Source organism: Moschus berezovskii, chromosome 16 (assembly GCF_049115385.1).
Source record: "Moschus berezovskii isolate FMDL1 chromosome 16, NW_MosBer_1.0, whole genome shotgun sequence".
NCBI classification, from domain to species: domain Eukaryota; kingdom Metazoa; phylum Chordata; class Mammalia; order Artiodactyla; family Moschidae; genus Moschus; species Moschus berezovskii.
The window spans coordinates 24368241-24944956 of record NC_142475.1 but is presented as its reverse complement, the minus strand read 5'-3'; the positions used below and the strand labels follow the sequence as shown (position 1 = coordinate 24944956).

At 37.8% G+C, this 576716-nt stretch overlaps 1 protein-coding gene, 1 non-coding gene and 2 pseudogenes across 4 annotated transcripts; 3 read left to right on the top strand and 1 right to left on the bottom strand.

The window, feature by feature from the left end:
• The first annotated feature begins 9210 nt into the window (after positions 1 to 9210).
• Positions 9211 to 11352, top strand: LOC129560110 (spindle assembly abnormal protein 6 homolog pseudogene; annotated as a pseudogene).
• A 253496-nt stretch (positions 11353 to 264848) lies between these two features.
• ANGPT1 (angiopoietin 1) lies at positions 264849 to 575443 on the top strand. Of its 3 annotated transcripts, XM_055431653.2 has the most exons (9): positions 264853 to 265609; positions 450575 to 450730; positions 465868 to 465989; positions 489135 to 489364; positions 510441 to 510568; positions 520028 to 520129; positions 530155 to 530321; positions 559667 to 559797; positions 572920 to 575443. In XM_055431653.2, the coding sequence occupies exons 1-9, from the start codon at positions 265313 to 265315 to the stop codon at positions 573078 to 573080; spliced, it is 1494 nt and encodes a 497-aa protein (XP_055287628.2). In that variant the 5' UTR covers positions 264853 to 265312; the 3' UTR covers positions 573081 to 575443. The 3 variants fall into 3 exon arrangements, with proteins under 3 accessions (XP_055287629.2, XP_055287628.2, XP_088700885.1); XM_055431654.2 differs by lacking the exons at positions 559667 to 559797; positions 572920 to 575443 and adding an exon at positions 535534 to 535983 and having other exon boundaries at positions 264849 to 265609; XM_088844759.1 differs by lacking the exons at positions 264853 to 265609; positions 465868 to 465989 and having other exon boundaries at positions 450581 to 450730.
• LOC129559854 (small ribosomal subunit protein eS1 pseudogene) lies at positions 337994 to 340066 on the top strand (annotated as a pseudogene).
• On the bottom strand, positions 513718 to 513789 carry TRNAC-ACA (transfer RNA cysteine (anticodon ACA)). The gene has a single exon. It is a non-coding gene; the product is annotated as a tRNA-Cys (tRNA).
• Positions 575444 to 576716: the final 1273 nt, after the last annotated feature.

The window sequence follows — 576716 nt, the reverse complement described above, 5'->3', positions numbered from 1 at the left end:
GAGCAACATTCACTTTCAGTTGCCCCTTCCCTGGAAAGTGAGTCTTAACAACTGGACACCAGGGAAGCCCCTATATTTATGTTTGCTTATGAAATCTCTTATTATATTATAAGCACTATGTGGGTTGTGACCATGCCTGTTTGTGAACTGCTGCACCCATCATGAGATAGACATGCCAAAATTGTCTATTGAATGAACAAATGAATTAATAATATAGCAGTTTGAAAGTTTAACATACTTGACTACATAAACATTTTTATTATTTTAATTAGGCCTCAAAATTATTGAAAAGGAGTAGGTCAAGGCTGCATATTGTCACCCTGCTTATTTAACTTATATGCAGAGTACATTATGAGAAACTCTGGGCTGGATGAAACACAAACTAGGACAAAGATTGCCAAGAGAAATATCAATAACCTCAGATATGCAGATGACACCTCCCTTATAGCAGAAAGTGAATAATAACTAAAGAGCCCCTTGATGAGAGTGAAAGAAGAGAATGAAAAAGTTGGCTTGAAACTCAACATTCAGAAAACTAAGATCATGGCATCTGGTCCCATCACTTCATGGCAAATAGATGGGGAAACAGTGGAAACAGTGACAGACTTTATTTTTTGGGGGCTCCAAAATCACTGCAGATGGTGACTGCAGCCATGAAATTAAAAGACGCTTGCTCCTTGGAAGAAAAGGTATGACCAACCTAGACAGCATATTAAAAAGCAGAGACATGACTTTGCCAACAAAGGTCCATCTAGTCAAAGCTATGATTTTTCCAGTAGTCATGTATGGATGTGAGAGGTGGACTATAAAGAAAGCTGAGCACAGAAGAATTGATCCTTTTGAACTGTGGTGTTGGAGGACTCTTGAGAGAGTCCCTTGGACTGCAAGGAGATCCAACAAGTCCATCCTAAAGGAAATCAGCCCTGAATATTCATTAGGACTGATGCTGAAGCTGAAATTCCAATACTTTGGCCACCTGATGCAAAGAGCTGACTCATTTGAAAAGATCCTAATCCTAGGAAAGATTGAGGGTGGGAAGAGAAGGGGATGACAGAGGATGAGATGGTTGGATGGCATCACCGACTCAATGGACATGAGTTTGAGTAAGCTCCAGGAGTTGGTGATGGACAGGGAGGCCTGGCATGCTACAGTCCATGGGGTCGCAAAGAGTCAGATATGACTGAGTGACTGAACTGAACTGAACTGTCTTATGTAATGCTTAAAGAAATATCATGAAACTTTGAAAATAAATTTACCTGGAAATTATGCATTAACTAAAAATGTTAAAAATGTGAATAGTTATTTTTCTAATGTAATTCCAAAAAAACTATCTTTGTTGAATGTTAATCCCTATTTTTCTTTACATGTTTTAGTTTAGGGGTTAAGACCACAAATATTCTATTCATTCAATTGTCCCTTTATAATACATATCTTAATACTGTCTTATAGAACATTTGGAATTTTGTTTTCTGGTTTTGGCCAAAGGGTACTTTGAAAAGAATCCTAATTCCCTGAAATGGTGGCTTGACATGGGTTTGACGTTTAAAACTCCAATATTGAATTTGTCCCAAAAAGGTATATATATTTTAACAATGTTAAGTTAATGGACTTTATTTTGTCACAGTCGTGTTGTGGCCGTTATGCCAGGTTTTTTTTCCCCATTACAAAAATGCATACACATTTTCTTACTTTAGAGAGTAAAAAGTGAATAATTCTAAAGTGAAAAAAAATTTTTTTAATTTCCATATAAAGGAAAAGTAAAGGTAGCATCTTACTCAGGCTTCTCTCTTTTTCTGTTTGATCCAAATGGAAACAATGAATCCTGGGTTATTATGCAGAACCATATGCCACTTGTTAATGGATGCTCAATTTACATTTTCATTCTATTGTTCTTCTAAGTAGTTATTTTCACATTAAGTTAAGCTTAATTTTTCTGTATGATATATATCACTTTTAAAAATAAACTGCACAAAATTGAAGCAGTATCACTTTGACAACTTACATCACAAACTGAATTTTATGCCAAATCTGATCCATACAAGCTGCAACTATGCTCAGCCAGTGTTTGGTCTAGTTTGACTTTAATACTCAACTGGCCTAAATCTGACAGACTTAATTTTATTAATTCAAGAAAGTTTAATCTGTTCTGCATATGTGCCAAAATAGACTGTGGTTCATTGAGAAGACTGAAGGGAAGATGGCTGAGTAAACCTTTATTAAGTATTGAAATGAAGGGCCACAGTGACAGGAAGTGATACATTCAGTGTTACAGATTTTGAACTGATAAGGGCATCTAGTAAAAACATTTTTATACTCTTTACAAGTTGCTATTGTTTAAATAGCAGGACATAATTATAAGAAAGCGTGCTATGCTCACTTGTATTTAACAGTGTGAAAAAAATCCATGGATTGGTTTGAATTATCTGAATATCTTACACATGGCAGTACTCAAATTAATTCCATGATGGCTAAACAATGAAATTGGTTTGCATTTTCTGGATCTTGCCTTGCCCTGCCTTCAGATATGTGTTGTCTTAGCTCAGGCTGCCACAACACACTACCACAGAGTGGCTGGTTAAAGAAAAGAAATTGATCTTTTCACAGTTCTGGAGGCTGAAAGTCCAAAATCAAGGTGCTGGCAGGACTGATTTCCTTTGAGGCTTCTTTTCTTGACTTGTAGGTGGCTGCCCTCTTGCCCTCTCTTCATGTCGTTGTCCCTTTGTGCTCTAAAGATGTCTCTGTGTGCCCAAATTTCTTCTTCTTATAAGAAGACTGGATTAGCGCCACTCTAAGGATCCCCATTTTAACTTAATGACCATTTTGAAGGCCTTATCTTTAGATATAGTCAAAGTCTGACCTTACATAAAGTCACAGTCTATATATAGTGTTATAGACTATTATATAGTCACAGTCTATATATACAGTGATATAGTCACAGTCATCTGGGGCTAGACCTTTAAACTAAGAACACAATTTAGCTGGTAACACCAGAGATACACTTTCCTAATACTGATATTTTGAATCTGTATTGATAAAAGCTGGGCTTCCCAGGTGGCGCTACTGGTAAAGAACCCCCCTGCCAATGCAGGAGACATAGACACAGGTTCGATCCTGGGTTGGGAAGATCCCCTGAAGGAGGGCATGGCAACCTGCTCCAGTATTCTTGCCTGGGGAATCCCATGGACAGAGGAGACTGGTGGGCTACAGTCCATAGGGTGGCAAAAAGTCTGAGACAACTGAAGTGACTTAGCATGCACACACGCAGTGATAAAAGCTAAGCAGCATAAGCTCTAACAGTACTATTTTACCTTCCAATAGCTGCTTTATCTGCATTTTATGTTTGAAGTTACATTAAAGATGCTGTAATTAGGCCAGGGTAATAAATGGAATTAAGGTAAATAAAGCCAAGTGTCTTCATAAAATCTTTTAATGAATTCCCTTTTCTTTTACTCCAGATAGCCGGTAAGGGTTCAAGGGGTGGAGCGCATGTTTGTTTGTAACCCCAGTTACAATGCTAGTATAGTCCCAGACTCAGACTAGGTGATTAATGAATATTTACTTATTGAATATATGCTAATGATTTTTTTTAGTAATATCTGATTATAAACCATAAAATAAGGATAGCATTTTCTTCAAAGTGACAAACAGGCTGTTTAATAAATATGACCTATTTGAAATAGTTTTTTTAAGCTTGTTTGCATTTTCATGTTTAAATGATATCACCTGATGTGAGGTTTGAATCTACAGAAACTGAAAAGTGATAGTTTTGAGTACATTTATTTCAGTCCTTTAAATTATTCCTCTAACATTATTCTCACTGATGACTTGGACAATGCTGTGCTTTTTCTGAGTGGAAATCAGGGCTCCAGCTCATTGTATGGCTACAGATGGAAATTGGGTGGTCACTGGGGCAACTGCATGGAATTCGGTGATGATACAGTTATCTTGTGACAAGGAAGTTATAAACAGCAGTGAGACTTATCAAGTGATGAAATAATACATGCTCATATAAAATAGGAGTCGTAACCATTTTACAAACACTGCAGTTCAGCAGAAACATCTTGGGTGCCATCTTTAGGAAAGTATATAAAAATGTAAATGTGGCTAAGAAAGCTGAATTTTAGTTTCTATTCACTGTAGAAATCATAGGGTGGACAGAATGGAGTTAAGAAAAATGAAACCCAAGAACAAGAGGTTGTCATGAGTTTTCAGCATGCCTGAAAAAGGGTTGGTTCTCCTGCAAGCATTTCTTTATCATGCAGATGGAGCATAAAGCTAGAGTAATGTCTGTACTAGTTTCCTAGGGCTGTCATAACAAAGTACTACAAACTGAGTGACTTTAACAACAGAAACTTATTTCTCACAGTTCTGGAGATGGAAAGTTCAAGATCCAGACATTAGCAGGTTTATTTTCTCCTGAGGCCCCTTTTCTTACTTAGCTTGCAGGTGGCTGACTTCTCCCTGTGTCCTCACGTGGTCTTCCTCTGTGCATACTCATCCTTGCTATCTCTCTGTGTGTCCAATGTTCTCTTCTTAGAAGGACACCATTAAATTAGGACCCACCCGAATGGCCTTATTTAGATCTGTTTGATTTCCTGCTTACAAACAACTCCTCTTTATAAATTGATTTTACATGTACATTTTATTATTGGGAAAAACTGGGCTGCTCAAATTTCCCTAAAATCACATTCCTCAACATTCAATTTCTCACTGCCAATTATTCCACAGATCCTTTCAAGTCAACATATCCTTGCATTGAGTTGTTAGTGACTCCCACGACTTGTACCTCCTCCTCTGTTTTCTATCTTTGTTATTGATGCCACCATCCATCTATTCACTCAAGCCTGGAACTTATCCTGTTGATTCTTTAATCTTCATCACCTCCTTTCCCATCATAGACTTGGTTGACTCTGCTTTCCGAATCTCTTTCTCCTGCCCATTATAATAGCAGTGCTCTGGTTAGGCTTTCATTTTATCTTGCTTCCACTGCTAAAATAACTCACTTTGTTTCCAAACCACCTATCCTCTGTCAAAAATTTCCCCCCAAAATGTAAGTTTGGCTATTTCATTCTTTTCTTTAACTTTTTCAGTTGCCAAAATTCAGCCCTATTAAGAAGGTTCACAGGACCTCTGTCAACCCCTTCAAACTCCTCTCTCTTCCTACCTGCAAAAATGTTTACTCCAGCCAGAACATGTTCCCTGAATACAAATCACTCATGTTTCCTTCTTTTTAGCTCTGGATGTGCTTTTAGCTCTTTCTAGAATGACCTTCTCTCCCCGCCCCCAAATCTTGATGGTAAACTCCTATCCATCTGATTTATTCAGATGTTATTTTCCCAGGCATGTGATGCTTTTTCCTGCCTCCCCTAGAGCCTGAAACCACATCTATTCTACCATTTACAAGACTGTTGCAATTATTTACTTTTCTGTCTATCTCTCTTATCCCCCTGGAATCCCTCAAGGAAGAAATAGTTTCTTAGTAATCTGTTAATCTTTATCTCTCTAGTGAACTTAATGAGATTATGAATATTATCCCTGGAATCTGACTGCTTTGGTTTTATTTTAGTCCCATATTTAATCTTGAGATGTTAGTTCACCTTTTTAAAGTTGTCACAAAGTAAATAATAAGTACTAGTTATCTCATTATTTGTACTACTTTTTTTGTTGACTAAAGATGGAATGAATACAGTTTTAAGAGAAAGAAATGTATTATACTTTTATTCTGAATGGTGTAAATAGATCATCACCAAAAGGTTCAGTTCAGTTCAGTTCAGTTCAGTCACTCAGTTGTGTCTGACTCTTTGTGACCCCATGAATCACAGCACGCCAGGCCTCCCTGTCCATCACCAACTCCCAGAGTTCACTCAAACTCATGTCCATCGAGTCGGTGATGCCATCCAACCTTCTCATTCTCTGTTGTCCCCGTCTCCTCCCGCCCCCAGTCCTTCCCAGCATCAGAGTCTTTTCCAGTGAGTCAACTCGTCGCATGAGGTGGCCAAAGTATTGGAGTTTCAGCTTTAGCATCAGTCCTTCCAATGAATACCCAGGATTGATCTCCTTTAGAATGGACTGGTTGGATCTCCTTGCAGTCCAAGAGACTCTCAAGAGTCTTCTCCAGCACCACAGTTCAAAAGCATCAATTCTTTGGTGATCAGCTTTCTTCACAGTCCAACTCTCACATCTGTAGCAAAATAGAAAACACTTCAGTTGTTTTTCTTGAAAGTTATAGAAAGTTAGGAAGAGTGTCTGAGGTTATGTCATTAGGACTATGGATGCTTCATACTTACCTTCTGTCATCTTACTTTTGCACTAAAGTTCCCTTAACTCTCTTTTCAATGGAATCATATTGACATATTGTTTAGGGAAAATAAGCAAAACTTAAGCTCCACTGCATGCTCAAACATGATTTAGTGAGGATAAAAATGCATACTCTTAGGGAAAAGCCTAATAACACTATCAGTTAAGTGCCTCCTATTAGTATTTTATAATTTACTCTTGAAATTTTTTCCAAATATAATTATTCCATCATCATAAACATATCAATTAAGAAGATACATAGTCTTTGCTATCAGTTTTTTTGGCATCAGATATTTTAATATTTATTTTAAAGAAAATATTCAGTGTATTTCATCCATCTCTTTTTCTTCAGAAAATACATTTTTAAAGTCTGTGGATCTTTATTAATTTCTTTATGTTGGAAATACTAATCTTTTATTTTCATAAGCAAAATATGAAGCTAATAATTAAAACATCATGGAAATGGGTCCTAATAGGCATTTGATACATATTTATCAGAAGATATCATGTATTATTTACCTTTGAAATATTGAAGTCATAATCTTTAAATCACACAAACAAGAATAGTTTCAGATTGTTTTTGATGAACAGGAATTTCAAATAACCAAAGGAAATCAACTGAATTCTTGTATCAGTAGTTAAATTTAGATCTCAGAATATTGTTCATTTCTGAACTTTGGGTTCATGTTACAGATCATAAATCAAATTTTCTCTAATCCTTTAAGTGTCAAACAATTTTATAAAACTAAGCCAAATACTTCCCTCTTTTACATAATGAGATGTGACTTCAGATAAACACCAATGAACATAGATAAGAAAGAATGTTTCATTAGAGGAAATACAAGGGGTTGAACATATAATGTTTTCATAAATTTACTTATGCTCAGAAAGCAGAATACAGCCAATGAGAAAGATATAAAACTCTTCATGAGTAATAACAAACACATTGCAACAACAAAGAAAGAAATCCAAGGCATGCCCTTTTCCTACTAGAATAAACAGCATTAAAAATAGTAAAAGAAAAATAATCAGTTATATACACAAATGTGATTTTTTAAAAGTGAAAAACAGCAACAGAATTTCTGTTTACATATGGAGTTCTCACGCATTTGTGTATGAAAAGAAACATCATTGACACACAGATGATAAAACTGAACTAATTTTATTTTAAAATTTAAAATTATATACCTTAAATAACTTATCCATGCCATGATTTTAGATTACAATCTAGGGTATAACATTATATTAAATTATATACCTCGGCTCGCCTTCAGATAATCTTCATGTTGATTTGCAAATGCAAAATCCTAGATACACATATGCAAGTCTAACTGTGCTCTCAGATTTGGCAATTTTTTGTAGTTGGATTAACATATTTTGGAAAGAAGATAGTAACTTCAAACAGTTATCAAAATTTCATTACATGCTTCACTGTAAGAAATTGAGATGTTAAAAATGCTTATGTTTTTGATTTTATCTCATTAAAATAATGTAGCATTAAGAAAGATACAAACAGACTGAGAAAAGCCTTAGGACTTTTTTGCCCTCCAATCTAATAATAGAAAAGCAACAGGCCAGTGATGGAACACACTATGTAATGAAGCAAAATCCTTGCCAATATGTCCCAACCAAAGTTCTTTGAGAGGGTAAGGATGCATTTGGACTACAGAAATCAGTGTACCTAATTTATTTAGACTTGTACAAATCTTTTGACAAGGTTCTACGCAAAAGGTTAATAAAAACAGAACAAAATCAAGTTGCCATTGGATTTAAGGAAATATTTGCTTTAAATGTAGAACTGGCTTAAAGATACAAATAAAAGTTAGAGACAATGGGGAAATGCCTGGATGTAAACGTGTGCCTCAAATGTCTCTTAAAGGGTATAAATGACTTGCAACATTTTGAAAATTACCTTATTAAATTAAGAGTATAACCTGGAATTCCAGGCAAATGGAAGTAAATTGGAGCGAATTTACTAAAACAAAGCAAACAAAAACAAAATACTGTGAAAGGGAACATCACAAACCCAGCTGTACTTTAATTTTGACCAATATTCTAAATACTTAAAGCTTATTACTTGGCCTAACAGAAGTCTCTCGTCACCAATCTCTCACTCTGTCACCAGCTACAGAATTATTTTCAGAGTTATTTCAGAGTCGTCATGGGGACAAGTTAGAAGCATATGGGACATTTCACATGAATTTTCCATTTGCATTTCTGTTGCCCACCTGAGGGTGAGCTTTCAGAGGAAAGGGATAGTGTGTGATCAGCTTTACATCTTCAATACCTCGAACAGTATGCATAACATAATATGAGCACACATACACAACAGAAGTTCATTAAATGGATTAAAGGGGAACTAAATCTATTTTGTATCTTACCACACAATGCATGATATGATATAGCAAGCAATCTTTCTTTATGATGAAAAGTGCTTTTCTTAACAGCTCAATTTACAAAGTGAATTGGCTGTTTCTATTTTTTTTTAATTATAATTCAGGAGTAGCCTCTCTTCCATTGATTTCAATAGTTTTTGGAGGTCTAGCCTTTGACAGAGTTCTATTGTGATGAGTTTTGAAGGGGACAGCATGAGAAATATTCCTCTCCTGTTTATGATATCTGGCAGCTGGCCAGAGGTAAGAAGGAAGGCCAATGTTAAGGTAAAAGAGAGGAGCCCTGTGGCCTTCCCTTCTCGATGGTTCACTGCCACAGGGAAGAGGATGGAATGAAACAGGAAGGTGTCATGAGACCTGTGAGGGCTCTGTTCGAGTCTTTCAGCTGGTCACAAACTTAACATGAATAATAACCTAAAATTAAACTTGAAAATGACAAATACCGCTTTTCAGGCTAATATCGCGAGCCAGGCCTGTTGTGCTGTGTTTTTTCGCACACCGGCCGGGGCAGCGGTTCAGCATGAGCCAGGTTTTGTTCCAGCAGCTCGTCCCACTGCAGGTGAAATGCAGAGAGTGCGAGGAGAGGAGAGTGAGTATTAGACTGAGCACTGAACTACAATCAGTTTCTAACCCCATTCACGGAAAGGATTTAGTTATCCGTCTGATGATGAGGATACATTTTTTCTGTATAACCTTGTTATTTCAGAGGAAGATTTTCAGAGTTTAAAATTCCAGCAAGGTCTTCTGGTAGACTTCTTAGCTTTCCCACAAAAATTCATAGATCTCCTTCAGCAGTGTTCTCAAGAATATGCGAGAGAAATTCCAAGGTTTTTGCTGCAGTTAGTTTCTACAGAAGCTATTTTGGATAACTCACCTGCTTTTTTAAATGTGATAGAAACAAATCCTTTTAAGCATCTGACACACCTCTCACTAAAACTTTTACCTGGAAATGATGTGGAAATAAAGAAATTTCTAGCAGACTGTTTGAAATGTAGCAAGGAAGAAAAATTATCATTAACGCAATCACTGGATGATGTTACAAGGCAACTGAATTTCACACAAAAGACATTATCAGAAAAGATCCAAGAATTAGATAAGTTACGGAATGAATGGGCGTCGCACACAGCAACATTGTCAAATAAGCATTCTCAGGAACTGACGAATGAGAAGGAAAAAGCTTTGCAGGCCCAGGTTCAATACCAACAGCAACATGAACAACAGAAAAAAGATTTAGAAATCCTTCATCAACGGAACATCCAGCAGCTACAGAACAGATTGTCTGAGTTAGAAACGGCTAATAAAGACCTCACTGAAAGAAAAGATAAAGGAGACTCCACCATCAGAGAACTTAAAGCAAAGCTGTCTGGTGTTGAAGAGGAGTTCCAGCGGGCCAAGCAAGAAGTCCTCTCTTTGAGAAGAGAGAATTCTACACTTGATTCTGAATGCCATGAAAAAGAAAAGCATATTAATCAGCTGCAGACAAAAGTGGCTGTTTTAGAACAGGAAATCAAGGATAAGGACCAGCTTGTTTTAAGAACAAAAGAAGCGTTTGATACAATCCAGGAACAAAAGGTGGCTCTGGAAGAAAATGGTGAGAAAAATCAGGTACAACTAGGAAAACTTGAAGCTACAATAAAATCATTATCAGCTGAACTTCTTAAGGCAAATGAAATTATAAAAAAACTGCAAGGGGATCTGAAGACTTTAATGGGTAAGTTGAAATTGAAGAATACAGTAACTATTCAGCAAGAGAAACTCTTGGCTGAAAAGGAAGAAAAATTACAAAAGGAGCAAAAAGAATTACAAGATGTTGGACGATCTCTCCGAATTAAAGAGCAAGAGGTATGCAAATTACAAGAACAATTAGAAGCTACAGTTCAAAAACTTGAAGAAAGCAAACAACTTCTAAAAAATAATGAATTAAATGAAAATCAGCTAGTGAGAAAGCAAGATGTATTGGGATCTTCTGCCAATCCACCTGTTCATTCCAGTGGCAACACCATCAGAAGTGGAATTTCTCCTACCTCTAATGTGGTTGAGGGTAGACTGACTTACCCAGCTTGTGGGATTGGTTATCCCGTCTCCTCTGCGTTTGCATTCCAGAATACGTTTTCTCATCCTATATCTGCCAAAAATACCATCCACCCAGTTTCAGGACCAAAGGTTCAGTTTAACTTGCAGTTTACAAAACCAAATCCATCACTAGGAGATGTTCAGTCAGGAACAACTGTTAATATGCCCAGCTCAACTGATAAGGAAAATGGTGAAAATTTAGGACTGGAATCCAAATATCTGAAGAAAAAGGAAGATAGCATTCCTTTGCGTGGACTCAGCCAAAATCTGTTTAATAATCCAGACCATCAGAAAGATGGCACTTTAGGAGCATTACAGGCATCTTCAAAACCCACAGTGCTCCCTTCTACATCTTCAGCTTATTTTCCTGGGCAGCTACCAAACAGTTAATCCTAGTGTCATCTTTTTTGGGGGAAATTTTAGAAATTGACATGGCTTAAAAATATGGTAACAGCATATAGCTCAAATTCTGTTGAACACGCAGGTTTCAGAGTTTACTTGAGTTGCTGCTGTATTAGATTGGATCCTTTACTGCTGTCATTTATGCAGTTTAGAGGAGCAAATCTGTATTTGGAAATTGGTGAAGATTCTGAACAAATGACAGTTCTTAGTTTGGAAGTGGTGTTTTATGGAATAATTTGAATTAAACTAATCCTTAGAAATTCTCAGAAGTTCTAAGGAAAGAATTGATCCTTGTAAGGGAGAGCCTTATCATTGAGTATCTCAGTTCATTAAAGCCTGCTCAGATATATTAATATTTTAATGAAGCCAAAGAATGCTATCAGTTCATTTTATCATTTTCATTAGTACAATTAAATTTTAAATTTGCCACCTGAGAATTATGAGGGAAAATGATTATCTCTTGAGATATATTATTGATGATATTTAAAGGGAAAAATCCTGAAATTACCTTAAATGAATGAAATTCTTCATAGCAAGTAAATATTTTCCTTGAACCCTTTAAATTATCTTTTGAGTAAGTCTGTAATTTTAATAAATTATACAAAAAATTTCGTCCAGTCTAATTACATGACCAGATTAGATACAAAGTGCTTTAGTCATTTGAGCCAGTTAATAGGATTTTAATGCTTCCTGGAAGCCTGTAGTCATCTAGTTATTCTCTTTCATTTGAAGTTTTGTTATTCACTTAAACCTGTATTAGTGGAATATTGTTTTAAAAATTAGTACATACACAAAATATTTACTATGAGAGCATCATGAATATTAATTTTTATAATATCAAAGTAGGTTCATTTTCATGTTCGCTTAGTAAAGTAGGCAAAGTGAATAATTTTAGAAGTGACAGCTTTCTTTTCCTCCCTATAATTAAAAGTTTCAAGTAAGAATTTGTTCCTTGGAAAAAATGAGGTGATTTAAAAAAACTTACCCACAATCACAGGGCTCCATTTTGTTTTCTTGACAGCCATCCAGTAGAGTAGCATTCTCTTAAGAAACCTCTAAACCAATTTTTGTTTAGAGATTGTTAATGCTCTTGTGATACTTTTAAAAAATGTTTTCAGGGATGTTATTACACAGATGAGGAAAAGAGACATTTCAGGATATTGACAACCCACCAATGTTATTAGCCTCCATAGTAAAATAGAGAATCTTTGCTAATGCTTTTGTGAAGCCACAATATTGAGTCTTTTCACACTTTGAAACTCTGCTGGGAACTGCAAACTGTCTTAAAATTGGGATCTATTGTAAAAAAATTTAGTAACCATTATTAGTTTTTATACAGTTTTTTTTTGTCATTTAGATGTTCTATATTAATACTCAGTTACAGTAACTTGAAAACACTAATCTGGAAAGCAACTTCTCGGCAATATTGGACTCTTCCTTATAAATACTGTATAATATAAAACGTTGTGACAAGGGTTTGGATAGGATATATGACTTAAGGATACAACAGCTAGGATAGAGATCATTTTGATGTCAACTTGCTGAAGACTTTTTGGTATTAAATACAGACTTCTGAGTGTGCTAATTATTTTCTATACCTCTTAAACTTTTATTTGAAATTGTTCTGCTGTGTACAATTGTACATGTGTTAATAATCAAAATATTGCATTTAATGTATTTCTGTAAACTGAGCTTTGTTTTAATAAAGTATTAATATATTGGGGAAAAAAAAGAAAATGACAAATACCAATTACAGAACTTGATATGAAATGAATACCTTTGTCTGTTTTAAAATCTTTGTTGACTGTAAACTCTTTGAGGGAAGAAACTTTTTTGCCATACTAGGCATTTTGTCTGTGGCTCTTAGCATTGTGCTCAGCACATTAGCTGAGTTAGAGCACAGTTAGACTTGCATATGTGTATCTAGGATTTTGTATTTGCAAATCAACATGAAGATTATCTGAAGGCGAGCCGAGGTATATAATTTAATATAATGTTATACCCTAGATTGTAATCTAAAATCATGGCATGGATAAGTTATATATTCACTGAATAACTGAACAAATAAATAAGCAAAACTCCTTAAAACTGAGCAAAAAAAAAAAAAAGTATATAGACAATTCCTAATACGGGAACAAAGTGAACTGCCTAAAAATTTTTAAAGGAATGATTCAGTTCAGTTCAGTTCGGTTGCTCAGTTGTGTCTGACTCTTTGTGACCCCATGAATCGCAGCACGCCAGGCCTCCCTGTCCATCACCAACTCCCAGAGTTTACTCAAACTCATGTCCATCGAGTCGGTGATGCCATACAGCCATCTCATCCTCTGTCGTCCCCTTCTCCTCCTGCCCCCAATCCCTCCCAGCATCAGGGTCTTTTCCAATGAGTCAACTCTTCACATGAGGTGGCCACAAAGTATTGGAGTTTCAGCTTTAGCATCAGTCCTTCCCCTGAACACCCAGGACTGATCTCCTTTAGAATGGACTGGTTGGATCTCTTTGCAGTCCAAGGGACTCTCAAGAGTCTTCTCCAATAGACACAAAGACTGATTGTAAAGTTTTATTTTGAGTTTTGATTGCACAGGGGTGTCTGCAGCTCTAACCACTGCACTGTTAAAGAGTTAGCTATATTAATTTGCAAGATGGTGTTTGGAACTCAGAATTTCCCGAAGACATGTGTTACACACAGTGACTGACAAGCACCCCAATCCTATTTTGCCAATAATGTAACAGTCCAGAATTATGCCTACCAACATTTCCCTAAGACAACGCAAGTTCAATTGAAAGGAATCTGCTGTGATGTAAATTCCTCCTATGGGGCATTTTGAGGAGTTTGTCTGTATAAATACATTGTGCTTGCACTCAGTCATGTCCGACTCTTCAAGACCCCATGGGCCCCATAGCCTGCCAGATGCCTCTGTCCATGGGGTTTCCCAGGCAAGAATACTGAGGTGGGTTGCCATTTCCTTCTCCAGGGTATCTTCCTGACTCAGGGATTAAACCTGTGTCTCCTGCATTGGCACGTGGATTCTTTACATTAGCGCCACCTGGGAAGCCCCTACATAAATACAATAATGCATGAAAAGATGGTTGGCATCATCAGTCATTATAGAAATGCAATTTGATATCAAAACACACCTATCAGAATGGCTAAAATTTTAAAAAAGTGATAATATCAAATGCCAGTGAAGATGTAGAGAAACCGGATCTTCATGCAGTAGGAATGTAAAATGGTATAACTATTCTAGACTAGCTTGTGGCTGTTTCTTATGTAGGTTCACTCAGTTAGCTACTGGTTATGAAACAGAAGCAAAAAAAAGCCTCTACTGAATCATATGAAGCTATGAAAACGACCAAGATGCCCCCAAATTACTTAGCCTATTATTGTAGCACAGAATGTGTACTGCTAATTTGTGTTCTAACTCAAGAGATTTTCAACTATTTAACCTAAAAATCAAACTCTTGGAATGAATAAATAATATAAACTATTTATAATGAAGAAACTCAACCAGCAGTAGATGATTGATCTGATGGTGCAAGACTATTCATCCACCCGAGAGAATTGAGTATGTGACAGTTGTATTTGGAGTTTTATCCATGAGGTATTTATGGCCTCTGGAGATAGGCAAGATTTTATTTTCTAACTGAATTGTAGTTGATTTGTCACACTGTGTTACTTTCAGATATACAGATAGTGATTCAGTGTTTTTGCCGACTATATTCTATTATAAATTATTATAAGATAATGGTTTTCATTTCCTGTAGTATATGGTATATTCTTGTTACTTATCTATTTTATATCTAGTAGTTTGTATCTGTTAATCCCATACCCCCAGTTGGTCCCTTCTTCCTTCTCTCTCCCTTTTGGTAACCACAAGTTTGTTTTTTATGTCTGTGAGTCTGTTTCTGTTTTGTATGTACATTCATTTTTATTTTTCAGATTCTACATGTAAGTGATATCACCTAGTATTTGTCTTTCTCTGACTTATTTCACTTAGCATAATATTCTCTACATTTATTCACATGATATATGTACAGTGTGGTATATATATACCACATTGTCTTAATCCAATCATCTGTTGATGGATACTTGAGTTGCTTCCATGTCTTTCTTGACTGTTGTAAATAGTGCTGCTACGAACATTGGGGAGCATGTATCTTTTATTTAGTTTTTTTCTGGATATATACTCATGATGAGGGGTTTCCCTCATGGCTCAGATGGTAAAGAATCTGCCCGAAATGCAGGAAACCTGGGTTTGATCCCTGGATTGGGAATATCCCCTGGAGAAGGAAATGGCAACCCACTCCAGCATTCTGTCTGGGAAATCCCACGAATAGGGGAGCCTGGTGGGCTTCAGTCCATAGGGTTGCAAAGAATCGGACTCAGGCACTAACACTTTACCCGTGATTAAAATTGCTAATCATATGGTAATTCTATTTCTTGTTTTTTAAGGAACTCCCACATTGTTTTCCACAGTGGCTGTGCCAGTTTACATTCCCACCAACAGTGTATGAGGGTTTACTTTTTGGTGATAGGCAAAGGAGCAAAGGAGGAATTCATTTTAAAAAGTTCAGTCATAACTAGCTAGAACTGCTAGCTCATATAGATTATAATACAGAAAGAACATTTCACAAGTATTTTATATCCCTTTGCTCATTGTAACATCTGTATGGTGCTGACAAGATAAAATAGTCTGGACTGAGAGCAGCTATTGAAAACAAATTGTATATTTACCTTATGGTGAGAGATAGTCTTCTGGTTGAGAAAGAACAATACTTAGGTGTAACATAGTAGAGTATGCAGAGATGTGAACTTGTTATTTTAGCATTTGGAATTCCTATATATGTCAATAAGCTTGACATATTTAAATCGTGTGATTATGAGAATTCTGAAGTACAGCTCTTAAGGTGATTCTATCTGGAAAAGTTTTGATACTGTTTGGCCAGGCATAACTCTTACATAGTGGTCCCTGTCAGAGAGAAACAACAGAGGCTGATCCAATCATTTGGTCAGAGAGGCAAGTGATATCCCCATTGTATTTGCATTGTGTTTGCAGAAAATGCTCAAATCTTGGACATGTTATTTAAAATGTCTTTGTCTCGGTTTGCTTATTGTTAAGGTGGGGACCAGCGAATCCACCCCTAGGGTTATTATAAGGTTTAGGTGAAGTAAACCTGGAACGTACCCCAAGCAGTGTCTAGCGCTGGTGTCACTCCCTCAGTTGTGTCTGACTCTTTGCGACCCCACGGACTGTAGCCCGCCAGGCTCCTCTGTCCGTGGAGTTCACCAGGCAAGAATACTGGAGTGGGTTGCCATTCTCTTCTCCAGGGGATCTTCCCAACCCAGGGATCAAACCTGTGTCTACCGCATTTCAGGAAGATTCTTTAGCGTTTGAGCCACCAGGGGAGCCTGGCACCACCAGGGAAGTAATGCCTGTGTGTGTGTGTGCTAAGTCGCTTTAGTCGTGTCTGACTTTGTGCGACACTATGGACTTCAGCCCACCAGGCTTCTCTGTCTATGGGATTCTCCAGGCAAGAATACTGGAGTGGGTTGTTGTATCCTCCTTGAGGAAATCTTCCCCACTCAAGGATGGAACCTGTGTCCCTTATGTCTCTTGCATTAGCTGGCTGGCTCTTTACCACTAGCACCACTGGGAAACCCTAGTAGAGACTGTGCTGTGCTTAGTTACTCAGTCGTGCGCAACTCTTTGTGACCCCGTGGACTGTAGCCCCGCAGGTACCTCTGTCCATGGGGATTTTCCAGGGATGAATACGGAGTGGGTTGCCATGCCCTTCTCCAGGGGATCTTTCTGACCCAGGAATCTAACTGGGGCCTCCTGCATTGTGGGCAGATTCTTTACCAGCTGAGCTACCAGGGAAGCTCTGTTAAAGTTAATGTTACCATTAAGACACAAAATTGTAGCATACAGTAGTGCAGTGCCTTGTGTGGTTCATGGACTAGTAGCATTGATGTCACCTGGAAGCTTGTCGTTTATGGTCGGAACTACGTCGGTATCTGATTGTCTTCGAATCTCCAACTTTCGTTCTTGATTAATGAAAACATTCTTGGCAAATGCTTTCGCTCTGGCCCCACTCCATGGATCACAATCTGTGTCCTAACAAGATCCCTGAGTATCTTTATAAACAGTAACATTGAGAGTGTGGGATTGAGTAGTGGGCTGGTAATAAAAGTGTTTCTCTAGCTTCTGCACAGTTGCTGCCTGTCTTAATCCTCACAGCTTTCTGGAAGCTGGTCTACCAAAAAAAAAAAAAAAAATCCTCTTTCAAGGCTTCCAACTAAACACAACACAGAAACTGAAAAGGAGATACTGAATTTTGTTAAAGGCAGAGCCCAAGAGGGAAGATCTACAAATTCCAGCAGGTGAAACGACAAGAGTGGCCTCAGTTTCTACACTCATCCTCCACATGGGCTACAGAAGATGTCTTCTCATATATTTAGTTCTTGTTCCCAAAATCACCTTAGTGTCTCGGGGTCCTTAGAAAAATTTCCCCACCTATCCCAAGTTTTGGAAGAAATATCCTGAAAGGGCACTATAGAGTAAACTAGAACTCTTTACCGTACATATGCATCACTAAGAAGGGCCCACTCAAGGATCTGAAAGAATTAGTTCCAAAGTCCACTGGGCAGTGAATAGCAGACAATGCTGACTTACTGAAAATGTTACTTAGCTTTTTGAGAATTTCAGCTTCTAGGTCTCTCATCTTCCTTGAAAGAGAGTAGACGATGACAATGAATGAACCATACTGGAGAGGAACAAAGAAATAACTGGTGTCAATCCACCTTCCCTAGATCCTGGGCATTCATACTGAAAAACCCATTATTCTCTTAGATTTGGGGGTAGCAGTTTTGCTCTGGAGTTTTTGTTTTGCTCTAGCTAGAGAGGGTCAGTCTATCAGATTGAATCTAAAATAGAACCATTTTTTCAAGTCAACATAGCTTACTGAATGAAGCTTCTTTCAGGTACAGAACCCTCCTAAGGGCAGCGTCACTCATATTTTAACTGGGCCTTTTAAGACACAATGTACTTAATCAGCTCAGTAGGTGCTCACGCTGGTGGATTTCTGAGCCCAGGGAATGATGTGCTAGGAGACACCTGGGGCAAACTTCAGTAGGCTAAATTCTGCTTGCTACCTTCAGAGCAGAATCTGTTATATCTTGCTCCTTTTTGAGTGTAATATTTAATCAGCTTTTTTTTTAATAAGGACTGGAATTTCCATAAGTCAGAAATGCAGTCTCCAGCAAGTACATCTTCTGAAATCCTAATCTCTATTCTTACACATGCTCTCAATCATAATGCACAAACCTTAGGACAAAAAAAAAAAAAAAAAAAAATCAAGCTCCACTCTCAAGTATTTCAGTACCATAAATGGCTTGCATAGCCCCATGGGTCATAAAGTCTCTTAATTTACTGAAAGCCTGAGTACATTTAATAATTGCTGGACATACAAAGCCAAAGCTAGTCATCATCAGTTATTTACTTCTCTTTTCCTCTGCACTAAGGGAGAAAGCCAAATTCCCATAGCTGTCCCAACCTTCCCCCTCCCAAATGGAGGGAGAGAAATCTTCTGCCAAAGCAGATTGTGTGCAGTTCTCCTTGTTTCAGAGCTGCCAGTTTTCCTAAGCACAGAATCAGAACTAATACATCATCCTTGAACTTTAAGCCTCTGATGTACCCTGACATTTGGAATAGCCCAGGATCCAGAGGGATAAAGAAGCAGTAGATTCTCCTTTAATGATTTCTGCTGTTTTCAATCTCCTTTCGCAGGTTAGAGAAGCTTGCTGCTATCAGCCTATATGAGGAACAAAAGGGTGGTCTTCCCATGGTTTGGAGGAAAGGCAGGCATACACATATTAAGACCATCCTGAAATTAAATACTTTCTCTAATTGTTAGGAAAAGGAAAATAATGATTAATTTCCAAATGTTTAAAGTGAAAAAAAAAAGGGGGGACTTGGACGAACCTTTAAGTGATCAAAAGGAATGAAAGGCTTAAGAACACATATAGAAGAGGACCTATATTTTCCAGTTCTCATTTCCAGCAATCTCTTTATCCCAGTGAGCTTCTGCTTAATTTTTGAGTTGAACTAGCATTTTTAGCTTATGTAGCAAGGACCACCGGTTCTATCTAATCAGAGCACAAGGCATCACTGAGAATTAATATAATTGCAGCTGTGTCTATATGTTGCCAAATATCAATGTGGATCTTAAGGAGAGAGAAAAAGAAGAATGCAAAGAGAAATAGAAACTTTGCTTTTGGAAATTGTCTCAAATAGCTCTAAGCTGGAGAGATATCCAAGAAGTAAATGTCTTAGGCAAACTAATCAGTTACCTAGAGACTAAAGATGAGCTTCAAGATACTCCTCTTGTGTGTTAAAAATACATTGAATGATCCAGGAACGATTATCTTTCTGCTTTATTAAAGAAGCTGCTATCATTTTGTTAACACCACTCTGGATTGCTTGGCCACCCAGAAGTAAGAACTTCCAATCACTTCTTGTCTGTGGAGAAGTCTCCTGAGATAAGGACTGACCTGTATTATCAGTTATCTTTCTGGGAACTGACAACAACAACAAAAATGTAACTTCCCACATTAAGGTGCTATTGCAGTAGTGATTTTGTGGTAGTAAACACATAATAAAATCAAAATTATTAGATTCTAAATTATAAAAATATTTGAATAGCAAATAATTGTAGCACAAATATTTCTTTTCCAGTGTTAGAAAATACTGTTGACATAAATTAGCCTGATTGGAGTTGGTTTCTGAATTCTATTCCTGCAAGTAATATGGAACAGAAGGCGCTCAAAGGTATGCCCGTATTCCTTCACTTTCCTCCTTTACCCTCTGACTCACCTCCACAAAAGAAAACACAATTTTGTATGGACGTATGACCAATCATATGCTGGGCTGGAAGAAGCACAAACTGGAATCAAGATTTGCTGGGAGAAATATCAATAACCTCAGATATGCAGAGGACACAACCCATATGGCAGGAAGTGAAGAGGAACTAAAAAGGCTCTTGATGAAAGTGAAAGAGGAGAGTGAAAAAGCTGGCTTAAAGCTCAACATTCAGAAAACTAAGATCATGGCATCTGGTCCCATCACTTCATGGGAAATAGATGGGGAAACAGTGGAAACAGTGTCAGACTTTATTTTTGGGGACTCCAAAATCACTGCAGATGGTGATTGCAGCCATGAAATTCAGTTCAGTTCAGTTCAGTCGCTCAGTCGTGTCTGACTCTCCGCGACCCCATGAATCACAGCACGCCAGGCCTCCCTGTCCATCACCAACTCCCGGAGTTCACTCAAACTCATGTCCACAGAGTCGGTGATGCCATCCAGTCATCTCATTCTCGGTCGTCCCCCCTTCTCCTCCCGCCCCCAACCTTTCCCAGCATCAGAGTCTTTTCCAGTGAGTCAACTCGTCGCATGAGGTGGCCAAAGTATTGCAGTTTCAGCTTTAGCATCAGTCCTTCCAATGAACACCCAGGATCGATCTCCCTCAGAATGGACTGGTTGGATCTCCTTGCAGTATAAGGGACTCTCAAGAGTCTTCTCCAACACCACAGTTCAGAAGCATCAATTCTTCGGCGATCAGCTTTCTTCACAGTCCAACTCTCACATCCATACATGACCATGGGAAAAACCATAGCCTTGACTAGACAGACCTTGGTTGGAAAAGTAATGTCTCTGCTTTTTAATATATCATCAAGGTTGGTCATAACTTTCCTTCCAAGGAGTAAGCATCTTTTAATTTCATGGCTGCAATCAGCATCTGCAGTGATTTTGGAGCCCCAAAAAATAAAGTCTGACACTGTTTCCACTGTTTTTCCATCTATTTCCCATGAAATTAAAAGACGCTTACTCCCTGGAAGGAAAGTTATGACCAACCTAGATAGCATGTTAAAAAGCAGAGATATTACTTTGCCACCAAAGGTCCGTCTAGTCAAGGCTATGGTTTTCCCAGTGGTCATATATGAATGTGAGAGTTGGACTTTGAAGAAAGCTGAGCGCCAAAGAATTGATGCTTTTGAACTGTGGTGTTGGAGAAGACTCTTGAGAGTCCCTTGTACCGCCAGGAGATCCAACCAGTCCATTCTAAAGGAGATCAGTCCTGGGTGTTCATTGGAAGGACTGATGCTAAAGCTGAAACTCCAATACTCTGGCCACCTCATGCAAAGAGTTGACTCATTGGAAAAGACCCTGATGCTGAGAGGGATTGGGGGCAGGAGGAGAAGGGGACAACAGAGGATGAGATGGCTGGATGGTATCACTGACTCGATGCACATGAATTTGGGTGAACTCCAGGAGTTGGTGATGGCCAGGGAGGCCTGGTGTGCTGAGATTCATGGGGTCACAAAGAGTTGGACATGACTGAGTAACTGAACTGAACTGAACTGATGACCAATCATAATGTCGATCTTGTATAGCCAGAGATGGCTTTAACACAAGCTTTGGAGCCAGGTGACTCAATTGGAATCTTGCTCTAGTCACTAAAACTGCATGTGCATGCCAAGTTGCTTCAGTTGTGTCCAACTCTTTGCGACCCTATGGGGTGTAAACTAGATACTACATAATCTTGGGCCAATTATCTAACTTCTTTTGGCTCCATTTACTCATCTGTAAGATTTGTGGTCTATAGGTTTTCCTCCAGATACTCTTATCCCAATGTTCCCTTGAAGGGTACATATACTCAGAGCCCTGAAAACAGCATATTGTGATAGTTTTATCCCAAAATTGTGGCAGTTTGCAACTTAGCTATTAAATGAGGTTGAAACAAACCTTGCAAATTTATCATTTAGGGGTGACTGAGCGACTGAACTGAACTGAAGCAATATTTGTGTCTATTTCATAATTATACACAAGGGATATTAATTTCTCTTAATTTGTAATACATTTCTCACCTCGTTCTATCCATCAGATCATCATTTTTAGAAAAGTCTAATCCTGTTAAAATGGTTTGGATAGATTCTCTGCTACTTTGAGAATCCTCCATTAATAAAATATAGTTTTGATGTCAGTGATGTTATCATTAGTTAAATATAGCATTGATTCTGATTCTTATTCTATGGGTTTTCTCTGAAATATTATCACTCTTTCCTCTTATTAAGTAGGTAAAAAACCCTGGGAATATAATGATGTTTTCTCGTCCTGCTTCTTTATCTCTCACTTCTCCAAACCACTGACTACATTTTGCAAGTGCAGGTGACTTAAGGAAAGAAAACTTCTTGTTACAATTCAGTAACTGGAGTGAGCAGTAGGCACTTTAAATCTGAGTACAATAATTTACAACAGCGAGTGCATTTCTGAGAACCCTATGTGAGCTCCCAAGAAGCCTGGCTACACTGTCAGACACCTATCTTTAAACTGCCTCCTGCCAAATGATGACTGTGGCCCTGTCACCCGGTTCAGCCCCATAACTCTCATTCACACTCCTTCTAATTGGCAGGCTCCCACTCTGGGCACCTCCATGGCCCTTGTAACATTTTTTTAGGCAGATAACTTGACACTGTAAATTTGGCTGCGAGCCTGCTACTGTGGGATGTCTTTACATCCGCCCTCAATGGTCACCTCAGTTCATACCCTTGAAATTCCAGCCTCAACAGTCTGCAAATTAAATTACAGGACAGAAAGATGTGATTGCTTTAGAGTGGGTGGCCAGCCCTCTTCACCTGTTCGAAGAAGAAAAATTTGATTACAGAGAAAAGGAGTGAAAAGGTGTTTTTTTATGGATAGGAAGAGGAGAGAGAAGACTATCAATCAGAGTATCTCAGGACTTGAGGAAGCCTAGAGTGTGTGGCGTTTGGTTTCCGACATGAATGTGGCAGCAGACTCAGGAAACCTGATAACAGCTTTTGTGACCTTGAGGTCTGGAAACGGCTTCACTGATTGAAGTTATATAAGTTCAGCTAAATTTGAATGTGTTGTAAATATTTATCTGGCAGCCTGACATACAGTTGTTCCTGAAATTATGGGGTAGAGTCTTATCTTTCCTAGCATATAATTTTTGAAATGGTCTTCTGGATGGTGTTTAAGATTATAAATATAACTGAGTTATTGTTTTGTGCTAAGGTTTTCTCAGACTTTAAGTCGTTTAAAAGAATAGAGAGTGTTTTCTGGCAGCTTTGTTTTCCTAAATATATTGGAGGCTGCAATAAAAATCTGCCTGGAGACTAAGCCTTGGTGAAACATAAACAGTCTGTTTCAGCTGCAGTTATATATTTTCCTTCACGTTTCCAGCTATGCTGGTATATAAGGCCTCAGATCCAATGGGTATTTTATGTGAGAAAACTGTTAGTATGCAGCATTCCTTTCCAGTGAATTATTGAGTTGTCCAGCAGCAAAACAGGCAGGAGACAAGCTAGTCTACAATGAAATAGTCCCTCATTACTCTGAGCCAGCCCTGCCCTGAGACACCTGGGCACATGAATGCTGAGACCTTTGAGGAGGAGTACAAACAGACCTGAACAAGTTCTTAACGGGTGCTCCATAACATACACCACTCATCTCCCACTGAAAAACAGCATCTCAACCAGCAGGCAGGTGCCTTTTGGGGAAAACGTCGGGAAAGTGAGCAGTAGGCCAGGATGAAAGGAGTGACAAGAATGAAGATGTTAAGTCTGAGACCAAAGCTGATGATGTACAGCCACTGTAGATGGCCCAAGTCTTATCCCCATGGTTGTGGTTCCATCAATTATAACAGCGCATTTAACTATCTAACTTTGCTCTCACATCTTGAGGCATTTTTACCAGGTGGGATCACTCCTAGATTCATTAGCATTTCCCAGTTTGATTTAGAGGTGCCACTGGAGAACTTTACCACTGTGCTCTAAGAAGGCAGTCAACCCTGTGGCTGGCTAATACAAAATCGCTGCATTGAGAGATCTTACAGCTCAGAAATGTAAATAACAAAATCTTTGTCATGCTGTTGATTCCATCTGCAGTGCTTATATTAAACAATCATTTATTAAAGACATATCATATATCAAGGTCTCAGCAGCTCTTGGTGAGTAGTTGATATAAAGGTAAATCTGCCATGGACCTTACTTTCAGACACTTTACAATCTTGCAGAGAAAAGAAGTGAGAGGGTCTCCAATCTAATTAAACATAATTTTATAATTAGTATGTTAGTAAAATGTGTTTGAGGCATGACATCTAAGTTGAAGCAGGAGTAAACAGAAATTTTAATCTTATTACATAGTTATTTTTGGCGAGATGGAGGATGTTATGCAACAGATTGCCTAAAATAACACATTTCTATTTAGAGCCCTCTATTCTGTTTGCTTTAAGATCAAATGGAAGCATTCAGCATTTCAAATCTAGGACAAATTTACATCACACTTATAAGCAGACATTATCATATAGGGCAGAGAGAGTTGATATGTGACATGCATGTTTATAGTCCTTTTGATGTTGATAGATAGGTAAGTTAACTGTGGTTTTCTGAATGAATCTGAATTTAGTTTCAAACTCCTTACTCTGCATAGACTCCAAGCAATTACTACTAACCAGGTTTAGTAGGCACAACACATGAAATTTATTTTATCATCCCAGCTACAAGTACTCTCAGATTCTAAGGTACAGACCATTTTATTTGCTGATTAATGATTTTGACAATATATTTATTTTTCTGCCTGTTGCCAACATCGATTTTCAAGTATTTCAACTTTATCATCAGAAAATATCCCAAATAACTGCAAAATAGGTAAGAAGTGTGTATGCTATCATTTAAACAGCTCTATAGTGCCACAAAACCTACATAGATTTAATGGAGCTTCCCTGGTGGCTCAGATGGTAAAGCGTCTGCCTGCAATGTGGGAGACCTCGGTTCGATCCCAGGGTTGCAAAGATCTCCTGGAGAAGGAAATGGCAACCCACTCTGGTACTCTTGCCTGGAGAATCCCATGGACGGAGGAGCTTGGTAGGCTACAGTCCATGGGGTCGCAAAGAGTCGGACACGACTGAGCGACTTCACTCACTCACCTGGGTTTAGATCACATCATTAAGAGTTTGAAAAGTAAACAGTGACTCCACACTACAGAGTTCATAAGTGTAAATTAAAACAGAAGAAGAAAAGAAGACCTCATGAGATTTAAATGCTTCCAGATACATTATTATTTCAGCTCAGATTGTATGAAGACTCTAATTGTTGGCTTAAGGCATCATTTTATTTATAAATATTTGAGCAAATGTAGCTCTTTTACAAACCCTAATGTGTCTGGTAGTACGGATAGCATAAGTTAGGCTGCAGAAAAGAAAAACCACAAATATGTCATCTGCATATCTGAGCGGAGAAGGCAATGGCAAGCCACTCCAGTACTATTGCCTAGAAAATCCCATGGATGGAGGAGCCTGGTAGGCTGCAGTCCGTGGGGTCGTTAAGGGTCGGACACGACTTCACTTTCACTTTCACTTTTCACTTTCCACTTTCACACATTGGAGAAGGAAATGGCAACCCACTCCAGTGTTCTTGCCTGGAGAATCCCAGGGACGGGAGAGCCTGGTGGGCTTCCGTCTATGGGGTCACACAGAGTCGGACACGACTGAAGTGACTTAGCAGCAGCATATCTGAGGTTATTGATATTTCTCCCAGCAATCTTGATTCCAGCTTGTGTTTCATCCAGCCCAGGGTTTCTCATGATGTACTCTGCATATAAGTTAAATAAGCAGGGTGACAATATACAGCCTTGATGTACTCCTTTCCTGATTTGGAACCAGTCTGTTCTATGTCCAGTTCTAACTGTTGCTTCCTGACCTGCATATAGATCTCTCAAGAGGCTGGTCAGGTGGTCTGGTAGTTTCATCTCTTTCAGAATTTTCCACAGTTTATTGTGATCCACACAAAGACTTTGGCATAGTCAATAAAGCAGAAATAGATGTTTATCTGGAGCTCTCTTGTTTTTTCAATGATCCAGAGGATGTTGGCAATTTGACCCCTGGTTCCTCTGCCTTTTCTAAAACCAGCTTGAACATCTGGAAGTTCTTGGTTCATGCATTGCTGAAGCCTTGCTTGGAGAATTTTGAGCTTTACTTTACTAGCATGTGAGATGAGTGCAACCATGCAGTAGTCTGGGCATTCTTTGGTATTGCTTTTCCATGGGACTGGAATGAAAACTGACCTTTTCCAGTCCTGTGGCCACTGCTGAGTTTTCCAAATTTGGCGGCATATTGAGTCTCACTTTCACAGCATCATCTGTTAGGGTTTGAAATAACTCAACTGGAATTCCATCATCTCCACTAGCTTTGTTCGTAGTGATGCTTCCTAAGGCCCACTTGACTTCACATTCCAGGATGTCTGGCTCTAGGTGAATGATCACACCATAGTGGTTATCTGGGTCATGAAGATCTTTTTTGTATAGTTCTGTGTATTCTTGCCACCTCTTTTAATATCTTTTGCTTCTGTTAGATCCATAAAATTTCTGTCCTTTATTGAGCCCATCTTTGCATGAAATATTCCCTTGGTATCTCTAATTTTCTTGAAGAGATCTCTAGTCTTTTCCATATTATTGTATTATTTTCCTATATTTATTTACATTAATCACTGAGGAAGGCTTTCTTATCTCTCCTCTCTATTCTACGGAACTCGGCATTCACATGGGTATATCTTTCCTTTTCTCCTTTGCTTTTCACTTCTCTTCTTTTCTTATCCTTCTCCATAAGAGGGCAGATAGACTGAAAATCACAATCACAGAAAACTAACCAATCTAATCACATGGACCATAGCCTTGTCTAACTCAGTGAAACTATGAGCCATGCCATGTAGGGCCAGCCAAGATGGACAGGTCATGGTGGAGAGTTCTGAGAAAATGTGGTCCACTGGAGAAGGGAATGGCAAACTACTTCAGTATTCTTGCCTTGAGAACCCCATGAACAGTATGAAAAGGAAACGTCAACATTTTAGGAATCAGCAAGCTAAAATGGACTGAAATGAGTGAATTTAACTCAGATGACCATTATATCTACTGCTGTGGGCAAGAATCCCTTAGAAGAAATGGAGTAGCCATCATAGTCAACAAAAGAGTCCGAAATGCAGTACTTGGATGCAATCTCAAAAACAACAGAATGATCTCTGTTCATTTCCAAGGCAAAACATTCAATATCATGGTAATCCAAGTCTATGCCCCAACCAGTAATGCTAAAGAAGCTGAAGCTGAACGGTTCTATGAAGACCTACAAGACCTTTTAGAACTAACACCCAAAAGAGATATCCTTTTCATTATAGGGGACTGGAATGCAAAAGTAGGAAGTCAAGAAACATCTGGAGTAACAGGTAAATTTGGCCTTGAAGTACAGAATAAAGCAGGACAAAGGCTAACAGAGTTTTGCCAAGAGAACGCACTGGTCATTGCAAACACCCTCTTCCAACATCACAAGAGAAGACTCTACATATGGACATCACCAGATGGTCAACACCCAAATCAGATTGATTTTATTCTTTGCAGCCAAAGATGGAGAAGTTCTATACAGTCAGCAAAAACAAGATCGGGAGCTGACTGTGGCTCAGATCACAAACTCCTTACTGCCAAATTCAGACTTAAACTGAAGAAAGTAGGGAAAACCACTAGATCATTCAGGTATTACCTAAATCAAATCCCTTATAATTATACAGTGCAAGAGCGAAATAGATTTAAGGGACTAGATCTGATAGACAGAGTGCCTGATGAACTATGGACAGAGGTTCATGACATTATATAGGAGACAGGGATCAAGATAATCCCCAAGCAAAAGAAATGCAAAAAAACAAAGGCTGTCTGAGGAGGCCTTACAAATAGCTGTGAAAAGAAGAGAAACAAAGTCTACATGCATTAAGTAGTCAAACACTTTATCAGTAGACCTTAGGTAGCTCAAAGGTGCTCTGGGAAGGCCACAGTCAAGTTTGGAAGCTGTGAAGGTTAAGAACAATGGCCTAAGCTACTACAGGCCATTAGTAGCTTGTAAACTAGGACAGGAGGCAAACCCACAGCTGTTCCTGCTGATGATAGGTTTTGGGCATCAGCATTTCTGTCAGAGTTGCCTTCTAAAAGCTTCTGCTATACCCTTGCCAGAAAGTTAATTCTAAACAGAATTGTTGTGTGAGCAACTAATGGGTGGAGCCAAGTCCATATGACCTTCAGAATGTGCAAGGCAGTATGGGAAAATGATTTCAGTCTTTTCTCTCATAAGACAGCTCCTCAAATGCTGACTGTCTGCTGACACAATTGTCTAGCATAATACTTTTCACTGAGGATACCACTTTCTTAGCATTGCTGCTAAGTCACTTCAGTCGTGTCCGACTCTGTGCGATCCCATAGATGGTAGCCCACCAGGCTCCGCCGTCTCTGGGATTCTCCAGGCAAGAACACTAGAGTGGGTTGCCATTTCCTTCTCCAATGCATGAAAGTGAAAAGTGAAAGTGAAGTTGCTCAGTCGTATCTGACTCTTCGCGACCCCATGGACTACAGCCTACCAGGCTCCTCCACCCATGGGATTCTCCAGGCAAGAGTACTGGAGTGGGTTGCCATTCTTAGCATTAAGTCCTAGCTAATGTTAGAAAGTTCAGTTTTGTTATGTATTCTGTGGGTTTGGACAAAATGTATAGTGACGTGTATCCTTCATTATTGTATCATACAGAGAAATTTTTACTACCCTGAAAGTCCTTGTGTTTCATCTATTCATCCTTCTTCCTACTAACCATTGATGTTTTTATCATCTCCATAGTTTTACCTTTTTCAGAATATCACATAGTTGGAAGCATATGACACAGCCTTCTCAAATTTGCTTCTTTTACTTAACAATATGCATTTAATTTTCCTCTGTGTCTCTTTATAGCTTGATAGCTCATTTCTTTTTAGTACTGATAATACTCCATTGTCTGTATTCTACCACAGTTTGTTTATCCACTCATCTACTGAGACACTTTAATTGCTTCCCAAGTTTTGGTAACCATGAATAAGGCTGTTATAAACAAGTGTGTGCAGGCATTGTATGGTCCACTAGGGTTTTAATGCCTCAAATAGGAATAAAATCTTCCTTTTAAAAGATTTCAGCACATTAACTAGAATTTTATATGGAATACACAGAATAGACACTCAAAAATACTTGGTGAGTGGATATTTAAAAATAAACTTTAAGGGTAAATAGACCAATCTGCAAGCTTTATTGTTTCCATTCTAACAATAATAACTGATCCTTATTGAGCATCTATTTTATTCAAGGTACTATACTAAGTGCTTTATTTTATTTCCTTTAATTCACCCAACAAGCCTATGGAGTATATACTTTTAGTATTCTGATATTACAATGAGAAAATTGAGGCTTAGAGGGGTTAAGCAGCGTGCCTGCTTTTCAATAGTGGCTAAATCAGAATTTAAACTAAGCGGAGAGAATCCCAGAATTTAACCACCACTCTATACTGCTTCCATGTCTACTTTAATGATAATTTGAATAGACTGTCAAAAAGAAAGTCTCCAAGATCTAAGAAAAAAGGTTAATGGAAATAATTTGTCTAGAAAAATAAAACTGATTTCTGGGTTCATGCAAGTTATACCCATGTTATGTGTTATGTGCTCAGTTGTGTCCAACTCTTTGCAGCCCCATGGACTGTAGCCTGCCATGTTCCTCTGCCCGTGGAATTTTTCAGGCAAGAATACTGGAGTGGGCTGCCATTTCATACTCTAGAGGATTTTCCTAATCCAAGGATGGAACCCAAGTCTCTTGCATCTCCTGCACTGGCAGGCAGATTCTTTATCACTATTGCCACCGTGATTAACCAATATAACACATCTCTTCTAAATCAACATCAAAGGACTGCCTGTGACACACTGAAGAAGGGCAGTAGGGTGCAGACCTCTAATTTTAATATCATTTCACAGTTAAGATCAAATTTCCTACAGGGAAAAATCAGAAAAAGGGCAAATTAAAATTTTAATTTTTATATTACTATTATTAAACATAAGTTCAATAATGAGATAAAGACTGATTTTATTCTTATTTATAAAAACACATTAAGCAATGCATTAGTTTTAATCAAACCATTAGAAACATGAAGCAATGTATTATGTAATACTGGGGCAGGGAAAAAATAAACTTGAATTTTGACTTAAGCAGGGATGAAAGAAGCTTAGATTAAAAAATACACATACGTTGTAAATCCTAAAAAACTATTTGAAAAAAACATACACCAGAGATTTAAAGTTTAGTGTGTATAGACATTAGACACTAATGATGGCTCCTGTGTGAACTTGCAATAAAGGTATTATTATTAGAAAGTAAAGAAATAGCCAAAATGATACCTTATTATAACAGGATCAGGATGCTATTTAAGCCAATTTTTGGCACTCAATGTGGTGAGTTGTTTAACAAGTTATTCTAAGACTAAAATTTCAGTTACATCATTTAAAAGTGTCAGATGTTGATTTAGAAGCATTCTAAATGACTTCTTGCAGTGATAGGGTACTAAAAATTTAAGGGAGTTTAGAGGAACTTCAAAAATGTTCATTGAGTTAATCACTATGGAAAATTCATTACCTCATATTTATCATGAAGATATATAGAAAAACATACACAAGCATATAAAAATTGTTGATAATTTTATTGAGTTTTCTACTAAAAGAATCCTATATTCAACATAATATTACCTGTTTTAATATACTTTGAATTTGGAGCTATTTGATGAGAAATTTTTGATGTGGAAGGATACTCTCACCTTCAGAAGTTAAACTGAACCTCTAATAGTTATTGAGACAGTTCATAAATGGTGATTGATAAATTAGAGTGAGCTAGAATATTTTTGAAGGGAACTGGAAGATGAGTTGAAGCATTACTTGAGTTGTCAGTCCCTTTGAGTTCAAACACTAATGTGAACACTGTTGAACTGTGAATTCCTGGGCACATCACTTAACCTTTCTGTGTTTCCATTTCCTTATCTACACAATGAGGCTAATAATACTGATTGACCTCATAACATTTAATTAGGCCATTGGGAAGCTCTTTGAAAATGCTAAGTATCATTTGTTGGCACTTAGCTTCGTGAAAGGTTTGTGTTTTTAACACACTGTGGTTTGAAGATGTGTTGGTACAGCTCCTGCCAACTTCTTGTTTCTCAACCATATCTTTTCTGAGCTCCCTTTGAAGTCCATGGGAATTATGGTGATTGAAGGCACTTAGGGGAGGCAGCAGTAATGAGAGTGTGTTCTCTGGCACGTTTATAATAGGTTTACTTTACCGTTATGAAGAAAATGCCATGCTTCTCAATGGAGAAAGGGCTGATGGCTTCCCAGTGGTTTATGGGTGGGTAAAATCATGATTGCTCATGGATCTTAAGCCCTAGAGGAAAAGATTCTTTGGCAAAGACAATGAGAAAGTTTAACGTGTTTGAATTTAACTTTCAGGGAAAATAAAAAATGACAGGTTCCTCTAGGGGAGGATTATATCTTTTACTTTCTGTACAGAACACATAGTCACTACTAAATACATGCTTACTAAATAAATGCATGATGAATGGGCAGAAATTACTATAACAGTAGCATATTACATGATAATTATCACATTATGTAACATTAATGCAGCATTTAGAATATACATTGGTTACTACTTTTTAATTCTTTTTGTGTGTTTTCCACCTGTATTAGAGCATTAACTAGTATGCTTGTAGTACCATTTACAGAAATATATTGTAACATATTTCTATTCAAAGTTTAAAAGAAAGGGGGTGGGAGGAGTCCCATCACACTTTAAATCTGCATCCATTTGGAAGCATCACCGTAGTCTCATGATGCCTATTGCAGACTATGTCAATAGCCTTCTAGTTGGGATCCCTGTTTCTAATCTTTTAAAGATCTGCTTTATAATTCACTGCCAAATTAATCTTTCTTTAACATCACTTTCATTATGCCACTCATTTCAAAAGCTTCAGTGGTTTTTTATTTCCTATTACGTCATGTCCATTTCCAAAACTGTGATTTTAAAGCCACCTGTCATGGGTTCAATTGCATCCCTCCAAGTTTCATGTTGAAGTCCTAAACCTCTAGTACCTCATGATGTGATTGGATTTGGAGACAGAGTCTTTAAAGAGCTAATTAAGTTAAAGAGATGTCATTAGGGTGGGTCCAAATCCAAGCTGACTTGTGTCCTTATAAGAAGAGGACATTAGGACATACACAGAAGGAAGACCATGGAAAGACAAAATGAGAAAACAGCTATCTATAAGCCAAGGAGAATGGCTTTGGAAGAAACCAATCCTGCGAATACCTTGATCTCAGACTCACAGTCTCCAGAATTGTGAGAAAACAAATTTGTTGTTTAAACCACTTGTTTATTTTCTAAATTGTATCTGTCTCTTCTGCGACCCATGGACTATAGCCCATCAGGCTCCTCTGTCTGTGGGATTTCCCAAGCAGGAATACTGGAGTGGGTTGCCATTTCCTTCTCTAGGTAATCTTCCTGACCGTGGATCAAACCCATGTCTCCTGCATTAGCAGGCATATTCTTTACCAGTGAGTCATTGGGGAAACCCCTTAAGCCACCTAGTCTGTGAAATTTATTAAGGCAGCCTTAGTACACTAATATAACATTTATAATATAGAAGTCCCCACATGGTTTTATGACCTTATTTCTCTAAGATAATTTAAGTTTTAGTCATCTGGTTAAATTAGTTATTTTTACTGTGATCACAATTCCTCTTTTTTCTGTATCACAGTCCATTATAGGTGGCCCTAAGATTCCTGACAATTCAAAGGGAAGAACCCTGAGCAGAAGACAGAACATGTCTTTTACTGACCTCAGGACTAGGGCATGTCATGTCTCCACTCCAAAACTTAGAATATAATACCAGCTTTTCCTACTTCACAGGTCTACAGGCTTTTGAAGGCTCAAATAAGATGATGCACAAGGAAACATTTGGATGCTCACCAAATGCTGGGACTCTGCTTGAAACTGGATCATCTAGCCCAAGATCATGACAGCCCCTTGCATGCTTCTGCCTTTTGATGACACTGTTATGGACCAAATGTTTGTGTCCCCACCCTAACTTTATATGTAGAAGCCCTAATGTGATGATATTTGGAGGTGGGGCTAGCAAGCATTAAGTTGGATGCCAGGGAATGCCTTAAACCAAGTAAATTATTGATTAGAGCAGAAACAGGTTCCTAATAATGACCTTGGATAAAAAATAAGAAATAAGTCTGAAGCCAAGCAATAAGGACTAGGTAACTCTAAAGAGAAGATGCAGGTGCCACAGGTACTTTACCCTAAGCCCACTAGACAGAGAGTTTCAGTCAGCAAAGCTAACTCCAGGTTCTACCTACTGTTATGGATAGGGTGGCTAAATTATGGGCTCCAGGTTAAGGAGAATGGAGCTAAGCATGCCAGTGTAGACTGAAGATCTTTGTTACTGTAGCCAACAGCATTTGGGAGATAATTAGGTCATGAAGGTGGACCCCAATAATGGGATGAGTGTCTTTATAAAAAGAGGAAGAGAGATAGCTCTCTTTTTCTCTGCCAGGTGAAGCCAAGTAAAAGATTACCACCAACAAATCAGAAGAAGAGTCTTCACAAAGAACCCAACAATGCTGTCACTCTGATCTAAGATTTCTAGGCTTCAAAACTGTGAGAAATGAATGTTTATTGTTTAAGCCACCTAGTCTGGTAGTCTGGTATTCTGTTTTAGCAGCCTGAACTAAGACACTCGTAAAAGTAGATGTTCTGTGTCCAAACACCAGGCTAAATCAAACCCAACTTTGTCATCCCATTTAGACACTGCAATTTAGACTTTGAACCCACCTCTCTAGAGTTAGCCTCATAGCTAACTAGGCCATTTACATACTGCTCTTCCTCTGTGTATTCCATGAAAACAAACTTCAAGACTGAGCTCATATATGATCCATGCAAAGAGACTCCTCTTATTTTATTATGGAATATCAAAGCTAAGCTCATTTCCTATTTTTCTAATAAGTATTCTCTGATAAATATTTCCTTTCTTTGAACTTTTAAAGTATTTTCAGTCCACATTACAGAATTAAGCCCTTAATTACATGGCTGATCTCATACCCTCTTTTTGTGATTTTTATTCACATGAATGAATGACTTTTGATAACTAGATTATGAAATTGCAATGACATACTGATTGTATATTCTGACTATAACAAAATATAAAACCTTAAATGAGTTTCAAAATTAAAAATACTTTTCGTTGCATGTACTTTTATGCTTTTTATGAATACAAGTTTCAACTTTGGGCTACACAAGTACATTCTGTCTTATTCTTTTCAGAAAGTTTTTCATATTCATGAGTTTAAAATTTAATGTAATTAATTTTGTGTTTTTCACTTTATATTTTTGCTAAAAAACATTTCCATTTTCATAGTCAGTTTGAATATTTAAATATATTTCCTCTAGTTATTATGTTTTATTACTTTAATTTTAAAATTCACACAGTACATAATTAAATTTGCAAATGCATGCCCACACTGAATAATACAGAGGAAAAGATTGGCAGGAAATAGCAAAACATTAATATGTGCTGGAGAAGACTCTTGAGAGTCCCTTGGACTGCAAGTCCATTCTATAGGAGATTGATCCTGGGTATTCCTTGGAAGGTCTGATGCTAAAGCTGAAACTCCAATACTTTGGCCACCTCATGCAAAGAGTTGACTCACTGGAAAAGACTCTGATGCTGGGAAGGATTGGGGGTAGGAGGAGAAGGGGACAACAGAGAATGAGATGGCTGGATGGCATCACTGACTCGATGGACATGAGTTTGAGTGAACTCCGGGAGTTGGTGATGGACAGGGAGGCCTGGCGTGCTGTGATTCATGGGGTCACAAAGAGTCAGTCACGACTGAGTGACTGGACTGAACTGAATATGATTACATGATTATGTCTGAGGAGTAATTATTTTGTTTCCCTTCTATATTTCTATATATCACATACTTTTATTTCTTTAATGTGCAGGTCCTCCTGCTTAATGTTAAAAATATTGAACTAAGAAAAAAATTAAATCACCTATTTCTGTGCTTTCTTGTACTGTTATGTTTAAAATATTTTCCCTAAGCTTCTAGTTCATTGTTATCTCTGTATCTCTATTTTTTTCTTCTATCTTTACAAACTTTCCTTAAAGTGGACCAAGATAAGCATCATGATTAAGTAAATGTGTGTAGAGGCTACAAAAATGAGACCCTAAATGCAAAGATTCTAAGCAATTTTTAAAGTCAGGATAGATTAAGCTATGGTAAACAAGCAAGCAAACAAAAAAAAAATCTACCGCCAGAAATCTGTGGTTTAAAACAATAAAGGCTCTTTCTGATTCATGTTACATGTTCATTTTGAGTCAGCAAGGGGCTCAATACACCACAGTCAGTCAGGGGCCCAAACTGACAGATAGGCCACCATCTCAAACTTTATGGATCACTTTGCTAAAATAGAAGAGCTCAGGAGGGTATCACATCAGCAGCTAAATACTCAGCATGGAAGTGACATAGGTTATGTGTTCTCACAGTTCAATGGCCGGAACGAACCATTCGGCCCCAAAACAAGTGAAAAAGGAAGTTCAATCATACCATAAGACAGAAGTCAGAGAAATAGATATATTTGGTCAATTATTAGCACTAATAAGCATTTGCCTGAAATCACTTTAGCTAATAATATTTAAAGTATAAATTTTCAAGTACAATGAATTACATTGTGGCTTAAAGGAAATAATAATTTTCATTTAAAAATTTGCATTTTTCCTCTTTGTTACAAAAAATCGGGATATATTGAACAGTCTTAAAATGAAACTACAGATCAATTATTTATGAAAATAACAGTTTATAAGCCCAAATTGTTAAATGTCCTGTTTACTTAAAATGAGATTGTGATCAGAGATACCATTTTCACAATTAATTTCAATTTTTCATTTTGTTAATTAACTTAAATCATTATATTGGATAAAATGAATTTAAAAGAACAAGACTGTCTTTTATACAAGTCATTTGATAGACAAAATAAGAATATCATGAAACAAACTTTTGGATAGAAATTGTGACAGAATATCCCTGCATTTCTCATAGGAGTACTTAGTAATTTAAAGAATTGTATAACATGATAAAATTAGAAGAAAATTAAATTGTTTTACCTAATATGAAAAATATTTAAAATACAAACAAACCCATGCTAAGACTAGGTATAGGACTAGTTTTTAGATTACCTTAATTATATCCATGGCTTTGAAAGTCAACTTTTGAAGGCTTTGTAAATCCTTTAATAGTGATAGTGAAAGTTGCTCAGTTGTGTCCAACTCATTGTGACCCCATGGACTATACAATTCATGGAATTCTCCAGGCCAGAATATTGGAGTGGGTAGCCTTTCCCTTCTCCAGAGGATCTTCCCAACACAGGGATCGAACCCAGGTCTCCCACATTGCAGGTGGATTCTTTACCAGCTGAGCCACAAGGGAAGCTCAAATCCTTTAAAAGGCCCTCCAATTTTAATTTTGATAATTTCCCACAACATAGGAGAATATCTTAGATAAAGGTATTTAGAGGAAAGAACCTAACAACTTCTCTCCAGTCTTTTCCATTGAAGTATTTTCAGTAACCTTGCCAAAATAGAATAAATTTTGCTTCAGTAGGTTTAATGAAAAACAATAAAATTTCATTTTCTTCTTTTCTACCAAGCAGATGTCTTCATCAAGCCTTTAGTCTCTGAAAGTATTTTCCAGGGAGGTGAATCATATGAAGTAATTTATAAGGTTTAATATGTCAAAAGTGCTGTCATTAAACCACTAATGTATGTCTATAGGGGAAACATTCTCTTGAGACCTGCTGCTGTTCATAAACTTGACCCGTGATTTCATATTTTATATTTTCAGCAGAACACCTCTTGTATATTACAATTCCTTGTTTGCTTGGAGGTGCTCCATTATTCTCCAGGTCAAGTATAGTCAATGCCAAACTCAAGATATATTCATTCCTCTCTCTCTAATAATAGCAAAGATATGAAGGTTTCAGTTTACACTACTATATTACCAGAAGTCATTCAAGAAGAGGTCAATGCTGGACCTATTCCAAAAATAAACAATTCACTGAGAATTGCCTGCATTCAGATCTAAGTACTTGTTAGTTGATAAGCTAAACCACTAAACAATTAAAGTTTTGTATTCTGCATTATTTTTGGTAGTTAGATAAGAGAACATTTCAAATATGAAGGGAGAGAAACTGCAGTCATTTGGCAGGCGAGATTTTTATGATTATTATTGTGATTTTGGAAGATTGATAGAGTGTCCAGGAGTTGCAGGAGACTACTCCAGATGTCAGAAGTTGCAATGAAGATGACTTTGACAAGGAGAGTAGCAAAAGTATGTGATGGCATTGGTTCTGTTATTAGATGCTCTGAGAGAGGTGGAAAACACTATGACTCTGATGTAGTCACGAAAGTATGTGACGGCTTTAGGAGTTTAGGCATTAGATGTTCTGAGAAAGGTGGGAAATATTATGGCTTTGATGTATTTACAAATGAGATTAGGTAGTATAGAGAATATTGTAGGAAAGTTATTTAAATTACATCTTAGAATTACTGGGAAATTAGGTCTTCATATATCTAAAGGAACAAGCTGCATTTTTTCATAAGGATTCAGAAGTGTTCCGGATTTTGGGGGCCTCTGAAGAGGACCACTGGAGTAATACAGGAAAGTCTTTCAAAAAGTTCAAAAGAGGTGAGGATGATAAAAAAAAAAGAGTGCAGGGTACATGAGAGTCACATAAAAGTGACATGGTAGATAGTTGGGTCTATAGGACATGATGTGGAAGGAAAACATTAAGGGATGTTTCTTCAGGAAAATTGTATAATTTTATAACAGAACCATCAAGTACCATTACAGAGGGTAAAGGAAATGAAAGAAAATTACATTGGCAATTATCTTATCAGGATAAAGGGGCAAAACAACAAAAAAAAAGTAAATAAAATAGGACTAACCTAGAAATTAAGAAAAGCTATGACCAACCTAGTTCAGTTCAGTTCAGTTCAGTCGCTCAGTCGTGTCCGACTCTCCGCGACCCCATGAATCACAGCACGCCAGGCCTCCCTGTCCATCACCAACTCCCGGAGTACACTCAAACTCATGTCCACAGAGTTGGTGATGCCATCCAGCCAGACCAACCTAGACAGCATATTAAAAAGCAGAGACATTACTTTGCCAACAAAGGTCCATCTAGTCAAGGCTATGGTTTTTCCAGTGGTCATGTATGGATGTGAGAGTTGGACTATAAAGAAAGCTGAGCACTGAAGAATTGGTGTTTTTGAACTGTGGTGTTGGAGGAGACTCTTGAGAGTCCCTTGGACTGCAAGGAGATTCAACCAGTCCATCCTAAAGGAAATCGGTCCTGAGTGATCATTGGGAGGACTGATGTTGAAGCTGAAATTCCAATACTTTGGCCACCTGATGCGAAGAACTGACTCATTGGAAAAGACCCTGATGCTGGGAAGGATTGAAGGCGGGAGGAGAAGGGGACGACAGAGGATGAGATGGTTGGATGGCATCACTGACTCAAGGGAGATGAGTTTTGGGAAACTCTGGGAGTTGGTGATGGACAGGGAGGCCTGGCATGCTGCAGTCCATGGGATCACAAAGAGTCAGACACAACTGAGTGACTGAACTGACTGACTGAACCTAGAAATTAATATAAAGATTTTAATACATTGCAGAACGTAAAGACAGAAAATCAAGGACTGGAATCAAGGAGTAGTTGATGTTGTGATGTATTCACTGTATTGGCTTATTCAAAAAAATTTTATGCTTGTAATTGTGATGCTGCATCAGTTCTGAGGGGAAAAAAATCATTATGGAAAATGAGCCATTTCATGTTTCAACTGATGGAGGCTGTTGTATAGTGAAATCAGTGTTGAATTTGGATCAAGAAGAAAGGGATTCATATCCTGGCTCTGACATAAAACAGATGTGTCACCTTTTGAGTGTTCATTTCCTCAACTGTAAAAATGAAAATTATAATTGCAGTAAAGACTAGAATGCCATTTTTCATCAATATTCAGTCTTTCTTTCCCCCATGGGAATAAACCTTACACTCTTTGGCTGGAAAAATGTCCCAAATAAAGTAACATTTTCTATTCTCCCTTGTAGATATGATTAAATTCCAAAAGGATTAGAAGTGTCATGTGGCAGTTTTAAGGAACATTCCTTAAGATATAACTGATACGAGCCTATTGCTTCCTTTATTCTTCAAAATCTTTCCCCATCCAACTGTCTGGAATGCAGGTATAATGGTTGGAGCTCTGGCTGCTCTCTTGGACAAAGAGGACATGGCCACATATGAAGGATGGCAGAACAGTGAGCTAAAGTGAGCCTGGTTTCTTTGTAAAGCAGAGTCAACATATCACTTTTAGACTTTTATGTAGGAGAGAAATAAATTATATCTTATTGAAATCTGCTATTTAGAGCTGAATTTAATCTTGATAATATGCTTCTCTGATAGTTTACTAGGAATGAAAAATAAAGCATTGGCTACAGAAACTACTATTGGGATTCTGGTACATAATGGGAGAATAATTAATTGAAGCTGATTGAACCAATCCATATTAAGCAAAAATATTTTCATGTGAATTTAGTTTAGCATCAATATGTAGCTCACTGGCAGTTGAGATCTAAATTTAAAAAATCTATCTTGAGAGTGCATGAAACAATTAACAATGTGGAGTAAAATAAGTAGAGAAAATATATAATGAAGGCAAGAGGTGAGTTGAATTAAGCTACAATGAGGTCTTACCTCCTTCATGAAGCCGTCATTGTTTCCTTAGATAGAACTATCGTTTTTCTTCTTTGTCCCTTCTAAATATTGGAACCCCAAACCACACATTACTACCCCATTTTATGGCTCTGAGGGATCATCCTTGAGAGCAAGCCTGAATATCAATGCCATGCCAAGTGTCTGTATTTCATCAGCACCACTGGACAGTGAGCTCCCTGAAGAAAGTGCTCATTCTACAGTTATCTCTGTCCTCCACTTAGGGCGTGGTAGACTTCTCAAAAGTATCAGTTAACTCCTATTTACAGATTCCTTTAGTTTTGAAGCTAACCCAATTGCAATATACTGTCAAACACCTGTTTGCCATGTGGTAAGTACCTAATAAATGTTTATTGACTGACTAATTGAACATACTTTTTTCCTAGTAAGGAAGTACAGAGTGTATAATGTTGTAGTTTCTAAATCCTCTTTATTTTACTGCGATTGTAACCCTGTTACCTTCTTGTCTTCTACCTCTCTCTCTCCAACCCCTGCCATCCAATCCATAGCTCACAGCTGTCCATGCTTTTCCACTCCTTTTGGAGTCTGTTCTCAGGACCCTGGTCTCAATCTTCTACATCTACCCCTCCTAGTTTCTGTTTGTCCTAAACATACTGCAGAAGGACTTTTCAGGCATGCAAATGTAGTAATGTTCTATCTTTCCTGACGTGTATGACTTCCTTTAGCAAACACTATTGGTGACATATTCTACAACCTCTTTCTACAAGAATCATTCTTTTGTTGAAGTATAAGTCAGCAACGTGCTAAGGGAAAGTGGGTCCCACTCCTTGACCACAGGAGTTTATCATTAGTTAGTTTTAGCCTTGGCTACAAACAAGAGAGGACAAATATACTACCATTTAAATATGACAGAACATTATTTCTTTTTCATGGTAATGAATCAAGCTGACAGTTTGGAGCCACCTTGGTAGGTCTTTCTTTATGAAGTCTGCAGAGAATGAAGTTCCTTCTACCTTGCAACTCTACTCTGGAGGATTCCATACCTAAAGTTATTTCATGGTCCCAAATATTGGTTCAGGCTATATCCAGCCATTGGGAAAGAGAAAGGGATACAACACAGAAGAAAGGGACAAAGGAAGCATTCCCAGTATCTTTTAAGAAGGTTTCTAGAAATTTCCACTTAATGTGTCAGTTTACAACCCAGTGGCTAGAACTTGGTCATAGGGTCAAAGTTTGTTTCAAAGAGGGGCTGGGAAGCATACTCTTTGCTCAAGGTCATCATATATTAATCATATACTCATCATATACTCATCCAGAAGCAGAAGATTGCTTGCTGGGAAGATAAGCAGAAATGCAAGAAAAGAGGCTGAGGAAAGACTAGCGCTCTGTTACTTAAGTATGTTGCATGCATACCGAGAACTCAGTAATGAGAAACTCAAAGGGGTAGTCAGAACTTGGGGCTCATAGAGCATCTGAACAAAGGATAACACGTTTGTCCAGAAGTGACACGACAAAAAAAGAGGGGTTAGGCTTTTAAGGGCAGCAAATTGTAGGATGGTAAAAATACTGGGGAAACATGGAAATTAAGGGCAATGGCACCCCACTCCAGTACTCTTGCCTTGAAAATCTCATGGACAGAGGAGCCTGGTAGGCTGCAGTCCATGGGATTACGACAAGTCAGACACGACTGAGAGACTTCACTTTCACGTTTCACTTTCATGCATTGGAGAAGGAAATGGCAACCCACTCCAGTGTTCTTGCCTGGAGAATCCCAGGGACAGGGGAGCCTGGTGGGTTGCTGTCTGTGGGGTCGCACAGAGTCGGACAAGACTGAAGCGACTTAGCATCAGCAGCAGCAGCAGAAAGCCCCTTTGTGCAGGTCCATCTAGGTGCCACTCCACTGTTGTTTCTGGTGATACGGTGTTATCCCCTTCCTGGTACAGAAAGGGCAGACATACCTTCACAAGAGGGATTTCTGTTCTGCTTACAGGCAGACTGGGGGAGGCCAGAGAGCTCATCATATGTCCACTTTTTCTCAATTGCCTCCTGCACAAAATAATCCTTATATCAGAGTCGCATATGCCTTATGCCTAAGAACCCCTTCAGTACCATCATTCTCCTTTGCCAAGGGTGAGACTAGGAATATATAACTCAGTTCTGCCAGTGAGACATATGGGGAAGCCTGATGGAGGCTTTTAGGAAAGATTTTCTCTGATAAATTTTCTTTTAAAAAAACGAGAAGAGCAATGCTTAGTTAGCACCCCCTTTTTCCTTGTCTTTTGAATGTGATGCCTGGAACATAATTTTCAAAAATGCTCCCAGCAAGGGGAAGCTGAGAGAATCACAGAGAAACCAACTAAAGAAGAGTCTGATCAGATGCTGTTATCGAGCCTCTGAATCTATTGTATAACCTTCTATATGTGGACCTCTCGTTAAGTGCATTCAAAAATTCTTGTAATGCTTAAGTCATCTTTACTGGGGTATTCAGTGGTGAAAGCACTGAAATTGATACACTCCTTCTTAGTGGCAGAATAAAACCTAAACTACTTTGACACAGTAGACAAGATGCTTTATGATCTGGCTGCTAACTTTTTCCCCTACTTTCCTCCTTCCCTGCATACTACCTTTAGGTGCAGAAATTCACAACTTCTTTTCATTGTACACAACACAGAGTCATGTCTTTACACAGAGTCATTTTTAACTCACTTATATGAGCTGAGGTTTGATTACCTGCATAACTCAGGATTGGACCCATATCAGTAAGTTAATAGCAAAAAAAAAAAAGATTTATTTTCCCCCCAAATAAGAAGTCGAGGTGTAGGCGGTTGAGAGTCAAAATATCAGTTTTGGAAATTACCAAAGATCAATGCTCCTCCTCAATTCCTATTCCATTACATCTTGTGAAGGACTTTACTTCACATGGTCTTGGGATGGCTACTGTGCTGCCAGATACTGAATGTGCATTCCAGACAGGAAGAAATAATAAAAAAACAATAACGTCTGTGACTAGCTGAATCTGTCAGTTTTTATGAGAAACACAACCTTTTTTTTCTGGCAGCTCCACCTGGGAGACTTCTGTCTACATCTTTATTGGATGAACTAGCAGCCAGGGAACCTGAAAGATTGAGTATTTTTAACTGAATAGGAACTAATCCAAGAAGTTTAGGGTTCCGTAAGTAAGGAAGAAAAGGAAAATAGATTTTGAGTGGACAACTAGGAACATCCATCTATGATCCATTGTGTTTTGAATTTATCTTGATTATGATAGTAGATATAAAAGATTATTTACATCTATATCTGGCTCTCTATGAGATTATTCTAGAGGGCAATATACATGTCACGGCCTCTGCAGGAAAAAGACTGCAGAATACAAAAATAATATTTAAAATAGTTTAAAAATAGAACTATTACAAAGGTGTGGACAGGATTATGGAAACAAGAAATGGTGAAACACCCAGAGATTACCAATAAAGGACAGCAATTATTACCCAAGGCCTAAAGGGCCAAGAAAGTCAGCTACTTCCAGGACAGAGTGAGATCTGAAACAGTTGGAGCTGTGGCTGCGTGTAGAGGTACACGGTCTTAGCCAATTTATACCCTGTGGGGTATGAACAGGGAGAATTAACACTCTGACCCTTCCCTCTCACTTCTGGCAGTATGTCTTACTAGGCACACCTAACAGGAAACCAGAGGGCAGCTGTAGCTCTACTGACTAGAGGTCAGCCTCTCAGGGCTCAAGGCAGGGTACAGAGGGACAGAGATGGATTTTGATGCATAAATAGAGAATAATCTGAACAGGTGAAAACCATTTCTATAGGGCAGTATCTAGTACAGTGAATGGAATATAGTAGGTGTTCCTTAAGTATTTACAAAATAAGTACTGTTAACTAGACAGAGAAAAATACTGTGCCAATATGTAACCTCAGAATTTATCCAACTTTAAACAGGAGTTGAAAGTGCAGTTTGACACTTAGCAATGAATGGCTTGGGGAGCATTTTCAAATCATCAAATGTCTTTGAGGGTATATTTGCTTTGGATGATTCGCTACTTAAATAATGTAGTAAACAGAATCTGGGTTGCTTATCTATCCCCACAAAACAAGAATACCTTTCTCTAGGAAGCCTCTTTTGAGGAAAATCAGTGATAAATACTTCTGGTACAGGAATTGCCAAACCCATAGGACTTCATAATTGGGTGATACTAGTTGTCCTCCTACCCTTCATCTAATGTTGCTAGATGCCTTGGGGAGATAATATATTTCGTGTTGGTTGCTTCAGTATGAAATTCAGTTAAAAGAGTGTCCTTTTAATTTTTGAGGTGTTTGGTAATCTCAGCCATCAATAGGGTATTTATAAAATTTTCTATGAGTAGCCATTTGAGTTCTGGGTGAATAGAGATATTAAAAAGTGTTGTTGCTGTTTATTCACTAAGTCACATCTGACTCTTTGAGACCCCATGGACTGCAGCAAGCCAGGCTTCCCTGTCCTTCACTATCTCCCAGAGTTTGCTCAAACTCATGTTCACTGAGTTTTTGATGCTATCCAATCATCTCACCCTCTGTTGCCCCCTTCTCCTCCTGCCCTTAATCTTTTACAGTATCAGGGTCTTTTCCAATGAGTCAGCTCTTCACATCAGGTGGGAAAATATTGGAGCTTCAGCTTCAGTATCAGTCCTTCCAATGAATATTCAGGGTGGATTTCCTTTAGGATTAATTGGTTTGATCTCCTTGCTGTCAAGGGACTCTCAAAAATCTTCTCCAGCACCACAATTTGAAAGCATCAATTCTTGGGTGCTCAGCCATTTTTATGGTCTAACTCTCACATGAAACAATGGATTATCTTCAAAAAACCAATGACCCTCATGAATTACTAAAGATTTTGCAAAGGACCATTGTTAATTGCAACAAGTATATAATAAATACATAGCATATAAATATTTTTTAAAATATTTTTGATGTTGGTAAGAGATTTCCTTTGCAAGGAAAAGCAATTTAGTTGAAACAGAGTTTTGATTAATTCCCTGCATTGTGGTGACAATATTTTGGATGGCAAGAGATGGAATAAGGAAACTGCCTTCTTTCTGCATTGGCAGGTGCTGGGACTGTGAGGGGCAAGGAAGAAGGTACAAGTTGCAAAAGTACTTATGAAATTATATGCTGCAGGGTATGTGGCAGAATTTGATAAGAAATCTTCTTTATTTTTTTCCTCACTACAAAATCTTTATTAAAATCTGCCTCTCAAACGTGTTTGGTTCAAGTAAATATTCTCAGAGGAATGTAAGGAGGCCTTGAGTACTTGTAATCACTGACTGGATTGAGTATAGACATGGGATGCAAGCATTTTCTTAATCAGGGTATGAAAGACTTTGCTCTACATTCATTTTTAAACAAGGATACATATGGAATTTAGAAAGAGGGTAACCTTAACCCTGTATACGAGACAGCAAAAGAGACACAGATGTAAAGAACAGTCTTTGGGACTCTGTGGGAGAGGGTGAGGGTGGGATGATTTGGGAGAATGGCATTGAAACACGTATATTATCATATGTGAAACGAATCACCAGTCCAGGATCGACGCATGATACAGGATGCTTGGGGCTGGTGCACAGGGATGACCCAGAGGGATGGGATGGGGAGGGAGGTGGGAGGGGAGTTCAGGAGGGGGAACACATGTACATCTGGGGCAGATTCATGTCAATGTATGGCAAAACCAACCAATATAATATTGTAAAGTAATTAGCCGCCAATAAAAAATAAAATAAAAAAGGAAAGGAGATACACTCTGAATAGTTTTGGGGAATTAAGACCATTGGAAGGACTGATGCTAAAGCTGAAACTGCAATACTTTGGCCACCTCATGCAACGAGTTAACTCACTGGAAAAGACTCTGATGCTGGGAAAGGTTGGGGGAGGGAGGAGAAGGGGACGACAGAGAATGAGATGGCTGGATGGCATCACCGACTCTTTGGACATGAGTTTTGAGTGAACTCCGGGAGTTGGTAATGGACAGGGAGGCCTGGCGTGCTGTGATTCATGGGGTCGCGGAGAGTCGGACACGACTGAGCGACTGAACTGAACTGAACTGTGGCCTGAAGGTGGTTCTGGATAATTAACAAGTATTTTGATGACTTGCCCTTCACTATTCTGATTACAGCTTAACCTGGATGTTGGGGAGCATGAGAAGCACCACTAGAAGGGAGCAAGATTATTTCTCAACTACATATGTGAAAAAATTCCTGTTTCTTAAAAAGAGTCTCATGTTTTCAAGACTTTTCTAGCATGAAAAGGGAAATATAAAACAAACTCTAAAAACATGGTTGTAGGAACCTAACGTAGACTTTTATACCTATGATTTACAAATTTCACTATAAATATATATCTTTTATTTATATTGCTAAGTCACTGCTATTAAAAATAGTATGAGAAAAATGTTTATTTTTAAACTGATGTGGTATCTTGATATTGTGACTGTGTACTACTATTTACAAAACAGTGGAATGGTTCTAAACCTTTATAACAATGGTTTTAAATTCCTTGAATTTTAGAATAACAAAATGGCCTAGATTTATTTTTTTAAATGAATAACAAAACATACCCATTATATTTTAAGAATGATCATTAACTGTCTCTCTGCAGTTCACAAAACATTAGAGTCCAAGGAATGGGTTCAGGTTTTCAAAGGAATATATTCTACTTACTATCAAATGTTGGGTATGTGATGAATTACCTACTGGTTTTTAGGAAGTTTATTTAGGATTCTTAACAAAAATAAAATGTCTTTGACCAAAGTCTAGGGTAAAAAAAGGTTTTTAACTTGTATGTTACACTTCTGGGTTGTATCTTCTTTTAGAATTTATATGCAGAAAACAGATACACTTGGGTACACAGAAAAATCAGGCAGAAGCAAGATGGAAGAGTCTGCATAAGGAACTGCTGTGCTTTCCCCATGAAGACGTTTGTGTGCAATTAGTTTTGTTTAATGTAGATTTAATGTGACTGATGGGAATAGATATGACTGAAAAAGCACAAGTTAAAAGACTATCAGCCACTTACAATTTAATTTTCAACAAAAGGCATTTACTATAATTCCTTTGGGGTAGGTATGTTTGGATAAACTTTTTCACCATGATTAACCTGCTATTATTTAAGAAATTGTGTTTTTTCAGCTAGTGTTGTTTAATTTCCTAAAGTTTAACTGTCTCAATATAGTAAATATATGATACACTCTGACACTTTCTTTTCTTTTAGGAATCTGGTTCTCCTTGGAATGCTTCCCAGGATCTTCTGGAAACCAGATTTTTTATATCTAGGGACTTTGACTCATTAAACAGTTGTAAATACAAAAAATGTACCACAAAATAGCTCATTGTCTTTATTTCACAAGAGCTATTTAACGTAAGACTTCACTGATCATTTAGTTCATTGCTGTATATCAACATGAGTTCTGAACATCTATTAATGGAAATTAGGTCCAACTGGATACCCTTTCAAAATTTGTAACTCAAATCTGGTCCCATCATTTAATTTTATTTGGTACAAACACCAAAACCAAAGACACAAACCTGCTAACTTGAAACAGGTCTACCCTTGGCCATATTTCCCTTTCAATTGAGCATGTTGGTTGAGGCATTCATGCTTTCTACGTGCAATTCAATCAACTAATAATGTCCTTATCTTCTTTGAGTTTGCATTCTTCCTTCAAACTTTTATTTTCCCTAATTAGCAATGGAATTAAAAGTTTTTGCATAAGTATATGTATCCTCTTGAGGAAAGAGAACTAAATGCAGATTAGTTCACCAAATTCCAAAGTGAGACATATTTAGATTAAGATGAGATATTTAGGCCTGGGCTAAGGTTTTCAAATATTGGACTTCAAAATCAGACTATGAAAGTGTCTTATTTGAAGCAGTTCCTATAATTAAATCTGGACCTATATCAATCTTGGCCTTAAAGAGGTCATTCAGAGACAGGATGCTGGTAATTAGACTCGCGTTTTCTGAAAGTGGGCCCTGGAATATACAGGAATACTAGCATAACCTGGGAGTGGTTCCTAAGTGGCACCTATGTTTTGCCTTCTTCCTCCTCTTTTAGGGAAACCCCTCTCACCCTATGGGGTTCTACTGAGAACAACTGAAGGCCTCTCCTCTCTAGGTATAGAAACAGAACCCTACTTATGCCCTTTGGTGAAATCATCCTTAAGATTACTTTCGAAATGAAGTTTAAGAAAATCTTTGTTTAAACATCAGCTAACAACTGTTAATCAAGTGGAGATTTCAGTGGTACACATGACAAATAATACAGACCATAAAGAAATAGTCCAGGAAATTCACTAAAAAAGCAAACAGCAACAACTACTCTGGGAAGAGCAATCTGATTTCCAGAGTGCCACATTACATTATTTAAAATAACTTAAAAAAAAATGTCACAAGTCATGAAAATAAACAAGAAAATATAGCTCATACAAGGGAAAAACAAAAACAGTCAACAGAAACTGTCCTTGGGGAAGTCCAGATATTAAATTTATTAAACAAAGGCTTTAAATAAAACATTGTAACTATGTTCAAGGAACCAAGGAAACCATGTCAAAGTGATTATTTAACCATGCTGAAAATAGCACTGATAAGGCTTCTGCCTCTCTAGATTGGTTTGAAAATTTTAGAATTTTATAAATAAAATTATACAGTATGGGTTTTTCTTTTTAATTCAGCATAATTAAGATTCATCCATACATTAACTGTGTGCTGCCTTTGGTTGTTGTTGAAAAGTAGTTCACTGTGTATTCAGTTCAGTTCAGTCGCTCAGTTGTGTCCGACTCTTTGCGACCCCATGAACCACAGCACGCCAGGCCTCCCTGTCCATCACCAACTCCAGAGTTCATTCAAACTCATGTCCACAGAGTCGGTGATGCCATCCAGCCATCTCATTCTCTGTCGTCCCCTTCTCCTCCCACCCCCAATCCCTCCTAGCATCAGACTCTTTTCCAGTGAGTCACCTCGTCGCATGAGGTGGCCAAAGTATATAGCTCAGGCTTTTTAATCAATCCAACAGGCCAAATCCAGCTGGCTAGGTGCAGCTTGTTTTTGGCCAGATCTGACTACTTCCATCTGTTTACATATTGTTTAAAGGTGCTTTCATGCTAAAACAGCGGAGCTGAGTAGAAATCATACAGCCCACAAAGCTGAACGTATATGAAACAAGTTTGCATACACTTAGTATAAATATATCATCATTTTAAATTTATCTGTTAGTGGAAATTTGAGGCTTCATTTCAGTTTGAGGATTTTAAAAATTAAGTTGTTGTGAACATTCATGTACAAGTGAATGTATAGACATATATTTTAATTTCTCTTGGGAAAATACCTTGAAGTAGAAGAGCTGAGTATTATAGTAAATGTACATTAAACATCTTAAGACACTGCTAGACTGCTTTTCAAAATAATTGTGTTATTTTACAATCCAATTAGCCATGTATAAGAGTTTCACTTGCTCCTCATTCCTAGCAACACCTGCTGTGGTCAGTATTATAATTTTTTTTAATTTTAGCTATTTTATTGAGTGTGTAGTAAGATATTAGAGTTGTAAATTGAGTTTTCCTAACAACTAAGGATAATTAACATCTTTGTCCTTATTTGACATTTGTAGATGGTAAGTTGGGTGTTCAAATATTCCACCTGATTTTTATTGGACTGTGTGTATCACGAGTGGGATGTATAGGCTTACCTTATTTTACTGAGATCTGCAGTATAGCAGTTTTTGCAGATTGAAGGTTTATGGCAACCCTGTGTTGAGAAAGTTTATCAGTATCACCTTTCCAACAGTATTTGCTCACTTTGTATCTCTGTAAAATATTTTGGTAATCATCACAATATTTGAAACTTCTACTATTATATTTGTTTTGGCTGTCTGTGATTAGTGATCTTTGATATTAATACTGCAAAAAATAAATAAGATCTGTTGAAGGATGAGATAACAGCATTTTTAAGCAAGAGACTGTTTTAAAATTTAGATATCTACATTTTTTAGACATAATACTATCACATACTAAAAATATTACAATAGAGTATAAACATAACTTTTATATGGTCTAGGAAACAAAAATGTGACATCTGCTTTACTGTCATGATCTGGGACCAAACCTCTGATATCTAATTGTGCCTATATATTTCTTTCCATATCCTAGATATAAATCACTTGTCATATATATATCTTGCAAATGTTTTGTACAAGTCTGAGTCTACCTTTCTCTTTCACGACTATCTTTTGAAGAACAAAACAGTTCAATTTTGATCAAGTTCAGTTTGTTGATTTTTTTTCTTTTATTCTTTGTGCTTTTTGTTTTGTTAAAGTAATGCTGGTCAAACTCAAAGGAACTAAAATTTTTTACTCCTATGTTTTTTCCCTAGAAATTTTATAATATTCGTCCTTACATTTAGATCTGTGATTCACATTGTTAATTTTGTACATAGGAAGAGGATATAATCTAGATTTATCTAACATTTGTCATATTTATATCAAATATCATATTATCTTGACTGCTATAGCTTTATGAGGCTTGATAGCAGGTTGTATCAGTTCTCTAAATTTTTCTTGCTTTTTAGTTTTCAAGGTCCTCTTCATTTCTATATAAATTTTAGAACACATTTGTCAATTTCTATTAAAAAAAAGTCTTACTTAGATTTTGTTTAAGATTGCACTGAAAATTAATTTGGAGAGAGTCAACATGCTAACAATATTGAGTTTTCAAATCAATAAGTATGTTATATCCTTTTACTTATTTAGGTCATCTTTAATTTCTCTGAGAAACATTTTGATGTTTCTGTGTTACACATCTTTCATCAAATTCATCTGTTTCATGTTTTTTTATATTGTAAATTGTCCTTTTAAAAATTTTCTATTTCATATTCCTTCTCATATATAGATTCAATTAAATTTTGTTATCAACTTTATATCCTACAACCTTGCTAAGATTATTTCAATGGCTTCTTTGGTAGATTTCTTATAGACCTTTGTATATAGACAATCAAATCTTCTGTGAACAAAATGTTTTTATTCTTCCTTCAAAAACTGTATCCCTCTTTCTTTTTCCCTTGTCTAATTGCACTGGCAAGACCTGTCAGTACAATGTTAAATAGAAGTGATTAGAGCAAGTACACTTGATTTTCTCTCAATCATAAGAGGAAAAGTTCAGGCATTCACCATTTGTATGGTATTAGATGTAAGCTTTTTATGGGTGATCCTTATGAGGCTGTGAAAAAGAGAATGGCAACCCCTCTAGTATTTTTGCCTTGAGAATTCCATGGAAAAGGAGCCTGGTGGGCTACGGCCCATGGGTCTCAAAAAGTCAGACACAACTGAGTAACTAACACTTCACCTCACCTTATGAGGCTGAGGACTTTCACTTCTATTCCAGCTGAGAGTTTTAATCATGAGTAGACATTGACTAGTAAAATGTTTTTCCTGAATATATTAAGGTGATCATATAGCTTTTTATTAAGCTTTTAGTACATAAATTATAGTATTTTTTAATATTTGATACTAATATTCATTGATATTTTTAAATGTTTAATATTAAGTCATTATACCTTGAATCTTGAGATAAACCTCACTTGGCCATGATACATTGTTTTTTCATGTATCATTGAATTTGAATTTCTAAAATATTTTTAAGGAGATTTTTTTTTTTAATCTATATTGATGAAGGATATTGGTCTGTAGTTTTTTCCTACTAACAGCTGGCCTTTACACTATTGTTGTCATACATTTTACTTCTATATGCTAGATAAGTGCCCAAATTCACTGTAATATTTTTGCTTTGTATATTTTAAATATAATTTAAAAATAAAAGACAATTATTTGATAATTATAATTTCTGGTATTTTCCATTACTTTAAAAAATCCAGACTATCCTCCGATATCATTTACCTTTATCCTCAATGACTTCCTTTAGTATATGTCTGTTGGTAATGGGTTCCACCAGATTTAGATTCTGGAAAAGATTTCCCTAGATTTAAAAAATGTAATTTGACTGAATTTAGGATTCTAAGTTGACAGTGTTCTCCTCTTTGTTCTTCTATGTGAAGTGTATTTTTTTTTCACCTGGAGTCTTTTAAGATTTTTTTCTCTTTACCTCTTGTAGGCAATTTTTGTATGTCACTTAGTGTTGTTTTCTTTAAGCTTCTTTTACTTGCTGTCTTTAGAGCTTCTTGGATCTGTGGGTTTATAGTGCTCATCAAATGTGGAAGGTTTTGGCCATCATTTCCTCAAATATTTTTCTATCCTGTCTCATTCTCCCCTTCTTTGAGACTCCAGTTAAACTTACATAAGGCTGCTTAAAGTTATCCCAGAACTCACTGATGTACTTTTAGCTTAGTCTTTTTTTCATTCTGTGTTTCAGTTTGAATAGTTTCTATTGAAGTGAAGTGAAGTCGCTCAGTCGTGTCCGACTCTTTGTGACCCCACAGACTGTAGCATACCAGGTTCCTCAGTCCATGGGATTTTCCAGGCAAGAATACTAGAGTGGGTTGCCATTTAATTAACTCTATTAGACTTTCAGAAATGTCTACTCTGCTATTAGTCTCATCATTTAAAGTTTTATCTTAGACATTGTACTCTCTATCTCTAAAATTACATATTGGATCTTCTTTTATACCTACAATGTTCTTAATATATTAATATTCTATGTTCTGAAATATTTGCAAAGTAGTTGTAAAACTTTTATTTTATATTTTTGCTTATTAATCCCATCATCTGTCAATTCTAAATTGTTTCAATTGACTGCATTTTTTTCTCCTTTTATGAATCTTAAAGCTTGCTTCCCTATATCCCCGATAATTATTTGGATGCCAAACATTGTAAATTTTCTTGTTGGCTGTTCATATTCTTCAAAGTGTTCTTAAACTGTGTTCATGGATATAGGTAAACTAGAAACAGTTTGATTCTTTGAGTCTTTTACTTTTAAATTTTGTTTGGCAGGAGCAGAAGTTTTTTTAGAACTAATTTTTTTTCTACTACTGAAAAAAGTCTTCTTCAGGACCCTACATAGTATCCCATGAATACCAAGATTTATCTTCTCTAGCTGGTAGAGACATGGACTGACTACTCCTGGCCCTGTTTGTACTCCAAGGATTTTTCTGCCTGCTCCATTTGATGTTTTAATAACTTGGTCTCCAGTAGCTTTCCTCACAAACACACTGGTCAGTATTGAGCTTTTTTTTTTTCCTTCTTCTGTGATGCTTTCTCTTCTCAGGTGGTTGCCCCGCTAACTCTAGCTATTTCAGGAATTGTAGAGCTTGCCTCATTTGTTTCCCCTCCTTCATGGATCAGTGTCTAACAACCGTCATATGTTTTGTCTACACTTTGAGTGATGTTAGATGGAGGAGAAACCCATTTATTACTGCTCCATTATGGTCTCAAAAATTATCTTTAAAGGTGGATAAACTTTGAAGGTGAGAGGTATTACCTGAAATGAAATCCTAAAATCCTAGTCAATTAGTGTAGGGCAGCAGAAACAAGATAAACCAGCTAGTACTAGGAGTTTCCTGGACTTAGTTTCATTCTGATAAATATAAAGAGTAAGTCTAGGTCAAGACTCACTTGTTGGGAAAAATTAAGGACTAGTTCATATCAAAACACCTGGATTTTGAAAAAAAAAAAGAAAGAAAAAACCTCAGCTATCTAGGAACATAGCCCACACCCATACTAATTTTTTTCTGTAAATAATTAATCACAGGAATTAACACCTACTTTCTTCAAAAGTAAGTGATAAGGAAAAAGGAAGGGGAAAAGATTTTGTTTAGAAAAGATCTCAAAGACATAATATTATCTCATAATTTTTGTCAACAGAATGGGTATAAAACATGATGTCATTATAGTCTTGATCTTTATTTTCCTGACCAATAATAAATTTAAATATCTCTTCAAATATATCCCACATGTTTAACTGGCTTTTATAAAGTTGAAACAAGAACAATATATATTTTAGAAATATGTGTATTTGTATTATATGTATTTATAAAACATATATACATATTCACACATAATATATATATGACAGAATTATATTTTGGAAAGACAGAGTATGATAAAGCTAAGTTACAGGACAGTGATTACTTTTGATAAGGGTGGGAGACAGAATGAGGAAACTACAAACATTTGTTGATTTACTCAATATTTCAGTTCTAATATATTATTAATATGAATAAAAACAAATAAACAATAAAAAATAAAAGACATCCATTCGTGGATTAGTGATGAAAGCATGTTAATCAGTCCAATTTTGTTTCCCTTATCAAACAGCAACAACAAAAATATATAAGATGGAGGGGGAGAGCAAGAAAAAGAGAAGGAGAAGAAGGAGTGACAGGAAAAATAAATAGCAGATTTACGTCTCTCATAGGAAAAAAATTGCAAAGTGAATTAAAAACATATGATGAAGAAATTGCTTCCATGAAACAAGAGCACTGGGCAAAAATGCAGGAGCTCTGGGAGGAGATGATGAGATAATGGAAAGAAATGAAATGTGAGCTGGCAAAGCTCACGAACTATGAGAAAAAAAAATATCAGAGAAATGATAGTTACCATAGAAGAAAAACAAGGGAGAACAGACAAGAGAGACTATTAAAAACATCTATACTAATATTCATATTTGTATTTTTATTTATATTTTACCTGTATTTCTTTTTATCCCCCACAGTTGTATCTCCCTTTACGTCTTCCTGATATCAGGATTCCCTTGTGACTCAGGTGGTAAAGAATCTGCCCACAATGCAGGAGACCTGGGTTCAATCCCTGGGTTGGGAAGATACTCTGGAGAAGGGAAAGCTACTCACTCCAGTATTGGGGCCTGGAGAATTCCATGGACTGTAGTCCATGGGATTGCCAAGAGTCGGACATGACTGAGTGACTTTCACTTCACTTTATATCTTTTGGTTGTTGTTTGTAAGGAAACACTGTTGAAAACACAGTAAAGTATAAAATATGAAATGGTGATGAAGAAAAAAAGCAAAGCAGAGTTAAAGAGAAAAGAGGAGATATAGAGGACAGGGAAAGAAGGACTTTGCAATTTCCAGTTGAGAAAAACAAAACAAGGGGTCAGTAGCAAATATTTACAATTTACTTTCTTGAAGTTAAAAAAAAACAAAAACTTTGAATCTACACAAATAAACATCATATCCTGGGGAAAGTGAGTTAGGAAACACAGCATAGAATTATAATGAAGTAAGTTAGCTGAATTTTGAAGACAAAGAAAGAAAACCTCAAGGAGTAAAGCAAAATGTAATTACCTCTAAGGAAGGAAAGCATCAGGCTGTTCTCAGACTTCTCGACAGGGAAAGCCAAACTAAGAGAATGTGAAGGAAATTCAACAAAAAATGTCAAAGAAACAAAACATGATGAAAGATTTTATACTTCTTAAAACTGATGTTCAGTATAAGGCAACATTTTGACACATTAAACATCAGATATTCTTAGAGAATGTTGTTCCCATGAGACTTCTTGAGGATTCTAATAAAGAACTCCAATTAGACAAATGGAAAGTAAAAAATGAATATGAGTGCTGCTGACGAGCACTGAATCTTTAACTTGATCTGTGTAAAACACTGAACTAAGAGTGGGGATTAGGATGACAGAACAGAGTGTTGTATACTCGGAAGATGTAGAAAATGTTACAGCAATATTAGAAGTGGAAGGTGGAAAGAAGTTTTAATGAATTATTTCTCCTCATTTTAAATAATGGTGGTGGGAGGTGTCTAAGTGACAAATGAATCAAATATAGTTAGGACCACAAACTTAAATACTAAGAGAGATAATATAGTTGGAAAAAATCAGATGGTAGAGGGAAAGAAAGGAAGAAGAAAGGAAATTGCATGCACCAAGAAATTAATAGAAACCAGAGAAGTAAATGAGTGAAACAAATCACCAGTCCAGGTTCGACGCATGATATAGGATGCTCGGGGCTGGTGCACAGGGATGACCCAGAGGGAGGATAAGGGGAGGAGGGAGGTGGGAGGGGGGTTCAGGAAGAGGAACTCATGTACACCCGGGGCGGATTCATGTCAACGTATGGCAAAACCAACCAATATAATATTGTAAAATTATTAGCCTCCAATAAAAAAAAATGACAGACGATAATTATGTCAATAATGACTAAACTCACTTATTAAAAGAAAAAGCTTTCAGATCAGATCACATATTAAAGCCCTATTTTATGTTGTATACAAAAGCCACACCTAAAACAAATGAGTCATAAAGGCTGAAAATGAAGCAATTCGAAAACATAGTCCAAGCCAGTAAAAACAAAAGAAAGCAGGGGTTGTAATTTTACTATCTGGCAAATTGAACTCAGACCTCAAAGCATTAAAGAATGGTACACTTTAATGCTAAAATGTATACTTCATAATCGTCATGAATACCTGTGCATAAAATAACATAGAATCAATATTCAGTGTCAAAAAGCATAGGAAATGTAAGAAAAGTAGAGATTTACAGTGAGTGATTTAATGACTTTTCATAATTCATGACAATTACCTGGATAGAAAGAAGAAAATCTTTAAAAAAAAAAGTGAGGGGAACAATCGAGAAAGAAAATATTAAAACTTTATCTTAAAACTCTTGGGTCAAGAGAATATCCAAACAGAAATTCTAGAATACATAGAAAAGAATAACAAAAATGTTGTATATTACACCTCAAAACTCATGCATTTTTCGGTTTAATGCTCAGACTGGCTAATGAACACTAATGCATTATTTTATAATTTTTTGAACTTTGAATCAACTGAATGGATTATGTAGTCAACAAAAATTTTAAACTTCTGTTTTTAAAAACTATGAATATTTTTCTATAACTGAATAAAAAGTTTTCCATAAATATTTCTGCTGACAAACATTGATGAGGGATTAACCCTTTGTTTGTGCAGACTTCACCAGAACTCATCGGTGAATGATCTTGGTTGGTTCAGCTGACTTTAGATATACTTCATTAAAAAGCCTGAATTATTGCCCTTGATTTGCACATGAGACAATGAAGTGGGAAGAAAATGACCAAGCTTACAGCAGGACATAAGTCTTTCCTACAGGCCCTCTATTACTTACAATTTCAACTCTGCCATTTAGTCTGTGAAATCTGGGCAAGTTACTCAGTTCAGGCTGCTGTAACCAAGTACCATTGACTGGGTGGCTTATAAACAACAGAAACTTCTCAAGAGTACTGGAGGTTGGAAGTCTGAGATCAGAGTGCCAGCCCTGATGAGTTTGGTGAAGGCTCTCTCTTGAGCTGCAGATTGATGAGTTCTTGTGTCCTTTACTGAGAGCAGAGAGGGGAAACAAACTAATGCCATTCATGAGGGCTCCAGCTTCAGGACCTCATCTAATCCCAATTAATTCCTAAAGGCCCCACCTCCTAATACCATCACATTGGGGAGTTATGAATTTGGGGACGGGGCACACAAACATTCAGTACATAACACTAGCGTTCTCTTTTGTAAAAAAATTATCATTGGTCTTGTTAAACTAGAATAATGAAATTTTTTCCTAAGGGTTTTTGAAAGGAAAAATTAGATGATAGATATGAAATGGTTGATGGTATACTATTAAACAGTGGTCTTACCTGCTTAGGCACATAAGGAAAAGTCAGCTTTTGCACTGGGACATCAGGTTTTGGAAAGATTTGAGAAATACTAATTAGACATTCTATGTAGTAGGCACTATTCTAGACCCAGAGGATACAGCTATGAATAAAACAGATAAAAACTCATGGAATCTAATTCCTCAATGTAAGTGACATCTACCAACTTGCCATTTAAAAAATTTTAAAGTGTTACATGAGGAGCTTCCCTAATATCCCTAGCCATCTCTGCAACTTCAGAGAGAAAGGGTCAAGGGCATTGCTTCAGACCCTGATGGCTCTACTTTAGACACTGGGTATTATTTGTTACAGCACCTTTCCAGAGTGGCTGATAGAGATTCTGCTTGTCCTGAAAGCCAATTCCAGGTAAGAGAACTTAAATTTCCCAAGGACATACTTGAAAAACTAATGTCTTCATCATAAAGTAAATCTCATTTCAACAATAACAAGTAGAATTAAAGCATAACATTTCTGGCCATTCAGTGGCTATGAAAAGAAGTGCAAAACAAACTAGAAACAAACTAAAATCCAACTAGATGACACGAAGTATCTTCTGTCCTCCAGGAAAGCATTATGATTCTATACCTTTCTGAGAAAATTACCCTTACAGAACCAAAGACAACAAAATGTGACTTACATTTCTTTCTTGAGACTCCTTGACATTTTGTTTTATTTAACTGACAAGGATAAACTGAGTTGGGAAAGAAGTTGTAGTTCCCTATTCAGGGAGCATCTGGATGAGGTCAGAAGTACAGAAAGCACCCAATTGTGTAACAAATGTGTATTTTTAAACCTGTGCAAAAAAGGAGGAATTTCTGAAATTTAGTATTGTAATCAGAAATGTTGTCTCTGAATATTATGCAAAAAATTCAACTTGTGCCCCACTCATATGATTTCAGGCACTATCAGATAAGGAGTCACTTAGATTTCCAGGGTACATCTGTAGAACTCATTCAGGAGAGCAAAAGACAAATATGATGGAAAAACTTCTCCCCAAACCCTAAATCAAACAATCTAAACTCTACACTTACTGAAAAGTGCTTCTTTTTTTTTTTTTTTAAGGAGTGAGAAATAAAAATTCTGGCATAGTCATGATTAGTCATAGCCATTTCCAATGGTTGTACTGCCAACCCTTTTTCCTTAAGTAAATTACTCTGACTGCTCTATAAACAATTACAAAGATGCTTATCTTTGGTGAGAGTTTCCCTTCACTGATTCAAATTTTGTCATTGAAATGACCTCCCAGAAACCAGAAGTCTCCTATCATGAGGGTGGGATGTCTTTTACATAGTTCTTGATCAAATCAAGAGAAAAAGTTTCCTAAAGATTTTGGTTACGTATTAAGGTAGTATTTTAAGAAGCAAATCTTTCCTCCTTACTGGTCACTTCAGGTTTACATATTATAGTCAAATAACAAAATAAGGTTGATTGAACCAAATAAAAACTGTCACTGGTCCACAAAGTGATCTAGAAAATTTTACTTTGTACTAAACAGAAATCTATTCTTAAAATTGAAGGGCGCCAGAAGCCAAATGATTTTTCATGTCTGATGGTTAAGCAAGCACATTAAACATATTTTTGGGTAAGCAAGAATACTTGGCAAATAAATGGTAAATGAAGAATTGGGCAACATTTTGGACAAAACAAGAGGCACTTATTTCAGTAAATATACAATCTTGTTAGTATATTGATTCATCATTCTAGTGATTGAACTCCTGAGTTGTGTGCCTATGCTACTGCTGCTGCTGCCGCTAAGTCACTTCAGTCGTGTCCGACTCTGTGCGACCCCATAGAGGGCAGCCAACCAGGCTCCGCCATCCTTGGGATTCTCCAGGCAAGAACACTGGAGTGGGTTGTGTGCCTATAAGTTACATTTAAAAATCTCCAGCAAGTGGGCATAGAGGGAATCTACTCAATATAATAATGGTCATACATGACAAACCCACAGCAAAGATCATTCTAAAAGGTAAAAAACTGAAGCATTTACTCCAAGATCAGGAGCAAGACAAAGATGTACACTCTCACCACTCTTATTCAACATAATTTTGGAAGCCCTAGTCTTGGCTATCAGAGAAGAAAAATAATAAATAAAAGGAATACAAATTAGAAAAGCAGTAAAATTGTCACTGTTTGCAGATGACATGATACTAAACATAGAAAATCCTAAAGATGCCACCAGAAAACTACTAGAGCTAATCAATGAATTTGGTACATTGCAGGATATAAAATTAATGCACAGAAATCTCTTGCATTCCTATACTCTAACAATAAAAGATCAGAATGAGAAATTAAGGAAACAATCCTATTTACCATCACAACAAAATGAATAAAATATCTAGGAATAAACCTACATAAAGAGGCAAAAGACCTGTACTCAGAAACTATAAAAAACTGACGAAAGAAGTCAAAGATGGCACAAACAGATGGAGAGATATACCATGTTCTTGGATTGGAAGAATCAACATTGTGAAACTGATTACACTACCCAACACAATCTACAGATTCAGTGTAATCCCTCTCAAGTTACCAATGGCATCCTTCACAGAATTAGAATAAAAAATTTTACAATGTTTATGGAAACACAAAAGACCCTGCATAGCCAAAGCAATCTTGAAAAAGAAAAAGAGAGCTGGAGCAATCAGGCTCCCTGGCTTCATACTATACTACAAAGCTATAGTAACCAAGACAGTATGGTACTGGAACAAAAAACAGAAAAGAAGATCAATGATATAGTATAAAAATCCCAGAGATAAACCTATGGACCTATGGTCACCTAATCTATGACAAAGGAGGCAAGAATATACCACAGAGAAAAGACAGCCTCTTCAGTAAGTGGTGTAGGGAAAACTGGACAGCTACATGTAAACGAATGTAATTAAAACAGTCCCTAACACTATACACAAAAATAAACCCAATATGGATTAAAGACCTAAATGTAAGACTGGACACTAAAAAACTCTTTGTTTCTGTTGTGTAGTTGCTAAGGTGCGTCCAACTCTTTGCGACCCTGTGGGCTATAGCACGTCAGGCTTCCCGGTCCTTCACTATCACTTAGATGCAAATATAGGCAGAGCACTCTTTCACATAAATTGCAGCAAGATCTTTTTAGACTCATCTCCTATAGTAATGAAAATAAAGACAAACAAATAAGACCTAATTAGACTTAAAAGCTTTTGCACAGCAAAAGAAACATAAACAAGATGAAAAGGCAACCCTCAGAATGAGAGAAATAATTCCAAATGAAGCAGTGAACTAAGGATTAATTTCCAAACTATACAAACAGCTCATGGAGCTTAATATCCAAAAAACAAACAACTCAGTCATAAAATGGGCAGAACACCTAAAAAGACATTTCTCCAAAGAAGACATAAAGATGGCCAAAGGCACATGAAAAGAGGCTCAACATCATTAATTATCTGAAAAATGCAAATCAAACTACAATGAGGTACTGTCTCACACCAGTCAGAATTGTTGCTGTTGTTGTTCAGTTCCTAAGTTGTGGCTAACTCTGTGATCCCATGGACTGCAGCATGCCAGACTCCTCTCTCATCCACTCTCTCCCAAAGTTTGCTGAAATTCATTTGCTCATGTTCATTGAGTTGGTGATGCTATTTAACCATCTCATACTCTGCCACCGCTTCTCCTTTTGCCTTCAATCTTTCCCAGCATCCAGGTCTTTTCCAGTGAGTCAGCTCTCTATATGAGGTGGCCAAAATAATGCAGCTTCAGTAACAGTCCTTCTGATGAATATTCAGGGTTGATTTCTTTTAGGACTGTTAAGAAGAGGTGGAAGAATACACAGAAAAACTATACAAAAAAGATCTTCATGACCCAGATAATCACGATAGTGTGATCACTCACCTAGAGCTAGACATCCTGGAATGAGAAGTCAAGTGGACCTTAGCAAGCATCACCAAGAACGAAGCTAATGGAGGTGATGAAATTCAAGTTGAGCTATTTCAAATCCTAAAAGATGATGCTATGAAAGTGCTGCACTCAATATGCCAGCAAATTTGGAAAACGCAGTAGTGGCCACAGGACTAGAAAAGGTCAGTTTTCATTCCAATCCCACAGAAAGGCAATGCCAAAGAATGCTCAAACTACCACACAATTGCACTCATCTTACACACTAGTAAAGTAATGCTCAAACTTCTCCAAGACAGGCTTCAACAGTACACGAACCGTGAATTTCCATATGTTCAAGCTGGATTTAGAAAAGGAAGAGGAACCAGAGATAAAATTGCCAACATCCGCTGGATCATCGAAAAAGCAAAGAGTTCCAGAAAAACATCTATTTCTGCTTTATTGACTATGTCAAAGACTTTGACTGTGTGGATCACAACAAACTGTGGAAAATTCTTAAAGACATGGGAATACCAGACCACCTGACCTGTCTCTTGAAAAATCTGTATGCAGATCAGGAAGCAACAGTTAGAACTGGACATGGAACAGACTGGTTCCAAATTGGGAAAGGAGTTCATCAAGGCTGTATATTGTCATCCTGCTTATTTAATTTATATGCAGAGTACATCATGAGAAACCCTGGGCTGGATGAAGCACAAGCTGGAATCAAGATTGCTGGGAGAAATATTAATAACCTCAGATATGCAGATGACACCACCCTTATGGCAGAAAGTGAAGAATTAAAGAGCCCCTGATGAAAGTGAAAGAGGAGAGTGAAAAGTTGGGTTAAAACTCAACATTCAGAAAACTAAGATCATGGCATCTGGTCCCATCACTTCATGGCAAGTAATGGGGAAACAATGGAAACAGTGACACATTTTATTTTGGGGGGGCTCCAAAATCACTGCAGATGTTGATTGCAGCCATGAAATTAAAAGATGCTTGTTCCTGGGAAGAAAAGTTATGACTAACTTAGACAGCATATTGAAAAGCAGAGACATTACTTTGCCAACAAAGGTCCGTCTAGTCAAAGCTATGGTTTTTCCAGCTGTCATCTATGGATGTGAGAGTTGGACTATAAAGAAAGCTGAATGCTGAAGAATTGATGCTTTTGAACTGTGGTGTTGGACTGTAAGGAGATTCAACCAGTCCATCCTAAAGGAAATCAGTCCTGAAGGACTGATGCTTAAGCTGAAACTCCAATACTTTGGCCACTTGATGTGAAGAACTGACTCATTTGAAAAGACCCTGATTCTGGGAAAGATTGAAGGCAGAAGGAGAAGGGACAACAGAGTATGAGATGGTTGGATGGCATCACCGACTCAATGGACATGAGTTTGAATAAACTCTGGGATTTGGTGATGGACAGGGAGTCCTGGCTTGCTGCAGTCCACGGGGTCACAAAGAGTCAGACATTACTGTACAACTGAACTGAACTGAATCTCCCTGCAGTCCAAGGGACTCTCAAAAGTCTTTTTGAGCACCACAATTCAAAAGCGTAAATTCTTCGGCACTAAGCCTTCTTTACGATCCAACTCTCACATCCATACAGGAGTACTGAAAAACCATATCACTGACTACAGAGAACTTTGTTGGCAAAGTGATGTCTTCACTTCTTAATACGCTGTCTAGGTTTGTCATAGATTTCCTTCCAAGGAGCAAGCAGCTTTTTTTTTTTTTCCCATGACTGTAGTCACTGTCCACAGTGGTTTTGGAGCTCCCAAAATAAAATCTGTCACTGCTTCCAATGTTTCCTTCTATTTGCTATGAAGTGATGGGACCAGATGCCATGATCTTCGTTTTTTGAATGTTGAGTTTGAAGCCAGCTTTTTCACTCTCCTCCTTCACTCTCATAAACAGCCTCTCTTTCCTCTTCACTTTCACCATTAGAGTGGTATAATCTGCATATCTGATGTTGTTGACATTTCTCCCAGAAATTTTGATTCCATCTTGTGATTTACACAGTCTGGCGTTTCACTTGATGTATTCTGTATGTAAGTTGAATAAGCAGGGTGACAATACACAGTCTTATGGTGTGTAACAATTTGGAACCAATTTGGGAAACAACTGGGAAACAATTTGGAACCGGTTCATTGCTCCATGTCTGATTCTAATTGTTGCTTCTTGACCCCATACAGGTTTCCCAGGAGACAGGCAAGGTGATCTGGTATTCCTATCTCTTTAAGAATTTTCCATAGTTTGTTGTGATTCACATAGTCAAAAGTTTTAGTCAATGGAGCAGAAGTGTATGTTTTTTCTTGAACTCACTTGCTTTCTCCATGAAAAATGCAAGTCAAAACTACAATGAGATAACACCTCACACTAGTCGGAACAGGCATCATCAAAAAAATCTACAAAGAATAAATGCTGGAGAAGGTGTGGAGAAAAGGGAACCCTCCTGCATTGTTTGCAGGAATGTCAATTGATAGAGCCACTGTGGAGAACAAAATGGAGGTTCCTTAAAACACTAAAAACAGAACTACCATGTGGCCCAGAGACCCCACTACTGGGCATATATCGTGAGAAAACCTTCATTCAAAATGACACATAAACGCCAATATTCATTGCAGCACTATTTACAATAGCAGGACATGGAAATAACCTAAACGTCCAAAGACAGATGAGTGGATAAAGATGTGGTACATTTATAAAATGGAATACTGAGCCATATAAAGAAATGGAATTGGGTCATTTGTAGAGATGTGGATAGACCTATAGTCTGCCAAATAGAGTGAAGTAAGTCAGAAACAGAAAAACAAATATGTTAATGCATACATGTGGAATCTAAAAAAATGGTACAGATCAACCTATTTCCAGGGCAGGAATACAGACCTAGAGAACAGACCTATGTATATGGGGGAGGGGTGGAGGGAATTGGGCAGGGGGATGAAATGGGAGATTAGGATTACTATATGTATATATACTACCATGTATAAAACAGATAGCTAGTGAGAACCTGCTATATGGCACAGGTAGCTCAGCTCAGTGCTCTGTGGTGACCTAGATGATTGAGATAGGGGTTGGGGGTGGGAGGAAGTCCAAGATGGAGGGGATGTACATATACATATAGCTGATTCACTTCGCTGTACAGCAGAAACTAACACAATGTTGTAAAGCAATTATAATTATAAATTATAAAATTATAATTATAAATTATAAAAATAATTGCTAAAATAAAATTCAAAATAAAAAATAAGCCAAGGCCAACTTGCATAGTGAGAATGAGAAGTATTCCCTCTATTAGTGACATAGAAATATCACCAATTAAAAGGATACATAATAATGCATCACCAACTAGAACAAAGTTAGCTCTCTGAGTTTTTAATTCCTATAGAGACAGTTATAATTCATTTGATCACTATACCCTACAGCATGTCATTTTACTGAACAAGTGAACCAGATCCTTCAGCCTTTGCTTATAATGGAAATTAGATCCCAGAACCGAAACATATTTACATACTTATCACCAGTTTCAAAACATTGTTGTAACAGGAAGATAATATTAAACAGACTTACATTTGTGTCTCTCAATGTTGATATTGCTTTTTAAAGCTCTCATATCAAAAAATGACTGCATGAATAGTTTCAGATGCTAAATAATAACAAACTTCATTTTAATAAAAAATTAAGAAAATAAGCTAAAAGCTCTGCACATTTACCAGTTAATAAGACCTTATTAGTAAGGTCAGACAATAATTGAATCCAAATAGTTGTTATAATAATCATGAACATTTGTGTTGAGCATAAACAGTTTAAAAATAGGTCATAAAAATTTCTAATCTCTTAAATTTTCTTCACAGAACACAATCACAATATGAAATTGTCTTACAGAGAAATCTTTAAAGCCTCCTTTATTATGCATACAGAACAAGTTCTTGGCTGTTAGAGAAAATGTGCAAGGGGCTATTTAAACTGAAAACTGCTTCCATAGACATGATGATAGGATATGCTGACAAGATAATTTAATTTGCATCTCTTCTCTATATGACAGCTTTTCAAAATCTTTGAGTTGAAGAACAAATAGGTAGATAACAATCTGGAGGCTTTTGAGTCATTTAATACATCAGTAAAACGTTTTATTTACGATATGTTTATCAATGCCTTTTCTTAAAATTATCATGATACCAATGCCTTATCTTTCTGCCAAAATGCTCTGAAAATCTTGGTTTGGAGTAGTTTTCAGTTCAGTTCAGTTCAGTTCAGTCGCTCAGTCGTGTCCAACTCTTTGCGACCCCATGAATCACAGCACACCAGGCCTCCCTGTCCATCACCAACTCCCAGAGTTCACTCAAACTCATGTCCATCAAGTCGGTGATGCCATCCAGCCATCTCATTCTCTGTTGTCCCCGTCTCCTCCCACCCCCAATTCTTCCTAGCATCAGACTCTTTTCCAGTGAGTCAACTTGACGCATGAGGTGGGCAAAGTATTGGAGTTTAAGCTTCAGCATCAGTCCTTCCAATAGTTTTAGTTTGTATCAAATTTATAGTGACTCAGAGTCTGGGTGCAGATATCTTAGGTGTGGAGAGAGCCAGATTTATCAAGTCAATGACCTTCTGTGATGCACAAGGCCAATCTGTACTTTTAAGACATATATTTAATTGCTTTGGTGATTTTGATGCTATGCTATCAATGCTTTTTCAGTCATTTAAAATCATCAGCATAAAACATATCTATTGTACTAACCTCTGCTCTAGGAGATATGTATAAAGGCCTATTCTTTTTGAAAAGAACCTTCAGAACTGTAACCAGTATATTCTGTTGAAAACCATATAATGAACTTTAATATTTTAGAAGAACTGTTAATTTTTTAAAAACATTAATATGATCATTTTTTCCTTATCAATCAATTAATACTTTCTGGATACTCCAATGTTTTTTGAATATTTTTCTTTCTTAACTAAAACATGATTCGGAAAATGAAATTACTTAAAACAAGTGCTCTTGAGTTAATCAGTGAGTTGTGAGGGGTCAGGAATTGTGGTGACTAGAAACAGTTTGGGGAAGGAGAATTATTAAAGCACTGTTCCTCAATAATAAGTAATAGCATAAAAATATTTTACAAAATGGGAAATATTTATAACATTAAATAAAAGATGAATACAGAATATGTATAATACAATCTAAAACCTAGACCAAAATAAACTACAACGTTAACAATCATGATCTCTAGGTTATGGGAAGGGTGGTTTTTATTTTCTCTATACTATTCAGTGGACATGAGTTTGAGCAAACTCCAGGAGATAGTGAAGGACGGGGAAGCCTTGGTGTGCTGCAGTCCATGAGGTCACAAAGAGTTGGACAGTGACTGAACAACAAACAATATACTACATCTCATTTCTATTACTGTGTAGCAATTTAAAAAATAGACTTAGCTATGTCTTAATTCTACCACTTACTTGGATGAGTCAAATAATCTTTTTAAATCTTTTCTTAGCATATGTTAATAAAAAGGAGAGTAATGTCTACCTTATAGGGTTGTTGTGATGCCTCAATGAGACACTCAGAGAAATGCTTAATGCTATGCTTTACCTATAGTAAGTGCACAATAAATTCTAACTAGTATGATTACATACTTTACTGAAACAGATTAATACATCTACAAAATATTTACCACTTTAAAGTGAAAGTGTTAGTCACTCAGTTGTGTTCGGTTCTTTGCAATCCCATGGAGTGTAGCCTGCCAGGCTCTTCTGTCCATGGAATTCTCCAGGCAAGAAGACTGAAGTTGGTAACCATTTCCTTCTCAAGGGGATCTTCCCGACCTAGGGACTGAACCTGGGTCTTCTGCACTGCACGTAGATTCTTTATCATCTAAGCCACCAGGGAAGCCCCATTTACAACTTTAAAGCATCCTCAAATACAAATAATATTTTTAATCTAGGTGGTATCTAAATAATAAAAGTGACCACCTTAATTCAGGAAAATTATACGCATTTTTAAATTATTCAAAGCCAATACTGTAGATCTATTATACTACATATATACAATACACAATTTTTTTATGTTGGTATAACAATATACATGAACACCCCTGGTGACTGGGGCTTCCCTGGTGATTCAGCTGGTAAAGAACCCATCTGCTAATGTAGGAGACACAAGAGACGCAGGTTCCATCCCTGGGTTGGAAGATCCCCTGGAGAAGGAAGTGGCAACCTGCTCCATTATTCTTGCCTGGAAAACTGCATGGACAGAGAAGCCTGGCAGACTACAGTCCATGGGGTTGCAGAGTTGGACACAACTGAGCACCCACGCACAGCCACTTACAATAATATACTAATAGTTTATACCTTTTCAGAAGCATGTATGTTTGTATGTATATGTGTTCCTTAACACTAAAGTCAAAATAACTATATAAAATTTCTAGTTTTTCATTATATTACAAAGCCGACTCTATAATATTTAAAAAGTAGTTATAGAAACATGTATGTATATAAATGTTTTAAAATTTCCAAAACTTTAGAAAATCTCTATTTAAACTTGAAAAACAATTATCTCTGTGTTATATTAAATCATAAATAATTCATAAAACTAACCATGAATTATTTATGGTCTTACTGAATATTTTTCAGGATAATAAAATAAGAGGTATGTTCTGGAAATCTAGCTGAGTAGCAAGAATTTTAGTTTCTGTGTGAGCTGAAACTTTGAAAAGAGAAGTTTAAAAGACTGAACTTAGTTTTCAAATTCTGCAACCAGAACACTTAGAAAGTTTATTATTTTTAAAGTAGACTTACCTACTTGGCTATTTAGAGAAGATTGGCCCATATGTGGCTGAGGATAAAATATGAAATTTAGAATCTCCTCTGCTTTTCATAGCAGAATGGGGCCTCACAGAATTAGAACCAGAAATTACTATACAATCAGCATCCAATAATCTTCATTCCTGCCACCCATCATCTAGCCATTTATCCATTCCTTCTCTAAATATTATTAATAGTCGAGCTCTTTTAATATGACAGGCATTCTGCTAATATGACATGCTTCCTGTTCACAAAGGTGAATAACAGGGACAAGGTACCTGATCCAAGGGGACTTACTATCTCTCAGAGGCATCATTGCTGTCGCTCTTTCCCTAAGTTGTGTATGACCCTTTGTGACCCCATGGACTACAGTAATGCCAGGTTCCTCTGTCTTCCACTATCTCCCAGTGTTCAAATTAATGTCCATTGCCAGTGATGCTATTTAACCACCTCATCCTCTGCCACTCCCTTCTCCTTTTGCCTTCAATCTTTCCCAGTATCAGGGCCTTTCTCAATGAGTCCCCTCTTTGCATCACGTGGTCAGAGTTTTGGAGCTTCAGCTTCAGCATCAGTCCTTTGTTGAATGAATATTCAGTTTTGATTTCCTTTAAGATTGACTGGTTTGATCTCCTTGCAATCCAAGAGGACTCTCAAGAGTCTTCTCCAGCACCACAATTTGAAAGCATTGACTCTCGATGCTCAGTCTTTATGGTCCTACTCTCACATTCATACATGACTATTGGAAAAATCAATAGCATTGACTATATGGATCTTTATCAGCAAAATGATGTCTCTGCTTTTTAATATGCTGTCTAGGTTTGTCATAGGTTTCCTTCCAAAAGTAAGTGTCTTTTATTTTTTATTTTTTGTAGTTAATTTATTTTTTATTGGAGGCAAATTATTTTACAATATTATATTGGTTGGTTTTGCCATACATTGATATGAATTTGCCCCGGGTTTACCTAAGTTCCCCCTCCTGAACCCCCCTCCCACCTCCCTCCTCCCTTTATCCTCCCTCTGGGTCATCCCCGCATGCCAGCCCCGAGCATCCTATAACATGCATTGACCCTGAACTAGTGATTCGTTTCACATATGACAACATACGTGTTTCAATGCCATTCTCCCAAATCATCCCACCCTCACCCTCTCCCATAGAGTCCCAAAGACTGTTCTATACATCTGTGTCTCTTTTGCTGTCTCGTATACAGGGTTATCATTTGCATCTTTCTAAATTCCATATATATGTGTTAGTATACTGTATTGGTGTTTTTCATTCTGGCTTACTTCACTCTGTATAATAGGCTCCAGTTTCATCCACCTCATTAGAACTGATTCAAATGTATTCTTTTTAATGGCTGAATAATACTCCATTGTGTATATGTACCAAAGCTTTCTTATCCATTCGTCTGCAGATGGACATCTAGGTTGCTTCCATGTCCTGGCTATTATAAACAGTGCTGCAATGAACATTGGAGTACACGTGTCTCTTTCAATTCTGGTTTCCTCGGTGTGTATGCCCAGGAGTGCGATTGCTGGATCATATGGCAGTTCTATTTCCAATTTTTTGAGGAATCTCCACACTGTTCTCCATAGTGGCTGTACTAGTTTGCATTCCCACCAACAGTGTAAGAGGGTTCCTTTCTCTCCACATCCTCTCCAGCATTTATTGCATGTAGACTTTTGGATAGCAGCCATTCTGACTGGTGTGAAATGGTATCTCATTGTGGTTTTGATTTGCATCTCTCTGATTATGAGGGATGTTGAGCATTTTTTCATGTGTTTGTTAGCCATCTTTATGTCTTCTTTGGAGAAATTTCTGTTTAGTTCTTTGGCCCATTTTTTGATTGGGTCATTTATTTTTCTGGAATTGAGCTGCAGGAGCTGCTTGTATAATTTGGAGATTAATCCTTTATCAGTTGCTTCATTCACTATTATTTTCTCCCATTCTGAAGGCTGTCTTTTCACCTTACTTATAGTTTCCTTTGCTGTGCAGAAGCTTTTGATTTTAATTAGGTCCCATTTGTTTATTTTTGCTTTTATTTCCAATATTCTGGGAGGTGGGTCATGGAGGATCCTGCTGTGATTTATGTCGGAGAGTGTTTTGCCTACGTTCTCCTCTAAGAGTTTTATAGTTTCTGGTCTTACATTTAGCTCTCGAATCCATTTTGAGTTTATTTTGGTGTATGGTGTTAGGAAGTGTTCTAGTTTCATTCTTTTACAAGTGGCTGACCAGTTTTCCCAGCACCACTTGTTAAAGAGACTGTCTTTTCTCCATTTTATATTCTTGCCTCCTTTGTCAAAGATGAGGTGACCATAGATGCATGGATTTATCTCTGGGCTTTCTATTTTGTTCCATTGATCTATATTTCTGTCTTTATGCCAGTACCATACTGTCTTGATGACTGTGGCTTTGTAGTAGAGCCTGAAGTCCGGCAGGTTAATTCCCCCAGTTCCATTTTTCTTCCTCAAGATTGCTTTGGCTATTCGAGGTTTTTTGTATTTCCATACAAATTGTGAGATTATTTGTTCTAGTTCTGTGAAAAATATCTTTGGTAGCTTGATAGGGATTGCATTGAATGTATAAATTACTTTGGGTAGTATACTCATTTTTACAATATTTATTCTTCCAATCCATGAACATGGTATATTTCTCCATCTATTAGTGTTCTCTTTGATTGTCATAGGTTTCCTTCCAAAAGTAAGTGTCTTTTAATTTCATGGCTGCAGTCACCATCCACAGTGACTTTGGAGCCCCAAAAAAGTCTGCCACTGTTTCCATTTTTTCCCCATCTGTCTACCTTGAAGTGATGGGACCAGATGCCATGATCTTAAGTTTTTGAATGTTGAGTTTTAAGCTAGCTTTTTCACTCTCCTCTTTCACCTTCATCAAGAAGCTCTTTAATTCCTCTTCACTTTCTGCCATTAGGGTGGTATCATTTGCATATCTGAGGTTGTTGATATTTCTCCCAATAATCTTGATTTCAACTTGTGATTGATCTAGCCCAGCTTTTCACATGAGGTATTCTGTTACATAAACAGGGTTACAATACACAGCCTTGACGTACTCATTTCCCAACTAGGAACCAGTTAGTTGTTCCATGTCCAGTTATAATGATTGCTTCTTGACCCAAACACAGGTTTCTCAGAAGGCAGGTACAGTGGTCAGGTACTCCCATCTCTTTAAGAATTTTCCACAATTTGTCATGATCCACACAGTCAAAGGATTTCAAATAGTTGATGAAGTAGAAATAGGTGTTTTTCTGTAATTTAATTCCCTTGCTTTCTCCATGATCCAACAGAGTAGGAAAATTTGATCTCTGGTTCCTCTGCCTTTTCTAAACATCTGGAAGTTCTTGGTTCACATACTGCTTGAAGGATTTTAAGCATGACCTTACTAGCATATGAAATGAGCACAATAGTACAGCAGTTTGAACATTCTTTGGCATTGCCCTTCTTTGGGACTGGAATGAAAACTGACCTCTTCCAGTCCCATTGCTGCTCACTGCTGAGTTTCCCAAATTGGCTGGCATATTGAGTGCAGCACTTTCACAGCATCATCTTTTAGGATTTGAAATAACTCAGCTGGAATTCCATCATCTCCACTAGCTCTGTTCATAGTGATGATCCTAAGGCTCACTTGATGTCAGACTCCAGGATGTCTGGCTCTAGGTGAGTGATCACACCATCATGCTTATCTGGGTCATTAAGATCTGTTTTGTATAGTTCTTCTGTGTATTTGTGCCACCTCTTCTTAATCTCTTCTGTTTCTGTTAGGTCCTTACTGCTTCTGTCCTTTATCTTGTCCATTCTTGCATGAAATATTCCCTTGTTAGCTCCAATTTTCTTGAACAAACAAATGGATATTAAAGAAATTATAAAAATATATATATATATTTAATATATGTTTGCTTGGGTTGGGGCTAGGATGGAAGATATTTCAGATAGGGTTGTCTGATAAGTTTCTCTGAGTTGTGACCTAAGGGAGAAGACAGAACCAGCCAGAAAGAGCTGGAGCAAGAATGTTCCAGAGAGGGAAAACCACAAGGGCTTGGAGAGTAATCATGATACAATATTAAGTGAAACAGAATGCTAAACTGATTTATTCATGCAATGGGCCATAGTTAAAGAAATGTATTGGATTCATGTGCATCAACATGGAGAAATCGCAGAAACACCATGAATGGAGAAAGGAAGGTTCAAAATGATATTCCTCAAGATATTTATCTATGGGACTGTTAAAAGCACAAAGCATATATGTATTTGTTTATACACATATATATTATAAAGCTTATATACATAAATGATTGCAGTGTATACCAATTTCAGGATTTTGCTTACTTCCAGGGAAAAAGAGGGAAAAAATGGAAAGCAGGGCTTTAAAATGCTTGATTCTTTATTTTTTTAAATATAAATTTATTTATTTTAATTGGAGGCTAATTACTTTACAATATTTTTGGTTTAAAAGAAATAAACCCGAAGCAAAAAAACTCAAGTCAGGGGATGGTTATATGTGTCAGACATTTTACTCTTTTCTGTATGTTTGAAAAAATTTGACGATTAGAAAGTTTAAATAAAGCACACCACAAATCGTCTAAGTTTAACAATAAAACTGAAATCAAATATTGACAGTATAATCTTGATATTCAAAACCTGAAAAGACATATTCTGAAATGTCAATAGTCATCTCTGTGTGGTGGGGTTGTAAGTGATTTTTGTTTTCCTTTTTCTTTGCTCTAAGTAGCAGTATGCTGCATGGATTAAGAATGCAGGAAAAGATACTGACCATGTGAGAAATGAGCAGTAAAGAGGTACATTGTGGAGGAAGAATGAATAACTTATAGCCATTCTGTCATTTTGGTTGTTGGAACAATGCTGTGTAGCCTTACCCCCTAGTATGTTTCACAGTCTTTTTAAAACATGTTTATTCGTTATTTTTCAATCAACTTTCAATTCAGTTCAGTTCAGTCGCTCAGTCATGTCCGACTCTTTGCGACCCCATGAATCACAGCACACCAGGCCTCCCTGTCCATCACCAACTCCCGGAGTTCACTCAAACTCACCTCCATCGAGTCGGTGATGCCATCCAGCCATCTCATTCTCTGTCGTCCCCTTCTCCTCCTGCCCCCAATCCTTCCCAGCATCAGAGTATTTTCCAGTGAGTCAACTCGTCGCATGAGGTGGCCAAAGTATTGCAGTTTCAGCTTTAGCATCAGTCCTTCCAGTGAACACCCAGGACTGATCTCCTTTAGAATGGACTGGTTGGATCTCCTTGAAGTCCAAGGGACTCTAAGAGTCTTCTCCAACACCACAGTTCAAAAGTATCAATTCTTCAGCGATCTTCACAGTCCAACTCTCACATCCATACATGACCACTGGAAAAACTATAGCCTTGACTAGACGGACCCTGGTTGGCAAAGTAATGTCTCTGCTTTTTAATATACTATCTAGGTTGGTCATAACTTTCCTTCCAAGGAGTAAGCGTCTTTTCAGCATCCGCAGTGATTTTGGAGCCCAAAAAATAAAGTCTGACACTTTCCACTGTTTCCCCATCTATTTCCCATGAAGTGATGGGACCAGATGCCATGACCTTAGTTTTCTGAATGTTGAGCTTCAAGCCAACTTTTTCACTCTCCTCTTTCACTTTCATCAAGAGGCTTTTGAGTTCCTCTTCACTTTCTGCCATAAGGGTGGTGTGAGGTATAATTGATATAAAATGTGCTGCATATATTTAAATCATAGTTTGATACATTTTAACATTTGTATACCTCCCATGAAATCATCACAATCACCTCCTGAACATATACATCAGCCCCGAATGTTTCCTTATATCTCTTTACCCTTTCTCCCTTTCATCCTCTTTCCTTCTCTGAAACCACTCATCATTTAATAGATTTATACGTAAATGGAATCAGAGACCAAGAACTCTGTTTTGGTCTTGCTTCTTTTACTTAGCATCATTATTTTGAGATTTATACATGTTATCACATGTGTTAATAGCTCATTACTTTTTATTAATTAATTGTATTCCATTGTATGGATATATCACAATTTGTTTATTCATCTAATTGTTGATGGACAGTGGATTGTTTTCAGTTTTTGGCTACTACAAATAAAGCTGCTATAAACATTTATGTGCATGTGTTTGTATGGGTATATTCTTTCTTTTCTCTTGAGTAAATACAATCTATTTTTATTTAATATTTAATACATATTTATATTATAAAGCTTACTTCCAAAGTAGAAGATCTTCCATCTCACTTGAGATTATTCTTTGTTATTTTGAGTTCCCATGGTGAAAATGCTTTCCATTAAATTAAACTGAAATTTCCATGTCCTCAAGTTGATTTACTTAATTAATTTCATCTTTTCCCCATTCATGCTTATACATGACAAACATCTCTTAGCTATCATTGGGCCTTTAGTCACTACTCTGTTAAACAAACTTCATAATCAAGATTCTTGATTGTTTTCTTGTATGAATTAGTCCTTTGGTTTTTTAATCTCATGATTGTCCTGATTGATATTTATCAAAATAAATAATATTTGTCTTGTTACAGTGATAAAGCTGATCCTAGAACACATATTTACATTTGAAGGGGAATGAACTTGTTAATCCTTTTCCTATAATTAAACTTAGCTCCTACCTCTAGTACTGGTAAGCTTGCCAATCCTGGGCTTCCCTCTCTGGACCAGACTTCCAAGTGCATAGATGGAGCAATGCACAAAACACTCTCTCAACTGCCTGGCAGATATCAGGAGGAATGGGTCCCATTGAGCATGATGAGATATGTGGTACATTTTTGAAACTCCCCTTTCAAATATTTTGTTTCTCTTCCCTGTGTGAAGAGTAAGAAGTAGTGGAATGTTCATCTAGGTGGAGTCCTTCAACAGAGAAACAGAAGAATATGGAATAAATGTCCCTTCTTCATCCAGTAAGAGTTTCATACAGTTCAAGGGACCCATCACCTTTCAGAGTCAGTGAATGATGAGTTCCCATCTTATGAAGTGGTTGCATGAGTCTGTGTTCCTTCATACTATGTCCCTTGAAGTCAAGGTCCTGGTTCTTTCTCTTTTCCTCTCAACTCTAGGTAGAGTACTCAGCACCGCAGAGCATGGAATGACTTTAAAGTGATTTTATTTTTGAATTAAGAGGATATGGCAAAGAATAGAGATAGAGGAATGTGTCCTTGGTTGTCCTGCCAGGAGGCAAAGTGCTAATCTTAACAAAACATTCCTCTGCTTTCAAAGCTTTCCCCTGGCACTGGAGGGAACCTTTCACTTACTTTTACATTCATTGAGAACTTCCAAGAAGGAGTGTGTTTCTTTTGCCTTTGCACGTGAAGATAGCATTCCTGTTTCATATGACTCTTTCTAAACAGAGACAGGAAGATATAAAGGTTTAAAATGTGCCAATTTCAATGTGTGAAGCTTTCATGAATTTGTTCTGCTAAAGTAGTTGATATCAATAGATTGCAAGTCCACTCGATTCCAGAGAAAGGATGCTTGTCTGTTAAGAAAACACTTCTGTATTGAGCCATTTTACTTCAGCTTTATCTTAATCATGTTCCAGCACCAAAACTCTATCAATATAAGAAAGTTTCAATCCTAAAAAGTGCTTTAAAAAGAAATTGGAAAAGAATCAGTGTTTTGATCAAGGGTTACTTGGAATTTTCCCTTGTGAAACTGTGATCTTCAAGTTTGGAAATTTTGGTATTATCTATCATGCAAGGATAAGTATGTGGATTATTTCTATCCCTTGAGGATCAAATGAGAAAAGATAAATATTACTGTGATACATCAATTTGTGTCAATTGAAGAATAGGAGTGTGGAGGAGAAGTTAAATTCCAAATTTGTGTTATAATTACAATCCATTTTACATGTTATGTAGGTAGAGAGAAAATCTGATCATTTTGATTTAAAAAGCACTTTTCCTTCAATTTTTTGCATAATTTTTGAAACCGTTTTATATCTGCTAATATCCTGAATTTTATTCAATAAAGAAATGTGATTTTCATGTTTATGAATACCACTATTAGGGACCAAAATAGTGTTATGGGTTGCTGTGAGTATAAAATGGCTATTACATCCATCCACCAAAGTATTCCACATTTTGTTTCTGAGGTAAATAGTCTCATCTGGGTCATGACATTCATACAAAAACAAAGTTCTGCACTATGTCTCCTAATGTCATATTATGCTTTTGCTAGGGAAGAAAAATCACAACTTGATATACGTTAGTTTGCTCATCAATTAAATGAGCTTCATCTAAAATGCTTCAGTAAGTTCTAATTGCTCATTTATAAAGCAGTCTCTAGCAAAAGTGACATTTCAGATGATAGGCATTAACGACTTATTAGGAATACAAAAAAAATATTCTGATCATTTTCATGATTCAAAAGCAAACAAACCTCAGGTTTTCCCCAGAAAAAGAAATATGATCTGTTATAATGTTTTCCTATACTCATTGTTTTAACTACAAGAAAACATTGATGTGGATAATTCAGCCACTTATGTCATGGGTACTTCCCCAGGCCAATTAAGCATGGGAATTTAGTTAAGATACAAAGTAATCAGAAGCCTATTTTCCTGTGGTAGTGTCCCATCTTCTTCTCCAGGGTCTTAGTTGCTTCTAGCAACCAGATGATTCAAATTAATCTTGGTTCCCAGCTCATGCCCAGAGAGACCACATGCCACAATCCCAACAACCTCCCAAACCCTGTGGCTATTAAAGAGGTTCCCCTGAACAGTTGGGATGCTTCTTCCTCTTAATTTCTACCACTGACATTCTGACTCTTCTCTGATGAGTACTCTTTTCTTTTTCTTCCCATGGGGGGAAAATGCACTTTTGAGCAAGAATAGAGCAGATCTCAGGAGTTTTATTTGAAGTTAGATAGTGATTTTAAGATCTGACAACTATATTACGTGAAGATAGATGAGTCACTTGTTAATGTCTCAGCCCACACAAGCTCATCAAAATTGGTTGCTGTTTTCTGTTCTGATAGAGGCGGTGAGTGCATGGGAACAAGGTATTTTTGTGAGACATTGGAACTCCTATATCCCTTAGAAGGTAGAGATATTTTATTTGGTTGTTAACCTGAATCCAGGTCATTAGTTAGGAGACATAGCTATGTGGGCAAACAGGAAACATCCTTCTACTTTACTTTTAAGCTGGTGCAACTAATACCTGAAGGTAATAACCTGACAAATAGTTAATATTTGTTTATATCGTGAGAGAAACTTCTACTCATGTTATGCAATAAATTTACCGCTAATGCCCTTCATGAGGGAGTAATGACAAGGGTTGATCCTCCATGACTTGCCACAAATGTAAACTTTTCTAACGAACTCATCTGTCTCTCAGGTATGAATCCTTTAAACGTTGTTTTTTGCTATCTAAACCTTAGACTCAGTGCATAATAGATTTTTGTTATGGCAAACCATTTTTGCTCAATTTTTAATCACCTTTTTCTGCTACTAATAATATATAAAACATTAAGCACACCATTGAGGAAAGTCATACTTTTAAATCGTTCTTGAAAGACTGGCCTTGTGTTGTTTCCCTTTGTCCCCTCCTTCACAGTCCTTTGGTTACTCTATCTAAATATGCTGTTTTAAAAAAAAAAATTGAAGTATAGTTGATGTGAATTTTTTAACTTAAAAATTTTCTTGTTGAAGTATAGTTGGTAAAATATTCTTAACTGCACATATAGTTGGCTCTCTGTATCCTCAAATTCAAATCCATGGATTATACCCACTACAGCTCAAAAACAATAAAAATAAAGTTCCAAAAATAAAAACTTAAACAGTTATGCAGCTAGTTACATAGTATTTACAGCTATTTACATAGTGTTTTTTTACTGTATTAGCTATTATTTAAGTAATCCAGAGGTGGTTTAAAGTATGTGGAAGGATGTACATAGGTTATACGCATATATTATGGCCATTTTATATAAAGGACTTGAGCATCCAGAGTGTTGGAGACTTGAGTATTTGAGGAGTTCTGGAACCACCACCCCCCCACCCTAGATACGCAAAGACAACTGCACTTCTTAACATTCATTGAATGTCAACAGTACCCTTAAGTGTATCCCCAGCTCTTAGCACTCTCCCTGGCACACACTATGTGATCCATAAATATTTGCTGCATTTTATTGAAGCATAATCTAAACATGGAATTAAATCCTTCTAGCAAATTTGTAAATAGACAAAAGCCAATCTCTTTTTAAAAAACATCCAAATATTTATTTAAATATGCTTGCTTATTTATAGCACATTTTTGGAAGTAGTCTAAGTAAATATCTCTAAACAAAAATTTAGAAACATTAACCGATTTTAGTTCTTCTACCACTTAGTTTTCAATCAATGCAAATGCAATACAATTTCATGACAGTCAAGCTGAATGAATCTGGTTCACTTGTAGGCACACATTTACTTAAATGAAACTTAGGAGAATGTGACTAAAGTTATTTTATTTGAATTTATTTGAAACTAGTGTGAATTCTATTTAGTTAAGATCAAACATTTGGATGCTCTGATTTTTCTGTCATGTACACATGCCATTTTTTATTTGCACATACTATTTTTTTCTCTTAGCTAAAACCAGAAATGGAAAAGGCAAAAATACCGTGAGAACAGTGGTTTTCTTGTGGTATTTCCAGCTCATTGGAAGTGGAGTATACTGGAAATCACGGGAGACAGGCCTTTCCCAGGGGGCTCTAAGTCCAGTGATGCTAATCCAAGACATTTGGTTTATTTAAAGCAGTCCTTTTAGGCTCATCTATCACTAATCTCAAGACCCTGAACAAAACCCTTAGCAGTCCAAGCAATTATACACACACTCTGGCAGTCTTTTTTCTCTATACGGAGTTATTGTCCAAAAACACACTTTCCTTTCAACAAATATGTAACAGATTTTCATAACTCTTAAAGATGGGTCTCCAAGTATGGGTTTTCTTTTCATGTCCTGTGTGAAGGTTTGGACCACTTTTTCTGATAGCAGGATGGAAAACAAATCACCTTTTAAATCATCAATTCTTTACCTTCTGCTTTCAATTTAGTTGGTATGATATGACACCACCACCACTAACTCTAGGCCAGGACATGCAAAATAATAAGTACTAGGGTTTCTCAGTCACCAAAATTTCAATTTTCTTTAAAGTATACTTTTCTTTTGGCCAAAGAGGCAACTGAAGGGCAAAAATATGTAGATAGTAAGAAGGAAACTGAATTTGTTTCAGTAAACATTTACCAACCACTTGCTCTGTGGCAGGTTCTGAGGATTCTAAAATGAACACACAAAAGTAGGTGACACTTATGGACGCTGATTGTTTTCCATGTAAGGGAACACCATAACAACAACACTATAAAGTAAATATTAGTATTGACCCTGTTTTACAGAGACCACTGGGGTACAGAGAAATCAGTTAACCTGCTTAAAGTCACATGGGTAGAAAATGATAGCACTGAGATTAAATCCATGTAGACCATTTTTAGAAACTAAGATTTTAATAATTTAGTCTCAAAATATTAACATTTTAAGGTAAAGGCAGTGCACAATATAACACGAACAGTGGTTAAAGTACAATAGAGATAAAAAGTAACAATCTGAAGGGGTGAGGATAGAGGAGAAAGTCAGAGAGGCTTCAAAGAAGAAACCATATTTGGATAGAGATAGAAAGGTGGAAATGGAATTCACCACATAGAACAGTTTGGGCAGGATGAGAGGATGGAGAAACTCAAGAACAGCACACGAAATATCGATACATGAAATAGTAGGATGACGTTCTAGAACTCACAATTATCTGATATTACTGAAAAATAAGGCATTGATGTGGCAGAAAGTGAGTCTAGAGATATAGGCAAGTGCTAATTCAAAGGGGAGCTCATGTAACATGCTAAGGTGGCCTATATTTTACCCTGCAAATCAGTATTTCTCCAGGTTCCCTTTTATATACTCTTATAGAGATGACAAACCTAGACAGTATATTAAAAAGCAGAAACATCACTTCACTGACAAAGGTCCATATAGTTAAAGCTATAGTTTCTCCAGTAGTCATGTATGGATGTGAGAGTTGGACCATAAAGATGATTGGGCACAAAAGAATTGATACTTTCAAACTGTGGTGCTGGAGAAGATTCTTGAGAGTCCCTTGGACAACAAGGAGATCAAAGGAGAGAGTGAAGAGGAATTAAAGAGCCTCTTGATGAAGGTGAAAGAGAGTGAAAAAGCTGGCTTAAAACTCAACATTCAAAAAATGAAGATCATGGCATCTGGTCCCATCATTTCATAGCATATAGACAGGGAAACAGTGACAGACTTTATTTTCTTGGGCTCCAAAGTTATTGTGGATGGTGACTGCAGCCATGAAATTAAAAGATTCTTGCTCTTTGGAAGAAAATTTATGACAAACCTAGACAGTATATCAAAAAGCAAAGACATTATTTTCCCTACAAAGGTCCATATAGTCAAAGCTATGGTTTTTCCAATAGTCATGTATGGCTATGACAGCTGGACAATAAAAAAGGCTGAGCACCAAAAAATTGATGCCTTCAAACTGTGGTGCTGGAGAAGACTCTTGAGACTCCCTTGAACAGCAGGAAGATCAAACCAGTCCATCCTAAAGGAAATCAACTCTGAATATTCATCAGAAGGACTGATGCTGAAGCTGAAGCTCCAATACTTTTGTCACTTGATGTGAACAGCTGACTTATTGCAAAAGACCCTGATGCTGGGAAAGATTGAAGGCAGGAGGAGAAGGGGATGATGGAGGATGAGATGGTTGGATGCCATCACTGACTCAATGGACATGAGTTTGAGCAAACTCCAGGAGATGGGAAGCCTGACATGCTGCAGTCCGTAGGCTTGCACCATTTAGCAACTGAACAATAGATAGAAGCCTCCCTGATGGCTCAGTGGTAAAGAATTTGCCTGCAATGCAGGAAACTTGGGTTCAATCCTTGAGATGGGAAGATTCCCTAGAGAAGGAAAAGGCCTGGAAAATCTCATGGACAGTGTTCTTGCCTGGAAAATCTCATGGACAGAGGAGCCTGATTGGCTACAGTTCATGGGGTTGCAAAAGAGTTGGACACAAATTAGCAGATAAACAGCAACAGTAATATAGATAAAGAAATGAAAACTCTGAGTCTGTGGCACTGTAATCCATATAATCCAAAGTCCTCATGTTGGAAGCCTATGGTTTTTTTTTAATTTATGCAAATTTACTTTATATTATATAATATAATGAGATTATTTTAATACGTAAATTATTATAAATTATTTCTCATTGAAGAAAATCAATGTTTTAGAATTATTTACATGCTTTGTCTGTGACAAAGTCCACTGTGGTTGAGAAGTCCAGCTGAAGATGTTGGTGGGTGAGAGGAAAAGCAATGATATAATCATATTTGCCTCTCTGACAATACTAAGGGGACAGAGAAAGAAGAGGAAAATACTTCAGATCAGATTAGAATTGATGAGGGCTGGCCACACCAAGGCAATAACAGTGGTGATGAAGAAAGAGGAGTGACTTTAGAAACATTTGTAAGAACATATTAGCCAGTTATCAAATGGATGCAAGGGATAAAGAAGACCAGAGGCTGCCATTCAGTTAATGACAGGGCAATCTCATTAACTGAGATGGAGAATTTAGGAAGGTTTTTCAACAATTTTCAAGAATCTCATTGCAAGGAAGTCTTAAGACATAGACCCTAAATCCATGACAATTAAGAATACAGTACAGTATGCATGGAAAAGGTCAGTCTTCATTCCAATCCCAAAGAAAGGGAATGTCAAAGAATGCTCAAGATACCGCACAATTGCACTCATCTCACATGCTAGTAAAGTCATGTTCAAAATTCTCCAAGCTAGGCTTCAGCAATATGTGAATCGTGAACTTCCAGATGTTCAAGCAAGTTTTAGAAAAGGTAGAGGCACCAGAGATCAAATTGCCAACATGTGCTGGATCATGGAGAAAGCAAGAGAGTTCCAGAAAAACATCTATTTCTGCTTCATTGACTATGCCAAAGCCTTTGACTGTGTGGATCACAATAAACTGTGGAACATTCTGAAAGAGATGGGAATACCAGACCACCTGACCTGCCTCTTGAGAAACCTGTATGCAGGTCAGGGAGCAACAGTCAGAACTGGACATGGAACAACAGACTGGTTCCAAATAGGAAAAGGAGTACGTCAAGGTTGTATATTGTCACCCTGCTTATTTAACTTATGTGCAGAGTACATCATGAGGAATGCTGGGCTGGAAGAAACACAAGCTGGAATCAAGATTGCCGGGAGAAATATCAATAACCTCAGATATGCAGATGACACCACCCTTATGGCAGAAAGTGAAGAGGAACTCAAAAGCCTCTTGATGAAAGTGAAAGAGGAGAATGAAAAGGTTGGCTTGAAGCTCAACATTCAGAAAACAAAGATCATGGCATCTAGTCCTATCACTTCATGGGAAATAGATGGGGAAACAGTGGAAACAGTGTCAGACTTTATTTTTGGGGGCTCCAAAATCACTGCAGATGCTGATTGCAGCCATGAAATTAAAAGACGCTTACTCCTTGGAAGGAAAGTTATGACCAGCCTAGATAACATATTAAAAAGCAGAGACATCACTTTGCCAACCAGGGTCCATCTAGTCAAGGCTATGGTTTTTCCCGTGGTCATGTATGGATGTGAGAGTTGGACTGTGAAGAAAGCTGATCGCCGAAGAATTGATGCTTTTGAACTGTGGTGCTGCAGAAGACTCTTGAGTCCCTTGCACTGCAAGGAAATCCAACCAGTCCATTCTAAAGGAGATCAATCCTGGGTGTTCATTGGAAGGACTGATGCTAAAGCTGAAACTCCAATACATTGGCCACCTCATGCGACGAGTTGACTCACTGGAAAAGAGTCTGATGCTAGGCGGTATTGGGGGTAGGAGGAGACGGGGATGACAGAGAATGAGATGGCTGGATGGCGTCACCGACTCTATGGACATGAGTTTGAGTGAACTCCGGGAGTTGGTGATGGACAGGGAGGCCTGGCGTGCTGCGGTTCATGGGGTCGCAAAGACTCGGACACGACTAAGTGACTGAACTGAACTGAACTGAACAGTATGCATGGAAAACGGTATAGAGGTTCCTCAAAAAACTAAAAATAGAATGAATACATTGTTCAGCTATTCCACTTCTGGGTATATATCCAAAAGAATTGAAGCAGAAACTCCAACAGATACCTGTACACTGATTTCATAGTAGCATCATTCCCAACAGTCAAAAGTTTGAAACAACCCAAGTGTACATCCACAGAATAATGGATAGACAAAATATGGTACATTCATATGATGAGATATCATTCAGCTTTAAAAATGCCTGGGAAATTCCATGGACAGAGAAGCCTGGCAGGTTACAGTCCATGGGGCTGCAAAGAGTTGGACATGACTGATCACACATAAGACTTCAAAAGCTTTAAAATTCTCACTTCAGTTCAATTCCGTTGCTCAGTCGTGTCTGACCCCGTGAACCGCAGTATGCCAGGCCTCCCTGTCCATCACCAACTCCTGGAGTCCACCCAAAACCATGTCCATCAAGTCAGTGATGCCATCCAACCATCTCATCCTCTGTTTTTCCCCTCTTCTCCTGCCCTCAACATTTCCCAGCATCAGGGTCTTTTCAAATAAGTCAGTTCTTCACATCAGGTGGCCAAAGTATTAGAGTTTCAGCTTTAGCATCAGTCCTTCCAATGAACACCCAGGATTGATCTTCTTTAGGATGGACTGGTTGGATCTCCTTGCAGTCCAAGGGACTCTCAAGAGTCTCCTCCAACACTACAGTTCAAAAGCATCAATTCTTTGGCGCTCAGCTTTCTTTATAGTCCAACTCTCACATCCATACATGGCTACTGGAAAAATCATAGATAAAAAGTGACTGGCTTACTTCACTTTTTAAATGTCGAAGGTATGAGACTGTGATAAAATTTTTGAAAAGTCGGCTTTCTTGAAATTGTTTATTAAATGATTGACTACTTCCCTATGAGTTGATGATGATTCTTTATTGTGACTCAATTTCATATTTATGCAAGGGAATATTTCAGGACCATATCTTCTGTCATTCAATCTGTATGGATGAAGAAGCTATGCAGAGGTAAGAATATTGACTTTCAGTGAAGTGGCTTATGTTGAGGCCTAGAACTTCACTTTCTAGTCATGTGAATTTGGGGAAATCATTTAATCTTTATTAGCCTTGGCCTTCTACATGCAAAATAAAAATAACACAATTATCCATCTTATGGAATTGTTGCCAGGTCTGAAAATGGAAGCCTTGCAAACTTTCAAAGTACCTTTCATACAACTAGTGCTTAATCAATGTTAGCTATTATTACATTGCAACTTGGCAGTTTTATATGTATATTACAAATCTGTCTTGACTCAAATACTTATATTTGGGTCCCACAATTTTCAAGTTGTCCCTAATAGGAAAGTATCAAGGCAGAAACTGCATAACTATAGCTTGCAGATCTCTTTTGCATCCATTATTGATCTCCTTTCCATCTACACAAAAATGCTACAAGATATTTTTTCTCTCCCCTATGGAGATGTGGAAACTTTGCTGCAGCTGCTGCTAAGTCGCTTCAGTCGTGTCCGACTCTGTGCGACCCCATAGACAGAAGTCCACTAGGGTCCCCTGTCCCTGGGATTCTCCAGGCAAGAACACTGGAGTGGGCTGCCATTTCCTGCTCCAATGCATGAAAGTGAAAAATAAAAGTGAAGTTGCTCAGTCGTGTCCGACTCTTAGCGACCCCATGGACTGTAGCCTACCAGGCTTCTCCGTCCATGGAATTTTCCAGGCAAGAGTACTGGGTGGAGTGGGGTGCCATTGTCTTCTCTGGTGGAAACTCTAAAAACTCACAAAAACGTTAAGGCCAAGACCGTGGACTTCAGCTACCAAGCATCAGACATCCAAATTCAGTGCTTTTTTTCCTGATTTATCCTGCTGCTTCTGGGAACAGAATATCTTGTATTATATAGCTAAGTAAACTGTGAACATAGTCTTTTTATTGACGAAAGTGTTTAAGTATGAAAAGAATCTTTCTGACGCTTCTAGGGTAGTCCACACGTCCATAGCTGAAATAACTCTAACTCCTAAAGCGTGAACAGGAAAAATTAAAGAGACCACTAGAATAATGTATATAACATAGCAGGTGCTTCATTTATCCCTGTATAAAATTTCAGGAGGATTAAGGAGCCTTACTGTGAAAGTGGTGTCAAAACTAATTATAACACCTGACTCAAGACACACATTCTTCAGACTTCTTTCTATCTGTGGGAGCTTTCTTGGCAGCCTGCTCTCATCACAAAAAGGTGTTGGAAGAGGGAGATATTTCTCTGAGAAGCCAAGTTCTACTGAAATTTCCAGAGCGGGGAAAAGTGTATTTAAAGCTTTTTTTGGTTGTTAAGAAGTAATTGGAACTTCTTGCTGAATGTAAATTGGCCCTTTCTACTTTTCTGTCCTGGTTTGTCATGGTAACTTAATTTTTTTACTATAAATTAAGTCTTTCAACCGAATCATATATGACACATTATTTTGCACGCTTAAATGACTATTAAGCATTTAGAATTTCAATTATATGAAAACTGCTATTTCTTGCCTTTATTACCCATAATTAGCCATTCCTCCCACAATTTTTTTCATATTTTCAACTTACTGAGGAAATTCAATCAAGTTTAAAGTGTCATACTGAAAATACAAGTTTAAGTCAACATCTGTATGATCACAAATTCTCTTTGGAAGCTATCACATGCAGCTTGAAATATGTTTCCATTTAATATGCAGAATTCTAAAAACCAGAAAGAATTTCAATTTAGCTCTCAAAGAAACCTAATTTACAGAGAAAGATTAGCTAAATCATCATACAAAAATAAATTTAAAGTGTCTGCAGCTGGATTAAACTGCAAAGCTGTCATTTCTTATCTTGCCACAGAATATATTGATTTACACAGCCATGTAATTTGTTTACTATAATGGACAGTTGGCTTTGTTTTGGTTTTGCTTCCCAGCTTGCATTAATTTTCTTTTGGTACCTACTGGTACTCTATAATTTTCTGAAGAAGTGCCTCCTATATTCCATGTGTTTCTCTCAGAATGAACTCCATCTCTGACTCCAGGGATGAGCATGTTATTCAAGCCCAGTTAGTCAGAGTATCTTATTCTCCTTGGCCAGAGTGATTACTTCAAGAATGGTATGTGGCCCAATCAGAGCAGAATGGCACTCAATCAGAACAGTCCCAGTTCTGCTGGGACTTCAGAGAGAGAAAGCTACTTTTTTCCACTGGGCTTGCAGAATATAGACCTTGACCTGTAGTCAGACATGTTTGTCAGCAGGAGCAGCCTGAGTGAAGCCACCATATGAGAGAGCAGAGTCGAGAAGCAGAAAGTAGCTGGGTTTTGTTGACTTCGCTTTCAGCCTTGGATCAAGTTGGTATGCAAACCATCCCTACCCCTAGAAATTCACCTTTGTACTTAAATACACTTACTGAATTATTTCAAAGTATAAATTGGCAAATATGGTATAATAAAGATTAGATCAAAACAAGGTGCTAAGAGGAAATTAGGATTACTGTGGATGAATCAGACAAGAAATTCAGGAGGATGAGATCCATTCTAGTAGATCCTAAATAAAGAACAGAAAGTAGTGATTATTTGAGAGGAAGAGGGTGGTGAACAGAGAAAGGGATACAGATGAATGGTCTTGAATAAGAAAATAGTGCAAAATTCTAGAGAACAGAATAATGATTTCAAGTAACATTCAATATGATGGATCAAAAATTTAATAAGTGGAGAAAGAGTTTTCAAGTCATGAGACATCTAGCTGGCAGCATAAGCAGGAGCTAGATGAAAGAGATCCTTATACATCATGTTTTTAAACAGAAGTCTTTTGTTTTAGAAATCTCACTCATAGCTGTATAGAGAAATAGTTTGAGGGGCAACAAAACCAAAAGTAATAAAACTTAGAAGAGGAGAGATGATGGCCATATGGTCTGACATAGTAACTTTGTAAATGAAGAAAATCAGATACATTTCAAAGAAGTTTTGGGTGGATAAAAAATCAAGTCATCTCATTGACTGGGTGTGGAAGAAACCCAGGATGTATTAGAAGTGATTAAAATAAGAGAAGGAGGTTTGGTAGTTAAATTCTCCTCTCATACTACGGTTCTGTTCTCTGTGAAAAACTGTTTCTTCTTTTGTGACTGTTTATAGTAAATGATTGGCGAAGGAAATGGCAACCCACTCCAGTACTCTTGCCTGGAAAATTCCATGGATGGGGGAGCCTGGTAGGCTACAGTCCATGGAGTCTTAAAGAGTCTTACACAACTGAGCGACCTCACTATCTTGCTTTCTATAGTTGCTTTTGAAGAAGATAATGGCAACCCACTCCAGTGTTCTTGCCTGGAGAATCCCATGGACACAGGGGCCTGGTGGGTTATAGTCTATGGGGTTGCACAGAGTCAGACATGACTAAGCAACTAACACACACATAGTAAATGATATCACCAGCCACCCAACTGTTCAAGCCTCATCCTATTATTTATCTTTTTGGATTTCTGAGTGCACGTATAACTGTTTCTTTGTAGTCATTGTAGGGGAAATAAAACAATCCTGACCATAAAAGTCTTCTCTGTACCAATATATTGAGAGAGAGATAAAGAGAGAAAGAAAAGAGAGAAGAAGAGAAAGAGAACACAATTTAATATCAGAAAATTATTAGCAGATTTATTTGCATTTAGTGAAAGTCACTCAGTTGTGTCCGACTCTTTGCGACCCATTGCCTACACAACCCATGGAATTCTCTAGATCAGGATACTGGAGTGGGTAGCTGTTCCCTTCTCCAGGGAACGGCTTATTTGCATTTAAGGTCGGATGAAAGTGACCTACAAGGTACAAAGAGAATTTCACACAAATATACACAATAAGCAGAAAAAGAACAAGAAACTTCTCTTATTGCCTCAAGGGAAAAATGATGGTACCTGTGATTGCTACCTCCTGAAAGATACCAGTGTTCATTTTGGAGACATGTGTTTACAGTTCCAAAGGTCAGAAGGTCTGTGACTTTACACTACAAAATCAAAAGGTGAGGTCTCTTCTTAGGCCTATTGTTATGTCTGTTTTTAAGGAGACACCTTAAAAATGGGAGGGTAGGGAGGCAACCACTTTTGTTTTATTAACAAAGAAAACTTCCTCACTTAACTGTGTTACCAAAATCTCTCTCCCAGCTGCTTCAGTCCGCTTCTGTTTTTTTCCCTGAATTTAGTACCTGTGATTAACTTTGATACTACATAACCCACATTACAGGGTAGAAGACATATGAGACTGTTAAGTCCTTGACAGGTTCAGGGACTAACAAGGTCCCATTCAAGTGGTTGGCTGACTTAGTAATAATTATTGGAGGTCCTATCATATTTGTTAACTGGGTACCTCCACGTGTTCAAATGTGTTTCCAATCATGGGACAACATTCAGGTCACCCAGGCAAAGGATGCTTGTTTCTCTAGCTTCGCATCTTTTGTCTCCTAGTGTCTTAATAAAGTGCTGTGATGGCCACATCCCAGGAAGATGAAAAATAGGATGAGACTGAGGAAGGCTTATGTTGTTCTCCTCTGGTTTATTTTACAAGTACCTTGAATTGTATCAGAAAGAATTTGTATCAGAAAGAAAGGTAGAGAGAAATGCATGCTACTCATGTATATCGACATTCTTCCTCAGGTCAACAAACGTTCTCAAAGTACAGTGAAAGAAGGCAGTGTCAGTGATCTGCCGCCTCCAGCGTAGACTGGCCTCTGGGTTCTACCTGATACCTCCTCTATGGGTCGCAAAGAGTTGGACACGACTGAGCGACTGAACCGAACTGAACTGAACTGAAGGGGGACTTTGGCTGTTTTGAAGAAATTTCTCTGCACAGTGATGTGGTGAGAAGCTGAGAAGAAAAAGCTGCTGTCCCTTTGGGATATTACACTCGGGTGAATAGCCCCTGGTTGGTTCTTGAAAGGGAAAAAATTCCTGGCATTTAGGTATTGGTCAAGGTGGTCTGCAGTGTGTTTACAGGTAGGGATTTTACTGATGATGTCCTAGGAGAGTGAGGAAAGGATTTTATCTGACATGACATAAATGTCTTCCTAAGGTATCTCTTTAAGCATCTCACTTTTTCTCCAAACTCTTTTGGTTATTTCCCTCCTTGCCTCTTCTTTCATTTCTTTTACCTTCTCTTCCCCACCTTCCTCTTGACAATCCAATTAAGCTTTCATTCCTTTTCCTCTGGACCCCTCTATTCTTTTCCTTTTCAATTCTATTCACTCTTCTTTGTCTTCTTCAAAATATATACTCAACAGACATGGTGCTGAGTACCATGAAGGATTCACCTTTCTTAGTGGGCTGAAATGAAAGAATTGCCTAAACCTATGATTTAATATGGCTTCCCTGGGGGCTCAGTGGTAAAAGAATCCACCGGCAATGCAGGAGACACAGGTTTGATCCCTGTGTCAGGAAGATTCCCTGAAGAAGGAAATGACCATCCACTCCAGTATTCTTATCTGGGAAATTCCATGGACAGAGGAGCTTGGTGGCCTACAGTCCATGGGGTCACAAAAGAGTCGGACACGATTTAGCGACTAAACAAAAGCAACAAATGATTTAATACACAGATTTTCCTATCACTTTAAAAATGAGTTGTTCTTGAATCTTAGAGAACCCATATTAAAGTATTTCTGTCTTGTATTATGGAATTGACAGGCTCAGTAAAAAAAACTTTATAATCTCTCACTGACTTTGTTAGAAGGGGAGCTGATCATGATGTGATATGCTGACCATCTGCAACGAACAACTTTCTCAGAAACTGGAATTACCATTGTTAAAATTAAAAAATATATATAAACAGAAGGTTAAAAATTATTATTGTCTTAAGTATTTCAGAATATATATATATCAGTCAGTTCAGTTCAGTCGCTCAGTCGTGTCCAACTCTTTGTGACCTCATGAATCACAGCACGCCAGGCCTCCCTGTCCATCACCAACTCCCGGAGTTCGCTCAAACTCATGTCCATCAAGTCGGTGATGCCATCCAGCTATCTAATTCTCTGTCGTCCCCTTCCCCTCCCACCCCCAATCCTTCCCAGCATCAGAGTCTTTTCCAGTGAGCCAACTCTTCGCATGAGGTGGCTGAAGTATTGGAATTTCAGCTTAAGCATCAGTCCTTCTAATGAACACCCAGGACTGATCTCCTTTAGAATGGACTGGTTGGGTCTCCTTGCAGTCCAAGGGACTCTCAAGAGTCTTCTCCAACACCACAGTTCAAAAGCATCAATTCTTTGGTGATCAGCTTTCTTCATAGTCCAGCTCTCACATCCATACATGACCACGGGAAAAACCATAGCCTTGACTAGATGGACCTTTGTTTGCAAAGTAATGTCTCTGCTTTTCAATATGCTCTCTAGGTTGGTCATAACTTTTCTTCCAAGGAGTAAGCGTCTTTTAATTTCATGGCTGCAATCAGCATCCACAGTGATTTTGGAGCCCCCCAAAATAAACAGTTTCCACTGTTTCCCCATCTATTTCCCATGAAGTGATGGGACCAGATGCCATGATCTTTGTTTTCTGAATGTTGAGCTTCAAGCCAACCTTTTCATTCTCCTCTTTCACTTTCATCAAGAGGCTTTTGAGTTCCTCTTCACTTTCTGCCCTAAGCGTGGTGTCATCTACATATCTAAGGTTATTGATATTTCTCCCGGGAATCTTGATTCCAGCTTGTGTTTCTTCCAGCCCAGAGTTCCTCATGATGTACTCTGCATATAAGTTAAATAAGCAAGGTGACAATATACAACCTTGATGTACTCCTTTTCCTATTTGGAACCAGTTTGTTGTTCCATGTCCAGTTCTAACTGTTGCTTCTTGACCTGCATACAGGTTTCTCAAGAGGCAGGTCAGGTGGTCTGGTATTCCCATCTCTTTCAGAATCTTCCACAGTTTATTGTGATCCACACAGTCAAAGGCTTTGGCAGAGTCAATGAAGCAGAAATAGATGTTTTTCTGGAACTCTCTTGCTTTCTCCATGATCCAGCGCATGTTGGCAATTTGATCTTTGGTGCCTCTGCCTTTTCTAAAACCAGCTTAAACATCTGGAAGTTCACAGTTCACATATTGCTGAAGCCTAGCTTGGAGAATTTAGAGCATGACTTTACTAGTGTGTGAGATGAGTACAATTGTGCGGTAGTGTGAGCATTCTTTGGCATTGTCTTTCTTTGGGATTGGAATGAAGACTGACCTTTTCCAGTCCTGTGACCACTGCTGAGTTTTCCAAATTTGCTGGCATATTGAGTGCAGCACTTTCACAGCATCATCTTTCAGAATTTGAAATAGCTCAACTGGAATTCCATCACCTCCACTAGCTTTGTTCGTAGTGATGCTTTCTAAGGCCCACTTCACTTCACATTCCAAGATGTCTGGCTCTAGGTGAGTGATCACACCATCGTGATTATCTTGGTCATGAAGATCTTTTTTGTACAGTTCTTCTGTGTATTCTTGCCACCTCTTCTTAATATCTTCTGCTTCTGTTAGGTCCATACCATTTCTGTCCTTTATTGAGCCCATCTTTGCATGAAATGTTCCCTTGGTATCTCTAATTTTCTTGAAGAGATCTCTAGTCTTTCCCATTCTATTGTTTTCCTCTATTTCTTTGCATTGATTGCTGAGGAAGGCTTTCTTATCTCTCCTTGCTATTCTTTGGAACTCTGCATTCAGATGCTTATATCTTTCATTTTCTCCTTTGCTTTTTGCTTCTCTTTTCACAGCTATTTGTAAGGCCTCCTCAGACAGCCATTTTGCTTTTTTGCATTTCTTTTCCATGGGGATGGTCTTGGTCCCTGTCTCCTGTACAATACCACGAACCTCCGTCCATAGTTCATCAGGCATTCTATCTCTCAGATCTAGTCCCTTAAATCTATTTCTCACTTCCACTGTATAATCATAATGGATTTGATTTAGGTCATATCTCAATGGTCTAGTGGTTTCCCTACTTTCTTCAATTTAAGTCTGAATTTGGCAATAAGGAGTCCATGATACACATATATATATATACACATACATACATACACACAAACTATACATATAATCATTTGGGTTTTAACCTTGATGAGGAATGTAGTAATGAAAAGTGAATTGCTTATTTTTGAACACCAATATTTGTCAATCTAGTAGTCTCCTTTATACAAATACAGCAAAACTTTCTCCTATAAAGATTTTTTACTATTTATTAGATATTATATATGCAGAGTACATCATGAGGAACGCTGGGCTGGAAGAAGTACAAGCTGGAATCAAGATTGCTGGGAGAAATATCAATAACCTCAGATATGCAGATGACACTACCCTTAAGGCAGAAAGTGAAGAGGAACTCAAAAGCCTCTGGATGAAAGTGAAAGAGAAGAGTGAAAAGGTTGGCTTGAAGCTCAACATTCAGAAAACAAAGATCATGGCGTCTGGTCCCATCACTTCACGGCAAATAGATGGAAAAACAGTGGAAACAGTGTCAGACTTTATTTTTTGGGGCTCCAAAATCACTGCAGATGCTGATTGCAGTCAGGAAATTAAAAGACACTTACTCCTTGGAAGGGAAATTATGACCAACCTAGATAGTATATTAAAAAGCAGAGACATTACTTTGCCAACCAAGGTCTGTCTAGTCAAGGCTATGGTTTTTCCCATGGTCATGTATGGATGTGAGAGTTGGACTGTGAAGAAAGCTGATCACCGAAGAACTGATGCTTTTGAACTGTGGTGTTGGAGAAGACTCTTGAGAGTCCCTTGTACCGCAAGGAGATCCAACCAGTCCATTTTAAGGGAGATTGATTCTGGGTGTTCATTGGAAGGACTGATGCTAAAGCTGAAACTGCAATACTTTGGCCACCTCATGCAAAAAGTTGACTCACTGGAAAAGACTCTGATGCTGGGAAAGGTTGGGGGCGAGAGGAGAAGGGGACGACCGAGAATGAGATGGCTGCATGGCATCACCGACTCGATGGACATGAGTTTGAGTGAACTTCGGGAGTTGGTGATGGACAGGGAGGCCTGGCGTGCTGTGATTCATGGGGTCGTGGAGAGTCGGACACGACTGAGCGACTGAACTGAACTGAACTGAATCAGGCAGTAGAAGGTATCTATCAATCACAGACTGTCCTGAGTTTGACTCTCAGGTTGACTTATCTCCAGGGTTCAGTCGTCTTATCTTAAAGTGGGGGAAATAATCTCCACAAGGCTGCTTATAGGACTGAATTTGTGATATACAATATATAGTAGACACTCATGAATGTTAATTTCATTTCTTTCTCTTGACCTTGATTTGCATTGTTTGAAAAAAAGAAGTAGGCATTTGTTATTGTTTTTTTTTTCACCAAAATCAATGTAAATATAACACAAAGGTAAACTTATCTCATTAGTTGTTGAAATATTTATGCTATCTAACTTCTGACGTATAGAGTTTCAGTTGTTGGTATTGGAGGAGGTGATATTTTCTTCATAGTTAAACTTTTCTCCATGAAAAGTTGGGATCGTTTTAACTTTATTTCAACCATTCAGCCTAAAATAACACTATTTGTTAATCTTGTTAACCCAATTTTATTTTATAGCTGTTTACTTAGAGTGGATTTCATTTATAAACTCTCAAGATGTCAAAGAAATAAGGTAACTTTTGGCAATGTTCTGGATTCATATTTCAAGTCTCTTTGAACTAAATAAGTCTGTTTATTTCTTTTCTTTTTGAATACACCTGTAAGCTGAAAGTCTGTGATGATTAGCTATTTATCATTTCAGTTTGGGATGCTGATTCTTTTGTTAATTAAAAGCAGATGGTAGAAGCTGGAGAAAGAATGTGTAGCAGCTGATTAGTGGACTAAATGAATTTGAAGATATTTAACTTCCAGATAATAGATGGGTCAAACACAGTTTATACTTCACTGTGTGTACTTTTAGAGTAATTCCATGCACGATGTTTGATAATATATCAAGAAGTAGATGTTTGTTCCTCATCTTCTTTTGCTCTATGTCTCATGACAGAATGCTCACTTTCCTTGTACAGCATATATACAAACACATTAACTTCAGCTCAACTTGGTTCCTTGGGTCACCAGTGGATTCTTGATAAGGATTTGCTTTGCTGGGGGATAGCTTGAGACTAAGAATTATTTTGCTCTGATTTCTCTTTATGGAATTTGCTACTGGTTTTCAAAGCCAGCATTCAACAAAGTTCAGCCACCCTACAAAGTTTATCTGTCAACCTAAAACTTTTCATTTTGCTGCTGGGGGGAAAAAAAGGCCTTCATTAGGTAAAATTAAGTTTCTCAGCAAGTTAGACATCTTTTAAACATGTTCATGGGCTGACCTCCATTCTCTCTCAGATTAATGTTAATTAAATTCTAATTTCCACTCTCCTGGAATTGTGAAACCAATTTGAAAGGTGTGGGTAACTTCCCTAATTTCAGCAAACTTGTGTAAGGAATTACTGGCCGTAAAGGCTAAAAGATCCGGATATAAATGTAAATTCACTAAAGCACTGAATATTCATGTTCCATGAAGGAAAGTCACCAACCTGGTTTATTTTTCATCATTTTCAGTCATTTTCTGAGAAGTGTCTGCTGAAGTGGAAAAAGTGGGAGAATCAAAAAATATGATTCTAAGGGTAATAAAATTCTTATCCTTCTCTGGGTAATCATCCTTTATTTCAAGACTTCTATTAACTTTTTGAGAATAGTTCTATTTATTTATTTTTTTGGTCTATTTCTGCCTTGATAGAAAACATAGTGCATGGTATCAATTATATTATTTCTTATTAAAGGTCAATTTGTATGGGTTGAATTGTGCTCCCCTCCCCAAAAAAGAGATATGCTGAAGTCCTAACCACCAATACCTCAGAATATGATTTTATTTGGAAATAGGATCTTTGCAGCTTTAACCAACAAAAATGAAGTGATTAAGGTATGCTCTAATCCAGTATAACTTGTGTCTTTACAAAAAGGAAATCTGGATGAATATACACAAAGAAGGAAGCTGATAAGAAGGCAACTATGTGATGGCGAAGATGGGACAGACGAAACTGCAAGCCAAGTAATGCCGAAGAACTGCCTACCACCAGCAACTAGGAAGAGGCAAGTAAGAATTCTACCCAGAGTATCAGATGGCGCATAGCCCTGCTGCCACACGGATTTTGGACTTCCAGCCAGTAGATTTGTAAAATAATACATTTCTGCTTGTTTTAAGCCACCTAGTTTGTGACACTTTGTTACAGTCAGTCAGTGTTAGTGGCTCAGTTATGTCCAACTCTTTGTAACCCCATGGACTGGAGCCTGCCAGGTTCCTCTGTACACGGATTCTCCAGGCAAGAACACTGGAGTGGGTTGCCATTTCCTTCTCTGGGGGATATTCCCGACCCATGGATCGGATCAGGTCTTCTGCATTGTGGGCAGATTCTTTACCATCTGAGCCACCAGGGAAGCCCTACTTTGTTTTAGTAACCCTAGCCAAATAACATACAATCCACTACCTGTCATGAAAGTTCTTCCTTGAGAAAGACATCTGGAAGAATGGGTTAATAATAGAGAATGTAATACTCTGCTTATTAATATATAGCCCTTCAATATATTTTTCAGTTCAGTTCAGTCGCTCAGTCGTATCCGACTCTTTGCGATCCCATGAATCACAGCACGCCAGGCCTCCCTGTCCATCACCAACTCCAGGAGTTCACTCAAACTCATGTCCATCGAGTCAGTGATGCCATCCAGCCATCTCATTCTCTGTCGTCCCCTTCTCCTCCCACCCCCAATCCTTCCCAGCATCAGAGTCTTTTCCAGTGAGTCAACTCGTCATATGAGGCGGCCAAAGTATTGCAGTTTCAGCTTCAGCATCAGTCCTTCCAATGAACACCCAGGATTGATCTCCTTTAGAATGGACTGGTTGGATCTCCTTGCAGTCCAAGGGACTCTCAAGAGTCTTCTCCAGCACCACAGTGCAAAAGCATCAATTCTTCGGTGATCAGCTTTCTTCACAGTCCAACTCTCACATCCATACATGACCACTGGAAAACCATAGCCTTGACTAGACGGACCTTTTCGTTGGCAAAGTAATGTCTCTGCTTAGATGTTTTTAAATGTGAAATTTCTGTTATTAATACAAAAGCTACACATGTTCACTACAGAAAATATTCAAAACAGTGATAGGTGGTCTGAACGGGTCCTTCCTCGCCCTGTAGTGTTTTCTCCATGGAGCAGCTAGGATGAACTAATTAAAATATTGATTTTGCCTCTTCTCTCATTAAAACCCTTCAATGACTTTTTCATCTCCCTCAGAGCAAATCTATAGAATTTAAGTCACTTATAATCCATATAAATCATTACAATAATTATTCTCAATAAACTGGGAACATTTGAAAACTGCTGTTGTCTGAGTTCCTTCTTAAATTCAAACAGATCTCTGAGGGTGTGGACTGGATATGAGTGTTTTGAAAGTCTCTCTCGGTGATTCTAAAGTAAGATAAAGAACCACTACCTGTCACAGTTTTTCCGACCCACTCCTAAAACCCCTATTTTTTTCTCCTGTTATTTCTTTGACCTTATGTTCTACCTCCTTCATCCTGGCTACACTGGCCTCCTAGGTGTACCTTATAATCCTCAAGCATGTTCTCATGTGCTCTTTGTTCTGTCACTGCACCACCAGGTATTCATTTACATGACTGGCTTCTTCACTTCGTTTATGTCTTTGCTCAAAGGAAACTTTACCAGTGAAGCCTTTTCTGACCTCTTTAAAAAATACCCTCCACATTCCATCCCCTACTCCTGCCCTAGTGTTCCTTTTCCCCTTTCCCTTCTTTACTTTTCTTCATATTATTTACTAAATTCTGACACCTTATGCACTTGCTTATTTTTTGTCTATCACACCCAATTTGAAAAAATGCTCCTTGAGGGCAAGAATTTTGTGTTGTTCATTCTCTAGAATGAATGACAAACAGTAGGCACTCAATATATTATGATAGGGTTGGTAAATATACAAAGATGTGAATGAAATCATGTCCTAATGGATTCATGTGAGTTCCTTCTCAGCTCTGGAGTTAGCTTATCAGGTCTGTATTAATCATTTTATTATAATAAAATAACACAAGAGAAATTCATATACGTTTTGAACTATGCTTGGTATCCTGACATTTCTATGTCTACTTTCCAGTCAATTTTCTTTCTTGATATTTTAAAACTCTGCTTTTTCCTCCTACTTTTAAAACTCTGGATCAGTGTTATCTCAATCCTTTACTCATATCTTGAATATTGGTCTTGGCCCTGTTCTCGTTACATCCACCTCCTACAAGTTCTTTTCCACTCCCAGTGGCTTCAGTGGTTCTCACTTTGGGTGCCCTTTAGAATATCAGAAATATCAATGAATAGTTCCCACTGTAAACCAACTGAATAAGAATCACTGAGTTGAGTCTCAGCCATTGGTTTAAAAAATTCCTTGGGTAATTCTAACAGATAACTCAAATTTAGAATCAGAGATAGATGCTGAAAACTCAGATCACAGTTTGAACTTTTCCTGCTTTGGGGGAATACACACAATATATAAAGATGTAAAGAAGCAAGATAGATGATGGATTGTAGAAATGAATATCAACCAGGGAGAGACTAGAGGGAAGGAAAAACACCAGCTATTGCAATACTCTAGGCAAGCGATGAGAACCTGAACTTAGGACATTGGCAATGGGAGTGTAAAGATAGTTCAGACACACAATAGGGAGGATGTATCAGTTATCCATTGTTGCATAACAGACTACCTCCAAATTTAATGGGTTAAAAGACAAACAATTACTGATTTTGCTTAAATTATGCAATTTGGCTAGACCTCAGTGGGAATGGCCTGTCTGATCCATGGCTGGCATCAGCCAGATGGCTTCAAAGAGATGTGAAGGATCTGCTTTTAAGATGGGTTACTCACATGTCTGTGTCAGATAGGTGTTGACTGTCACTCTGAAGGTTAGCAAGGGCTGAGGCTGATGGCGTTTGTAAAAAAAAAAAAAAGTTTTAGTTTTTTTAGTTTCACAAATCTCATGAAGGCCCGGCGGGGTATACATTTGGGAAGATGCCCCAAGCCTGGCTCTGAAGGCTCCTTTCAGGGTAAGCCAGCTCTGAGATGCCTGCTTCTTCTCGGGTCCAAGCCCTAGGCCCTAGAGGTTCTGCATCCTGTCCTTGGGCAGAAGGATCAGTGCGGCACAGAGTGACAGCGACAGCTAGGCAGACAGTCTGGTTCTCCTAGCTTGGTTGGGGCGCGGCCTGTCCTTGGGTCTCACCTCAGCAGTGCCGGCTTTGCCTGTCCTTCAGCACTGGCGCTTGAGGGTACCAATGGCAGTGGCGGCGTCTTGGTGGAGTCCTGCAATGTTTCCTGTTGACCTGTTTGTGGCTGTGTGTGCAGCGAGGCCGCGGGAGAGATCTGCAGGAGAATGAGGGCTTTCTGGGTGAGGGTGAGGCCTGCATCTCCAGGATGACTTCTGGCTTCTCCTCAGACTCATGCCAGGGCCAGTGACTGAGGTTGGGACAGTCCTGCTGCGCTGACTCTATCTCTGCCGTACGAACCAGCGCAGCTCCCTTGCATCCTCTGTCAGGATCATCAAGTAAAACTGGTGGTGCTCCTTCTGAAGCAGCTTCCGCGCCTCCTTGAGGAACTGCTGGGGTCTGGGTGACTGCCTTCGCCCACCACTCTTTCCGCGTATGGAAGCCCGTTAGGTGCTTCCAGCAGGTGTTCCTGTGCCTTCTCGCGGTAACTAGCCATGACCTCGTCCTGCGGCCGTTTTGCATCTTGTCCTCGCATCCCCTGGCGGTGAAGCCGGTGCTGAATGGCTCCGGCTCGCCTCAGGCACCTGTAGGGTCGAGAGCCAGAGAGCTTTGATTCGCCTTCAAATGAGTCTATCCACGGGTTGCTCGGACTTGCTTCTAGCACAGAGGCTGACTTCCAGTAGCATGCAGAGCAAGAGAACAAAAGGGGACGTGGATTGCCTTTCTGACTGAGCTTTGTAAGTGACAGGGCATCACCTGTCGCAAAGGCCAACTTCCTTTGAAGAAGGGACTCCAGGTCTTGATGGAGGGACAAGCAAAGTTGTAGAAGAAATACGGGGATAGGAAATAGTGCGGTAGCTGTGTTAAGGAACAACAATCCTTCTCAACCTTGGGGACTAATTGAAAGGGGACAGTGGAAGAAAGTGAAAAAAGAAGAAAGTGATTTACACAAAAGCAACTTTGAAGGTATGCTTATTTGGATTATTATGAAAAATAAAATAATTTTAGCTAAAGATGTGGGGAACGCTGGGCTGGAAGAAGCACAAGCTGGAATCAAGATTGCCGGGAGAAATATCAATAACCTCCGATATGCAGATGACACCACCCTTAGGGCAGAAAGTGAAGAGGAACTCAAAAGCCTCTTGATGAAAGTGAAAGAGGAGAGTGAAAAGGTTGGCTTGAAGCTTAACATTCAGAAAACGAAGATCATGGTATCTGGTCCCATCACTTCATGGGAAAGAGGTGGGAAAACAGTGGAAACAGTGTCAGACTTTATTTTTTGGGGCTCCAAAATCACTGCAGATGCTGATTGCAGTCAGGAAATTACGCTTACTCCTTGGAAGGGAAATTATGACCAACCTAGATAGTATATTAAAAAGCAGAGACATTACTTTGCCAACCAAGGTCTGTCTAGTCAAGGCTATGGTTTTTCCCATGGTCATGGATGGATGTGAGAGTTGAACTGTGTAGAAAGCTGATCGCCGAAGAATTGATGCTTTTGAACTGTGGTGCTGGAGAAGACTCTTGAGAGTCCCTTGGACTGCAAGGAGATCCAACCAATCCACTCTAAAGGAGATCGATCCTGGGTGTTCATTGGAAAGACTGATGCTAAAGCTGAAACTGCAATGCTTTGCCACCTCATGCGACGAGGTGACTCACTGGAAACGACTCTGAGGCTGGGAGGGATTGGGGGCGGGAGGAGAAGGGGACGACAGAGAATGAGATGGCTGGATGGCATCACCAACTCGATGGACATGAGTTTGAGTGAACTCCGGGAGTTGGTGATGGACAGGGAGGCCTGGCGTGCTGTGATTCATGGGGTCACAACGAGTCGGACACAACTGAGCGACTGAACTGAACTGAACTGAAAGATGTGGGGAAATAGTTTGTGATATACAGCGTGGAGAGTAATTGCTTCGTTTGATTTTATGAGAAGTTAAATTAAACAGGGACAGTTCTTTTGAAGGGCAGTGGTAGTTTTCTAAAAGCTTTTGGAGGCTGATACTTAGGCTGTTTTTACACATACTACCGTTAAAATGTTTTGTAAGCTTAATTTATTTGTTTTCGGTTGTGCTGGGTCTTCATTGCTGCTGACTGGGGTGGAAGTTACTCTCTAGATGTGGTGCTTGAACTGCTCATTTCAGTGGCTTCTCTTGTTGTGGAGCACTGGCTCTACCAAGGGCTCAGTGGTTATGGCACACAGGCTTAGTTGCTCCATGGAATGTGGGATAGTCTTCGATCAGGGATCCAGCCCATGTTTCCTTCATTGACAGGTAGATTTTTTCCCACCCTGTTAAATTATTTGAGTATACACTTCACCTCAAACAACTGGTAAGGTTAGTGAAAAAATAAAACCAAACCAATTACTGTAACTTGTCTTTTCTTTTAAAAATGAAAAGGTCATAACTTTTTCTCTTTCTTTCTTATTTCTTTTTTTTTTTAAAGATAAAAATAGGAAGCCACTCTTTCCAATTCATTATTATTATTTATGGGATTAACACAGAATTTCCTGAGTTAACTGTAATCTATCTTCAATTATAATGCTTCCCTGGTTGATAATACAGAGTGGACCCAGTGGAATCACATCTTTGTCTTAGGTAAATTTGCTGTTGGTTAGAAGTGGCAGCTAGACTCATTTTGAAAAATGACCTACCCATGGTAGTCCCAGGGTCAACTGCAATAAATATTATGTGATGACAGTAACTGTGACCAGTTGTATCGAAGAGAACATAGAACAGTGTTTTGGGTTCCTTTTGGCTCTTTTATTCCTGTTGGCAAATACTACAAAAGAGAGGTTCATGCCCAGCTCTACCTTGTCCATTTGAGTTTTTGGTTCACAGTATTAAAGCAGAAGAATGAAGAAAAAGGCGATTGAGAAATCTTTTTTAATGGTTTCATTGAAAAACAAGTGTACCACACACTTTGGTTTCTTTTTTTGCCCTGGAATGAACTACTCAAACTTCTGCCTAGGTTTGTTGTTTTGCCAGAGTTCAAACTTTGTGAATCATGTGAAAGAGCATAATGTGTCAGATATTTTAATATTAGGAAAACAGATGTGTGGCAAAGCATATTAATGGACTTAGCAGCGATTTATTAAATGTCTTTTTTGTGCAAAACACAGTGCTAAGTGAAATTAGAAACTTGTTCTGATTTAGCTTAGCTTTGGATTCAAGAGTTGATTTTTGTAACTATCTTTTTCATTAGTCTGGCCAAGTTTACAGATCAGCACATTGCTTACAGTTGGACTCATGTAGTGGCAGATTTTTATTGCTGCTTTCTCTTTTCTCAGTCTTTTCATTGACTATCTGAATACATATAAAATCAACACCATTGGCTTTGAAGACATTTATTATAACAGTGCATTTGTGAGAGGAAATTTTATGGGACCCATGGCTTACAAACTCCTTGATCTCTTTACTCCAGATGATTGGATCCTAATCCTTGCAGGGTGGGACATGTCCTGATGCTTACAGGGTGGAATGAGAGAAGATTTAAACTTATCAGTCACAACTGGAGTGCACTGCTCCCTCTCAGTGATTATTATCCTCATGTTTATTATTTTTGGCCCTTGATCTACCCAGCATCAAGTTAAAAGTGTACTTATGTGGTAGGTAGTTCTCTTGAAGGAATGACATTCTAACTACTATAACTTTAAAGGTATATTTTCTAAGTTACTAAATTTTAGTGAGTGTGTGTACGTGTGATCTGTCTGTTTTATTCAGATAAATGTACCAATCAGTATTTAGTAAAGAAAAAGTTGAGAATACGTTTCTTAAAAAAAAACAGTTTTTCTTAGGTAGTATTCTTATGTTTTGGAATAAGGCTCAGAATAGTAACATAAATTTTTGTCAGAGGAACGAAACTTCTATCTGCATGCTACACACTGGATAGTTATTGGAGAATTAAAGATGACCAAGATTTGTCTCATACCCTTGGGGAAGTTGCTGTGGAGTGAAGAACTTGATTCAGGTGTAAAGGAGGATAATGCACCACCATATATGCTATGGTATTTGCATCTGGGAACGGTATGGGGGGAGGTATCTTGGAGAAGCAGATACTTAAATCGGCTCTTAATGTGTGACTAGGAGTTTTCCAGGCAGGAACAGCAGGGCTTTGTGTTCTAGGCAAAGAATCACATGGAAAAGACACCAAGGAATGAAAAGACACAAGTGCAACCTAAAAGCCAGACCCTAAGGAAATGGCAACCCACTCCAGTGTTCTTGCCTGGAGAATCCCAGGGACAGGGGAGCCTGGTAGTCTGCCGTCTATGGGGTCACACAGAGTCGGACACGACTGAAGTGACTTAGCAGCAGCAGCAGCAGCAAGGACTTGTAAGAGAATGCTGCACAGGATAATTGAAGGCAGCCCAGAGAACTTGGATGGTGTGAAACTCGGAGTAGAGACTGGCAAGGCTTGAGAGTTATTAAGAGCTCTTGAAAAATAAAGAGGGACAGAATAACTAGCTCTTCAACAACAGCAACAGCATTTGTAAGTCAGACTAGGCAAGAGGAACCTAATATAAAATCAGAAGTATTTCCCCTTGCCTAAAAGCCCTTGCTTTGTGCGGTTTCCACCTACTTTTGTAAGCTCATCTCCTGTCCCTCTCCTCCTTATTTACTATGAATTTCTTTTGCTTTTCACACATACTAAGTCTAATCTCACCCAAAGAATTTCACTCTAGGTCAGTGTTTCTCAATCAGAGGTGATTTTACCCTCCAGAAAACTGTCTAAAGTGTCTAGAGACATATTGGCAGTAAGGACTTGCGGAGGGCTGTTGGCATCCTGTAATACTGCTAAACATCCTACAATGCACAGGATCAGTTCAGTTCAGTTCAGTTCAGTCGCTCAGTCGTGTCCGACTCTCCGCAACCCCATGAATCACAGCACGCCAGGCCTCCCTGTCCATCACCAACTCCCGGAGTACACTCAAACTCATGTCCACAGAGTCGGTGATGCCATCCAGCCATCTCATTCTCCGTTGCCCATAATAAAGAATTATCAGTCCCAAAGTGTTAGTCGTGCCAAAGTTGAGAAACTTCTAGGTGTCCCCTTGGCATCAGAACTCTTCACTTTGTCACATCCCTCTTTTATTTTCTTTAAGCAAATTATCATGACCCAGTGAATTATTGTTTATTTGTTGTGATTTTTGTGTAGATCCTCTATCAGGACAAAAGACAGGGGCCTGTAGTATATCCCTAGCTACCAGAACAGTGCCTGGCATACTGTGGGTGCTCAATACTTCTTTGTTAAACAAAGAGATGAGAGGGTTGCATTCCTGGTTCTAGCCCTTACCAGCGCTGTGACTTTGGCAGGTTACTTAAATTTTCTAATATTCTTATGTATAAAATGAATTTTTAAAATATTAAGGATTCAGAGTGTTTTGAGAAATAGCAAGATAATATAAAATACCTCACATAAAGCGGGTACTACTACTATAACTACTAAGTCACTTCAGTCGTGTGTGACTCTGTGCAACCCCATAGACGGCAGCCCACCAGGCTCCTCTGTCCCTGGGATTCTCCAGTCAAGAACACTGGAGTGGGTTGCCATTTCCTTCTCCGATCATAAAGCAGGTAGGTGCTTAATAAATATTAATACCCTGCAGTACTTGATAATGAACCAATTATATAATATTGTAACATATTATACAACATTGTAACATCATAACAAATGATAACTAATTAGGCAGAATCACCGACTCTGTGGACATGAGTTTGAGTGTACTCCGGGAGTTGGTGATGGACAGGGAGGCCTGGCGTGCTGTGATTCATGGGGTCGTGGAGAGTCGGACACGACTGAGCGACTGAACTGAACTGAACTGAACTGATTTTACTTCAAGCTTCATTTCCTATAAAGAAAAAGAAGCTTAAGTATTTAAAGGTATGGACTGGTATCAGATTCCCTGGATTCGAATCCCATCGACAACATTTACTGCCTGAAGGACCTTGAGCATCTGATGTAATCTTTCTGTGCTTCACTTTTTTCATCTGAACCCTAGGCTATTAACAGTGCCAACTATCTCTCACAGGAATTTTAGCTTGGGCTCTCCCAAAATACTGAGTCTGAGAAGAAGGATTATGTGTGGATGGTTTAGTTTGGAAAGTAATTCTCAGGCTTCATTAGATCTCTAGAATCAGGGAGTGGAAGGAATAAAACAGGTTGGTCCAAGGGATCATGAGTGAGCATGTAGAAGACGATCTGAGATTCTAAGGGGCCCTCTTCGTGAAGCAGTAAAAGATAGTTCAGAGTCATCTCCCTGAGAAGAGGGGTTTATCTCTTAGCTCCCTGGTGCCATTAGTCAGCTGTTGTTGCCTTAGGGGGTGTACCTCCTTGAACTTCCAAGTTTGTGCAGGCATCTGTGTGACTAAGAGAGATACCCCTGGCATCCCACTCAGGAGAGGCACAGAGCACTGGTAAAAACCAAGAGACAAGTAATGTGGCTGAGGGGAGGCCAGAGTGGAAAAGTGGGCTGAGAGGATAAAAGTGAGGAACATAAAAATACCTAGGACATCTGGCTGTTTGAGCATTGAAAGATAGCATTTACAATACCTGCCACACAAGGTATTGGTATTTTATAAGTATTAGCATTTTTGTGATTATTATTTTAAAGTTCTATTGACCTCCTCTTAAGGGTTGATTATGGTATTACTTGGTAGAAAAAACATCGGGTTGAGAATCAGGAAACATTGATCCTGTCAGGTCCACTTGATAAATCAGTTCTTTGATGTTTTTCAAATATGCTTTGGGTTCCTGCAAAGTGCAAAGTGCTGAACTTTTGCATTAGACTATACAAAATGATTAGCCATGGTCTGCCCTTGAAGAACTTGAAATCTGTCAGTGGAGATAAGATAAGTATGCATACAGCTGAAACACCAAGTCAGAAAATAATACCACATTTCACTTATTCTAAAATGCATACCCCCTTCCCACCTTGAATTTCATATTTCTGAAATCAAGTGTTTTAATACATGATACCTTAATTGGATAAAATAAGGTAAATTTTTCTAGAGATTTACGGACAAAATTCCATGGGCATGAAAAGAAGGAGGTGATTATTTCTAACTGGGGAGCTTAGGAGACTGAGGAAAGATATAGAAAGTGACAAATAGTAGGTATATTGGTCAACATTAGAAAGTGCCTTCTTTTTCTTTCTAAAATGAGAGGCTTAGGCTAAACTAGGATTTCTTCTGTTATGTAATCTGAAATCTTACTGATAGGTCTGGAAGCTTGTTGCAGCTGCCATAGTTACTGTCTACATGTTCCTCATGAAGAGGAGGGCTTTCCTGGTTGTTCAGATAGTAAAGAATCTGTCTGCAATATGGGAGACCTGGGTTTGATTCCAGGGTCGGGAAGGTCCCCTGGAGAAGGGAATGGCAACCCACTTTAGTACTCTTGACTGGGAAATCCCATGGACTGAGGAGCCTTGCAGGCTACAGTCCATGAGGCTTCAAAGAGTTGGACAGGACTGAGAAACTAACATTTTCACTTTTGCTTTCATGAAGAGGTTTATCTGGACTTCCAATAACAAAGAGAGTCATTTGGGTGTGGTACTCCTATGGGGCTTCTGGGTGCTTCCAGGGACTGTTGTTATCAGGCTGTGGCATACCTGCCAGTATCTGCCATCTTCATGAGACTCTGAACTCTGTGGGACAGAGACTGTGTCTGTTGGGTACAGAGTTTTGCCTACTCCCCCATAACTTGCTTGGGATATCAGTAGACCCTCACTGGCACTAGTTGAATGAATGTCGAAGGTATTAAGTCTCTTAACAGAACCTACTAATACTTGCTTGGATGCCCAGGTAAACATAAGAAAGTAAAGTCTTTCAGTCGTGTCCGACTCTTTGTGACCCCATGGACTGTAGCCTACTGGGCTCCTCCGTCCATGGGATTCTCCAGGCAATAATACTGGAGTGGGTTGCCATTTCCTTCTCCAGAGGATCTTCCTGACCCAGGGATCGAACCAAGGTCTCCCACATTGTAGGCAGACGCTTTGCCATCTGAGGCACCAGGGAAGCCCCAGGTAAACATAAGCATCGGGTAAAACTTAGGAAAATGGAAAGGTAAGTAGATATTTTTGCTACTGCTGTTCGGAGTCTCTAAAACTGGATGATATAATACTTTTTTTTCTTCTTTAAGAAACTGTTTTTGTTGTTGGTTTTTTACTTGTGACTGACAAGTTCCAAACTGACCCCCCCCCCTTTTTTTTTCTTAGAAAAAAAAAAAAAAACTCTGGTGAAGCAGTTTAGAGTAGCTAAACTGTGTTTAGACCAATTCAAGCCAAACTTGAATGCTCAGCAAGGATAGAATTAGTACTGAGTCCAATGCGAGCAATCTTGGTGACAAAATAAGTAATTCTCAAGGTTGATTCTTAAAATAATTAATTTCACAGTTTCCATTTTTGGAAAAAGCCCTGGAGATAACTCTGATTCAGAAAAAATTTGATGAGACAGCATTAGAGGAGAAAGAAACTGTCACATTTAGCTTATGAAAAATATTAAGAAACAAACCAGAAAGATTCCCTATTGGCAAAACAAACAAGAACTGGTAAACTGCCCCCATGGAAACCTGCCAATATCAAATCACCTGCAGAGACTTTGCAGACTCTTGTTCATTTCTATTTCACGTAATTTCCCCTGTCTTTCCAGTACCTCCGTCATCTTTAATCAAGCGTAAAATTAAACTGGGAAGCAATCTTTTCTGGTTTATGTTTCATTGTTTCATCCTCATCAAAGTTTAAAATTACACCTTAGCAAATATTCATGTCTACAAGATAATGTTCTCAACTGTTCTAACCACGAGGAGATTGTACATTCTCAGGAAGAATGTTTTGAACAAACAAATATTATTACTAATTTATCACTTGAACAAAAAGAATAGTTTGAAAATGTTTAGAGCACTTTTGAAAAACTCTGTGGCACCTGTTATACAGAGCCTGAAAATTAGTTGCCCTGGGTACACATTTGGCACAAGTGTTTTGTTTATCAAGCAAGAGTTCTTTTTAGTCCAAAATTTAAAATTCAGTATATAAATTTTTACGTAAAAGTTTAAACTTGTGTTTTCTTTTAAAAAATCAGGAAGTCTGCTAATCTAGGACCTTTTTATCCTGCGTTTTTTTCATATAGCCAACAAGTATTTCCTAAATGCCTACTATTTGGCAGGCACTTAATGGAATCACCTGGGACCTTGTGCAGTTATCCGTTTTAATGGGCGAAGTGATGGTTGTATGTATTTTCCCGTGTGCCACAGTCCAAGTCACTTCAGTGAGGCCTACTTTCAGTAGCTATTTATCATTATTCTTGCACAGTTGATTTTCTCATAATGGAGAAAAAAATTTTGTATCAACATCTGGCAAAAACAATAATTTGTAATCTCTTAGAGTAAAATTGCCATTGGAAAATGGCGTTTTTAACCAGGTACTACATTTTACAGTCTTCTTTTTATCCAGGTGATAAAAAAAATTCTCATTGATGGAATGAAAGTGAAGTAATGGGTTTCATTCTTGAGTGGACTTTTTTTCCCAACAAGTTCAAACTCATTTTCTTGAAAGTTATTGAGAAGCTATGAGGATTGCTAGAAAGGAGGATAAATGAAACACAGGCTCTTTCCTTTCTTCCTGTGGAAAAGACAGACATGTGGACAAACAGTTTGAAGTGATAACCAGAATGAAGCTCAGGTGGGTAGGATAGGACAACTCCTTGAGACCTCAGTTAGACTTCCCTCCTTCCCCAGCCACTCTCATTGTCTAATGAGCTCATGAACAAAGGCTTCTTCTTTCTTTCTTTTTTTAATTTGGAGAAAATATTTAAGAAAACAAAGGAAATAGGCTCTCTTAACTCTCTTTTTTCCCTTTTAAAGGTTGTCTTAGAATATCTGAGGTCTTGAGAACCACGAACCTGATTGCAGCCAGGAAATTAAAAGACGCTTACTCCTTGGAAGGAAAGTTATGACCAACCTAGATAGCATATTAAAAAGCAGAGACATTACTTTGCCAACCAAGGTCTGTCTAGTCAAGGCTATGGTTTTTCCCGTGGTCATGTACGGATGTGAGAGTTGGACTGTGAAGAAAGCTGATCGCTGAAGAATTGATGCTTTTGAACTGTGGTGCTGGAGAAGACTCTTGAGAGTCCCTTGGATTGCAAGGAGATCCAACCAGTCCATTCTAAAGGAGATCAGTCCTGGGTGTTCAGTGGAAGGACTGATGCTAAAGCTGAAACTCCAATACTTTGGCCACCTCATGTGTCGAGTTGACTCACTGGAAGAGAGTCTGATGCTAGGAAGGATTGGGGGTGGGAGGAGAAGGGGACGACAGAGAATGAGATGTCTGGATGGCATTATCAACTCGATGGACATGAGTTTGAGTGTACTCGGGGGGTTGGTGATGGACAGGGAGGCCTGGCGTGCTGTGATTCATGGGGTCGCAAAGAGTCAGTCATGACTGAGCGACTGAACTGAACTGAACTGAACTGAGAACCACGAAATGGAAGAAACTTGGATTCTTCAGTTCCATATGAAGAAAGTCAACCCCTGAGCACAAACACATGCATGGGCTGATACCCTGGGATTATATGTCACCAGCCAGCAATTACCTTGGTAAGACATCATGTTTGTTACCAAAACTGGAAAACAAAATATTCAAGAGGGTGATATGTTTTAAAAGTGGAAGAGAAAATTACTTTCTCACATCAATAATTTACAATACCTACCTGACTCCTGCAGGCCTTTGAGCTTAAGAACCTTTCCCTTAATGAAACTGTTCAGATCATTGGTTTCCCTGTAATTTCATTCTTGGTCACCTTCTCTATAACAAGATCAGATTTGAATATAATATTCAAAAAGTTGAAAACAAAGTCTTAAAATTTTAGACAAAAAGAAATGACTTGAGAAATCATTTCAAACATTTTGTATTCGTTATTTTATCTATGGAAAGCTATATTGCTTAATGAAATCAGGGATTAATAGAACTGAAGTCAGTCTAGAGCCATCTAACCTTGTCCTCTATATCCAGTGTATGGATTTTCTTCTCAGTTGTTACCTTTGAGTTCAGTTCAGTTCAGTCGCTCAGTCGTGTCCGACTCTCCGCGACCCCATGAATCACAGCACGCCAGGCCTCCCTGTCCATCACCAACTCCCAGAGTTCACTCAAACTCATGTCCACAGAGTCGGTGATGCCATCCAGCCATCTCATTCTCGGTCGTCCCCTTCTCCTCCCGCCCCCAACCTTTCCTAGCATCAGAGTCTTTTCCAGTGAGTCAACTCGTCGCATGAGGTGGCCAAAGTATTGCAGTTTCAGCTTTAGCATCAGTCCCTCCAATGAACATCCAGGATTGATCTCCTCTAGAATGGACTGGTTGGATCTCCTTGCAGTATAAGGGACTCTCAAGAGTCTTCTCCAGCACCACAGTTCAAAAGCATCAATTCTTCGGTGATCAGCTTTCTTCACAGTCCAACTCTCACATCCATACATGACCACGGGAAAAACCATTGCCTTGACTAGACGGACCTTGGTTGGCAAAGTAATGTCTCTGCTTTTTAATATACTATCAAGGTTGGTCATAACTTTCCTTCCAAGGAGCAAGCGTCTTTTAATTTCATGGCTGCAATCAGCATCTGCAGTGATTTTGGAGCCCAAAAAAATAAAGTCTGACACTGTTTCCACTGTTTTTCCACTGTTTTTCCATCTATTTCCCATGAAGTGATGGGACCAGATGCCATGATCTTTGTTTTCTGAATGTTGAGCTTCAAGCCAACCTTTTCACTCTCCTCTTTCACTTTCATCAAGAGGCTTTTGAGTTCCTCTTCACTTTCTGCCATAAGGGTAGTGTCATCTGCATATCTGAGGTTATTGATATTTCTCCCAGCAATCTTGATTCCAGCTTGTGCTTCTTCCAGCCCACGTACTACTAATTCTTTATAAGTACTTAGAGTGATTGGAGCTCCATACCACACAAGACAACTTTATCTAACAGTTTTTGTTGTTAGAATATTTTTATTGTTTTAGATAAAAGTCTGTCACCAAAACCTACAACTGACTGTAATAAGTTCTATTTTCAAATGCCTATAAGTCACATAGGATAAGCCTGATTTCTTCTCCGTGTGCCCATGAAATAGCTCTTTGTCTATTGGAAGATAGATGTTAGGTATTATGTCCATTCAGTTCAGGTAGTTCAGTCGCTCAGTCGTGTCCAACTCTTTGCGACCCCATGAATCACAGCACACCAGGCCTCCCTGTCCATCACCAACTCCCGGAGTTCACTCAAACTCATGTCCATCTAGTCGGTGATGCCATCCAGCCATCTCATTCTCTCTCGTCCCCTTCTCCTCCTGTCCCCAATCCCTCCCAGCATCAGAGTCAACTCTTCGCATGAGGTGGCCAAAGTATTAGAGTTTCAGCTTTAGCATCAGTCCTTCCAATGAACACCCAGGACTGATCTCCTTTAGAATGGACTGGTTGGATCTCCTTGCAGTCCAAGGGACTCTCAAGAGTCTTCTCCAACACCACAGTTCATTACTAAATCTTAATTTTTCCACACCAAAGAGTCTCAGTTTTTTCTCACTGTTACTCATATTTACTATGCCATCACAGTCCTGATTGGCTCTTCTAGAAATACTACATGAACTTTTTGATGTATTATTAATTATATATTATTTTGCGTTTGCTTTGGGTTATCCTCATCAGGCAGTTGAAACATATTTGAAGTTTTTGTCAACCACATATCCTGTATTTTTCTGGTATTATAGCCTACTACTTGCTATTTGCTATTTCAGCCTAATTAATTAATTCTTCTTCTGTCAGTTTGAAGTATTTCTGAAGTTTTCCTACCCTTAATAGTTAAAAATTTATAGTTTCTGCAGTTTTGATCTGATGGGAAAACTGATTTGATTTCCATGGAAAACTATATGTTTGTTTTTTAAGATTAGACTAATATTTATAAGAGATTTAGAGGTAACTTCAAGTTTAGGATTTTTTAAGTTCCATTTTTAAACAGATAATTATTTTATAATTTTTTCTTCACATTTTTAAGTTACCATTAGACTCATGCATTTCTAAGTGTCTGTAATTTCTTATGGAATTTTAAAGATTTGTTTATTTTTATCTTTGTTCAGTTTGAGGAAAAGCCCATTTTGTTTTCAGAGTATCTGATAGGATGCTTCATGGTTGTGATTAGTTCACAGAAGTTAATGAAATAAAAAAAATTGAAACTCCTATTTTATAACTATACAGACTTCTCTAAAAGAGAAACCTCTTGCTTTGTCTCACTCAGAGAACTTATTCTAGACTAGTAGACATATTGATGTTTCTTCAAACCAATATAAATGTTATTAGTCGAGTTTAAAACTCTATATATCAAGCTGCTTTTCCCTTCAAGTGTTTTCCATTCCTTCCTGATTCTAATTTCTTAAGGTGTTAGAAACTTGTATGGTGTTGGTAGGAGAGGGAATGTGTGTATGTGTATATGATTGCCCAGTTGGGTTACTACTGGGAGGTAATCCAAATAGTCCAGGAGAGCTTTATGTTGACTCCAGCTGGTAGTGATCTAAAAGTTCAGTGATTAGTGGTTAGTTGTTAATGCCCTCTTAGCACAGTGACCACAGTACTGGTGCTATAGTGTGTCATACTGGGTAGCTGGTTTGCTCAGCTGGGCCTCCATGAAATTTCATGGCCTAAGTGGTCCTTTGACCTTCACCCTAGGGACTTTTCTACATATTTCATGCCAAGATCCCTCTTGGGGACTTGTGGATTGACTAATGTGCCCAGCTAACATTTGTAGCCTCTTATAAGATTACAGGAAATTTAGGATTCTCTTCTGTACCAAAGGTATCCACAGAAAAGTGTGGTTGTCCCTTGATCTTTCTAGCCTAGACATGGCTTTATCCCTTTCTTATGGTCTATCTCAGATGGATTCGCAGGTTCTACTGTTAAGCAACTCTAATCAAGGAGTGGTTGACAGTTTTCTATTAATAGATTCCAAGTCCTTTCTCCAGTTTCATGGGAGGAAATATTTTGTGGTTCTTTCTCTCTCCTAGTAAGCACCCAGGAAACAGCTAAGGGGAATTGCACTATCATTTCCCCTCTATTTCCTGTTCATTTTTTATAGCTGGAGAAACACCAACTTTTTAGGTTTGCGTATCTTTCTCCAGTCAGCCTAATGAGCTGTTTTTCAAACCGGATAGTTTATACCATTCTTATTTATTGGTGGTACATAGAGGAGATGCGGAGAAGGCAATGGCAAGCCACTCCAGTACTCTTGCCTAGAAAATCCCATGGACGAAGGAGCCTGGTAGGCTGCAGTCCATGGGGTCACTACAAGTCAGACATGACTGAGCAACTTCACTTTCACTTTTCACTTTCACACATGGAGAAGGAAATGGCAACCCACTCCAGTGTTCTTGCCTGGAGAATACCAGGGATGGGGGAGCCTGGTGGGCTGCCGTCTGTGGGGTCGCACAGAGTCGGACACGACTGAAGTGACTTAGCAGCAGCAGCATAGAGGAGATGGAAGAAAGTATGAGGATGTGGTCAATATATGGCACATGCTGAGGCCACATCTATCACTCAGTTTCATGCGGTTATGAGAGACAATATGCTACTAAAAAACAGATGAGTCATGGTGAAAATAAAGAGGAAATCAGAAAATGCCTCCAGAAAAATGACAAAGAAAAGAAAATCTTACAAAACCTATAGGATGCAGCAAAAGCATTTCTAAGAGGGAGGCTCATAGCAATACAGGCCTTCCTCAAGAACAAGAAAAATCTCAAACAACCTAATCTACCATCTGAAAGAATTAGAAAAAGAAGCCCAAAGTGAGCATAAGGTAGGAAATAATAAAGATCAGAGAGGAAATCAGTGAAATAGAGATCAAGAAAAAATATTATCAATAAGACCAAGTGCTATTTTTTTTAAGGGTAAACAAAATCAATAGATCTCTAGCTGGGCCAACCAAGAAGAAGAGAGAAAGAATCGAAAGAAACTAAGAATTGAAAAGGGATAAAGAACAACCAGTATTAGAGTATCACAGAAATATAAAAGTCATAGGAAGTTATTATGAGCAGTTATATACCAGCAAATTGTACAGTCTAGAGGAAATGGAGAAGTTTCTAGAAACATAAAGTCTACCAAAATTGAGTCAAGAGGAAACAGATAATTTGAACAGCTCTATCATTGAATGTAAAATATTATAGAATCTGAAAAAAAAATTTGAGAAAACAAAAATTCAAGACCACTGGGAGCTTCACTGGGGAATTCTGCCAAACATAAAATGAATGTTTATATTGATCTACTCAAACACGTCCGAAAGATTGAAGAGGAGAGAACATTTACAGAGTCATTCTGTGAAGCCACTATCACCCTGATACCAAAACCAGGCAAAGACATTATAAAAAAATAAAACTACAGGCCAATATCTTGAAAATAAATGCAAAATATTCAACAAAACACTGGCAAACCAATTCCAACAAGACATAAAAATGATCACACACCTATATCAAGCTGGATTCATTCCATGGATGCAAGGATGGTTCTGCATACACAGATGAATCAATGTGATATACCACATTGAAAAAAGAAAAGCCAAAGTTTACATTATTATCTCAATAGATGCACCAAAAGCATTTGGTAAAAATTCAACATCCATTTATGATAAAACCTCTCACTAAAGTGGGTATAGAGGGAATATATCTAAATACAATAAAAGCCATTTATGACAAACCCACAGCCAAAATAATAGTCAGTGATAAAGTTAAATCCTTCCTGCTTAACTCTGGAATAAGACAAGAATACCCACTCTCATCTCTTCTATTCAACATAGTATTAGAAGTCCTAGCCACAGCAATTGGATAAGAAAAAGAAAAGGTATCCAAATCAGAAGGGAAAAAGTAAAATTGTCATTATATGCAGATGTCATGATAGTCTAATAAAGAAAACTCTTAAGATTCCACACAAAACTATTAGGAGTAATAAATGAATTCAGCAACGTAGCAGGATGCAAGATTAATACACAAAAATTTGTTGCATTTCTTTCACTAACAATAAAATATCAGAAAAAAAGAAACTGAAAAAACAATCACATTTTAAACTGCAAAAAAATACCTCCAGATAAAATTAACTGAAGAGGTAAACAACTTACGTGCTGAGAACTATAATACATTGATAAAGGCAACTGAAAATGCTTCAGAGAAATGGAAAGATGTCCCATGCTTTTGGATTGAAAGAATTAATATTGTTAAAATGGCTATACTATATAAAGCAATCCATAGATTAAATGCAATCTCTATAATGTTACCCATGACATTTTTCACAGAACTGGAATGTATAATCCTAAAATTTATATAGAATCATTAAAAACCCAGAACTGCCAAAGCAACCCTGAGAAAAAAGAGCAAAGCTGGAAATACAACCCTCTTGGGTTTCAAACAGTATTACAAAGCTGCAGTAATCAAAATAGCATGGTATTGTCGCAAAAATAGATTAATAGAACGGAATAGAGAGCCCAGAAATAAATCCACACACCTAAGATTAATGATCAGAGTTAATCTTTAATAAAGGAGGCTTGAATATACAATGGAAAGAAAGATATTTTCTTTAGCAACTGGTTTTGGGAAAGTTGGACAATCTCATGTAAATCACTTTTTTATCCCATATACAAAAGTAAACTGAAAATGGTTTAAACCCAGATATCCTGAAAAATGATATTATGGGTGTGATTTCAGATTAGACGCTGTGACCTAATGTAGAACTTAATGCTCCTGTAATGCATTTTTGCTTCTGTACTTAGCTTGCTGCTCGTAAAACCAAAGTTATTCCATTTTAAGATAAGGTTGTTTTTAAGTAACGATTCCTAAAATTGTTTTTGAAAAAATAAAAAAAAAAGAAAAAAAAAGAAAATGATGCATGAAATAAAATGTCCAAAACATATTGAAAAGTTAAAAAAAAAAAATAAAGACTTAAATTCTTAGATTAATTTCCCAAGGGAAAAGAAATAAAAGCCAAAATTAGCAAGTGGGATCTAATCAGACTTAAAAAGCTTTTGTACAGATAGCCAACAAGCACATGAAAAGGTGCTGAACATCACTAATTATTAGAGGAATGCAAATCTAAATACAATGCGATATCACCTCACACCAGTCAGCATGGCTATTATAAAAAATCTACAAATAATGCTTGAGAAAGTGTAGAGAGAAGGAAATTCTCCTAAACTGTTGATGGGAATGTAAATTGGTGTGACCACCATGGAAAATAGTATGGAGGTTCCTTTCAAATCTATAAATAGAGTTATCATGTGATCCAGCAATCCTACTCCTGGGTTGGAAAAGATGAACACTCTTAATTCAAAAAGATACATACATCCCAGTGTTCATAGCAGCACTATTTACAGTGGTCAAGACATGGAAGCAGTGTAAGTGTTGATCACCAGATGAATGAATACAGAAGATACGGCACATATATATATGTGTGTGTATATATATATATATATTACTGAAATATTACTCAGCCATAAAAATAATGAAATATTGCTATTTGTAGCAACATAGATGGACCTAAAGATTATTTTATTGAGTGAGATAAGTCAGAGAAAGACACATATGATATCACTTATATGTGGAATCTAAAAAAAGTACAATAATTTATTATAAATTTAGTGTAAATAAGTTTAGTTTACAAAAAACTAAAACAGACTCACAGACATAGAAAACAAACTTACAATTACCTGAGGAGATAGAGGGGAAAGTGGAGATAAATTATGAGTATGGGATTAACAGATACACACCACTGTATATGAATTAGATAAACAACAAGGGTTTACTGGATAGCACAGGGAACTGTATTCACTTTCTTGCAATAACCTAAAATGAAAAAGAATCTGATAAAAAATGTATAACTGAATGACTTTGCTGTGTACCTGAAACTGACACAATACTGTAAGTCAACTATTCTGTGTGAAAAAAGTAGTTTCTATGATTCCTATAATCTGTTCATTTGTCTTTGACCTCTTCTTTTTGCTATACAAATCTAGGCAGCTCTTCTACTCCATTTACATACTCAATTTAGCAATGTAAAAAAAATTGTGTACTGGCTGCCATAAAATCATCAACTTGATTTCCTACATTTGATTTGGACATTATTTAAACTTTGCCTAACAGCTGCATTTAGGAAACAGTTTTGCATTTTAAAAAAAAATCTGCTTATTTGAATGGATTATCATGCCATTCACCTTAAATTGATACCCTGATTCAGTCAGAATGTTCAGTTGTAGCTAGCTAGGTAGATATCTTCCTTTATCCAGGAAAAATGTAGCATATAAAATCATTGGATTGTCTTTCCATTGACTTATACTTCTGTATTTCAATACTAACACCTTCAATTTAATGTGAAATGTATAGTGAGTTAAAACCTTTTAATGTAAATGTTTTCTCAGGATATTAAAGAAAAATATTATTTTAAAACTCAAGTGAGTTTTAAACACTTTTATTAAAACCACACTTATATCTGAATTTCCTGAATTTGAGAGGTAGTGATGGATTTTTCCTTTTTTAGTGTGAAAGGAATTAGAATCTAGAGGTGGTTTGTTGTGTCAACTTTGTGTATGTAATAATTCAAACACTACCAAAACTGATCTGGCACAACCCATCTGCTTTTCCTCACTACTTCTTACTACTTGAATTATTCTAATCCCTGTCATTTATCTACTGATTATGTTATTCTTTTATGGCATTTATTTTACCAAATAGAAACAGGAAGAGCATAATTAAAATATGTCAGCTGATTTCCATGAAGAGTATTCTGGTCAACCCCAAAGAGGACTAATACCAACCATATTAGAATTCTCTTAGTTTCACAAGCATGCCAAACTCTTTCATTCTTCAGGGACCTCTACTACCTCTGTCTTGGGCTGGTCTTTCACCAACTCTTTGTTCTGTTGATTCTCTCATTTTGTAACAGAAGTATTGGATCAGTCCAAGGCATTTATGATTACTAGGATTAGATTCATCTTATTCAGTATGGAAGACTTCAGAATGCCATGATATGGGTCACTGGTGTATCCTTAGTTGCTTTGTGGCAAAACTACTAGGTAAGTTTTAACAGAAATTTGTTTCAGATTGTCTGCTGTTTCTTTGTTCCTCAGTCTTTCTAAAGTGGGAAGCATGTTAAATACTCTTCCAGAAGATGAAGCTAAAATTCCTAATAATTAGAGATGAACAAGATGATAGTCACTTGGTCAGTTTGCCTCCTGTGTAGGGTGATTTCCTTTAGTATATTTTCTAGTGATTCAGGGTATTGAAGTTACATTATTTAAAGGAGATAGTTGCTATTATTCCCCCAAAGAAAATGTTTTCTAATGCAAGATGGGAAGTAGAAAGATCATATAATTTGAATTGAAATTTCTGATTTCCAGTCAGTTCAGTCTCTCCGTCATTTCCGACTCTTTGCAACCCCATGGACTGCAGCACGCCAGGCCTCCCTGTCCATCACCAACTCGCGGAGCATACTCAAACTCATGTCCATTGAGTTAGTGATGCCATCCAACCATCTCATCCTCTGTTGTCCCCTTCTCCTCCCGCCCTCAATCTTTCCCAACATCAGGGTCTTTTCAAATGAGTCAGCTCTTCGCATCAGGTGGCCAAAGTATTAGAGTTTCAGCTTCAACATCAGTCCTTCCAATGAACACCCAGGAATGATCTTTAGGATGGACTGGTTGGATCTCCTTGCAGTCCAAGGGACTCTCAAGGGTCTTCTCCAACACCACAGTTTAAAAGCATCAATTCTTCAGCGCTCAGCTTTCTTCACAGTTCAGCTCTCACATCCATACATGACTACTGGAGAAACCATATCTTTGATTAGATGGAACTTTGTTGGCAAAGTAATGTCTCTGCTTTTTAACATGCTATCTATGTTGGTTATAACTTTTCTTCCAAGGAGCAAGCGTCTTTTTATTTCATGGCTGCAGTCACCATCTGCAGTGATTTTGGAGCACCCCCAAAATAAAGTCTGTCACTGTTTCCTCTGTTTCCCCATCTATTTGCCATGAAGTGGTGGGACCAGATGCCATGATCTCAGTTTTCTGAATGTTGACTTTTAAGCCAACCATTTCACTCTCCTCTTTCACTGTTATCAAAAGGCTCTTTAGTTCTTCGCTTTCAGCCATAAGGGTGGTGTCATCTGCATATCTGAGGTTATTGATATTTCTTCTGGCAATCTTGATTCCAGCTTGTGCTACATCCAGTCCAGCATTTCTCATGATTCCAGCTTAACTAATCATTTGAAGAGTAATCATTTAATTTATCTGTGAAATGAGGGTAACAGTATTTCATAAATTTATGAAAGTAAAAGTTTCTCCGTCATGTCTGACTCTTTGTGATCCCATAGACTATACAGTCTGTGGAATTTCCCAGGCCAGAATACTGGAATGGGTGGCCATGCCTTCCTCCAGGGGATCCTCCCAACCCAGGGATCAAACCCAGCTCTCCTGCATTGTAGGTGGATTCTTTACCAGCTGAGCCACAAGGGAAGCCTAAGAATACTGGAGTGGGTAACCTATCCCTTCTCCGGTGGATCTTCCCAACCCAGGAATCAAACCAGGGTCTCCAGCATTGCAGGAAGATTCTTTACCAACTGAGCTATCAGGGAAGTCCTCATAAATTTGTAGAAAGGATCAAATGAAATGCTGAATAAGAGTATTTGGTAAAGTGCTGGCCATAAATTAATGGCATCAGTTATTCAACATATCTTTTCTATATCTCATTTTGCTCCCAAGTAGGAGCAAAAAGTGATTTTGGGGAGAGGTGAAAAAAACTTAACTCTTTTAAAATATGTGAAACACAGACAAATGTGGCACATAAATAGATATACAGTATATCTGTGTTATTAAATTTTTATGAGGGGTAATTAAGGGGGAAAATGTCTAGGAAGCCTCTCTTTCAGTTCAGTTCAGTTCATTTCAGTTGCTTAGTCGTGTCCAACTCTTGGCGACCCCATGAATCACAGCACGCCAGGCCTCCCTGTTCATCACCAACTCCCGGAGTTCACTCAAATTCATGTCCATCGAGTCGGTGATGCCATCCAGCCATCTCATTCTCTGTCGTCCCCTTCTCCTCCCGCCCCCAATCCCTCCCAGCATCAGAGTCTTTTCCAGTGAGTCAACTTGTCACATGAGGTGGCCAAAGTATTGGAATTTCAGCTTTAGCATCAGTCCTTCCAATGAATACCCAGGATTGATCTCCTTTAGAATGGACTGGTTGGATCTCCTTGCAGTCCAAGGGACTCTCAAGAGTTTTCTCCAACACCACAGTTCAAAAGCATCAATTCTTCAGTGATCAGCTTTCTTCACAGTCCAACTCTAACATCCATACATGACCACGGGAAAAACCATTGCCTTGACTAGACGGACCTTGGTTGGCAAAGTAATGTCTCTGCTTTTTAATATGCTATCTAGGTTGGTCATAACTTTCTTTCCAAGGAGTAAGCGTCTTTTAATTTCCTGGCTGCGATCAGCATCTGCAGTGATTTTGGAGCCCCCAAAATTAAAGTCTGACACTGTTTCCACTGTTTTTCCATCTATTTCCCATGAAGTGATGGGACCAGATGCCATGATCTTTGTTTTCTGAATGTTGAGCTTCAAGCCAACCTTTTCACTCTTCTCTTTCACTTTCAGCAAGGCTCTCTTTAGGGGTGATAATACCAAAAAGAATGAGAAACATTACTTTGTAAATCTCAGTCTAGAAATTTGGTGTGGAAGAAATGTAACTTCTTATTTCTTGTTCTCTGTTTTATGCTTGGTCTTTGTTTTATGCTCACCTTCTGCCAGGAGAAATAAATAGATTAATCTGAGAAATTCAAGGTTTCATTGCCTTCCCTCCTTTCATTCCCATAATCAAATCTGTGTGCTGAGGAGCTTATATAATAATAACATTTGGAGGCTCTGACTCTCCCTTGAATTCTGAGATCTCTGTGAAGTTTGTTCTTTCTCTTTCAGCTACTTCTGCCTCTCTTTCTAATGCACAAGTCAAAGCTGGCTGCTTCCTTGCTACTTTAGAACCGTGGAAAACTTGGTGGAGTTCTCTGAGGCCTTCTGCCTAGATCTTCCCTCCAGATAGTTCTGCTCTGTTCACCTTTTTGAAAATGAGGAATTCAGAGATTTGTCTGTGTTTTGAGCTTTATCCAAATACAGGAGCCAAGAATTTCTATCCATTTAGATTCTTCAAAACTTTACTGGTTTTATTGTTACCACTAGCCTACCACATGTTTCAGCCTACGGGTAGATGGTGGGGTTGGGTAGGATATGCAGAATATACGTCCATTTTGGGAAAGTAGTCTCAAAGCTAATATTGCTTCCAGGTGTTTTAGAAATGTATTTTGAAATTTAAAGGAAAAAAAAAACGACTTCTTTGTATTAATACTCTTGTTGTTAATAATAACCCTATCTTGATGAAATAGCTGCCTCATAATATTATTTAATGGAATGGCCACAATATAAAATAGAAATATGTAGGTAATGGGGGTATGCAGGGAACATGTTAGACTGTATTAAAAAATTATTTCAGAATGTTTCTCTCACTTTGTTAATTCATCATATAGCAAATTATTCTTTTTTAAACAATAGTATTGAGATATAATTTACCCATTATATGTACAATTAAAAAATTTAGTAAATTACACAGTTGTGCAACCATTCAGTTTTAGAACATTTTCATCACTCTGTAGATTATCAAAAGCCTATTTTAAGTCCATCCTGGTTGGATTTTACCATTCTGGTTGGATTTTGTGGATATACCACATTTTGATTATCTATTGAACATTGTTAGACATTTGAATTTTTTCTAGTTTTTAGTTATGATCAACGACTCCTGTGACCATTCGCATGGATGTCTTCACGTGGACATAAATTTTCATTTCTCTTTGGTATATTTCTAGGAACAGATAAGCTGATTTCTATGTTAGGTTTACGGTTTATGATTTATGGTTAATGGTTAACCAGAAAGTACTAAACTGCTTTCCAAAGAGGTGGTACTGTTTTACATTCTGGCCAGCACATATGAGGGTTCTAGTTTCTTCACATCCTTGTCAATACTTGGTATTGTATGTCTTTTAATTACAGTCATTTTGGTATGTCTACTGTCATTGTGATTTTAATTTAACAGCTAATGATGTTGCACATCTTCCACATGCTTATTAGCCAATACTGTATTTTCTTTCGTGAGCTAGCTGTTCAGATCCTTTGCTTCTTTTTCAATTTTGTTGTTTGTATTTTTTTTATTATTGAGTTGTATTATTTGTTTGTATATTCTGGGTCTAAGTCTTTTATCCTAAGCCAAAGACTTTGACTGTGTGGATCACAATAAACTGTGGAAAATTCTGAAAGAGATGGGAATACCAGACCACCTGATCTGCCTCTTGAGAAACCTGTATGCAGGTCAGGAAGCAACACTCAGGAATGTACATGGAACAGACTGGTTCCAAATAGGAAAAGGAGTACGTCAAGGCTGTATATTGTCACCCTGCTTATTTAACTTATATGCAGAGTACATTATGAGGAAAGCTGGGCTGGAAGAAGCACAGGCTGGAATCAAGATTGCTGGGAGAAATATCAATAACATCAGATATGCAGATGACACCACCCTTGTGGCAGAAAGTGAAGAGGAACTCAAAAGCCTCTTGATGAAAGTGAAAGAGGAGAATGAAAAGGTTGGCTTGAAGCTCAACATTCAGAAAACAAAGATCATGGCATCTGGTCCCATCACTTCATGGGAAATAGATGGAAAAACAGTGGAAACAGTGTCAGACTTTATTTTGGGGGGCTCCAAACTCACTGTGGATGCTGATTGCAGTCATGAAATTAAAAGACGCTTACTCCTTGGAAGGAAAGTTATGACCAACCTAGATATTATATTAAAAAGCAGAGACATTACTTTGCCAACCAAGGTCCGTCTAGTCAAGGCTATGGTTTTTCCCGTGGTCATGTATGGATGTGAGAGTTGGACTGTGAAGAAAGCTGATCGCCGAAGAACTGATGCTTTTGAACTGTGGTGCTGGATAAGACTCTTGAGAGTCCCTTGGACTGCAAGGAGATCTAACCAGTCCATTCTAGAGGAGTTCAATCCTGGGTGTTCATTGGAAGGACTGACGCTAAAGCTGAAACTGCAATACTCTGGCCACCTCATGTGACAAGTTGACTCACTGGAAAAGACTCTGATGCTGGGAAGGATTGGGGGCGGGAGGAGAAGGGGACGACAGAGAATGGGATTGCTGGATGGCATCACCGACTCGATGGACATGAGTTTGAGTGAACTCCGGGAGTTGGTGATGGACAGGGAGGCCTGGCCTGCTATGATTCTTGGGATCGCAAAGAGTCGGTCATTACTGAGCGACTGAACTGAACTGAGTCTTTTATCAGATATGTAGTTATCAAATATATTCTCCCTCTCTGTGATTTGTCTTTTCAGTCTCTTAATATTGTCTTTATAAGAACAAATTTTAATTTCAATGCTGTCCAATTTGTCAGCTTTTTTTTTTTAGTGGTTTGTACATCTGTTGTCCTGTTTAAGAACACTTTTCCTAACCCACAGTAACAAAGATTTTCTTGTACATTTTCTTCTAAGTGTTTTTTAGTTTTAATTGTTACATTTTGATCTATGATCCATTTTGATTTAATTTTGCATATGATATGATTTAAGGTCTAAATTTAATTTTTGTTTTTATTTTATTATTTGCAAATGTATTTCTAATTGTCCCAGTACCATTTTTTAAAAAATTATTTTTTCTTCTTAGAAATGACTTTGTGGCACCCTTTTTGAAAATCAGTTGACTGTAATTACAGTAAGGCTTTCTTTCTGGAATATCAATTTTGTTCCACTGATCTATTCTAAATGCTTATCTAACTGCCAATATCTTATTATGCCTTTTTACTTAGATTTGAAATCAGGTAAATTTAAGTCCTCCAACATGCTTCTTCTTCTTCAAAATTATTTTGCCTCTTCAAGGTTCTTTATATTTCCATATCAGTTTTAAAATCAGCTTGTCACTTTCTACAGGAAAGATAGTTAGAATTTTGTTAATAATTATGATAGATCTACAGACAAATTTGGGGAGATTTGGAGTCTTAATATTGAGTCTTCCAATATATGAACATTTAATTTTTCTCTAATTATTTTGACTTTCTTAATTTCCTTCTACAATATTTTATAGTTCACAATTTACACATCTGTAATTTCTTTTATTACATTTATTCCTAAGTACAATATTTTATTCTTTATTACTTCTATTGTACATATAATTTTTTCTTTTATTTTCATATTGTTCATTGGTAATGTTAATTTTGATTACTCAAGACTCCTAACTTGCATCCTAAAACTCCTGTTAAGTCTCTGGCTGTTTCATTAGTCCATTGTCTACCCCCTGCTGCTGCTGCTGCTAAGTCACTTCAGTCGTGTCTGACTCTGTGTGACCCCATAGATGGAAGCCCACCAGAATCCCCCGTCCCTGGGATTCTCCAGGCAAGAACCCTGGAGTGGGTTGCCATTTCCTTCTCCAATGCATGAAAGTAAAAAGTGAAAGTGAAGTCGCTCAGTCGCATCTGACCCCCAGCGACCCCACGGACTGCAACCCACCAGGCTCCTCCATCCATGGGATTTTCTAGGCAAGAATACTGGAGTGGCTTGCTATTGCCTTCTCCGTGTCTAACCCCTACAGGACTGTAAACTCAGAGTAGTGGAGCTGCTGTCTGTCATTTTTGCCTGCCACCAAGGTCACCACTTTAAATGTTAACACTCTGTATCAAAGGAGCTTATTCTGGTGAAATCAGAACTATATAGTTGGTTTTCTGTCAGGCTTAAAGTTGGAAACAACTTGTTTTTCTATTATTTTTTCTCTAAATTTATTTTAGTATTTAAAAGTTCTGCTATTTTATACTTACAACTCTTTTTTTTTTTGTTACAGCTTTATGTCACAATCAGTGGTTATACATATTAATTTTACTAAATAAAGCCATTTCAAAAATGTTTTCATTTAGATACAATTTTAGATATTTTGTGTTATTTGAAAGGTGAAAGTAACTAATGAATAACCAAAAGTAACCATGCAATAAAGTCACTCATTGTTAATTAGGTAAAGTCATTATTAATATAGCTTTGGTAGTGTGGCATTTTTCAGTGGTTTGTTTCTCTTTCCAATGTTTCAAATTTGTCATTCTACTTCAATGTTTAAAATACTTTATAATTTCACTATTATTCTAACAGTGAGGATTTTCAGGTTCTTAGCCATGTAATTGATTCATTAATAATGGTGTTCCAAAATCTACATACTTGGATACAGATACTAAGCCAGAAATATTTATACAAGTTTTATTTTACTTAAGAATTTTTGTTCATTGAGATTAGCAATTTATAATATTATGTAACCTTTAGGCCAAAGTTTTGAATTATAGGGATCATAATAAATAAAATAATTTGATTTATTCTTGGCTACATTTTAAGTGCTTTGAATGAAGGTAGATAATAGCATTCTTTTAGGAATAATACTCTAATAGTATTCTTCATAATAGTTTATGTAAGTAAATTCAAGATATGTATTCTCTACCCCACTCAGCCCTGCAATGTGAATCATATATCCCATTATTAAAAAACTAGAAATGAAAGATAAAGTTAAAAGTACCTAGATATTAAGATAAATGCATAAAACTAAATAGTTTTTCCACCATCTAATCAAAAGACATTTTTTCTGTCTCCCTTGTACAACTCACTAAATGAGATGCTGGTGTAATGGTAAATAATAACAAGCATTATTCCTGTGCTCAGGAATTATTTCACAGGGAGATAATCAGGAAATAATGAGAAAACAAATAATTCAAATCATTTGACTACTACAAAAGGAGTTATCTGGATGAAGCAACAAAGAATAATAGGAAAGTCTACTTTGAATGGATGGTTCAGAGAAAAGGCTTTAAACTAATTTTCTCCCACTGTTTCACTATTTTACATTTATTTTTTATTAAGTTTTATTATTTGAAATGCTTTCAGACTTACAAAAATTGCAGAATTAAGTACAAAGAATATTTAAATACACTTTCCCAGATATGTATAATGCTAATATTTTATATTATTATCTTTATCATGTTCTCTAAGTCTGTAATCTATGCGCCTGTCTATCTCATCTATCTACCTCGATCTGTCCATCTGGCTTTCTTCTGCATCATCAAATGCACCTGAGTCATTTAACGTCCATTTGTCTTGGACCATTTACCCTAAATAGTTGTGTGTGTATTTTTCAAGAAGAATAACATTCTCATATATAACCCCAGTGCAGTTATCAGTTGAGTAAAACTAATGTCAGTCAGTCAGTCAGTGAGTTCATTCACTCAGTCATGTCTGACTCTTTGTGACCCCGTGGACTGTAGCACGGCAGGCCTCCCTGTCCATCACCAGCTCCCAGAGTTTACTCTAACTCATGTCCATTGAGTTGGTGATGCCATCCAACCATCTTATCCTCTGTTTTCCCCTTCTCCTCCCGCCTTCAGTCTTTCCCAGCATCAGGGTCTTTTCAAATGAGTCAGCTCTTTGCATCAGGTGGTCAAAGTATTGGAGTTTCAGCTTTAGCATCAGTCCTTCCAATGAACACCCAGGGCTGATCTCCTTTAGGATGGACTAGCTGGATCTCTTTGCAGTCCAAGGACTCTCAAGAGTCTTCTCCAGCACCACAGTTCAAAAGCATAATTCTTCTGCGATCAGCTTTCTTTATAGTCCAACTCTCACATCCATACATGACCACTGGAAAAACTATAGCCTGACTAGACGGACCTTTGTTGGCAAAGTAATGTCTCTGCTTTTTAATATGCTGTCTATGTTGGTCATAACTTTTCTTCCAAGGATCAAGCGTCTTTTAATTTAATGGCTGCAATCAGCATCCGCAGTGATTTTGGAGCCCCCCAAAATAAAGTCTGTCACTATTTCCATGTTTCCCCATCTATTTCCCATGAAGTGATGGGACCAGATGCCATGATCTTAGTTTTCTGAAAGTGCTGTGCACAGCACAATCAGAAGACGTCACTAGGCAATATTGTCTTTTATGGGCTATCACATCTGGAAGCACCCTATGTACATCTGCTTCTATTGGTAATACTAATTTTTATCATTTACAGAGATAATTTCTCTATCTTGAAATAAATATTTACCCCATTATAACAAATAAGCAGGATACAGGAACACATTTTAAGACCATGTAAATATCTTTCTTCTCAGCAAAATTTTCTCCTGGATTTTGCCTTCACTAACGCAAGGAGATCCAACCAGTCCATTCTAAAGGAGATCAATCCTGGGTGTTCATTGGAAGGACTGATGCTAAAGCTGAAACTCCAATACTTTGGCCATCTCATCGACGAGTTGACTCACTGGAAAAGAGTCTGATGCTGGGAGGGATTGGGGGTGGGAGGAGACGGGGACGACAGAGAATGAGATGGCTGGATGGCATCACTGACTCGATGGAGGTGAGTTTGAGTGAACTCTGGGAGTTGGTGATGGACAGGGAGGTCTGGCATGCTGTGATTCATGGGGTCGCAACGAGTTGGACACGACTGAGTGACTGAACTGAACTGAACCTTTCTTCAAGAAAAAGAAATGCAAAAAAAGCAAAATGGCTGTCTGAGGTGGCCTTACAAATAGCTGTGAAAAGAAGGGACATGAAAAGCAAAGGAGAAAAGGAAAGATATACCCATTTGAATGCAGCGTTCCAAAGAATAGCAAGGAGAAATAAGAGAGCCTTTGTCAGTGATCAATGCAAAGAAATAGAGGAAAACAACAGAATGGGAAAGACTAGAGATCTCTTCAAGAACAAGTTACCAAGGGAACATTTCATGCAAAGATGGGCTCGATAAAGGACAGAAATGGTAGACCTAACAGAAGCAGAAGATATTAAGAAGAGGTGGCAAGAATACACAGAAGAACTACACAAAAAAGATCTTCATGAACCAGATAATCACAATGGTTTGATCACTCACCTAGAACCAGACATACTGGAATGTGAAGTGAAGTGGGCCTTAGAAAGCATCACTACGAACAAAGCTAGTGGAGGTGATGGAATTCCAGCTGAATTATTTCAAATCCTGAAAGATGATGCTGTGAAAGTGCTGCCCTCAATATGCTAGCAAATTTGGAAAACTCAGCAGTGGCACAGGACTGGAAAAGTTCAGTTTTCATTCCAATCCCAAAGAAAGGCAATACCAAAGAATGCTCAAACTACCACACAATTACACTCATCTCACACACTAGTAAAGTAATGCTCAAAATTCTCCAAGCCAGGTTTCAGCAATACATGAACCGTGAACTTCCAGATGTTCAAGCTGGTTTTAGAAAAGGCAGAGTTACAAGAGATCAAATTGCCAGCATCTTCTGGATCATTGAAAAAGCAAGAGAGTTCCAGAAAAACATCTATTTCTGCTTCATTGACTATGCCAAAGCCCTTGACTGTGTGGATTACCATAAACTGTGGAAAATTCTGAAAGAGATGGGAATACTAGACCACCTGACCTGCCTCTTGAGAAACCTGAATGCAGGTCAGGAAGCAACAGTTAGAACTGGACATGAAACAACAGACTGGTTCCAAATAGGAAAAGGAGTGTGTCAAGGCTGTATATTGTCACCCTGCTTATTTAATTTATATGCAGAGTACATCATGAGAAATGCTGGACTGGAAGAAGCACAAGCTGGAATCAAGATTGCCGGGAGAAATAGCAATAACCTCAGATATGCAAAGGACACCACCCTTATGGCAGAAAGTGAAGAAGAACTAAAGAGCCTCTTGATGAAAGTGAAAGAGGAGAGTGAAAAAGTTGGCTTAAAGCTCAACATTCAGAAAACTAAGATCATGGCATCTGATCCCATCACTTCGTGGGAAATAAATGGGGAAACAGTGGAAACAGTGTCAGACTTTATTCTTCTGGGCTCCAAAATCACTGCAGATGGTGATTGTAGTCATAATATTAAAAGACACTTACTCCTTGGGAGGAAAGTTATGACCAACCAAGACAGCATATTAAAAAGCAGAGACATTACTTTGTCAACAAACATCCATCTAGTCAAGGCTATGGTTTTTCCAGTGGTTAAGTGTGGATGTGAGAGTTGGACTCTAAAGAAAGCTGAACACTGAAGAACTGATGCTTTTGTACTGTGGTGTTGGAGAAGACTCTTGAGAGCCCCTTGGATTGCAAGGAGATCCAACCAGTCCATCCTAAAGAGATCGGTGCTGGGTGTTCATTGGTAGGGGTGATTTTGAAGCTGAAACTCCAATACTTTGGCCACCTGATGCGAAGAACTGACTCATTGGAAAAGACTCTGATGCTGGGAAGGATTGAGGGCAGAAGAACGGGACGAAAGAGGATGAGATGGTTGGATGGCATCACCGACTCAATGGAAATGGGTTTGGGTGGACTCCGGGAGTTGGTGATGAACAGGGAGGCCTACGTGCTGTGGTTCATGGGGTCGCAGAGAGTTGGACATGACTGAGCGACTGAACTGAACTGAACTGAACCTTTCCTTTCTGATTCAATCTTTACTGAGATATTTGCAAAATAATTTTTTTTTCAAGCTTTACTGCTCCCTCTCTAGTCTTCAGTTAGCATTTGTCATTCATCTATAAGCAGAACCCATTTTTCTCCTTCATTTAATTATTTATCTGATATTATTGGTATGGATTTATAGATTCCTATTTTTAAATGATTTATAATCCATTGCTGAACTTAATATTGATGCTCAGATTGTCTCAGATTTGGCCAGTAGACCCTCTTCAGTCTGATACCTATGTCCTTATAACACATCCATCAATTTTTTAAACCATTTCCTTCCTTTGCAATACAGATATTCCAGGCTTGTCTAGTTATGACCCTGTGCTGTACTTAAAGTCAATCATTTCTCCAGAAACCATGATCAATAGCTCTCGTATATAAGAAACAACCAATTATAAGAATCATTGGCCATTTGATTCTAACATTAGCATTTAAATAAAAATTACATGTAACCAACTTTACCTGTTGAAAATCTTTTGCAAAGACCAGTGTATCTTCTATATCCTAATTAAACCCAGGAAAAAGAGTGAAAAGACAGATTTCATTTTATCAATTAAAAATTTCTTAATATTTGAGACATTTATAATAGCATGTTATGGTTCTGGGCTCAACAGTCATAGGACAGCAATAGGAAGGGCTAATATAGAACAAGCGATGATTTTTTAAAAGGTTTAAGAATCACTCATTAATTAATAGTACTACATTGAGTACTACAATATTTGGCTGTTTCTCTCATTGAACAGGATTCATTTAAATGTATTAAAGAGTTAATGTCAAAAATTCAGTGTTAAAAAGAAGTTATATAAGAATATTTACTTAAACTCAGGATGACCAAGGACTTCTTAAGTGTAAAAGCAAAAGAAAAACACTCAAATGATATTTTTTTAATAGTTACTCATTTCTACAGATATTTATTGAATAGTTACTCATTTCTACAGATGTTTTACCTTTCTTTTGAATTATCTTCCAAAGCAGATTATTTCACAAACCTTAGAATGAAAGATTCTAATAAAAAAGGAGAAAATAATTCATATATATGAGAAATTCATATATGAATTTGGGGTCTGCACTTTCTAAACCTTGTTAGCTTCATGTTCACTGTCATTTTGGCTCATTTTCTCTCCAGTGCCTAGCACAGTGTCCAAAACGTGGTAGGTAGGGCCTGAGTAAATATTTTCTGAGTGAACTGAATCAACAATCTGAAGGAATTGGAATAAATGATTTGTAAATAACCTTCCAGCTGCTGGATTAAAATGACGGCTTTTTGACTTCAGACCTACAGTGTTTTCCATTATATAATGTCTATCATCTGAAGGCAACTTCATTTATATCTGTGTCCGGATATTGGCTGTGATGAGCATCCACAAACGCGTTTCATTAATTTGGACCTTCCTTTCCTTATTCTAGCATTAGTTTATATACACATCTTCTAATGGACAGAATGGTAAAGTGGCCTGAGGACCATTTTAGTATTTTAAAGAAAATGTGGTTTTAAGCGTCTTTCAGATTTCTGAATATCTTGTGCACTCACACCTTTGGGATGACTAAAGTTTGGAGAAAGAGAAAAGATTGGAAATTACTTTGGAACCCTGGGAGCATGAATGTTACCAGTTTCCATTCTTTAGCAGCTGTTAGTAAAGATAATAAGGAAAAAGAACACAGCTGCCAGCTTGGGCCTGAGGAAATGCACTGGGAAGCTCCAGGCCAGCAATGGCTCCTAAAAAAATGTTAATTTGAAAGAGTTATGTAAAATATCCATAATGAACGTATTTCACAATTCTTTTTTTTTTTTTGTACTTGAACAATTGAATAATTACAATAATACTTATATTGACTGCTGTTTTTTAAAAATACTGTTTAGTCATGTTAGACTAAATGTGAGAAATTCTATCTAGTATTATTTTTTTGCACCCTACAATATCTGGCTTATATTATTCTTGTCTAATTTCTGCATTTGAGAAGGTACCACACAACATGTGCATAAGTATGTGATACCTTTCCCATTATAAAAACCTAATGCTGTGAATGTCAAAATATTACTACCAATTTTACAGAAGACCTAAACTGACATTTCTCCAAAGAAGACATTGAGGTGACTAATAAATACATGAAAAAATGCTCATCATTGCTTGTTATTAGAGAAATGGCTGAAACTCCAATACTTTGGCCACTTGATGCAAAGAACTGATGAATTTGAAAAGACCCTGATGCTGGGAAAGATCAAAGACAGTAGGAGAAGGGGACAACAGAGGATGAGATGGTTGGACAGCATCACCAACTCAATGGACATTCAGTTCAGTTCAGTCGCTCAGTCGTGTCCGACTCTCCGCAACCCCATGAATCACAGCACGCCAGGCCTCCCTGTCCATCACCAACTCCCGGAGTACACTCAAACTCATGTCCACAGAGTCGGTGATGCCATCCAGCCATCTCATTCTCCGTCGTCCCCTTCTCCTCCCGCCCCCAATCCTTCCCAGCATCAGAGTCTTTTCCAGTGAGTCAACTCGTCGCATGAGGTGGCCAAAGTATTGCAGTTTCAGCTTTAGCATCAGTCCCTCCAATGAACATCCAGGATTGATCTCCCTTAGAATGGACTGGTTGGATCTCCTTGCAGTATAAGGGACTCTCAAGAGTCTTCTCCAACACCACAGTTCAAAAGCATCGATTCTTCAGCGATCAGCCTTCTTCACAGTCCAACTCTCACATCCATACATGACCACGGGAAAAACCATTGCCTTGACTAGACGGACCTTGGTTGGCAAAGTAATGTCTCTGCTTTTTAATATACTATCAAGGTTGGTCATAACTTTCCTTCCAAGGAGCAAGCGTCTTTTAATTTCATGGCTGCAATCAGCATCTGCAGTGATTTTGGAGCCCAAAAAAATAAAGTCTGACACTGTTTCCACTGTTTTTCCATCTATTTCCCATGAAGTGATGGGACTAGATGCCATGATCTTTGTTTTCTGAATGTTGAGCTTCAAGCCAACCTTTTCACTCTCCTCTTTCACTTTCATCAAGAGGCTTTTGAGTTCCTCTTCACTTTCTGCCATAAGGGTAGTGTCATCTGCATATCGGAGGTTATTGATATTTCTCCCAGCAATCTTGATTCCAGCTTGTGCTTCTTCCAGCCCAGCGTTCCTCATGATGTACTCTGCATAGAAGTTAAATAAGCAAGGTGACAATATACAACCTTGACGTACTCCTTTCCCTATTTGGAACCAGCCTGTTGTTCCATGTCCAGTTCTAACTGTTGCTTCCTGACCTGCATACAGGTTTCTCAAGAGGCAGGTCAGGTGGTCTGGGATTCCCATCTCTTTCAGAATGTTCCATAGTTTGTTGTGATCCACACAGTCAAAGGCTTTGGCATAGTCAATGAAGCAGAAATAGATGTTTTTCTGGAACTCTCTTGCTTTCTCCATGATCCAGCGGATGTTGGCAATTTGATCTCTGGTGCCTCTGCCTTTTCTAAAACCTGCTTGAACATCTGGGAGTTCACGGTTTACATACTGCTGAAGCCTGGCTTGGAGAATTTTGAGCATGACTTTACTAGCATGTGAGATGAATGCAATTGTGCGGTAGTTTGAGCATTCTTTGGCATTGCCTTTCTTTGGGATTGGAATGAAGACTGACCTCTTCCACTCCTGTGGCCACTGCTGAGTTTTCCAAATCTGCTGGCATATTGAGTGCAGCACTTTCACAGCATCATCTTTCAAGACTTGAAATAGTTCAACTGGAATTCCACCACCTCCACTAGCTTTGTTCGTAGTGATGCTTTCTAAGGCCCACTTGACTTCACATTCCAAGATGTCTGGCTCTAGTTAGAGTAAACTCTGGGAGTTGGTGATGGACAGGGATGCCTGGTGTGCTGCAGTCCATGGGGTCACAAAGAGTCAGACATGACGGAGTGACTGAACTGAAATCAAAACTATAATGAGGTATCACCTCGCTTCAGTCACAATGGCCATCATGAAAAAATCTACAAACTATAAATGCTGGAGAGGATGTGGAGAAAAGGGAACCCTCTTGCACTCTTGGTGGGAATGTAAACTGATACAGCCACTGTGGAGAGCAGTATGGAGATTTCTTAAAAAACTAGAAACAAAACTACCATATGACTCAGCAATTCCACTACTGGGCATATACTCTGAGAAAATCATAATTGCAAAAGACACACGTACATTGTCCAAATATTCATTGCAGCACTATTTACAGTATCCAGGACGTGCAGGCAACCTAGATGTCCCTTGATAGATGAATGGATAAAGAAGTTGTGGTGCATATATACAATGGAATATTATTATATGTTAGTCGCTCAGTCGTGTCTGACTCTTTGCAACCCCACAGACTGTAGCCCACTAGGCTTCTCTGTCCATGGAATTCTCCAGGCAAGAATACTGGAGTGGATTGCCATTCCCTGCTCTAGAGGAACTTCCCAACTAAGGGACTGAACCCTTGTCTCCTGCGTCACAGGCAGATTCTTTACCATTTGAGGTACTTGGCCATAAAAAATGATGAGTTGAGTCGGTTTTAGTGAGGTGGATGAACTTAAAGTCTATTATATGAGTGAAGTAAGTCAGAAAGAGAATATCAAATATCATATATTAGCACATATATTTGAAAATGGTATTGATGGACCTATTTGCAGGTCAGGAATAGAGACTTAGACATAGAGAACAGACTTTTGTACACAGTGGGGGAAGGAGAGGCTGGGACAAATTGAGAGAGTAGCATTGAAATGTATATATTACCATGTGTAAAATGGATAGCTAATGGGAACTTGCTATATAGCACAGGTTGCCTGTGATATAGTTGCCTATGCTATAGCCTGGTGCTCTGTGACAACCTAGAGAGGTGTGGAAGGTGGGAGGGAGGTTTAAGAGGGAAGGGATGTGTACACTTATGACTGATTCATGTTGGTGTATGTCAGCAACCAATACAATATTGCAAAGCAATGATCCTCCACCTAAAAATGAATGTATTTAAAAACAGAAAAAATATTATTGCCAATTTTATACTGTTTAATCTTTACAACAAAACTGCCTGTTTAATAGGTAAGGAACCTGTGTCACAAAAAGCTCGAGCAACTTGTCCAAGAAACACACATCTGTGAAATAGCAAAGTCAGGACCTATATCCAGATCTGCCTATCTTTGCAGCATGGGCTGCCTTTGACTTCTCATGTGCTTATGAATTCAGGCTAAGAATCCAGATGTATTCATTGAACATGAGTGATTCTTTTTAGGTATAGAAGCCCTCATCCCCACATACTCTTTGTGTGCTTATTATTGTCCCTATAATTATACAGACACATTCATCGATCAATGGAGAAAAGAAAGGAGAAATATGGGCTGTAAAACAGATACCTAAAAAAAAAGAGAGATTTTTAACATGATTACCTACTGTTACTTAAATACAAAAACTCATGAGTTATAACATTGATTCTCAGTTAATTTTATGTTAACTCAGACCTTTCAGTTCCTGTCCTAAAACCTGAAATAGTAGGTAGAATAGTGTCTTCCTCAGATCTCCACATCCTAGTCCCAAGATCCTGTGACTAATGTTACCTTACATATGGCAAAAGGAATTTCACAGATGTGATTAAATTGAGTATCTTCAGATGGGGAAATTATCCTGGTGCGCCAAATGTAATCATTATATAGATGTGAAAGTGGGAGATATGACATTGTAGTGTTGGAATTTTTGTAAGGGATAGATGTGCTGAAAAATGTGAATGTGGACACCCTCTGAAAACTGGAAAAGAAAAGGTAATGGATTCTCTCCTAGAGTCTCCAGAAGGAAGGCAGCATGGATAACCAGTTTTGGGCTTCTGAACTCAAGAACTGTAAGATAATAAATCTGTGGTGTTTTAGGCCACTAAAGTGAAAGTGAAAATTGCTCAGTTGTGTCTGACCCTTTATGACCCCATGGACTGTAGCCCACTAGACTCGTCTGTCCATGGAATTCTCCAGGTGAGATACTGGAGTGGGTTGTCATTCCCTTCTTTAGGGGATCTTCTAGACCCAGGGATTGAACCCTGGTCTCCTGCCTTGCAAGCAGATTCCTTACAGTCTGAGCCACCAGGGAAGCCCTTTAGGGAAATAAATTACCTTAAATTTAGGCCACTGAGTTTGAGATAACTTGTTAGAGCAGCAATAGGAAACTAATATAGATTCCCACTGCAATTAGGATAAAATCCAAAGTCCTCAACCTTGTCTCTCAGTTCAGTTCAGTTCAGTTTAGTCGCTCAGTCATGACCGACTCTGCGACCCCCCATAAATCACAGCACGCCAGGCCGCCCTGTCCATCACCAACTCCTGGAGTTCACTCAAACTCATGTCCATCAAGTCGGTGATGCCATCCAGCCATCTCATTCTCTGTCGTCTGCTTCTCCTCCCGCCCCCAATCCCTCCCAGCATCAGACTCTTTTCCAGTGAGTCAACTCGTCGCATGAGGTGGCCAAAGTATTGCAGTTTCAGCTTTAGCATCAGTCCTTCCAATGAACACCCAGGATCGATCTCCTTTAGAATGGACTGGATGGATCTCCTTGCAGACCAAGGGACTCTCAAGAGTCTTCTCCAGCACCACAGTTCAAAAGCATCAATTCTTCGTCGATCAGCTTTCTTCACAGTCCAACTCTCACATCCATACATGACCACGGGAAAAACCATAGCCTTGACTAGATGGACCTTTGTTGGCAAAGTAATGTCTCTGCTTTTTAATATACTATCTAGGTTGGTCATAACTTTCCTTCCAAGGAGTAAGTATCTTTTATTTTCATGGCAGCAATCAGCATCCGCAGTGATTTTGGAGCCCAAAAAATAAAATCTGACACTGTTTCCCCATCTATTTCCATGAAGTGATGGGACCAGATGCCAGATAATTTGTTAGAGCAGCAATAGGAAACTAATATAGATTCCCACTGTAATTAGGATAAAATCCAAAGTCCTCAGCTGTGTCTCTAAGCACCTTTAAAATCAAATCTTGTTCAGTTTTTTAAAATAAAAATTTAATTTTAATTGGAGGCTAATTACTTTACAATACTGTATTGGTTTTGCCATACATTGACATGAATCTGCCCCAGGTGTACATGTGTTCTCCATCCTGAACCCCCCTCCCACCTACCTCCCTATCCCATCCCTCTGGGTCATCCCAGTGCACCAGCCCTGAACATCCTGTATCATGCATCGAACCTGGACTGGCGATTCATTTCACATATGATAATATACTTGTTTCAGTGCCATTCTCCCAAATCATCCCACCCTCTCCCTCTCCCCCAGAGTCCCAAAGACTGTTCTATACATCTGTGTCTCTTTTGCTGTCTCGCATACAGGGTTATCGTTACCATCTTTCTAAATTCCATATATATGTGTTAGTATACTGTATTGGTGTTTTTCATTCTGGCTTACTTCACTCTGTATAATAGGCTCCAGTTTCATCCATCTCATTAGAAATGATTCAAATGTATTCTTTTTAATTGCTGAGCAATACTCCATTGTGTATATGTACCAAAGCTTTCTTATCCATTCATCTGCAGATGGACATCTATGTTGCTTCCATGCCCTGGCTATTATAAACAGTGCTGCGATGAACATTGGGGTACACGTGTCTCTTTCAATTCTGGTTTCCTCGGTGTGTATGCCCAGAAGTGGGATTGCTGGGTCATATGGCAGTTCTATTTCCAGTTTTTTAAGGAACCTCCACACTGTTCTCCATAGTGGCTATACTAGTTTGCATTCCCACCAACAGTGTAAGAGGGTTCCCTTTTCTCCACACCCTCTCCAGCATTTATTGGTTGTAGACTTTTGGATAGCAGTCATTCTGACTGGCATGAAATGGTACCTCATTGTGGTTTTGATTTGCATTTCTCTGATAATGAGTGATGTGGAGCATCTATTCATGTGTTTGTTAGCCATCTTTATGTCTTCTTTGGAGAAATGTCTGTTTAGTTCTTTGGACCATTTTTTGATCGGGTCATTTATTTTTCTGGAATTGAGCTGCAAGAATTGCTTGTATATTTTTGAGATTAATTTTTTTCAATTGCTTCATTTGCTCTTATTTTCTCCCATTATGAAGGCTGTCTTTTCACCTTGCTTATAGTTTCCTTTGCTGTGCAGAAGCTTTTAATTTTAATTAGGTCCAATTTGTTTATTTTAACTTTTATTTCTAATATTCTGGGAGGTGAGTCATAGAGGATCCTTCTGTGATTTATGTCAGAGATTGTTTTGCCTATGTTCTCCTCTAGGAGTTTTATAATTTCTGGCCTTACATTTAGATCTTTAATACATTTTGAGTTTATTTTTGTGTATAGTGTTAGGAAGTGTTCTAGTTTCATTCTTTTACAAGTGTTTGACCAATTTTCCCAGCACCACTTGGTAAAGAGATTGTCTTTTCTCCATTGTATATTCTTCCCTCCTTTATCAAAGATAAGGTGACATAGGTGCATGGATTTATCTCTGGGCTTTCTATTTTGTTCCATTGATCTATATTTCTGTCTTTATGCCAGTACCATACTGTCTTGATGACTGTGGCTTTGTAGTAGAGCCTGAAGTCCGGCAGGTTGATTCCTCCAGTTCCATTCTTCTTTCTCAAGATTGCTTTGGCTATACGAAGTTTTTTGTATTTCCATACAAATTGTGAAATTATTTGTTCTAGCTCTGTGAAAAATATCATTGGTAGCTTGATAGGGATTGCGTTGAATCTATAGATTGCTTTGGATAGTATACTCATTTTCACTATATTGATTATTCTGATCCACGAACCTGGTATATTTCTCCATCTATTAGTGTCCTCTTTGATTTCTTTCATCAGTGTTTTATAGTTTTCTATATATAGGTCTTTTGTTTCTTTAGGTAGATATATTCCTAAGTATTTTATTCTTTTCATTGCAATGGTGAATGGATTTGTTTCCTTAATTTCTCTATTTTCTCATTATTAGTATATAAGAATGCAAGGAATTTCTGTGTGTTGATTTTATATCCTGCAACTTTACTATATCCTTTGATTAGCTCTCGTAATTTTCTGGTGGAGTCTTTAGGGTTTTCTATGTAGAGGGTCATGTCATCTGCAAACAGAGTTTTACTTTCAATTTGGATTTACTTTTCCAATTTGGATTCATTTCTTTTTCTGCTCTGATTGCTGTGACCAAAACTTCCAAAACTATGTTGAATAGTAGTGGTGAGAGTGGGCACCTTTGTCTTGTTCCTGACTTGAGGGGAAATTCTTTCAATCTTTCACCATTGAGGATAATGTTTGCTGTGGGTTTGTCATATAAATCTTGTTCAAATCTCCTTTCTTAAATATGAACACTGTGTTCTGTGCTCTGCTCAGAGTTAATCGCTCAGAGTGGGCTTGTATAATCTTTGCTTTCTCTGTCTTCTGGCCTTGCTTTTCTCTGCCTCAGGTGGTAGCTTCTTCCCTGTTCTCTCTCAGTCATCTCTTACCTGCCTTAACCCCAATTCTATACATACCATAACCAGGTAAACCAATACTTACATTCTGCTCAGGTTTCGTTACTGAAGAAAGCTTTCCCAATGCCTTACTATCTAAAAATAAAATCTCTGTTTATGCTTCCTACAATATTGTGACTTATAAGAAATATATGTTTGGTTATTCAGATGGCCAAAATGTATTTTTCATATACATTTGGTCTTTTAACTTGGCTTCTGGCTCACATCCTGAAACCCTTGGAATTTCCTGTTGAGTTCAGCTGCTCAGTCATGTCTGACTCTTTGTGACCCCATGGATTGTAGCACACCAGGCTTCCCTGTCCATCACCAACTCTCAGAGTTTGCTCAAACTCATGTCCATCGAGTTTGTGATGCCATCGAGTTTGTCCCCTTCTCCTGCTTTCAATCTTTCCCAGCATCAGGATCTTTTCCAGTGAGTTGGTTCTTTGCATCAGATGGCCAAAGTATTAGAGTTTCAGCTTCAGCATCAGTCCCTCCAGTAAGTATTCAGGATTGATTTCCTTTAGGATGGACTGGTTGGATCTCCTTGCATTCCCAAGGACTCTCAAGAGTCTTCTCCAACATCACAGTTCAAAAGCATCAGTTCTTCAGCGTTCAGCTTTCTTTATAGTCCAACTCTCACATCCATACAAGACTACTGGAAAAACCATAGCTTTGCCTAGTAGAACCTTTGTTGGCAAAGAAATGTCTCTGCTTTTTAATATACTGTCTAGGTTGGTCATAGACAGAGGAGCCCAGTGGGCTACAGTCTATGGGGTTGCAAAGAGCTGGACATGACTAAGCGACTAACACACACACAGGTTGGTCATAGCTTTTTTACAAGGAGCAAGTGTGTTTTAATTTCATGGCTGCAATCACCATTAGCAATGATTTTGGAGCCCAAAAGAAATATCTCTCACTGTTTCCACTGTTTCCCCATCTGTTTGCCATGAAGTGATGGGACCAGATGCTATGATCTTAGTTTTCTGAATGTTAAGTTTTAAGTCAACTTTTTCACTCTCCTCTTTCACTTTCATCAAGAGGCTCTTTAGTTCTTCACTTTTTGCCATAATGGTGGTGTCATCTGCATATCTAAGGTGATTGATATTTCTCCTGGCAATCTTGATTCCAGCTTGTGCTTCATCCAGTCCAGCATTTCTCATGATGTACTCTGCATAATATAAGTTAAATAAGCAGGGTGACAATATACAGCCTTGACGTACTCTTTTCCCAATTTGGAACCAGTCTGTTGTTCCATGTCCAGTTCTAACTGTTGCTTCCTGACCTGCATACAGATTTCTCAAGAGGCAGATCAGGTGGTCTGGTATTCCCATCTCTTTAAGAATTTTCTGCAGTTTACTGTGACCCACACAGCCAAAGGCTTTGGCGTAGTCAATAGAGCAGAAGTAGATGTTTTTCTGGAACTCTCTTGCTTTTTTGATGATCCAGCAGATGTTGGCAATTTGATCTCTTGTTCCTCTGCCTTTTCTAAATTCAGCTTGAACGTCTGGAATTTCACAGTTCACATACTGTTGAAGCCTGACTTGGAGAATTTTTAGCATTACTTTACTAGCGTGTGAGATGAGTGCAATTGTGTGGTAGTTTGAGCATTCTTTGGCATTGCCTTCCTTTGGGATTGGACTGAAAACTGACCTTTTCCAGTCCTGTGGCCACTGCTAAGTTTTCCAAATTTGCTGGAATACTGAGTGCAGCACTTTCACAGCATCATCTTTCAGGGTTTGAAATAGCTCAACTGGAATTTCCTGTGCTAAGAGCCATAAAGATATTTTTATTATGTTAATGAGATGACTTTGGAAAGCCTGTAGGCATTGTAAGGAAGGGATACTGGTTGCCAGGAGATCCAAACATGCCAATCATGTATTATATAATGAAAAATTCATGATCTAAAATCACAGTTAGTTTTCCCCCAACCTAATAGAGAGTTGGAACTTTCATTCTATCCCCCCGCCCTGACCCCCGCCACTATTCACTGCCTCCTGCTCCCAAAACACAGCGCTTTCAGTAGGGGAGAGAGATTAGAGATTGAATTCAGTTGCTTGTGGCCAATGATTTAATCAATAACACTTCTCTAAAAACCCAGAAGGACAGGGTTTCTTCCAACTTGGTGCACAAGTGTAGATTTGGGAAGAGTGAGTGGCAAGCTCCGAGAGAGCATGGAAGTTTTGTGTTCTTTCCCCATGCATAGCCCCATACATCTCTCCAATTTGGTTGTTTCTGAGTTACAACCTTTCATAATAAACTGGTAATCTAGTGAGTTTCCTGAATTCTGTGAACTGCTGTAGCAAATTAATCAAACCTAAGAAAAAGGGTCTTGGAACCTCTAATTTATAGTCATTGGTCAGAAGTACAGGTAGCAACCGGGGCTTGCCACTTGCATCTGAAATTATGTGTGTGAGAGGGCAGTCATATAGTATTTGTAGGGGAGGAAAAAAACATTGCCTTTAACTTTCTAGATTCTTCTGACTGTTCTAAGAATTAACATGAGACATATTTAACTTTAATTTTATATATACTGAAACCCCACATACAGGAAAGGTTCAAAGACAGAAAGGTATAAGTCATTTCAAGCTAAGGAATGGGGTAGGAGCCTGGGACATCCAAGGACTGAAGGATAATTCCAGGACTATGGGAGGAAGAGCAAATGTTGGGTAATTAGATGTTTGCCCTGCCATATAGATGGGCCTCCCAGATAAAACTGATCTCTGGTAATAACTTTTTCTGGAAAAAACCCTCAGTTAAATTCTTCTAGGTAGTTAAGTGAAGTGAAAGTCGCTCAGTCACATCCGACTCTTTGGGACCCCACGGACTATAGTCCATGGTATTCTCCAGGCCAGAATACTGGAGTGGGTAGCCTTTCCCTTCTCCAGAGGATCTTCCCAAACCAGGAATCAAACCAGAGTCTCCTGCATTGCAGGCAGATTCTTTACCAACTGAGCTATAAGGGAAGCCCCAGGTGGTTAAGGGAGGGGCACAGTTTTCTCTTGAACTCCCAGGGTCTCAGTTACTTTTGATTCAAAATAATCTTTAGGCAAAAGTGGCACATTTGAAAGGGGTGGCTCATTTTGAACCCCATCAGACTCAACCCTTAACCTGTGGAAGCTAAACTATCTCAGGGTGCCTAATGTCAGAATTGAGTTGAATTGCTAGACATGCAGTTGGTGTTGCGAGAATTGCTTGGTGGTGGTGGGGAAACTAGCTTCTTCCCTGAGTTGGAACTAGGGTCTGGACACTTAATTTCACCTCCACTTTAGTTGATCTTTATGATAGCATCTGCCATAATACATGAAATGATCAATTTATACTTTTATCATGGTTTTGTCCCATGGCCCAGCACAGTGCTGCTGGTACATAGCCAATGCTCGTAAAACATTTGCTGAATTAATGTGTTCAAGAAATTTGCAAACTAAAAGTAACTGAGTTATTTGTAAAGGATGGAAGGCTTTCTTGAAACTAGTTCTAAAAAAAAGCAACTATAAATAAATACTTTTGATTGTAAGCCTGTACACCTATCTGTGTCATAGCACAACATTTATGATATTGATAGATATAACATTAGGTTCTTATAAAGGGGAAGGTACAAGATACCAGCTTATAAAATGACTCACTTTCTACAGCTGTTTGTATCTGAAATACAAATATATCACAACTAATGAACGGTGGTGTTGGAAAAGACTCTTGAGAGTCCTTTGGACTGCAAGGAGATCCAACAAGTCCATCCTAAAGGAGATCAGTCCTGGGTGTTCACTGGAAGGACTGATGTTGAAGCTGAAACTCCAATATTTTGGCCAGCTGATGCAAAGAGCTGACTCATTGGAAAAGACCCTGATGCTGGAAAAGACTGAGGGTAGGAGGAGAAGGGGATGGCAGAGGATGAGATGGTTGGATGGCATCACCGACTCAATGGACATGGGTTTGGGTAGACTCCGGAAACTGGTGATAGACAGGGAGGCCTGGGGTTCTGTGATTCATGGGGTTGCAAAGGGTCAGACACGACTGAGTGACTGAACTGAACTGATCTGAATATATCCAAAATTTGCAGTGTGTACAAGTAACTGTCAGACATTTCTCACATAGAGTTCTAAGTTTCTTTTAAAAATTCATTTTCATTTTAGTAGTATAGACAGCTTGGAAAATTTCAGGAAGAAGTGAGAGCCCTGTCTCTTTATAGTACTAGAGATGACTTCTTAAGTAGCCTGGGAAGTTACGGGATGCTTCAGAAAGGTTGAATGCAGTAAAAGAGGGCTTCACATGAGTGAAGGGTTGGGATTTGCAAGTAAAGACTTGCCATCCTCACACTTGCTACTTCAGAAAAGAATAGAAGAAATCACATAGAAATTTTTAAAAAATAGTTTTCTATTTGTACTGTTTAAGTAATTCATAGCCTGTAGTTTCAGCTGGTAAGAACAATTATATTAAACAGATACACCCTGAAATCAGGGACAATTTGTTTATCAGCTTTGCTTATCTGAGTCTGAGTTAGGTCCTCTAGTGTTTGAAAAGCTTTGATGCCTCAACATGATGTTTGCCAAAGTGATGTCTATAATGAGCAGCCAAATTCTCCGTATTTCAGGCACTTTCTTTTAAACTGTTTTTGAAAGAGACTGTCAAGTGTTGCATGCGATATGTCAGTTAACACTTGGGGAGTGAAATTCACAAAGGGCACTTATTGTACCTTCACAACGGGATATCTTTGCCAACACTTCAGAGCTATTTTAAGTTTTGGAGTTGTAAGTATCTCACTCTTGGAGGTGATAGTGGCTGACCCAGAACGCCTGGGTTTTAAGTGAGTTTGCACTTTCAAGACCTGCTGGCACACGCTGGGATTTCAACTGCGTTGCCTGCCCATGGAACTGTCTTTTACTAATGTGGTTTCCTTCATCTATGAGGTTTAATAATAATGACAATGATAAAAAAATAAACAATGATAAATGACATTTATTGATTTCTTAATTACCCAGCACTGTAAGCATTTATCTCTATGATCTCATTGAATATATTACTACATTATAACCTAGAGGTAGGCATTATTACTCCTATTTACAGATGAGAAAATTGAGGCTCATAAGGTTTGAGTAAAATGCTTAAGGAAACAGAACGTAAGTGGTGCAGTTGAATTTGCTTCCCAGATCACATGATTTGAGATCCTAAAATTTATATGTCTTTGTTCTTAAAATACAAGAATGTCAAAGGAAGAAAAAAAAGTGTGTATGATTAGCAGGGTAGGAAAAGGTACATAGGTACCAATTAAGTTCTTTATTTCTCAGCATTCCTTAGTGGAGCGTGTATTGTGTATGTAAATACGCATGTTTATGTATGTGCTTGTGTGTATGCGTATGTGCATAATCCGTGTGTGTGTTTTCCTATTTTCCAGTTTCCTTGTGTCCTCAAAAAGGTTCTTGAGGGTACTGATAATGTGTGTTTTGTTCTAGTAACTTGAGATAATTATGTTTTCTATCACTCTTGTAATCCATTTTGTTGCTAATATATGAAGAAGTCCTAGTTCCTGCAAGGCTTCCCAGGTGGCTCAGTAGAAAAGAATCCACCTGATAATTCAGGAGTCGCAGGTGACCTGGGTTCGATCCCTGGGTCGGGAAGATCCCCTGGAGGAGAAAAGGGGAACCCACTCCAGTATTCTTGCCTGGAAAATTCCATGGACAGTGGAGCCTGGTGGGCTACAGTCCATGGAGTCACAAAGAGTCGGACACAACTGAGTGACTGAATACCCATTCAACATGATAGTTCCTGCAGATTGGAGCTGCAAATTTAATAGACAACTCTTTACTTCCCTTGTTGCAAGTTGACTACTCGTGCTTCTGAGAATAATGGAAAAATAAAAGCCGAGGTTAAAGGTGGGGGTCTAAAGACTGGGAAGATAAGCACGAAACTCATTTTGGAAAAATTGTGGATTGGCTTACACATTTTTCTCTGTTTTTCATTCATGTCATCGTGTGCTCTCTTCATAATTGCCAGACAGATGAGTAGCAAGGAAGACGATAGAATTAAACATTGAGATCCCTTTTTCCCAGTTCTTTGGTGTTCCTTTCAGAACAGGGACATTTAATAATGGGAGGTCCCTTCTGATTAACTGGAATATTTCTACCTCAGTAGTCATTGCTTTCAGCAAAACAAGGAAATATTTGTAAAGAGGTAAAGATTGAGTTAATTGACTGCTTTGAAGATAATCTGCTAGAAGTAAAGGTAAGCCCTGCAAATTTAATCTCTTCTGTGAAGAACCACATGATGAGGTGCTGGCCAGGCACGTGTTGCATTTGGAAGATGCAAACTTTCTGTGTCCTTAGAGCTTAATGTTACATCTAGAGACTCCTTTTATGTCCTCTTCAACTATCTGACTTCTCTTTCTCTTGGCCTGCTTATCCATATTTTTTACTTTACTGAACTGCTGTAATGTCTACCCCTTGTCTTTTCTTGTCTTTCATCATACTAGTTGGCTACCTAGTTAATCTTCCTCAAATACAGATTCGATTAGAATATTTTGCTGCACAAAAAACTTGAATAACTTACCTTTGTCTAAACAACAAAAGTCTGATTTTTCTGGTTTGACCTTCAGAGAACTATCAATGAGCTGGCCCTGTTCAGCACCTATCCAAACATTTTTCTGTCTCCCCAACTTTTTTTGTTTTACTGGTTAATTGATTGGTTGATTGGCTCCTTTGTTTCTATCAAACTGGAAGTTTGCTTACCTGCGATAGACAGTAAGTTCCTCAAGGACAGGGTTTTTGCTTCTTTTCTTTATTGCCATATCTCAGGCACCAGCAGCAGTAGCTGGCTCCTCGTTGTGTGTTAGTTGCTCAGTCATGTATGACTGTTGGTGACCCCACGGACTGGAGCCCACCAGGTTCTTCTGTCCATGGAATTCTCGAGGCACGAATACTGGAGTGGGTTGCCATTGGCACAGTGTAAATTTATGCTGAATAGGTTGAATGATGAAAAGACCTTTTTCCATGATTCCTTGATGCTGTAACTTAGTTTATCTCTCTCTTCCCCTGAATAAAGGTTCCACATTTGTTCTTAACTTGTTAATAAACTAACTCTCTGGTTAAGCCACACTGGATTACTCAGGATAAATCTCTCCCATTTGTAAGTTCCAACAATTCTTTATGTTCCAACAATTCTCTATCACATCATTTTGTCACTTTCATCTTTCAATTGTGATTATTTAGATGTGAGTCTTATGTATTTTATTAAACTTGAAGCTCAAAAGAATAGAAAGCTTAGTGAGAAGAATATACATTGAAATTATTTTTGTCTCCCTGTCTCCTCCCCCATAACAGTGTTTCTAACTCAGAAAAGCACTTGTTTAAGGATTTTATGTTATAATATCACTTATTATTTCACTAAAATAGTAAAATCCTTGCAGTGAAAGATATGTATTTTAGTGCTGTTTTGTTATATCCCAGTCAACTGAAATAAGATGTGTTTTATTAATAGTCACTGAATTGTTTAAATATACTACTAAAGGATTATTCCTCTGTATTTTTGGAAATAATCAGTTACATAAACACCCATGGAATGTACAACACCAAATGAACCCTGATTTAAACTGTGTCCTTTGGGTGATGGTGATATGTCAGTATGGATTCCTGGAGAAGGCAATGGCAATCCACTCCAGTATTCTTGCCTAGAGAATTCCCATGGACAGAAGGAGCCTGGCGGGCTACAGTCCATGAGGTCACAAGAGTCGGACATGACTTAACAACTAAACCACCACCACCCGTATGGATTCACCTATTGTAGCAATTGTATCACTCTGGTAGGTGATGTTGATAATGTGGGAGAGTGTGCGTTGCAGGGAAGAATATGTAGCAACTTTCTGTACTTTCCTGTCAGTTTTGCTCTGAGCTTAAAACTGCTCTAAAGAATAAAGTGTATTTAAAAAAAATACTCACATATATACCTTTTCCTTTATTGCTGGAGTGTGAAGAATATAGAGATTGACAACACACATATGCACGCATTCACATAATATCAGTATTTATCATAATAGCTAATATTTTTTATATTTAGACACATAGCAGTCATCTTAAACACTTAAATTACCCGGCAAGTGGATTTTTATTTTTAGGTAATGCTTAGAAATGCTAAATAACTTGGTCACATCATCAAGGTATTAATTGGTGGGTCTGGAACCCAAATTCTGGTAGTCTGATATAGGAACTGAGCATCTTAAGCACTAGTCTACTTTCATCAAGTCCTGTAAAGAGTGGTCTGGGATTGTGTGCATCTGCTTTGGCCTCTAAGAACAAAACCTTCCTTCTAACACAAAGCCAGGAGGAGTGAAGGATGTCACTCAGTCGGGGTAAACCCCTTCAAGTAGTCTAGCCTCTTCCAAGTTCTGTAATGCCTTGCTTTGTCTCTGCTTTCCCAATTCCAAAGTCCTATCTTAGGAGCTGCATTTTCTCCATGAGTGACTTTGGGAATAAGAATTCATTTTCTGTTCCCTTCCTGTTGGGAGTAGATGCTAACACCTACCCGTAGGAATTTTCCCTTTCCATAGATCGCACCTGGGTGCCATAGTGAAAGACAGTCAGGTGTTCAGTCACTCAGTCATGTCTGACTCTTTGCAGCCCCATGGACTGCACATACCAGGCTTTCCTGTCCTTCACCATCTCTCAGTGATTGCTCAAACTCATGTCCATTGAATCTGTGATTCCATCCAGCCATCTCATTCCCTGTTGTCCCTTTTATCCTCTTGCCTTCAGTCTTTTCCAGAATCAGGATCTTTTCCATTGAGTCTGCTCTTCACATCATGTGGCCAAAGTATTGCAGCTTCAGCTTCAACATCAGCCCTTCCAGTGAATATTTAGGGTGGATTTCCTTTAGGACTGATTGGTTTGATCTTCTTGCAGTCCAAGGGACTCTCAAGAGTCTTCTCAGTTCAGCTCAGTTCAGTGGTTCAGTCATGTCTGACTCTTTGCAACCCCATGGACTGCAGCACACAAGCCTTCCCTGTCCATCATCAACTCCTGGAGCTTACTCAAACTCATGTCCATTGAGTCCATAATGCCATCCAACCATCTCATCCTCTGTCTTCCCATTCTCCCCCACCTTCAGTCTCTCCCAGCATCAGATCTTTCCAAATCAGTCAGCTCTTCGTATCAGGTGGCCAAAGTACTGGAGTTTCAGTTTCAGCATCAGGCTTTCCAATGAATATTCAGGACTGCTTTCTTTAGGATGGACTGATTGGATCTCCTTGCAGTCCAAGGGACTCTCAAGAGTCTTCTCCAATACTACAGTTCAAAAACATCAATTCTTCAGTGCTCAGCTTTCTTTATAGTCCAACTCTCACATCCATACATGACTACTAGAAAAGCTGTAGCTTTGACTAGATGGATCTTTACTGTCAAAGTAATGTTTCTGCTTTTTAATATGCTGTCTAGGTTGTTAACAACTTTTCTTCCAAGGAGCAAGCATCTTTTAATTTCATGGCTGCAGTCACCATCTACAGTGATTTTGGAGCTCCCCAAAATAAAGTCTGTCACTGTTTCCATTGTTTCCCCATCTATTTGCCATGAAGTGATGGGACCAGATGCCATGATCTTAGTTTTCTGAATGTTGAGTTTTAAGGCAACTTTTTCAAGAATCTTCTCAAGCCCCACAATTCAAAAGCATCAGTTCTTCAGCGCTCTTTATGGTCCAACTCTCACATCAGTACATGACTGCTGGAAAAACCAAAAAAACCATAGCTTTGACTATATGGACCTTTTTCGGCAAAGTGATGTCTCTGGTTTTATTATGCTGTCTAGGTTTGTCATAGCTTTCCTTCCACGAAACAAGTGTCTTTTAATTTCATGGCTGCAGTCATCATCCACAGTGATTTTAAAGTCCAAGAAAATAAAATCTACCACTGTTTCCATTTTTTCCCCATCTATCTACCATGAAGTGGTGGGACCAGATGCCATGATCTTAGTTTTTTTGAATGTTGAGTTTTAAGCCAGCTTTTTTACTCTCCTCTTTCACCCTTACCAAGAGGCTCTTTGGTTACTCTTCACTTTCTGCCTTTAGAGGGATATCATCTGCATATCTGAGGTTGTTGATATTTCTCCCTGAAATCTTGATTCTAGCTTGTGATTCCTCTAGCTCAGTATTTTGCATGATATACTTTGCATATAAGTTACATAAGCAAGGTGACAATCTATAGCCTTGTCATACTCCTTTCCCAATTGGAACCAGTCTGTTGTTCCATGTCCAGTTCTAACTGTTGCTTCTTGACCTGCATATAGGTTTCTCAGGAGGCAGGTAAGATGGTCTGGTATTCACATCTCTTTAAGAATTTTGCACAGTTTGTTGTGATCCACATAGTCAAAGGTTTCAGCATTGTCAGTGAAGCAGAAGTAGATGGTATTGTGGAATTCCCTTGGTTGTTCTATGATCTGGTGAATGTTGGCAAATATATTTTTGCCTTTGGTTTAAGCTTCCTATAATTCTAGGTAATAGAACAGAATAACATTAACACTTACTTGACTGAGGTTAATCTCATATTTGGGGCTTTCCTGACAGTTCAAAGAGTAAAGAATCTGCCTAAAATTCAAGAGACCTGGGTTTGATCCCTGGGTCAGGAAGATCCCCTGGAGAAAAGAATGGCTACCCACTCCAGTATTCTTGCATGGAGTATTCCATAGACAGAGGAGCCTGGCAGGCTATAGTCGATGGGGTTGCAAAGAGTCAGACATGATTGACTATATAAAACACATGCAATCTCATATTTATATATTTCTGGAGAATTTACAAATAGATGTTACAGCACACACCCAATCTTGATAATTTTTTTTTCTGTTTTGCTGCTTCTCTAGTCTACATATTTAAATATTTCACTGTTTATCGGTGTGGTCTTTTAGGGGAAAAAAGCAAACCCAAGGATAAATGAAGATCAGTGTCTAGCAGGTTGTTGTTCAGTCACCAAGTCATGTCTAACTCTTGTGACCCCATGGACTGCAGCACGCCAGGCTTCCCTGTCCCCCACCATCTCCTGGAGTTTGTCCAAGTTCATGTCCACTGCACTGGTGATGCCATCCAACCATCTCATCTTCTGTTGCCCTCTTCTTCTTCTGCCTTCAATTTTTCCCAGCATCAGGGTCTTTTCCTGTGAGTCAGCTGTTCATATCAGGTAACCAAAGTATTGGAGCTTCAGCTTCAGTCCTTCTAATGAGTATTCAGGGTTGATTTCCTTTAAGATTGACTGGTTTGACCTCCTTGCTGTCCGATGAACTCTCAAGAGTTCTCCAGCATCATGGTTGAAAAGTATAAATTCTGTGGTGCTCTGCATTATTTATGGTCCAGCTCTCAGAACCGTGTATGACTCCTGGAAAGACCATAGCCTTGACTGTATGGACCTTTGTCAACAAAGTGATGTCTTTGCTTTTTAACACACTGTCTAGGTTTGTTATAGCTTTCCTGCCAAGAAACAATCATCTTCTAATTTCATGGCTGCAGTCACCATCCACAATGATTTTAGAGCCCAAGAAAAGGAAATATGTCACTGCTTCCACCTTTTCTCCCTCTATTTGCCATGAAGTAATTGAACAGGATTCCATGATCTTAGTTGTTTAATATTTAGTTTTAAGCTGGCTTTTTCATTCTTCTATTTCTCCTTCCTCAAGAGGCTCTTTAGTTCCTCTTTGCTTTCTGCCATTAGAGTACTATCATCTGCATATCTGAAGTTGTTGATATTTCCTCCAGAAATCTTGATTTTAGCTTGTAACTCTCTAACCCGGCATTTCTCATGATGTGCTCTGTGTATAAGTTAAATAAAAAAGGTAATGAAAAACAGCCTTGTCATACTAGCTTCTCAATCCTCAACCAATCAGTTGTTCCATACAAGGTTCTAAGTGTTGCTTCTTGACCCATATACAGGTTTCTCAGGAGACAGAGAAGATGGTCTGATGTTCACATCTCTTTAAGAGTTTGTTATGATCCACATAGTCAAAGGCTTTAGTGAAGTCCATGAAGCAGAGGTAGATGTTTTTCTGGAATTCCCTTGCTTTCTCTGTGATCTAGCAAGTGTTGGTGATTTGATCTTTTTTTCCTTTGCCTTTTCTAAACCCAGCTTGTATATCTGAAAATTCTTGATTCTGGGAATGCTGAAGCCTAACATGCAGGATTTTGAGCGTAATCTTACTAGCACGGGTGATGAGTGAAACTGTTGAATGTTTTCAAAATTCTTTAGTACTACCCTTCTTGGAAATGAGAATAAGGATTGACCTTTTCTAGTCCGGTGGCCACTGCTGGGTTTTCCAAATTTGCTGACATAATGAGCACAGCACTTTGACAGCATCATCTTTTAGGATTTTAAATAGCTCTTGCTGGGATTCCATTTGAGCAGGTACTTTTATCTAACAAAATAGATGCCTTCTAAATTATAAGCTCTAATTCCTAAATTGGTTATTATTATCAAAGACATGCTTCTACAGGAAGGAAAATATTTTCTTGCAGGCTCCTCACTTATTTTTTTCTACCACAGAAGGTAATAATTCATCCAAAGGAATCTTGACTTTGATGAGACTCTTCAAGATATAATAGAGTTTCAATACAAAACTGCCAAAAAGAAACTGCAAAGTTGCTGATGTCTACATGGTTATCCCGTTTTTCTGTTTTTCTTACCTGCTTCATGTGGGAATATAATTATGTTTATTCCTACTATTGATATCCTATTATTGTTGGGTTTGAAGATTGATGTTCTTCCACAAAATCTCCCTCTTTCAGTAGGGACTATGTGGGTTGCCAATACGAGAGAAGGGTTCAGCAGAACCCTGTGAACTCAGAGGCTTTTATGCATAGGTACATGTTTCTCTTGAGATGTTACCAGTATCATTGAAGAATAGGAGCATGCTTTTCCCTAAAACACCACAAAAGAGGTTTTACTTAGATTCTCTTCTAGGAAAAGAAGTTAGAGATTAGATGTACTGAGATTTCCTCAGATCTGGGAACTATATTTATGTGTGTGTAAACTATATTTATGTGTATGTATATACATATACACACACATACGTGTGTGTGTGTATGTATGTATATCACTGCCTCCTTAAAATATGGCATTGTCTACATTTACATTGAGTCATTGTTTACTCAAGTGCTATCTACTTTTCAAAGATAAGTGTAGACAGATAGAGCTGACAAATAAATTCAAATATTATCTTAATTTGAGCACAGAGATTGACAACCAAATGGAGAAAAGACTAAACCTATTGTTTGATCCTAAAAGTAAATTCTCCATCTTTTAAATATTTACTATTTTTACTGGTTTCTACACATTACAAAAATTAAAAAGCAAAAGTCCCAAACCAAAATAAGTCTCTGTTTGTGGTTGTTCTCACTCCTCCAAAGCCAGAAAAGGCTAAAGGTATTACTAAGTCCTATTTCTTTAATATGATTCCTAGAAAATGATAAATATTTAATTAAGCAAAAATATATGCTCATTTAGATGTTTCAAATATACTGATATTTTGTCAACATAGAAACCAATAGTCTAGTTTTGAGTGGTTATAAATTTTTAAGTTTTACAGCCACACACCAACAAGCATCCATGTAGGCTGAGTTTTACCATTCATATACGAATTTCTTTATTTGATAAAATATGTATTCATTGCCTTCTGTATGACAAGTGTTGTGCTTGTTACTGAATAGTGAATAAAATAGATGTGATCCCTGTTCTCTTGGGACTTATAGCCTATTGAAGAAAACAGCCTTACAACAAAAACAAAGAAATGTAGTTACAGAAGCCTAAAATATAAATGAGCAAGATGTAAGCACCCATCATTGTATATAAGCATATTTAGTAACATTTCCCCTCTACCTCTTTTGTTAAAAACAGATATTCATTACTAGAGTAAACATTTTGTTATGTGGCCCCACAGTATCATAATTTTTTTCTGTCACCTTCATTCTGTCTGTAAGCCTCCACAGTTGTTTTGTGTGTTGACCTTCCCTACTTTCCCACATGATCAAGGACATTCTCACTCAAACAACAAGACATGAACAGCCAAATAAAAATGTGCTTTTGACTGGTCAAGGCTGATGTCTCTTAAACTGACTGCCCGGTTTTCATGCTGAGTATTGCTTGCGTCTCTGCAAATTGTCCTCCTCTATTCACCTCTTTGGGGCCCACTTTGTCACCTGCCATCGTCTGCTTACTTCCCAGAGGTTTTCTTCCCATCAGCTTTCTCTGCTAGTCAGTTTTTTTCCTGTTTCTAAACATATATCCCAATGTCTGGCATGATCTTCACACTTTTCCCAGTCACCTTCCTCAGTTAAACCTGTCTGTTTGGCAGACAAGCACTTTGGAACTTCATATCTTCTCTTTCTCATGCCACTGACATATTCTTTTTTTGGCATACAAATGTCAACAGGTAGGATCAAATGGAAAGAGGCATGAAAGGTTAATTCTCCCATATCAGCACCAATTATAGGAAACGTATTTACAGAGTTACAGCTAAGTGGAGTCCATCGAATGAGCTGTGTTCTGTAACAACTATTAAATGAGAACATTTCTGTCACTATGAAGACAAAGTTAGGTTGCTTCAATGTCAAGAGTCACTGGGTGAAGAGCAGAGAAAGTCAGGTCTTCATTCTTACACAAGAGCTCTTCAAACATGGGAAACTAGCATTACAGACTGTAAAGGTTAAACTAAAGCATGAGCAGTTGTTGTCAAAAATCAAAAGACAATTCTTAAAATACAATTATCTATCTTAATCAAATCCCTATTCAGACATGGCCAATATCAGTCCATCATTATGACATATGAAGAAAAATAAATATTATAAATGTGTAAATGGACTAGCATTGTTCATTACATTATTTGCGAAATATAATCAATGGCTACTTCTATAATGGAAGCTATGTAATGAGTTTTACATTAGTGGGTCTTTTTAGAAAAATTATGGAGTGAAAATGTCATTTGTTAATCTAAGTTTAAAACAAAACTCTGAGCTCTTTTTTTCAAATGGCCCCCATCCAAATTTCTTCTCTTTGCAGGCCAAATTTTCAATCAGATTAATTTACAATGGGGGGAGAAGTTCAATTAAGCATGAAGATCTTTCCTAATAAAATATTAATAGGGATTTATTTGTTTAATGATTGATTTATTTAAATTCATCTTTAAAAAATGATTTGAAGGGGCTTATAAAAATACATTTAAGTCAAGAAGATAGAAGATAGATAAATGAGAAAAAGAGTAAAGAGAGCATAAAAATATATAAGTAAAGCTGAATCAGGAATAAAGTTAGTTTTCATAATAATGGATATAGTTGGAATTTCCTAGCTGTGAAGACTGCTTGAGAAGATAATCAGGGACATATAGGTTTGAGCATTTAAAAAGAACACAGTTATTTGTGTACTGACACCTGAAAAATACTTCTCTTGAACAACTCTAAAAAAATTAAATATATATATATATATATAATATGGTATATAGTAAGTAACATACTTGACAAATAAGTTCAATAAAATATGTAAAATCTTCCATATTATTTTTTAGCCTACTATGTTAGTTTCTTATTGCTGCTATAACAAATTACCATAGACATAGTGGCTGAAAAAATGAAAATTTATTCTTTAAGAGTTTTGGAGGTCAGTAATCTGATAGTGCCAAAATCAAGGTGTTGGCAGGACTATGATTTTACTTGAGGCTTTAGGGGAGAATCTATTCCCTGCATTTTCTGGCTTCTAAAGTCTTCCAGCATTCTTTGGTTCTTGGCCATATCACTCCAACCTCTATTCCTGTCCTTAGGTTTCCTTCTCTGACTCTCCTACCTCCATTTTATAAGGACTATTATGATTATGTTGGGCTCACTGGGATAATCAAGAATAATTTCCCCATCTCAGGACACTTTTGCCATGTAAGTAACATATTTAAGAATTAAGACGTGTTTGTCTTTGGGAATTGATTATTGCACGTGCCTTATTGTAGGCAGATGATGGGATGATAAAATGTTCACATATGCAGTTCTCTGATAGTTTCATCTGACATGAAAAAAAAGATGAATTACATGGGCTCCAGGCAATTCTTTCTTAATGTGATTTATTTTAGTGAAAATTTTGACTAGTGTTGGGTGGCAAAAATGATTTAGGCTTTGTATTCTGGTAATAATCTGTAATTCAGATATTCTGTGCTGCTGCTAAGGACATATCTAAAATTTTGCCCTTAATTTTGTAGGAAACGCGTGATATTTTCAATTGAAAATTGAGAATTTTAACCAGATCTTCAATAGAAAGCCGCCTTCCTTGGAACAAAAATTCCCTAAACAGGGCTATTATTTATTCAGCAAACAGTTCTAGGTCTTATTGGACATAGAAAGAATGAAGACCCCAAAGTTCTGCATCATAGCACATAGCAGAGATTATTTTAGGTTGTATTTCTTAAACAAACGTTTCAAAATATCTACTGCAACCCTGAAAATTCTCAGAAAAGCAATTCAATTGATGTAACAACTTAGTTGAGAAGTCCCCAGGGTAACATTTTGCAAAAATATTCCCCTCAGTAAGGAGATTAACTCATTTAAAGGCTTCTTTTTCATCAGTGTTTGGGAATGGTTCTTCAAATATGATGGCTGGGATCATTTTACCTAAATACAAGGTTTTCATTTTGACAGTAGTCAGATTAACTAGATTGAAGGAACACCTGTCTACTAATTAACCATGAATATTAGTCAATAATAAATCCTGTTAGTATAAAGGAAAATATTAACTTTTCTTTATAGTAAAGTGGAAAGTGAAAGTGAAAGTCACTCAGTTGTGTCTGACTCTTTGTGACCCCATGGACTGTTTCCATGGAATTCTTCATGCCAGAATACTAGAGTTGGTAGCTGTTCCCTTCTCCAGGTGATCTTCCCAACCCAGGGATCAAACCCAGGTCTCCTGAATTGCAGGCGGATTCTTTACCAACTAAGCTACAAACTAAGCCCAAAGTGGAAAGTAGACCCACTAAAATGATCTCAAGTCTTCAATATACAAAGAAAACCGATAAGAGTTCAAAGCACATTCATATTTTACCTTCAAGACGGGAAAGCAAATCTGTTCTGACAGCTCTGGGTTTTGTTTTGATGTTATGCTATAGGTTCTACTCTGAACTTACGTAGCTTATCGTAAGACCTATCTCTGCTTCAAAGTCAAAGGCCAAGAAAACATTAATAAAAACTGTAAGTAAATATATTCAGATTAATCATAACATAATGATAAAAAGTGTAACAATAGTCAACAGTAGTAGCTGTGTATAAACTGCTTATCTCCATGGAGAACATTGATCTAAGAAGCTCAGATTTTAAATTTATAGAAGAGGAAATAGGCTTTACATTTTGTGAGGAACTAGATGGATAGTTTTAGAGAAAAATGCCTAATAATCTAAAATATTTGTGTTTTTTTTTTAGCCAGTTAGCTTGTTTCTGCTGGCTAAGATGTCCCTTTCTTAAAAGCTCCCCCATCTTTAAAAGTAATTCTTTTGGGGTTTTACATCTTTGGTGTCTTGGAAAGGTAGAATCCACATAAGATTTGAAATAAGCATAGCCACTCTTGCTGAACATTATATGCCCCTGAAGGTTGATGTTCTCTTTACTCATCTCATCCTTAAATTAATTGTTAGTGGAACTGAGGGAGAGTTAAGCTTTGGCCAAAATTTTGGGACTAGCATCTCTCAGGAGGGTCAGTAGGGGATTGTAGCCAGTAAAAGATCTATGAAAGAAAATGAGGTGTACTTGGCATATGTAGTCTTGTTTGAATCTTAGCTAAATTTGGGAACAACAGGAAAAATTCCACAGGACATCTGTTATCATTGCAGACACATTAATCTTTATATCCAGTAAGTTACCTAGTAGGTTAGCCAGAGGTAATCACAGGAAAGGAAATATTTGGTAGCTGGTAGATCTCCAGAATTCCTTGCCCCAGTCATTTAAGAGATAACCTCTCTGAACAACCTTGGAGAAGAACAGGCCCCCTTAAGACAGTAGATTTCCACATATATGCCTGTATATTGGAGAAGGAAATGGCAACCCACTTCAGTGTTCTTGCCTGCAAAGTCCCATGGACGGAGGAGCCTGGTGGGCTGCCGTCTATGGGGTCGCACAGAGTCGGACACGACTGAAGTGACTTAGCAGCAGCAGTAGCAGCAGCTTATGTAGTCACTACCTTTTGTGCAAGTATGTTTAGCATTTCTGCATCTCTTCTTATAAAATAAGGCATCAGATCCCCATCTCCCACCATTGGCCAGAGCCCATCATAGCCAACTGACTTGGTCCAAGGCATAGATCAGTTAAGATCCCCTCAGAATTTTCCAACCAGGAACTGGGTAGGGGAAAATTCATTTTTACTCATAACCATAAGTAAAGGAAATCCCCTTTGGAGAAAGTAGAAAAAAACGAAGCCAAAATGGGAAAATAGTATATGGAGAGGGATCAAGGGTCCCACAGATTTTAGCACATGGATTTGTCATCTCTGAGCTGTTGTTGTTCAGTTGCTAAGTCATATGTGACTCTTTGCAACTCCGTGGACTGTGGCATGCCACGCTTCTCTGTCGTTCACTATCCCCCGAGTTTGCTCAGATTCATGTCCATTGAGTTGCTGATACTGTCTAACCATCTCATCCTCTGTCATCCCCTTCTCCTCCTGCCCTCAATTTTCCGAGCATCAGGGTCATTTCCAGTGAGTCATCTCTTTGCATCAGGTGGCCAAAGTATTGGAGCTTCAGCTTCAACAGCAGTCTTTCCAATGTACCTTCAGGGTTGATTTCCTTTAGGATGGACTGTTTTGATCTCTTCGCAGTCCACAGGACTCTCAAAAGTCTTCTCCAGCAGCACAATTCAAAAGCCTTGATTCTTTAGCACTCAGCCTTCTTTATGGTCCAACTCTCACATTCATTCAGGGCCACTGGAAAAATCATAGTTTTTTGTTAGCAAAGCTAAATAAGTGGGGTAGCAATATACAGCCTTGATGTACTTGTTTCCAAATTGAAACCAGTCATTTGCTTTATCTCCTATTCTCATTGTTGCCTCTTGACCCACATACAGGTTTCTCAGGAGGCAGGTAAGGTAATCTGGTATTCCCATCCCTTTAAGAATTTTCCACTGTTTGTTGTAATCCACACAGTCAAAGGCTTCAGAGTAGTCAACGAAGCATATGTTTTTCTGTAATTCCCTTCTTTCTCTATGATCTCACGAATGTTGGCAATTTGATAGCTAGTTCCTCTGCATTTTCTAAACCCGACTTTTACCTCTGGAAGTTTTCGGTTCATGTACTGCTGAAACCTAACATGCAGGAGTTTGAGCGTAACCTTACTAGCTTGTAGAAGGAAGTGGCAACCCACTCCAGTACTATTGCCTGGAAAATCCCATGGATGGAGGAGCCTGGTAGGCTACGGTCCATGGGTCACAAAGAGTAGGATATGACTGAGTGACTCCATTTACTAGCATGTGAAATGAGCAAAATTGTATGGTAGTTTGAACATTCTTTGGCATTGCCCTTCTTTGGGATTGAAATGAAAATGGACCTTTTCTAGTCCTGTGGCCACTGCTGAGTTTTCCAAATTTACTGACATATTGAGTGCAGCACTTTAACAGCATCATCTTTTAGGATTTTTAAATAGCTCAGCTGGAATCTCTGAGATGGGCTGCACGTAATCTTTGAGACTTTTTGTTATGTTTGCCAGTAAATCTCCCTTTGACATGCTCTTGCTCAGCTTGAATATTTGTCATTTGCAACCAAGGTGTTCTGACATCTACCATTGTTGACAGGTGATTGAATGTTTCCCTTCATCCTATCTGAACTTGTGTATGCACGTGTGTGTGCATGCTCAGTCTCGTCAGTCATGTCTAACTCTTTGCCACCCCATGGAATTTAACCTCCAGGCTCCTCTGTCCATGGCATTCTACAGGCAAGAATACTGGAGTGGGTATTCTTGTCCTCCTCCAAGGGATACTCCTCTCAGGAGTCGAATTCATGTCTCCTGTGTCTTTTGCATTGCAGGTGAATTTTTTACCCACTGAGTCACCTGGGAAGCCCTGTACTTGTGTATCACAGTCATCAAATGAATTGCCCCAAAGAAATTAATGAGTATTTTCAATATTCCCAGGATGTACTGCTGTTTTCTACTTCACATTTTTTTCTTATGTAAGCCATTGAGGCACCCCTGGTGTTTTTCCAAGACTGAATGCTGGACTTCATTTTCTGTTATGGTGGATTTTATGGCAGCAGAAATTTCATGAAAGTCAAAAGCAGGGTTTATCTGGTAGCTGTCTGTTCAGCATTCAAAATTCAGATGAGAAGCTAAACTTCATGGAATTGCTGTACCTCCCAGGTTGTTGTTATTTTTGAAACTATTAATTTCTTAAATAGAGTAAAATATGATTTCCATTTCTTAAGGAATATTACAATGATAATACCCTATGAGTATTAGCGTTCTGTACTTTTTGGTAAAAATCAGTGCTTTGGTTTTTCTACTTTTTGTCTGTCTCCTACTCTTCCTTAGGTGTTTATTAGTGCCTGCAACAGAATAAATCAGTTAGTTTAATATATGTATACATAAAATATATATGACTGAAAATACATATGAAAGTGGTTCATTTATTTACATCCAGGATTACTGCCATCACTTTTGCATTTTGTCCATTAGTATATCAGGGTCAGAATACTTTCTGTAAAGGACCAATTAGTAAATAGTTTGGGTTTTTATTCCAGATGATCTTACAGCAACTACTTACCTCTGCTATTTATTTTATTTGTTTAGTATGAAAATAGCTATAGACAGTGTGCAAACAAATGGGTTTGTCTGTGTCCAATGAAACTTCATTTCTGAAAACAAGCAGTCATGGGCCGTATTTGGCCTTAATTCACTGACTCCTCATATAGATTGTAATTTTTATTGTGATTGTATCTGTAACTCTGATTCTATGTCCCATTTGACCAGAGGACTTACTAATATTTACCTATGTACTCCAATACTCGCTCAGATTTTACTGGAAGAATAAATGGTTGGGCCTGTTTCAGTGATTCAGACAGCAGAAGGTGATGGCGTGGTTTCGGGTGACAGTGAATGTAGAAAGGAGTGGGGATGTGTATATATTCATAAGGTAAGCTCAGCAGGACTTGTAATTAAATAGATGTGGGGCAGTGAGGAAGAACAGATGAATTGGTTCATTCCCCTTGAGAAAATATTTCCTTTTGAAAACCTTCTTGTGGATGGTTTGACCCCCATTCTATCACAAATTCAACTGTACTCATTCTTTGGAAAGCACCTATGCTCACCATTATACCACCAGTGCTAAATCCCACTCATTCTTTAAGTGAAAACCCACATCTTAGTTATCCAAGATGCCTTTCCTTGCTGCCCAGGTTCACAGTGACTCCCTTTTTTGAACTCCCATAGTATCTATTGTCTGTTTTTTTTTTTTTCTTTCCTTTTGGCATTTACACTACTACTATATTCAGTTCAGTTCATTTCAGTCGCTCAGTCGTGTCCGACTCTCCGCGACCCCATGAATCACAGCACGCCAGGCCTCCCTGTCCATCACCAATTCCCGGAGTACACTCAAACCCATGTCCACAGAGTCGGTGATGCCATCCAGCCATCTCATTCTCCGTCGTCCCCTTCTCCTCCCGCCCCCAACCTTTCCCAGCATCAGAGTCTTTTCCAGTGAGTCAACTCGTCGCATGAGGTGGCCCAAGTATTGCAGTTTCAGCTTTAGCATCAGTCCCTCCAATGAACATCCAGGATTGATCTCCTTTAGAATGGACTGGTTGGATCTCCTTGCAGTATAAGGGACTCTCAAGAGTCTTCTCCAACACCACAGTTCAAAAGCATCGATTCTTCGGCGATCAGCTTTCTTCACAGTCCAACTCTCACATCCATACATGACCACGGGAAAAACCATAGCATTGACTAGACAGACCTTGTTTGGCAAAGTAATGTCTCTGCTTTTTAATATACTATCAAGGTTGGTCATAACTTTCCTTCCAAGGAGCAAGCGTCTTTTAATTTCATGGCTGCAATCAGCATCCGCAGTGATTTTGGAGCCCAAAAAAATAAAGTCTGACACTATTGTTAATGCAGGTGCCAGATTGTAGTATATTGTAGGATACGTGAGCTCCGTTTTGTGTTTCTTCTGCTTCCTATTAAATTTCTAGCATAGTTTCATATACTTAGTAGATATACATTTAATGCTTATACATAAGTGGATCAGTGAGCAATAAGTGAATTGCATTAAGATTTAATAAAGAACACGAGGAAACTTCAAAAGCAGTTTATATCTTTCACAATCTAGTGTTATTTTTCTTCTCAATTCTATCAATTGATAACAGTGTCCAGTCTTAATGGCACTCAGGTTTCTTATTTCTTCATTAGTACTTATCCTTATTACACTGACTACATTTTGTTTTTTCAAATTATTCCATTTATTATCATTCCTTGACTATACTTCTCATGTTTCATTGTAATATTTAATTTCATATCCATTTTCAAGCTCTATTACTTAACATATGTAGCTATCATTTTGACCTTCTCTTCACCCAGACTTTTCTTTAAAGTCTGGCAAAGATTTTCTCTGAATTGATGTCTTTTCCCAGTGAGATTTGAGCTCTGGAATATATGTTTGCAGACAAGATTCAGATCTGTAATAGTTTCACAGGGTTTAGGCGGTCCAGACCTGTTCCCATTGCCTCACTGAACAGTGTCAAAGGTTAGAGTTGAAATCTGGGAGCAGATAGTAATGAGGTAAAGCTTTGGGGTGTAAGGATAACTGTAACGAGGGGATGTCAGGAGGACAAATGATTTCTCCTTCTAGGAGTTTTTTCTCATCTTGGTATCATAGACTTTCAATGTTTTCACTCCCATTTCCCAACATAATTGGAAGATTCTAATCACATTTCTTACATGTACTTACGTGCTTTCCAGATTGAGTCAAAAATATTGATTCAGAAAGGGTCTTTTAAGAAAGTCACAAATGACCACTGAAGCTTTACTTATCAAATTATAATCACTTTGATCCTTGGATTAGTGGAGCAAGCATAGACTAGAAGTTAAGTCTGATATGAAACTCTGAAAATATATGCTTGAATAATTTATATTTTACATATAAAATATATATTGCATATAGTATATTAAAAACATATGAAACCAATATAGATGAAGAGAAAATACATTTAACGATTAATTACTACCTCCTATTAATTTCTTAAAGTACATATGGAAACTTAAATTCTAAAAATTCTTTTCTTTTTCCTTTTTCTGGCCACACTGCATAGCACGTACAATCTTATTAGTTCCTTGACTGGGAATAGAACCAGTGCTCCCTGAACTGGAAGTACAGAATCCTAACCACTGGACCACCAAGGAATCCCCCTAAAATTATTTCTTAATTTATTAGGTATAAGATTTATAAAATTACAAAGTTGAGAAAAATCCTCTTCTTTTAAATTCTTTCTTCTAGTTGAATTATAGTTAATTTACAAATGTACAATATTATGTTAGTTTCAGATGTACAGCAATATGATTCAAGTGTGTGTGAGTGTATAATTTTTGTATTCTTTTCCATTGTAGGCTATTACAACATATTAACTAAAGTTCCCTTTACAGTAGTAGGTCCTTGTCATTTATCTGTTTTTTTCATGTTTTTTAATTGTAGTATAATTGTTTTACAATGTTGCGTTAGTTTCTGCTGTACAATTAAATGAACCAGCTATATGTATACACATCCTCATGCGACGAGTTGACTCACTGGAAAAGACTCTGATGCTGGGAAAGGTTGGGGGCGGGAGGAGAAGGGGACGACGGAGAATGAGATGGCTAGATGGCATCACTGACTCTGTGGACATGAGGTTGAGTGTACTCCGGGAGTTGGTGATGGACAGGGAGGCCTGGCGTGCTGTGATTCATGGGGTCGCGGAGAGTCGGACGCGACTGAGCGACTGAACTGAACTGAACTGATACACATATCCTCCTCCCTCTTGGATCTTCCTCCCACTCCTTTCCCTATCCTACCTATATAGATCATCACAGAGCACCTGAGCTGAGCTTCGTGTGCTATATAGCAGGTTCCCACTAGCTATATTTTTTGCATATAATAGTGTATATATTGATATTAGGTTGGTACAGAAGTAATTTTTATTTTGGACTGTGAATTTTTAATCATTACAATTAGGCTCACATCTTTATTAATCAAAATAGGAACCATTACAAGCAATACATTTTTGCCAAGAAATAAATTTGTTTATTCCTACAGCATAAAAACCCATGCTTCATAATGTGACAAACTCTTGGAAAGCACTTTCTACTGCTGGTTGTGGAAGTATTTTCCCTGCAAAAAGTTGTTGAGATGCTTCAAGAAGTGGTAGTCATTGGCAAGAGGTTAGGTGAATATGGTAGATGAGGCAAAACTTTGTAGCCCAATTTGTTCAACTTTTGAAGCATTGATTGTATGACTTGCAGTTGGGCATTGTGAAGAAGAATTGGGCCCTTTCTATTAACCAATACAGGCTGCAGGCATTGCAGTTTTTGGTGCATTGATTTGATGAACATCATTCTCAGATGTAATGGTTTTGCAGAGATTCAGAAAGTTATAGTGGATCAGAAGGGCAGTAGATCACCAAACAATGACCATGACCTTTTTCTGGTGCAAGTTTGGCTTTGGGAAGTGCTTTGGAGTTTGGCCTTGGGAAGTGCCTCTTCTCAGTCCAACCACTGAGCTGGTCATTGCCGGTTGTCGTATAAAATCAACTTTTTGTTGCAAGTCACAATCCAATGAAGAAATAGTTCATTGTTGTTTCATAGAATAAGAGATGATGACACTTAAAAACGATTTTTTGGTTTTGGTCAGCTCATTAGGCACCCACTTATCAAGTTTTTTCACTTTTCCGATTTGCTTCAAATGCCAAATAACCATAGAATGGTCAACATTGAGTTCTTCACTAACTTCTTGTGTAGTTGTAAGAGCTTCTGTGTTTGGTCTCAGTTGGTCATTGTCAACTTCCATGGCTGGGCACCGTGCTCCTCATCTTCAAGGCTCTTGTTGCCTTTGCAAAACTTCTTGAACCCCACTGCACTGTACATTCTTTAACAGTTCCTGGGCCAAATGCATTGTTGTTGTTGCCAATTGTCCCTGCTGCTTTACAATCCATTTTGAACTTGAATAAAAAAAAATGCTCAAATTTGCTTTTTGTCTAACATTATACCTGTAGTCTAAAATAAATACAAAATAAACAGCAAGTAATAAATCATTAGCAAAAAAGTGAGAAATGCACATTATATAACATAAGCACATTTATTTAAAAACTTAATCCAGGATCAAACAGCAAAGTTCAACTGTGTAAAACCACAATTGCTATTGCACCAACCTAAGCCATGTAAAAGCAGAGACATTACTTTGCCAATCAAGGTCCGTCTAGTCAAGGCTATGGTTTTTCCCCTAGTCATGTATGGATGTGAGAGTTGGACTGTGAAGAAAGCTGATCGCCGAAGAATTGATGCTTTTGAACTTTGGTGCTGGAGAAGACTCTTAAGAGTCCCTTGGACTGCAAGGAGATCCAACCAGTCCATTCTAAAGGAGACCGGTCCTGGGTGTTCATTGGAAGGACTGATGCTAAAGCTGAAACTCCAATACTTGGGCCACCTCATGCGACGAGTTGACTCACTGGAAAAGACTCTGATGCTGGGAGGGATTGGGGGCGGGAGGAGAAGCGGATGACAGAGACTGAGATGGCTGGATGGCATCACCGACTAGATGGACATGAGTTTGAGTGAACTCCAGGAGTTGGTGATGGACAGGGAGGCCTGGCGTGCTGTGATTCATGGGGTCACAAAGAGTCGGACGCGACTGAGCGACTGAACTGAACTGAATGTATCAATTCTAATCTCCCAATTTGTTTCACCCCCCCTTTCCCCCTTCCCCCTCCCTGTGTCCACATGTCTATTCTGTATTTCTGTTTCTCTATTCCTGCCCTGCAAACAGATACCATTTTTCTAGATTCCACATATATGAATTAATATATGATATCTGTTTTTTATATAGTAGGTTATATCTACAAATCCCATACTCCTAATTTATCCCTCCTTTCCCCTTTCTCCCTTTAGTAACCATAAGATTATTTTTCAAACTTATTTTTAATTGCAGGATAATTGCTTTACAATGTTGTGTTGGTTTCCTCCGTACAACATTGTGAATCAGCCTTAAGTATACGTATATCCCCTCCCTGTGAAGCCTCGCTTCCAGTCCTCCATCCTACCCCTCTGGTTGTCACAGGGTGAGATAGATCCCTGTGTTGTACAACAACCTCCTACTTACTAGCTATCTGTTTTTCATATGGAATGTTTATGTTTCAGTGCTACTCAATTTGTTTCGCCCTCTCCTTCCCCCGCTGTGTCCATAAGTCTGCAAATAGGTTCATCAGTACCATTTTTCTAGATTCCATATATATGTGTTAATTATATTTTATTTTCCTTCCTGATTTACTTCACCCTGTATAACAGTCTTTAGCTTCATCCACCTCAGTTCAACTGACTCATATTCATTTTTATGGCTGAGTAATATTTCGGTATACCACATATGTACCATGTGGTACTTCTTTATCCATTCATCTATCAATGAACATCTAGGTTGCTTCCATGTAATGGCTATTGTAAATAGTGCTGTAATGAATATTGGGGTATATGTGTCTTTTTCAGTTATGATTTTCTTAGGGTATATGCCTAGTAGTGGGATTGCTGGGTCATATGGTAGTTTTACTTTAGTTTATTAAGGAATCTCCATACTATTCTCCACAGTGGCTGTATCAATTTACATTCCCACCAACGGTTCCCTTTCTCGATATCCTCTCCAGCATTTATTGTTTGTAGATTTTTTTGATGATGGCCATTCTGACCCTTGTGAACTGATACCTTATTGTAATTTTTGATTTGCGTTTCTCTAATAGTGAGTGATGTTGACCATCTTTTCATGTGTTTATTGGCCATGTGTGTATCTTCTTTGGAGAAATGTCTGTTTACATCTTCTGTCCATTTTTTGATTGGGTTGTTTGTTTTTCTGATATTTAACTGCATGAGCTTCCTGCATATTTTAGAGATTAATCCTTTGTTGCTTCATTTGCAAATATTCCCTCATTTTGACGGTTGCCTTTTGGTCTTGTTTATGTTTCCTTTGCTGTGCAAATGCTTTTGAGTTTAATTCAGTCCCATTTGTTTATTTTTGTTTTTATTTTTATTACTCTAAGAGGTGAGTCAAAAAAAGATCTTGCTGCAATTTTTGTGAAAGTGTTATACTTATGTTTTCCTCTAAGAGTGTTATAGTGCTTAGTCTTACATTTGGGTCTTTAATCTATTTTGAGTTTTTTGTGCATAGAGTTAGGGAGTGTTCTAATCTCATTCTTTTATGTATAATTGTCCAGTTTTCCCAGCACCACTTATTGAAGAGGCTATCTTTTCTCCATTGTATATTCTTGCCTCCTTTGTCATAGATTAGGTGACCATAGGTGCATGGGTTTATCTCTGGGCTTTTTATCCTGTTCCATTGATCTAGATTTCTGTTTTTGTGCCAGTACCATATTGTCTTGATTAATTTATAGCATAGTATGAAGTCAGGGAGCCTTATTCCTCCAGATCACTTTTTTTTTCTCAAGATTGCTTTGCTATTCAAGGTTTTTTCTTTTCCATACAAATTGTAAAAATTTTTGTTCAAGGTCTGTGAAAAGTGCCATTGATAATTTGATAGAGATTGTATTGAATCTGTAGATTGCTTTGGGTAATATAATCATTTTCACAATATTGATTCTTCCAGTCCAGGAACATGATAGATCTGTTTGTATCATCTTTGATTTCTTTCATTGGTGTACTGTAGATTTCTGCATACAGGACTTTTTCTCCTTAGGTGGATTTATTCCTAGGTATTTTATTCTTTTTATTGCAATGGTGAATGGGATTGTTTCTTTAATTTCTCTTTCTGATTTTTCATTGTTAGCTCCTATCATTCTCTAACTCTTCCAAGAAATTGCAGAGGGAGGAACACTCCCTAAGTCATTCTACAAGGCGACCAGCACCCCGATACCAAAACCAGACAAAGATATCACAAAAAGAGAAAATTACAGGCCAGTATCACTGATGAACATAGATGCAAAGATCCTCAACAGAGTTTTAGCAAACAAATTGAATTTAGAATACAATGACACATTAAAAGTATCATACACGATGATCAAGTGGGGTTTATCTCAAGGATGCAAGTATTCTTCAATATACACAAATTGATCAGTGTGATATACCATATTAGCAAATTGAAAGATACAAATCATATGATAATCTCAATGATACAGGAAAAACTTTCAACAAAATTCAACACCCACTTATAGGAAAAACTCTTCAGAAAATGGGCATAGAAGGAACCATATATGACAAACCCACAGCAAACATTAATCTCAATGGTGAAAAACTAAAAAGCATTTCTTCTAGGATTAGGAATAAGACAAGGATGCCCACTCTCACCGCTGTTATTCAACATAGTTATGGAAGTCCTAGCCACAGAAATCAGAGAAGAAAAAGAAATAAAAGAAATACAGATTGTAAAAGAAGTAAAAGTCTTGCTGTTTGTAAACTGCATGATACTATATATAGAAAACCATAAAGATATCATCAGAAAATTACTAGAGCTAATAAATGAATTTAGTAAAGTTTCAGGATACAGAATCAATACATATAGGATTGTTTTTTATGTCTGTGAGTCAATTTGTTTTATAAATAAGTTCATTTGTATCTTTTGTTTAGATTGCACATATAAGTGATATCATATGATATTTGTCTTTCTCTGTGTGACTTCACTCACTGTAATAATCTCTAGGTCCATCTGTGTTGCTACAAATGACATTATTTCATTCTTTCTTATGGCTGAGTAACATTCCACTATGTATATATAACCATATCTTCTTTATCCATCCATCTGTTGATGGACATTTAGATTGCTTCCAAGTCTTGGATAATGTAAATAGTGCTGCTGTGAACATTGGTGTGCATATATCTTTCTGAATTCTAGTTTCCTCCAGATATAGATACCCATGAGTTTTCTCCAGATATGGATAGATACCCATGAGTGGAATTACAAGGTATGATGATTCTATTTTTAGATTTTTAAGGAACGTCTATCCTGGTCTATGGCTGCACCAGTTTGCATTCCCACCACAGTGTAGCAGGGGTCCTTTTTCTCTGCGTCTGCTCCAACATTTATTGTATAGACATTTTAATGATGACCAGTCTGACTGGTCTGAGGTGATACCTCATTGTAGCTTTCATTTGCATTTCTCTAATAAATTAGTGATATTGAACATCTTTTTATGTGCCTGTTGTCCATCTGTATGTCTTCTTTGGAGAAAAGTCAATTTAGGTCTCCTGCCCATTTTTTATTTGGGTTGTTTTGTTTTTTTATGTTGAGCTGCATGAACTGTTTTTATATTTTAGAAATTAATCCCCTCCAAGTAACATTGGTTACAAGTATTTTCTTCAAATCGACAGGTTGCATTTTTTTTTTTATGGTTTCCTTTGCTGTGCAAAAGCTTTTAAGTTTAATTAAATCCTATTTGTTTTAGTTATTTCCATTACTCTGGGAGACGGATTCATAAAGATATTGCTGCAATTTATGTCAAAGAGTATTCTCCCTACGTTTTTCTCCAAGAGTTTGATGGTATCCAGTCTTACTTACACTTACGGCTTTAATTCATTTTGAATTTATTTTTATATATTAGAGAATGTTTTAATTTCATTCTTTTACATGTAGTTGTCCTTTTTACTAGCACAACTTATTGAAGAGTCTGTCTTTTCTGCATTGTATATTCTAGCCTCCTTTATCATAAATTAATTGAACGTAAGCACATAGGTTTATTTCTGGGCTTTATTTCTGGCTTTCATTGATCGGCTGTGTCTGGTTTTGTGTCATAACATAATGTTTTGATTACTGAAGCTTAGTAAAGTCAGTGCCTGTAGCTGTGTAAATGGTAGTATACTTTGAGGATCTTTTTGATTCCTACATATACCCACCTGCCTCTACTGAGCTTTAAGTTCTGAGTGTCTGTACAAATCTAGTTTTAAAGAAGCAAAACAGCTGGGATGTGGTGTGTGTATGTGCAAGTACTTGGGTATCTTAGCCATTATATTTCAAGGATTTGACCTAATGCAACAGTGGGAGCTCATTAACCACATTCTGTAAAGCTGTTTTTTCCACATGATGGTTAAACTTGAAGTCCTAAGGAAAGGTAGTTGGAAAGGAGAGGTGGTAAAAGTGCCAGAGAGCAAGAAAAGCTGGAAACCCAAAATATATAGTGGAAGAGAACAAGAACAAGCCCATGAATTTGTACTGAGGCCCTTGCCAGTTCTTAATGCCTCTGACCTGGATTTTGTGGGTCTCTTAAGAAAAGAACTAGTACTCTTTTTTTGTCATTATGATTATTCTTTTTATTATTCATCTGTTCTCCCAGCAGATCTTTTGCAAGCGGTATTAACATTACAGCAAGCAGCTTTTAGAGATGTTTTTCTTTGACCCACTGTAGGAATATTGTCAAGGTAAGCTGCTATTTTGCTTTTGAAAGACATCAGAAAGACCCAGGACCAAAGAGATTGTAAAACTGCTAGTTTGCCAGAGTATGTTTGTCAAGGATGGCGCCTCCCCTCTGGCAAATTAAATAAGGGAGGCATCTTCATCTCCGAACATCAGAAAGTCAGTGTTGGGGCTCTTCTCATAGCTGTTTGCCTACAGTTTCTCAGACACATAGGTATAGGCGAAGTCCATATGTTCTTTGTTCAGAACAAGTGGTAAAGATTCAGAAAGAAGAGAAATTTCGGCTTAGTGTTTGAATTTTGTATTTGAGAAGAGCAGACAATAAATGCCATAAAATGGTTCAGGAAAGCAGCTTGAACTTTAAGAATGTTCCTTTTCCTCTCTTCTCCCACTTCCCTCTGAGATTTTTCACACTTATATTAATTAGCTCCACAACTCATATTAGGTTATACAGTAGAATTTGGATTTCAAATAAACATCAAAATCAGAAAATAGACCTTCATAGGCAGCTATGAAGAAAATGGGCTTCTCTGTTTCTGAAGCATTTTGTCATCTGAAGCACAGACCTTATTTTTCAAATACCTTGTAACCAAAATAACAAGGAAATAACATTAAAAACTCTCCAAGGTGCTGGAATTGTTGCAGAACATGGTCATATGGAAGAGTGAGCCATGGAATGGCCAGGCCTGGTCTGCCTCCCCCTGGCTCCAATAGCCTGTCACCTGGAAGTCTCTCCCAAACTTCTCATCTGGAGAGTAAAGACAGTAAACAAGCTGATCTTCAGTGAGCTTTCCAGTATTCATTTCTATCAAAAATATTGTCATCGAAACAGTATGGTACTGGCACAAAAACAGAAATATAGATCAGTGAAACAGGAAGAAAGCCCAGAAATAAACCCACACACCTATGGTCTATTAACCTATGACAAAGAAGGCAAGACTATATAATGGAAGAAAGACAGTCTCTTCAGTAAATGATGCTGGGAAAACTGGACAGCTGCATGTCAAAAAAAAAAAAAAATTAGAACACTTGTTAACACCATACATAAAAATAAACTCAAAATGGTTTAAAGACCTAAATATAAGACTGGATACAGTAAACTCTTAGAGGAAAACATAGGCATAGCACTCTATGACTTAAATCACAGCATTATTGTTTTGATCCTTCTCCCAGAGTAATGGAAATAAAAATAAAAATAAGTAAATGGGACCTATTAAACGCAAAAGTTTTGCACAGCAAAGGCAACCATAAGCAAAGTTAAAAGACATCCCACAGAATAGGAAAAATATTTGAGAATGATGTGACTGACAAGGAATTAGTCTCCACAATGTACAAACAACTCTTGTGACTTAATATCATAAAAACAAACAACTCAATAAAAAATAGAAGACTTAAATAGACATTTCTCAAAGAAGACATACAGATGGCCAAGAGGCACATGCAAAAAAGATGTTCTACACTACATATTATTAGAGAAATGAAAATCAAAACTACAATGAGATATCATCTCACACCAGTAAGAATGGCTATCATCAAAAAATCCACAAACAGTGAATGCTAGAGAAGGCGTGGAGAGAAGGGAACCCTCTGACACTATTGGTGGGAATGTAAATTGGTATACCTACTGTGAAGAACAGTATGGAGATTCTTTAAAAAACTAAAAGTAGAGCTACCATATGATCCTTCAATCCTGCTCCTGGGCATATATGTGGCAAATAATATGATCTGAAACGATACATGCATTCCAGTGTTCATTGCACACTGTCTACAATAGCCAAGGTGAAAGATGGAGAAACAGTGGAAACAGTGGCTCACTTTATTTTTTTGGACTCCAAAGGCAATGCAGATGGTGATTGGAGCCATGAAATTAAAAGATGCTTACTTCTTGGAAAGAAAGTTATGACCACCTAGACAGCATATTAGAAAGCAGAGACATTACTTTGCCAACAAAGGTCCGTCTAGTCAAGGCTATGGTTTTTCCAGTAGTCATGTATGGATGTGAGAGTTGGACTATAAAGAAAGCTGAGCACCGAGAAGTGATCCTTTTAAACTGTGGTTTTGGAGGACTCTTGAGAGTCACTTGGACTGCAAAGAGATCCAACCAGTCCATCCTAAAGATCAGTGCTGGGTATTCATTGGAAGGACTGATGTTGAAGCTGAAACTCCAATACTTTGGCCACCTGATGCAAAGAGCTGACTCATTGAAAAGACCCTGATGTTGGGAAAGATTGAGGGCAGGAGGAGAAGGGGACAACAGAGGATGAGGTGGTTGGATGGCATCACTGACTCAATGGATATGAGTTTGGATAAACTCCAGGAGTTGGTGATGGACAGAGGCCTGGTGTGCTGTGGTTCGTGGAGTCACAAAGAGTCAGACATGACTGAGTGACTGAACTGAACTGAAAGAACAAATTAAATGTCCATTGACAAATAAATGGATAAAGAAGATGTAATACATATATATTTATACAATGAGATATTACTCAGCCATTAAAAAGAATGAGATAATGCCATTTGTAGCAAATGGATAGACCTAGAGATCGTCATACTTAATGAAGAATGACTGAGTAAAATATGCAGAGTGGTGCCTCCTATGTACAATCATAGAAAATCTAGCCCTGTTAATTATGGCACTATATGCAAACTCCTGTCCTAGGAGTTGGAAATGCTGAAGGACAGTACAAAGAAAGATGGGGAAGTACAGACCTGGCTACTGCCACATGTCCATGAGGTGAGTCAGAAGATAAGCAATTACGTGGCTGAAGAACAAAATCACCACTGCTTTACTTCTTCCCTGAAAACTTCCCAAAAGATCCTCTCTTACAGACTCTGTTATGAGATATGTATAGGGAAAGGAATTCTGAGATATATGGATCAATTAGTCAGGTAGCTAGGTTAACACAGAGTCACCACAGCATCAAAATCTTTGAAATGGTTTAGCATATCATAAAGAAGTTTAAAGCCTTTCAAATAGCTGTGAAAAGAAGAGAAGCGAAAAGCAAAGGAGAAAAGGAAAAATATTCCCATTTGAATGCAGAGTTCCAAAGAATAACAAGGAGAGATAAGAAAGCCTTCCTCAGCAATCAATGTAAAGAAATAGAGGAAAACAACAGAATGGAAAAGACTAGAGATCTCTTCAAGAAAATTAGAGATACCAAGGGAACATTTCATGCAAAGACGGGCTCGATAAAGTACAGAAATGATATGGACCTAACAGAAGCAGAAGATATTAAGAAGAGGTGGCAAGAATACACAGAAGAACTGTACAAAAAAGATCTTCATGACCCAGATAATCACGATGGTGTGATCACTCACTTAGAGCTAGGCATCCTGGAATGTGAAGTTAAGTGGGCCTTAGGAAGCATCACTACGAACAAAGCTAGTGGAGGTGATGGAATTCCAGTTGAGCTATTTCAAATCCTGGAAGATGATGCTGTGAAAGTGCTGCACTCAATATGTCAGCAAATTTGGAAAACTCAGCAGTGGCCACAGGACTGGAAAAGGTCAGTCTTCATTCCAATCCCAAAGGGCAATGCCAAAGAAAGTTCAAACACCACACAATTGCACTCGTCTCACACTAGCAAAGTAATGCTCAAAATTCTCCAAGCCAGGCTTCAGCAATACATGAACCATGAACTTCCAGATGTTCAAGCTGGTTTTAGAAAAGGCAAAAGCACCAGAGATCAAACTGCCAACATCTGCTGGATCATGGAGAAAGCAAGAGAGTTCCAGAAAAATATCTATTTCTGCTTCATTGACAATGCCAAAGCCTTTGACTGTGTGGATCACAATAAACTGCAGAAAATCTGAAAGAGATGGGAATACCAGACCACCTGACCTGCCTCTTGAGAAACCTGTATGCAGGTCAGGAAGCAACAGTTAGAGCTGGACATGGAACAAAAGACTGGTTCCAAATAGGATAAAGGAGTATGTCAAGGCTGTATATTGTCACCCTGCTTATTTAACTCATATGCAGAGTACATCATGAGAAACACTGGACTGGAAGAAGCACAACCTGGAATCAAGATTGCTGGGAGAAATATTAATAACCTCAGATATGGAGATGACACCACCCTTATGGCAGAAAGTGAAGAGGAACTAAAAAGCCTCTTGATGAAAGTGAAAGAGGAGAGCAAAAATGTTGGCTTAAAGCGCAGCATTCAGAAAACTAAGATTGTGGCATCTGGTCCCATCACTTCATGGGAAATAGATGGGAAACAGTGAAAACAGTGTCAGACTTTATTTTTTTGGGCTCCAAAATCACTGCAGATGGTGATTGCAACCATGAAATTAAAAGACGCTTACTCCTTGGAAGGAAAGTTATGACCAACCTAGCTGCTAAGTCACTTCAGTCGTGTCCGACTCTGTGTGACCCCATAGACGGAAGCCCACCAGGCTCTCCCGTCCCTGGGATTCTCCAGGCAAGAACACTGGAGTGGGTTGCCATTTCCTTCTCCAACGTGTGAAAGTGAAATCGCTAAGTCGTGTCCGACCCTTAGTGACCCGATGGACTGCAGCCTACCAGGCTCCTCCATCAATGGGATTTTCTAGGCAACAGTACTGGAGTGGCTTGCCATTGCCTTCTCCGATGACCAACCTAGATAACATATTAAAAAGCCTTTGCCAACAAAGGTCCGTCTAGTCAAGGCTATGGTTTTTCCAGTGGTCATGTATGGATGTGAGAGTTGCACTGTGAATTGATGCTTTTGAACTGTGGTGTTGGAGAAGACTCTTGAGAGTCCCTTGGACTGCAAGGAGATCCAAACAGTCCATCCTAAAAGAGATCAGTTTTGGGTGTTCATTGGAAGGACTGATGCTGGGGCTGAAACTCCAATACTTTGGCCACCTCATGCAAAGAGTTGACTCACTGGAAAAGACCCTGATGCTGGGAGGGATTGGGGGCAGGAGCCGAATGGGACGACAGAGATTGAGATGGCTGAATGGCATCACTGACTCGATGGACATGAGTTTGGGTAAGCTCTGGGAGTTGGTGATGGACTGGGAGGCTTGGTGTGCTGCGATTCATGGGGTCGCAAGGAGTTGGACCCAACTGAGCAACTGAACTGACCTGAAAGAATTTAAAAATATATGTTGTGTGTGTCTCTGTGTGTACTAGGAAGGAGGTGGTGCTATGAGTCTAGGATGAGGAGAGTAGAAAGTAAGTGTTTATAAAAGAAATAGCATCTTAATGAAACAGAGTTATCACTATATTTCATATTGGAATATCAGTTTGCACAGTGATTTCACATGCATAAATTCCTTGATACTTTGATGAAATTTTTTAAATTGTTATAAATACATTTTTGGAAGAGAGTATAGTCAGCCTCAGGATTTCCTGAAGAACTGTATTTCTCCTTCTAGTAATTATTGGAGTTTCTCATGATATTGCCTTCTGAATAGTATAAATAGAATTTTATGATTGTGGTGTTTTGTTTACTTCAGGGATGGGTACTTTGGGCCAGTTTGTGTAGTTTTTACATCTTAAACCTAGTTCGTTCTAAGTTTGATGAAACATGTAGCCTGAAGGGATTTTCCTTTAACTTACAAGCCCTGTGCTTTGAGAAGGAAACTCAATCCATATATTTCTGATTCGTTTATACTGAAGTCATTAACATGTGGTAGTATATACATCTTTAAAATAAGCGTTTTTTCCTTAAAAGAGAAAGCTTCATTTTTCTAAGAGTAAATGAACTCAGAGATCAATGGTCTAAATCCTGTTTGAAAATTGAACTTCATGAAGTTATGGTAGACACTTTCCCAACTCATACATTTCTTTTTTGTCAGAGCTGTCGATTTCCATACTAATCTCTATGCCAAAATCTCTAATTTTATTAACATCTCATTTTGATGTAGGGTGTCTTCATTCATATACATTTAGGTAAGGACTGTCATTACATTATTTTCCTATCAGAATTCTTTCGTCAGATGTACTACTCACTAAAATTATCAAAATTATTTTATTTTTATTTGCTTTCTAATTGAAGAATACCTCATTTCAGAAAAGGCATTATAAATCTATTGAAAAAGTTTAAATTTTGCTTCAAGATGATTAAATTGGTTGATTAAATTGATAGTATTTAAATAATACCTAAATTTCTAACTAAATTTAAAATAGAATTTTCTCATTGATTTTTTTTCAGAGATTTTTTTCACACCATTATGTTGCTGTAATTTCAGTGGGAAATTTAAAAGGATCAAATGCTATTCTTCCTATTTAGATCCTGAATTTAAGATTATAGACATCAATACATTAGTGCATATATATGGAGTTTAGAAAGACAGTATCGACGATCCTATTTGCAAGGCAGCGAAAGAGACATGGATGTAAAGAACAGACTTTTGGACTGTGTGGGAGAAGGCGAGGGTGGGGTGATTTGAGAGACTAGCTTTGAAACATGTATATTACCATATGTAAAATAGATGACCAGTGCAAGTTTGATGCATGAAGCAGAGCATTCAAAGCCAGTGTTCTGGGACAACCCAGAGGAAAGGGGTGGGGAAGGAGGTAGGAGGGGTGTTCAGGATGGAGAGACAAATGTGCACCCGTGGGTGATTCATGTCTATGTATGGCAAAACTGCCACAATATTGTAAAGAGGTTATCCTACAATTAAAATAGTTTTTAAAAAAGATTATATTATTAAAGTACAAAATTATCTTGAGGCAAATCAAAGCAAAAACTCCCAAAACAAACTAGAAATATTACCACAAATGACATATTTAATAAATGTTCAAGCATTTTTAGTCTTCTTTTATACACACTAATGTATGTGTATATGCATATATATATGCATATACACATATGTGTATATATATTCTACTTAGTTTTTAAGCATGTATATAGTACTATATTGCCTATCTTTTATGTGTATATGTCTAAAAGTTACACATATAAATTCTCTAAGAATTATGTTTACTCGCTATGAAAAAAATGCACACACTCAGTTAAACAATTCAAACAGTAAGGAAAAGACGTTAATTCTATCTTTTAACCATAACATGTTGAAGCAATACCTTAGCCTATAACATTTTTCCATATACTTATAGGTATATTTCTGAATTATCTGTTCTACTGATTAGTCTATGTCCAGTACCAAACTATGTTAAATACTACAGATTTATAATAAGTGTTATTATCTGGCAGAATGAGTCCCCCATCCCATATTACTTTTTCAGAATTCCTCACCTGTTCCTGGAGAGCATTATGATTTTTTAATATACATTTTCAAATACAATTGTCATAATTTTAAAAGCTACAGTTTGAGGTTTTATTAATATTAAATTGAATTATTGATGAATTTAGAAATAATTAACATTAGAATATATACATATTGAAAAATATTTTTATATATCCCTTGCATCAGTTCAGTTCAGTTCAGTCGCTCAGTCATGTCCGACTCTCCGTGACCCCATATATCACAGCAGCCAGGCCTCCCTGTCCATCACCAACTCCCAGAGTTCACTCAAACTCATGTCCACAGAGTCAGTGATGCCATCCAACCATCTCATTCTCTGTCGTCCCCTTCTCCTCCCGCCCCCAACCTTTCCCAGAATCAGAGTCTTTTCCAGTGAGTCAGCTCATTGCATGAGGTGGCCAAAGTATTGCAATTTCAGCTTTAGCATCAGTCCTTCCAATGAACACCCATATTTTTTTCTTATTCTGTTTTTTTTTTATTTTCTCATTCCTATTTTTAAACCTAGTTTTACTTCCACTTTATTTTCTGATTTTTTTGCAATACATACAATTTTTCATAGGTGAAAGTGTTAGTTCAGTCGTGTCCAACTCTATGCAACCGTACTCACTGTGGCCTGCCAGACTCTTCTGTCCATGGAATTCTGCAGGAGATCTTCCTGACCCAGGGATTGAATCCAGGTCTGCTGCATTGCAGGCAGAGTCTTTGAGCTACCAGGGAGGCCCTATAAGCTACTTATAGTGAATGTAAGAATTTATATGCATGGCTATGGTGTAAGGAAGTAAATTAATTAAGATTTTTACTTTGGTTGTTTTTGTATACGTCTTTGTTACTAAAAAATCTAAAATATATACATATTGTAAATATTCTAAATGTTAACTATTATGTGGATACTTATCAATTGAATAAATAGCTTCTTTTTTAGGTGTTTGGAGACTCATTGTTAGGGTTATCTCAATCAGCTATAAACATCCTAAAGACTAGAAATTTTGAAAACTAGATTTTTCAGTTATCTTCAAACAAATTTTCTTCCAAGAAATATAGGAACCCTTTCAACATCTTTGTTATTTATCTAGATTGGAAAAGAATTACATCATTAAGAATTATACAATGTTATATTGTTGAAGTATTTAAAATTAGTAAGGTCCAATGTATGAACAAGAAAGGACCATTACCACAAAGAATTCTATTTATATTGTTACTCTGAACCTTATTCTTTTAAAAAAGTATGATTTATTTATGTGGACTGCCCTGCTCTCCTTTCTTCACTGAAAAATGTCTTTTCTTTTAAACTCATGACATATTTTTTGTATTTTTATCTCAAAAATTGTATTTAAGAGTTTTACATATTTCATGGTGAAACCAAAATTTAATTGCATTTTTGTACATTAACATTTTTATTATAGAAAAGTAATTTTGCGTAACTTTCTTCAAAGTGGGTTGCATTAATGTGTTATCCTTTCATATTATAATTTATTCCTGTTTGTAAATATGCATCAAAATGAAAATACAAGAAAACCATAAACACTTCAAAACCACAAATATGACTAGTTAAAAATTAGCCATAAATGTACATCAAGGCTTGAGAGGGAAAAGAAAGAGGAATAAAATATTATGAAATAAACATAGAATTTTCATTTTCTTATTCCTGAGAGTATAAGGCTAATATGACAGCATTGATTTAAAATTTTCAATTTTGCTCTTTAGAAATGTTTTGGGTATCAGTGGATGGAAAATCTTTGATTCTATTCTGATACATTAAAGGAAATAAAGGCATACGGATTTAACATAGACGGTAGAGAAGAAATCAAATGATTTTTGGTTGTCATTCTTTCACATTAATTTCCCTTTTTTCAACCATTAGAATAGCTTTTTATCTTCATTTTTCTTTTCTTTCAAGAAAATAGTAATTATTATGAACAAGAGAGAAGAAATATCATGTTTTACGCAGTCATTGAATAAATTGGGAAACTTACCAATAAATAAATCACTTAGATTATATATGAAAACTTGATAGAATTATTGAAACAACTATTATTTTAAAAAGTACAAACACAGGGCTTGTCTAATTCAAAGCACATGACAATAGGAAAATAGCTATAAAAAACCCAAATATCTAAGTCATTTTAAGTTTTGAAAGTTATACCTATAAATTAGCACAGAACTACCAAGGAAACCTAAGTTAATAGTAACTAGCAATTAAAGATCACATGCCTTCAAGATGGGGAACACATGTACACCCGGGGCAGATTCATGTCAATGTATGGCAAAACCAATATAATAATGTAAAGTAATTAGCCTCCAATTAAAATAAATAAATTTTTAAAAATCACATGCCTTTTGAACCTTTATTGACATTACAAAAAGTACGGATTTAATAACTAACAAAGGCAAAATTTAAACAGCAGCTCATGTTGCTTTTGCTTATTTCTCTGAAGGCACAATTTAAATATCAGTCCATGCTGCTTTTCCTTGTTTCTCTGAATTTTTATTGTAAATTTAGCATGTTTCTTTATACAATTATATATTAAATTATACTGCTATGGAAGATTTAAAGAGGTTGTACATGTTTCTTCTGTGGTGATCTGCAGTCATCTTCCAAAGTACAGTGGATGAGTGGATGACCTCAGTTCTCCTTTTAATAGCGATAAATTTTAAATGAAAATTCATGTGGACTTGGGAACTGGTATAACTGCAAGAGAGGTTCTGCTTGTTTCCCTCTTTAAAAGTTCTCTTTATTTAGTTATGCCTAGTAGATTATAAAAAACTATTTTTCCAAAATTTAAATGCCAAAAAGTTTTAAAAATAAAACTAAGCAAAAATTGTATTCCTAGCTCAGCTGTGGATACATAATTGAGTCTGTCTACAAAGACTAAGTCTTTAAATGGAAATTTGTTTTAAGAGAACTAGAAAGAACAATAAGATATGATAACAATTTGAATTAAGGATGCCCATGTGATATTGTGACTTCCCTGGTGGCTCAGAAGGTAAAGCGTCTGCCTGCAATGTGGGAGAACTGAGTTTGATCCCTGGGTTGGGAAGATCTTCCTGGAGAAGGAAATGACAACCCACTCCAATACTCTTGCCTGGAAAATTCCATGGGTGGAGGAACCTGGTAGGCTACAGTCCATAGAGTTGCAGAGTCAGACATGACTGAGCAACTTCACTGGTTCACTGGTGTGATACTGTTAAAGAAAAATGGAAATCTTTCTCATAAACCTAAGTTGAAAGTTTATGAGCTATACTAAGCTGTTACAATATGTAATACATGCTGAGTGTGTTTATAAGTTAATGATGTGCTAAGTTACCTAGCTGTTCACTACACAGTTTGTACATTTTGATGTTCTGGTCTTATAACAAAAGTACTGCAAAAGGCCTTTGAATTAGTTTGTATGGTAGTCAAAACAGGAAGAGGGAGTGTTAGCAGATACAAATTTATAGTCATAATAAAATGTTTTTATTTACAATATTTCCATTATCGTAAGCTAAAAATCATGGTGTGGAGATCATAAGTAAATCTTAGCCTATCCTTTCTCCAGCAGATTTTCCCAACCCAGGAATAGAACTGGGGTCTCCTGCATTTCAGGTAGATTCTGAGCTGCCAGGGAAGCCCCAAGTAAATCTTAGTCTCATGATTTTCATATGCTGTCCATGTACAGTTTTATACTATACATATTTCATGCTTTATAAAGAAGGAAATGGTTTTGAGAGTTAAAAACCACATTATAAGATAAGAACTATATAGATGTATGGAAATTGATTAATGCTATTTAAGTTTCTATATTTTTCATGGTTATTTCCTCTTTTACATTGTACTTTATTTACTTTGATTTCCTCTTTTATTTTCAGCAGTAATACCAGTTATTTCTGCCTAACTGATCAGCACTTTCAAAAACTATCTTAAGTTTTAATTGGTAGTCTGTAATTGTAAGTTGTTTCATTCAGTCTTTCCCAGCATCATGGTCTTCTCTAATGAGTCAGCTCTTTGCATCACATGGCCAAAGTATTGCAGCTTCAGCATCAGTCCTTCCAATGTATATTTGGACTGATTTCCTTTAGGATGGACTGGATTGATCTCCTTGTAGTCCAAGGGACTTTCAAGAGTCTTCTCCAACACCACAGTTCAAAAGCATCAATTCTTTGGTGCTCAATTTTCTTTATGGTCCAACTCTCACATCCATACATGACTACTGGAAAAACCCTAGCTTTACTAGATGGACCTTTGTCGGTAATATCTCTGCTTTTTAGTATGCTGACTAGGTTGGTCATAGCTTTTCCTCCAAGGAGCAAGCGTCTTTTAATTTCATGGCTGCAGTCACCAACTGCAGTGATTTTGGAGCCCAAGAAAATAAAGTCTGCCACTGTTTCCATTGTTTCCCCAACTATTTGCCATGAAGTGATGGGACCAGATGCCATGATCTTCATTTTTTGAGTGTAAAGTTTTAAGCCAGCTTTTTCATACTCCTCTTTTACCCTCATCAAGAGGCTCTCTGATTCCTCTTCACTTTCTGCCATTAGAAGGTTATCATCTGCATGTCTGAGGTTACTGATATTTCTGCCAGCAATCTTGATTCCAGCTTGTGCTTCACCCAGTCCAGCATTTTGCATGATGTACTCTGCATATAAGTTAAATAAGCAGGATGATAATATACAGCCTTGATATAATCCTTTCCCAATTTGGAACCAGTCCATTGCTCAATGTCTAATTCTAACTGTTGCTTCTTGACCTGCATACAGATTTCTTAGAAGGCAGGTAAGGTGGTCTGGTGTTCCCATCTCTTTAAGAATTTTCCACAGTTTGTTTCAATCCACAGTCAAATCCTTTAGTGTAGTCAGTGCAGCAGAAGTAGGTATTTTTCTGGAATTCTCTTGCTTTTTCTGTGAACCAACGGATGTTGGCAATTTGATCTCTGGTTCCTCTGCCTTTTCTAAAGCCAGCTTGAACATCTGAAAGTTCTTGGTTCATGTTCTGTTGAAGCCTAGCTTGGAGAATTTTGAGCATTACTTTGCTAGAGTGTGAAATGAGTACAATTGTGCAGTAGTTTGAACATTCTTTGGCATTGCCTTCCTTTGGGATTGAAATGAAAACTGACCTTTTCCAGTTCTGTGGCCACTGCTGAGTGCTGAGTTTTCCAATATTGCTGGCATGTTTGTGCTGCACTTTAACAGCATCATCTTTTAGGATTTGAAATAGCTCAGCTTGAATTCCATCACCCCCACTAGCTTTGTTCATAGTGATGCTTCCTAAGGTCCATTGACTTTGCCCTCCAGAATGTTGGCTGTAAGTGAGTGATCACACCATCATGGTTATCTGGGTCATGAAGATCTTTTTTGTATAATTCTTATGTGTATTCTTGACACCTCTTCTTAATATCTTCTGCTTCTGTTTTATTATATCTTATTATATTATCTCCTGTATTTCTGTCTTATCATATAGTCTCCTATAAGATATTATGAAAAACTAGAAGTGAAAACATTAAATGTCAGGTGGTGATAAGTGCTACTGAAAAAGAAAACATTGGATGAGAAACAGAATTGTTGGGAATAGCTTGAAATTTAGATTGTGTTGTCAGGAAAGGCCTCATTTTATTCAGGCACCCAGAATTCCTGTTGAATGCTGGGTAGCTGCCATCCATACCCTCTCCTCTCAAGCATTTGTGATAATGAGAGGAATGACACATAGGCACCAATGAGATAGAATATAGAGATTATTACTTATATAGTAAGCAGCAAAAGGATTCCCAAAAGAGAATTAACTCAAATTTAATCGGGAGTGAAATAAGAGGACACTGGACTTGGGCTTTTATTGTCTTTAGTAGGTGAAGCCAGAGTGGGGGTTTAGGGTTTTGTTACTCAGACAAAAATGGGGTTTTTGTCTTTCTTACAGCCTCACTGGACAGAAGGAGCAGTTGAGGAGAGACCTATCCTTTCAACCATTTTTATCCTTATTACTTGTTACTGGATTGTTTTTAATTCAATCTAGATATCTGTGTCTTGATCACATAAACTTATTCCATTTCCTATTCTTATTATTTGTATCAGATAGGACTTATTTTCATCTATTTAGTTTTTTGTTTGCTATTATCACATTCTTTTGTTGTACCTTTTTCCTTGTGTTATTTTACATTGGATGTAATTTTTTCCTGTTTTATATCTTATGGGCATTATCACTATTGAAATCTTTCATTTGACTATACTGACCTTTTTGTCTGAAAGTTATCAAATTCTATGTACCATTTTGTGTTCCCTGCTCTGAGGGCTTCCCTGGTGGCTCAGCAGTAAGGTAAAGAATTTACCTGTAATGCAAGAGAAGCTGGTTGGATACCTGGATCAGGAAGATAGCTTGGAGAAGGGAATGGCTGCTGCTGCTGCTAAGTCACTTCAGTCGTGTCCGACTCTGTGTGACCCCATAGATGGAAGCCCACCAGGCTCCCCCATCCCTGGGATTCTCCAGGCAAGGACACTGGAGTGGGTTGCCATTTCCTTCTCCAATGTGTGAAAGGGAAAAGTGAAAGTGAAGTCGCTCAGTCATGCCCGACCCTTAGCGACCCCATGGACTGCAGCCCACCAGGCTCCTCCATCCACTCCACTATTCTTGCCTGGAAAATCCCAAGTACAGAGGAGCCTGGTGGGCCACAGTCTATGGGGTCACAGGAGTCAGACAAGACTAAATCATTACCACCACCACCATCTCCTGTCCTGAATGCATAGTAAACCCAAAACTACCTCCTGTGATATTTGTTGCATCTTAGGAATTTTAGTATATTAAGGATATACATTTTTAAAGATCACCATTTAATCAGAAAAAAGGCCTTATTAAATTCTGCATTTATCTTCCTCTGAGATTAATCTTTCTTACAAATGTAGTAAAATCTTCCAAGAATTATTTCAGATAGTATTCTCATATATTAAACTTGAACAAAGTTGTTTTTAACTATAGATTCCACCATGGTTTTTCCTGGTATGCAGTAAGTGATAAATAAATATTTATTGACAGTTAAATAAATGAGTATGAAAGTGTGTAAGAAGAATGTTTTCTTACAAAGCCAGAGAAACTAATGCTTAAAATGAACCAGAATCACACACACAAAAAACAGTGTATCCTAATGTTCTCTTCACAGTAAGATCCTTAAACGGGAAAATAGATTTCTTGTTCTACACCTACCACAAGTTTCACAGAAAAATAAAGTGGTACATTTGTTTTTAGAAAACTCTCGGAGATGGTGAGAGACAGGGAGCCCTGGCGTGCTGCAGTCACAAAGAGTTAGACAGGACTGGGTAACGGAACTCAACAACAACAATGGTGTAAATGATCTTTAATAAGCCTAAATTTTGACTTGTAAAGCTGTAGCATTTGTAAAATATATTTTCTCTTTAAATCACAGGGAAAGGATGAGTAGAAGGACAAAGAATATATAAGTGACCTTTCCTTAAGTGCCTCTTAGGATTTAAATTAGAATATTTTAAAATTGTAAACTCCATTTATACAAAACCAATTTTATGCTTAATTTTACTATAGTCAGAGGGTCTCACAGATTTAGTAGCTCCCTCTCATGCCCTCTCATTTGTGTTTTCTTATTGCCTTTTAATCATTTGTTCATGTGTGTGTCTCCCTTATTAGACCACAAACTCTGAGGAATGTGTCTTTTTCATTTACTTGTTCAACAGTTACTGAATTTTGTCTCTGTGCTATACACTGTCTCCCCTATATTCAGCTGTTTCAGCCAGTTGAGACATGCTACTCAATAAGAGTCTCAAATGTTTTGATGAATCTTCTCTGCTCCTTGTTTAGAACATTTAATGACACTTGGATCATCCGTCTTTATTGTATTCATACACCTTTTGTTAGGAAAAGTGCTCCAAATTTATCCTAAAAATTCAAATGCTAATTTTTTTTCTCTACATCATAAAATAGTATCTATTGAAATGTCTTTTATCAGTATTTTCCTTAATACTTCTGTAAAAGGTTCATACCCAAATTGATGTATAGAGTCAATGCAATCCCAATGAAAAATCAGGCCAAATTTTTTTAACAAATTGATAAATTATAAATTTATATGGACTACAGGACTTCCCTGGTGGCTCAGATGGTCAAGTGTCTGCCTACAATGCGGGAGACCCAGGTTCAATCTCTGGGTTGGGAAGATCCTCTGGAGAAGGAAATGGCAACCCACTCCAGTACTCTTACCTAGAAAATCCCATGGATGGAGGAGCGTGGTAGGCTACAGTCCCTGGGGTCACAAAGAGTCGGACATGACTGAGCAACTTCAGTATGGACTACAAAGGATCCAGAAAGGTCAAGGTAATATCAAAAAAGAAAAAAATGAGGACTCATGCTCCTTGATTTCGAAGTTATTATGAATTTAACAGTAATCATGTGCAGCATAACAGAAAAATAGATCAATGGTACAGCAATAGACTTACACGTATACTGTCAACTGACGTTTCACAAAATCTTCAAAACCCTTCAATAGGAAAAAAATGTATTTTCTGTAGAATAAGATGACACAACTGGTATCTATATGGGAAAAAAATTAACCTCAATTCCTAGTTCAACTCAGAAACAAATGGATTTTGAGATGGATTTAGATATACAAGCTTCCAGAAGAAAACAAAGGATAATATCATTGTAACCTTGGGATAGGCAAAGATTTTTTTCAGAAAATCTATACATAAAGAATTTTAAGTTGGATTTCATCAGTAGCTAAAACTTCTACTCATCAAAACATGCTATTAGTGCAGAGATATGCCCCAGGCAGAGAAAAATGTAATGCATAATAATATTCATATTTTGAATATATAGGACTTGTATTAAGATTATATAAAGAGCTCCTATAAGTCAAAAATAGAAATAAAAGCAATCCAGTAAAACAATGGAAAAATGACTTTTCACAAAGAAAAATACATTAGCAGCCAGTCATCTTATTAAAAAGTCTTCAACCTCATTAGAAAAGTGAAAATTAATATCATAATGAGATAGTAATTCATATACACTGGAATTACTAAAATTAAAAATCTTAAAAATAAATTTTGACAAGAGTGTGGAGGAGTCAGAGATCTCATATATTATTGTTGGAAATGTAAAATGGCCTAGATGTTTTGGAATACCGTCATTTTCTTTTTAAGTCAGACATATGTTGATGCTCTGATTGAGCAACTGTCCTAATTTTCTCAAGTTAGAATAATTTTTTTCAAAACAGGCTTTACAACAATATATAGAGTAACCTTATATTTAAGTGGCAAAAGCTAAAAACCAACAGGAAAATAAGTAAAAGAACTGTGATATCTCATACAACAACAGGAAAAAAATGAGGAATTAGAATTAATGAAATAAGAAATGAAATATTAAGGAGCCATAAGGAGGAGCAAGCTGCTGATACATACAACAGCATGGGTACATCTCAAGAACATTCCAGCAAAAGAAAGAAATCAGACAGAAAAGACTATCTTCTGTGAATGTATGTATATATAGTTCTAAGACAAACTAAGTCTATCTCTGATGAAAGAAATTGGAATGATAGTGTTCCGGACTGTAGCCTGCCAAGCTCCTCTGTCCGTGGAATTTCTCAGGCAAGAATACCGGAGTATATTGCTGTTTCCTTCTCCAGGGGATCTTTCCTAGGCAAGAATACTGGAGTGGATTGCCGTTTTGTTCTCTAGGGGATCTTCCTGATCTAGGGATCAAACCTGGGTCTCTTGCGCTGCAGGTAGTTTTTTGCATTGCAGGTGGCTTACCACTGAGCCACCAGGGAAGTCCCAACAAAAGAAAGAAACCAGACACAGCAGAATATCTTCTGCGAATCTATTTATATATAGTTCTAAGACAAGCTAAGTCTATCTCTGGTGAAAGAATATAGAATAATAAGGTCCTCTGGAGTTGGTGGTTGGGAGGTAGTTATGTGGCAGGACTGAATAGAAAGGGGTATGAAGAAATATTTTGGTGTAATGAAAATGATCTATATTTGATTTTGTTATGGATATGGATTACATAAGTGTATGCATTCATCAAAATTTATCCAAAATGTACTACTTGTGCATTTCACTGTATGTGGGCTTCCCAGTGGCTCAGCTGGTTAAGAATCTGCTTGCAGTGTGGGAGACCTGGGTTCGATCCCTGGATTGGAAAGATCCCCTGGAGAAGGGAAAGGCTACCCTCTCCAGTATTCTGGCCTAGAGAATTCCATGGATTGTATAGTTGATGGAGTGGAAAAGAGTTGGACATGACTGAGCAACCTTCACTTCACTTCACTTCTTCACTGTATATGAATTATATTTCAATCTTAAAAATTAAAAAAGACATATGGATTTTCTTAAAAACCCTTTGAAAAATATATAAGGTGTTAGATGTTGATTTGTTTTGTTGAATAGACAGGTAAGGTAATAGAGGCATCACCAATGAAATGACTTGTCCAAGATGACATGATCCCTGCTAGACATTTTTATTTCTGTTGCCTATTGCCAGACTCCTGGACATATTTCTCCACCAGGGATTTTGAGCCTTGCATAGAAGAGCTGGGCAAAGAGAGAGAAGGAAAGAGAGGAACGTTGATTGTTTTATCTATTTAAAGGGAAATAGTGACTGTGTGGATCACAACAAACTATAGAAATTTCTTAAAGAGATGAGAATACCAGACGTCCTGAGAAATCTGCAAGTCAAGAGGCAATAGTTAGAACTGGACATGGAACAACAGACTGGTCCCAAATTGGGAAAGGAGAGTGTCAAGGCTGTATATTGTCACCCTGCTTATTTTACTTATATACAGAGTACATCATACAGAGTACATCAAGGGATGAAGCACAAGTTGGAATCAAGATTGCTGGGAGAAATATCAATAACCTGAGATATGCAGATAACACCACCTTTATATAAGAAAGCGAACAGGAACTAAAGAGCCTCTTGATCAAAGTGAAAGAGAAGAGTGAAAAAGTTGACTTAAAGCTCAACATTCAAAAAATGAAGATAATGGTATCTGGTCCCATCACTTCATGGCAGATGGGGAAACACTGGAAACAGTGACAGACTCTTTTCATGGGTTTCAAAATCACTGCAGATGGTGACTGCAGCCATGAAATTAAAAGACACTTTCTCCTTGGAGGAAAAGCTATGACCAACCTCAGTTCAGTTCAGTTCAGTTCAGTCACTCAGTCGTGGCTGACTCTTTGCGACCCAATGGTCTGCAGCATGCCAGGCCTCCCTGTCCATCAACAACTCCTGGAGTTTACTCAAACTCATGTCCATCGAGTTGGAGATGCCATCCAACCATCTCATCCTCTGTCATCCCCTTCTCCTCTCGCCTTCAATCTTTCCCAGCATCAGGGTCTTTTCAAATGAGTCAGTTCTTTGCATCAGGTGGCCAAAGTATTGGAGTTTCAGCTTCATCATCAGTCCTTCCAATGAACATTCAGGACTGATTTCCTTTAGAATGGACTGGTTTGATCTCCTTGCAGTCCAAGAGACTCTCTGGAGTCTTCTCCAACACCACAGTTCAAAACATCAAATCTTCAGTGCTCAGATTTCTTTATAGTCCAACTCTCACATCCATACATGACTACTGGAAAAACCATAGCCTTGACTAGATGGACCTTTGTTGGCAAAGTAATGTCTCTGCTCTGCCACTGTTTTCATTGTTTCTCCATCTATTTGCCATGAAGTGATGGGACCAGATTCCATGATCTTAGTTTTCTGAATGTTGAGCTTTAAGCCAACTTTTTCACTCTCTTCTTTCACTTTTATCAAGAGGCTCTTTAGTTTTTCACTTTCTGCCATAAGGGTGGTGTCATCTGCATATCTGAGGTTATTGATATTTCTCCCAGTAGTCATTCCAGCTTGTTCTTCATCCAGCCCAGCATTTCTTATGATGTACTCTGCATATAAGTTAAATAAGAACAGTGACAATATACAACCTTGACATACTCCTTATCTTTTTTGGAACCAGTCTATTGTTCCATGTCCAGTTCTAACTGTAACCAACCTAGACAGCCTGTTAAGAAGCAGAGACATTACCGACAAAGCCCAGTCTAGTCAAAGCTATGGTTTTTCCAATAGTCATGATGGATGTGAAAGTTGGACTACAAAGAAAACTGAGTTGCTGAAGAATTAATGTTTTTGAACTGTGATGTTGGAGGAGACTCTTGAGAGTCCCTGGGACTGCAAGGAGATCCAACCAGTCCATCCTAAAGGAAATCAGTCCTGAATATTCATTGGAAGGACTGATGCTAAAGCTGAAACTCCAATACTTTGGCTACCTCATGCGACAAGTTGACTCACTGGAAAAGACTCTGATGCTGGAAAGGTTGGGGGTGGGAGGAGAAGGGGATGACAGAGAATGAGATGGCTGGATGGCATCATCGACTCTGTGGACATGAGTTTGAGTGTACTCCGGGAGTTGGTGATGGACAGGGAGGCCTGGCGTGCTGTGATTCATGGGGTCGCGGAGAGTCGGACACGACTGAGCGACTGAACTGAACTGAACTGAACTGAAGTAGAAGTGTTGGAGAAGGAAATGGCAACCCACTCCAGTATTCTTGCCTGGAAAATCCCAGAGATGGGGGAGCCTGGTGGGCTGCCGTCTATGGGGTCGCACAGAGTCAGACACAACTGAAATGACTTAGCAGCAGCAGCAGCAGCAAGTAGAAGTGTAGATCAGATGAAAGGAATGATTGAGGTAATTTAAGAATTCTGTTTGATTCAAGAGATATCGATAGCATGTATACCATCCTTTGTCTAAACCCTTCAATCAGCAAGGAGAATTTGGAGGAAAATTTTTAAGAGGTTCCTCCAAGACAGATGTGTTTTTCTAATGCTATATGTTCTGTACTCACATTTGGAGGTATATTATTTTGGCAAGATTCAGTTCAATTCAGTCACTCAGCCATGTCCAACTCTTTGCGACCCCATGAACTGCAACACGCCAGGCTTCCCTGTCCATCACTAACTCCCGGAGTCCACCCAAATCCATGTTCATTGAGTCAGTGATGCCTTCCAACCATCTCATCCTCTGTCTTCCCCTTCTCCTCCTCCTCTCAATCTTTCCCAGCATCAGGGTCTTTTCCATTGAGTCAGCTCTTCGCATCAGGTGGCCAAAGTATTGGAGTTTCAGCTTTAAGATCAGTTCAGTTCATTTGCTCAGTCATGTCCGACTCTTTGTGACCCCATGAACCGCAGCACGCCAGGCCTCCCTGTCCATCACCAACTCCCGGAGCTCACTCAAACTCATGTCCATCGAGTTGGTGATGCCATCCAGCCATCTCATTCTCTGTCGTCCCCGTCTCCTCTCACCCCCAATCCCTCCCAGCATCAGACTCTTTTCCAGTGAGTCAACGCATCGCATGAGGTGGCCAAAGTATTGGAGTTTCAGCTTTAGCATCAGTCCTTCCAATGAACATCCAGGACTGATCTCCTTTAGGATGGACTGGTTGGATCTCCTTGCAGTCCCAGGGACTCTCAAGAGTCTTCTCCAACACCACATTTCAAAAGCATCAATTCTTTGCCCTCAGCCTTCTTTATGGTCCACCTCTCATACCTATACTTGACTACTGGAAAAACCACAGTTTTGACTATATCGACCTTTGTCGGCCAAGTGATATCTCTGCTTTTTAATATGCTGTCTGGGTTTGTTCATAACTTTTCCTCCAAGAAGCAATCATCTTTTAGTTTCATGGCTGTAGTCACCATCTGCAGTAATTTTGGATTCAAAGAAAGAAAAAATATGTCACTGCTTCCATTTATTTCCATCTGTTTGCCATGAAGTGATAGGACAAGATGCCATGATCTTAGTTTTTTGAATGTTGAGTTTTAAGCCAGCCTTTTCACTCTTCTCTTTCACCTTCATCAAGAGACATTTTAGTTCCTTTTCACTTTGTGCCATTAAAGTGGTGTCATCTGCTTATCTGAGGTTGTTTATGTTTCTCTTGGCAATCTTGATTCCAGCTTGTGATTCATCCAGCTTGGCATTTTGCTTAATGTACTCTGTATTTAAGTTAAATCGGGTGACATATACGGCCTTGTTGTACTCCTTTCCTAATTTTGAACCAATCCGTTGTTTCATGTAAGGTTCTAACTTTTATTTCTTGACACAAATGCAGGTTTCTCAAGAGACAGGTAAGGTGGTCCGCTATTCCCATTTCTTTAAGAATGTTCCACAGTTTGTTGTGATCCACACAGTCAAAGGGTTTACCATAGTCAATGAAGCAGAAGTAGGTGTTTTTCTCGAATTCCCTTGCTTTCTCTGTAATCCAACAAATGCTGGCAGTTTGATCTCTTGTTCCTCTACCCTTTCTAAATCCATCATGTACATTTGGAAGTTCTTGTTTTGTATACTTCTGAAACCTAGCTTGATGGATTTGGGGTATAACATTACTAGCATGAAAAATGAGCACAATTGTGGGGCAGTCTGAACATTTTTTGGCACTGCCCTTCTTTGGCATTGGGATGAAAACTGACCTTTTCCAGTCCTCTGGTGACTGCTGAGTTTACCGAATTCCTATATTAGATTAATTCTGTTTTGTCAAGAGAATCATGATATTAAAGGTAAAGATACAATTCATCCATACTTTTTTAGCTCTTATTTTACCCTAGAGCTTTACTTGAGAGAATGCTGATTTATTCTTTGTCCTCTCAATAATGAAATTTTCTTTGGCCTCCATTCTGATAAGCAGTATCAGGTAAGAGGACATCTAGCAGCAGAGGAAAGAAGAAAAGAGAGCCTTAAATAATATCAGAGCTAGGGAATAGTTGTTTTTGTGGAGAAAGATTAACAAATTGGTTAAGCTAGAAATATAGTCATGTATAAAAATTTTATAAAATTATTCAGGTCCTGTACTCATTTATTCTGATCATTATTATTGATATACAATCAAATAAAATAATTGCTTAGAATTCTGGTAAGCATGTTAGCTAGATACCTAACTTAGGTCTGAGTCAGAAGATCTGGAAACTAATAAATGAGCTCTAAAACATAAAAAAGGCATATTTAGAAGTTATTAATTAACATAAAACATTTGAAAATGAAGTTGTGAAATCCCTAGATTGCTAACATAGGAATACCTGCATAATTATATAGTTTTTATAGACTGATAACTCTCTTGATGCTAATTTTTGGGGGGGCAAATTATGCTATTTCAGCTAAATGAGCAATGGAGGAAAGGGGATGAATTATGAAATGATAACCAGCAAAGGTCTGTTTTTAAAGATTCAATTTCAGTACTGCTTTGCTGCTGCTGCTACTGCTGTTAAGTCGCTTCAGTAGTGTCCGACTCTGTGTGACCCCACAGACAGCAGCCCACCAGGCTCCCCCGTCCCTGGGATTCTCCAGGCAAGAACCCTGGAGTGGGTTGCCATTTCCTTCTCCAGTACCGCTTTACTGACATATAAATTATCCTTGAAAACAGTACCTCTTACCTTTGGTGTGAGTGGCACTGTACTAAATTAACTGACTCATCTTTGATGAAGAGAGGTTAGTTTTTCTATGAATCAAACATACGAAAATTATTTTTCTGGGCTTGAGAATTTAAGCCTCTTTGTGAGTCTCAGATTCCTCCAGCATGATTGATTCACCCAAGCAGGAAAAAATGGTGTATTACAAATGCAGGTCTCTTTTGAATACACCCTGTTGTTAAGGAATTGGTGGTAATATTCAATCTCATCTTTGTCTCCTCAGTGCCATGTGGACTGGGTGTTTCTTCCTTATGGATATTCTGAAATAAGCAAGATTGTCAACTGCCTCTTAACTAAATAAAAAGTGCTTGACTTCTAGTTGAAGGATGATCATGATAAGAAAAATAGTATAAGATAAGTTCTCAATTTCTTTTTAGAGGTTGTCTGGATCTCTCTGTGTCATAGCCAAAAATGAGCTAACAGAGGCAATTGATACATATAATTTTGTAGTCTTGACCCCACTGACTTCTTTGTGTGGGCGAACTTATGGGCAGGACTGGGCTTGCTGTTATTCACAGTGACTCCTGGTCACTTATCCCTTGGTTGATATAACCATATACACAACTGCTTCTCTTCTTAGCAATCAAGGAGGGGATACAGAGTTCAGCCATTGGTTTAATGGCACTTACCAGGCAAAGTCTTGGTTTGATTTCTTCCCCTGCAACCTTAGTTGTTATAACAAGCTAGCATGGGAGATACTGCAGTTTGCTCTCTGAAGTTCAGATCTCAGGAATTATCCAAGGAACAGAAGATAGAGGGGGCTTCCCTGGTGGCTCAGACAGTAAAGAATCTGCCTTCAATGCAGTTTGATCCCTGGGGTGGGAAGATCCCCTGGAGAAAGGTATGGCAGCTCACTCCAGCATTCTTGCCTGGACAATCCCCATGGACAGAGGAGCCTGGCAGGCTACAGTTCATGGTTCGCAAACAGTCAGTCACCACTGAGCAACTAAGCAGATAGAGGAGAATAATATATCTCAGTTCTTTATTGTTGTCTGAGGTACATGACGTGGTATCTCTGAAGCTGGAAGTCAGGGTTGTATCCTTGGAAACCAGGCTTATTTACTGCACCCAAGCAAAGGCTAAGCATGTCCATCTACATTTTTTTTTTTAAGGCAAAGACACACAATGTGATTTTATTTATGTCTAAAGCAGTGAAACGAAATATTCACTGCAAGATACAAACTTTTTTTAGCATGAAAAATATTATATTTGAACATGAAATATCCTACTGAAGTTGAAAAATATGTTTTAAAGTGAAATTCATTCTTAATTGTCAATTATTTTGAGACTATGGAAAAAAGAAAATAAAATTACATTCATTGGGGCTGCTTCAGTTCAGTTCAGTCGTTCAGTCATGTCCAACTCTTTTCATTGGGGGCTGCTTAAACTTTCACAGATGTTTTTTTCTTTAAAATTCCCTTACAGTTTTATAGTCTTAATTAGATATAAAATGATCAGTAGATTTTATACTATGTTTGTTTTCTGGACATTTTAATTTCCAACTACATTTTTAAAGTAACAAATGTCAAGCCTTAGTGTGCATATATGTGATAATCATTGTAAGTGATTTAGAGATCTCTATAGAAACCGCCACATCCAGTTAGAAGGTAGACTGTAGTCAGAACATGAGGTTAGAGATCTTAGTACAGCTGGCTTCAGCATTGGTCCCACCTATTCCCTCATGATTCCTGTTCTACCTCAGCTGTGGGATTGAAGATTGGACTTTAACGTCTATTTATCTTTCTGGCCATTATAGCAATACTCTGTTCCCTGTCAGGAATATATTTTTTAAGGCTTTCTAAGTTATTTACTAATAAAATAGGCACTTTCATTTAAAAGATTTTTTTTGCAGTTAAGAGATTGAACCGCATTGTCTGAAGGCATTCGCACCATGCTTTGTGTGTTGAGATGGAGTGTTGATGCCTAAGGGAGTACTCATGCTGGGAAATTGTTCATTACTACAGAATGGTCAGGAAGCTAGTCTCCCTCAGAGCAGATCAAGATAACTTTGAGAAAGTTAGCTCAACTTTCTGGGTCTGGGTCTTAGTTTTCTTGTTTGCTGTGAGGACTAAACGGGAAATATACATAAAGCACTCAGCACACAAAGTCTATGGAACCTAGTAGTAAATGTTTAAGAGTGATGGGTATTATTTTGTCTTTTACTTAGATGCTAATAAAAAATTGGATAATATAAAGAATTGGATAAGAATTTTGAGGAAAGTTAGTTAAAATAGCCTCTATCCCTTCCCCAAGATACCTCCAAGTCAGTTTCTAGCATCATCTTCATAGTATTTAGACAAGTAAGATAGTAGTTTTTAGAAGTTAATAATATATATTTTTCGTACTTCAAAATGAGAAAAAATAGGGTTTTTGTGAAACCACAATTTATATTGCTGAATATATTTAGCAATAAGTTGGTTTTCCTTTATAGTTAGTTTGTATCCTGATTAGAGCATTCCATTATCTACAGAGTCAGGAGTTCTAATATTTAACTTTCCTTGTATCTCTATCAAAACAGCAAAAAGGAATTTTATTTACTTTGTTGAATTCTCAGCCTTTGAATATTTTAAAATCATATATGAAGCAGAATTGAAAAACATTAGCTCTTCCTTTGAACCAGAATAAATGCTGTAGATAGCATTATCTTTTCCTTTTTTTGTTTGTAATATTTGCAAACTTTATACTTTCCCCTTGGTATATTACAGATCTCAGTAAGATGAAATGGTAAAAAAAAGCTATTTAAGTGCTAATTCTGAAGACTAATTAATTGATGCAACAAATATTGGTAACATGGTAGTGAAAAAATCATAGTACTTGCCTTTTTGAGGTAATCTGACATAGAGAGATAAATTAATAAGTATCTTTTACAAATCCAGGTAGTGGCATTAGTAATAAGTACTAGGGTAAAAGTGGGCCTCCCAGGTAGCACTAGTGGTAAAGAACCCGCCTGCTAATGCAGGAGATGTAAGAGAGGAGAGTGTGATCCCTGGGTCGGGAAAATCCCCTGGAGGAGGGCATGGCAATCCACTCCAGTATTCTTGCCTGAAGAATCCCATGGACAGAGACTCCTGGCAGGCTGTAGTCCATTGGGTTACAAAGAGCTGGACATGACTAAAGGGAATTAGCACACATGCATACTAAGGTAAAGGTAAATCAGGGAAACAAGAAAATGAACAAGTGGGAGGAAATGGCTACTTTTTCCAGGGGGATTAGGGTAGAAGTCATTTAGGAGGTGACTGGTATAGATACTTAATTAAAATGAGTTGTGTGAATATCTGGGGGGAAGAGCTTCCAGGAGATGGACTAGAAAAAGGTCCTGAAAAAGAATGAATTTGAATTGTCAAGACCTGTATAGCTAGAACATTGTGAGTGAGAAGGAGAAAGGGAACACATAAGGTAAGAGTGGCATGGAAGGGGCTTTCCTTGTTGTCCAGTAGCTAAGATTCCATGCTCCCAGTGCAGGAGGCCCAGGTTCGATCCCTAGTCAGGGAACTAGACCCCACATGCTGAAACTGAGAGTTTGCATGCTGCAACTAAAGATCTTGCATGCCACAAGTAAAAAAGGTCCTATGTGCAACAACTAAGACCCAGCACAATCAAATAAATAAAATTTTTTTAAAGGAGTGGCATGGAAAAGTACTTTAACAAAGACGAAAAGCCCCTGAATTCCAGGTGGAAATTTTAATTTCTTCCTCTAATTCCTCATCTATTTAAGATCTTAACAACTTTAGCATCCCAATTTGATTTGTTTGTAATAGTAGACTCCTTTCTTCTTGAGACTGATGATTTATTTTAAAATGAGCAGAGCAGCTTCAGCCCCACGCAACAAATTCTGGTAAATTCTCTTTTCATTTTTATTCTGTTACAAATATTTTCTAATTTCCTTTTTTATGGTTTCTTAGCTACACCCATCAGTTAAAAGTGGACATTTAATTTCCATATACATGGGGACTTTAAAATATTTTTGATATTAATTTCCCATTTGATATTAATTTCTTATTTAAACGCTTTATTCTGCAATCACTTTCTGTGTTTTTTTTAGTCTTCTAAGTTTATTTAGGCTTTCAATGGCTAAGTCAAAGATATTTCTTGGTAAATATCATATTTCACTTGAAAATATATGGGTTATTTTCAAATATCTTTTGATATTGATTTCTAACATAATTCCACAGTGGTACGAGAACAGACTCTCAATGATTTCACTACCTTTAGACAATGAAATTTTTGCACCTTGTTTTATGTCCCTGCATATGTTCCAGGGTCTCCTACTTTATAGTCTATGGGAACTTGAATAGAATTTGTATCTTACTGTTGTGTGACAGTTGTATAAAGCTGAATTATGTTGAAATGATTCATGGTGCTTTTCAGGTCTCCTATGTCCTTCTACTTCTCTGTGTATTCATTCTATTAATTTTTGAGAGTTTGATATTGAAACTCCAACTAAAAATCTTACCTACTTAAAAAAATTGTAATATGTAGTGGAACTATATGTAACTTTGTTCTGTATTTTCCAAGTCTCCTATAAATGTGTTAAAATACTTCCATTATTTAAAAAACAAAAAAGAAAGAGAAAAAAAAGAAAAAGAGAAAAATTTAAAAATAAAGTAAAAGATAAATAAAATGACCAGGAATAGTGAAAATTGGTAAACAGTTGAAAATATTTTTTGTATTAAAAATTACTTAATACTGGGGTGAATTCATGTCAATGTATGGCAAAACCAACCAATATAATATTGTAAAATAATTTGCCTCCAATAAAAAATAAATTAATTACCAAAAAAAAAAAATTACTTAATAGATTATGCATGAACTGCTAAATGGGCCTTTACTTAAAAGAGTACTTTCAAACTTCTTAATTTCTTGTTTCAAAACTCTTATGTAAAAGCTATATCCTTAAATATAATGACTGAAGTATCTTGAAATCAGAGTGCATTTTAGTTTGATTATGACTTGTCTACATGCAGTATACATAGTATATGATTGACACAATTATCTAAATAATTAAAGGCAGATAATAATTTTGTCTTAAATATACAAACAATTATCCAGTTAGGGAAACAAAAAATTAAACAGCCGAATGGGATTGTTAAGTAATGTCTTGATGATTTAAGTGTAAATGAATCATAAACATTAGGATTAAATTTCCTCTGAAAATATCTTATGTTTAAAATCTGTGGAGAAGTATACTTGGCAGGGTGTATTTTGAGTTTTGTTAAAACCAAAAACTCATGAAAATTGTTTGAGATAGTTTGCTGGAACAAAATCTGGGTTTCCCCATATAACAAGCATGCAACTAAAATAAATAGCTTACAATTTAAAGATGCAAATATATTTGTCAGAAATTCCCTGACTATTATACTCAGTCCCTTCAGTCATGTCCGACTCTTTGCAACCCCAAGGACTGTAGCCCCACCACCCCCAGGTTTCTCTGTCCATGGGATTCTCCAGGCAAGTATACTAGAGTGGGTTGCCACCCGTCCCCCAGGGGACCTTCCAGAACCAGGGATTGAACTCACATCTCCTGTGACTCCTGCATTGCAGGCAGATTCTTTACCTGCTGAGCCATGGGAGAAGCCCATTACCGGCCATTTATTCATGCATTTGTTTGAATTACTACTATGTGTTAGTCATTGTGCTGGGTTCTAAGTTTACAAAGGAGAACAAGAGAGTCTTGCTTTTCACCCATTGGGGCTTATAGGTTCTTAAGGAAATTAATGGATAATAATGAATGCCACTTCTCAACTCTCCGCAGTGGAGTTGTTGTTGTTGATGTTGTTCAGTTGCTTAATTGTGTCCAACTCTTTGTGACCCCATGGACTGCAACACACCAGACTCTCCCCTGTCCTTCACTATTGCCTAGAGTTTGCTCAAATTCATGTGCATTCAGTTGGTGATGCTATCTAACCATCTCACCCTATGCTGCCCCCTTCTCCTTTTGCCTTCAATCTTTGGCAGCATCTGTAGTGAAGAGGGGACTTCAACTCCATTCCAAGGAAGAAAAGTTTAGAAAGATCATCTGGTCTTTGTATGTATCCTTTCTTTAAAAACCTAGGGACTGTCTCTCTGATGAACTGCATTTTCTTTACTGAGAAAATAGATTAGGAGTTGAGATATAAGGGAGGAATGGCTTGAAGAAGTAATGGTTACTATTGCCATGTGACACAACTGCTTCTCTCCTATTATTAGCAAGGACAGGAAAGAGAAAACTCAACTATTGGTTCAGTGCCCACTCATGTGACATCCTGAACAATATTCACAACATAGCTGACTTTTCTGGATAGAGACATTTTCAAGAATAGTGTCAAGGAAAGAGAAATTTAGAAGTGATGAATCAGAGATGTAGAGGATAAAGAAGGAAGCAGTAGCTAATAGGCAAGAAAGTAGAAAGATTTGTGAATGGAATCTAACAAAATTGAAAACATCTATGGGAAAGTAAGAAAACCGTGGTCTTAAGAGTAGAGAGAAGGCATTTCCAGTTTCAGAAGTGGAACATTTCTGGGTATGTCCAATGGAAGAATAATAAGTGGAGCAAAACAGATAAGTTCAAAGATTATTCTGTTTGGGTTGGGATAAGTCATCCAGTAGATGATGACATTACTCAGAATACCAAGGAAAAAATGATTTAAACAGGTTCCAAATATATTATTAAATCAAGGGAACTGACCAGGAGAATAATAGAAGATAATATCAGAATTGAGTTATGACTGTATAGTCAATTGGGGGGAATACTCTTGGTACAGTGGTTAGAACCCTGCACTTCCACTCTAGGGGGCATGGATTTGATCCCTGGTTGGGAGAAATATCAATAACCTCAGATATGCAGATGACACCACCCTTATGGCAGAAAGCGAAGAGGAACTCAAAAGCCTCTTGATGAAAGTGAAAGAGGAAAGCGAAAAGGTTGGCTTGAAGCTCAACATTCAGAAAACAAAGATCGTGGCATCTGGTCCCATCACTTCATGGGAAATAGATGGGAAAACGGTGGAAACAGTGTCAGACTTTATTTTTTTGGGCTCCAAAATCACTGTGCATGTTGATTGCAGCCATGAAATTAAAAGACACTTATTCCTTGGAAGGAAAGTTATGACCAACCTAGATAGCATATTAAAAAGCAGAGACATTACTTTGCCAACCAAGGCCCGTCTAGTCAAGGCTATGGTTTTTCCCGTGGTCATGTATGGATGTGAGAGTTGGACTGTGAAGAAAGCTGATCGCCGAAGAATCGATGCTTTTGAACTGTGGTGCTGGAGAAGACTCTTGAGAGTCCCTTGGACTGCAGGGAGATCCAACCAGTCCATTCCAGGGGAGATCAGTCCTGGGTGTTCATTGGAGGGACTGATGCTGAAGCTGAAACTCCAATACTTTGGCCACCTCATGCGAGTTGACTCACTGGAAAAGACTGTGATGCTGGGAAGGATTGGGGGTATGAGGAGAAGGGGACGACAGAGAATGAGATGGCTGGATGGCATCACTGACTCGATGGACATGAGTTTGAGTGAACTCCGGGAGTTGGTGATGGACAGGGAGGCCTGGTGTGCTGTGATTCATGGGGTCGCAAAGAGTCTGACACGACTGAACAACTGAACTGAACTGAACTGGGAACTAAGATCCCACATGCTGTGTGGCATGACCAAAAAATAAGCTCCCCCCCCACCAAATATATAGTCAGTCAGCAAGAGCTTCAAGAAAACAGATGTATTTATTTTCTTGTTTGTTTATATAAACATGAGGGACTCCTTAATTGAAGTTGTTTGGAAACCCTGAAATATGTAGTGTGTTGGAAAAAGAGACTCTACACTTTGGAAAACAGAGAGGAATTATAGAAAGAGTCAGTGTCCAGTTAAGTCAATCTGAAAGAGATGATTAATAGAGAACAAGTGTTATAGAGGGATTTGTCTAGCTAATAGACAAAGAAGTCCATATAATGAATGTGAGGAATAGTAAGATTTTTGTGGTTTGGACCTTGAACTAGACTGTTTAGTTCCAAATTTACTTTTACTTTAATATCAGGATAAAAGCACTAGAGCTCCTTAACCTGTAAAAATCAACATATTGCCTGAATTTACTTCATTTCATAGGTATAGATCTTGCGTTAATATCCTGTTGTCAGTATATCATCTGATTTTTAAATGTCTTGGATTTAAATCATAAGTGCATTTTGCCAAGAAAATATCATCTGGGATTTTAAGCACATTTATTTTAGGAGAAATACAATCCTTGTGTTTATGATTCATTTACACTTAAAATATTGTTAAGAGAAACCTTTAATACATCCAAGATAGTTCTTGTCATTCAAGAATCTTTTTAAGAGAAGTTTTATTTCAGTTTTATAACTGCAAAAATTAAACCATATTTAATTTGAAAAGAGATACAACTTCTCAATTTAGGGAGTGACACAACCACATTGAACCTACACCACCAGAAAGGATGTTGGGCATCATCTAATAGCCTTATTATAAAAGAAAAAGCTGAGAAGCAGAGGAATCACCTGACATACCTATAATCACACTCAACTTAGGGAAGAACCAAACCAAAATGGTTTAGGTGGTTTTAATTAATGTTTTACTTTAGAGCACATGAGCACTTAGCTGCTGCTGCTGCTAAGTCACTTCAGTCGTGTCCGACTCTGTGTGACCCCATAGACAGAAGCCCACCAGGCTCCCCCGTCCCTGGGATTCTCCAGGCAAGAACACTGGAATGGGTTGCCATTTCCTTCTCCAATGTGTGAAAGTGAAAAGTGAAAGTGAAGTCGCTCAGTCGTGTCTGACCCTTAGGGACCCCACGGACTGCAGCCTACCATGCTCCTCCATCCATGGGATTTTATAGGCAAGAGTACTGGAGTGGCTTGCCATTGCCTTCTCCGGAGCACTTAGCACAGAGTTTTAAACATAATAAATGCCAAATAAATATTTAATGAATAGATCAATGTCACTGGGACTCCACCTATCAGATAAATGTATTCTAGTTTGCTATTTGGCATATTTAGTGTGTGTGTGTGTGTGTGTGTGCGCACGTGCGCTCGCTCAGTTTGCTAGGCTCCTCTGTCCATGGAATTTTCCAGGCAAGAATGCTAGAGTGGGTTGCCATTTCCTCCTTCAGGAGGATCTTCCCGACTGAGGGATAAACTGTGTCTCCTGCGTTGGCAGATGGATTCATTACTATTGAGCCCCCTAGGAAGCCATACCTGTAATCACACTCAACTTAGGGAAGAATCAAACCAAATAAGTTAGGTGATTTTAATTAATGTTTTACTTTAGAGCACATGAGCACTTAGCATAGGATTTTAAACATAATAGGGGCCAAATAAATGCTGAATGAATAGATCAATGTCACTGGGGCTCCACCTATCAGATAAATGTGTTCCAGTTTGCCATTTGACATATTTATTATCATCCTCAAATGAGGAGCCTAATGGGCTTTGTACCAGATTTCCTTATCAGACATAATTACTGGCCTCTGGAAACTGTGACCTCAAAAATAACAAAGTGAGTGCAGTGTTCACATGTTAAAGAGATTTATTACATTAATATATAAGGATAAAAGTGTCATTTTGTCTCTATTAATATGAGAATGTCTGTGAATCAAAATGTACACATTAAAATAAGTGAAATACCAGTGTTTATTGCAAGTTGATGGAAAATGCTTATGGAAGAGAAAGATTTGAAGAGCTTTTTAATTAGTACTGCTCAAGGAATCATTCTGTGGAATCATTGAACAGACAGAGAGATCTAAGAGCAGGAAGGAGAATTTAAGGAAGTGGAGTTGATGAGAAGGTTTGCTACCATGAAGCAAAGTACAGCGCAGGACCGTAGGGTGGCAGTGTGAAAATGATCTAATGGAAAGAAATGTTTTGGGAACTCCAGAAAAGTATTAGAAGGTGAAGGGAAAGATTTTGATGGTGTGATAGAGGTTTAGCTGTGTGACCTTGGAAAAGTGACTTAATTTTAAATATTGCTTTTTTTTTGATAATTTTAAAAACACAGATAATCATAGTACCTCTTTCAGAAGGATTAAATAATGACTCTGCATATAGATCAAGTTGAACCTTGAGATGAGAATTTCAATAAGATCCTGAATTCTGGGTTCTATCCTTAGTTAAGAGATGCTACTACATTTCCTTTTTAATTGTAGATCTCAATCAGAGAATTTTCATACATAATCATTTCCCATAGGCCTTCTCTTTTCTGGGAGCAGTTTTCCTATATGAACTTCTATATTCTACCTGGAATGCTTTTAAGGATCACAGCCTTGTCTTGGTGAAGGGGTTTATGTAACTCAATGAAGCTATGAGCCCATACTTTGCAGATGATCACCCAAGATGATCAGATGTGTCATAATGACGAGTTCTGACAAAATGTGGCTCACTGGAGGAGGGAATGGCAAACCACTCAAGTATTCTTGCTGAGAGAACTTCATGAACAGTATGAAAAGGCAAAAAGATATGACACTGGAAGCCCGCCCCACCCCCCCCGGGTCAGAAGGAGTCCAGTGTGCTAATGGGAAAGAGTGGAGGGCAATTACTAATAGCTCCAGAAAGAATGAAGCATCTGGGCCAAAGCAGAAACAACACTCAGTTGTGGGTGTACCTGGTGGCGAAAGTAAATTTCGATGTGGTAAAGAACAATATTGCACAGGAACCTGGAACCTTACATCCATGAATCAAAGTAAATTGGAAGTGGTCAAGTGGGAGATGGCAGTAGTGAACATTAACATCTTAGGAACCAGTGAATGAAATGGATGGAAAGGGGTGGATTTAATTCAGATGGCCATTATATCTACTACAGTGAACAAGAATTTCTTAGAGGAAGTGGAGTAGCCCTCATAGTCAACAAAAGAGTCCAAAATGCAGTTCAGTTCACTTCAGTCATTCAGTTGTGTCCAACTCTTTGTGACCCCATGAACCGCAGCACACCAGGCCTCCCTGTCCATCACCAACTCCCAGAGTTCATCCAAACCATGTCCATTGAGTTGGTGATGCCATCCAACCATCTTATCCTCTGTCGTGCCCTTCTCCTCCTGCCCTCAATCTTTCCCAGCATCAGGGTAGTTTCAAATAAGTCAGCTCTTCTCATCAAGTGGCCAAAGTATTGGAATTTCAGCTTCAACATCAGTCCTTCCAATGAACACCAAGGACTGATCTCCTTTAGGATGGACTGGTTGGATCTCCTTGCAGTCCAAGGGACTCTCAAGAGTCTTCTCCAACACCACAGTTCAAAAGCATCATTCTTCTGCACTCAGCTTTCTTTATAGTCTAAGTGCCACATCCATACATGACCACTGGAAAAACCATAGCCTTGACTAGACGGACCTTTGTGGACAAAGTAATGTCTCTGCTTTTTAACCTGCTGTCTAAGTTGGTCATAGCTTTCCTTCCAAGGAGTAAGTGTCTTTTAATTTTATGACTACAATCACCATCTGCAGTGATTTTGGAGCCCAAAAAAATAAAGTCAGCCACTGTTTCCCCATCTATTTCCCATGAAGTGATGGGACCAGATGCCATGATCTTAGTTTTCTGAATATTGAGCTTTTAAGCCAATTTTTTCACTCTCCTCTTTCACTTTCATCAAGAGGCTCTTTAGTTCTTCTTCACTTTCTGCCATAAGGGTGGTGTCATCTGCATATCTGAGGTTATTGACATTTCTCCCGACAATCTTGATTCCAGCTTGTGCTTCTTCCAGCCCAGCGTTCCTCATGATGTACTCTGCATAAAAGTTAAATAAGCAGGGTGACAATATACAGCCTTGACGTACTCCTTTACCTATTTGGAACCAGTCTGTTGTTCCATGTCCAGTTCTAATTGTTGTTTCCTGACCTGCATACAGGTTTCTCAAGAGTCAGGTCAGGTGGGCTGGTATTCCCATCTCTTTCAGAATTTTCCACAGTTTATTGTGATCCACACAGTCAAAGGCTTTGGCTTAGTTAATAAAGCAGAAATAGATGTTTTTCTGGAACTCTCTTGCTTTTTCAATGACCCAGTAATCATTGGATTTTTCAATGATCCAAAATGCAGTACTTGGGTGCAACTCAAAAATGACAGAATGATCTCAGTTCATTTCCAGTGCAAACCATTCAAAATTTCAATAATCCAAGTCTGTTCCCCAACCACTAATACTGAAGAAGCTGAGGTTGCCTTGTTCTATGAAGACCTATAAGGCATTCTAAAACTAACACCAAAAATGATGTGCTTTTCATCATAGGGGAACGGAATGCAAAAGTAAAAAGTCAATAGATACTTGTGTGGAGTAACAGATAAGTTTGGCCTTGGGGTACAAAATGAGACAAGGCAAAGACTAACAGAGTTTTGTCAAGAGAACACACTGGTCATAGCAAACATGCTCTTCCATTAGCAGATGCTCAATACTGAAATCAGATTGATTATATTCTTTGCAGATGGAGACGGAGAAGCTCTATACAGTTAGCAAAAATAAGACCTGGAGCTGACTGTGGCTCAGATGATGAGCTCCTTGTTGAAAAATTCAATTCCGTTAAATTGAAGAAAATAGGGAAAATCACTAGACCTTTCATGTACGACCTAAATCAAATCCCTTATGATTATGCAATGGAGATGATGAATAGATTCAAGGAATTAGATCTGGTAGACAGTGTGCCTGAAGAACTGTGGATGGAGGTCCATAGCATGGTACAGTAGACAGTGACCAAAACCATCCCCCGAAAAAGGAATGCAATAAGGCAGAGTGGTTGTCTAGGAGGCTTTGAAAATAGGTGAGCAAAGAAGAGAAGCAAAAGGCAAGAAAGAAAGGGAAAGATATACCCAATTAATATAGTTCCAGAGAAGAGCAAGGAGAGAAAATAAGAAGACCTTCTTCAATGACCAATGCAGGGAAATAGAGGAAAACAATAGAATGGGAAAGACTAGAGATCTTTTCAAGAAAATTAGAGATACCGAGGGAACATTTCTTGGAAGGATGGATATGATACAGGACATAAAGGGTTATGGACCTAACAGAAGCAGAAGTGATTTTAAAAAGGTGGCAAGTATACACAGAAGAACTATACAAAAAAGGTCTTAATGATCATGATAACCACAATGATGTAGTCACTTACCTAGAGTCAGATATCCTGGAGTGTGAAGTCAAGTGGGTCTTAGGAAGCATTGCTATGAACAAAGCTAGTGAAAGAGATTTAATTTTAGCTGAACTATTTAAAATCCTAAAAGATAATACTGTTAAAGTGCTGCACTCAATATTTCAGCGTATTTGGAAAACTCAGCAGTGGCTTCAGGACTGGAAAAGGTCAGTTTTCGTTCCAATCCCAAAGTAGAACAATGCCAAAGAATGTTCAAACTACCATATAGGTGTGCTAATTTCACATGGTAGCAAGACCAATGCTCAAAATCCTTCAAGCTAGGCTTCAACAGTATGTGTACTGAGAACTTCCAGATGTACAAGCTGGGTTTCGAAAAGACAGAGGACCCAGAGATCAAATTGCCAACATCCATTGGATTATAGAGAAAGCAAGGGAATTCCAGAAAATCATCTATTTCTGCTTCATTGATTACACTAAAGACTTTAACTGTGTGGATCACAACAAACTGTGGAACATTCTTAAAGATATGGGAGTTTCAGACTACCTTACCTACCTCCTGAGAAATCTGTATGCAGATCAAGAAGCAATGGTTAGAACTGGACATGAAACAACTAACTGGTTCAAATTTGGGAAAGGGACATGAGAAGGCTATATATTCTCATCTTGCTTATTTAACTTATATGCACAACTGTTGTTGGTGTTGTCCAGTCACCCAGTCATGTTTGACTCTTTGTGACTTCATGGACTGCAGCACGCCAGGCCTCCCTGTCCCTCACCATCTCCCAGAGTTTGCTCAAGTTCATATTCATTGCATGAGTGATGCTATCCAGCCATCTCATCCTCTGACACCCTCTTTTCCTTCTGCCCTCAATCTTTCCCAGCATCAGGGACTTTTCCAATGAGTTGTCTGTTTGCATCAGATGACCAAAATACTGGAGCTTCAGCTTCAGCATCAGTCCTTCCAGTGAATATTCAGGGTTGATCTCTCTTAAGATTGACTGGCTTGATCTCCTTGCAATCCAAGGGACTTTCAGGAGTCTTCTCCAGCACCACAGTTCAAAGGCATCAGTTCTTTGGTGTTCTACCTTCTTTATGGTCTAATTCTCACAACAGTACCCCTGGGAAGACCATAGCCTTTACTGTACAGACCTTTGTCGGCAGAGTAACGTCTTTGCTTTTCAACACACTGTCTAGGTTGTCATTGCTTTCCTGCCAAGAAGCAATCGTCTTCTGATTTCATGGCTGCAGTCACCATCATCAGTGATTTTGGAGCTTAGGAAGAGGAAAACTGTCACTACTTCCACCTTTTCCCCTTCTATCTGCCATGCAGTAATGGGGCCGGATGTCATGGTCTTAGTTTTTTAATATTTAGTCTTAAGCTGACTCTTTCACTCTCCTCCTTAACCCTCATCAAGAGGCTCTTTAGTTCCTCCTCGCTTTCTGCCATTAGAGTGGTATCATCTGCATATATGAGGTTGTTGATGTTTCCACCACTTGTCTTAATTCCAGCCTGGCATTTATCATGATGTGCTCAGCATATAGGTTAAACGGAGTGACAGCAGACAGCCCTGTTGTACTCCTTTCTCGATTTTGAACCAATCAGTTGTTCCCATACAGAGTTCTGACTTTTGCTTCTTGACTTGCATACAGGTTTCTGCCTATCTGCTCTGGTTGTGGAAGCAGATATGCAGAATACATCATGCAAAATGCTGCAGGGTTGGATGAATCACAGGCTGGAATCAAAATTTCTGGAAGAAATATCAACAACCTCAGATATGCAGATGATATCACTCTAATGGCAGAAAGTGAAGAGGAACTAAAGAGCCTCTTGATGAAAGTGAAAGAGGAGAGTGAAAAAGCTGACTAAAACTCAGCATGCAAAGAACTAAGATCATGGCATCTGGTCCCATCACTTCATGGCACATAGAAGGGGAAAAAGTGGAAGTAGAGACAGATTTTCTTTTATTGGGTTTCAAATCACTGCAGCCATGAAATTAAAAGATGCTTGCTCCTTGGAAGGAAAGCTATGACAAATCTAGACTGCATTTGAAAGAGCAGAGACATCATTTTAAAAAAAAGCCATCGCATGTTAAAAAGGTCAACAGCGGTCTGTATAGTCAAACCTATATTTTTTCCAGTATTCATGTACAGATGTGAGAGTTGGACTGTACAGAAGCCTGAGCACTAGCTGTGATGCCTTTGAATTGCGGTGCTGGAGAAGACTCTTGAGAATCCCTGGACTGCAAGGAGATCAAATACTAAAAGAAGTCAACCCTGAATATGAATTGGAAGGACTGTTGCTGAAGCTCTGATACTTTGACCACCTGATGCAAAGAGCTGGCTCATTGAAAAAGTCCCTGATGCTGGGAAAGATTGTGGGTAAAAAGAGAAGGGACAGCCGAGTGTGAGATGATTGAATGGCATCACCGACTCAATGGATATGAGTTTTAGCAAACTCCAGGAGACAGTGAAGAACAAGGGAGCCTTGTGTGCTGCAGTCCATGGGGTCAGATAGGACTTGGTGACTGAACAACATCAACAATAAATGAGAATTATGCATGGGGACCATATTAGAGTGGTCCTGACCATTCCCTTGGTGATATGTTCTAGATTATCAGCATATAGGTCAGAATGAGGGTATCCTGATGACCTGTTTCTACGTGTGGGTTGTCATTGGAAAAGCACTAGACATAGAGTTGGAAGACTGACCTAGGTTTGATGGAAAAGCCTGCTTATGCCACTTGCTTGCTGCATGACTTTGAATCTAACTTTTCTGAGCTCTCTATAAAATAGAGATAATAATACAGATCACAGGTGTTTTAGACATTAGATGACATGTGCCTGTGTGCTATGCTCAATTGCTCAGTCGTGTCTGACTCTTTGCAACCTCATAGCTGTAGTTCGCCAGACTCCTCTGTCCATGGAATTATCCCAGCAAGAATATTGGAGTGGGTTGCCATTTTTCTACTCCAGGCGATCTTCCTGAACCAGGGATTGAACCAGAATCTCCTGCACTGGCAAATGGATTCTTTACCACTGAGCCACCTGGGAAGCATAGATGACATAGTATATTACAAGAAGCCTAGCACTGTGCCTGACACTAGGTCAGATCTTAATACAAACCCCTGTACTCCTCCTTCATCCTATTAATTAAAGCGATTTTCAGATTCTTTAAAGAAGAACCTAAAAAACACCCCCAGAAAACAGTGGAGAAGGAGGAATACTTTTATCTTAATCATCTAAGGGAACAAGAATTGAAAGCTATGACTGATTTGTGTTTTTGTACGGCAGAAACCAACATGAAATTGTAAAGCAACTTTCTACCAATTAAGTAAAAGATAATTCACATGGGCTATCTGTTATTCTCATTACATGTTAAAAAATTTCAAACCTTGTGAATTTTTAAACATTAAATATTAATATCTAATGCTGCCTGATGATGGGTGTAACACTTTGGAATGGTTCTTAAAAATCACATCATAATTGGGTAACAGAGTCAAGTTGAATGGTGGAAAATCAGCTTCTCTTCCAACCCTTTAATTTTGTGAAATGATCACAAAATAGAGATGAGAAAAAATATGAAATTTATTTGTGACATGGGCATGGCAGTACAGCATAGTGAGTAATCAAGTTTCATAACATTATAGAGTATTAGAAAAACATTACTGGAATCTTTTAGATTCTGCTGTTCTTTCTTACCATAGAGCTGAAAGTGTCTGTCCTGTTGTCTACATGGCTTCCATCAAATGTGGAACTGTTTGGAGAGCTAACTTTAGGAGTGTAATCTTTTCAGGTGGCTTTACCATCATCACCTACTCACCATGTCATTTCCACTAGGTAGGGAGTCACCTGTGCAAATAAGCCTGAAACTAATTATTGGGTGTGACAGGTACCAGGAGAGATTTGTTTTTAGCTTTAGAACAAATTAAACATCATTTAGCTTCTTAGCCATATGTATAACAGAATCAAAAACTTTATTTCGAATACTTGGAAAGATGTAATTTATGTGTTATCTGGATAATTACAGAAGAATGGCTTTTGAAAAATTATATTATTTTGGACAATTCAATTCACAAATCAGATTTCTAAGAGTGTGTAATGTGTAACTGTGAGGTAATGAGCTTTTTCTTTGTACCCCAGAAATTCCATTGATTTATTTTGTTGGTAACTATATAACTCTACTGAAAAGGTAAAATTCAGACAGGATATATACTATCTTACATTCAAATAAAAGTGCTTCTAAACTGAACCTAGCAAATCCATAGTGAATGAGAACAAGTCCAGCATTGTGTGTCTATCACTTAATTACAAAAAAGCGCCTAAGAAATACCCACTAGCTAGCCTTGGCATTCCTCATAAACATTGGCCTATAAAATCCTTGAGGAAAGGATTTCTGATCTACTTTTCTTTGCATGCATTATGTACAGTACAAAAATTTTTATTCTAGTGTCAGAGTCTGCAACACCACAGTGAAAATTGTTCTTTAAGTTCTCTGGCAAATGTTAAGAGCATCTTCTCATTTCCTTCTGATCTAACTCTCAAATGTTTATATGTGGTAGGCATAGTATTTTCTTTCATTGGCACTTGAGATCTAAACTTTTACAGTCTTGTACAACATTCACCTTTGTTTTCTATGTCCCCATTTGAAGATTATGCAAAAAGGGTCTTTGGTATGGGAAGTTGAACAGTTAGAGTTACATCCTGCACAGAATAAAGGCCAGCTCCTTTCAGGGTGGAAATCAGCAGCATGCTTTGTAATGGGGGTTGATTATCCATTCCCTTCTTCTTTCAACAAGCATTTGTGGACCAGGCCTTATGCTGGATGTTGGGTGTAGAGAAATAAATATGGCAAATTACAAAGAGTCTCTGATATTAAGGAAAGTCAGCAGTAGTTTTTGTTTTCATTTTTGTTTTCAAAAAGTTTTACATTGTTTTAAACACACTAGTTATTGGTTAAGAACTTAAATTTTTACATTACAGCATGTAATTTTAACCCAAGTTTCCTCAGTCTCAGCATTAATGACATTTGGACCAGTTAATTCTTTGTTGTGGGGGGAAGCTGTCCTGTCCATTATAACATATTTAGCATCATTTGTCATCTCTACCAGTTAGATATCAGTACTGCCACCCCCTCCAGCTATGACAGCCAAAAGTGTCTCCAGGTATTACTCTTCATTGAGAACAGCTGCTTTAATCTGAAAATAGTTATAAGATACTGGAGCCCCCAAAATGACAATTACAATATACATATGTAAGGAACTAAAACATTTACTGTTTACGCTTATTTTAGATTGATCATTTTAAACATTAACAAATGCTTAAGCCAAATATAGAAGCCAGAGTCTTTATTCAGGGTAAAATTTTCTCCTGGGAATATCATTCCTTTCTCACCAACCATGGTTATTATGTAGACCTGAAAATTCTTAATCCTAATTGCTAACATCCTGAATTATTCTTCTAGTCACTCAGTTCACATAAAGGAGTTCATCCAAGATCTGATTAGACTTAGCTTGAGATCACCCATTTAACCACTTTTCCGTTTCCCATAGCTGTAAAACATGTGTCCGAAGGACTAGTAAGTCAGCATCACACTTGTAAACTCTTTGTAAATATAGTAAATACTCAATGAACAATTATTTGATATTTATTTTTATTTAATCATTTACTCCTTACTTTTTTTCAATAAAAAAGATTACAGGCAGATTTCAAAGAACAAGCAATATGAACAGCTAAAGAAAAGAAATGCGTTGTTTAAAAAAATGCAGTGTTATTAAAAATGAGTTAAACTGCAGCAGGAGGTCAACACTCAAGTCATTTTCTCTCACTTGCCAACATTAGGCAACAAATTTGACTTTTAGCAGACATAGCAAAGAGGAAACCAGAACCAGTTATGTGATTCAGGGTGTCAAAATAAAGACAGTTGCTCCAGAGAAGTTCAACTATTTTTGTTAGTGAGAAATTTTGCATGCATATTCTCCTAAAGGGGGCAAGAGTGGTGTCATGAACAACAACTTCAACTACATTCACATAATAATAGATATCATAATAAGCTTTATAGGTATAATAATAAGCTTTAAAAGGCAGTGTCTTATTAATGCTGTCAATGTGAGGTGATGGTGTAATGTCAAAGTTCAATTTAGTAAAGATTACTAATAGGGCATTAGAACTGTGCTTAGTCACTCAGTTGTGTCTGACTCTTTGGGACCCCATGTACTATAGCCCACCAGGCTACTCTGTCCATGGTGATTCTCTAGGCAAGAATATTGGATCCCCTCTTCCAGGGGATCTTCCCAACTCAGGGGTCAAACCTAGGTCTCCCACATGGCAGTCAGATTCTTTACTGTCTAAACCACCGTGGAAGCCCAGATGAGTCCAAGTACAAATGAGATTTTGTTGTTGATCTGTCGCCCAGTCGTGTCTGACTCTTTGTGACGCCATGGACTGCAAATGTCAGGCTTCCCTGTCTATCACCAATTCCTGAAGTTTACTCAAACTCATGTCCATTGAGTCAGTAATGCCACCCAACCATCTCATCCTCTGTCATCCCCTTGTCCTCCTGCCTTCAATCTTTCCCAGTATCACGGTTTTCTAAGGAGTTGACTCTTCTCATCAGGTGGCCAAAGTATTGGAGCTTCAGCTTCAGCATCAGTCCTTCCAATGAATATTCCAGTTTGATTTCCTTTAGGATTGAATTGTTAATCTCCTTGCTATCCAAGGGACTTTCAAGAGTCTTCTCCAGCACCACAGTTTAAAAGTATCAATTCTTCAGCACTCAGCCTTCTTTACGGTCCAACTCACATCCGTACATGACTACTGGAAATACCATAGCTTTGACTAGGTGGACCTTTGTTAACAAAGTATTATCTCTGCTTTTTAATATGCTGTCTAGGTTTGTCATAGCTTTTCTTCCAATGAGCAAGCATCTTTTAATTTCATGGCTACAATCACCATCTTCAGTGATTTTGGAGTCCAAGAAAATAGTCTGTCGCTGTTTCCCCATCTCTTTGCCATGAAGTGGTGGGACTGGATACCATGATCTTAGTTTTTGAATTTTGAGTTTTAAGTCAGATTTTTCCACCTTCCTCTTTCACTTTCATCAAGAAACTCTTTAGTTCTTCTTCACTTTCTGCCATAAGGGTTGTGTCATCTGCATATCTGAGGCTTTTGATGTTTCTCCCTGCAATCTTGATTCCAGCTTGTACTTCATCCAGCCCGGCATTTTGCATGATGTACTCTGCATATAAAGTAAATAAGCAAGGTGACAATATACAGGCTTGATGTACTCCTTTCCCAATTTGGAACCAGTCTGTTGCATGGGTTATTCTACCTGTTGCTTCTTGACCTGCATACAGATTTGCAGGAGACAGCCTGCAAAGGCAGCCTAGTATTCCCATCTCTTTAAGAATTTTCCAGTTTGTTGTGATCCACACAGTCAAAGGCTTTAGCATAGTCAATTAAACAGATGTTTTACTGGAACTCTCTTGCTTTTTCTGTGATCCAACAGATGGTGGCAATTTGATCACTGGTTCCTCTGCCTTTTCTAAACTCAACTTGTACATCTGGAAGTTCTCGGTTCACATACTGTTGAAGCCTAGCTTGAAGGATTTTGAGCATTACTTTGCTAACATGTGAAATGAATGCAACTGTGTCATAGTTTGAACATTCTTTGGCATTGCCTTTCTTTAGGATTGGAATGAAAACTCGTCTTTTCCAGTCCTGTGGCCACTGCTGCGTTTTCCAAATTTGCTGGCATATTGAATGTATTACTTTAACAGTATCATCTTTTAGAATTTGAAATAGCTCAACTGGAATTCCATCACCTCCACTAGCTTTGTTTGTAGTGATCCTTCCTAAGGCCCATTTGACTTCATACTCCAGGATGTCTAGCTATAGGTGAGTGATCACACCATTGTGTTTATCTGGGTCATGAAGATCTTTTTCGTATAGTTCTTCTGTGTATTCTTGCCATCTCTTCTTAGTATCTTCTGCTTCTGTTAGGTCCATACCATTTCTGTTCTTTATTGTGTCCATCTTTGCATGAAATATTCCCTTGGTATCTCTAATTTTCCTCCAGATATCTCTAGTCTTGCCTATTTTGTTGTTTTCTTCTGTTTCTTTGCATTGTTCACTTAGGAAGGCTTTCTTATTTCTCCTTGCTCTTTATTGGAACTCTCCGTTGGGTATATCTTTCCTTTTCTCCCTTTCCTTTTGCTTCTCCTTTTCTCAGCTATTTGTAAGGCCTCCTTAGCCAAACATTTTGCCTTTTTGCATTTCTTTTTCTTGGGGATGATTTTGATCATCGCCTCCTATACAATGTAATGAATCTCTGTCTATGGTTCTTCAGATACTCTGTCTGTCATGTCTAATCTCTTGAATCTATTTGTCACTTCCAGTGTATAATTGTAAGGGATTTGATTTAGGTCATACCTAAATTGAGCTTCTCCTGTGGTTCAGCTAGTAAAGAATCTGCTTGCAATGCAGGAGACCTGGGTTCGATCCCTGGGTTGGGAAGATCCCCTAAAGAAAGGGAAAGGCTACTCACTCCAATATTCTGGCCTGGAGAAGTCCATGAACTGTATAGTCCATGGGTTTGCGAAGAGTCGGACATGACTGAGTGACTTTCACTTTCACTTTCTGAATACCCTAGTGGTTTTCCCTACTTTCTTCAATTTAAGTCTGAATTTTGCAATGTATTCATGATCTGAGCCACAGTCAGCTCCAAGTCTTATTTTTGCTGACTATATAGATCTTCTCCATCTTCAGCTGCAAAAATTATGGTCAGTCTGATTTTGTAATTGGCAACTGATGATGCCCATGTGTACAGATTTTCCAACATGGGGATCTGGCTAAAGGATTGAGAATCCCCAGGGAAACAGACTCTTGGAGAGCACAAACAAAACCTTGTGTGTACCAGAATCCAGGAGAAAGGAACAGTGACCCCACAAATGGGGTTTGGGGGACTGCAGTACCAGCCCTTCTCAGGAATTCATTATTTCTAATACTTGTTCCAACTGATTTTGCCAAGTTGTCAATGACTATTAGGTAGAAGTAATACTACAAAGAAATACTTGGAATGTGGGTACTTTATGTTACAAGCTATTTTCACGGTCATATTCTTAACACTTGGCCACATTGAGAGGTTTAATATTCTCCAGAATTTGAGTAGCCTATCAAGGCAATGTACCTGCAAAGAAAGTTATTTATGCCAAAGACATTACTATCAAAGGCAAGAATAATTTAACTTGTCTGTCACAACTACACTTCCTGTCTGTGTTTCTCCCACATATTAATTAGGAACTACCTTTCTGTGCTTTAAACTCATCGATATTGAAGATATATATATATATATATATATATATATATCACATTATAATTATACACAGTTTTTTCCTGCTAGCATATAAACTCTATGAGGGAAGAAATAGTTTATCTTTGTCATTTCTGTGTATTACTTCATGTGAAGTAAATTTTGGTTGACTGATGATTTGTTCCTGATAATATTAATCATTTATCTCTATCTTTAGTGCATAGTATATTGGCTAATACAAGGTAAACTTTCAACTGAAGTTTGAAAAATGTTGTTATTGAGATAGTTCAGGAGAATTTTATTCAGTGAAAAAGAATTTCACTGTTAGTTTAACATTCAGAGGAACTCCCTAAAATATCAGTAACCATTGGAAGGACTGATGCTGAAGCTGAAACTCTAATACTTTGGCCACCTCATGCGACGAGTTAACTCAATGGAAAAGAGTCTGAGGCTGGGAGGGATTGGGGGTGGGAGGAGATGGGGACGACAGAGAATGAGATGGCTGGATGGCATCACCAACTCGATGGACATGAGTTTGAGTGAACTCTGGGAGTTGGTGATGGACAGGGAGGCCTGGCGTGCTGTGATTCATGGGGTCGCAAAGAGTCGGACACAACTGAGCGACTGAACTGAACTGAATTGAACTGAAAGAAATTTCACAAGCAACATTAGAATGCATGGTAAGAAAGGGATATTCAAAAGAGCACAAGCTGTTCTGTGAACACCAAGTCTCCTCCTCTGATGTAGCTGAAGATGATCTGTATGGTAGTGAGGAAGTCATACTCCTGAAACCACATGCTTAATTTCTCATTGTATGCCAAGGTTCAGCAGCCTTGCCTTGTGAAGGGAAAATAAAACTGTTTCTGCATTCTGTTCTCCAGGTCTTCCCATTTACCTAGCAGATTGCCTGGCTACAGCTGGAGTACCCTCATTTCTGGAGTGGTTATGTTCCCTTATTCCTATGAACTGAAGAATATGCTTCTTAATAGAAATAATGGTATACATTTTGACTGGCTTCCTGGGTCAGCCTCTAATATAGGTCTAGCTCATTAAATGGCTGAAATACTATTTTTTGCATTCAAAGTTCTAAAGTGCAATATGTGGCCAATTTATTTATACCACTGTATTCTAACTACAGCATGGATTAAATAGCTTTCTGTAGACTAGCCTGAGGGGCTGAGCAGTAAATAATTGTAAACCTTCATCTGAAATATGGTTCTCTGTGATTTTAATTAATTTATTAATAACTTTTTTGAAGACTCTTCTATATACAGCCAGAATATTACCAGTATGTGGTTGTCATAGCCCTAAGCAGATGACAGTGCAGCAGTGAGAAGCATCTGTTTAAACTGATAATTGCTATTTAATGCAGATCTTGTGTTAGAGAGGAAGTTAGCATGCCGCGCTCTGGAACACCAAAGAAGGAGACTGCCTAATGGAGAACTTGAACCTGTCTTGAAGAATTAGAAAGAACTTATCATAAGTAGAAGGGTATAGAGGACATTCTAAGCCAGAGGATTATCGCATACAGAAGCCACAGAGTTCTGAAAGGCATGTTGTTTAGGAACGACTGGAAGAAATCCAGTAGCGATAGATAATGAGAAATGATGAGAGGTGTAGAAAATGCTTGTCAGAGCCTTGATTGGAAAGTTACTATGATAGAGACTGAAATGTTTCTAGAAGAAGTTCAGTAATGGTTATGCAGAAGAGTGACTGGATATGATTTGTTTTGTAGGAACTCTGGGAGCAGAAATATCCATTAGAAAGCTCATGAAAATGTGTAATTGAGGAACAGGGATAGTCTTATTTATGACAGTGACAGCAGCAGAGTTTCAAAGGAGAAACTTCATGCAAGAGATAGTCTGGAAGCAGACTTAGCAAAATTTGATGGCCACCTGGGGAGGCAGTGGCAGGGGACAGGATGCCTAAAGATGCTGGAAAAAATGGGGGAAAAAAGAGTAGAGAATACTAAAGAGATTTGTATTTGAGGGTTTTAGGAAATTATTGCTCATGAAATATGGGAGAATGAGTGGATTTGAAATGGTGGATCATGAATAAGTGATGTTTGAAGTGGAATTACAGTTCTGAAACTTAGGTGCCTACCTCATTTTCTAAAAATCTTTTCCAAGCATCAGTCTTTCCTTTTGCTTATTTAGTATCTTGAGGTCCAATGAAGTGATTGGTTTTCTCAAATGTTCCTTCTAAAGAATAGACAACAATATCAATTCAGCTTTCCTTTGAAATCCAAACCAGGCAGAATGACCATCCATGCCTTGAGCCCCCATTCTGCACCATTCAGACAGCTATATTTCACTTATTGTTTTAATTAAAAGTTGTCAAGACCATTTTCTTATGTGAAATATGATTTTGGCACTTGGAATAAATGGAGAAATGAATGAATAATAAATTGGGTTTTAGTCCAAGGTGGCAGTGTAGGAAGGTGTTGAACTCATCTCCTCTCAGAGATACACCAAATCTACATCTATGTAAAGAGCAGTTGCTTCTGAAAAATAGCTGAGGGCTTACTGAACAACTTTTGCACAAGAAAAGATAGAGGAAACACATAGAGATGGGTAGGAGACTCAGAGATATGATATCAATGTGAACTCTATCCTTCAGCCTGCAGCCTGCAGGAGAAACGGATATCGCTGAAGGACCTGTGTCCTTCAGCCGCCCTGGGAAACAGTGAAAAATAGTGGTTTGAAGGACTTCTAAACTGCATGTGCAGTAAATCCATTTATTAACCCTAGTAAATGGATGCTAAGTGGGCAGGGAACTGCTGGAATTCTCTCAAGAGTTGGAGATGCTGGGGAATACTATGTTTTACAATCCTCCTCTGCCTTGATAGTGCCAGTGGGAACAGAGTCCAGGCAGTGTAGCCAACTTGTCAGGGCTGCCCCAAAGTGCCACATTGCCCTGGCCCACACCAGCTATAACCATCCCCCCAAGGCAGCCCTGGCACTGCATGTCCTGGGCTCTCCTGCCCCAATCTAGACCAATTTCTCACACCATAAACAAAAATAAGTTCAATATAGATTATAGACTTAAATGTAAGACTTGAAATCTTAAATTTCTGGAAGGAAACAGGCAGTATGCTCTCTGACATCGGTCTTAGTAATAAGTTTTTGGATGTGTCTCCCTAGGCAAGGGCAACAAAAGCAAAAATAAAAAAATGGAACTACATCAAACTAAACACTTTCACCAAGCAAATGAAATCATCAACAAAGGGCAACCTGCTGAATTGGAGAAGATATTTACAAATGATAAGAGGTTAATATCCAAAATATATAAAGAATTCATATAACTCAATGTCAAACAACAAATAGATTGATTTAAAAACTGGGCAGAAGACCCGAATAGACATTTTCCAAAGAAGACATGCTGATGGCCAGTAGGCACATGAAAAGATGTTCAGTATCACTAATTATCAGAGAAATGCAAATCAAAATAGCAGTGAGATACCACCTTATACTTATCAGAATGGCTATAGTAAAAAAGACAAAAAATAGCAGGTGTTGGTGAGGATGTGGAGAAAAGGGAACCCTTGTGCCCTGTTGGTAGGAAAATAAATTAGTATAGACCCTATGTAAAGTAGTATGGAGGTTCCTCAAAAAAGTAAAAATCAAACCACTATACAGTTCAGCAATTCCGCTTCTGGGTATTCATCAGGAAGAATAGAAACACTAACTTGAGAAGATATATCCACTTAATTGTTCATTGCAGCATTATTTATAAGAGCGAACATAAGGAAGCAATCTCAATCCTCATCCATAGATAAGTGAAAAAGATGTGGTATATAAATATACAATGGAGTATTACTCAGCTATCGAAAGAATGAGATCTTTCCATTTGCAATAAAATGGAAGGGTATTATGCTAAGTAAAATAAGTCAGAGAAAGACAAATACCTATGATTTCACTCATATGTGAAATCTAAACATACACGAACAGACATAGCAAAACAAACAGATTCATCGATAATAGAGAAAAAAATTGGTGTTTGCTGGAGGATATGTACTGGGTGAGTGAAATAGAGGAAGGGGATTAAACGGTACACACTTCCAGTTATAAAATAAGTCAACAGGATGTAATGTACAGGATGGGGAGTATTGTCAGTAATATTGTAGTAAATTTGTATGGGGACAGATGGGAGCTAGACTTACTGTGGTGATCATTCCATGATGTGTAAAAATATCAAATAACTTTGAACACTCAAGCTTATATAGCATTATTAAGTCATTTATACTTCAGTTTAAATAATGAACAAATAAACTGCAGGGTTTGTCATCTTTTCTAGACATTTAATTCTGATTCAGTCAGAATTCAACTAGAGAAGAAATAGTAGGAATATAGTTTATATATTTATATTACAAATCAGAGGATTAATTACAGGTAATTAGCTTGTGAAACTGCACTGGAGAAGGAAATGGCAACCCACTCCAGTGTTCTTGCCTGGAGAATCCCAGGGACAGAGGAGCCTGGTGGGCTTCCGTCTACGGGGTCGCACAGAGTCGGACATGACTGAAGCGACTTAGCAGCAGCAGCAGCAGAGCTTGTGAAACTAGATAAACAAGAGGCTCTTTGTGCATGATGCTGGCCTAAAGTTCATAGGGTAGGCAGTCAGAAAAAGACAGTCACCAGCAGGCTGGAATCCCATAAAGATGAACTAGAGCCTCATAATAGTGGACTAAAATCCATATTTGTTCTTACTTCTGACTTGTTGATCTGGGTAACGTCCAGTAGCTGAGACCCTGTCTTACAGAGCCATTCTTTGGCAATGCCAAAAATACTCAAACTACCGCACAATTGAACGCATCTTATATGTTAGTAAAGTAATGCTCAAAATTCCCCAAGCCAGGTTTCAACAGTATGTGAACCATGAACTTCCAGATGTTCAAGCTGGTTTTAGAAAAGGCAGAGGAAACAGAGTTCAAATTGCCAGCATCTGTTGGATCATTGAAAAAGCAAAAGAGTTTCAGAAAAACATGTACTTCTGCCTTATTGACTATGCCAAAGTCTTTGAGTATGTGGACCACAACAAACTCTGGAAAATTTTTAAAGAGATGGGGATACCGGATCCCCTGACCTGCCTCTTGAGAAATCTGCATGCAGGTCAGGAAGCAACAGTTAGAACTGGACATAGAACAGCAGACTGGTTCCAAATAGGGAAAGGAGTATGTCAAGGCTATATATTGTCACCCTGCTTATTTAACTTATATGTAAAATGCTGGGTTGGATGAAGCACAAGCTGGTATCAAGATTGCTGGGAGAACTATCAATAACCTCATATAAGCAGATGATACTACCCTTATGGTGGAAAGCGAGGAAGAACTAAAGAGCCCCTTGATGAAAATGAAGGAGGAGAGTGAAAAAGTTGGCTTAAAACTCAACATTCAGAAACCTAAGATCATGGCATCTGGTCCTATCACTTCATGGCAAATAGATGGGGAAACAGTGGGAACAGTGACAGACTTTATTTTGGGGGGCTCCAAAATCACTGCAGATGGTGACTGTGCCATGAAATTAAATGATGCTTGCTCCTTGGAAGAAAAGTCATGACCAACCTAGACAGCATATTAAAAGCAGAGATATTACTTTGCCAACAAAGGTCTGTCTAGTCAAGGTTATGGTTTTCCAGTAGTCATATATGGATGTGAGAGTTGGACTATAAAGAAAGTTGAGCACCAAAGAATTGATGCTTTTGAACTGTGCTGTTGGAGAAGACTCTTGAGAGTCCCTTGGACTGCAAGGAGATCCAACCAATCCATCCTACAGGAGATCAATCCTGAATATTCATCGAAGGACTGATGCTGATGCTGAAACTCCAATACCCTGGCCACCTGATGCAAAGAGCTGACTCATTTGAAAAGACCCTAATGCTGGGAAAGATTGAGGGCAGCAGGAGAAGGGAAGGACAGAGGATAAGATGGTTGAATGGCATCTCCGACTTGATGGATATGAGTTTGAGAAAATTCCGGGAGTTGGTGATGGACAGGGAGGCCTGGTGTGCTGCAGTCCATGGGATCACAAAGAGTCAGACAGGACTAAGTGACTGAACTGAACTAATCCTGGCTCTGCTTCATACCAATGTGATGAGTCCCCAGACTGGCAAAGTATATACGCTACACAATGGCTACTGCTTCCCTTCCTCCTCCTAAATTTTCCCTCTTGGCTTTGAAAGCTTTTTTTAATCCATCTGGGGCATCCTGTTCTATAATTTTCATTATTTTCACACAAGGAAGAGAAGAGGCCCCTTATCCTTCAATCACACTTACTTGATCAATTTTGAATCTTGTGTAAGTCTCAGAAAACTTAGCTCTGTTGGCAGAAACAATAGCATTGTGTCAGCCATGCCGCTGAATATTTATGCTATCCAAACTCCACTGGCTCTTCACTGTTCATTTTCTGAGCTTTTATTATTCCACAGTGAAGACATGCTAATGTGTCTTTTCCAGGCCTTTCTCAAGCTCTCAAATTCACCCTCAGTCTTCTAACTCTCAGACTATAGCCTCATCTTGTTCATTTCAGAGAATATAGGAAATAAATTCATGTGAAATCCTTTCCTTCCTTGTGGCATCAGAGAAAAAGTATCCTGAATTCTCTCCGTTGCAAGTTGGTTTTACAAAACAGGTGTGTGTATGCTATGTTGTTTCAGACATGTCCCATTCTTTGCAACTCTATGGACTGTAGCCCACCAGGCTCCTCTGTCCATGGGATTCTCCAGGCCAGAATGCTGGAGTGGGTTGCCATGTCCTCCTCCAGGGGCTCTTCCTGACCCATCTCTTGCATCTCCTGCATTGGCAGGAAGGTTCTTTACCACTAGTGCCACCTGGGAAGCCCCTGTAATCTCTTCCCCTCCTCTAAAATTATAAACATGTTCGCATCATCTTTTTCCTTAAAAATGTATCTTGAGTCCCACCCAATTCCCTTTTTCAATCTAACTTCCACCAGAAATACTCTATGAAAATCTTAAAAGCAAATTACCTCCTAATTGGCAAATCTAGAAGGCTCTTTCTGTTGTCATCATCCCTGGCCTTTCTGCAACCTATGACCAAGTTTGTCTTGATATTATAATCCTGGATCACTCTCTAGTCTTCTTTGCCATCTCCTCTTTCTTACCTGGCACCTAAATGTAGACTTCTCTCGAGATTCATAAGATTCTTCCCTTGACTGCTTTCTCTCGGCTGTGCCTTCTGTGGCCCTTTATAGATTTCATGGGGCTCCTTTATGAGAATAACAAGAATAGCAATGTCCAAGAGAAATAAAATGCATGTCACATATGTGATTTTAATTTTCCTAGTAGCCAGTATACAAAAGTAAAAGAAATGTTAACATACTTTAATTCAGAATAGCCATAGAACATTTTAACATGTAATTAATTAGTTATTATTGAAATAGTTTACATCCTTTATACGTACCGTGTCTTTCAATATATCCAGTGTGTACTTTACACTTCGACCACATCTTAATTTGGACTAGTCCCATTTTCAGTTCAGTTCAGTTCAGTCACTTATTCCTGTCCCACTCTTTGTAACCCCATGGACTGCAGCACACCAGGCCTCCCTGTCCATCACCAACTCCCGGAGTTTACTCAAACCCATGTCCATTGAGTGGGTGATGCCATCCAACCATTTCATCCTCTGTTGTCCCCTTCTCCTCCTGTCTTCAATCTTTCCCAGCATCAGGGTCTTTTCAAATGAGTCAGCTCTTTGCATCAGGTGGCCAGGGTATTGGAGTTTCCGCATCAGCATCAGTCCTTCGATAAATATTCAGGATTGATCTCCTGTAGGATGGACTGGTTGGATCTCCTTGCAGTCCAAGGGACTTTCAAGAGTCTTCAACAGCACAGTTCAAAAGCATCAATTCTTCAGTGCTCAGCTTTCTTTATAGTCCAACTCTCACATCCATACATGACTACTGGAAAAACCACAGCCTTGACTAGATGGACCTTTGTTGGCAAAGTAATGTCTCTGCTGTCTAGGTTGGTCATAACTTTCCTTCCAAGGAGCAAGCATCTTTTAATTTCATGGCTGCAGTCACCATCTGCAGTGATTTTGGAGCCCCCCAAAATAAAGTCTGTCACTGTTCCCACTGTTTCCCCATCTATTTGCCATGAAGTGATAGGACCAGATGCCATGATCTTAGTTTTCTGAATTTTAAGTTTTAAGCCAACTTTTTCACTCTCCTCTTTCATTTTCATCAAGAGGCTCTTTAGTTCTTCCTCGCTTTCTGCCATAAGGGTGGTGTCATCTGCATATCTGAGGTTATTGATATTTCTCCCTGTAATCTTGATTCCAGTCCCATTTTAAGCACTCAATAGTCTCATGAGGCTAATAGACACTGTCCTGGATATTCCAGCTCTGGAATCTACAGTGGGTAGTCATTCCCTTTTCCAGGGTCTATGCTGACCCAGAGATGGAACCCAGGTCTCCTGCATCCCAAGCAAATTCTTCATGATCTGAGTCACCAGGGAAGTCCAAGAAATCTACAAACCTGTCCTGAATTCCAGATCTTGAATCCAGCTTCTACTAAGATCTAACATTCATCCTCTTTTGTAATCTATCACTCATAATGGTGAGAATTACCTGTGAAAACACAAGGCAAAGATTTTACTCCAGTGCTCATATCTCTTTATGGCTTTCTATTTGCCTAATGAAAGGCAGCATGATAAGCATAAATTTTGAAGTCACAGAAAATTCTTTTTGAATCCAGGCTTCATGGCTAACTTGCATGTAATTTGGGACAAGTTACATAAACTTCATGAAAGTTTGTTTTCCCATCTAACATGGTGAAAATACTACTTCCTTCTGGGTTTGTTATGGGAAGATGTTGTTATTCCTCACACAGTATATGATCCATGCATGCATACATGCTTGTTTAGTTGCTTCAGTTGTGTCTGACTCTTCGTGACTCTGAACAGTAGCCCACCAGGCTCCTCTGTCCATGGGGATACTCCAGGCAAGAATACTGGAGTGGGTTGCCATGCCCTCCTCCAGGGAATCTTCCCAACCCAGGGATCAAACCTGTGACTCCTGCATTGGCAGGCTGGTTCTTTACCACTAGTGTCACTTGGGAAGCCCATATGACCCATAGTAATAGCCTAATAAATGGTAACTAGGCCATTAACATGGCATTTAAGTTTTTCCATGAACTGTTCCTAAATACCTTTCCAGTCTTGTGTCCTGCTCTGAGATCCAGCCACATACCTGCATGCTCATAAATCTATGACTTCGTTCCTTCGTTCTTCAAAGAGCATAGCCACTGTGAGCCAGGTCCCATAACTAAAACTTTCTTTAAGGAGTTCATTTATTTGTTCATTCAAGACAAATTGATTAAACATAAACTTTGGGGTAACTTCTTTTTAGATGCTTGAATGAATTACTGAATAAAACAAAGCCAAATTACTGAATAAAACAGACAAAATATTTGCACTTAAGTAATTTACTTGGAAAGACAGAAAACATAGAGTAAACATAATTAATTAGAAAATTATGGGGAATTTAGAATTAATTAGAATGGATGGGGAAATGAGATCTATTTTCCAGCTAAACAGTTTAGATCTGTGCTTTATGAGCACTTTTTATTTTAAATTGGATCCCCTTTGATATTCTCTAGCAGAGTTTTTGGACCTGGCATTTTAACGGGTACCTTTGTTTCCTCACAATTTTAGTCCTTCAGGTACGTGCATGCATGCTCAGTCATTCAGTCTTGTCCAACTCTTTGTGACCCCATGAACTGCAGCCCACCAGGCTCCTCTGTCCATGGAATTTTCCAGGCAAGAATACTAGAGTCAGTTGCCATTTCCTGCTCCAGGGGATCTTCCTGACCTAGGGACTGAACCAATGTCTCCTGTGTCTCCTGCATTGGCACTCAGATTCTTTACCACTGAGCCACCTGGGAAGCCCCTCCTTTAGGTGGGATACAGCTAAAGAAATGTATAAGTGAGGTTATGGATCCTGTGGTAATTGGAAGTGAGCACTCATGTAACTATGGATAGTTTTAACTCTATGTCGTATTATTTTTTTGCATAATACTTATGTATTATGCAAAAAAAATGGTGAGCTGGTAATTTGTCCAAAATTTTTGGAGTTTTGGGAGCATGCAAAGTTGAGCAGCCTTAAATATGTGAATGTAACTCTCCAAGAAGACTGCTGCATATTAGCCATAGAAGTCTTGAAATATGGAGGAATTAGAATTCAGGTAAATGCACATTTGGAAATGATATTCTAAAAAACAAATGGTAATGTTGTCAGAAGTGTTTAGACTATAAATAGGATGGTTTTATAATTTATCTTTTAAAACAGACATGTTTGAGAATAAAATGTCATAGTTAATAATTATGCCAGGAAAAGAGGCATTAACCAAGATTGTCCCCAGTAAATTGGAACATGTGTTCACTGTATTTATAGTTCATTTTACATTGATATCTTTCCCCAAATACATTTTCCTCTTAGTTTCTCCAGTTCCCTTGGGAGGTAAATCCAAGGGGAAACCCTGTATAAAAAGAAGTAATAATAGCTATGCATTCCTTTTAGAGGAATATCTTTTGAAATTCCTCTAAATTTCGAAATGTACTTTAAAAGAGAAAATTAAAAATGAAAACGCTGAGGAAATATGTGTTAGCTTTTTCAAGCAATGTAAGGAACTATCTCATCCCTGAAGATACTAATTTAGTGAAACTTTTCAACTTAGGTAATTGTTTTGGTTACTTTTCCAGAGATATTATAGAAGAGCTCATTTTAAATATATTGATGTATTTGTGGCTGTATTTGATATGGAGGCCACTATCAATACCTATAATGTATGGTTTAAAAAATTTAATGAATTCAGAATTTTATAATAAAGTATAAACAATAAGAATGTAAAGTTCATGAAACAGTAAAACAAATTTTTCTTTTTAATGAATACGTGAGCACTCACTTTTATATTTATATTTTGTGCATCTCATTGGAAAAATCTACACTGAACTAAGGAACAGATCAAAATCCAGTCTTCTGCAATAAATTCTATTTCTGTTCTTCATATTAACACAGAAAGCCAGCCAACAACTTGCCAGTCTCAAAGCAGAATTCAGTATTCTTTATATTAATTATAGTCTTCCTTCAGCAAGTAATTTTTAAACACAGCATCTAAATTCAGGATCACTGAGCACTAAAAAAGAAAAGAACCTTATTCAGAACTGGTCCATAGCTAAGTGGGGTAATATTTTTACAGAGTTCTGGATAAATGTTTTATGACTCTTGGAAGAGGAAAGTTCTAATTTTATTAAAGAACATTTCGTCCTCACATCTCCTTTCCAAGTTCAATAAATATAGAAAGCCCCCAATGCAAAGACATGACGTGCCTACGTATTCACCGGAACATAATTGTTTTAAGAAGACAGTAATATTTGTAACATTTAAAGAAATACATTATTAAAATGAAAACTTTTCTGAGTTGAGTTGCAGGATAAATCACATTGTCGTTTATCTGAAACAGTTTGAACATCATAATTTGCATTTTCTGTTTCCTTTGACGTGATAGTCTGATTGTCTCTAAATGAGTCAACTGGCCTTGACATGTTTAGACAGAGGACATGGTTACCCTGACAACAGGTACCATGTACCGCATGCGACCCCTCTCCAAAGAAAATCAATGCCTCTTTTTTAAAACATAAAACGAAACAAACAAACCTGCTGCCTCCTACTTAAGACCAAATGAAATCCCTTAAAAAAAAAAGAATAGAAAAAGATATCCCCAACCCATTTCAGTTTATTTGGTAAATTGTTTTATTGTGAATTTTGAAATGGATCATCATCACTTCTTTGTGTTAATCTCATCACTATGAGTAATCCAATTGATTAGGTAAATATCAAGTACTAAAACCTCTTTCTGGCTTTCACAGTCCAAAGATCCAGCAGAGGGAGCTCACACATTATTGTTGTTTTTTAAATGTTAGTCTAAATACAGTTTTAAATGTTCTAGTAGTAGAGCTCTTGGTACTTTTGAATTCTAGGATATCTACCCTGCAAAGTATAAATACTCTAGTGTTATTTTGTTACCGTTGCTTTTTAAATCTAATTAACTGCCAGTGTTTCTTAACTTCCAATATATTTATGTAAGCAAACAATTTTTAGATCCGTTTTATGCAATCAGTTCATGATTACCCTGTGGGACAGATCTAACCTTTATTTCAGATTTCCCAAAGTTTTTAGCCATACCCACCACTCCATTCACACACACATGCCAAAAATACTTGACTACAGACAATGAGGGTACATCCATGAAAAATGTCATGGAACAGTTTTTTTTAACTGAGAACAAAAAACTTGAGGAATCCCTAGCTGGTTCCATAAAAAGAACACAAGTGGTTTACACGGCATTGTTTTCATGTCAAGAAAGACATCTTTGAAAATGACATGCCTTCCAAAGGAAGCTGTGGGATTCCAGGGCCTGCCTTGCTCCCAGAAGACACAGAGAGATTCTGGGTGTTGTTCATCAACCAAGGAACAATTATTTGCCCAATTATTCCTTCAAAAATATTAATTGATTTTCTTATTTATTCTAGTTACTGTTTCAAGTTTAGAGGACATAAGCCTAGTAAAGATAGCTATCATTTATTGTGTTTTTATGATGATATAGATACTTCACTGCATTCTCTCTTCTTAGCCTTACAATAACTAATTTATAGATGAAAAACTACACCTCAGGGAGCTTAAATAAATTGCCTATGGTCCTAAAGGTTATAAATGACAAAGCTTAAGTTTGAATGCAAGTCTATAATACCCTAAAGTACACACTGGTAACCGCTATAAAATATTGCCTTCCTAGACTGAAGAGATTCACAGTCTATCATATTAACTCTTGTTTTCATTTAAACAAGAATTTCTTGTCCTTAGTGCATAGAGTTTTAGAAAGAGAAATAGATAGTGGATAATATTTGAGTGTTTATCATGTACCAGTTGTGATAGATGCCTTATACGTCTTATTTAATCTTACAGCAGCCTTAGGAGGTACATATTATCCCCAACCTTACAGGTGAAAAAAATGGAGGCCCAGGAGATTATATTATATACCCAGGATGATACCATGAACCTTGAATTTGAATCTAGATTTTTCTGATTTTAAAATCTTCATTGTCATCCTGCCTCTACTTACACAGTTATTTCTTCCAAGTAGTTCCTTAAGAAAAGGTTTCTCAAGTAGCTATTGGGAGTTAGTTCATAGTCCTGGAGTTAGTGATGGACAAGGAGGCCTGGTGTGCTGTGGTCAATGGGGTCGCAAAGAGTTGGACACAACTTAATGACTGAACTGAAACATAGTAAGAAGTATTTTTAAGGAAAATTTCTAACCCTCAACTCAAATTTTCATTCACACAAGGTTTTGGAAAAAATATATATTTATATGCTTATGTGTGTGTGCTTATCAGTTGCTCTGTCATGTCTAACTCTTCGCAACTCCATAAACTATAGCTCACCAGGCTCCTATATCCATAGAATTCTTCTGGCCAGAATACTGGAGTGGGTTGCCATTCACTTCTCCAGGGGATCTTCCTGACCCAGGGATTGAACCCCAGGTCTCCTGCATTACATGTGGATTCTTTACCATCTGAGCCACCAGTGAAGCCCTATAAATGCTTATATTAAGTTTTAAATAAAAACATGGTTTGTTTTGTATTCATCAGATAAACTAAACATTAACTGTAAATTGAGCCAAAGAATCAAGGAGTTTAAAAACTGCAATGGGCCTTAGTACTCATCTAGTATGATTCTCTTAGCTTATTAGTGAGAAAGCTGAGACCCAGAGAAACTGACTTAACTGGGTTTCCTGTCATTAGTCAGTGACCACACAGGACTAGCATACTAGCCTAGGAAAGTAACATTTCCCTACTCTGTTTAAAAAAATAATTTAAGATGAATTGTATTAGGAACAGAGCTAATCCTCAGGTCTTACCCTGATTCATAACCTGATGTTGAATTTAGAAAGTTAAAGTCATTTTTACAAAGGCAGTACTGGATTGTACTCATGGTGTGAAAATAAAAATTAAGGTAAGTTTTATCCAGGCTTAAAAAAGAAAATTGATTCATAGCTTAAAATTTAATAAAATTAGTGTCAAAATTCTTTTAAGACCAAAATAATGACCAAAGACACTAAAATTTACAGAGCTTTTTATCTGAATAAGACATATATATGAATATTAAAGTATCAAGTTCCGAAGACAATGCAATTACATCATTGGTTTACTATATTAAACCACTAATTTGAGCTATATATGTATATTGTACATTTTAATTCAGAATTACATACAATTTTTTGTGGCTTTCTTCTGTCATTTGCAGATAGACTATTTCCACAGGTAAGTGTCAAAGCACATACAGAGCTCACATGCACGAGTGCACACATACAAACACATTTTTTTAAAGCAGTACTTGGCACTTTTGCCATGTGCTTAGAGTCACAGTGGCAAATTTGGTAAGTGAAGACTGGACAGCAACTAAATCCTGATGAGATCCTGACCCCTGGTCTTGTACAGTTCTGCAAAAGACAAGTCTCTTCTGGGGTGAAGGCACCTCATTGGGAAGACAAGTGAGTTTTCAGAGTTTTTGCTTTGATTAAGGTCCTCGAATCCTGTCAATATGTACAGATGTCCATGATACGATCTTAGCAGTGATCCAAAGTGTAAGGAAGTCTGACTGAGCCTTAGCTATGTTATTGGTTGAATATATACCTCATAAACTTTCAGAACTTGCCTGTGGCAGAGAAAAATTAGTCAACCAGAAAGTAACTGTTGTATGCTAGAGCTAATCAAAAGAAATTGCAGGTATGGCATATAGAGTAGCATACAAGTCATTGGCGGAAATAAGGCCAATGGAAAAATACCCAAGATCACAAACATTAAAAAAAAAACAAACTTAAAAACACTGTTTTGGTTAAGTTCTTTTTTTATTTGTTCCTGTTAGCTTCAGTTCAGTTCAGTTCAGTCGCTCAGTCGTGTCCGACTCTCCGCGACCCCATGAATCACAGCACGCCAGGCCTCCCTGTCCATCACCAACTCCCGGAGTACACTCAAACTCATGTCCACAGAGTCGGTGATGCCATCCAGCCATCTCATTCTCCGTCGTCCCCTTCTCCTCCCGCCCCCAACCTTTCCCAGCATCAGAGTCTTTTCCAGTGAGTCAACTCGTCGCATGAGGTGGCCAAAGTATTGCAGTTTCAGCTTTAGCATCAGTCCCTCCAATGAACATCCAGGATTGATCTCCTTTAGAATGGACTGGTTGGATCTCCTTGCAGTATAAGGGACTCTCAAGAGTCTTCTCCAACACCACAGTTCAAAAGCATCGATTCTTCGGCGATCAGCTTTCTTCACAGTCCAACTCTCACATCCATACATGACCACGGGAAAAACCATTGCCTTGACTAGACGGACCTTGGTTGGCAAAGTAATGTCTCTGCTTTTTAATATACTATCAAGGTTGGTCATAACTTTCCTTCCAAGGAGCAAGCGTCTTTTAATTTCATGGCTGCAATCAGCATCTGCAGTGATTTTGGAGCCCAAAAAAATAAAGTCTGACACTGTTTCCACTGTTTTTCCACTGTTTTTCCATCTATTTCCCATGAAGTGATGGGACCAGATGCCATGATCTTTGTTTTCTGAATGTTGAGCTTCAAGCCAACCTTTTCACTCTCCTCTTTCACTTTCATCAAGAGACTTTTGAGTTCCTCTTCACTTTCTGCCATAAGGGTAGTGTCATCTGCATATCTGAGGTTATTGATATTTCTCCCAGCAATCTTGATTCCAGCTTGTGCTTCTTCCAGCCCAGCGTTCCTCATGATGTACTCTGCATATAAGTTAAATAAGCAAGGTGACAATATACAACCTTGACGTACACCTTTTCCTATTTGGAACCAGTCTGTTGTTCCATGCCCAGTTCTAACTATAGTCCCTGATAATTGTAGGCTTTACGTACTTGTTGGTTGAATGGGTAGACTAGCAGCCAATATTTACTGAGTCCATTCTGTGAGCCAAAATAAGTATAGTGAGAACTTCTAACTACATTATCACATTTAAACCGTGTGATAATTCAGAAACTGAGACTTCTGTTACATATTCAAGGTCACCCAGTGAGTGAGGAAGCCAGGATTTGAAGCAAGATCTATTACCCAAGGTGGTACTTTTAGTAACTAGAATTTGAGTCCTTAAGGCAGATTAAAGTAGTAACATTTTCATCAGGAGCTAAATTGTTGGTGTACTCTCTAGTTCTGTTCACAGAAACTTTATTTTTTTCAATGGCAGTGATTATAGTATGATCATATTGTTGCTGCAATTTTTACTGGCTTATGTAAGACATTTTATTTGGTTTTCTATAAATGCCTCTTTAAGGAACATAGGGACACTGGACTTAAATGTAATTTCAGGTCACTGGTTGACCCAGCTCCAAAAATTCCTGTGAAAATGTTGCTTCCCACGGGTAAAAGATACATTCAGGATATAGGAATTGGTGTACAACATTTTAATTCTTGACACAAAGCCCAGAACTTCTGTGTATAAATGGACTTTGGATCATGTTATGTTATAGCAACCTATCACCTTGGCACCTGGTTATTACCTTACTGACATTTAAATTCCAGGAGAGCTAGAAAAATTGCTGTTTTTCCCCACTAAATAGTATTTTAAACAAAACTTAACTCCACAGTGGGATTTGGAGTTCACCTCTGAGCTTGTGGAAACGTGAAGAAGGTCTAAGATCAAGGTCAAAATGGTCAAATAGCTTGAAATTTGGTCTGATATTTTTTTCTTGTTAATTGAAAAAGGGATTATTTTCTCTTGCCAGTGAGTGGCTCTTGGGCTGGGAATATTGTGTAACCCCAAAAACCATCATAATAAATTAGTCAGGAAATGCATAGTTCAAACAATCTTATTTTTTGGCCTGTGGGGAGGATATATATGGCTAAGTGAGCCAAGGGGTAGGGTAGGGCAGGATATTTACAAGACGAATGGTGGAGAATTGCATTCTTTGTGCATTCAAGATCTACCATAACTTACTACACTGATCAAATTCCTATAAAACAAATTCTAGTATGTTGGATCTATAGAAGATATCACCGTTTTAGAATAGCTTACTACTTCAAAGAGTAATTTGTTATGCAACTGGATGAATTAGTGTGTCTTCCTGACCACCCTTCCGTGATGCCATACAATAGATTAGGTCTATTTTTTGTCTTGAGCTCCATTTTCTCACAGGATACAAGCTGAGACAAACTATGTCTTAACTGGCCATTCCTTTACAGATGACCTCTTCAGTTTGTTATAAATATGACTGAGTGTCTAACTTAGTCCAAGTTATTTCTTTGAAAATAGCCTGAGTTAAATATGATTTTCAAGAGACAGTCTTAAGATGGAATCTAGAAACAACTAGATTAAGCCACCTGTTTAATCGTAGAATCTCCTATTTGGAAAGTACCTCAAAGGTCACACAGTACAACCACATTAACTACAGTTTACCATTAACCACAATCAGTGAGTATTCATCAAATACTTGCCAGTACCTATGCTCCAAAGTTGTTTGATTAAAAAATACACATTTTAATTTTATTTCCTCTGCTTTTGTTGTCACTTCAAAACCCCTGAAATAGTTCCTGGTCAGTTTTGTTTGATGCAGCACATTATTGAGCAGCAAGGAACATGTCTGTGAAAAGTTTGATGGTAGAGTGATACTGTGTGACCACTGTTAGGCTGTTTTACCTGATAACCAAGCAAAGGGACTTCTCAGCAGACAGGCTGTCTGCATTTAACGTGGCTCTCATGTTTGCTAGCTCTGTGATTTCCAGTGCTGTACCAATGTCTCAAAGTCTCAGTGTCCTGATATATCAAAGGGATGGCAATGTACTGACCCCACAATCTTGTTTTAAAGGTCAAATGCAATAATATGCATACATGAGTTAGCCTAGCACTTTACACACTGTATGTACTTAATTCATGCAGCTATTATTTATAGCATTATGACTGTTATTATCAGGCTTCCCTGGTGGCTCAGATGGTAAAGAATCAGCCTGCAATGCGGGAAGACCTGGGTTTGATCCCTGGGTTGGAAAGATACCCTGGAGGAGGGCATGGCAACCCACTCCAGTATTCTTGCCTGGAGAATCCCCATGGAGAGTAGCCTGCCAGGCTCCTCTGACCATGGGGTCTCAGAGACGTTCAATTCAGTTCAGTTCAGTTGCTCAGTCGTGTCCGACTCTGCGACCCCATGAATCACAGCACGTCAGGCCTCCCTGTCCATCACCAACTCCTGGAGTTCACTCAAACTCATGTCCATTGAGTCGGTGATGCCATCCAACCATTTCATCTTCTGTTGTCCCCTTCTCCTCCTGTCTTCAATCTTTCCCAGCATCAGGGTCTTTTCAAATGAGTAAACTCTTCGCATGAGGTGGCTGAAGTATTGGAGTTTCAGCTTTAGTATCAGTCCTTCCAGTGAACACCCAGGACTGATCTCCTTTAGGATGGACAGGTTGGATCTCCTTGCAGTCCAAGGGATTCTCAAGAGTCTTCTCCAACACCACAGTTCAAAAGCATCAAATTTTCGGCGATCAGCTTTCTTCTCAGTTCAACTCTCACATCCATACATGACCACTGGAAAAACCATAGCCTTGACTAGATGGACCTTGGTTGGCAAAGTAATGTCTCTGCTTTTTAATATGCTGTCTAGGTGGGTCATCACACTATACTCTCCATGGGGTCACAAAGAATGTTATTATCATACTATGTTCTTTGTGACAGTATAGCACCTGCCATATAATTGTGCTCAGCATATTTTTATCAAGTGAGTGAATGAAATAAATGAAAGAGATATCTTCTTTTCTATGAGGTAAGTCAGTTAGCATTAGTGAATAGCCAGCCCAAATGTTTGTTATATGTTACACTTGTGGGCACCACATGTATTCATAATATGTAAGTTATAATAAGGTTGTCAAAGTTGGTCAAGAATCTCTGCTCACTCTTGGAAATCTAGGTCTTGAATACAAGGAAGTTGAGGTTTAGGGGGAAACATGGCATGAGGTCAATTCACCCAGAAGAAAAGCTGTCATCTTTTATGTACAACTAAATATAGGAGGCTTGGCTCAGACCTGCTTCATGGCCGAAACAGGTTTGGTAGGTTTGAAGCAAATGAAATCAAGAACAGCTGTTGTTCAAATAAGGTCATGCAAAGGCATGGATTCAGTGTCTTTACACTGATTTTAGTTAGTGTTTATATTTCAAATCCAAAGTGGTGTTGGCTAATTTCCATAGTTGAAACTCGCCACGGTGAATATTTTCAAGCAGTTTCTTTTTCTTCCTCATTCTTAAAAAAGAAAAAAAAAATTAAATATCTCTCATGAATTATTGAAAAAAGCAAATGCAGATGAGAAGGAAAATTTTATTGCAGATCATCAATAACATTACTAAACAATGACATTATTTAAAGAAATAAGGTGTATATTATAAACATTTTTAAAAGAAAATGGTTTTTCAAATATAGTTTTGAAATATTGAGGGACTGTGACATTTTACAAATTCTTTATATTATCATCTAAAAGTTTTACAAAACTTTTATATTATCATCTATAACTTTCATTATGGGTTGGTTTATTTCAGTTCAGCGACTGTTTTTTGAGTACTTACTCTGTACTAATGATTTGGTCCCTGAGGAGACTGCACAAATAGGGGAAAATCTAGTTTTAGTTAAAAGATGATAAGTGTTATGATGAGTAGGAGGGACATTGTGAGAAAAACCAAACATAGGTTCAGTTGAGTTCAGTTCAGTCGCTCAGTCATGTCCGATTCTTTGTGACCCCATGAATTGCAGCACGCCAGGCCTCCCTGTCCATCACCAACTCCTGGAGTTCACTCAAACTCATGTCCATTGAGTCGGTGATGCCATCCAGCCATCTCATCCTCTGTCATACCCTTCTCCTCCTGCTCCCAATCCCTCCCAGTATCAGAGTCTTTTCCAGTGAGTCAACTCTTCGCATGAGGTGGTCCAAGTATTGGAGTTTCAGTTAGCATCAGTCCTTCCAGTGAACACCCAGGACTGATCTCCTTTAGAATGGACTGGTTGGATCTCTTTGCAGTCCAAGGGACTCTCAAGAGTCTTCTCCAATACCACAGTTCAAAGCATCAGTTCAATGAAGAGAAGGTGATTGACTGAGAGGTACTTGGGCATCTATGGGGAACAGAAATCTGATGATTGCCTTCTCCTATTTAATTCCGTTCCGTTCCGTTCCGTCGCTCAGTCGTGTCTGACTCTTTGCGACCCGGTGGACTGTAGCCTACCAGGCTTCTCCGTCCATGGGATTCTCCAGGCAAGAATACTGGAGTGGGTTACCGTTTCCTTCTCCAGGGGATCTTCCCGACCCAGGGATCGAACCCTGGTCTCCCGCATTGGAGGCAGACGCTTTAACCTCTGAGCCACCAGGGAAGCCCATTAGGGGGTTAAAATCAGCAGGATTAGGCAATTAATTGCATGTGAAGGATGAGGAGTGGATGAATGACTCTATCATGACTCAGTTTCCTGATTTGGGAAAGTTGGTGACAAGTGGTACTTTTGCTGAGGTCTGAAAAACTAGAAGAACAACTTAGAACTAAGAATAATGGGAAGGAGACCTTTAGACATATAAATTTTAATGTGCCTAGGGAACAAGTTGAATATTTAAGTGGATGTGGGAGACATGAGTATAGAGTTGTAGTTCAGTCCTTTTGAGTGGATAAGGTTACTCATCCAGGGGGGAACATGAACTATTTTACCAAAAAGCAATTTGCAAAAAGCTATCTTTTTCAGGGAATTGCTTTCATAGAATTAGACATTTAGAAAATTGCATTTTGCCTAATTGTACATTGGCAAATTGTCATAGGCAAATTGACCTAGAGCCACCAGGAAAACGAGGGCATGAGAAGACTTTAGGACAAAAATGAACCTTTGAATTAAGAGACAGCAGGGAAAAAAAGAAGCCCATAAAAGAGAAATGATGGAATGCCACCATATTTTTCACCAGGATGATAATTTGTACTGCCAAGCAAATATTCATTTACATAAAAATGATTGCCTCAACAGAAGAATTGATACCAAACTGTTTAAGTTGCAAAATAGCTGGGGAGTTGTGCTTATTCTGAAATGTGCTTTAAAAAAGGGTCCAAGGTCAGGATGATTGAACTTCTTTGTTTCTATCAGAAGTCCACTGTTAACCCAGGTTACCATTTATATCATGTATTTTTAACATAGCTCAAACTATAACTAAATCTAACTGTCTTTAATAGTAGGTGTGTATAGATAGACACACTGTATGCATATAATAGTGGCCAACATGTTTCAAGGTGGAATATAACTATTTTATTTTTCAGACTTCTTGCTTAAGTAAGAAATGATGATGATTCTTAGATTCTAGTTTTGTACTCTTTCAAAACTATGAAAGTTTTGAGTAACTTTCAACAACTATAAAAGTTGTATGAGTAAACTCATAGGTTTCTTTCTCAATAATCAATTATCTTCAAAATTAACTCTTTTCTATAGCTTCTGTGGGGCTAAAACCTGTGCCTAGGATCTTGGGTTATCACCAAAGAATAAGTGTGTGGCCTTGTGTGTGGGGACTTTTTGACCTGGAGAACAAACAGAAGACGGGGTTTCTAGTCGCAAGGTTTGTTTATTAAATTATCTTTATTTTTGGACATGAGTTTGAGTGAACTCCGAGAGTTGGTGATGGACAAGGGAGGCCTGGTGTGCTGTGGTTCATGGGGTCACAGAGTCGGACATGACTGAGCGACTGAACTGAATTGAACTGATTGTGGTAAGAACAAAGATCATAACATGAAATCTACCTTTGTAAGAAAATTTTAAGTGTACAGTATTGTTATTTATAGGTCCAATGTTGTCTAGCAAATCTCTAGAACTTATTTATCTTCATAATTGAGACTTTTTGCTTTTTGATTAGAAACTTCCCACTTTCTCTTCCTTTCGGTCCCTGGCAACCAGCATTTTAGTCTCATTCTGTGAAGCTGTTTTACATTTCATGTAAAAGTGAACTCATGCAGCATTTTGTCCTTCTATTGCCAGTTTATTTTATTTAGCAAAATGTCTTCACAGGTTGGTCATGTTGTCATGTACAACCATACATTATATTGGTTTCAGTGAAAAGCAGGGAAAGGAGTGTGTATTGTGTTACATTGCAAGAGGTTATAAAGCAGGGAGGACAAATAGATCTGAAAGGAAATCAGAGACTAGCTAGGCATCAGTAGTAGCAGTAGCTTACTCATTCTCTGAATTCCCTAAAGTTTGAGTTTCAATTATTTGGATAAATGATGAGGATTCATTCCTTAAATGAAGATCCTGGGTTGCAAGCTTCTAAAAAGATAGGACACACACTTGGAAACCATATTTGAAACAGTGGTCATGTATGGATGTGAGAGTTGGACTGTGAAGAAAGCTGATCGCCAAAGAATTGATGCTTTTGAACTGTGGTGTTAGAGAAGACTCTTGAGAGTCCCTTGGACTGCAAGGAGATCCAACCAGTCCATCCTAAAGGAGATCAGTCCTGGGTGTTCATTGGAAGGACTGATGCTAAAGCTGAAACTCCAATACTTTGGCCACCTCATGCGAAGAGTTGACTCACTAGAAAAGACTCTGATGCTTGGAGGGATTGGGGGCGGGAGGAGAAGGGGATGACAGAGAATGAGATGGCTGGATGGCATCACAGACTCGATGGACATGAGTTTGAGTGAACTCCGGGAGCTGGTGATGGACAGGGAGGCCTGCCGTGCTGTCATTCATGGAGTCACAAGGAGTCGGACACGACTGAACGACTGAACTGAACTGAACATCTGTGAATTAATGAAATAGTTCTAATACTTTACCTAAATCCAGGCAGCCAGACAGTGGTGTCCTGTATATTCACAATGAGAGTTTGGGAACATTTCTTCCGCAGTGTCTGTGCTGTTTCATTCCAGCCCTGGCATATAAGGGCGGCATGCTGTGTCCATCCTCTTATCCATCCCTAGTCTGTCTGTATGTTTAGCTGGAGATGTCTTTTCTCCATAAAGATGTCTTTTCTCTATTAAGATTTTCTTACCTTCTCTTGTGAATATATCATTAGTTCTGTATCATTAGTTCATTCAGAAATATTTAGTTCAGTTATGTGTCAGGACTCCATTCTTGGACCAGAGTAAATAGCAGTAAACTAAACCAAGCTCCCTTTCTCAAGGAATTTATGTGAACTTACTTGACTAAGAAAATAATTTCTTAATAGGTAGATAAAAGGAGAGAGAGAGAGAGAAAGCTATAAATGGATGGATGGATGAAAGGACAGATGGATAGAGATATAGTTGATAAAGACTGTAAGGGAAAAAATAGGAGACAAAGTCATAAGAGAATGATCAGCATGTATGTGGTGGCACGCTGATAGCCAGGATGTTGTTCTTATTATTACTGCCATAACTCTAAGTTCCTTAAAGAGAAGCACTCTATTCTACTTCTCTTATCCTCTCATCAGTGCCCAAGCACAAGGCTTGTTTTGGGTAATAGGCTTAACAGATATTTCTTTATTGACATAGTTTTTCACTTTTAATCCAGATATTTTGGCATCACAAAGGCGTAGCTTTAGTTTCCATTGAAATATCAAATTGGTCTAAATAGATCAGCTTAGAGATTTGTTTGGTTTCATATTTATATGCAGAGCAGTATGCTCTAAATAAATCCAAAGGGATTCAATAACAATTTTTGGCAGCAGTTTCTCCTCCATGCTTCTATTTTTTCTTTCTTGATTTTTCCCCTGATGTCCTTGCATTACTGGGAGGTTTCCTAGTGCAATTAGCGTGGCTCCGCCCAGTGACCTTTCACCCTTTCTCGGAACAGATGAAAAAGCTGAATCAGAACGGAAAGGAGGATCGCGACAGAGGTTACTGAAGAGCACTCTTTGGGGCTGAGAGGAGTGGGGGTGCGTAGATGACGCTCTCTCATCCATTTATGCCTCATCCCCTTCAGTTCTCACCCGACCTGTTGCAGAAAGGCACAAACTATTACAAAGGGGAAAAACTCCTTTTGCCCACGAAGTTATTAGGGGCAGTGCCAGGAAGAAGAGCAGAGTGGAGAGAAGGGAGGAGGAGGGGAGAAGAGAAAATCTCAGGGGGTCAGAAATGAACCAGGCCAGAAATTTTGCCCAGCGCTTCTATCAGATGTGGCATCCCCAGATAGAGTTTCTTAAACCCAGTGAACTTTCAAATGGCGTTAGGAAGAATTCCACTTGGAGTTTGGGGAGAATTTATAGTATTCTTGGAAAGGGTTTTTAAACATCACTGGTCTGCAAAGAAACAAAAACAACAATCTGATTTGCTCTGTACTGTTTGCATTTTCCCTCCTATTTATTAATGTAGTCTTACTTTATAAAAACAAACGAAAATTACACTAATTGGGCCTCTGTGAATACAAACCCTTTGCCTGTGCTATGTAATTTCAACCTTACCATGATCCCTGGGAGGGAAACATGATTACTTCCCTTTCACAAATGAAGAAACTCAAGTTTGAAGGAATTAAGAGCCTTCCCCAGAGCACACAGAAGCTAAGTGTCAGAACAAGGATTTGAACCCACGTCTTTGGGACCGCAGTCTGAGTTTATGAATTCTTTATCTCCTTTAACAAGTGTCAGATTGTTCAGGTGAGAAATTACGGGTATAATACTGATGGCTGAAAAGAGTTATCATTCTCACCATATCACTCACACATACATAGACACACACAGACACACACATTGGATATAGAGGGACGTAACTAGAGTAACAGGTCATGTTACCTTCCTTGCTTGCCTACCATCATATGGGTCTTCTGCCTAATTTCTTTTTCCTGGTCTGATTCTTCTTAGGCTGCCAGCAAGTGGTCTGGTTTTTATAGCCATGGTTATTTATAGTCATGTTTTATATGGTTTGGCATGTAGGAACTTATCCTGAAGGTCTCCAAATCCCGTCAGGTGTCAAATAACTCCACCATTGGATAGGAAGATACTTTATTTTACTTTTTTTTTTTTTTTAATTGGAGAGGGAGGTACTTTTTTATGAAAATCAGGTAAGACTTTGAAGATAGGGAAGAGAGGAAGGTTTCTATTAAGTGGACATCAGAAATAAAGATTAAAAGTGATAAATAAAGTTTGCTTTTAGTTTTTAGATACTGAAATCTTAATTTGGAGCCTGTCTTTCAAGATACGTATTATAGAAGTATGGGGAAGTATGGCTTCTAGTTGAAAACCATGGTGACCTGGGGAAAATCCTTGAGTTATAGTTTCCTTATCTGCAAAATAAAGGAGTTTATCTTAAATCATTCAATGCCAGAATTTTATGATGTTTTAAAATTTCCCTTGTTTAAAGCTATGATTTTGAGTCTCTAAAAATGACTCAAATAGTATTCTAAGTATTATTTTAGAATACTTTATTTTCTTATTTAGTAACTATCTGAATCTTAGACTAATTGTCAAGGGGTCCCTAACCTGTACTTTGCGTTCATAATTCACCTAGAATTGCATGGATATAATTATTTTCACTGTTCTCACTCTAGCTATTTGTAGATCCATTTGGGGTTCATAAGCATGAACTTTCAAGGTTCAGGGCAATAATGTTTGCTCTCTTGCTAAGGAGATGTTGGTCACATCATGCAGTCCATCTGTGTGGAAAAGCCTCCCTTAGGACCTTTACCTGGGAAAATTGACAGAGCAACCTGTCAGGAGACTGACAGCCAGGGGTAGCAGGCATACAGTAAGTGCACAGAGCCAACGTTCTGCTTCTTTCGGTGAGTAAATGCAACAGCCTCAGCCAAGACCATTGGAACAGCTGTCATGCTGAGGTCACAGCACAAGGTTGCAGGACATGGCGTCCAGGAGCCATTACAAGGACAGATAGGTAACACTTCAGCAGTGATTGAAGATCAGAAATGTTTCTATGAAACCCATTGAAAATTTGTAGTGAAACTACAGTAATTCTCTGGTCTCAGTTCTTAGTGGGGACTTTGGGTATGCATAAAAAACAGACATTTTTACCAAATTGAACTCCAGATAAGTAATTCAGCAGATGGCTATGCATTTTTGAATTCCCAAGTATTACCGAATATGTCAGCCTTGTATTTATATATAGTGTGTTCCACTGGTATTAGACATGCATTATGCTCTTTCTTTCCATAGTGGATAACAGTGTGGTAAGATATATATCTATGCTTTCCTTCCTTTTCATACAAGATTCACCAAAATAATATGTATGTATATATATTAATTCTGCCATTTAGAAATATGTTTATCCTATGATTATATGATCTGTCCTTTTAAAAGTTAGCTTGAATAATTTTGATTTTAAAAACTTTATTTTCTTGATTTTTTAAAAATTGTATTAACATTCTTTCTCCTTTCTGACTAACCCCATAACTGGAAAAGATACTTAAGAGTATATGTGTGAGATTTGAGGGACTTTGCCCTTTGCTTATGGTGGGGCTTAGAGTGCCACACGACAGTCATATGTAAAATGATTTAACTTTAAAAAATATTTTTAGAGGGAATTTTGGTAAATTTGGGGTTGTTGTCTTTTGGAAAATCTGATACTCATCAACCAAAGCTGGGGAATTACTGTTCTGAAATTGTAATTTTTCTTAGCAGTGATCTCAGAAAAGATTTACAGTGTTTGTAGCTGCCCCCCAAATCGTTCTTTTTAAATGAAGAATTGGTCAGAATCAAGAGATATGGCTGTAGAGAAATCCCCCATAGACTGGTGATACTTGGGGGAGAAAAACCTGGAAGCATGGGTCCATCCACTGGGAAATTAAAATGCCCACAAGTGGAGGGCAGAGAGGGAGTGAGACTGCAGGGACGGAGGTGGAGATGATAAGGGGACACCAAGCCCCCTCACTGCTAACCAAAGATAAGGGATGGGATGTTGGAAATTGCTTCCTTATGTGAAGCGCAGCTCCCTTGTGGGAACAGGTGCCCGAGACCTGAAGAAAAAAAAAAAATCACACTTCAGGTTATGGCAAGATATAATCACAGGGCGCCTGGACCCTGCAAGTTTTGGCCTCTCCCTGGCTTCTTAGGAGGAGTTTTACCCACTCTGCGCAAGGCAGGCCAGTGGAACCAGGAGAAGCTGTGGCATTTGGGAGGCCCGTCTGAGGAGCTGTTCCCATGACTCATTCCTGGCCCCTGAACTTGGCTGCCTTCCTCAGAGGTGGGAGCCCGGAAGTAGCAAATTTGGTGGAGGAGGGGACAGCAGAGATGGCAAAAGTAGTAGACAAAGATGAGAATACGGAGCTATCGTGGATAGCAATGGATTCTCTGGATAGCAGCTGGACAGGAGGCCAGAGGAGTCCTTGCAACCAGCTAGCCACCAAGAGAAGAGAAGCAGCTGAGTGACACCCCAGAGGGAAGAATTTGGAGGGAATGTTGTTCCAGTGACTCAGCTCTTTTGTCCCTACTTTTTGTGTTGTAACTGTATCTAGGCCTGGAGAAAAGCTTTTATGAGTAAAACAGAATTTTAGAAAAATGAATGAAGAATTAATAGAGAATGAGAAGAATGAATTAAGAACATATACTGAGTCTTAGAGGTTTCTGTGTCCATAAACTTGCTTGATTAGATTGTGCCTTGTTTTGTATGTAGGCCTGCAACTCGTTTTAAGAAAAGTGAAAATAAAAGATAATAGGTCTTCCTTTCTTATCACTACATGGTTCAAAAGTGTTTTCATATGTTTTCCATCTTCTATGAAAAAGAAATATAAACAAGGAGTGTTTTTCCAATTTTATGGACTAAGAAACCAAGCTCAGGATGATAGTTAAGTTTCTATACAAGGTTACATAGTCTATGAGTGAATCAGGATTTGACTCCAGTTCTGCTTTGTTTTTATTTTCTTTCTTTTTAGTTTGGATTGTTTGTGTATTTATATGATTAAAAATTCCAACTGTAACATCATTAAGAAGTTTCTCTCCAACCATGGTCCATGTCCACTGTAGTCTCCCCACTTTTATAAACAAAAGATACCATACTGTATTGCCTGTTATATGACTTTTTAAAAAATGCAGTTGGTAATATATCCTGGAGCTCTTTTCTTATCTGTACAGAGAGAGCTTCCTCCTTGATTTTTGTAACTGTATAGTATTCCCTTGGGTGAATGTTTTACAGTATGTAAGTTTGATAACATTTAGGTTTTTTTCTATTACAAACAAGGTTTTAGGGAATACTTGAACATACATCATTTCATACTCATGTTTTTATAAGATAATTCCCCAAAGCAAAATCTTGGGTGAAATAATAAATGCATTTATAATTAAATAAAAATTGCCATATTTCTCCTCAGAGTAATTGTACTGTTTTTCACTTTCACTTGTAATGTATAAAATTGTCAGTTTCCTTATAAACTTGCCCACAAATTGGTATTGTCTAACTTTTGAATTTATGCCATTATGACTGTTTAGACTGATTGCTTTATGTGGCCTTAGTTTTTTTGGGGAAAATTCCTTTATTTTAATTTTTTATTGAAGCATAGTTGATTTATAATATTCTATTAGTTTCAGGTATACAGCATAGTGCTTCAAAAATTTTATGGTTTCTATTTCATCTTAAGTTATTATAATGTATTGGCTATATTTCCTGTGTTATACAATATATATTCATATCATATTTTATACATAGTAGTTTGTACCTCTTAATTCCCTTCTTTGTTTAGCTTTGACATTATGATAAGGTACAATATTTGTCTTTCTTGGTCTAACTTATTTGACTAAATATAATACCTTCCAGGTCCAACCATGTTTTGGCAAATGGCAAAATTTATTTTTTGTGACCAAGTAGTATTCCAGTGTGTGTGTGTGTATGTGTGAGAGTTTATCTGTTTAATCTATTGATAGACATTTAGTTGCTTTCATATCTTGGCTATTGTAAATAGTGTTTTTCTTTTCTTTACATGTATACCTAGAAGTAGAATTTCTGGATCAGATGATAGTTCTATTTTTAATTTTTTGAGGAAATCTCATATTTTCCATGGTAGCTACATCAATTTGCATTACCACGAATAGTATACAAGTGTTCCTTTTTGTCCACATCCTCACCAACATCAGTTATTTGTTGTCTTCCTGATGATGGCAATTCTGACAGGTGTAAGGTGATACCATTGTTTTGATTTTGCATTTCTCTGATGATTAGTGAAGTTGAACATCATTTCAGGGGCATGTTGGCCATCCGTGTGTCTTCTTTCGAAATAATGTCTGTTCAAGTTTTCTGCCCATGTTTTAATTGGATTGTTTTTGGCATTGGGTTATTTGAACTGTTTATATATTTTGCATATTAATCCCTTATCTGTCATATCATTTGAAAATATCTTTCTCTCATTCAGTAGGTTGCCTTATCATTTTGTCGATGGTTGTCTGTGTTCTGCAGAAGTTTTTAATTTTATTAGGTCCTATTTGTTTATTTTTGCTTTTATTTCCTTTGCTTGAGGAGACAGATCCAAAAAGAAAAATATTGCTATGATTTATGCAAAGTGATCTACCTATGTTTTCTTCTAGAAGTTTTATGGTTAATGGTCTTTAGTTCATTTTGAATTTATTTTTGTTCATGGTGTGAGAAAATGTTCTAATTTCATTCTTTTACATGGAGCTGTCCAGTTTACCAAGCACCACCTATTGAAGAGACTGTCTCTTCCCCATTGTATATTTTTGCCTCCTTTGTTATAGACTAAATGACCATAACTGTGTGAGTTAATTTGTAGGCTCTCTATTCTGCTTCACTAATTTTTGTGTCTGGTTTTGTACCTGAACCATACTGTTTTAATTAATATAGCTTTGTAATGTAGTCTGAAGTCTAGGCACATAATACTCTTAGCTCTGTTCTTCTTTCTCAAGATTGTTTTGGAATTTGTCTTTTAAGTTATGAATTACAAATAACTTTTTCTCTGTCATTTGCCTTTTGATTTTGTGCCCTTTTTTTTTCAATTTGGTATTCAGACTTTTTAATATTTTTGGTAGTCAAATTATTAATTTTAGCAATTTTTAAAATGATTCTAGTTTGTAAATTAGAAAGGCCTTTTTTAACCTAAGGATATATTATCTCTTAATAATTTATTTATTTTTAATGTAAACTTAAATTGATATGGAATTTACCTTTGTGTATAGTAAGAAGCTTAAAACCAACTTATCTTTTACTGGATAGAGACACAATTGTTCTAACACCATTTACTTTAAAAAATTATTTGCCTACTGAGTTGAGATGTCACCTTGCTCATATACTAAACTTGTGTAACTATTTGAGAATATTTTTTGAAACCGCACTTTCTGAAGTGCCAAGTTCAATTATGTTTCCCTTTCTTCATACTTCTTCAGAAAAAATAACCTTTAGTTACTCATCAGTAACATTTTTCTGCCATATTTGATGAAAGAATCAAGAGGGAGGTGTGATTATTACCCATATAAGAAAATAATTTGAGGAAAGCCATGTATCAGCCCAGAGAAAAAAATAATTCTCCAGATAATATTGCTAGAAAATCCCTGAACAACAGGATTTTGCTTTTTATTTCTAAAGATGTTGCCAAGTCATTCCATACTACTCAGGAGGTCTTCTTCTACAAGTGGTCAAAGAGGGGAAAACCCACAATACTTAAGGAGGAAAAATGAAACAAAAAACATATCCCTCTCCAAGCATACATTTCCCGCTGCCCCTTTTAATAGGAAACTACAAAGTTTTTACCATAAAAGAGAAAAGTAATTCACTTAAAAAAAAACCTTATCAAGCCAAGTGAGGGGGTTATATTGCATTCATATGTATATAGTTAGACTTAGCTTTCTGGCAGCAGTACTTTTTAGAGTAAATCTTGCTTATTTGTACAAAGAGAGTTTAGGATAGTTTATTGGCAAGTACAAAGATATTGTTTCAGTAACTCTACTGGCATAACATGATATAAAAATAAGACCAAAGCCAATATCTATAAGTTCAGTGTGTCCAGGTTAGCATACTTCACACTAGCACTGGTGGAGGTCTAAATCTTATGTCCTCATTTTCCCATAATATTAGCAGAAAACGCAATGCACAATATTTTTAAATGCTTTTTATAGGTTCTACCTTCTCTAAGACTGATGTAGCTATTAGCAGCAAATCTTGAGATGTTTCTCATCATTTCCTAATGCCAGTTCCTTGCTTTCCAGGCTTTCTTAAACCAACTGTGTTTCCGGATCATCAGCACTCCACATTTCCACATTCCACTATTTTGAATCTGCCTTTTTTTTTTTTTAAGGGTATCTGTTACTTTCATGTTGCTTGAAACACTGGTCAATTCCTAGTCCTCATATTACTTGATCTAAAAACTACATTTGTCGTTGATCACCCATCTTCTTGGCTTCCCAGGTGGTGGCTCAATGGTACAGAATCCATCAGCCAATGCCGGATACACAGGAGATGCAGGTTCAGTCCCTGGGTTAGGAAGATCCTCTGGAGGAGGAAATGGCAACCTGCTGCAGTATTCCTGCCTGAAAAAATCCCATGGAAAGAGTAGGCTGGCGAGCTAAAGTCCATGGAGTCTCAAAGAGTCAGACACTACTGAGCTCACACACACGCACCCACCTTCTTGAAACATACTTCACTTGGTTTCAAAGATACATACTTTCCTGTTTTGTTTTCCTACTTCACTGGCTACCTCTCTTCAGGATTTTCTGCTCATTCCTAATCTCTTGACTTTAGGGCTTTTTCAGGGTCCAGTCTTAGATCTTTTCTCTTTCTGCCCACCCTCGTTCCCTTGGTGATTGCCTCTGCTCTCACATCTTCCAATACCACCTAACTCCCCCTGACGATATTGATTTATATTTCCATTGTGGATCACTCCCCTAACTCTAGAAGTCATACATCCAACTACGTACCAGCTGTCTCTTCAATAAGTATCTCAGGTTTAACATGTCTGAAACTAAGCTTCTATTCTCTCTTTCCTAAGTCTCTACACATTCTTCTCCATCTCAGTTAACAAAACTTAGCTTTGCATTTCCTTAGGTCAGAACCTCGAGACATCTCTCACACCCATCATTCAAGCCACCAGGAAATCTTTTGGCCTCAGCTTCAAGATATTTACCTAAGCACTTATCTCCATAACTACTGCCCTTATTGAAGCCACCATCATCTGGGTCATTCAAAGAGCCTCCCCAGTGAGCTCTAGGTTTTTGTCCTTGCTCTTCCACAGAGTAACTATCCCTTTAAGATGCAAGATAGATCATACGCCTCTGTTTTAAGAATTCAGAGTGGCTTCTCATCTCAGAATAAAAACCAATGTTGTTAAACTGGCCACCAAGGCCCTTTATAATCTTTATGTCCTCTGCTCCACTCTGACATCATCTTCTAATTCTGTACTTCTCCAGACTCACTGACCTTTCCACTGGTCCTTGATTCATAAGCTCACTCTATTAGTTTTCTATTGCTACTGTAATAGGTTACCACAAACTTAATAGTTTAAAGTAACACAGATTTATTATTTTACAGTTTTGTACGTCACAAGTCAGATACAGGTCTCACTTGCCTAAAATACAGATGTTAGGAGGTCTGTGTTCTCTTCTGGAGGCTGTAGAAGTAAATTAATTTCCTTTCCTTTTCCACCTTCTAGAGGTCACCCACATTCATTGGCTTGTGGTACTTTTTCTTCATCTTCAAAGCAAAAAAGATTGTATCTCTCTGATCCTTCTTCCATTGTCGTGTATCCCTATGACCCAGGCTGGGAAAGGTGCTTTGATTTTTTTAAGGACTCAATGTAATTAGATTGGGCCCACTTGGATAATCTCTTCATCTCAGGGTTGGTAACCTTATTAATATCTGAAAAGTCCCTTTTGCCATGTAAGATAACACATTCAAAATTCCAGGGATTAGGATATCTTTGGGAGAGGCATTTTTTTTCCTAGCATACTTATCTTCTTAAATACTAGCTCATATTTTACCTTTTCAGTGAGTTTGTCCTGACTATTCTATTTAAATCCACTTTTATCACAGTATTCCCTCTCATTTTCCTATTTAGTTTGTAATAACACTGGTCCCCAAGTAATATACTATGTGGTATATGTTAATAATTTAGCTTGATTTTTCTCTCTCCCATCATCAGAATATAAACAGTATGGTATGAAAGTTATGAAAGTTGATCCGTTTGTTTCATTCTCTACCTACAATATCTAGAGCAGTGCCTATCATACAGTAATACCTTCAATAGATACTTATTGAATGAATGAATAAAAGAAAGTGGGGATTAAAACACAAGAATCTCATCCTGTTTCTAAGGCAGACTTTCCAAATCAAGGGATGAAATATATTTTGAACCAGTATCCTCATGGACTCATCATTATTTAACGTTTCCTTTTTGTCTGATGGACTTTATCCACTATGTATTAAGTAATTGAATTTACTGGATTTTAGCATACGAAAAGCCTCTTGATGAAAGTTAAAGAGGAGAGTGAAAAGATTGGCTTGAAGCTCAACATTCAGAAAACAAAGATCATGGCATCTGGTCCCATCACTTCATGGGAAATAGATGGAAAAACAGTGGAAACAGTGTCAGACTTTATTTTGGGGGCTCCAAAATCAGTGCGGATGCTGATTGCAGCCATGAAATTAAAAGACGCTTACTCCTTGGAAGGAAAGTTATGACCAACCTAGATAACATATTAAAAAGCAGAGACATTACTTTGCCAACCAAGGTCAGTCTAGTCAAGGCTACGGTTTTCCAGTGGTCATGTATGGATGTGAGTTGGACTGTGAAGAAAGCTGATAGCCGAAGAATTGATGCTTTTGAACTATGGTGTTGGAGAAGACTCTTGAGAGTCCCTTGGACTGCAAGGAGATCCAACCAGTCCATTCTAAAGGAGATCAGTCCTGGGTGTTCATTGGAAGGTCTGATGCTAAAGCTGAAACTGCAATACTTTGGCCACCTCATGCAACGAGTTGACTCACTGGAAAAGACTCTGATGCTGGGAAGGATTGGGGATGGGAGGAGAAGGGGACGACAGAGAATGAGATGGCTGGATGGCATCACCGACTCTGTGGACATGAGTTTGAGTGAACTCCGGGATTTGTGATGGACAGGGAGGCCTGGCATGCTGTGATTCATGGGGTCGCAAAGAGTCAGACTCAACTGAGCAACTGAACTGAACTGACAGTGACATAGTGGATCTTCAGCCCTTTAACAGTGCCTTATTCATAAAGGAAATAGATAACACACCTCATTTGGTCTAATTTGATCTATAATGTGTTGATTTCATAATTATCAAACTAAGGATGATTCCCTCTATTCCTAGTTTTCTAAGAGTTGTTTTTTTTCTTTTCTTTTTTTTTTTTTTTAACCATAAATGGGTGTCACATTTTGTCAAGTGCTTTTTTGGTATCAGTTCTTGTGATCGGGTGATTTTTCATACCCTGTTAATATGGTGGATCATATTGATTGATTTTCAGATGTTGAACCAGTCCTGTATCTTTGAAATAAACTTTATTTGTTCAGAGTGTAATTCTTTTTGTATGTTCCTAGATTTTATTTTCTAATGTTTGGTTAAGAATTTTTTGCTCATATATTCATGAGGGAAATTGCCTGTAGTTTTCATTTTTGTACTATCTTTGTCTTGTTTCAGTATCAGGTAATAGGGGTTTCATGGAATAAGTTGAGAAGTGTCCCTCCTCTTCTGTTTTCTAGAAGAGATTGTGGAGAAGTTCTGGCCAGAGAAATAAGGTAAAAAAGGGAAATAAAAGACATATAAACTAAGAAGAAATAAACTGCCCCTATTTGCAGATGACATGATGGTCTATGTTAAAAAAAAAATTCTAAGAAATCTACCAAATACTTCTAGAAGTAATAAGTGAGTTCAGAAAGTTAACAGGATATAAAATAAACATTCAAAAATCAGTTATGTTTCAGACTTCCCTAGTGGTCCAGTGGTTAAAACTCAGCACTTCCACTGCAGGGGGCAAGAGGTTAGATCCCTGGTCAGGGAAGTTCCACATGCTGCATGGTGCAGCCAAAAGAAAGGAAAAAAAATTTCTATATTCTAACAATGAAATTATAGAAACCCAAATTAAATAAAAATGTCATTTATAGACTCTCAAAAACTTAAATAGATATAAATTTAATAAAACATGCAGTACTTGTATGCTGGAAATTATAAAAACTGATGAAAGAAATAAAAGATCTAAAATGGAAAGACAAACCATGTCCATGGATTTACTAAAGTCTCAATGGAGTAAAGCATTGTAAACATGTCAGTTCTCCCCAGATTCACATGCAGAACCTCTAAATATCTCAGCAAGATTTTTATGGATGTAGCTAGGCAGTGTTATTCTAAAATGATATGGAAAAGCAAAGGAACTAGACTAGCTTAAACAATTTTTAAAAAGAATAATAAATTGGTAAGAATCGCTCCACCTGAGTTCAAGAATGATATAGAAACCAAGACTGTGGTGGAACTGGTTAAAGGAGAGGCACAGGGGTCAGTTGGATTGAAGAAAGAACGTAGAAATAAACCCAGACATATATAGCCAGTTGATTTTGTTTCTAAAAGGTAATTCAGTGAAAGATGTATAATCTTCTCAATAAATGGTGCTGGAGCAGTTGGCTATCCACAAACAAAAACTGTTTCAGCTTAAACCTCACACGTTATACAAAAATTAACATAGAATGTTAGTACATTTAAATGTGAAATGTAAAACTATAAAAGTTCTAGGGGATCTTCCCGACCCAGGGATTGAACCCCTGTCTCCTGCATTGCTGGCAGATTCTTTACCATCTGAGCCACCAGGGAAGCCCTATATTAGTCTATACACATAATAAAACAGAAAAAGCCCAGCAAAGATTTGCTTTCAGATAAGTTTAGCTCTGAGGTGATGGTATAAGTTGAACTATAGAATTTGTCCCATCTGGAGAAAAGAAATACAATTATAATTTGGTTATATTGCAGTTTTGATCCCAGACTACCACAATAAAGTGAATATCCCAATTTAAAAAAATGATATAGAACTAGCACTGCCTTCTGGTAAACTGTGTCCCCAAATTTTGAAGAGTACATGTGTTCGCACCCTTGTGCTCTTTGCAGCCAAGAGAGCAACATGGGTCACCAGCAGCTCTACTGGAGACTTCTGAGAAAATTTGTCCAGGGTTCTCATTCTTGCCGGGTCTACTCAAACCGGCAGAGTCTAATTTGGAAACATGGCCTCAATATGTGCCTTCAGTGCTTCTTCCAGTACACAAAAAACATGGACTTCACTAAATGAAGTTAAGTTACTAAGTAAATTTTTTGAATGGATCATCCAGCACATCTACATTATGCAGAAACAATACTAGATCTTTGTATATAAAATAAAAGTTGAAAAACTTAAAAAAGAACTATACATGCTCATTGTTCTAATGTCCAATTCAATATAATTACTTAAGATATGACCGGTAGGGAACTGTGTGAAGAGTACATGGGTCCTCCTTATACTATCTTTGAAGTTTCCTGTTTATAATTATTTCAAAATAAAAGTGAAAATATACATATTTTATTCTGATGCATTTCATGGTAATCTAAAGACACAGATGCCAAATGTGGAGAAGTATTGCCAATTATTTTTAAAATTACCTTTTATTGAGGTGAAATCACGTAACATTAAAATTAACCATTTGAAGCATACAACTCGGTGGCTTTTAGTACTTTCAAAATGCCATGCAATCATCACCACTATCTTGGTCGAAAACACTTTATCAACCTGAAAGGAGACCTTGTACTCATTAAACAGTCACTCCCTACTCCCCCTTGCCGTCAGTCTCTGGAAAACCACTATCTACTTACTGTGTCTACTGAGGATTTACTTATTCTGGATATTTCATATAAGTGAAGTCACACAATATGTGACCTTTTGTGTCTGGCTTCTTAGCATAATGTTTTCAAGTTTCATCCCTATTGTATGTGTCAATACTTCATTCCTTTTTGTAGCCGAGTAATATTCTATTGTGGAGAAGGAAATGTCAACCCACTCCAGTGTTCTTGCCTGGAGAACCCCAGGGACGGGGGCGCCTGGTGGGCTGCCATCTATGGGGTCGCACAGAATCAGACATGACTGAAGTGACTTAGCAGCAGTAGCAGCAATATTCTATTGTAAGGATGTACCATAGTTTATCTGTTAATGGCAGTTAGCTTGTTTCCACATTTTGGCTAGTGTGCATAGTGTTGTTGTAGCATGTGGCAATTTGATGCAAGGAAACAGTTATTTCCAAGTTCATTGTTTCCTTGTGGAAGGTGTAGAATCCCTGCAGGCTGTGTATCATTGGTTGCAACCATTAACTCTAAAGCTTTTGTAATTTATTTGAGGAGGAGGATGTGTCACTGCAGTTTTCCCAGTTGTCCATTCATCCTAGGTGAATCAGATATTGGAGCAGTTAGAGACGATAACACAGGCTGCTGCTGCTGCTGCTAAGTCACTTCAGTCGTGTCCGACTTTGTGTGACCCCATAGACGGCAGCCCACCAGGCTCCTTTCCTGGGATTCTCCAGGCAAGAACACTGGAGTGGGTTGCCATTTCCTTCTCCAATGTGTGAAAGTGAAAGTGAAGTCGCTCAGTCGTGTCCAACCCTTAGCGACCCCATGGACTGCAGCCTACCAGGCTCCTCCGTCCATGGGATTTTCTAGGCAAGAGTACTGGAGTGGCTTGCCATTGCCTTCTCCCTGATAACACAGGCACCAACTGCTTATTTTGGGAGGAACAAATAACGCTTTGTGAGATTGGAAATAAAATGTCATCATAAGAGCAATTGTAGATTATTAGATGAGAGTCAACATACTGCTTATGAGTGATCAATACATAAATATTTTATTCTTTAAAACTTTGAAAATGTAAATTTAGGAGATAAAGCACTTTAACAACAACAAAATAATATGAACCATGGAGATGCTTAATCTCTTGGGCCCGGTTTATTTAATATGTGGTCATCCTTGTGTCCTTAAATGCTTCAGAAATGAAATATATAACACTTTAAAGGCAGTAAGTTCATTGTTTTATAATCCTATAATTAAAGAGCTCTCCAGAAAGGTTTTTAGGCATATCCAAAGTTTACTCTTTCCTTGTATAGAACAAATCCAGCTCTTTCATGGCCTTTCTTCTTAGTATTTTCAGTTTTAAACCATTGGTTCTTAACACCCTGCACATTAACACTACCTGATACATTTTCTAAAATACCATTGTCTATGCTGCCAGCCAGATCAACTGAATCAGAATTTCTAGGAACAAGCCCTAGCATCTTATTTATGTAAAGTTCTCAAGTGATCCTAAGGTGTTGCTAGGGTAAGGGAGTAATAATTCAAACTACTGGTTCTCAAAGTTGATGAGTATCAGAGTTACCTACAAGGCTTGATAAAAAGAAGCTGGGTGCCACACTCAGGTTTCCGATTCAATACTTCTAGGTAGACCTGACAATTTGCATTATGAATAAGATTGCAGATGGTGCTGATGCTGCCAGCCCAGGATTCAATTTTGAGGATGATGGATTAATTTTGTCCTTTTTACTCAGTGAAGATGAGGACTGGTCGAATTACTCCATATAAATACCCTAAAAATGATGGTTTTCACTTATATTAGAGAAAGTCCTTCAGCATGTTAAGATAATGGACTGTATAGTCAGAATGCCTGGTTAAAATACCACTTCTATATAACTTTGGTCAAATTCCTTATTTTTTAAATCTCCAGTTTCTTTATCTGTGAAATGGATATTATGTATTTGTTTTGAGGGTTAAATTTGATAATATATGTGAAGTGATTGACATACAATAAATATATTTTTTAAGTTTTCTTGATAACTTTCATTTTCCACTATTATAGCTGTCCTTTGGTCTAACTGGCTATCAAGTTCTGTGCTTCTTAGTGGTTTAACAAATAAAGAAATATATGTTAAAAATCAAGAAGATAATTAATCGGGGAATTCAACTGAGGCTTTCCAAGAACTGAGTGAGGGTTTATACATATGTAATGGTTAAAAAGCTTCATCTCTGGAATCAGAGAACCCTGGGTTTGAGTCCTGTCAGAAACCTCTCTGTTTGTTTTCCTTTGAAAAATGATGGTAATAAAAGTTCCCTACATATTGGGTTATTGTGATTGTAATAGAACAGATAATTCAAGTACAATGTTTAGCACAGTCCTGGACATATCATGTTAACTCAATAAATGTTAACTATTATTAAACTGAGGGTAATTGATTGCTAGCTGCTCTTTTAAATATTAACTCTCCTTTTCGTCTTGTGAACTGACATGTTTTTATAGCTCTTTGAGGTATGTCAGGAAGGAATGTAAATTCTCCAAGGGGAATGCAACTATTGAGAAGAAATTTGTTTACTATTTCCTCAATACGCTTCTGAATACAAGACTGAAAAAGAGTGAAGATTTACTCTTCAAACACTGGATAACTTCTCTTTTATTTCCGTTGCCAGAATCAAGAGAAGAGCTGTTGAAACTCCTGGTCAATCATTAGTTTCTATTTCAGACCTTCAGTTGGGCATTTCTGTCAATGGACCGCCTTACAAATAGGGCTGCTGTTAGTTCCCGGCTGTGACTTCCTGACTGGAAGTCCTTTACCTGCTCTCTGGCCATATACGTGCAGAAACCTCTATTTCAAAAAAAATAAGAAGGTTTTCTTTTTGTATTTTTTATTGGACAGCAAAATGGAAACAGTCCCCCAAATACTCTGGACATGGTGCAAACTGATCATTGCAGATAGATATTGTAAGGTAAACGGCTACAATCGTCTTTTGCATAGATACAGTGACAGGAGGTATTGTTTCATTCATTTTGCAGGGGATGACTCTGCTGTTGTAACACTTAGTGTTTTTTTCCAACGTGTGTAGTACAAATTCCACTGGGGGTATGAATTATTTGATGGGTATGAATGGAGAGATGCTTATTTTAATATTTAGTGTTTCTTTTAATATACATTAGGAAAAAGTACACATGCTTATTTTCTCAAATACCCTTGCTTAAGGTAAATCTAAAATGCATAGGAAGCTTAAAATATGAGGTAAAGGGAACTATTAGGTACACAATAGTAGAAGGAAAATGTAAGCAGTTTTGATAAATACGATGAAGGTGAATATGATAAGTTTGGGAAATTTTTTGCAAAATATGCAGGCTGTTTGGAGCCTCAGAAGCTAATGGTGACCCATCTGTATACTGTTTCTGTATATCCATCTGTATACCCATCTATAAGTCTTTCATTCCCGTGTTGTTATTTAGTCACTAAGTTGTGTCTGTTTTGTGACCCCATGGACTGTAGCTTTCCAGGCTCCTCTGTCCGTGAGATTTCCTGGGCAAAAATACTGGAATGAGTTGTCTTTTCCTTCTCCAGGGTTCATTGCATGCTTGTCTTCTGCTGTAGCCTTTCTTTGCCACAATTCTCCCTTTTAAATATTTTTGCTAATTATAAGAGAAAGATAAAGAAGAAAGAACCAACACACATAGTGAAAAATGAAGTGTAAGTTTTTCAGATTTGATGGGTGCTTCATTGAAAATTACCATTAAAATGACCAGGCTTTGTTTATCAATTTATGGTTAAAGCCATTATATTTTCACGTGTTTTATACACCACTGGAATTTATTTTCTAATTTAACTGCCAAATTCCTTATCTGATTAGATCCTGAGGAGAAGCAAATTAGTGTTGGAGAAAAAAATAGACAAGATAAGGTTTTCTTTACTGTTGTGCAAGTCATGTATATTTCATGTAAGATTAACAGTGGAATGTTTCAGTTCTTTTTCATTTTATCAGAGGCAAACACTTGCTACTTTATCTCCCCATCCCAGGAAGCAGAATGGGGTGATATTTACCACAAGTCTAGTAATAAAAGAAGCTCTTGAAAATGAAGTCATTTAGCTGAATTGGCCAAAAATGACTTGGATAACAAGTCGTGGTAATGAAGCCATAAATGGCATCCTCATTGCTACCATGGTTCCCAGGGAATAAAATTCTTATCCTACTACTACTAAATGTAACTGGTTTATAATTCTGCCCTACTAGTGTATCTGTGAAGTAGTATATTCTTACTAAGTTGTTTCCAACTTGTTTCATTCATTCAACAAATATTTATTGAGTACTTGTTTTGTGTCCAGTGCTTAACTGCTTCAGGTGCATGTCACTGGCAGTGAGAAGAACACTGAAGTCGCTGCCCTCCAGGAAACCAGAGCTGTTTATATGAACTATCATTGTAAACATGATCACCGACCTGTATTAAAGTGTACCTCTTAAATATTATGATTTTTAAGATGTTCAGAAGTGATTTAAAACAATTAAGATGAAATGATAGGAGATGAATCTAATCGGACTTTCCTTGTAGCTCAGTTGGTAAAGAATCTGCCTGTAATGCAGGAGACCCAGGTTCAATTCTTGGGTCGGGAAGATCTCCTGGAGAAGGAAATGGCAACCCATTCCAGTGTTCTTGCCTGGAGAATCCCATGGACAGAGGAGCCTGGCAGGCTACAGTCCATACAAGAGTCGAATATGACTTAGTGACTAAACAACCACAGAAGTGATTTTAAAGAATTAAGATGAAATGATAGGGGGTGAAGTTAGGTTGTAGGATTTAATTAAGCAAGTTTAAAAACAGGAACGTTTTTGAACGCAAGAAAGAGAACTCACACTTAGAAACAAGAACTAATATTTAGAGCGCTAGATATGCTCTAGACACTCTGCTCAGTACTTTGTATCCATTGTCTTATTTAATTTTCCACATGCATACGTGTGCTCACTCATGTCTGACTCTTTGTGACCTTGTGGGCTGTAGCCTGTCAGGCTTCTCTGTCCATGGGATTTCCCAGGCAAGAATACTGAAGTGGATTGCTATTTCCTCCTCCAGTGTATCTTTTCAACAGAGATTGAATTCTGTCTCTTGTGTCTCCTGCATTGTCAGGTGGATTCTTCCACTAGCGTCACGTAGGAAGCCTTCACATTACCTTATATAAGTGGTACTGTATTATCATCCTTATTTTATGGATGAGGACCTTGAGCTTAGGCTAATTAAACTTCTTGTCCAATGTAATCCAATCTTGTTTAACAGCATAAGTAAGAATTTAGAAAGATGGTAATGATAACCCTGTACACGGGACAGCAAAAGAGACACAGGTGTATAGAACAGTCTTTTGGACTCTGTGAGAGAGTGTGAGGGTGGCATGATTTGGGAGAATGGCATTGAAACATGTATATTATCATATGTGAAACAAATAACCAGTCCAGGTTCGACGCATGATATGGGATGCTCAGGGCTGGTGCATGGGGATGACCCAGAGGGAGGATAAGGAGAGGAGGGAGGTGGGAGGGGGGTTCAGGAAGGGGAACTCATGTACACCCGGGATGGATTCATGCCAATGTATGGCAAAACCAACCAATATAATATTGTAAAATAATTAGCCTCCAATAAAAATTTTAAAAAAAATGATAAAAAAAAGGAAATATACAAAAACAAAAATAAAGCAATCTGTCTCCTACCTTAACTTCTGTGGAACAGTTGATCCAATTTGTCAGGAGAAAAAAGAAATGATTAGATTAACACAAAGTATGAATGGAAGACTAAAAATCAAAGAATGATAGATTACAGAAAAGTTCAAGGATCTTATTTACCTGAAATAAGTGATTGAACCTCTTTTTTTTCTTCTACCTGTGATGAGTAGAGGTTGTCACAACTCTCTAATGGCAAATACAAAATCACAAAAAGTCCTGTATCTTCAAGTCACTGCCCGGTGGATGGAATTTATCAACCTTGGCTGCATGGATTGCTGCTGCTGCTGCTAAGTCGCTTCAGTTGTATCTGACTCTGTGCGGCTCCATAGACAGCAGCCCACCAGGCTCCCCCGTCCCTGGGATTCTCCAGGCAAGAACACTGGAGTGGGTTGCCATTTTCTTTTCCAATGCATGAAAGCGAAAAGTAAAAGTGAAGTTGCTCAGTCGTATCCGACTCCTAGTGACCCCATGGACTGCAACCTACCAGGCTCCTCCGTCCATGGGATTCTCCAGGCAAGAGTACTGGAGTGGGTTGCCATTGCCTTCTCCTCATGGATTAGCCAGCCACAATCCAACAGCCCTTGGATATAGGAATCTTCAAATGGTGATTTCAGCCATCCATTTCAAATACATGCTATTTCTTAGTTTCTGAGAACATATAAAATACATATTTGTTCCTGAGTTTGGAAAAGATAAGACAGAAATACCTTTGTGTTTTACTCTCATGTAGGTAGGAATCAAGACTTCTATGGGGGAAAAAATAAGAAAGCAGGAGACAGTAAATGAAAGTGGTTTATATGCTTTTTCCTGTAATAAAATCTCATTTCACTGGGTCTTCAATGGAAATCTTTCTCCATTCTGGTATGAGGGGAATGTTGGCATCTGTATTTTTACTTGGTACAGTCTCCAGCTGTTTGTTTACTTTTCTGATTTGGATGCTTGTAGAAGTTATCTCTGTTGTAGAGTTAACAAGTAACCTCACACTGGAAACTATTTCTGCAGTGTTTCTTGAATGGTTCCTCTACCACGGCAATGCCCATGAGTGGTCAGGATTGTTAGATACTATTCCACTGCTACTTCTGGGATTTGCTTTGAAATCTACGGACTCTGAGTTTCTTATGTGGCTCTCCAGAAAGTGAAGTTTGGTGGGTGGGGGGTTGGGGGAGTGCTAGGCAAGATCAGTGCGTGAAAACCTCCAAGGAAGGGTGATTCTTCTGTGTATTCAGATCTTGTCATCATGAATGAAAGCAAATGAGACAGTGAGACAGTCAGCTGTATCACAGGTATTTGTCAGTTGCTTTCTGTGAGCCAGGAAAAAGGTATAGTGATCAAAAAGACAGATACAGATCTAGGGAGGCTCTAATCTAATGTCAAAGACCAATAGGAAATAAGTTCTTGGGTCAACATTAACAGTCTAAGAAACCCAGAGGTTATTTATTTCTATATATGCAGCAAGGACCAATGATTCTTCTCACTCACCCTAAAGAAGTCACTTTCCCCAAAGCATGTATTTTACTGAAAATGATAAGAGATTTTTTTTCTCCCTCACAGGAAAACACTGTTTCCCTCCAAATCTCCCTACTTGTTCTCTCTCTCCAAGATTCTGATAGCCACACAGCCATAAGTATCCTCTTTCTTTTGACTCTTCTCTAAACCTCTTTAGCTCCAGTCCTCCATTTCTGAATCTTTCCTTGAGTCCTTTCTCTCCTTTCCTTGGTAGAAAAAATTAATTCTGTATCATAGCTGCAATTAAAAACTGATTTAGCAAGAAGCGCACCCACCAGTTATCAGAAACTTTTCTCATTAGAAGGCAGGGAATATTTTTTTCTTATTTTTTTAATTGAAGGATAATTATAATATTGTCTTGGTTTTTGCCATACATCAACATGGATCAGTTATAGGTATACATATGTCCACTCCCTCTTGAGCCCCCCTGCCCCATCCCACCCATCCCACACGCCTCTAGGTTGTTATGGAGCCCGGGTTTGAGTTCCCCGAGTCATACAGCAAATTCCCACTAGCTGTCTATTTTACATATGTTAGTATATATGTTTCCATGCTACTCTTTCTGTTAGCCCCACCCTTTTCTTCCTACCCACCCTGCCATGTCCGTAAGTCTGTTCTCTATGTCTCCATCTCCACTGCTGCCCTGCAAATAGGTTCATCAGTATCATCTTTCTAGATTCCATATATATACATTAATATACAATATTTGGTTTTCTCTTTCTTATTTCACTCTGTATGATGCACTCTAGATTGATCCACATCATTTGCACTGACTCAAATGCATTCCTTTTTATGGCTGAGTAATATTCCATTGCGTATATGTACCACAACTTCTTATCCATTCATCTGTTGATGGACATCCAGGTTGCTTCCGTGTCCTGGCTATTCTAAATAGTGCTGCAGTGAACATTGGGATGCATGTATCGTTTCAGTTTGGGTTTTCTCAGAGTGTATGCCCAGTAGTAGGATGGCTGGGTCATATGGTAGATTTAGTGTTTTAAGGAATCTCCATAGTATCTTCCATAGGAGAAGGCAAGGAACACTTATGTAATAATTTTTATTTCTTCACCTCCCTATAGGTCTCCACTACTGCAGTGTCTTTCTCACCCCCACCCACTGCAGTGTTTTCACCTCTTTGCAAAGACTTTTCTATTGGTTTGCAAGTTCCCCGCTGATACTTCACATGTTCTTACAAAGTGCTGTCAATCCTCAGGTGATATTGTCCTTCTTTTTGTTTTTGCTGTTTAGCCCCTTGTGGTTTTTCCATCTGTTGTGAATAGGCCTGATGCCGACACAGTCACCTGAAGTGATCTTGGCTCCTGACTCCAAGATTTTCAGCCAAGTGCTCTCCTTGTAGACATAGCTACCAGTATCATAGCCCTGCTGATATTCTTGAGCCCTAAAAGTGCAAGATCAGAGCCACAGGGTATGGTACCCTTAGGATATAGAATGTTCTTTCCAGGGGGCTCAGTGGTAAAGAATCCACCTGCCAATGCAGGAGATGCTGGTTCTATCCCTGGCTTGGGAAGATCCCCTGGAGGAGGAAATGGCAACCCACTCCAGTATTCTTGCCTGGAAAATTCCATGAAAATCCCATGGAATCTAGTGGGCTACAGTCCATGGGTTTGCAAAGTGTCCGACATGACTTTAGGAACTGAGCACACAGGATATAGAATATAGTCATAGAACATGTGCTGAATGACATTGTGTTTAGTATGAAAGGAGGAATAATGCATTCCCATTCTTTTTGCTATCACAGGAGTCCTATGAATACTTCAGTTCAGTTCAGTTCAGTTCAGTCGCTCAGTCGTGTCTGACTCTCCGCGACCCCATGAATCACAGCACACCAGGCCTCCCTGTCCATCACCAACTCCCGGAGTACACTCAAACTCATGTCCACAGAGTCGGTGATGCCATCCAGCCATCTCATTCTCCGTCGTCCCCTTTTCCTCCCGCCCCCAACCTTTCTCAGCATCAGAGTCTTTTCCAGTGAGTCAACTCGTCGCATGAGGTGGCCAAAGTATTGGAGTTTCAGCTTTAGCATCAGTCCCACCAATGAACATCCAGGATTGATCTCCCTCAGAATGGACTTGTTGGATCTCCTTGCAGTATAAGGGACTCTCAAGAGTCTTCTCCAACACCACAGTTCAAAAGCATCGATTCTTCGGCGATCAGCCTTCTTCACAGTCCAACTCTCACATCCATACATGACCACGGGAAAAACCATTGCCTTGACTAGATGGACCTTGGTTGGCAAAGTAATGTCTCTGCTTTTTAATATACTATCAAGGTTGGTCATAACTTTCCTTCCAAGGAGCAAGCGTCTTTTAATTTCATGGCTGCAATCAGCATCTGCAGTGATTTTGGAGCCCAAAAAAATAAAGTCTGACACTGTCTCCACTGTTTTTCCATCTATTTCCCATGAAGTGATGGGACCAGATGCCATGATCTTTGTTTTCTGAATGTTGAGCTTCAAGCCAACCTTTTCACTCTCTTCTTTCACTTTCATCAAGAGGCTTTTGAGTTCCTCTTCACTTTCTGCCATAAGGGTGGTGTCATCTGCATATCTGAGGTTATTGATATTTCTCCCAGCAATCTTGATTCCAGCTTGTGCTTCTTCCAGCCCAGCGTTCCTCATGATGTACTCTGCATATAAGTTAAATAAGCAAGGTGACAAAATACAACCTTGACGTACTCCTTTTCCTATTTGGAACCAGTCTGTTGTTCCATGTCCAGTTCGAACTGTTGCTTCCTGACCTGCATACAGGTTTCTCAAGAGGCAGGTCAGGTGGTCTGGGATTCCCATCTCTTTCAGAATGTTCCACAGTTTATTGTGATCCACACAGTCAAAGGCCTTGGCATAGTCAATGAAGCAGAAATAGATGTTTTTCTGAAACTCTCTTGCTTTCTCCATGATCCAGCGGATGTTGGCAATTTGATCTCTGGTGCCTCTGCCTTTTCTAAAACCTGCTTGAACATCTGGAAGTTCACGGTTTACATACTGCTGAAGCCTGGCTTGGAGAATTTTGAGCATGACTTTACTAGCGTGTGAGATGAGTGCAATTGTGCGGTAGTTTGAGCATTCTTTGGCATTGCCTTTCTTTGGGATTGGAATGAAGACTGACCTCTAGAGTATTTAATGGTGTTTTTGAGAAATGATTTTGTTTTAGAGCATGATAATCATGATATATAATAGAACTGATCATTAAGAATGGACTCAAAATACAGCCAGAACAATCAGACTGGGTATTTGTTAGCAGATGACACAACTATATTGGTGCACGCGAGGTTAAAATTAGCTGTGTTTTGGAAAACCATAACATGAATTCATGAAGGCTGTGGGTAGGAAGAGGAAGAGTCCTCTCGTAACTACAGAAGCCATGCTACTTCTGTCCCCTAAATTTAAGAAATGTTTTCTATTTCCTAGTACTCAGATATTGTTGGAGACATTATAGTTCAGAGGAATGTGAGTATGGGTTCTGGCGTTAGATGGACTTAGGATCAAATTCCTGTTCTGCCACAAAGGAGATCATAGATCCTGGACAGTTAGCCTCTATATACTGTAATTTTCTTATCTGCAAAATGGGAATAAAATGTGTAATTATGGGAGTGCTGTAGATATTAAAAGAGGAAATTGATTTTTAAGGATTATAAATGTTATGCATTATTATTACATCATGTTCTTATGCCTAACTCATTCTTTAAAATAACTTTGGTTTCATCCTGACTGTAGGCAAACTCATGCAGTAAATACAGCAGATGTGGTCAGCCATGTAGTAGTTAGATACTAAGTAATTAATCAGTTCATTCACTCATTTCTTTAATTTTTTCATTCTTTCAACTAGAGGGGATGGTAAGCACTGAAGAATCAATAATGGCAGTGAGGAGATGACTTTATGAGCTCACAGCTAGAAGGGATACAGACCAAAAAAGAAATGATTCGAAAGCAGTGTGAGAAGTGCCATGGAAATAAGAAGAGAAGGTTATTGAAATACATTGGATAAAGTCAATTATTATGCCTGGAGAAATTAAGAAAGTGTCACAAAAGAAGTAGTAAAGACTTGTCCTTAGGACAGATTTAGGGCCATCGATTTCCCATGTAAGTGATGTTCCCTGTCCCACTGGAAATTTCCGGATGAGCCTAACATTTCCTGGGACAATTGTAAATATGAGGTTGAATCTTAAAGCATATACCTCCTTATTTCAGAGTTCCAGTCAAGCAAATAAAAGATACATGACTTTTAAGATTAAGCTCCTTCAGTATTCAATTTAATATAACTATTCTTTAGAACGCTTAAAACTTTTTTGAGTGGAAGTGAAAAAATGGGGCTGGATTTCGTGTTACCTCTTAAATTCTAAAGTCTTGTAAATTGCATCATTTCTGAATATGTTCAGCAACAAAAAACAATATTGCTACGAGTTACATTAAGTCCCTGAAAACTATGGTCTTTATGGCATGTCATTAGGATCTTCTAATGCACCCAGGGTCTGCTCAGCTGATGTCCCAAAATGCAAGTCCAGTTTTGCATGTTCCTGTGTTTTCAAGTTGTTTGAAATTGATCCTAAGCTTTTTTTTTTCTGGATTGACATCAGTGCTTCCAGTGTTATGGGTTTTTTGTTTGTCTGCTTATTTTTCTGTAAAATAAATCACTCTCTTACTATTTCTCTGTCTCTTCCTTTAAATTTTTTTTTTTTTTTTTACTTTTCTTAGTTGTCTACTTTTCCCTCAGGAAATTGTACATTCCTTCTTGTCATTTGTTCAGACTGTAAAAGTTTAAGTGAACAAACACATGTAGATACACTCAGACAGACAGACAGACACACACACACGGAAGAGCAAATTTCTAACAATTCTGGCTGATACAAAACATAGAAGCACTTAAATAGAGACCTCACTACTCCTTTGTGTATCTTCTGCCGATTTTCAACTGTATTTAGTTCTTAATGAAGCACTTATAGGTGTTGGTTTTGGACTCTTTTCCTTCCAGGGATAATGTTTGAAGCCCATAATGTTGGAAAATGTTCTCAGACAATTTGTGCTCTGCTGGTGCACTTTGTCCCTATGGGCCCTTAAAAACTCAACTTCATGGGTTACCTGTCACTTTGTATGTTTGTTTTTTGGGGGCACAGAAAAGGATTAAACCACCTTAGTAGTGTTAAAATGGCTTTTAATCAGTTTTTTTTCTTCTAAGTATGATCACTTAACCTGCTTTATAACTGTGAATCAGTGCAATTGGAGCCCTTTTGGAAATCCTTTGGCTGGTGTGGGGTTAGAAGCATAGGGTTAGAATCAGTTGGCCAGAGTTCACATATTGGTACCGTTGCTTGCTGGCTGTGTGACTTGTGACTGATTAGCTTTTCTTTGATTCAGTTTTCCTATTGATAAAAATAGAGTCAAAGGTAATATTCATGTCTTAGGTTTGTTGGGATAGTTACATAAGATTGTGTGTGAGGAGTGCTTAGTCTGGCCTGAAATATAGTAAGTTCTTAGCAAGTGTCATTCTTATTATGGCATATGAGTGACATGGCCAACAAGGAGACAGGGCAATATCAGGAAGAGGCCACAAAGGCGGTTCAAAGACTATTGCTATCTTTGGTATTACTTGCTCCCATATCTTTCAGTTCAGAAATTTGTTATTTTATGTGGAAAGAACTGATATATCTTGGCACAGTTTCCCCCCAAGTAAATCACATTATTTCTGAAATTTGTTTTGCACTCTCCTTTAACTTCTTTCCACACATCAGTCTCTAACCCTTACCGCTATCCATCCACTGCCTTCTGCCTCCATTCCAGGACATGAGAGTCAACATCTGTGGCTTCTGTTTTCACACCATGATTGCAGTTGGGAAACTCCATTCCCAAAAATCCCTCCCAGTTCTTGGTAAAAGCCTCTGCTTATAATTCATGTTTTCTACACAGAGCTAGTAAAGATCTCAGTGCTGTAAAATTAATTCTACAATTATCACCTGTTCTTTATGTTCAAATGTTTGTTCAAATGTTTACACCCTACATTTAAGAAATCATCTTCTGATACTTTTTATTTCGTACTTAATAGAAGCAAAGAGTTCTCCCATACAGCCCTCTGCTGTCTCGTTAACACACCTGATCTGTTTGTTCTCAGATAGTTTTCCTGTGCAGCCACGGGAGAATTTATGTAGAACTTCCATACCAGCATTAAAGATAGCCATAGCAGTACCAAAGAGGTCCTTGTGAAATATATGATTGGGATGTACCACAGGAATTAATAATTCTCAGGCCACTGTCTTAAATGGTAACCACAGTGTTTTTGTAAGGAAGTTGCTCAATTTATGTACACAGAACACACAGGGCTGCATTCTGACTGGGGAGCCAGTTTTATTTAAAATTTATATCTCAGAAAATACTAAAATTATTCTACTTAATATGCACATGCTGTATTCCTTTGAGTGATATTATGAAATGTTTTGCTAATTTGACCCTTCCTGATAATTTCCTGAAATTCTAAGTGAATAAATGTCATCTCTAAAAATGGTTTTAGTGTCTTTTTCCCCAGAGTAAAGAATTATTTTTTTAAAAAATTAATAATTGTACAGATTTATCATCCACTATAAAAAATAATTTTCTTGGAAACTATGCCAGTTTTCTTCTTCAGGTTCCCCAGTTAAGTAAAACTTTAAAGACATACTTCTAGCTTGCTGGATTTTAGTAGGTCAGCATACACACCAAAAGTGTATTAAGGTGGACTGCTCTATTTATTGATTTGCAGTGAATCTGCCAAAGGCTCAAGGCAATTGTCTGCGGAAGGGGCGGGAGGGCCATACACGATCGAGGTCATGCGCATCTAGCCAATTTGTAAGACGATCCAGCCGCTTCAAGCCATCAGCAATCCTTAGCATAGGGGCACACTCATGCATTCTTGTCAAGTCATCTTGTGAAAAGCTGCCTGCTTCCAGCTTGGCTTGGATGTGCAACCTTAATAAAACTCACTGAGGTCTGGGAGAAAATAGCAGATCTGCAGCAGATAGGGTAGAGGAAAGGGTCTAGAATATGTACACGCAGCTGACTCAGGCAGGCTCCACGCTGAACGGTTACACCGAGAGGAAACAATAAATCTCAGCTACTATGCAATAAATATCTCAAGTTTTTAACTAAGGAAACTATCATTACGGTGAAATTAAAAAAAATACCATTTTAGAACAAAGTTAAAAATGGCTAGTTTTCTTTGATTCTTCTACAAAAGTTTCTTTGAAAGGGAAAAGTCAAACAAACAAGCAGTTTTACCTGAAATAAAGAACTAGTTTAAAGGTCAGAAGAAAGGAGCGAGTTTTGCGAGAGGCACGGAAAGAGTGCCGGCAGTACAATGACAGTTTTCCTTTCCTTTGCTTTTCTCGCTGCTATTCTGACTCATATAGGGTGCAGCAACCAGCGCCGAAGTCCAGAAAACGGTGGGAGAAGATATAACCGGATTCAACATGGGCAGTGTGCCTACACTTTCATTCTTCCAGAACACGACGGTAACTGTCGTGAGAGTACGACAGACCAGTACAGCACAAACGCTCTGCAGAGAGATGCTCCACACGTGGAACAGGATTTCTCTTCCCAGAAACTTCAGCATCTGGAGCATGTGATGGAAAATTATACTCAGTGGCTGCAAAAAGTAAGTGAACGCTTTCAGTTTCTAATTGCACGGAGCCTTTTCTGTTCTCCCGCTGCAACTAACTTAGAGTTCCTTAGGGGGCCATTTGTGCGTTTACCTTTTGCTCCAGGGGGGCAGTGTTTGCAAATGCAAGACGGCTCTCTCCCTGTGACTTAAGGGTGTGAGCCAACGTTTTGTAGGCTTGTGCCTCTGAAGGTATGGTGGCACCCATTTGTGTGCGTAACACTGGCATATTTTGTGTCATTTTTGGTTTTCTCTTATTTAAAATTTAGCTTGAGTTTTTTTTGACTGTCAAAGCCCAACTTGAAAAAAAAAAAAGCATGTATGTCTTGAGTAAGTTGGTGAAAAAATTAAATAATAACAGTAGTATTAGGATCAAATCTATTTTACACCCTGAAATTTTGTGCAGATAGGACAGAAAGTCATCACCAGATACCTATTTTCCAACCTCTAGTAAAGTTAATATAAAATGTGGATAAATACAAAGTATGATATTTGATTGAAGAAATTGAAAGTATGTAAACAGTTTCAGCAAGTAGTAGAATAGTAAAGGACTGATTTCTGTCATGTATTTCTTCTGTCCTTGAGAAAAAAATCAGGAAGATACATTTGAATGTGAACTCACCAGGAAGAGGTTGTTTGCCCACTGTGAAAAGACATGCACCTGCAGATTTGGGCTGAACACGATATGCAGATTTTGCTGTGTCCCTAAAGTGCCTCTTTCCTCAAGACATTATAGTCACACACAGTGCAATGTGGGGATCCAGATAAATGCTCATGTTGAGTATGCGTTTAATCCCAATTTATGAAAATCAAGCATCATATTTAGTTATTTCTCTATAAATCATTTAAAAGTTTTTGTTGAAAATATGCCAATGAAAAATAACACACTTTCTGCAATTCCTTCCTTCTTTGCTCTCTGTTTAACTGGGTAACAAGTAAGCAGCAGATAACAGTGTATTCAGATGTGTCACTGAAAGGGTGACAATGTCAGTGTCCCATTTGTGGAAAGCTTCTCCCCCAGGGATCGTTGCTAAAAATTCACTTGATGTGTGTGGGTAGGAACACAAGCAGTCTCGTCTTCTTTATGTTAGTCTGTTAACAGAACAAACCCTTTAAGAAGACAAAAGATAAGAAAGGACAAACGTTCTTTTTTGTTCCTGTGTGGTCACACTCACTTAGATCACCTCCTGCTGAATCATGCCAACTAATAGTTATTTTACTTTTGTCCACTAGGGACTGAACTAAGATCACTGTTATTTTATTTGACAAGTTAACTAAAACTTAGTAGTTTTAGAGTTTCCAAGCTTGGAATTTTAGTTAATCTTCCTATTGTAGATGACAGGTGAAAAAAATACATCAATAGGCAAAATAATAGAAAACAAACAATTCTGAAGTCTTTTGATAACATGGCTTAAATTTCAGGCACTAATTAAATGTAGCTTAAATTTCAGGCACTAATTACAGCAGCAGTTTATAATAGGATTTTTTTTTTTTTTCCTTTCACAAAACTTATTTCCATCATGAACAAATGAATTTGGTTGAATAGCTTATTACTATTCTCAATATACTGTTCATTTAGTTTTAAATGAGAATTTAATCATTATAAATTAGTCTGGATTCATTGAGGAAGGTGGAGAGGGAAAATTAGTTCCAAATTGTCTTCAATGAGTTGTTCTACCAAAAATGTAATATTTTGTTTGCTTAAAATATACAATCCAAATGATGATTTAAGCATGAAAATGAATATTTTTGTTGTTGTTATGCAGTTATTCGGCAGTACCAAGATAAAGACATGATTCTGCTGAGTTTAAATCATTCACATGCTTCATATGTTAATGTTTGAAATACATTTGATTTTTGTTTGTATTATTTTTGGTCAAGATTATGGCATAGTTTTCAGATTATAGCCAAGCATAGCTATGAACATGTTTTTTGGTTAAATTGACCCTTGCTAGCATGAATCAAGCTGAATATATGCTGACAATGTCTCTGTTGGTTTGAGTCAGAGCAGTTTGGCTTGACAATTGTCCATTTGAATTTGCATATCTTTTGTCATTGTTAATGCGATTGGTTGGAGGATCAAGAAACCAAATAAATGCATTCAGCAAAGAACTTGCTAAAGGCTCTCAGAAGTTTCCCTTAATTAGAAGTTTTCTATACTTCAAGTCCTAAGTTTCATGCAATGTGTTTATTTTGATAATTCAAATGGAAATCTTTTTTATTGTAACCATTTGGTATACTTAATACTGTAATTTGTACTACCTCTATTTTGATTCCCAGTAGTTGTATTAGGATCAGAAGTAATGCACTGCAGAAACTGAGGCTATCAGTCTAAGTGTAAGTAATTCATCCATTTATTCAACAGAATAATTAATCAAACGTGATTATTATGCATATCATCACTATTGGGAATTTTTTTTTTTGATGCAAAGTGTATGTTATCAATGCTAGCAGCAACTTGATGATAATTTATGTTAATCTGTTACCTTGCTTGATGTTTGGTAAACTGGATTCTTTTAAATATTCTTCACAAGAGACTGGCTGTCACTATAAGTCAGTATATGAGACTTACACTTTCCAGTGTCATCCCTCAACTTTTCTGGTCTTGTAACTGAACAAGATGAGAAGCAAGGTGGGCAGTGGGGCATAGAATGTATTGGTCATCATAAGTGCTGTGACAGATTTAGTTCTTGGAGATCAGCTTTCCATGATAACTTGTTGATTAACACCAACATGAGATAGGTTTGTAGCATCATCCTTACTTTTAAATCAGGAAAAGCAATATACATAAACGTTCAAAAGTCACATTTTTACTGGATGAAACACCTGGATTGTCTGTTTGACTTTCTTCTGCCATATAGCTCTTTTCAGAATTATTAACAAACCATACTAATACCTGAGAGTGACCAGATCTTAGGATAGTAAAGATAAGTACAAAAGGCCTTTGTATCTTTGTCACTTTTTTGTGATTCCTTTTTACTTTCTATGACACAGAAATCTCTATTGTTGAATGTCTATTCCACATCCTGTGCTTCTTGAACTGTTTTCTTTCTCTCATATACCCCAAGTTCACAAATACGTGTATTTAAAATATATTGGGAGAATGCTTAGAAAGTCTGTTTGCCTTTGCCAAATGGTGTCTTTTCTTTTTTTGGTTGAAAGTATAAAGAAATTGAGTTTAAAACATGCCTTGCTACAGAGAGCAAAGATCTATCTACTATACTATTTCACACTAGCTAAAATTAATGAATTGATTGTTAGTTTAAAGTGCAGTTATGAATTGTCATCAGAATGTTAATAAGTGAAACACTTTTAATGAAGTGCTTGGATAATTTTTTTCGACAGCACTTTTTGACTAACAACATTCTCTACTTGAATATTGTATTCTTTGCTTCAGAGAATTAGGATTTAGCATACAGTTATCGGAAACATATTAATGATAGCAAGGGCTTCCTTGGTGGCTCAGATGGTAAAAAATCTGTCTGCAGTGCAGGAGACCTGAGTTCAACCCCTGGGTTGGAAAGATCTCCTGGAGGAGGGCATGGCAACCCATTTCAGTATTCTTGCCTGGAGAATCCTCTTGAACAGAGGAGCCTGGCAGGCTACAGTCCATGGGGTTGCAAAGAGTTGGACACGACTGAGTGACTAAGCACCACACAGCAATGATAGTAATAATCTTTTTTTAAAAACCCTTGTATTATACCTATCAACTCATATTAATATCTACTAGAGTGTGACTTCCTTGTGTGTTTGTCCAGTGTCATTTCCCCAGGGCTTAGAGTAGTATATCATCTGTGTGTGTGTGTGCTTAGTCACTCAGTCATGTCTGACTCTTTGTGACCCCATGGACTGTAGCCTGCCAGGATCCTCTGTCTATGGGGATTCTCCTGGCAAGAATACTGGAGTGGTTGCCATGTCCTCCTCCAGGATGTCCTCCATATAATATAGATAATAAATGTTTGTTGATTGAATAAATGAATGCATTGTCTTTGTATTGCAGTCTGCACTTACTATGTGCTATTAACATTCTGGGTATATACTTTACTTTCCCAACTATATTTTAAGTTATCTCTTAAGCAAGGGCCATGTGGAGGAGGAAAAAGAATACTTTCTCTACCATGCCAGGTTCATGACTGAGACCTTCTATAGTAAAAAAACATGTTAACAAGAGAAAAACAAACAGAAGTTTAATAATATGTATACCTGCACCCAGGAAAACTGAGTAACCCCCCAAAATGACCTCAAATACTGTCTCCAGCTAAACACAAAAGATGTCTCAGGTAAGTCAGGTTATCAGCGCAAGCACAGTAAACAAGAATAGGGTTGTTATGAAGATTTAAATCCATGCCTTCTGTTGATAGAGTTGCTAGAGGTTTAGTCATCTTCCTCTTGTGATACAGAGAGTGAGCATGTGTGCATGTGTGCTAAGTTGCTTCAGTCGTGTCTGACTCTTTGCGACCCGCGGACTGCAGCCTGCCTGGCTCCTGTGTCCATGGGACTCTCCAGGCAAGAATACTGGAGTGAGTAGCCATTCCCTTCTCCAGGGGATCTTCCCAACCCAGGGATTAAACCAAGGTCTCTTACACCTCCTGCACTGGCAGCATGGGCTCTTTACCAGGACACCTGGGAAGCCCACATCCTTACAAATGGAGATCTCCCTTTTAAATGTAAATTCCTCTGTAAATGTAAATTAGAAGACTAATTTCTACTTAGTTTTTGGAGCTTTTCCTATGTCTGCCGTTTCTTAAAAATAATCAGCCTGCATCAAAAAAAAAAAAAAAAGAAAAAAATCAGCCTGAAATAATCCTTATGCCAAAAAGGCATATTTTGTCATGACAAATTCTGCTCCCCTTCAGCTACATCATGCAACATTTTTGTCCTAATATTACATTAAAAGATATTGAGTCTAGGCTATAAGGTATTAATTATCCAAATTGTAGTTAGCCAAATGGTCTAGGATCTTAAAAACTTCTATGACTCCATTTGTCTTCTTAATTATTTTTTTTTCTTTATTCAGTTAAAAGTATTTTTATTAAAAAAGCACAAATGCAAAGAAATGAACAGAGGAAAATTTATGCGTCGAACCTGGACTGGTCACCCATGACAATATACATGCTACAATTCCACTCTCCCCAATCACTCCACCCTCACCCTCTCCCACAGAGTCCCAAGGACCGTTCTAAATGCCTATGTCTCTTTTGCAGTCTCTTATACTCCATTTGTCTTCTTAATTATTAAGAGTCAGCTTCATTACCAGTTTCTCCATGGAATGTACCCACACTCTACTTACCCTCAAAGGCCGAGTTCTCCAGTATTATCACGTTGTACATATCATGTTAGTACTGCATTTCTACATATCATGTTAGTACTGCATTTCCACGTTGTGTAGCTGGTGTCATTTTCATTATGTTTTGAGGGCTGTTTGCCTACTTAGACTATGAGTCCCGAGTGTAGTGAATGTTTCCTTATCCACCTTATATTTTCCAAGGTGTCTATTAAATGTCTGAACAATAGTACTGTTATCATCATAATGTAAAAATAAAAAATAGCAAGTGCTAAAATGTGTGGGTGGTGCTAGGTATAAAATAAAGCAAGTTAAGGGACCTTACAACTGCTTTCAGATGCCAAAATTGGCTTCTAAGTTACTTGAGGGTCAGCTAGATCTTCCGGTGGGATGAAAAATAACTTTATACTTCCAGACTAATAGGCAAACATTTATTGCATACAGGATAATATGTGCACATGTGAATCTAAGTAACTAGAACTGACCTATCTGTGGATTGTTTTAGTGACTGGTGACTGTGTGATACTAAACCAGAGAGGGTGCTTTGTTATTTGCATGTGAGTGGATTTCTAGAATGGGTAAAATGAGCAGACAGTCAACAAGTATGTTTTTAAAAATTCATTGTTAAATTTGGATAAAATATGCATATATGATTTATGCATGTGCTTAGTCACTCGGTTTTGTCCAACTGTTTGTGACCCTTTGTCTGTAGCCCACCAGGCTCCTCTGTCCATGACATTTTTCAGGCAAGAATACTGGATGGGTTGCCATTTCCTTCTCCAGGGGATTTTCCTGACCCAGGGATCGAACCTGTGTCTCGTGTGTCTCTTGTATTGCAGGCAGGTTCTTTACCTGTTGAGCCATCTGGGAAGCCATTATTTATACATAGAGATAGGAAAAATGTCAATTGCTGAGAAATGTTAATAGGAATAACAATTGTCTTTTAAACTCACTTCTAGAAATTTCTCCACTAACTTCATTTGAGAATAACCTGATTTTCAAGCTAAATAGAGCTCTATATTAACTTTTCAATGAATACTTCTATTTTGATTGTTATATTTAAACCTGAAAGATCCAAGAAGGCATGCAGACTTTCCTAGCACCAGAAGTTGAGCATTTGGAGATATAATACAGCCTTTTGAGTGTCTCTGCAAGAAGGAGCAAGCCTTCTCCCAAACTGTCTCCACTGGTGGATCTCAGGTTTGGGAAACAGGGCAAATAGGTTTTTTCCTATGGGTAACTGCAGCCCTTCCTTACTCCTGACTTCCATTTCACATTGAGCTTTCAGTAGTACTCGTCTCATATGTAATTCTTGATTCAGTGTAAAGTGAATAAGAATGTATTGTTCTTTTCCTTAATATCCTCTTACAGTTTTCCATTATGTGAGAAAAGAATCCAGATTCTTTACCACGAGGTCCTATATGATCTGCCTCACACTCCTCTCTGCATTTCTCATTTATTAAACCTTTCCCTCATTCCAGACACTCAGATGACTTTAGCCTTCTTGTTATAACTCCCTCAGACCAACTCATTCCTGTCTCAGGGACTTTACATGCTGTTTACCTAGCTAGAAAAATTCTTGCCCCACATCTTGGCATAAATGGCTCTTTCTCTTCATTCAGCTCTTTGCTCAGAAATAGTCTCTGAAAGTTTTCTTTGAGCACCATTACCTACCACTTTTCCTCACTCTGCTAAGTGATTTTCTGTCATTATATATATAATTTCTTCATTGCATTTACCACTGTGATCTTTTGTTGTTTATTGTTTGTCACAAAATTTTTTCTATCTACCTCTGCTAAGAATGTATACACCACCAGAAGTCCTTGTCTATCTTGGTCCATACAGTATACCTTTACTGGTAGAAGAGTGCATGATACGCAGTAGACCTCAGTAAATATTTGCATATATATTCTCTCAGACCCTCTATGCTGTGACGTAGGGACTGTGCCTGTTTTGTTCACTAGTTTTTTTTTTTAATTATTATTTTATATATTATTTTGATAGCAGATCTACTTTTATTGCACGATGACTGAAACATAGTTAGAAAGAATAATTTTTTTAATGACTAGAGAAATGAATGAATTCCGTGGGCAAATTTCAACTCAAACATATGTATGAAAATAAGACTTAACTACGTTCTATACATTTCCCTACTAACTATGTTAATTGGAGAAATTTTAATTAGTCCTGAGTTTCTGTAATCTATTACATGAATCAGCAAACTTTGGCCCTTGCCCTAATTCTGCCTGCTACCTATATTTGTAAATAAACTTTATTAGAATACATCTGCGCTCATTCCTTAACTGTCCATCTATTTTTAAATAAAGTTTTATTGGAACAAAGCCATACCCATTTGCTTATGTATTGTCTGTGCCTGCTTTCTTTGTGTAAAGGCAGAGTTGAGTGGTTGCAATAGAGTCCAGAAGGCCCACAGAGCTTTCAATCTGATATCCTGGCCTTTATCAAAAAAAAAAAAGGTTTGCTGAGCCCTGTTCTATATCACAAAAGGAATGTAGTATTAACATTGAGACCATTGCAAAGTAAATTGTGAGGTTTGCTGTGTGAGAAAAGGATGGCACTGCAGGAAGCCAAGTAATCTTCAGGTCCTTGCCAATTGGCAGGGATCCTGTCTAAGCCATTTCTTGGCTTGGTATTAGAACATGCTGTGAGATGACATTTTAGAGTACAGGTAGATAAGTTTCATGTTTTTTTGCCCCTGCCCCTCTTCATGTGAACAGAGAAATGTTTCAAAAACAAATACATGTTAAAAAAATAAAAATCACCTGAATAACAAATCAGCAGCCTCTGGTTAAACAATGAACAAGTCTGGGTGCCAGGGTGCTCTGTGCCTGTTTCATCTTGTTGTGACATTAATAAGAATGTTGACAAAATATCAGAGGCGTTCTATTTTCATAGAAATGGGACTCCAGCTCTGTCTTTTACTTTCAGTCTATTTAGAAATCCTCTGTCATTTGTTTAGATATAAATGTTACAAGTGTTCCCACTCTATGAATGATGAGATGGGGAGGAGCAACAAGTGGGATGCTCAGCTACAAAATTCAGAGGTTTATCATCCCCGTTGGTGTATTTTATTAATTAAGGAGCTTTTTTTTTTTTTTCTTCTCATTCTGTATGCCTTTTCTCTGTGTGGAAGCATCCGCAGCCTTTTCCTGGGCCTTGTCTTCTTTTTTAATACCACAAGTTATATTGTGTTATTTGCTTACATGCACAACCCTAATTACATTCTGAGTCATCCTTGCCTTTTGTTCCAATACAAGATTATCGTTTGCTGTGAACTTGGGAAGTTCCAAACCCCCTTTGGTTCTAGCCCCGTGGTCTGAGAGAAGGAGGGCCTCTTAGCGTTTAAATCTCTTTACAAAATGTACAAAAGATATGCCCCCTCCCTTATCACAAAGGTTTCTAAAGAATGAAGCTCTCCATGGATTATCTTTTCTTTGTATTTAGAGGCTCTATACCTAAATGTTCTTCTCTAATTCTTACATAGAAATATTGTAAGTGGGAGGTTTTCAGGCTTATTTAATCTTTTTTTGCCTATCCAAATGATCTGATTTCTTCCTTCAAACAAATAAAAAGGTAATACTTAACCAAGAAAGTGAAGAAAACATATAAAGCCAGACACGACACTACTGGTAGCTAATAATTTCATCAGTAATGTATTTGAACATATGCAGATCTTTTCTTTTGGCAGTAAGTATTGGAGAATACAGAGAAAACATTATACATACTATATGACTATCAGCTCACTTACTACAGGTCCACATTGTCATGTATGGAAGTTTGTGTTGACCTACTGAAAGTGAATGAAAATTAGTATCAAGCTGTGTCTAAAGTAAATAAGTAGCTGAAATATTAATATTAAAATACAAATGAAATGTGAATGTCTTGACTTGTTAATAACATATACATGTAAGCCATCAAACTCAGTGGCATCAAATAGGTAAACTTACTATATATTTCTACAAAATGGCTGAATAATTTTGGAAGGTAGTATATTTTAAAGTTTCATTTTATGTTTAGTTTAATTCATTAAGAAGTTATCCACTGTATAGATAGTCACTGTTCTGTTTGTGAAAGCTAAATGAGTTGAATTATAATACTAGACCCTAAAGATTACTGGATTTCTCTTCTACGCTGTTTGTGGGAATGTAAGTTGGTGCAGCAACTATGGAAAACAGTATGGAGGTTCCTCAGAAAACTAAAAATAGAACCATCATATGATCCAGCAATCCTACTCCTGGGCATATGCCTGGACAAAATTATAATTAAAAAGATACATGCACCCCTGTGTTCATAGCAGCACTATTCACAATAGTGAAGACATGGAAACAACCTAAATGTCCATTGACAGATGAATGGATAAAGAAAATATGCTACAATGCAATGGAATACTACTCAGCCATAAAAAGAACAGTGTGATGCCATTTGTAGCAGCATGGATGCAACTAGAAATGATCATACTAAGTGAAATAAGTCAAAACGAGAAAGACAAATACCATTTGATGTCGCTTACATATAGAACCTAAAATATGGCACAAATGAACCTACATATAGAACAGAAACAGACACACAGACATAGAGAACAGACCTGTGATTGCCAAGGTTTGGAGAGAGGGATGGGCTGGGAGTTTGAGGTTAGTAGATGGAAACTTCGGAGAAGGCAATGGCAAGCCACTCCAGTACTCTTGCCTAGAAAATCCCATGGGGGAGGAACCTGGTAGGCTGCAGTCCATGGGGTCGCTACAAGTCAGACATGACTGAGCAACTTCACTTTCACTTTTCACTTTCACACATTGGAGAAGGAAATGGCAACCCACTCCAGTGTTCTTGCCTGGAGAATCCCAGGGACAGGGGAGCCTGGTGGGCTGCCATCTATGGGGTTGCACAGAGTCGGACACGACTGAAGCAACTTAGCAGCAGCAGCAGCAGGTGGAAACTATTACATTTAGAATAGATAAACAACAAGGCCCTACTGTATAGCACAGGGGACTATATCCTATTTCCTGCGGAAAATGAATATGAAAAGAATGTGCATACGTATACAACTGAGTCACTTGCTGCTGTTGCTGCTGCTGCTAAGTCGCTTCAGTCGTGTCCGACTCTGTGCGACCCCACAGACGGCAGCCCACCAGGCTCCGCCATCCCTGGGATTCTCCAGGCAAGAACACTGGAGTGGGTTGCCATTTCCTTCTCCAATGTGTGAAAGTGAAAAGCGAAAGTGAAGTCACTCAGTCTTGCCTGACTAGTAGCGACCCCATGGACTGTAGCCCACCAGGCTCCTCTGTCCATGGGATTTTCTAGGCAAGAGTACTGGAGTGGCTTGCCATTACCTTCTCCTACAGCAGAAATTAGCACAACATTCTAAATCATTTCTTCAATAAAAAGAAAAGATTACTGGAGAACTTCCATTCCCAGAAAACAAATAAAATCCCAAATTTTATTTCTAAACCTTTAAAGATAATTCCAAGATTTTATAAAACATTTTAACCCTGTTCTTATCTTCACTATTAATATATAGTTGATTGGATTATAATCCAGTGGGAATTTATTGTGGCTAAAGGTTTGATTTGGTGTATGTACCCAGAAGCCCTTACATCTACCTTATCTCAATTGCACAGACATGAGGCAAGATTTGTATCTTTTATTACTAATATCACCATTATTTATTGTCCAGTTTTACTTAGTTTTTGAATGTCAAGAACAGAGTTATAATAATCAGTAAGTTTAATATTTATAGTATTAATGAAAAATTTATTGAATAAATTGAGTATTTAATGACTTTTAAATGTTAATAATAAAGTGAAGGTTTGATATTTTTAACAAATAACGAATTGTACATATTTCTTAGCAGTGGAGCCTTATTTCCAAGCAAATTATTAGGCAGAAACTTAAAATGTAATCTAGATGCAAAGCAAGGGACTAAAGAAGAAATGGAGTAAGGCCCCACCATGATCCTCTTCCTCAGCCCAGAAGCATCCTTCAAGAGACTCTATCTGTACAAAAGTATACAGATTCAAAATAACTGCAACAAAACTTTCAAATAATCAAATATTAGGCAGATAAATTTGCCCAAACCAATCTACTGGCAGGCAGGAAGAAACATAACACTTGAAATTTGAATATTTTTGGCAAGCTGATGTAAGGAATCCAAATTTACTGTATGCAAATCAGTTTAAGAATATGAATGTGTAAGTTATCAAAAATATGTAGACTAAAAGTGTTGAGGGCCACCCATATTTAACATGACCTAAATATGTTGACAGTGGGCAATTCTTGGATAACTAATGACAAATTGTATAACTTATCTATTTTCATGATAGTTTATGCTTTTTTAAATTTAGGAATGTTAATTACATTGATGACTTAATATCTCAAGCTACACTATTTACTTAGAACAGAATTCATTGTTAAGGGTAGTGAAAAGGAATATGAATTTTAAGTAGGCATTTCGGTGTTTTCAAAATTCGCAGATTCTTATTAAATATACTTTTATTTTTAGTACAATGACACCAGAATTGCCATTTTCTTGTTCACATGTGCTGGCTCTTTAGGATTTTTAAAGACATTGCCTGGGTTTTGAGGATTAATTCAGTTAAGAATTGGTAAAAATCATTCTTGAATCCACTTTCCCAAATACACCTGAACTACCACATATCACAGTATACTGGAAGAGGACAATCATATGAAGGCAATACCTTCAATTCCATTAACTCTGTGGAGCTTTTTCTCTTTCTTTAGAAGATGAATAATGCAGAGCTGTTTGATATACTATTGGGATGAAGCCTCCAAAATTAGACCTTAGACAAATTTATTATTAACTTGCTTATACTATCAGAAGTGAACGTTCTAATTTCCTTTCTGGCTTTGCAGTGGCCTGCTTTTTCCTAAACACTGGTAGGCCCATTCTTCATTTTGGAGACTGATGAGGCTTGAAAACCAGAAAAGAGAGGTGATGAATCCACTGTAGCCCTTTTTTGCTGAGAAGTCTAAACCCACTGAAAAAAGATAATGAAACCAAATACATTGTTTGTGTCCACTGTTTCCTGTGTCAAGTCTAGAGACAGCACCACACAGTGATGAAATGTGTTGTACCTGGAGCCGGACCACCCAGGTGAATCTTGACAGTACCGCTTCTTGCTGTGTGACCTTGGGCAAGTTTCTCTGTGCCTCATTTTCATTACTAGTAAAGAAAGGTAATAGCACTTACATTATAGGATGATTGTTAAGAGTAAGCATGAGTCACATAAATTACTTTTCATAAGTCCTATTACATAGTAAATGTTGAGCCAATATTAGTAATTCCTTTGGGGCAGTTCTGGGTTATAGTAATAGTTCATTGTTGAGAGCTTTTACCAACTATCAATCCCTTTGGAAGAATTTTACATGTATTAATTCATTGAATATTTTCAGTAGATAATATTATAATTTTTGGACATAGCAAATGAGGAAACTGAGGCACAGAGAGGGGAGAAACTTGCCCAGCATTGCCCAATGGCTCAGTGACAGGACGCGTACCCAACTCCAAGCAGCCTGGCTCTATGACCCGTGCTCTTAACCAACTATGCAATTCGATACAGCAACTTTATGATATCTCTTCTTGTCAATCTTCAAACCTTAAGTCTATTTAAACTGTTTTTCGGTGATAGTCTTTGCATCGAAACCTGTAATCCCTTCATACCAAATGAGTTGCCCTTTCTCAAGTTTTGCTTCAGACAGCCACTTGTCCTCATCCCACCTCTAAAGCTCCATGGTTAAATTGACTGTGACATGTAGGTTATGCTGCTGATTGAAGCACAATAGTCCAATTCTCTCTACCCTCCCACAGATCTGTTAACAGACTAAGGAATCCCACGTCTACAGTCCCTCCCATCATACCCTTAGAAGCACCATCTCTTGAAGTTACAGAGCTTAAATGAATCTATTTATCTAAAAACTTCTGAAACACAGAGAAAGCCTTATAGTTGCTTTATATGGGGTGAGACTGTCTATTCTAAATATCTTCTGTTTAATTTAATGACGTCGCTTGTGGATTTTTCTGTGGAGATTCCTTCTTGGAAAAGCAAAAGCACATCCTGGAACTTATTTGCATGCAGCTTCCCTTTGTGGGTCATTCAAAGAGTTGTAAAAATGAGAAGAAAAGCCTTGTTTTTTCAGTCAATGACCTCTTATCTCACTTCCTATTTTATTTATCATTGTCCCTATTAATTAAAATATTCCTGGTATTTTGGTTCAAGAACAAAACACTGCTACTTGCAAGCAATTGCAATGATTCTTTTTCCTGGTCTCAGAGGCCTGACTACTCAGATGCCTGGGCCTTGAGATTAGCTGCCTTCATTGCTGATAAATACCAATTGCATGACGTGGAAAGGTTCCAAGTTACCCTAACTTCCCTCTGTCCATTGTTCTTCATAGAGTGTAAAAGAGAAGAGAGGACAGAATGGGGTGGGCAAAATAGAACTCAGGTATACCTTTTCATCCTTCACCCTTGCATAGTGGGACAGATTAAAAAACATTAAGAAAAGAAAACAAAATTCATTGCATATCCCCTTGGTTGACGCGAATTCTCCAAGAAGTGCTAAGAATCAGATTGTAGGGACCCCAAAGATAGTGATAGGATATATATTGAAACATGAATAAATTCATGCTGTGGTGATCAAACTATTTAGGGGTGACTCTTGGTCAGTGAAGTGGTCTGAAGAATTCTGGTGACTATTATAACTTTCTCAAGTTTAAGATTTTCTTTCTTCACCCTCTCCATATTTTTCAACTTGCATCTGTTGTGTCTGATACTGTTCATCTCCTCTCAATTGTTATGTACATGTGCTTAGTCGCTCAGTCATGTCCACGTCTTTGCGACCCCATGGACTGTACCCTCCAGGCTCCTCTGTCCATGGGATTTCCCGGGCAAGAATACTGGAATGGGTTGCCATTTCCTCCTCCAGGAGATCTTCCCGACTCTGGGATGGAACCCACATCTCCTGCATTTCCTGAATTGGTAGGAGGATTCTTTAGCACTGCACAACCTGGGAAACCCTCAAGAGTTAACTGACAAAATAGCAAATACAAATTAATAGAAGTTGGGATGTGACCTCCCATATTTAGTCATATGAAAGTGAAGTTGTTCAGTCATGTCCGACTCTCTGCAACCCCATGGACTCTAGCCTACCAGGTTCCTCCATCCATGGGATTTTCCAGGCAAGAATACGGGAGTGGGTTGCCATTTCCTTCTGCAGGAGATCTTCCCAACCCAGGGATTGAACTCGGGTCTCCCGCATTGTAGGGAGATGCTTTACCATCTGAGCCACCAGGGAAGTCTATATTGTTTGCTCTTTATCTTGACACATGACTATGGTGAGCTTTATCTCATCCACATAACAACCCCATTTCCTGCCGTTGAAATTGCTATTGCTTTGTGTATGGGATAAATCAAGCTATCTGAAAACAGGGCAATGGATATCTGATGTTCTGTCCCAAAAGGAAGTATGAAAATGACATTCTATTAAGAAAGGTGTTTAGTGGCAAATAGGATGTTAATGTCTACTTTCATTAAGCAGTATCAACATCCAAACAGATAAACACGTATATTTTTATAAACAGTAGGTATTACCACATCTAGTTTACAGATAAGCAGACTGAGGAACAATGAAGTCAAGTAATTTTTAAAAGGTTACATATTGACTTTGATAGATACAAAATGTGAACCGAGATGTTCTGAGTGGTTAACTCTAAAGTTCTTCATCGTTCATGTCTTTTGCATTTCTCCTTCACAAATTAAAACCAGTTTTGCATGATGGAGCATGGGGAAGAGATTTAATGAATGATACTTTCCTCTAAGTTTTTATAGAGTATATCTAGAATAAATAACCTTCTTTGGAGAGTAGAATAATTTACCATATGTATATAAAATTACTATACGAAAGCTACTGTTCTTAAGAGAACTATTTTCTGGAACCTGACTGGATAGAAGTTTTTATTTAAAAATATGTCAGAGTCAAAAAACTGATTCCTATTTTTACATTTTTACAAATAAGTGAATTGCTTACACAAACTGCCTAGTTGATGTTACTGTGATATGACTGTACAAATAAAGATAATATTTTAAGCTAGTTAATCTACACTTATAAGCACAATCTTGAAGTGTTAGATTGTATTTATTTCAGGTAAAGACCAAATAAGGATAAAATATAGTCAGTAGAGGATATTGCTTAATATTTCAGAAGTAATGAATTAGGATCTGTTTGTAGTATTTTTGGGAAAATGACTGTATATGTATTTTTAATTTTCCTTTTTTTCAGTTCTTAAGTATATAAAACTAAAAATTGATCTCAAATTTATTATGCTTAGAAAAAAAGAACAAAAAATTAATAGACACTGGTGAAGGTGAAACTCATCTCTTACCGACAGTCAAGATAAACTAATGGACTAAAGAGACTTTGGTTCAAATAGATGATTCAAGTTGACAACAGAAGTGGAAATCCTACACTTATCCCTCAACAAAGCTCTTAACTTAGAATTGAGTACATATTGGAGCTAAGTCTCCATGCCAGAGAGAAAGGGAAATTATTTTGTGTCCTTTATGTTTCATAAGGGACTAAAGTTTACATACCTTGAGTTCACAAATCAAATATGTGCAGTTTTCGAGGGAAAAGGTCACTATGGAAATTAATTACACTGAGCATAAAATATTCCTATATATTATTCGAGTTTTTAAAAATGTCTTCCACTGTATCTAGTTTTGAAAGTCCTAACCTAAAAAGGTATCAAGGCAACTAAAAACTTCAAATAAACTCTGTAGGCATATTTTAAAATTGTTTATGTTTCAAATAATTTACCACATATTTTGAAGATTTCCCTTCTGTTCAAATACAAAATATCTCCTGTAGAAAATGAGATTAATATGTGCTTAGTCTTTCTCTGATTACTAGGAAATTGAGAAATCAATGGCAAAAGGTGATTTTCTACTGGAAAGATATACCAGTCCTACCTGTTCATTTGATGGACACTCAAAATCTTTGAGAAAGGTGTAGTTTAAAATTTTTTATGTAGCTTTAAAATTTAGAACCAGAAAACTATACAAAGAAAATGCAACTTTTTAATTTAACAAGGTGGGAAGAGTGTAAGTTAAATAACCAGAAAACAGTGCCAGAGGGTCCAAAGATGATTATAATAAAATACTACTGTATGTATGTATATGAGTGTATGTTTGTAGTATTATGTCATAAATAGTTTTACATCTTACATGACATCATCCCATAAAGAATTATCTTCCCTTTGAATCTGAGTCATAAAAGGCAATTCAGTTTCCAGTCTGTTCACTACAGTATTCATACTTGAAACCCTGAGCTGCCATGTTAGAACTCTGACTTCTTAAAGCCACCATGTTGTAAGGAGATCAAACCACATGGGAAGGCAATGTGTAGGTTCTCTGGTTAGCAAGTCCCCATTTTTCAGCTATTCCAACCCAAGCTCTAGCCATGTGAGTGAATGAGCCTTCAGATGATTCCAGCCCCTAAATCACTCTATTACTTCCATATATGGAGTTCAAGTCCTAGCATTATGGAATAGGAACAACTCATCCCTGCTGTACCTTGTCTGAAATCCTGACCCACTAGAGTCTATAAGCCTAATGAGCATAACCTAATTGTTGTTCTAAGCCACTAAATTTGGGAGTTATATATTAGAGAAACTTAGATACATGTGCAGGGCTTCCTATGGTACCCATGATTATGATAACCATTGGACATTAGACATGAGCTTTGACTTCCTGAAGCTTGTCTTCCAGTAAGCCTCATGATATGCGTAGACGTCATAAGTATTGGTTTTTAAGCCATTATTTTTACTATTTTTCTCTACTCTTGAGGATAAATATTTCACTTTTACATAAATTAAGATTCAATAAATGTAACTTGAAGACTGCCTATATCTTTTGTACTCCTTTGAGTAAAATATTTATTAGGATTTTTCTAACTTCAAGGTAGTATTTGTAAAAAACCCTCTGAGACTTCCTAAACTATTAATTCAAGTCAGCCAGAAGTCCATAATACCAAAATAATGTATTGTATAGTTTATGTGATTCATAATGTCTATATTGTTTGAAAATTTTCTGATCATTTAAAAATTGTAAATACCTCAGTGAATTCAGATTTTTGAGAATCAAGGCATGAAGCTATTTTATAGTTATATGCTACTTAACCTGTCATGTTTAGGCTGTAAGTTTAAATCCAGATGTTTCTGAAAGCTGTTATTAAGCATGGCTGACTGGTGGTCTCCCAAATGTAAAATGAGTGAGCAGCATCTGTTCAATTCCCAGCAGTTTGGAATTTCTGCAATAAAATCCATCCCAGATTCTCCCCTTCTTAACTGATGATCCTAGGATCTGGACTTGAATGAAACAAGTATAGGAACATTCTTTAAATATATGAGGTGCTTTGCTTGTTACATTATATAATGGTTCAAACTTAGTGGAAAACAGCATAACAGTAAATACAAAGAACATAACTATTTTTTTAAACCCTTTGACTCAGTAATACTAGTTTTGGGGATTGTTTTCAAGGAAATAATTGAAAAGAAGGAAAAAGCGATATATATGAACATGTTCATTGATGGTACTCTAACAGGAGTTTGAAAACAATAGATATTATTATTTATTTTATATTTACTATGATACCTTACACACATTATCTCCAATATTTAAAAAAATATCTGAAAGGTAAACAGTGTTATCCACAGCTTTGAATGAGGAAACCACACACAAGCTCCTACCAGCAGTCAATGCAGAAAAAGTAGATACTCCAACATAGGATTGTATGATGAAAGACCATGTCATCAGTGACATCACGATTGAAGTTGTTAAAAATCATATTTTTACAAGAGAAAATTCCTATAAAATGTTGAGTGAACAAGTTTATATACCTGAATAATTGTAGTAGTAGAAAATAATATCTGATACTTTTGAGCATTTATGACACCCCACTCCAGTGTTCTTGCCTGGAGAATCCCAGGGACGGGGAAGCCTGGTGAGCCGCCATCTATGGGGTCGCACAGAGTTGGACACGACCGAAGCGACTTAGCAGCAGCAGCAGCAAGCCTAGAACACAGACTGTAAAAGATGTTATTTTATTTTATCCTCTGAACTCTGTACATAGATACTGCCTTTGTCTTCACTTTAGGGAAGGTGGATGGTGGAGGATTGTTTGTGTATTTGTAAGTATATGCATAAAACCACTGACAGGAGCACATCCAAAACATTCACAGTGATTCATTTTTCATGAATGGAAGGTTGGAATTGATATTTTTTCATTTTCTCTTATGCCTATCATGTTGTTGTTGTCCAGTTGCTAAGTTGTGTAAGACTCTTTGTGACTCCATGGATTACAGCACAACTATCATATTTATTGTGTAATGTGTGTGCCATTTTTATAATCAAAGTAATGTAAGCTTTTCTTTCCCTAAGAAAAATAGGTATATCTATACTAAGGTGAAACACAAATAAGCAGGAGTGAAATGGACATGAAGGGGACTTGAGCATGTTAAAATTTCCATCACTTTTCAAAGTAAAGTTTCTCAGGCCAAGATAAATAAGAAAGAAATAGTAATGGACTTACAATAGTAATAGTAATGGAATTACTGTTTAGAAATAGTGGTGGAATATGTCAGTAAAGGAAACCTAGGAGAAATAATTTGGATTAGAATTTTTTCCTTCTGTAGTAAATTTTACCACCCAAACAGTACCTTGACCAGTTCTGAAACCATTTTATCATGTGGTGGTCATTTATTTATTTCACACCAGTTTTTATTTCTTACTTCTTTCTCTGTTTTTGTGGATAAATTTATGTTAAAAGCTCTGATTGGGGGATTACAGACAGAAATTAGGTTGAGGTAGTCCATGATCCTCAGTTGATTTTATTCTTTTTTATTGAAAGGAAGAAAAACACTAGACATTTTTACTTAATAATTATAGAAAGATAAGCTATAAAACAGAAGGTGAATGGGTGAGCTTGGTTTTTAAAATATAAAACTAGGATTAAATGCTTCAGGATTTGACATAACAAAGAGAGCAGGAAGACATATGGTGGAGAGATTAAGGAAGTTATGATTATATCACAATACATATGAAGTTTGAAACATCTTAATATCTATCCCAGTGCGCTTACATCAGGCAACCAGAACTTTTCAAAAGTCAAAACCTGATCATGCCATTCTTATGGTTAAAAGGCATCAATGGCCCTAAAGTACCCTCAGAATGAAGTTCAGATGCCACATTTTACAAGGTAGATGTTGCACACTGGTGTAGTTTCATCTCTCACAATTTTATTCATGATTCTCTATTTTCTAGCCATACCTAAAATCCTAATCAGTTCAGTTCAGTCACTCAGTCGTGTCCGACTCTTTGCAACCCCATGAACCCCAGCACGGCAGGCCTCCCTGTCCATCACCAACTCCCGGAGTTCACCCAAACCCACGTCCATCAAGTTGGTGATACCATCCAACCATCTCATCCTCTGTTGTCCTCCCCTTCTCCTCCTGCCCTTAATCTTTCCCAGCATCAGGGACTTTTCAAATGAGTCAGCTCTTCGCATCAGGTGGCCAAAGTATTGGTGTTTCGGCTTCAACATCAATCCTTCCAATGAACACCCAGGACGGATCTCCTTTAGGATGGACTGGTTGGATCTCCTTGCAGTCCAAGGGACTCTCAAGAGTCTTCTCCAACACCACAGTTCAAAAGCATCAATTTTTCAGCACTCAGCTTTCTTTATAGTCTAACTTTCACATCCATACGTGACCACTGGAAAAACCATAGCCTTGACTAGATGGACCTTTGTTGGCAAAGTAATGTCTCTGCTTTTTAATATACTATCAAGGTTGGTCATAACTTTCCTTCCAAGGAGTAAGCGTCTTTTCATTTCATGGCTGCAGTCACCACCTGCAGTGATTTTGGAGCTCCCCCCAAAATAAAGTCAGCCATTGTTTCCACTGTTTCCCCATCTATTTGCCATGAAGTGATGGGACCGGATGCCATGATCTTAGTTTTCTGAATGTTGAGCTTTAAGCCAACTTTTTCACTCTCTTTCACTTCCATCAAGAGGCTCTTTAGTTCTTCTTCACTTTCTGCCATAAGGGTGGTGTCATCTGCATATCTGAGGTTATTGCTGTTTCTCCCGGCAGTCTTGATACCAGCTTGTGCTTCCTCCAGCCCAGCGTTTCTCATGATGTACTCTGCATATAAGTTAAATAAGCAGGGTGACAATATGCAGCCTTGACGTACTCCTTTTCCTATTTGGAACCAGTCTGTTCCATGTTCATTTCTAACTGTTGCTTCCTGACCTGCATACAGGTTTCTCAAGATGTACTTGATGTAAAATCCTAATAGTTTTATTATAATATCATGATTTATTCTTCTTCCTGAACTTTGTTCATTCTATGCTGCAGCAGGTTCCTTGCATCTCTCTTGAATAAATGGATGGAGAGATGGATGATTTATAAGTATGTGTGATACAGGTCCTGCTACTCACTAGGCAATGGAATTTGATAGGAAAGACAACAAACAAAATGACAGAAATGGACTTCCAATTTTGAAGGACGCAGACAATATAGTAGTGATGATGAGAAAAGGGTTTTGTATTCTGTAGTCAGTTTCATCATAAAAAGGTGAATACCCAAAACCTGGGGTGATGGAGAGATTATCCTCATGACTCTGACACTTGCCTAAAGTTAGAAGGTTAATAAGGTAAACAGATTAAAGGAGGAGGAAAGCAGCTAGAGAATTAGGTAACAGGAGAAATCCTAAGGGAAAAATACTAATAGCACTCAGGCAAATAAAAATAAAGCAGAAATATTTATTAATATCAAGGACAAAACTGATATTTTAGAATGGGGGACATTAGAAGTGTGCTTTATTCAGGTAATACGTATTTGTTGAAAAAACAAAATTATAGCTGAAAATATTTCTGTATTTGTGACATATGAACTGTTAACTTCAGTTGACTTTAGAGTAATTCTCAATGTTACAAATGAGAGGAGGCTGCTTTAAAATTTCTTATCTCAGTTAAAGAGCCCCATTCTGTCTTCCACTGATTGGTATACACGACACATTTACAGTATAAAATGTGTTAGAGAATTGAGTCAAATTATTTACCAAGTCTACGGTTAATAAACCTTAGCTTCTAGCCACTTAAAAATACACACTTGTACTCTCAGGCAAGTTGTATACTGTGCTATTTTACTTGTATGGTGTATATATACTGCCTAAAGGAATGATTTCATTTTTGAAGTGTATTTGATTATTTCAAATTAAATGAATCCTACTGAAAAAAATTAAGCTCCATGGTTCCATTTTGAAAATAAAGACATTAATCATTTCCTTGAGGAATCAGGTACCAGAGGTATCTCTGTTCAGACAGGCATTCAGTTCAGTTCAGTTCAGTTCAGTTGCTCGGTCGTGACCGACTCTTTGTGACCCCATGAATCACAGCACGCCAGGCCTCACTGTCCATCACCAACTCCCGGAGTTCACTCAAACTCATGTCCATCGAGTTGGTGATGTCATCCAGCCATCTCATTCTCTGTTGTCCCCTTCTGCCTTCCCAGCATCAGAGTCTTTTCCAGTGAGTCAATTCTTCTCTTGAGGTGGCCGAAGTATTGGAGTTTCAGCTTTAGCATCAGTCCTTCCAATGAATACCCAGGATCGATCTCCTTTAGAATGGACTGGTTGGATCTCCTTGCAGTCCAAGGGACTCTCAAGAGTCCTATCCAGCACCACAGTTCAAAAGCATCAGTTCTTTGGCGATCAACTTTCTTCACAGTCCAGCTCTCACATCCATACATGACCACGGGAAAAACCATAGCCTTGACTAGATGGACCTTTCTTGGCAAATTAATCGCTCTGCTTTATAATATACTATCTAGGTTGGTCATAACTTTCCTTCCAAGAAGTAAGGGTATTTTAATTTCATGGCTTTAGGTATATTAAATGTTATTTGACATATATACTCATGTGGCATGCTTTTTTTCTTTTAAGCAACCTGAGTCTGACCTTTTGTTTTCAATTGGCTCGTTATACATTTGTAAACATGTTCATTTTGTGATAAGAGATGTGAAATACTCTTCAGCACTTACGAAGTAGGTCCTGCCTTATGACTCAATTTTGTGACTTGTACAGCACAGAGAGATTCCTGGTTAACATTAGAAATATGTGTATTCTGATAGTCATGCAAGTTTTAGATAAAATGTTTAAGTGGAAATCTGGTTCTGTAAAAACAGAGACATTCTATGTTTGCTGAGCAAGAATAATGGTCTTGTAACATGGAACATATGGATATTTAAACAAACACATTTTTATGCTTAGAAATAAAATATGCTCACTGGGAAATTCACATCTTAAAATGCACTCTCCTCTGATAGTCTCATAACTTTATATCAAGGAGTCTTATTCATGCAAATAACTACAACTCCTAGAGAAATGGACACCTCAAACCAGGTGTCAACCAGTTCTAGTGGTTGTGATGACAGGGAAGCTATTTATGTTTTTTATAATGGCATATGAATGGGACAAAATTAGAAATCTACAATTAGCTAAGTCTTCTCTTCTTAAAAAAAAAAAGGCAAAGCAGAGTCTTTGATGTGTTTTCTGCTATTTCATAATATACAATATAATAACCATATATATGTTTGTGCACATGTGTGCATGTATATATATATATATATAGTTTACTTTTCAGCATGTGATGGATTGCATGTGTGAATCTGGCAGGCTACTTTAGCCCTCTTGAGCTTCAAATTTCCACATCTAAGAAATAAGAATAATGATGCCTTCCTCATAATGTTGTTATGGTGATTATGAGACAAGATTTACCAACACCTAATAACAAAACCTGGCACATAGCATTATGTTTGATAGACTACAACTTAAAAAAAAATTTTTTTTAAACATTTTCTTTACAAACTGTACCCAGCCAAAGCTAAATGAATTTCTTAGGGCTACATGGCTTAATAATAATCAGATGATGACTACTTTAAGATTGCCATGTTCAGATCCCAGTGACTAATTCTCTTGTGAAGAAGAATTTAAAATAATTTATAGATGCTTCTCCCTCAAGGAGGTAGGGCATAACTCTCCACTTCTCAAGTGTGGGCTGTGCACAGTGTCTTTTTTCTAAAGAGTACAGTATGCAAGGGGGAAAAGAGAGTGACTTTATAGTGGAGAAACCTGACAAATGCTATCTCAGCCAGGTGATGAAAATCAGTATCAACAGTGGTAAGTCATGTTGACAGTGTGTCTGCTTATCAGTGCTATGAAAATAACACAGAATGGCACTGTCTTCTGTGGCCTCCTCCTCAAACCCTACAACCTCAGTCTAATCATGCCAGAAGCACCAGAAACTCTCACTTTAGGGATGGTCAACAAAATATATACGACAGGCACTCTTCAAGAATGTCAAAGTTATCAAAGTAACAGGAGCCCAGGGAGACATGATGAATAAATGTCATGTGATATCCTGAATGGGATTCTGGACCAAATTAAGAAAATCTGAACGAAATGTGGAGTTTAGTATAACAAAAAAAAAGAAAGAGAGAGAGAGACAAATAAGTGGAAACACATCCTAGGAAAAATGTGTACTGTTTTGGATTTGATAGACTTTTGTGATTATACCATGAGATGAATTTCTCTAGACTTTAAGAAGACATACCAGATAATTCTGTACTATGAATAATTCTCTTAGCAAGAATCTGAGAACAGTTTTGGTACACAATGACTCCTCTTTACAGTTACTTGAAAAGCAAAAACCTGCAAAATAATATATTTCAACTTCTCAGATCTCAAGAATCTTTTAAAAGCTTCCTAAAATAAGAGAGATAAGGCTTTCCCTACATGTCATAGAAACCTATGACACATGCTAATGTTTACGGGTAATATGATAGTTATGTGCAGAAAATATTATACTGTTGAAAAACAAAGTCCTATATGAACATATAAAAATGAATTTGCCAGGCCACCAAGGATGAATTAAGTGCAATCTGATCTATTTTATTACCCTCCTACAATAATGCAAATGAAAAAAGTTAGTAAATTTGCTAATAAGCGCATACTTGACAACACATTACAGTCTCTATGTCTTTCTTCCATGCCCTTGAGGCTTATACCTTTAGTACGAAAAACTAGGATATAATTTTTCTTCCAAAAGTGTTACTAATTTCCTTTTTTCTTTTGTTAGAAAGGCTACGAATTGTAACAGAACAAGAAATCAGAGCTATATCATTTTATTGAAATACTTCCTGTAAAAATATCCAGAAAATTTTATTATATTAATTCAGATCTGAAAGTATTCTAGTTTGTAAATATGGATATAGTTTTAACTCCTCTATTTTGTAACATTTGTAATGAGCATCACAGATGCTTATAATTATAGATTGCATACAGATGAATGATGAAATATTCCCTGCTTATTTTAGTTTACAGAAAATGGTTAAGGGCACCACTCAAGCAAGCCAACAAAATCTGCATCATGTTATTCTTTTGTATGCCTCATGAAAAGTTATTTTTAAGATGTGGTATGGTGTTATCTATATTGCCTGATGTCAGATCTCATTGCTTGGTCACTCAAGACAAATCTGTTGTGTGTTAGCTAGGAGCTTATGAAGTATAATTTGAAAAGTCAGAAATCTGACTTGGTTTTCCAAAAAAAAAAGATTGCCGTGATAAAATCTCATAAATTAGGAATGGAAAAATATTCTAGAGCTTGGCCAATTTAAGGCTGATTTGTGGACTGTGTTTATTGCCCTTTTTATTCTTTAGAGATGACACAATTAATGGTAGTGTTCTTCAACAGTATAAAAGTGGCTTTTGTCTTAAACTTTTCCACAGATGCATTCTTTGTATGTGATAAAGTCTGTCCTAGAGTCTGTGCAGATGGTTTATAGAGCCTGAGATTAATCAAAATTTGTTCTCCACAGTTGCATTTATTAATTTGTTTATTTACTAAATATTTATTGACTGGTATCATCTGTGCCAACTTTGTCCTGAAACTCCGGGGACAAAAGTGAGCAAAAGTAGACATCATATCTAACTTCATTGGATGTACAGTATAGGAGGACATGGATATTAATCAAATTAATAAAATAACTTTAAGCTAACACAATAAAGAAGAGATACAGAAAAGACAAAGACAGTGAGAATATAAAATAAAGAATTAGACTTGGTCAGGATTTGACCTATTCAGCTACTGATGCACTATAGACATTATAAACATTTACCTTAAAAAAATAGGGATTTCCCTTGTGGTCCAGTGGTTAAGACATTGCACTCCCAGTGCATGGGGCACAGGTTTGATATCTGGTTGGGGAACTAAGATCCCACATACCATACGGTGTGCCCTAAAAAAATCAAAAACGAAAAGAACTAAATGAATGAACCCCGTTTGTCTGTATTCTCTGACTATCTCTGTATTTATATCAGGGAAACCCTAGAGTTTTGTGGTTCTGCTTCCTGAAGTAGCAAGTATTTGCTCTGGGTTCTTCCAGTCTCTCTATTGTTGCTCCCTGCATTCAACCCATGATTACTTTTTTTTTTTGGACCACCTGAATTTGACTCTGAAACAACTGACAAAAACAGGGGGGAGAAGAAGGAAGGAAGGAAACTAGCTGTGTATGCAGAGCCAGGTGGGCTAATTTAATATGTAACATTCTCTCCTGAAGACCTTGTAATTTGATCTCAGTTGGAAGGTTTCTCTCCACTTACCAGGGCACTCTGGTAGGATCTGAGTTTACATTCATGGAGGATGCAGGCTCAGGAAATGGAATAAGACTCTTATTTTCCAGTGTCAAACTTGGGCTGAGAGTTTCTCTGTTATGACACCAATACATATTCAGAAGTAGCTTTGTTAGATGCTCATTCCATCCAGCATCATCAATCTTCTGCATGTATCTAGAGAGGGGACTGAGAGATTTTGAAGTAACTATATTCTGTAACCTTGTAAATAAGGACCTTGTGACTAGTCTTGCTATTAATACGATGTACAGGTGATATTTGTAAACTTGCTTTCAAAAGTAGAAAACCCAAATGAAATGTGACCAATTAAATAAACAGATTAATAAGCGACTTCACTTTCACTTTTCACTTTCACACATTGGAGAAGGAAATGGCAACCCACTCCAGTGTTCTTGCCTGGAGAATCCCAGGGACGGGGGAGCCTGGTGGGCTTCCGTCTATGGGGTCACACAGAGTCGGACACGACTGAAGTGACTTAGCAGCAGCAGCAGCTACATAGATAAACTGTAACAGCTATTTGATTGAAGAGACCTGTCAGTTCAGCATAAAACTGGTTTGACTGACTTTTTCTTTTTAATTTGATTTGACCTACACAGTATATAATATCAAGACAACAGAAATACCCCATTTCTTACAATCAGATTCATGAAACCTGAAGGAGGGAAACCTGAAGGTTCCCTAATCCCATCTTCCAACCAACACAGGAAGAATAGTTTTTAATACAAATTCTGTTTCTTACATTTCCCCTCAGCTTGATCACATGTAGCAAAGGAGAACTTGCTAGTAGGAAAGCAGACAATTCCATTGTAATGCATTTATAACTACCTGGACTTTTTCTTTTGAATCAGGTTGTAGCTTCCATTCATTTCCCTTTGGAAAAAACAAGTGTTTCTCACTTCTACACAAATGCCTTCCAATAGTTAACATGAAAGTAATCTTAGACATCTTACTTTCTCTGAGCATCACCTTCCTCACCTGAAAAAGGAAGCTAATAACATTACCTATTAGGATTTATGCAGGAGTCAAAGCAGACTTGTTTTAAGTGGACTCCAGGTATTGAAAGCACTACTTTATCCATGTTGCAGTTATAGTATTGTTGTTGTTAGATTGTTATTTTGCCTCCCTAAATTTTTGCGAAGCTATGCATTCTTTCCCCCCTCCTTTGTTCATAGTAGTCTTCTGTCTATTTTACCTTCAAATATAGGCTAAACACAGTACCACACCTGGTCCTCACATACAGAAAACCATGTGCTGTGTGTGTTTAGTCACTCTGTCGTGTCCAGCTTCTGCGACCCCATAGATTGTAGCCTGCCAAGTTCCTCTGTCCATGGGATTCTCCAGGCAAGAATACTGGAATGGATTGCCATTTCCTTCTCCAGGGGATCTTCCTGACTTAGGAATCGAACCCAGGTCTCCTGCATTTCTGGCAGACTTTTTACCAACTGAGCTACAAGGGAACCCACCATTGCCATCATGAATAGGACTTCATTTCCTCTGCAGGATTATAAATACGATGTTGAAATACTAATCCTCACCATGTCTTAGTTTAACAGTCATGGCTTGTCTGAAGATTTAGAACACAGACTTGTCAGTTGTGCAGATGACCAAAGTTATGAAAACCTTAGGGCTGTTTTGCTCATTTGTCTGGACATTCTCTTTTTTCAACCTAAAGATTACTCATTTAGAGTCTTTATTACACCATTGGTCACACTATCAAATAATTCTTCAGATTTTTGTTATGCAAACAGTTTTGTGTCTGTCATTCCTCATATTTTTTGTTTGTTTGTTTCATCTTAACCCAAACATAGGACTTTCCATTTATCTACATTAAACTGTATTTTTCTTTCGGTGGACTTTTTGGTTTAGCCCATTAAGAACTTTAAGAATCTTTGACCTCTTATCCAACAAATTATGCTTTACTCATAACTTTGGTCATCTGCACATCTGACAAATCTGTGTTTTAAATCTTCAGACAAGCCATGATTGTTAACTAAGACATGATGAGGATTAGTATTTCAACACTGTATTTATAATCCTGCAGAGGAAATGAAGTCCTATTCATGGCAGTAATGGTGTGGCTAGAAAATAAGGGATTGATTCCGTATGATTCCTCAGTTTTAATTTTTAACATCCAGTGTTCAGGTAAATGCTTAAATCCTTTGGTGTTCCTTGATTTTAGGAATGATTTTCTTTTCTTAATTTTTTTTTCTCACTCTCACCTACATTGAATGTATATGACTCATCAGGCCAGATAGGCTTAGGGTTGTAGCTGAGAGGAACAATAGGTGACACTAGCATTTAGTGGAGTAAAACTCTACTTTAGTAAGAAAAAGAGATTATTCTTTTCAGACATAGAATCCAGCTTGTCAATCTCCATGGGACTGGTTGACAGACTCTTGGAGGCATATCACTTTTAAAAGGACTTAGTCTCTCGTGGCAGTGGACATTTTTGAAATTCAAGGGTGGTCTATTTATAATTTCACCAAGTCAATATACATAAACAGGACTGTAAAGGAAATCTTCATTTTCCCAACTCACATTTTTTCCCAATAAAATGGATATTCAAGTAATTGAATTGCACTTTAGGATTGAGTGGAAATTTAGAAATCATTTTGTTTATCCTCTCTCTCCATACAAAACCTGTCACAGGCTAACCTCTCAGGGGTGTTATTACACCCTTGAACTGATGATTTTTTTTTTTTTTTTCCCTGAAATGAATGCTCCTGGAGCCTGTAATGACACTAGGGAACTAGAAGGGTAGGATGAAAGCTCCCAGAGGGTCAGCAGTTCTAAGCATTAGATAGTTCTCCTAGATAGAAGCCCTTCCTGGGACTTGTTCTTAGTAATTCACCTCCTAGCAATATGTAAGTTAAATTGGTGTGCACTTTGTAGCTGAAGTCTCACCGATGGAGTGGACACGCTGCCTGGGACCCTTTCCCTATTGGGACTCCAGATGTGCTGTGACACGGGACTTCCCTGCACTGTCTGGATATTGGTCAAAACCCAATTTGGCGATGTACTCTTTGCTCTTTCTATTTCTCTTTTCTTTTAATGTTAGTATATTGAAAGTAAGCTAGATAATTCTCTAATAAATATATGTACTATTTATTTGTCTATAATGAGTGGCTTATTTTGTTAACAAGTCCTTCGAACCTGAGATGAAAGTGAAAACTTTCGGCGAAACATTAATTGGCTCTGTGAGCAGGATTTGTGAGACAAAATGCCACTCTTAAAGAAAAAAGAGATTAAGGTTGATGAAGTTTTTATTCCCAAATGGCAAGATTCACCTTATTGCTCATTACCTAGTGAATGGGACGTATTCACTGAATTATGTGAGAATTGGAACCTTAAATTAAAGTGGGCCAAACCTTTAGAGGGCTTCCCTGGTAGCTCAGCTGGTAAAGCATCAACCTGCAATGCAAGAGACCCCAGTTTGATTCCTGGTTCAGGAAGATCTGCTGGAGAAGGGATAAGCTACCCACTCCAGTATTGTTAGGTTTCCCTTGTGGCTCAGCTGGTAAAGAATCTGCCTTCAATGAGGGAGATCTGGTTTTTATCCCTGGGTTGGGAAGATCCCCTGGAGAAGGGAAAGGCTACCCACTCCAGTGTTCTGGCCTGGAGAATTCCTTGGACTGTATAGTCCATGGGGTCACAGAGAGTCGGACACTACTGAGCGACTTTAACTTTTCACTTGTAGCTTCCCAGCTATTTGAAGACAGTTATCATGTGGGAAAAGTGAGATGAGTGATGTGATGGCATGAATACTACAGCAGACCCTTGCCCCAGATTCCTTTTAAAATGCTACCAGTTGGAGAGGCATTTGTATTTAGGATCATGTTCCCCTCAGTTCAGTTCAGTTCAGTCGCTCAGTCGTGTCCGACTCTTTGCGACCCCATGAATCACAGCATGCCAGGCCTCCCTGTCCATCACCAACTCCCGGAGTTCACTCAAACTCATGTCCATGGAGTCGGTGATACCATCCAGCCATCTCATTCTCTGTTGTCCCCTTCTCCTTCCACCCCCAATCCTTCCCAGCATCGGAGTCTTTTCCAGTGAGTCAACTTGTCGCATGGGAATAATATGGTTATCTGTATTGTTTTTCCTGGCATATGACATCTATTGGTGATCTCAGTGAATGCTATATTGCATTTATCTAGAAATGAACATTGGAGAAGGCAATGGCAAGCCACTCCAGTACTGTTGCCTAGAAAATCTCATGGACGGAGGAGCCTGGTGGGCTGCAGTCCATGGGGCCTCGAAGAGTCGGACGCGACTAAGCGACTTCACTTTCACTTTTCACTGTCACACATTGGAGAAGGAAATGGCAACCCACTCCAGTGTTCTTGCCTGGAGAATCCCAGGGACGGGGGAGCCTGGTGGGCTTCCGTCTATGGGGTCACACAGAGTCGGACACGACTGAAGTGACTTAGCAGCAGCAGAAATGAACATGTATGTGAATGGACAGAGTGTGAGCCAAGACCCCTCAGTCAATGTGTATTGAAGTGGAGTAAATCTTATTTACTTGCTTATTTTGTGATGAAATTTTGTTATACTTAAAAAAATATTTCACATTGAAACACTTAACTGTGCTATACTTTCTTCAACAGCTTCTCTCAATTCTTTAATATGAGATCAAATATTGACTCCTCTGGGAAACTTTCTTGAGGTCTCTATACTGTTTTGCATCCTCGTTTATTTAGCTTCACTGATAGCTCAGTTGGTAAAGAACCCCCCTACAATGCGGGAGACCCCGGTTCGATTCCTGGGTCAGGGAAGATCCCCTGGAGAAGGGATTAGCTACCCCCTCCAGTGTTCTTGGACTTCCCTTATGGCTCAGCTGGTAAGGAACCTTCCTGCAATGCTGGAGACCTGGGTTTGATCGCTGGGTTGGGAAGATCCCCTGGAGAAGAGAAAGGCTACCCACTCTAGTATTCTGGCCTGGAGAATTCCATGGGCAGTCTATGGGATCGCAAAGAGTCGGACACAACTGAATGACTTTCACTTCACTTATTTACTGTTCTAGCTCACTGTGCATTGTGTTTTGCCACCCCCATTGTCATACTTATCACACTGTGTTTGTTTTCCTGTTCTCTCCTCCTGATATGGCATTTATTGAGTACTTATAATGTTCTGAGTTCTGTCTACAAGGTTTACCTGTATTAGCTATGTTGATCTTCAAAACAAACTTATGAGTGTGAAACTGTTATCATTCCCGTTTCAAAGGAGAGGAAACTAGTGCACTGAGAGTTAAGGAAATTGTCCAAAATCATAAAGGCTTAAGTCCCAGAAAGTCTGATTACAGAGCTTGGGCTCCTAACTGTTACCCTGTACTGCTTCTCTAGATCAGCTCCTAGAATTCAGGAGTAGGCTCTTATCTTAGTATTGTTAACATCTGGTACACTGTCTAGAATGTAGTAGGGACTTGATAAATAGTATTAATTGAATGAATAAATGAATGTTTTCTACTTAAATATTTTGAGGGGTAGAAGACAAAAATCATCAAAAGACTATAAAAGCTTGTCTTATTCAATCTCTTATTTTGTAGCTGGAAAAGCCATGATTCATAGGGATAAATTCTACCTATAAGATCACTTACATAGTTTAGCTGACTTTTTTTTTTTTAACCTCTTACCATATCCAAGAAACTATTTCAGATTCCTTACATGTATAATCCTATCTAACCCTCATCTGGTAAATATTCTTATCATCTCCATTTTAGAGATGAGGAAACAGGCCTAAAGAGGTTGTCCAGTGTCTCATAGTTGTTAAGTAACAAATGTATGAATTCAGTTAACTGGCTTCAGAATTCATGTTCTTGCCTACTATACTAAATTGACTCTCAGATATCCAATCATTGCCAGATCTAGTCCCAAGTGAATACTAATTTCCAAAGTACACTGTATCCATATCCTGTCCATATAGTTCAAAAAATACACTTATTTTAACTTATTCTCAATCTTTGTATAAAATTTTATAATGCACTTTGTACATTTTATTTTATTTGAGCATCTTGGTCTTAGAATATATTTTACATGTCCAAAATGTTGAGACAAATACTTATGTGACTTTTAAAGCAATCTTTTAATTTATCCTAGAGAACTTTCAACCTTCTAAAAAAGGTCATTTATGAGTACCCTGAAATTGACAGTGGCTGTACATAGAGCTTGAAATTGTGTGTGTGTGTGTACACATAGGTATTACAATTTTAGAATGCAGGGAAGATTGGGAGCCATCTTAGAGGACTGCTAAGGAACTGAGAGATAAGTGTAGTTTAAATTTAATGTTTATTTTTCTGTACTCAGTATATGGCTTTCTTACTCTTTAGTTTTTATTTTAGGTGGAGGATTAGTTGTTTGATTAGTTGCTTGTGTTATGCTTGCAATTAGTTTACAGATTTTAAAAAATAAACATTCCTTTAGAAGTTTTGTGCTTTGTACTGGGGTTGTATTAAATGTATAGTTGAACAACTATAGATTTTTGTTGGTCTTGGCTTGTGATTCATAAGCTTTTATTGCTAAATGAACCTCCAAACCCAGGAGTCACATTTTATTCCTTTATCTGTGGATCCCCAGGTGTAATAGTCTGATGATGACCTGTGAGATAGGCCATGTGAGCCAGCAACTTCAGATGTAAAAATTGTATGCATTTAACCCCTCAATTTCTAAAGTCCCCTTTGCTATCTGCTCCAAAGACTGTCATCTCTGAGTGTTTATTATAGATATTAATAGTATGACCCAGTGTTTTTGTGTGTGTGTGTGTGTAGCTGAAACAAATTCATTTTTTAAATGAATTTTTTAAAAATAAAATTCATTTTCAAAGAGAGGTTCCGTATTCTTCCTGATGCTTTGTGTGTTCTAGACTTGCTCCAATATGCCTCTCAAGTCCAAAATACCCTGGGAGACTCAGGCAACCTGAGGCAATATATAGACCTAGCAAAGGATTTTCATCATTTTCGATTATTTCCCGCCTCCCCAATCTGACAGAAGGCCAAACATAAATTGCTGAATCTTATTATAGAGTATTAGCATAACTTTCCTGCATTAGACCCGATCCAGGTAATGCCTTCCTGTGAAGAGTTAACGTCTATTAGGATTTAACTGAAAATTATATCTAGATGGGGCTTCCCTTTTGGCTCAGATGGTAAAGCATCTGCCTCCAATGCGGGAGACCCGGGTTCGATCCCTGGGTCGGGAAGTTCCCCTGGAGAAGGAAATGGCAACCCACTCCGGTATTCTTGCCTGGAAAATCCCATGGACGGAGGAGCCTGGTAGGCTACAGTCCATGGGGTCACAAAGAGTCGGAAACGACTGAGCGATTTCACTTCACTTTATATCTAATTGAGAGAAAACTAGAATTGCTTTGCTCGATCATAAAATTTATAATTGAATTGAATGTTAGTTTTCCACCCTACCCCCATGTGCATTAATCTTGCAGCAAGTTGACTAGCACATAGTGTTCTCTGTTTATCTTTTGTATATGTGTTGCAGAAATCCTTCTTTAGAAAGGCTTTCATTTTCTAGCAAGGATTTAAACTGACACTAGGTAAAAACAGTGACATAGTTACATCAAGATCTGCAGTTGTTCATGTGTCCAACAGCAAAGAAGTGTTCACTCATCATGCACAAATGTTTGAGTCATAATTTCCTGGTTCAGTTTATTTTGCAAAATTTAATCCTGTTTCATTTTTAGTTTTATTCACAACATCCAAGTAGGCAAGCACTAGTCCTTTTACATACATCCAAAGACATGTTCTGTACATACATGTCCTATTTAAATTTTTACAACTCTGATCCCATCCCCAACCTGATTCCCACTCCTCAACCTTCACAGCCCCTCCACCACCACCAAAAAAAAAAAAAAAAAAAAAGCTTGGGAATCTCTACAAGCTGTAGAATGTGCTTCTAGAGACACAGAATTTAAAATAACCCCATTACACTCCACCACATATTGGAATTGTTGAACAAGTCTACTTAGAGGATCCTTGGTGTGTTTTATCAGACTCATACTATGAGAGACTCACGTGTGTCCTTGTCCCTTGAATGGAAGCCTAACACGGAGACTTGAATATCCAAAACAAAGTAGTGAAATTATGATGATTCTTTCTGCGTGTTTTTATAGAGCAGGTTGAATCTGCTGAAAATTCCTTGGATTCCATGAAATTTATGATAGGCATTTTTAGCGTTTACCCAACAAACAGTCCTTTGTTCTGAGTTCATCTATCTCTAAAGCAAAGGACAGAAAGTTGAAAATGAGTTTTAGAGTAAATTTGCACTTTGATTCAGTTGTATAGTTTATTCGGTGTTTTTTTTTTTTTTCTTTTTCCTAATAGTGGCATTCTGGAAAGGCAGCTGAGCATGTTTTAAAAGGTCTATGACTATGTAAGACTATATACTAGAAATGACTTTTGTTATGTGAACTGGTTTGACCATTCATCCAAATAGCATAAAGCTTCTGTTAGCCAAACTAACAGTGATCATCCCTGAGTTTTGACTGCTGAAGCTGTTGTAATCATTGGTAATAGGGCACAGTGGATTTTCCTACTCATGCCCAGTTCCCACATACTATGAGTTGAATCCTAATCAACTTTTCATTTTGTTCTACTGGCTTAAAATGTTTTATTGTGTATTCCCATGTAGTTGCTGGACGTGTAGACAGGTTTACTCTTTGAATATAAAATGAAGCCAAAGTTTACTTCATGTGAGATGTAAAAAAAAAAAAAGAGTTTGAAAAACCAGGACACAAAAGTATACATATCTAGAGCTCTTAGAGTTAATACTAATAATAAATGTTGAGAACGAATGCTCTGAGCATTCAAAAAAAAAAAAAATAGAAACATTTTTTCCTGACCAGAGGGCAGACTTTCTAGGAGTTATGAGAAATAGCTTTAAAGTTTGACTATTCTGGGTTTGAACTGCTAACTGTGTGACTTTCTGCTAGTTCCTTAACCTTTGGGGCCTTAATTTTGTCATGTGTCACACATAAAGAGAGGATAATAGAATTTATTTGATAGGATTATTGGAAAGTTTAAATGAGATAATACATGTGAGGCAATTAGCATAATATTTCACCCCTTGGACCCATATGCAATGTGTTCAATACTTAATTAGTGAGAAAAGAGATAAATTGAAATTTTATAAAAAAAAATAATCCACCTTTTTTTTTATATTTGAAATAAGGAATATATTGCTGCATGAAACATAACATTTTGATTTTTCATTTAATACTTTCTCACTCCTTAAATACAATTATTCATTTTCACTCACCAGATTATCTGCTATAGTTGCCAAGACTTGGTTCAAAATATTTTAAAATTAGTTTTTTCATTGTTTTAGTTTAGAAAATTTATACTTTATGATACTTCTACTTTTTGATTAGAGGCATTTCCAACCTATAACTGGGTCAGAGAACTCAGACTTTCTTTTAATATGGGCAGTTCTGAGAGCATTTGATGAGTTTATTAAAGTTATAATGCAAATTCACAAGTCAGACTTTTTTATTAGCAGTTTTTCCATAATACCTTGAAACAGACAATGGAAGTTAATGGAATCTCAAAGATAAACTCATTGTTTATTCTTGTTTACATCCTGCATGTTAGAATTCAACATAAAATACTACAGTCACAGAGGCCAGTTAGCAGAGTGCTGTAATTAATGTCAGACATCAGTCAATTCTTGTTTATCAGTGCATACTGGAATTTCAGCTATAGACGAACAAGAACTAATCCCAACTTGGCCTTCAGTTGCATAAACTTGCAAGTAATTATTGGATACAACAGAATGTTGTATTGATTCTCTATTTTATTTTTGTTTTCATGTTCAGTATGAATATAACTTTCTGTTAAAAAAATAGCTTTTATAGGTAGAGAAAGAACTGAAATAGTGTTAATAACTAGTTCAATTCCACCTACAGTTATTGTCCTAAAAAAATTCTCTTAGATATATTTTCACCTCTTAGGGGTGTGTGTGGGTGTGTGTGTAATCAAACTAAATCAAACTTCTTGGAAGGCATACTGAATGGTTTAAACTTCAGACAATGACATAAATAACTCTCTTCTGGTAAAGAGATGTATCCACACATTAATAGTTTCAGTTGACTAAGACTGTAAGCTATAAACAACTCAGCTGGATGCTTTTAGGTTTAGTGGTAGTTCTGGCAGTTATGCATGGCAACTTACCTCTTGGAAAAGAGAGAGTGGGGTTAGCAAAAATATATTTATTATTTTAAATTGTGTTTACTGGAACTAATTTGGAGTAAGTAGGCTCAATTTTCACCTTAGCCACCACAAAACAGTCTCATGTAGAAATCTGAGTTAATTGATAATCATATTACAGTGTATTCCAGGGATGTTTAATTCCCCGTAAAGTGTTCATTTGGTTAGCTGGTTAACTACGTCACCCATTAGCATGCATTTGCTATTACTGTTATAGTTGTTATTGTTGTTGTTGTCGCTCAGTTGTGTCTGACTCTTTGTGACCCCATGGACTGCAGCACGCCAGGCTTCCTTGTCCTACACTATCTCCCAGAGCTTGCTCAAACTCACGTCCATTGAGTCGATGATGCCATCCAACCATCTCATCCTCTGTCGTCCCCCTCGCCTCCCATCTTCAGTCTTTCCCAGCATCAGGGTGTTGAGACAGGTCTTTGTATCAGGTGGCTAAAGTATTAGAGCTTCAGCTTCAGCATTAGTCTTTGCAATGAATATTTAGGATTGATGTCCTTTAGGATTAATTGGTTGGATCTCCTTGCAGTCCAAGGGATGCTCAAGAGTCTTCTCTAGCACCACAGTTTGAAAGCATCCATTCTTTGGTGCTCAGCCTTCTTTATTACTGTTTATTACTTCTTTACTACTATTATAGTATTATTATTATTATTATTATGGTTGTTATCATTATATCCAAGTAAGAGTAAGACATGTCATGCATGTGACAGTTGTATTCTTTTGCCATCTCTACGTTAGACTTTTGGGAGCATCTTACTCAGGGATTTCAGACTTGTGAGTGCAACTTTATGGACTGCTATTGTGAAATAAAAAAATAAGGTAATACCTAAAAGTTGAGAGCTAGGTTTATTTGGTGGGAATTATGAGGAATTCAAGTCTGGGAAACAGCATCCCAGGTGACCCTGAGAGAACTGTCCCTAAGGAGGTCGGGGAGGAGCCAGACTGTCGTTTTCAGCAAGGGACAGGTAATCCGAATATTAAAGGTTAATTGTTAATTTAGGAAAACCAGATATCTCACATAAGGGGTTTAGCACTCTTCTATGTGTTGGAAGGACTGATGCTAAAGCTGAAACTGCAATACTTTGGCCACCTTATGCGATGAGGTGACTCACTGGAAAAGACTCTGATGCTGGGAAAGGTTGGGGGCGGGAGGAGAAGGGGACGACAGAGAATGAGATGGCTGGATGGCATCACCGACTCTGTGGACATGAGTTTGAGTGAACTCCAGGAGTTGGTGATGGACAGGGAGGCTTGGCGTGCTGTGATTCATGGGGTCGCTAAGAGTCAGACACGACTGAGCGACTGAACTGAACTGAACTGATGTATGGGAAGATGCAAGTGTCTGGCATCATTGAATTTGTTACATTCATATGCATCTTAGCTATCTGGCGCCAGCATCCTGCTTCTTGATTGTTTACATCCTTAATTCTTCCTTCACCATAAAGGGTGGTGGATGTGGTGGATGACTGACTCTTGCACTTTCTTTTCTCACTTACTGGGGTAAGTGGCTGATGGCTGTTGTACAGCCAGTATTATTCTACCTGGGCTCAGAAATTTACATTTGGAAGGCTGGAATCCCTGATGACTGTGACATTCCTATTTACTGAAACAGCAGGAAATATTTCATTTCACACTATGTATGTATGGATTACTGTATAATAATTTAGTAAATGTACAACCTAATACCTAATATAGAATAGATGTGTTCTTGAGTAGACTCTGTTATTTGTCACAGCCACATAGTTGGATTCATAAAAATCAAGTATCATATGATACAACTCAATTATATTGAAGAAAAATTATAATTTGAGGCATGCCTCCCATTGACTACGAACCAAAATAATTTTCAACATAAAAATATTGCTCTATTAAATTCTGTCTTGACCATATTTCTGAGAAAGTAAGATGTTCATAATAAGTATAATTCAGAGATTTGCTTTTTATTTTTTACATTTGGGTCTCTAGGTTTTATATTTCCATTTTTAAAAATTAAATGTTATATCATAATACACAGTTCAAAAGCATCGATTCTTTGACACTCAGCTTTCTTTATAGTCCAACTCTCACATCCATATGTGACCACAGGAAAAACCATAGCCTTGTCTAGATGGACCTTTGTTGGCAAAGTAATGTCTCTGTTTTTTAATATGCTGTCTAGGTTGGTCATGACTTTTCTTCCAAGGAGTAAGCGTCGTTTAATTTCGTGGCTGCAGCCACCATCTGCAGTGATTTTGAAGCCCAAAATAAAGTCTGACACTGTTTCCACTGTTTCCCCATCTATTTGCCATGAAGTGATAGGACTGAATGCCATGATCTTAGTTTTCTGAATGTTGAGCTTTAAGCCAACTTTTTCACTCTCCTCTTTCACTTCCATCAAGAGGCTCTTTAATTCTTCTTCACTTTCTGCCATAAGGGTGGTGCCATCTGCATATCTGAGGTTATTGCTATTTCTTCCAGCAATCTTGATTACAGCTTGTGCTTCATCCAGCCCAACACTTCTCATGATGTACTCTGCGTAAAAGTTAAATAATCAGGGTGGCATGAGAATGGTAAGCCACATTTAACATTTTTTTTACTCCCAGGATTTGAGAAAACTTTATTTCCAGGCCTTAAGAAAACTTATACAAACAGGTTTGCTGTGCATTTCACTTTCTTCTCTGCTCAGTATTGTATATGTTGATTTATCTTGTTTATACACATTGTAAACATTTGGGAAGGTTTTGGGGAAGATATTGGGCTAGATAGGTAAAAATTCAAGTTCACAGATTTAAGTAAATTCGTATTTTGAGTCAATATATGACTTTAAGTCATCCATAAATGATTTAAAAGAGAAGTCAAAACACTTGTGACCTTCTCTACAGCTCAATTTTTAGATCAGGCCATTTGACTTGAGAAGCTTTTTATTCAAGCCTTGAACCCAGAATACCACTGAGCATGGAGTTTCTTTTTAAAGAGAAATATGCATGTGGAATGTTGTTGCTACAGAGAAGATTATGCAAACAACTCAACTTTGCTCAAGACATCCAAGTTCACAGAAAACTATTTGTAACTTCAACTGCTACCCAACTTTCAGTTTTAATGTTGATCAAATGATGTTTGATTGACCTACTTATGATAGCACAAAGAACATTTCTGAACCTAAGATTTTTTGCTTTTGTCCTTTTGAAGGAAAAGCATAATTAATTCCATTTTGATATAATGACAGTACTCTCCCATTAGTTGATGTGCTGAGGCCTCAGGTCTCAGGAATACTTTTCACATGGTAGAAAACCAGTGAAGATCAACTTTCTAACTTCTTTTTCTTATAAAAAATGCTTTTCATGGCTTCATTCCAATCTCAGAGTCCTATACTTTGGATCTTTCTAAGACTATTTCTTTGTTTGAAAATGTTGACAAAAGAAACTAATGAGGAGGGATGTTCTTCAAACAGGTTCTTTCTTAAAGATAAAAGCCTTGATTGAGAGTTTAGTCAGGACCCACTGCCTGTCTTATTGGAGATATTTTATTGCAGTTTTTGCCATAGGTAAGGGATATTTAACAACAACCATACCAAATAGGAAAGTTTACCTACAATGATTCATGAAGACAGGTCAGGAATTGCCATAAATATCAATTTTATTATTAATGAACTCTCTTTTTGAAATATTGTGCCCCATTCAAAACATAAACTGGTTCACCAAGGTGCATGATGCAAACACTTTTGTATTAATTTGACTTTCATTCCTAGAATGGAAGACCAGAGTTAACCTACTTACCTATCTTGGGAATTTGGTAATAGTTATTAAACATAGGATGTGGGAAAACAGGAGCTACTTCCTGGAAATGTGAGCAGAGAATTCAATTTGGACCTTTAGCAAGTTGACTCAGTATGTTAGAGTTTGTCACTTATTAGTTGGATATATGGGACAGCTCCTTGTAAAATTATAAAAAAAAAATACAAATATAAACCAAGGAAGTATGCTAAAATTTCAAAATTTTGTTTACTTATACATAAAGTTACAGAAAACAGTTTTCTATATTTCTGAACTGTTCACATAGAGACAAAAGAAGGACCTGCTATGTAATGAACTTATTTTCAACCAAAAATAAGTCCTTTGTTAAACCAATTCTGCTATCTTTCCTAACCATACACCCTTAGTAAAGGGAACAGAGGCTACACGGTGAGGTAGCAAGACATCTGGAAGCTATTTTTAGGCTGAGTAAAGGCTTCCGAGAGAGTATTTTGAGAAGGTGGGTAGAGAGGACGACATATGGGAGCCAAAGGTCAGTAGAGGCCAGTAGAACCTGTTTATAGACCACTTCATTTTACAAGCACAGACAATGTTTTGGGAGAGGACACTTAGACATTTATACCTCTTAGATAGGGCTCCTATTGTATGTTCTTTGCCTTCTCAACAAAAACACACAAATGTATTTTACAGGCCACTTTAACAGTAGCATAGATGTATTTGTTTGTTTTAAAGGCAGATAAATAAATGTTACATTGAATTAAAGAGCCAGGAACAATGTTAGGTACATGAGATTTGTCAGAGAAACCTGAAATTTCCATCCTGGATTCAAGCCTCTCCAAAATATTAAATTAGATACTTAGGGTTGTACACTATATCTCAATTCATTAGCATGTCACTTAGATTTGTTAACAATATATGTAGTACTTTTGAGTAGAAAATGCACTACTTTCTACTTGGTATGTACTTCTCTAGTGTATTCCTATTGGAGAAGGAAATGGCAACCCACTCCAGTGTTCTTGCCTGGAGAATCCCAGGGAAGGGGGAGCCTGGTGGGCTTCCATCTATGGGGTCACACAGAGTTGGACACGACTGAAGTGACTTAGCAGCAGCAGCAGCAGTGTATTCCTATACTTGTAGAAAGACATGCATAGATATCAGTTTACTCTAATGCCTAAAAAGCAGTTGAAACATTATATCAAAGTATCTATAATACTAACAGATACTCAAAAGTGAGGGAAAACTGGCCCCAAACTTGCTCTAAATGATTTGTCTTGAAATTGAATTCTATTGTAACAAGTAAACAATATTCAGTCTTGTCCACTACAAAAGAGACATGCCTTGAGCTAGAAAAGAGAATCTAAATGGTGCTGATAACATCCCACAAACCTAGTCACTCTCCCTACAAAACTCATTCTCAACTATTTTATTATTTAGGCTATTCAAGGTCACATCTATTAAAAAAAAAAAAAAGTAAAGGATGTGATTGTAGACCACACTGTATAAGTAACATGTTATGCTCAGTTCTTTGAAATATACTGTCAATGAAGCAAAGAGCAGAAGGGAAATGAAGAGGAGTTGAACTTTAGGCAATTGTTTTTATTTTCCAGTTAATGACTCAGAGTTCCTCACTGGAAAATTAGGAAATATACACATAGACTAAAATAAATGCAAATCACCTGCCTTGCTGTAGAGTCAACCATAGTCATTCTTCACATTGTTTAATTAATCTCCCTCATACTTTCTGTCTTTAGAAAAATATGAATTTATTCAAAAAACAGGATGATTCTATATATGGCATTTCAAGATGCTTTTTGTCACTATAATATGTACATATTTTCATATCAAGAAATGTACTTTGCCATCTCATCATAATAGTAAGAATTTAGTTATTTAAATGTATTCCACTTTGCCTAATCGTTTACTATTGAACATATAGATTTTGAACCATGTTTATATAATAATTAGAATTGCAGTGAACATCTTTGTAAATACATTTCTGTGCTTATTCCTATTTGTTTTTTGTCAAAATTTTTGGAGGTTGAATTTCCAGATCAAAGGTAACATACAGAGATCCACTAACAATCTGTAGCAAATTAATGTATATTCATGTTAGCATTCTGTGAGAATAACCATTTCTCAACAAATAGAAATATACACTATACAGTTTTCCAAGCATTGGGCACCATTATTTAAAAAATGCATCAAGCATTTGTCCTTCTGGGATGTAAAGCTATAGTCAGTTTCTCCCTATGCAGCCAATTCCAGTAATGAAAAATAAGCTCATAATTCCTTATCATAGTTCACTTATTAAACATTTTCAAAATGTTTAGTATGTGTTTAGGGAAAATTTTGGTAAGTGGAAATTTCCGCAAAAAAGGCTAAGAACAGGACCAGTATTTACTGAGTCTGAGTCTGTATTATGTGCCAAATTTATTTAATCTCATTTAATTCTAACAAACAGATGACAAAAAATATTCTCTCCATTTTTGAGATAGAAAGCTAAAACTCTTGGAAGTTGGGAAGTTTGTTCAAGTTCACAGAGTTAGCCCAAGCTAAGAAGGAGTAGGAATCAAAATCTCTTTAGATTGATTGTCCATGGTCTATCCACAATACCTTAATTGTTAAGGATAGGAGCAAATTTTATTGTTTATTGCATGCATGTGTGCTAAGCTGCTTCAGTCTTTCCCAGCATCAGGGTATTTTCCAGTGAGTTGTCCCTTGATATCAGGTGGCCAAAGTATTGGAGCTTCTGCTTCAGCAATAGTCCTTTCAATGGATATTCAAGGTTGATTTCCTTTAGGATTGACTGGTTTGATTTCATTCTTGTCCAGGGGACTCCTAAAGATCTTCTCCAGCAACTCTGTTAGAAAACATTGATTCTTCAGCGCTCAGCTTTTTTTATGATCCAACTTTCACATCTGTACATGACTACTGGAAAAACCATAGCTTTGATTGTATGGACCTTTGTCGGCAAAGTTATATCTTTGCTTTTTGATACACTGTCTAGGTTTTTCATAGCTTTCCTTCCAAGGAGCATCTTTTAATGTCATGACTGCATCACCTCCCACAGGGATTTTGTCACTGCTTCCTCTTTTTCCCCTTCTATTTGCCATGAATTGATGGGACTGAATGCCATGATCTTAGTTTTTTGAATGCTGAGTTTTAAAGCAGCTTCTTCACTCCTTTTTCACTCTCATCAAGAGGCTCTTTAGTTCCTCTTCACTTATTAGGGTGGTATCATTGTGTATCTGAGGTTGTTGATATTTCTCCCGACAATCTTGATTTCAGTTTGTGATTCATCCAGCTCGGCATTTCACACGATGTACTCTGCATGTAAGTTAAATAAGCAGGGTGACAATAGATAGCCTGGTCATCCTCCTTTCCCAATTTGGAATCAGTCAATTGTTCCATGTAAGGTTCTAACTATTGCTTCTTGACCCACATACAGATTTCTCAGGAGACAGGTAAGGTGATCCGGTATTCCCATCTCTAAGAATTTTTCAGTTTCTTGTGATCCACACAGTCTAAGGCTTTCACGTAGTCGATGAAGCAGAAGAAGTCTTTCTGGAATTCCCTTGCTTTCTCTATGATCCAGTGAATGTTCACAATTTGATCTCTTGGTCCTCTGCCTTTTCTAAACTCAACTTGTATATCTGGACGTTCTCGGTTCATATACTGCTGAAGAGTAACTTGAAGGATTTTGAGCATAATCTTACTAGCAGGGAAAATGAGTGCAACTGCACTGCCCTTCTTTGGAATTGAAATGAAAACTGACCTTTTCCAATCCTGGGGCCACTGATGAGTTTTCCGAATTTGCTGACATATTGAGTGCAGCACTTTAACAGCATCATCTTTTAGGATTTTAAATAGTTCAACTGGAATTCCTTCCGCTCCACTGGCTTTGTTTGTGATAATTCTTCCTAGGGCCCACTTGACCTCAACTCCAGGATGTCTGGCTCTAGGTGAGTGACCACACCCTCGTGATTATCCCTGTCATTAAGACTTTTTTAGTATAGTTCTTCTGTGTATTCTTCTTAATCTCCTCTTCTTAATCTTTCCTGCCTCTGTAGGTCCTTACTGTTTTTGTCCTTTATTGTGCTCCTCCTTGTGTGACATGTTCCCTTGATATCTCCAGCTTTCTTGACGAGATCTCTAGTCTTTCTCCTTCTCTTGTTATGCTCTATTTCTTTGCATTGTTCATTGAAGAAGGCTTTCTTATTGATACCTTCTTGCTACTCTCTGGAATTCTGCATTCAGCTGGGTATATCTTTCCCTTTCTCCCTTGCTTTTTGCTTCTCTTCTTTCCTCAACTAGGTGTAAACCTGCCTCAGGCAGCCACTCTGCCTTGCGTTTCTTTTTCTTTGGGATGGTTTTGGTCACTGACTCCTATACAATGTTACCAACCTCTGTCCATTGTTCTTCAGTCACAATGTCTACCAGATTTAATTCTCTGATTCTGTTTATTACCTTCACTTTATAATCATAAGAGATTTGATTTAGGTCATACCTGAATGGCCTACTGGACTTTCTTCAAATTAAGCCTGAATTTCGCAGTGGGGAGCTGATGATCTGAGCCACATTCAGCTCCCAGTCTTATTTTTGCTGACTGTATAGGGCTTCTCTACCTTTGGCTGAAAAAAATATAATCAATCTGATTTCAGTATTGACAATCTGGTGATGTCCATGTGTAGAGTCATCTCTCATGTTGTTGGAAAAGGGTGTTTGCTATGACCAGTGTGTTTTCTTGGCAAAACTCTATTAGCCTTTGCCCTGGTTCATTTTGTACTCCAAGGCCAAACTTGCCTGTTACTCCAGGTGTCTCTTGACTTCCTTCATTTTCATTCTAGTCCCCTATGATGAAAAGCACATCTTTCTTTGGTCTAGTTCTAAAATGTCTTATAGGCCTTCATAGAAGCAGTCAGCTTCAGCATCAGTGGTTGAGGCATAGACTTGAGTTATTGTGATGTTGAATGGTTTGCCTTGGAAATGAACCAAGATCATTCTGTCATTTTTAAGATTGCACCTAAGTACTGCATTTCAAGCTCTTTTGTTGACCATGAGGCCTAATTGGTTTCTTCAAAGGGATTCTTTGCCCACAGTGGTAGATATAATGGTCTGAATTATATTCACCCATTCTCGTCCTTTTTAGTTCACTGATTCCTAAGATGTCGATGTTCACTCTTGTCTTCTCCTGCTTGACCACATCTGATTTACCTTGATTCATGGACCTAACATTCCATGTTCCTATGCAATATTGTTCTTTATAGCATCAGACTTAACTTTCACCACCAGATACATGCATAGCTGAGTGTCTATAATTTTCTGATTTTAAATAGGGGCACATATATAACCTATTCTTATTTTCATATTCTTGGCAACACTTGGAAATACTTCAATTGTGTTGAGCAATTTTTCAAGATTTTTTCTTAAAATAATATTAGACTTCGTTTTGTTTGTTTTGGGTGCTTTCACTTTCTTTTTGGATGTTCTTGGCAATTTCATGTGTGCTTATTATTCTGATCCAAACCTGTAAGGAAAATATCCCACAACACTACCCAATTTACAAGACCACACAGTGATTTATAAGGGTTCCTCCGGTTCCTCCCCCACAGAGCTTTTAATGGGAAAAACTCATCTATATTGCTATGTCAAGAAATCACCACCTTTATCACATACCACAGACATAAATGAACCATATAAAAGCAAATAATCCTTAACTCCTCTACAGGAAGCAAGAGCAGAATTTGAACTTTAGCAGATGCTTAGAATGTGTAACTAGTTGTAGAGACCATGTAATATGGATACTAACAAGTAGTTACAGATAGTTTATCTAGTGCAATGGATTTAAAATCACTTTTGAAAAACTTAAATCTTTTAAACATATACAATATGCCATAATATATCATACAATTCTTCTAAGAACTCAAGTAATTTTTATTTCTATATCAATTTTACATGGATTTAGATAAAGTACTTTTACCAAACTCTGTTGGGCTTTTAACCAAAATACTAATACATTTTCATATTTTAAACATTCTAACAATGATTGATCATTGAATTTACTCTTAAAACATGAATTTTAAAATCAGATATATTTAGCTACTTCTAAGCTTTGTAAGTCTATATACATTATAACAAATTGAAACAAAGGAAGCCTAACACAAATTATTTCAGGGTAAATTTCATGTAATCTCTACTCATTATTCATGATAAATATACAAAGAGATACACCTAATGTCACTAGACTTATGTGAGCTTATATATATAAATGACTAAGGATAGTGCTTTGTACAAACTAAGATATTAAATATTACAACATGGCCTCAATTCAAAATACATTTTGCCTAATGCAAGAAGTCACACAAGACTTGAAAACATGTTGATTCCAAGCTAAGGTACATCTGGTTACATTATTTGATGCAGAGGTAAAAAAAAAGAAATCTTATTTGCATTATTTAATAGGTAAAGAACATTCCTCATATGAGTAAATATTGTTCAGGTGCCAGTCTCTAAACACTGATACTTACCTGTTCTGTCATTTTGAGTCCCAGAGTCTCAAATGAAACTGTTGATTTGGGATCTTGTTTTTCTGATATATTTTTTCTCTCAAGAACATCAGAATTTTTGTTTTCTTTTGCTTTATTAAGAGATTGATAAAGGCAGAAAAAACTCTACCTATATTCTAGATTATGATACATAGTTCACTAAAAAGTAACTACTTAATGTCATATATTCAAAGAATGGACCTAAAGCTTCAATGTAGAGTGAGTCTGTGGTGACCTAAGTAAAACAATAATCATTATTGACATTTTAATTGTTATACTGAGTAGGACTAATGTTATATGTTAATAATTCATAAAATCATAACAGTACAAAGGGCATGATATAGTCATGTAGCCTTTAGACATATCCATTTCTCTGACTCTTTTCCATTTACAACTCTCTTCATGGAAGACATATCACTTTTTTTAATCCCCCCTCATTTGGAAGTCCCCAGATCACTCTCATTTCAAGAACAGACTGAGAGCTGCTGCTGCTGCTAAGTCACTTCAGTCGTGTCCGACTCTGTGTGACCCCATAGATGGAAGCCCACCAGGCTCCCCCATCCCTGGGATTCTCCAGGCAAGAACACTGGAGTGGGTTGCCATTTCCTTCTCCAATGTGTGAAAGCGAAAAGTGAAAGTGAAGTCGCTCAGTCGTGTCCGACCCTTAGCGACCCCAGAGCAATCCTATTCAAATTTAATTTATGCTGCACTTGGATATTTTGTTTCCAGTGTAGACTATCCTCAAATAGTTAATTTGCCTATACCATATGGGCTTCTCTTGTGGCTCAGCTGGCAAAGAGTCCACCTGTAATATGGGAGGCCTGGGTTCAATCCCTAGGTTGGGAAGATCCCCTGGAGAAGGGAAAGGCTATCCACTCCAGTATTCTGGCCTGGAGAATTCCATGGACTGTATAGTCCATGGGATTGCAGAGTCCCAGTACAAAGGGCATGATATAGTCATGTAGCCTTTAGACATATCCACTTCTCTGACTCTTTTCCATTTACAACTCTCTTCATGGAAGACATATTACATTTTTTTCATTCCCCCCTCATTTGGAAGTCCCAGATCACTCTCATTTCAAGAACAGACTGAGAGCAATACTATTCAAATTTAATTTATGCTGCACTTGGATATTTTGTTTCCAGTGTAGACTATCCTCAAATAGTTAATTTGCCTATACCATAAAGGTATGATGTACATAGAACACTTGGTCAAACCATGAACAGAGAAAATATGTCTACTAATGCTAGAGACGAGACAGTGAGTGATATAGAAATTGACCATGATTTGCATTGTTCTCTAGCTTATTCAATAATATCACCACCTAGTAAGCCAACCTAAAAAAACAACAACCACAGCAATAAATAGTCACTCACTTGAATGAGGGAAAATCTAATAATGATTAATTATGATTTTTTCAGTCACTTTCAGGTACTTTTTCTCATTTATCTCATATAAGCCTCATATGTCATGTTCATCTTTTGAAATTAGAAAACTTGGTAACAGAATAACTAAATTACTATCTCAAAATGACCCTTATGGCAGAAAGTGAAGAAGACCTAAAGAGCCTCTTGATGAAAGTGAAAGCAGAGAGTGAAAAAGCTGGCTTAAAACTCAACATTCAGAAACCTAAGATCGTGGCATCTGGTTCTATCACTTCATGACAAATAGATGGGGAAACAATGGAAACAGTTACAGACTATTTTCTTGGGCTCCAAAATCACTGCAGATGGTGACTGCAGCCATGAAATTAAAAGACTTACTCCTTGGAAGAAAAGTTATGACCAACCTAGATAGCGTATTAAAATGCAGAGATATAACTTTGCCAACAAAGGTTCATCTAGTCAAAGCTATGGTTTTTCCAGTAGTCATGTATGGATGTGAGAGTTGGACTATAAAAAAAGCTTAGTGCTGGAGAATTGTGCACTTGAACTGTGCTTCTGATGCTTTTGAACTGTGATGTTGGAGAAGACTCTTGAGAGCCCCTTGGACTGCAAGGAGATCCAACCAGTCCATCCTAAAGGAGATCAATCCTGAATATTATTGGAAGGACTGATGCTGAAGCTCCAACACTTTGGCCACCTGATGCTAAGAGCCAACTCATTTGAAAAAGACCCTGATGCTGAGAAAGATTGAAGGCAGGAGGAGAAGAGGACAGAAGAGGATGAGATGGTTGGATGGCATCACCAATGCAATGGATATGAGTTTGAGTAGGCTCCGGGAGTTGGTGATGGACAGGAAAGCCTGGCATGGTGCAGTCCATCGGGTCGCAAGGAGTCGGACACGACTGAGCAACTGAACTGAACTGAATATATGATAGATTCAGGACCCACCTCCAAGTGCATCTGATCCAGAATGGTTTGCCTTTGTGTTGCCCTACCTTGCCTCTTTCTTTATCTGAAAAGACTGGAGCCAGAATATCTGGGTTTCTCTGTCTGTCCCCACCACTTACTAGCTGGGTGACTTTGGCAAAGCTACTTACCCTCTTTATACTTCAGTTTTCTCAGTTATAAAGCTAAGACAGTGATACCTGTCTCACAAATTTTGATTGAAAAATTAAGTGTGTAAAGTAAAGCACTTGGAATTACTTTGGGTACATAGTAAATATTCAGTTGTGTGCTCATCCATTGTGCTCAGTTGGAGAGCAGGTTTTATTATAACGGTAGTGATCATTGATTCAGTAATCTACTATTATACCACTACTTGCTAGTTCACTTTTTCTTTTATCATCTCTCTCTCTCTTCTCAAAAAATTATTGAGCATCTACTTTGTGCCAGGCACTTTTTAGGAGCTAACTTCTTTGCAACCCCATGGACTGTAGCCCACCAGGCTCTTCTGTCCGTGGAATTCTCCAGGAGTGGAGTAGCCATTTCCTTCTCCAGGGGATCTTTCTAATCCAGGGATTGAATCCAGGTCTTCTGCATTGCAGGCATATTCTTTATCATCTGATCCACCAGGGATGCTGAGGAGCTAGCTTAGACTATATCAAGGAACCAAAAGAGGCATAGAGGGTGCCCTTATAGATTTACATTTTTGTTGTTCTAGGTAGATCAAATAGACAATAAATGATAAATGATATGTGCTTCCTATGTGGCGCTAGTGGTAAAGAACCCTCCTGTAGCATGTTAGAAGGTAGTAAGTGCTATGAAAAAAAGAAGAACACAAAATAATTTAAGTTGAGTAGCTGGTGACCAGCAGAAGGCATTTAAAGAACTGATTTTCAGACTTGCAGAAGAGTTGCAAGAATAGTACAAACCAATACCACAGACCTTGCTCCATTTGCTTTGTTAATAAGTCTGTCCACAAAAATATGTGCATATACAGATTTTTGTTCCTCAACTTTTGGGAAGAAGTTCAAGACATTGTGTCCCTTAACTTCTAAATATTTCAATGTGTATTTCCAAAGAATCAAGACATTTAAAAAAATAATTACATTGCAATTATAAAAATCAGAATGTAAAATATTGATATACTTCTGTTATATAACCCAGAATCCTTATTCACATTTAATCAGTTTTCCCAGTAAAGTCATTTACAGTTTTTACTGGCCCAAAATTCAATACAGGATCATGTATTGAATGTTATTGTCATATTTTTCTTGTTTTACGTGAACTCTTAATCTTGACATTTTTGAAGAATTCAGGCCAATGATGTTTGATTTAGATTTACTTTATTTCCTCTGAAATTGATAAGGTTATACATTTTTTAGAAGAAAATCACTAAAATTATATTCAGTTTTTCTCAATACTTTATGTCAGGTGTCACAAGACACTGAGTTGTTCCAGTGTTGGTGATGTTAGCTTTGACATCCTCGTGGTGATCAATAAGGATTCTCCATTGTAAAGTCAACATTTTCACTTTATAATTAGTAAGTAACTTGTAGGGAGATACTTTAAGAATATTTAAATATCTGTTTCTCAGCACACTCTAACACCACTTTTATCTCTATTGATAATTTTCTAAATCTATTATTATTTCTAGCTCAGATGGTGAAGCGTCTGCCTGCAATGTGGGAGACCCAGGTTCGATCCCTGTGTTGAGAAGATCCCCTGGAGAAGGAAATGGCAACCTACTCCAGGACTCTTGCCTGGAAAATCACATGGATGGAGGAGTCTCGTAGGCTACAGTCCATGGGGTCGCAAAGAGTCAGACACGACTGAGCTACTTCACTTTGACTTCACTTTATTCTATTAGGAAGGCATTTCCTTTATTCAATTTCTTTCTTTATTTTTTTTTCATTTGTTAATTCAGACTAGATGGACTCATGGCTTTTACTGAACTCAATAGATTATGATCCATTTTTTTATAATATTTGGATTCACGCATGGTCCCAGATTTGATCAGTAGGATTTCCTTCAAGCTGGCTACTGTGACCTTTTGAGACATCTCCATGATTCCTTGAGCGCTTCCTTACCTTCTGATATACCAAAATATTCCAGTTGATCTTATATTTTCCTGCCCCTACCAGGGAGTTAGCCATTTATCCAAAGAACTGTGTTTTCTTTTAGTAGAGAATGGTATGTGGAAATCAAGATAAATAGATGTACTTATTCTTACTGATGTAGCATTGCTTCTAGGTCCTCTTAGAGAATAGTTTAGATAGATATCTATTTCTGTCTCATATCTTTCTTTCTACACGTTCATCTGAATCTATCTATGAAGCATGATGACTGCATGCATGTTTGTATGTATGTAAGCCATTAGTTCACATTTCTGTCTCAGGTTCCTTTGTAATATTAGACTGTATTTTCTGTATAATCTTCCTTATCCCATACATGTAAGTATGTTCTCCAAAGGAAGAAATTTGATTTTCATTATCCATAATATATTTACTTAAGTGCATGACTCATAAAAAAGTTTCAGAATTGAATACTGATACCACCGTAAAATGTAAACACACTATGAGGTCAATATTTGTTTAAAGATTTTCCTTTTGCAATAAATATATGTAGTGATAGTCACATATCTTAAATGTGCAAATTGATAATTTTGTCACATATGCACACTCGTATAACGTATAACCCTCTGTGGTACATTTGTATAACCTCAGAAAGTTCCCTCATGCCCCTTCAAAATCCCTGGACTGGAGGATCGACATGCAATTTATTTATTTATATTTTTAAAGTTTAGGTTTATTGAGGCATAATTTACATGCAGTCCTGTCATCTACCAGGTTCTTCTGTCCATGAGATTATCCAGGCAAGGATCCTGAAGTGGGTTGACATTTCCTACTTCAGGGGACTTTCCTGACCCAGGGATCGAACCTGCGTCTCCTGCATTGCAGACAGATTCTTTACCCTCTGAGTCATCAGAGAAGCCCCATAAAATAAAGTTAATAATAAAACTTGCTTTTTTATTGTGCAGTTTTATTGTTTTATTTTTTTCCTCTTTTTAAATGTGTGTGTGTGTTTATACATATATTCTTTTTCAGATTCTTTTCCTTATAGGTTATTATAAGATACTGAGTAGAGTTCCTTGTGCTATGTACTACACAGTAGGTCCTTGTTGGTTATCTGTTTTATACATAATAGTGTATATATGTTAATCCCAAATTCCTAATTTGTGCCTCCCCCACTTTCCCCTTTGGTAACTGTAAGTTTGTTTTCTATATGTGTGAGTCTGTATCAGTTTTGTAAATAAGTTCATTTGTATCATGTTTTAGATTCCACATATAAGTCATATTGTACAATATTTGTCTTTATCTGCCTGGCTTACTTCATTTAGTATGATGATCTCTAGGTCCATCCATGTTGCTTCACATGGCATTATTTTATTCTTTTTTATGACTGAATAATATTCCATTATGTATATATACTACATTTTCTTTATCCATTCATCTGGTGATGGACATTTAGGTTGCTTCCATATCTTGGCTACTGTAAGTAGTGCTTCAGTGAGAAGTGGGATGCATCTATCTTTCTAAATTAGAATTTTCTCCAGATATATGCCCAAAGTGGGATCACTGGATCATATGGTAACTTTCAGTTTTCTGGGAAACCTCCATACAGTTCTCCGTAGTGGCTGATCTATTTACATTCCCCCCAACAGGCAACCGTGCAGAGGGTTTCTTTTTCTCCACATCCCCTCTGGTGTTTATCATTTGTAGACTTTTTGATGAGGGCCATTCTGATCAGTGTGAGGTGATACCTCATGGTAGTTTTGATGCACATTTTTCTAATAATTAATGATGTTGACTACTTTTTCACATGCCTGTTAGCCATCTATATGGACGTGCAATTTAATTAGGCTGACAAGGTAGGCCTGGTTGAGAAGTTGACAGTTAACTTGGAGGAAATAAGGGTGTGAGTCATATAGGTACCTAGAAGAGAAATGGTTTAGGCAGAGGGATCAGTCAGTGCAAAGACCCTTAAGAAGGAACATGCTTGGTATATTTGAGGAATAATAAAGAGTCTGTAGCAGTGGAAGTGAAGTAAATGAAACAGAGAAAAGTAGGTAGAAAGGGAAGCGAGATGGAAGGAAGTAATGTATACAGAGCATCAGGGGTCTGATTGACCATTGTAGGGTATATTAGGCAGCTATTGCTATAATAGTGATATGTAACAAGCAACCTCATCTCCAGCAACAAGTGTTTATTTCACATTCAGGAGTCAGCCAGGAAGTTGTGACTCTATTAAGCTTGGCTTGGATTGGCTGGGTTTGGGTCCAGGTTGAAAATTGGGATCAAGTCTGCCCCATATGTCTTCTCATTCTGGATATAGTAGCTGTCTGGGCTCTATCCTTCTCAGAGGGGATGACATAGTGCAAAAGGAATGAGTGAAAGCGTAAAGATGTCTCTTGAAGCTGTGACTCAGAAATGAAGTCACATTTCTTCAAAAGAAATGAAGTCTTTTCTACCTATTTCATTGGCCAGAGAAAGACATTTACCAGGCCCAAAGTCAATGCAACAAAGTTGTGTATCCTGTCTACTCTTGGAAGAAATGTTAAAAATTCACATTTTACTACTAAAAGCTAAGGACATGAGTGCATAATTCTATTACAGAGAGGAAATGATGAGTTGGGAATAGTGTGATCTGCCACATAGTTACTTTGCCTGTGAATGACATGGGGATTTCAGAAGATAAGCCGGTTTAAACTTCAAAAGTGCCAGTCTGATTTCTGTACTGAAAATATGCCCTAAAGGACAAGGAAAGAGCAAGGAAAATATGTAGGAATTATCACAGCAATTCAGTGAGGGACACTGGTTATTCAGAGCAGGGTGGTAACTATAGAAATACAGAGAAGAGGTCAGATTGTGGATATCTGTCAAAGGAACACTCAACAGGATTTCCTATGGGGATTATAATGGGACATGGAAAGAAAAAGAGGAATGAACAATAATTTTAATATTTTAAGCTAAACAGCTAGATTATAAGAATAAAGGGGCCTCAACTGAGATGGGGAAGCCTGTGTGTAGTGAAAGTTTAGGAGCTGACTTTTTATTATTTTATGTCAGAGCTGCATACTGAGTATCCAAGGGGACTGGTTAGGTATGAAATTGTCAGGTCTGAAGTTTAGGAGAGAGATCTGGTTGAAGAGCTATACTTGGGAACCTTCAACATATTGATGATATTTAAATCCATATCCCATATTCTTTGCAATAGCCACATAACTAACTAGTCTACTTGGTTCTGCTCTTCAAATTTTCCAATTCATCTTCCATTCTACCAGCATTTATGATTTGAAGGAAAAACGCTGATCCTATTACTCCTTGCCTTAAAAACCTAGTCATAGCTTAAAAGACAAAATCCAAACTTTAATATAAAGCTTCACTATCTGGCCACAATCTGTTTTTATTTTACCTATAAACTCCTGTTTATCTTTACAGGTCATACTCAAAAGTCAACCCTTTTGTTCTGTTTTCCTGATGGTCCAGGGAGCAGCAGTCATTTTTTCCTTTGCATTCCCTCAGAACTCTTTGCATACTTCTCCCTGCATCATTCAGTATGAGAGCCACTAGTTGCATATAACTATTGTAAACTTGAAATATGTCTGGTACAAATTGAGATGTGCCGCAAATGTGAAATTCACATCTCATTTAAAGACTTAGTACAACGATATATAAAATATACAATCTATAATTTATATGCTTGTGAAATGGTAATATTCAGGATGTTAGTTTAAATTATGTATTAAAATTAATTTCACTTGTTTAATTTTTGCTTTTTAAATGTGAGCTGCTAAAATCTTTAAAATTGCATATGTGGCTTCTCATTTGTGACTTGCAATTGATTTCTATTGGACAATTCTACCTTAGAACATTACATTTCTGTGATTACATCTCTGTTAATCACATCATTTTTTGTTTTTCTGAAAGCTGAGTTTTTGAAAAGAGATGTTATATTTGATTTCTAAGACCCAGTAGGATTCTGCTGCTGCTGCTGCTAAGTAGCTTCAGTCATGTGTGACTCTGTGCGACCCTGTGGACGGCAGCCCACCAGGCTCCCCCGTCCCTGGGATTCTCCAGGCAAGAGTAGTGGAGTGGGTTGCCATTGCCTTCTCCGGTAGGATTATGACTAGATGCTTAAAAGTTAGCTGAAAGTTTCTCATTGTTGCTTGTCCTCAGACACTGATCTATAGACAGATTGCCTGTAGCATAAACATAAACAGTTTGAAAATGAATCAGCATAGGAGGTCCACAGTATACATTTAGGGAACTGAAGTACTTTGGCAAAGTCATTCACAATTTTAGCTAATCACATATTTGTGTTACTAGTTCAACCTGTTTCCTAAAAGTAGTGCATTTAGGATCAAGTTACAAATTAAAATATTGTTTTGGTAAAGATTAATAATTTTACATATGTTTATAGTGAAATTCTTTGATTTTTTTCCAAAGACAAGCTTATTTCTGACTTCTACTTTGTAAGTAAAATCTTATTATAATGAATTTTAAAACATGTATTAAGAGAATCATACTCTATTATTCCTTTTACTTTACTGTGAAATAAATCGAATATTTTATGTGCATGCATGTGTGCTCAGTCACTTCAGTCATGTCCGACTCTTTGTGACACCATGGACTGTAGCCCACCAGACTGCTGCTCTGACTGTGAGATTCTCCAGGCAAGAATACTGGAGTGGGTTACCCATTCCCTTCTCCAGGGGATTTTCGTGATCCAGGGATTGAACCCAGATCTTCTTCATTGCAGGTGGATTCTTTACTGCTGAGCCACCAGGAAAGCCCATGATAATATGTAACTTTATGTAAACTGAAAATTGTAAATTTTTAATGATTTCTCAGGACCCTAGAACATTTCCAAGGGATAAAAGTAAGGGCAAATAAGTGTCTTCTCTTTGCTTTTATTATTTCTCTCTCTCCATTATATACAAATATATCTATTCTGATTTTGGAAATAATATTAAAATGAATAATGCACTGAGCAGTGAGATTCTGATGAGATAAGGATACACCTAAATGAATAATCCAGTGAATAAACAGTAAAATGATTCCTGAAGCTCTGTGTTCTGATATGCTGGAGGATGTGATGTAACTCACATAGAAAGAACACTGTTGTAGAAAAAGCAGAGCTAGAGGGTGCAAATTAGGGTGTAGGGGTTTCCTCAGAGTCCTGTTCAGGGTGAAGGGCATTGATTTTAATGACCCAGTTCTAGATGTCTAGACAGAAATACCCCTGCAGGGAAGAAGAATAACATCTCAAGATATGTTAATTTGATGTAAATCTCTCTTTGTCATGCTGAATGTTCCCTTTATAGTTTACTCAACAGGGTTTTGGTTTGTTATTTGGTCACAGGAGTGCTCTGCCCTTCAGAAAAGGAGTAGAAGCATAATTTATCTTACAAGATAAATTAATAACCATTCTCTGAACTACAAATCATTATCTTATGTGTTTTGACAGGGTAAATAATTTTTTTCTCATAATTGTTGTAAAGTGATAAAACTGATGCCTGAGTCTGAGACTCAAAGAGAGTCTGCTAAAACTCAAATATTTAGGAAACTCCATGTAAGCATAGTCTTTGGTCTATATGTGTCTCTCTGTTCCCTATCAGGTTGACTTAACCAAATTTGAAGGAGTCTTCTAAGTATTATTGATGATAGTGTCATAAAATTTTACCTATATATACAAAATCTTCATATATGTGTATGTGTGTAAACACACACATACAGAGCTATTTCATTTCAGTGAGGAAAAACACCTTATGCTAGAGTGTTGACCTCACTTGGGTGCTCAGTAATATAGTTTAACACTTGAACTAAGTGACAGAAACAGAAGAAGTTTGGTCTGTTACCTTGACATAAATGTATGCTTGAAAAGTGAGTAATTTGCTGTGTCCTCATTTACTGTGTGAAATTGTGAAAGATAAAGATGCCTAAAGTTCAGTTTGATCCTAAAAATCTGGCCTTTTCCATAGGTAGTGGTTGTTCAGTCACTCAGTCGTGTCCAACTCTTTGTGACCTCATGGACTGCAGCATGCCAGGCTTCCCTGTCCATCAACAACTCCCAGAGCTTGCTCAAACTCATGTCCACTGAGTCAGTGATGTCATGCAACCATCTCATCCTCTGTCATCCCCTTCTCCTGGCCTTCGATCTTTCCCAGCATCAGGGTCTTTTCTAATGAGTCGACTCTTTGCATCAGGTGGCCGTAGTATTAGAGCTTCAACTTCATTTTCCATAGGTATCCTAAGCCAAAGTAAGATGTACTCTCAGAACTTTCAGTGTTGCTTAATATCTTGCTCAGCACGTAATAGTTTGAGGTTTAGGAGTTTTATGTTTGGCATTAGGCACCAGTGCCAATGATTCACACATGATAAACCCCTGCGTAACCTACAGACATGTTGAGCCAGATTCTCTCTTCATGGAGATTTTCTGAGAGCAATTTAGAAAACTTTGGAAGCACATTGACTCTCCATGGGAACTATTAATGCCTTTGCCATCGTGGGAACTATTAATTCACTTGCCATCAAGTGTACTAAATCATGCAGTCTGAATCTGTACTTAAAAGTTTGAAGACTTTAACCACAGATTATTTTATATTCATCTGCATGGTAACTTTCATTTTTAACAATAATATTGATGACCCAGTCTCATTTTGTCTTTTTGATTAGAATAGTGTGCTAATCTACTTTCAAAAATCCAGCCTCTTCAATAAATGGTGCTGGGAAAACTGGATAGCTACATGTAAAAGAATGAAATTAGAACACTTCCTAACACTATGCACAAAGATAAACTCTAAATGGATTAAAGACCTAAATGTAAGACCAGAAACTATAAAACTCTTAGAGGAAAATATAGGCAGAACACTTGATGACATAAATCAAAGCAAGATTCTCTATGCTCCACCTCCTACAGTAATGGAAATAAAGACAAAAGTAAACAAGTGGGACCTGATTAAACTTAACAGCTTTTACACAGCGAAGGAAACTATAAGCTAGGTAAAAAGACAACCCTCAGAATGGGAGAAAATAATAGCAAATGAAACAATTGACAAAGGATTAACTTCCAAAATATACAAGAAGCTCATACAACTCAATGCTAGAAAAACAAACAATGCAATCAAAAAGTGGGAAAAAGACCTAAACAGACATTTCGCCAAAGAAGACATACAGATGGCTAACAAACACATGAAAAGATGCTCAACATTGCTCATTATTAGAGAAGTGCAAATCAAAGCCACAGTGAGATATCACCTCACACCAGTCAGAATGGCCATCCTCAAAATGTCTACAAACAATAAATGCTGGAGAGGGTGTGGAGAAAGGGGAACGCTCTTGCCCTGTTGGTGAGAATGTAAATTGATACAGCAACTATGGAAGACGTTATGGAGATTCCTTTAAAAAGTAGGAATAAAACCACCATATGACCCAGCAATCCCACTCCTAGGCATATATCCTGAGGAAAACAAAATTGAAAGACACATGTATCCCATTATTCATTGCAGCACTATTTACAGTAGCTAGAACATGGAAGCAACCTAGACGCCCATCGACAGATGAATATTGTTCAGCCATAAAAAGGAATGCATTTCTGTCTGTTCTGATAAGGTAGATGAACCTAGAACCTTTTATACAGAGTGAAATGAGTCAGAAAGATATATATCGTATTCTAATGCACATATATGTAATCTAGAAAAATGGTACTGAAGAATTTATTTACAGGGCAGCAGTGGAGAAACAGACATAGAGAATAGACTTACGGACATGGGGAGAGGGGAGGAGAGGGTGAGATGTATTCAAAGAGTAACATGGAAACTTACATTACCATATTTAAAATGGATAGCCAGCAGGAATTTGCTGTATGGCTCAGGAAACTCAAACAGGGGCTCTGTATCAACCCAGAGGGGTGGGGTGGGGAGGGAGATGGGAAGGAGGTTTAAAAGGAGGGTATCTATATATCCCTATGACTGACTCATGTTGAGGTTTGACAGAAAGCAACAAAATTCTGTAAAGCAATTATCCTTCAATTAAATAAAAGGAAAAAAATCTCACTGCTCCTACTACATTATAAAGTATATGATGGGTACTTAATTACTAAAAATTTTCAGTTTCAAGGAAATTTTAATCCAAGAATCAGAATTTATAATCTAAGGAAAATGTTAAAGATAGTTTATTTCAACCATCTTATTTTAGGTGTCCGTAGAAGTTAATTAACTTCCTCAAAGATCAATCAATAACAGAGCTAGAACCAGGACTGAAACCCAGGTCTCCTAAATTATAGTCCCTGTTTTTTCCTCTGTATAATTTTGCCTTAAAATTTTGAACCAAAGAGATTCACTGGAGTGGGGAAAAGATGTTGAGCTGAGTACTGTTCCAGACCTTCAGGATGACTAGGGCATTTCCCCTGCCCTCAGAAAGCTTATGGTCTAAAGAGGGAGAAAGCTAAGTAAATAAGTTAGAGTAATTACCTTATTTCATATTCTGATAGAAGTATATAAAGTAGAAAAAAGGATAAAAAATAGTATATTATGCTGGTAGGTGATTGTAACATGCTTAATTGAGAACGATTCGAGGATTTTGCAAGAGAGACTGGGCTAGGCATTCCACATTAGGGGAAGAATATTTAATTCTAATTTCTGACATGTAGACATTGTGCAGATGTTACCAGAAATATGAGTATAGCTGAAAGAATGTTTTCTTATTCACCCTATACGGAAAAAATGTGGCACCTTCTTACAGATGCTTAACAGGCTCGATTACTAATACCCATGGGACATAGGGGTGTTCAGGCAAAGTTTCAGCAGTACTTCTATACTGCACGTGTGTGTGTTGAAATGCAATTATTGCCAGCTTTCCAAAGCAATAGGCTGAAACAGTTATATTTGGGGATAGAGAACTAAATAAACTAGATATGGAGTGAGGGTAATCATTTAAAATATGTAAAGTTTTCCCAAGAGTTACCATTTTCTTACACAAGGATATTTTTTCACAAGAGAAGCAGCTCACATTATTTGACAATATTTTAAAGGATTTGTTTTGCTTGTTTCTATACTTGCTTGACAAATATGTTACCCAGTAATGAGATATAGTGGCAGGTATGGTATCCGTAATGCCTTAAAAATAAACACAAATTAGAATAGGAAGAAAAGCATAACCTGAAAGTGGGTTAGATGGTAACATTAAAAAAAAAAAAGAGTGCACTACCAGTTGGTTTTTATTGGTCTATACTATCTTCGCCAAAATATATTCTTTTTTCTTTTCCTTTTACATTTTGGCTCATTTATATTGCCGAAGAATTGATGCTTTTGAACTGTGGTGCTGGAGAAGACCCTTGAGAGTCCCTTGGATGCAAGGAGATCCAACCGGTCCATTCTAAAGGAGATTGATCCTGGGTGTTCATTGGAAGGACTGATGCTAAAGCTGAAACTCCAATACTTTGGCCACCTCATGCAAAGAGTTGATTCACTGGAAAAGACTCTGATGCTGGGAGGGTTGGGGGCAGGAGGAGAAAGGGACGATAGAGAATGAGATGGCTTGATGGCATCACTGACTCGATGGACATGAGTTTTAGTGAACTCCGGGAGTTAGTGATGGACAGGGAAGCCTGGCGTGCTGTGATTCATGGGGTGGCAAAGATTTGGTCACGACTGAGCGACTGAACTGAACTGAACTGAACTGATATTGCCAAAGATACTAAGCATGTGATTATATTTTGTGGAGTTGTATCAGGGTCTCTTTTGAAGATGTATGTATGTCTATGTGTATACACGTGAAACATGCAAATATTGAAGTATATTTTTAATTCTCCTTCGTTTGTAGATAGTACATGATCCCTAATTCTAAAAAAGTGATGAAGTCCTCTTTTAACAGGAGCAAAGATTTTACTTTTGTTAGGGTTGTGTGTTTGATGAGAGCTGAACCAAGCTCTGGACCATGTAAGATTTCATTTTGTCATCACTACATGACTCTGAGGTCATGGCTGTTATTTCAGATTTGACAGATAAGAAAACCAATGCTCAGGAAGGTTAAAACTGTACACAATTTAGTGACCAAGCAGAGATTCAAATAAAGATCTGTCCAGCTCTTGAGTTAACTATCCATTCTACCATGCTCTATCACTTTACAGAAGGTCTGAAGTGAGTGGGAGAAACTTCTGTGGAGGAAAAACCAAACCAAGAGAGCAAGTTGCTTATGCCAATTCATAGGAGGATGATCAGGGTAACGAAACACAGAGGGAATCTGGTAGCATTCTTTAAACAATGAAAGGATTATCAGGCCAAAGGACCTATTATGATTGATTTACATAATCCCTAAGGGTAGACTATGAACCCATATATATGTGCAAGTTGCAGGGAAACATCATTGTGTGAAAGAATTTTCCAAACAGATAATGATAGACTGCAGTTGCTTCGAAGCTAATCAGTTTTCTGTCAGTGGACACATTCAGTCATATGGTGTGTAACCATTTCATAGCCTATTACCAAAAACAATCAGATGTAAAATCTGCAGTTTGATGAAGTTGCCTTTTAAAAAATTCTGACTGCTGTCAGTTGAGTAAACTATGCAGTTAGGTTAAATACCAAAGAAAGTGATTGAGTGTTTTTCCAAATAAACAACTGAAAGCTGATAGCCTAGATTATAGCCATGCTGGGGTTTCTGCTAGATATTTTTTTCCTTTGGTTTTTCTTGAGTGTATAAAAGGTGACTTGGAAAGCATACCTCTTTTTTCTAATTTTGAGTAATCATATTTTACATGACAAGTTAAGCATATAACATGGCTGAAATCAACTTAAGTAAACTCATATGTCAAATTGAAGATTATAAAACATCCTACATATATAGGTATATAGATGATTCACTTCAACTAAAATGAGGAAGTATTTCTGAATGTAAATGTTTTGGTACCATCAACCTATTGGTTTTAAAGGACATATTAAGTTTTGTAGAAAACCTTTGATTTCCTAGTTGTTGTATCGTATAGGGCTTTGGGTGAGTCATTTAAGTATATATACCTTCAGTTCAGTTCAGTCACACAGTTGTGTCTGACTCTTTGCGACCTCATAAATTACAGCACATCAGGCCTCCCTGTCTATCACCAGCTCCCGAAGTTTACCCAAACTCATGTCCAACAAGTCGGTGATGCCATCCAGCCATCTCATCCTCTGTCCCTCTGTCATCCCCTTCTCCTCCTGCCCCCAATCCCTCCCAGAATCAGGGTCTTTTACAATGAGTCAACTCTTCGCAAGAGGTGGCCAAAGTACTGGAGTTTCAGCTTTAGCATCAATACTTCCAATGAACACCCAGGACTGATCTCCTTCAGGATGGACTGGTTGGATCTCCTTGCAGTCCAAGGGACTCTCAAGAGTCTTCTCCAGCACCACAGTTCAAAAGCATCAATTCTTCGGCGCTCAGCTTTCTTCACAGTCCAAATCTCACATCCATACATGACCACTGGTAAAACCATAGCCTTGACTGGACGGACCTTTGTTGGCAAAGTAATGTCTCTGTTTTTTAATATGCTATCTAGGTTGGTCATAACTTTCCTTCCAAGAAGTAAGCATCTTTTAATTTCATGGCTGCGATCACCATCTGTAGTGATTTTGGAGCTCAAAAAAATAAAGTCTGACACTGTTTCCACTGTTTCTCCATTTCCCATGAAGTGATGGGACCAGATGCCATGATCTTAGTTTTCTGAATGTTGAGCTTTAAGCCTTTTTAGTTCTTCACTTTCTGCCATAAGGGTGGTGTCATCTGCATATCTGAGGTTATTGATATTTTTCCGGCAATCTTGATTCCAGCTTGTGCTTCTTCCAGCCCAGCGTTTCTCATTGGTGTACTCTGCATATAAGTTAAATAAGCAGGGTGACAATATACAGCCTTTACACACTCCTTTTCCTATTTGGAACCAGTCTGTTGTTCCATGTACAGTTCTAACTGTTGCTTCCTGACCTGCATACAGGTTTCTCAAGAGGCAGGTCAGGTGGTCTGGTATTCCCATCTCTTTCAGAATGTTCCACAGTTTATTGTGATCCACACAGTCAAAGGCTTTGGCATAGTCAATGAAGCAGAAATAGATGTTTTTCTGGAACTCTTGCTTTTTCGATGATCCAGCAGATGTTGGCAATTTGATCTCCGGTTCCTCTGCCTTTTCTGAAACCAGCTTGAACATCTGGAAGTTCATGGTTCACGTATCGCTGAAGCCTGGCTTGGAGAATTTTGAGCATTATTTTACTAGTGTGTGAGATGACTGTAATTGTGTGGAAGTTTGAGCATTCTTTGGCCTTGCTTTTCTTTGGGATTGAAATGAAAACTCACCTTTTCCAGTCCTGTGGCCACTGCTGAGTTTTCCAAATTTGCTGGCATATTGAGTGCAGCAGTTTCACAGCATCATCTTCCAGGATTTGAAATAGCTCAACTGGAATTCCATCACCTCTACTAGCTTTGTTCGTAGTGATGCTTTCTAAGGCACACTTGACTTCACATTCTACGATGTATGGCTCTAGGTGAGTGATCACACCATCATGATTATATGGGTTGTGAAGATCTTTTTTGTATAGTTCTTCTGTGTATTCTTGCCACCTCTTCTTAATATCTTCTGCTTCTGTTAGGTCCATACCATTTCTGTCCTTTATCAAGCACATCTTTGCATGAAATGTTCCCTTGGAATCTCTGATTTTCTTCAAGAGATCTCTAGTCTTTCCCATTCTGTTGTTTTCCTCTGTTTTCTTTCATTGATCGCTGAGGAAGGCTTTCTTATCTGTCCTTGCTATTCTTTGGAACTCTGCATTCAGATGCTTATATTTTTCCTTTTCTCCTTCGCTTTTTGCTTGTCTTCTTTTCACAGCTATTTGTAAGGCCTCCTCAGACAGCCATTTTGCTTTTTTGCATTTCTTTTCCATGGGGATGGTCTTGATCCCTGCCTCTTGTACAGTGTCAGGAACTTTTGTCCATAGTTCTTCAGGCACTCTATCAGATCTAGTTCCTTAAATCTATTTCTCACTTCCACTGTATAATCATAAGGGATTTGATTTAGGTCATATCTGAATGGTCTAGTGGTTTTCCCTACTTTCTTCAATTTAAGTCTGAATTTGGCAATATATACCTTGGCATAGCACAAATATGACTAAATTACAGTCATAAAAAGATTGAGAATTTAGAATTGCATGTCAATATAGAATTTTAAAGCATCCCATATTTACACTCATCTGTATCTGCGTATTTGAACCTATTCAATGAATAAACAAATGGGAACTTACTTCTCAATAACTTTGAGCATTTCACTTCACACCTCTGAGCTTCTTCCTGTCTACAAAAGGAAGGAATTGATTCTGAAATATTTCATGTGTTTTTCTAGTGTAAATGGGTAAGTTTGTAAATTTGGTAATGTATCAACTCCCGGAGAGAATCCAGAAATACTTAAAAATCAAGTGTGATTAAAATAGGAAATGTTTTCCGTACTCTTCTGTGGTTTGCAGCTCATGTCCTCTCTGCAAATCAGGATGCTTGAACCCCAATTTTCATTAACCACCCACCTCTATGCAGACAATTTCCAGATCTTCCTCTTCTGCCCTGACCTTTATGTTCTCCCCAGGCACAGATTTCATCCTGTTTATGAAACATCTTTACTTAGATGTTCTGCCATCACCTAAATCTAAACATGAAAAAACCTAAAAGGAATTCATGGTGTCCCTTTAGCCTATCTATCCTGCTTTTCCTGTGTCTTCACTTTCAGGCAGAGACCCTGGGTTTCCCCTGCCCAGTCCCAGGCATTCACATCTGGAGGCTAGCCTCAAGTTCTTCTGGTTCCTACTCAATGCTTTTTAATTTCTGTACTTTCACATTTTCACAGTCTCATCCTTGTCCATGCCTTGTACTTCCAGACTTATTTTAGGGGCTTCCAGGCAAACCTACCTGTCTGTATTCTTTTCTTATTTTCATGGACTCTATGAAAGTTATAGAATTCTTTCATTCAAATGCCTTTTGAGCAGCAAGACAAACTTCATTCCCGACTCTAATAATTTAGCAGCTGGTATGTGGCTTTAGGGTGGTACTTATTTTTATATATAAATTCCAAGCATAAATGTTTACTTATGTAAGTTCTATCTTTCATTCTAAATTAGGAATTTGTTTAAGATTAGAACCGGGTCCTTTCCTCTCTTCTTCTTTTTCTCCTTATAGATTTTATCGAATAGCCACTTGTGTAAGACATTCTACCAAGCACTTTGGCAGGTACAAATATGGATGGAACATGACTTTTATCCTTAGGAAGAGAACTCCTACTTCATAAAGTAAAGGAAACTAAAATTTATTGAGTACATTTATGTTGCTGGGTTTAGGTCAAGGCGTAAATTATCTTATTTAAGTCTTCTTGAACACTTTCTTCCAGTTTTATTGATTTATAATTGATATGTAACATTTTGTAAGTTTAAGGTGTACAACATAATGGTTTGATATATTGCAAAATGACTATCTCAATAAGGTTAGTTAACACATCCATCACCTCACATAGTTTTTTTTTGTGTGTGTGTGTGGTGAAAATTTTTAAGATCTCTTTTAACAACTTTCAAATACATAGTATATGGCATTGTTAACTATACTCTTCTTAACACTTTGTACAGTTAAATTATTATTCCCATTTTATGGATAACAAGGTTCAGTTCAGTTCAGTTCAGTTCAGTCGCTCAGTCGTGTCCGACTCTCTGCGACCTCATGAATCACAGCACGCCAGGCCTCCCTGTCCATCACCAACTCCCGGAGTTCACTCAAACTCATGTCCACAGAGTCGGTGATGCCATCAGCCATTTCATTCTCTGTCGTCCCCTTCTCCTCCCACCCCCAACCTTTCCCAGCATCAGAGTCTTTTCCAGTGAGTCAACTCGTCGCATGAGGTGGCCACAGTATTAGAAGAGGTTAAATCACCTCTAAGTTTGTTGCAGCTTCCCGGGTGGCTAAGAGGTAAAGAATCTCCTGCCAAGTCAGGAGACATGGGCTCGATTCCTGGATCTGGAAGATCTCCTGGAGAAGGAAATGGCAAAGCATTCCAGTATTCTTGCCTGGAAAATCCCATGGACAGAGGAGCCTGGTGGGCTACAGTCCATGGGGTCACAAAGAGTTGGACACAACTTAGCAACTAAACAACAAAAAAGGCTTATTGACTGTGAAACCCCATTTCTTCCACTGACCTGTACTGGAATCTATATTTAATAGTTCCTAAATTAATGGCATTAATTCTGGTATTATAACAGCTTGTTTTCCAGATGGTTGCTTGCAAGTTTAAGTAATTAATATGCATCTAGACTTTCGGTTTCTTTTCTCATAAATAAGTGGTGCTGTGGTTACTGACATAAACAAGTTTATTATTTAGATCATAAACACTATTGTAAACAGTATTCCATGGAACAAAGAAGATCTATGTATCTGAGAAACTATATAATAATATGGTATATTTAGATCTCAAAAATTTTATTTAATTTTAAAAATTCATTTAAAAATGTACATTTGTTACTTAATTATATATCATATGCTCCCTTTAAAAAAAAAAGATGTAGCATATAGCTATTCTCTCAGATGAATTATTTTGTTAATCCTGTCCTTCTATAAACCTTGGTAGGGCTTTTTTAGGATGCCCATTATTAAACCAAATAAGGCTATTTTTTTCCCTCCAAGACCACGCACCACATAAAATAGATTTGTATCTGGAGTGATTTTTGTTAACAGTCATCAAAAGAACATCAGATAATTTCTGTGATAGCCATGGCTCAAAATCTCTATCAGGTTGAGAGGTAAATAGTAAATATAAACGTATGTTTTTTTCCTGCCTGCCAATTCACTGCCTTTCAAGATTACTTTAATAAATAATTACAGTGTATGATAAAAGTTCTTCAGTTCCCTTGTTTACAGTAAAACCACTGCCTCTCTACTGCAAACCTATTTTGTGAAAATATGACACTTAAAAATTTTGCATAGAAATTATCAAATTATTTCTGATAAGTATTTTAAATGTTTGTATAAAGCTAAACAATCTTTATCAGGAAAAACCTCTGCAATTATTTAAAATGAGATTAAGACAAACTCCCCCCAAAGATGAATAAAGGTAGAGATAGTAAAGATTAAGATAGTGACAAAGAAGAAATGGATAAGGACGAAGGTAGAGGAAAAGGAAGGGAAAGGAAAAATAATAATGAAGCTAAAATATGAGTTTCCACATGGACCATTATTAACAGAAGTTTGTGTGATTCCTTGTCTGTCCCTGCATTGTGAAACACACTTGAGTTTCCTTCTTTCCTAGGCTTAGATAGCATTATGGATGGTTAAGATTTTCTGTACCTATCAAGTTCTTAAGAGTAACTGAGTTAGGTAAGATTTGAAGACTAAACTCCATACAGTAGTTACCAGCACAGGATTTTCCTGACACCAGAGAGAAATAATCATCTAGTCCGGCAGGTCAAAGCACGCTGGAGAGAAATGCCCTCCAACAACTCCCCCCCATAGAGCCTGATGTCTGGTAAGTGAACTTCAGTCTCCAGTACTATCAGTCCTTTGCTTTTCAGAAACACTTAATTCAACTAAAGTTTTTTTAGTCCTAGATAAAAGGATACCTGCCTGTCCTCTTAGTGTCTGCTTTAGTCCATCTGCCATCATCTACTATGCTTGGTGATTTATCACTTCCATAGCTTGTCAATTAAAAGTGCTTACAAAGACAAAATCTGCAATAATGTTTCTAGCATGTTTAATAGAGTTTGGTTAAGTAAACATCCTCAACCAAAGCAGCAAGAGATCTTAAAATAAACAGAGCTACTGTGCCAAGTTCACAATTACTTACATATTTAGTGCTCTGCCCATCTTCTAAGCACAGTCATTAAAACCAGATTTGTGTATTTAATGTAATTGTCTTGAAACCATAGCTGTTTAAGTACTATAGGCCATTTACATACTTGAACCTTTTTTATTCTCCTTACTCCTTCAGTTTCAAAATAAAAACTGGAATTTGTTTCACAAAACTTATTTCAAGGTAGCTAGTAACAACTCTCTCTAGAACAAGCCAGACCAAATTACTGATCCTAGTAGAGTCAACTGTTCGTTGGAGGAGACACACTGTTGTTCAGATTGTCCAAACCAAGTGTTCTTTGGGAGAGTACTGAGAAGTTTCAAATCTCAAATTAGAAGGGTAACATGGTTAGTTTCTTAAAAGCCCAGTTAAAATGACAACCAAAAAATATCAGTATTAAGTGTAGCAATATAAGCAGTATTAGATAAATATATAAATTTTGAAGAAAGTCTGCCCTGGAGATGTAATCTTACCTCCCTGGCTCTCAGTTTCTGGCCTGGGAAATAGTGGCAATGGTGAGAAATGTAGCTATATTGGAAGGTGATTTTTTAAATTAAAGATAATAGTATAATAAAGTTATTCACATGTTCATGTTCAATAAGTGTTAGCTATTATAGTGTTCAAATAGAGTCCCTTGGACTGCAAGGAGATCCAACGAGTCCATTCTAAAGGAGATCAATCCTGGGTGTTCATTGGAAGGACTGATGCTAAAGCTGAAACTCCAATACTTTGGCCACCTCATGTGAGGAGTTGACTCACTGGAAAAGACTCTGATGCTGGGAGGGATTGGGGGCGGGAGGAGAAGGGGATGACAGAGAATGAGATGGCTGGATGGCATCACCGACTCTGTGGACATGAGTTTGAGTGAACTCCGGGAGTTGGTGATGGACAGGGAGGCCTGGCGTGCTGTGATTCATGGGGTCGCAAAGAGTCGGACACGACTGAGCGACTGAACTGAACTGAACTGAACTGAATTCCAATTTTATATTTCCATCATTGTTCATATTCATACTTCCTTGGTGGCTCATACGGTAAAAGTGTCTGCCTACAATGCAGGAGACCCGGGTTCGATCCCTGGGTTGGGAAGATCCCCTGGAGAAGGAAATGGCAACCCACTCCAGTATTCTTGCCTGGAAAATCCCATGGACAGAGGAGCCTGGTAGGCTAGAGTCTGTTGGGTCGCAAAGAGTCGGACACGACTGAGCGACTTCACTTTCTTTCTTTCACTATTCATGTTCATCCAAGTAAGTTGTTGATTTTCAAATATTTCTCCCATATATTTATCTAGGAATTTATATTCATCTGTTAACTATAGTGGCTTATTCTTGCTCCAGTATGAACATTTTAAGCTAAGACATTCCATTGAAGGAGTGGATGATGGACATAAAATGAGCACAGAATCTGAGGAGCTGTCCTCATGGGCCAGTGTTTAGTTCTATTTTGTTTAACTATATCATTAGTGAACTGAAAAAGGAAGTAAGTAGCATGAGAAACATATCTGCAGATGATAAATGAAGATGAACTTCAAATTCCCAGGAGAGGAGAATATAAATAGATGCTCAGAAAGTTCTGAAATTGGTAGCAAAGAAAGAAATGTAGACCTAAATAACAATCTTCCATATAAGCTCATGAACATTTTAATAATGTGAGACCCAGAAAGAGGAAAGAGCTAAGCTGATAGATAGTACAAATAGTACAACTTGCCAATGGCACGGAAACCCAAAAGAACATAGTATGCGTTCTCTAATGTTAAATGCAATCTACTTTTCTCATTTCTTAAATGTATCAGTATTTCCAGTGTAGCTCAGTTGGTAAAGAACCTGCCTGCAGTTCAGGGACTCAGGTTCAATTCCTGCGTTGGGAAAATTCCCTGGAGAAGGAAATGGCAAACCACTCCAGTAATATTGCCTGGAGAATTCCACGAACAGAGGAGCCTAGCAGGCTACAGTCCATGGAGTTGCAAAAGAGTCGGACACGAATGAGCAACTAGCACACAAATGTAATTATGAAATTGAGATTACAGTCTAGCATAGTGTTGGGAAGGTCTTAGGTTTGAGACACAGCACTGATACGAGCTGTGTGTCCTTCTGCTTCTGTAAAATAAAGAGAATTATATTGCATACATCGTAGGGTTGTTTTGATGGTAAAGTGAGTGTTGCATGAGACTGTAAATTTCATGAGATCAGCAGTGGTGGTGGTTTGCTCACAATTGTGTCTCCCATCATCTGTTGTGATGCCTGACATGTGATGGGCAACAAACACAAGTATTTTGAGCTATGATACTGAATCACAGTGTTGTTTTGAAGGTTAGGTAATATATATGAGAATCTATCTTGAGCTTTTATTTATTTACTTGATTACTTAACTGCCTCCTTTCCTAGGATGCCGGCTCCATGTGAGCAAGAAAATTGCTTTCTTATTCCTTGCTATATTCCCAGTGTCTAGAACTTTGGCATTCAAATGTGGTTTTCCAGCCAGTGCATGGATCACCTGGAAGTTTGTTGAAATGGTAGAATTATGGACCTAGATCCAGACCTGCTGAATTAGAATCTGCATTCACTATCCACTGATAGTTCTTAAACACATTAAATTCAAGAAGCACTGGTTTATCCTGTCCCTAGTATTTGGCAGCCCACTCCAGTGTTCTTGCCTGGAGAATCCCAGAGACGGTGGAGCCTGGTGGGCTACCATCTATGGGGTCACACAGAGTCGGACACGACTGAAGTGACAGCAGTAGCAGCAGCAGCAGCAGCAGTATTTTCTCTATAGACAGTTATTGGAGAAATGACTGCAAATTATATTAGATTTAGCAGATTTAGCATGTATAAAATTTACATTTAGCAGATTTAAAATTCTTACTGCATGTACACATAATGTTCTTAATAGCTTCAGTGAGGTATAATTTACATACCATAAAATTCACCCATTTAAAATGTAAATCCAATGACTTTTAGTAAATTTACAGAGTAGTGCAACCAGTCCTACAATCTAATTTCAGGAAATTTCCATGGTTCTAAAAACAAAGTTCCCATCTGCAGTCATTCCCCATTTCCAACCTCAATCCCAAAACCAACTACTATAATAATATTGTTTTAATATCTACCCACCCATTTTCTATTTTAGATAGAGAATAACTAAAGGGAGAACAAATAAATCTCTTCCATTCATACTTCAGTAAATAAGAATGATTCTTGAATGAGTTTCACTGTGATTTAACTTGCCATTAACCACATCTAAATGGAATTGATAAACAACTAAGAATTCAAATGTGGTTCAAGACAGATGGTTACCACTTTCAGGGAACAAAACATTTTCAAATAGTTTTTTTCCCCTAAACTTATTGAGCACACATTTATAAGCAAACATTATCAGTCTAACAAAAACAGAAGCTGAAGATTTTAGTCTTCTTTAATACACTAATTACAAATCATTGCTATCCAATCAGGTCAGTCCTATGCCAGTTTACAAGCTTTAACTTAAGTTGCTATTTGATGTTTTGCTTTTCTTTAGAAATTTGTGTTAGCTGAGACTGACCTTCTTTCGAAAAGTCTCTTTACTCATTCATGCCCTCTACTGAATTCAGGTCTTAAGTTCTTTCCCATGGACTTTTGAGCAGGCCAGTAAATGATCTCATTGGCCCCAAATACTCTGTACTTATCTCCTGTATTCTGTCCTCCCAACTCCAAGAGGAGGTATTTCAAGTCCCTCTGCTTAAAAAACTTACATGATTCAAAACTACCCACAAAATGAAGTCCAAACTCTCATACATTTAGTCCAGCCTGTTTTTCCTGCCTCATTGCTTGCCACACTCACATTCCCATAGGCCTATTAAGCATGCTACACTTCTCTCTGTTCTCAAAACTTGCCAAGCACATCGCGCATCCTCTTTATCTTTGCTAAGGCTGTTCCCTCCCTGTTGAATGTTATCCATTTTCCCCATTCTTAGGCATTGGAATCATATTATTTTGTTGTTTTTCAGTCACTAAGTCATGTCTGACTCTGCAACCCCATATTTAGACAATAGCAAATACTTCTGTAACCCATTTTTAAATATTCACTCCTTTACTGCTGCTGCTGCTAAGTCACTTCAGTCGTGTCCAACTCTGTGTGACCCCATAGACGGAAGCCCACCAGGCTCCCCCCTCCCTGGGACTCTTTCCCTTGTGTTAACTTATTGTATTTTAACTCAAATTTATTACATTGAATGGTGAACACTATGCCGTAGTTAATTATGTTTTCCACCACATTTCATAGAATATGAAATATAGTAGGAGCTTAATAAAGAATATATGAATTTATGAATGGTTGAGGAATCTTTGAAATCTTGCCTTTGAAGATTGTTGGACCTGGACTAGTTATGACCTCTGAATGAGACATATACTTCCAACTTCTCAATTGAAAGTACTTTTGTGTATGTCCCTTTGGTACAAAAGTATCTTTTGAAACTTTTAAATTTCCTGTTTGAGATAAGGGAAAGCATTAACAAGATGGGATTTTTGTAGAATTGGTCCTAGATCCCTGGTTTATGATGGAAGTTAATATCCTGTTTCATCCATTTAAAATCACAGACTCGAAAGGAATTGAAAGATCATTTTTTTCAAGCCATTAATTTTCCAGATAAAGGAAATATTGTTCAGTGTCTTTATTTGTACAGTTTTCTTTTTCATCTCGCATGGTTGAGATTTGGGTTTTGTTTTCAATCCTTTATTCAGTATTTCTCTGTTTAAATTTATTTTTAATTGAAGGATAATTGCTTCACAATATTATGTTGGTTTCTGCCATAACATAATGTTTATCACTAAAAGGATACATATCTCTTTATTAATGACTTAATTACATGCTCTGCCTTGAAATGTCCTTTCTCTGCACAGGATTTTGAAAGCAACAAAACTATTTCATAAAGAAGGATTGGTTTCCTAGGGCAGAACTCACCACACTAATCCACTTGCAATAGAATGTTCCTTTCTGAACATTGTTTGCCACTCGGTAGCCATTAGGTCGGAGAAGGCAATGGCAAGCCACCTCAGTACTCTTACCTAGAAAATCCCATGGATGGAGGAGCCTGGTAGGCTGCAGTCCCTGGGGTCGCTAAGGGTCAGATACGACTGAGCGACTTCACTTTCACTTTTCACTTTCACACATTGGAGAAGGAAATGGCAACCCATTCCAGTGTTTTTGCCTGGAGAATCCCAGGGATGGGGGAGCCTGGTGGGCTTCCGTCTGTGGGGTCACACAGAGTCGGACACGACTGAAGTGACTTAGCAGCAGCAGCAGCAGCCATTAGGTACTGTGTGAATGCTGGAATGGGTAGCCTTTCCCTTCTTCAGGAATGAAAATGAACTATGTGGTACCAAATTAAAAGTTTGAAATTCGTTTGTGTCTATTTCCCCTCCTTTATTTATCAATTTTGTATTTGGGAAATCATTAAAAAAAAAAAACAACGCAATTTCACTTATACCCCTCCCGATTGAGCAGTAATCTCAACCACTATATAAGAAAGTACAATGTGCTTTTGGCTCTCTGAGCGGCACCATGGTGGTGGGCAAGAACAAGCGCCTTACGAAAGGAGGCAAAGAGGGAGTCAAGAAGAAAGTGGTTGACCCATTTTCTAAAAAGATTGGTATGATGTGAGAGCACCAGCTATGTTCAATATAAGGAATATTGGGAAAACATTGGTCACGAGAACTCAAGGAACCAAAATCGGGTCTGATGGCCTCAAAGATGGTATTTTCGAAGTGAGTCTTGCTGATCTGCAGAATAATGAAGTAGCATTTAGAAAATTCAAGCTAATTACTGAGGATGTTCAGGGCAAAAACTGCCTGACTAATTTTCATGGTACGGATCTTACCCGTGACAAAATGTGCTCCATGGTCAAAAAATGGCAGACCATGATTGAAGCTCACGTTGATGTCAAGACTACCAATGGTTACCTGCTTCGTCTGTTCTGTGTGGGTTTTACTAAAAAGTGCAAAAATCAGATTCGGAAGACCTCTTACACCCAGCACCAGCAGGTGCTCCAGATCTGCAAGAAGATGATGGAAATCATGACCCGAGAGGTGCAGACAAATGACTTGAAAGATGTGGTCAATAAATTGATTCCAGATAGCATTGGAAAAGACATAGAAAAGGCTTGCCAATCTATTTTTCTGCTCCATGATGTCTTCGTTAGAAAAGTAAAAATGCTGAAGAAGCCCAAATTTGAATTGGGAAGACTCATGGAGCTACATGGTGAAGGTAGTAGATCTGGAAAAGCTACTGGGGATGAGACAGGTGCTAAAGTTGAACGAGCTGATGGATACGAGCCACCAGTCCAAGAATCTGTTTAAAATGCAAGCTCTTAATGGTGATAAATAAAAGATCTTATTTGTGGTGGAAAAAAAAAAAAGAAAGTACAATGCTTAAAAAGTATATCAAGAAAAAAAGGAAGAAAAAACTTTTCATATCAATGTAAAATATGAATGATTATTGAGATGTTTTTCAAGAAATAGAATCTATTATTTTAATGAAACCTTTCTTTATAAGGCAAGAATTATAAATGACAAATTGGAAGGAATGCATCCAGGAATAAATACCTAAGAAAAAAGTACAGTTAAAGCTAGAGAGTTTATAAAGAACATGGACAGTGAGATTAGCAGTTCTCTTATATTGTCATGATGACCTCAATTGTTCAAATAGACCACGACATAAACTGTATATATCTCCCTTGAAATAAATACCACTAACAGTATTATGAAATATCTAATATATATTAAATACTTTATTTAAAATCTGACAGGTAAGTTAAACACTCCTGTAGATTTCCCTTGCCTTCCTTAGAAAGCTGTATTTCAGAAAATTTAGTGGGAAAGTAAATATGCTTGTCTCACCTGACTTCCATTATAGCATCATCTTAGAATGGGCATACTCTCTAAATAATTTATTTAAAATGTGTGTGTGTGTGTGTGCTATGTGTTAAGTCACTTCAGTCGTGTCTGACTCTTTATAGCCTTATAGACTGTAGCCCACCAGGCTCCTCCGTCTATGGGATTCTCTAGCCAGAATACTGGAGTTGCTTGCCATGCCCTCTTTTAGGGGATCTTCCTAATCTAGGGATTGAACCTGAGTTTCTTATGTCTCCTGCATTAGTAGATGGATTCTTTACCACTCTGGAGAAGGCAATGGCAAGCCACTCCAGTACTCTTGCCTAGAAAATCCCATGGATGGAGGAGCCTAGTAGGCTGCAGTCCGTGGGGTTGCTAAGAGTAGGACACGACTGAGCAACTTCACTTTCACTTTCACTTTCTTTACCACTAGAGCCACCTGAGAAGCCCTTATTGGAATTTAAACAGAACTGGGAGCTTAAGAAGGCAGGGAAGACTTCATAGAAACTGCAGATTCTTGCTAAGGAGAAAGGGCTTGGTAGTTGTGGGATGGAGGAGGACATTCTTGCAGGGGCAAGGTTCAGAGGCCTGGGAGAACATTCACTGTAAGGAAAGCTACATGTACTCGAACATGGCCAAACTAAAGCTGATTCATCTTGGCCTAATTCCTGGTTTTTCCTCAATCTGTCCTCAGTTACCAAATGTGTCAGAAAAGTGAATACCTGGAAAATTCTTCCCCGTAAATGCTGTGTGACAACCTGAGTGTGAGACATATGTAATGGGTGAAGCAACTTGTGACTTCTAACCAGAATCCATGTTTTTCTAAGGTGATTTATTTAGACACAATGAATAATAAATTATTTAGACACAACAAATAAAGTCAATAGTCTTATATTTTCTATTAAGAAACAAAATCACTGACTAATGACCATACACTAATGTACTAATAAACAGGCTTCCCTGGCAGCTCAGATGCTAAAGACTCTACCTGCAATGTGAATACATACACACACACTTCACCTCATTTCTCAGAGGGAGAAAAATGCCTGTGATGTATGAACTATTATCTCCATTTTACCAACATGGAAACTAAGGTTGTGAGAGATTAAACAACACTGAGGTCAGACAGATAATTAGTACGGAGCTAGGATTTGAACTCAGGAAATTTGACTTAAAAGCCCAGATTTTCACCTTTCACATACTCCCTCATCTAAGAACACATGACATCATGAGATTTATCAGAGGGAAACTCAAGGAGAATAAGTGATTGTAGTACACCATATAGTAACAAGCTGTATTAGTTTTGTGTTGCTGCTATAGCAAATTATGTTAAACATAGTCAGGATATTGGCAGTCTTATTTCTTTCTGGAGGCCCTGGGGGAGAATCCATTTCTTGCCTTTTTCAGCTTCTAGAGGCCATCTGTGATCCTTGGCTTATTGATCACTTCTCTCATAAACTCTAACCTCTTGCTTCTATGGTAGCATCTTTTCCTACTGATGTAGAAGCTCCTGCCTCTTCTTATAAGTCTCCTTTTATTATGTCAGACCTATTCTTATAGTACAGGAGAACGACTCCATCCCAAGAACCTTAATTGAATCGCATTTGCAAATTACGCTTTGCTCTGTAAGTTAAAATATTCGTAGATTCTTAGGTTTAGAATGTGGGAATCTTTGGGGAGGCCAAGTCACAAAGACTGATACAATCTAGGAAAAATTATTTGTTTTAAGTTCTAGATAAGGAAACCAGATTCGATCCCTGGGTCAAGATTACCCTGGAGAAGGGAATGACAGTTCACCCCACTGTTGTTGCCTGGAAAATTCCATGGACAGAGGAGCCTGGCAGGCTGCAATCCATGGTTGAGCAAAGAGTCAGACATGACTGGAGTGACTAACACTTTAGGTAAGGAAGAATAAATAGGCATGAACTCTGACCTTAAGGGGCTCTAAGTCAAAAATGAATAAAAGCGGGCAAAGTACTACAGGGTGTAGAATAAGTACTTAGTGGTTAGCCTGATCTAATGATGATACAGAGAAATCCACATAGTGTTCTCCTGCGCTTGAAATGTTATTAGCACTTTATAAAGACTGTTGTCTGAAATTAATTTTCCACTGAGAAAACAGTAAACTAAAGTTTAACTTACTATTATTTTTATGACTTTTGTGAAATACCTAAAACATTAAGAATTACCTTGGAAGTTAAAATTTCTTTCAAGGATTTTTTTCCTGTATATCCTGAAGTTAAAAGTTTTAATTATATTGAAAGTGACACATGTACCTCAGTATTCACTGGAACACTGTTTACAATAGCAACCTAGATGCCCATTGGCAGATGAATGGATAAGGAAGTTATGGTAGATATATGCAATGAAATATTACTCAGCTATAAAAAGGAACACATTTGAGTCAGTTCTAATGAGGTGGATGAACTTAGAACCTATTATACAGAGTGAAATAAGTCAGAAAGAGAAAGACAACTACTGTATATTAACATATATATATATGGAATTTAGAAAGATGGTACTGACAACCCTTTATGCAGGTCAGTAAAGAAGGAACAGGTGTAAAGAACAGACTTGGGGACTCAGTGGGAGAAGGAGAGGGTAGGACAATTTGGGAGAATAGCATTGAAACTTATATGTTACTATACTTAAAACAGGTGACTAGTGCTAGTTCAATGCATGAAGCAGGGCACCCAAAGCTGGTACTCTGGGACAGCCTAGCAGGATAGAGTGGAGAGGGTGGTGGGAGGGGGATTCAGGATGGGGGAACAAATGTATACCTATGGCTGATTCATGTTGATGTATGGCAGAAACCATCACAATATTGTAAAGTAATTATCCTCCAATGAAAATAATTTTAAAAATTTATTTCTAAAAATAAGGAACAGAAATCCTTTCAGAACTTTCTAGACACATTCTAGAAGATACTAAGATACTGGTTCACATGTATGTGACTAGCTAGTCAATTACTCTAAATGAAAAATAACCTACATGACAAATGGATTTTTTTCCTCAGAAAAGAAATATATCCCAGTTATTGACCTAGGAACTTTTTAGAGTTACCTCTATATTGCTTTTGCTTTCATGTAAATCATATCAAGCCACCACGATGTCAGAGTGACCTAAAACAAAAGATCTGTGAAGGCCTGCATTTCAAAAATAATATTAGTCTATAAAAATACTTCTTTATACCATGAAACAAGGACTATCCTTGGACCAAGCTCCTGGAAATTCTCCCTCAACAAGATAAAAGCAATCCCCAAACTAACCAACAGAGTTTATTCTTTTTGCCCTCCTGGAATTTGGCAGTAGGCTTTCACAATTTTTTCAAGCTCCCATTGGCTTTGGGGAGAAACGACAGTTAACCCCGAAGTAAGAAACATTTCACTGTGGACTCTTCCTGCTGGGTTAACAAACAGCTGAGAAAGAGAGCTTCTTGGGAGTGTCTTGCTCAGTGTCATCATCGATTAGTGACACCCATTCTCTTAGCAAAGCTTTGAGGAACTTAAGACTCAAGGGGGTTTGATAATTAGAGATGAAGTTTTCAGTTGCTTTTTTGTACATATTTGTTAACCAAACTGTTAAGTGATGAGATGCTGGCTAGAAAGCCTCCCTGGGAAGTCCTGGTTTCACTCAGCACGGTAACTAGTCATGCCTTATGTGCGGCTCACTGCACGTTCTCCTTGCTTTAAGTGATTCCTCCCCCACTTCTCTGGTGGTCCTACAAGAGGTGTCTTATCATCTCAAGCTTGAAGTTGTAACATATAAGCATCTTTTAATTAAAGGACTATGTACCCATTTATGTTGACTGAGCTGCTTATTCATTCTCTTAAACAGCTTTGTTTTGTTTTTTTAATAACTCTCAGACTGTGTAATAAGACATGAAGCTTATGATTTAAAATTTCAAAATTCTATTGTATCAGAGTTTTTTTTTTTTTTAGCATATTCTGAAATGAGTGCAAATTTTCAAAGTGCATGAGAGACAGTTATTGAATGAATAGCTTTTCCTTCACTTTACCTGAGAGTTTAGGGGAAGATAGTAATAAGAAGAATGCTTTTTAAAATATCTTTCTGTAGGCTGGGAATTTTACTGACTTGATTAGAGGGTGAGCTAAGAGGTCAACATAACCAGTGTGATTCTTATAAAGCTTAGTTACTGCTTGTTCCATGGCTATCGCCAATCACTGTCAAAATGTGTGTCCTTGCTCATAAAAGTACCTGGCAGGTGTCTATGATTGTTCTTGTTTAATCTCAGCACAAGGAAAGGAAAACAAAATACTACCAATCATCATCACAACGAAAAGACTAAGAGAGATCTGAACCAGAAATTAGGACATTCACAAGTGTATGGGGTGACCAGAAAAGCGGGATTGAAGATGGAACCTTGGGAAAATATGCATTTTCTCTGAAACACATGATAATAATGTTCTGTCTATTTTTGTTTGGGTTGATCTTTTAATATAGTATATTTTACTTTGCATAGCCTCAGTTCACTTCAGTTCAGTTCAGTCGCTCAGTCGAGTCTGACTCTTTGCGACCCCATCAATCACAGCACGCCAGGCCTCCCTGTCCATCACCAACTCCCGGAGTTCACTCAAACTCATGTCCACAGGGTTGGTGATGCCATCCAGCCATCTCATTCTCTGTCGTCCCTTCTCCTCCTGACCCCAATCCCTCCCAGCATCAGAGTCTTTTCCAGTGAGTCAAATCTTCACATGAGGTGGCCAAAGTATTGGAGTTTCAGCTTTAGCATCAGTCCTTCCAATGAACACCCAGGATTGATCTCCTTTAGAATGGACTGGTTGGATCTCCTTGCAGTATAAGGGACTCTCAAGAGTCTTCTCCAACACCACAGTTCAAAAGCATCAATTCTTCGGCACTCAGCTTTCTTCAGAGTCCAACTCTCGCATCCATACATGACCACGGGAAAAACCATAGCCTTGACTAGATGGACCTTGGTTGGCAAAGTAATGTCTCTGCTTTTTAATATGCTATCTAGACTGGTCATAACTTTCCTTCCAAGGAGTAAGCGTCTTTTAATTTCATGACTGCAATCAGCATCCGCAGTGATTTTGGAGCCCAAACAAATAAAGTCTGACACAGTTTCCACTGTTTCCCCATCTATTTCCCATGAAGTGATAGGACCAGATGACATGATCTTCGTTTTCTGAACGTTGAGCTTCAAGCCAACCTTTTCACTCTCCTCTTTCACTTTCATCAAGAGGCCTTTGAGTTCCTCTTCACTTTCTGCCATAAGGGTGGTGTCATCTGCATATCTGAGGTTATTGATATTTCTCCCGGCAATCTTGATTCCAGCTTGTGCTTCTTCCAGCCCAGCGTTCCTCATGATGTACTCTGCATAGAAGTTAAATAAGCAGGGTGATAATATACAACCTTGACGTACTCCTTTTCCTATTTGGAACCACTCTGTTTTTCCATGTCCAGTTCTAACTGTTGCTTCCTGACCTGCATACAGGTTTCTCAAGAGGCAGGTCAGGTGGTCTGGGATTCCCATCTCTTTCAGAATTTTCCACAGTTTATTGTGATCCACACAGTCAAAGGCCTTGGCATAGTCAATGAAGCAGAAATAGATGTTTTTCTGGAACTCTCTTGCTTTCTCCATAATCCAGCGGATGTTGGCAATTTGATCTCTGGTGCCTCTGCCTTTTCTAAAACCTGCTTGAACATCTGGAAGTTCAGGATTCACATATTGCTGAAGCCTAGCTTGGAAAATTTTGAGCATCACTTTACTAGCGTGTGAGATAAGTGCAATTGTGCAGTAGTTTGAGCATTCTTTGGCATTGCCTTTCTTTGGGATTGGAATGAAGACTGACCTTTTCCAGTCCTGTGGCCACTGCTGAGTTTTCCAAATTTGCTGGCATATTGAGTACAGCACTTTCACAGCATCATCTTTCAGGATTTGAAATAGCTCAACTGGAATTCCATCACCTCCACTAGCTTTGTTCGTCGTGATGCTCTCTAAGGCCCACTTGACTTCACATTCCAAGATGTCTAGTTCCAGGTGAGTGATCACGCCATCGTGATTATCTTCGTTGTGAAGATCTTTTTTTGTACAGTTCTTCTGTGTATTCTTGCCACCTCTTCTTAATATCTTCTGCTTCTGTTAGGTCCATACCACCATAGTTTCGCCCCAGGTAAATACCAGGGAGGGAACACAGCCCCACCCACCCATTTCTTTAATCCACAGAAAATTGGATTAAAGATTTACAGAGCATGGCCCTGCCCATCAGAACAAGACCCAATTTCCCCTCAGTCAGTCTCTCCCATCAGGAAGCTTCCATGAGCCTCTTATCCTTCTCCATCAGAGGGCAGACAGACTGAAAACCACAATCACAGGAACTAACTAATTAATCACATGGACTACAGCCTGTCTAACTCAATGAAACTATGAGCCATGCCATGTAGGGCCACCCAAGACAGACGGGTCATGGTGGAGAGTTTTGACAAAACGTGGTCCACTGGAGAAGGGAATGGAAAACCACTTTAGTATTCTTGTCTTGAGAACTCCATGAACAGCATGAAAAGGAAAAAATATAGGACACTGAATGATGAACTCCCCAGGTTGGTAGGTGCCCAAAATGATACTGGAGATCAGTGAAGAAATAACTCCAGAAAGAATGAAGAGACAGAGCCAGAGCAAAACAACACCCAGTTGTGGATATGACTAGTGATGGAAGTAAAGTCCGATGCTATAAAGAGCAATTTTGCATAGGAACTTGGAATGTTAGGTCCATGCATTAAGGCAAATTGGAAGTGGTCAGACAGGAGACGACAAGAGTGAACATCGATATTTTAGGAATCAGCGAACTAAATGGACTGGAATGGCTGAATTTAACTCATATGACCATTATATCTACTACTGTGGGCAAGAATTCCTTAGAAGAAATGGAGTAGCCATCATAGTCAACAAGAGAGTCCTAAATGCAGTACTTGGATGCAATCTCAAAAACAACAGAAAGATCTCTGTTTGTTTCCAAGGCAAACCATTCAATATCACAGTAATCCCAGTCTATTCGCTGACTAGTAATGCTGAAGAAGTTGAAGTTGAATGGTATTGTGAAGACCTACAATACCTTTTAGAACTAATACCCAAAAAAGACGTCCTTTTCATGATAGGGGACTGGAATGCAAAAGTAGGAAGTCAAGAGATATCTGGAGAAACAGGCAAATTTGGCTTAGGAATGCAGAACGAAGCAGGGTGAAGGCTAATAGAATTTTGCCAAGAGAATGCACTGGTCATAGCAAACACCCTCTTCCAACAGCACAAGAGAAGACTCTACACATGGACATCACCAGATGGTCAATACTGAAATCAGAGTGATTATATTTTTTGCAGCCAAAGGTGGAGAAGTTCTACAGGTTAGCAAAAACAAGACCGGGAGCTGACTGTGGCTCAGACCATGAACTCCTTATTCCCAAATTCAGACTAAATTGAAGAAAGTAGGGAAAACCACTAGACCATTCAGGTATGACCTAAATCAAATCCCTTACAATTATACACTGGAAGTGACAAATAGATTCAAGGGATTAGATCTGATAGAATGCCTGAAGAACTATGGACAGTGGTTTGTGACATTGTACAGGAGGCAGAAATCAAGACCATCCCCAAGGAAAAGAAATGCAAAAAGGCAAAATGGTTGTCTGAGAAGGCCTTACAAATAGCTATGAAAAGAAAAGAAGAGAAAGGCAAAGGAGAAAAGGAAAGATATACTCATCTGAATGCAGAGTTCCAAAGAATAGCAAGGAGAGATAAGAAAGCCTTCCTCAGTGATCAGTGCAAAGGAATAGAGGAAAACAATAGAATGGGAAAGACTAGAGATCTTTTCAAGAAAATTAGAGATACCAAGGGAACATTTCATGCAAAGATGGACTCAATAAAGGACAGAAATGGTATGGACCTAACAGAAGTAGAAGATAATAAGAAGAGGTAGCAAGAATATATGGAAGAACTATACAAAAAAGATCTTCATGACCCAGATAATCATGATGGTATGATAACTCACCTAGAGTCAGATATCCTGGAATGTGAAGTCAAGTGGGCTTTAGGAAGCATCACTACGAACAAAGCTAGTGGAGGTGATGGAATTCCAATTGAGCTAGTTCAAATCCTGAAAGATGATACTGTGAAAGCACTACACTCTATATGCCAGCAAATTTGGAAAACTCAGCAGTGGCCACATGACTGGAAAAGGTCAGTTTTCATTCAATCCCAAAGAAAGGCAATGCCAAAGAATGCTCAAACTACCGCACAATTGCACTCATCTCACATGCTAGTAAAGTCATGCTCAAAATTCTCCAAGTTAGGCTTCAACAATATGTGAACCGTGAACTTCCAGAGGTTCAAGCTGGTTTTAGAAAAGGCAGAGGAATCAGAGATCAAATTGCCAAGATCTTTCGGATCATTGAAAAAGCAAGAGAGTTCCAGAAAAACATCTAATTCTGCTTTATTAACTATGTCAAAGCCTTTGACTGTGTGAATCACAACAATCTCTGGATAATTCTTAAAGAGATGGGAATACCAGACCACCTGACCTGCCTCTTGAGAAATCTGTATGCAGGTTAGGAAGCAACATTTAGAACTGGACATGGAACAACAGACTGGTTCCAAATAGAAAAAGTAGTACATCAAGGCTGTGTATTGTCATCCTACCTATGTAACTTAAATGCAGAGTACATCATGAGAAATGGTGGGCTGGATGGAGCACAAGCTGGAACAAGATTGTTGAGACAAATATCAATAACCTCAGATATGCAGATGACACCACCCTTATGGCAGAAAGTGAAGAGGAACTGAATAGCCTCTTGATGAAAGTGAAAGAGGAGAGTGAAAAAGTTGGCTTAAAACCCAACATTCAGAAAACTAAGATCATTGCATCTGGCCCCATCACTTCATGGGAAATAGATGGGGAAACAGTGGAAACAGTGTCAGACTTTATTTTTGGGGGCTCCAAAATCTCTGCGGATGCTGATTGCAGCCATGAAATTAAAAGACGCTTACTCCTTGGAAGGAAAGTTATGACCAACCTAGACAGCATATTATAAAGCAGAGACATTACTTTGCCAACAAAGGTCTGTCTAGTCAAAGATATGGTTTTTCCAGTGGTCATGTATGGATGTGAGAGTTGGACTATAAAGAAAGCTGATCGCTGAAGAATTGACGTTTTTGAACTGTGGTGTTGGCGAAGACTCTTGAGAGTCCCTTGGACTGCAAGATCTAATCAGTCCACCCTAAAGGAAATCAGTCCTGAATATTCATTGGAAGGGCTGATGCTGAAGCTGAAACTCCAATACTTTGGCCATCTGATTGGAAGAACTGACTGATTTGAAAAGACCGTAAAGCTGGGAAAGTTTGAGGGTAGGAGGAGAAGGGGATGACAGAGGATGAGATGGTTGGATGGCATCACCAACTCAATGGACTTGAGTTTGTGTAAACTCCGGGAGTTGGTGATGGACAGGGAAGCCTGGTGTGCTACAGTTCATGAGATCGCAAAGAGTCTGAGCTATTGAACTGAACTGAGTAAATGGAGAAAAGCCAAGTGAAGGGGAAAATGTAAAGTGTAGTACTGCCTGACCCCTGAAAATTCACCTGCTTAACAAATTGGCTTTCAAAATATAGATTCTTCATTCTGAAATGTTTGGATTCCTTTTCTTTTATTTGATTGCTGGTTATACCCCTTTAAGCATCCTGGTTTCCTCCAAGTTCTGTTATGCCATGCTTGGTCTCTGTTTTCCAAATTCCAGTGTCCTATCTTAGGAGCTGCATCTTTTCCATAAATGACCTTGGGGATAATAATTCATTTCCTTTCCCTTCTTGTTGGGAGTAGATACTGACACCTACCCATAGGAATGGACTTACCAGGTGGCGCTAGTGGTAAAGAACCTGCCTGCCAATGCAGGAGACTTAAGAGACACAGGTTTGATCCCTGATTCAAGCAGATCCCCTGGAGGAGAGCATGGCAACCCATTCCAGTATTCTTGCCTTGAGAATCCCCATGGACAGAGTAGCCTGGTGAACTACAGTCCATAGGCTCGCAAAGAGTCAGACATGCATGGGCACCCATAGGAATGTTCCCTTTCCATAGACCATACCTGGCCGCCATACCGAAAGACAGTCTACAATAAGTACTTTCATATAGTTTCAAACATACAGTAGCAGAGAGATCTTTCCTTAGTGATTACAATTGTTTTAGAAAATCTTACCTGGGCAAAGGAAGAATGAAATAGAGAAACTTAATGGACCAGAGGATCCAAAAAGATACAGAATACTGGATATTGACTTGAAGGACAGGCCTGGTGTGACCACATGTTCTACATTGATAGGAACATCTTTAGGATGATGTGTGCAAGTGAAGGGAGAAAGAAGTACCCCAACACATAGCCAGTACAGGTGGGGAGGTTCTGCAGACATTAGGATGTGCTTCACAAGTGGCTCACAGCTGGTTCTCTGATGCTCAAATTTAGCTTATAGTCCAACTGGGCGGAATGTCTGGTAGGGTATTTAGAGTCTAACAATGGCATGGTACTGGAATCCTTACAGGATCATGCATTCTTCTGTAGAAAGTTCAAAACAAAGTTCAGCCCTTAGCCTTAGACAAACTGCCTCTCAAATCCCCGTTCCTCCAGAACACACACAGAAGTACCGTTCACAATTCTAGGAACCAGAGACCAGTCTGTTCTCTTTGATTTTAACTGTGTTATTGACTAAAGCAGAACTCACTCTGTTAAAGAGCTCACAAAGTTCACTATGTGAAGTGAAGTGAAAGTTGTTCAGTCATGTCCAATTCTTTGCTACCCCATGGACTATACGGTCCATGGAATTCTCCAGGTCAGAATACTGGAGTGGGTAGCCTTTCCCTTCTCCAGTGTATCTTCCTCACCCAGGAATCGAACCGGAGTCTCCTGCAGAGCAGTCGGATTCTTTATCAACTGAGGATCAGGGAAACCCATATTCAGGGTTTTTAGGAAAAAGGGAGTGTATGGATAGCAGAGTTTGGACCCACACTCTTTTTCCATATTGGAATTCTTGTGTTAGTTCTGTGAGAAGTTGAACTTACTTGATTTTAATTTTTAAATTTTCTTAAATATGGGGTGTCATTTTTCTTTACTTGTTTCCACCCACTCCATGAACTTTTGTTGACACAGTTCCTATAGGGAAAGGGTAATGTTTGTTTTTCTTGTTAAGCTTCTTAATGCTGTAAGGGTCTTGGTAAAAAAGAGAAAAGCCTTGTTATTTATTATTTTCTACTCTTTTTCCCCTCTCCTTTTTGAGTGCTGTGTTTATTTTAAGGACAAGGACAAAAATCCCCAAAATGGAAAGCATATGCATAGAAGCAGCCGTTTGAAGTATTCTTCTTCCTAGAAGCCCAAAGTCCAAGAAAGTGAAAAGAAGGAGGAGTAGCGCATAAAGGGAGGAAAACCACAGACTTAACAGGCATATTGTAGGATTATATGGAGAGGGATTCTCAGACCAGCCAACTCAAGTCACCTTTTCTTTACATTTGAATAAGTTTTCTCTAACAGGCAGCTATTTCTTGAAACTGCAACGTAGTGCTGAGAACTCAGTCTTGGGCCCCACCCACTTCCATTACTTAAGAACACTTGTTAGTCATCTTAGAGAGCTCATCCTCTGAAAGCTTTTCCAAGACCCAGTTGTCCCACTGCCCACTGTACTTTGGACAGATGTATCAGTGAAGGCAGATTTACCTCAAAGCTAAGGGGGCCTGAGCTTCAGGCCCTCTCATCTGTACACACCTCTTAGTGTCCTCAGAATTGTTGTTGAGAGTTCTGTGTGGGAAGGGAGGCCAGTTGCATTTCAGAAGCAGCCTTATGTAAGCAAAGTATTGTAAATTACCAAAGATACAATCCTGCAAGGGTCCCATAACTTGCATTTTTCCCTATTGTTCAAAATAATCACATTTGTACCTGGTTATGCATTCGTAATCTTTAGTTCTTTTTCTAAGGGGATTCCCAAATAGTATAAACTTCAGCCATCACAAAATCTGGAGCTCTTCTGAATGTTCCACTGGAAATTGAAGAAACTTGACCTAAGCTTGTTTGGAAGGGATACCCAGATAGCTTCCAGGAACAACAATGGACACCAATTCTTGATGTGTTCTGGATGGAAGCTTGCGACCCATTTCAACTTCTTTTGCCCTGGCTTTATTATTCATATAATGGGAAAATAATTGTAGTCTCCCATTCACAAACTTCCAGATCCGAAAGGGAGGAAACGTTGGTTGGGACAATCCCAGGATAGGCCTCTGATGGACTCATCTTGAGACTGATGTGTCCAGGGATTTAATTTCTGTGACAGGAAGCCCCCAGCAGGGCCAATGGAAAGGGTAACAGAGATAATGGATGTGGAGAGGCAGTGTGATGTTATCTATGGAAGCAAGTAAAACATGTTGGGAACATATTTACTAAATTATCTCTACTCGAATTGAGTTTCTTTACATGTATGTCTTGTCCATAAAAATACAGATTTTGTAAAAGGGATAACATTTTTCATTTATCTCATTATCCTCAGTATCTTCTATAATGTCTTGACCAGAGTGGTCTGGCTAAACTAATAAATCAGGAAATGAAGAGAAAAAAATCAATGTAGCATCCTCCTGTAATAGAATATAGCCATTATATTATTAAAAGAGCCTGAATTTTATACTAGAAATCAGATACCAAACAATATTCATATTCCCTTAATGTGATTTTTCCAATACATGGAAAATACGTAAACGGTCTTTCTAATGTGTCAGAAATATTTTATTTCAATATATGACCAATATGCAAGTTGTTGCTTTAATTTTATTAATTTTCTCACAGGGTTCTAAGAAACCCTATGATTCCAAATAAAATGCCTAAACCCTTAGTAGTCATCATTATGTCAATACATAATCAAGAATGCACGTAGAATATTATTTTACTCAATAGCTGTGATGGCTGCCCAGTGTTTTTCAGTTATATTTAGCATCTAATCCTCCCTAGGGATACATTATGCTCAGGTCCTATGCAGTCTTAGGCGGGGAATAATGAAGCCATTACATTCATTTTTTTTTTTCTTCTGCAATTGACCAAAGACAGTTTTTATTAGCTAATCATATTACTGATGAATTAACCTCTTAATTATCCTTCTTGGAACTGTAATGTTTTCAAATATTTATTAATATTACAATTAAAGACTCCTGAATGTGTGTGTGTGTGTGTTAGTCACTTAGCTATGTCTGCCTCTTTGTAACCCTATGGACTGTAGCCCACCAAGCTCCTCTGTCCATGGGATTCTTCAGGCAAGAATACAGGAATGCGTCACCATACACCTCTCCAGGGGATCTTCCCAACAAGGGATTGAACCTGGGTCTCCCACATTGCGGGCAGATTCTTTACCATCTGAGCCACCAAGGAAGCCCAGGGAAAGACTCCTGAGTGAGGTGTCTTGGAGACAATGGACATGAGTTTGAGTGAACTCTGGGAGTTGCTGATGGACAGGGAGGCCTGGCGTGCTGTGATTCATGGGTTCACAAAGAGTCGGACATGACTGAGTGACTGAACTGAAGATTCAGCAATAATAGTTTGACAAATTCTTAAAGGTATTATTTTAATCAAGTTTTACCATTTCCTGACTCTTAAAGGGATTTTTATCATATCAAATCCCCAAGAAATCCGCTCAAGTTACAGGTGTTCTCTTGGCCCAAATATGTACTTCATTCAGTTCCAACATTTCAAAGAGTTAGCCATGCTTATAGACAACCATTATTTCGTTATTGTTATATTTTCCATAGTGAAATCTAATTATTTTTAACATGAGGAGAGGACAAGGTACTTAAAACCATTTTTCTTCTCTATTTTAACAACTGCATTAAGAGTAGTAATGTACAGTGAAAGAATGATTACAAATATATTGTTAACAACTAACATTTATTAAGCAATGTTTCCTGTATGTCTTGGCTTAGTCTTCCTGGGAAACAAACTCTGAGAGATTTCTGTGTAATTTGTGGGGAAGGGGAGTGCTGCTTTCAGGAGCAATGCCTGTAAAGGAGAGAAGGAAGCTGAATAGAGCAAAGGGAGAAATTAAACTATGATGTCGTTGAAACAGAGATTTCATCTGATCCCATAAGAAGCTCTGGAGCTGGAATTTCTTTCTTGAAGGCCCTGGTCATTGTATTTCAACCAGACTATCCAAAGAGCAAGGGGCATAATCTTGGGCAGGACAGCACCCTTCAGCTGACAGTTTACAGAAGAGTGCAGCTGAGGGTCATCAACAGCCAACACTTCCTGCACCTGGAGGTGTGGAGGCACCCTTCTTATCCACTATAATGATGTATTATCTTACATATTGTCTTATGTCATCAGTGTTATGTGAAAACTGTTTACCAGTAGGCTCAAAATAGGGAGCAGATAAGGGCAGCCTTGATTCGTTGTCTTTGTCAATTTCCATGGTGTCAATACTCCCACCCATGGCCAATTTCAAGTTAACAACTTGATAGTGAACAGAGTTAAGAAGTGGGCACAATCAGTCCACAGTCAGCTCCTAGAAATATGAACAGGCTCCGGAACATCTCTTTATGATAAACTCTTTGATAAAAAATAGTATTAATTCCATTTGTGAAATGGGAGAGCACATAAGAAACACATTACTCAACAGGTTAATAGTAGTGATTCTGAAGGATATGGCATTAAGGTTACTTTCACTTCCTCTCTACCATCTGAATTTTAGAATGACAATATGTTATCCAAAAACACAAAATATATTATGAAAGGAAAAAAAAAGAAACACATTGCTTAATTCTTCTATGTATTCAACTTGCAGATTTCCTTGCAAAATAAATACTAACTGTAGAGTTTTCCACAGTTGCATTTAAACATGCCTATCTACACATATTCAGTTTCTTATGTATATGTATTTGAGTAAAACTATGTTTTAAAATTTTCCAAAAAATAATATCTAAATACTGATTTGGTGAGTTACTATAGTGATTTCTTTTAGGTTAAGTAAAAAGTTTAAATTAGACTGACTGCTAAGGAAACTCTAAATGTAAAATTTATATCATAAAGTCCAGGCCTTTTTGTACTCCAAGTGTGATATTTAGAGATTTCTGAATATTTGAGACTAAAGGCAAAGTAACAAATGCAGGTGACTGTGTATTAAATCTTTTGTAAGAAGCTACTGGAGCCATCTGGAAAAGTGAATCAAGATTTTCAGTCTGGCTGAGAAAACAAGATTAGTATCAGCTGTGTTTGGAATTTAACTATAATAAGTTTAATGGATCCTAGAAACATGTTCATTCTTTCGTATGGCATTAGTTTTAAGAAGCTAAAATGAGTTTTTAGGGCGATGAAAATACTCTTATGATACTATAATGATAGATGTAGTTATACATTTGTCTAAGCTCACAAAATGTACAACTGGAAGAGTGAACTTAAACATAAAACTATGGACTTTGGGTGATAATGATGTGCTAATGCAGGTTCATCAATTGTAGTAAATTTACTGCTCTGGTTATGGATATTGATGATGGAGGAGTCATGCATGTGGGGGGTGGGTAGGGAACATGTGGAAAATCTTTTTACCTTCCTCTCATTTTTTCTGTGAACCTAAAAGTGTTCTACTCTAAATAAAATCTTTACAGAAATCAAAGCTAAGGTTGTGTTTTATGAACATTGTGGAGCAACTACAATGCAGTATAAAGAGCCTGCATAGTATAGAAGGAGAGAATTGGGTTGGAGTTATAACTGCATGTCCTTGGGCAAATGTTCAATTTCTGTGATCCCCAGTTTTCTCATCTGTATAGGAGAACGTATCAATAATACCTCTCTTGCAGGTTGTTGACAAGTTTAAATGGGGCATCTGATTGCTCACGGTACAAGGGCATAATAAATTATAGCTGATGTAATTAATGTCAGAAGCTGAGCATTTGGAACTGAGTTATCAGCAGACAAACACAGTTGTTTGATGTTTCTTGGAATTTTCCTTAAAAGTTAGAATAAATTATTTTCATTTGTGGGTAGAAGATATCAATAAACTCAAGGAGTATGTATGTACTTGCTCCCTGTAGATAACTCTGAAAGAATGAATTCTAATAGGTATTTAACGTGAAACTCATTAAAATTCTAATCAGCAGTCCACAATTGGAATACAAACGATGAATGGAAGCCAGTACAAATAAGAAATGTCCCAGAAAAAAAAAAGATAACTGAGATAAAATATATGAATTATCATGCTTATGAACAACATGTAAGAAAGCTATTTTAATTGGTATCACAGCCAACGCTGAAATTATAATGAAATGACAAGCTTAACTATTTCTCACTTGCTTTCCTGAAAGTAACCTCCTTCCTATCTAAAGTAATCCACACGCAATATTGTGTTTCTTGTGAAACCCCGAGCTGCAGATAGACTCCATTCACTGGGAGAACTCATTAAGCAAACAATTCAAAGAGCGGCTTTGCTTTTGTACCAGGCCTTATATCGACAGATGCTAACCTAACCAGCAAGACTCCTCTTTTGTATACTTGGGATGGGGAAGGAGGTTTTCTTTCCTTTTGTCGCTTAGGGGGACTGACGGAGACACCGAAGTCTCGTTTCTCTTACTCTTCAGCATGGCTTTTGGATACTTATAAGTGGTACAGAAAAAGTAGACTTTACTATCTTTTTCTTTTCTTTCCAGGTTTACTTTGTTTTGACTTGTGTTTTAGTCATATTTTGTGTCCTCACAAAGGCTGTGGGCCATTTTTAATAGGGTTGGAGAGAAACGTTACTTAACTTTTTTATACTAGCATGTTTTCATGCAAAGTGTGACTAATACTGTTTCCATTGTTATTTGACAAAAGAATAAAAGAGAATTTTTCACTCACAATGAAAAAATGCTGACAGCTACTAGATAGGTAAAGGATATACCCTTTTCCTTTTTGCTTTCCGAGATTCTTTATATGTAATAGAAAATTTTTAAAAATTGTATGCATAATATCTAGTATCATGTTGTCGCTGTCAAAATAGTTACAGATAAATGTAATTTCCAGATGAGATCAGTTATTTTAATGATTGGTGCTGTGGGGACTTTGTACATATCTATTTGTTTTTACATTGATGGGCATGTTTTCAGAACTAAAAAGTTTTGGACAATAAATACTTTTTTTATTTTTTTAACTACTTGTGTGTTCTTATGTAGTGAAAGGAAATTTCTAAACCAAATATCTAGAGATTCTTTCTCCACAGACCATATATAAATGATGATCTAAGTGACAGATTGATAACAAAAGTTTGGGGGCAATTCCCAATTCCTCCAGGGTTGACAAGAAGAGTATTATATAACTGAAAGGGAGTGAAACCTAAGGCTGTTCTTCTCCATCTGGTTGGGCATTATAAACATCTTTAACAACGCAGTCTACCAAGTTTAGGAATGGAAAAGTCAGTTAAATAAAGGAGACAGTAAAGAATCACAGCAAACCTGTGATGTTTGCTTAGATACTAGCAACCATAGTTTTAAATCCTGGTGATTCCTTCTCAGAATAAAATCATGCGATCTTTTTTAAAGAACTCATGGGCTATTTCATTTATACTTCATGATAAATACAGTCAGGCATTAAAACCTTTTTTTTTTTGTTTTACATTTGAAATGCAGCTGAGCCCAAGTGTGTTTCCTTGTTGAACAGAGGTATCATGTCTAATGTTAGCAGTCATACTAGCAAATCCTTCTTTTTTTACTTGTAAATAATTATAGACAGTTTCAGAGAGCAAATTAGATGAATAATTAAGTAATTGCTTATCAAATAAACTATTAGGAGCTATGTACAGTGATCAATGCAATTGATCCACTTGTGATATGCAGATAGGCATTCTGTGAAAGCTTCATAGTTAATGGCTCTTGGATTCCGAGTCAGATAAACCCAAATTAAAATCTTGGCTCCTGTCCTTATCTTCTTTAAGTTTAAAATTTTTCTTTATCTATAAAATGGGTATATATTAACTCCTGGGGTTATTGTGGAGAATAAATGAAGTCATGAATATAAAGTGCTTAGTAGTGGTTGACATAGAATAGAGGTGCAATCAGTCAGTTCAATCAGTTCAGTCGCTCAGTCATGTCCGACTCTTCGCGACCCCATGAATCACAGCATGCCAGGCCTCCCTGTCCATCACCAACTCCCAGAGTTCACTCAAACACACCTCCATCCAGTCGGTGATGCCATCCAGCCATCTCATTCTCTGTCGTCCGCTTCTCCTCCTGCCCCCAATCCCTCCCAGCATCAGGAGTCTTTTCCAGTGAGTCAACTCATCGCATGAGGTGACCAAAGTATTGGAGTTTCAGCTTTAGCATAAGTGATTCCAATGAACACCCAGGACTGATCTCCTTTAGAATGGACTGGTTGGATCTCCTTGAAGTCCGAGGGGCTCTCAAGAGTCTTCTCCAACACCACAGTTCAAAACCATCAGTTCTTCGGCGATCAGCTTTCTTCACAGTCCAACTCTCACATCCATACATGACCATGGGAAAAAACATAGCCTTGACTAGACAGACCTTGGTTGGCAAAGTAATGTCTCTGCTTTTTAATATGCTATCTAGGTTGGTCATAACTTTCCTTCCAAGGAGTAAGCGTCTTTTAATTTCATGGCTGCAATCAGCATCCACAGTGATTTTGGAGCCCCCAAAAATAAAGTCTGACACTGTTTCCACTGTTTCCCCATCTATTTCCCATGAAGTGATGGGACCAGATGCCATGATCTTTGTTTTCTGAATGTTGAGCTTCAAGTCAACCTTTTCACTCTCCTCTTTCACTTTCATCAAGAGGCTTTTTAGTTCCTCTTCACTTTCTGCCATAAGGGTGGTGTCATCTCCATGTCTGAGGTTATTGATATTTCTCCTGGCAATCTTGATTCCAGCTTGTGCTTCTTCCAGCCCACCGTTCCTCATGATGTACTCTGCATAGAAGTTAAATAAGCAGGGTGACAATATACAACCTTGACGTACTCCTTTTCCTATTTGGAACCAGTCTGTTGTTCCATGTCCAGTTCTAACTGTTGCTTCCTGACCTGCATACAGGTTTCTCAAGAGGCAGGTCAGGTGGTCTGGGATTCCCATCTCTTTCAGAATTTTCCAGTTTGTTGTGATCCACACAGTCAAAGGCTTTGGCATAGTCAATGAAGCAGAAATAGATGGTTTTCTGGAACTCTCTTGCTTTCTCCATGATCCAGCGGATGTTGGCAATTTGATCTCTGGTGCCTCTGCCTTTTCTAAAACCTGCTTGAACATCTGGGAGTTCACGGTTCACATATTGCCGAAGCCTGGCTTGGAGAATTTTGAGCATCACTTTACTAGCGTGTGAGATGAGTGCAATTGTGCAGTAGTTTGAGCATTCTTTGGCATTGCCTTTCTTTGGGATTGGAATGAAGACTGACCGTTTCCAGTCCTGTGGCCACTGCTGAGTTTTCCAAATTTGCTGGCATATTGAGTGCAGCACTTTCACAGCATCATCTTTCAGGATTTGAAATAGCTCAATTGGAATTCCATCACCGCCACTAGCTTTGTTCGTCATGATGCTTTCTAAGGCCCACTTGACTTCACATTCCAGGATCTCTGGCTCTAGGTCAGTGATGACACCATTGTGATTATCTTGGTCATGGAGATTTTTTGTACAGTTTTTCTGTGTATTCTTGCCACCTCTTCTTAATATCTTCTGCTTCTGTTAGGTCCATAACATTTGTGTCCTTTATCGAGCCCATCTTTGTGTGAAATGTTCCCTTGGTATCTCTAATTTTCTTGAAGAGATCTCTTGTCTTTCCTATTCTGTTGTTTTCCTCTATTTCTTTGCATTGATCGCTGAGGAAGGCTTTCTTATCTGTCCTTGTTATTCTTTGGAACTCTGCATTCAGATGCTTATATCTTTCCTTTTCTCCTTTGCTTTTCACTTCTCTTCTTTTCACAGCTATTTGTAAGGCCTCCTCAGACAGCTATTTTGCTTTTTTTGCATTTCTTTTCCATGGGGATGGTCTTGGTCCCTGTCTCCTGTACAATGTCACAAACCTCCGTACATAGTTTTTCAGGCACTCTATCTATCAGCTCTAGTCCCTTAAATCTATTTCTCACTTCCACTGTATTGTCATAAGGGATTTGATTGAGGTCATATCTGAATGGTCTAGTGGTTTTCCCTACTTTCTTCAATTTAAGTCTGAATTTGGCAATAAGGTGTTCATGATCTGAGCCACAGTCAGCTCCTGGTCTTGTTTTCGCTAACTGTATACAGCTTCTCCATCTTTGGCTGCAAAGAATATAATCAGTCTGATTTCGCTGTTGACCATCTGGTGATGTCCATGTGTAGAGTCTTCTCTTGTGTTGTTGGAAGAGGGTGTTTGATATGACCAGTGCGTTCTCTTGGCAAAACTCTATTAGCCTTTGCCCTGCTTCATTCCGTGCTCCAAGGCCAAATTTGCCTGTTACTCCAGGTGTTTCATGACTTCCTACTTTTGCATTCCAGTCCCCTGTAATGAAAAGGACATCTTCTTTGGGTAGTAGTTCTAAAAGGTCTTGTAGGTCTTCATAGAACCGTTCAACTTCGGCTTCTTCAGCATTACTGGTTGGGGCTTAGGCTTTGATTGCTGTAATATTGAATGGTTTGCCTTGGAAACAAACAGAGATCATTCTGTTTTTGAGACTGCATCCAAGTACCGCATTTCGGACTCTTTTGTTGACCATGATGGCTACTCCATTTCCATATTTATAATGGCTACTAAGAAACGTTATCTTGTGAGACCCTTTGAAATTAGTTAAACCTAGATACCTGATCTTTTCCTCTCAAAAGCTTTGAAATTGCGCAAAGCTTTGACTGGATTGAAGTTTATCCTCCTTGGCCAATGTGCGTGTCTTTCTCTCTCTCTCTTTCTCTACTTGTGTACATAATAGGATGAAGAGGGGTCATGATTGATTTTAGACCTAGAAAATATATTATTGAGAAATTTATGACTTCATTCTTGGCTTAGGATCCTTATTAACTTTCTATGTCAGAAGAGAAGTAAAAGATACATATTTGTGTTTTATACAAATAACTGACTCCATCAAGTAATTCCAGAGGCAAGATCTTCTTCCCTTCATTTGAGAGGATGGTTATCTTCAGGCAGTTTTACAACTTTGCCTGAATAGAAAAAAAAAGAAATCTCTATTAATTCAGGAACTCTAAAGTAAAAGCTAGAACTCTGAAGGAAGGGCTTTATGGCTCGTGACAGTCCAGTGTTTTATCATTGTCTGGTTTCAGCTGGCTCTCATTATGTGAACAAAGTACAAGCTTTCAGATGGATCCAAACTTCCTACTTTGTGTGACCCAGATGTTGTTTCACCTTTTTCTTCTTTGTTATTTACATATGAATGGTTGCTTTATTTATATCTTCAAAAATCATTAGCCCTTTTAATTTCACTTTCTTGCTGGATTTTTCAAGTAGTATTGCATACATCAATAAATATGGCACTACAGTCTTACGTTTTCTTCTAATAGCTAAATAGAGAAGCATGAAAATTGACAATCCAGATTAGCAAGTGTCCCATCAAATCTGTTGGTTCATCCCAAGCCTATACTAAACTCAACTGCTGCTGCTAAGTCACTTCAGTCGTGTCCGACTCTGTGTGACCCCATAGACGGAAGCGCACCAGGCTCCCCCGTCCCTGGGATTCTCCAGGCAAGAACGTCATGTAATTACTAACCAACTTGGTATCATCATAAACAAAAGAGCAGAAATACCCATGTGCCCACTTTTTCTAAATTTTTCTCATCAAATATTTTTTGATGTTGTCTAATGAAAAGCAGTTTAAAGCTTTTGGCTTGAAAAGATTATATTATGCTTAACTAAATAAATTGTCATAGAAAGTGATAAAATTGCAGGAGAGGCGTTGTCTAGAGAAGATAAAGTAAATCACTATCTTACATCAGATTGATTTAATAATGTTCGCTGCATAGTTTGTCTGAAATTCTCTGGCTTAAAAAAAAGTCTAAACCTTCTTTCTTACATGAAAAGCAAATACCTGCTTCATACACATCTCACATAAAGCGGAAAAAATTGTATTACAGTTCTTCCAAAAAGAAGAGAGTTGGCAAATGCTAATACTGCTCTTTCTAGAGGTCTTCATGAATATATGATATTTCTGGTGTTGTATCATGCAACGACAGTGGTGTTGGCCTTTAACTAGCCTTTCCATCCATTCTACCTGACATCCTAATGTGTATTATTCTACTAAAAGTACAATTCTTTTATGACGTTCTGTTCAAAAACATCTATAATGATTATGGCGTGATTATAAATTAAGCAGTATTCCTCACTCCTTCATTAGTGCCCTTTATAATATAGTTACCACTCACCTGTCCATTCTTTCTTTACTTTGTTTCTGTTCTTACTGTGTGTACCAAGAAGTGGAGTACTTGCTATGTTTAAACATAGTCCTCATTTTCCCCCTCACAGTTCATCCAGTCCTCCTTTCTGTGTCTACATACTGTTCAAGATGTTTTTCAGATGCCGTCTTCACCTTATATATTTTCTGACTCCCTCAGACCAAGGAGATCTTTCTCTCATTTAGCTTTTTATTTCTTTCATGACATTGGTTATAGGAATCTTGAGTCAGATTTTCATATTTTCTAGTCACATTCCTTTTTGTCCTGAACTATTTAGCTCTTTAAAAATCGGGATTATATCTCATTTATTTGTTTATTTATTTATCTCGGTTAGTACACAGTTACACACAGTTGTTCAGTAGCTCTATTGCAATTCCATTATAAGGGGGAGCTTGCCATGGCCATCTATTACTGTGTTTATAGAATGGTTGGCTTTAAAGCGTGCAAAGGATTTTTTTTTTGATTTCCTTTTTTTTTTTATTGGAGGCTAATTATTTTACAATATTATATTGGTTGGTTTTGCCATACATTGACATGAATCCCCCCCTGGGTGTAAAGGATTTTTGATGTGTTAAAATAGGCTGAATTATTGATGCAACATAACATGGGAACAGACGAGTTTCTTTCCATTGTTTGTCCAAAAAGCACTAAGTCATGACCTTTTATTGGATCACCTTCACCTTATCAGTGGCATATACTATTGCTTCCACTGAGCAAGATTTTAACTTTCCGTTAAAGCAAAGCATGGACATTTTCAGACTGAAATTACATCATGTAACATGACACAAGAGATACTTGATATCCATTTGAGTGAGGTTTTAATGGGTAAAGTAAACCTTTTCTTGCAATGGGGAATACCTTAATAAACTCACACACTTGGTTCAACGTGCAGAGCTCCGTGATGGGAAACTTGAGTATGGTCTTTGAAAGGTTTCAGGTCCATTTTGTAAAATTATCAATGGTTTTCACTTAGACCGGAATGTCACTGAAAGAAATCTTAGTTAACCCTAAACACAAACCTAGATAATGTTAGAGGTTATTGGGCTCTTTCATTCTATACCATTTGAAATGAATAGTCTTGCACTAAGGTTTTACTCTGAGAAAGCTCTTCCACTTGGACGTGACCTCTTCTGTAGAACATGTCCACACATGTTTTACTGTATAGTCATGGAGAACAGAATCATGGATGAGCAACAAATTTTAGCACTACTGCTTCTGTACAAGATTTTTTTTTAAATTACGCTGATTTAGAATGATGCAGCAACCCATGGTCCTTATCAGGGCAGTGAAAACTGGATTTGACAACCACCTAGTTCAGCAGCTACTCTGTTAACAGTTACAGCAAGCAGTATATTTTAGTCCTACACCCTGGTGTATCCTATGATTACCTGCTTAGTATGTTCAGAGCTGTTTATAATACTAATATTGTAACCAATTTGACAAAATTGAAAGAGAGGCAGCTCTGTGCAAGATGCCCGTCGTACTCTTCTTTCTTTATTGCCTCCTCTCATATCCAGTGGCCATTCATAGGTTTCTCTTCCGTTAGTAGGCAAGTGGGATATCCAAAAAATTTAAAGACTTAAGTTCATATTTGTAGTTAAATTATGCTTCACTTGGAATTTAGTGCTTAGACAGACGGTTGAAGGTAAGAAGCATTATATTAGATCTCAGAAGTTGATGTTAAATAATCTTATGGTTGTCAAGTTTGGATGAAGCTACTAGTTTTCTACCCTAATACCTGCTTTATGTAAGTTAGAACTCTCACTTTTTGTGGAGAGTGGGGGCTGGGTCTATGAAAGTGAAAGTGTTACTCCCTCGGTGGTGTCCACCTCTTTGAGACCCCATGGACTGCAGCCAGCCAGGCTTCTCTGTCCATGGAATTCTCTAGGCAAGAATACTGGAGTGGGTGGCCATTACCTTTTTCAGGGGATCTTCCCAAACCAGGGACCAAACCCAGGGTCTCATGCATTGCAGGTGGATTCTTTACTATCTGAGCCACCTATAGCTGCCGCATAAGAAAATATAAAAAACAAAACAAAAAATACATTTTCTAGTCTCTTTTCCAGACAAATGAAGCCAACAGAATTCTGTTGAAGGGATGCTGGCAGAAACATAAAGTAGCAGCTTCTAGGAATTTCCTTTAAAGACATGTGCTTTCTATTTCTTCTTGTCTTCTTGCTCTGTCTTATTCTTGGAATTTTTATGTGGTAGCCAGAATTCTAGTTAGGACCTTGAAAAAGAATTTATTTCCTGGTGTGACCAGGAAGAAAACTGGAAACAATCTGGATTCTTCGGACTTTGATGAGCAGAGCTTTCTTTACAGATCTAAGCAGCTGTATCTAGACTTTTATTTGCAAGAGAAATAACTTTCTGTGTTGGTTATGTTCCTATTATTTTTGATCTCTGTTACCATTAGTCATATTGAGGTCCCACAGAACAGTATGGCACTTAGAGAATTACTAGTGAATCATAGAATAATGATACTTAAAAGGATCTTAGACTTTGTCTGGTTTGTCATTGTATTCCCAGCACCTAGAAACAGTGTCTGGAGCAATCAGGTATAAAGATATTGAATGAATACATTTCTGAATAGTCTGCGAACAAGATTTGTTTTTTCTCCCCCTCTTTCAAGAGTTCTATTTCTTATTTCTATTTCACATCTTATGTCACTGGCCAGAGTATCTAAGACAGTGTGGATTTTGGTTTTCACTTTTCTGTTTACAAAGTGGATTTCTAGTATAGTCACCTTTTGAGGAGAGTGTTGGTGCTTGAGCTGAATGTTTCCTGAATGCTATTTTTCTGTAATTTTACAAGATTGCATCAGATTTTTTAAGTTCAAAGGCTTCCTAAAAGCTTATGATGATCAGTTCTTTATCTTAGTTATGTCTGTTTCTAAACTGAAATTTTACCACTCTTACAGATCACCCCCTGCCCATGTACACATGCATGTGTAAGTTGCTTCAGTTGTGTCCGACTTTTTGAGACCCTTTGGACTGTAGTCCACAAGGCTCCTCTGTCCATGGGATTCTCTAGTCAAGAATACTGGAGTCGGTGCCATTTCCTTCCCTAGGGGATCTTCTCAACTCAGGGATCAAACCCACATCCCTTATGTTTCCTGCAGGGCAGGCGGGTTCTTTACCACTAGCACCACCTGGGAAGCACCCACCGCCCCGCCCCAAATATACTTTATATACTTCCGTTCCGTTCCCTTTCGTCGCTCAGTCGTGTCCGACTCTGTGCGACCCCGTGGACTGTAGCCTACCAGGCTTCTCCGTCCATGGGATTCTCCAGGCAAGAATACTGGAGTGGCTTACCGTTTCCTTCTCCAGGGGATCTTCCCGACCCAGGGATCGAACCCGGGTAGGGAAGCAAATTGTTCTTCAGTCAATAAATCAGTTCTGACTCACATTTATTATTCATAGCCTGAAAAATCTTCAAATAGAAAAGACAATTTAAAAAACATTTTAACACAGAGATTAACAAAGAAAATTGTTTAAAGAAAGTGATAGTTCTCTTGGAAAATTGCCTTTGATGCAAATACAGGAAATCCAAGGATAGTAGTAACTTTCCAAAGAAATAATTTTTCAGTGAAATCATCTCTATGGTATGTTTATTAATGTATATGATTAGTTAATATTAATTATGGCAAATTCATATAATTAATGCAGTGGTTTGTCGCTGCTAAGTCGCTTCAGTCGTGTCCGACTCTGTGCGACCCCATGGACAGCAGCCCACCAGGCTCCGCCGTCCCTGGGATTCTCCAAGCAAGAACACTGAAGTGGGTTGCCATTTCCTTCTCCAATGCATGAAAGTGAAAAGTGAAAGTGAAGTCGCTCAGTCGTGTCCGACTCTTCGCCACTCCATGGACTACAGCCCACCAGGCCCCTCCGTCCACGGGATTCTCCAGGCACGAGTACTGGAGTTGGGGTGCCATTGCCTTCTCCGAATAAGACCAAGTGAAATATTTAAAACCGATTTATTTGCTTATTTTAATCATATTGCTAGTTAATATCTCTAGTGGTATTGAGCAGAGGTCTGAATTATTAGTCACAGCTTCCTTTCCAATTTTGAGAATTTAAAGAATCCATGATCAAGATTATCTATTAATATAGTTACCAATTATGTACATATTTTTGGCACATCATACCTCAAATTAATGTTGTTGTTATTTATAAAGTATATAATCTATAAAAAATGCCAAGTAGAGAATAAAATAGCAAATAATTTCTAAAACTGACTCCTAAGGTTTTAAAATGTTTATTTTATCACATTTTAGAATTTGTATCCCTTCCTCTGTATACCCTAATACATGATTTTTTTCATGAATTTAAAAATTTGATTTATTAGTAGTGGCAGCAGTGAGAATTTCTGTTATGTAACAGTTGTCAGAATGGTTTAAGACCAATTTCTCTAAAACAGGTTCTTTTCATTATTTCCATAAATTTAATGCATTATGTCTCTTGTTCATATATTTTGTTGGTTTATTTAGTACCTTATTACATACTGCAGCTAACTCTCCTGAAGATTGTCCTTCCATCAGTATTGTTTATAATCAGGTATTTTGTTGCTAGAATATTGAGAGATTTCTGTAGTCGTGAGAGGGAAATCGTGTTTTAAAAATTTACAGCAAACTATCACAGCCCTGGCTTTCTTACTATCTAATCATAGGCAGAAAAAGTTTCGTTAAATTTCTATAATATTAAAGAAGTGTTGTCTAGTCAGTTGGTTTTTAATCTGCTATTAATCTGCAACACAGATGACTGAACTCTCAGTCCATTCCAAAGGTGATAACTTCAACTTGTCTACTGTTTGATTTTTATCAAAAAGTGGGTTGAATGAAACAGTGTGAATGGAAAATAATTGTTTGGACACATAGTTCATTTATTCCTTTAGCCAGTCTCCTTTTTAACCTGCATTTTATTATGCTTTTTAGTCTGAATCAAAATGGATTTCCAGAAGCTGTTTACTTAGATTACCTTGTTTCGGGAACCTCACTTATATCTTCCCACCAGATCCCAAAGAACTGTCTCCATTGAGCATTCCCACTTCAAGGTCTGTTGAGAGTTCTTTGATGTCACAATTAATGCTGTTAAAGGTGTTCTCATAATCTTACACCGATGTATCAAGAGCCTTTTGGACATCATGATCAGATGAAAGACTTTCAGGTGCCATAATCTCAACACTGTATAGAGCTTTATTGACTATGCCAAAGTCTTTGACTGTGTGGATCACAATAAACTGTGGAAAATTCTGAAAGAGATGGGAATACCAGACCACCTGACCTGCCTCTTGAGAAAACTGTATGCAGGTCAGGAAGCAACACTTAGAACTGGCCATGGAACAACAGACTGGTTCCAAATAGGAAAAGGAGTATGTCAAGGTTGTATATTGTCACCCTGCTTATTTAACTTCTATGCAGAGTACATCATGAGAAATGCTGGGCTGGAAGAAGCACGAGCTGGAATCAAGATTGCCGGGAAAAATATCAATAACCTCAGATATGCAGATGACACCACCCTTGTGGCAGAAAGTGAAGAGGAACTCAAAAACCTCTTGATGAAAGTGAAAGAGGAGAGTGAAAAAGTTGGCTTAAAGTTCAACATTCAGGAAACTAAGATCATGGCATCTGGTCCCATCACTTCTTGGGAAATAGATGGGGTAACAGTGGAAACAGTGTCAGACTTTATATTTTTGGGCTCCAAAATCACTGCAGATGCTGATTGCAGCCATGAAATTAAAAGACACTTACTTCTTGGAAGGAAAGTTATGACCAGCCTAGATAGCATATTAAAAAGCAGAGACATTGCTTTGCCAACCAAGGTCCATCTAGTCAAGGCTATGGTTTCTCCCGTGGTCATGTATGGATGTGAGAGTTGGACTGTGGAGAAAGCTGAGCACCAAAGAATTGATGGTTTTGACCTGTGTTGTTGGAGAAGACTCTTGAGAGTCCCTTGGACTGCAAGGAGATCCAACCAGTCCATTCTAAAGGAGATCAATCCTGGGTGTTCATTGGAAGGACTGATGCTAAAGCTGAAACTCCAATACTTTGGCCCCATCATGCGATGAGCTGACTCACTGGAAAAGAGTCTGATGCTGGGAAGGATTGGGGGCAGGAGGAGAAGGGGACGACAGAGAATGAGATGGCTGGATGGCATCACGACTCGATGGACATGAGTTTGAGTGAACTCCGGGATTTGTTGATGGACAGGGAGGCCATTCTAGAGGAGATCAGTCCTGGGTGTTCATTGGAAGGACTGATGCTAAAGCTGAAACTCCAATACTTTGGCCACCTCATGTGACGAGTTGACTCACTGGAAAAGAGTCTGATGCTGGGAAGGATTGGGGGTGGTAGGAGATGGGGATGACAGAGAATGAGATGGCTGGATGGCATCACCGACTCGATAGACATGAGTTTGAGTGAACTCCGGGAGTTGGTGACGGACAGGGAGGCCTGGTGTGCTGTGATTCATGGGGTCGCAAAGAGTCGGACATGACTGAGCGACTGAACTGAACTGAACTGAGAGAGGCTTGGCGTGCTGTGATTCATGGGGTCGCAAAGAGACACGACTGAGCGACTGAACAGAACTGAACTGAACTCAACCATGCACTAGGCAGGCTTCCCATGTGGCCCTAGTGTTAAAGAACCTGCCTGCCAATGCAGGAGACTTAAGAGATGTGGGTTCAATCCCTGGGTTGGGAAGATCTCCTGGAGGTGTATATGGTAACCCACTCCCGTATTCTTGTCTGGAGAATCCCACAGACAGAAGAACCTGACAGGCTACAATCCATAGCATCACATGGAGTCGGACACAACTGAACCAAGTTAGCGTGTATGCACCATGCATTGGGCATCATTCTGATTTTAAAAGTAAACCTTCTTAATGAGGAGATAGAGCAATCAAATAAATTGACGTGGTCAATATGTAAAACAAGCCTGTCTGGTGACATAACTAGGAACATGAGAATTTTTCTGTTTTGAACTTTCCCCTTATTTAGTTGAAGGACGAAAGTTCACTCAGCCCTAGATCAAACAGTAGTGGGCATAATACCATTCCATTGTGATGTGCTTAGTTGTTCAGTCATGTCTGACTCTTTGTGACCTTATGGACAATAGCCTACCAGGTTCCTCTGTCCATGAGAATTCTCCAGGCAAGAATCCCGGAGCGGGTAGCCTTGCCCTTCTCCAGGGGATCTTCCTGACGTAGGCATCAAATTGGGGTGTCTTGCATTGCAAGCAGATTCTTTACCAGCTGAGCTACCAGGGAAGCCCACTATTCCATTACCTCTCAGGTAATTCAGCCTGCAGTTTCTTTAAATTGCAAATATGATCTTAATCAGAAATTGAGTGATCAGTCCAAGGTAATTACTAACAATTTAAATCTTGAAAGATGATGCTGTGAAAGTGCTGCACTCAATATGCCAGCAAATTTGGAAAACTCAGCAGTGGCCACAGGACTGGAAAAGGTCAGTCTTCATTCCAATCCCAAAGAAAGGCAATGCCAAAGAATGCTCAAACTACCGCACAATTGCACTCATCTCACACGCTAGTAAAGTCATGCTCAAAATTCTCCAAGCCAGGCTTCAGCAATATGTGAACCGTGAACTCCCAGATGTTCAAGCAGGTTTTAGAAAAGGCAGAGGCACCAGAGATCAAATTGCCAACATCCGCTGGATTATGGAGAAAGCAAGAGAGTTCCAGAAAAACATCTATTTCTGCTTCATTGACTATGCCAAAGCCTTTGACTGTGGATCACAATAAACTGTGCATGGTAGGAGCTTGGTATTTGACATTTGCTTATTCATTTATTCAATAACTATTTATAAAAATATACTATGAGTTATCTACTTTTCCATCTGCTAGGAACAAAGAGTGATCAAAGCAGGCAAACCACAGAGAAGCATTCCTGTGTGTGCAATAAATATTTAAATAAATGAGTCAACCTCAATTCTCAGTGTTTCTCTATGAAGATTTACTTGAGTAATTTCTTTATAAATGTACATCAGAGTCTATCCTGTTTGTTCTGAGGAACAGTTTTGTGAATTTGGTTCTGAATCCGGTAACATCTTTGTTTCTTTTTAATACAATTCTGATTTTGTTCAGGAATCTACCTTCCCGTATGAAGGGAAACTCCTATTACCAGGAATTTGACCTGATTAGTTCTAATGAAAGTATATATCCCTCACCCCCACCCCCAATTTGATTGGGATATAATGCTAATGAAAGTATTTCTAATCTTGTTGGCTATGGTTGGTTTCGGTATGGGCATGCAGTTTAGGTCGATTTTATCTGAGATGTTTTCCAAGGGCTTTCGGAAAAATTTTCCTGTATTGAAAACCTTATCAGTGATTCTCAACTGTTGGCAGTTGACCTCCCAGGGGACATTTGAAAATGTCTGAAGACATTTTTGATTGTCACAACTTGGGGAATGCTATTGGCATCTAGTGGGTAGAGGTCAAGGATGAAGGTCAACATCCTACAAGGCTCAGTACAGCATAATAAAGAAAGATGTGGTCCAAATGTCATTGGAGTTAATTGTGTCAAGGTGGAGAAATCCTGATCCAAAACACACTGGGAAGCATGTAGCTTGATGATTTCCTACTACCAGACACCCATGGGAAGACTAGCTTTAGGATGAAGCCCAATACCATAGATATTAGAAAGAAGAGAAGGATCATGGGTTCTTGATTACATCTCCAAGTAGTTGTATCAATTGATATTAAAGCTGATCTTGGCTTTGGACTGTCAGTTGTCTGAGCCAACATATTCCCTAATTGCTTCTGTCAATTCGAGCTAGATCATTTTTTCATAGCCATTAAAAAACATTCTAGCCTATTTAAGCTGGTACATTCTTTTTTATTAGGCAGTGGTAATTTAGTTACTGATTTCATTTTGCTTTGGTTTTCAATCAAAAGATTGTTTTAAGTTTAATAACCATAGGGTTTTCTTTTACCTGAATTTTCTATATAGTCTTTTATTTTAGCTGGATTCATTTATTTTATACTGAATAGGTGTAGTACACATTTTTAAAAGTGTAAATTTTATTGAAGTATATAGGTTAGATAATACATTGTTGTTGCAGTTTGGTCACTATGTCATGTCCAACTTTTTGCAACCCCATGACTGTAGCATGTCAGGCTTCCCTGTCCTTCACTATCTCCCAGAGTTTGCTTAAACTCATGTCCATTGAGTTGGTGATGCTAATCATCTAACCATCTCATCCTCTGCCACCCCCTTTTCTTCCTGCCCTCAATCTTTCCCAGAATCATGATCTATTCCAGTGAATCAGCTCTTCACATCAGGTGGCCAAAGTATTGGAGTTTCAGCTTCAGCATCAGGATTGATTTCCTTTAGGATTGCCTGGTTTGATTTCTTTGCTGTTCAAGGAACTCTCAAGAGTTTTCTCCAGCAGCACAATTCAAAAGCATCAATTCTGTGGCATTCAGCCTTCTTTATGGTCCAGCTCTCATATCCGTACATGACTACTGGAATAACCATAGCTTTGACTATATAGACCTTTGTCAGCAAAGTGATGTCTCTGCTTTTTAATACACTATCTTGGTTTGTCATAGCTTTTCTATGGCAACCCACAAACTGATGAACAATAATACCGAATAAGTTCTCACACTGTTGCAAAGATTCTAGGCCCCACATCAGTTATCCCAACCTGGGGATCCAGCAAAGGGACTGAGAATCCCCAGGGAATCTGACTTTGAAGAACAGCGGGATTTTATTACAGAACTCCCATAGGACTGGGGGAAACAGACTCTTGGAGGGCAGAAACAACATAAGGACTAAAGAGATACATGTTGAATTTTGAATAATTGTATACCAATTTTTTTCAAATTTATATGATATATTTAATTGGCTTTTATGATCTTTGAAAATTGTATAGCAGTACTTGAAATAACTTGGAGACAACATGGGAGTCAAAACTCCATCTGTAAGCACTGGTTTAAGAGATTGAAGGGCTTCCCAAGTGGTGCTAGTGGTAAAGAACCAGCCAATGTAGGAGGCATAAGAGATGCAGGTTCAATCCCTGGGTTGAGAAGATCCCCTGGAGAAGGGATAGAATACCCACTCTAGTATTCTTGCCTGGAGAATCCCATGGACAGGGGAGCCTGGCAGGTTACAGTCCATAGTATCGTAGTCAAACATGACTGAAGTGACTTAAAACAGCAAGGGATTGAAATCTATCAATTAACCTCCTTTTTTTTTTTCCTGCAAATGGTATGTCTAACCATTCTCTTCTTAGGCAGAAACAAATGCCAGTTCTCTTATATCATGAATGTTGTAAAATAGATCTTTAAATATTTACAGAATAGTTGAACCAGCCCTTAAGGATTTTTGAGCTCTTAACCTTCATTTACCAATTTTATATTCACTAATTTCCGTCAGATTCTTTGAAACAGATTTGTCTCTCCCACTATAAAATAAGAATAATTATGAAGTGAAAGTGTTAGTCACTCAGTCGTGTCCAACTCTATGTGACCCCATGGACTATAGCGTGCTGGGCTCCTCTGTCCATGGGATTTTCCAGGCAAGAACACTGGAGTGGGTTGCCATTTGCTTCTCCAAGGGATCTTCCTGACCCAGGGATCAAACCCAGCTCTCGCACATTGCAGGCAGATTCTTTAACATAGAGACCTACAGAAATTTAATATGAAAATTAGTAGGCATAAACAACTATATAATATTTTATAAAGCTGAAAAGCTTAATAATAGATATAAGAGATAAATGATAACTGGGCAAAGTGTTTTAGAAACATAGCTATAGTAAAGTCTCGGGGGGGAAAAAAAGATGTCACCTTGACTAATATATAATTAGCCAACTTATAGTTAAATTTATTTTGTACTGCCAATGTATTTGTGCAGTACAAATGTACAAAAAGTACATTTTTTAAAAAAAAATGTCCTTTGCAATGCAGGAGACGCAGGTTCAATCCCTGGGTCAGGAAGATGTCCTGGAGAAGAAAATGGCAACCCACTCCAGTATTCTTGCCTGGAAAATCCCATGGACAGAGGAGCCTGACAGGCTACAGTCTATGGGGTTGCAAGGAGTCAGATACAACTTAGCAACTAAACAACAAAAATATATTTGTACTATCAGGAGAAACTACCACATTTCTTCTTTGTTCATTTTGTCAAATCTCTTGCTAGTCTCATACATAATCTGAAAGTTACTGGGATGTGTAATTAACATAGCATTAGAAGGTTTTAGTTAATTTAATCTCTTTTTTCACAGTTTTCTTTTTTCTGTATAATTCTCAGATTCAAATATGCACCTAACTTTTTTAGATAAGACAGATTCACTATCAAAACAATTAAGACCTTGTTGCTAAATGAGAGAAAGAGAGGTTCAGAAGTTTTGGATATATATATCACTTGCAGAGTCTAGGGATAAAAAGGGTTGTTTTGGCATGATGCCTTGTGTAGAAGAAAGCAGAGCATGGGAGGGAGGGAATTCCAGAGCCTTAGGACCCTGACCTAGGGACTTTCTCTTAATTCCTAGACCATCAATCCTGAGATCTGCCAATTGCCTTGAGTCAGTGGTGGGGGAGGAAGGTGTGGGGTTAGAATGTCAAAAGACTTCCTGGCAGGGTGAGTCCTGGAGCCTTGAAGTTGAAGGTAACATTTCCAAATACTTTCAGAGTTGTTGGAAGTGTCAGGAACCAATGATTTGTGAGCTCTATCCTTACTCATGCTTCACCCCTCTAACCTTTGTCCAGGGTTGGCCTGCACAAGTGCTGTAAGCAGCTGCCAGCGAAGTGTGATTTGAAGGGCATCAAAAGGTCCTCTTGGCTCTAATTCTTTTCCCCTGGGTCCGTCATAACATCCCCATTTCCTAGCAGAGCATCTGGCTCAAAAAATACTGGATGGATGTATGGATAAATGGATGGATGGATGAGTAGATGGATGAGTGAGTGAATTTATTCAGCACATATAGGTTAGTAGTTACTGTATGCCAGGTATTATACAAAACCCAGACTATCTAACAATAAGTATGATTAGTATGTTTCTACTTTTCAAAAGACTCAAAGTCTAGTTAGACGAAAAGAACATAAAATAAGTACAATTTTAAGTGAGGGTTCAGAAAATTTAGAAGGAGATAAACAGGGTGCTAAGGGAAATGGACATGAGAAGGCATTTCAGATATGAAAAATAACCCTGTTTGAAATGTGAAGATATTGACAGGAAGGATTGTTGTAAGTCATTGCCCCTGATTATGTGCTTGGGGAGTTTTGCCCACGAAAGAGTAAAAGCAGAGCACTAAGAGCGGCAGGAACTCTTGCCATAAGGAAACCGTTTTGAGGAAGGGGAAACCCAGTCCCCAGATTGAGCTGAGTGGAGCTTGGAACATAGAGGGCCTTAGCAGACCAGGACGGAGCCTCAAGAAATCCTGGAGGAGGGTGTCCAGAACCAACTGGCCAGAGTCCCACTGGGGTGATGCATCCTGGGATTCCAAGCTGAGAGATGAGCCCCACTAACAATGTCTGAATGTGAAAAGTGGTGCATTAGTAGGTGCTTTTTTCATGGAGAGGTGACACAGTATATCAGTTAGAGATCAAAGAACTGGTTTGGGGGCCACCAGTTTAGTTAAGAGTTAAGAGAAAAACCTGAGCCTATTGAAAGAAACTGTTCTTTTGCTCCCAGGGTAGAATCTCATTTACCATTTCTGAAGCCATTTAATCTTCTTTTTATCAGCTGCCTTTGGATTAATTAGAGGAGGTACATGAATTATTTTAAAATGAGCTCTATCTATGATCATAATTACTTTATCTGTCCCAATTTGACGAGCAACTACTGGTAGTAGAATAATAGGTGAACAAATGGATAAGTGAATGACGGTTGAATAAGCTGAAGGAATGAATAATGGAGTGAGATTTATTATTCTGCTCTCTGTGACACACGTTTGTGCTATTGTCACATCTCTCCCTCATTCATCTGACACTGTGCTCATGCGAAAAGTACAAAAAAATAATCTTACCCCAAATTTCTGGGTTTTATGTAAATTGCTGTAAGTTTCATTTCTTTTATGTGATTAGCCAGACTTCTAAAGCTACGTTGTGTAGTCCCAAAGCACATACTGACATATAAAAGATGAAAGTTCAGCTTTAGGGGTAAGCCTTAAACTAAATTTGGACTGCTTCCTGGTGTCTACTTCAAAATTCCAAAGATAAGAGTCCCTTTATTTGCAATCCATTATCACTATTTAAACATCTTTCATTGCAGAAGCTCTACTTTCACGGAGTTGGGTGGGTTGATTTTGAACAGTAGCAGTTCATAAAGACAGCAGAGCCTTCACCTCCCAACCTTGTCTCCTGCTCTGTTTTTATATTTTCAGCATGAAGGCTCTTTTTAGTATCTGATGGAGGAATACATTTTTCTTTCTAAAAGACATCAAAGGAAATGAAGTGAAGCAAAACCTCAAAAGCAATCTTTTCAAACTTGTAAAATTTCCCTCTACAAATCATAATTTCTGCTTTCTAATAATAACCAAAGAAGTCTTATTGAACATCAAATAAGTTTTGCAAAATGGTGTTTTAAAAATATTCAGTGTATACAACTAGAAACATATGGATAAAATAGCAAACATTTAGGAGTTAGGGAATTAAATTGAAAAACACCTCTGAAAGTACAATTTTATTTTGTTACTGAAAAACCAAAATGTTACTAATATTGGATAAATCCTAAAAACAGCTGGATTTTGGCTTCCTCTAATTTTGTCTGACCTAAATTGCTCTTTTTCTTTTCTTTTTTTGAAGACAATAGCATTTCTATACATTACTCTTAACATTCAGAACTGTGAGTACTGGACTGTATGGAAATGCTTACTGAATTCATTTTCTCCATGTGCATGAGTAAGGAGGAATGACCTGCAGCCCACTGCTGAGTATTCATAATGTTAAAGGAACAAAGGTTTTTGAAAGTTGCAGATAACCCTTAATCCTCATTGCCTTCTTCTGCTTCAACCCAGCCGTTCTCTAGAACCACGAACAAGATGCAAAATTGACTGATGATCTTTTTCTTTCCCCTGTCTGACCCTATACACATTCCCGCTCTCCTAGATGTGCCAAGAAGTAGTGAAGTGACCAACAGGCAGGCAGTAGGAGGGAGAGGAAAGAAAAACAGAGTTATCAACCCCAAGAGGCCAAGTGTTGGCTGTTTTCTATTATTCACTCTTTTGAGCTTTCTCAGATGTGTTTTTTTTTAGAAGACTTTCATGTTATGTTTTCTTTCCTCTCTTAGAGCTAACCACCTATTTCCACGCAAGGGACTGGGGGAGCAGAGCATTTGAATAAGGTCTAGGTAGGCTGGCAGATTCTTGGGATGCTCAAACACAGTGTTTCCATCTATCCTCTTTTTCTCTAAAAGCAGGCTTTTAAATTGTGTGTGAAACCTTGTCAGTAATGAGCAGAAATGAAAGTCACAAAGCAGTGATAGAAATTTAGAGGCAGTCCATCACTCTTTGGTATTTGCAGACAGTTCTAAATATAAGAATGTTTACTGAATTATGCACTTTAACATTTTGTATATCTACTTTGTAAGGAGCAGCCCGCAGTTTGTAAAACTATGGTCCCCATTGAGTTGCATTTTGATCTACCCTCTCTATCAGTGTGCATTTAGATTCTTGTGTCATGAATTAAACATTGGACAGTCTCATTCATTTAAATAAAATCCGCCTACTGGGAGTCATATGCATGGTCTGGGTCAAATCTGTGGAAGCAACATTGTGGAAAAGAATGCCCTTAGGCCATGTCTTTTCTGTTTCAATTGTTCAAGGGGTAAGAATGAACACCAAAGAGGAAGGAACACATCAATCTGAGTCACCAGTACTTCAAAGATGCTCATGCTTTCTCGAAAGACCAATATATTGAGACTTTCATCAGACATAAGCTGACCAAAAGTGATAGACTTTATATAAAATTACTTTTTGTTTGCTGTCAATTTAATGGTACAGGATTTTCTTTGATAAGTAATAAAAATAATTCTAGAGTAATTATTATTATGCTGTATAGAATAACAATTTTGTTCCAACTTAACATAATTCTGAGTGCTTTACACAATTAAATTATGCAGTCCAATTATTTTTTAAAAACCCTGTAAGATAGCTAGTTTTATTATTCATCTGTATTATTATAAGTGACAAAAAGGAAACACAGAGAAGTATCTTACTAAAGTTCACAAATTCAAAATTTGAATTTCCTTTATCTTACTTCAAAACTTAAGCATTAGTGTTGAAAATATTGCATATTTCATTAAGATACTGAACACTTTCTTGAAGAGGCTACTAATGTAGTTTGATTCTAGAATACTCAAAAAGGAATTTCATATAATTTTTGGCTATTGATGGTTATTTGAAAATATCACAATAAGAATGTATATTAGAAGCTTGAACATTGCCCATGTATATTTCAAGATTTCTAAACTTAGGACAATTGTTTCCAATATTTGTTTTCTATTTATATTGTCACATCAGTTCAGTTCAGTTCAGTTCAGTCACTCAGTCGTGTCTGACTCTCTGCAACCCCATGAATCACAGCACGCCAGGCCTCCCTGTCTATCACCAGCTCCCGGAGTTCACTCAAACTCATGTCCACAGAGTCGGTGATGCCATCCAGCCATCTCATTCTCTGTTGTCCCCTTCTCCTCCCGCCCCTAACCTTTCCTAGCATCAGAGTATTTTCCAGTGAGTCAACTCGTCGCATGAGGTGGCCAAAGTATTGCAGTTTCAGCTTTAGCATCAGTCCTTCCAATGAACACCCAGGATTGATCTCCTTTAGAATGGACTGGTTGGATCTTCTTGCAGTCCAAGGGGCTCTCAAGAGTCTTCTCCAACACCACAGTTCAAAAGCATCAATTCTTTGGTGATCAGCCTTCTTCACAGTCCAACTCTCACATCCATACATGTCCATGGGAAAAACCATTGCCTTGACTAGGCGGACCTTGGTTGGCAAAGTAATGTCTCTGCTTTTTAATATACTATCAAGGTTGGTCATAACTTTCCTTCCAAGGAGTAAGCGTCTTTTAATTTCATGGCTGCAATCAGCATCCGCAGTGATTTTGGAGCCCAAAAAAATAAAGTCTGACACTGTTTCCACTGTTACCCCATCTATTTCCCATGAAGTGATGGGACCAGATGCCATGATCTTTGTTTTCTGAATGTTGAGCTTCAAGCCAACCTTTTCACTCTCCTCTTTCACTTTCATCAAGAGGCTTTTGAGTTCCTCTTGACTTTCTGCCATAAGGTTAGTGTCATCTGCATATCTGAGTTTATTGATATTTCTCCCAGCAATCTTGATTCCAGCTTGTGCTTCTTCCAGCCCAGCGTTCCTCATGATGTACTCTGCATATAAGTTAAATAAGCAAGGTGACAATACACAGCCTTGACGTACTCCTTTTCTTAATTGGAACCAGTCTGTTGTTCCATGTCCAGTTCTGACTGTTGCTTCCTGACCTGCAAACAGATTTCTCAAGAGGCAGGTCAGGTGGTCTATTCCCATCTCTTTCAGAATTTTCCACAGTTTATTGTGATCCACACAGTCAAATGCTTTGGCATAGTCAATGAAGCAGAAATAGATGCTTTTCTGGAACTCTCTTGCTTTCTCCATGATCCAGCAGATGTTGGCAATTTGATCTCTGGTTCCTCTGCCTTTTCTAAAACCAGCTTGAACATCTGGGAGTTCATGGTTCACATATTGCTGCAGCCTGGCTTGGAGAATTTTGAGCATTACTTTATTAGCGAGTGAGATGAGTGCAATTGTGCGGTAGTTTGAGCATTCTTTGGCATTGCCTTTCTTTGGGATTGGAATGAAGACTGACCTTTTCCACTCCTGTGGCCACTGCTGAGTTTTCCAAATTTGCTGGCATATTGAGTGCAGCATCATCTTTCAGGATTTGAAATAGCTCAACTAGAATTCCATCACCTCCACTAGCTTTGTTTGTCGTGATGCTTTCTATGGCCCACTTGACTTCACATTCCAAGATGTCTGGCTCTAGGTCAGTGATCACGTTATCGTGACTATCTTTGTCGTGAAGATCTTTTTTTGTTTTGCTTAAATAGAATCTATACCTTATTTACATGGCAGATGCATTAAAGAAGTAAATGATTAAAAAAAAAAAGAATCCAGAAATGATTGTTAATATCTTTATAAAGAGTTTTTATGATTCAGTATGAAAAAGTAAACAACTGAACTGAAAAGCAGAAAATATATCTAGGAAATTCATTGAAGAATGAATATAAATAATTAAACTCGAACACATATGATAAAATGCTCAATATAAGTTGTGATTATAGGAATTCTAATTAAGCAATGTAATATTTTAATCTATTAAAGTATGAAAGATTAAAAACTATTTCATACCTATTGCTGAAAGTTTTTAGAAATATGAGCAACCTCAAAGATCACTAGTGGGAGTATAAATTATTAAAATTTACACACACATATGCATAGTTTAAAATATAAGTAGAAATCCCAAGATTATATTCTTTCAGCCAATAATTTTACTTATAATAATTTATATGAAGCAAAGAGAGAGGTATATAAAATTTTACCTGCAAGAATTTTTAGCAGATCTCATTTTAAATTTTTTAAAAAATTGAATAGCTTATAAGTTCAATGCAAAATAAAGTCCTGGCTAATAAGTTTGTGACATAGAAATCTGGCAGCCATAATTTGAAAACCAATTAATGTAAAAGCATAATATAGTATTTATAAAACACTAGTATGAGACAAAAGATATGAAATAATGTGTACAGTATGATCTCAGTTTTAAAAACAAATGTCTTCAGACTTTTCTGGCAGTCCAGTCGTTAGAATCCCATGCTCACACTGCAGGGATCGTGAACTCAATCCCTAGTAGGGGACCTAAGATCCCATATATCCCATGATACAGTCAAAATAAAAAAACAAAAAAGAAACAAACACACATGAAAAGAAATATCTTCCAATAGATATATGTATAATGAAGCTATATTATATATTACATATGCATACCATATGGACTTCTCTGGTGGTTCAGATGATAAAGAATCTGCCTGCAGTGCAGGAAACCCCAATTCAATCCCTGGGTCAAGATGATCCCCTGGAGAAGGGAATGGCTACCCACTCCAGTATTCTTGCCTGGAGAATTCCATGGCCAGAGGAGCCTGGCAGGTTACAGTCCATGAGGTTGTAAAGAGTTGGACTCGACTGAGCAACTAATACACATATATCCTATATACACATATAATTGTATATAGTAGAACATGAAAAGGTTACTGAGTATATAAAGGTGTTAAAATTATAGATTATGCATGCTTCATTCTTTGTATGTTTCTGCACGTAAAAATCTACTACAATTAATGTGTGTGTGTGTGTATATATGTGGTGTTGGAGAAGACTCTTGAGAGTCCCTATACTGCAAGGAGATCCAACCAGTCCATTCTAAAGGAGATCAATCCTGGATGTTCATTGGAGGGACTGATGCTGAGACTCCAATACTTTGGCCACCTCATGCGACGAGTTGACTCACTGGAAAAGACTCTGATGCTGGGAAAGGTTGGGGGCGGGAGGAGAAGGGGATGACGGAGAATGAGATGGCTGGATGGCATCACCGACTCTGTGGACATGAGTTTGAGTGAACTCCGGGAGTTGGTGATGGACAGGGAGGCCTGGCGTGTGTGATTCATGGGGTCGTGGAGAGTCGGACACGACTGAGCGACTGAACTGAACTGAACTGAACTGTGTATATATGTATATATATTTGTTGTTGTTTAGTTGCTAAGTCATGTCCAATTCATATATATACATATAGGTGCAACTTTTTATATATTATATATATATAATTTTTATAATTATAAAATATGAAGTACTTGAAAGTACATATAGAATACATATCTCTATAAAGATGATTATGGCTAATATATTATGGGATCAACCCATCATATTTTCATGAAATAATAGCCCAATTTAAATCTCGGCCACTGCTATTAGTATAAACACATGATAGAAAGTTAAACCTCACTATTAGTACTCACTGGAGAAGGAAATGGCAACCCACTCCAGTACTCTTGCCTGGAGAATCCCATGGACGGAGGAGCCTGGTAGGCAACAGTCCATGGGGATGCAAAGAGTTGGACATGACTGACAAACTTCACTTTCACTTTTCACTCTCATGCATTGGAGAAGGAAATGGCAACCCACTCCAGTGTTCTTGCCTGGAGAATCCCAGGGACAGAGGAGCCTGGTGGGCTGCTGTCTATGGGGTCACACAGGGTCGGACACGACTGAAGCAACTTAGCAGCAGCAGCATTAGTACTCACAATATGAATTAAATACATTGATATTACCCACATCTGTTGATATTCAGTGCTGCTGAAGATGGAAACAACAAGAATATTCAAACTCTGGTGGATGGAGGGTGAAATTGGTACAACAGTTTTGGAAGGCATTGTGTCACTTCTATCAAAATGTTAAATGTATATTTAAAGTTAGTAACTGCACTTCTAAAACCTTGCACTACTAAACTATCCTTTGATGTGAACAAAACTTGATATGTAAAATGTTCATCGCAACATTTTTTATACAAGCAAAATATTGAGAAAAATCTAAATATCCATCAAAGGAAGAATGTTTAAATAGATTTGATAGCTCCTGAAGAAATGTGAGAGAGATCTTTGTATAATGACATATAGGGGTATATGAGACATACTTTTATGTTGTAAAAAGTACATGGTATAACAGTGTGTACAGTATGATTTAATTAAGATAAAAAAACCCGAATATATAGAAAATATATGAAGAGAGTGGTTTAGGAGTGGTTGTTTCTTGGGAGGGAGACAAGCCAAGTATTGTTGGGGCAGTGAAATACAAATTTTATTATCTACTTTTATTCTTCAGTGGTATTTGAAGTTTGTGCAGTGGGAAGTACTTATGCATAACTTACATAAATAAAATGATTTAAAATGCTCAATGAAAAACCAAGAAAAGTGTTAGCCATTTGTTTTAACTAAACACTAAAATATTGGCATATATCATCATGCTGTTAAAAGTGTGAATTACTTTCCCCCAAATAAGAGTATTTTCCTTCTTCTCTTAAACTATTTTAATTTTTGCATAAAAGCTGATCTTGGCGAGAGTAAAAGGCATTCTGTGAGAGAAGAAATCCATAGAGCAATGCTTCTAATATATTAAGTTGCAACAGTTCTTTCTTTAAATCTTTTAGTTGTATCATCATCTCTTAGCAAAACATTTTTATTTTTCCACATTTAAAATTCTCCAGTGACCATTTGCTTGATTTCTCTTTTGTCTTTCTTTCATTTCTTCATGACAGTAATGCAATACAAAATTTGATTCAAATGTCTTGTTCAGTTTTTGACTGTTCAACTGTGCTTCCAAGCTAAGCCAAAGAACATTCATATTATGATAGGAAATATTTTTTCTCTCTGAATTATATTGCTTTTCAAAACTGGAATTTTTTATTATGAAAGCAATTTATGTTAATATTTTATAAAAATACAAAAAAGTAAAAATACCTCTCATCACAAAGGCATAACCATTGCTAGGATTTTGGTGTATATCTTTTGTACATCAGATTTCTTAAACCTTAATTATTTTCCTCATGTAATTGACTCCTTACCTATATTGTCATTTATAGTAGCAGCACAAGATTATACTATATGTATATTCTGTTTTTAGACACTGAAGCTTCTGGTAGGCCCAATTGATTGCCAATATAATAGCTTCCCCCTTTCTTCCTTCCTGCTTCCCTTAATAGGGGCTGCAATGCCAGTTACTCACTTTTTCAGTCTTCCTTATAGCTAAAGCTCAGGGCGTGAAATCCAAACCTGGTTTTCCTCAGTCAGTTCAGTTCAGTTCAGTCGCTCAGTCGTGTCCAACTCTTTGCGACCCCATGAACCTCAGCATGCCAGGCCTCCCTGTCCAACTCCCGGAGTTCACTCAAACTCATGTCCATCGAGTCGGTGATGCCATCCAGCCATCTCATCCTCTGTTGTCCCCGTCTCCTCCCACCCCCAATCCTTCCCAGCATCAGAGTCTTTTCCAGTGAGTCAACTCTTCGCATGAGGTGGCCAAAGTATTGGAGTTTAAGCTTTAGCATCAGTCCTTCCAATGAACACCCAGGACTGATCTCTTTTAGAATGGACTGGTTGGATCTCCTTGCAGTCCAAGGGACTCTCAAGAGTCTTCTCCAACACCACAGTTAGGTAAGAAATTGACAAGCTTGGGGAAACTGCCCTCTTCCTGACTTCGGATGTGATTTTGTGAGGTGTGATGCCTGAAGTTGCAGAAGCTTTCTTGTGACCATGAGGAATGAAGCCTAAGAACAAAATTATGCCAAGGATAATAGGGTATGAAGATTAAGATCTTTGACATTCCTGAGCTTCTGAACTAACTGTAGAACGTTTTTTTCCCCAGTAATTCTTATAAGGTGAGAAAACTCCTATTGTTTAAGTCACAGTTAGTCAGTAATTCTATTACTTGCAGCTAAAAGCTAATCAACTGATAGAGGATTATTTCCAGTTCTTCATTATCTCAGACAAAGATGAAATGTTCATTGTTAAATATATAATTTTATAAATCTGTCCCAAGTGTTTTCTTGAGATAAATTCTTCATAGTGGAATTCCTGGCTCAGTGGCTAAGCTCACTTTAAATATAAATATATAATAATTTTAAGGTCATTTACTCCATAATTTATTACTCTATTCTGTATCCCTTTATATCTTAATTGTGATAGTAAGATGGTGGACTGAGGAGATACACGACACTGATTGAGTTCCTGCCTGAATTGCTTACTACAGGTTGACTTTGGGGCATATTTCTTAATTTGTTTCTCCCTTAGTTTGCTCTGTAAAGTGAGGATTAAAAAGTATCCACTTTATTGTTTTTTCGTGTGTGAGGATTAGGTAAGTAATACCTGTTAGACTATTAAAACTATTGGTTCAGTGTAAATGTTGTTTGTTCCTCTGTGTGGCCTCACTTCCTAACCCAGTAATTGATATATATTAGTTGCTTAATAAATATTTATCAAATTAGTGAAGGTAAGAATAATAAGTCTGCAACTATTACCTGGACTACTGTTTTCTCCTGTCTATGGGTCCAGAATCCACTCTGTTTGCTTTTGCCTCCATTATTTGCCTTTTCTTCTGGCTGATACATTGAGCTGGCTGATAGTATTACAGTTAGATGAAATATTCTTAGGATGGGCACACTGGATTGTGAAAAATGAATTTGTTTCACCCAAATACCAACTTGTTCTTTGAAAGTCAATATTTTGAAGTATCTTCAAAAGATAAAAGAGTTTTTATAGTCAGTGTAGTCCCAACTATTGGCAGTGAAGCAGTTTCCTCCTTTGCATCACACATAGATAACCATCCAAATTCTGACTGAATCTTTCCTCTTTTCATTATTTTAAAGTCCTGGAGGAGAAGCAAAATTAGAATATCACTGATAGAATGTTGTTTTACCCAATATAGGCATTAAAACAAAACAAGGACATTACATTTCTAGATATTATAACTTTAAACATCTATCATAGATACCTTTTTTTATTCAGATTTTTCAGCATTGATTTTCCAAAGTAAAAGAATCTATAAAATGAACAATGAGAGTATATAAAATGTGACATGTTTTATATACATATAAACATATATGTTTTTTACAATGAATGTGTACAGACAAATCTGAATTCTACAGTGAATTTCACTGTATTACTAAGTGCAAATAGAATAATCCTGCATCAAAGGAGTGTTGAACTTAATGGAAGTTTTATGTGAAGTTCAACTGTCTTAGCCTTTGGCTAATGACTATCAATCAACCCACTCATTGCCCTCAGTTATGTATTATCCTTTTGAGGATTTAAAAGCAGGTCACTTCAGATCTTTAGTGCATTATCTCATCTCTCTAATCTACTCAGCAGTGTATGAGGCTACCGAAATGAAGTGACTATTCCAACCTATAGAAATAGTCAAGAATACTGTAGTGGTTCTTTGAGAACTCTTGTATTTTAATGGTTCTGTGAGAGTAAGCTTTATTTGGAAAAAGAAAAAAAGGGAAAAGAAAAGTTTCATATGAATACTAAGCTTTAAAAAATATAATGACAGAAAAAGGAAAGAAATGCATGTTGGACATTTACACTAATAACAGAATGGAGAGTAGGAAAAAAAATTGCACAAAAACCACAAGGGCTTAAAATAAAGACTGTTCTGGGTATACTACCTAGGTCTTGGTGCCATCTCAACAAAGTTTATGAACTCAAAAGCTAGTGAGCAAACTACAGAGCAGTTTCTGGAGTACCAGAAACATTTTAAAAGTAACATTTTATAGCAGAATCAGAATTTATAATTTGGCATTTATGTTAAAATCAATCATTGGTGTGTTTGGGGGTAAGGAGTGTGCTTTCATATTTCTGAAAAAAGATCAGGCATTTTCTAGCAGGATCTCGTGTAAATTTGTACACTTTCAAGTTACTTTAAAAAGAATTTTCAAGTGAGGAGGGAATATTGATACTGTTCCTGGCTTAAAAGGCTCTGATGAGGCTATTTCTCTTCCTGTGTTTTATCAGTCAGTTCAGTAGCTCAGTTGTGTTCCACTCTTTGCGATCCCATGGATCCCATGGGATCCCATGCAATCCCATGCCAGGCCTCCCTGTCCATAGCCAAATCCCAGAGTTTACTCAAACTCATGTCCATTGAATCAGTGATGCCATCCAACCATATCATCCTCTGTCATCCCCTCTCCTCCTGTCTCCAATCTTTCCCAGCATCAGGGTCCTTCTCAAATGAGTCAGTTCTTCCAATCAGGTGGCCAAAGTATTGGAGTTACAGCTTCAGCATCAATCCTTCCAATGAATATTCAGGACAGATTTCCTTTTAGATGAACTGGTTGGATCTCCTTGCAGGCCAAGGGACTCTCAAGAGTCTTCTCCAACAATTCTTTGGCGCTCAGCTTTCTTTGTAGTCCAACTCTCACATCCATACATGACTACTGGAAAAACCATAGCTTTGACTAGATGTACCTTTGTTAACTTTGACTGTGTGGGTCACAATAAGTTGTGGAAAATTCTGAAAGAGATGGGAATACCAGACCACCTGACCTGCCTCTTGAGAAACCTGTATGCAGGTCAGGAAGCAACAGTTAGAACTGGACATGGAACAGACTGGTTCCAAATAGGAAAAGGAGTACGTCACCCTGCTTATTTAACTTATATGCAGAGTACATCATGAGAAACGCTGGGCTGGAAGAAGCACAAGCTGGAATCAAGAGCACAAGCCTCTTGATGAAAGTGAAAGAGGAGAGTGAAAAAGTTGGCTTGAAGCTCAACATTCAGAAAATGAAGATCATGGCATCTGGTCCCATCACTTCATGGGAAATAGATGGGGAAACAGTGGAAACAGTGTCAGACTTTATTTTTTTGGACTCCAAAATCACTGTGGATGCTGATTGCAGCCATGAAATTAAAAGACGCTTACTCCTTGGAAGGAAAGTTATGACCAACCTAGATAGCATATTAAAAAGCAGAGACATTACTTTGCCAACCAAGGTCTGTCTAGTCAAGGCTCTGGTTTTTCCCATGGTCATGTATGGATGTGAGAGTTGGACTGTGAAAAAAGCTGAGCACCGAAGAATTGATGCTTTTGAACTGTGTTGTTGGAGAAAACTCTTGAGAGTCCCTTGGACTGCAAGAAGATCCAACCAGTCTATTCTAAAGGAGATCAGTCCTGGGTGTTCATTGGAAGGGCTGATGCTGAAGCTGAAACTCCAATACTTTGGCCACCTCATGTGAAGGGTTGACTCACTGGAAAAGTCTCTGATGCTGGGAGGGATTGGCAGCAGGAGGAGAAGGGGACAACAGAGAATGAGATGGCTGGATGGCATTACCGACTCGATGGATATGAGTTTGAGTGAACTCCGGGAGTTGGTGTTGGACAGGGAGGCCTGGCGTGCTGTGATTGATGGGGTCACAAAGAGTTGGACATGACTGAGCGACTGAACTGAACTGAACTGAACCTTTGTTAACAAAGTAATGTCTCTTCTTTCCTTTAATAGGCTACTAGGTTGGTCATAACTTTTCTTCCAAGGTGCAAACGTCTTTTATTTTCATGGCTTCAGTCACCTTATGCAGTGATTTTGGAGTCCCCCTCCCCCAAAATAAAGTCTGTCACTGTTTCCATTGTTTCCGCATCTATTTGCCATGAAGTGATGGGACCTGATGCTATCATCTTATTTTCTGAATATTGAGTATTGAGCCAACTTTTTCACTCTCCTCTTCCACTTTCATCAGAGGCTGTTTAGTTCTTCTTCACTTTCTGCCATAAGGATAGTGTCATCTGCATATCTGAAGTTATTGATATTTGTCCTGGCAATCTTGATTCCAGCTTTTGCTTCATCCCCCTGACATTTTGCATGATGTACTCTGTATATAATTTAAATAGGCAGGGTGACAATATACAGCCTTGACGTATTCCTTTCCCTACTTGGAACCAGTTTGTTTTTCCACGTCCAGTTCTAACTGTTGCTTCCTGATCTGCATATAGGTTTCTCAAGAGTCAGGTCAGGTGGTCTGGTATTCCCATCTCTTTCAGAATTTTCCTCAGTTTATTGTGGTCCACACAGTCAAAGACCTTGGCATAGTCAATAAAGCCGAAGTATATGTTTTTTTCTGGAACTCTCTTGCTTTTTTGATGATCCAATGGATGTTGGCAATTTGAACTCTGGTTCCTCTGCCTTTTCTAAATCCAGCTTGAACATCTGGAAGTTCACAGTTCACATACTGTTGAAGCCTGTCTTGGAGAATTTTGAGCATTACTTTACTAGGGTGTGAGATGAGTGCAATTGTGCGGTAGTTTGAGCATTCTTTGGCATTGCCAAAGAATTTGGGATTGGAATGAAAACTGACCTTTCTAGTCCTGTGGCCACTGCTGAGTTTTCCAGATTTGCTGGCATATTGAGTGCAGCACTTTCATGGCATCGTATTTTAGGATTTGAAATAGCTCAATTGGCTTTCCATCACCTCCACTAGCTTTGTTCATAGTTATGCTTCCTAAGGCCCACTTGACTTCTCATTCCAGGATGTCTGACTCTAGGTGAGTGATCATCTTGATTATCTGGGTCGTGAAGATCTTTTTTGTATAGCTCTTCTGTGCATTCTTGCCACCTCTTCTCAGTATCTTCTGCTTCTGCTAGGTCCATACCATTTCTGCTCTTAATTGAGCCCATCTTTGCATGAAATGTTCCCTTGGAATCTCTAATTTTCTTGAAGAGATCTCTAGACTCTCCCATTCTATTGTTATCCTCTATTTCTTAGCATTGATCACTGAGGAAGGCTTTCTTATCTCTTCTTGCTAGTCTTTGGAACTCTACATTCAAATGGGTATATCTTTCCTTTTCTCTTTTGCCTTTCACTTCCCTTCTTTTCTCAGGTATTTTTAAGGCCTCCTCAGACAACCATTTTGCCTTTTTGCATTTCTTCTCCTTGGGGATAGTCTAGATCCCTGCCTCCTATACAATGTCAGGAACTTTTGTCCATAGTTCTTCAGGCACTCTGTCTATCAGATCTAATTCCTTGCATCTATTTGTCACTTCCACTGTATAATCATAAGGGATTTGATTTAGGTCATACCTGAATGGTCTAGTGGTTTTCCTTACTTTCTTCAATTTAAATTTGGCAATAAGGACTTCACGGTCTGTGCCATAGTCAGCCCACGGTCTTATTTTTGCTGAGTTTTATAGTTGATAATGTTTTCTAGACAGGTATAGTCCCTGATGTCTACTACTGTAAAAAAAAAAAAAAAGTTTGTATTCTTTTATTCATTAACTGTTTGTTGGGGACATACCATATACTAGATACTGTTGTGAGTGAGTGAGTGACAGTCACTCAGTTGTATCTGACTCTTTGCGACCCCATGGACTGTAGTTTACCTGGCTCCTCTATTTTTTGGATTCTCCAGGCAAGAATACTGCAGTGGGTTGCCATTTCCTTCTCCAAGGCATTGCTGTAGGCATTTAAAATATATCAGGGAGCAAACTAGACAAAACATTGTGCTCTCATGGAACATTGCCAAAAAAGTACTGTTGAATTCATCCATTTGGCTGAGGGATCAGGATGTGTTCAGTAATAGTCATGCAGCATCCCTTTGGGATGAGGACTTAAATTATGTAATATATTTGAAATACATTAGAAATAATTTGAAAGGAACAAACTCCCCTCTTTCCTGATCTGATATCCCACAAACAGAGGTTAGAAAATGAATGTACCACCTTAGAAAAGGGCCTGAATAAAGTAAATAAACTATGAGCAATAGAGGATAATACAAGGATGTATTTAATAAATATTTACATGTTTTAGAAAAAGTTTCCATCCTTCTAATGGTGTGTAGGTGGCTCTACTGTGTTTCTGTCAGAGTTGGAGTCTGGAGGGAGAAGGAAAACCTTCTTGAATTTCTGATGCTGAACTCTCCTGTGATGAGGGCCAGTATTATTGTGGCAGCATTTCAGCTACCGTAACATTTTCTAAGCCCTGTGTGTCCCCACACGTATGGCACCTGGCTTCTTAAGTTATCAGTGAGATTGCCTCTCAAAGCAATGGTGGTGTTTTTACTGGTATGTCTAACCACTGTGTCACCTCTTTCAAATCATGTCACTTTGCATTTGGTTTGTGACATTCTTATGACAGTGCAATGGAAACGGTCTGATATCGGAACTCTGAGGAGAGAAACACTGTGAAGTTGGAGTCTGGGTCAACCATTAACCTGAAAGAGACCTGTGGGCCAGCCATAGCCTTCTTGTCTAAAAGGATCTTGAAAGTTCTTTACTGCTTCATAGATGTGAATTCATGAATTGCCTATTTTTGTAATGGTGAAGTTTTTAATGGGAAAAAATTAACAGCACGAGAAACAAACAATTCTGGGATGTTAGCACATACTTCTCCATTTGAATTAATCTCCAAAGCAGCACATAATTTTTTGATAGTACAGTAAAAATTACAGTCACTTGTTTTGATAGCATTTTTGCTTAACATGTTATAAAACCAATGTAATCAATCCTGTTTTCAGGGAAAAAAAAATAATGCCAGCTATTATCCTCTGTTGGGGCTTCCCTGATCACTCAGATGGTGCAGTGGAGAAAGGAGAGGGTAGGATGATATGAGAGAGTAGCATTGAAACATATACACTACCATATGTAAAACAGCCAGTGGGAGTTCGACCATGACACAGGGAACCTAAAACCAGTGCTCTGTGACAACCTAGAGGGGTGGAATTGGGAGGGAAGTAGGAGGGGGTGTTCAAGAGGGAGGGGACATATGTTCCCTAATGCCAATTTATGGTGACGTATGGCAGAAACCATCACAATATTGTGAAGCAACTATCCTCTAATTTAAAAAGTAAAATAAAATATAAAAAGAAAAACAATTAAAAAAAAAGAATCCTCCTTCTATTCAGGAGACCTGGATTTGATCCCTGAGTCAGGAAGATCCCTGAAGAAGGGAATGGCTACTCACTTCAATATTCTTGCCTGGAGAATTCCTTGAACAGAGGAGCCTGATGGGCTACCGCCTATGGGGATGCAAAAAGTCGGACATGACTGACTGAGCTCACACTCAGTATTCTCTTTTTAACGCTTTCCTTGAGTTATCCTCACCAACCACCTAAAAGGCTGATATTGGTTATAGAGAGTATATAGTTCGGAAAGTCGGAGAACATGAAGAAAGCCCCTTCTGGAATAAAGATGGAAAAAGAGCTTCACCCATGAAGGTTTTCTGCTTCCTGTCCCTCCTGTTATTACTGCTCTGTGCAAATGTTGGTCCTTACTTACAGCCACCGAACGCAGTATTTACATATTGTTATATATTTTTCAAAATATTTAAGTTAATTTAATCCAAACTGAAATTGACCTGGATATTTTGGAACAACAACGGAGGCTTTGAAAAGTGTATGTTTTTAATTCATTTGTGTTTTAAATACATATTTTAATTTCCTTTACATTTTATCTGATCTTGTAGCTTCCAAATTTGGTTAAATGCTACAGCTACAGAAATAACTCTGAAAGGATCGTTCTCCTGACTTTTCCAGAACAACTAGAATTATGGAAATAATGAAAATGTCTCAGTCAGTGTCTTCTCAGGTTATTTCCTAGTGAAGTGAAGATTACTCTTCCTCCTAATGGTAATCTCCTCTCCTCCGTTCCTTTTCTCATCCCACCCCATCTATGGAAGCAGATTTGCAAAAACAGAATAAGAAACATTTGTATTTATAATAATACACAACTTATGTTTAGTTTTCTGTGCAAAGTAAAATAAAATAAATCTAGGTACCACTCTGTCCAGACCAGATTTAAGTCTGATATGAGCCCAGAAAATGAATTATATGAACCATCAGTTAACCTTTCATGCTTGTGCATACTGCAAAAAATACAAAATTGTTGACTGTTTGAGTCACAGGGCATCTTCACACTTCATAGGAAATTTGAAACTTGTAAAGAATTTTAAAGCATATAGACAATTTGTCTTTGCAACCAAGGAAACCTTTGAGTAAAGTCCTGATATTCCCCTTGAAATGACTAGGCTTAAAAGTAACTGAACAATTTAAGTTTGCATTATATTTTTAAGGTTTGCTTGCTGGAAATTCTCAAGCATATACAAAATCAGAGCACATAGCTTAATGACTCTTCATATATTAGTTGCCCAACTTTTAAAATGAGTTAAACTACATTTTAGCTCATAAACTAAATTACAACTAAATAGGAACCCTTTGTGTCACTATGAATAGGCAATGAAATTATTTACTTAGGTAAAATAAGTCTATTCCATTACTATCTTAAATTCAGAAAGTTCACAAGAAAATAAAATGGATTGTTAAAATTGTCACATTTACTGCTATGCGAGGTGGTGTTCTACATGTCACATTATGTTCTATATGTCTCATGGTCAGTTAACAATTGTATAACTTAAGATCTTCAGTGGAATAAAAGCCATGACATAAAATAAGAATTAAATATGTGGAAACTATTTCTATTCTTTGGGGCAAATTGATAGACTATAAATATTCAGGTAGCTGCATGCTTAAAAAACATACAAATTCTTCTTCAGGGTACTAACACTTCAATCCCTCCCATAATACCCTCAAAGACAGTGTCAGTACTTGGGAGCAAGCCAGTTCAGAATCATTCATCTGCCACATGTGACAGGGCAGGGAGTCAGCCAAATCCTGATAATCTGATAATAATTTGAGTTAGTTTCATTCCAGCTTTGGTTTTCAAATCATAGGAAACCAAAGCCCTTCCATGCATGGACAAGTTCATCTTTGGGGGTGTTTGGTGGGTTTGTTGAACAGAATGAAATTGTTTTCACTGTGTAAGTATAACTCTGCTAACTGTATTTCCATGTAGTCCTTGAGGACTGAACTCAACAGAACCCAAAGCAAGATAATGGGACTTAGAGGGGTAGGGAAAAATGAAGACAAATGAGAAAATGCTTCCAATGTGAGTGGTTGGTACTGAGACCTGACTAGTTCTTTTGATCACCTTTCTCAATATTCCTGGGCCCAACTTAAGGTTAGAAGAAGGTGATGCTGCCTGACTCTGTAGCATAGCATCCATGCTCTGGAAGCTGTAAAAGAAGTGGTCTTTGGAAACCATTTCAATGACAAAGTTATGTTCATGAAACACCTGGTATTCTGTGAGTTATCACAGACTTCTGACGTGTATAAAGAGGGAAATAAAGAAACTATTTTTAAAAGGAGAGGGGAACCCTCAAGTTACCATAAGAAAAAGGAAATATTAATATTTGTATGGGTCAGAAGCATCTGGCTTTATTTCATTTGAGCTTAAAATTTTCCAGTTGGCATTCTTTTCATATTGCTTGCCATAGGCCTTGCAGATGTCCCTGGCCCTTTGCCATAATGGGCATTTTCAGAAAGAGGAGGAGGTGAGAGCCAAATATATGTGCATTTGTATCTAGTATTTAGGACAGATACTTTTGTAGTAGTCTTCTGCTAAATAAAACAAGCAAAACAAAACCCACACATTCCTTCTACAAGTAAGTAATGCCTTTTTTAAAGAGGTTGAAAGCAAATGATGAAAATTATGTAATCCAGCTTTTAAGTATCCTTTATAAGGTAGAGCAACATTGTTCTTCTGAAGGACAGGTCTGCAGTTCCCAGCCCAGTGTCCCTTACTTTTTCCATTATTAGCATTTTCCCACTTCCCTTAAAGACAACCCTCACTACAGAGTAAAAGGGGCATTTGCTGAATTACCAGTCACCCACTTCTGCCTCCTTTGAGTTCATCTCAAACTACTTCAGTTCAGTTCAGTTCAGTCGCTCAGTCGTGTCCGACTCTTTGCAACCCCATGAATCACAGCATGCCAGACCTCCCTGTCCATCACCAACTGCCGGAGTTCACTCAAACTCATGTCCATTGAGTCGGTGTTGCCATCCAGCCATCTCATTCTCTGTTGTCCTCTTCTCCTCCCGCCCCCAATCCTTCCCAGCATCAGAGTCTTTTCCAGTGAGTCAACTCTTCAGATGAGGTGGCCAAAGTATTGGAGTTTCAGCTTTAGCATCAGTCCTTCCAATGAACACCCAGGACTGATCTCCTTTAGAATGAACTGGTTGGATCTCCTTACAGTCCAAGGGGCTCTCAAGAGTCTTCTCCAGCACCACAGTTCAAAAGGATCAATTCTTCGGCGATCAGCTTTCTTCACAGTCAAACTCTCACATCCATACATGACCACCTTGGTTGGCAAAGTAATGTCTCTGCTTTCTAATATGCATTAAAACTGTGAGAACTTTTTTTAGTCAGTGTTTGAAAAAATCAAAAAGGGCTATTTTTAGTTATGTTTAAATTTAATTTTCTTTTGTATCTCCGTTATCTCCCATTTCTAAAGATAATAGTGGCTTGCATAGTATAGTACTTATATTAGTATTCTGTGGTTGAAAACCTAGACTTCAGTGTCTATTAGGATTTAATTTTAAGAGCAAAATGCAGAGGTGAATGAAAAATAATTCAGCTAACTGGATAGTATAAACAAGCATAGAGAAGGTAAACAAATTCCTGTTGTGAATTTCCCAGCATGGTATTTGGTCAATCTCTGGTCCTCTTGCAATTTGTTAAAGTGTATAAGAGGCTTAGCTATTAATTGATGTTGTCATCAACTTACCGTTATATGTTCATTCTATCACTACCTCAGGTATAAATAGATCACTGTCTTTCTTCCCAAAAGTAACTGCAGAGACAAGCTTTACTCTTTATTATTCAGATTCTGGAGTGCTATCTATCCCAATAACCAAATACTTTTCTTAATAGCATGACATACTATGCATTAATTTATGTTGTATTACTGGAGAATGAGGTTGTTCACTAAAGAATGAAGAGGAAAAATGCCATAATATTCTCCTTGAGATCAGTTATTTCATCACCAGTTTCTAACCATGTCAATCAGTTCAGTCACTCAGTCGTGTCCCACTCTTTGTGACCGCATGAATCACAGCACGCCAGGCCTCCCTGTCCATCACCAACCCCCGGAGTTCACTCAAACCCACCTCCATCGAGTCGGCGATGCCATCCCACCATCTCATCCTCTTTCGTCCCCTTCTCTTCTTGCCCCCAGTCCCTCCCAGCATCAGAGTCTTTTCCAGTGAGTCAGCTCTTCGCATGAGGTAGCCAAAGTATTGGAGTTTCAGCTTTAGCATCAGTCCTTCCAATGAACACCCAGGATTGATCTCCTTTAGGATGTACTGGTTGGATCTCCTTGCAGTCCAAGGGACTCTCAAGAGTCTTCTCCAACACCACAGTTCAAAAGTGTCAGTTCTTAGGCACTCAGCTTTCTTCACAGTCCAAATCTCACATCCATACATGACCACTGGAAAAACCATAGCTTTGAACTAGATGGACCTTTGTTGGCAATGTAATATCTCTTCTTTTTAATATGCTGTCTAGGTTGGTCATAACTTTCCTTCCAAGGAGTAAGCGTCTTTTAATTTCATGACTGCAATCACCATCTGCAGTGATTTTGGAGCCCCCCAAAATAAAGTCTGACACTGTTTCCCCATCTATTTCCCATGAAGTGATGGGACCAGATGACATGATCTTAGTTTTCTGAATGTTGAGTTTTAAGCCAACTTTTTCACTCTCCTCTTTCACTTTCATCAAGAGGCATTTTAGTTCCTCTTCATTTTCTGCCATAAGGGTGGTGTCATCTGTATATCTGAGGTTATTGATATTTCTCCCAGCAATCTTGATTCCAGCGTGTGCTTCTTCCAGCCCAGCGTTCCTCATGATGTTCTCTGCATATAAGTTAAATAAACAGGGTGACAATATACAGTCTTGACTTACTCCTTTTCCTATTTGGAACCAGTCTGTTGTTCCAATTCCATTTCAAACTGTTCCCTCCTGACCTGTATGTAGGTTTCTCATGAGGCAGGTCAGGTGGTGTGGTATTCCCATCTCTTTCAGAATGTTCCACAGTTTATTGTGATCCACACAGTTGTATACACAGTGATTACGGAACATACCTGGTTTTTTTTCTTGCAACTTTTAGCAGTTTTTCTGCTACTGCAAAGTGTTGATTCCAAATGCCTTTTATTGATATACCCTGACTCACCGTTAGTCAGTGCATGTGTGCTCAGTTGCTCAGTCATGTTCGACTCTTTGTGACCCCGTGAACTGTAGCCTGCCCGGCTCCTCTGTCCATGGGATTTTCCAGTCAAGAATACTAGTGTAGGTTGCCTTTCTTACTCCAGGGGGTTTCCGAACCCAGGGATCAAACTCGAAACTCCTGCACTGGCAGGCAGATTCTTTACTGCTGAACCATCAAAGAAACCCAGTTCAGTTCAGTCACTCAGAGAAGCCCAATACATACATAATTAACCATATATATTTTTTAAATCTATTTCCTAATGTATAGAAGTGACAGTATATTTTTGGTGTAATTATTATGAAATATCCTGATTTATCATTCAGGCCAAAGTAAAATGTCATGAGAGGTATTTGCCATTTTTGTTATGATTTTCATAAATCAATATAAACTTTTGCAAGTGTTTATTGTCATCTTTACATGGCAAAGATATGTGGGAAATTATTCAGCCATAGAAGGTGAAATCATGGAACCAGTGAACTACACATGGCCTATTGTCTTCCGTTGAAAACTCTGAATAAAAATGTGGAAACAAAGAGTAAAGAAGTGTAGAAATGTAAGAAACTTTAAAGGCCATGGAGTCCAGAGTCATCCCCCAGCATGAAATCCTTTAGCCATATGGCTGGCAAGAATCTGCAGGTGACCAATAAAGGAATGGTGAATGAGCAAAAGAAAGAAAGCACTAGGTTCATCTTGAACATTCCTAGGAATTCCTTTCTGAAGGCAGCCCTGTCTATTTTGAACAGTTTCAACATTTTAGAGTGTTCTTTTTTAAACTACTTGATGGCATTTATTACTCTATTATTTATTATTAGTTGTAATAATAATAAATTGATAGTCTTCAATCTATAGAAAGAGATAGCCCCTTGAAAGAAATATGAGGGCCACTATGAGAAATTTTATCATGCTTGAGATTTTTCAAGGGAAAAGTTATTCGTAAAGAAGCTCTGGGAAAAGTCATTTTATTTGCAATGGATTATTAATATGCCATGTTGTTTTACTATGCTATTATCTTATCCAAATAATATAAAATTAATGTAGTGTAATATAAGTATAGGGAAAACTTAACATCATCAGAAGAATAGAATGACATTGGAAATAAAAGTCTATAAATTTATTCTGCAGTTTAAGGTAAGTGGCTAAAAGGTATTAGTGATAATCTGTTAATTCAACATGGCTCCTATCAGTTTACTTTCAGATAGTCTACATTTTCACAAGTGAGAAAGAGCAGGCACATTGTCATGATATCTCCTAGTCTCACCCTCTCCCCTCCTTCTTGTTCTGACTCTGTAAACTAACTCTTTTAAGATAAACCCTGATAGCATTAAATCTGGAGCTGCCATCAGGGCTGTTTCAGTAGATTACCAGGATGAACCTTCTGTCCCTGTGTCTGGGACTGAGACTCGGGCTGGCTCTCTGCAGAAGTGCTCATCAATCTTCCCTGGCTTTTTGGCTCTGGTTTTTGAGAGATAGTATAGTTTCTTGCTTGTGTATTCTAGTAAGAGTCAACAAGGAAAACGGTTTTACCCTAAATGCACTGACAAAAATAGAGAAAGTGGAAACAAGAACACCATAGGCCCACAGCTCTGTCAATTTTAAACCTCATTCAGCCTCAATTTCCTTAACTGGAAAATTAGTGCTGAGGACCAAACCTCCAGCCCTAACCCCTGCTGCTGCTGCTGCTAAGTCACTTCAGTCGTGTCCAACTCTGTGTGACCCCATAGACGGAAGCCCACCAGGCTCCCCCGTCCCTGGGATTCTCCAGGCAAGAACGCTGGAGTGGGTTGCCATTTCCTTCTCCAATGTGTGAAAGTGAAAAGTGAAAGTGAAGTCGCTCAGTTGTGTGCGACCCTTAGCGACCCCACGGACTGCAGCCTACCAGGCTCCTCCATCCATGGGATTTTCTAGGCAATAGTACTGGAGTGGCTTGCCATTGCCTTCTCCGGCCCTAACCCCTAGCTTTAGGAAAATGTCAGTATCTTTAACAGTTTGTAGAATGCTTGTTGGGAATTGTAATAAAACCTGTGTAAAAGAGTGAATTGCTTCCCTAGCATGATCTCTTTGTATGACAGAAAGTCAGAATGCAACAGTGACAGGAGTGCCCACATTTCCCCCCTGAAATTCTGATTATGTTTTGTTGCGGGGGGTTAAAACAAAGGCAAGCTTGGATTTCAGCTGTGTATTGCAGGAAGTAGATCAGGTTTTATCCCCAAAATACAGAAAATGACATATTCAACACATATACTTTAAGTCAAATTTATTGAGATATATCTGGCATATAATGAAATTCACACTTTCTAAGTGTACTGTTTGATAAGCTCTGACAAATGTATATTTGGTAGTCATTAAACCACCACCGCAGTCAAGATATAGAACATGCTCAAGCCTGAAGAACTACCCATTTGCAGTCATCCTTTTCAGTCAATTCCCTCTCCCCATCCCAAACCCTGGGTACTTCTGATCTATTTCTTAGCTAGTCCCTATAGTTTTGCCTCTTGGACTTCCCTGGTGGCTCAATGTTAAAGAATCCGCCTGCCAATTCAGGAGACACAGGTTCAATCCCTGGTCTGGGAAGATCCCTTAGAGAAGGAAATGCCAACTTACTCCAGTATTCTTGCCTGGAGGACCCAATGGACAGAGGACACTGCCAGGCTATAGTCCATGGGGTTACAGAGTCTGACACAACCTAATGGCTGAACAACAACATTGTTGTGCCTTTTACAGAATGTTGATACTCAGACTAAAAAAAAGAAAATAATACAAATAATAAATACTTAGGGGTAAAAGGTTAAGACATCAGTCAGCACTGATGGAAGAAATAATTAAAAAGTAACTTGATAGGTGTGAAAGTTTCAGTTCATTGTTTCTGATTTGAACACGAATTTTTTTTCTTTTACACCATGCTCATCTTGTTCAAACATTCACTGTTTCTTAGTATTAGGTCCTATGTGATGAACAGTAAGACTTCAGCTGCCTCATAATCAAAACAGTACAGTTTGGGTTGCTGCTGCTAAGTTGCTTCAGTCATGTCCGACTCTGTGCGGCCCCATAGATGGCAGCTGACCAGGCTCCGCCATCCCTGGGATTCTCCAGGCAAGAACACTGGAGTGGGTTGCCATGTAGAATAAAGAGATTAGAACTAGAGCCATGCATATATGGGAATGTAGTATAAGACAAAGGTAGTATTTTGTTTCTGTGAGAAAAATATCAGTTACGTAAGTGGTTGGTTTGGCAAAACCATCTTTTCTTCTAGAAGGGAATATAAAATTACCTCATATCACACATGAAGATAATTTCAAATAGATTGAAAATTTTTAATGTAAACAATGCTATTAAAATATTAGAAAATGATTTAGGAGAAGAATTAGAGTAGAGGAGATATTCCTCGGAGAAGTAGATTCTTGAAAACCACACACATCAAACAGGCATAGTTGCATGGCAAAAGATGATTTAAACTAGGTAAAAACAAAAGATTGATTTATGAAAATGAGTTCATATTTTTCATATATAAAAATTGTCTGAAAATTGACAAGAAAAAATAATCAACAGGTAAGAATAGCATTATTTCAGTTAATTTATAACTCGATAAATAAGATGTTCATCCTCATTACTAGTCAAAATCAATATTAAAATGACAAAATACAATTGACAAAATTTTAAGGCAGAGGAAAGCTGACTCATTTGACAAGACCCTGATGCTGGGGAAAATTGAGGGCAGGAGGAGAAGGCAATGACAGAGGATGAGGTGGTTGGATGGCATCACCGACACAATGGACATGGGTTTGGGTGGACTCAGGGAGTTGGTGATGAACAGGGAGGAGTGGCGTGCTGCGGTTCATGGGGTCGCAAAGAATCAGACACGACTGAGTGACTGAACTGAACTGAATACCCAATACTTTTGAGCATTTAGGGAAATCGCTATTCAAAATATTGGGGTGGAGACAAATTATTTCTATCATTCTGAAAAGAAATGGCAAGATAGAAATTTTGACATTCTGTCCTTTTGGTTTAAAAGTGCTGCTACTGCTGCTAAGTCGCCTCAGTCGTGTCCAGCTCTGTGCGACTCCATAGATGGCAGCCCACCAGGCTCCCCCGTCCCTGGGATTCTCCAGGCAAGAACACTGGAGTGGGTTGCCATTTCCTTCAATGCATGAAAGTGAAAAGTGAAAGTGTAGTCTCTCAGTCGTGTCCAACTCTTGGCGACCCCATGGACTGCAGCCCACTAGGCGCCTCCGTCCAGGGGATTTTCCAGGCAAGAGTACTGGAGTGGGGTGCCATTGCCTTCTCCGGGTAAAAGTACTAGTGCTTATAAACGCATATACAAAGCTATTTTCTTTAAATATTTTATTAAAATAATAGTTGGCATACAATATTATGTTACTTTTGGGTATACCACATAGTGATTTGACATTTGGGTACATTATGAAATAATCATGATGATAGTTCTACTAATCATCTATACCTATAGCAAGTTATTATAATATTGTTAACCATATTACTTATGCTGTATATTACATCCCCATGTCTTATTTATTTTAAAACTGAAGGTTTTACCTCTTAATTCCCATTCCTTATTTTGTGGCCCCTAACACCCCCAGCAATCACTCAAATGTTCTTTATCTGTGAGTCTGTTTTCAGTTTGGTTTGTTTATTTTGTTTTTTTTTTTAGAGTCCACAAATAAGTAAAATCATACAGTATTTGTCTCTATTTGATTTATTTTACTTAGCATAAGACCTCGATTCATCCATGTTGTTGCAAATGGTAAGATTTTTTAAATGGTTGAGTAATATTCCACTGTGAGTATATATACATATATATGCACACGTATATGTATATACAACCACATCTTTGTTTGTTTTTCTATTGATGGACACAGGTTGCTTTAATACCTTGGCTATTATAAATAATGCTTCAGTGAACATTGTTGTGCATATATCTTTTATAGTATTCTTTTTATTTTTTTCAGGTAAATACCCCATAGTGAAATTTACTGGATCACATGGAAGTTCTGTATTTAGCTTTTTGAGGACCCTCCATAGGTTTTCCGTATTGTCTGCACCAGTTTACAGTCTCACTCACAGTGCACCAGGGTTCCCTTACTCCACACCCTTGCCAACACTTGTTATTTGTTGTCTTTTCTGATGATAGCCATCCTGTTAAGTGTTAGGTAATAGCTCATTGTGGTTTAGATTTGCATTTCCCTGATAACTGGTGACATTGAGGATCTTTTCACCTGCCTAATGGTAATCTGCATGTCTTCTTTGGAAAAATGTTATTCAGTTCTCTCTCTATTTTTTTTTAATGGAGCTCATTGGGTGTTTTTTTGTGTGTGTGTAGTTTTGAGTTCTTTGTATATGTTAGATATTAATCCCCTCATCATATACCATTTGCAAATATCTTCTCCCATTTAGTAGGGTGCCTTTTCATTTTGTTGGTAGTTTCTTTTACTGTGAAAAAGCTTTTTAGCTTGATATAATCCCATATGACTATGCCAAAGCCTTTGACTGTGTGGATCACAATAAACTGTGGAAAATTCTGAAAGACATGGGAATACCAGACCACCTGACCTGCCTCTTGAGAAGCCTGTATGCAGGTCAGGAAGCAACAGTTAGAACTGGACATGGAACAACAGACTGGTTCCAAATAGGAAAAGGAGTACGTCAAGGTTGTATATTGTCACCCTGCTTATTTAACTTATATGCAGAGTACATCATGAGGAACGCTGGGCTGGAAGAAGCACAAGCTGGAATCAAGATTGCCGGGAGAAATATCAATAACCTCAGATATGCAGATGACACCACCCTTATGGCAGAAAGTGAAGAGGAACTCAAAGGCCTCTTGATGAAAGTGAAAGAGGAGAGTGAAAAGGTTGGCTTGAAGCTCAACATTCAGAAAACAAAGATCATGGCATCTGGTCCCATCCCTTCTTGGGAAATAGATGGGGAAACAGTGGAAACAGTGTCAGACTTTATTTTTGGGGGCTCGAAAATCACTGCAGATGCTGAGTGCAGCCAGGAAATTAGAAGATGCTTACTCCTTGGAAGGAAAGTTATGACCAGCCTAGATAACATATTAAAAAGCAGAGACATCACTTTGCCAACAAAGGTCCGTCTAGTCAAGGCTATGTTTTTTCCAGTGGTCATGTATGGATGTGAGAGTTGGACTGTGAAGAAAGCTGATCGCCGAAGAATTGATGCTTTTGAACTGTGGTGCTGGAGAAGATTCTTGAGAGTCCCTTGGACTGCAAGGAGATCCAACCAGTCCATTCTAGAGGAGATCAATCCTGGGTGTTCATTGGAAGGACTTATGCTAAAGCTGAAACTGCAATACTTTGGCCACCTCATGCGACGAGTTGACTCACTGGAAAAGACTCTGATGCTGGGAGGGATTGGGGGCGGGAGGAGAAGGGGACGACAGAGAATGAGATGGCTGGATGGCATCACCGACTCGATGGACATGAGTTTGAATGAACTCCGGGAGTTGGTGATGGACAGGGAGGCCTGGCGCGCTGTGATTCATGGGGTCACAGAGTTGGACACGACTGACCGACTGAACTGAACTGAACTGAACTGAATCCCATTTGTTTATTTTTATTTTGTTGCCCTTGCCTGAGGCAAGTCAATCAGTCATATCCAACAGTCCATGGAATTCTGTAGGCCAGAATACTGGAGTGGGTAGCCTATCCCTTCTCCAGGGGATGTTCCCAATTCAGGTATCAAACCCAGGTCCCTCTCATTGCAGGCGGATATTTTACCAGCTGAGCCACAAGGAAAGCCCAAGAATACTGGAGTGGGTAGTCTCTGCCTTCTCTGGAGGATCTTCCCAACCCAAGAATTGAACTGGGGTCTTCTGCATTGCAGGTGGATTTCTTTACCGACTGAGATATCAGGGAAGCCCTTTCCTGAGGAGACAAGTCCAAAAAATATTACTAAGACTAATGTCAAAGAATTTATTGCCTGAGTTGTGTGGTGTCAGGTCTTAAATTTAAGTATTTAATCCATTTTGAGTTTATTTTTGTATATGATGTGAAAAAGTAATCTGTGTGATTCTTTTGCATGGAGCCATCATTTTCACAACACTATTTATAGAAGCGCTGTCTTTTCCCCATTGTATATTGTTGCCTGCTTTTTCATAGAAAGATTGATTATCTTTTAAATGTGGGTTTATTTATGGGCTCTTTATTCTGTTTGTTTATCTGTGTATCTGTTTTTGTGCAAGTACTATACTGTTTTGGTTACTGTAGCTTTGTAGGGTGCTTTGAAATCAAGGTATGTGATATCTCCTCATTTGTTCTCTTTTCTCAAGATTTCTTTGGCCATATCTTTTGTGTTTCCGTACAAATATTAGAATTATTTATTCTACCTCTGTGGCCAATGCCTTTGATATTTTGATAGAGATTATATTTAATCTATATGTTGCCTTGGGTAATATGGTCATTTTAATGTTAATTCTTCAAGTCCATGAGCACAGTATACCTTTCCATTTGTGTAATCTTACTTTCATCAGTGTCTTACAGTTTTTAGAGTACAATTTTTTTTTACCACTTTGGTTCGATTTTCCCCTAGGTATTTTATCCTTTTTGATGAAATTGTAAATGGGATTGTTTTCTTAATTTCTCTTTATGACTGTTATTAGTGTATAGAAATGCATTAGATTTCTGTGTGTCAATGTTGTAACATTAGTGAACTCAGTTATTAGTTCTAGTAATCTTGTTATAGTATCTTTAGAGTTTTCTATATAAATTTTTTTTTTATCTGCAAACAGTAATAGTTTTAATTCTCCCTATCCAATTAGGATTCCTCTAATTTCTTGTTCTTGTCTGATTGCTGTGGCTAAGATTTCCAAAACCATGTTGGCTATAAGTGATAAGAGTGTACATCCTTGTCTTGTTTTTGATCTTGGAGGAAACGCTTTCAGCTTTTCACCATTGAACATGATATTGGCTGTGGGTTTGTCATATATGACCTTTATGATGTTCAGATATATTCCTTCTATACTCATTTTGTTGACAGTTTTTATCATATATGGATATTGTATTTTGTCAAAGGTTTTTTAGCATCTATTGAGATGATCATATGATTCTTATTCTTCAGTTTGATAATGTACTGTGTCATGTTGGTTGATTTGCAGATAAATCCCACTTCATCATGATGTATAATCCTTTTAACATAATGTTGATTAACTCTTCTTTAAATGTTTGATAAAATTCACCTGTGAAGCAGTCTGATACTGGACTTTTGTTTGTTAGAAGATTTTTTTGTTACCATTTCAGTGTTAGTACTGATTATTAATTTGTTTATTTTTCTATTTCTTGCTGAGTTAGTGTTAGGAGATTGCACATTTCTAGAAATTTATCCATATTTTCTAAGTTGTCCATTTTATTGGTATATAATTGTTCATGATAATCTTATGATCCTTTATATTTCTGTGGTGTCAGTTGTAACTTCTCTTTCATTTCTGAATTTATTTGCACCCTCTCTTTTTTTTCCTGATAATTCTGGCCAAAGGTTTATCAATTTTGTTTATCTTTTCAAAGAGCCAGCTCTTTATATATAATCATATATGTGATTATTTTAAGTTGAGATCTCTTAATGAACACATTCTAACTACTCTATATTTTCACTCCTCCATCCTGGCAAGTTAAATTTTTTTGGTGTCATATTTTATGCAAATCTTTGATTTGTGTATCCATTAACTCTTATTACAGCTATGAATGATTTTACTGTTTTGTCTCTTATACTAGCTTTGTAAATGAACCTTTACTGTATGTTTTCCTTTACCAGTGAGATTTTTTTTATTTCACAGTTGTCACATTTCTAGTTATTCCTTTTTCCTTTCCACTTAGAGAAGTCTGTTTAATATTTCTTATAAAAGACGCTTACTCCTTGGAAGGAAAGTTATGACCAACCTTGGTAGTATATTAAAAAGCAGAGACATTACTTTGCCAACCAAGGTCCATCTAGTCAAGGCTATGGCTTTTCCCGTGGTCATGTATGGATGTGAGAGTTGGACTGTGAAGAAGGCTGATCACCGAAGAATTGATGCTTTTGAACTGTGGTGCTGGAGAAGACTCTTGAGAGTCCCTTGTACTGCAAGGAGATCCAACCAGTCCATTCTAAAGGAGATCAATCCTGGGTGTTCATTGGAAGGACTGATGCTAAAGCTGAAACTGCAAATCTTTGGCCACCTCATGCGACAAGTTGACTCACTGGAAGAGTCTGATGCTGGGAAAGGTTGGGGGCAGGAGGAGAAGGGGACAACCGAGAATGAGATGGCTGGGTGGCATTACCGACTCTGTGGACATGAGTTTGAATGAACTCCGGGAGTTGGTGATGGACAGGGAGGCCTGGCGTGCTGTGATTCATGGGGTCGCGCAGAGTCAGACACGACTGAGCAACTGAACTGAACTGAATTGATAAGCCAGTTTAGGGTTCTGAACTCTTATTTTTTGCTTGTCTGTGAAACTGTTTACCACTCCTTTGAATCTGAATGGTGACCTTGCTCAGTGAAGTATTCTTGGTTGTAGGTTTTTCCCTTTCATCAGTTTTATTATACTGTGCCACTCTCTTCTGGCCTGTGGAGTTTCAGCTGAAAAGTCAGCTTATTGTTTTATAGAAGTTTCCTTCCCTTGTATATAATTAGTTGCTTTTCTCTTGCACTTTTAATATTCTTCCTTTGTCCGTAAATTTTGCCATTTTAATTGCAATGAGTTTTGATATGGACGTCTTTGAGTTCATCTTGTTTGTGACTTTGTGCTTCCTGAAATTGGATGTCGTTTCCATTTCCAAGTTAGGGAAATCTTTAGCTGTTACTTCTTCAAATAAGTTCTCTGCTCCTTTCTCTTTTTTCCTTCTGCTATCCCTCAAATGTGATTGTTGGTATGCTTGCTACTGTCCCAGAGATCTCAAACTATCTTCACTTCTTAAATTCTTCTTTTCTTTATTCTGTTCAGCTTGGGTGACTTCCACTACTATATCTTCCAGTTCACTGATCCATTTCTCTGAATTACCTGATCTAATCTACTGTTGATTATTTTGGGTGTATTTTTTATTTTGGTTATTGTATTCTTCAGTTCTGTTTGTTTTTTCTGTATATTTTCTAACTCTTTGTTGAATTTCTCACTGTGGTCATTCATTCCTCTTCCAAGTTTGCTGAGCAGGTTTATGATTATACCTTGAATTCTTTATTGAGCAGGTTGCTTATCTCTACTTCATTTAGTTCTTTTTCTGAAGTTTTGTTTTGTTCTGTCGTTGAGAACATATTCTTCAGTCTCATTATTTTGCCTGGTTTTCTTTATTTCTGTGTGTTAGGTAGGTCAGTTATGTTTCTCAGCCTTTGAGAAGCAGCCTTATATTGGCGATGTTTTGTAGGGCCCAGAAACACATTCCCCTGACTTTGCTAGAGTTGTGTATTCTAGGAGGCCCCCATGTGGGCTGCATATGCTCTTCTGTTGTGGTAGGGCTGACTACTGTGGGCATGCTGATAAGTAGGGTTGGCCCCTGACCTGGTTGGCTGTGAATCTGTGCCTTGTGCAGAACTGTGGGCCTGCTGGAGAGGCTAGATGTCTCATGTGATTGGTTACATGACCTAGAGGGCTGGGGCTGGGAATGAGCACAGAGTTGGTGTTGGCCTGTTGGAGGGCAGGGCTAGGTCCTCACTTGGTTGTGCAGCCTGGGGAAGCAGTTCTGGGCGGATACTGGCCCATTGGTGAGCTTACCTGAGTCCCAGGAGCTAAGAGGCTAAAAGGAGGATTCCTAAATAGCATTTACTAGTGCTGTTATGGGCTTTCCTGGTGGCTCAGATGGTAAAGTGTCTGTCTGCAATGCAGGAGACCCAGGTTCGATCCCTGGGTTGGGAAGATCCCCTGGAGAAGGAAATGGCAGCACACTCTAGTATTCTTTCCTGGAAAATCCCATGGACAGCAGAGCCTGGTAGGCTGCCGTTCATGGGGTCGCAAAGAGTCGGACATGACTGAGCGACTTCACTATCACTGTGGAGTGCTGTTATGGAGAAGGAAATGGCAACCCACTCCAGTATTCTTGCCTGTAGAATTCCATGGATGGGGGAGCCTGGGGGGCTACGGTCCATGGGGTCGCAAAGAGTCAGACATGACTGGGCACACAGCACACACACTGCTGTTATGGTCAAGGAGAATAAGCTCCTAAAGATGGCTGCTGCCAGCATTGCTCCCCTCAGGGGGAGTCCCTGTTGCCTTCCTTCTCACGAGGAAGTTCTCTAAGATCAGCAGGTCTGTCTGACCAAGGTTGCTTTCAAAGGAGACTTGTCTCTGCACTGGAATTCAGAAAAGAAAGAAAGAAAGTGAAGTTGCTCAGTTGTGTCCAACTCTTTGCGACCTCATGGACTGTAGCCTCTATCTCCTCTGTCTATGGGATTTTCCAGGCAAGAATACTGGAGTGGGTTGCCATTTCCTTCTCCAGGGGATCTTCCCAGCTCCGGGATCGAACCTGGGTCTCCCGCATTGCAGGCAGACGCTTTACCATCTGGGAAGAACTTTACCACCAGGGAAGAACTCAGAACACGTGTGATTTTGCTTGTGGCCCTTTAAGAACAGAATGTCTGTCTCCTATAGCCCTCTAGCTGTCTCAAGCCCCTCTAGTTCTCAAACCAGATATTCTGAGGGCTTATTCCTGGTTCAGGACCCCTGGACTGAGAAACCCAATGTGGAACTTGGACCCTTGACTCCTTGGGGAGCACCTCTACAATTATGATATTTCTCCCTTTTGTAGCTTGCTCATCTGGGGAGTGGGGTATTAGTCTTAACTATGTTTTTTCTCCTACTCTTCTACTCATCTCATTGTGGTTCCTTCTTTACATGTTTGGTTGTAGAAAATCTTTCCCTCTAGTCTTAGTTGCTCTGAGAGAGCTGTAATTTTTGTGTGTCCATGGAAAGAAGTGGGTTCAGGGTCTTCCTACTTAACCACCACCCCCACAAGACTATATTCATAGATATTTATTGAATTATTGCTTAAGGAGCAAGAAAAAAGCTGAAGTTCTTTCAAGAGTAAAATAGTTGAATAAATTATGACACATCTGCATTATGAAATATGTATTATTAAAATGATATATATTATTGATTGACTTGGGTGGGTATCTTTTATTTTTTTGAGAAAGCACATTGAACACTAATGTATATACTGTGATCCCAGTTTTGTAAAACAGTGTCATGTTTTAGAACAAATACATATTCATATATTTATATGTATGAACATAGAGAAAATTGTTATACACATCAGAACGTGTGGCTATTAACCCAAGAATGTCAGAGTTGGAGGAGATTATTATTTTTAGAAAATATGTTTTTAGATTATTGCATTATTATGATGGACATACATATATTTTGCAATTGATAAAGAAATAAATGGGAAAATTAAAAAATTGAACCAGACTTCCAGGTGAACTAGGGCCAGATACAATAAATAGACTGTCACATATACTGAGAAACTTACTACCCTGTTCTCAGGAGACCAAGCCTTGCTTATGATGGGAGCCAGAGATGTGGAGGCACATATAATCTGAAGCCACAGTCACAGACAGAATTTAGGCTGGAGCTTGGATATCTGTATTTGAGAGTTAAATTTATTCTCGATTAGTAGTTACCTTAATTTAAAAAAAAAATCAATTGCCATGGTACCAGGTAACTGATATGCAAATTTTAAAATGCAACCTTTATAATGAAAATCTTGAGACTAACAAATATTAAACATTGGGGCTCTGGGATTTTTGTTATGCCCATCTGTTTTAACAGCAGAGGGAATAAAGAGCAGAGACATCAGAGAATCGTTTCAGGAGCCAGCTTCCTGGATTCAGAACTGCACTTAGTCTCTTCTAGATCTGTGATCTTGGGCAAGTGGCTGAACTTCTCTCTGCTTCCGTACCTCTGTCTGCAAAATAGGTATAATAATCATTCTTATCTAAGAATTATATGAGTTATTATCTGTAAAAACACTTAAAAGTAACAGAAAATGCCGTACATGTGTTTACTAAATGAATAAGTAAATAATAAAGACATTATTTTATTTTTCTGACCATTGTGTACCATTTTCTAAACATTCTTTTAGGAATTTATTCTGTATTCTCTTCAGGATCTTCAAACTACAGATTCCCTAATGATACAATTTCACATCATGATTCCACATAGACCCTTTAGACAGTAAACAATATAAACCATTTTGTGAGTTTGCTTGGGATAAGGAAATGTTATCACTAATCTAAGTATATCTTATTCTTAGATGTTATACTAATGCTTGTGGTAAGGAAATGTTATACTAATATATATACTAATAATATACTAATATGCTAATGCTTAGGGTAAGGAAATTTTATACTAATCTAAGTATATCTAGACTAAGGATAGGACAACTGCAGAGCATTCAGTTCAGTGTTACAAGCCAAACTGAACTGTATAGTCAAACTCTCCTGGTCATAGTGAATTAACTCCTGCTTCTTAATCATATGCAAGCGTACATTCTTGTTTAACTCTGGGGTCAGCGTTAGGTTCCAGTACACTCAGTTTCATAAAATTTAAGTCTGTACTTGTAGGCCTCTCTCCAACAGCCATATACGTGTTATATGGGTGGGTTGATAAGGAAAATATTTTCTGAGCATACAATTTAAGGAACTCTTAAAATACTGAAGAGTAGATGATGTGGTAAAAATTATTATGGGTAGTTTACCTTATGGTGTGTTTGGCCTGTTGGCCTTAAAGACAATGCAGTTATTGAGTTTAGGTTTAAAACCTTTGAAATTTATAATTTATAACACGTTTTGGAAACAAAGTAGGAACCATGAGATGCTAATTTTGTACTCTCAAAGTGCTTGTTGTAAGTTGATTTTTTAAGGGAAAAACCCTATTATTTCAGTATTTCTGGCATGTAAGAATGTGCAGAAGGATATTATAGCACCCTTACCACATTGCCTGGGTTGAAATTATTTTTAGATGGAAGGAATAGCCACAGCCATTTTCTACAGTTCTGTTGTTTGAATTTACTCTGTGTATTATATATATTCCTAATTATATTTCAAATGTTTCTGAAGAACTACAAAATCCCTGTTTTGCACAGAAGTTTACTTTGGCAGTATGTAATTGTTTTTATTATATGTTATCCTCTGTTTGGCCTTGCTGTAAGCTAAAACAGACAGAAGATGTCCAGGAAAATTAAGCCAGTTTTCAAATCTGGATGTGGAAGAGTCCCCAGGAGAGGATTTGCAATGGAACTAACAGAGACTGAGGATCATCTTTAATTTGCTGTCCTGTCAAGTTTCTGCCACATCCATTACCATGAAGTGTAAATGCTTTACATATCAAATTTATCTCTCTTAGACCCCTGCAGAATTATCCTTTTCTTCACTTCCCAGGCTAATTTGACTTTGGATAACTAAACTCCAATGTGTTATGCAATGTTGATTTAGATATTCCCAAAGAAACCAAGGAGTGGATGCTGGGCATTCAGACACAGCATATATAGCCCTTGCCTTGTTCAGACAAACCTGTGAGATAAGTAGAAGGCATATTATCCCCATTTTATATGTGAGAAAATGAAAGATTCCAGTCACAGTACTAGATAGTGGCAAACTCATGATTTGAACCCAGATTCCCAGGCTCAATAATTCTCCATTTTGTATTGCCACGGTTTTGTTCTAGAAAATCATATTAATACTACTGCTGCTGCTGCTAAGTCGCTTCAGTTGTGTCTGACTCTGTGCGACCCCAGAGATAGTAGCCCACCAGGCTCCCCCGTCCCTGGGATTCTCCAGGCAAGAACACTGGAGTGGGTTGCCATTTCCTTCTCCAATGCACGAAAGGAAAAGGGAAAGTGAAGTCGCTCAGTCGTGTCTGACTCTTAGCGACCCCATGGACTGCAGCCTACCAGGCTCCTCGGACCATGGGATTTTCCAGGCAAGAGTACTGGATTGAGGTGCCATTGCCTTCTCCGATATTAATACTGGGTCCTCATAACTATAAACTATATGAAATTTAAATATTAGGTCCATTTGGCCTATTTGAATCCCAAAGACTACTTTAATTGTGTCAGTGAATATATTCCCAGTGGGTGTACAGTTGTCTGGTCATTTACCTGCAAATTAAACAACAGAATTTTACAGCCTCCTCTGAACTGAAGTCTGTCCTGAACTTTGAAAATGCTCTCCCTGGTAGTGCTTTACTGTTCACATCACAGAAATTAAAGGAGTTTTTTTTCTTTTTTTACTTGAAATTTATACCATGTCTACCACAATTTAGTTCATTATTTTAGATTCTTTCTCTATAAAATAGAAATAATAATAGTACCTACCTCGTAAAAAAGCTATGCTTATAAACAGAATAATTGTAAGTGCTAACAACAGTGTCTAGACAATGGAAGAGCTCAATGAATATCCTCTTCTTCTTTGTTCTTATGTATCCTGCTTTTTAGGATACACATCAAAATCTTCACCTTTTCATTTTTCTCTCCTCCTCTTTCTCATAAAAATGCTCTCATTTTGTATATCACTTTAAGGATTTACTGGGCTCCAGTGACTTAAAGAAGAACTATTTATCACTTTTCATATTATTTCTTTATTAAATCTTGTAGGAACTCTATATTTCCTTTCTAGTACTCTCAAGTAATACTTTCTAGTATGAATATAATCCTAAGCCATACAATGCAGAGAGGGTTCTTGGCAGCAGGAAATGCTTGACACTTAGCCAGTCAATTCAGGTCCATCGTCAACTTCTGCAAAGGTGTAGAAAGTTACTGCTTCAGTTTCTTTATAGATTCATAGAAAATTCTGCAGTAAAGGGGGTTTATTCTAAAAAAATATGCTTTATAAAGTTTATTCAGTATGGTATACTAGATGGTATAGTCAGGTGATTTTGTTTATTCAAGTAACAGTGGACTAGGATGTTTTGGGAAGGAAGCTCAAAATAAGTTTCTGTTTACTAAATGGAACCTGACTCCTTTTGATTATATTGATCATTGATCAAGATATTTCGCATGTGATACTATCTTTCAGGGGTTTTCCCGGTGGCTCAGTCGGTAAAGAATCTGCTTGCAATGCAAGAGATCCAGGTTTTATCCCTGCATCGGGAAGATCCCCTGAAGAAGGGAATGGCACACACTCCTGGAGGGTTCCATGGACAGAGGAGCCTGGTGGGCTGCAGTCCGTGGGGTCACAAAGAGTCAAACATGACTGAGTGACTAACATACACACACTGTCTTTCAAGAACCTTTGCCCAAGTTATTGAGGTTATCATGTATTCTTCACAGTTACGATTTTCATTAGTCAACTGTTGTTAGAAACCAGGTTATAAAAATACAAATTGAATATGAAACCTTCATTTGTCATATAAAACCTTCAATTTGTCACTACAAGTTGAATAAACTTTTAAGAAATGATTAGTATATAGCACTAGTAAATTGTTGTCCAAGTTATTTATTCTCTTAAACAGTAGACCAAAATCAAGAAATACATAACGGTTTCCAAACATTTAGATAAGAGTTGAGATCCAGGCCTTTTAATAATTTATTTGAGAAGAATTTATTTTTTGAGTAATGGAAAAAAAGTAGTTTCAATAGTTCCTCATATAATACAAAGTTTAATATTAAAAAATAGTTTATCTAGAGATTATAGCATTTTTGGAAACAAGTCTTTAAATAACACCCACCACCAGGATCTGGAATATTTCAACTTTTTCTACGTCAGTGTTTTTTTCAAAATTTAATCTTGCCCAAGATTGTGTGTAATTAATTACTGATAATATTATAGTTCCCTCAAATGATCATCAAATATAAAAGTCATTTTAGCATAAGAACTATCTGTCTGAAAGTTCTTTTGACCCTGTGATTTTGCAGTGCACAGAGGGACGTGCTTGCTAGTATTTTGGACCAGTTTTATATGTCAATAATGCCCTAATAATATGGTCAATAGAGATGGAATTCATGGTAAGAAGTTAGCAAGTCCCAAGTCATTCCAATAAAGCAGAGATGGATATCTTTGTGCTAAGTAGCTTCAGTCGTGTCTGATGCTATGCAACCCTGTGCACTGTAGCCTGCCGGGTTGCTCTGTCCATGGGATTTTCCAAGCAAGAATACTGGAGTGGGTTCTCATTTCTTTCTCCAGGGGATCTTCCCCATTCTGGGAGATATATATCTGTATATATCTCCTTCCTTATCATGAATAGCTTTCATATGCAATGTCTGAGATCTGCCCTGCATTCCTGAGAGTTAGATGTTACTCTTCCTATTTAACATAGAAGGTTATAGAGATTCAGAGAGGTTGTTTAGAGATTTTCAACCACAGATGCATATTAGAATCACCTGTCTTTCTTCAAACAAACAAAAAAAACCACTCATAACTAATCAAACAAACAAAAAACTCCACTCATGACTAATTAATTAGAATCTCTGGACTGGACCATGACAACAACATTGTGTAAGCACTCGTCAAGTCATTCTAATGTGCAGTCAGACTGAGAACCACTAGGTTAAATGAGTCACCTGATTCACAAGCTGAACCTTAAATCCTGGACTTCTGACTGTGCAGGCTGTGGTAGGCCATGTTCACCTCATCAAACACACACCGCTTTGGGTTTCTTTTCCTAGGGATTACTGATACCCTTAATTACATGGCCGCATGCGCAGTAGAATATTTCTTTTTTTATCCACAACTGTAGGTTTGGATGAATGATACCAAATACTGATGGCCTCAAGTTCTTCTGAAAATCTAATTTAAATTGCAGAAAGATGAGGTGTCATAGAGACCTCATCACCACCACCAAACCTCAGTTAGCTCCCAAAACTTCCCAAGAAAATAGTCTAGAGTAAAACAGTATGCTTACTCGGTAAATGTCCCTGAAAGAGAGTTCTAGTCCTACTTTCCAAAAGTTTATAGACCTACAACCCCTCACATATAAATTCTGGAGTTTCATCTCATAGTCTAACACTTTCTCTTGAGGTTTTGATGTTAGAATGTCTATCTTAGGCATCTTTTCAGGCTGAATAATTCTAAATGTGACAGGTGTCTTAATAGCACCTTCACACTCAGCAGCCAATGGGACTTGAAGTATGACTTGTGGTAAATCTAGAATTGGGTCTGACAAGAGTGAGTCCTGGATATGGATAAGTTCAGTTGAAATTATCCTCTGCTATGGCTGTGTTTGCTCAGTTCCTAAAGCTAGATTTTAGCTTTGGCTATGACTAGTATGCCGGAGAAGGCAATGGCACCCCACTCCAGTACTCTTGCCTGGAAAATCCCATGGACGGAAGAGCCTGGAAGTCCATGGGGTCGCTGAGGGTCGGACATGACTGAGCGACTTCACTTTCACTTTTCACTTTCATGCATTGGAGAAGGGAATGGCAACCCATTCCAGTGTTCTTGCCTGGAGAATCCCAGGGACGGGGGAGCCTGGTGGGCTGCCATCTCTGGGGTCGCACAGAGTCGGACACGACTGAAGTGACAGCAGCAGCATGACTAGTATGCCAGTTCTCCCCTTATCTCGCAGTGTCAGCTGTACACCCACCCCTTTCTTGGCGCTGTTGCTTAGGATCAGTCTTCCCTTTCTGAACTTTCACAACCAGCCTAATACTTACTGTGTACCTTTCAAACTGGCCTACTTACTCCCTGAGTAGGTTCCCTTAGGTTCTGGTTAGAATCTTAAACGTAAACTAGATTACCACGTGATTACCCGAAATATAACCCACTCCAGTATTCTTGCCTGGAGAATCCCAGGGACAGGGGAACCTGGTGGGCTGCTGTCTATGGGGTCGCACAGAGTTGGACATGACTGAAGTGGCTTAGCAGCAGCAGCAGCAGCCACTTTCATAGCCAAACTCTACAGCTAATAGTCTTATAGTTTTCCTGCTGGTTCTGGTTATCTACTGGTGCATAATAAACTACCCTTAAACTCTGTGTTTAAAATATCTTATTGTTCTAGGAGATAAACTGGGCTCAGCTTAGAGGTTCTTGCTTGAGTTTCTCATATGCATAATACAATCGGATGAAACATGAGACTGGAGTCATCAGATGGGCCAGACATCCAAGAGATCCTTCTCAAATGACTGGCAGATGATGCTAGTCTTTGACCTGGCACTTACACGGACTAATGACCAAAGAAACTACACATGACCTCTCCATGTGACTAGCTTCCCCAGGTCCCTAGGGGGAAAGTTCCAAGATACCCAGGTAGAAGCTGCAAGACTTCTCAAAGTCTGATTTGGAAATCCCAGAATGTCATTTCTGCTGCATTGTACCAGTAAAACCAGGTCAAAAGGCCATCCAGATTAAAGAATAAAGGGAACAGACTTCACCTCTTGATGTTAGGAGTGGCATGCACTTAAAGGGAAAGAAGGGATTAATGGAAACCATCAATAAATGTCTGTCACCCACTCACTGTATCCCTTTTTTAATCACTACATCATTTCTCTTTAGAATGGTAGTGTAGGCCACTGGTGCTGGAACTTTTTAATATCAGAGCCCCTTCATCACAGTCTTAAAATTATTGAGGCCCTTTTATCTGTGTGAGTTCAGTCTATTGATTTTATTATGTTAGAAAGTAAAATGGAGACATTTAAGGCATTTACTAGTTTATTTTAAAATAGCAATGATAAACCTATTACTTGCTAACATAAATAACATATTCCAATGAAATATATATCTTGTAAAATAAAAACCTTTAGTGAGAGGAGTGGCATTGTTTTAAATTTTTGCAAGTCTTTTTAATTAAAGACTCCTGACTTCCTGTATCTCCTTTTGTAATACGTTGTTTTGGTTTAAGTGTTTGAAGAAAATATCACCTTAGAGAGGTATGTTGAGAAAGGGAGGCATGTTTAAATAACCTCTTCAGATAATTATGAATATTCTTCTTTAATAACTTTTTGATAGACCAGACCTGTGGAAATTTCTTTAGTTTTCATTCAAATGTAGAAACTGAATCTATGTCAACACATTTTTATAGTGTTATATTAAAATTCATTGATGTCTTTTGCACTGTGAATAGATCTTTCATCTGTGTGTGATTTTTTAATATTAAACATTGGTTGTTTTAAAGATATTGGTTTACTGAATTAAACAGATCATTCAAATATATTTTGTTATACAATATTTAAAAATCAGCTTTATAAATATCAACAACTATTTAATTAGAAGAGTCTTTAAATATTAGAAAGTTATCTGGCTTAAAGGGGTGGTCACAGGGTTTTCAGTTTTCCAATTTTGTCTTGAAATCTTGAATTTCACAACAAATATTGTCAAGTTTCTTTCCTTTCACTGATAGAGTTCATTCATTTTGGGAAAATGGCTGTCAAATATCAATATCTGAATCTCTTATCCTGTCATTCACTTAGTTCTTGATGATTAGAAAGTCAGATTGAGCCTGAAAATCACACAATTCACAATTTATGAATACTTCTTCTGCAGATAACCAATGAACTCAAGCATACAGCATAAGTACTTTATACAAAATCCCCTGTATTCTCACAGAATGTTTAAAAATGTGTACTCAAGAGGTAAAGCTTAATAAAATTAATAATCTTTACTGCTTCACTCAATGAACTGTTAAGGGAAACTGGCTCTTTAAATCCAAGAATGCCATGATGACTGATTTTGATGGTTAACATTGCCTTGATTTTCAGTGAGACACAAACTGCTGTTTCATTCTAATTGCATTTGCACAAAGGCAAACATCAATGCAGTGAGAAGACTAGTAATACCCTGAGATTATTATAAAAATAATTTGACCTTGTAGACCCCCTGAAAGTGTCTCAGGGAATCCTTAGGAACCAGAAGACTGTGTTTTGAGAACTACTGATCTAGTTCATATCTGAAGAAGCCATATCTCTATTGTCATTAAATAGAGCTTCCGTATACTGATATGGAAGAAGCTACATCAAAAAGTCTTAGCAGTGCTCCGTTGTTAGACAGAGAGGGTGGAACAGTTCCTTCATGGTATGGATTTGAAGCCAAGAATTTCCAAAAGACCTGGACAGGAGATGTTGGGAGGGAGACATACAATGAGAAGAAGTAGGAATAGCTTTTCAGTAGGTACCAGTGCCTCCCTCAATATATTCACTTCTATTATTTATCTGTATTTTGAAAAATGAGAAAAAAATATTACTTGTTTTTCTTTTATCATTCTTCAGTTTGAGATAGGGAAGAGCACAGGCAGATTCATTCATTATATTTTAGTGTAGTAGAAAGGGCCCTGAACTAGGAATAATGTACAGTATCAATTTCCGACTTAGCCACTCTTGGCTTGGCTTGCTATGAATCATATCACTTCCAAGTCTCATTTCCTACTTTAAACAATTAGGAGTTTGAGATAGAGGATTTCTTAATTGCCTTATAGCTCCAAGTATATCTCTATATAATGTGCTGGCTAGAACAGACTCATGAGAGTCAGTTATACACATCTTCTCCCAACTCTGTGTTTAGAGGCATTAGCTTGATATCTGCTATTAAGGGAACATTTGCACCATAGAAAATGGCAAATGCTATAAATAGAAACTTAAAAAGCAACCCAATTTACCAGTACAACACAGTCTATCTATTTAATTACCTTGTGCTATGGAACACATATATAATAACTGGAAACTTGCTATGGTGCTCAACTCATAGAAAATCTCAGCAGGTCTTGTGACAGTATGGGAGTCACACACTCTTCAGGTTGACTTGGATGTTCTTTCTTAATTATCATATGCGGTTTAACTAAACTAGTCTGTATTCTTATATTTTGTCAAAAGAAAAAATAAAAAGTAATAGAGAAGTGAAAGTTTTCTAAACATATGTCAAAATTCCTTAAAAAATTTTTTTCTTTTCTATTTCTTCAGATTTATGATCTATTGATACACTTCTTCCATTTAATAAATCTTAAAAGTTAAGTTCCTCTGGTCTGTCTGAAATAATAACTAACCTACTGTTTCAATTCAGAATCCAGATGCAGAAATAACTAACGGAGTTAATAACTTACAGTAACAATCCTTAACATAAATGGTCTGTGCCTCTTACCAAGACTCCTAAATGACAATCTATCCTCTGTGTCTTAAAAAAATTTTTTTGGCCACCCAGAGTATAGGAATACTAGAGAAAGAATAGGAAAAAAAATGATGGAACAGGCAGAGAAGAAGCATTTCCCAATTGAATAAGAAACTTTAGCTAGTTTTAAAACTCAATGCCCTGTAGAACTATTTTGTCATTTGGAAAAGTACTGTCTCATATCCCATTCCTGTCATGCTCACCGTCTCCATACCCAGTTGTCATAACGTCCCAGTCTGACATGGAAAAAATGTTCCAGTTTGCCTTTGGAAAAGTGATTCAGTCTTGCTGGCAGGGATTCCTTTGAAAGATCCTTGACCCATTCTCAGGATGTTCTCAGTTTGCCAGAAGCAAGCAATAGAAAGGATGGGGTTTCACAAAGAGAGAATTCAGGGGGCTTCATGAGTATAATTCCTCTTCAGGGCTGCCCTCACATGTCTGCCAAGACCCAGCACGGTGCTTTCATGAGGGCACCTAGTCTTCTCTTTCAAAGGTATCCAGTTACTCTGGCTCCAAGCTATGAAGTAGGGCTTCAGTAAGCATGGTGGTTCTTGGGAAGCACTAGAGAAGCAGACATTGACAGGTAATGTCACAACTGCCTATCACTATTCAACAGGGTTGATCTCTGGACATGCACAGTGTTGCTTTTAAGTCCTGCTGATTTGGATTCAGTTTTTCCCTTTTAGCATTTTGCCTGAAATTTCTGTTTGACTTGGAACTCCCCAACCACCAAATTAAGTGAAATGAGCTTGATAAAAAAAAGTTCATTGAAATTTACCACAGCCATTTGAAGAAACTTCCAATAAAACCAGAAAGAAAGCCAATGGCTATCTGCCCAGTGACATAAAACAAAAAGCTACCCACTAGGAGATGAAATTAAAACACTAAGGAAATCAGGGATAGGAATAATCCAACTTTCTACAGTTTCCACTTATCTAAAATTCAGGCCTTCCCAAGAGTTAGCACAATCCATTTGGAAGAGTACTCGGTACTACACTTCCCATCAGAGGGGAACTTGCTTGTATTTTGCCAATAGTGGAGTATTAAACAAATATATATACAACCAAACCAAACCCCATAAAAATCACAAAGGAGTGAATAATTGGGTCCTGTAAGCCACTCTGTCTCACACAGTGATCACCAAAGTGAGTAAAACTCCATTTTTGCAGTCTGTGGCTCTGTTCCACATTTGTAGTACAGATACATAGATCAGATGGGTGTAATATGGGGCAGAAGGATTTATTCTGTCAGAATAATGATATGCCCATTTTTGAAATACATTTCATTTTTGATAAAATGACAAAGATTCAGCATGGCACCATATGAGTGATTAAAAAAAGCAGTCTTAATAAAGGAAGCTACAGTACAAGAGAATGAACTCACACTGGTTTTATCTCTACAACCTATTTTAAAAACCCACACACTGAATGAGTTCTGGAGATCTACTGTGCAGCACGCAAAACAAATTTTAAAAATCACCTTAAGAAATAAAATAAGAAAAAGGTAGCTAGTGAAAATAGAATTAAAAAAGTTAAAAATCACGTCTCGTTTTCAGTGTGTATGTATGTATGTGTAGTCTCTATATACATTTATATGGCTTCCCTGGAGACTCAGACAGTAAAGAATCTGCCTGCAACGCAGGAGACACAGATTAGATCCCTGTATTGGTAAGATCCCCTGGAAGAGAGCACAGCAACCCACTCCAGTATTCTCGCCTGGAGAACTCCATGGGCAGAGGAGCTTGGCAGGCTACAGTCCATGGGGTCACAAAGAGTCAGACACGACTGAGTGACTCACCCTTTCACATGTAGGTATCAGTTCAGTTCAGTCGCTCAGTCGTGTCCCACTCTTTGGGACCCCATGAATCGCAGCACGCCAGGCCTCCCTGTCCATCACCAGCTCCCAGAGTTCACCCAAACTCACCTGCATCGAGTTGGTGATGCCATCCAGTCATCTCATCCTCTGTCGTCCCCTTCTCCTCCTGCCTCCAATCCCTCCCAGCATGAGTCTTTTCCAATGAGTCAACTCTTCGCATGAAGTGGCAAAGTATTGGAGTTTCAGCTTCAGCATCAGTACTTCCAGTGAACACCCAGGACTGATCTCCTTTAGGATGGACTGGTTGGATCTCCTTGCAGTCCAAGTATGAAGTGAAGTGAAGTGAAGTGAAGTGAAGTCGCTCAGTCGTGTCCGACTCTTTGCGACCCTGTGGACTATGGAGCCTACCAGGCTCCTCCGTCCGTGGGATTCTCCAGACAAGAGTACTGGAGTGGGTTGCCATTTCCTTCTCCAGGGATCTTCCCAACCCAGGGATCGAACCTGGGTCTTCCGCATTGGAGGCAGACGCTTTAACCTCTGAGCCACCAGGGAAGTACCAAGCATAAGTAATATTAATAAAGTGCTCTCTGTGTAATAAACTCTCGGTAGAAATTTGATGACAAATAATTTGCTGATGAATATATCATGTAGACTTTAAATGCTGCCTTTGTGAATATCATCAAAGACTGAACAGTTCATTTTCACACGTCAAATTTTAGTCTGTGATACATGCAATAAACTTTAGAGATATTTGGCATTCCCTCTTTCTATTCCATTTAATTATTGTATTAACATTTTCCTAGTAATTTTTCTTAGCTGTTTGTGTTTTCCTTCTCTCTTAAACCACATTCAGAAGTAGGATATCCCAGGGCTCTGGTATCTGATGATAAAGCACATTCACTAAATTTTTCACAAACAATACTCATAGTTATAAAATATGTGCATATTTTTTTAGATATTTTTGTGTGGAAGTTCTTTCATCATTTGTATCCCTTTGGGACATCTCAAGACCCCAACATCTGGTTAGTGGTTTCTTGAAAAGACACTTTTTCAATACAAAATGTTCTTTTGCTTAAAATAACAATAACAACTTAATTTTCATGTTTAATAGCTTAAAAATTGTATAAAATTCACTTTTCCTTAATAAATGTCAGATTTTTCTTTATCATACATCAGTGCACCTGTTCTGAAATAGCATGAACTTTTAGCTTAAAAATATGTATACAAATGAAAATTTGGCAAGTTAATAACAAAATGTGAAAATGTTGAAATACTCAATGAAAGCTGAAGAAATAATTTGGTAGTAGAAGCATGGATAGCATAAAACTTTTGTTGTGTATTGAAGAGGTACAGGTTTAATATTGACAAAACTTGAATTTAAGCCTTGATTTTATCACTTTCACATTGAATACCTTTTTTTTTTTAAATCCCTCTGCATTCAGTTTCTAACCTTGGATTTTTCATAAATGTTATTTTTTAAATTAACAATGCTTTAATGCTTACTGTTTGCCCGGCACTCTTCTGAGAACTTTTCAAACTGTGATCTATTTGATTTTCATGGCAGACATTTGGAGTAAGCACTTTTAGTTCCTCTTTAATGAAAAAGAGACAGAGACATTTAAGCATGGTTATTTTTCAGCTAGAAACCCTCAGTCAGTGGCATACCAAGGTAGGTCAATTGAGGTAGGCCATCCCAGGTTCCTGTTAGGAGATAATGTAAAATTGATAATGTTGTTGTTCAGTTGCTCAGTCACTGTCCGACTCTTTGCAGCCCCATGGATGGCAGCATGCTGGGCTTCTCTGTGCTTCACCATCTCCCAGAGCTTGCTCAAATTCATCATCGAGTCGGTGATGCCATCCGGCCATCTCATCCTCTGTCCTCCCCTTCTCCTCCTGCCCTCCGTCGTTCCCAGCATCAGGGTCTTTTCTAATGAGTTAGCTCTTTACATCAAATGGCCAAAGTACTGGAGCTTCAGCTTCAGGATCAGCCCTTCAACAAATAATCAAGGATGATTTCCTTTAGGATTGACTTAATTAAATTAAATTAATAATGAAAGTGAAAGTGAAGTTGCTCAGTTGTGTCCGACTCTTTGCGACCCCATGGGCTGTAGCCTACCAGGCTCCTCCATCCATGGGATTTTCCAGGCAAGAGTACTGGAGTGGGTTGCCATTTCCTTCTCCAGGGGATCTTCCCCACCCAGGTCGCCTGCATTGCAGGCAGACGCTTTACCGTCTGCACCACCAGGGAAGCCCCACATTAAATTAATATTAATAATTTATTATTGAATAAATTAATAAATTTATTATTAAATTTAAAGTAATAATAATAACCAACTAAAAGTTGGTCTACATTTTATTATCATCAGGCAATAGCAGTTCTAAACAACCTATGAGATATTATTCCCCTCAGGTTGAATCACTTTCATCCTCCATTCCTAAATACTCATTTCCCTCTATATTTATAACAGGAGATTTTTAATTAAAGTAAGAAAAATAAAATTATAGGTGCTGATAAAATGTTTGGAAATTTAGCAAAAATCTAAATAGATTCTAGGACTACAGATAGTCTTGAATGAGTTAGTACTTGTAATATGTATGTAATAGTATTAATAATATACAGTATAGTTAATGTGTACATAGTATCTGTATATACACACATACACATGCACGTATATGCATGCATAGATACACACCTTTCTCTATTATGATAATGTATTAGTGACATCTACATTTTGCCTTTATAATGTACTCATGATGTTCACTGGAGATTAGCCCATTTAGTAAAATTTTCATCTGTACTTTCCTCACCATATACTTCCTTTTCAGAACATGTGAATAGAAATTTTCAGACGAAGTTACAGTTTAAAATATATTGCTCTTAATATAATCATAATAAAAACAACAAAAACAGACAAATCTCACCTCCACCATTACTTGTTAACATTGGCTTTCACTCCATATGAGCATCAGTTTTTGTTTTTTTTTTCAACTGTGGAAACAGGCGGAACAACACTTACAATGCAGGGTATGTTGTTGCTTACGTCAATGGTGCTCAAAAATATTGCTCCATTCCCTCAACTCTTTCTACTTTATTCCACTTCTCCAAAGATGAAAATACCTTAAAATAGTCCCATAGAGCAGCAGTCTTTAAATTTCTTCTCCAGTGGGTTGCTGTCTTTAGAAAGACCCTAAATAAGATTTGGAGATGGGTTCAATTTCAGTATCTGCAGGTGAAGTCTAGCCTGACTGGCACACATAGCTGATTCATCCAGATGAGATTATAACTGGGAGTCTGTAAATTTCTGGCTATGCTTATGTCAGTGTCATGAGGCATCTGGGAAGGAAATTCAGCCTGTTCACTTTTGAACTAGGCACCAAAAAATTTCCAGTATGTTTTTATTATATAGTTATTTTGGAATAAAGGACAAACAAAAGCTATATTTCAACATTAAAAAGATGTTGATGTATACTCAGAATTTTTTGTGTATGCCAAAAGAAATAGAACATTCCCTTGCAAGAGTGTGTACTGAAATGAAATAAAACAAATGGTTCTTTATTTATTTAAGTAAGGCTAGACATTGGGTATATTGCATCATTTAAGCTTCATCCTTACACTTCATTACCTACTAAAAATGAGCCCTGCTTGTAAGTATTTGTATAATCAGTGATGAGCTGTGCTTTGAAATGGAGTGCTGCAGATTAAGCAGTAGAAGGGAAAAAAAAGGAAAATTGTACTTGATATTTTGGAATATCGGAGAATAATTACTTCAAAATAGGGAATTTCCTCAACTCCGAGTTCAAAAATCTTAGGAATACTCTATTTCCCCAGTGTACTGACCCACAGATCACATGTTGATAGCTTGGAAATAGCATTTCCAGTTGTTAAAACAGATTTTTTTTTAAAATTTTGGTATTTAGGAAGAACTGGAAGTCAAATTTGAAGGCCTTTGTTCTTGGATTTTCTCCTTTTTCAGTGGGATAGAATTCAAATTCCCTTTGGCTTAACACTAAATACCCACCACAGTTGGTCTGGGCATGAGCCTGGAGGGCTACAGTCCATGGGGTCACACAGAGTCGGACACAACTGAATAAGTAACACGCCGCGCACACATGCACGCACATGCACGCTTGCGCGTGCGCGCACACAAACGGACACAGACAGACAGACAGACACACACACAAAGAGTCGGACACAACTGAATGAGTAACATCCGCGCACAAGTGCACGCTTGCGCGTGCGCGCACACGCGCACACACACACACACACACACCCCTTCCTTCATACTACTTTCCTTTCTCAAACTCCCACTCTAGTTGGGGTGGGATCTGTACTGCTCCCTCCCACCTCTACCAAAATGAAGTATGTGTTTTTATGGCTTCTATGCCTTTGTAGGAGAAGGCAATGGCAAGCCACTCCAGTACTCTTGCCTAGAAAATCCCATGGATGGAGGAGCCTGGTACGCTGCAGTCCGTGGGGTCGCTAAGGGTCGGACACGACTGAGCGACTTCACTTTCACTTTTCACTTTCACACATTGGAGAAGGAAATGGCAACCCACTCCAGTGTTCTTGCCTGGAGAATCCCAGGGTCGGGGGAGCCTGGTGGGCTTCCGTCTATGGGGTCACACAGAGTTGGACACGACTGAAGTGACTTAGGAGGAGGAGGAGGAGGATGCTTTCGTAGGGGCTGTTCTTCCTACTAACAATCCCCCTCTGTTTCTCCCTAGACATTCATTAAGTCTGAGTTTAACTTTTACCTTTCCCATGAAAAATTTTATCTCCCCTCTAAATTGCAGCATTCTTTCCTGCAAAATAAACCCATGGAGTTCACATAATGTACATTGAAATTATTTCTTTAAACTTTGCTAAACTTTACCACATACATAAATTCTATCATTCCAACCGCATGGCATGCAGCTTGGGATAAATAGTATGGATTTGACTTTTTTCAGTATGCTTACCATGGTGGTATGAGAAATGTAGGCACAGAATGTCAGGCGTGGAAGGAGGGGGGCATTACGGTGCTGAGTTGTACCTCTTCAGACTATTTGGCATATACAATTTGAGTTTTAGTTTCAATGGAAACTTCCTGCACTTCAGTGCTATGTGAGAGCTCTGTATTGGAATTTGTCACAAAGTACAAACATTTAAAACGTGAAATGGGTTTCTTTTTTACAGTCTCTTGGGTTATATTTTCGTAGGGTAACTCAAGGGGACAGGGTTATGACTAGACAAGATAAAGATTTAAGCATTTCTGTTCCCCTAGCTGACTACATCTGATACTTCCCCCAATTTCCAGGACCTGTAACAGTGAAGAATAGGGGTTCTTGCCTGGAGAATCCCAGGGATGGGGGAGCCTGGTGGGCTTCCATCTATGGGGTCACACAGAGTCGGACACGACTCAAGTGACGCAGCAGCAGCAGCAGCAGCAGCAGGCCCTTTTGGGGAATGAGTGTGGGAACACGTCAGGTTGGGAAATGTAAGTCAACTATCTGGCCTTTAGCCACACGCTCCCCTTTCCTCTGACAGAGCATTGTTAAAGAGAAGGATTGCCTCTGGACTATTATATGAAAGGCAGTTTGGGACCTCAGATTGTCCAGAAGTGACCACCACTAATCCATATCAGAGTTTTGAGGGAATTAGAAACACCCTGGTCTTGCCCAAAGCACTAAGGTTTAGGGAGCTGAAAGTGGGCTGATTTCAGTGTCCACTTATCCCCATGGCGGGGTGCTCTTGGGCAGGATAGAACCTACATAAATACTGAGGTATTCAAGGTAGACCTTCAATGAGAATATACAGAGCATGTGAATATGTTGGTTTAATTTTTTTGTTTTTTTTTAAAGTATTTTTCCTCATGAGAACTGCCTTTGTATAAAGTATAATTAAATATAAATATTATACTTTCTAATCTTATAATAATTTCCTGATAAATATACTTGATAAAATAGCCTGTAGATTATATTACAGTCTATTGCAGTTGGCTCTCCTGGCCTCCTATTTATTTGCCACAACTCTATTTGATCATTTTTAGGATGGAAATAAACTGATCTTAATCCTTTGAATAAAAAGAGGTTGGCAAACTTCTTTTATGAGTAAATGGAAAGGGTTTTGCAAGGCAGCATATGTAAAAATGAGACATAAATCCTAACCCTTCACTGTCTTAAAAGGGAATTAAGGTCAGCATTCTTAGAACAGCCAACTGAAGTGGTGCTGAGTTCAGAGACTTTGGAAATGGAACCAAACAGCTGACTTTCACTAGAGAAAAAGCCATTTCAAGAGTTGGGTGTTGGGTGTTAAGCACTGGTGATATCTTTCCAAGTCTTTAAATAGGTCACCTGTCTCTTAAAAGAATAATGACAGACCCAAAAAAAAAAAAAAAAAAGAATTATCACAACCCTCATCTATTTAATTCTTTATTTATACTCTATTGTAAGATAAAGTAAGTCAGATTTATCCCTTAGGGGAAAGTGAGTCATTTAGAAAAATCTAGTAAGTCTCCGGGCTTCCCTGGTAGTTCAGCTGGTAAAGAATCCATTTGCAATGTGGGAGACCCCGATTCAACCCCTGGATTGGGAAGATCCCCTGGAGGAGAGCATGGCAACCCACTCCAGTATTCTTGCCTGCAGAATCCCCATAGACAGAAGAGCCTGGTGGGTTGCAGTCCAAGGGGTTGCAAAGAGTCGGACACAACTGAGTAACTAAGCACAGTAAGTCTTCAGTTCATCAGAAATTAATGATGCACTAAAAAATATACTCAAGAGAGCCTCAGAAAGAAAATCAGGGTAGACCACATCAAACTTGTGTTTTTCTAGGCTCATATGGCAAGTAGTATCATTTTGGAGATGAAATGCTTCTAGGAATGCTCTCTCATGGACATCATTTCACTCCTTAAATCTACATTTCATCTTCCAACATGACAAACACGATCGTACTCAGATGTCCCATCAATGCATCTGTGATCCATTTCCCTCTGTGGTCAATTGTCTGTTTTTCACATTTCAGGCTATTTCAGAATTCAACTTCTCTATCTTAAATATGTTGTTATGACTTATATATACAATGGCAGAAAGATAGTGTTCCTTTAAAACTTTATGTATTTTCTTCCGATTGCTTAAAATGAATTCTTCTTTCCGCAAAGCTCAATCTATTTTGTACTTGACTAAAAATAGCCTTAAAGTTAATTCCCACTTAAGAGAGTAGGGAATTGAGATACTGAAAAGAACAGTTAGGAAATGGAAAAGGATTTACACTTTGTCAAAGAGGCCATTTTTAGCACCTTATCACAGCAATAACATAAACTCTTTGTAAATTTAGTTTTGACGGCGTTGGGATTATCACATTTTTCTATCTGAGATAAACTTGTGTCTGTATTCATCTTACATATAACTGTCTCAAACAATTTAGCTTGACAATAAGCTAATTCACATTTTAATTGCATATGATAGTTCACAAAGCCTTCACGGTGATACCTGGCTGTGTCTGGTAATCAGGCTCCTGTCTTCTGCTTGGTGCTTCTAGGTGCATGTATAGCAAATAAAACACACAGATCCAGGGAAACTATATATCACATGTAATGCTGGTGAGCTACTAACCAAGGGACAAGTACATTTTGTTGTTTCTGCCTTACAGGGGAGCAAATGTGAGTCACAGAATTGGATTCTAGTCTTTAATAGGTGATTGAATCTCTGTGGGACCTTCTTTTCTCTGGACCGTGGTCTTTAAAGAAAAGGAATTTCAGGAAAATGGTAGCCATGATCCTTCCCAGGGTGTACTTTATGAGAATGTCTGTTTGTGCTTTGTAAATATAGCCAAATATAAGTTTTCTGGTAAATAGTAGAGTTAAAATTAGCAATTTCAGTCTCTGACTTTTATTAGAATTCTGGATAAAAGTTATATAAATCAGTTCGGCTTTATACTATGATTGTAATTTAAGGAGCACCAGGAAAGTAGTCACATCTTAAATAACCCCACAACATTTCCTAAAGTCATTTTCTTACATCCTCCTACTAACTATGCACACACACTTGTTCAAAAATTGTAACAGTTATTTATATCGATTGTTCTTAAGTAGGCATGATCTTGACTTCCAATAAACATATGGCAATGTCTGGAAACATTTTTGATTGTCACAGTGGGGTTGCCATTGGTGTCTAGTGGTTGGAGGCCAGTGACGCTGCTAAACATTCTAGTGTGTAAGATACACTGCAACGTATTCACACACACACAAATAAAACACTGTCCTGACTAATGTCGGTATGCTGAAGTTGAGAAACACTATTTAAATTTATGGATAATTGAACAACGATCTTAACATCATTAAACAAGTTACTATTTTTTTCTAGAAGTTTCAGTTTGAGTTCATATAACACAAATAAGATACATGTATTTTCAATTATAAAACCTTTACTTCAGCTTATAATGCTGCACAAGATCCCAAAATTCAATATTTAATTGAGTAAACAAGTGTCTTTTAGAAATTAAAATAGCCAGAAGAGTAGTAAATTAGAAATCACTCATTCATGGCTTTGTGTGAATTAATGCAACTAGAAGTTGTTGGAGGGACAGACAGACTTGGTGGATGCTGTGGTAGAGGGTTTAGGCAGCTGGATGACAGTAGGAGAATCTTAAGCACTCCTTAGGGGAAGAGAGATTCAGGAAGGATGATGGTGCCCAGTTTGACTACTTTTCAAATATTTCAAATTTCAAAGACTAGCCCCACCAAAAGCTACAAAAAATAGCAGAACTCACATATGTGAGTTTCAGTTCTCTTCTCTTTTCTAATTCAACCTCAAGTGGGATGTCAGTGATTTTTAAAATAGCCAATAATTAATTGAGAAGAATAACAGTAAAGGAGATGCTGAAGAATTATAGATTGGTTAACAAGTTGTTATATTAACTTCTTGAGTTTAGGACAGCTTCTTATCTAGACTATATAGTTTGACTTCAAAATCTAATTTAAAACTATTAGATTTCCTATGCCATTTATGGTTTAGTTTGCTTCTCTTTTTTCTTTAGTGTTTTCCAATCTGAGTTTTCTGTTACCTTTCCGTTATTGCTATTAAAGGTTCTGTGTAACACATACAGACGAAAACCCTATTGAGCTAACATCCGACAGAGTTTATGATCTACTTATATTGTCTCTTGTTGTCTAACAAATTGTGCCAAGATTTAGTAGTTTAAAACAGCAAACATTTATCATCTCACATAGCTTCTGAGAATCACGGATCTGGATATGGGGGCAATTTAACTGGGTGTTTCTGACTCTAGGTCCTTTGTGAGGTTACAGTCAAGCCTGTTAACTGGGGCTGCAGTCTCTGAAGACCTGAGACGGAGGACCCACTCTGAGCTCATTGACCTGGCTTTTGGTCAGAGGGTTCAGTTTCTCACTATGTGGACCTCTCTGTGGGGCTGCTTATGACAGGACTTACCCCAGAGTGAATAGTGGTGGGAGAGCAAAGACGCCATAGTGTCTTATCTGGAGCGACCCATCATCTCTTCTGCCCTGTTCTCTTTGTCACACAGATAACTCTAGTAGAATGCAGGGGAAGACTAAACATGAATACAAAGAACAGGAAGAGGGGGCCACTGGACCATCTTAGGGCTGATTACCATGCTGATGTTGTCTTCCAGTATAATAACCAGCCGGAATCCTTCCTATTGCAATGTCTATATGTAACAACATACAATAAGCTCTGTAACTGGTCACTTAAAATAATGATAGCAAGTTTTTTTGGGGGAAAAAAGTGTTTTAAAAAGAACTTCATTGATTTGTAGAAAATGTGTACAATGATCATTGTTAAAAAAAATACGTTAGATTCTGCTGGTTTCTTTATTGTACAGAAACAGTTTTTGTTCTCCTTAAGTCAGAAGCCTGTCTAGTCTGCCCTGAATGTCAACTTTAGGCTTTTTGGTGGTATATGGAGTGTGATTTTGAGTGAGAGTTAGAAAAGATTGACTTTTAAACCCTGATTTTGCCATTTATGGCTGCACAGTCAGAGCCAAGTTTTAAATGCTTCATCTATGAAATAGATGTATATAGCACTCATCTCTAATGGTTGTTTTGAGGTCTAAAGGCTATGATGTGAACAAACTATTCAGCACATTTCCTCACGCATAGTGAGGACATAATAATTAGTAGCCATGAACATCAGCTTCCAGTCCAGTGTTTTTTTGAACATCATGACCATTAATAGGTTGTGAAACTAAAATAATTGGTTCGGTCAACTCTTTTTGGAAAAATGAAATAAAATTGAACAGTACAGAAAATATAAAAATCTCAGAGGATCAGAGACCTGAGTTATAATTCTTAGCTGTGTCACTGAAATAAATAGTTTCATTAAACTTATTTCTTATTTGTGTCTACATGCAAGCTTGTATGTGTGTGTGTGTGTGATATTTGTTCCTTATCCTGATTAAAACTATACCTTTTACTGTGGGCCCTTGGAAGAAGAACTAGGACAAACCTAGACAAACAAAGCAGAGAAATCACTTTGCCGACAAAGATCTGTATAGTCAAAACAATTGTTTTTCCAGTAGTCATGGATGTGAGGGTTGAGACCTTAATAAGGAAGGCTGCACACCAAAGAATTGATGCTTTTGAATTGTGGTGCTAGAGAAGACTCTTGAGACAGAAAGGAGTTCAAACCAGTCAATCCTAAAGGAAATCAACCCTGAATATTCATTGGAAGGACTGATGTTGAAGCTGAGGCTCCCATACTCTGATCACCTGATAAGAAGTGCAAACTCATTGGAAAAGACCCTGATGCTGGGAAAGAATGAGGGCGGGAGGAGAAGAGGGCAGCAAAGGGTGAGGTGGTTGGATGGTGTCACTGACTCAAAGGACATGAATTTGAGCAAACTCCAGAAGATAGAGAAGGACAGGGAAGTCTGGCATGCTGCAGTCTATGGTGTTGCAGAGTCGGACATAACTTTTCAGCTGAACAACAACACTCAAAAAATGAGAAAGCCACTACTTTAGCCTTACTTTGTTACGTTTGTGTTTTCTTTTGAGACTAATCAACCTTATTCTGTTCTAGTGAGTTCATCCCTCTGAATATTTTGGAAATTGGACTATTTAATACCTCTTTGCTGGAGAGCCTCTTCTTTAGAATTGCATCTAAAGATGAAGTTCCAGTACACACAGAGCCATGATCTTCCTGTATTATACCATTAGATGTGCCCCAGACCAGTATGTGACTCATTTCTTTGTACCCAATAGCATGGTCATTGTAGATGCATTAATGGTAGGTGTCACAGGAAGCTCAGAAATCTCAAAAGACTTACTTGTTTGGAATCTTTTATGTAGCAAGTTTCCACAGGGACTCTTTTAGTCATATGGTTAAACAAAGACGTGCTAAGCCCCCAAGGTTTATGAAATTCTAAACATCAATCTGTCTCAAAGGAAACATGCTTTTCATGGAAGAAACTACACTTGAGGCCTTACATTCTCAAGTTTGCCAAATGTCCAGTAGTGAACCATGCAAGTAAATGCTGTTTATATTGTTTTAATATATTTTCTTTGTCTTTAATTTTTATTGATAGTTATCATTGGTGGCTTGTAATGCTTCATCTTCAACTTATCAGTCAATTTATCTGAAAACAAAACAAAACCTAAACACTTGCAGTACTGTTGCTTTCCAATCCCTGTCATCATAAGTAAAGTGATGAATACTTTTATAATGTGAATAATTTTGTACTTTATCTGCTTTTAAGTCAGATGTTCAGCTAGTTGAACTAGCTATAATGTTTAAAATTTTAAAGAGAAAGACTTTTCTTTCTCTTTTATAACATTCCCCTAATTCCACCCTCTCCTCCCTGGCCCCAGTATTTTTATGAAAGACATCTGGGAACTTTATTCACTGCAGTCTTACACTTTATTCCTTGCTGGCCTAGCAATTCAGAGTCTAATCATCATCAAAATCATAATTGTAGATATTTTGGGGTTAAAATTGCTCAAGGAGAAAGTTTCCTCTGAAGGTTTGAAACAACTAGCACATGTTGTACAAAAGGTTTCTTTACACCCTGTGGCCATAATGTCTGGAAGAATTACTGAATATATGTAATAAATGGCTTTAAAATACAATAAAATATTATTATCTGTTCCCAGACATTTTGGCCACCCTACAGTGCATGGATTTCTGAGACAGTGTAAATAGGAAAGATACAATTCTCTAAGAATGAAGATTTGCAAAACCCTTAGCATTAGGCAAGCAGTAGTATCAGAGACTGGCAACATGCTGTAATGAATCTTTTATCTTTGTATGCCTGTGGTTTACAAAATATTTTTACTTTAGCTTTATAAAACTGTTTTGATGTACATCTAGTGTACAGATGAGGATATCAAGGCTCAGAATAGTGAAGCAGCTTCTTCATAGTCACAGTGCTCAGTGTTAGGAAGCTATGTTTCTAAGAACAAATTCCTCATTAATTTTTTCTTTTTAACTCTGCCATACCATCTCTTAGTCAGGTTTCCCTGGTGGCTCAGATGGTAAAGAATCTGCCTGCAATGCGGAAGATCCAGGTTCGATCGCTGGGTCGGGGAGATTACCTGGAATAGGGAATGGCTACCCATTCCAGTATTTTGCTTGGGAAATCCCATGGACAGAGGAGCCTGCAGGCTATAGTTCATGTGGTCGCAAAGAGTTGGACACAACTGAGCAACTAACACTTTCATTTTCACTTTTCACCATCTCTTACGTCCATATCTGCTGAGAAAGTTCAAATCCGTTCCTTTCCATTAGAAGCTTATTATTTTATTTTTCAATGTAGATCTTTTCATAATATTTCCTTTTTAATCCTTGAACAATACTGTGTTGTAGGTATATTACTATTCCAGTTTTCTAGATGCAGAAGCTGATCACAGAGAGGGAAGGCAATTTGCTTAACCTCACACAGTTAATCAATTGCCAGTATAAAGCTACCAGAATCCAAAACTTGCTCTTTTATCTCATACACTGCTTCTTCTCACATACTGGTGGCTATAAATCTGAATTCAATAAGTGAAGTAATGCAATGGCTAGTTTGAACCATTAATTATCTTCTCATTGAGATATATATGCTGCTGCTGCTGCTAAGTCACTTCTATATGTATATATATTTACACTGGAGAATTTTCACTTCTAATAGATTTTCAAACTGCTTCTCCTAACTTTATTTTCGACCAAAGTATAAAGTATCTATCATTTGTATAGCATCTTAGAGCTGACCACATGTTTTCACATACTTATTTCATTGATCATGACAACAAACTTATGAGATACTTAGGACAGGTATAATTAACAGGATGATTTTCCTGATGAGAAATATTTATCTCAGAGGAGTAAAAGACTATACAGTTTGTATGGCTGATAAGTGAAAAAAAATCTCCCAAATCTGCTGATGATACATCCTGGGAGCTCTCCATGAAAACGAAAGTGAAGTCACTCAGTCGTGTCCGACTCTTTGCGACCCTATGGACTGTAGCCTACCAGGCTTCTCCATCCATGGGATTTTCCAGGCAAGAGTACCAGAGTGGGTTGCCTTCTCCTTCTCCAGGGGATCTTCCTGACCCAGGGATCAAACCCAGGCCTCCCGCATGGCAGGCAGACGCTTCACCCTCTGAGCCACCAGGGAAGCCCATAACACTATGCTAAAGATTACCCAGCACCCCATAAGGTTCCACCTGCTTATGCAGGTTTATCAAGAGCTTTCTTCCTCTTTGGAAGAAGTCAGCTAGGCCATAATGAAACTTAACTTTTGACAGGAGAGACCCTTAAATCAGGGCTAATAGACATCATGTGTAGATGTGTATTAGTACAGACTATTTGGGCTTCCCTTACTGTTGCCTAGAAATCCCATGGATGGAGGAGCCTGGTAGGCTGCAGTCCGTGGGGTCGCTAAGGGTCGGACACGACTGAGTGACTTCACTTTCACTTTTCACTTTCCACTTTCACACATTGGAGAAGGAAATGGCAACCCACTCCAGTGTTCTTGCCTGGAGAATCCCAGGGACGGGGGAGCCGTCTATGGGGTCACACAGAGTCGGACACGACTGAAGTGACTTAGCAGCAGCAGCAGCAGCATAGCTCAGTCGGTAAAGAATCTGCCTGCAATGCAGGAGACCTGGGTTCAATTCCTGGGTTGGGAAGATCCCCTGGAGAAGCAAATGGCAATTCACTCCAGTATTCTTGCCTGGAAGATCCCATGGACAGAAGAGCCTGGCAGGCTAGAGTCCATGGGGTCACAAGAGTCGGACATGACTTAGTGACTAAACCACCACCACCACCATGGATTCTGGAATTAGAAAAGACATAGCAAAAATTCTGGTTCTGCTGTGAGCTCTAATTCACTGTTTCTTTGGTGGAAATTAGCCTATTTTTTTTTTGATTCTCCATTTCTACAGAAGAAAATGTTGTGAGAAAACAAATGTATGATATCATGCTATGATGGTGATTTTCTGGCAAACTCCTTAAATTTTTAATGTAGCATATCTCATGCTGTGACATGAAAATGCTTGGCTTTAAGAAGTCAAGAATGTAAAAGACCTCAGTGACATCCTAGGATATGTAATTTTGGAGTTTCATGGTTTCCTGGAAATAATGATGCTGATATAATTTTAATATAAAAAGCCATGATAAAACTGTGAATGCTGACAGCAATCAGTCCTGGGTGGGAATTCACATCAGAACAGAAGAGAGGCTGATTAAACATGTGTATTTTGCAAATTATATTTGTGCTCAGTCACGTTGTGCTAACTGAGAAGACTACCAAACTATTTCTTCTGTATGAGTATACGGAATAAAACTGTAATGGATTTCATAAACCTGGGGTATATATTTCACAATCCCGTATAGACCGTTTATATTCTAATCATTACCACATTAACTAATGTCTGCTTATATACTGTCTCTCACTAGACAGGGACTGTCAAGAACTATATATTTTGCATCTTATATTCATGATGCAAGGCTTCTTAACATAGAAAATATATAAAAGTGACTCAAGAGATGTTTACCTAACTGGGTTTTTCTCACATAATAAAGTATATAAATACATATATATATATACATTTATATTATGTAAACATACATAATTACACACCCACATCTGTGCATGTCCTTTATGTCTTTGTTGATATATAATCTACTAGCTATAATCTTACACCTACTTGATAAGACATGACATTTTTAAAGGGAAACAGTCTACTACTATATCGTATAAATATATTCTAATTCATTATTTTACAGATATATATATATATATCTGCAAGATACAGTATTTAATTGTAAATATACCTTTAGTTTTAACAACTGAAAATTTCTGAGCAAAGATTTAGTTCATCAATTTTAATTTATATATAATTCAACCAGTTTTAATAACCTCAAAAGCAACATAAAAGAGGCTAGTTTGAAGAGTTTTGATGAAAATGTATTGGTAAGCTTATTTTAAATCACAATATTAGAGCATATTCTATGATAATAAGCTTTCATTGACTATATGAACATTAGATTAAGTATTTCACTTGACTTTTGTGTTGTTTTGAAGGGGTAATAGAATAGTGAACAGGAGAACGGCATGATACTAATCCATATGCTGTAGGAAGTTGATATCTCTTTTGGTTGAGTAAATGAAAGTTAATACTAATACTTTTCAGTAAGGATAATTAATGAGGCAATAAAAAGCATATCATCATGAAGCTGAGGAAAGAGCCACCTTGTCATATAGAATTACTACTTCATGTTCAGTTTAGAAAGGCTTCAAAGTTTAGGTGGGTTTAGGGAGGCCTACTGCATGTTGCCCCAGTCATTCTTTCAGTATTCCTCAGCATGATAGTGATGAAGGGGATTTTTCATTTTATTTAAAAAGGGAGAACAGTGAATGAAGAGTTGTTGCTGTGTTTTACCATTGGAAGGTGATGATTGTTAAGCACTCTTATTTTCTCCATTCCCCCACACTAGTGGCAACTCTAATGGCTTTAGGATCAGGACAGCTTCCCTTAGTAACTTAAAGTGAACGAGAGGTAGGTTAATTGGAGATTATGAGTTCTAGATAAAGGTCTTGAAACTATACTTAAAGAATAAAGCGAAGTGAAGTTGCCCAGTTGTGTCTGACTCTTAGCGACCCCATGGACTGTAGCCTACCAGGCTCTTCCATCCATGGGATTTTCCAGGCAAGAATACTGGAGTGGGTTGTCATTTCCTTCTCCAGATCTTCCCAACCCAGGGATTGAACCTGGTTCTCCTTCATTGTAGGCAGACGCTTTACCATCTGAGCCACCAGGGAAGTCACACACTTAAAGAATAAAGTGCTAGCCAAAGTGCTAGCTTCAGCTGGATGAATTTGGGCAGCAAATGGCATGTTTGTGATCCTTTCACTAACCAAGGACCAGAAGCCAACTGAAGTGGAAAGAAAATGGACAGGTATCAGAAAAACTACCACTTCTAGCATTTGGGCTCTTTGCCCCTGATCACATCCCTTAATTTCTCAGTTTTACAATTTCACCAATATAAGATGGTAACAATACCTATTCAAAAGGACTGCTGTGAGGAATAATTAAAGCTCACTGACACACAGTGAAGTGAAAGTCACTCAGTTGTGTCCGACTCTTTGCGGCAATTCTCCAGGTCAGAATACTGGAGTGGGTAGCCTTTCCCTTCTCCAGGGGATCTTCCCAACCCAGGGATTGCACCCAGATCTCCCGCATTGCAGGCAGATTCTTTAGCAGCTGAGCCACAAAGAAAGCCCCATTGACATAGGAAACGCTCAATAAAGGATGGCTGCTATTCTAAGCTTTCCACAAAACCCTTCCCCTTCAAAGAAACTACCTGTGACTGTTTCTGCTCTTTTGTTTTCTTTTGTTTATTTGTTTTCTTTCGTTCTTTTGAAGCCATGGAATTGGGGATGGGTGGATAAGGGACAACCCTAAAGGAAAAAGGAAAAAAAAAAAGCAATGGAACCAGTGGCACATCTCTGGATACAGGTTTGATTTAACTCAGTTGCCCTTAAGTTGCCACTTGTTTATAAGTTTCCCGCTGAATGAATGCATTCTAATATCTTTACTGTCTTTCGCTTGTTCTTTATGTCTTTTTCTGAATATAAAATTGTTACTTTCTTGAAGAAAGTGGACAATATCAAAGCATTTTAAGAAGAAAATAGAATTCACCTATATGCCCATCAGCCAGAGACATACATTGTTCACAATTCAGTGTTTCTTTTCTTTTTCCAATGCATACAGGTTTGTACCTGAATACACTTACCATAACTGAGAACATACTATATATATATATTTGTATACTACTTGTTATGTTAAGTAGAAGGGTATTTTTAAGCCATGGAGAGCTGGTAATTTTTCATCACTGTATACCTTAAAATCTAGACTACACAGTCCATTCAGTGAAAAGCACCGTAGGAAGTTGGGAGAACTGTCATAATAATTTATGTCATGGTTATTTTAATATCTTAATGTAGTAATTTATGCTTGAGTAGGACTATAGAGTGAATTTTAATTTTGGCAACTTGTTTCCTTTTTCCCTTTTTTCTCAATCCTGTAATTGCTCTCTCTGGGAAATAACTGTTTGCCAAAGATAAAAATTATTGGTATGGATCCTTGAGATACAGTCTATAAATGGGAGAAGATTCATCATGCAGCTTTCTTTCTTCTCCTTAAAGAAGAAATCCTAGGGGCTTTGTGAGAGGCTGAGAAACACTTTGTTCTTATGACAGAGCTAGAACTCAGGGTAATGGATCTGATTAGAGTTTGAACTCCTTTCTTCTGGGTAAGGTAAGCCTTGACATATAAGACTGTTTTATTAGCAGTTGAAATTACTAAATCTGACTCAGTCTTACAATGCATAATAAAAAGTACACTACTAATATGGCTAAGTCTCAAAAACATAATGTTGATTAAAAAGTAAGAGTTTAAGAAGCCGTACAATAAGGGACTTCCCTGGTGCCGCAAATGGTAAAGCATCTGCCTACAATGCTGGAGACCCTGGTTCAAGCCCTGGGTCTGGAAGATCTTCTGGAGAAGGAAATGGCAACCCACTCCAGTATTCTTGCCTGAAAAATCCCGTGGACAGAGAAGCCTAGTAGGCTGCAGCCCATGGGGTCGCAAAGAGTCAGACACGACTTCACTTTCACTTTCACAATAAGGTAATGCTTTTGTAAGTCTAGAAATTATACTTGACAGTATAACTTATTATTTTGGTATATATCTATGTAATATAATCGCACATCAACTTCAGGATAATGGTTAATTTTGGAGTGTGTTTGGAGGGGGTGTTTTATCTAGATAACATTTTATTTCTTACTAAAAAAAAATTCAAAGCAAATATGTCAAAATATGACATCTGCTAAGTTTTAATGGTATCTTTATTGTCTGTTAATAACATGTCATGATTTTTAAAATATTTTTAAGTTTGTTTCCAAGATTTAGTCTTTCTAATGAGTTAGAGCAGCCTTCTTTCAGCTGGTGAAAAGCAGTTTTGAGTAGTCATTGCTTGTTGGGGATGGAATGAAATCAAAAGGAACATTTTGAGGTGATCTGTAGCTCCCAAAACTAGATGAGTGAGTGTTTAAAACAAACTTTCACAGAATTCTTCTGGCAATGCATGCGGTAATGGGAGCAGGCATTTTAAACAGTTACTCATGCTCAGTGTCATTCTCTCTCATGGTATGAGGTTAATTCTAAGAGAGACTAATTCATTGTAATGGTAATTTGGGCTCTCTTCCAATAACACTTGAGATGTAACAAGCATCACTAGGGCACCAGAATGGTCTTTGTGAAAGAAGAAACAATGTCCAGTGTCTGTTGTCCTTTGATCAAAGTGAGAAAAAATGGGGATTTTATTTCATTTATAAGATGTCAGCAATCATTATCCCTTTATTATGCTTTGAATGACTATTTCAAGCCTTCTACTCTTTCTAGTACATGGACCAAAAGTAATTTAAATAAAAACGACTCAACAAATAACGTTCAGGAAAAATTAGGTAGACCTCACATGGAATGCTTTGGAATGTGTATTATACAATGACTTTGACAGTTTTATGCCTGTGCAAGCTTATTGTACATTCCATTGAGGAATTCCATATATAGGAGAAATACATACACACATGCTCTTACCATTAATTTTGCCACAATTAAGCATATAAAAGTTAATTTTAAAAAGCAATTATAAACTTGAGAGACATAGAAAATAAGAAAAGCAGATAGAGCAACTGTATTTTGAAAAAAGAAACAGCACATATGGGAAAGTAATAGCCTAAAACATCAGAATGTTGAACAGAAGGATTTAATTGTGAAGGGTTTTATTGGAATAAGGTTAGATTTTATGTGCTAATAGCTTGCAATTTTGTATGAAATACCAGAGTAAAATGACGGCATTTTTCTACCTACCAGATGAAATTAAAAGATGCTTACTCCTTGGAAGGAAAGTCATGACCAACCTAGACAGCATATTAAAAAGCAGAGACATTACTTAGTCAACAAAGGTCCGTCTAGTCAAGGCTATGGTTTTTCCAGTGGTCATGTATGGATGTGAGAGTTGGACTATAAAGAAAGGTGAGTGCCAAAGAATTGATGCTTTTGAACTGTGGTGTTGGAGAAGACTCTTGAGAGTCCTTTGGACTGCAAGGATATCCAACCAGTCCATCCTAAAGATCAGTCCTGGGTGTTCATTGGTAGGATTGATTTTGAAGCTGAAACTCCAATACTCTGGCCACCTGATGCAACGAGCTGACTTATTGGAAAAGACCCTGATGCTGGGAAAGATTGAGGGCAGGAGGAGAAGGGGATGACAGAGAATGAGATGGTTGGACGGCATCACCGACTCAATAGACATGGGTTTGGGTGGACTCCAGGAGTTGGTGATAAGGTTTGTGGGGTCACAAAGAGTCAGACACGACTGAGCAACTGAACTGAACTGAAGTGGTATTTCTTAAAATCTATAAATTCCTTAATTATTAAGGCTTTTCCATTTTTGTTACTGTGTATCTTTTATCATCTGCTAAGGATTTAGATTGCATGATCTGTCTTGCCATGTTTTCATTTAACGCAGAAGGTTTCCTTTAAAAAATGAACATCATAAGCTACTTGTTTGCATCACAGCCATTTGTCATAGGAGGAAAAATGTAGTTTGCAGAAGATGTTTCTTAGAATTATTCCATGGAGAGTCTCTTTTACCCTCTCAGCTCCCCACAACCTACCGTCTGTTGGGGTGGTCTCTAGTTCAGATGACAAAGCTTTCTTTTTTCAGGTGAACCAGATGCGTTGATGCAGCTTGTTGAAAGTGTTAGTCGCTCAGTCATGCCCGACTCTGCATCCCATGGACTACAGCCACCAGACTCCTCTGTCCATGTGGTTTTCTAGGCAAGGACACTGGAGTGGTTTGCTATTTCCATCCCAGGGGATCATCCTGATCTAGGGATTGAACCTGGGTCTCCAGCATTGCAGGTAGATTCTTTACCAACTGAGCTTGCAGGGGGTTAAATTTTATTCCAGTTAAGAAACTAAAAAAGGAACTTGTTTGCAGTTTTCTGTTTGAAACAATATGTTCTTTAGTTAAAAACTATACTTTTACTGGTATAAAACCATGTATACAAAGTTGCTTTGTGGTTCTTCCCTTTTTTCTGTCATCTAAGTGTAAATTTGAATTTTGGAGAAAGGTTTCTCAATTGTTGGGCAGAATACTGAAGCTGTCCATGATGTTTAACAGGCATTATCTATACTGATTAAATCTGACATGAAACCTACCTCATCCAAAGGAAAGTGATCCATTAGTTATTTTAAATGGATTTTTAATGAAACAAACTACAGTGAAATGAACAGAACCACAGAGTATGAATGTAAAACCTGACAACATGTAGGTTGAGAGTATAAGGATAAATGTGTGTGAGAGCATATATGTGTAAGCAAATACACACACATACACATATACATAAGATACACTTTTATGTTTTATTAAAAAGAGTGAATTTTATGCTTAGTATGTTTGGAAATTTAGTTAAGGGTAAAGATATTGTCTCCCTGAGCCTTCTAATGAATCTCATATTAAAAATCTGATAGCATGCCCTTGCCCTGTGTGTGTGGCCTTGGTGGCGTGTCCATGCTTCTAACTGATTTATCTCTTGATTTCCTGAACAGCACATTCCGAGAGATGGTCAGGAAAGTCACCTTACCCAAACAGGCAGTTTGCATACTATCATAGTCTTCCTGGCTTCCTTCTTTATCCTCCCATCCTCCAGGTTTTCAAAGTCATATTTTTGTAAATTAAGGCAAACATAAGAAATGTGTGCCCTCCCTGCCATATTCATGTGGGATTGCCTCTGCGAAGATGTTCTTGATTCTCTTTTAGAAAAGGCATTCCTTCCTTCATCCTACGCCAGCAGGCAGGCAGGACATTTGTACCTTCATGCCAGCACTTATAACACACTTGCATTATAAACAGCCTTAGTCATGAGAGTCAGGGTTTACTGGTTCTTTTGCTTCCATTGTATAGCCCAGTGATTAACACCTGGTTCATTTTCGATGTGTTTACGGTATTTAACCTAATTTAAATAATTACCCATAATAGATGATTGAGAAAAGTAGAGAAGATAACAAGAAAATAAGGTAGGATTATGTGATTCAGTGAGTGAGAATATTGTCTTCAGACCTTTTTACTTTTGCTTCATTTACATTGGTCCCATTGATATACAAAAAGACATTACTAGGAATTGGTACTATGATATTTCATACTGTCAGGAACAAGTAACTAAACCAAGCTCATGATTGGAAGCTGTTAATATTTTCATTAGAAGTTCATTCATTCATGTATATTATTATTGAGGACTCACTTTGTGCCAGGCAGTAAGGGATACCAAGCTCAACAAGATAGTGCTTCCGTCAAGGAGCTGATGGTGTCCTGGGGTGTGGGCAATGCTGCTTTGAAAAAAGGAATCTCAGGATACTCTCTAAGTACCCACGAGAGGAGATTCATGAAAAGTTTCCTTGAGGAGAAAATATCTGAACTGATATTGAAAATGAGGACTTCACCCAGGAAAAGGGAGAGAGAGAAAAGAAACATTCTAGTTACAACAAACTATATGCCAAGGCATGGAAGCAAAATAAAATAATATTTAGAAAAAGACAAATAATTTGGTATATCTGGAGCACAAGGTACTTGTAGGGAGAGGGAAGCCAAGTCCAGATCATAAGTATTCTTCCGTGCTGATTAAGGAGTTGTGACTTTATGTGCAGATGGCGGAAGCTATGAAAGAGTTTAAGAAGTGGTGTGGCAAAGCCAAATTTGTGTTTTAGATCAGTCTATCCCTTTTATCTTGCCTGGAGAATCCCAGGGATGGGGGAGCCTGGTGGGCTGCCATCTATGGAGTCGCACAGAGTCGTACACGACTGAAGCGACCGCAACAGCAGCAGCATCCCTTTTATTAAGCCTGGATGATGGATTGAAGGAAGCAAGCCTGTAGTCAGAAAATCAGTTATGGGGTCATTAACAAATTTAGAAGAAAAATGGCAAGAATCTGACCTAAGTCAGTACTAATGAGGATAAAGAGATATAGTAGGGAGAAAGGGAACTAGGGAGAGGAATGGACCTAAGCACCCCTCAGGAATCAGAAGCAAAGCAATCTGATGCTGAATGAATGTAGAAAATGAAGATAAGGAATAGTAAAAGATAACTTCCATGGCTTGGATGAATGGGAAAGTAGTGGTGATGTCATTCAGTGACATAAGAAATATAGGAAGATAGCCTGGTTGTGTTGGGAGGAAAACAGGGAATATATTTTGGACAGAATGGTGCCTGGGGATTAAGGGAATAAGATATTCCGCCTCTTTATCTCAAAACAGAGATTTGAATCAGGGCTTTTCTGTTGTGTTCCTGTATCATTGTTTCAAAAACTGCTATTAAGGATGTATATTATATATTTTATAGACATAAGTATATACATCCATATTTTGATTTTTTTGGAATAAGTAAAAATTAAAATATTGCAGACTGCTGTACTTTGTAAAGGATGTTTTAAATCAAGTAATTGGAGAGCTTCACATGATATTTAAAATAATCTAAACCAGCCCTTCCTTTCTAGATGAATCTCTGAAACCCACTTTGCTTAAGTGACTTGTCCAAGGTCACAGAGTAAATCAACAATAGTACCTTGAATTAAAACCCACATAACCCAACTCCTAGTTGAGTGTATTTTTCACGTTTCATCAACCTTTAAAAAACGTAAAGAGAAAAGTTAAGCAGCTGTTTATAAACATTTTTAAAGTTTCATGACTGATTTTTTCTGCACATGAAAAGGTAGGATGCAAAAGAGATGTTCCAGGCTAGTGAAGTGTGTTTTGGTACAGGAAACATCTCATTTGTTTATGTGAAGAGAGAATGATTTTCCTGGGTACTGACCCAATTATGTAAAATGGCAACTTTCAGCATCTATAAAATTGTGGTCTTAAAAGAGTCATAACTAAGAAAAATAATTTAAATATGTATTCTTATGGGATTTTTCTGGGGTACCCGTGAAACTTAGCTTCTCCATATGTCTCAACAGGGGTCTTGCCATTACTCTGTTGGAGGGATGTAACAAACGTCCCGTCAACATTATTAATTACAGTAGCTGAGAGCTGCTTCTTACAAAAAAAAAAAGAATATTTATAGGAAGAAATACAGTCAGAAGTAAACTCCAACAGAACATTCACCTAATCTGTTGACATGACCAATCTGTAAGCATCTGTTTCTGGGAAGAGTCAGCTCTTCGTACTGGTAATATCTGGCACCAGGCTTAGCGCATAGGATGCAGTCAACACATATTGCTAGGACTATCGTGAACTGGTGCAGGATTAATAAGCCTGAGCTAATAAAGGGTCTGTTCTCAGTGTTTTTCCATTTGAAGTATGATGCATAAGGAGAATAAAAGGCAGGGAGATGCTGAGACTCCTGGGCTAAGGAGCAGCTAGTGGGCATTAGTGCTGGAAAGCAAGAGTAGAATCCAAAAAGCAAAGTTAAACTCCCCCAAACTGATAAGCATGAATTAGTATTGTGATGGGTAGCCTCAAATTAGGAGCCATCAGAAGTAAAGCAAGTAGGAAGAAGCAAGAGGCTGGAAAAGAACTATGGGGTGAGCCAGCAGCACCAGCAGCCTTTGCAGTTGGCTCAGCCTGCTGATACAAGCCTGAGTTTCCCACACACCAAGTGGCCACAGCCCGGCATCTGACATCAATTAGTTGTTTCACCTTGCTCTCTATAACCTCTCTGAACCTCAGTCACCACATCTATAAAACGAGATTCTTGGAGCTCATAATATTTAATGTCTCTTCCAGCTCACTTATTCTAATGGTTTTCTTTCTTCTGTGAATACTATTTTTTCAGATACCGAAATAAGAAATGAGATTCATGTCATGCATATCACTACAGAAACTATTTCAAATGTCAGTTTGATGGATCTATTGTCTATAAAGACAATAATGCTTCTCCATTTTGTAAAAGAAGCAGTATACTGGAAATTCTAATAATAGAAATTCTTGAAAATAATATATTTGGTCTCAGCCATCTTTTTTTTTATAAAACCATAAACCAAGATTTGGTTGCATATTCAGTATTGCCACTGATTTATGAAATAGCAATATTAGATAAAAGCATCAACATTTAAGGCATTTTTTTACATTGCTTTACCTTTTTATTACTTTCCCATATTTACCCTTTTACTTTATTTCATGGTTGTTTTGCCATAACTGAGTAATACCATATGCACCAACATTCAATGAGAGTCCATTTAATCTACAACATATTTTAAGTGAACAATGCCTTTGTCAATTTTTATAGGGCTTAAAATGTTATTTTCCTAAGAATTACATGGGGAAATTCTATTCTTTGTGCTTTAAGATATGCTCTTGTTTAAGAGGTTCCTTGAAGTGATCTCTTGAAGTGAAATGATAGAGAATGCATTTTATATGCAAGACATGTCATTATCTCACACAGACTGTGGTTCTTATGAACATGAAATGGCAAGAGTTTTGAGGGCCCAGTAAAAAATTCTCTCCCCAAGCTCTCTTTTGTAGTAGAAAATTATAGCATTAATTCTCTGCTAGTCACTGGGCGAAAGACTTGGGCATGCAATTTATGAATGAACTACAAATGTCTGATAATCTTCACTTCTCAAAACTATTTTTTCTCTACTTAAGAATGCTACTTGTCAAACACTGGACTCTATATTTGCTTTGTCACCACCTATAACACTTCCCAGGATATTACAGGCATCAATCACTGTGAAAATGAATAAATAAAAGAATGAAAAATTACCTGTCCTTGAACAGTTGCACCTCTTTCGTTCTGTAGCCCTCATTTTTGTATTCCCTGCATGAATATTGTGTGTTACCAGAATTTGTCTGTGACATCCATGAGAGTGTGCTTGTGCTTGATGGGTGATCATTCTTTAGAAGGAGCACGTCCTGAGGGGGCCCATCTACCTTCTTTCAAAGCAACATCATGGCTCTACTGTGTGATCATAGACAATTTGCCTAACTTCCAGAGTCTGTTTCCTTATCAGTGAAACGAGAAAAATAATAGAGTGGCTGTATTGTTATGAGTAGTCAATGAGTTGTGTGTTTGCAAAGCCTCATACATACCTAGCTTTAGTAGAGGCTTAGTGTGTTGTCATTGTTATTACTTTTGTTACAGTAAACAGTAGTTTGTAAGAAACAAAATCAGTGGAAGAAAACATTATTATAAACTGTATACTAAGACAAAAAAGGTAGGTGCCGATGAGAGTAGTTTTAATGACCCATTGTATTAAAAGTAGTGGCAAAATAAACTTGCCAACTACCTGGCCTGAGATCTGTCACTTCATCTTAAATTACCTTGCCCTCTAATATAGTAAATCAGAATGAAGTAATCACTCTCTAATGTTGCATGTTTTTATCAAAGAAAAAAGTAAGTGAATTCTTAATGCTGCTGCTGCTGCTAAGTCGCGTCAGTCGTGTCCGACTCTGTGCGACCGCATAGATGGCAGCCCAACAGGCTCCTCTGTCCCTGGGATTCTCCAGGCAAGAATACTGTAGTGGGTTGCCATTTCCTTCTCCAATGCATGAAAGTGAAAAGTGAAAGTGAAGTCGCTCAGTTGTGTCTGACTCTTAGTGACCCCATGGACTGCAGCCCACCAGGCTCCTCCGTCCATGGGATTCTCCAGGCAAGAGTACTGGAGTGGGTTGCCACTGCCTTCTCCGAAATTCTCAATGAGCTGGCTAAAAATGAAATCAGTCAATCAATCAGTCAACCAGCCAACCAGTCCACAGCAGAACTGTTCCCGCAATTCTGATGTTAGTGAAACAGCAGAAGGTAGATTTGAGTCCTTTCTTTCATTTCTAACAAGACACCTAAGCCCTCTGAGCCTCAGATTTTTAAATCATAAAATGGAATCGATACTTTCCTTTTAAGGTTGGTGTAAGAATCAGGTCAGACAGTGTATGAGAGTTCTTTGTAAACACAAAATCACTTTACAAATGTAACATTAATTCCTTGCTTAAAATCATCACTGATTGTTTATTGTGTCATTTTGAATCACATCCTATATCCTCTTATTAGCTTTTTGGCCCATACTTTATAAAAGCTCTGGAGTCAGACACTGAGAGTGGCGTTGTAGTCAAATAGTTTTATGAGTCAGATTGGGAGTCTCCTGCTTTATAACCCACTAGCTCTTGTGGCCACCAAATTCTATGCTTAAGATTCACATCTTAGATGTTTATAAAACATGGGACCTTGAAGTAGCCATCATATTCTGTAAATATATTTTGAAACCAGTGTAGAATATATGAAGACAATCAAATTTGTTGCATATATTTTCAGAACCTGGCTAATGTAGCACTTGAAGATGGATTTCACAAATATACATCTACAGGGGAATGTTTAGAGATAAGATGAAAGTTTTCCTCCTTATTAATCGCAGACTGTATGTTTGACTCCTGCCTCTCTCCTCAGCCTTTAAATCAACTACATCTGGTTTTTGCTACTTAAGTGTGCCATTACCTTTTACATTAAAAAGCAGTTAGAGAGAGCAGCCCCATTTGATTAAAAAATAATTAGCTAGCATTAGATTCATGTTACTCATCATGGCAGCCCAAAGAAGAATTTTAGGATAGGTTGGAGACCTGCTTTATTTCTACAACAGGATCAGGAATAGAATTGGGAGACTCTTTGTGATGAATACTGGCATAAGGCAGATACTTGATTTGCTGCTGTTGATAGTTACAGGTAAAGGCACAGTAATGCAGAATAGATGAATGGATAGTATCTAACATTGATAAACCACAAAGCTTCTAAACCTTGATGTAGTCACTCTGTGTCAGAGGGAGTCCTCCTGTATGGAGACTGGGGCACATGATTATTACTACACCCAGAATAAGTCAGACTCTGGGAACTGACTCCCACTATCCAGCCACATAAGAAGTTGATGTAATTGTATCAGCAGACCTATATCCTATATCGTCTTATTAGCTTTTCGGCCCAGACTTTATAAAAGCTCTGGAGTCAGACTCTGAGAGTGGCATTGTAGTCAAATAATTTTATGAGAGCTCACTGGTTAGTGGATTTTCACTCAGGAAAGAAATCTACATAGGGAAAACAAGTTGTTAGTTGAAATTTCTTGGTAAGCGTGGAATCTGGCATCAGATAATTTTGATGGTCTACATCACTTTTACTTAAGGAAATTGCATTTTGTGAACAAGGTAAGAGGCTATTTGTTCTTCAGTCCCTAGGTCGAGTCCATCTCTTTGCAACCCCATGGACCACAGGCTGCCTGGCCCCTCTGTCTATGAGATTTGCCAGGCAATAATACTGGAGTGCACTGCCATTTCCTCCTCCAGGGGATCTTCCTGACTCAGGGATGGAACCCACATCTCCTGTGTCTCCTGCCTTGCGGGAGGATTCTTGGAGCCACCTGGGAAACTCATAGAGTAATTAAGTAGCACTTAAGTTGACTAGATTAAAGGTTAAAAACATGGGTTTTAGCACTGGGGGTTGAACTCTTGTTTGTTCTTGAGCAAGCTGTGGGTTTTTTTAAGCCTTAGTAGTCTCACCTATAAAATGGCTATAACAATACCTACCACATATAATTGTTATAAAGTTTCAGTGCTATCATAAAAGGAAAAGCACTTAGCTCAGTGCCTGCAGCATAGTAGACAGTGGCTAAATGTCAGCTATAAATGCCAGATATCATCTCCATGATGAAGATTTATCTGCTGTTTTTGAGAATATACACATTTATATACTGCCCCAGATTTCTGGATAAGCATGAAGCATACTGTTAGTATGTGCTTGAGCCTTCCTTTGCTAAGCATTTATTTTTAGAAACTTAAATCAATGTGATTGAAGCAAAAGAAAAAAAAAGTGGGCTGCTCAAGGAAAATCACACAGTTTACAACTGCATGTCCAAGGATGAATCTGGCTAAAAACATGACAAGATTGAGGTACTCTAAAAGTACCCTTCTGTCTGTATTACCTGGTTATCTGTTTACCTACCTACCTATCTTTCTGACTTAGCCTCATTCTTAGGCTGGCACTGGTTTTGTGATGGCAAAGTGGGACATCAAGTGTCAAGCATATATGTTACCAACTTACCACGGAGGAAAAAGAAGTTCTTTTGTAAATGTTGGACAGAATTGCATAACTGAGATTTAATGGCTTTACTTATGGTATCTTTTCATTCTTGAACAATTCATTCTCTCCAAGCAAGAGCAGAACATTGTGGTTTGTCAGGCTCAAACAGGTACCTACCCCTGAAGCTAGGGTAGGACAACTCTACTCAAAGCATTTGTTCTGAAGGAGGAAAAGACACTGTTCCAAAAGAAAGTTAAGGGATGTTATTAGAAAAAAAAGGAACATATGAGCAGAATCCAAAACAACAGATATCTGATACTCCAATCTACCCTCTGTTCTCCTATGCTTCAATTGTTGTTTAACTATGTTAGTTCAATTGGAATAAAGCCAAGATTGAATTTAGCCTAGAGACATAAGTTTTGTTAAGATAATTTCTAAATATGTATCCTAATCTATTTTGTAATTGTTTTACATAAAAAAAGAATTGTTTCCCCCTACTTCTAATTTGGGAATAAAGGATGAAGGGGAATTACCTTATATTGACCACGAACAAGGTCATAACTTATTACTAATAACATGAGTTTAATTCTGACCTTTCATTTTCTTTAGCTTGGGGCAGGCTCACATTTGAGAAATAGAAATAAGAGATGTTGTTAGAAAGTGAACTGCCAAAGTTTACAGAGAAGAATTTAGTTTTAGGCTATATTTATTACATGACAGTAGTGTTACTATAGATTATAAAATAGGGGATGTATTTTGGTTCACCAAATCAGTAAAAATCACGTAGCTGTTAATGATTTGGAACCCAGCTTGTGAAGCACGACTTGGCAGAACTATCCAGTGGTTAACAGTGTTGGTATGAGAGTTAAGGACTTCAGTACTCAGTTCCAAGTCTGACTGTTTTTGTGGTGTGTGGCCTTGGACCTGACTTCTCTCGGATGCAGTTTTCCTCATATTTGTAATTGGGTAATAAAATGTAGTCACCACACAGTGCTGGGGGAGAATTAAGTGCACGGAGAGGGAAGTGCAGGCTTCTTTCTGTATTTTTCAAGCAGTGCACATGCTCAGCCTTATTCTCCCAGGTGCCTAATGGGCTCCCTTATATTAAGTCACTTTGTAATTCTTCTTGGCCTCTTATGGTACTATTTATTTTACAACTGTAGTATTTTCTAAGATGGCACCATACAGGACTAAATGTTGCCCAAGGCAAGAAAGGCAAATGCTGCTTTATGGACAATACTTTCAGTGAGGGTTTTTTTCGTGTGTGTGTGTGTGTGTGTGTGTGTGAAGGAGCACTGAGAAGCTCTGAGGCTCAGACGCTCATATACTCTTGCCTATTCCTTTAAAAGGCTTGTGTTTTGGATAACTGTCCCCCTCCCACTGCTTGTCCCATTTCTCTAACCCAGCATAATCTTTTATTTTTCATTACAGAGGAGGTGGAATTATTCTCAAAGTTGAGTGGTCATTATGATAATAATGAAAAGACCAGAGAACCAAGATTTAGATTTAAATTATTGTGATAACTCTGTTGAGTTTTTGCTGGAAGACCTCAGGCTCATCATTGACCTTCTCTAATTCTGTTTCCTCACCTGTAAAATGAAAAGAGCAGTGAGTTCATCCGTGCGTGACTCTCACACCTTTGCTGTAAGGGTTAAATGAGAAAGCACTAGCCAAGTGTGAATTTCCGTGCTGATTGTGTCAATTAGATATGTGCATCAGTATATTAGGAGTTTGTTAGCAACTGTGTTCCTGTGTGCTCTGTCCCATTTCCCCAGCTCCCAGAGTTGCAGAGGATTCCTGCCAGATGGCTGATTTGCCAGCTGTGTCTTGTTTGGTCATTGTAAATATTACATGCTCCAACCGAAAGGCTTTGCTTATAATGTAGTATGCCTTGCCCTTCATTTCTTGCAGATTGAGAATTACATTGTGGAAAATATGAAGTCGGAGATGGCTCAGATACAGCAGAATGCAGTTCAGAACCACACGGCCACCATGCTCGAGATAGGGACCAGCCTCCTCTCTCAGACCGCAGAGCAGACCAGAAAGCTGACAGATGTTGAGACCCAGGTACGTCGCAGACCCAGAGTTGACAAACTCTTAACTGGAAAGATTTCTTTTTTTTTCCTTTAGCTTACTTCATAAACACAGAGCACATTTCAGCACTGAGATTGGGGAAACATATACATTTTTGTTTATTGGTAATAGCAACAGTGACTGCCTGACATGCTAGGCATGCTTCTCTTGATTTCATGAGAGTTGATATATTTAGCTTTGTATGTTTGCGAAAACAGGACTGGCAAAACACTTAATCAGCATTTAAATTTCAAATAAACACTGCAACTACTAACTGTGATACGACCTATGTCAAACAGAATAAGCGTTTGTGTCAAATCAGTGCCTTTGATGTACATTTTGACCTATACTGTTTTATCTCTGGTAGTACTCTACCATAATGGCACCTGCAAAGGTTTTGTGCAGTCAGTGGATAGGAAGGGAAACCCCAAGTGAACTCATCTGGAATGTGTAGATTTTTTTTTTTGTCAGCATGATTTTATAATGAAAAGTAAATTAAAACTCTCTGTTCATATGTATGTTCACATATGCGTGTGTGCTCAGTTGTTCAGTAGTGTCTGACTCTTTGCAACCCCATGGACTGTAGCCTGCCAGGCTCCTCTGCCCATGGAATATTCTGGGCAGGTTGCCATATCTTCCTCCAGGAGATATTCCTGACCCAGGGATCGAACATGTCTCTTGAATCTCCTGCATTGGCAGGTGGATTCTTTTACCACTGTGCCACCTGGGAAGCCCCATATGTACACATATGTATATGTATCATATATCATATATTACCCTAGAAGAGAGTGAAAAGGTTGGCTTGAAGCTCAACATTCAGAAAACAAAGATCATGGCATCTGGTCCCATCACTTCATGGGAAATAGATGGGGAAACTGTGGAAGCAGTGTCAGACTTTATTTTTGGGGGCTCCAAAATCACTGTGGATGCTGACTGCAGCCATGAAATTAAAAGACGCTTACTCCTTGGAGGGAAAGTTATGACCAACCTAGATAGCATATTAAAAAGCAGACGTTACTTTGCCAACCAAGGTCCCTCTAGTCAAGGCTATGGTTCTTCCTGTGGTCATGTATGGATGTGAGAGTTGGACTGTGAAGAAAGCTGATCGCCTAAGAATTGATGCTTTTGAACTGTGGTGTTGGAGAAGACTCTTGAGAGTCCCTTGGACTGCAAGGAGATCCAACCAGTCCATTCTAAAGGAGATCAATCCTGGGTGTTCATTGGAAGGACTGATGCTAAAGCTGAAACTCCAATACTTTGGCCACCTCATGTGACGAGTTGACTCACTGGAAAAGACTCTGATGCTGGGAGGGATTGGAGGCAGGAGGAGACGGGGACAACAGAGAATGAGATGGCTGGATGGCATCACCGACTCGATGGACATGAGTTTGAGTGAACTCCCGGAATTGGTGATGGACAGGAAGGCCTGGCGTGCTGTGATTCATGGGGTCGCAAAGAGTCAGACATGACTGAGCGACTGAACTGAACTGAACTGATGGACAATGACATACTTTTGTTCAAATCAGTAAAATGTCTTTTAACTATCACTGTCACAAGTCTACCAGTACAGTTTAATGAAAATATTATTTTTGATGACTGGAAGATAATCTCTTCAGTTCAGTTCAGTTCAGTCGCTCAATCGTGTCTGACTCTCCACGACCCCGTGAATCACAGCATGCCAGGCCTCCCTGTCCATCACCAACTCCCGGAGTTCACTCAAACTCATGTCCACAGAGTCGGTGATGCCTTGGTCCCCTTTTAAACATGTAAATGGTTATTCCAGTTACCATCTTGAAATCCAGAGGATAATTCTGTCTCAATGAAGTTGATTTCTGGAATTTAAGGTGAACTATATTGTGAAAAGATAAACCGAGGCACATTAAACTTTTCAAGAGTTTACTTAAGCAAACATTGATTTAAATTGTGCAGCCCAAAAGTAGCTCTGCTACAGGAGCAAAGGGAAAGTTTTTAATATGGAAGATTTAGAAGCAAAGCAAGGAAATTATTTGATTGGCCATAGCTTTAGCATTTGCCTTATTTAGGAAAACCTGGTTGGCTGTTTGTGATTGTTTGTTCTTAAGTTTCATTTTCATGGATTTAAGCCCATTGACTCTGGCTTAGATTTAGGTTTGCTTATGTAGGTTACCAAGGCATTAGAGTCATCTCAGTCTGATGGCCTCTAATGTTTAACTTTTAACAATATAAATTCAAAAATAATATGCAATCTTTGTTATTATTCAGTTGCTAAGTGGTGTTCAACTCTTTGCAACCCAATGGACTGCAGCATGACAGGCTTCCCTGTCCTGCAACATACAACCTTGTTTCTGTTTTATGTCATTTGTGTTAATGGCATCACAGGTCAAATGTTGATATTTAAAGACAAATAGCAATAATAATTTATATGGACAGGGCATTTTATATTATGCAAACCACTTTCTCATGACAAATGATATTCCTGAAGACTATTTAGAACAGAAACCTTGAGTAGTTTTCTCACATTGATACAGCTTGTGGTTGTTCAGTAGCTAAGTTGTGTACATTTCTGACCCCAAGAACTGCAGCAAACCTGGCTTTCCTGTCCTTCACTATCTCCTGGAGTTTGCTTAAACTCAAGTCCATTGTATCAATTATGCCACCCAACCATCTCATCCTCCTTCTCTGACCTCCTTGATTAGTAATAATATCTGCATTGGCAGGTGTGTTCTTTACCACTAGCGCCACCTGAGAAGCGCCATACATATTCTACTTAAACATAATTGAAAGTAAAAGTTGCTCAGTCGTGTCTGACTCTTTGCAACCCCATGGACTATATAGTTCATGGAATTCTGTAGAATTAGAAATACTGGAGAATACTGGAGTGGGTAGCCTTTCCCTTCTCCAGGGGATCTTCCCAACCCAGGGATTGAACACAGGTCTCCCACATTGCAGGTGGATTATTTAACAGTTGAGCCACAAGGGAAGCCCAAGAATACTGGAATGGGTAGCCTATCCCTTCTCCAGCAGATCTTCTCAACCCAGGGCTTGACCCGGGTCTCCTGCATTGCAGATGGATTCTTTACCAACTGAGCTATCAGAGAATTCCTAAAACCTAATTATTTAAGTTCTAATGCAAGGCCAGGTTTACAAAGTGAGTCCTAAATTATTCCTTAATCTCAATACACTCTATTCTTTTGTCATAAGCATTTAGAAACCTTTAGTGCTATCCAGGTATGCTCCCAGGTTTTTCTTCCCTTATTCAGTCTACTTTGTTTCACTTTGGTAAGTCTTGCTATTCCTAAACTCATTTCAGGTCTTCCGTTATTTTAGGAACTCATGCCAATAGTTTTGCAGTGTATTTTAATGCCCTAGCTTTCACATGATGTTGTTACAAAGATAAGTAACTGACTTCTTTTTAGTCTTCTGCTGACCTTCTAGACTTGAACTTAATAAAAGTAGGTAGAACCTTTGATTTATTGCAGTGGCGTTTAAAAGTATTCTTGTGATCAATAAGCATCATAATCAGAAAAGAGAGAGAATGAGTACAATTAAATAACCCTACTGGTCATGGTGGTGAGACCAGGAACCAATGCCAGGCCTGTCCCTTCCTCTTTAGTTTAGCTTTCAGTGTTTTCCTTACTCTGTTACCAGTTCATACCAATATCTCCTCTCTTTCTAGTTCCTCTTCCAAGCGTGCAGTGTGAAGGGATTAATTTCAGATATTATTCATGCCTATTCCTATAGTGTGCATCTATTTCTGACTTCTTCCTCAGGCCAATTTTGAGTCAATGTACACTAGTAGACAAAAAATATATATTAAAATTTTCCTCTAATAATCTGTGCTTGTCTCTTTTTAAAGCAATTTTACATGTATTCAATTCAGTTCAGTTCAGTCACTCAGTCATGTCTGACTCCTTGAGAACTCATGGACTGCAGCACGCCAGGGCTCGTTGTCTACCACCAACTCACAGAGTTTACTCATGTCCACTGAGTCGGTGATGCCATTCAACCATCTCATCCTCTGTTGTCCCCTTCTCCTCCTGCCTTCAATCTTTCCCAGAAATAGGGTCTTTTCCAATGAGTAAGTTCTTCACATCAGGTGGCCAAAGTATTGGAGTTTCAGCTTCAGCATCAGTCCTTCCAATGTATATTCAGGACTGATCTCCTTTAGGATGGACTGGTTGGATCTCATTGCCGTCAAAGGGACTCTCAAGAGTCTTCTCCAACACCACAGTTCAAAAGCATCAGTTCTTCAGTGCTCAGCGTCCTTTTAGTCCAACTCTCACAGCCATACATGACTCCTGGAAAAACCATAACTTTGACTAGACAAGCCTTTGTTGGCAAAGTAATGTCTCTACTTTTTAATATGCTGTCTCGGTTGGTCATAACTTTTCTTCCAAGGAGCAGAGCAAATGTCTTTTAATTTCATGGCTTCAGTCACCATCTGCAGTGATTTTGGAGCCCTAAAAAATAAAGTCTCTTACTGTTTCCACATCTGTATGCCGAAGTGATGGGACCAGATGCCATGATCTTAGGTTTATGACTGTTGACTTTTAAGCCAACTTTTTCACTCTCCTCTTTCACTTTCATCAAGAGGCTCTTTAGTTCTTCTTCACTTTCTGCCATAAGGGTGGTGTCATCTGCGTACCTGAGGTTATTGATATTTCTCCAACAATCTTGATTCCAGCTTGTGCTTCATCCAGCCCAGTGTTTCTCATGATGTATTCTGCACACAAGTTAAATAAGCAGGTTGACAGTATACAGCCTTAACATACTCCTTTACCTATTTGGAACCAGTCTGTTGTTCCATGTCTAGTTCTAACTGTTGCTTCCTGATCTGCATATAGATTTCTCAAGAAACATGTCTTCCCATCTCTCTAAGAATTTTCCAGAGTTTGTTGTGGTCCACACAGTCAAAGGCTTTGGCATAGTCAGTAAAGCAAAAGTAGATGTTTTTTGCAACTTGCTTGCTTTATCGATAATCCAACAGATGTTGACAGTTTAACTCTGGTTCCTCTGCCTTTTCTAAATCCAGCTTGAACATTTGGAAGTTCTCAGTTCACATACTGTTGAAGCCTGGCTTGGAGGATTTTGAGCATTACTTTGCTATTGTGTGAGATGAGTGCAATTTTGCAGTAGTTTTAACATTCTTTGGCATTGTCTTTCTTCGGGATTGGAATGAAAACTGACCTTTTCCAGTCCTGCGGCCACTGCTGAGTTTTCCAAATTTGCTGGCATTTTGAGTGCAGCACTTTCACAGCATCATCTTTTAGGATTTGAAATAGCTCAACTGGAATTCCATCACCTCCACTAGTTTTGTTCATAGTGATGCTTCCTAAGGCCCACTTGACTTCACATTCCAGGATGTATGGCTCTAGGTGAGTGATCACACCATTGTGATTTTCTGGGTCATGAAGATCTTTTTCCCATAGTTTTTCTGTGTATTCTTGCCACCTCTTCTTAATATCTTCTGCATCTGCTAGGCCCATATCATTTCTGTCCTTTATTGTGCCCATCTTTGCATGACATACTCTCTTGGTATCTCTCATTTTCTTGAAGAGATCTCTAGTCTTTCCCATTCTATTGTTTTCCATTATTTCTTTGCACTGATCACTGAGGAAGACTTTCTTATCTCTCCTTGCTATTCTTTGGAACTCTGCTTTCAAATGAGTGTATCTTTCCTTTTCTCCTTTGCCTTTTGCTTCTTTTCTTTTCTCAGCTATTTGTAAGACGTCTTCAGACAGCCATTTTGCCTTTTTGCATTTCTTTTTCTTGGGGATGGTCTTGATCACTGCCTCATGTACAATGTCACAAACCTCCATCCATAGTTCTTCAAGCACTGTGTCTATCAGATCTAATCCCTTGAATCTATTTGTCACTTCCACTGTATAATTGTAAGGGATTTGATTTAGGTCATACCTGAGTGATCTAGTGGTTTTCCCTACCTTCTTCAATTTAAGTCTGAATTTGGCAATAGGGAGTTCATGGTCTGTGCCACAGTCCGCTCCCAGTCTTGTTTTTGCTGTGTAGAACTTCTCCATCTTTGGCTGAAAATAATATAATCAATCTGTATTAGTTTTTAATAATTTTTTTTTTATTTAGTGGGGTAGATATTATTACCATCCCTTGTTAAAGATGTGGAAGCTGCAACTCAGAGAGGTAAAGCATTTGGTCCCAGGTGGAAAAACTTGTGAATATTAGAGGGAAGATTTGAACCCAGACAGTCTGGCATCAGAGTCTACATGCTTTACCAGCTTTCTGTCTATACTCTCTCTCTCTCGTGATTCCTTTCTCTCTCAGAGGCTACAGATGCAGCTGGGGTTCTAGCAAAGGATAAAATGAATTTCAGATAAAGAAGATTAATGTGGACCTAATCATGTATGGAAGTGAGAGTTGGACTGTGAAGAAAGCTGATTGCCGAAGAATTGATGCTTTTGAACTGTGGTGTTGGAGAAGACTCTTGAGAGTCCCTTGGACTGCAAGGAGATCCAACCAGTCCATTCTAAAGGAGATCAATCCTGGGTGTTCATTGGAGGGACTGATGCTGGGGCCGAAACTGCAATACTTTGGCCACCTCATGAGATGAGTTGACTCACTGGAAAAGACTCTGATGCTGGGAAGGGTTGGGGGCGGGAGGAGAAGGGGACGACAGAGAATGAGATGGCTGGATGGAATCACCAACTCTGTGGACATGGGTTTGAGTGAACTCCGGGATTTGGTGATGGACAGGGAGGCCTGGCGTGCTGTGATTCATGGGGTCGTAAAGAGTCGGACACGACTGAGCGACTGAACTGAACTGAACTGAACAGTGGCAACAGAACATTTTCTATAAATGATGAAGCTGCTGCTTTTGCTACTGTTGCTGAAGGAACCACCAGCTATTGGCGGTTTTTACCATGTGCCTGCACATCATCTCATGTAACCCACTGCTGTCCTTGTCACTTTCTGGCTGTGTAACTATTAATATAAAGAAGTTCTATAGAAACAGTGTAATTCTCCTCCAGCTTCCACTCATTTATATAGAGCCATAGTTTTAGCAATGTAATTTAATAAAAATGTTAAAGATATATTTTGAATACCTCCTTGATGCAAAATATTTTAATAAGTACCAAATAGAATACAGCAATAAGTAAAGCAGTCTTTATACTCAGTGATCTTGAGTTAATGTGACAAAAATTTGCTGAATTTTCTTTCTTGACTTTCCATTAATTAGCTATGGAGCCTCCCTCAAAGATGCATAAAAATTCATCTTTCCAATCTCCTACTAGTGGAAAGGTGATCAATGGCCCCAGCTGCTGGGCTCTGAAATCCATCACTGTGTTAGTACAGTTCAGTTCGGTTCAGTCGCTCAGTCGTGTCCGACTCTCCGCAACCCCATGAATCACAGCACGCCAGGCCTCCCTGTCCATCACCACCTCCCGGAGCTCACTCAGACTCAAGTCCACAGAGTCAGTGATGCCATCCTCGGTCGTCCCCTTCTCCTCCCGCCCCCAACCCTTCCCAGCATCAGAGTCTTTTCCAGTGAGTCAACTCATCGCATGAGGTGGCCAAAGTATTGCAGTCTCAGCTTTAGCATCAGTCCTTCCAATGAACACCCAGCATCGATCTCCCTTAGAATACGGAGACCACAATTCTCAGTGGCCCCTTTCAGCCAAGGACGTTTTGTGGCAATGATATTTAGACCCACTCCTGGTAGCTGTAAGATGCCACTGACACATGACTTGGCTAAGGGCTCTCCATCATCAGCCTTGCCAAACTTTAGCACAACTCTGTGCATACTAAGACATCCAGTTAGTCTTACTCCTTTCCCTCTCTTCTTCATTGTGGTTAGATCTACATCCCAGTCAGAAGGTGACCCTAGTCAACTCTGGCTTTTCCCCAATTTTCTCTCACAGGCATTTCCCCTAATTAATTTCCTGCAGTCTGCTATCTGCTTCTTAGAGATCACAAATGATTACACCTGTTGTTTGGACTTGACTCATACAATTGTAAACTTAAAGTAGTTCAGAAGCAATTTAAACAATGAGCTTGTATGTCTAAGCAAAAATAGGTTTGAAAGAACAGAAAGGTCAGCTCTCAAAGTTGAACCACTATCTCTTTCACTTGATGAGAGGATAGCTGAGTAAATATTTAACTTTTTGACTGAATTGAAATGGCAGTAAAATAAATTTGCTAATGAGTCATCCAAGGAAAATAACCTGATAACTAATTTTCTCACAAGGTCTGGAAAAAGGTTTGATAACCCATTAGAAGAGGGCTCAGTCAAATTTGAAATGCCATTTTTCAACAGCATTTTATTTTTATAAACTAAAGTTTTATATGTTACATATGGGTGGTTTCTCAATGTTGTTGTACAGTCGTTCAGTCGTGTCTGATTCTGTGACCCCATGGACTGCAGCACACCAGGCTTCCCTTTTCCTCACCATCTCCCAGAACTTGGTCAAACTCATGACCATTGAGTCAATGATGCTGTCCAACCGTCTCATCCTCCATCGTCCCCTTCTCCTCCTGCCTTCAATCTTTCCCAGCATCAGTGTCTTTTCTAATGAGTTAGCTCTTCGAATCAGGTGGCTAATCTATTGGAGCTTCAGTTCAGCATCGGTCCTTTCAATTAATATTCAGGACTGATTTCCTTTAGGATGGACTGGTTGGATATCCTTGCAGTCCAAGGGACTCTCAAGAGTCTTCAACACCACAGTTCAAAAGCATCAATTCTTCAGCGCTCAGTTTTCTTTATAGTTCAACTCTCACATCCGTACATGACTACTGGAAAAGCCATAGCTTTGACAGACCTTTGTTGGCAAAGTAATGTCTCTGCTTTTTAATATGCTGTCTAGGTTTGTCATAGCATCTGTTCCTCAATAAGAGAGCAAAATTGAGTAGTTGCACCAGGGCCTGCTAAGACTAAGATATTTACTATCTGGCTTTCTACAGCAATAGCTGATTAACTCCAGCACCAAGATTCCAACTCATAGAGAGCAAGGATTTTGTCTATCTTGGTCACTACTCTATCCTTAGGATTTAAAATAGTACGTACACAACAGGCTATCATTAAACACATGCTGAATGATTAAATTCACTAATAATAGTCACGTTATTGTTGTTCAGTCACTCAGTCATGTCTGACTCTGTGACCCCATGGACTGCAGCACGCCAGGCTTTGCTGTCCATCACCAACTCCCAGAACTTGCTCAAACTCATGTGCATTGAGTCGGTGATGCCATTCAAACATCTTGTCCTCTGTTATCCCCTTTTCCTCCTGCCTTCTATCTTTCACAGCATCAGGGTCTTTCCAGTGAATCAGCTCTTTGTATCTGGTGGCCAAAGTAGTGGAGCTTCAGCTTCACCATCAGTCCTTCAAATGCATATTCAGCGTTGATTTTCTTTAAGATTGACTGGTTTGATCTCCTTGCAGTCCAGGGGACTCTCAAGAGTCTTCTCCAAAAGCATCAATTCTTCACTACTCAACCTTCTTTCTTGTCCAACTCTCATATCCATACATGACTACTGAAAAAACCATTGCTTTGACTATATGGATCTTTGTTGGCAGAGTAATGTCTCTGCTTTTTAATGTGCTGTCTAGGTTGGTCTACCTTTTCATCCAGGGAGCAAGCGAGCTTTAATTTCATGGCTGTAGTCATGTCCTCAGTGATTTTGGAGCCCAAGAAAATAAAGTCTGTCACTGTTTCCATTGTTTCCTAATCTATTTGCATGAAGTGATGAGACCAGATGCCATGATCTTAGTTTTTTGAATGTTCAGTTTTAAGCCAGCTTTTTCACTCCTTTTTTGCCTTCATCAAGAGTCTTTAGTTCCTCTTTGATTTCTGCCATAAGGGTGGTGTCATCTACATATCTGAGATTATTGATATGTTATTAATAATAATTCTCTAAGATTATCTAATTTTCACAGATTTCCTCAAATTTTTACCAAAAATTTTATTGGCATTTAATTTTTTAATACTTAAGTCTCTTTTATTTTGGAGCAATGTTACATTTTTAAAAATTGAAGTATAGTTGATTTACAATAGTATATAGGTTTCAGGTGTACAGCATAAGGATTCACAATTTTTAAAGATTATACTTCATTTGAAGTTATAAATTATCAACTATATTCCCTGTGTTGTACAATATACCATTGTAACATTTATTTTGTGTGTGCATGCACACTTAGTCGCTTTAGTCATTGTCTGACTCTTTGTGACCCTATGGACTATAGTCCACCAGGCTCTATCCATGCGATTCTCCACTAAGAATACTGGAGTGGGTTGTCCTGCCCTTCTCCAGGGGATCTTCCTGACCCAGGGATTGAACCTGCATCTCCTGCATTGTAGGCACTCTTTACCGCTGAACCACCAGGGAGGATCCATTTGTTTTACACATAATAGTTTGTGCCCCTTAATTCCCTTCCCCTATCTTGACCCTTCCTCACTTTCTTCTCCCCACTGGTAACCACTAAATTGTTCTCTATAACTGTGAGTCTGTTTCTTTTTTGTTATATGCACTAGTTTGTTTTTTTAGATTCTTCATATAAGTGATAACATATACTATTTGTCTTTCTGTTTAACTTTTTGCTTTACTTGAGATTTTAAAGAGTCTTGGTCAGTTGTTCTGTATAGTGTCTCATATTCTTAATTTGTCTGAATATTTCTTTATGATGTGTTTTTAATTTACTTTTCCATTCCCTGTATTTTTTTAAAACTAAAAGTTAAGTCTACAGGCTTAATTGGGTTAAGTTGGACATGTGGTGGTGGGTGTGCTTTTTAGAATTACTGCTGCTGCTAAGTCACTTCAGTCGTGTCCGACTCTGTGTGACCCCATAGATGGAAGCCCACCAGGCTCCCCCGTCCCTGGGATTCTCCAGGCAAGAACACTGGAGTGGGTTGCCATTTCCTTCTCCAATGTGTGAAAGTGAAAAGTGAAAGTGAAGTCGCTCAGTTGTGTCCGACCCTTAGCGACCCCACGGACTGCAGCCTACCACGTTCCTCCATCCATGGGATTTTTAGGCAAGAGTACTGGAGTGGCTTGCCATTGCCTTCTCCGACTAGTCACTTCTAATTTCATCTCATCAGGAGACATAAATGCCAGCTTGCCACCTTCTCAGTAACACTAATTTTAAGTTGGTTAGGGTAAAAGACCCTATAGCTCTCCATTCCAATTGTCTAACTTTCCCCTTGGAAATTAGCAAAAGCCCTGTAGACTGATACATTGTCACATTGCCCATCACTGACCAAATAAATTATTTCCTTGATTTTGTAAAATGGCGATCATCTAACTTCTAACTCTCCTTCCACGTATGTATATTAGCCTTCATTCTTCTGTAAAAGTTTAATTGCTGAGGCATCATACCTTGTGTTCTATATTTTTTCTTTAATTTGAAAAACATAAAGTAAAGAAAACAGAAACCTACGGCAAGGCAGATTTTAAAGTTAATATGCCAGTCAAAGGAATTTTTTTGTGTGGAATATTTTCCTTTTAAGGAAGGTTAGAGGCATTTAAGTAATAAAGGGAAGCTGGATGAAATTATCTAGCTCACTTTCTTTAAGAAAATAGTAATTTTTATTTTTAAAATTTTGCTTATTTTTTAAAGAAAGAACTGAAATTTTATAGTCTATAAATCCTCAGTTCCAAGTCTAGATCATTTTTGCTTGTTGTTTTAGTTGCTAAGTCATATCCAACTCTTTGTGACCCCATGGACTGTAGCCCACCAGGTGACTCTGTTCATGGGATTTAGCAGGCAGAAATGCTGGAGTGGGTTACCATTTCCTTCTCCAGGGGATCTTCCCTACCCAAGAATTGAACTCATTTCTCCTGGACTGCAGGTGGATTCTTTACCATTGAGCCACCTGGGAAGCCCATATCTTCCTTACTCTCTGGTATATTGTGAAAAATTTATGCTTTGAAATTGTTTCTTGGGGGCTTGTGTTACATACTCTTCACTTTCCCCTTTCCATTCCCCTTCTTTCCTCTCCTTTCCTTTCATTACCCCCCTTTTTTGTCCCCTTCTTACTCTCTTTCTTTCTTTCTGATATGTGCCTGTGGAACATGTTTAGGCTAAAGAAGGAAACGTCTTTTGTCATTTTAATGGAACACTTAGATTATTGCTAAGCAGCAAGTTCCATAGACACATGGAAAGAAAGTGGTCAATTTATCATAGTTTCCTGTACAATTCTCTTCAGTTGAACTTCAGGCCTATTTTAATACATCAAGGGAGAGAGTTGAAATAAAGCAGCTCTTGAATTAAAGTGATGGAAGGAGAAGAAAAGGGATTGCCTTTTACATTCAAAATTGGCCTGAGATGACCTAACACTTAACCTGGACATTTGAGATCTCTCCCCCTGTTTCTCCGACATTCAGACCTTGCTTTAGATTGGGACTGTTATAACGGAAGTCCAGCTTGATGCTCACCTGGCCTGTTACTCTGTCTCTGAGCATTGCCCAACTTGAAAACTGACTCGCTATCCTTTGGTTAGCATCTAACAAGTAGCTCTGAATGTCCAGGATTCCAGGCCTCATGCTGGGCTCCAAGGTTTCAAGGGCCTCAGGTGAACTAGTCCTCCCTTTGTGCAGCTGATATCTTCACGGGGCAGAATGATAGCATACGAGTGAACTGACAGGATGATTTCATTTAAAAAGTAAAACAGGGCCACCTGATGGAAGATGATGGGGGAGCTCCTTTATAGAAGAGACTAGCCAGGATGGGCCTCCTTAGACAAGACTTGAATTATAAGAATAAATCACCCATGCATCTGGGAATGGATGGACATTCCAGGCAGGGGAAACTGCAAAGACCCTGAGGTGGAGATTAATTTGGCATGTTGGGGTAGCAGTAAGAAGGCCGGTGTGATTGGGGCATAACGAGCAGGGGAGAGAATGGAAAGAAAGTGAGATTTGAGAAGCAGTCGGGGTCCTGATCACATAGGACCTTGAAAGTTAGGCTGAGAACTTTGGAATTTGTTCTGATTTTAAAGGGAAGTCATAGCACATTTAACAGAGGACATGACATCTGATTTATGTTTTTAGAAGAGCACTCTGGTTGCTGTGTAGCACAGGGACTGGAGGCAGGACAACGCAGAGAAAAATTAGGGACTGTAGTGTCTCCAGACTTAGATATAGGCAACTTAATTTTCAATTTTTGATGGTTTCATTTTGTTCTCAGTGTTTTCTCATGTTCTTCTCAGACGTGAAGACCAATTTCTGTCCTCTTTAGAATGAAAATTTTGGTATTTGAGAATATTAGGAAGTATGATCAGAGACTGCAGAGAATAAAGGAGAAAATAGATTTTAATGGCATATGATATGCTTGATTCAATGAGACGATGAATGCGTTCATTCAGTAAATATTGAGAGTCCTCTCTATGCCAAGCACTGCTCTAAATCTCACCAAAAAGTATAGCTGTTTCATCCCCTAGGTAATTATTTCCTAAATTGTCATTCTTGTTAATAAACAAACAAACAGAAAACTCACCCAAAGATAAGTTTAATAGTTGAAAATTATATCTTGTGTGTCCCTAATCTTTATATTCTCTACAGTTTTTTCCTCTGGGCTGCTTTTAGCTCTGTCTTCAAAGCAATGAGATCAAGTTATGCAAGACTGAATCCTACATTTGTAGGGGCATATCCTATCTTTAGTTTAAAATGATATTCTTTTCCATGTAGATATTTTTTACATTAGTTTTTACCTTTCAAAGTGTTGCATTCAAATATTACTTGATTATTGAGTTTTTGGCTCATCCTTAAATCTTACCCCTGAGGCAGTTGCCTCTCTCATCTCACCCTAGTCCCTATTCTGCTTCCCTGCCAATAGACCTTCTTCACCTACAATCTCTCCATTCGCCCAAGCCCCAGCCCTGATCATGTCAGGATATTTTGAAAAGGCTTCTTCTGTGTGAGTATTATATAATTACAGGTTTAGACCTGCTACAGAAAAAGAGGAAAGTTCTACTGGCGTCATTTTTAGAGAAGGACCCTTTAGATTGATATTGACCCTCCAGAAGTTTTCCCAAGTCCTTTTCAACAAGTGTTCTAAAAAAGATACTGTGGTTATAAAAGTTCTCAAACAACATAAGGAGTTTTAAAACTAATTGCAATTTCTTCCTTGTCCTTTTTACCTCTGTTAAAGAAGGAGGAGAAAGGGACAGGACCAGGGCATTGGCATACCTTGAAGGCATCTTCTAGAACAGCAATGTATGTTGTTTGCTCAGAGGATGGGTAGGTTTGCATTCATGGCTCAGTGTCATGTTACGTTAAAGCCTGACTAGCAGCATGCGTCTCTCTGATTCAAGATGAGGTGAACATTTAGAGTTTCTGAAGGACCCCATGTATACATTTGAAAAATAACTAACAGTCAGTCTTCAGTGCAATCTGGGTTCCTGGTTACTTCATCTCCTCAGATGAAGATTCAGGATGGTTTGATTCTTCCTTATCTTGATTTTCTTTGTAAAGCATTAGAATTAGTCACAGTATCTGGGTTTGAAACCCAGTTCTTCCCTTGGTCCTGTGTGGATTCTGGCTTCTCTCTGAACCTCAGTTTCTTCATTTATAAACTGATAATAATAATTCCTCTTGCTAATTCACTGGGTACCCATGTCTACGAAATGATGATATCTAGAAGGACTGGCATGAACTAACACGATAGGTGTTCAGTAAATTGTGCTTATGAATCTGTCTAAACTGTATCATGAGATTTTTATACTTTTCTAATCAATTTTTGCTAGGTGATGGGACAAAGAAGATATGTTTTACATGCCTATTAGTTATTCTTAGTTATATACAGTATCTAAGACCTTGTACTAACAATTATCTTGTACTTGTAAATATTGGAGATATATATACACACACATATAAGGCTGCTAGCACAGTGGGCTATCCTAGGGATTGTGGTGGTGGTATTTTAGTTGCTAAGTCATGTAGGGATTGAGGACATGAAAATTTAAATATGAAAATGGTTTTAACAGCTCAGTTTTCTCATTCAATTGCAGTTCAATCTTGAACAAATATAATGTTTGAGACATGTAAAGCATTTTTTAGTAGAATGCAGACCATTTTATTATCCTAGAGAAATATTATTTTAAAAGAAAACACAGCTAAATAAAAAACCCAAAATAATTATTTTGACTCTTTGTGAAGATTTAAATGTTTTTATCTTTTATCTTAAGGTACTAAATCAAACTTCTCGACTTGAAATACAACTGCTGGAGAATTCATTATCAACATACAAGCTAGAGAAACAACTTCTTCAACAGACAAATGAAATCTTAAAGATTCATGAGAAAAACAGGTGAGGGTTGTTGTACTGCAAAAATATGTACAAATGTACTTATATCCTCCACCTTCTGCCACCTCTTAAAAAAAAGATGGAAGTAATTTGAAAAAAAATACAGAGGCAAATTAATTTTTAATATAAAAAGAAATGAGAGTCTAAGGTGACTATAGAAAGTATGGCAACAATAAGATTAATACTATTGCTTATACTCTTTTTTAATAACTTTTAACACTAATTTATCTAATATTCTGTTGTTCAAATCTTACTGTAGCCACAAAAATTAATTCTATGACCAAATTTGATAACAGAAAATATTGTTTCAGTAGAACCAAAATCTATAGTGATAGTGAAAAAAATAAAGACTCTGAAACTCTAAATTGAATTATCACTTTATCTGCCCTCAACCATTTACAGACCTACAAGATGGTTGAATTCAGAGTTCTTGCACTAGAAAGAAGCACATTTTCTTTTCAGAAAATTATTTCCCTGTCAAGCTGGTTCAAGAGCTGACCCCCTCACCCCCCATTTGAAGTCATTAACTCTGAACATAATAAATTTCTTTGGTTAGCTCTATAGAGGAATTGATTCAAGGGATTAGATCTGAAAGACAGAGTGCCTGAAGAACTATGGATGTAGGTTCCTCACATTGTACAGGAGGAAGTGATCAAGACCATGCCCAAGGAAAAGAAATACAAAAAGCCAAAATGGTTGTCTGAGGAGGCCTTAAAAATAGCTGAGAAAAGAAGGGAAGCTAAAGGCAAAGGACAAAAGGAAAGATATACCCATTTGAATGCAGAGTTCCAAAGAATAGCAAGGAGAGATAAGAAAGCCTTCCTCAGTGATCAATGCAAAGAAAGAAAGGAAAACAATAGAATGGGAAAGACTAGAGATCTCTTCAAGAAAATGAGAGGTCCCAAGGGAATATTTCATGCAAAGATGGACTCAATAAAGGACAGAAATGGTATGGACTTAATAGAAGCAGAAGATATTAAGAAGAGGTGGCAAGAATACACAGAAGAACTGTACAAAAAAGATCTTCACAACCCAGATAATCACAATGGTGTGATCACTCACCTAGAGCCAGACGTCTTGGAATGTGAAGTCAAGTGGGCCTTACGAAGCATCACTACAAAAAAAGCTAGTGGAGGTGATAGAATTCCAGTTGAGCTATTTCAAATCCTAAAAGATGATTCTGTGAAAGTGCTGCACTCAATATGCCAGCAAATTTGGAAAACTCAGCAGTGGCCACAGGACTGGAAAAGGTCAGTTTTCATTCCAATCCCGAAGAAAGGCAATGACAAAGAATGTTAAAACTATTGCAAAATTGCACTCATCTCACACAATAGCAAAGTAATGCTCAAAATTCTCCAAGCCAGGCTTCAACAGTACATGAACCGTGAACTTCCAAATGTTCAAGCTGGATTTTAAAAAGGCAGAGGAACCAGAGATCAAATTGCCAACATCTGTTGGATCATTGAAAAGATAAGAGAGTTCCAGAAAAACATCTATTTCTGCTTTATTGACTATGCCAAAGCCTTTGACAGTGTGGATCACAACAAACTGTGGCAAATTCTTAAAGACATGGGAATACCAGACCACCTGACCTGCCTCTTGAGAAACATGTATGAAGGTCAGGAAGCAACAGTTAGAACTGGACATGGAAAAACAGACAGGTTCCAAATAGGGAAAGGAGTACTTCAAGGTTGTATATTGTCCCCTTGCTTATTTAACTTACATGCAGAGTACATCATGAGAAACACTGGGCTGGATGAAGCACAAGTGGAATCAAGATTGCTGGAGAAATATCAGTAACTTCAGAAATGCAGATGACACTACCCTTATGGCAGAAGCAAAGAAGAGCTAAAGACGATGAAAGTGAAAGAGGAGAGTGAAAAAATTGGCTTAAAACTCAACATTCAGAAAACTAAGATCATGGCATCCAGTCCCATCACTTCATGGCAAATAGATGGGTAAACAATGGAAACAGTGACAGACTCTATTTTTGGGGGCTCTGAAATCACTGCAGATGGTGACTGCAGCCATGAAATTAAAAGACTCTTGCTCCTTGGAAGAAAACTTATGACCAACGTAGATAGCATATTGGAGAAGGCAATTGCATCCCACTCCAGTACTCTTGCCTGGAAAATCCCATGGATGTAGCAGCCTGGTGGGCTGCAGTCCATGGGGTCATGAAGAGTCAGACACAACTGAGCGACTTCACTTTCACTTTTCACTTGCATGCTTTGGAGAAGGAAATGGCAACCCACTCCATTGTTCTTGCCTGGAGAGTCCCAGGGATGGACAAGCCTGGTGGGCTGCCATCTATGGGGTCTCACAGAATTGGACACGACTGAAGCAACTTAGCAGCAGCAGCAAACAGCATACTAAAAAGCAGAGACAGGACTTTGCCAACAGAAGTCCATCTAGTCAAAGCTCTGATTTTTCTAATAGTCTTGTATGGATGTGAGAGTTGGACTATAAAGAAAGCTGAGTGCTGAAGAACTGATGCTTTTGAAGTCTGGTGTTAGAGAAGACTGTTGAGATTTCCTTGGACTGCAAGGAGATCCAACCAGTCCATCCTAAAGGAGATCAGTCTTGAATATTTATTAGAAGAACTGATGCTGAAGCCGAAACTTCAATACTTTGGCCACCTGATGTCAAGAACTGACTCATTGGAAAAGACCTTGATGCTAGGAAAGATTGAAGGCAGGAGAAGGGGATGACAGAGGATGAGAATGGTTGGATGGCATCACCGACATGATGGACATGAGTTTGAGTAGGCTCCGGGAGTTGTTGATGGACAGGAAAGCCTGGCTTGCTATAGTCCATGGGATCGCAAAGAGTTAGACGCAACTGAGCGACTAAATTGACTGAACTGACAGATATATTTTATAACCAATGAATCATCTCAGGTAAGTGAAACGGGTCTTACAGATCTTGCAACAAGGATGATTTATAAACTCATTATTTTGAAATTACTAACATTCATGGTGGACAATTCAATCAAAATGCTGACCTCTGTAGGACAAATACACTTTATATTAACAGTATATTCTTCTGGATATTTGGACAGCTTGAAGAAGTTTCAGTTCTTCTGCATTATTTGATTTAAAGATTATTGCTGCAAACTAGTTCAATACCATTTTCTTGGTGGAACAGGAGTTTCCACCATATTCCAAACCAGAAAAACACCTACAATGAACTGCTAGTTCTCCTCTTCACCTTATAGATGAGGAAACAGACTCAGTGGAAGTGAGTGATCTCTCCAAGGTCACACAGCTTCCCAGTAGCACAACTGGGAACATAATCCATGTTCTTTGTTCCTAGTCCTATTTTTTCCACTTTGGCACATTCTCACAATACTGTCTGCAACCTAGAAGGAATTCCCAACTTTATGCTAAGTGTAGACTTTAATGACAATGATTATAACTAAACTTTTACATGAAGAAGATAAACCTGACTTTGGTATAGAGTTTGAATGGGGTCACTCCATGGTCTGTGACTTGTATTTCTAAGTTCTACATTTATTTATCTTTGTACTGTGTCATGGGGTAAACTGTGTAACTATAAATAAACTTGACAGGACTTGACCCTGAACTAGTTGCATGATGAAATGTTCTGGAATTGAAAATCCTGTTTAAAAGTACCGAAACCTCACTGCAGATTCGCAGTAACTAGAGACAAACATGTGACAGGTATACTTTACTGCAACTATCCCTTGATTTAGGGTCCCACCATGCTTCAACTTTGTTACTAAAAGCACACCCCATTTATAATCATGTTTCAAGATGCTATTGTGAAAGATATGTCTTTGAATGAAGAAGTAAAATAATGACAGTTTTGCCTTATTTTTAGGTTCTTTATAGAATTCTATAAATAACATACATTTACTGTAGAAAATGAGAAATTTCAGAAGGAAATTAAAAATCATGACCCCATGACATTGAGAGAGCTTCATATGTTGCTGTAAAAAAAAATATATATATTTTCTCAAAAAGTTGTGTCATGCTGTACACACTGTTTTGCAGCCTTCCTTCTTTGGAGATAGACACCCTTTTAATCAGTAAAGATCCCTCTAGTATAATTCTTAAAAGCTGCATATTATTTTATTTTATAGATGTAACCTAGGGTGGTTTTGAGTCATCTCTCATTAAGTGTGTTACCACATATGGTTTCTTTGTTTAAAAAGAAAGTCATCAACATGAATTTATATTATTCGGTTCTCCACCTGCTGATATGCATGTTATCTCTTTGTCTGTATCTAGCACTGTAGCTGTCAGGATACCTTAAAGAAACTGGGAAGCCTGAAAGGGCTCACCCTTTACTATAAAAGCAAATGCTTTTCTTAAGTGTCACTTGTACTCAGCTCTTTCCGTCTCTCTTTTGTCTCTCTATTCTCATTCCCTCCCTCCTGCTCAGAGTCATCCTTTCTCTTTTTTTCCTTCTTTTTTCAAGATTATAGCAATTCCATTTTCTAGCAGGACAAGCATTTCAAAATGTATTCAAGGATTTAGATTTTAACTTGAAATTCATTTCTGTGCACATGCTGTAAAAAGTTTACATGCATTGACCCTCAAGTGTGACGTTGCTGCACTTGTAGCTCGTGGGGGTATTTTTCTATCAAAGTGCTGAATCTTCTAGCATTTCCGTAGTTTTGTAATTATCTGTGTCTCCTGTTGATGGGTCCATGTGTGCAATGGAGTGTTGGTGGGACATCTATTCTTTTTTTTTTTATACTTTATTCAAATAAATTTATCTTTTTTTAAATTTATTTTATTGGAGGCAAATTACCTTACATTAATATATTGGTTGGTTTTGCCATACATTGACATGAATCTGCCCCGGGTGTACATGTGTTCCCTTTCTTGAACCCCCCTCCCACCTCCCTCTTCCCCATATCCTCCCTCCATGTCATCCCCGTGAACCAGCCCCAAGCATCCTGTATCATGTGTCGAACCTGGACTGGTCACTTATGATAATATACATGCTACAATGCCGTTCTCCCCAATCATCCCACCTTCACCCTCTCCCACAGAGACCCAAAGACTGTTCTATATGCCTATGTCTTTTTTGCAGTCTCATATACAGGGTTCAGGTTACCATCTTTCTAAATTCCATATATATACGTTAGTATACTGTATTGATGTTTTTCTTTCTGGCTTACTTCACTCTGTATAATTGGCTCCAATTTCATCCACCTCATTAAAACTGATTCAAATGCATTCTTTTTGATGGCTGAAAAATACTCCATTGTGTATATGTACCAAAGCTTTCTTATCCATTCATCTGCAGATGGACATCTAGGTTGCTTCCATGTCCTGGCTATTATAAACAGTGCTGCGATGAACATTGGAGTACATGTGTCTCTTTCAATTCTGGTTTCCTCGGTGTGTATGCCTAGGAGTGCGATTGCTGGATCATATGGCAGTTCTATTTCCAGTTTTTTGAGGAATCTCCACACTGTTCTCCATAGTGGCTGTACTAGTTTGCATTCCCACCAACAGTGTAAGAGGGTTCCCTTCTCTCCACACCCTCTCCAGCATTTATTGCATGTAGACTTTTGCATAGCAGCCATTCTGACTGGTGTGAAATGGTATCTCATTGTGGTTTTGATTTGCATTTCTCTGATTATGAGGGATGTTGAGCATTTTTTCATGTGTTTGTTAGCCATCTTTATGTCTTCTTTGGAGAAATGTCTGTTTAGTTCTTTGGCCCATTTTTTGATTGGGTCACTTAGTTTTCTGGAATTGAGCTGCAGGAGCTGCTTGTATATTTTGGAGATTAATCCTTTATCAGTTGCTTCATTTGCTATTAATTTCTCCCATTCTGAAGGCTGTCTTTTCACCTTGCTTAGAGTTTCCTTTGCTATGCAGAAGCTTTTGATTTTAATTAGGTCCCATTTGTTTATTTTTGCTTTTATTTCCAATATTCTGGGAGGTGGGTCTTGGAGGGTCCTGCTGTGATTTATGTCAGAGAGTGTTTTGCCTATGTTCTCCTCTAGGAGTTTTATAGTATCTGGTCTTTACATTTAGCTCTCTAATCCGTTTTGAGTTTATTTTTGTGTATGGTGTTAGGAAGTGTTCTAGTTTCATTCTTTTAAAGTGGCTGACCAGTTTTCCCAGCACCACTTGTTAAAGAGACTATCTTTTGTCCATTTTATATTCTTGCCTCCTTTGTCAAAGATAAGATGTCCATAGGTGCGTGGATTTATCTCTGGGCTTTCTATTTTGTTCCATTGATCTATATTTCTGTCTTTATGCCAGTACCATACTGTCTTGATGACTGTGGCTTTGTAATAGAGCCTGAAGTCCAGCAGGTTAATTCCCCCAGTTCCATTTTTCTTCCTCAAGATTGCTTTGGCTATTCAAGGTTTTTGTATTTCCATACAGATTGTGAGATTATTTGTTCTAGTTCTGTGAAAAATATCGTTGGTAGCTTGATAGGGATTGCATTGAATGTATAAATTACTTTGGGTAGTATACTCATTTTCACATATTTATTCTTCCAATCCACGAACACGGTATATTTCTCCATCTATTAGTATCCTCTTTGACTACTTTCACTAGTGTTTTATAGTTTTCTAAGTACAAGTCTTTTGTTTCCTTAGGTTGATATATTCCTAAGCATTTAATTCTTTTCATGCAACAATGAATGGAATAGTTTCCTTAATTTCTTTTTCTATTTTCTCATTATTAGTGTATAGGAATGCAAGGGATTTCTGTGTGTTGATTTTTATATCCTGCAACTTTACTGTATTCATTGATTAGCTCTAGTAGTTTTCTGGTAGAGTCTTTAGGGTTTTCTGTGTAGAGGATCATGTCATCAGCGAACAGTGAAAGTTTTACTTCTTCTTTTCCAATTTGTATTCCTTTTATGTCTTTTTCTGCTCTGATTGCTGTAGCCAAAACTTCTAGAACTATGTTGAATAGTAGTGGTGAGAGTGGGCACCCTTGTCTTGTTCCTGACTTTAGGGGAAATGCTTTCAGTTTTTCACCATTGAGGATAATGTTTGCTGTGGGTTTGTCATATATAGCTTTTATTATGTTGAGATATGTCCCTTCTATTCCCACTTTCTGGAGAGTTTTTATCATAAATGGATGTTGTATTTTGTCAAAGGCTTTCTCTGCATCTATTGAGATAATCATATGATATTTATTTTTCAGTTTGTTAATGTGGTGTATTACGTTGATTGATTTGCAGATATTGAAGAATCCTTGCATCTCTGGGATAAAGCCCACTTGGTCATGATGTATGATCTTCTTAATATGTTGTTGGATTCTGATTGCTAGAATTTTGTTAAGGATTTTTGCATCTATGTTCATCAGTGATATTGGCCTGTAGTTTTCTTTTTTTGTGGGATCTTTACCAGGTTTTGGGATTAGGGTGATTGTGGCCTCATAGAATGAGTTTGGAACTTTCCCTTCCTCAGCAATTTTCTGGAAGAGTTTGAGTAGAATAGGTGTTAGCTCTTCACTAAATTTTTGGTAGAATTCAGCTGTGAAGCCGTCAGGACCTGGGCTTTTGTTTGCTGGAAGCTTTCCGATTACTTCCTCTATTTCCGTGCTTGTGATGGGTCTCTTCAGATTTTCTATTTCTTCCTGGTTCAGTTTTGGCAAGGTGTACTTTTCTAGGAATTTGTCCATTTCTTCCAAGTTATTCATTTTATTGCCATATAATTGCTGATAGTATTCTCTAATAATCCTTTGTATTTCTGTGTTGTTAGTTGTGATCTCTCCATTTTCATTTCTAATTTTATTGATATGGTTCTTCTCCCTTTGTTACTTGATGAGTCTGGATAGTGGTTTGTCAATTTTATTTACCTTCTCAAAGAACCAGCTTTTGGCTTTGTTGATTTTTGCTATGGTCTCTTTTGTTTCTTTTGCATTTATCTCTGCCCTAATTTTTATGATTTCTTTCCTTCTGCTAACCCTGGGGTTCTTCATTTCTTCCTTTTCTAGTTGCTTTAGATGTAGAGTTAGGTTATTTAGTTGACTTTTTTCTTGTTTCTTGAGGTGTGCCTGTATTGCTATGAACTTCCCCCTTAGCACTGCTTTTACAGTGTCCCAGAGGTTTTGGGTTGTTGTGTTTTCATTTTCATTCATTTCTATGCATATTTTGATTTCTCTTTTGATTTCTTCTATGATTTGTTCATTATTCAGCAGCGTGTTGTTCAGCCTCCATATGTTGGCATTTTTAATAGTTTTTCTCCTGTAATTGAGATCTAATCTTACTGCATTGTGGTCAGAAAAGATGCTTGGAATGATTTCAATCTTTTTGAATTTACTAAGGCTAGATTTATGGCCCAGGATGTGATCTATCCTGGAAAAGGTTCTGTGTGCGCTTGAGAAAAAGGTGAAATTCATTGTTTTGGGGTGAAATGTCCTATAGATATCTATTAGGTCTGACTGATCTATTGTATCATTTCAAGTTTGTGTTTCCTTGTTAATTTTCTGTTTAGTTGATCTATCCATAGATGTAAATGGGGTATTAAAGTCTCCCACTATTATTGTGCTGTTGTTAATTTCCCCTTTCATACTTGTTAGTAATTGTCTTACATATTGCGGTGCTCCTATGTTGGGTGCATAAATATTTATAATTGTTATATCTTCTTCTTGGATTGATCCTTTGATCATTATGTAGTTTCCTTCTTTGTCTCTTTTCACAGCCTTTGTTTTAAAATCTATTTTATCTGATATGAGTATTGCTACTCCTGCTTTCTTTTGATCTCTATTTGCGTGGATATCTTTTTCCAGCCCTTCACTTTCAGTCTGTATGTGTCCCTCAATTTGAGGTGGGTCTCTTGTAGACAACATATATGGGGGTCTTGTTTTTGTATCCATTCAGCCAGCCTTTGTCTTTTGGTTGGGGCATTCAACCCATTTACGTTTAAGGTGATTATTGATAAGTATGATCCTATTGCCATTTTCTTTATTGTTTTGGGTTCGAGTTTATATACCTTTTCTGTGTTTCCAGTCTAGAGAAGATCCTTTAGTATTTGTTGGAGAGCTGGTTTGGTGATGCTGAATTCTCTCAGCTTTTGCTTGTCTGTAAAGCTTTTGATTTCTCCTTCATATTTGAATGAGATCCAAGCTGGGTACAGTAATCTGGGCTGTAGGTTATTTTCTTTCATCACTTTAAGTATGTCTTGCATTCCCTCCTGGTCTGAAGAGTTTCTGCTGAAAAATCAGCTGTTATCCTTATGGGGATCCCCTTGTGTGTTATTTGTTGTTTTTCCCTTGCTGCTTTTAATATTTTTTCTTTGTGTTTGATCTTTGTTAATTTGATTAATATGTGCCTTGGGGTATTTCGCCTTGGGTTTATCCTGTTAGGGACTCTCTGTGTTTCTTGGACTTGGGTGATTATTTCCTTCCCCATTTTAGGGAAATTTTCCACTATTATCTCCTCAAGTATTCTCTCATGGTCTTTCTTTTTGTCTTCTTCTTCTGGGACTCCTATGATTCGAATGTTGGGGCGTTTAATATTGTCCCATATGTCTCTAATATTGTCATTTTTTAAAATTCTTTTTTCTTTTTCCGTCTCTGTTTCATTTATTTTTACAATTCTATCTTCTAGCTCACTTATCCTGTCTTCTGCCTCTGTTATTCTACTGTTTGTGCCCTCGAGAGTGTTTCTGATCTCATCTATTGTATTATTCATTATATATTGACTCTTTTTTATTTCCTCTAATTCCTTATTGAACATTTCTTCCATCTTCTCAATCCTTTTCTCCAGTTTATTTATCTGTAACTTCATTTTGCTTTCCAGATTTTGAATCATTTTCATAATTAAAATTCAAAATTCTTTATCAGGTAGATTCCCTATATCTTCCTCTTTTGTTTGTGTTGGTGGGCATTTATCCTGTTCCTTTACTTGTTGGGTATTTGTCTGCCTCTTCATCTTGCTTATATTGCTGTGTTTGGGGTGGCCTTTCCGTTTTCTGGCAGTTTGTGGAGTTCTCTTTATTATGTAGTTACCTCGTTGTGTGTGGGGTTGGATGGGTGACTTGTCAAGGTTCCCTGGTTAGGGAAGCTTGAATCAATGTTCTGGTGGGTGGAGCTGAATTTCTTCTCTCTGTAGTGCAATGAAGTGTCCAGTAATGAGTCTGAGATGTCAGTGGGTTTGGGGTGGCTTTGGGCAGCCTGTATATTGAAGCTCAGTGCTATTCCCCTGTGTTGCTGGATAGCTTGCGTAGTATGTCTTTCACTGAAACTTGTTGACCTTGGGTGGTGCCTGGTTTCAGTGTATGTATGGAGGCATTTGATGAGTACCAATCAATTAATGTTCTCTGGAACAGGAGATCTCTGGTGTTCTCAGGATTTGGCCTTAAGCCTCTGCCTCTGGTTTTCAGTCTTATTCTTGCAGTAGGCTCAAGGCTTCTCCCTCTGTTACTTCCAAGGCAGTTCCTTCTGTTGAAAAAGCTCTTCTGTTTTCTGGTCTCCTCAGTGTCTAATTCCCGTCCTAACACCCGGATGCGGTGGTGGACACTTTTTTTTTTTTTTTTCCCCAGCTCACCTATTCAGTCCTGCTATGGGGAGGGAGGAACAGCTAACAGATATCCCTGGCGTCTGTGGGGAGTGCTCGCGGTGTCTCGGCTACACTGGGAATGCTCCCGCTCGAGGCGTGTGTGCTTTCCCTGTTTATGCTGCTTAGGCTTTAGTTTGCTCTGCTGGGAGCTGTCCGCGGCTGGCGCTGGGTTGCATGCACTTCCCAGGTCTGAGCGGCTCAGGTTCAGGTCCTCGGGTACTCGACAAAGGCGCAGACTTGGCTGGGCCTGCGTTTTGTGCCTTCCCCAGTCCTAGCAGCTCAGGTGACCAGGCATTTGGCGAGCGCGGTCGCTGCGACTTATCGCCTTCCCGGTCCCTGCCGCTCGGTTTTCTGGGAGTACAACCGGGGCACTTTCTCAGGCGGATATCGACCGGCCCAAACCCAAGAAGTCCTGGCCAGCAAGGAAGCCTGCCTGCAGCTTGGCACGGGAAGCCTCTCTGGGGCCGCGGCTGCCCCCGCCCCGGCGCTGGCTCCCCTCCCCGCCCGCGTTGGCGGGGGTTGGGGGAAGGGCCGCCCACTGGCTCGCTCTGCTTAGCGCCCGGTTCTATGGACGGGGCTGGCGGAGTCCTGGCTTGGGGCTTTTTCCAGCCCTCTCGACCTTCAGCTGCAACCTCTGCTCTGGTATCTTAAGTTCGAGCCCTCAGTTTGCCCTGGGGCGTTCAAGCCCAGTTCTCCCTCTAAGCGCCAGTGCCAGCGCCTCCCTGCCCAGCCCCCGCCTGCCAGTGAGGGGCGCGGGCGTCTGTGGGCTTCTCCGCTGAGTGTTTCCTCTGGGCACTTAGTCTGTGAGTTTTAATTATTTATGTCCTTTGTCTCCCAGTTATGCGGCCCTCTGAGGTTCCACTCGCCAGTGTTTCCAGCTGTTTGGAAACTTCTCTCTTTTTTTTTTTAAGCCTCCCTTCCTGGGATGGAGCTCCGTCCCTCCCTCTTTTGTCTCTCTTTTTATCTTTTTATCTATTTCCTACCTCTTTTCGTGGACTATGGGCTGCTTTTCTGAGTGCCTGATGTCCTCTGCGGGTATTCAGAAGTTTTTTTGTGGGATTTACTCAGCGTTCAAATGTTCTTTTGTTGATTTTGTGGGGGAGAAAGTGGCCACCCCGTCCTATTCCTCCGCCATCTTCCCGTGCCGGGACATCTATTCTTAAACCAAGTATATTCTTCCACAAACCACTTCGAAAAAAAAGTGTTTTTCTTTATACAAGCCAGAAGTACGTATTTGTGATACACAGCATACTTTCTCTATTATGTTTATTATTATTGTTTATTTTCGTATGTGAAATGGAATTGGAGAAACTCTGCCAAGCTCTTTCTAGAACAACAGAGAAACGTGCACCCCCAACACCATTTAAGTGGATCAAAGGTCAAGGTCAAGCACAAAGCTGTTTATGTATTTTAAAACAGTTTATTGATCATTCCTCCTATTCCTTAAATGAATCTTAATCCTCCAAATGCAACAAGAAGCTATTTCTACATTGAAGCATCTCTGAAATGTAAGAACAACATGCCATTAGTTGTCCAGGTCTGGTTTGGATCAGCTAATACACTTTGCAAAGGGGATTATCTAAATTAAGCTTTGCTTCCTCCCCAAGGAATGTCAGAAGTTGTGTCTGGGTGTGTGACTTACTAGTTTTGAGTATGATGGGGCTTAAGCTGCCAAGTCAGTGAGCCCTTCAGAGAGCCCACCACTTCTTTGGCAGAACATGGAGGAATATTTTATAGACAGGATTATACTACACAGTCATGCTGAGAGGTCCTGCTGATCTGCATCCAGACAAACTGACTGCATCACTTGTAGGGTTGAAAATAGAATGTTGGCCTCATTAGATTCACTTCTTTATCCCCTAAATGGTGAAAGGCACAAAGCAGGAGTAGGATTAACAACACTTGCTCTAGTGTTTGTTTACCTAACAGTCTAGTGGGGGGTGACTCCAAGAAGCTTCCAGTTTGCAATTTTTAGAAAATTTTTTTTCATTGGATGCTGTCCTAATCTCAATACTTGGTTTTGTTCCTTACCTCAAGGAGATAGCACTTAGAAGTAAGAGATCAGTAGCTGGCTCATATAATTGAAAGTATACAACCAAGAACTCAAGAAATGGGAAGCATTAATATTTACCACAAACACAAGGTTGGTATTGACAAACTGAGAGATGTAATTGTCAACTTTTTTTTTTTTTATTGGATTCCTCCAGTATGTTTCCTGCCACTTCTGCTCAAAAAAAAGTTAAAAGAGTTAGACTGGGAAAGATGTCATAATGCAAATTCCTTCAGCTGAATCAAATATGTAACTGCATCTTTTGGTGTAAAGATTTGGTCAGCTGACCAGATTTTAAGGCACTTGTTGATCTCTGACTAAATTCCAGTGGTTTCCAAGGTTGGAATATAGCCAAGCAAAAAGAAAAAAATATATATAGAAGAAATTATTTCACCTCACCATGGTACACAGAAAGAGAAATCAGCTGTGTACTCCATGTGTACGAAGATGGAACCCTTGAGCTTTCTTGTTCAAACTTGTATTGAATATGCAGAATGAAGGGAACTCTTCAATAAGACTGTTTAGAGTAAAGTGAAACTACACAAGTGGTGGTCATTCTGACAGTTTCAGAAAAATTATTTACTGCCTACCTACCTAATATCAGGCAGGTGAACATATGAGCTAGGTGCTTTACATACACTACTGCTAATACTCCAACTAATCCTCCAAAGTGTTTATCATCATGTTTATTTATACTAAGTGAGTTGAACTATAAAGAAAGCTGAGCACTGAAGAAGTGATGCTTTTAAACTGTGGTGTTGGAGAAGACTCTTGAGAGTCCCTTGGACTACAAGGAGATCCAACCAGTTCATCCTAAAGGAGATCAGTCCTGGGTGTTCATTGGAAGGACTGATGTTGAAGCTGAAACTCCAGTATTTTGGCCACCTGATGCAAAGAGCTGAATCATTTGAAAAGACCCTGATGCTGGGAAAGATTGAGGGCAGAAGGAGAAGGGGACAACAGAGGATGAGATGGTTGGATGGCATCACCAACTCAATGGACATGGGTTTGGGTGAACTCCGGGAGGTGGTGATGGACAGGGAGGCCTGGTGTGCTACGGTTCATGGGGTCGCAGAGTCGGACATGACTGAGTGACTAAACGGAACTGCACTGAAAGTTCCAAGAGGTCAGATAACTTGCCTGTGACCAAACAGCTGATATATGGCAAAATTAGTGTTCAAGTCCATGATGATTCTCTGTCTTAATTATTATAAAAATGTGTTCCCAGTGTGATGCAGCCTCAAGATTAATTGATGTGATTGTCAAGTTATCCTCTCAGCATAATAAAATACAAATTTGAAGAAAGGAATAGGAATTGGTTATGGCCTATATATAGATAATTATTTATTCCTTCTAATAGTAGAGTAGGCAGTATAACTATTTTACCTTGGGAATTCACTGAACCTATTTGACAAGCTTCATCTGTCTTCTAGATGGAGCTTATGGAAAGTTATTGAGTTAATTTTAGGTGATTGAAATCTGCCTAAGTTCATGATACTAAATTATAACTTTCCAACAAATTACTGTACTTGAATAGTGAAGTATTGATTTTTAGTACTTAATGTCTAAATAAATGAAAAGTTAAATCAGTCTTTCTAATTAAAGTTATCCTCCATCTGGTAAGTTCTTTATAAAATACCGAGGTAAAATCAGAACTCCTCAGTCACTGTTGATACTCTCAATTCCATCTCCTAAGTATTTTTCAATCGGTCTTGTTCTTTCTATTTACTCTTACTCTGTTTTTTAGGCCAAAATCCGCTTAATTTTTGTCTCAGCCATTGCAATGACCTCTTTGCATGGCTTAATGCCATAAACTTTTCAAACCTATCATCCAAAAGTCTGCCAAAGTCTTCTAAAATTCAAGTCCCATTATTTTTCCCATTTTTTTTTTCTTTAGACCTCCACATGTACTAGTTATGCTCAACCTTTAAATCTCTAGATAGCATATGCCCAACCCTAGTCTGATTTTCTGTAATGGACTGAGGAAAATTCTCAAGTACTGTAGCATGAAACATAGTCCATGATCATTAATATCCTAGTTATATAGCCTTACTTCAGAAGTCTTATATTTTAGAAGTGTGGTCTAATAACTAAGAGCAGGAGCTCTGAGGTCAGACTGCCTGGATTGGCCTTGATTCTGCTGTCACCTGCTCTGCCACTTATAATTTGTGTTATTTTGAGCAAGTTGTATGAACTTTCTATGCTTTGGGTGTTCTCATTTGGAACATAAGGGTGATAATAATAGTGCATGGAGTTGATATGAGGATTAATTGAGTTATTGCTTATAAAACACTGAATACAGTGCTTGAAACACACAGTAAGTGTTTAATCACTTTAGTTATTAGTATCACGTTAAAGACATGATGTTTGTTCAGACATGATTGATGCTTGCCTTGTTGGGCTTCTCTGGTGGCTCAGCTGGGAAAGAATCTGCCTGCACTGAGGGAGACCTGGGTTCAATCCCTAGGTTGGGAAGATCCCCTGGAGAAGGGAAAGGCTACCCACTCCAGTATGCTGGCCTGGAGAATTCCATAGACTGTATGGTGCATGGGGTTGCAAAGAGTCGGACATGAATGAGTGACTTTAACTTTCATTTTCTTTTGTCCAGAATGCCCTGTAGAGCTCACATATGTCTGTCCCTTCAAAACTCAATGTAGATATTACCCCTTCCAAGAAGCTTTTTTCTGATTCTGCCAAATATATTTGCTTATTACAATTTATGGGATTACAATCTACCTTGTGTTTTCCTCCTGTTACTTCACTTATCCCATCACATTGGTGTGTGTGTGTGTATCTATTTGTGAACCACTGGACTGTGACCTTCTGGAACAGAGAAACTGTGCTTTATTTACTTCTGTGCTCATGCGCCCAAGCACAGTTCTCTGCATATAGTATATATAGTTTTAAATGCTTTTTGAATGTTGACTGATGAACTGGCAAGTGAACTGGCAAATATCCCAACAAATGTCATTTATCTATGTGCACACAAACACACACACACAACTTAAAAATATTTTAATGGAAAACACAGATCACATAGTTTACATTAAATATTGTAAACATTTTCATTGTTCTTAACATAAATAAAATACAGATGGCTTTTGTACCACTGTTCTGCATCACTAAAAGCCCACTGCATGGCAGCCAAGGTTATCAGTCCACATTCTGAGGTTCACTAATTCAGCCCAGTTTTTTCATCTGTAGACAGTATCTCCTTAGACCATTCTAGACTCATGACTGTTTGCATTTTCCTGATTGATAAAAAAAATCAACACAAGCCTAACTGATCTAAGTGTTAAATTGTACAGAAGTGTATAAATTGAAATCAAAGTCCCTAATTCCATATTCCCCCACCCCCTGCAGAGAATCATCATTAACAGATTTGCAGTTTGGTACCTATTCTTTCAGACTTTTTCATGAATATATTAAAATGTACATGTGTAGATAGTACATATTTATCTGTGTGGTTACAAAGATACACACCCATAAGCAATTACACATATGCGCAAATACATATTTATAGCATGTATGCATATGTGTATAGATTATAGCTATTTTTTTAAATGCTGGGTTTATTTCTACTTTATAACAACGTATCATGGATTTATTATATATTTAACTATATGCTATACCTCATTCATTGCTAGAAATGCACTAAAATTTACAACTCAGTGGAACTTTATGTATTATTTTACATATTCAAAGATATTGATAATTATCAGCAAATTTTACATTTCTGCAAGTGTTCATGGGCTTTCTAATTTCCTCAAACTTTGCTATCCATTTTATTAACCTTGTTTACCTAAGATGTTATATTTCACATCTTTCCTGGTTATTGACCATTTGGATTGTTCTTCTGAGACTAGCCTATTCATGTATGTTTCTCATTTTTTATTGGATTGTTTCTCTTAATATCATTAACTCCTTATATAAGTTCTTTAATGGATATTAAAATTTTGTAATATATATCACAAATATTTTCTCTAGTTTGTTGTTTATTTTTCAACCTATTTTTTAGGAAGAATTTTTAGTGTTATGAGGTTGTATGTGTGTTTTTTTCTTCTCAGCTTCTGGTTTTCACAGAATATTTAGCTTGTTCTTAAATGCCTCAAACTTTAAAAAGTTTATTTGCTGATGTTTCCACATTTGAATTACAGAAATATTTAACTTTGTATTTTAAGAAACAATTTACTACATTCAAGTTAGAAAATTCAATATAAATTTAACCTGAACTTAGTATGCTCTTTGTTTGATTACGGGGGTGGAAAGACTATTCTTTCAAAACCATGTTTGCAACACATATAAGCAACATACAGATTAAAAATAATTTAAAAATTGAAACAGCTCTGAGGAGATTCAGGCAGATGAAAATGAGAAGGTTTCTATATTACTGTCATCTACCTCCTTGTTTGAGGGCTACATTTATACACAAAGAACTTAATTAACTGTAACTACTGTGAATTCAGTTGATGCTATGTTAAGATCTCTATTGTAGGAAACAATTTGAAAGGGAGAACTTTTTCTGTGAAAGTTTCAAGATATGTTCAATGATTTGAAATGCCAATGTTTTCCATGAGATATGTTGGAGAAGGCAGACTGAAAATTAGGAGGAAAAGTCAACCAAAAACGTCAAATAAGGCTTTGTATATACTCAATTAGAGCCTTTTACTGAAGTTAAAGGTCTGGAGTATTTAGTTTATTTTATTCTTCATAAAGTGTACCTCTGCCTCAAGCTAGAAGTTGAATGCCAAAATTCTATGTATATCTCTTCTCAAAGTGTTTCCAGAAAGAAGAGAAACAGGAAGTACAAAAAGTCCTATGAGGAAACTCTTTGGATTTCAAGTTCAATTTGAATAGATATAGTAAGCACACAATTTTCCTTGTGGCTCAACTGGTAAAGAATCTACCTGCAATGCGGAGTCCTAGGCTCAATCCCTGGGTTGGGAAGATCCCCTGGAGAAGGGAAAGGCTACCCACTCAAGTATTCTGGCCTGGAGAATTCTATCGACTGTATAGTCCATGGGGTCACAAAGAGTTGGACACGACTGAACAACTCGCACTTTCCATAAATTGCAGTTCCATGGAACACCAATTCTAAGGGATGCATCATAATAAAACTATTTATTTAATTTAGACTTCCCCAAAAATTAACATAGAACTCTTAACTATAGAATGCCTAATAAAAATAAAAATATTATCAGCAGTGGCCACAGTACTTCAAAAGTTCAGTTTTCATTCCAATCCCAAAGAAAGGCAATGACAAAAAATGTTCAAACTACCTTATAAATGCACTCATCTCACATGCTAGCAAAGTAATGATCAAAGTTCTTCAAGTCAGGCTTCAGCAGTACATGAACCATGAACTTCCAGATGTTCAAGCTGGATTTAGAAAAGGCAGAGGAACCAGAGATCAAATTGCCAACAGTCTCTGGATCATTGATAAAGCAAGAGTGTTCCAGAAAAGCATCTACTTCTGCTTTATTGAGTTCGCCAAAGCCTTTGACTGTGTGGATCACAAGAAACTGTGGAAAATTCTGAAAGAGATGGGAATACCAGACCATCTTACCTGCCTCTTGAGAAATATGTATGCAGGTCAAGAAGCAACAGTTACAACTAGACATGGAACAACCGACTGGTTCCAAATAGGGAAAGGAGTACGTCAAGGCTGTATATTGTCCCCCTGCTTATTTAACTTATATGCAGAGTACATCGTGCAAAATCCTGGGCTGGATGGAGCACAAGCCAGAATCGTGATTGCCGGGAGAAATATCAATAACCTCAGATATCCAGATGACACCACCCTTATGGCAGAAGCAAAGAAGAACTAAAGAGCCTCTTGATGAAAGTGACACAGGAGAGTGAAAAAGTTGGCTTAAAATTCAACATTCAGAAAACTAAGACCATGGCTTCTGGTCTCATCACTTCATGACAAATAGATGGGGAAACAATGGAAACAGTGACAGACTTTATTTGGGGGGGGGGCTCCAAAATCACTGCAGATGGTGACTGCAGCCATAAAATTAAAAAACACTTGCTCCTTAGAAGAAAAGTTATGACCAACTTAGATAGCAGGTTAAAAAGCAGAGACATAACTTTGCCAACAAAGGTCCCTCTAGTCAAAGCTACGGTTTTTCCAGTAGTCATGTGTGGATGTGAGAGTTGAACTATAAAGAAAGCTGAGTGCAAAAGAATTGATGCTTTTGAACTGTGGTTTTAAAGAAGACTCTTGAGAGTCCCTTGGACTGCAAGGAGATCCAACCAGTCCATCCTAAAGGAAATCAGTCCTAAATATTCATTGGAAAGACTGATGCTGAAGCTGAAACTCTAATACTTTGGCCACCTGATACAAAGAACTGACTCACTGGAAAAGACCCTGATGCTGGGAAAGATTGAAGGCAGGAGGAGAAGGGGACAACTGAGGATGAGATGGTTGGATGGCATCACCGACTTGATGGACTTGAGTTTGAGCAAGCTCCGGGGGTCTGTGATAGACAGGAAAGACTGCCTTGATGCTTGCTATAGTCCATGGGGTTACAAAGAGTTGGACAGGACTGAGCAACTGAACTGAGCTGAATAAAAATATACTGCATGTACTCTAGAAAACAGTGCACTGGACTTTGGAATTAGCATCCAGGTTTCAGATTATGCATTTAAACCTAAACTAAATTTGTTGCTAAAGGCCATCATCAGGGAAAATATGACTGCCTTGCCTATTGAATTTGGGACAGGGATCTGTCTTGTTCTTCAGATCAACTTTTATATATGAAAGTCTCCGTGCCCAGGTGAGCTGGCCTCTCCCTACTTAACTGGATAGGGAAAATGTAAGAGGACCAATAAAAGACCTCATGACAAAATGGGATATAATCAATATATTGAGTAAGAAAATTAAATTTAATGGTAGAGGGTTTAAGGCAGAAAGAAAATCTCAGTTAAGATTTTTTTAATGGCTTGGCAAAGAATTTTTTTTTTTTTATACATGGAACAGATGAATAGGTTGAAATATTGTGAAAGACAAGCTCCCAAAAATAACCAGCTGGAGAGCAGCAAATAGTAAAGGGATATTAAGTTGATGCCTTGATTCTTGGCTGTTATAATGTAAGTATGTGGAAGTAGATTGAGATTATGTTACACTAAATCAAAGAGATGAGACTCTAAAGCTAGTTTCAATAACACTGGGTTGTCATGGACAGTTTTGTAGTCTGAGAAGTTAGAAGAGTTGGCTTTTTATTTTGGTTCTGATACAGTGTTTGCACAATTTTATACAAGGTAGTTATAGATTTTTACCTAAAACTGGGCCTTGTAACATCTTATTCTGTGTCACTATTTTACTTTAAGAATAAAAAGACATGGGATTTTTTAATGCTCTACGGCAAAAAATGGTGTATTACAACAATATAATTAGTAAGTATGAATATTTTGTGGCAGAGGAGTTTTGGATTCAAGTCAGCTTGGAAATAGTGAGGAAGGGCTAACTTCCTAAGTAGATAATAACTAATGGATGAGAATTATTAAAGAAAAGAGGATGGTATTTTTGGAAGCCAAATATGAAGAGGTGGAAGGGAGGGGATGAATGGTATCAAAAAGATAACAATTTTGCCTGAAGAAGTCTAAAAATTGTCATTAATGTAAAGGACATCTTTAGTAAATAAAGTTAATAGAGAAATACTATAGAATAAAAGCAATTAAAGAGAATCCAAGTGAAGAAATGAGATAAGAAAATGACTTGAATAGATAAGTGCTAAGACGTGCCATTTGTGAAACTGTGACGTGTTCCCAGTTTGCTTATAGTTTTTATGAATATGATTTTTAATGCATATATTTCATTTTCAATCCTGTGAGATGTCTGCGATGCAAAGCAAATTTCTTTGCTGAGCATCCCTTCTTTACATTACATGAATTTGTATTTTAAAATGACAGGCTATGCTGATGTCTTTTAATACCTGGTAGCCATGATGCATTAAGACTGTTTGGTAAAATATGAAAGTTAACATTTTTTTTCCAACATGCTAAGTGTATACTCCTTTTACTTGGGAAGTACAGACTTTTTGTTACACAAGCCAGAGTTCAGAAATTTTTCCTTTGGCACTGGGATTTCTTTGATCAACTTTCCATTCTCAGCTCTTTCCAAAATATTCTGAAAATCAAAATAGAACAAAAACCCCTTTATTGACATCTCAGATAGTAGCCATCTTTTAGTATATGTCTTCTTGAAAAAAGAATTCTTCAAAAGTATAAAGTGGGAAAACATGGATGCAAAAAAAGTATTATGTCTGAAACAGAAGTTTCTTGTAGCTACATTTTTCTTTCATTTGAGTTTCCTTCTGAAAATAAATGGTTAGAGTGGAAATAATGTCATTTTATATTTTACAATGTCTCTCAGCAACTAATACATGCAAATTATATCGATAGCATGGTATTTTCCAAATCAGAATGTTACCTACTAATTAAGAAAACTTAAAAGCCAGTGCTCATCTTATTTCAGGAACAAAATGATAATTCAGAATTTTTATCTAGTATTTTATGACTATATATCCAAATGTTGCTCTTTTCATTATTACGGGTAAAGTTTTTTGGTAGTATACTGTAACTCTTGTGAATTTGAAAGAAAATTTTCCATAAGTTCACGGACTTGAACTTATAGGCATTCAACATCTGATCATTACCCTAGGAAGAGAAACAAAAATAATTAAAAAGTAAATTGAGAATGATCTAAGGCATCCATTGTGGTTAATTCTCAGATCAGAAGGCCAAAAATTAACAGTTACAGAGTAAACCTCCTCTGACATGCATAGCAAGCATACTAATCACTTAACAGTGGGTGGGATAAACATTTTAACCAATAAAAAAGGTATTTGGTGTTATTTGGTTTTGTTTGCCTTTTAGCTAATAACTTTTCCAGCAGGAAGTTACTGACACAGAAGAAAACACTAAAACGCAACGAATCATACCTACTCCTTCAGAAATGCTGTGTCTCATCTTACTCCAGCTTCCTTGCCTGAAGTTTTCATTTCCAAAAAATGCTTTAATAAATAAGAATGACCTTCACATTTTCCCAAATCGTTATACCCAAGATCTATTCAACTGAGTTTGCTTAATGACTGGTCAGGACAGAGATCCTTTCACAGTCCTATAGAACATAAAGCAACTCAAAATAGAGAAGCGGATCTTCTTAGCTTGCAAAAGTCACAGAGCTGTGTCAATGGGTCTCAATGTGAAGTTTTCTGGGCATGCTACCAGAGGTGTTGTAAATTAGTAAGTTCTTATACAAAGAAGCATCGCGATGTTTTTCAGGCTTGGTTCAATGGGCAACTTTCCTTTCATGTTCCACATTTTCTTGGAGGATAAGTTTGTCAGCGAAGATCAGAATTACCATGTGCAGGTCTCTCCACACTTCTTAATCTGTGTTATGGGCAGTCAGATATTCCAGCTCATCCCCTACTACAGGGAGCTGGAAAATTTGGCTCTTCAAACAGTCTCTATTTTATGACTTAAGTTTAGAATACTCCCTAGTGTCCCCTTTTTGAAAACGTATAGGAATATGATTCAGTGCTACATTTCTCCAAGGTAAATTAAATTCCCAGTCTGGTATGTTACATTTGAATAACACCTTGTAAACTAAGGACTGGTTGAACCTTCTGTAAATGAAACTGAGAAAACTGAATAAGGCTCTTCTCTGAGGAATACTAGTATATTATACACTCTATAAAATGTAAATGCTTCTTATTTCCAGTCAGTTGCTAGCATCCAACAGTGCTTCTGCATTTTCTATCATTTTTAATGTGCAATATGCAAAGGGAGTATCCTGTGAAGAGTTCTGAAAGAAGGAAGGTTCCTGGTTGAGGACTGCATCACTCCAAGCAGTTTCCCAAGTCCTTTTGTAAGACCATCCCATCAGCAACATAATCTTCCTTTTTGGAACCAATTATTCAGTGATTTGGAAATTTATTGTGCCTTTAGCGCTGATCTTGAAGCTCTGATTGAGAGATAAAGTAAGCTAGTGGTTATAATACAGGACCAGGTATCAAAAATCCCAAGAAATGTAATTCACTATGACTTTACATAGCTTAGTTTCTGGTCCTCTGGTTTCTGCATCAATATGCTATTCCTTGTGAAATGTAATCCCTGTTAATGTTTTGAAAATCCCAAATGAATGAACCAAAGTAAATAAAAAATAATTTCTATAGTTTGTTCAAACTTTTTTCTGAGCTGCTGCTTCTGTTTCTTATTGGATCCATTTCTTTAATGAAAATTATGCTGTAATTTCTCCAGACAGAGTCCAAGTTAGCTACCCTGGATATGAGATACATCCCAAGAAATAAATTACATTTAGGAAACAAACATCACTCTAACAATAACTGATCTAATAATTCCTCATTTCAAATGCTATATAATGTCACTCCTATTAAGTATGTATTTATGTATAAATGCATTTATATGTATATACTTTTTCTGAGTCACTTGCTTAATAAATATTTCCATAGTGAAATACCTAACTAAAATTTCTTACAGTAAATAAACTCAGGAACTAGTTGAATCATGTTTCTTATAGCATTTTAAAACTAAATCTTATTTTCACTTCCTTGTAGTTTATTAGAACACAAAATCTTTGAAATGGAGGGAAAGCACAAGGAAGAATTGGACACCTTAAAGGAAGAGAAAGAGAATCTTCAAAGCTTGGTTACTCGTCAAACATATATAATCCAGGAACTGGAGAAACAATTGAACAGAGCCACCACCAATAACAGTGTCCTTCAGAAGCAGCAGCTGGAGCTGATGGACACAGTGCATAATCTTGTCAACCTCTGCACTAAAGAAGGTAGTGAGAATTTCTTCCTTACTTTGGTTATAGTAAATATTTTATTTTATAAAGAGCAAGTAAATATCCAATATAACTTTCTAAGTTGCATTGATTGCTAGTATAGAAGCAGCAAAATAACTTTATTCTTAGAAGCATTTAATGAAGTTTGTACTGACAGTTATCTCATGTTTTTAACTTCAGAGAAATTATTCATAAGCTTGGGTTCATGAATTCACCATATCTTTCTAATTTCTCCTTTTTTATTGGCCTTTTTGGCTTTAAATAAAATCTATTATGTTCTCATGGATAAATAGTTTTGTAGTGTTAGACACTTACCTGTACAGAACAGAATTTAGACACTATTAAAGATTAGTTCAAAGTGCTTAGAAGAATTTCAGGAGCGTTCCCATTTTAAAACTATTTCTTTTTCAGTGGAGGAGAGGGAAGAGTTACCTGCAGAGGGAAAGAGGTACAGAAGTTCCTAATAACTGTTATGAAGAGGAAGGAATATTTGTTATTAAAAGTCTGTTTTAGGATTATTCATGTGGTCCTGTATGGAGACGACCTAACCAGGACATATGAACAAACTTATTCTGGGCTGACTTCATGATAGTGAAAGTATAAACTTTTAATACCTACCAGAATATCTGAAGCCATTTAGCCATTGGAAATACTGTAGGCTTGTGTCTCTTTAGAAGCCATCCATCCATCTCTCCACCTGCCCACCCATCAATTATTGAAAAAATACCTCTGTGTACACCTGTTCACTTCAAGCAGAACCTCACCTGAGCCACAGGAAAACTCTTCAGTTTGGAGCTTCTATAGTTCTGCTCACTAATCAGTCTTTCTATGCGTGAACATGGGCATGTAAATGGTGATGAATGAAAGAAAACACCACTTATATCTGAAGGTCATGGTTGTCATTAAGCTGTCGCTTATGTGACCATTCATGTAATGGTTCAGTGTTCATATACAGTGTACATAATTGGAGGCTCCTTTAATTTAACAGTGGACTTAAGCTATATTAAAAATAGCTCAGTGCCATAGTCTCATGTATCGATATGAATGCAGAGGATAACTCCATTTAAGTGATCTTGTTTTAAAGACATTTAGCATTTCTCTATTACACTCCATTACCTTCAGTTCTATCTCCTTTAGATAGTCTAAACAAGTCCTTAATATACTTTGTGAAGAATATTTTTTAAACAGTGAGTTCCCAGGGCTCCATTTGTGTGTGCTCAGAAATGTGATTGAGAAGGAAAAAACCTGCTAATCAGTCAGAGCCTGCCAAAACCTTGAGTTAGAGTCCACTGGAAGGAAAACATGATAGAATTTTGCCAGAGAATTTTAATAGAGCTCATGAGTATTTAGAAATTAAGTATTAATATGAGACATATCTATTCTCATATTGAACTGAATACATTAGGGGAAAAATTGAAAACATATTTTTCTTATCATCCTGAGACGTAATGCACATGGAGTTGAGTAGTTCGCTTTTTGTTTTTTTTTTATGATGTTAGAAATATCAAGCCCTGGTGATTCTCACAAAGCTCATATGTCTGCCTACTTATCATAATTTCACTTCTTTTCTGAGTACTTGTCCAATAAATATGTCTTTAAATTTTTTCAGGCAGGCGGGTGACTTCAAAATTAAAATTCCTGGCTAGTTTTGGTCTTTGGGTGCAACATCAGGAATCAAACATCTGTTCAAGAAGTGTAATTTATTGAACAATAACAATGGCATTCCTGATAGATGCGACCCACAGCATCACTCAGTGTATGAGAAAAGTAACTATGCCTATTCTATTATAGAGCACATCCAAAAAATAATTGGAAAAGGAAGTGGCAACCCACACCAATATTCTTGCCTGGGAACTCCCACAGACAAAGGAGTCTGGCGGGTTACAGATCATGAGATTACCAAGTCGGACAGAACTGAGTGACTAACAGTACAAAGGGAGACAGAAATTATCTAATACTTCATACCTTAAGACATTTATTTTCTCTTTAATGATAAAATTGTAAAACAAATCCTATTTAACTATATATTATAATCCAACTTTCTCACACACACAATGTAAGCATATTGAGCTTTTATCCAATGGATTCTATGCTCTTATAGTGTGTGAAAGTCACTCAGTCATGTCTGACTCTTTGTGACCCCATGGACTGTCCAAAGAATTCTCTAGGCCAGAATACTGGAGTGGGTAGCCTTTCCCTTATCCAGGGGATCTTCCCAACCCAGGGATCAAACCCAGGTCTCCCTCATTGCAGGCAGATTCTTTACCAGCTAGCCACAAGGGAAACCCAAATAGTGAAAGTGAAAGTTGCTCGGTCGTATCCGACTCTGAGATCCCACGGACTATACAGTCCATGGAATTCTCCAAGCCAGAATACTGGAGTGGATAGCCTTTCCCTTCTCCAGAGGATCTTCCCAACCCAGGGATCAAACCCAGGTCTCCCGCTTTGCAGGTGGATTCTTTACCAGCTGAACCACAAGGGAAGCACAAGAATACTGGAGTGGGTAGCCTTTCCCTTATCCAGGGGATCTTCCCAACCCAGGAATTGAACCAGCGTCTCCTGCATTGCAGGTGATTCTTTACCAACTGAGCTATCAGGGAAGCTCATGCTCTCATAACCATAGATTTTATTTGCTTCTTGTTAGACTTTTTTTTTTCCTCTAATCCCATAGTTAAGTATTCTACTAGTGTTTGGTGATTTAAGAATTCATGAGACACAAAAATGGAATGTGTCTCTCACTAAGTTTTCTACAGATTTTACTTCATTTTCACTGGCACCATAGCATTTAGTTATGGTGAATTTAAAACTTTAAATGACTAATTGCATAATACTAGATTAAATGCATGTGTGCTAAATTGCTTCGGTTGTGTCCGACTCTTTGCAACTGCATGGGCTGTAGCCCACCAGGCTTCTCTGTCCATGGGATTTTCTGGACATTGGAGGGGTTGCCATACCCTCCTCCAGGGGATCTTCCTAACCCAGGGATCAAACCAATGTCTCCTGCATTACAGGCAGATACTTTACCATCTGAACCACCAGGGAAGTCCACTAGATTAAATATCAGTTACTGAAACAAACTTATTTCATTCTAATTTTAAAACACATGAGTAAAATCTTTTCCTTTTTAAGACCAAAAATTCATTTATTAAGTAAATTTGTTATTTATCAAAGATTATACATAAATGTTCTAACTTTAAAAATAAATATATGTAAATAAGCCTAAATCAATACATTACAATAAATGCACTACTTTTCTAAAATGTTTATTTCAAAAAAAATGCAAAGAGTAATCTTCTGAGTTTCAAAAAATCTGTGTCATAATCCAAAAAGGCAAAGATTTTAATTGACCTAAGGGTCTTCTCTCTTTAACTTGACTAAGTCAGTCATTTATGGATACAGCCTAAATAGAATACTACAAAACAAAAGAAAAGATTTCTACTGAGTTTTTTTTCTGTCATTGGCAACTAATTTAATCTTTATGAAGCTGTTTAATCATTTATAGGGGCTTCCCCAGTGGCACAGTGGTAAAGAATTCACCTGCAATGCAGGAGAAGCAGGAGACACAGGTTCAATCCCCAGGTAGGGAATATCCCCTGGAGGAGGAAATGGCAGCCTACTTCAGTATTCTTGCCAGGAAAATCCCATAACAGAGGAGTCTAGTGGGCTACAGTCATGGGTAGGCAAAGAGTCGGAAAGGACTGAGCACACTAATCATTTCTTATGTAGGATAATTATATCTACTTCACAATGATAGTGAGAACATTAAATACTTCATATTAAAACAAAAGTATGTGACATATTTGATTCATTAAGCATTAGTTCCTTCCTTTTCCTCCAAGTGACAAAATTCAACTAAATGCAAATTTATTAAGTGCTAGTTATAAGTAAAATTTCTTTTACAGAAAATGTCTGAATACAGTGCTCTAGAGTCTGACTGTTGATAGTCATCCAAGTCCCTTCTTTTTAACTTCAGTTTCCAAATCACTAAAATGGAATCATGATATTCAATTCCTGGTGAGTAAGAATTAACAGAGGTTTGTAAAAAACTTATAGCATCAAGTGGTATGTAGTATTTTTTTTTTTTTACTTTCACTTTTCATACTAAAACACTTAAGGTCATTTTCTAAAATAGTTCAGCAAACCTTCCTCTTGTTGTCTTAACAGGCAATAGTAGTATCTTAGGCAAATAGTCATTGCAAACTGAATTGTGTCTGTTTTTTAAGACTTCTGGGTAACACACTTAGTTTTGTCTAATCTTTGTCTGCAAACACTTGGTTGCATTTATTCTTAGAAACATTACCACTGAAGAAATATTGCTCTCAATGTTATCATAGTGTCAAAGCTTAGCTGACTGCTTCAGGTTTTTGGCAATTCAAGTTATTCTGGGAATTAAATAGTTTACATTGATAACAGCATGGAAGCAAAGTTTAGAATTCTTTGGGGGAGGATAATCAGGTACTGTGACTGTCAACATCCGGCAGTCATCTCTGTTTAGAGGTGATTGAAACCTCATCACGTACCTTGAACACACACCAGACCAGACAAACATGATATTATGTGGCCAAGAATTTAATTATTAACACACCATAAAAAATAAGAAAGAAAAAATACAGAAAATAGTATTTAGGCTCCATTGTAAAATTACACTGACTGATTTCCTTACTGTCCAAATCAGTTTAGAACATATTCCTGTGATACCAAGATATGATTTATAAACTTGTCTTTCATTCATTAAATAGTTATACAGCAACTATTTTGCTTCAGATTTTCTTCTGGGGATAAAGATATCCATCTATTTTTATTGAACAAATATTTGCTGAGTTCCTGTAATATGCCAGGTACTGTTCAGACCACTAGGGAGATAAAAAAGTGTACTGTCTGTGGCTTCAAGAAAACTAGAATTTGGTGGGGAAAGAGATAGGTAAACAGACAATTATATTTCGTAAATATTTGCTATATGTGAGGGCAGGGTGCCAGGGGACTAGTGAAACACACGGGAAGAATACTAGAATCATGATAGAGACAGAGGAATGAAGGCAGAATCCAGCATCTTCAGAGTCTTCTTAAGGCTTTTGTTGAATCCTTACTATGATTCAGGTATTGATTAAGCTTTGTGTGTTTTAACTTAGTCCTCACAATAACAGTATAAGGGAACTACTGTGGTTAGCCCCATTTTATAAATTCCACAAGCTATCAGTAATTTGCCTAAGGCTGCATAGCTGGAAAAGGTCGATCCAGGATTAAAACATAGGCAGGATGGTTCTAATGAGGAGACAGTGACTAAGTCCTCAAAATGAAGAAAACTGAGGGTACTCCAGAGAGCATAAACAACATGTATATTTGCCAGGAGTCATCAAAATGGGGGGTGGTTGTACACCTAAATGCACAACCTATTTCTCAGAATTGAAGGCAGGAGAACAATGAAAGATGAAGTTAGAAAGATAAACAGAAGATCAAAGAAACTGTGTGTTTGTTTTTTTTCCTTGAAAGCAATAAGAAGTCATTGTCACTATATAAGGACAATAATAACATTATCATTTTAGAAAAATCACCCCAAGTCACAGTATAGGAAAAACACATTGTTAATTTGATAAGTCTGGAAGCGGAGGGACCAGATGGATGTTTTTCCATTTATTAAAATATTAACAAATACTTAGAGAGTACGAGCCAGTCTTTTTAGCCCGTTGCATATATTAACTCATTTAATTCTGACAACAACTCTGTAAACTAAGTGCTCTTATTAACCTTATCTGATGGACAAAGAAATTAAGCATATAAAGGTAAATAATTTTTAAATATTACACTGCCAGCAAGTGAGAAGGTTGAGATTTGAACCCACAGTCTAGATCTTGATTCTGTACATTATCCACTATACTATGATTGAGAGAAAAGGTATATTGATGGTTTTCATCAGGTTCTCGAAAGGATCTTCTGGGAGAGAAATAATGAGGTCAGGATCAAACCAGGGCAAATGGAAAGGCAACTAGAGGGAAATTTTGTGAACAGAGTCAGAATCAACAAGAGATAACCACTTATTTAGAAGTAAACTCAAATATATTAGAAATTCTGGGTTGACTAATTTTGATAATATTTCTTAAAATCAGCAACATGAGAAGAGAAACAGGCTTAGAAGGCAAGATTTAGTTTGAGCATATGGACTGAGGTGACCGTGGAAGGCAGGGGAATGAGTCTGGAGTTCAGTAGTAAAATCCTGATGACCATATAGATTGGTGTGTCCTCAGAGGAGACAGTTGGTAAAGCCATGCTGTTCAATGGAATCATTGAACATGTGTATAAAGCAATGACAGAACCATTTGGGGGTTATAAATCCATTCAAGAATCTGATAAAAACTAGCCCATCTTTACTTAGTGCAAATACTTTGGCACAAATCTGTGTACAATTTCAGAGGATTTACAGAGTGAATTACAGAAATCCATAAAATACAGAAATTACATAATATATTATGATCTCCTTTTAAAATATTAAGAATGTGAATCAAATACAGAAAATTGGGAGTTCTTTAAGGGACAGATAAAAGGAGACCAAAATAGCGGTTATAAGCAAAGAGAAAAGACTGTTGTGTAGGGTCTATTTTAGTGGCAAAAAAGCAGAAAGTTCAAACAAACAGACTGAAGTGAACTTTGGAACTGGAATGTCACTTTCCATAGGGAGAGTTTGAACTGTAGAGCTTAGTTGTATAGACTGAAGGCTAAAATGAGTAAGATGAACTAAAAGCAGAAAATATTGTCTCACGCTCATGCGCACTTGCTTCAGTCAGGTCCCACTCTCAGTGACCCTGTGGACTGTAGCCCACCAGGTTCCTCTGTCCATGGGATTCTCCAGGCAAGAATACTGGAGTGCTTTGTCATTTCCTCCTCCAGGGGATCTTCCCGACCTAGGGAGGGAACCCACATCTCCTGCGGCTCTTGCATTGCAGGCAGATTCTTTACCACTGAGCCGTGAGGGAAGCCCCAAAATGTTGTCTACCCCAATCCAAATGTTGAATGTGAAAGGGTGGATAGCAGTTTCAGGTAGAGAAGCACTCAGGGTAGAAAGGAATGAAAAGAAACTTAAAAATAAATACCAAGAGACAGGAGCATATTTATATTCTTAGCTCCTTAATATGAAGTATAAAAATTTCAAATCATAAGAAGCTTCTCTTGAAGTTCATTTTAAAAGTTTCTTTCATATCATCTGAAAGAGATAATGACAGATACTACAGATTTTTAAGTGATCTCAATTATTTGGTTTAATGTGTCTTTCCCAGGGGCTGATTGCAATGGTACGGAACGTTTGATCATTATTTTCAGGCTTCTGGCCTTCTGAAAAGGGGAAATGAGGCATTTGCTTCCTTTGCAGTGCTGAGGGGACATTTGGCTCTGTTCTCAGAATAAGTCTACCATCTGAAAGGAATTTACCTCCCGTGCAGTGTCTATTGAGTTTGTGAAGTTAATCATTCAGTCAAGGGATGAGACAGCTTGAACTCCTGCAAGTCCCTTGAGTTAAGAACAACTCTTAAAAACATCACAAGCGATGGGAGGAAATTAAAACTTTTTGAATGTCACTCATATAAACATTGACAAAAATAGAAAATATCATTTTTATTGACTTAGTAAAATATTTGGTTTCTCGTTGACTACTTGTAATGCACAATTTAACATTAGGTAGAAAGAGAAAGAAAAATACAGGAAGTCATCTGCTGAACACTACAGTGAGCACTTGTTTCCATTTAATGAGGGGAATGCTTTATCTTGACAGAAAATTACATGTCAAACATTTACAATTTCCTTAAAATGAACCACACTTCTAGCACTTCCTTTCACAAAACCTAATGGCTTAAGGGGAAAGTGACTATTTATTTTTGGAAATGGTATGTTTCTCCTTTTTGGTGGAGCATGTTATCAGCCTTTTGAAAAGTCATAATTTCTGTTAAAAAAATTGTGTGAATAGAAGATAGCCAAAATAATGATAACAGAATAACAAATAATACAGTCCTTGACCTCTCCCATGAACTATTACTAAATCACATCTTTTGGGGGAAATTTGAAATTTTGTGGTTAATTCTCTTTTGGAATTAGAGTTTCAGTTTCAGAAAACAAACTCTTTAAAATGCAGAGGGGTATCCCTAAGCCCCAACTGGGCCTGGAAGTTACCAGGGTGAAAGACCATGAAAAAAGTGTTGCCTTGATGTTCTAACATTGCTATGAACAAACTGCATTCCTTCTCTTGTGCTTTAATGGCCTGGTTGGCTAAAACAAAGAATCACAAAATATTTTTAATAGAATTTTAACTAAATCATTTCCCTGGGTTCATCCATACTCAAGTCAAATTCAAGTTTTTTCCCCTAAGTCCAGGGACAAAATGGGTCAGTGGATACCAGTTACAGATAAGCTGTGGTATTTATACTAAGCCAAATAGCACCTGTAATAACTCAGAACGTAAGGAAAAAAATTCTGTTAACATCATTCAGTATGCATGCATCACGGCAACCATAGAGTGAAACCTTTCTCAAAAAATCTCATATGCTTTGCGTGGGTGCTAAGTCACTTCAGTCACGTCTGACTCTTTTCAAACTTGGACTGTGGTCTGTCAGTCTCCTCTGTCCATGGGATGGTCCAGGCAAGAATACTGGAGTGGGTTCCCGTTCCCTACTCCCGGGGATCTTCCCAACCCAGGGATCAAACCCTCCGCGGTTCTTACATCTCCTGAATTGGCAGGCTGGTTCTCTACCACTAGCGCCACCTGGGAAGCCAATTATGCTTTAAGAAGGGAGACAAAATAAACCCTGAAAAATGTTGCAACTAAACAGTTAGGTTTAACTATCTATAAACAAAATATTGATTTTTATTTTTGCAAAAGATTTTTCTAAAAGTCAAATGAAAAGAAGCTTTAACGTTGTTGTTGTTCAGTTGCTCAGTCGTGTCCGACTCTTTGTGACCCCATGGACTGCAGCATGCCTGGCTTCCCATCCTTCACCATCTCTCAGAGCCTGCTCAAACCCATGTCCATTGAGTCGGTAATGCCATCCAACTCTCTCGTCCTCTGTCATCCCCTTAGCTTCTTGCCTCCAATCTCCCAGGATCAGGGTTTTTTCTGAGTCTGCTCTTTGTATCAGGTGGCCAAAGTATTGGAGCTTCAGCTTCAGTCCTTCCGATGAATATTGAGGACTGATTTCCTTTAGGATTGCCTGGTTGGATCTCCTTGCAGTCCAAGGGACTCTCATGAGTCTTCTCTAACACCACAGTTAGAGAGTATCAATTCTTTGGCGCTCAGCCTTCTTTATGGTCCACTTCTCACGTACATGCATGGCTACTGGAAAAAACATAGGTTTGACTAGAGAGACCTTTATTGGCAAAGTAATGTCTCTGCTTTATAATACACCATCTAGGTTTGTCATAGCTCTTCTTCCAAGGAGCAAGTGTCTTTTAATTTCATGGCTGCAGTCACCATCTGCAGTGATTTTGGAGCCACCAAATATAAAATCTCTTACTGTTTCATTGTTTCACCATCTGTTTCCCACGAAGTGATAGGAGCAGATGCCATGATCTTAGTTTTCTAAATGTTGAGTTTTAAGCCAACTTTTTCACTCTCCTCTTTCACTTTCGTCAAGATCCTCTTTAGTTCCTCTTCACTTTCTGCCGTAGGGTGATGTCATCTGCATATCTGAGATTATTGATATTTCTCCCAGCAATCTTGGTTGTGACTTTTTCTTCAACCAGCCAGGTGTTTCACATAATGTACTCTGCGTATAAGTTAAATAAAGAGGGTGGCAATATACAGCCTTGACATACTCTTTTCCCAGTTTGGAACCAGTCAGTTGTTCCATGTCCAGTTCTAACCGTTGCTTCTTGACCTGCATACAGATTTCTCAAGGGGCAGGTTAAGTAGTCTGGTATTCCCATCTCTTTAATAATTTTTCAGTTTATTACGATCCACACTGTCAAAAGCTTTAGCTTAGTCAATGAAACAGATGTTTTTCTGGAAATGCTCTTGCTTTTTCTAAGATCTAACGTATGTTTGCAATTTGACTTGGTTTCTCTGCCTTCTCTAAGTCCAGCTTGAACATCTGGAGGTTCTTGGTTCACATAGTGTTGAAGCCTAGCTTGGAGAATTTTGAGCATTACTTTGCTAGCTTATGAAATGAGTGCAATTGTGTGATAGTTTGAGCATTCTTTAGCATTGCCTTTCTTTGGGATTGGAGTGAAAATTGACCTTTTCCAGTCCTGTGGCCACTGCTGAGTTTTCCAAATTTGCTGGCACGTTAAGTGCAGCACTTTCACAGCATCATCTGTTAGTATTTGAAATAACTCAGCTGGAATTCCATCACCTCTACTAGTTTTGTTCATAGCTATGCTTTCTAAGACCCAATTTACTGCATTTGAGGTCTGACTCTAGGTGAATGATCATACCATGGTGGTTATCTGGGTCATTGAGATCTCTTTTGTAGGTTCTTCTTGCCATCTTCTTGGGTATACTTGCCATCTCTTCTTAATATCTTCTACCTCTGTTAGGTCCATACCATTTCTGTTTATTGTGCCCATCTTTGCATGAAACATTTTCAGCTTCCTATGGGAGCTCATCATTTATTTTCAACTAAAGAATACACTTTGGGCTTCACTTATGGCTCAGTTGGTAAAGAATCCACCTGCAATGTGGGAAACCTGGGTTCAATCCCTGGGTTGGCAAGATCTCCTGGAGAAGGGAAAGGCTACCCACTCCAGTATTCTGGCCTGGAGAATTCCCTATAGTCCATGGGGTCACAGAGAGTCGGACACGACTGAGTGACTTTCACTTTCTTTCAAAGAATACCAACAATATGACTGCTTCTAAGTACATTACAATCTTAACCTACTTCTGGCTTGGGTATTCACATTCTTGTGGGACTGTCTCTGGAAAAGAGTCACACTACCAGTCACACTATGTGACCTACCAAGAATAGATAAATAAATCATAACATTTTTCATGCATTTATGATAAATTAGTAAATAGAATACCATTTAAGTTAAACCTCTTCTAATTTTATCATGCCCTTGAAAGTACTCATAATTATTTTTAGGTGTGAATCTTCTGTTTTCATAACCAATGTGAGTTCCTTTAAAACAATGAATCTGAACTGTGGATTTAATTTTAAATGGAGATTTTATCCTAAAGAAAGTTTTTGCCAGTTGCTTTGGCCCCACATACACACTCACAAGTGGACAAATCAACCAAATCTCAACCATAATAAATCCAGCCCATGTCCATAGGACAAGGACTTAGACTGAGATGGACTCCTCACCAGTGTCTTGGAGCAGCTATGACAAATGCCATCGAGAGGGCAAGGCATGTTGGTCTAGAAGGAAGAGGGATAAGTACAACTGAGTTCTAGTTGCAGTGCTGCTGCCAGGTTGCTTACCATGAAAATGCCACACACCAAAGTCATGCATTTTATGACTCCTGTCAATCACTCCCTATCTTCTCTTGGTGTTGTGTCACTCATAATGACTGAGGAAACCAAAGTTAGAGTATAATCCCATGTATATCATGGCTGGTAAAGTAGTATTCAAGTGTATCTCACCACAAGAGTCAAAGTGACACAACTATGGTGTCAACCTTTGTTTATTTAAAACTTCAAAGTGACAGGCTTCGGGGTTTTTTGTTGTTGTTGTCAATTTTCATAAGCATGTGGCAACTACTCTCCATGTTTACAGCGTTGCCCAAGCACTTTCGTTCCATTTCTAATGGCTTTTGCTGAAATTGATTATTTGTCCACTCAAAGCACAAAAGATGCCCTTTAAGTCTTCCCACATGCGTGAGGAATGTTTTGTTCAAAATCAGTATATTCCAGCCAGACTGAAAACATTACATGGGAGATTAACACACATGAAACACCTGAGATGTATTTGTTAATGAAATGACCTTCTGAACAAATAACAAGGATCATGTAGCACTCGTAACTGCCCATCAGGGTGCCTAAAGGGAAAACACAGGAATGAATTTTATAAAAAGTGAATGCTCATTTGATTAAACAAAGATTGTGTGTAAATCCATTTTCAACTTTTAGTAATTTTTTTATTCTTAGTTGCTCTAAGTGTAATATGCATTGGATATACATTAAGTCACTTCACATTAGCAGAGTGTTCAAAAATTTATTTAAATACACTAATCAAATTAAAATAATATTATATAGAATTACTCCACATTTCATTATTCCATACTGAAAAAAGCGCCATAAAATTAGCAATCCATCCGTGACATAGGGTACTATGCATGTTCATATGGATTTAATCTTTTCTGTACATTATGCATGTCTCAATATTATTAAAATGTATATATTTACCTACAATTATATGTAATCAGTAATATATTCTTAAATTGAGAAGGAAATGGCAACCCTCTCCACTATTCTTGCCTAGAGAATCCCGGGGACAGAGGAGCTTGGTGGGCTGCAGTCCATGGGGTTGCACAGAGTTGGATGCGACTGAAGTGACTTAGCATGCATGCATGCATTGGAGAAGGACCTGGCAACCCACTCCAGTATTCTTGCCTAGGGAATCCCAGGGATGGAGGAGCTTGGTGGGCTGCCTTCTCTGGGGTCGCACAGAGTTGGACACAACTGAAGCGACTTAGCAGCAGCAGCAGCAGCAATATATTCTTAAATAATGTGTCCCTTTAAGTAATAAAATTTTAAGAAAATTTTAAAATATTATGATGGCAAATTTTGTGCAATATTTTCACCCTCTTCTCTGTTTTTCCTGTAAGAATATTAAATAAAATAAAAGCTTTTTCTAATAATTTAATTATCATGAGCATAAATTAATTTGTACCATGTTACTATGATGCCTTTTTAAATGTCCATAATTTATCCCTTATATACTGCCTAAACTATTATCATTTCTTATTTTTGCCTACTTAAAAAAATTTATATTGTTTCCTCCTAAGAACAAAAAGAGCTTTGAATTATCGATTTTCTCATTGTTCCTTGACCTAATTCTAGAAGATGAGCACAAACATACACACATGCCCATTCTCAACCTTCCCAACCAGCCTTCCTCTAAACTTGTAGCTTCTAGCAAATGGTCCCTAGGCTGGAGGATCAAGTAAATTAGGCTTTATAATATGTAAAACTAATGGGGAAAAATCCTGATCAGCATGACTTTTAGAGTATGGACATTATTAAATTCAGTGTGGCTGCTCAGGGACCTCTTAATTTCTAATCCTCTGCTTTTGAAGTTGAGGGCCATCACTGCTTCACATTTCTGCTGAGAGCTCCCATCTCACAGAAAATTCTGCTACCTATACCTCTCTTCTATCTTTATCTAAACGTATCTTCATCTTCTTCTTGTCATTTCGGCATCCTGTCATTCTTTCCATATTTCCTGCTTCCATGAGACAAGCTTGTACCCATTCATAATTAAGGCATGTGCTTATTCATGACCCACCTAAGACCCTAGGTGGGACCTTTGAAGTTAAGTATTGCTGAGAAAGCACCCTGTGACAAATGATGTATTAGAGTTCTATCTGAATCTGAGATTACTTTAGAAGTCAGTAAGAACTAGTTAAGATTTTTGGCTTTACAGTTAAAGACTTCCACTACTTACAAGTTTTGGTGAAGGTAACATCTCAAAACCTCAGTTTTCTCGTATATAAAATGACATGTTAATAAATCCATCTCATAAGATGTTTATGAGTATGAAATGAAACATATAAAGCATACTTAGTGCAAGAAATTCAGAGTTGAGCACATAGTATTCAACTAAAGCTGATTGATTTGATCACAATTATTAAAGTTCCACCAAGATGATAGTTAAGATTTTATACATTATCTAGAAAATATATCCATGTAAAGAAGTGAGAGTAAAAACAGGTTTTTTACAAAAATTTAATTAAAATTATAATGCAGCAAGTAAAAAATATTCAAATGTTCCCTTATGCCACAGTTAACATTCCGTGAGTAAAAGGAGTAGATTCTCCAAAAGGAAGCCTTTAGCTACTTAACCGAAGACTTCAAAGTATTTATAAATGTATACTTGTTATTTTGTGACATAGCAATTTATATTACATATGTATTAGACTAACCATGGGTAATTGCATTTTTGTATGTTGAAAACAATCATGCTGATATCAACCCACAAAAATTAGGTTCATATGCATATATCTTTTATGAAATAAGATACCAATTTTGAAGCTTTTAATTTATAAGCTTAACAATCTTATGTGTTTATATAGCTATACATATGTGATGTATACTTATGAAATTATTGGGAAGTCATCCTCACCCACCCACAAAATATTGAATATTGCCTACAAACCTTTAAAAAATGTCTACACCCTTGAAATTTAAAATATTGCCTCCTCCCACTTCTAAAAGTCCTTTCAAATTAATTAGGATATCAGGGAGTTTCTTCCGATGGCTTTTCCACAAAATGCCCCTATACCTGAAGAGTAAAGAATCTAATCAGTCTTGCTTGTTTGCACCTTGCCAAAGATGCAGTTTTACTCATTGTATGTTCAGTTACCGCCAATGACCTGTTGTGTTGAAAATCACAGGCTAAGGTCAGTTCCTAGTACTACCATTTATTTTTTAATGCTAATAGCCAAAACTGTACCACAAGGAATATCCTTAAACCAATAATGTGATCTACATACATTCTGATGTTTTCTAAATACTGGAGAGATATGATTAACTAGCCACGTGTAAGATTTAAAAAGAATAATTGAAGAATTGACCCCTTTATAGCAACTTAGAAAATAAGTAGGATCAAGGACTCCTGAGTTTTATATTGTCTCTGGTAGCAAGGCTAATTGTCTTCTGTGTTCTCTGCTAGGTTTTTTGAGACTCAGAATTACCAGTTCCACATTCCAGGAAGTTTTTTCTTGAGGGTTCATCTGAATGGAAGTGACCCTCTGCCTTAGCTTTCACAGTTCTTCCTTGAAATTGGCCTGGTGGCAGACATGCCATCTGGATTGAAATTGGTTGAGCAAATGAAAGGGAAGGACAAGATAAAGTGAACAGCTGCTAGAGTCAGTGTCTTATATTGCTTATTGACTCAGTGTTGGCTGGTGAAAGACAGACATGCACCTGCTTGTGTCTCTGTTAGATCACAGAGATTTGGTTGTATAGATAAGGAATGAATAATGATTCCTTTGTAAGGCTTTTAGATTTATTTACTGATATTGGTATGGGTAAAGCTCTTAAATTTTAGTTCAGATAGCTTTTTTACATGTTTTAGTCATTCAGATGTTATCTCTTCTGAACAGCCCTCCCCAAGTCTACTTGTCAGAAATAGCGTGTGGTCTCTCTGCCTACTGTCAATGCACTTGACGCTTACCTGAAAAACAGTAATTGTGTGCATTATCTGTGTTTGGTATTATGTTTAAGCTGGCAACCTTAGACTGAGAAGCTGTTTCTAGCCATCGTGTAACCAGGCAGAGAGCCAACAACAAGTGAGTCAGGGAAAAGATAAGGAAACCGATTCTTGATCACACTGAAACCTGATCGTGCCGTCCCTGAAGCTCTATCCTAGATTGTTCAGTTGCTTATTCAGTAAATTATCTCTTTACTTAAGCAAGCTTGAGTTGGGTTTTCCCTGTCGTGGAGAATACTACCCATGGTTATAGCTATTTTGAGATATCATGGAAGAACTACAAATGGGTCTTCCTCTCATCAGACAGTGATCACATTAAGGGCAGATTGTGGTTTTCTTATGTCTATATCTCCATTGTCTAGAAAAAGTCATGCAAATAGCAGATGTTTAATCACTATTTACTGAAATTGTCAATATAGGATGGGTTGAACTAAGAAGGAGTAAGAGGCAGTCTTTTTATTTGAGAAACCAATTTAAAAACCTCAGTCTACTTGTTTTGTATTTGTTGTTATTTAGTTGCTAAGTCATGTCCTAGTCTTTTGCAATCCCATTGACTGTAGCCTGCCAGGCCTCTGATTTCCCAGGCAAGAATACCCAGGGATTGAACATGTGTCTCCTGAATTGGCAGGCAGATTCTTTACCACTGAGCCATTTGGGAAGCCCATTTTATGTTTAGGCTTTTACTAATTTTTAATGATGACAACAGAGGGAAGATAGTGGGATCAATAAGAGAAGAGGAGAACATCAGTTTTGGAGAGAATGTTGGGTAACATTAAACAAATCAACTTGGAGTAGCATTAGGAACTGCTCAATGTAGAAATGTGAATCTAGAAGTCATGAGGGCAGCAAACACACAGTGTCAGAAATGCTTGTATCTTACAAATCTGTGTGAAAGTTTGAAGCCATGGAAGATAGTTTGCAAAAAGAGCAAATTAAAAAGGAACAGAGATCCAAGAATAGAATGTTGGGGAACATCTATTGGTAGGTGCAGAGAGGAACACAACCCAATGAAGAAGAAAGAGAAAGGACAATTAGAGAAATAGAAAAGGGACTAAAAGAGGTCAACAAAAAAGGCAAGGGAAAAGATAGGCAAAGGAGACTTATTTCAAATGCCTTTGATCTTCGTAGCAAAGCATTTTAAAAAAAAGTCATATAAATAATGAGAGAGGACAGGAGTAAGATTTAGTCTTGAAAAAAGTACAAAGATTTGAAATGCACTTTTCAAGAAATGTAATAGAAAAAAATGTCTGTTAGAAATGACCAAGTTTTGGCTGAGCAGCATAGAGAACACAGCTGAGGTTAGAAAGCATCCATTTGAATGGCATTAAACAGCTTCACTTTAGTGTTTACAATCTTGAAGTGGGGGTGAGAACTTGAATAAACATCCTCCCTTGGATCAGGATTTACCCATGCAAGGGGCTACTGGATGAAAGGACGGTGGAAGAAAGACACTAGCAATTCCACCTGAACCGTTCCTTCATGTCTCACTCTCAGACTGAAGATAGGAAGAAAGAAAAAGGGGGTTAGGAGCAGGCTGATAGTAACGGTGGGGATCTGGACTCTAAAAAGACAAATCCATTAAGAATTAAAGAATGGGAGAATAAATACAAGAGTATGTGATCAAAGAAGGAGCTTTTAGAGGTAAAGATCATTTTTTAAAAATTTACGCTTAAACCAGTGTATTATTATAACAAGTTAAACTATGTTTTCAGAAACTAAAAAACACCACACCGTATGTCCAGATCGCCCCTCCCTGCTCTGTCCAGTTGATGCTTCTTTTATCTTCTTCCCTCAGGTTTTTCATGTTTGTCTCTTGCCATTTATCTTATATTCTTCCAGGCATCATCTTCCATCTTATTGATTCTCAAGACCTCCTACAAAAATTTATCCTTGTTTCTGATCATTTATCCTGTTCAGTTAATTCATCTTTGTTATGGTCTTTCTATGTTTTAAAATGTTTACTATCTCTAGTTTTACAGTATCTAATAATAACACTAAATTTTATATTCTCCAATATTTAACAAAGAAAATAGTCAAGAAGAGTGGAATTATAAGATTAAAATCTCTACAAGCAGCATATTGATATATATATCATATATCATTTCATCTGAAATAATTTTTAATTCTTAATAGATAAAGCTTACATTATACAGCAATATTGGGCTTCCCTGGTGGCTCAGACAGTAAAGGTTCTGTCTGCAAGGCAGGAGACCTGGGTTCAATCCTTGGGTTGGGAAGATTCCCTGGAGGAGGGCATGGCAATCACTCCAGGTTTCTTGCCTGGAGAATTCCGATGGACAGTGGAGCCTAGTGGGCTACAGTCCATGTGGTTGCAAATAGTCAGACATGACTGAGTGACTGTGCATATACAGCAAGATTAGATTACTGGGTTTCTTTGACTTAGTAGTGATATAACCTGATGTAGTAAATGAATGAAATAATCCAGTCACCCAACTCTGACAGGGAGGGGCCAACTCGATTTAGTCCTAAATGTAACCAGTCAAATATAACTTCCCTGCATTTAGTCAGCTGCCGTATCTGGATTTGAGGATGGAAGACAGTAGCATCCACCACTCCACTGAACATCCATCCTACCCAACTTTTCCTTTTTTTCTGTGTTATTTAAAATAAGTGTGAAACAGCTTCCCTCTTCCCACACAATAGCCTTCACCCACTTGTGTGGTAGATTGGCTAGCCTTCCATAGCCTGAATATCTTTTCCATAAGAAAGAAAATAATACATTATTGCCATCAATGATATTATTACCATAACACTAACTACCATTTCTTGGTACTTACTATAATTCAGTCACTCTGTTATGTAATTCACATACTTGCCTCATAAGTACCCCACTTTATACATTAAAAGGAAAGCAAAAAGAACTGAAAATCAATCTACTCCTATAGAAGCGGTCATCAGATCATAGAATATTATACAGATGTAAAGGTAAGCTCTGAATGAAACTTTTAAATTGCTTTTAAATGCTGTAGTATTCTAAGTGTAGTCTGGATCAAAATTTTAAGGATTCTGTTACTAATAAGTAAGTAAGTAAAAACAAGCAGTCTAATCTTTCTGGAAATAATGTGTTTCGATTTTTCAAAAACACCAGACTGTATTTCAAGAAAATGAAGTATCTATATCAGATATAGTGCCATAACTACAACAGCATGTCCATATTGTTGTACCCCACCGTTACTATCTGCCTGCTCCTAACCTCCTTTTTCTTTCTTCCTATCTTCAGTCTGAGAGTGAAACATGAAGGAATGGTTCAGGTGGAATTGCTAGTGCCTTCCTTCCACCGTCCTTTCATCTAGTAGCCCCTTGTATGGGTAGATTCTGACCCATGGGAGGATGTTTATTCAAGTTCTCACCCCCACTTCTAGATTGCAAACACTAAAGTGAAGCTATTTAATGCAATTCAAATGGATGCTTTCTAACCTCAGCTGTATTCTCTATGCTGCTCAGTCAAAACCTTCGTCATTTCAAATAGGCTTCTTTACTATTACATTTCTTGAAAAGTGTATTTCAAATCTTTGTACTTTTTTCAAGGTACTACTTGTAACTTTTATGGTAAACTCCTCAAACCATCTTTCTAGTTATAAGACTTACATTCAGAGCTTGAACATCATTTTATAAATTAGTTTCCAGAAAATAAGACAATATCTAACTTTTTCTTTTTTCTGTGTTATTGAAAATGTGTGTGAAATAACTTCCCTCTTCCCATACAACAGCCTTCACCCGCATCATGCTGAAGAGGAAAAGAAAAGGGGAAGGGAAGTGGCAGAGAAGTGGGAAAGGAATGTATTCGCCTTACATAACTGAACAAGGGAGGGCAGGAAGTGGTACATTTAACAAGGAAGAAGTTTCTCTTTCTTTAGAGAAATTATTTTCTCCATCTCTAACCCAAGAAAGAAAAATGGGTTTACCGTTAAATTCCTCTTGACCACATCTTCCTGTGTTGTGCATCCTCTCATGGGATTATAAATTTTGTTAGTATTTCTTTACATCCCTTTTTTTTGCATCTGTTTTGGTTATTTTTAATTTTTCAACAGAAGAACAAGCATTTACAATTTAGGAAAGTTTATTTTAGAAAAATAATAGTCCAGTTAGCTTAAAGTAAGTAAAGCACAAGTGAAATGTACTGACGTTTTGAAAGAAAGACCTTTATATATCCATTGACACGCCCAATGTCATTAAAGATGGCTTTTGAGTACATAAATACTCATTTTAAATTGCTATCTGCATGCATTCTGTGCAGTGCTTCGTTACTGGCATATGAGCTGTTAGTCCTCTGATTACTTATTTTGTGTTGATAATACAATTGTGATGATGATATTTAGAGGTACTTTTTAGTATAAGTAAGCAAAATCATTAGTGTAAACATGAGCTGTGTAGAGAACGATAATGCTGTTAAATGTTATAATTCTGTATTTTTGTTATGGCAACATATCTGACAAGGATATTTCATTTACTTGAATCATAGTTATTTTTGAAAATTTGAAAAATTTATATTGAGATAGTCATCTTTCTATAAAGATTAGACTGTTTATTATTAATTACATATAAAATAGTAACATTGTGTGTCAAATTGAAATCAGGTTAGTATTTTAGATTGTTAGAACATTTAAAATCAATTTAAAAGCATTGATTGATAGTTTACCTTTGATGTTATTATTTTAAAATATTGTGACTCAGAGTGATTTAAAGCAGATAATGATTAAACAACTAGAGATTTTGAGGGCAAAATTATAAAATATTCTTAATCTTAACTTCAAGAAAAGGGTAATGAAGGAAATTGCTAAAATAATGTATATTTATTAGAAAATACTAAATCATAAATAATTTATATATATGCCACATATATTTTAGCTAAGAACTATTAAATGAATCATCTTTGTATTTTGATCTCATAATAAGAACTTAATAATGGATGAAAATCAGTGAATGAAATAAAGTTCCTTCCAGTAGAGACTATCTCTAATTAAATTTCTTTTTCTATTAGACTTCCAGCCCCTATTTAGCTCTTCCACTTATATAGCTTAATTTCAGATCTTACTGATTTTGTTCTTCTATTTTTATGTCACCTACCTGATAGTTTAACTTCAGGCCATTAAATAAAAATCAAAGTTCACTTCCCTTTCACTCTAGATACTTAAATTGGATCAGAGACTTCTATTTTTTATTTTGAGAGTTTTCTAAAACTAAAAATTTCTAGAAAAACTTCAATATAAAGCCCCAGAAAAATAGTAAATCCTTCTTTTCGCATATTAAACCTTTATATTGTATTTTTATATTTGAATTTATCTTCAACTCTTCCTGCTCCAAAAATGGTAGCATTTTTCAAACTCTCCTGTAATATTTAGCTAAGAAGGTTTTAGAAATATTGCAAAAACGTTGACATAATTGTTACCAATTGTCAGTATTTCATGATCAGATTATTTGTCTATTGAGTTGATGTTCTGAAAGTGATAGAGAAAAACGAGATTTAAGAAATTAAGCCAAATATGAAAAAATACTCAATAATAAATTAATCACGTTTTTCTTATAGTTTCTAATTCTGTCACTTCAAAATCTAGCATTGTTCCTATGACTGATTTTTCAATAAATGCAACATTGACATTTGTTTGGAGGAAATGAAGACTTGCTTGGCTATACTTGAAGTCCATTTGGGAACTGATGGTACTGATATTCACATATTGCGATCTTTTTTTTTTTTTTTTTGCAGTTTTACTAAAGGGAGGAAAAAAAGAGGAAGAAAAGCCATTTAGAGACTGTGCAGATGTATATCAAGCTGGTTTTAATAAAAGTGGAATCTACACTATTTATATTAATAATATGCCAGAACCCAAAAAGGTAAAACCAGAAGTGTTTGTTTATGAGATGTAAAGCAGATCCTAGTTGAATTGCTGAATAATCAGATTGATTTGTGAGCTTGTTAAACCAAAAATATATATGCCTAAGTTCTTTTCTCCCAAAGATACTCTGTTTCCCAGGTCCATAAAAGATGAAAACCCGGTTGTACAGACCGCTTCCAACCCCCACATGTCCTATCCCTATTTCACACGCAGTTTTCCATTTACCCTCTGCTCATTCCTAGGATATCCCATTTGTTCATAAATTCTTGCCTTATACAGATTACATGTTGAAGGCACATACTTCAAGCTCATGGGAATAACTTAGGAAACATCTTCCAAAGTCTCAAGGACACAGATGGTACACATCATCTGTGTTCAAATACTGTGGAGACAGAGCTAGGGACGTGTTTCCAGAACCTCTGCTCTTATTAAGGTAGAGAAAGATACTCTATCTTAATTCATATTCTTGAAAGGATTTGCTTTACATATTTACCTAAAGGACTTTGTTGGAGGATATTTTTCATCAGTATATTGAACAGGATCCAAAGTATACTTTGAAGTAAGAAAACACTGTCTTCTTATATCTCTTCTATATTTTCTCTTTATTCCTATTTCTTCATTAAATCATCCATCCATTCCTTCATTCAATACACATTAAGTGTATGTCATTTATTTGTCAGTAAATGACTAGAGACATAATATAGAACAGTTCCCAATGTAATGGTGAAGACAGACAAATACGCAGAAATTGTAATGTACTGTAGAAGTGCAATGATAGAGATTGCAACAGGGTTTATAGAGAGCCTTGAGGAGAGCTCTGTTCTTCAACATATGAAAAGCTTTCACCAGATGCTCAAGACCCTGAGAGGACCATCTGTCCTTGCAGTGCTTTATCCTCAAAGGATGGAACAGTCTTTTTCCTCTCATTGCCCCACTAAATTACCAGCTCTGTGTTCCCATTTTTTCTAGGTACTATGCACACACTCAGAGGTTTTCCCTGATTCCCTCAAACAACTTTGCATGACTTGCTCACTATCAGAGTTCTACAAGGGAAGGATTTTACTTTTATCTTTGACTTCCTGGGACCCAGAATAGTTTCTGGAGCATAGTAGTCCTCAGTAAATATGTGCTGAAATGAGTGAATGAATAGATGGCCTGCTGATGATAGTGTCAACACTTCTGTGTAGTATATAGTAAGTAAGCCTAAACTTAGTCATTCCAACTGGTCATTCCCTTTGATAGGTGAGGGAAATACATCTTGGGAAATACATCTTGCCAGTTGTCACACAGTCGTCAAGAGGCAAAGTCTGGACTCTACCAGTCCTGCTGAATCCAATGAGGATTAGTGAGTTAAGTTAGCTCAGTATTTTTTCCCTTTGCTGGGACAAAATTTTCTTCTGAAAAGAGACCTATACTGTGCTGTCAAAGTGGGGAGAAATAAAGACGGTACAGTGGGTAAAAGATGTGGCAGGCAGTTATGTACATTGCTGCCCAGGTTACCTGCCAGAGAAGTTTGATTTCACTGTATTTCTTTTTGAGCTTCTGTGAAAAATTTCACTGAATCAGGTGTACCATGTCTTTAAAAAAACAAACAAACAAACAACTGTGAAGGTATTATAGCAGGTTTAGGAGTAAAGTGAAAGGGTTAGTTGCTCAGTCGTGTTCACCTCTGCGATCCCATGGACTGTATCCTGCCAGATTCCTCTGTCCATGGAATTCTCCAGGCAAGAATGCTGGAGTGGGTTGCCATTTCCTTTTCCAGGGGATCTTCCTGACCCAGGGATCGAACTTGAGTCTCCTGCATTTCAGGCGGATTCTTTACCATCTGAACCACCAGGAAAGCGAGGAAAGGGTTCAGTTCAGTTCAGTTGCTCAGTTGTGTCCGACTCTGCGACCCCATGAACTGTAGCACGCCAGGCCTCCCGGTCCATCACCAACTCCCAGAGTCCACCCAAACCCACGTCAGTGATGCCATCCAACCATCTCATCCTCTGTCTTCCCCTTCTACTCCTGTTCTCAGTCTTTCCCAGCATCAGGGTCTTTTCTAATGAGTCAGCTCGTCGCATCAGGTGGCCAAGGTATCAAGAGTTTCAGCTTCAACATCAGTCCTTCCAATGAACACCCAGGACTGATCTCCTTTAGGATGGACTGGTTGGATCTCCTTGCAGTCCAAGGGACTCTCAGGAGTCTTCTCCAGCACCACAGTTCAAAAGCATCAATTCTTTGGCACTCAGCTTTCTTTATAGTCCAACTCTCACATCCACTGGAAAAACCATAGCCTTGACTAGACGGACTTTTGTTGGCAAAGTAACGTCTCTGCTTTTTAATATGCTGTCTGGGTTGGTCATAACTTTCCTTCGAAGGCGTAAGTATCTTTTAATTTCATGGCTGCAATCGCCAAAGCATCCTTTTGAATCCTTTGAATCATATGACAACGAAGCCTTCCTATTCTGCTTGCTGATATCTTAAAATCATACTTAAATTCAGTTCTTACATATGCACAGGCATGCTATACATGCCCACACTGACACATCATACAGAGAGCATGTAAAGTGTGTCAGAAACTGCACTGGAGGAGAGAACCTGAGCTAATGTAAAGACTTCATGCAATTTGCCTGTAGTTCTTCCCAAGACCTGATTGAAACCCCTAAACGATTATCACTTCCCCTCTAACATAGTGACTATAAAGTTAACTAAAAATATTAAGTGACCCTCCTTTTAGACTCTTAATAATTATTATGTATGAATATAAAAATAAAATGTTTTTAAAAGTTTTTAGATTAACTTTCACACTTTAAGAATCTTCTCAGTCCATCAGCTCTAGCACATGGCCCTTAGTGAGGGCATTACAAGTAAAGTTTGATCATTCCATTAAATTTAAGTTATGCAATAATCATAACTCTATTCTAGTTCAGAATGTTTTGAGAAACAAATAATTCTCAGACTATTTGCAGAACCGCTGCTACTGTTAGGGTGGAAGAAAAGTATCTTATCAACTCATAAACTTGAATGAAAGTGAAAGTTAGTTGCTCAGTCATGTCCAGCTCTTTGCTATCCCTTGGACTGTAGCCTACCAGGCTCTTCTGTCCATGGAGTTCTCCAGGCAAGAATACTGAAATGTGTTGCCATTTCTTTTTCCAGGGGATCTTCCCTACCCAGGGATCGAACCTGGGTCTCCTGCACTGTAGGCAGATTCTTTACCAACTGAGCCACTAGGGACATGATAAACTTGAATAACAACTTATAAACTTAAATGAATTTGCTTTTTTTTTTAAGATTTACATAAAAGAGTGGGTTAGAGGATCCAGTTCACTAGTTCAGTGACTTCTGTGTTGGGTTTCAGAAACAGCATGATTTAAATTTATGCCTCTGCAACATGATGGATTTTTCATATTAGAGAACTTCAATATTGTTCTTAAATTTTTAAAAATCTAAAATACTGAAGCCACAAATGCTAAATATATGCTGGATTAGACTTGTTAGATTTGGGCCTAGAGAAAAATAGTACCCCAGACAGATTAGCAATAATATCAATACAGGCCTGTAAGAGGCAAATTTTATTGCTATAGAAATGGCACTTATATTTCTTCAGAGGAAGAAGCAGAAATTCACATGTTATTTTTACTGTCATTAGGTTTAGTTTAATTGGAAATAACAGCAGAGTGTGGTGAGAGGGAGAGATAACTGACCATAAGGAAGGAAAGACTTGGGGCTTCTTGACTCAAGTGTTCATTCCCCTGTTTTATTCTTTCCCCTTTGAGATTATGATCCTTTCGCAAGTGGTAATAATGTTCTGTTATGGAGATGGACATTTTAGGATGATATACTTGCACTTACTAGTATATAGCAAATTTTGTTTTACATCCCTTGTTATAGTCACATACCTTAGAATTAGTAAGAACAAACATTGTGTGAACTTCCAGTGTTATTGGGAAACTGATTAATATAATAGTTCAAATGTACTGTGCATTTACAGCTTGCCAGTTTCTATTCTGAGCACTTTAGATACATATACTCACTTGTTTATCCCTTTCAATAACTCTATGATATATATAGGTGCTCTCATTATCCCTATTTTAGAAAAATTACTTGTCCAAATCACATAGCAAATACTGAATACAGGCTTTGTAACAAAGAAATCAACTCTAGACTATACCATCCTAACAGGGAGGTAAGTGAGATGATTACTTATATTAGTGATGACTGAAGCCACACCATTCATAATTTTTTATAGGAACCTATGTGAGTGACACAGCTAAGAGTTTATTGTCAGGTCTGATTGTAAGCCACCCTACTTCCTCCCACCCTGAAATCTCATTGCCTTCTCTTATTTTTATATAGATTATTGGTATCCTTTAAGTTCTGTAAAGAGTGCTTGGAAAAGGCATCCTTAGGACCATCACCCTTCCACATATATTTTGCTTTGAGGCTATAAAGTTTGGTGCTAATCATGATATGCTTAGCAAAAATTTTGCTCATTTTAATACTTCCAGAAATTCTAGCAAGGATAAGAAACTGAAGGCAAGTCTATGTAAAAACAAAACAAAATGTCTAGCTATGTATTATATATGGATTAATCAACTAAATTGACCTATTTAGGCAATTAACAAACACTATTAATATGAATTATTAATTTTAGGCAGAGTGAAATTTGCAAGTATACACCGTTGTTATATAGTGTTTTGACATCATTCCCTGCCAAGAAAGAATGTCTGCAAAAGTTAGAAAAGTATTATCTTTTCAAATGTAACGTGGAAGCCAAAGGCTGTTTTCTAGGACTATTAAAATTTTCAAGCAGATAGAAAATGAGAATTAGATCATTTATATATCTATTTTTTACTTTTTTTCATTATTAATGGCTTGTGGATATTTTCCACTCTGAATTTCCTTCAGTACGTGGTAGTAGGAAGCAGGATTTTTCCTTTGATTTCATAAGTTTCTAAAACCAAATGCACTTTAATGTGCTTAGTTTCATACAGTAAAACAAACCATTAAATAATAGCTCTGATTACTATAAAATATTTAAAAATTTGTTTCTGAATTTATAATTTCCCTAATTCTTGGAAAAGGACTATAACAAATGTGTTGAGCCTTTTTTATTTAAGGTTATGGAAAAATAATTAACACTCACAAGGTTAATCATTCCAACTTGTATGCAGCATAAAAGCATAAAAACTATGTGAATCAAATTTCCCCTTTTTGTTTGGGTTTAAATCATTATTATGTTAAAAGATTTTTAATGCTTGAAAGCTTTGACCTTGCCTGGGATAGGAGCCAGTTCAATCTGTTCTTGGATAGAGTTAAGCCCAAGTCATATGATCAATAAATACAATAGTCATAGTAAATGTAGCAGGGCGCCTGCATCTACAGGAAGGATGCCACCAGATAGAACAGACCACACTATATTGGCAAAGGAACTTTTCAAGTCCTTTCATGTCTCAGATCTTTCAAAACCAGCCACCTTTCTTTTTGAACTTCTTTCATCTATTAAGCATAGGCTGTTTGTTTTTCTTCTGACTAAAAATCATGGTCTTTTGTTTGTGACAGGTTGCTAGCACTAATCCAACTTCATGTGAGCTTGGTAGCTCAGTCATATCTGACTCTTGGCGACCCCATGGACTGTAACCCACCAGGCTCCTCTGTCCATGGGATTATATAGGCAAGAATACTGGAGTGGGTTGCCATTTCCTCCAGGGGATTTTTCCAACCCAGGGATCAAACCCATGTCTCCTGCAGCTCCTGCATTGGCATTCTATACCACTGAACCATCTGGGAAGCCCAACTTCATATGTATATATGGACATATACATATATGTATTTATATTACATAAATATCTATGTATACAATAGAAAGCATGCTTAGAAATTGATGATGCCAATATTATTAGCAAGAATCTGGTAATTGTAATCATAAGGACAGTTTATTGAATTTCTATGTATTTTGGCTTTATATGTTTTATATATATATTTATTCATAGTAAATAATAAATTATATGAAATATATAATAGTAATCTATTATGATATATGAGATATTATATACATAAAGTATATATGCACAATATGAATACATATCACATATGTAAAATACATCTAAGAGATTAATGACAAAGTTGTTAAATGCCAAACACTGTTCTGAAAACTATATGCATTAATTAATTTAATCCTTGCAAAAGATCTACAACATAGTTAGGGCTGAGATGGGACTTGAACACAGGTAATGTAGCACCCAAGTCCATGCCCCTAACCAATATATCATTCCCTTCTATTGTGTCCATATTCCCCAAAAAGCAGCTGTTACCTTTGCTGTTATTACTGAGTCCCAGTAAGAATTGTGGAGTGTAAATCTAACTTCTTAACTTCCTTGCACTTTAGCTTCCAAGGCAGTAATCTGCCTGGGTAACTTCTCTCTCCTCTGGGTTAACTTTTTTTGTGTCTTTAACTAAGAAATGCTCCCAGCACATCTTAACATTTGCAAGTTACTAGATACCTTTGTTTAAAAGAAAAGTTGTCTTTTCTAAAATTAGCAAGTGATTTTTTAAAACTCACTTTTTCAAAACTTTTAAAGTGCATAGAATTTTAATAACATAGGTAATAGTAACAAAAAAAAACTATAAAGAACAGTTTTCTCTACACACTATATATTTATAGTTGTGTGCAAATGAACTTCATAGGTTTGCAAGCACATTTTGGCAAACTTTCAGGCTATGAGTGTCCATTAGGAAATCAAAATCTGGGGAAAAAAATCTAAATTAACCAGTCAAGGCAGGGTAAAATTTAATTAAAATACAAGTGACATTAGTTTCCTCTAAGAAAATATCTCCTTGACATTTTCACTTACTCTTATCTGTTTTACCAGTAGAGTTCCACTTCGGCCGCTGTGTCGAATCACCAACAATGTCCTCTGTAAAATGAGCCATCTGGATTTTATTCTTATAGGAATCCTGAAGTCTCTCTCTTCAGGGTCACTAATGGCTCCTTCATTTTAAGTTTAAATGTGTATTTTCTTAATCTTTATTTATCTTGACTTCTCTGGAATATTTGACTAAGTTGATCACTCCCCAAACTTGAAATCCATCCCCAACTTTGATTGCATTCTATTAATCAAGTTTTCCTGTTTCATCTTTCCTTATTGCATGTCTAGTTTTTCAGCAAATATTTATTTAGTGCCTACTATAAGCTAGGCACTGCTCTAGACACTAGGGACAGTAGCAAATAAAATGAATTTCCTGCCTACCTAAAGATTATTGATGTCTGTTTTTTTCTCCATCAGTTGTTCACCAAAGCCCATTCTTGGACCCTCACCCCTCCCCGTATCTGTTTCCTCTGTTTGTTTGTTTTTTTAACTTCTTTAGAAACCTGTCTTTATGCTATCAACTGCTGCTTTCAAGAAGATTACCCCCAGTATAATTTTGAACAAGGGATTCAAATCCTAAATTCAGTACTTGTTTTATTAATAATAACCATTGATAAGTTCTTGAAATACCTGAAGTCTGAGGTCTTTCATTTGCAAAATGGACATAATAATCACACCTGCATTGTAGGGCTTCTGTGAGATAAATTGGAAAATGCAGTAAAGTGTTTAAATTATTTAGCAAAATGGACATAATAATCACACCTGCATTGTAGGGCTTCTGTGAGATAAATTGGAAAATGCGGTAAAGTGTTTAAATTATTTAGCACTTAAAAGGCACTCTATTGACTATTCCTTTCTTAGTCCCTCATTCTCTTGTCCTTATTCATTCTTGATCTGCCTATAATTATATCATCTCTAATCAATAAACTCCCCCTTTTGAATGACTGTGCTCTCCTAAACATTAGGTTTCCAAAAGCATGGTCATTTCTTTTCTCACATTAGCTCTAGTCCTTAAATTTCTCATTTAGATTGCTGACTCTATTATTCTTCAGGTCACTGGAGTTGAAAATTGTGAATTCTTACATCTCCTTATTTCTATGGGAGCAATCACTATTTAAACTTTTAGGTGTTTTGATGATATGATCCATATTTTGCTCATCAAAATATCACCAGTTGTATCATAGACTCAGTGCCCAAAAATGCTTGTGGGGTGAAAAAATTGAATTAGAATTAAGGAAGACAAAAGACTAGATAGAGGTTATGTTGAGGACAAAGAGAAGATGCATAGAAGCTAAGGGATTAGTAGAGGACGAACTTTGAGATAGGGAGGGGAATTTCAAATTTGTAATCTTGGAGGGAGTCAGTTCCTCCTGATGACGAGTGCATACTGATGGGCTGCTGTTGTCAAGTTAGAGGAAGAGTCCGAAGGAGAGCATTCTGCCTATGTTCATATGCTTACAGTTAAGTACGTATCTCATAGTTCCCTTTACTCCGAGGGAATACATGGACAATTTGTCCTTTGAATGACAGTTCTTGCCAATGTTTTCATACCCTTTCGCCATTTGTGCTCAAAATTTAATGCCTCAGGGAAAACACTTGAGGTTTTTTCCTTTAATCAGGCTCTATGCCCACACAGCCTGGCTGCTGCTGTTGCCTCATATCTACACCTTTAGCCAGCTTCCAAATTGCATTAGTAGGAATGATTGCCAGGGGAATGATCGTCCCCATTGCTGAGCCCTTGAATAATCAAGCTGCCACATTCATGCTTCATCAATTACAGTGATTGCTCTCTAAAGATAATCCTATTACAGATATGTTTCTCTCCTTGGTGGGCTCTGGGGGAAATGAATCCATTTCCAAATAAATACCATTATATTTAGAATAATTGAAATAAGCATAAGTCTTTGAAAGATTTGGATAACTTTTCCACATGCAAAAGAAAAGCTTCTCACAGTCAGAAGGAATATAGTATGTCATGTTCTCCTCGTATTGTTCATGATGAAAATTCAAGCAAATAATGTGTTCTCCACATGCTGGGGACTAAATTTTGCCTCTAATGTTATACTGAACTGTCAAGAATAATTATTGTAGTGTATGAGTGTATAGGAGTAAATATGCAATGAAATGTGTAATACTAAATATATATGATTTTTAAAATACCATTTTTCTAAAGCCTTCATTATTGGTATATTGTAATTTAATAAATTAAAGATAAAAATTCCAAATCTTATGTTTTAGCAGTAAAATGGTATGTAATTTTGGAAACTTTAGTAACATTTTAAAAAATTGATTATACACAGTGCCTATTTCCATTTAAGACAAATTTTTAAAAATAATTTTTATAGTCTGTGACTGAGAGAGACAATTTTCAGCTGACTGATTCAAAACTTTACAAGTAATTTATGGACATTTGATGGAATTTAATCAGAAACAACTTGGATATAGGAAGAAATAGCCAATAAAATATCTAAATATTTTCAACTTGGCAATTTTTATCATTTTCTTCTATAAGGCTATCCATCCTATTTCTGTTTGAAACATATCTGATACCTGTTTCTTTAAATTAGACATAATTTTCACTTGGCTTTATGTTTCTTTGTCAGGTATTTTGCAATATGGATCTCAATGGGGGAGGTTGGACTGTAATACAGCATCGTGAAGATGGAAGTCTAGATTTCCAAAGAGGTTGGAAAGAATATAAAATGGTAAGTTGAAAGAATATACATAGTTTTTGACATTTTATAGTGAGATTTTCTTCACTACACTATGTGATAAGCCCTTGTATTTTTAGATGTCTTTTCAAAAATAAAATGATACATTTTATTTTAAAAATAAAATGATACATTCCTGAAATTATTCTCATTAAACACAAAGCACTCATAAATCTCTTTCAATTAATGATTTCCATGTATATATCAGAAAGAAAAATATATTACTGAAATTATTTAGCAATCTATTATATATTGTCTGTATTTGTTCCTGATTGAATGAGGGTGGAGGAAGCTAGAATTTGGACCCAGTATGGGATACGTGAGCCAGGACAAGAGAAGTGTGTAGGGCTGTGGGCTGTGGAGCAGAACTAGTGGGCACCATCAATGACTTCACTCAAGTGGCTGGCAAGTTGTTGCTGGCTGTGGACTAAAAACTTCTCCATGTGGCTAAGATGGGCTTCCCCAGTATAGTGATCCAGGGTCATCAGATTTATTATATGGCAGTTGACATCCTTCAAGCACAAAAATAGTAGCATCCAGGTCTTTTAAGATTTATTACACCCAGAAATGGCATGTCACTTCTACTGTATTCTTTTAGTTAAAGTTGATGACAGGACCAGTCCAGATTCAAAGTAAGACACGTACACAAGGGTATGAACTGTGAGATGTGATTGAGGTCTCCAGAATAACAGTAGATAACATCGTTACCATAATCACCATCAACATAGTTACCCTTTCAGTATTTTTATGTACAAGTCTCATACATAAATTCTTATCTAATTTTTATATCAAATGTATTATTTAATACTGTCCCTATTTTAAGAGGAAACTGAGTAAATTGGGAGATCAATTTTTCCAAGATAATACAGTAGTTGGTTGAAATAATCCATAATCCAATAATCACATAGTGCCTACAATATTAACTGTTAAAATCTGCTGACAAATTATCAAGAAACAGTAATGGAAGAGGATTTCCTTTTGCAAACTAATCTCATCTTTTACATCTAAATGTTCCAGATAATTCTTATCTTGACAAGTTTTTGACAAATTCTCCTCTCAGAAGGTAAAGAAAGAGATAAAGAGAAATATTGTACTAACCTAAGTTCTGCCTTGATATTCATGTTGAAAATGTGTAAAAACTGTGGTTTGCTCGTCAACATTGCAGTTTACTCATTAGTAGGTAAACATCAGTAAACAAAGGGTTTTAAGAAATGAAGGAAAGTGTCTACTGGTGTCTCTTTATCTACAGTATTTTTTATCAGATTTAACTCTGAAAGTAAGTTAATAAAGTTTGGAGTTACACAAAGTTAGAATCTTGATATCTACAATAATCCGTAAACTAAAAATAGAAAGGTAGGCTAAAGCCAACAAGATAGAGTTCTACAAAGATAAATGTGAAGTCTTTCAACCTAGACCAAAAATATACAAGATTAACTATGAGAACTTAGAATAAAGATGTTACTGAGCCAGGGCTAAAGTAGCCAATACTATGGCACAGGCTTTTGAGAAAAGAAAGAGCCTTTATTCTGAGGTAAACTGGAAAGGAGACAGGAGACAAGGCTCTCAAATCTGTCTCCACAATCCAGAGATGAGGGTGAAATTTAAAGAACTAGGGGAATGTCATACTTACAGATGAATTGGCTAGTCTTGAGTCAGTCCATACAAGCTGCAGAACCCAGGTTTTATTTATTAAAAGAGGTCTTGTTTTCTAAAGTCCTCTAGAGGCAGCATTTCAATTCTTTGGTTCCGTAGATTGAATGTTCTTGGTGCTGGAGTCACCCTGCAGACATGGCCTCCTGTCTGCACATGCACAGTTCTAGTCATCACTCTGCCACTTAAAAGTGGACTGATTTTTAGCAAATCATTTAACCCATACCTTAACTTTCTCACTTGTTAGGAAGGGACATTGCTAATAGTACCTCACTTGCCTTGTCAGGGATATTGTGAGGATTCAGTTCAGTTCAGCTCAGTTCAGTCGCTCAGTCGTGTCTGACTGTCCGCGACCCCATGAATCACAGCACGCCAGGCCTCCCTGTCCATCACCAACTCTCGGAGTTCACTCAAACTCATGTCCATCGAATTGGTGATGCCATCCAGCCATCTCATTCTCTGTCGTCCCCTTCTCCTCCCGCCCCCAATCCCTCCCAGCATCAGAGTCTTTTCCAGTGTGAGGATTAGCCTTAAGTAAAGCACTTGGCACATTGAATTGTCAGTAAACTGTAGGTATTATTATCCAAGATTAAAACATCAAAAACTGCAAATGTTTTCTTAACTCTGGCAAAAAAATTATTTTGCAGATCATCTTAAGTCATGATTATTTCCACTACTAAAATAGGTTTTGAGGAAGTTATCTGAGAATTAGACTATAGCTATAGACTGGCAAGTCTGAAATACATTATTATTAATACTAATGATACAAGGAAATTTAATATACAGCTGTCAGCACAGTGACTTTCCAAAAAGATGACGTACTAGCTGTAATCACCTGCTGCCTTGGCAAACTAGGTATATTAAGTAAGAAAGATTGCCATATGAAGGATGTCATTGATTCATGTCTCATAAGCACTTGTCATATGTACATATTTAAGCAAGTTTTTTCATTGTTGTAATGGAGATTAATTATTCTTTAATCATAGCTTTTGTGAAGTTTTCTCCTCTCCCTTTTTCAGGGGAGATAGAAAGACTATCTTTTATTCAAACTAGAACAATTTATTAGGTTAGTGTCAGTTCTACACAGTCAGAAATGAGGTAAACTCTAAAATTTTGAAACATTTTGGCAAAAATGAGTCTGATGACTTTTTTTGTTTCGTTTTAATTAAAAAAAAAAGCTGTGGTACATATACACAATGGAATATTACTCAGCCATTAAAAAGAATACATGTGAATCAGTTCTAATGAGGTAGATGAAACTGGAGCCTATTATACAGAGTGAAGTAAGTCAGAAAGAAAAACACCAATACAGTGTACTAATGCATATATATAGAATTTAGAAAGATGGTAATGATAACCCTATATGCGAGACAGCAAAAGAGACAGATGTATAGAACAGTCTTTTGGACTCTGTGGGAGACAGCGCGGGTGGGATGATTTGAGAGAAGAGCATTGTAACATGTATATTATCATATGTGAAACAAATCACCAGTCCAGGTTCCATGCATGAGACAAGGTGCTCAGGGCTGGTGCACTGGGATGACCCAGAAGGATGGGATGGGGAGAGAGGTGGGAAGGGGATTCAGGATGGGGAACACATATACACCCATGGCTGATTTATGTCAATGTATGGCAAAAACCACTACAATATTATAAAGTAATTAGCCTCCAATTAGAATAAATAAATTAAATAAATAAAAATTTTAAAAAATTTATCCTATGTTATAATTTGGTTAACTGTCACCAAAACACATGGTATAAAGTGTTTCAGTTATTTCCTCCAGAGCTTTTCTTTCACCTGCAGACAAAGCAACATGACTCCATGAAGAATGAGCATAGACTCCTTATGCCAACTCTTATCAGTCACACCCACTTCTGCTTCCTGAATCAGAACTGGCTGCTAGGGTGTACACGCTTTGGGAAAAAGAACTTGACGTGTACCAGTTACTCCTTAATCTTCACTGTTCTATTATATACAATAAGATGCTTCACTTCTTTCTCAAGTACTGAGTGTAGAACTAAAGTTTCATCCCTCCTTCCTTTCTGCCTTTCCTCTCTCCTTCCCTTTATACTGGTTGATATCTGTGGGCTGACTCTTGCTTCATAAGGTCTCCAGAATAATACGTTAAAATTATCAACACATGAAATTACAAATATATAATTATTACTTTTAAACCTCTCTCACCATGGAAGACTTGCAGTTATTTAATTGATTCTTAACATTGGCTTTAAGACTACAAAATCTTTTACCGAAACTTTGTTTTCACTTAAAACTTCCTTATGAGGAGATTCAGCGAAATCTGGTTAATGGATTTGTAAAGATGTTTGCCAAGGGGGAAGTCTGGAGTGGGCTTTTTAATGAGGCACTTAGGGAACAACATTAACTCCTTCAAGCCATGAGAATACCATTTAGTGTCCTACAGCAATAACACTTATCAGCAGTACTTTTGCATATACAGCCCAATCAAGCTAGGCATTCCAAACAGTACCCCAGTGGCCTAACTTTATAGAAGGTAGTGACTAATGCCCTGGAAACAACCTGTCTTTGTATTGAAAACATTTAGCTCCATAAACAGAGCTTCCTATTTACACAAATATTTCATTCTGAGCACCATACCTTCTGGGAGTTCTTTGTTTCTGGAAAGAAATTAAGAGCACATTTTCAACTTCATTTTATCGTATTCATATTAAAAGGAGAAAAATATATATCAGAAATTTAAAATGCTGAAATATTCATCTTTTGATCTCTCTTGGGCTATCTCAGTAGTTAGAGGAGATAGACAATTGAATTGTATATTAAGCACCTTTGGAAAGCCACAACTCAGTAACCCTGACGACTTATCTGTTTTCTTTGATCATTTTATGAAAAGAGATGAAACCTACAGGGTACATAGACTGTGTCTGGTTTCAATTGTGTTTCATCCATAAAAAGTCAACACTTCCTATGAATATTATCAGACAAAACAAAGTATCAGAGATAATTATTTTATCAACTTGGAAAAATATGAATCAAAACTGAACATTTTGGCAAATTTTGACAAAAACTAATGAATATTAGTTTATTCTCTGTGTGCTTTTTTTTTTAAGCAAAATGTGGTCTATAAGGCTAGTTTTAAGTCAGCATTAGTTTAAGCTGAATTCCAGGGTCTTTTGCCTTCTATTAAAGAGCTAAAAGAGAAATAAAATTGATAAACAATCTATCTGAATTATGATATCAGAATCATGATATGTGATTTTTAAATTATGTGATTATGATTGGCAGGGTATGGTATAGCATCCTTGGGTTTTATTTATAAAAAAGAACAAGTTCTGTTTTTATTACTATTGTTCATTCATTGTCAACACTGCTTTTTACTTACTGCTTTTTCAGTGTCAACACTGAATTTTGTATAAGACTTTACTTTCATTCTTATGACTGTTGCAGGCTACTTGGAGTAAAATATGAAACCTGTGGTAAGCTGGCAGATATACAATAAGATGTAAATCTTCTTCTTTTTTTTTTTTTTTGCTTGTTTGTGCATTGTCCATCTCTGTATTTCTAGAAAACGTATGAATTTGTTTCAAAGACACTCCCATAATATACAATCAACACTTAACTCCTAATATCTTCATTATAAAGATGAAGTTTAGTTTTATGCCTGCTTTTTTCCCCCCCATATACCTCTTAGATAATTTGATCTGGTTAATTTATTATTTCTCATTTGCATTGAGAATAGCTATTCTACATTATAATCCTATGGTTTTCCACCTTTAGTACACCGCATACTCACCTGAGGAACTTTTAAATGTACAGATCTCTAAGACAACCCCAAACATACTAAATCAGAACCTCCATATGGGAACCAACCAAGTCATCTATATTTTGCAAAAGCTCCACAGCTGTTTCTGATATGCACTGCCAGTTGAAAGCAAATGTCAGAACTATCAAGTTATTAGCATGGGTTTAAGATCTCAAAACTTTCTTTTGTAGATCCTAAAACTTATGAGATGCAGTGAGAAAGAAATTAAAAAAATAGAACCAAAGTAGAGTTAGAGAAGACAACTTCTCTTTAGCAGTAGGAAAGCAGAAACAAGAGTAAGAAGATAATCTATAGACACAAACTATTGTTTGTGCCATAGCTTAGCTCCTGTTGCAACCAGTTGGTTTAAACTTATTTAATAATTAACTTATTGGATTAAAATGACAGTACTCATTTGTATAAACCAATACTCAGCTTATCATAAGAATACATTAGTTCCTAACATCTGAAAACCATTTAAAGCATTGATTCAATATCTCCTTTTTAAATTTCAGGCTAAGACAAGACCTAGGATTTCTCATACAGAGTGGAAAAGAACCAGCCTAACGCCATATAACTTACAGTCTCTTGGGACAGAGGCAGATAAGCAGAAAATTACTATATATTGTGATATATCCTCTAATTATAATAGAAACTAGCTTTTTGTTAAGTACTCCTCATGCATCAACACTGAGATAAATGCTTTGAGTATATTATCTCACTTCTATCTCACAACATTATATATGGAAATATTTTAAATCCTTATTTTGCATATAAGGAAACTAAGACTCAAAAGTAATAGCAAGTATGTGGCTGAGCAAGACTTCCAATTGGAGCCAGAGGTAGCGAGTAGAAGTTGTTTAATCAAAGCTGTCTTTGTGACTAGGTGTCAGATTCATGGTTGCCTAATAAACTATCCAACAGACAGTTTACTAAATTAGGAACCCATTTTCCCTTCTTTCTTGAATTTTTTCATCTTTTGTTTCTGCATCATTGCACTTAGCTATTAGAAGGTTTCCTCCTACACTGTCTCTCTAACAGAGAGATTGATTGTGTTAGAATCTAACACATTGATTCCTCGCAGCATATATTTTTTCCAAGTTTTCCGGAAAGGTGGACGAAATAAAATTTTGTTTTATCAAAGCAAATTTCACTGCTTTCTCTTCAGTTGTTTCTTCTCTATCTTCAGTCACAAAAGCAAACTGTTTAGGAATGGTTATTAGCCTCCACTTAGAGGGGGTACAAGCTTGCATGCCAAGCTGGGAACGAAGACACAGGGAGGATTTACACAAATGTTCTTCCTTTTCGGAGGCTTGCTGGAGATCACTGTGCAAAAGCTAGGAAGGCTGGGGAGCTTTTATACCCTTGCAACTGTTTCAACAGCGTGGAAGTATTTGACCTAAAACTTCACACTTCATCATCCCCACCTTCCTTATTCACATTTAGTATAATTACTGAATCTCTTCTAACTGACCACACAAAAGAGGGAATCCTCAAGTGGCTATAGAGTTTTTTCATGTCTGAGCTGAAAAGAAAATGCAAGGAGAATCCTGGCGGTCTTCTTTTTCTTCCCAGTGGCTTCTGCAACTGAGAATGTGCTAATTTTCAGTCCCCTGTAACCTTCTGCTTTGCTTACTCATTGAAGAAGGTAAATTTCACTCTTCTCCATAGTATACAGCACCAGTTGCCCTCAGTTCAGTTCAGTTCAGTCGCTCAGTCGTGTCCGACTCTCCGCGACCCCATGAATCACAGCACGCCAGGCCTCCCTGTCCATCACCAACTCCCAGAGTTCACTCAAACTCATGTCCACAGAGTCAGTGATGCCATCCAGCCATCTCATTCTCTGTCGTGCCCTTCTCCTCCTGTCCCCAACCTTTCCTAGCATCAGAGTCTTTTCCAGTGAGTCAACTCGTCACATGAGGTGGCCAAAGAATTGCAGTTTCAGCTTTAGCATCAGTCCTTCTATTGAACACCCAGGATTGATCTCCTTTAGAATGGACTGGTTGGATCTCCTTGCAGTACAAGGGATTCTCAAGAATGTGTAAAATCTTGTCACATTTTAAATTAAGATTTCCTGCCACTGTGGAACTCTTGCAACCTGTGACTTGAGCATCTTAAGAACAGAGAAGAAAGGAGATCCTAGAGTATGGACTTCAATAGATCCTACATCTGTACTCTGGGCTACAAGGAGATGATCTTAGGGGATGCATGTACCCACTGCAATTGGGACAAAAGGTACTTAGTTAATCAAAAACTAATTTAAATTGAGATACATATATGCAACTAAGTTAAAAGCGTACATATATATATATATGCTAATACATTTCATTGAAAATACAATCATTTGCCCACATTTTTAAAATGGAGGCTCGAAGTTTAGAATTCTGAACTAGAGATTCTTTCATAAAACTTTCCCATAATCAAATGCATCAAATATTTAGCTTCTGTTTTTGTTTTTTTAAAACTAGAGCAAATAAGGCATATAAAAAGTAATGTATGTTAAACGTCCTCTAAAGTTTTATTATTTTCCTCAGTCTTTTAGGATTGTTGCAACAACTTATAGTTCAAAAGAATTTTTAGTGATTTGCTTTCATAGAGCAAATCTAAACATCTAAATTAGTTTTTACCAAAAACAAAACAAAATTCCTCTTTCTTGACTAATATTTAACTTATTTACATAACGTTATAAATCTTATCATTGCCATAAGAGAACTGGAATAAATGAGTTTGAGACCAAACACAACTGGTCTTTGGTAAGTAACTCAGTTGGCAGATGGGAGTGCAAAACTGTATTTAATACTTTTAGTGTACTCTGGGTATTAACATACTTTAAAATACTGCTTCATATAAGTTGGTTAAAAGAGAAATAATTTAAGAACATTTCTACTGAAAATATAATTCTGTAAAGTTAATATACATTAAACTTTAAAAGAAATAAATATTTTTCAAATTCTATCCTCTGTATTGAGGAAATAAGAATTGCTGCATGAAACAGGGCACCCAAAGTTGATGCTCTGGGACAACTCAGAGGGATGGTGTGGGGAGGGAGGTGGGAGGAGGGCTCAGGATGGTGGGACACATGTACACGCTTGGCTGATTCATATCGATGTATGGCAAAAACCACCACAATATTGTAATTAGCCTCCAATTAAAATAAATTAATTAATTTAAAAAAAGAATTGCTGTGATTTTTCAGTACTTTCCTCATTCTTATTCATACAGATAGAATAAGACCCTTTATTAGTGAATACCTAGGTGAACCAGAATGTTTCTTTCTGCAACATCAAAGTATATCATGTGATTATTAGACACCTCCAAGTTTTTCAAATATCAAAGTGCACAAGATAAATGGAAAGTTTCTTCAGATTCAGATTTATGGACTGGTCTCAGCCACTTTGATTCATGTTGGAGCCTGCCAGAAATATTTGTTTTCAACTAAGTGCTTCAGTGATTATGATTCAGTTGGGCACTTTAAGAAACACCCTTGAGATTCAACCAAATTACCTACAAGAATTAAGTTAAAAGGTTATTTTTCTGAATTCAATTGCAGATTACTATAGTCTTTTGTTTTCTTCCTTCCTGCCTTTCTTCCATTTTCTTTGAACTTCAGTAAAGCATATGGAGTGCCCAGTGTATGCCAGCATTCTACTAGTCTTTGAGGATTCACAAATATAACACAAATTCTGTCCTCAAGGAGCTCATAGTCTGGTCAGTAAAACATGTAGATCGGGAATTATACTGAACTTCAAGTTTTACCAAGGGATACTTTCTGAGGCAGTTGTGAATACCCAAAATCTAGGGCACCAGTAATCTCCTAGGGTTTTTAATTTTCCTATCACTAACATAACCAGCATTAAAAGTTAGCTTTCTTTTATGTACTACTTCTTTTATCCCACAAACAAAACTGTTTTGAACACTTAGTAGCAATGACTAGGATTGCCTTAAGAGAACAGTGGAAACTTGTTGACATTCAGGGTTGGAGCCTCCAGCTAGATTCCCTCACTAGCTATTAAGTGTCAGCCTTCTACCTCCAAATCCTGATCTATGGGTGTGACATATTTAATTGACTGAAGTCCTGGGTTTACAGATTTGCTTATTATTACTTGAAAAATGTTAAAAGCTATAGAAGTTAAGGGTCCAGTAATCTGTTTGTTACTATCTAACATAATTTGACCTTGAATAATAATATCATAACACAATAATAGTATTGTTAAATAACTTCTGATGATACTCATTGAAAAATGTTTAAATTATGTTGAAAATATTCCATTAACTAGTATGTAAGAACCGTTTTCAAAAGCAGGTTGTGATTGAGAAGCCTTTACTGGTTAAACCTATTAACTAGATTCATTTAATACAAAAAAATCTCATCTACACAGATTTGAATATCATATTTTTACTGTGTTAGAATTACTGTAATGAGCCCTGGAGAGGAACATAGAAGAAAAATACTGAGGAAGTGAAGAAAGTGTATGCAAATATGAAAGAACCGTCTTTTAAAGCATGTTGTATTATTGTTTAGAACATAATATTAAACTTGAAAAGGTCTTCTCTGTGAATTAACAACTGCATCTCTGTCTTCTTTGGCAGGGTTTTGGGAATCCCTCTGGTGAATATTGGTTGGGGAATGAGTTTATTTTTGCCATAACCAGTCAGAGGCAGTACACTCTAAGAATTGAGTTATTGGACTGGGAAGGAAACCGAGCCTATTCACAATACGACAGATTCCACATAGGAAATGAAAAGCAGAACTACAGGTAAATCCTTCTTGGGTGTGGTGTTCAATTGCCTCATGCCTAGTCATTTAACAGTTTTAATAGAAAAATGTGGAAAATAAAGAAATGATCCTTCAAAATGAAAATCAGTCTGTTTTGGCCTATGACAGAGAGATACAAAAAGCCCTGTAAAGTCTTGTTCAAAACTTTAAATTTCAGTTTTCACAGACCGATTATTTTGATGTTGGCTCAAATTCTAGAGATAGGGAATTCATTCAAGTGTGATATTATTGTTTTTATTTTCATTATTGATATCATTGTTATAAAGGTGCAGTGAATTCATACATATAAAACTGATGACAGAGAATTGACTCAAACTCAGGGGCTTGAAATAAATACTATTTTCTACCAGGTTTTTTACTTGCACTTTCCATATTTACCTTTCTTAAATTATTTTTTACATTACCTTGAAGGTGACAAAAGAGGGGTAAAATTTTATGTTTGAGTGATTTACATGAAAAATAAGGTGAGGCATAATTTAGAATTTTTTGGTCAAAATGTGAAAGACAAAAGTAACTCCAAGTAGTAACATCAATATACACAACATGTTGTGTTTTTTTTATATCATTGCAGATATAAACATAGACAAACTATATCCTTAATTGTTAATATCTCAGATTTTTCTTTCAATGAACAGCTTGTACACTAGAAAAAAATGGCTAAGCAAGTAACACAGGGCAGTAAATTTATTTCACAAACACTGCATTGCTTCTATCTTCTAGGAACTCTACTAGGCACTGGCAAATTTGCAGTCAGTGATGAGATCACTAGTCTCCCAGACCTCACAGTTTATCTTTGTTACAAATTAGGTCACTAAATAACTGGTTCCTTGAGAACAGGAAGTATATTTCAGTTACTTTTATATCAGTACCCATAAAGGCAATACTTGGCACATCAGTTAAATTCAGTTCAGTTCAGTCGCTCGCATAACAGGTCCTTAATAATTACGTGTGACTCAGTTCTGTAAATTAGATAAACAGTAAATTAGAGTTGCAGTGATTTTAAACTCTTGATAGTGTGGCTACTCTACCCTGGTCTTGGAAACACGAGTGTATACATTAAAGGGTTGGCACACTGCTCCAAGCAAAATGCAGTGACAGCTACCAAGACCTGACGCTTGTATTCCAACCTGTGTGGCCATCTCCTCATAGTTCAACTGTTTCTGCTGCTTGTTTGTATTTCTGAGACATACCATCCTTTAGGAGTTTAAATCTATAACTCTTTTATGAATGCATCTCATTTTATTTTAATGGATTATATATGGGATTGAATCCTTGGAGACATAATAATCATTTTCTTAACAAACAGTGATGATATCACTACAACAGAAGATGTGAAATTGATCCAAGGAGTTGATAGTCTCATGGTGGGGACTGAGGGTGTGCATATGGCAACTCAAGAAACAAAAGAAAAGACATTTATAAAATCCAATGGAGTGTGAGAAGAAATGTTTCCAAGGAGGTCAATATTTTGAGAGTTTTATAACAAGAAAAACCACTGTAAAACATCAGGGATACTCTTGTGTAAATGTTTTGAGTTGAAACTCGAAACTATATGAAACTTGGCTAATGTCAGACAGACTGACAATAGGACTAGCAAATAATTAGTCTAGTCTTTTTCTAGGCTCCTGAAGAATTTGCTTTGGTTCTTTTCCAAACGTCTCTCAGTTTGTGTGTGTGTGTGTGTGTGTGTGTGTGTATGTGAGCATGCTTATAAGGACGGGGTGATATTAAGGGTACAGGTTTAGGGGTGTTGGAGGCCTCTGAAGTAGGCTTCAGGGTGCATAGTATGATTGTCATTCTGGCATCTGCTTGAGGAAGGCACGCTTGTCTCCTCTTCCAGGCCCACTGACCTCACTGAGCATTTCCCAGTCCTTGAGCATCTTTGTAATTCTGATTTTGACCCAAATGATGCAGATCTGTGATCAGAAACCTAAAGTGAGGCATACACTCTGAGATCTCCATTTTTGTCTCTTGAGAGAATTGTGAACCTTGAGAATCAGAATTACAAATCCAGAAGGAACTTAATCATTTAATTCCAAACCTTTGGTTTTAAAGAAAATGAAGCTGAGGTTCAGAAATCTACAGTATTTTTGCCCAAGGAAGGAGAAAGACTTTAACATGGGATGTTTGACTCCTGCTGGTTCTGTGTAATTTCCACTCTGTAATACTACTGTAATAAAGCTGGTGGCTCTGGCCCTCTTTCCTGCCAAGACCGAGCAGAAAACAGATCTGTAATCATCACCTTCTTATGCGGTTAAACATTAAGATTCACATTGGCATCAACTGAGAAATTAAAGCTCATTAAAACATAATGCCTGTTCTGGTGAAAGCTTAGTTGAAATAAGCATACTATAAACTGGCATTATTATTCACTCTTTTAAAGAAAATCAAACAGAAGCTTGAAAAGAGAACCTCTCCACCTCACTGCTCACTCATGCCCCGCACTGATTCTCCAAGCCCAGTAACACCACGGGTGGCCTCAAGTCGGGACTCCAGATGTCCAGCTTTGCTTACGGTGCATCTGCTGTGCTTGCTTCTCTTCTCTCTGAATTAGGATGCCTCGCTGTGATAAATTCTTAAAGAATTAATGCATTTATGTATATTTTATAATTTATTGACTTATTTTTAGTACTATAATCATTTAATCCTTACAATGACTTTTGAGCTGGGTACTATTAGATACATATATAGATGAAGAAACTTGGATGAGGCTTCGGAAAATTGACCTGCTCAAATTCAACTAAATTTCAACTAAAATCAAAACTATGAAATTCGTGATAGGTTTTTGCTTTCTATTTTTACACTTTCTATATTTTTTCCTCTTTGAAATTAAATTCAGAAATTTTTGAGTTTTCTTTTTTAAAGTTATTTATCTTAATAGTAATTGTATTTGGAAAATTCTTATAATAGTTGTGGTCATACTGTATAAACCAAAAAAAAAAAAAGGTTTAAATATCTTTCTCATATTCTAGACATTTACTCTAGATTAAAAGTAAATGTTGTGAATAGATTGATGAGCTTACAAATGTACATGTAATACACCTATTTTTCTTTTATTCTCCAAGGAAAATTCAATCTCAGATAGAAAATAAAATGTATAGAACCCAGGAGAATATAAATAAGAAAAAACAATAATGTGAGAGTGTTGTGATAGACACATCATGTGAAATAACACACAATCAACATGAAATTATTAAATACTTCCTCTGGAGAGGTAGTATTATGCAGATCTTGTCATCCAACACCCAGACTATTATAAAGCCTTCCTGCCTCCAGTCTTGATTCTCTCAAATATATTTTCCAAGCTATTATTAAGATTTTTTCTGAAAGATAATCTGACTTGGTCTCTGCCATCCTTCACATATGTCAACAGTGTTCAGATATCTACAGATAAAGTCTGCCACCTAAAACTCATCATGACTTGATCCTAGCTACTTATTCAGCTATTACTTCCATGCTGCCCTGCACAATCAGATAACCCCTTATTGTGAATATGGTCCAGAAACTACTTGCAATTTCTCTTAACCATCCATGCCTCTTCTTAAGTTTTCTTTTTAAGAATAGTTTATCTTAATAAAAATTTAATTTTGAAAATTCTTGTAATAGTTGTGGCCACACTGTATAAAGCAAAAAAAAAGAATTTTAAATAGATCTTCCTCATGCTCTAGACACATACTGATTAAAAGTAATTCTATATCCTTACCCTATATACATGAATCCAACTTTGGATGCATCTTCTAAACCTTTAAGGCTTTCCTTTATTCCAGGAAGTCTTCCATGACACCTGCTATAGTGTAATCTGTAATGTGCTCACCTGTGGCTCCCCTCGGAAGCACTCCTTCACCCACCTGCTGGGAATGTTGTGCCCTAACAGCTTGTAGCCAAGGTCCTCTGAGTATGCCTGTGCGTGGCTGAAGAAAGTCATAACATTCAAGGTCACTGCTCCTTCCTACAGACAGATTGCATCCAGGGGGTCAGTACAGAAACATTATTAAAGACTACATGCCCTAATCCAGGACAGTTCTGAGGGACTATCCAGGGCTTTCACTTGAAATTAGCTGATATGGTTACCGTGACTGCATGTGAACCCAACTTCTCCTTCTGCTTAGTACTGCTTTCTTCAGTCTGCCACAGGAATCAGTCCTAAAATCATTCTTATAAATCTCCCTACACTGATTTCCCAGATAAGTGCAATGTTACCCTCATTCTCAGGTCAGTTGGATGCTTTGTGGTCCCAAACAAAGATTCATAACAATCTATAAATATCCACAAATCTGACTGCCAACCTGCCAATGCAGGAGATGTGGGTTCAATCCTTGGGTTTGGAAGATCCCTGGAGAAGGAAATGGCTTCCCACTCTAGTATTCTTGCCTGGAAAATTCCATGAACAGAGGAGCCTGGAGGGCTCTGGTTCATGGCATCGCAAAAGAGTTGGACACAAATTAGCAACTGAATAACAAACAATCCACATTTTTTAAAAAATGGTTTCTATAGGTAGAAACTTAGAAATTAGTGGGAAAGATCATACACATGGTAAGATAACCACATAACAATGTCTATGATCTTTCCCATTAATTTCTAAGTTTCTAGCCTATAGAAACCACTTTTTTCAATATTGAAGATGTATACCTAAGCCAGCCAAATTATTACTAACAATTAATAGTTGTTATTTGTTGAATATACACTATGCACCAGACACCTTGTTTTACATAAGAAAATTGAAGTACAATACTTCACACAAGGCCACAGGTACTAATAAAAGTCACAATTTGAGCTCTGATCTTATAACTACCCACCATATGGCCATGCCTTAATAAAGGGAAATGCATCAGTTAATTTCTGGAATTAAATACACTCAAATAACATATTCTAAGAGATAAAATATGTTTCTTCTAACCCCATTTCTGTCTTCAATAGTCTGAATGTTGTGGACACATTATCACATTGCTCAATTTTCCATCCTATAAATTATTTATAAAGCTACTTGTAGCTCAGAACTTATTTGCTAGAATAAAATCACCTTTATGTATACATTTAGTTTTACTTTTCTCCCTTTAACTCTTTGATAAATGATTACATTTTGATCTCACTAAAAAAAATACTGTAGTAAGATTATTTTTTTATCAGCTTAGGGCTTACAGTAACCTTTTTCTTCTCATTAAAACCTTGCTGATTTTTGCCGGTGTGAACAGTCAATGGAGGAACACATGCTGAGGCTGAAGCTCCAATACTTTGGCCACCTGATGGAAAGAGCCAACTCACTGGAAAAGACCCTGATACTGGGAAAGATTGACGGCTAGGAAGAGAAGGGGAGGACAACATAGGACAAGATGGTTGGATGGCATCACCGACTCAATGGACATGAGTTTGAGCAAGCTCCGGGAGGTAGTGAAAGACAAGGAAACCTGGCGTGCTGCAGTCCATGGGGTCACAGACAGTCAGGCGTGACTGAGAGACTGAACAACAACATCAAATATTTGGAGTTAAAACAAGAAATACATAGCCACCGCCACATCAAATGCTGAAAAGAAATAAGAGTTTAATTGTGGGTTTAGGGAGATACTGTGATCTACCAGAGTTGGACTGTGAAGAAAGCTCAGTGCCAAAGAATTGAGCTTTTGAACTGTGGTGCTAGAGAAGACCCTTGAGAGTCCCTTGAACTGCAAGGAGATCCAACCAGTCCATTCTAAAGGAGATCAATCCTGGGTGTTCATTGGAAGGACTGATGCTAAAGCTGAAACTCCAGTACTTTGGCTGCCTCATGCAACAAGTTGATTCACTGGAAAAGACTCTGATGCTGGGAAGGACTGGGGGCGGGAGGAGAAGCGGATGACAGAGAATGAGATGGCTGGATGGCATCACCGACTTGATGGACATGAGTTTGAGTGAACTCCGGGAGTTGGTGATGGACAGGGAGGCCTGGCGTGCTGTGATTCATGGGGTCGCAAAGAGTCGGACATGACTGAGCGACTGAACTGAACTGATCTACCAGAAAGAGCTCTGGAGTTGTGTCTGACTCTTGGTGACCCCATGGACTATACAGTCCATGGAATTCTCCAGGCCAGAATACTGGAGTGGGTAGCCTTTCCCTTCTCCAGGGGATCTTCCCAACCTAGGGATCAAACCCAGGTCTCCTGTTCAGTTCAGTTCAGTTCAGTTCAGTTCAGTTGCTCAGTCGTGTCCGACTCTCCATGACCTCATGAATCACAGCATGCCAGGCCTCCCTGTCCATCACCAACTCCCGGAGTACACTCAAACTCATGTCCACAGAGTCGGTGATGCCATCCAGCCATCTCATTCTCTGTCGTCCCCTTCTCCTCCCGCCCCCAACCCTTCCCAGCATCAGAGTCTTTTCCAGTGAGTCAACTCGTCGCATGAGGTGGCCAAAGTACTGCAGTTTCAGCTTTAGCATCAGTCCTTCCAATGAACACCCAGGATCAATCTTCCTTAGAATGGACTGCTTGGATCTCCTTGCGGTACAAGGGACTCTCAAGAGTCTTCTCCAACAGCACAGTTCAAAAGCATCAATTCTTCAGCGATCAGCTTTCTTCACAGTCCAACTCTCACATCCATACATGACCACGGGAAAAACCATTGCCTTGACTAGACGGGCCTTGGTTGGCAAAGTAATGTCTCTGCTTTTTAATATATTGACGGCATATTCTTTACCAGCTGAGCCACAGGGGAAGCCCAGAATCAGAAGATGTGGAAACTTAAATAGTGAAATCTGGCTTCACTATCCATAAAGCCAACTTGGTTCCATCAGTCAGTGTTCAGTCAGGGAAACAAAAGCTTGATGAGTATTATGGAAATAGGGATTTATTTATACATATTACACCTTACACAAATATAAAATGAGTTTGGGAAGTGAAGTTCTGGAAGATGAAGGTGAATAATCAGAGGAAGGGTCAGTAACACGTATAGTTGAACCCCAGTGTTGTGGTGGAGAAGCTGGAGCCATCAGGGAAATTTGAGAAATTGGGTACATCCAAAGCAGACCACGGCAGAAGAGATCTCAGAAAGCTGTAATGATGTCACCTGGGGCTGTGCAGTCAATCATCCAGTGGTGAGTCTGGACACATTTCTAGCACGGGGGTAGGCAAGCCGGATTCAGAGTAGAAAGAGGACAAGCTGAGAGCTGCTGGACACCTCTGACCCTGAGCATTACCATGTCTAATGCTAATCTGAGAGCTGGACCACACTTTACTTCCTGCTAATCTGAGAGGTAGACCACGCTTTACTGCCACCAAGTCTCATGCAAAGTCCTCTCTGGGCCAACTCTAACCTGAAACAGTACAAAGAAGGAGATTCTAAGAAACATAGTGTTCTGATTAACCAAGTTGACACTAGCATAATCTAGCTAAAACTTGGGCAAACCACATAATACATTTATACCTCAGCTTTTTCGTCTTCAAGTGGGAATACTGTCCCCTCTTCTGTAGTTCTCACCATTTTGTTATGTGAATCCAATTAGAAAAAGTTTGTAAACATATTTTTGTATTGGGCAAGCTTAAGTGCAATACAACTATGAAAGATACGTTTTATTGTTTAATTCAATTTTTATCATACTCAAGACATTTATTATTTATTCAATAAAAAATTTAGTATATTCCTCTGTTAAAATTCAACTCTCCACCACCACTGTCCCCAAAATGTCTTTTACTGATTGGTAGTTATCTGTTTACTTCTTTGGATGCAGGACCTAGTTCAGATTCCCTCAAAGCATCTGAGATCTCTTTAGTCATCTTTTACTGAGAGCAGTCTATCACACACTCATCACTAGTATTTAAAAAAAAAAAAAAATCCTGGTCAGTTTTCCTCAGAAATGTCTCTTTATTAATTTATCTGATTATTTCTTTCTGATGAGATTCAAATTACATCTTTTAGACAAGAATGCTAGATAAATGATACTGTGTACTTCCCATTTTATCATATTCAAAGACACAAAAGGTCATTTTGTCCCATTACTGGTTGGGCTGAGTTTAATAACTTTGGGTTTTGTGGGATTTCTTGGCAACAGAATATGTAGTTATAAAGAAAATTCTTACAAGATATGTCACATAAAGCTGATTTGTGTTGGTTGAAGTGGTTGTGGGGACTTTTTCACTACAATATCCCTTTGGTCTTCCCCTTCTAGTGCCTTAGACATTAGTAGTACACTGTACTATATTAGTATACCTCGGAAAATAACAATTTACAACTGGAGATAAATTTTGCGTATGATTTTGTCAAGTGACTTTGCATGTTAATTTTTTCCTTTCTTGGCTGCAGTTTGTTCTCTGAAGTTTATTCCTTTGATCTTTTCATATTAACTCAATTAATAAATTCTTGATCACAGATAGTATAATGCAGGCTTAAAGATAGCTCTTCTTTAAGCCAATAGAAAGTTTGTATTCATGAAATCTGAATGATAATGTTTAACTATTTAATTTACATTTTAGATTATAATTGTAATCTTGCCATTATATTTATAAATATACTTTATATTTATAGTTTGGGAATATTCTTCTCATTTTATCATCCCCCTATTATTTGTTGGGGATGAATGATGCTTTCAGGGTAGAACTGTTATGGCTATGGTAAAGCCTTGCTCTGAAAGAGATTCCACATGGAGGACTTGAATAAGATGTTTAAACAAAATTACCCAAAAAAGCAACTTGAAAATAATTGGCCATTAAGCATCTTTTGGCACAAAGTTTATTTTGGTAAATATCTCTATTGGGAAGCAGTTTTATGTATTGGGTAAAATATTGCATTGGGAATCAAAAGACATGAACTCTAGACTTGGATCTGTAGTTACTTTTCTGAGTGACTTTGGACAAGTTACCTTACTTTCCCAATTTTCAGGTACTCAGAAGTAAAGTGAGGAGCAAAAGGAGTAAAAAGGAGGGATAAAAAGAATGAAGTCTTTCCAATTCCAAAATCCCTTTTTTCAGTCATTAAAGTGTTCCCAAACCATGTATGTATTTTAAGGAAAAAACAAATTAGTGTGGATTGAAAGAATTCTCTTGAGTCTCCCACGTAAATTTAAGTCCTGCATTTTTATAGGTATTTCAAAACTTTTTTCAATTTTTAGTGAAATGTTTTTAATTTCTCTGATTCTCTGGGCTGCATGTTCCTAGATAGAACCAGTAGTATATGTGTTGAAATACTAAGGGGAAATTTATTTCTTATAGCAGTTCTAGATTGATCAAGTATAAAATAAACACATAGGAAATCTCTTGGCAGATTCTAGCCTCTTAAATTTTTAACCTAGATATCAAACCTAAGGCTTTAAATAGTTTTATTTGTATTTTCAAATAATTTTTCCAACTTGGGAGTTGTATTACTTCTATTTAGACTATGATGTTTGTTGTGGTTATGCTTTCTAAAACAAAGAAGGAATTGTTTTATTTAACAAAATTTGTATTTTATAATCCTTAAACTGAGATGAAGTATTTCAAAAAGAAAAAGACATGATCTTAGAAAGTCACTCTGTGTCTTCTTCAGGCCTTATAAGGGTCAAGAAATCTCTTGACTTTAATGCAGATTAATGTCAGGCTCCAGAGTCTTAGATTTTTCCAAGACGACAAACACCTTAGTGCTGTTAGGTCTAAGAATTCCCATGATTCCTACTCCATAGTGAATAATGCTGTGGCTCAGACAACTTCTGTCCTGGAAATGTGTAGATTGGCAAAGATTGTTAGAACCAGCTAATGCTGCCTCCAGGATGTAATCTGTGGAAATGTCCTATGATCCCACTGCTGGGGGTCCTCCTAAATATTGGCCACCACTGAAATGATGAAGGTTCTATCTTCAATGAAGAAAATATTTGTTATTTTCTATTATGTGCTGCCCTAGGGTAAGATTTCCAGAGATATTTCAGTACAGTCATGTATGTATGTGTGTTCACACATGTCTATACTCATGTGCAGTAGGGCTAGGGTAGATAGCAGACAGACAAACAGGCCATTACAGTGCCATGAACATAGTGAATTCAGGGATAAAGACAAATATGGCATTAATAGGGGGACCTAACCAATTTTAGGGGACTGGGAAGGCCTCCAAGGGGTGACCTAAATCGACATTAAAATAGCAAAGTAGATTTAGCTGGAGAAATAAGACAAGTTGGAGATAGAAGAGTGAATAGCATATGTGAAAGCTTGTAAGTGAGATCCAGTATGTCTTGTTATGTGAACTGCAAGTAGTAAGGTATTGTATTTTATAGAGTATAAAAAGGTAATGATGCAGTACGATGCTAAGAGCAAAGAGGAGAGCCAGACAACTAGTAATATGTCAGAGTCTTAGGACTTAGCCCCCAAGTGCAGCCTGTCTTCATGATCTTTTCTCACATTCAATCAACTTTTTTTTTTTTCACTCAATGTTTTTATTACCATGTTCAATAAATATGAGCAACAGCAGTGTGCAAAACATGGTGGGTGAGGCAAATACACAAAACTTAATGTTTATCCTTCAAGAGCTCAACCTCTTTGCTGACTTGATTGTCTTAGCTCAGACTGTAGAGCTCTGTGTTTTAGGCTGGGTAATGAGCGCCTTCTGTGTGCTCTCCCTGTGCTCTGTGTATACCTTTATCAGAGTTCTTATCACAGCGGGTTGTAATGGACTATTCCCTCTTATTAGACTGCCATTTCTAGGAGGGCAGGGACCTCTCTACAATGCTTGGCATATGTCTGGAAAGGAAGCACTTCCTAATAAGTATATGAAAGACATATCAACAAAGATATCTTTTGTGAATTCAGCAAACACAGCTGATTACTATAGGCCATTATTGATCCAGATGCTAGAAATTCAGAGACCAAGTCAATATCCAGAGGTTTATGGTAAAGAATGGTAACATATGACAGTTTCCATGTAAGGTTTTTAATAAAGTAGTATTTTTTAATTTCTTGGATTGTTACTTTGATGAGATTCATTTCTTTGATCTATTCAACTGCAGACTTTTCTGTTTATTTTTTTTAACCTCCAAAAGTTATGCAAGAATTTCTATTTTGCATGATGCCAAGCAAATGAAATAAAATGTTAGTAAAATAAACGTAAGGCATATCTTATTCCCTCGGCCAATAAATTCTGGAAAAGGATGCTTTATTGCTGTCATAAATAAGTAGTTTGTGGGTTACAAGGACTAAGTACTCTGCCTACAATTTTAATAGCTGCCACTAGGTGAGTAAACTGATTTTTTGTTGTTTTTTTTTTTTTTAGAAATCACAGGTAAATAACTGTGAACTTATCTGAAAGTATGAGATTTAGTTATATTTTTTAGTAAAAAGCTTTTAACTGATGAAAATGACAATATAAAATATTGACTACCCTGTAACTACTACAGTGCTTTTCCTCTGTAGATGATTTATGTATTTATGAGAACCTTTACTCGTTTCAACTATAAGTAGTTATCCATGAAGCTTCCCTAATGGTTCAGTGGTAAATAATCCACCTGCTAGTGCAGGAGACGTGGGTTTGGTCCCTGGTGGGACGATCCCCTGGAGAAGGAAATAGCAACTTAACTCCAGTATCCTTTTTTTGGAATTGCCATGGACAGATGAGCCTGGAGGGGATACAATCCATGGGGTCTCAAAATAGTTGGACACAACTTAGCAACTAAACAAGTATATATGAACATTAAATGCTCAACTATAAATTCTGTGCTGATAGAATAATCATAACAATTAACTCTGCTGCTGCTGCTGCTGCTGCTAAGTCGCTTCAGTCATGTCCGACTCTGTGTTACCCCATAGACGGCAGCCCACCAGGCTCCCCCGTCCCTGGGATTCTCCAGGCAAGAACACTGGAGTGGGTTGCCATTTCCTTCTCCAATGCATGAAAGTGAAAAGTGAAGGTGAAGTCGTTCAGTCGTGTCCAACTCTTTGTGACCCCATGGACTGCAGCCTACCAGGCTCCTCCATCCATGGGATTTTCCAGGCAAGAGTACTGGAGTGGGTTGCCATTGCCTTCTCTATATTAATTGAACATTTGTGTGTGTTTAGTTTTTAAGTCATGTCCAACTATGCAACCCTATAGAATGAGCTCTCCAGGCTCCTCTGTCCATGGGATTTTCCAGGCAAGAATACTGGAGTGTTAGTGGAGTGGTTAGCCTTTCCCTTCTCCAGGGGATCTTCCCAGGCCAGGGATCGAACTCATGGCTTGTGCTGTGTCTCCTTCATTGCAGGCAGATTCTTTTACCACTGAGCCACAGGGGAAGCCCAAAGTGAAAGTGTTGGTGGCTCAGTTGTATCCGACTCTTTGCTGCCCCATGGACTATAGCCCACCAGGTTCCTCTGTCCGTGGAATTCTCCAGGCAAGAATACTGTAGTGGGTAGCCATTCCCTTCTCCAGGGGATGTTCCCAACCCAGGTCTCCTGCAGATTCTTTACTGTCTGAGCCAGCAGGATAGCCCTTTACTTGAGCATTTACTTCATGCCAAATACTTGCAGAATGCTTAGATATGTCTCTTTTGATACTAACACAAGTTCTTAAACTGTTCTGTTCATTCTCTATTGAAAGAATCAAAGAAAGAAAAAGAAAGTGAAGTCACTCAGTCATGTCTGACTCTTTGCAACCCCATGGACTGTAGTCTACCAGGCTCCTCCATCCATGGGATTCTCCAGGCAAGAATACAGGAGTGGGTTGCCATTTCCTTCTCCAGTGGATCTTCCCCACCCAGGGATCGGACCAAGGTTTCTCGCATTGTGGGCAGATGCTTTACCCTCTGAGCCACCAGGGAAGTCCTAAAGAATCAAAAGTGCTGTTTTATTACTTGCCCCAGAAACTCAATACCTGGAGAAAGAATAATTTTAGTCTTATTCATTTTTAGACTGCAAATGAAAAACACTCCATTCTCCTCACGTGTGCTTATAATCAATTCTAGAGAGAATTTTCCAGATCTGAAGATCAGAAGTCATTATATAAACAATTGGTGTCACAACATTGTTATAAAATACTTATTTTAATTAACCATGCCTTAAAAATAATGGATGTGTTAAAGAGCAAATGAATAGTTTGTACCTATTTATAATCTAATTTTTAAAATATACCTAGTATTCTTTCTTAGGAGAAGAATTACATTTGAATATGATATGCTTCTTTAATGTCTCCTAACCTAGAGCATATGCTGACAATTAGAGATATTAAGTCAATATTTTCTTGGCTTGTTAATAAACAATAATTATAATATACTTAGTGGTCCAATATTCATAATTATTTTGTTTTTTCTCTTAAGTGAATATGGAGTGAAGTCACTCATTTGTGTCCGAATCTTTGCGACCCCATGGACTGTAGCCTACCAGTGAATATGGTTTTGCTTTAATTTACATAACTTCACTGAAATTACTCTCTTAATAATTGTTACAATTCTTTTGAAATCAGAATCTGTATTCATTCATTTATCCAGTCAGCTGGTCACCCACCAAACATTTCCCATGTTGCTATTATTCCCTTGGTACTGGTACTACTCAGTTATTTGTAAAATGTGATGCATATAGTCAACTAAGATGTTTATCCAAAGTGTAGATTTCTGAATCTCACATCCAGAGCTTCTGATCCTGGGCTAGAACCTACATATCTCAAGCCTACCAAGTATACCCAGGTGATGCTGGCAAAATCAATACTTTAATGACACTGAAAGGAAACATCATCCCTGCTGGTCTTATGGAATTAATAGATGAAGAGATGGAAGAAAATATGGGTTAGTTGACTTAAAAGTTTCAGCTGCAGTATATTTATTTGGTTTATTTGTTTTGTACTGTTTCGGCTTTTGATCAAGGAATTATAGATCTTCTTAAAATTTTTGCTGGAGCTACACATCTTCTCCCCAGAATAAATGAACAAGCACAGATTTTGCTTGCATTTATGTATGATTCAGCTTCATAGTAAGAACCCTTGGAATTAAGCTAAGTTGGGCAATAAAGGGAGAAGGCAATGGCACCCCACTCCAGTACTCTTGCCTGGAAAATCCCATGGATGGAGGAGCCTGGTGGGCTGCAGTCCATGGGGTCGCTAAGAGTCGGACACGACTGAGCGACTTCACTTTCACTTTTCACTTTCACGCATTGGAGAAGGAAATGGCAGCCCACTCCGGTGTTCTTGCCTGGAGAATCCCAGGGATGGGGGAGCCTGTTGGGCTAATGTCTATGGGGTCGGACAGAGTCGGACACGACTGAAGCGACTTAGCAGCAGCAGCAGCAGCAACAGCAGGGCAATAAAGAAATGAGGTCAACTAGGCTGAGGTTGAGGATGGACGAGGTACATTGGAGATTGAAGGGGACCAGGAAAAGCTTCCTAGAGGAAATGTTTGGTTATTTGTGAAGAATAAGTGTCCACAAAGCTTGTATGGAGGATGGTGGCAGAAGGAGGAAAGTCTTGAGATTGTAGCCAGTAGGAGCAATGTGGGCCAAGACCCAGAGGTGTCAGAGAGCCTGCCTTAGTTAGACAAAAGCAAATATCTTATATGTTGAGGTTTGCTGTACTACCGAAAATGAAGGCCATATTACATGATAAAGAAATGGACTCTATATTACATTAATTGTGGAGAGAAATAAGTATACTGATGGTTTTGGTCAAAAGAGCAATCTACTTACACATGCTGAAGCCTTATTTGCAGAACTTATAGCAACACATTGTCCAAGTACAAGAGAACATATTTTCTCTTTGCAAAATTCCTCAGACAGTGTCTCTCAGTGGCTTTCAGCCTTCTACTCACCCTTTCCTTCTCCTCTGTATTCCATTAGGGAATGCTGGAAAGAAAGTTTCTTGCTGCTCTTTAGACAGAAATAAAAATGAGAACAAAACTACCTCCCTTGAACTTGTTTATAGTAAAAAAAAAAAAAAATGACCAGTTTCAATCATAAGTTTTACAATGTCCTGGCTTAATTTTTGTTAAAAAAGCAAACCCATAAACTCTCAGAAATGGCTGTTGGACTGGTCTGCTAGGCACCAGAAGAGGTCTGGTCAGTGAGCCACTCACTCAGAACTAACTCAGTCAGCCACACATGATGCCAAATTGAAATAAGTTTAAGGGACTGTTTATGTTCTTTACAGGGGTCTCAGTGCCATGTAATTCACTAGGCACTCATATTTTTATGTATCCTTAGAAAAGGGAGGAATACTGGAAGAACATTATTTTTCTTTAGAACTAAAAACAGAGAATCACTACAGTATAGATTTCTGAACTTTGAGAAATGTGATTTCATTGTTACAGCTTTCAGGAAAATACATTTTTGTACATGTACAGAATAGAATGTACTCTGTCAGCACTGTGCAAAAGCACTCAGAAATAACAGAGTGTGAGTTTACCATTTTGTTTTTAATGGAGAAAGAATTTATCATGAATTTTCAACAAATGCAATCATCTAACTGAGAAAAACTGATCAACTCATTTTTATCAAAGTTCTACATTAGATTAACATTTGTAAGTCAAGAATTCTCCAAGCGAGGCTTCAACAATACATGAACCAAGAACTTCCAAATGTTCAAGATGGATTTAGAAAAGGCAGAGGAATTGCCAATATCCGTTGCATTATAGAAAAAGCAAGAGAATTCCAGAAGAACATCTAATTCTACTTCACTGACTATGCTAAAGCCTTTTATCTTTGTATCACAACAAACTGTGGGAAATTCTTAAAATGATGGGAATGCCAGACCACCTTACCTGCTTCCTGAGAAATCTGTATGCAGGTCAAGAAGCAACAGTTAGAACCAAACATGGAGCAATGGACTGGTTCCAAATTGGGAAAGGAGTATGACAAGGCTGTATATTGTCACCCTGCTTATTTAACTTATATGCAGAGTACATCATGAGAAATGTGGGGCTGGATGGAGCACAAGCTGGAATCAAGATTGCTGGGAGAAATAGCAATAACCTCAGATATGCAGATGACACCACCTTTATGGCAGAAAGTGAAGAAGAACTAAAGAGCCTCTTGATGAAAATGAAAGAGGGGAGTGAAAAAGTTGACTTAAAACCCAACATTCAGAAAACTGGCATCTGGTCCCATCACTTCATGGCAAATAGATGGGCAAACAGTGGAAACAGTGACAGACTTTATCTTCTTGGGCTCCAAAATCACTGCAGATGGCAACTGCAGCCATGAAATTAAAAGATGCTTGCTCCTTGGAAGAAAAGTTATGACCAACCTAGACAGCATATTAAAAGGCAGAGACATTACTTTGCTAACAAAGGCCAATCTAGCCAAAGGTATGGTTTTTCCAGTAGCCATGTATGGATATGAGAGTTGGATCATAAAGAAAGCTGAGGGCCAAAGAATTGATGCTTTTGAACTGCGGTGTCTGAGAAGACTCTTGAGAGTCCCTTGGACTGCAAGGAGGTCCAACCAGTCCATCCTAAAGGAGATCAGTCCTGGGTGTTCATTGAAAGGACTGATGTTGAAGCTGAAACTCCAATACTTTGGCCACCTGATGCGAAGAACTGACTCATTGGAAATGACCCTGATGCTGGAAAGATAGAAGACAGGAGGAGAAGGGGACGACAGAGAATGAGATGGTTGGATGGCATCACCAACTCGATAGACATGAGTTTGAGCAAGCTCTGGATTTGGTGATGGACAGGGAAGCCTGGCTTGCTGCAATCCATGTGGTCGCAAAGAGTCGGATATGACTGAACAACTGAACAGAATGAAGTCAAGAAAGGGACATTAAAAATATATGTTGTGAAAACTTAGATGAAAAATGAGTATATGGTTTAAATATGTATAATGAAAACTAATACTGTATTAAACAATCATAATAGAATCAGGGAATAAATGAAACTGGTTTCTCTGAAGTTTCTCATTATTTGGGGCTAAAGTTTCCTGTAATTCTGGAAATGTTTCTTTCTTAATCACAGCACAGATTCCCATGACCCTTGCTATCTCTGGCATTTTTCACACTTGCACATCTTCTACTGAACATGTTAAAGATATGTATCAAATTACATATCTGCATCAGGACATCTGAGGCTTAAGAAGCAAATAAGAGAAGATACTCCTTCTTAAATGATGGTTAGAGTAATACACTAATGCCATTACAATATACCATGGGGTTGCAAATAGTCGGACACGACTGAGCGACTGAACTGAACTGAGCTAATGCACTACACAAATTCTGGTGATTTACCAATGATACAGTTCCATTTGCGAACAGATAATGCCAATTTAAAAAGACAGTGTCGTGAAGGAAGATTTCAGAAAGTAGAATTAAAGTATAGGTTGGAATGGGTGATATTTTCAGGGATTTTTCCATGTACCAATTATAAGTAAAGAAAGGAAAATGTATATACTGGAGTCAGCCAGTAAAGCACACTTGCAAGAAGAACATAGGATTCTCAAGAGTATAATTTTAATTTATTAAAGAATAAACATTTGAATTCAGTTCAGTTCAGTCACTCAGACGTGTCTGACTCTTTGCGACACCACGAACCGCAGCACGCCAGGCCTCCCCTGTCCATCATCAGCTCCCAGAGTTCACCCAAACTCATGTCATTGAATCAGTGATACCATCCAATCATCTCATCCGCTGTTGTCCCCTTCTCCTCCTGCCTCAATCTTTCCCAGCATCAGGGTCTTTTCAAATGATTCAGCTCTTCGTATCAGGTGGCCAAAGTATTGGAGTTTCAGCTTCAACATCAGTCCTTTCAATGAACACCCAGGACTGATCTCCTTTACGATAGAGTGGCTGGATTTCCTTGCAGTCCAAGGAACTCTCAAGAGTCTTCTCCAACACCACAGTTCAAAAGCGTCAATTCTTTGGCACTTAGCTTTCTTTATAGTCCAACTCTCACATCCATACATGACTAATGGAAAAACCATAGCCTTGTCTGGACAGACCTTTGAATTAAAGGATTATTATTCAGGCCTCTGGGTTCAAAAATAATGTAGACCTTGACTTAGGTGGTCATCAAAGCTACTCTGGTTTCTTGTTCTTTGTGCTTAATATTCTGCTTGCTCTATATAAAAATGAGAAAAACTTTCAAAGGAAATGGGGCCATTAATTTGAGAAAACTGGCCTTTTCTCATCTTTTATTTCTCCAGCGTATTGCCTACATATGTATCTTATTTAGCCGCATGTCTGTCTCACTATTTTTGTCACTTTCAGTATGCTTATACATATGTATCAATGTCATATACATTTTGCTTGTTTAATTTAGACTTTTTTTGTTTAGCTAATGTTTACTGTGCTTCTCTGTTTATTGGTTAGGGAAGTTTGATTTCTTTGTTTAATTTTTTACTAATATTGATAAGTACCCTACATGCAACAATCTTTTCAAGACTTTTATATATACTGAGTTATATATATTGAACTCAGTTTCTCAGTTGCATCCAACTCTTCATAACCCCGTGGACTATAGCCTGCCAGGCTTCTCTGTCCATGGAATTTTTCAGGCAAGAATACCGGAGTGGGTTGCCATTTCCTTCTCCAGAGGATCTTCCCAACCCAGGGATCAAACCTGCATCTCTTGAATCTCCTGTATTGGCAAGCAGATTCTTTTCCACTTCGCCACTGGGAAAGCCCCTTTATATGTATTACTTCATTTATTTGTCACAGCAGTATTAGAAGGACACTACTATTATCAGATTCATTTTATAGAGGAGGCAACCGAGGATCAGAAAGGATAAGAGCTACAGTGCATACCCAGACAGTCAAGCTCCCAACTGTGTTCTGTTATCTCTTGGGGTCTGTAGACACTCATATGCAAATGTACATAATGCAGTCCTACTCCTCAGAAGCTAATGTTTTATATGTTTATTTTTTGTGGCAGTGGGGAGATGAAAGAAGGAAAAATTTTAGTTAATGACTTTATTGTCAATTATTTTCTTCATTCATCCTTACTCTGTACCAAACCACCTATATCTTGTTGATCTTTATATCTTTAAGTATCTCTCAATCTCTATCTTGTCCTTAATTTTTAATTTGCCAACCATATGTTATTAGATCTTTTAATTTTCCTCCCCACGTTCTCTTTTCTTTTGAAACTTCATATGAATTATTCCTTCTACTTACACATTCATAACTATAAACATAGATCATTGTCATGCAACTCTCTGTCATAGGCATATGTTCACTCTTTTTTTCATAGGTGCACCAACTTTACTTCATATATTTTCCTATCTTCTCACATATTCATTTATAGGCTATTGCAAATAAGTACCTAATCCATTCAGCTATGGACAGTAGAGTAACAGAATATGTCTCTAGCATAGGAAAAATAGTGTTGCATGTAAGGACACATTTAATACTGCCTGCTCCAACAGAGATTGCAGTCCTAAGATTCAGTGTTGGAAAGACCTCTATCTTCTAACAAAGAAGATGAAGCTTTTGAAACACATCTTTAAAATGAATATCTATGTTCCAGAGGGATGCAACAGAATGGAATTCATGTGTAGCTATAGATCCCTTGGTCAAATTTGATGTTCTCGTTTCTCGTATTTGTTTTAATAGTTTATTCCATGAGATGTTTCTTCAAATTTCTGGTGGCAGCCACAAACCAATTCCATCCTTATTAAAACATTGTCCCAATAATGAGCAGACCATTAGATTGTTAATATTGGACAAATTTCAAATCAGGGGAAAAAAAGCCCATGGCATTTGAATTGTAAAACATAATTGTATTAGTGGAGTTAAAATATTACTACATATAAACATTCTCTTGTGATAAGTAAATATTAACAGTTTGAATTCTTAATTCATATTGACTCAATAAATATTTGTTAATACCTATCATGTAAATCATATATGGAGTTTACAAAGATGGCTAAGACAGGAAGACTTCTCATCAAATGCTTAACAGTCTGATGAGGAAGAAAAGACTCATATATAAAGAGAAATCCTACAATAGGCAAAATGAGATATGCCACAGGAGAAGCAACTTATCTGTGCAACGGCAATTTATAGGAGAAAGAAGAGAAAAGGCTTCCCGCAAAATACTTTGTCTTGAAAGATGGTTGATTTTAGACTTGGGAGCAAAGAATCAGTTTGGTAAAGTTCTGGTCATTTATAAGCCCAAGATGTGCTTGCACAATCCTGCACGATCTCTTTATTTAAAGAGAATAAAATGTTTATCTTGATGATGCTACTTTGAAAAGAGAAAACATTGTTTAACTAGAGATAAGTTTACTGTATTAGGAATGGCTAATATAGAGCTCAAGTCTTCTTTGTGCTAAGATAAAATTTATATTCTTGTCTTTATCTCAAGACTTCCAGCCTTAGTAATTTCCACTGTAGAACTCTATACTTAACAAAAAGACCATTTTATGAAAACAAAACAAGTAATTTTCAGCTTCAAATACAAATAGAAATGAAAAAAGGAATAAAAATCTATCTTAAGTGCTTAGATAAGTGCTTAAGTTCTTTGCCTGCCTTTTCACTTGACATTCCCAACACATTCAAAGGACTGATGAGTCCCCTTTATATCTTACCTTTTTTGATCTTAAATTACTTCACTTTAATTATGCTATGAATTTCACACCCCTTTAACTGAAAATATCCTACTCATCCCTCCCGCAAAGTCCACGTCCTCCATAGCTTCCAAAGCTAATTTATTCCACTAAACTTTTTGAACACTTTAGCATCTTTTGATTTTTTTCCCTTACCTTCTTTTATACAATACTAATCATTGTATATCTCTCTATGACCTCTTCATGACACCAAATAAATGCCTAATCTTGCTAGAAGTCTACACTAAGGCAAACACTGGTTTCTCTCTATATAGATTGACAAGAGAAATATTATCTTTACTTTCAGCAAAAGACGTTACCTATATCATTTAAACTCAGTGCTAAAAGACATGTTCTGGTATCACTCTTTGCTGGTGCCCAGCCCTTTCAGTAGGGTGGGGGCAGGGCAGGGAGGGTGGTTAAAGCAGAGACAGCCCTGGAGCAGCAACCAGAAGACATAACAGAGTTGGGAAACTCTGTCAAATTGAGTCATTGCTACCAGGCTCTGAAAGAGAACCGTGGGGGTTATTTTGCATTTTCTTCAAGTGATTATGAAAAAGACAAACTAGTTCCATATGGTGGCAGGGAGAGAACTCAGAGCCAAAATAAAAATCTGCTCAGCTTGTCAGTACATAAGACCTTAAAGTTCAGATATCTAAGAGTCTGTCTACTGTTTAAAGGAGCTGAGGCCAAACTTCAATTTGTCATACATACAACTCCCACTGCCTTGGATAATGAAAGAGACCCTCCCCTCGCCCCACCCCCAGTACAGTGAAGATGTAAAAGCGTGAGAGGTGTAACAGTCCCTTAAGTTGACAAAATTAGTGAGAAACTGGATGCATGGTATTGGGCTGCTTATTTTAAAGAAAAGAAAATTATAGAATCACTTATATGATACTGCTGTATATTTTGAAACCTACTTCTCCATAATAGAGCACACTATTGTCCTACATTCATTAGGAAATATGATTCAGTCTTTCTAGTTATTGAAACTTCTGTAAGTGAAAGAAAAAGTATATCTCCATCAAGAATGACTAGAAAATCATGACTAATTTCAGTATGAATGTTTCATTTTCCTTTCAGATGCTAATTGAAAAAATAAAAATACTGACATTCTTTACAGTCACTGACCAATTGGTACCAATATTTTTTCCCCTTAATTAGGGCAGATGGGTTTAAAAGGATAAATGCCATGATTTTATATTGTGGCTGCCTTTGTGGTCACAACTAATGGTGTTCTCTGGGGGTTTTGTGCTATTGTTATTTTTTGTTGGTGGTTGTTGTTTTAGCATCCTTCATATTTCAGTTCCTAAGCCAGATTCTTTGCTCTGAAATAACATTTGCTTTTTATCTCATAACACATCATCCTTCATGTAAACTACATCCACACTGGCTGAACACAAGAAATAAATGTCCAAGATTCTCACAGTGTTATTTTGGGGGAAGCATTCTCTCCAGTGACTAACACTTTAAGTCCTTTTCAGCAGAGTCAGACGCAAGGCTGACTTTGGCCCTTCTGTATATTGACTTTTCTTTTGTAAAGTGACATTCCATTAGCAGAATAGAGAAAGTCATGGATAGTTAATTATACATAAAGCTTTTAGAAATTAACCAGAACCTCTAATAAAGAGAACCACATAAATATTCTGTTTGAGGCTCAATTCAAATAAGTTTTCTTATCTAACTAGAAAAAATACTTGGCATTAGCGAATGGCCAGCACTTAGTCTGGCCCTATCAAATGACCAACTATGATTGTTAGCTTTGGGTTAATAATTGCTATTCTGTGCTAGCTAAATAGCTGCTAAGAGCGAATGAGCCCCTTAACTGTGAAGAGACCTATCCTTGATTATGCTGTTACTCCCAGAATCCTTGTGGGATTCTGCAGAAGCACACTTGTCCTCATTTGTAAATATCTTAAAAGAGTGTTGAAAAAATTATATTTAAGAAATACCATCTCTATTTCCCAGTGCAAAAGAACAACTCTTGCTTAGAAGCATATAAGCAGCCCCCTGCAACATGTTAAGGGTATAAACATAGAGGGGATGAATACTCCTGTATATAAATTACAAATTCTGCTCAGACTTGTATGGTGAAAAATCCACTGTTCCTAAAAGTATTGGTCTTTTCTATTATGTTTTGCTGAGATATAATTGGCACATAACATTGTATTAGTGTCAGGTGTAAGCAAAATGATTTAATATATGCCTATATGTATATATTGCAAAATAATCACCACAATAAGCTTAGTTAAAACCCATCGCCATACACAGTTAAATTTTGTTTGCTTGAGATGAAAACTTTTAAGATGTATTCTCCTAGGAACTTGCTAGTATACAATACAGTATTATTAACTATAATCACCATACCATACATTGCATCCCCAAGATTTTATTTTGTAACTGGAAGTTCCTACTTTTTGACTGTCTACCCCTATTTTGCCAACCCCTCACTTCTGCTTTTAAATCATCTGAGAATATGAGAACAAAAACAGAATTGGAAAGATCAAGAGAAGTGTACATGTGTGTGTATTTTAAAATTATTCAGTTGGTTGACAAGGAAGTGGGATTTTGAGTACCCGGCTATATAAGGTGCAGAAGCAGTCTTTCTGAAACTATGGGCCAGGCATATTTTAGTTATTAGAGCTATTTTTATTTGGATTTGATTTTACTTGCTACCTTCAGCCTACTGAAAATTAATTATTCAAATCATTAGTTCACATACATGATTTCTTTATTCAGTAAATATTGAGCTTTCCTTCAGTATCAGACACTGCTTATTCTAGATTCAATTGTATAAGACACAGCAGACACATCTTATGCCTCAAGGAGCTTACAATTTATTATGAGAGAAGACGAGTTAAGAAAAAGCAACTAAAATATAGCACAGTTAAGTTTCATCATAAAGGTATCCATCTGATGTTCTTTGAGATTATACTTGAAATAAATCTTCAAAGACAAGTAGGGGTTCAGCAGCTAGAAACTTTAGTCCTTCCAGGAAGGGAGGACAGAGAAATGAGAATATGATGTTTTGAGGGAGCAAGTGTTGGTAAGCCTGGAGCATTATGTACGTGTGCATGAAGTAAAAGATGGGAGGCATGGGATTGGTGTGGGAGAAAGTAGAGGAGGGCTAGATCTTCAAAGTCCTTATAAACCACAATAAGAAACTTGGATTATACCTTTCATGTGTTGGGAGAACAACTGAGGGATTTTAACCAGAGCAGAGGAATTACAATGAGAGGCATGTTTTGCATGAGCCACGTGGAGAATGATTTTAAGGAGAAGCGGAAGGATCAGGGCTCAAGACATTGAGACCAGTTGTAAGATTTTTATCAGTAATACAAAGAAGAGCTAACACGACTGTAAGACTGACCTTCAAGTCTTGATTAAGTGGATCTAGAAAAATGTCTCCTTTTACCCACAGATCCTAACATCCATTGTTGAGGAGCTCCATGCTGGTTCAGGTCATAACAAAACAACATGTAGATATTTATTCTACAATTTATTCTAACCCTAACATATATACTTGCATGTTTAGAGGTATATAAAGACACTGTTAAACTTGTGACAATTGATGATACACTCATAGGATAGCTTCCAAATGATGTTGAAGAAGCATATGTGGTGGTATGGAAACATAGTCATAAAATCATATATGAAAAACATGTTGTTAAAAAACATTATTTTATTTTCATTTGTGTTTATATGAGAAGAAACATAAAAGGGTACAAAACTGACATAAGCGATTACTTCTGGAGTGTAGTTGAGATGAGCCTGTGGGCAGAAACTTCACTCCCATTGTCCAAAATTGTTTATAGAATATAATTAGGTATTGCATGTATGCATGCATGCTCATTCACTTCAGTCCTGTCCAGCATTTTGCAACTCTATGGCCTGTAACCCACCAGGCATCTCTGAGAATGGGATTCTCCAGGCAAGAATACTTGAATGGGTTGCCATACCCTCCTCCGGGAAATCTTCCCAACCTGGAGATGGAACCTGTGTCTGCTTCATTAGATAAATAATATTTTCTATTTGGAGAGGAAAAAAACAAGGAAAAGGCTAAGTGTATGTAAACCATAATGTCAAGAGTAATTCTTTTTGCTTTTCTCTACTTCCCAAATTTCTAATTGTGCATTCCCATTGCCTTGGTAACACAAAGAAACCCTTGCAAATGATGAGGCTTAAATTACAACCCTCATATAAAAGTATTAGGGCTTCCCAAGTGGTGCTAGCGGTAAAGAATCCACCTACCAATGCAGGAGACATAAGAGACACAGGTTCGATCCCTTGGTCTGGAAGATCCTCTGGAGGAGGGCATGGCAACCCACTCTCGTATTCTTGCCTGGAGAATCTCATGAAGAGAGGAGCCTTGTGGGCTACAGTCCATGTGGTCGCAAAGAGTTGGACACTACTAAAGCAACTTAAAAGCAATATTAAAAAGCAGACATTACTTTGCCAACAAAGGTCCACCTAGTCAAGGCTATGGTTTTTCCAGTGGTCATGTATGGATGTGAGAGTTGGACTATAAACAAAGCTGAGCGCCGAAGAATTGATGCCTTTAAACTGTGGTGTTGGAGAAGACTCTTGAGAGTTCCTTGGACTGTAAGGAGATCCAGACAGTCCTGGGTGTTCACTGGAAGGACTAATGTTGAAGCTGAAACTCCAGTACTTTGGCCACCTGATGCAAAGAGCTGACTCATTAGAAAAGACCCTGATGCTGGGAAAGATTGAGGGCAGAAGGAGAAGGGGACAACAGAGGATGAGATGGTTGGATGGCATCATTGACTCAATGGACATGGGTTTGGGTGAACTCCGGGAGTTGGTGATGGACAGGGAGGCCTGGCATGCTGCGGTTCATGGGGTCGCAAAGGGTCAGACATGAGTGAGTGTCTGAACTGAACTGAAGCAACTTAGTACAGGCATATAAAAAGTATAAATTATGTTCAGTGCATCCAATTACTCAGTTACTATCAACTTAACATTTGTGCTCACTTATCCACAAAATACAATATAGAAAATCATTGTGTCCTGGAAAGTCTGTCCCCATTAGTCAGCTTAAAGCTACTGCAGGGAAAATGGTATTGACTTACTTTAAACCAAAAAGAGGGAAAGTCATCACAAATTATAGAGAATCCAAGAATCAGAGTGGGAATTAGCATCACTCATCCAAGAGCGCCTGTGGGCTAAATTTACCCACTCCCAGTGGAGAGGGAGATTTCAGGCCAGCAGAGTCATAGCTACTTAATTTTGAAGTCATTCATCCTTCTCCCCAGACTCTGATTCTGTGTTCACCAAGCAACTTTCTGATTATAATTTGGCTTTCTGTGTGAAACTCCCTCTAAGAAGAACATGAGACTGGGCCCCCTATTTTGATTGTAAATGGAGACCTGACATAAGTCTCCCTCAGTTTTTCAAGTTGTGTGTCTTCCTCTGAGAGGCTGAGAAAGTGATCAATTTAAAGCTTCAGACCATATCTTGAAGGTCTGGTGAATGCACTCAGGTAACATGTTCCTAGGACTCCCCTTGGTAACCTCTCACCTTGCTTTCCCCTGGTGAAACTCACCTCCACATGGGCTGCCTAAAATGTAAAATGCAAATTCCCAGTTGGAAATTCTACAGTTTTGTGTTATGAGTGACTTTTAGCTTGACTGTCTCCAGAGTTTTAAAATGTAAGCTTTAATGTGATAATTCAGCATTAGAAGCTTCCTTCAGTGTTCTGTTAGCTACAGGTTCTATTAATTATTCAAACAACGGAAACTTGAGGAGGGTTTAGTTGTGTGTTTCACTCTTGCTGCAAAGGCTCTGCAGAATGTATTTGTAAACTATTTTGGCACAGTCATACAACAGTACTGTTATTTGCTAAAAATATATCACCCTTACAAAATAATAATGGGACAGTACATGTCCTTAGTGCAAACGCATAATATTTATATGGAAAATATATTTACATATGTATCTTCAAAATATTAACTGATATTTATTATCTGTTTAATAATAATGTAAAATTTTGTTCAGAGCTGGTCTCAGTCCTAGTAGCATCTCCTTCATACAGAGATTTAATCACCCATTATCTGTACTGTGGCTGGAGAAGATTCGTAAATGAGACTCAGGCACAAAAGTGATACCACACATGGATTTGAAGGGAGTATTGCTAGACGACTTTGATGAATGAGAACAGAGGGATATTAGGCAGAGTTATAGAGAGGGGACGGTCTCAATCAGAGAAGACTTTGAATATCAAACAGAGGCTACTGACAACCTTAACTATTTTGAGTCCTGAGGAGCCGGTGAAGGAACTGAGCAAGTTTGCATTTGTTCAAAGTACCCAGATGGATATGAAAGGAGCTTGCCAGGTCCAAAGGAAATGAGCAGATGTGAGGGAACTATGTTAGGCAACGACTGTGTTTTGTTCACTAGTTTTTGAATTCTAGACAAATATTCTTCCAAACGTTCTCCTTGGACAGTGTGCAAGAGTAATCTGAGGTACGAGTTGAAACCATACATTCTCAGTCTAGTGAGTAGGTCTTTTTCACAGATAACCAGATGATTTGATGTATGGGCAACTGTTGGAGAGCCCATGATCTAGGTTAATATAAATTTTATATGAGAAATGTTCCTAGAGAGTAAAGCAGGGTTTTGAAGAATGCCAGATTTGACGTTAAACAGTTGGGGGTTTGAAATTTATTTTAGGTACACCACCAGAATGTAGGTCCCTCAGGGCATGGTGACCTTCCATTTGTTTTATTTGCTGATGTATCTTAAATGCTGAGAACAATTATTGATACATATTATGTGTTCAAAAAATATTTGTTTAGTGGATACATAATGATTAATAAGAACTTGGATTTTATAGTCAACAATTGCCATAAGCCTCTTTGAGCTTAGAATGAAAAACTGGGATGTTGATACCTGAATCACAGATTTACTATAAAAATTAAATAACACCAGGAAAGCATTTAATAGAGTGCTTGTCACAGAGTAAGTACCCTTTAGCACATCATCCATATTCAATATTAACAAAGTGATATAAGCTATAGCAACACTCTATGTGTTTTGTTTAGAGATTAATACTTATAGTAATAAAAATAAACCCATTTTCCTTTGGTAGATCTTACATTTTCAGAACCATATAAGTTTGAGTATACATGGTAAAACAAACATCAAACACACAAGCTGTAGAGAATTTTCAGTTCAGTTGCTTAGTCGTGTCCGACTCTTTGTAACCACATGGATTGCAGCAAGCCAGGCTTCCCTGCCCATCACCAATTCCCGGAGCTTGCTCAAACTCATGTCCATCGAGTCGGTGATGCCATCCAGCCATCTCATTCTCTGTAGTCCCCTTCTCCTCCCACCCCCAATCCCTCCCAGCATCAGAGTCTTTTCCAATGAGTCAACTCTTCGCATGAGGTGGCCAAAGTATTGTAGTTTCAGCTTTAGCATCAGTCCTTCAAATGAATATTGAGGACTGATTTCCTTTACAATGGACTGGTTGGATCTTCTTGCTATCTAAGGGACTCTCAAGAGTCTTCTCCAATACCACAGTTCAAAAGCATCAATTCTTCAGCACTCAGCTTTCTTTACAATCCAACTCTCACATCCATACATGACTACTGGAAAAGCCATAGCTTTGACTAGATGGACCTTTGTTGGCAAAGTAGGGTCTCTGCTTTTTAATATGCTGTCTAGGTTGGTAATAGCTTTTCTTCCAAAGAGCAAGTGTCTTTTAATTTCATGGCTGCAGTCACCATATAATTTTGGAGCCCAAAACAATAAAGTCTGTCACTGTTTCCATTTTTTCCCCATCTATTTGCCATGAAGTGATGGGACCGTATGCCATGATCTTAGTTTTCTGAATGTTGAACTTTAAGCCAACTTTTTCACTCTGCTCTTTCACTTTCATCAAGAGGCTCTTTAGTTCTTCTTTGCTTCTGCCATAAGGGTGGTGTTATCTGCATATCTGAGTTTATTCATATTTCTCCCAGCAATCTTGATTCCAGCTTGTGTTTCATCCAGCCTGGCATTTCACATAATGTACTCTGCGTATAAGTTAAATAAGCAGGGTAACAATATACAGTCTTGACGTACTCCTTCCCAATTTGGAACCAGTCTGTTGCATGTCTAGTTCTAACTGTTTCTTCTTGACCTGCATACAGATTTCTCAGGAGGCAGGTAAGAGAGTCTGGTATTCCCATCTCTTTTAAAATTTTCCACAGTTTGTGGTGATCCACACAGTCAAAGGCTTTTGTGTAGTCAATAAGACAGAAGTAAATATTTTTCTGGAACTCTGTTGCTTTTTCAAAGATCCAGCAGGTGATAGCAATTTGATCTCTGGTTCCTCTGCCTTTTCTAAATCCAGGTTGAACATCCGGAAGTTCACGGTTCACGTACATTGAAGCCTGGCTTGGAGAATTTTGAGTATTACTTTGCTAGCGTGTGAGATGAGTACAATTGTGCAGTAGTTTGAACATTCTTTGGCATTGCCTTTCTTTGGGATTGGAATGAAAACTGACCTTTTCCAGTCCTGCGGCCACTGCTGAGTTTTCCAGATTTGCTGACTGACCTGTTGAGTGCAGCACTTTAACAGCATCATCTTTCAGGGTTTGAAATAGCTCAACTGGAATTCCATCGTCTCCTCTAGTTTTGTTCATAGTGATGCTTCCTAAGGCCTACTTGACTTCTCTACCCACAGGTAGATAATTTTACTTGTCTGTAAAGTGGAGTCTTGCCTCTCTCCCTTCCTTCTTTTTCCCTCCTACCCGCTTCTCTCTCTTTCTTTTGTTCAGAGAGCTTTGGTCTTATAAAACAGTTTGTTGGAATGATGAAAAAACCAAACATTCAACAAACCAGTCTTCTGGGTTCTATTAGTCTATTGAATGACTTATCTTTTTTTTTTTTTTTACTTCAGGTTGTATTTGAAGGGTCACACTGGGACAGCAGGAAAACAGAGCAGCCTGATCTTGCACGGTGCTGATTTCAGCACTAAAGATGCTGATAATGACAACTGCATGTGCAAATGTGCCCTCATGCTAACAGGAGGTAAGTCCTATGGGGCCATTCTCTAAGTTATGTTTCATTGGTTTGAGGCTTGAGGTTTCTTATCTGTGAGAAAAGACTATGATCTTCTGGTCAGGAAACTTAAGAGCAAGTCCCTAGAGATCATTTTGCTCTGCCCACTAATTTACCACATGTTCTTGTGCAAGACATTGCTAGCATATTTAGAAGTTTGCCTCCTCCCCCAGCATGTATGGTGGGGGTGTGCTAAGCTTGGTTCTGAATAAATTCTTAAACCTCTTAAAGTCCCCCTTATCCTACTTTCTAAATACTCATAATGATCCCTGTGGTGGAATGAACAAGTTGAATATTCAGTATACAGAAAAAACAAAAACTCAAACTTTCTTACAAAATGCTTTACAACTGTGTAATTGATCATTCTGTTGATATGGAGTCAAGAGGGAAGAAAGGTGTAGCTAGGTCTAAAGTTTTGCAGTTCAGACTAGCTATACCAGTGCTTTTACATTATAAGGCATTGACCTCTGCAAGACTTTTAGCTGGAATCAGTTCAGTTCAGTCACTTGGTCATGTCAGACTCTTTGCAACCCTGAGGACTGCAGCACACGAGGCTTCCCTGTCTATCATTAACTCCTGAAGATTGCTCAAACTCATCGAGTCAGTGATGCCATCCAGCCATCTCATCCTCTGTCGTCCCCTTCTCCTCCTGCCTTCAATCTTTCCCAGTATCAGAGTTTTTTCCAGTGAGTCAGTTCTTTGCCCTAGGTGACCAAAATACTGGAGTTTCAGCTTCAGCATCAGTCCTTCCACTGAATATTCAGGACTGATTTACTTTAGGATGGACTGGTTGTATCTCCTTGCAGTCGAAGGGACTCTCAAGAGTCTTCTCCAACACCCCAGTTCAAAAGCATCAGTTCTTCATCACTCAGCTTTCTTTATAATCCAACTCTCACATCCATATGTGACTACTGGAAAAACCATAGCCTTGAGTAGATGGACCTTTGTTGGCAAAGTAACGTCTTTGCTTTTTAATATGGTGTCTAGACAAGTCATAAGTTTTCTTCCAAGGAGCAAGGGTCATTTAATTTCATGGCTGCAGTCACCATCTGCAGTGGTTTTGGAGCCAAATTTAGCTGGTATAGGAGATACCATTAAATAATATATATCACTGATTAAGAGAGTTTATCCTCTTTCACTTTTTAAATATTTTTCTCGCCTTGTGTGTCAAAGAGAAATTCTCAGTTTAGTACTAGCTTATCTATACTTTTTCAGCACTTAATAATTACTCGTCTTAGCAAAGAAGGAGCAAATTCTTCAGCCTCGGTCTCAAGACCCTGGTAAGTCAATAGCATCTACCTCAAATTAATTAAAATGTTTTTGTTTTAATTTTACTGAGTTTTATGTCTCCCTTTTATTATAGAAAGTGATGCTGATTTCCTGTTTAAAGGAATGATGTAAACCTTGCATTTTAAAAAGGATTCACAGTATTTGATATTTAGCAAATCATTGATTTCAAGAAAAATATTCCTTAAATATTAATAAAAGTTATAAGTGGGCCTGGCAAAAACTGCTCGTGAAGTTGATAAATGACTGAATGAAGTCTAAGAAACACTGAATTAAAACCTTATGGCAAATGATGTCGCTCAAAATTGTTCCACGCTCTGGCATGAAAGGCGTTGGCACCAAGCAAAACTGTAAAGGAAGCTTTTTCCCAGCGTCTCTCTTCTCACAGTTTTAGTGTTGTTGATGGAAAAGTAATCACTCCCACCTTTAACTGTTCTTATTCTCTGTTTGTTGTCCTATTACAAACTCATGCTAGTAGAGAAAAAACTCTCTAAATCTAACATTTTACTTCTCCAAATATAGTATTACTATCATTATTTTTTTTTAATTTTTTTAATTAATTAATTTATTTTTTATTGGAGGCAAATTATTTTACAATATTATATTGGTTGGTTTTGCCATACATTGACATGAATTCGCCCCGGGTGTACATAAGTTCCCCCTCCTGAACCCCTCTCCCACCTCCCTCCTCCCTTTATCCTCCCTCTGGGTCATCCCCGCACGCCAGCTCCGAGCATCCTATAACATGCATCGACCCTGAACTGGTGATTCGTTTCACATATGACAACATACATGTTTCAATGCCATTCTCCCAAATCATCCCACCCTCACCCTCTCCCACAGAGTCCCAAAGACTGTTCTATTCATTATTATTATATATTGTTACCTGTTACATATGTGTTGTACTATCTCCCTTGCATCCCAAACCAGCTCTGTGAGAGACATAGGGAGAGAAACTCAAACGTACATTTTGTACATAAGGAAAACAAAAGTAATTACTCATCATTTGATCCTTAACATCTAGCTTGGTAGATTGTGGCACATAGGAACTCAGTAGATATGTGTTGCATGAATGAATGAGTGACCATCTTGGAACCCTTGAAGTCACTTTCAGATTCTGAAACCAATGAAATGAATTTTTTATCATTAGTTAACAAAGCATGAAAGAGTATAGAGGGAACATTTTGGAAAAATCTTTCCAACTTCATCACCATACCCAGGCCCTTCATTACTACCACTACCAAATCACATCCCATTTGGATTCCCATCCACTCCACTTATAGTACTATCTTTTCAACATGAGACTAGCCTTAGCATTACCAAAGCCAGCTTGTTATGATTTTGCCTCTGTCATATCCTCCTCCTTAAACTTTAAAAATGCCATTTTGACATCACATTCAAAAGTCCTTTATATGCAATTTTAGCTGTTACAAATTTAGAATATTTTGAAAATGTTACCCACAGGTTAGGTTTTGAGCTTTTTTTTTCCTAAAAGAAAATACCCCTTTTTATTACCTCCATGATCCTATAAGTGAAATTCTCAGCAGCTTTATACAAGGACAAATGGACTTTGATTGTACATTTTTTGCCCACTTTAATATAGAAGTGCACTTCATTTTTTTCCATGTCTGTTTTTACAGATATTTTTTTCTTATCAAATAAATATAACACATGAAAGACCAACAGTAAAATCATTCAAATGTTTACTTAGAATAGTGTTCCAATATGTTCATATTACTGTCATAATAATGAAAATATAGAGAAAAGCAGAGGAGAATGTATCTCTTGGTTAATGATGAGAAAACTACATCGCTCAGGATTTTGATTTTATTTCTGCTTCAGATGATTGAACTTTATCATGTTCTTTCATCCATAATCATTCTTGGACCTACTTCTTACCCATCAATAAACACATATATTGAGGAGAAGAAATTTCCACTTATTGCTTAGGCTGGAATAGTCTAAGTAAATATGTTTTTGTAATAAACACCACTACCCTATCAAATATCCTTTTAAAAGAATCCAGGTCTTGCAAAGTGATGCACTCTGCAAAACTAATATGTGGAATTTAGATAGCTAAGAACTGGGGTACATAAGGGTGAATGTCAGTGACAGTCCAGGTAACTTGAGTATTATCTGAAACTTATGTTCTATTTAGGTACCCCCCCACCATCACCATTCTATAGTCTGTGTCATGGTTCACCTTAGAACCATTTTCTCCATCTAATGATTTTTCCTCTCCTTTTAAAAAATTTGTATTTTGACTTCTTACATATTTAAAATCATCTCTTAAGCAGATAGATTTCATACTTTTTGAAACTAATAATTCTTAGTTCTCTGTCATCATCAGTTAAAGCTTTGTTTTATCTTGTTTATTTATATATTTTCCATTGTTTCCTCTAGAAGAAATTAAGGATAAAGTCAGATTTATAGCCTGCTTAACCGTCCTAAATAGTTTTCTTCAAGTACATGGAGGGATTTTTGTTGGAGAAGGTGATATTGTTTTTACCCTATCTATCAACGACTGAAAAACAAGAGATAGGCTTAATTAAAAATAGAAGGTATTTCAGCTAGACAGAAAGCAGAACATTTTGTTCTTCCTTCTTCCTAACATCTTAACTTCCTTCTATTTACTTAAAATAACTTTCATGAGTTACTGTTAAGAGTCAACTACAATTAGAAAAATGAGCAAGACAGAATAGAGCTTGTGTTTTTTGAAGACCATCAACAAAAAGTAAACAATATATACACAAGTTCACATTATAGCAAGTTCTGGGGACAAAATATAGCACGTGATAGTTATTGGAGGAAGGGGAAAGTGACTTTTGATGGAGTGTCCAGGAATCAAAGGCTGGAGTGAGTTGCCAGAAAAGATTGTGGGTGTCTAGTTATGGACACCTTCAAGAAAATATAAAGGTAGTTATATGAGAGAGTTTACATATGCATGTTCCTATAGTTGCCAGTCTACATAAGATTGTCTCCTACATTTTCTTCTGGTTCTATGATTTTATTATTCTGTGTACTCTTAATGTCTGCAGTAGAGAAAAACAAGTAATATTATTTTTCAGTTTGGTTGTAGTTCATTGTTAGTGGAAAAGAAGTATAGCTGACTAAAAAAGCATATTTGCATCAGCAGAAATAGATACCACAGTGTTTTATACCTCCTTTTCCAGACATATATGTACTTATTTCTACCTTACCAGAAATTCTTCCACCCAGTTTAAAAACTGAATAATTTTTATGTTTTATTACACTGTTGTTATGGGACCATACCGTATATTTCAAAATCAAAATTGCCACACACATTTTCTATGAAACTGACCTCTTAATCAATCATTAGAGATGATTTGTTAGTGTACATTTATTATAAACCAGAAATATCTATGTTCTGTGATTCACTGACCTTAAGAAAATGTGTAAGTTTTCTCCTTAGGTTCCCCCTTTATATAGTATATTACAACAAATGTATATATTTCAGTGGTGGGAGGGATAAATTTAAGAGGTAATATTTAAAATAGGAAATATTTTCTTAGTCTCACAGGAATGCCCTTCTTGTACCCTCATGAACCCAAGGAAAGAATCAGTTTCATTATAAACTTAATGTTTTCCCTATTATTTAATATTTACAAAATGAAAATGTAATATCAGTCAGCACATGCTTTTGTTTATATGGACTTATTGTATTAAACATAAATATGCAAAAAGCTATGACTCAAATTATGAAAATGAAAACCTTTTCTCGTTAGATTTTTACACACAAAGAAAACATGGGCTTTGGTACCAAATTAGTATTCTTCAAAATATATTTTTCTAAAATTCTGCTAGAAACTATAATTACTAAAGGTTGCTGACCAAAAGAAAAGAAAATGACCCCTAACAAAATATGGTATTGTTTTACATTCTTTTTCTTACCTTTTCTTTCAACACGGTTTTCTTATTTGGTATCTAATATAAAAGCTATGTAAAAATGTGACCTAACCCTCTGCAGAAAGAATCTGTTGTGGTAGAAACTCCAATCTGTTTTCCCACGCATAAACTATGTCAGTCGACAGACAAGACTTTGCTAAAGCTAACAAAGGATATTCTCAGTTCAATTCTAAAAGACGGGATAAAGTCATACACATAAATTCTTAGTACACCCTCAAACTTACCAGATGCTCGCAGTTGATAAATGCTTGCCCTGCCTGCTATATAACCTTGAAGAAGACAAAATGGAAGAAATTAACAGGCTCTCTAACTGGTTAAAGTGACAAGATCTTTGGGAAAATGTAATCATCTTAGAGATTTTGATAACCCAGGAAGGATGTGCTAACCATTGTCAGATAACTGGCATTCCCTAGGTTTTAAGGCAAACATGTTGAGAGAAAAGATCCATATGGATAATTTAAGATTGACCACAGATATCTATATTGCATTACTCTATTTCAAAGCAATTTCTTATTTAGTACATAAGCCTGTTCCACAAAAAAGGTACATTTCTTGAAGGAAGGGACATCATGTTCTCCATCATTGTGTCTTCAGGGCCTAGCGTTGTGCTTGTCTCATAGGATGTGCTTAATAAATTTTGGTTAAATGCATGAGTAGGCTATCAGACTCTGAAAGGACATTGTGAAATCAAATGATCTTGGGGAAAAGACTTAAAAATAAATCAATGTGAATATGAATGTGACTTTTTCATGAAGTTAGACTTATAATGCCAAAGTGTGTATATGTCCTCCCCATTAGCTCAGATGATAAAGATCTGCCTACAATGCAGGAAACCCAGGTTCAATCCTTGGGTCAGGAAGATCTTTTGGAGAAGAGAATGGCTACTTACTGTAGTGTTCTTCCCTGATGGCTACTTACTCCAGTATTCTTGCCTGGAGAATTCCATGGACAGAGGAGCCTGGAGGGCTACAGTCCATGGGGTCGCAAAGAGTCAGACACAGTCTACTGAGCAGCCAACACTTTCACTTTCACATGTGTATATTAATTTGCATGCACACACATGGAACAAAGGGATGAATATTAAAGACTAGAGCCAAATTTTAAGAATAACCTAACCCCAGAAGCGGAGAAGGCAATGGCAAGCCACTCCAGTACTCTTGCCTGGAGAATCGCATGGACAGAGGAGCCTGGTGGGCTGCAGTCCATGGGGTCGCACAGAGTCGGACACGACTGAAGCAACTTAGCAGCAGCAGCAGCAGCAACCCCAGAAGACTGAATTCCATATTGAAAAACTTCTGAGTTTTAGGTTTATAACTTTTGAATAAATTTGCACATTCTAAGTACAGAATTTAGGATTATATTCCTGTTCTCTGGGAGAAAGTTTATATTTATTGGAAAAAGAACAAATAATATCAGAAAATGTCTCTTAAAAGATCAATTTGGAAAAAAGTGAATAAGAACTGATAAGCCTATAACACAAGTCTGCCACCAAAGCTTAATAGTTGATGAGAATATCCAAACAATTTTGTTTATATTTTACTCTAATAATAAGTAATATAGTGAATATACATTGCACTCTTAGTGTATAACAGTCATTTCTGCATTATCATAAATGAAACACTCAATAGTTTAAAGGATACTTCCGCAAACCATTCGAAATAGAGATCTTTGGTAAGAACTAAGATATGGAAGACTTAACTAAGTTGCTTAAGGTCGCAGAATTAATGTCAGAGGATTTGAATATGACCTCCAGATAAGTCATTACCTTATCCACTCCTTCTACCTCCATTTTTAAAAGAAACAGCAATCAAAGACAAGAATTTAGCTCTGTTTTACTGTTTGTGGCCCATTTTCATGAGGATTTCCTCACTTAACTGTAGTTAAAAGTAAAATGAAGTCCAAGGGAGGAAAGAAGCAGTAAGAGAATACCTAAAGGATTAAAATGAATTCAAGATTACCAGCCAGGATAAACAACTTTCTATCTATGGAACGAAAAGAAGAGAAAGGGGAAAAAAGCCAAGTCCTTGACTTGAAGGGGGTATGGGATGAAATGACAGAAGGAATGCAGAGTTCTGGACGGATCCTTCGGCTCCACACACAAGAGCTTGCAGCTGCTCCTTGAGGCTAGTTCTGGGTGGGAGCTGGATTTGTACCCATGAAATCAGTGAGCGATTTTCCTGATGGTCCTGATGATCACTACAGCATCAATCAGTTTTTTTCAGTCTCATCCTTGGTTAGTGATAAAAGAGGAAGATTCTTATTCTCTGTGCCAGTTCTTTTGCATGTTGCTGATTAGGAAGAAATCCGTAACCACAGATAGATCTTTTATTTTGCTGTACTTTTTACCTTAGAAAAGAAGTGTTGAGAGACATTTTGTTTAGGATCAGAAGAATTTGAGAGTTAGGTTTCCTGACTTTCAAATAAATTTGAACTTCCTGAGTACAAAGTTTAGAATCAAGTTCCTGTTTTCTGGGCAAAGTTTCATGTATTGGTGATAAAATGTGAATTTTCTGCTTCAAAGATAAAAGACTCAAATGATTTTTCAAGGCCTGGGAAGCCCAAGATAGTTATTCCAAAACTAAATTTTAATGAGTTAAGTGTAAATGAATTAGAAACATGCTTCTCAGATTTCTTATTAAAATATACATAAGGTTACAGGTTATGAAGAAAAATGCTTGGCAAAGTTCATCTCAGCAATTGCCAATCTTAAAACATTTAAGACATTTTATCAGTTGTCCCAACAGCAAATGGAAGCTGCTGCTTCCTTCCATCCTTTGCTTTCATTGCTAAGTTCTTTAAAGCTTAAAGTGCCTCTTCTAATTAACTTCTTTAACATATTGCTCATCTGTTATACCCAGGCATTTATAGAACAAAGTACAAAGTTGATATCACCCCAGAATTTTAGAAGATATTTAATTCAGCTATTTGATATCTAATCAGAGAGGAACTGCAAACCCGGGCACACTCCTTTATATTATCACAAGGATACCTTCAAGCTACGTAAACTTACATTGCTCTGAGGACCCATGGGTACATATGGTTATCTATGAATGCCAAAGGAGATTAACCAGGAGTAACCAGGAGCCTGCTGCACTTTTGGCCTGCTTTCTGTGAATATGCTTTAAAGCCACTTCTTTTCAGGATTTATGTTTAATGACCAGATCATGCTTAATTTTTTCAAAGAGAGGTAGAAAGTGGACAAACTTAAATATTTGATACAAAGAAATTCCTTGTTGTTCCTTGTCAGAAAAAAAAACAGAAAATACTTACTTGCATAGAGATAACTATTTTTGCGAACTTGAAGTTCAGAGTATTTTATAAAGGACACTACAACTGAAATTGTCATGAGTAATAATTGCCCTTTCATTTTATTTTCTGCATCTCTTTTTTTTTTAATTGGAGGAGAATTGCTTTACAGTATTGTGTTGATTTCTGCCATACAGCAACATGAATCAGCCATAGGAATAAAAATGTCCCCTCCCTCCTGAACCCCGCTTCTATCTCCCGCTCCATCCTACCCCACCCCACCCCACCCCTCTAGGTTGTCCCAGAGCAAACTCCCACTTGCTATTTACTTTACATATGGTAATGTGTATGTTTCCAAGCAATTCTCTCAGTCCGTCCCACGTTCTCCTCGCCCACTGTGTCCACAAGTCTATCCTGTATGTCAGCCTCTCCATTACATGCAGATTCTCTACCTCCTAAACCCTAGGCAAGCCCATAAAACCCATATTAGGTACTTAAGTGCCATGTCTTTACAACACGAACACTGAACAACTGTATTCATCTGAATCCAAATTATTTTCATATTTCTCTAATTAATCCTACCAAGCAAATAAGTAAATATGTTGGCACTGATGAATTGGTCTTCATTATTAAATGATTGTGATGATCCCGTAAGATCTGATTCTTTTTATTCCTGCTCTAAAGTTTATGCCTGCTTCCTAGATAACACACAAGAACATTTAGATAAGCTTTTAGAGGCATTAATAGTGTGCCATCTAATATGATCTCTGCACTTGTGCTGTGAAAACGGTTGATTAGATGTTTATGATCCACATCTGAGAAACGAGGAGGAAAGTGACTGTGTGACATTGGAAAAGTTCCTTAAATTGTCTGAGCATCAATGTCTTCATTTTAGTACTTGCCACACCACATAGGGTTGTATGGGGAATAAAATGAGAAAATGCATATAAATATCTTAGCGGAGTCCTAATACATATTAACTGTTCAGTAAATATCAAATGTTACATATACTACTGCCTAAGATCCCTTAGCTATTAACTGCATCAAAATCAGGGTCTTCTAATTTCTGGTCTGGTACTCTTGGCTCCCCGTTGCCCACAAGAGCATTTTTAAACATGCAATAAAAACCTCCATGTTCTTGCTCCTGTTTATGTTGCCAGCCCTGTGTTCTCCAACCCCTTACCCACTGGCATTGCAGCCAAGCCAAGCTGCTGGCAGGCACTCTCTCCTGCTCTGCCAGAGTATGTACTGTCTTTAGATAATCTCTTTTTATCTTGTGAACTCCCACCCATCCTTCAGGATCCAGATCAAGTGATGAATGAACCTTACAGACCCACAAACAGGACATTCTACCTCTGTTCCCAAGATTTTCTTCATCTCTGTTAAATAGCTATCTTCTCATTTAACAGTTTGTTTCTCTCCTACACAAAATTGTATACTCTTGGAATCAGGAATTTTGTTTTACTGAACTCTGACCCCTATATCTGTCCATTGGTTAGTATTTGTTGAACTGATTCTAGATTCAATTTCCTCCCCTTCATCCTGCTGCCACGTGCGCTCAGGGTGGCTTTGGTAGACCACAGTTTCAGAACAAGGGCACTAAATAATCTTTAATTAAACATTTAACCTGGCAGATCTAGTTCCCCTGGTAAAATATTGGTTCCCATTCCTAGAGAATGTTCCACTTGTTCACCTGATGATAGACAAGTAGACTGGATAAACTATAAGATTTTCCACATTGTTTGAATTTCCACCAGGACTGCCTTTTTTCCACCTTCATTTCCTGCAAGTCTTTCCCTTGGCCACTGTATACCAACTACATTGATCTTCTTTGAGTTCCTAAACACCAAACACATGGCATTGGCACGTGCTATGCTTTGCTTAGTAGAGTCTTTCCGCATCTTCGCATTGCAGTCTTCTCATCTGTCAAGTTTCATTAAATATCAGCTTCTTCCATGAACATGAAAAGTCAAATAGGTCTCCTATTATGCTCCTTCATAGCTCCCTGATTCTAACTGCCCCCTCCTGTTCTCTGTTTCCTCCTCCCCTCGTCCTCTTCTTCTTCCTTTTCCATCATCACTGCCTAATGATTTGTAAGTATTTTATTTATTTGCTACTTTTTTTTTTACCTGTTTGTCACATTACGAGTAAGCTCCATAAGAGTAAGGGGCACATCTGTCTTGTTGAGTGTTGTATGACAACACTTCATGAGGATTACAAATTGAATGAAAAAAGAAAGAAAAAATGAATACAATAAACTTGGATGTTATATATACAGGTATCTATCAAATATAGCTTTTTAAAAAGATAGACTAATTCAGACCATAGAGGCTTTAAAAGAAGAAACAATCTGACCGACGAAACAATCTGTCAATAAGTCTGTAGGCCCTTGCCAGTCATCTGCTAAGCAAACTCTGTTAGGTGTGGCGCTAAGAATATGGAATATAAACCATGCCTTTTCATTTGTTGTTGCTGTTGTTTAATTGCTAAGTCATGTTTGACTCTTTTGCAACCCCATGGACTGTAGCCTGCCAGACTCCTCTGTCCAGTGGATTTCCTAGGCAAGAATACTGGAGTAGGTTGCCATTTCCTTCTCCAGAGGATGTTCCCTAACTAGGCATCAAACCCACGTCTCTTGCATTGCAGGCTGATTCTTTACCACTGAGCAACCAGGGATAATGAATAAAAGACGATGTGATTTGATCTTCAGACCCTCTCAGCTTCAGGCTACTGTTGCTCTTGTTAACTTTGACCTATCCATACTGGTCTCCTTTCAGTGTCTCCAAAATGCCTTTCTTCTTACCCGGAACATTTTCCCACTTTACTCGTTAGGAAAGATACGTAAGATCAGTTTATCCTATTCCCTCATATGCTCCTACTTTTTCTTGTCTCTTTCCGAAGTTCATTGTGTAGTTTCCCAGTGAATGTTTTCTTCAGCCTGTGCCCTTCATTGCCAGGCTATGTTCCAACAGACGGCTGTCTGCCTTCCCACACTCTTCCAGAACTCTTATGACTTTCTATAAACCAAACAAATCCACACACTTCTGCCCTGAGTATCTGAACATAACTTGGAGGATCCTTCTATGATTTGTAGTAGTGCTCAACAATAGAGTAACTGTGCTTGCTTTAGAGACCGTGGTGGATATTTGAAAGACTATGAGAGGCTTGTTAACATGATGGAAGAGTGCCTCAAGAAGGTCATAGAAAAGGAGGAGAAAGTTAAAATACTGAAGCAATCAAGTTGAGTTTCATTTTGTCCTTTAAGAGTCTTATGGGTAAATAAATTCCCTAATATTAGAACGCCTTTTTTAAAAAATATAAATAGCATATTTTTACTAGTTGTACTTACCAAAAAATTTTAAAGGAATTAATCTTAAGAAGAAAAAGGTGGAATTTTACAGTTTCCTCCTTCCTCGCCAAATAAGAACTTTCTTGTCCCCCGTGTTTTGACTACATTAACATCTATGTTGTTTGCATACAGTTTCTAAAACATTAAATACAGTGTCTTTCCAAATTCATTGACATATCTTACTTTTTCCTAGTATGCGTTAGTGATTAATATAGCTTGTTAGGCCTCTAGTATGACTTTATAAACACAACCCAGCTGTATTCACCCTCCAAAATTGAAAAATGAGAACTAGTTTTTCTCCATTTAACTTTTTCTAATGCTTCTGCAAGATGATGCTCATATTACAGTTAAACATCAGCTGTACAGTTTTCTCTTTCTTTAGCTATTAGTCCCTTAGGTATAACTCTGTAATCAAAGGGAGGTCAACTGTATCCAAATACAAATATGCCAGAATGTCTCTGGCATAAATCTCTCCCTAAAGATTTTAGTAGTATTACTTCAGGAGAGAGGGGGAAAAGTACTATGTTTAATCTAAAACCTAAGAACTTAATTCATTTAAAAAATAAAGTACTGAGTTATCCTTGCAGAGAGCTATGTGAGCACAGGATCTATATGTTGCTCATCATTTTTCTTTTTACTCAGTTTAGAAAGAACTTTGACAATCACAGGAAAACATGCTGCTATATAGGAACTATGTAGTTACTCGCAATGAATGCTTCCCATATTGCTATAAACTGCAGAGAGGGTATAGTCATCCAAATTCATAGTTATTTTCTGGTATCCAGTTAATTTCAGAAGCAGCAAAGAGCCAGTAGGCAAAATTATGAACTACATGGAGGACATTTCTTTCTGTTTAGATGTTAGCTGTCCAAGCTTCTGAACTTTATTGCTAATAATTAATTGTTCTATTTCCAATAACAGGCTTCAGGTGGAATGCCTCTGAAGGGTTTCATTTTACTTACCCTTTGTACAAATACAGGCCTGATTAGATCGTATCTTGAAACCCAAATGCTTCCCATCATTACACTGGGAAATGAGTCCCAATGGAGTGACACTGAAAGCTGATTTTCATGACAGCATTCCTCTTTCTGATTGTATGCTGTCTGTTGGATGCTTTTTAAAGCAATTTCACTACCAGGAAGATATTTTTTGAATACCTCTGATTTGCAAATTATCATAAGTATGAATGTTTCCCCTCAGTAAGTGGCATGAATTTCCAAATGTTCAATTTACTTATATAATTGTTTCTTCTCCTTCTCTTTCATTATTAACTAATTTTTCAGGCTGGTGGTTTGATGCCTGTGGCCCATCCAATCTAAATGGAATGTTTTATACAGCGGGACAGAACCACGGAAAACTGAATGGAATAAAATGGCATTATTTCAAAGGGCCCAGTTACTCCTTACGTTCCACAACTATGATGATTCGACCTTTGGACTTTTGAAGGCGTAATGCCAGTCAAGAGCAATTATAAAAGCCACCAAGAAATCTGGAGAACCCACCAGATGAGAAACTGCTTGAAATTTTCTGAAGCAAACAATATGGTCTCCCTTCTAGCAACAAGTAGCAGTTATGTGAAATCACCAAGGTCCTAGACTGTGAATTTGGAAACTTTTGAGTTCACAAAGTCTCTACTTGGGATGATTGTGTTCATACTATAGACTGCCATTCACTGTCATGCTTTTAAAAGGGAAAAAACTGTTAAGCTCACTGTGCTTCAAACTACTACTGGATCTTATTTTGGAACTATGGTAGCCAGATGATAAATACAGTTTATTTCATGTAAAACCAAAAGAAAAAGAAAAAAGAGAGAGAGAGAAGAAGAAAATGAACAACAAAAAGAGTATACATGAAGAATAAAAACTGGCTGCCATAATCCTTTGGAAAAGATATATTACACCAGTGAAATGGTGTTATTTCTATGCAAACCTAATACGTTTGTACTGTTGCACAATTTTAATAAAAGTTCAGGAAGAACAGCATTGCCCTCTGAGTTAGTGAAATGGATTTCAGAAGTCTAATTCCTAAGTCATACTTGTGAGTTGATTTCAGTTAACCCATCTTCAAATGTAAATTCCATTTTGGTAAACTATAAAGAATTGTAGTGCATGAAGAATAGCAATGTGAAGTAGAAACACACTCCGTTATTCTTTGATTTTTTGATACAGTTTTCAGAAAAAATGGACATAATCAACTATTGGACATATGAGATGAAAATTTATCCTCCCCCCATGCTACAGTTTTCATTTATTTTAAAAACTGACTGATATATAAATATATTTATAGCCTGAGTAAAGTTTAAAGAATGTGAAATATATCATCAAGCCCTTAAAATAATATACATACATTTAATATTTCCTTTTATATTATACATGAAAGCAGTATTTTAGAGTGTAATAAGTTGAAATAAAACCAAGTAAACTGGAACAGGTCATTTTACAGTTCTTCTTGCATGTGTCCACTTAAGTGTAACTTTATTATTTCTAAAATAATTATCTTCAATTCTTCACCCTGCTATTTCGTGCTAATTTAATTTTTACTAATTAACTGAAACTTGCTTTCCAGATTCACTCTGTTCCAGTTTCTATAAAAGATACACTTTGAAGTCTATGAAAAATGAAAGAAGAATTATAAATACCATTGTACATAGCATGTTTATATCGATGGTAAACCTAATAGCTGTTTAACCTGGAATATGCAACGTTGCCCTCAATTGATGCAAATAAGCACATTTTCAAAAAAAACTACTATACCACTTTATGAAATATACAATATCTTCATATTTTTCTACCTTGGGCTCTGTTTTCTTAGGCAATTTCTGATTTTAAGACATTACCACTAAAGGAAAAATGTTGGCAAACTTTGTATTATATGTTAAAGAAAACACATGAACAAAAGAGAAAATTAATCATAGTCACTTGACTAAGAAAATTCTAGTTACTAGTTACTATAAATCACAATGATAATATTTCTATGGCTTAACTGATTTTAAGTCAATTTTGGACACAGATATTTGTGGTAATTTGAAGTTACTACAGTATTTTGTCAAGAAGTGCTTTCTGCCTCTAAGTGCTCGAGGTTACAAGAGTGAACGGTTTTTATCAAAACATAAGGTATACTCTGATATAAGAAATTGAAATCCACTTTGAGTTTCCTTTCTTAAAAAAAGTAAAAGTTTGTATCAGACACTAAGACCAGTTTTAGGCCTGGTGACTTGATCTCCTGTGCCTTTGTGGGTTTCCTCCATTTGAGAGAATAAAGCTACTCACATTTTTCAGAAATTATTTTTTCAAAGTTTACCATCAAATGTTTATACTTTTATGTGTGTATGCAAACCTGTTATGCCTTAAAATTGATGTTTGCAGGTATCCCACAGTTTTTCTATTCTTGTCGACTCTTTCATAACGCTGTTTAGATGCTTCCTCTGAAAACCTCTTTGATGTTTTCATTTAAGTGAATGAAAGTGAGTGTTTTGATTTTTTGTGTTCCTAGAGATTTTTTACTTACCATTCTTTTGAAAAGTAATACTATTTTCCAACTTATGATACAAAAATAAAAGGAAATAATGGGAAAAAGCATGATATTTACTGTTTTGTTATCCGGGTTTGAAAAATGAAATATTTCCAATTATTTATAATAAAGCAGTATAAAATGTTTTATGACTCCATTATGTGCACTGTGGCCATTTAACATGTATATCCTTTGCATCTAATTATTCAGGATAAGACAATTAGGTAATAGGATTTTGTCTTTCAATTTTTATATGAATTAAACTCATGTAGTTTCTACGCCAATTTCTGCACATCAATGGCAGCTTTATTTGATTTAAATAAAATTGAAAGTAACATATTTGTGCAACTCCTCATTTTAAATATTTTACAAGTTTTAAAATTAGAGATATATGGAAGTATGGGTTCTATGAAAAAAATTACCAAATGAACTAAAGTCTCAATCTTTGAAAATCTTTCAGTCTTGGATATGATAAGAAAGCTTAGCTCCATTAGAATGTTAGATCAAAGCCATGGGTCTGAGTCCCACGTCTCTACTGTGATTGTTATGTCCTGTCAATAATTATTATTTTTTTATTTCTTGCGTTCTTTTTTTATATAGATTCTTTAAATTCTATAGTGTTCTATATTTGCAAAAGTTTCACACACATGATTTAATACAATCCCATAACAGCTTTTTTTAAAACCCTACTTCTATTGCCCCTCCCCCCTTTCCTCTGCACAGTGGTAACCAGTAGTTTTTTCTATATCTGTGAGTCTGCTTCTTTTTTATTCGATTCACTAGTTTGCTGTATTTTTTGGATTCTACATGTAAGTGATAGTAGTCTAGATACTACTATCTAGAAAGACAAAGATATTTGTCTTTCTCTGACTTACTCGACTTAGCATATTGCCCTATGTCTATCTATGTTGCTGCAAATGGCAAAATTTCCTTCTTTTTTTATAACTGAGTAGTATTCCCGTGTATGGGTTTCCCAGGTGGCTAAGTGATAAAGGATCTACCTGCCAATGCAGGAGATGTTGGTTCAATCCCTGGGTTTGGGAAGATGCCCTGGAGAAGGAAATGGCAACCCACTCCAGTATTCTTGCCTGGGAAATCCCATGGACCGAGGAGCCCGGTGGCCTACAATCCATGGGGTCAGATGTGACTTAGCAACTAAAAGAGTCAGACATGACTTAGCAACTAAACAACAATATTCCATTGTGTATGTGTGTGTGTGTGTGTGTGTGTATATATATATATATACATCCCATCTTTTTTATCCATTCATCTGTTGATAGACACAGGTTGTTTCCATACCTTGAGAATTATAAATAATGCTATGAACATTGGGTTTCATGTATCTTTTCAAATTAGTGGGTTTTTTCTTTTTGGATATATACCCAGGGGCGGTATTGCTAGGTCAGATGGTAGCTGTAATTTTAGTTTTCCGAGAAGCCTCCACTCTGTACCAATTTACATTCCCACCAAGTATAGAAGGGTTCTCTTTTCTCCACATCCAGGCCATAATTTATTTTTTGTGTTCTTTTTGATGATAGGCATTCTGACAGGTGTGAGGTAATACCTCATT

What these genes read in the sequence shown, in the direction of transcription:
- ANGPT1 (XM_055431653.2), top strand. Translation starts at nt 265,313, where the DNA reads ATGACAGTTTTCCTTTCCTTTGCTTTTCTCGCTGCTATTCTGACTCAT. An exon ending in AAGATTCATGAGAAAAACAG is followed by an intron (nt 465,990 to 489,134) that starts GTGAGGGTTGTT and finishes ACTTCCTTGTAG; the next exon opens with TTTATTAGAACACAAAATCT. An exon ending in AATGAAAAGCAGAACTACAG is followed by an intron (nt 530,322 to 559,666) that starts GTAAATCCTTCT and finishes TTTTTACTTCAG; the next exon opens with GTTGTATTTGAAGGGTCACA.